At 41.5% G+C, this 497,115-nt stretch overlaps 52 protein-coding genes and 7 long non-coding RNA genes across 111 annotated transcripts; 32 read left to right on the top strand and 27 right to left on the bottom strand.

Moving 5' to 3' along the window:
- Window positions 1–13,979: 13,979 nt before the first annotated feature.
- On the bottom strand, window positions 13,980–46,185 carry LOC135430535 (isovaleryl-CoA dehydrogenase, mitochondrial-like). The gene is made up of 4 exons (XM_064685241.1): window positions 46,047–46,185; window positions 15,277–15,509; window positions 15,093–15,218; window positions 13,980–15,038 (listed from the first exon to the last, which is right to left on the bottom strand). The coding sequence occupies exons 2-4, from the start codon at window positions 15,501–15,503 to the stop codon at window positions 14,117–14,119; spliced, it is 1,275 nt and encodes a 424-aa protein (XP_064541311.1). The 5' UTR covers window positions 15,504–15,509; window positions 46,047–46,185; the 3' UTR covers window positions 13,980–14,116.
- Window positions 17,047–18,442, bottom strand: LOC135430555 (isovaleryl-CoA dehydrogenase, mitochondrial-like). The gene is made up of 3 exons (XM_064685260.1): window positions 18,213–18,442; window positions 18,028–18,153; window positions 17,047–17,968 (listed from the first exon to the last, which is right to left on the bottom strand). Exons 1-3 carry the CDS (start codon window positions 18,440–18,442, stop codon window positions 17,047–17,049), a joined length of 1,278 nt encoding a protein of 425 aa, XP_064541330.1.
- On the bottom strand, window positions 18,967–20,614 carry LOC135430553 (isovaleryl-CoA dehydrogenase, mitochondrial-like). The gene is made up of 3 exons (XM_064685257.1): window positions 20,315–20,614; window positions 20,129–20,254; window positions 18,967–20,066 (listed from the first exon to the last, which is right to left on the bottom strand). The coding sequence occupies exons 1-3, from the start codon at window positions 20,539–20,541 to the stop codon at window positions 19,145–19,147; spliced, it is 1,275 nt and encodes a 424-aa protein (XP_064541327.1). The 5' UTR covers window positions 20,542–20,614; the 3' UTR covers window positions 18,967–19,144.
- On the top strand, window positions 22,916–46,005 carry LOC135430533 (uncharacterized). 8 transcript variants are annotated; one of them, XM_064685232.1, is made up of 9 exons: window positions 22,926–23,207; window positions 23,776–23,908; window positions 27,163–27,297; window positions 31,592–32,607; window positions 32,673–34,132; window positions 38,717–40,703; window positions 41,664–41,899; window positions 41,974–42,222; window positions 42,612–46,005. In XM_064685232.1, exons 2-9 carry the CDS (start codon window positions 23,803–23,805, stop codon window positions 45,190–45,192), a joined length of 7,770 nt encoding a protein of 2,589 aa, XP_064541302.1. In that variant the 5' UTR covers window positions 22,926–23,207; window positions 23,776–23,802; the 3' UTR covers window positions 45,193–46,005. The 8 variants fall into 8 exon arrangements, with proteins under 8 accessions (XP_064541308.1, XP_064541302.1, XP_064541303.1 ...); XM_064685233.1 differs by lacking the exon at window positions 27,163–27,297; XM_064685235.1 differs by lacking the exon at window positions 41,974–42,222.
- Window positions 45,776–47,296, bottom strand: Nelf-E (negative elongation factor E). Its single transcript, XM_064685243.1, has 4 exons — window positions 47,097–47,296; window positions 46,509–47,029; window positions 46,278–46,444; window positions 45,776–46,198 (listed from the first exon to the last, which is right to left on the bottom strand). The coding sequence occupies exons 1-4, from the start codon at window positions 47,175–47,177 to the stop codon at window positions 46,122–46,124; spliced, it is 846 nt and encodes a 281-aa protein (XP_064541313.1). The 5' UTR covers window positions 47,178–47,296; the 3' UTR covers window positions 45,776–46,121.
- Window positions 47,297–47,657: 361 nt separating this feature from the next.
- On the top strand, window positions 47,658–48,968 carry RpL14 (ribosomal protein L14). Its single transcript, XM_064685244.1, has 4 exons — window positions 47,658–47,679; window positions 47,979–48,080; window positions 48,310–48,504; window positions 48,702–48,968. Exons 1-4 carry the CDS (start codon window positions 47,677–47,679, stop codon window positions 48,882–48,884), a joined length of 483 nt encoding a protein of 160 aa, XP_064541314.1. The 5' UTR covers window positions 47,658–47,676; the 3' UTR covers window positions 48,885–48,968.
- A 43-nt stretch (window positions 48,969–49,011) lies between these two features.
- LOC135430534 (LETM1 domain-containing protein 1) lies at window positions 49,012–50,778 on the bottom strand. The gene is made up of 4 exons (XM_064685240.1): window positions 50,521–50,778; window positions 49,847–50,455; window positions 49,503–49,791; window positions 49,012–49,442 (listed from the first exon to the last, which is right to left on the bottom strand). Exons 1-4 carry the CDS (start codon window positions 50,622–50,624, stop codon window positions 49,104–49,106), a joined length of 1,341 nt encoding a protein of 446 aa, XP_064541310.1. The 5' UTR covers window positions 50,625–50,778; the 3' UTR covers window positions 49,012–49,103.
- Window positions 50,779–51,142: 364 nt separating this feature from the next.
- On the top strand, window positions 51,143–58,636 carry LOC135430536 (uncharacterized). The gene is made up of 6 exons (XM_064685242.1): window positions 51,143–51,299; window positions 53,703–54,134; window positions 55,701–55,862; window positions 56,247–56,451; window positions 56,513–56,708; window positions 57,425–58,636. The coding sequence occupies exons 2-6, from the start codon at window positions 53,943–53,945 to the stop codon at window positions 57,615–57,617; spliced, it is 948 nt and encodes a 315-aa protein (XP_064541312.1). The 5' UTR covers window positions 51,143–51,299; window positions 53,703–53,942; the 3' UTR covers window positions 57,618–58,636.
- Window positions 58,637–59,332: 696 nt separating this feature from the next.
- On the top strand, window positions 59,333–61,389 carry LOC135430563 (cytosol aminopeptidase-like). The gene is made up of 3 exons (XM_064685270.1): window positions 59,333–60,482; window positions 60,537–61,001; window positions 61,057–61,389. The coding sequence occupies exons 1-3, from the start codon at window positions 59,448–59,450 to the stop codon at window positions 61,195–61,197; spliced, it is 1,641 nt and encodes a 546-aa protein (XP_064541340.1). The 5' UTR covers window positions 59,333–59,447; the 3' UTR covers window positions 61,198–61,389.
- Window positions 61,390–63,542: 2,153 nt separating this feature from the next.
- S-Lap2 (Sperm-Leucylaminopeptidase 2) lies at window positions 63,543–65,620 on the top strand. The gene is made up of 3 exons (XM_064685269.1): window positions 63,543–64,708; window positions 64,760–65,224; window positions 65,286–65,620. The coding sequence occupies exons 1-3, from the start codon at window positions 63,671–63,673 to the stop codon at window positions 65,424–65,426; spliced, it is 1,644 nt and encodes a 547-aa protein (XP_064541339.1). The 5' UTR covers window positions 63,543–63,670; the 3' UTR covers window positions 65,427–65,620.
- LOC135430565 (TBC1 domain family member 13) lies at window positions 65,559–67,443 on the bottom strand. 2 transcript variants are annotated; one of them, XM_064685288.1, is made up of 5 exons: window positions 67,286–67,443; window positions 67,147–67,220; window positions 66,628–67,085; window positions 65,953–66,476; window positions 65,559–65,899 (listed from the first exon to the last, which is right to left on the bottom strand). In XM_064685288.1, exons 1-5 carry the CDS (start codon window positions 67,303–67,305, stop codon window positions 65,785–65,787), a joined length of 1,191 nt encoding a protein of 396 aa, XP_064541358.1. In that variant the 5' UTR covers window positions 67,306–67,443; the 3' UTR covers window positions 65,559–65,784. The 2 variants fall into 2 exon arrangements, with proteins under 2 accessions (XP_064541358.1, XP_064541359.1); XM_064685289.1 differs by lacking the exons at window positions 66,628–67,085; window positions 67,147–67,220; window positions 67,286–67,443 and adding an exon at window positions 66,537–66,559.
- A 387-nt stretch (window positions 67,444–67,830) lies between these two features.
- Window positions 67,831–81,975, top strand: Zasp66 (PDZ_signaling and DUF4749 domain-containing protein Zasp66). Of its 15 annotated transcripts, none has more exons than XM_064685271.1 (10): window positions 67,831–68,028; window positions 70,709–70,857; window positions 70,918–71,221; window positions 73,790–73,912; window positions 77,861–78,061; window positions 78,134–78,213; window positions 78,733–78,804; window positions 80,575–80,734; window positions 81,359–81,397; window positions 81,468–81,793. In XM_064685271.1, the coding sequence occupies exons 1-10, from the start codon at window positions 67,846–67,848 to the stop codon at window positions 81,552–81,554; spliced, it is 1,398 nt and encodes a 465-aa protein (XP_064541341.1). In that variant the 5' UTR covers window positions 67,831–67,845; the 3' UTR covers window positions 81,555–81,793. The 15 variants fall into 15 exon arrangements, with proteins under 15 accessions (XP_064541341.1, XP_064541349.1, XP_064541344.1 ...); XM_064685272.1 differs by lacking the exon at window positions 67,831–68,028 and adding an exon at window positions 69,545–69,875; XM_064685279.1 differs by lacking the exon at window positions 80,575–80,734 and having other exon boundaries at window positions 81,468–81,975.
- Cdc6 (Cell division cycle 6) lies at window positions 75,008–77,224 on the bottom strand. 2 transcript variants are annotated; one of them, XR_010436647.1, is made up of 3 exons: window positions 75,682–77,224; window positions 75,141–75,623; window positions 75,008–75,073 (listed from the first exon to the last, which is right to left on the bottom strand). XR_010436647.1 is itself a non-coding variant. In XM_064685267.1 (2 exons), exons 1-2 carry the CDS (start codon window positions 77,102–77,104, stop codon window positions 75,205–75,207), a joined length of 1,842 nt encoding a protein of 613 aa, XP_064541337.1. In that variant the 5' UTR covers window positions 77,105–77,224; the 3' UTR covers window positions 75,008–75,204. The 2 variants fall into 2 exon arrangements, 1 of the variants encoding a protein (XP_064541337.1); XM_064685267.1 differs by having other exon boundaries at window positions 75,008–75,623.
- A 1,622-nt stretch (window positions 81,976–83,597) lies between the features above and the next one.
- Window positions 83,598–86,559, top strand: Cpr66D (Cuticular protein 66D). The gene is made up of 3 exons (XM_064685252.1): window positions 83,598–84,092; window positions 84,168–84,359; window positions 86,042–86,559. Exons 1-3 carry the CDS (start codon window positions 83,793–83,795, stop codon window positions 86,405–86,407), a joined length of 858 nt encoding a protein of 285 aa, XP_064541322.1. The 5' UTR covers window positions 83,598–83,792; the 3' UTR covers window positions 86,408–86,559.
- Window positions 86,560–88,186: 1,627 nt separating this feature from the next.
- Window positions 88,187–89,293, bottom strand: LOC135430559 (adenylate cyclase, terminal-differentiation specific). Its single transcript, XM_064685266.1, has 3 exons — window positions 88,516–89,293; window positions 88,334–88,454; window positions 88,187–88,276 (listed from the first exon to the last, which is right to left on the bottom strand). The coding sequence occupies exons 1-3, from the start codon at window positions 89,247–89,249 to the stop codon at window positions 88,208–88,210; spliced, it is 924 nt and encodes a 307-aa protein (XP_064541336.1). The 5' UTR covers window positions 89,250–89,293; the 3' UTR covers window positions 88,187–88,207.
- Window positions 89,294–89,932: 639 nt separating this feature from the next.
- Arr2 (arrestin 2) lies at window positions 89,933–91,617 on the bottom strand. The gene is made up of 3 exons (XM_064685249.1): window positions 90,650–91,617; window positions 90,393–90,587; window positions 89,933–90,323 (listed from the first exon to the last, which is right to left on the bottom strand). Exons 1-3 carry the CDS (start codon window positions 91,503–91,505, stop codon window positions 90,169–90,171), a joined length of 1,206 nt encoding a protein of 401 aa, XP_064541319.1. The 5' UTR covers window positions 91,506–91,617; the 3' UTR covers window positions 89,933–90,168.
- An 889-nt stretch (window positions 91,618–92,506) lies between these two features.
- On the top strand, window positions 92,507–93,975 carry Pex7 (Peroxin 7). Its single transcript, XM_064685254.1, has 3 exons — window positions 92,507–92,601; window positions 92,664–93,422; window positions 93,534–93,975. The coding sequence occupies exons 1-3, from the start codon at window positions 92,510–92,512 to the stop codon at window positions 93,691–93,693; spliced, it is 1,011 nt and encodes a 336-aa protein (XP_064541324.1). The 5' UTR covers window positions 92,507–92,509; the 3' UTR covers window positions 93,694–93,975.
- A 17,275-nt stretch (window positions 93,976–111,250) lies between these two features.
- On the top strand, window positions 111,251–112,085 carry LOC135430524 (uncharacterized). Of its 8 annotated transcripts, none has more exons than XR_010436634.1 (4): window positions 111,253–111,547; window positions 111,694–111,737; window positions 111,796–111,887; window positions 111,961–112,085. It is a non-coding gene; the product is annotated as an uncharacterized LOC135430524 (long non-coding RNA). The 8 variants fall into 8 exon arrangements; XR_010436632.1 differs by having other exon boundaries at window positions 111,254–111,547; window positions 112,004–112,082; XR_010436630.1 differs by having other exon boundaries at window positions 111,251–111,644; window positions 111,796–112,076.
- A 12,394-nt stretch (window positions 112,086–124,479) lies between these two features.
- On the top strand, window positions 124,480–128,470 carry hry (hairy). The gene is made up of 3 exons (XM_064685219.1): window positions 124,480–125,161; window positions 126,376–126,471; window positions 126,603–128,470. The coding sequence occupies exons 1-3, from the start codon at window positions 125,060–125,062 to the stop codon at window positions 127,521–127,523; spliced, it is 1,119 nt and encodes a 372-aa protein (XP_064541289.1). The 5' UTR covers window positions 124,480–125,059; the 3' UTR covers window positions 127,524–128,470.
- Window positions 128,471–131,565: 3,095 nt separating this feature from the next.
- LOC135430520 (uncharacterized) lies at window positions 131,566–149,307 on the top strand. 2 transcript variants are annotated; one of them, XR_010436626.1, is made up of 3 exons: window positions 131,566–131,640; window positions 132,657–133,787; window positions 149,176–149,307. It is a non-coding gene; the product is annotated as an uncharacterized LOC135430520 (long non-coding RNA). The 2 variants fall into 2 exon arrangements; XR_010436627.1 differs by lacking the exon at window positions 131,566–131,640 and having other exon boundaries at window positions 132,218–132,975; window positions 133,072–133,787.
- Window positions 149,308–174,684: 25,377 nt separating this feature from the next.
- On the bottom strand, window positions 174,685–175,913 carry SrpRbeta (signal recognition particle receptor beta). The gene is made up of 4 exons (XM_064685310.1): window positions 175,732–175,913; window positions 175,360–175,666; window positions 175,166–175,291; window positions 174,685–175,107 (listed from the first exon to the last, which is right to left on the bottom strand). Exons 1-4 carry the CDS (start codon window positions 175,835–175,837, stop codon window positions 174,912–174,914), a joined length of 735 nt encoding a protein of 244 aa, XP_064541380.1. The 5' UTR covers window positions 175,838–175,913; the 3' UTR covers window positions 174,685–174,911.
- Window positions 175,914–176,206: 293 nt separating this feature from the next.
- On the bottom strand, window positions 176,207–177,014 carry LOC135430582 (guided entry of tail-anchored proteins factor 1). Its single transcript, XM_064685314.1, has 2 exons — window positions 176,856–177,014; window positions 176,207–176,796 (listed from the first exon to the last, which is right to left on the bottom strand). The coding sequence occupies exons 1-2, from the start codon at window positions 176,925–176,927 to the stop codon at window positions 176,347–176,349; spliced, it is 522 nt and encodes a 173-aa protein (XP_064541384.1). The 5' UTR covers window positions 176,928–177,014; the 3' UTR covers window positions 176,207–176,346.
- Window positions 177,015–177,033: 19 nt separating this feature from the next.
- LOC135430576 (erythroid differentiation-related factor 1) lies at window positions 177,034–181,204 on the top strand. Its single transcript, XM_064685305.1, has 6 exons — window positions 177,034–177,195; window positions 177,248–179,741; window positions 179,804–180,062; window positions 180,125–180,436; window positions 180,500–180,693; window positions 180,757–181,204. Exons 1-6 carry the CDS (start codon window positions 177,175–177,177, stop codon window positions 181,137–181,139), a joined length of 3,663 nt encoding a protein of 1,220 aa, XP_064541375.1. The 5' UTR covers window positions 177,034–177,174; the 3' UTR covers window positions 181,140–181,204.
- On the bottom strand, window positions 181,194–181,706 carry LOC135430589 (uncharacterized). Its single transcript, XR_010436652.1, has 2 exons — window positions 181,442–181,706; window positions 181,194–181,373 (listed from the first exon to the last, which is right to left on the bottom strand). It is a non-coding gene; the product is annotated as an uncharacterized LOC135430589 (long non-coding RNA).
- Window positions 181,707–182,543: 837 nt separating this feature from the next.
- Cp18 (Chorion protein 18) lies at window positions 182,544–183,373 on the top strand. The gene is made up of 2 exons (XM_064685315.1): window positions 182,544–182,700; window positions 182,766–183,373. The coding sequence occupies exons 1-2, from the start codon at window positions 182,686–182,688 to the stop codon at window positions 183,261–183,263; spliced, it is 513 nt and encodes a 170-aa protein (XP_064541385.1). The 5' UTR covers window positions 182,544–182,685; the 3' UTR covers window positions 183,264–183,373.
- Window positions 183,374–184,226: 853 nt separating this feature from the next.
- On the top strand, window positions 184,227–184,931 carry Cp15 (Chorion protein 15). Its single transcript, XM_064685317.1, has 2 exons — window positions 184,227–184,387; window positions 184,457–184,931. Exons 1-2 carry the CDS (start codon window positions 184,376–184,378, stop codon window positions 184,808–184,810), a joined length of 366 nt encoding a protein of 121 aa, XP_064541387.1. The 5' UTR covers window positions 184,227–184,375; the 3' UTR covers window positions 184,811–184,931.
- A 1,180-nt stretch (window positions 184,932–186,111) lies between these two features.
- Window positions 186,112–187,002, top strand: Cp19 (Chorion protein 19). The gene is made up of 2 exons (XM_064685313.1): window positions 186,112–186,271; window positions 186,361–187,002. The coding sequence occupies exons 1-2, from the start codon at window positions 186,257–186,259 to the stop codon at window positions 186,970–186,972; spliced, it is 627 nt and encodes a 208-aa protein (XP_064541383.1). The 5' UTR covers window positions 186,112–186,256; the 3' UTR covers window positions 186,973–187,002.
- A 2,174-nt stretch (window positions 187,003–189,176) lies between these two features.
- Cp16 (Chorion protein 16) lies at window positions 189,177–189,796 on the top strand. Its single transcript, XM_064685316.1, has 2 exons — window positions 189,177–189,560; window positions 189,642–189,796. The coding sequence occupies exons 1-2, from the start codon at window positions 189,230–189,232 to the stop codon at window positions 189,728–189,730; spliced, it is 420 nt and encodes a 139-aa protein (XP_064541386.1). The 5' UTR covers window positions 189,177–189,229; the 3' UTR covers window positions 189,731–189,796.
- A 1,012-nt stretch (window positions 189,797–190,808) lies between these two features.
- On the bottom strand, window positions 190,809–205,296 carry Prm (Paramyosin). Of its 3 annotated transcripts, XM_064685306.1 has the most exons (9): window positions 204,896–205,296; window positions 204,309–204,365; window positions 201,928–202,014; window positions 201,701–201,867; window positions 199,053–199,924; window positions 198,853–198,980; window positions 198,670–198,782; window positions 192,084–192,699; window positions 190,809–192,010 (listed from the first exon to the last, which is right to left on the bottom strand). In XM_064685306.1, the coding sequence occupies exons 1-9, from the start codon at window positions 205,016–205,018 to the stop codon at window positions 191,534–191,536; spliced, it is 2,640 nt and encodes an 879-aa protein (XP_064541376.1). In that variant the 5' UTR covers window positions 205,019–205,296; the 3' UTR covers window positions 190,809–191,533. The 3 variants fall into 3 exon arrangements, with proteins under 3 accessions (XP_064541376.1, XP_064541377.1, XP_064541378.1); XM_064685307.1 differs by lacking the exons at window positions 198,670–198,782; window positions 198,853–198,980; window positions 199,053–199,924; ... (2 more) ...; window positions 204,309–204,365; window positions 204,896–205,296 and adding exons at window positions 195,740–196,835; window positions 197,580–197,687; XM_064685308.1 differs by lacking the exons at window positions 198,670–198,782; window positions 198,853–198,980; window positions 199,053–199,924; ... (2 more) ...; window positions 204,309–204,365; window positions 204,896–205,296 and adding exons at window positions 195,740–196,835; window positions 197,584–197,686.
- Window positions 194,282–265,553, top strand: Fhos (Formin homology 2 domain containing). Of its 8 annotated transcripts, XR_010436650.1 has the most exons (20): window positions 194,282–194,326; window positions 223,988–224,038; window positions 224,099–227,640; window positions 227,766–227,841; window positions 253,853–253,962; window positions 256,783–256,841; window positions 256,920–257,104; window positions 257,168–257,391; window positions 257,456–257,677; window positions 257,735–257,997; window positions 258,057–258,194; window positions 258,374–259,150; window positions 259,336–259,534; window positions 261,251–261,635; window positions 261,699–261,845; window positions 262,565–262,903; window positions 262,969–263,684; window positions 263,747–263,973; window positions 264,454–264,591; window positions 264,960–265,553. XR_010436650.1 is itself a non-coding variant. In XM_064685299.1 (19 exons), exons 1-19 carry the CDS (start codon window positions 194,297–194,299, stop codon window positions 265,031–265,033), a joined length of 7,764 nt encoding a protein of 2,587 aa, XP_064541369.1. In that variant the 5' UTR covers window positions 194,282–194,296; the 3' UTR covers window positions 265,034–265,553. The 8 variants fall into 8 exon arrangements, 6 of the variants coding, with proteins under 6 accessions (XP_064541369.1, XP_064541372.1, XP_064541371.1 ...); XM_064685299.1 differs by lacking the exon at window positions 264,454–264,591; XM_064685301.1 differs by lacking the exon at window positions 264,454–264,591 and having other exon boundaries at window positions 194,291–194,354; window positions 261,699–261,846; window positions 262,563–262,903.
- Window positions 210,314–210,922, bottom strand: LOC135430544 (uncharacterized). Its single transcript, XM_064685248.1, has 2 exons — window positions 210,813–210,922; window positions 210,314–210,696 (listed from the first exon to the last, which is right to left on the bottom strand). Exon 2 carries the CDS (start codon window positions 210,678–210,680, stop codon window positions 210,399–210,401), a length of 282 nt encoding a protein of 93 aa, XP_064541318.1. The 5' UTR covers window positions 210,681–210,696; window positions 210,813–210,922; the 3' UTR covers window positions 210,314–210,398.
- On the top strand, window positions 219,127–220,082 carry LOC135430569 (uncharacterized). The gene has a single exon (XM_064685292.1). The coding sequence runs from the start codon at window positions 219,182–219,184 to the stop codon at window positions 219,890–219,892; it is 711 nt and encodes a 236-aa protein (XP_064541362.1). The 5' UTR covers window positions 219,127–219,181; the 3' UTR covers window positions 219,893–220,082.
- LOC135430586 (acyl-CoA-binding protein homolog) lies at window positions 259,696–260,256 on the bottom strand. The gene is made up of 2 exons (XM_064685318.1): window positions 260,110–260,256; window positions 259,696–260,040 (listed from the first exon to the last, which is right to left on the bottom strand). The coding sequence occupies exons 1-2, from the start codon at window positions 260,113–260,115 to the stop codon at window positions 259,795–259,797; spliced, it is 252 nt and encodes an 83-aa protein (XP_064541388.1). The 5' UTR covers window positions 260,116–260,256; the 3' UTR covers window positions 259,696–259,794.
- On the bottom strand, window positions 260,359–260,889 carry Acbp5 (Acyl-CoA binding protein 5). The gene is made up of 2 exons (XM_064685319.1): window positions 260,761–260,889; window positions 260,359–260,690 (listed from the first exon to the last, which is right to left on the bottom strand). Exons 1-2 carry the CDS (start codon window positions 260,764–260,766, stop codon window positions 260,451–260,453), a joined length of 246 nt encoding a protein of 81 aa, XP_064541389.1. The 5' UTR covers window positions 260,767–260,889; the 3' UTR covers window positions 260,359–260,450.
- LOC135430579 (uncharacterized) lies at window positions 265,440–267,123 on the bottom strand. Its single transcript, XM_064685309.1, has 5 exons — window positions 266,880–267,123; window positions 266,671–266,823; window positions 266,353–266,616; window positions 265,758–266,294; window positions 265,440–265,700 (listed from the first exon to the last, which is right to left on the bottom strand). Exons 1-5 carry the CDS (start codon window positions 267,040–267,042, stop codon window positions 265,582–265,584), a joined length of 1,236 nt encoding a protein of 411 aa, XP_064541379.1. The 5' UTR covers window positions 267,043–267,123; the 3' UTR covers window positions 265,440–265,581.
- A 3,857-nt stretch (window positions 267,124–270,980) lies between these two features.
- On the bottom strand, window positions 270,981–271,733 carry LOC135430567 (uncharacterized). Its single transcript, XM_064685291.1, has 2 exons — window positions 271,575–271,733; window positions 270,981–271,512 (listed from the first exon to the last, which is right to left on the bottom strand). Exons 1-2 carry the CDS (start codon window positions 271,602–271,604, stop codon window positions 271,066–271,068), a joined length of 477 nt encoding a protein of 158 aa, XP_064541361.1. The 5' UTR covers window positions 271,605–271,733; the 3' UTR covers window positions 270,981–271,065.
- Window positions 271,734–271,943: 210 nt separating this feature from the next.
- Window positions 271,944–273,009, top strand: LOC135430566 (uncharacterized). Its single transcript, XM_064685290.1, has 3 exons — window positions 271,944–272,117; window positions 272,178–272,724; window positions 272,790–273,009. The coding sequence occupies exons 1-3, from the start codon at window positions 271,976–271,978 to the stop codon at window positions 272,917–272,919; spliced, it is 819 nt and encodes a 272-aa protein (XP_064541360.1). The 5' UTR covers window positions 271,944–271,975; the 3' UTR covers window positions 272,920–273,009.
- Window positions 273,010–273,560: 551 nt separating this feature from the next.
- LOC135430523 (uncharacterized) lies at window positions 273,561–275,263 on the top strand. Its single transcript, XM_064685221.1, has 4 exons — window positions 273,561–273,991; window positions 274,054–274,159; window positions 274,505–275,036; window positions 275,098–275,263. Exons 1-4 carry the CDS (start codon window positions 273,944–273,946, stop codon window positions 275,225–275,227), a joined length of 816 nt encoding a protein of 271 aa, XP_064541291.1. The 5' UTR covers window positions 273,561–273,943; the 3' UTR covers window positions 275,228–275,263.
- LOC135430522 (uncharacterized) lies at window positions 275,234–276,564 on the bottom strand. Its single transcript, XM_064685220.1, has one exon. It carries the CDS (start codon window positions 276,462–276,464, stop codon window positions 275,301–275,303), a length of 1,164 nt encoding a protein of 387 aa, XP_064541290.1. The 5' UTR covers window positions 276,465–276,564; the 3' UTR covers window positions 275,234–275,300.
- A 172-nt stretch (window positions 276,565–276,736) lies between these two features.
- Window positions 276,737–277,625, top strand: LOC135430557 (uncharacterized). Its single transcript, XM_064685262.1, has 2 exons — window positions 276,737–277,335; window positions 277,397–277,625. Exons 1-2 carry the CDS (start codon window positions 276,770–276,772, stop codon window positions 277,533–277,535), a joined length of 705 nt encoding a protein of 234 aa, XP_064541332.1. The 5' UTR covers window positions 276,737–276,769; the 3' UTR covers window positions 277,536–277,625.
- Window positions 277,626–278,635: 1,010 nt separating this feature from the next.
- Window positions 278,636–279,532, top strand: LOC135430556 (uncharacterized). The gene is made up of 2 exons (XM_064685261.1): window positions 278,636–279,197; window positions 279,254–279,532. Exons 1-2 carry the CDS (start codon window positions 278,659–278,661, stop codon window positions 279,417–279,419), a joined length of 705 nt encoding a protein of 234 aa, XP_064541331.1. The 5' UTR covers window positions 278,636–278,658; the 3' UTR covers window positions 279,420–279,532.
- An 11,171-nt stretch (window positions 279,533–290,703) lies between these two features.
- Window positions 290,704–295,058, top strand: LOC135430540 (uncharacterized). The gene is made up of 3 exons (XR_010436641.1): window positions 290,704–291,968; window positions 293,069–293,660; window positions 294,262–295,058. It is a non-coding gene; the product is annotated as an uncharacterized LOC135430540 (long non-coding RNA).
- Window positions 295,059–297,594: 2,536 nt separating this feature from the next.
- Window positions 297,595–385,085, top strand: dally (division abnormally delayed protein). The gene is made up of 9 exons (XM_064685216.1): window positions 297,595–298,957; window positions 370,851–370,994; window positions 380,310–380,433; window positions 380,510–380,971; window positions 381,060–381,249; window positions 382,172–382,344; window positions 383,000–383,207; window positions 383,275–383,434; window positions 383,972–385,085. The coding sequence occupies exons 1-9, from the start codon at window positions 298,651–298,653 to the stop codon at window positions 384,124–384,126; spliced, it is 1,923 nt and encodes a 640-aa protein (XP_064541286.1). The 5' UTR covers window positions 297,595–298,650; the 3' UTR covers window positions 384,127–385,085.
- On the top strand, window positions 309,159–311,164 carry LOC135430547 (probable isocitrate dehydrogenase [NAD] subunit alpha, mitochondrial). Its single transcript, XM_064685251.1, has one exon. It carries the CDS (start codon window positions 309,243–309,245, stop codon window positions 310,971–310,973), a length of 1,731 nt encoding a protein of 576 aa, XP_064541321.1. The 5' UTR covers window positions 309,159–309,242; the 3' UTR covers window positions 310,974–311,164.
- Window positions 314,289–321,073, bottom strand: LOC135430552 (uncharacterized). Of its 4 annotated transcripts, XR_010436645.1 has the most exons (5): window positions 320,897–321,073; window positions 320,809–320,834; window positions 314,884–315,061; window positions 314,551–314,677; window positions 314,289–314,480 (listed from the first exon to the last, which is right to left on the bottom strand). It is a non-coding gene; the product is annotated as an uncharacterized LOC135430552 (long non-coding RNA). The 4 variants fall into 4 exon arrangements; XR_010436646.1 differs by having other exon boundaries at window positions 314,289–314,677; window positions 314,894–315,061; XR_010436644.1 differs by having other exon boundaries at window positions 314,291–314,677; window positions 320,622–320,834.
- LOC135430530 (uncharacterized) lies at window positions 330,099–331,060 on the bottom strand. The gene is made up of 3 exons (XR_010436636.1): window positions 330,932–331,060; window positions 330,569–330,721; window positions 330,099–330,522 (listed from the first exon to the last, which is right to left on the bottom strand). It is a non-coding gene; the product is annotated as an uncharacterized LOC135430530 (long non-coding RNA).
- On the top strand, window positions 330,943–335,875 carry LOC135430531 (uncharacterized). Of its 2 annotated transcripts, XR_010436638.1 has the most exons (4): window positions 330,943–331,353; window positions 335,388–335,453; window positions 335,507–335,621; window positions 335,691–335,875. It is a non-coding gene; the product is annotated as an uncharacterized LOC135430531 (long non-coding RNA). The 2 variants fall into 2 exon arrangements; XR_010436637.1 differs by having other exon boundaries at window positions 335,388–335,621.
- Window positions 331,344–332,852, top strand: LOC135430527 (uncharacterized). The gene is made up of 3 exons (XM_064685223.1): window positions 331,344–331,837; window positions 331,923–332,626; window positions 332,686–332,852. The coding sequence occupies exons 2-3, from the start codon at window positions 332,330–332,332 to the stop codon at window positions 332,704–332,706; spliced, it is 318 nt and encodes a 105-aa protein (XP_064541293.1). The 5' UTR covers window positions 331,344–331,837; window positions 331,923–332,329; the 3' UTR covers window positions 332,707–332,852.
- LOC135430519 (uncharacterized) lies at window positions 382,362–382,898 on the bottom strand. The gene is made up of 2 exons (XM_064685218.1): window positions 382,700–382,898; window positions 382,362–382,623 (listed from the first exon to the last, which is right to left on the bottom strand). Exons 1-2 carry the CDS (start codon window positions 382,778–382,780, stop codon window positions 382,477–382,479), a joined length of 228 nt encoding a protein of 75 aa, XP_064541288.1. The 5' UTR covers window positions 382,781–382,898; the 3' UTR covers window positions 382,362–382,476.
- Window positions 385,086–386,503: 1,418 nt separating the features above from the next.
- Window positions 386,504–389,197, top strand: Mcm7 (minichromosome maintenance 7). Its single transcript, XM_064685247.1, has 5 exons — window positions 386,504–386,661; window positions 386,731–387,100; window positions 387,163–387,664; window positions 387,723–388,780; window positions 388,842–389,197. The coding sequence occupies exons 1-5, from the start codon at window positions 386,631–386,633 to the stop codon at window positions 389,041–389,043; spliced, it is 2,163 nt and encodes a 720-aa protein (XP_064541317.1). The 5' UTR covers window positions 386,504–386,630; the 3' UTR covers window positions 389,044–389,197.
- An 89-nt stretch (window positions 389,198–389,286) lies between these two features.
- TrpA1 (Transient receptor potential cation channel A1) lies at window positions 389,287–403,946 on the bottom strand. 2 transcript variants are annotated; one of them, XM_064685230.1, is made up of 17 exons: window positions 403,822–403,946; window positions 401,793–402,003; window positions 401,566–401,724; window positions 398,588–398,744; window positions 398,443–398,533; window positions 398,189–398,384; window positions 396,812–396,919; window positions 395,478–395,666; window positions 394,238–394,466; window positions 393,587–394,167; window positions 393,201–393,515; window positions 392,931–393,041; window positions 392,050–392,270; window positions 390,972–391,449; window positions 390,745–390,907; window positions 390,415–390,687; window positions 389,287–389,841 (listed from the first exon to the last, which is right to left on the bottom strand). In XM_064685230.1, exons 1-17 carry the CDS (start codon window positions 403,881–403,883, stop codon window positions 389,546–389,548), a joined length of 3,840 nt encoding a protein of 1,279 aa, XP_064541300.1. In that variant the 5' UTR covers window positions 403,884–403,946; the 3' UTR covers window positions 389,287–389,545. The 2 variants fall into 2 exon arrangements, with proteins under 2 accessions (XP_064541300.1, XP_064541301.1); XM_064685231.1 differs by lacking the exons at window positions 401,566–401,724; window positions 401,793–402,003; window positions 403,822–403,946 and adding an exon at window positions 399,385–399,686.
- Window positions 403,947–406,078: 2,132 nt separating this feature from the next.
- mfr (misfire) lies at window positions 406,079–412,524 on the bottom strand. 5 transcript variants are annotated; one of them, XM_064685225.1, is made up of 14 exons: window positions 412,287–412,524; window positions 411,863–412,224; window positions 411,690–411,813; window positions 411,447–411,624; window positions 410,950–411,389; window positions 409,643–410,877; window positions 409,418–409,589; window positions 408,152–409,358; window positions 407,963–408,099; window positions 407,182–407,363; window positions 406,996–407,116; window positions 406,581–406,877; window positions 406,423–406,523; window positions 406,079–406,358 (listed from the first exon to the last, which is right to left on the bottom strand). In XM_064685225.1, the coding sequence occupies exons 1-14, from the start codon at window positions 412,464–412,466 to the stop codon at window positions 406,181–406,183; spliced, it is 4,914 nt and encodes a 1,637-aa protein (XP_064541295.1). In that variant the 5' UTR covers window positions 412,467–412,524; the 3' UTR covers window positions 406,079–406,180. The 5 variants fall into 5 exon arrangements, with proteins under 5 accessions (XP_064541295.1, XP_064541297.1, XP_064541296.1 ...); XM_064685227.1 differs by having other exon boundaries at window positions 406,587–406,877; XM_064685226.1 differs by having other exon boundaries at window positions 411,447–411,645; window positions 411,711–411,813.
- Window positions 412,525–413,081: 557 nt separating this feature from the next.
- On the top strand, window positions 413,082–434,999 carry Tsp66E (Tetraspanin 66E). Its single transcript, XM_064685187.1, has 7 exons — window positions 413,082–413,374; window positions 413,733–413,815; window positions 429,196–429,306; window positions 429,973–430,071; window positions 431,949–432,077; window positions 434,391–434,750; window positions 434,811–434,999. Exons 3-7 carry the CDS (start codon window positions 429,241–429,243, stop codon window positions 434,958–434,960), a joined length of 804 nt encoding a protein of 267 aa, XP_064541257.1. The 5' UTR covers window positions 413,082–413,374; window positions 413,733–413,815; window positions 429,196–429,240; the 3' UTR covers window positions 434,961–434,999.
- A 1,151-nt stretch (window positions 435,000–436,150) lies between these two features.
- LOC135430493 (translational regulator orb2-like) lies at window positions 436,151–458,573 on the bottom strand. Of its 3 annotated transcripts, none has more exons than XM_064685180.1 (12): window positions 458,235–458,573; window positions 454,723–454,828; window positions 454,150–454,637; window positions 453,090–453,184; window positions 439,226–440,728; window positions 438,983–439,163; window positions 438,652–438,912; window positions 438,389–438,595; window positions 438,205–438,285; window positions 437,897–438,085; window positions 437,439–437,827; window positions 436,151–437,383 (listed from the first exon to the last, which is right to left on the bottom strand). In XM_064685180.1, exons 2-12 carry the CDS (start codon window positions 454,745–454,747, stop codon window positions 436,963–436,965), a joined length of 3,840 nt encoding a protein of 1,279 aa, XP_064541250.1. In that variant the 5' UTR covers window positions 454,748–454,828; window positions 458,235–458,573; the 3' UTR covers window positions 436,151–436,962. The 3 variants fall into 3 exon arrangements, with proteins under 3 accessions (XP_064541250.1, XP_064541249.1, XP_064541251.1); XM_064685179.1 differs by lacking the exon at window positions 458,235–458,573 and adding an exon at window positions 457,178–457,817; XM_064685181.1 differs by lacking the exons at window positions 436,151–437,383; window positions 437,439–437,827; window positions 437,897–438,085; ... (4 more) ...; window positions 439,226–440,728; window positions 458,235–458,573 and adding exons at window positions 447,857–450,303; window positions 457,178–457,803.
- Window positions 458,574–458,911: 338 nt separating this feature from the next.
- Window positions 458,912–460,650, top strand: GNBP3 (Gram-negative bacteria binding protein 3). The gene has a single exon (XM_064685184.1). It carries the CDS (start codon window positions 458,960–458,962, stop codon window positions 460,439–460,441), a length of 1,482 nt encoding a protein of 493 aa, XP_064541254.1. The 5' UTR covers window positions 458,912–458,959; the 3' UTR covers window positions 460,442–460,650.
- Window positions 460,651–460,747: 97 nt separating this feature from the next.
- Window positions 460,748–461,613, top strand: mRpL12 (mitochondrial ribosomal protein L12). Its single transcript, XM_064685188.1, has 2 exons — window positions 460,748–460,902; window positions 460,966–461,613. The coding sequence occupies exon 2, from the start codon at window positions 460,977–460,979 to the stop codon at window positions 461,523–461,525; it is 549 nt and encodes a 182-aa protein (XP_064541258.1). The 5' UTR covers window positions 460,748–460,902; window positions 460,966–460,976; the 3' UTR covers window positions 461,526–461,613.
- Window positions 461,614–461,887: 274 nt separating this feature from the next.
- Window positions 461,888–464,552, top strand: LOC135430497 (uncharacterized). Of its 2 annotated transcripts, none has more exons than XM_064685185.1 (4): window positions 461,888–462,076; window positions 462,164–462,684; window positions 463,378–463,536; window positions 463,599–464,552. In XM_064685185.1, exons 2-4 carry the CDS (start codon window positions 462,462–462,464, stop codon window positions 464,471–464,473), a joined length of 1,257 nt encoding a protein of 418 aa, XP_064541255.1. In that variant the 5' UTR covers window positions 461,888–462,076; window positions 462,164–462,461; the 3' UTR covers window positions 464,474–464,552. The 2 variants fall into 2 exon arrangements, with proteins under 2 accessions (XP_064541255.1, XP_064541256.1); XM_064685186.1 differs by having other exon boundaries at window positions 461,888–462,091.
- On the bottom strand, window positions 464,532–467,946 carry ValRS-m (Valyl-tRNA synthetase, mitochondrial). The gene is made up of 4 exons (XM_064685182.1): window positions 467,721–467,946; window positions 465,474–467,662; window positions 464,779–465,411; window positions 464,532–464,709 (listed from the first exon to the last, which is right to left on the bottom strand). Exons 1-4 carry the CDS (start codon window positions 467,824–467,826, stop codon window positions 464,659–464,661), a joined length of 2,979 nt encoding a protein of 992 aa, XP_064541252.1. The 5' UTR covers window positions 467,827–467,946; the 3' UTR covers window positions 464,532–464,658.
- Window positions 467,947–468,066: 120 nt separating this feature from the next.
- Window positions 468,067–469,323, bottom strand: LOC135430492 (very long chain fatty acid elongase 4-like). Its single transcript, XM_064685178.1, has 4 exons — window positions 468,913–469,323; window positions 468,656–468,818; window positions 468,413–468,584; window positions 468,067–468,362 (listed from the first exon to the last, which is right to left on the bottom strand). Exons 1-4 carry the CDS (start codon window positions 469,065–469,067, stop codon window positions 468,067–468,069), a joined length of 786 nt encoding a protein of 261 aa, XP_064541248.1. The 5' UTR covers window positions 469,068–469,323.
- Between the last annotated feature and the right edge of the window lie 27,792 nt (window positions 469,324–497,115).

Raw genomic sequence — 497,115 nt, 5'->3', positions numbered from 1 at the left:
TTTGTTGATTTGGGTCAAAATTTAGATTTTTATTTTTTTGATGCCAATCGATAGTACTGATCCTTACGATTCCAAAATGGTATAAAATTACCAAATCGTACATTATTTGGCCGAGATATTCCAAAAAATGATCAAAAAAGGTTGACTTTACAAAGGAATCGGTTTCTGGTCAACCACTTTTTTTAACCCATCGATTTTTAAAATGTTTGAATGCAGTTTGATAGTAGGGATCCCTACGAATTCAAAAAGGTATAACATTTTAAAATCTACCAATATTTACCCGAGATATTCAATAAAAATAATCAAAAAAGTTTTGATTTTCGAACCGACCCCGAATTTAAGAAAAAACGTGATGTAACCCCTTGCCATTTTGCTGATTTAAGTCAAAATTTAGATTTTTATTTTTTTGATGCCAATCGATAGTACTGATCCTTACGATTCCAAAATGGTATAAAATTACCAAATCGTACATTATTTGGCCGAGATATTCCAAAAAATCAGCAAAAAAGGTTGACTTTACAAACGAATCGGTTTCTGGTCAACCACTTTTTTTAACCCATCGATTTTTAAAATGTTTGAATGCAGATTGATAGTAGGGATCCCTACGAATTCAAAAAGGTATAACATTTTAAAATCTGACAATAATTACCTGAGATATTCAATAAAAATCATCAAAAAAGTTCTGATTTTCGAACCGACCCCGAATTTAAGAAAAAACGTGATGTAACCCCTTGCCATTTTGTTGATTTGGGTCAAAATTTAGATTTTTATTTTTTTGATGCCAATCGATAGTACTGATCCTTACGATTCCAAAATGGTATAAAATTACCAAATCGTACATTATTTGGCCGAGATATTCCAAAAAATGATCAAAAAAGGTTGACTTTACAAACGAATCGGTTTCTGGTCAACCACTTTTTTTAACCCATCGATTTTTAAAATGTTTGAATGCAGTTTGATAGTAGGGATCCCTACGAATTCAAAAAGGTATAACATTTTAAAATCTACCAATATTTACCCGAGATATTCAATAAAAATCATCAAAAAAGTTTTGATTTTCGAACCGACCCCGAATTTAAGAAAAAACGTGATGTAACCCCTTGCCATTTTGTTGATTTGGGTCAAAATTTAGATTTTTATTTTTTTGATGCCAATCGATAGTACTGATCCTTACGATTCCAAAATGGTATAAAATTACCAAATCGTACATTATTTGGCCGAGATATTCCAAAAAATGATCAAAAAAGGTTGACTTTACAAAGGAATCGGTTTCTGGTCAACCACTTTTTTTAACCCATCGATTTTTAAAATGTTTGAATGCAGTTTGATAGTAGGGATCCCTACGAATTCAAAAAGGTATAACATTTTAAAATCTACCAATATTTACCCGAGATATTCAATAAAAATCATCAAAAAAGTTTTGATTTTCGAACCGACCCCGAATTTAAGAAAAAACGTGATGTAACCCCTTGCCATTTTGCTGATTTAAGTCAAAATTTAGATTTTTATTTTTTTGATGCCAATCGATAGTACTGATCCTTACGATTCCAAAATGGTATAAAATTACCAAATCGTACATTATTTGGCCGAGATATTCCAAAAAATGATCAAAAAAGGTTGACTTTACAAACGAATCGGTTTCTGGTCAACCACTTTTTTTAACCCATCGATTTTTAAAATGTTTGAATGCAGATTGATAGTAGGGATCCCTACGAATTCAAAAAGGTATAACATTTTAAAATCTGACAATAATTACCTGAGATATTCAATAAAAATCATCAAAAAAGTTCTGATTTTCGAACCGACCCCGAATTTAAGAAAAAACGTGATGTAACCCCTTGCCATTTTGTTGATTTGGGTCAAAATTTAGATTTTTATTTTTTTGATGCCAATCGATAGTACTGATCCTTACGATTCCAAAATGGTATAAAATTACCAAATCGTACATTATTTGGCCGAGATATTCCAAAAAATGATCAAAAAAGGTTGACTTTACAAAGGAATCGGTTTCTGGTCAACCACTTTTTTTAACCCATCGATTTTTAAAATGTTTGAATGCAGTTTGATAGTAGGGATCCCTACGAATTCAAAAAGGTATAACATTTTAAAATCTGACAATATTTACCTGAGATATTCAATAAAAATCATCAAAAAAGTTCTGATTTTCGAACCGACCCCGAATTTAAGAAAAAACGTGATGTAACCCCTTGCCATTTTGTTGATTTGGGTCAAAATTTAGATTTTTATTTTTTTGATGCCAATCGATAGTACTGATCCTTACGATTCCAAAATGGTATAAAATTACCAAATCGTACATTATTTGGCCGAGATATTCCAAAAAATGATCAAAAAAGGTTGACTTTACAAACGAATCGGTTTCTGGTCAACCACTTTTTTTAACCCATCGATTTTTAAAATGTTTGAATGCAGTTTGATAGTAGGGATCCCTACGAATTCAAAAAGGTATAACATTTTAAAATCTACCAATATTTACCCGAGATATTCAATAAAAATCATCAAAAAAGTTTTGATTTTCGAACCGACCCCGAATTTAAGAAAAAACGTGATGTAACCCCTTGCCATTTTGCTGATTTAAGTCAAAATTTAGATTTTTATTTTTTTGATGCCAATCGATAGTACTGATCCTTACGATTCCAAAATGGTATAAAATTACCAAATCGTACATTATTTGGCCGAGATATTCCAAAAAATGATCAAAAAAGGTTGACTTTACAAAGGAATCGGTTTCTGGTCAACCACTTTTTTTAACCCATCGATTTTTAAAATGTTTGAATGCAGTTTGATAGTAGGGATCCCTACGAATTCAAAAAGGTATAACATTTTAAAATCTACCAATATTTACCCGAGATATTCAATAAAAATCATCAAAAAAGTTTTGATTTTCGAACCGACCCCGAATTTAAGAAAAAACGTGATGTAACCCCTTGCCATTTTGTTGATTTGGGTCAAAATTTAGATTTTTATTTTTTTGATGCCAATCGATAGTACTGATCCTTACGATTCCAAAATGGTATAAAATTACCAAATCGTACATTATTTGGCCGAGATATTCCAAAAAATCATCAAAAAAGGTTGACTTTACAAACGAATCGGTTTTTGGTCAACCACTTTTTTTAACCCATCGATTTTTAAAATGTTTGAATGCAGATTGATAGTAGGGATCCCTACGAATTCAAAAAGGTATAACATTTTAAAATCTGACAATAATTACCTGAGATTTTCAATAAAAATCATCAAAAAAGTTCTGATTTTCGAACCGACCCCGAATTTAAGAAAAAACGTGATGTAACCCCTTGCCATTTTGCTGATTTAAGTCAAAATTTAGATTTTTATTTTTTTGATGCCAATCGATAGTACTGATCCTTACGATTCCAAAATGGTATAAAATTACCAAATCGTACATTATTTGGCCGAGATATTCCAAAAAATGATCAAAAAAGGTTGACTTTACAAACGAATCGGTTTCTGGTCAACCACTTTTTTTAACCCATCGATTTTTAAAATGTTTGAATGCAGTTTGATAGTAGGGATCCCTACGAATTCAAAAAGGTATAACATTTTAAAATCTACCAATATTTACCCGAGATATTCAATAAAAATCATCAAAAAAGTTTTGATTTTCGAACCGACCCCGAATTTAAGAAAAAACGTGATGTAACCCCTTGCCATTTTGCTGATTTAAGTCAAAATTTAGATTTTTATTTTTTTGATGCCAATCGATAGTACTGATCCTTACGATTCCAAAATGGTATAAAATTACCAAATCGTACATTATTTGGCCGAGATATTCCAAAAAATGATCAAAAAAGGTTGACTTTACAAACGAATCGGTTTTTGGTCAACCACTTTTTTTAACCCATCGATTTTTAAAATGTTTGAATGCAGATTGATAGTAGGGATCCCTACGAATTCAAAAAGGTATAACATTTTAAAATCTGACAATAATTACCCGAGATATTCAATAAAAATCATCAAAAAAGTTTTGATTTTCGAACCGACCCCGAATTTAAGAAAAAACGTGATGTAACCCCTTGCCATTTTGTTGATTTGGGTCAAAATTTAGATTTTTATTTTTTTGATGCCAATCGATAGTACTGATCCTTACGATTCCAAAATGGTATAAAATTACCAAATCGTACATTATTTGGCCGAGATATTCCAAAAAATGATCAAAAAAGGTTGACTTTACAAACGAATCGGTTTCTGGTCAACCACTTTTTTTAACCCATCGATTTTTAAAATGTTTGAATGCAGTTTGATAGTAGGGATCCCTACGAATTCAAAAAGGTATAACATTTTAAAATCTACCAATATTTACCCGAGATATTCAATAAAAATCATCAAAAAAGTTTTGATTTTCGAACCGACCCCGAATTTAAGAAAAAACGTGATGTAACCCCTTGCCATTTTGCTGATTTGGGTCAAAATTTAGATTTTTATTTTTTTGATGCCAATCGATAGTACTGATCCTTACGATTCCAAAATGGTATAAAATTACCAAATCGTACATTATTTGGCCGAGATATTCCAAAAAATGATCAAAAAAGGTTGACTTTACAAACGAATCGGTTTCTGGTCAACCACTTTTTTTAACCCATCGATTTTTAAAATGTTTGAATGCAGATTGATAGTAGGGATCCCTACGAATTCAAAAAGGTATAACATTTTAAAATCTGACAATATTTACCCGAGATATTCAATAAAAATCATCAAAAAAGTTTTGATTTTCGAACCGACCCCGAATTTAAGAAAAAACGTGATGTAACCCCTTGCCATTTTGTTGATTTGGGTCAAAATTTAGATTTTTATTTTTTTGATGCCAATCGATAGTACTGATCCTTACGATTCCAAAATGGTATAAAATTACCAAATCGTACATTATTTGGCCGAGATATTCCAAAAAATCATCAAAAAAGGTTGACTTTACAAACGAATCGGTTTCTGGTCAACCACTTTTTTTAACCCATCGATTTTTAAAATGTTTGAATGCAGATTGATAGTAGGGATCCCTACAAATTCAAAAAGGTATAACATTTTAAAATCTGACAATAATTACCTGAGATATTCAATAAAAATCATCAAAAAAGTTTTGATTTTCGAACCGACCCCGAATTTAAGAAAAAACGTGATGTAACCCCTTGCCATTTTGTTGATTTGGGTCAAAATTTAGATTTTTATTTTTTTGATGCCAATCGATAGTACTGATCCTTACGATTCCAAAATGGTATAAAATTACCAAATCGTACATTATTTGGCCGAGATATTCCAAAAAATCATCAAAAAAGGTTGACTTTACAAACGAATCGGTTTCTGGTCAACCACTTTTTTTAACCCATCGATTTTTAAAATGTTTGAATGCAGATTGATAGTAGGGATCCCTACGAATTCAAAAAGGTATAACATTTTAAAATCTACAATATTTACCCGAGATATTCAATAAAAATCATCAAAAAAGTTCTGATTTTCGAACCGACCCCGAATTTAAGAAAAAACGTGATGTAACCCCTTGCCATTTTGTTGATTTGGGTCAAAATTTAGATTTTTATTTTTTTGATGCCAATCGATAGTACTGATCCTTACGATTCCAAAATGGTATAAAATTACCAAATCGTACATTATTTGGCCGAGATATTCCAAAAAATCATCAAAAAAGGTTGACTTTACAAACGAATCGGTTTCTGGTCAACCACTTTTTTTAACCCATCGATTTTTAAAATGTTTGAATGCAGATTGATAGTAGGGATCCCTACGAATTCAAAAAGGTATAACATTTTAAAATCTGACAATAATTACCTGAGATATTCAATAAAAATCATCAAAAAAGTTTTGATTTTCGAACCGACCCCGAATTTAAGAAAAAACGTGATGTAACCCCTTGCCATTTTGTTGATTTGGGTCAAAATTTAGATTTTTATTTTTTTGATGCCAATCGATAGTACTGATCCTTACGATTCCAAAATGGTATAAAATTACCAAATCGTACATTATTTGGCCGAGATATTCCAAAAAATGATCAAAAAAGGTTGACTTTACAAAGGAATCGGTTTCTGGTCAACCACTTTTTTTAACCCATCGATTTTTAAAATGTTTGAATGCAGTTTGATAGTAGGGATCCCTACGAATTCAAAAAGGTATAACATTTTAAAATCTACCAATATTTACCCGAGATATTCAATAAAAATCATCAAAAAAGTTTTGATTTTCGAACCGACCCCGAATTTAAGAAAAAACGTGATGTAACCCCTTGCCATTTTGTTGATTTGGGTCAAAATTTAGATTTTTATTTTTTTGATGCCAATCGATAGTACTGATCCTTACGATTCCAAAATGGTATAAAATTACCAAATCGTACATTATTTGGCCGAGATATTCCAAAAAATGATCAAAAAAGGTTGACTTTACAAACGAATCGGTTTCTGGTCAACCACTTTTTTTAACCCATCGATTTTTAAAATGTTTGAATGCAGTTTGATAGTAGGGATCCCTACGAATTCAAAAAGGTATAACATTTTAAAATCTACCAATATTTACCCGAGATATTCAATAAAAATCATCAAAAAAGTTTTGATTTTCGAACCGACCCCGAATTTAAGAAAAAACGTGATGTAACCCCTTGCCATTTTGTTGATTTGGGTCAAAATTTAGATTTTTATTTTTTTGATGCCAATCGATAGTACTGATCCTTACGATTCCAAAATGGTATAAAATTACCAAATCGTACATTATTTGGCCGAGATATTCCAAAAAATCATCAAAAAAGGTTGACTTTACAAACGAATCGGTTTCTGGTCAACCACTTTTTTTAACCCATCGATTTTTAAAATGTTTGAATGCAGATTGATAGTAGGGATCCCTACGAATTCAAAAAGGTATAACATTTTAAAATCTGACAATATTTACCCGAGATATTCAATAAATACACGTGACGATCCGAAAAAAGGTGTCAAAATCTGTACAATCATGTACCAAAATCAAAAAAAGGTTGACTTTACAAACAAATCGGTTTCTGGTCAACCACTTTTTTTAACCCATCGATTTTTAAAATGTTTGAATGCAGTTTGATAGCAGGGATCCCTACGAATTCAAAAAGGTATAACATTTTAAAATCTACAATATTTACCCGAGATATTCAATAAAAATAATCAAAAAAGTTTTGATTTTCGAACCGACCCCGAATTTAAGAAAAAACGTGATGTAACCCCTTGCCATTTTGTTGATTTGGGTCAAAATTTAGATTTTTATTTTTTTGATGCCAATCGATAGTACTGATCCTTACGATTCCAAAATGGTATAAAATTACCAAATCGTACATTATTTGGCCGAGATATTCCAAAAAATGATCAAAAAAGGTTGACTTTACAAAGGAATCGGTTTCTGGTCAACCACTTTTTTTAACCCATCGATTTTTAAAATGTTTGAATGCAGATTGATAGTAGGGATAGCTTACGAATTCCTGGTATCAATAAAATCACATTATTTACGGAATTTCCAAATTTAACCCTCATTTAAAAAATTGTGCCTCGTGAGTTTAACAAAATCTTTTACGAATCAATTTTTCTGAGCCAATCGATTTACCAATCGCTTACGATATTCAAAATGGTATAAAGATCACTACATCAAAAAGTTACATGATTTTCGAAACCTGACCTCCAAAATATTCAACGAGAAAAACGTGATGTAACCCCTTGCCATTTTGTTGATTTGGGTCAAAATTTAGATTTTTATTTTTTTGATGCCAATCGATAGTACTGATCATTACGATTCCAAAATGGTATACAATTACCAAATCGTACATTATTTGGCCGAGATATTCCAAAAAATCATCAAAAAAGGTTGACTTTACAAACAAATCGGTTTCTGGTCAAACACTTTTTTTAACCCATCGATTTTTAAAATGTTTGAATGCAGATTGATAGTAGGGATCCCTACGAATTCAAAAAGGTGTAACATTTCTTAAATCTGACAACCGAGATTTAAGAAAAAACGTGATGTAACCCCTTGCCATTTTGCTGATTTAAGTCAAAATTTAGATTTTTATTTTTTTGATGCCAATCGATAGTACTGATCCTTACGATTCCAAAATGGTATAAAATTACCAAATCGTACATTATTTGGCCGAGATATTCCAAAAAATCATCAAAAAAGGTTGACTTTACAAACGAATCGGTTTCTGGTCAACCACTTTTTTTAACCCATCGATTTTTAAAATGTTTGAATGCAGATTGATAGTAGGGATCCCTACGAATTCAAAAAGGTATAACATTTTAAAATCTACCAATATTTACCCGAGATATTCAATAAAAATCATCAAAAAAGTTCTGATTTTCGAACCGGCCTCGAATTTGAAAAAAACGTGATGTAACCCCTTGCCATTTTGTTGATTTGGGTCAAAATTTAGATTTTTATTTTTTTGATGCCAATCGATAGTACTGATCCTTACGATTCCAAAATGGTATAAAATTACCAAATCGTACATTATTTGGCCGAGATATTCCAAAAAATCAGCAAAAAAGGTTGACTTTACAAACGAATCGGTTTTTGGTCAACCACTTTTTTTAACCCATCGATTTTTAAAATGTTTGAATGCAGTTTGATAGTAGGGATCCCTACGAATTCAAAAAGGTATAACATTTTAAAATCTGACAATATTTACCCGAGATATTCAATAAAAATCATCAAAAAAGTTCTGATTTTCGAACCGACCCCGAATTTAAGAAAAAACGTGATGTAACCCCTTGCCATTTTGTTGATTTGGGTCAAAATTTAGATGTTTGATTTTCGATACCAATCCACAGTATGATTTACGAACCAAAAGTGATGTAAAATAACCAAATGGACATTATTTGGTTGATTTGGGTAAAAATTTAGATTTTTATTTTTTTGATGCCAATCGATAGTACTGATCCTTACGATTCCAAAATGGTATAAAATTACTAAATCGGACATTATTTGGCCGAGATTGATAGTAGGGATCCCTACGAATTCAAAAAGGTGTAACATTTTAAAATCTGACAATAATTACCTGAGATATTCAATAAAAATCATCAAAAAAGTTTTGATTTTCGAACCGACCCCGAATTTAAGAAAAAACGTGATGTAACCCCTTGGCTTTTTGTTGATTTGGGTCAAAATTTAGATTTTTATTTTTTTGATGCCAATCGATAGTACTGATCCTTACGATTCCAAAATGGTATAAAATTACCAAATCAGTACATTATTTGGCCGAGATATTCCAAAAAATGATCAAAAAAGGTTGACTTTACAAACGAATCGGTTTCTGGTCAACCACTTTTTTGAACCCATCGATTTTTAAAATGTTTGAATGCAGATTGATAGTAGGGATCCCTACGAATTCAAAAAGGTTAACATTTTAAAATCTACAATATTACCGAGATATTCAATAAAAATCATCACAAAAGGTTTGATTTTCGAACCGGCCTCGAATTTAAGAAAAACGTGATGTAACCCCTTGCCATTTTGTTGATTTGGGTCAAAATTTAGATTTTTATTTTTTTGATGCCAATCGATAGTACTGATCCTTACGATTCCAAAATGGTATAAAATTACCAAATCGTACATTATTTGGCCGAGATATTCCAAAAAATCATCAAAAAAGGTTGACTTTACAAACGAATCGGTTTCTGGTCAACCACTTTTTTTAACCCATCGATTTTTAAAATGTTTGAATGCAGATTGATAGTAGGGATCCCTACAAATTCAAAAAGGTATAACATTTTAAAATCTACCAATATTTACCCGAGACATTCAATAAAAATCATCAAAAAAGTTTTGATTTTCGAACCGACCCCGAATTTAAGAAAAAACGTGATGTAACCCCTTGCCATTTTGTTGATTTGGGTCAAAATTTAGATTTTTATTTTTTTGATGCCAATCGATAGTACTGATCCTTACGATTCCAAAATGGTATAAAATTACCAAATCGGACATTATTTGGCCGAGATATTCCAAAAAATCAGCAAAAAAGGTTGACTTTACAAACGAATCGGTTTCTGGTCAACCACTTTTTTTAACCCATCGATTTTTAAAATGTTTGAATGCAGATTGATAGTAGGGATCCCTACGAATTCAAAAAGGTATAACATTTTAAAATCTGACAATAATTACCTGAGATATTCAATAAAAATCATCAAAAAAGTTTTGATTTTCGAACCGACCCCGAATTAAAGAAAAAACGTGATGTAACCCCTTGCCATTTTGTTGATTTGGGTCAAAATTTAGATTTTTATTTTTTTGATGCCAATCGATAGTACTGATCGTTACGATTCCAAAATGGTATAAAATTACCAAATCGTACATTATTTGGCCGAGATATTCCAAAAAATCATCAAAAAGGTTGACTTTACAAACGAATCGGTTTTTGGTCAACCACTTTTTTTAACCCATCGAGTTTTAAAATGTTTGAATGCAGATTGATAGTAGGGATCCCTACGAATTCAAAAAGGTATAACATTTTAAAATCTGACAATATTTACCCGAGATATTCAATAAAAATCATCAAAAAAGGTTTGATTTTCGAACCGGCCCCGAATTTGAAAAAAACGTGATGTAACCCCTTGCCATTTTGTTGTTTTGGGTCAAAATTTAGATTTTTATTTTTTTGATGCCAATCGATAGTACTGATCCTTACGATTCCAAAATGGTATAAAATTACCAAATCGTACATTATTTGGCCGAGATATTCCAAAAAATCATCAAAAAAGGTTGACTTTACAAACGAATCGGTTTCTGGTCAACCACTTTTTTTAACCCATCGATTTTTAAAATGTTTGAATGCAGATTGATAGTAGGGATCCCTACAAATTCAAAAAGGTATAACATTTTAAAATCTACCAATATTTACCCGAGACATTCAATAAAAATCATCAAAAAAGTTTTGATTTTCGAACCGACCCCGAATTTAAGAAAAAACGTGATGTAACCCCTTGCCATTTTGTTGATTTGGGTCAAAATTTAGATTTTTATTTTTTTGATGCCAATCGATAGTACTGATCCTTACGATTCCAAAATGGTATAAAATTACCAAATCGTACATTATTTGGCCGAGATATTCCAAAAAATCATCAAAAAAGGTTGACTTTACAAACGAATCGGTTTCTGGTCAAACACTTTTTTGAACCCATTGATTTTTAATATGTTTGAATGCAGATTGATAGTAGGGATCCCTACGAATTCAAAAAGGTATAACATTTTAAAATCTGACAATATTTACCCGAGATATTCAATAAAAATCATCAAAAAAGGTTTGATTTTCGAACCGGCCCCGAATTTGAAAAAAACGTGATGTAACCCCTTGCCATTTTGTTGTTTTGGGTCAAAATTTAGATTTTTATTTTTTTGATGCCAATCGATAGTACTGATCCTTACGATTCCAAAATGGTATAAAATTACCAAATCGGATATTATTTGGCCGAGATATTCCAAAAAATCATCAAAAAAGGTTGACTTTAAAAACAAATCGGTTTCTGGTCAAACACTTTTTTGAACCCATCGATTTTTAAAATGTTTGAATGCAGATTGATAGTAGGGATCCCTACGAATTCAAAAAGGTATAACATTTTAAAATCTGACAATATTTACCCGAGATATTCAATAAAAATCATCAAAAAAGGTTTGATTTTCGAACCGGCCCCGAATTTGAAAAAAACGTGATGTAACCCCTTGCCATTTTGTTGATTTGGGTCAAAATTTAGATTTTTATTTTTTTGATGCCAGTCGATAGTACTGATCATTACGAATTCAAAATGGTATAAAATTACCAAATCGTACATTATTTGGCCGAGATATTCCAAAAAATGATCAAAAAAGGTTGACTTTACAAAGGAATCGGTTTCTGGTCAACCACTTTTTTTAACCCATCGATTTTTAAAATGTTTGAATGCAGATTGATAGTAGGGATCCCTACGAATTCAAAAAGGTATAACATTTTAAAATCTGACAATATTTACCCGAGATATTCAATAAAAATCATCAAAAAAGGTTTGATTTTCGAACCGGCCCCGAATTTGAAAAAAACGTGATGTAACCCCTTGCCATTTTGTTGATTTGGGTCAAAATTTAGATTTTTATTTTTTTGATGCCAGTCGATAGTACTGATCATTACGAATTCAAAATGGTATAAAATTACCAAATCGGACATTATTTGGCCGAGATATTCCAAAAAATCATCAAAAAAGGTTGACTTTACAAACAAATCGGTTTCTGGTCAAACACTTTTTTGAACCCATCGATTTTTAAAATGTTTGAATGCAGATTGATAGTAGGGATCCCTACGAATTCAAAAAGGTATAACATTTTAAAATCTGACAATAATTACCTGAGATATTCAATAAATATCATCAAAAAAGGTTTGATTTTCGAACCGGCCCCGAATTTGAAAAAAACGTGATGTAACCCCTTGCCATTTTGTTGATTTGGGTCAAAATTTAGATTTTTATTTTTTTGATGCCAATCGATAGTACTGATCCTTACGATTCCAAAATGGTATAAAATTACTAAATCGGACATTATTTGGCCGAGATATTCCAAAAAATCAGCAAAAAAGGTTGACTTTACAAACAAATCGGTTTCTGGTCAAACACTTTTTTGAACCCATTGATTTTAAAAATGTTTGAATGCAGATTGATAGTAGGGATCCCTACGAATTCAAAAAGGTGTAACATTTTAAAATCTGACAATAATTACCTGCGATATTCAATAAAAATCATCAAAAAAGTTTTGATTTTCGAACCGACCCCGAATTTAAGAAAAAACGTGATGTAACCCCTTGCCATTTTATCGATTTAAGTCAAAATTTAGATTTTTATTTTTTTGATGCCAATCGATAGTACTGATCCTTACGATTCCAAAATGGTATAAAATTACCAAATCGTACATTATTTGGCCGAGATATTCCAAAAAATCATCAAAAAAGGTTGACTTTACAAACGAATCGGTTTTTGGTCAACCACTTTTTTTAACCCATCGATTTTTAAAATGTTTGAATGCAGTTTGATAGTAGGGATCCCTACGAATTCAAAAAGGTATAACATTTTAAAATCTACCAATATTTACCCGAGATATTCAATAAAAATCATCAAAAAAGTTTTGATTTTCGAACCGACCCCGAATTTAAGAAAAAACGTGATGTAACCCCTTGCCATTTTGTTGATTTGGGTCAAAATTTAGATTTTTATTTTTTTGATGCCAGTCGATAGTACTGATCATAACGATTCCAAAATGGTATAAAATTACCAAATCGTACATTATTTGGCCGAGATATTCCAAAAAATCATCAAAAAAGGTTGACTTTACAAACGAATCGGTTTTTGGTCAACCACTTTTTTTAACCCATTTGTCGAATTATGAAAATCCTTAAATCGATAGTCCTGCTCTCTACGAGTTCAAAAAGGTATATCGTTCCAATATCCTTCAGGATTTGGCTGAGTTATGGCCATAAAAATTATGTCATTTTTAGAAAAATTGCCATAACTCGGCCATATCCTTTACGATTTTCAAAGGATTTGGCGCGTTAGAATCGCAAGGACCAACTGCATCGATCTGCATTAAAAAATTTCAGGCTCACCTCAGAGTTATTGCGTGCGACAAGCAAAAAGACCGAAAGCAAAAGATCTCATATATTTTAGTAACTACAAAGACAATTTCTATGTCCTTTGGCCAGTTGATAGTCCTAGCCCATTCAAATCGCTTGACGAGACCACAACAGGATAATTGGCAGGATAACGACTAACCGTTGGATATGGGACACTAGAAAAGTGCTTGAAATGGGCAAGTTATGGTTGATTTTGTTAAAAATATATAATACAGAATACCCATTTTAGAAAAATACCAATGGCTCGGAAATAACTTTACAGACTTTGGAAGGTACGTTAGGATCGTAGGGAATACATTTATCAATATACATTCAAGAATTTGATGGTAATCTTAAGAGTAGTCCAAAATTTCACAATAAGCAATCAGATTTTTATATTTTGCACCTTGGGACCGATATAATTTACAAAACTAAAAAATATGTTTATAATAAATGTATCCCCTAAAATATTAACACCCTTTCCCCCTGTTAAAAATTAACAACGCTTCATTTGTACTCCTGATTCAGCTGACGTCCTATGAGCCAGCGTCTGATCTCCGCGGTGCCGCCAGCAATCTCACACAGTTTTGCATCACGCAAAATACGTCCTGTCGGATAGTCATTGATGTAGCCGTTGCCGCCAAGGATTTGCATGGCATCCAAAGCCACTTGAGTGCCCTTTTCGCCGCACAGCAAGAGAACGCCAGCGCAATCTTTGCTGCTTCGCATACCGGCATCTAAGGATCTCACCACAGTGTACAAGTAGCTCCGGCACGCGCTGATAGTCGTGTACATATCTGCCATCTTTCCCTGTATCAGCTGGAACTCGCCAATCAGTTTCCCCATTTGTTTGCGCTGATGGGCATACTCAAAGGCCACGTCGCAGGCAGCCTGCATAAGGCCCAACGGTATACCGGACAATACAGCACGCTCATAGTCCAGACCCGACATCAGCACGTAGACGCCCTTGTTCTCCTGACCCAGCACATTCTTTGCGGGTACTTTGACATTATCAAAAACAAGTTCACAGGTGCTGCTGCCACGTATTCCTAGTTTGTCTAGCTTCTGGGCCACGCTGAAGCCATCCCACGACGTCTCTATAATAAACGTGGTTATCGCTTTGCTGTCCGGCACTCCAGTTGCTCCAGTCCTGGCATATACGATCAACGTATCCGCATCGGAGCCATTGGAGATCCAAAACTTGGTTCCGTTTAGCACGTAGTAATCGCCTTTGCGCTCAGCTCTCAACTTCATTGACAGGACATCGGAGCCAGCACCTGCCTCCGACATTGCCAAGCCTCCGATGTGTTCTCCGCTGCAGAGCTTGGGCAAATACTGTTGCTTCTGTTCGCGTGTTCCGTTTATAGACAGCTGATTGATGCACATATTCGAATGTGCGCCGTAAGAAATTCCTACAGCTCCAGAGGCTCTGTAATGTGGTGATATTGAAAAACTTACTTTTGTTAAAAATTTATTCACATACCTTGAAATTTCCTCCACAACGATGCAGTGGTCCAAGTAATTTCCACCAGTGCCTCCGTATTCGGGATCCGCCGTAATGCCCAGATAGCCCAGTTCGCCTAGTTTTCTCCAAAACGAACGCATATCTCTGTGGTATGAAAAGACTGCTCTGAGTGTCGGCTTTGAATTTATTTTGCGATACCCACTTGAAATTGTCCTGCTTGTCTATTTCCTTAGCATAGGGCGCCAGTTCCTTCTGTACGAAGTTGAAGGTAGTTTCTCTCAGTTTCTGGTGTTCTTTATCCAGGCCGTAAAGCGCATCGTTAACAGGGTAATGGGAGAGTGTGTGGCTCGGTGGAGTTGCTGCAAACAGGCGACGGCCACTTTGTTGCAACAAAATATTGCAAGTTTTGTTTACGAAACGCATTAACATTCCGGTCTACAAGGAGAAAGTTTGTTGGAATTGTATTATTTATAGCTGGGGAGCTGCTAATCTGTGCATATCTGTAGCTCTTCTGTTACTGTTTTCTTTTCACAGACTCACAGATTTGCATGCAAGCAGTTAAAACTGATCTCTTATGAACTACAACAAATGCAGAACGAATTCAACTCTGCTCTTCACGATTGTTTGTTTCCCTGAGTTCACATTCATACATGAAGCTTAAATATATATACCCATCGAGTCATGAATGTACCACAAATATACACTTACATAAGAAATGTATGTATGTATGTGTGTGCGTATGTATCTACGTATGTATGTATGTTTGTATGCATGCATGTATGTATGTATTTATGTATGTATGTTTGAATGTATGTATGTATGATGTACTTGTGTGGGTATATATATTTATGTTTTTATGAATGTTGGTATATATGCATAAGTGTATGTATGTATGAATGTATGTATGTATGTGTGTATGTGTGCATGTGAACATATGTATTTGTGCATTTGAATGCATGTATGTGCGTTAATATGTATGTTTGTATTTATATGAACGGATGCAAGTACATATATGTACGTATATGCTCATATGTGTGATTGCCTGTATGTGGGTATGTATGAAGGTATGTAAACATACAAACAAGACCCAGACATGCCACTTCTATCGAATGTCGTCCTATGCGATTCTCATGAATTCAAGTAGGCCTCACAAGTTGAAGCCTGCCCTTAAGAAGGCAGCAGCTTTGACGAGGAGGAGGTGGCTTCGACCAGGAGGTGCCGGCTTCGACCAAGAGGAGGCGGCTTCGACCAGGATCAGGTGGAGGTGGCTTCGACCAGGAGGTGGCGGCTTCGACCAGAAGGCGGCTCTTTTGATAATGAGGCAGCGGCTTTAACAAGAGGCAGCGATTTTAATAAGGGGAAGCAACCTTAAATAAGGACGGGGCCGCTTAGACAGTGAGGCAGCGCCTTTAACAAGAAGGAGGCGGCGATTTCGATAAGGAGAAGGTTTGATAAGGATGCATGTATGTAGGAATTTATGCACATATATCTATATATAAAACTGTTGAAATTCCACCCGCACGTACGGAAAAAACGTTTGTATGAAACTCCTTGGTTAACCATCCGATCGGTTTAAAACTAATTTTCATATATCTTTGAGAGATTTTATTTTAGATGTGCCACGGGCAAGGCCGGGGTATACCCGCTAGTATCCTATTTAGACATATGTCGAAATTTCCCACCCCCATAATTCGGTCAAAACTCAACCGATTTTCATAAGGTTTGGCTTTTTGTTCTTGGTTTGGCCTATAGAACAATTTGGCATCTAAATCTGAAAAGATTGAGAGAATTTATTGTATATCACGGGCAAGGCCGGCGTATACCCGCTAGTATATTTTTAGATGTATATACATATTTATACAAAGAAGCATATAAATGGGGGAAATTTTGACCTGTGCAGGGTTTATCTTATCATTTACTAGTAACTAGTAACCTAGTAATGTTTCTTCCGTTTCAGAAGTGTTATCAACTTTTATTTATATTCCTTATTTAACTGACGTCCAATTAGCCAACGTCTGATCTCCGAAGTGCCGGCACCGAGCTCACAGACTTTGGCATCCCGCAAAATTCGTCCTGTTGGATAGTCATTGATGTAACCATTGCCCCCAAGGATTTGTATGGCATCCAAAGCGACTTGAATCACTTTTTCGCCGCAGTACAGTAAAGCTCCAGCGCAATCCTTACTGTAAACAACGCCAGCATCGCAGGATCTTGCCACATTATACAGATAACTGCGACAAGCGCTCAGCGTCGTGCACATATCTGCCATCTTTCCCTGTATAAGCTGGAACTCACCAATCAGCTTACGCATTTGCCTGCGCTGGTGGGCATAGTCAAAGGCCACGTCGCAGGCGGCTTGCATTAGGCCAACCGGAATGCCAGACAATATCACACGTTCATAGTCCAAGCCAGCCATCAGAATGTAGACGCCCTTGTTCTCCTGACCCAGCACATTCTTTGCCGGCACTTTGAGATCCTGGAAAACAAGTTCACAGGTGCTGCTGCCACGCATGCCCAGCTTATCGAGCTTTTGGGCTACGCTGAAGCCATCCCACGACGTCTCTATAATAAACGCGGTTATCGCTTTGCTGTCCGGCACTCCAGTTGCTCCAGTCCTGGCATATACGATCAACGTATCCGCATCGGAACCATTGGAGATCCAAAACTTGGTACCGTTTAGCACGTAATAATCGCCTTTGCGCTCAGCTCGCAACTTCATTGACAGTATATCGGAGCCGGCACCTGCCTCCGACATGGCCAAGCCTCCGATGTGTTCTCCGCTGCAGAGCTTGGGCAAATACTGTTGCTTCTGTTCGGGTGTTCCGTGTAAAGTCAGTTGGTTGACACATAGATTGGAATGTGCGCCATAGGAAATTCCTACAGCTCCGGAGGCTCTGTACGTGGGGCAAACATATTATTCTTGGAAGTTATCAATGGACTCCAGCGGACTTACCTTGAAATTTCCTCCACTATGATGCAGTTGTCCAAGTAGCTGCCGCCAGTACCGCCGTATTCAGGCTCCGCCGTAATGCCCAAATAACCCAGTTGACCCAACTTGCGCCAGAACGAACGCATATCTCTGCAGTTTAGAAGGGGTCCCCTTAAAGTCGCCCTTTTGTTTGAAAGCACGCAACTCACTCGAAATTGTCCAGCTTGTCGATTTCCTTAGCGTGGGGCGCCAGTTCCTTTTGCGCGAAATTGAAGGCAGTTTCTCGCAGTTTCTGGTGTTCCTTATTCAGGCCGTAAAGCGCATCGTTAACAGGATAATGGGTGAGTGTGCGGCTCGATGGAGTTGCTGCGGACAGGCGGCGGCCACTTTGTTGGAGCAAAATGTTGCAATTTTTATTTAGCACAAGGCGCAATGCCATTTCAATATATGGGAAATAATATTTGTTGATGGAAAATTTTCAGCTGCCGACTTCGAGCTGCCTATCTGAGCGCGATCGACACAATTCTGCTCCTCTTGTTTTTCATGCACTTATAAATATGAAAGCAATTATTGAAAACTGAACTCTTGTGAACTGAGCAAAGCGCAAATCAAGTGTAAAGCTGCTGATCGTGCTATCTTGTTGTGCTGAATTCGGTTTGGTACATTTGCAGCTACCCACACATTTAAACCCGACGAACAAGGCGCTTATCGTGGCACATATGCATTAAAAGCAAAATCTTTTGCAGAAAAAATTTCAGTGCATTTGGAAAAATATTATACATTTCATATATATACAAAACTGGATATTTTTTATTAAGAGTCTCTTCATTATAATATTGCTACCTTTATCGGAGCTTAAAGTTCTTGCCCATCTTGCATGGGTACCATATAATTACAGTGAAGAATCCTTTAACCGGGCTTTCACTGTATATGTACATACCCCATAATATTAAATAACACACATTTCTTAAAATAATTACCCAAAATAGTTTTTTTATTATCCAACAATCGATATTATATATCTATATATTTCACAAAAAATACCTACAAAAAATAAATGCAACAAATAGTCTTCTGTTTCCACAATAATGCACAATTAACTCCACCATAAATGCGTCCATGCTCAAGGCATAAAAACGTTTCACTTGTACTCTTGATTCAGCTCACGTCCGATCAGCCAGCGTCTGATTTCCGAGGTGCCGGCACCGATTTCGTATAGCTTAGCATCGCGCAAGATGCGTCCAGTTGGATTCTCATTGATGTAGCCGTTGCCACCAAGGATTTGTATGGCATCCAAAGCCACTTGCGTGGCTTTCTCGGCGCAGTACAAGATGACGCCGGCACAATCTTTGCTGCTTCGGACGCCAGCATCGCATGATCTTGCTACAGCATACAAGTAGCTCCGGCATGCGCTCAGAGTCGTGTACATATCTGCCATCTTTCCCTGTATTAGCTGGAACTCGCCAATCAGTTTGCCCATTTGCTTGCGCTGATGGGCATAGTCGAAGGCCACGTCACAGGCGGCCTGCATGAGGCCAACTGGTCCGGCAGCCAGGACCAAACGCTCGAATTCCAGACCCGACATCAGCACGTAGACGCCCTTGTTCTCCTGACCCAGCACATTCTTTGCCGGCACTTTGAGATCCTGGAAAACAAGCTCACAGGTGCTGCTGCCACGCATGCCCAGCTTATCGAGCTTTTGGGCTACGCTGAAGCCCTCCCAGCCTGTCTCTACGATGAAGGCGGTAATCGCATGTCTGTCTGGGACACCACTTGCGCCTGTCTTCGCATACACGATCAGGGTTTCGGCGTCGGCTCCATTGGTAATCCAGAACTTGGTACCGTTCAAGACGTAGTAATCGCCCTTGCGTTCCGCACGCAGCTTCATTGAGACGACATCTGAGCCTGCGCCAGATTCAGACATTGCCAGGCCACCTATATGTTCGCCACTGCACAGCTTGGGCAGATACTTTTGCTTTTGCTCCGGTGTGCCGTTCTTGGTCAGTTGGTTGATGCACAGGTTGGAATGTGCTCCATAAGAAAGTGCCACGCCTCCAGCCGCTCTGTAATTAGTGCAAATGTATTGGTTTTGGGAGCAGTCAATGGGCTCGATGAGGTCAGTTACCGCGAAATCTCTTCCATAATGATGCAATGATCCAAATAGCTGCCACCAGTACCTCCGAACTCAGGTTCCGCCGTGATGCCCAAGAAACCCAGTTCACCCATCTTTTTCCAGAACGAGCGCAGATCTCTGTAGTTGAACAGGTGCACATCTTAAGAGGAGTTTTTGTATAACTTTTTCATTGCTCACTTGAAGCTATCCAGCTTGTCTATTTCCTTGGCATAGGGCGCCAGTTCCTTCTGGAAGAAATTGAAGGCAGTCTCGCGTAGCTTCTGACGCTCCTCATCGAGGCCAAATAGAGCATCGTTTATCGGGTAATACGCTAGTGTGCGGCTCCAAGGCGCCGCTGCGGGCAGGCGACTACCACTGTATTGCAGCAAGGTATTGCACGTTTTTGCCACGAAACGCAAGGCCATTGCGACGTCGATGTTTTAGAACAAGAGAAACGAATATTACCTAACCTTTGATCAGCTGTAAGCGAGCGCAGCCTCACTAAGGCGCAACAGGTGTTCCCTGAGTGGCAACGCTGGCGTGATCGCAATGACTATCCAAAAACTATCGATTTACTTATTGGCCGCAAACTATCGAATTCAAATGTGCAGCCCTGAAAACATATTCAACTGCGAACTGTAGCTGTTACTGTTTTCCACATAGGTTAATATATTTGTTTAATATAATTTCGTTATTTAGCGCGTACAGCAACCATGTGGACAGTGCGCATGACTCTACAATGGCAACTGTTTCACTGGCAGTGCAATGGGTTGCTTTGCCGCACGGCATCCGCATCCTGGCGACGAAAAATGCCGACATCAACAAGAGCAACAACAACAACGACAACAACAACAGCAGCAGCAGCAACAACAATTGGAATGAGGACGCAACGCAGCGATAAACAAAAACAGCGCCAGCGCTGCGGGCTCCTGTAATGGGAATTAAAAACCAAGCAGACAGACCCATCAAATCAGTCCAGTTGTTGCCGCTAGTCGTTGCGCGTTAACCGCGCGGAGAGCGTGTCCTTGATATGTTAACGAGTGTAAACGGTTATTGAGGGCCATCTGCACGCGACAAAAGCCTTAAATATATATTTGTTTGTGCAATGCTCTTAAATGTTGATGCAATAAATAAATGCGTGCAGCGTCTTGGAGTGCTATACAATCAATAAGTGAGAGCAATGCGCATGAAATATGCATAAAACCCATTTTGTACAATTCGGCAGGCAAATCGATAAACGTCTCTGAGAGTGTGTAGAGTAATGAAAGTAATGAATAACTTGTCACATACACGTGTGTGTGCGTTCGATTAACGCCCTGACCACCTGGCCCCAACCATCGCGTGCCTGTGTGCCTCCTATTCTCTCGGGTCGTCTATATCCTGTCAATCATCGTTGCTTGTGCGCGCTTTCTGAGGACGCAGTATTGTATTGTAGGTACCTCCTCCCATCCCTCCTCAACCCCTTCCAAATCGCCATTCCCGCTCTGCTCGGCTAACAATGAGTCGTTATGTTTGTTGTTGTAATTGTGTTTTGTTTTTTGTGTGTCACGTTCCTTCGACAGGAACTATTGTTATCCAGTTGCTGTTGTTCATGTTCATGTTGTTGTTGTTGTTATCGTTGTTGTTGTACCACGCTTTTGTATGTGCTGCCATGTTGCTGTAATTACGGGCTTACAAATAATACCACCGCCCACCCACGCATACCCCACCACTGAGCACAATCATGCACGCACTCATCAAAGGTCAAATATCAATGTTCGCGGCTCGATTTATGATAAGGCCAGAAAGCCAGCTATATACTTAATGTTAGATTCATTTGTTACAGTTTATTGATATGTGCACGAGAAGTTTGGTAAAACTTCAACTGCATTTATTTAAAATTACACAACATTGCCAGAAGGTCGCCCGTTTTGATTGATATGCGTGTCTTCTGCGTAATCAGAGCTATATAATTATGTAGGCAGTTGGCAGACAGCTACTGCAATTGCACTTTGCAGTCACTTAAATGCCGCCTAGCTATAAACAGATCACGTCTCACTGTCAGTGCCGAGTTGCTGCATTCTTGAGATGTTTCGTTGCCGCCGCTTAATGCCAAGTGGAATGAACTTGTTGTGCAGCAGCAACAGCAGCAACAGAAACTTGGCCTGCCTGCCTGCCACTTGAGCGTTTGCTGGCAAACACAAAGGGCAACTGATGAGGTAGCAGCAACAGCGCGGCAGCCCAGCCCACAATTGAACTTTGTCACGGAGCCCCCTCGCAGCATGTCTGACATGCAGAACATTAAATGTAGGCGCAATACTCAGACTTGAACTTGTTGAGTCGCATCATCAGCATAAAAAACTTATGATGAACTTTTGTTTTATGGCGCCACTCGAACCGCGGGGCAGGGACGCAGCTGCTACTCAAAGTGAATCCGCCAAACTTGTGCGCCTGCTTTAATTCATCATTTCTTTTGCTGTTGGCAGCCAACCAACTGACGAATCCATCTTGTGCAAGATACAATGCCTAAATATATCGTCAAGCTGTATGTGATAAGCAAATGCAATTGCGCTCTTTTCCAAAATACAAAAAAATAAAGTAAAATAGCAAAATGCGCACACGACTCAGACAACTAAATAAAAAATAAAAGCCAATTATATAGGCGCTGAGCGCTCGCTGGCGGCTGAGAATATACTTATATCCAACGAGCGTGTGACCCAGCGGAGTGACAGTCCAAAAAGTAAAAGCTCTCGTTGCCCGTGTGTCGCCAGAGTCGCCAGCGTCGCCCATTCAGCCAGCCAGCCATTTAGCCATTAGTCGCGCTCGGCACGGCACGGAAAACGATCGACGACAATCGACGACGACGACGACGACAACGCATGGACGCGGCGGATTTCCGTGCGCGATTTTCATACAATTTTCAACTCAATCGAGTTCTAAATACTCTACAACAGCCAATAAAAAACGAACCCTAACACAAACAACACAGCGCCGGCCAGTTTCCAAACGGGCTGCCCAAACAGTTGACGACCAACAGCGGCAGCAGCAGCTGACGGCGGCGGCAGGCAACAATTGCCTGATTAAATTGACAACAACAACAAAAAAAAAAAAAGTTAGTTACTAACTGGAAATCGTTAAAAAGAAAAACAATAAATAACGCGTTGTCACGTAATACAAATTAACTATAATTGAAGAATATAAAGTGTAAATATACATATTCAAATGATGCATAAAAAGTTTCTATGAAAATCTCTTTTGAAACGCAAGTAAAAAAGTGCCACAAGTGTTTATTTGTGCGTATGTCTGTGTTGTGTGTGTGTTGGTGTCAAAAAATTAAATCACCGCATTAAAAATAACTTGAGAAAATCGTTATTTTAAATAAATATATATATATAGCTATATGTAGCTAGATATAAGTATAGATATATCTACGCGATTTCAACGCGCCAAGTAATCAAAGCGACAAAAAACGCGGCGACTGTGCGGGTGCGAGTGTGTGTGTGTGTGTGTGTGTGTGTGTGTGTGTGTGTGTGTGTGTGTATTAGTGTGTGTGAGCTTGCCAAATGTCACTTGTGGCCACTGTGCGTCATTCAGTGCATGTGTATGTGTGTTTTTTTGTGAACATAAAACATAGATAAATTATATAAAATTATTCTCATTTGCGCGCGTGTATTTTGTAGCTCAAGTAAAACCCAGTCGGCCCTCAAATGGAGTCCAATAACAACAACAACAACAACAACAGCGGCAAACGCAGCAAAAAAGGACGTAAAGCTCGCAGCCCAACAAGCACACAGCATCATCCGTGGGATGAAGGTAGGCAGCGCCTCCGCTTTACCCCATCTTTATGACTTGGCCAAAATAAATGATTAGTTGGCAGCCGTTGCGTATACGCCGCATGGGCGACACATCTATATACTCGAGTTTTCCTTTTTTCTGCTAGTCTGTAACTACAAGTACTCGTAGATATACGTAGAACATTACTTATTATGTGTGGTAGCCCCTTCTTGTTGCCCCCAGCATTTGCCTTCTCAACTTGAACAGCTGCCAAAATGTGTCAGTTCAGAGTTGGCGCATGTTTGAATACTCGGTTGGATTCCCAACAAAATCTAACGGGAATTGTAAATCATCTAAAATGACAACACACTAACAATATGCTAGTGTATATGCCCCAACTAAGTGTTTTATTGTTTTTGTATGCAGCTTGCAACAAGCTGCAACTGGCCCAAGGCAATTTGAAAGTTCTTTAGGAAACTGGAATATATTATAAGAAAATTAGGTTTCAAGATTTCTTGGATAACAAATTGAATTCTTTTCTTTTTACTATTTAAAAATTCTGTGGCTAAAGAACTGCATTTTCATTTATTCTTTAGCTAGCTGGAATATATTATAGGAACGTTTGGTTTCAAGATTTTATGGATAACAAATTGAATTCCTTTGTTTTTACTGTTTGAGATTTTGTGGCTGGAGTACTGCATTCTCATTTATTATGCTAAATGTCTTTAAATGCCTCAATATTTGTGGAATGGCTGCAATATTTTAAAGCTTGAATGCTGCGATATGAATATGATTTCCCTTTCAGGTTTTTTTATTAACCTTTACAGGTTTTATGTATAGCTGGGGGCATTCGGCGAGACTATGAGCTGGCAGCCGGCATCTGCTCTGGTCCCATGGGCGTGTTTCACGCTGTGTGAACTAACAAACGGGTTTCACTGTGTGTCAATTTGCCGTTACATCAATCAAAATTCAAATGAGCTAGAAACGAGAGAAACAAGAAGCTGTGATCTATGGCCGGCCATTATCTACAGAAAGTGAAAAGCAGCCGCCACAAATGCATGCCACAAACGGCGCTGATAAAAAAGCGTTTCCCCGTTTTAATTCAAGCACTTGAGACAGCAGCGTTCTGGTTGCCACTTGAATATAATTTGCACAGAGTCCACAGAACGAAAAAAGAACAACAAACAAAGTACGGATATCTTCGGCAGGCCGAAGATTTAATGCTCTTGTAGACATTTGCCTTACGCCTTTGCAGATATGTGAGCATAGTGAAGCTCAGAAAGGCAGAGTTTGAGCAAAATATCTTGGAAAACAGAATATTTTGCATTACAAAAAGTTATTTCTAGACCGATTCCTTCTATAGATCTATAGAATATAGGATCATATAAATGCAGCATGGTTCAACTTCTAAATGCCGGATTTGATCAAGATATCTTGATAATTGTTCTTATTGTACATTTATGATATAGTGGCCCGATGTTTTTTGAATATATATATGAGAATCAACCTATCGTTCCTTTGGCAGCTATATGATATAGTGGACCGACCCGGCCATTTCTGGCTTACATATGCACTGCCTGTGCAGACAGACAGACTGACGGACATGGCTACATCAACTCGGCTGCTGATTCTGATCCAAAAAATATTTACTTTATGGGGTTCTCCTTCTATGCGTTACTCATTTCATGACCAAATTATAATACCCTCTAATATAGTGTATTAAGAAAAGCAGTTGTTTGTTGATTTTATTAGTGGATTTGTGGCTGTGTCCAGATTCAAGTCATGCTGCACCGGCGCATTTGGGATTGCAGACTGGGAGAAACGCACGTAGACCAGCTGGGAACGTCATATGAGCAACCAGGCATATGATCAGTTGTTGTTATCTTATCGGGATACATAATATACATATATGTGTTTAGGGTTAGTTGACAAGGGCGCGACTCGGCGGTTTCTATTTGCTGCGATAAGGTTTGACGCAATGCACTGCGAGTCAATTGAAATTTCGGTGCTGCGAAATATTTTTTGGCGGTATTTATAACGCTTACGACAGCGGGAAAGCCTCAGATTTGAGCTATGAATCAAGATTTACATTTCAAATTTCTTAAGCCAATGGCCTTTGTTAGCAAAACACTTAATGATAATTAGATATGAGTTAGTAAGACACAAAGAAGCATAAAACCTGTTCACCCGTTCATATATATATTACTGATAAGCTCTCAAGATAAGCAAAGAATTTTTATAAATTTTTATATGGGCTATAAAACTAAAGTACAAAGAATAAATATAAGTATTTATGGCACATTAAAGCGAAAGGCTTGAGTAGCCTTGCTTAACTATTTTTAGAGAAAGTGGAATCGTTTTCTTTATCCCTGTATATTTTTCTAAATTCTATTGAGTCCCCAAGATGTTGAGATCTTGGGATGAAGAATGCAAGGCGTTTATTTAGAACGTGTGCTCTGTATGTATATTCATTCCCTGCACAAAGCTTGCTACAGATGCCAGTTGGCTGTAATGGACAACATACTAAGTTTTAGGACTTCAGACCTGAGAACAGGGGCTTGGTAGTCCCACTTATCTGTACCCCTACCGCATCTAATATGGCCTCTTGTGTGCTGGCAGCATCCCTAGAAGGCTGCCTGTTCCACTCAGCTTGATCTGCTTCTCTTTGGCCCTGAGAGACGAGGCTTGCAAATCCTCCTCATGCAGCTCCCTCTTCTTTTGCTTAATAGATAATAGGCCGGAAGCCATAGACCATAGCTTGAAATAAGTTTTTTGACTGCTGTCGAGTGGGATTTCAACAAAGGGCATTTGAGCACCAAATTGTTGCTAACCTTGAGCTTCAGGCTCCTGGCGATCAACGCTTGTACAGAAAGTCTTCGCCCCATTCGCAAAGTGTAGTCATGTATATATATTGTGAGCACAAAGCTTATTTTTTTTCGGCGGCATTCTCATTCCTATTACTTATGTGCCAAGCTATACTCAAAGCTAACGCAGTGCTAACAAAAAGTGCTAAAATAAACTTAACAACGCAATGCTCCTAATCAATCATGCACAGTATTTCAGTTCGCCATTGATTAGCATGCTCCAAAGATGACTCAGTGGGTATATTTTCTAATGTTTGGCCACAGTAAACGCAGCCAGCTAAGCAACAAGAACTTGTACAATCAATAAAAAGATTCGGCTAATGGAGATTTGATTGATTTGCAATTAGCAGGCAAACGTATCACATGAGCGCACGTCCCACAGCTATGCCTAAAATCACATTCTAACCCAAAGCATTGACCTAATTGCAGGAGGCACAGCAGTATCAGCAACAGCAGCATCAGCAGCAACAACAGCAGCAGCAGCAGCAACAACAACAAAGAAGCGCGTTGCGTGCACCGGCACAGCACTGACCAGATTTCTGGTTTGCATGGCACCTGTGATTGGTAATACTCTACCTTTTGGCTTTATGAGCTGTTTTGTCTCTTTCATATTCATTCATGAAATACGCTTGATTATGTTGCTGGCAACATGCGTGTTTACAAACATTTCGCTGAGACTTTCCATTTGGCCCCACGCACCTCCATTTTTGCCACTTGTTCGACAGCCCATTAACAACATTAAGAAACGTTTTTATGTGCTCGCCTCGTCTTGTCATTGAATGCATTGTATATAGTTAAATATCCGTTCATATACATTTATATATATACATATATATATACATGTGTATATATATTTGTGTATACATATTTTATTTATACACATTCAGCGTGTTTTGTCTTGTGGCAAAATGTTTTTGCCTGCCTTTGCTTCAGTCTTCAACGTGATTTTCATCTATATATGTGCGTCCCACAGAGCGTATACGATATATTTTGTGTTCTTGTTTGATTTGAGATTCTGTTTGCTCTCTTCTCCCACGTTTTACTCTTTCTGCTGTTGTCTTCTGTCAACTGTCAACTGTCGTCGCGTGTTTCTCTTGTTATTGTTGTTATTTTCAGGTCGCATATGTTTTGGAACTAATCGTCAAATATGACGTAAAGGAAACTATTCATGTGTGTGTGTGTGTGTTTGTGTATGTTCTTAGCTGGCAATGTTGCCCTGAACTATATTTATAGGTACATAAATTTAAAATGCCAACAAGTCCAGTCAAGGTCATTATTTATTCAAGTATTCGTTTAAGTATTCATTCAAAGTATTCGTTTAACCATAAACCGTTTATTAAAATACACTTAAATTTAATTTTAAACATGCTCCGAGTAACGAGAAAATTGCGTTTGAAAGTCCAAGAGGAAAAACAATATTGCAGCCCAGATCAAGACCGAAATTGTGCAAAACCCCAACGATAATTGCAATAATTAAACGGCTTACAATAGACTCAGACAGTTGGGTTAGACAAACAAAATGCATTTGCGGCAACTGTGTCACAAATTTATTTTCAAACAAGCAAATTTGCAAAACAACACAACAAAAAATAGAATCAGTTCGCCGGGCTGGCAGAAAAATCAACATAACGCATACGCAATGTGTGCCAGTTTACGATCAGCCACCCCTTCAGGCGGATCCCCATGACTTGCGCTGCGTTGCGCAAAGATTTTTAGCAAGCAACTGTTAGCTTGGCGTTCTCAATACAAATTCTATATAATTAATATACATTTATATGGCATGTTAGGCATCCTGTATGGAAGCCTTGATGGCGCCCTGTGCGTTACGCTTAAATGATTCTAAATATAGAGAATCGAGCTAGGCGACCTTGGGCCTTGGGTTGGATCATGCAATCAGCCCCATAACCCCTTCAGCTTGGCCTGGTCTGCATCTCCCTATCTGGTCAGTAGTATGGAGGGGAGGGGAGGGGAGCGCAGGGCTTGTCTTACACGCTCTTCAGTGAGAGCAGCTACGTTAATGACAACGTTAAACGTCAAACGTGAAAAGTCGTCGTTGTTTTGTTTGCCTATTGCTTGTCGTAGTATTCCAAGCGCGATTAGACGTCGAACATGTGAAGCTCGAGAGGCGCTCGCTGAAACGCCTATCAATTTTATTATTTATATTTTTTGTTGTAATTATTTATTTTTATTTTTTTTGATTTGCAATTATTTATCTAACTTTACGTTGATTATGGTTTACATCTTTCTCAGCGTTGCTGGCAATTACGGTGAGTTATACGGCGGAGAGAGAGACCGGCTTCTTATTGATTCGATTCGCGTGCGTTATGCAATGCAATAAGTTCAGGGAACGCACAAATTAATCGAGTAATCAGCGGACGAGCTGTAATTGTGACCACTTTTTTTGTTGTTTTATTTTAATTGAAGTGCGAGTGCGTCTATTTTTAGCGTTTAGTTATATGCGCACGTGTTACGTATACGCCAGGTTGGACAGCTCAGACAATGCTCGAGTTCAAGCGAGTCGCTGCTCTTGAACTTGTCCCGTGTTTACAAATGGGAGCACTTTATTCGCTTGGCCCTGAGCATAAAATGTCAATTTTCATGGATGGAAATTTTTTTTTTTTTCATTTTTATTTTTATTTTTTTTTAAGAAAAGCAGTTCAACAAGCCATCCAACTGCAAATATATACCTACTCATAGCTAGCGACCATGTAAGCCAAGCATGTCAGTTACGCTCGAATTGTGTTGGGAACTTACGTATGTAGATACAAGATATAAGTACATATATAGATTTGCCTACAAATGAACTTACGTACAGAAGAGCTTGGCTAAGTCAAATACGAAAAATCGCAAATTGCAATATTTTTATTTGCTTTAAGTTTTCTATGATATCATGGCTCTCACTTTAGATAGTGACGAAACTAGCAATATTGTACCCACATTTGCATAATATTTCTAATGTACTATGGGTTCATCAGCGTTGTTCATGATGAACCAATCAGCCAGGCAAAAACAAATTAATTACTCAGTCTCTGTCTACGTCATTGTTGGACACCGCCGTCCATCTAGATATATATGTCTATATACAAATCTGTTCGCCTTTAAAGCGCCCCCATTCATAGAAAAAAAAAACCGAAAGGCGTAACGAAACAATTTAACAATTTAATTTCGTGGCTCTGTAATTTTATGTGATTACGTTAGACATCAGTAAAAACATATGTACCCAACAACGAGTGTATACAACATATACGATATGTATATTTAGGCAGGCATGAAAAACAAACAAGCGTCTATTGAATATCATACATAAAATTTAGACAGACAGACCATCCACGAGAATTGGGCACATCAAAAGATTAGAGCACCCAGCGTTTAAAGAAAAAAAGGGTATTTGGGAATGTGCATACAGGACAATTTATAAAGCTAAAGAGCTTTATTGGTCTGAATATTGGTACATTACAGAGTATTTGAGTTTTTCTCGCTTAACTAAAGAATCCCAAACATATTCCAAAATATTGTCAATATAAGTATGTATATCAGTATATAACAAAAGAGACGCCCAAATTGATTTAAGAATCCAGGTTAAAAAATAAAAATTTTTTCCTGCGCAGTTGAATAGAATAATTAAAAAAATTTTACGAAAAACTAGACATAGCGTAAGTTTAGATTATGTGCCGAAAAATGAGAACTTGTAAATATTACGATATTGTGATGAAAAGTAAGATTTTAAAGCTCTAATACTATTGATTTCTATTTCTGAAATGCATTACTAAACGCCGCTTTTAGGCTGAGTATTGGCATATTACAGGGTATTTAAGTGTACATAACAATGTTGTTTTTGTTGCTGCAACTAGTTGCGCTCTTATTATTTTGGAGCAACGCTAAATTAGCTGTAATTTGTGTGTGTGCTTAAATTGTAAACTGAAATTTGTTTACGAGTTAGTCTCGTACTCGATTTTCCAGTTTTGTGTCGGCTGCAAGTTCTTTAACGCGGCCCAAACAAAACAAAACTGAAATCGAACCAAACACAGACAGGCAAAAAGCCAAATTCGAATTGAGCGCAAAAGCCAAAACGAAGGCAAAGAGCAAGAAGGAAAAAAAATTAAAACAATTTCAAAAGCAATTTTTGTTAAGTATTGTATTTTAAAACCCAAGCAGTTGAGCATCAAAACTGCTCAGTTGCCTGCCAGGTTGGGGTCTCTCTGGGGCTTTTCACTTGATGCCAGTTGGCCCCGGACAATTTCAGTGCACGGCTCGCGTTCGCGAACAACGGCGTTGAAAAACAATTCGAAGACTGTGCAAAAATAATACAAATACAAATTAAAACTATAATTAACTAAATAAATTCGAACAATTTTATTTACATGTATTTTTTTTGCAAAACGAAAACGAACTAAAGAAATAAAACGAAACTTTCATCGCAAGTTGACCGAATGTGGTAAATATTAATTTAATTCGAAAAAGGAATTCTACAAATACGGATTTCGTAATTGCAGCATTTTCGAAACGTCTGCGAAACGCTTTCGAAAACGCCAAGTCAATTGCAAATAAGAAAAAAAATATAAAACAAAGAAAACTTAGTTTTTCTCTTGCAAATTATTCTCCACATATGTCTCGCCACATCTCTCACATCTTTCTCGCTGTGTCTCTGTTTTTGTGTATGCACATTTCTTGCTGTTTTGTGATGCGTCTTATGTAATTGTCAATTGTCGCGAATTGTTGTCGTCCGCAAGAGGTGCAACAAAAAAATGCCACGTTATTTTTAGCACCTGTTTCGTCTTTTGTTCGCCCCACATCACATTTAAATGTAAATAAATATCTGATGTGTCTTTCTCTCTTTGCCCCTTCCAACACATTGCAGTGTCGCTACCTGGCGCTGGAACTGGCCCCACTGAGCAGCCGACTATTTTACTGATCAACGGCGTCAGCGAGGACGCCCAGTTGCAGGAGAAACAAAAACAGACCAAAGCAGATCTAAAGCTATCGCTTGAGAATAACAACGAACCGGCCAGCGGCCTGACGCATCCCACACAGGCACAGGCACCGACTACGCCGGGCGGATCGCATTTGCTGGATTTGGAATCTCACCTCATCGAGGACGTCAACGCGGTGCTGAGCGGCGTGGGCATTAATGAGCTGCCGCCCATTGAGCAGGAGCTGCAGAAGGGCACATCCAAAATAGAAGCTGACGAGGCCTCGCACGTAATCGAGGTGGAGCCAGCGGGCGCCAAGACTAAGCAGCCAATAGAAACTCTCGCACCGTCGCATCAAATAGCCGAGGTAGACGAGACGGCAACGGCAGGCACAGTCGAAGCAGCTCCAGCAGCCGCAGCAGCAGCCGCATCAGCATCGGAGGCAGTACGTCATACTGCCGAGCAGCTGATAAATGAAATAGAACGCGAGCTAATCGAAAGCTTTAGCAAAAATGTAGCACAGGTCGAGGCGGAGCAGAAAAAACAGCTCGAAGCAGATCTTACAGCAGTCAACTCGCTCTCACAGCAGGTGGATGCCCAACTCAATGAGCTGACCAGCATACTCAAGAGCAAGCCACAGCCGAAAATTGTATTGGAGCAGGCTGGCGCGGAGGCAAAGCCAACAACGAAACTCGCCAGCAACGAGCTAAAGCTCGTCGAAGTGCCCACACCCAAGTCCGAGGCGGAGGAGCTGCAACGCAAGGAGTTCATCGATTCACTGCCACAAATCGGACAGGATCGCCTGGGTACACACACGGATGCGGAGGCCAAGCGTCTGTCAGCGGCCTGCAAGCGAGAGTATTACCAGTCGCTGAAGAAATATCTGCTGCAGAACAGCCAGGACAAGCCGCCTGTGCCGCTGCAAACCTATCGCTGGGAGGATCTTAGAAGAGCCAGAGAGCGCGTAAGTCTTACACTCCACATTAACCAAAGTGCTTCAACTATATTATATTTGCTTTCTCTTTGCAGGGCGGCTATCCTTGGACGCATCTGTACAAACGCCCATTGGGACCCGACGAAGAGCCGGAAATTGTATTGTTATTGCGCAAATCACAGGAACTGCGCTTTAAGTCCGAGTCGCCCAAGTCCCTGAAGAAGGTGCGCTACGACGAGCAAGTGCTGGTGAAAGAAACTGAGCGCTATATACAGGATCTGTCAGAGGACGAGGCGATAAGCCACACTGAAGAGAGCAGCGAGGAGTCCGAAGAGTCGGACAACGAATCGGAGCACGAGCCGCACAACGAGGACACGCTTAGCGAGTGTATCTCCTGTGTCTCTGACTCTGTGCTCGCAGTTGGAGGTCACGCGAGGCCAAGGAAAACCAATCGTCTGTCGCAGATACGTGACCTTATCAGACGCAGGCGCAGCGGACGCACACAGGGCGACGCACAATCTCTGCCCGGCAGCTCGGCCAATCCTAGCAGACAGGGTAGTCTGCACGAACTAGCGCCGCCGCCAGGACCTTTAGTTCCCAATACAGACAAACCACCCAAGAAGCCAAAGCAAAGTTTCGACATTATGAAGAAGCTCAAGAGCTTGGCGGAGCGCCAGAAGAAGCGTCTGAACATCAAACGTATTACGCTCAAGAAGGACGAGAAGATTGTCCTGGGTGAGCAGCAGAAGATCATGAAGTTAAAGGCGTCCCCAAAGTCGACTCGCGGCGAGATACCGCACTTTATAGAGAAGCAGGACTCGGATGATGTCCTAGAGCTGGTAGAGTACGATGAGTCACCCTGCCGTAAACGCAATAAGCAGGAGGAACAGGATGAGCTGCCTAGCACCAGTGCAGCCAGCGTGCCACAGCCAGACGAGATCATCGAGCTACCCGTCGAGCAAATCAAGACTGAAGCGCCCGCTGTGGAAATCACTGAGCCAGCTCCAGAGTCTGCAGAGGAGCCTATTGAGGTGAAGACGCCGCCCAAGAAAACGCCACGTCTGCGTCGTGAACATGTTTACGAGGAGATTGGACAGGCTGAGCCACAGCTGCCGTTGGAACAATCCATCGTAGAGCTAGACTCGCTCAAGAAATCGTTAACGCGTCAAGATCATCTGGCCGCCGATGACGTCGAAGCAGCCAAGCCTGTGCCACTGGATCGCATGGGCAGCAGCGAGGAGGATCAGGTGGCCGTTGCTGCTGCCGACAAATCTGGAGCTCTCTTGGCTCCAATCTCATCCATAGACTCCACTTCATCGGATGAGGATCGTGCACGTCTGGCCCAGCTCTCCCCCGTGGCCGAGGAAAGCGACGAGCCCGCGGAGGTCAGCGAATTGCGGCCGGTACTGAAGAAGGAAGCCTCGCCGGCACCCTCCGACAAGAAGGTGACCTTCTCTCACGTCGAAGATGAGGCCGAACCGCACCGTGAGGACATTGAGCTACCCGAAGATGTGCTGGAAGCGGTCACAAGTGCGGCCAAATCAAAGAGCGATAGGTAAGTGATGGGCTTGGTCCTTAAACGTATCCTGTGCATGACACTAACACACAGCACACCCAACACGCCGTCGGCTGTTGCTCATCCATCCGTCTTGCAGAAACTCTAACCTAATTGACTTGCTTTTGAAATTGTTACTAACCCTTCTGCCGGGAGTCGACGGCAATGGCGGCGGCAAACGGCGTCGCCTGCGCAGCTTCCGGTACACGCACCAAAAGCCATACTATCAAGATTACCACTACACAGACCACAACACAGACACCTCCTCACACAGCACCGGGCGATCTGCTCGACCCTCGGGCACCTGGACGCTATGCTGCTGCTGCAGCAGAGGCGCCACTAAGAAATATTGGTAATGGGTTGCACGGAGACGGCTCTTAAGTATTAACATGATATTGACCCAAGGTAAGAACAGATATAAATGGGGAAACTGTAAGTGTCTGTCCCACGTTTATGTGATGTCCCCCCCATAGAAAACGGTGTTGGTAAATATGACAAATCATTCGTGAATTGGTTAACAGCACAAGTTGAAGAACTAGTTCACAATAAAACTATTTTGTTTTAAATCAAGCTAATACATGTATGTAGCCTCACTAGCTGCATTGGCCTGACTCGTATATCATTGGTGCACTTTGGAACTAATTCAATGAACTAACTTAATTTAAAGACAAAGAATTGAATTGTGGAACTGGTTCGGAAAATAACTTTAACTTGGTTTGGTCATCAAAAATTAGCTGGAACTAGTTCCAGCATATTCTTTGGGTTTAACTCAATCGAAACTAATTGATTGAACGCTGCTGTGGCATGAACATTGACCTGACTCGTGGTGAACTGTGGAACTAGTTCAATGAACTAGCTCAGTTTAAATACAAGGAATTAAATTGTGGAACTGGTTCAGCAAATAACTTTAGCTTGGTTTGGTCATTAAATATCAGCTGAAACTAGTTCCAGCATAATCTTTGGGCTTAACTCAATCGAAACTAATTGAATGAACGCTGCTGTGGCATGAACTTACAAGCAACACATTCAAATTCAAACGTCTTAAAGGTCAGCGAATGACAAGAAGATTTCCGGCAGGCGGCGACGCATTGCTCGAAATAGAAGCACTAAGTGCAGGCCAAAAGCAAATTGTTACTCCTGCTGCTCGACCACATCCCAATTATGAACAAGCAGCGACGACTGCGTCGCCGTCGCCGTTGCCGTCGCAGTCAACAAATACGTTGGGATGGTTTAAATGAGGAAATTAAGACAAATACAAATTCAATTCATGTTGCCATTGTCTCTGTGTGCGTGCGTGTATGTTAGTGTGCCTTTTGCTAATTTTAAAGAACAACATTTTCATCTTTCGACAAAAATTTCGTAAAATTTGTGTCGCGCAAAATGAAAAGCTCTCAGTCCTGGCCGAAAATCGCAACGATGTAGACACGCCGCGCGCAACCACAACGGGCCCCAGTGCAAATATAGAGCAAGAGTTTTAAATAACACTCAGAGAGGTTCGAAACCTCAAGACTAGACCATTAATTAGACATTTGTGCTGGAAGAGCATTTGAGAGAAGGCTGAAAGAAAGAAATAACTGAGACTCAAACCGAGGCGCAGGCAAATGCAAAGCTCTTTTGCAAGAATTTTCAGTAGTGCGAAAAATAAAAATTAAATTAAGAAAAAAAAGAAAGCAAAATTATAAATTCAATGTCCAATCGCGACGGCGGCGGCTGCTTTGGTGATGCTTAAAAATAGCCAACGACCACGAACCACAAAACGACAACGAAACTAAGACGAACAAAAGCGAAAAGACAACAACAAAAAAAACAACAACAACAACGAGCAGCAATAGAAGAACGTCCGGCGTGAACGGATTACGACCAGGGCCAAGTAAATAGGCAAAGCTGCAGCTGCTCATCTCATCCGATGCTCAATTCGAAGCGCTCGGCCTCGGTGGGCGCTCTGCCCGCTGAGAAGAAGCATTTTGTGTCGCGTGTGGAGAGCGCCAGTGGCGCCTCTTTGGATGTGCGCTGCGCCTGTCAGTTCTTCCAGTGCGACTCCCTGCTGCCGGAGCGCGTGAATCCCGTGGATTCGCGTCCCGGCTCTAGGCAGGGTCAGCACAGCGATGAGCAATATCATCTGCAGCGGGATGATCTGTCCATGCACAGCTTCGAGGTGATTAGCCATGCAGATGTGGCGCCTTCGGTGGACTTGAGCTTCATGGAACGCTATCCGGAGCTGGAGCAAACGGCGCGTTCGCGTGGCTTGGTCGTGCGCAGCATCTCGGATGCTACGGAGCCGGATTTACCGGGCAGCCAAGGTGCTCTGGTGGCTGGACGGCGTCGTCAGCTGTCGATAGGCGGCCTGTCCTCGGGCAGCGTTGGACGCTTCGGCGATACCCTGTCCATGCGCAGTGGCACCTCCTTGCGTCGCATCTCGGCGGGCAACTCCAAGACGGATCTGTATTGTGCGGATATTAATATACCCACGCCCATGGGCCGCACAGCGGGAGGTCAACGATCCGCCAGCGCCAGTCGACGCACTTCCAATGCGGATCTGTTCCAGGCCAGCATATTGCCGGGCTCAATGCAGCCGCCGCAGTTGAATCTGATTGCCGCCACGCCCACTCCTGGAATGTCAGACATCGCACCACAATTTCACAGTCATCAATCCTCGCCAGCGCCAGCGACTCACGACTTTCGTAATGCCAAACCGCCTTTGTCGCCGGATTACATGCGTCCCAGTGCTGCCAACAAGGAAAATCAGTATCCGGGCGCAACGCTGCCTCAGAACCGGCCCATTGACGTTTCGCGCTTTGGCTGCGATGCAGTGCGTCCTTCGTTCCTCCTGGAGTCGGATTTAAAGCCGCAGCTAAATCCTTATCAGCCCACGGTCTCACCCATGGATCCACTAGCCGAAACTGTGGCCGAACTGGAGCAGCTTGCCCAGGAGCATAATCTTGTGAATATCAGGGACAACATCCAAACGCAGACCAGACGCCCACCGTCCATTGGCAGCGAGATGAGCGCCAAGCCACTTCAGGTGGATGAGCTGACCAAGATTGAGATTGTGCGTGATATACCCGTGGTGGACATCGATGCACTGGTGCAGGGCGAGGAGCTGAAGGCGGTCGAGCATCGCAGTCGCAGTCCCAGACCCACAAGACGTGCCAAGTCGCCGCCGCCACAGCCACCGCAAGCTCCGGCAGCGATGGCCACGCTGCAGCTGCCATCAAATCGACCATCTTGTCCAACTAGCTCGTCGCCAGCTGCAGCCACAGCTTCAGCTCCAGCTGCAGATCAACAGCTCAAGCGCCATCACACACCCGAACGTCAGCTGTCGCCGGAGCGTGCCTCCAAGTGGCAGCCGATGTCTAGCTCACCGCCGGCTACTATTGTGGGCGCCATTAATCTACAAGAGGCCTCACCCGAGGTGAAGAGTACCTATGCTTCGCGCTTCAAGTCCATGTTCAGCTCGAAGCCGCAAGAGCCGCGCCAGAAATCTCCTACTCCTCAACGCTCGCGTTCACCCTCGCCCTTTGTGGAGCAATCCCACTCACCCCATCGGGAGAAGTCTCCCTCGCCCAGCAAGCTGCTCTCTGTATTTTCCAAGGGCAAACCCCAGGCCATGTCCATTGTCAACAGCTCGGCGTCCGTGATGAAGCGCCAGGAAGCCGAGCCCCTTTCCGTACGTGTTACGGAGACCTTCTCGCTGAAAGTGGACGACATGGATCAGTACAGCGCGCGTCCAGCCAAGCCATTGGCACCACCACCGCATGCCCAGACCATGTACAGCAGCCGGGAGGACTTTGCCGCTTCGGAGCGTGCCTCGGTGGACATAAGCGACGCTTTCGCGCCGGTGGTGGTATCCGCAGTGCCGAGGGGCACCATCAGTAGCATTGGCGGCGCCAGTTTTATAGCGGGCAACAGAAATCTCTATTCCAGCGAGATTGAGATGCCCGGCATGAGTTGGTCGCAGAGTGAGTCCGAGTTTCGGCATTCGAGCAGCAAGGATCCCTCGATTGTCAGCCACGGCAGTCGCCCGCTGATTTCCGTGCCCATTCAGATAACGGGCAGTGGCAGTCAGGTGTATCGACCGTTGCGTGCGCCATCGGAGCAACGCTTTGGCCTGCAAAGCAAATCCTCGTTTAGGGAGCCACGCACACAGTCCCATGATCGCGGTAGCCGCTTGACCGGCTCCCAAGAACAGCTCTATGGGTCGTCGGCTCGCATGACAAAGACGGTTAGTTTCAATTTTGATGAGCGTAGATCGCGTCTAGCGGAATTTGAGTCCGTCGATTCGCCCCTAACCCAAAAGCATAAAGAACACAGAGACTTCCTCGAGCGGACCTATTTCTCTCGGTAAGCAACAGCTACCCCACTTTCGGTTTAGACCGAAACCGAAACCCCCGCCGCCCCTCCCCCAGACACACACATCCACCCAGGCATTCCAACTAGCTATGAGATCAGGGTGACGGCTTATCTAATCTTGGCTTACAACAACTACAAACCACATGCACGACCGTTCCGATCAGCTCATATATATGTCAGCCATCATCTCTATTCAGCTAAACGATTAATCTCTTCACCTCCTTCTTTTTGCAGTGATCATGAATACGAGCCCGTGGGCATGTCGCCGGCGCGCGAAATCGCATATTCGCAGGCAGCAGCGCCGTCGGCCGCCCAAAACGGCAGCAGCCTCCAGCTACCCATGGACATTGACATTGAGCAGAGCTCAGCTGGGACAACGCCACGCACCGAATCTCGCACGGACTATGAAATACACACCAGCCAGGTGGATTCGAGCGCCCTTGAGGAGCTGCCACTACAACCGGAGAATCGCAAAAAGAGTTTCATGGCCTCCGCCCAAGATCGCACGCGCAAGATGCAGGATGGTCTACGGAATCAGGCCGGCAAGCTGCGCACAAAGTTGCGCACGCAGCCCAAGCCGAAACCCGTTTCGGGCAGCCCCAAGGCTAAGGCCAAGGAGCGCAGACGCTTTGCGCCCGAATTCTCGAAAATCAAGATGCCCGAAATAAAGCGGCCCGACATGTCCAAGCTGAAGGACCTTAAGCGACCGGAATTTACCAAGTTTAACAAGCCCGACATGTCCAAGTTTAAGTTGCCAGAGAAATTCTCCACGCTTAAGCTGCGACGCAGCAAGAGCTTTAAGGAAAACGAGTCCGAGCTGCCCACAGAGTCCACGGAGTCGCCGGCCACAACGGCTGATGTGCCGCCCGCGCCAGCAAAGAAAAAGTTCGAGTTCAACTTCGGCACCTATCCGCGAGCTTTTCGCAAGAAGAAGCCAGTCGAGGAGCCGGTACCGCCCATGGAGTCCTCGCTGGGCACAGAGCGTCTCAGTCTTAGTGTGATACCCAGCACTGAGACGCAGCCCTCTCAAACATCCACCAGCTCACCGCAGGGTGACCGTGGACCGGGTCCAGTGCGTTCCCGCTGGGCGGACAAGTTCTCCGATGTGAGCTACAATGATAGCGAAGGCTCGCGCTACAGGCGTTACGGCAGCGAGCTGGAGAGCTTCGATAGGGAATCCTCGCTAGAACGACGCATGAAGGAGGATTTGGAGGAGGACACGGCCAGCGAGGCGCAGCCACAAACTCAGATGGGCATCTTGAGTGGCGTTGCGGATAGCAAACAGTTTGCCGAATTTGATGAGGAAAATCGTGCCATACACGAGATCTCCAGCCAGCGAACCAGGGAGTTCAAGCGCCGACCCATGGTGCACCAGGACTCAGACCTACGCTCCGAGGACAGTCACGATGCAGAGGGCTGGACGGAGAAGGACATACAGAAGAATAAGCTCTTGCGCAAGGCCGAACTGGACGCCGAGGCCAGCTACTACAAATACCACGAGATGCAGGATGCCCATTCTACAGCCAGCTCCGGCAAGAAGGTCGTCATGGAGCAGATCGATGATGACGAGTTCTTTTTGCGCAAACGTGGCATCTCCGAGGACAACATCCAATTGCGTCAATACATAAGCGATGCCATTCGCGAGGGCTACGAACTGCCCAACGCCCTAAGGCACGTTGGCCAGCCGGCCAAACCGGATAGCGAGCAGACCGAGCAGTACGGCGATTACGATGTGCCGCCGCCCAAGCCGCGCCGCCTGCACCGCAACTATCGTCCAGACATTGAGGATTCACAGGAGTTCCAGCGCAGCGACTATGGCGATGATTTGTCCATGTCGCAGAATGGCAGCGACTTTTTGCCCAAACGACCGCTGCGCAAGGGGCGCAGTCGCAGCAAATACTCCATGGAGGGCAGCCAGGAAATACCCTTGGCCGATGGCGGCAGCAGCATACAGTACTTTGACGACGACGAGGATTATCTCAGACCGCCCATGCACGAGCAGGCAACCGAGTCGGAGCAGGCACTAAACAATCTCAACTATGGTGGCGACGTTGTCGTGACAGCACCCAAGCTGCCAGCTCAACAGAGCCGACCACAAGCGCCCAGACGCCAAAAGAAACGCACACGCGACGATGCTTCCGTTGAAAAGGACGCAGATTCGTTTATCAATGGCTTTGGTGGTAGATCAGTATCGAACACCTTTTTGCAGCCACAGGAAGATGTAAGTACAAGCTGACAATCAATTTAAGGGGCGGGGAGATAGCATTTAGGTGCTCTTCAGCAGAAGCCTAAGTTATTCATATGGGAAATGAAATATTGATCAACTGTTTGGAAGTAAATGATATAGTAGTCCGATGTTCATAGGTGTTAAAAAGTTAATAATGCTCCTAATTGGTAGGTCATGGTCAGATATATCAAAGAATGAAGAACCTACTTGTATTCAAAGATATTATGTTCCATCGATTTCTCTAAAAGGGATCTATATAATATTTAAGATTGATATTGATAAGATATTGACCAAGTGTTGGGAGCATAGTTAGACTAAAGTAGATACGATTAGGATCTCAATAACAAAAATGTATTTTGTACAAGACTCAATTTTTGAGCAATAGAATTATCATACTTCCGACTCCGACATATGTACTGCCTAAGTAATGGTGAGATATCAAAAACCTCTTTTTATTCCCAGATTTTATTCTCCATCGATTTCTCCAATGGGATCTATATAATATTGACGATCGATTTATAGGATTTACGATCTGTTAGGATTTTTTCAATCTTTTCAAAAAAGTATTTCTAACAAAAACTCAACATTTGAGCAATAATTCCAATACACCTATGTGGAATAGTGGTATAATTCGTCAGACTCTGACATATGTTCTGTCTAAACAAAAAACTAAAAGAAGTTTCACTAAGGTAGCTTCTAAGCTGAGTGACTAGTTTCCATAGTAATAGTCAGACAAGCAGATGGATGTCTCAATCTAGGGTATTGGAAATACCGTCTTAAAAGTTGTACATTTTGTGAGTGCATTTTTAGTAGTGTGCGAGTACAAGTGTGCACAATTTCTATTACACAAATGTGAAATGGATTGATGCCAATGAATTTTTGGTGGTATTTGGCTTTGAGCCTATTATGTGCACCTTTATACACGACTACATATACGATACGGCTTATTCCCAGGTAATTGTTTATCGCACTGAGCACGAATATCATCATCATATACCGCTAGCCACGCCCGACACCTTTACGGACGGCACCTCGGCGCGCACTCAGCGCTCCGAGGATGAGCGCACCTCACGCGGCGCCGAATCGCTGATTCTCGATGTGCACGCCAAACCGGAGCTGCAGAGCAAAGTGTCTGCGCCAAGAACTGAGGGCGAGGAGAAGTTTGTCATCGATATGCTGGAGAGCGATGGGTGAGTACGGGTCGCATTAGGTCTCAGGTGGCCAAATTGTTGCTTAGGTGTGCGCTCTGCTTTCCCCACTGTAGCTATGCCGTGGTGCGCAAGGAGCCGGTGCCAAAGCCGACGCCACCCGCGCGCCGCAAGAAGTTCACGCGCTCGCCGGGCGAACGTTTTGCCACGTTGCCCAGCATACGCGGCTCGCGTGGCTCTCCGCCGCCGGCACGCCCACCGCCGCCGCAGGAGTACACGCCCAGCGAGGACTCGCCACTGCCGCCGCGTCGCAGATCGGCCGCCAGTCTGGAGGAGATGTCCACTGGCCTGCTGCTCAAGTCAAAGTAAGAACAGCCGCTGCGCCCGCCGCTTGCGTTGCAAGTTGTTTCTTTCGATTTTAATTTTTTCTGATTTGTGACTTTTTGCGACCTTTTGAATTGTCTCGAATGCATTTTTGTTAAGTTTTGTTTTTGTTGTTAAGTTGTAGGCTTAAGCGTCATAAGCTAAGACCCAGTTTTAATGCTAAATGCTGCTCCTAAAACCAAGATACACCCAATATACACACACACACACACACATAGACATAGACATAAACACTAATAAAACCGAAACATGAAACACAACGCACTCACACGAGTTTGACCAGCTTTTATTTTCCTTCTGTTCGATTGCCGCTTGCCCAGACAGAGTCCAGACCAAGCGTTTCTAATGCTCCTTAAACCCTATTCCCTAGCTACGCGACACTGCCGTCCGCACAGACGGATCGGGAGCAGCCGCCGCAACTGGAGGAGGAGGATGATTATGAGGAGCCGGGAGCACTGCAGCGGCCAGAATCGCCGCGCAACAATCTGCAGTCCGGCGAGGTCATCAACAAAATGAAGTTCCGACCGCTGCCACCGCCGCCACGTCCACCGCGCGAAAAGCGTTCGACACGTGGCGGCAGCGCCTTGGATAGCTACGAGGACAGCGAGCGCGTGGCTAGCTCCTCCACGGCAGACAGTTGCGAGCAGGGCGAGTTCGAAGTGGAAGTATCCACACAAACGGATCCACTACCAGATGACTTTGTGTGCGAGGAGTTTGAGATAACCGAGGACATGAAGGTCATAGAGCCTCGTCGCTCCACAGGCGGCAAGACGACGCTGGAGGATCTGCTGCGCAGCACGCAGGCCCAGGAACCAGATGAGGTGGACAGCTCACGTGTGCTCAGCGTGGATGAGCAGCTAGCCAAGGGACTGCAACGTTTTCGCGATGCTAATCAACGCAGCCTGTCGGAACGCTCACGTGCATCCTCTCAAGCGGACCGCTCCAAGTCGCTGAGTCGCCCGCAGACTCCGTCCTCAGCGGTAATCTTAGAGCGACGCGTACCCACACCAAGTATCGAGGGAGATGCCACGGTGCAAGCGGCGCTAATTGTTCGTCCCATAAGCGCCGCCGATCTGGAGGATGAGGAACTGCGCCGCGAGGAGGAGGAGCTGAGGCGTGAGGGCCTGCTCTCCGATAGCTCAGTGCAAAGCAAGTCCGATGTGGAAACGGCCGGTGAGGAGGAGGAGCATGGCGAGGTTGCTCTCAGCGATTACGCAGCCAGTTCGGCGGATTTGGATGCAGCCGTGGAGCAACTGCAGCAGGCGCAGCTGGAGAGTGACTACGACAGCAAGCTGGAGGATGATGAAGTCGAGCGTACGCTCCGAGATAGCGAGTACGACGAAGAGGATGAGAACGCTGGCGAGAAGTACTCGGACCACTACGACGAGGAAGAAGGCTCGCAAGGTAAACAAGAATCTACAGAGCAGGAGGTGGATGAAGAGCTGGAGAAAGAGCTGCAAGAGGAAATGGAAAAAATGCTGGCAGAGTATCGCCAAGCTGAAATTGCGGAATCGAGAGCAAAGGCGCTCGCAGAAGAGCTGCCAACATCCGAAGAAGACCACGTACTTTCCGAAGAGGACATATTGTCTGATACGGAGCAGGTGCTATCCGAAGTGGAGCAAGTACTATCCGAAGCGCAGCACGCACTATCCGAATTGGAACCTGCACTATCCAAAGTGGAGCACGCCTTATCCGAAGGGAAACCGCCGCATACCGAAAAAACCGCAGTGGAAGAGGTGCCCATCAGGAGGGCCGTTGCGCACGAACCCACAGAGGCCGAAGTTGATGCCAAATTCGTAGCCACTTTACCCACCGAGCCTGCTACCGACCACAGCCAAGAGTTGCTGGCGTCAGAGGAAGAACCAGAGGCGACACCCTTGCCGCCACCACGTCGTAAGTCCACCACACAGCTAGAACCGGCTTCCAGCGAAACATTGACCATCGCAGAGCAGATCATACCTGAGCTGACACCCGTTCGGTCGCTGCAATCCCCACCAGAAGCGCAGCTGCCGACCCACTTGCCGGAATTGGAGGTGGACCGCCTGCGGGTGCACGCACTCCAGGCTGGGCAGATTCAAGTCTCGCAGCTACATGGCACTCAAGTCAGCGCCGATGAGCTGGCCTGCAAATCGGGTCAACTGGTGGTGCAGAACATAAATCTGCCACCAGGCTTCATTGATGACATTGTGGAGCGCGTCAAGGAGCAGCGCCCATCGCTGCTGACCAGTGAGACGCAGACGAGCCGTCAGCCCAGCAGTGAACCCACCGCTAGCGATGTGGAGCCACCCACCAAACCACCACGCCATGGCAAAGCCGCTGAGTCAACGACTGCAGCAAACCAGAGCAATCTCGACGAGCAAACGCAGACAGAAGCCGCCATGCTGCCATTGCCGCCACCACCAGCTGTGTATCCCAGCGTAGAGTATTTGCAATCCCTGGCTCCTTTGGCCTTTTACAATTTGCAACGCAGTGCCGAAGCTGAACAGGCGGAAACTGCGTCTGCAAGTGCGGAGCGCAAGGCGCCGCATAAATGCCGACGTCGCCATGTGCAGCAAGAGCAGCATCAGCAGGAGCATGACTCCGACTCAGAGCTTGATGAGCAGCTGGTGGAACGGCCACGTTCACGAACCCGTCGTTCGCGCACCCGCAGCGCCACACAGCCGCTAGAGGATTATGACGAAGATCAGCCCAAGACAGTCGTGCAGGCGGGTCGACAGTTTCTCTCCGTTTGCAGTCTGGAGCTGGTCAACATTATCAATCAGCTGACCCACTTTGTGCGCGGCGATGCGGCAGTGGAACCGGCACAACAGCCCAGAAATATATCTGCGCTCATGGTGCTTTTTATATTGATAACTTTTGGTGTGCTCGTCTTTCTGCTGACGGGCCGCCAGGTGCACACACATCACTGGGACTACTTCAATCCGCCTGGCAACGAAGGCAGGCAAACGTGAAAAGAGCTCCCCAAACTTTGGACTTTTGTTGCTTGGCATTTGTATGCCAAATGATACTTGGGCAATTTTGCATTTTGGAGCATGAAACGAATTTAGAAAGCGGCCAAAAGCGACCGCTCGAAACCAAAGGCCTTAACCTTAATGATATATTCTACATACTAACACAAAATACTTTAGGAAGAAAGCAAAGTGGGCGAGAGGCGTTGCCTGTGCTACTACTAGTCGCAGTTTAACAACTAATCAATCGAACAACAACAGTCAATCAATCCCAGTTCAGACATCATCAAACAGTGCGACAACATACCGACTTATATAGAACATACACATATATCTCATACTAATCGAACAATTCAACAAAAATATCATGTTTTTTTTACAATACTACCAACAACAGCAACAATAACAACGATCATGTATTAAATATGTACTTAAACTAAGTGAAGAATCATAGCTACCTGATATGGTGAGCGGTCCAAGACGGGCTCAAGTTTGTTGGCGGACACACAGTCTACTTATTTATGCTAATATTACAATTTTGTTCGCTCATTTTTCTATTTTTGCAACACAAAGTGAAGAAATTCAATTGTTCAATGCTTAAAAAATCGATTGTTGGTTTTTTATTTAAACCTGATTTTAGGTAAAATATATAAAAGATGAATCGTTTAACTTGTCATGAATTCATAAAAGCACGTTTTCTTTGATTTAGAAGTAATAATTTTGAACCGCGAGTACTTAGCAACAGTGTGAACTTATGTAAGTACATTATATATACTTATAGACGCGTATTTTCAATAAAGCAAGAAACTATTTAAACATATTTGTTTTATGAATGGGTAAATGAACTTACGACTTACCTAATTGTAAAGTGAAATGATAGAAATGATGAGGCAAAAGTTACTTAAATACGCATGCGACTAATCTAAATGGGTTTACATCAAGAAATCATCATTATATTGAACCATTTGGCGCAGATCTTTGTGACTGCCCTTCTGCGATTTGCTGGCCGCTGCAAAAGAGAATAAATTGTCAATAAATTCGAGTAGATCGTATAACTAATTATAATAAAATTGTATATATAATTTTACCAATAGAGGACCAAACCGCTGAGGACGACGCATCGTTAATTGGTTCAATTTGCGGCTGGCGACGTGCCAGCTGCACTTGCAGGACAATGCCAGTGACGCTCTTGCCGTGCATTTCGGCAATAGCTCGATCTGCTGATTCCGGCTTGGCGAACGAAACAAAGCCTCGGCTGCAAAGCACATGAAGATATTAATATATATATATTTACTAGCAAATATAATTCAACCACGCACCTCTTTTCGATCTCCATCGAAACGTTGACTATGGTGCCGTAATCATTGAACGTTTTCTTGAGGAAATCCTCCGTAACCTTGTTGCCCGACACGAAAATCGTGTTGCCAGCGCGAGGTTTCTCCGGCTGTGTGGTATCTAGCGTCACCTTCTCTGTCAGCCCACGTTCTTCGCGGTCACGTTCCGTCGCAAAGTGCTGATACAAATTCTGGCGGCGTGGCTCCTCTTTTATGATTTCACTGATTATGGTTTCCTGTGCCACATCGTTCTGTGTGGACGAGAATGGCTGGTACGCAGCAACGCTTGTCTCTGAGGTGGAGCGTTTGGCGCGCTCCTGGCCCTTGGGGCGCTTAAATGAGGTCTGGTCCTGCTTGGTCTGTTGCTTTTGTATGGCGGGAATAGCGCCGCTTTTGATTAGCTTGCGTGCCACTTCCCGTGCATCACGCGCATCCGTGGGTCGCTTCAATGTCAGGGCGCTTTCCGGCTCTTGTTTGGGCGCTTTGTGGGCTTGTAAAGCTTTTTTCTAAAAAATGAAAATATATAGTTATAAGGAATGTACTAAGAGACGCCGGTTTGGCCAGAGTGTCCACCTTTTTCTTCAGTTTTTGATATTTCGCTTGCAGCATATGCTCCTCTTCAGTTAGATTGTTTGGAAAGTGTATGTACACCATTATGTGCAGTTCTCAGTCAATATGACTCACTATTTTTTGTTTATTTAGCAAATATTCTTAAATATCTTAAAACTTTGTAATTTTTCGTCACTTTAGCACTTTAATGATGCCAGATTACAGCAAATATGTTTAACATATTAGCGTTGCCAGACCATCACAATCATGTGTTATGGCGGTCAGTAATAAGTTAACATTATGTTATGTTATTGAAAATAAATGTTGTGTATTTGTTTAGTTTAGCGCTTCTTCTTTTTTAACGAGGAAAATTGAAATTATAGATTTTAATAAGTCCAGCTTTCTAATATTGTTTTCCATAAACTTATTTTGGCAATTTGAAAATCAAACTAGTCTGTTAAGCATAGCAGAACTGTAAATGAAACTTTTAACAGTGCTGTAAAATGAAGTCAAATTGCAACCCTGTTTAGTGCACACTTTTCGCCATGTTGACGCAGAGCTGTCAAAAGTTTTGCGTTCCTTCTCTTTCTTTCCGGTTAGCGTCATGGTAAGATCCCACCAAATATTTTCCTCATTTGGGTGAAAAATGTGAAAATTAAAAGGTTTAAAGTGCGCATGCTGAATTAAGCAATGCAAATGATTTTCTTGGAAGCCGTGTTTAGTTGCCGCTAACAAAAACAATCAAAATAATTGTGTTTGTGTCTGAACAGAATGCCTTAAAAATATTTCACGTGGTGACCACAAGTTCAGTTAGCAGGCGGCCAACGCGCTGTCCATGTGTACATACAAAACGAAAAGTTAAATTGTTATTTATGTATATAAGGTCTTAATTTCGTGTACTTGCAGCCTTTCGAGAGATTCGTACAAACTGGTCGCATCGCCAAGGCCTCGGCGGGACCCCTGAAGGGTCGCCTGGTGACCATTGTCGACGTCATTGACCAAAACAGAGTAAGTGGCTCCACCTATAGAGGAGTAGCAGCAACAAGCATGTGTTCGCACCAAGCAGCAGATGCACATGATGATAATTTGTCTTCTTGATAGGAAGTGCCAACTGACACATAAATGAAGCTATCTTTTTTAACTGAAAGAGCACTGCCTGCCCATAAGCGTTAAACACTGGTTGTTGCTGTTCACCAAATATAGTGAAATAGAACTAATCTATATTCACATATTGCAGGTTTTGGTTGATGGTCCGCTGACTGGTGTTCCGCGTCAGGAATACAGATTGAACAATCTGCATCTGACCAAATACCGCATCAAATTCCCATACACTGCGCCCACACGCATTGTGCGCAAGGCCTGGGTTGACAGTGACCTGAAGGCACAGTGGAAGGTCAGCCCCTGGTCCGTCAAGGCACAGAACATCTGCAAGGTGAGCATATATCGAAGAAACACTTCTTGTTTGAAGTGCTGCACATGATGATAATTGAAAGTTCTTGATAGGAATTGCCGGCTGATACATACATGAAGCTAGCTTATATTTTAACTGAAATCCCAGCCTAAACTCTGAACTTTACAAATTGTTTATGTTTCTAGTTACTAAACATAATTATATTTATATTCTTACAGCGCTCGCAATTGAACGACTTTGATCGCTTCAAGCTGCGCTATGCCAAGCGCCAGCGCAACAAGCTGCTGACCATTGCCTTCAACACACTGAAGAAGCGCACCAAGTCCGATGGCACACCACGCATCCTCAAGAAGGATCGTCGCGAGCGTCTGCGCGCTGAGAAAGCCAAGGCCAAGAAGTAAACAACACATTAAAAGAAAGTAACTGCTTGATGAACATCCAACAAAAAGGAGCAAATAAAAGAAGTGTTATTTTTAGGAAAAACACACGCATCCCCATTTTTTTACTCTTCAGCAGAAGAATTTCTAGTTACAGTTTTTAACAGTTTTATTTGCTTTTAAAAAACAAAACGCTTTTTTAGTTTGCAATTTTTGCAAACGTTAGCAACTAGCACCATTCCCTCAGGAGTCTTTCTTGCAGTAAATGGTCTTCCAATTGTTGGGATGATTATAGCCCAGAAGAATAGGTAGATGTAGAAACAGTGTGATATGCTCTCCTTGTATTAACGTGGAGACCTTCACCCAGTTGCGTAGCCACTCGATCATCTGCTCGGCGTTCAGATTGTCCGGATTGAGGCCGCGCAGATAGCATGAGTAGCGCAACGCCGACAAGCTTAAATTATGGACGCCACCTTCGCGTGTAATGGCCAAATCCATGTAGTGCACCAGGAATGCGTGCTCGTGCAAGCGATGCCTTTTAAACAGGCTATTGGGCAGTCCATGCATCTTGACTAGACATTTCTACGAGGAAGATTTGCGTTTAAACAAAAATTACAAGCTGGGGAAGCATATGCCACATACAACGTGTTTTCGCGACATGCCCAGCAGTGAGTAAGGTCCCTCGGCGAATATGTCCTTGACTGCGATTAGAGCCTCTGGCGAGGGATGTGTACCGCTGCCCAGTTGACCTAGAATGCACTCGAACTCTGCATGCTTATGATGTCCCGCGACAGACTTCAGTTTGGCCTGCAGGCAGCGCAGCACAGATTTGTTACACTGCAGTCTGCGTTTCATGAAGTAGCTCGGGAACTCGATGCGCTGCTGTGGCGTCCAGAAGTGCGCCGTGAGAAATGTGCGTGGATAATAAAAGCTGAACAGGATTAAGCACAATTATTTGTCCAACTGGGAAAAACTCATCGACTTACACCAGCGGAAAGAAAGCGTAGCCTACCATGGGCAGTGAGCAGCCAATCAATGCCGGCGCCACCTTCATCATGTCGCGGGGCATTTGCATGTACAGCTCGAGTTCTTGGCGATTCAATGCCCGGATGCCTTGTGGCGAATCGTTGGCAATGCGCGCCACCTTAAGGAAACGCTTCATGTCCGCGAAAAAGTCTTTGACGCCATCGAAGAATGCTCGATAGAGCTGCATAGCCTTTGGAAAGTTCTTCTCCAGCACTTTGTCATAGTTTTTGACATAGTTAAAGTAGCGCGCGAAGATGTAATCCTGCATATCGTCCCGCATCTGCTCGCGCTTCGATTTTTGTGGCTCCCGATCCTTGTCCTTATTTCTATCCGAGTCGTCGCCGGGCGTAGATTCAGTGCGCGTTGATGTGTCAGATGTTGTTCCAGTCTTTGGCTGCGACCCTTTGGCATTTTTTTCATCCCAGCCCGCCTCGTAAATGACCTTGCCAACGCTGGTTATCTCAGCGGCTACATTACGCTTGATTTGTGGCGGAGTCGTGTCCATTGGCTTTGGAGCCGACATTTTGGGTTGTTCTTGTGTGCTGTAATTCGATTTCTGTCCGCTATCGCTGTTGGTAAATGAGTTTTTAATGCCGGCCGATAATTGACGTCGTCGTGACGCCGCCGCACTTACCTGCCCGGGAGCCGCGATGTGCTGCACAGTCGCACCAATCGACGGCGCTCCTGTGGCCACCTGCTCCAATGGCCCCTGCATGCCACACGCAATGCCAACGCCATTATGCGACAATTCCAACCTTATACACCCACAAGCGAGCGTAATTACGCAACGACTGCAACTCCGATGCAGGAGCCAGCCTAAATTGTTTCGCTTAATTATTTTAATCTTTAACTTTTCTTCTTCTTTAGATGAGAGGCCGCTGCCAACTTCACGCGGCACGAAACCGAAATAGATACATGTTGCTTCAAAAAAAATGTTGAGATACATGTTTCTGTGATGCCAATAAGTTGTGCAAGCGTTGCCACTGGGTCTAAACTTTGTTGCTTACTCTGCTGCATATTCTTAGGCATTTTTAAACAAATTAAATATCTGCTGCCATAAAAGAGAGTTCATTTGTCTGCCAGCATTCAAGTTTTTGGTTGCGCGCGCAAATTTAAAATTAGCGAGCATGTCGTCACATGCTGCTTTGCAAAGGCTCAGAGAACATAAGGAGAGGAGCTGCGCATGGCGCTACCTCGGCATTTGTTTCCGCATGCCTTTTTTGCTACATTTTTCTTCAGTTTACCCGTAGAAGTGATAGGCATTAGTCGTTTGCACGCATTCAATGCTATTACTCTGCTCCATGTGCCAGAAACAATCTAAACAAAGTCGCGCAAAAAATGTTTTTAATCAAAACTATTAAATCGTAAAGAATTGAACTCGCGTTGGCTCCACTCAGTTCGGCTAATTTGCAGGTATAAAACGGAAACGGAAATTGTGCCTCAGATGTTGATAGGCATTAAAAACGATTTGACGCGCGAGTCCTACGCACGTGTGCGTGTGCTTGTGTGCAAGTGTATGTGTAAAGACCTTCAGCAAGAAATATGTAAGAAAGCTAAGCGCGTGTTCAACTTACTTTCACTTGTGCAAATGCCGAGCTAAGAGCAAACAAATTGAACAGCCGTAGCATCCTTTACTGTGCTCTGCTCCACTGCGTAGGCGCTTTTCGCGTGAAGCTTTTCCCACTATCCAATTTATTTAGCTGTTGCGGCAAATGCGGCTACTATCCAGTGTTAAGGGCACCATAGTTAGCCAACTCTGGGCAGGTGTCAGTTACATTATTTACACTAGCACACATATAGCTTATTTATGTTATGTATACGACGCATAGGCCAGAACTTCAGCCAATTGCTTGTTTGTTTGCCTTGCAATTGAAGCTAACTCAAAGGTAAACTTGACATCGCTTTTCTAAGCGACCCTTACACAAATTGAAACAGCCAAAGGCTATAAATATCACAAGCGACGCGGCGCGTGTCGGCTTTTTATATTCTGAACCCATTAAAAATGAGTAAGAAGGGTATAAGTGGCTGTAGCAGGCAGAAAGAAGTATCTCCGACCTCATATATACTCTTGGTTATGAACGAAAGCTGAGTCGAGCTGTGAATTCAATTATTTTGGAAATAACAAAATTCGGAATATATATAAAGCTATATAAAGAGTTAACCAATTGTTTCTTCAATGTTCTCCTTCATTTTCATCTATTTTGAGACATGGCTTTTTAAACATAGCTTGGTTCAGGGTATCTACCAGTCGGGCACTGCCAACTAGAGCACTCTTGTCTTCTTTGATGTTGTCTCAACGTATTTAGTTTTGCAAATTGTATTGCTTTAAGTGTGTGCCAGCAGAGCTATCCTTAAAATGTTCAGTCAACTTTAAGTACAAGACAAGCTTTTCAATTTATATACAAAATGAAAGGCTCGTAAAGTATTTGATATTGAGAGCTCTATAGAATGTTTTTCACTTCCCTTTTTGACCAACATAGCAGCGAGGTGACAACGACACGAATGCTAAGTATGCCAATGCAAAGTTCAGCGTTGCAGAAGTTGGAAAAACTATTTGAAAAAGGACATGGCCCGAGCTATGCAAGCACCATGTCAATGTCTTGCGGCAACGAATTACTCAAACACGTAGCTGGCTGCACAAAAACCAACAACAACAACAACAAACAAATGCCTGTTTACAGCGTGTCTGTGTGTGTGTGTGTGTGTGTGTGTGTGTGTGTGTGTGTGTTTTGACTCTGTATTTAACACAGTAGCTGCATCTGGGTTTAAGGTGTTCGCCTCTAATGCCGCGGGTCTCGTTTTAATTAATGCGAATGTTTTCCTGCATTCAGAGCGTACGCAAGCGTACAGCATACGACTCGTGGCACTGGCCAAAGGCTGCAACCATGATGTCTAATTAGGATGTATGGGAAAATACATGTAATTATCTAGTTGAGAGTTGTGTAGTTAGCAAATATACTTGCTAAAACTTTCAGCTTGAAAATCGTCTGACTCTGTCAAAACTGAACTGATTGTGGGCAGTCCTCTAGATTGAAGCAGCATTTGCAGTTGTATAATATTCAATATGCTAGTTTGTCATGAGTTGTGTACTCATCGAATAAGACATGGCTGAACCTATAATATAAATGCATAAATTCGTAATCAGTCTCTACAGTCGATTCGATGGGCTTTCAGTTTCCTTCTATCTATCCTACAATCGGCCGTATAAGATGCCCATAACATATTGGAATAACACTTTACTTTACACTTAACACTTGCCATTGGAACGATTAAGTACTTGTATGACAAATGTTTCTATATATTCTTAGATCTTGAGCTAACCAGGACTTATGAGTTTTACACATGAACAGAATTCTATCAATATCGAATATATATTAGAAAACCTCCATCGTGTCGGTGATGCTTTTAGAAAATTATTAGTTAGGTTAAAATTATTAATTAGGGTTTTAGAATTTGATATATTAAATAATCGCGTTTTTGTCGCCCATAAATAAAAAGTAAATATCATATAGTTCCTCAAAAAACTTTTCCTGTTTATGAAGACATCTCAACCAAACTGCAGCTATTCTCCATAAATATGACAAGCTACCTTATATTCCCCCAAGTATACCTGACACTGCACACCATTTTGTGTGTCCCTGGGTGTAGGATCGTTCGAGCAGATGCTAAGTAGTTGTGCCTGCCCCTAAACTGTTCTAGAAGATTGTATATACTATATGGGGCGGCAGTTGTAATGCTTCACACGCGATTCGTTATGTACCGGAAAAATCAAGTATTAAATCAATAAATTGCATTCTTTTCTTTTGCACTTTTCAGAGGCGCCAAAAAAAAAATATATATATATATATTACTTATATATTTACAATCTGCCGGTGTTGACGTCTTGGCAAACAGCCCAATCACCTAAGCGGGGAAATGTAAACAACAACAGGATGAACAGCCGCAGGAGAAGAGATTGATGTGCAAGCTGAAGCAACTTCAAAGAGTAATAACATAAAAAAAAAGAAGAAGCCCCATCGATTTGGAAAAATACATCGTTAGGCAAACAATTAAACGATGGCCATCAACGTTTGGGGCCTAAATCATTTTGCCATTAGCGCGATCGTGATTGCCAGCATGCAGTTATTGTTCTTCCTATTGAACGCACTGCTGCACATGGACAAACTGTCGGACTTTGCCGGCGGCGTTAATTTCATTATCATCGCATTGCTCACCTTTTTTCTGGGCCAACTGGATCGCCCCTCCAAGGTATGTGGCTGGCTGGGCGGGTGGATGGGTGTCGGGTGGTAAATGGGTTTTAAATTGGGCTGTAAATTAAACGGTGCGAAAGCCCATTGAATTACACCTGGGCGCGGGATTTGTCGGTTTCAGCTACTGACATTGAAAAGTGAAATTTACACAACACACACACACAAACGCACACACACACACATGCATAAACAGCATGGAGTGCGAGTGCATGGGAAGCATCTGCAGTTGCGGCATGCTCGCTGGCAAATAACAAAAGGTTGCGCCCATTTGGCCCACAATTTGTTGTTGTTGTTGTTATTGTTTTGTGCCTCACTTGGTTGACCTTGTCTGGGGCAGGCGTCGGCCATGGCCCTTCGGCCAGTTGTTTGTCATTCTGTCTGCTAAATTGTTTGCGACTCTGGCCGTTAATGCGGCTAACTAAGTTACATATGTAGCAACATGTTATATTGTAAAACAAGACAAGATTATTTCTATTTTATGCGTATCACTCTGCATACGCTTCCGTTTAACCCCATTCGAATGCTGCACATAAATATGAATATTCATTTAAGCCTCGCTCCGTCCTTGCAGCATCATCCTATACTATGTAGACTGTTCACACTTACTAAGATTGAGCTCACGTTTGAGAAAAAGCCCTGCACTTTTTATAAAATCCACTCTGATTTATTCTATATGCCAACTGCCAATTGTGCCATAATAAATAAATGAAGTGCGTTGATACCTCTGGGAGTGGCGCTCATTTATCACGGAGTAAAAGCTGTGCCGCCAACTACCTAGGTCAATAGTGCAGCTTTTTCAATGGATGACCATCACCGAAGCGGTTTAGTGCAAAAATAAAAATATGAAATAATAAAAAAATTCTTGGCGCAAGCTAACCAACAAAAACAGAAGGAAAAAAAAATGGAAAATTGCATTCGGTGAACCGAGGATTAAAAATTTTATTGCAAATAGTATTTGCTAAAATAAAATCAAGAAAAAATGCTTTAGCACCCAAATCAATTTAGTGGGAAAACAAATTGGAAACAATTTCGCAGTAAATTCAACGGGGATTTCCTTTACCGTAAATGCCTCTTTGCGCGTAACGCCCTTCCGTGCGATTTATTTGATTTAAAGTAACAATAATTTCCAGCTATAATCATTTCTTATTTAAGTATAAAGGATTCGGGTTCTCTTAGCGCCGTTCTATGCGATTTTCATTGATGTATCAATTTAGAATTTAGAGAATTCCTGATGGCCCGCTTTACCGAAAATGCCTCTTTAACTTTTAAACGCGTAGTGCCTTTCTATGCGATTCTCATGATTTAAAGTAACAAAATAGTATATCATTTTCCATTCATTATTATGTATAAAGTACTCGCGTTCTCTTATGCTCTTAAATATAACTTTTCTATGCGATTTTCATAATACCAAATGAGAGATATTATTGGCTGTTTAGTGAAGTGTTTGTGGGCAGATAATATTATACCGGTTAATGGCTGGTCAAGCACTCTCCACTAGAGATTCGTTATAAGAGTTAACAAGTTTACATAGCTATTATTAGCCATTTTCCATCTATTTCTACAGGCCTACGAGAGTCGTCAGCTGATGGTAACTGCGTTCGTATGCCTTTGGGGCGCAAGGCTCTCTGCCTATTTGCTCTATCGTATCATAAAATTGGGTAGGGACAAGCAGTTCGAGGATACGCGTCGCAACGTCATACGCTATGCAGTTTTCTGGACATTTCAGGTGAGTCAACACCCAAAGGAAATGAATATCTGAGCAGCACGCGTGACAGCCATGGAACGTAATCAATGAATCTGCCAGCGCATGACATTTCCCCAGGTATTTTTCGAATATTACAATAGCTTGTCACCGTGCCTGGCCATGTATGTAAATGCCAATGTTGCCGCCGGGTTGTTTCCGGCTAAACGTTTGTGGATACGAGCTACACAAAAACTACCGTGTGGGTAGTATGGGTGGTGAGGGGAATGTGGGGAGAGTGTGAGAATGTGACTGACTATCCTTCCACGTTTGTGGCGTGTCGCAACGATTTGATTGCCGGCACTTGTTAGCAAGCACTTCAAATCTGTCCACTTTTCATTTGAATGCAATCAATATGTGCTCTTGCAGGCTATTTGGGTGTATATCGTTTCGCTGCCTGTCATTATTATCAACTCGCGTCACACCCAGCCGCAGGCGAACAAGGGCATGTCAACGTTGGACTCCACTGGCACGGGCATGTTTATTGTCGGTTTGTTGGCCGAGACATATGCGGATCTGCAGAAGTTCTCCTTCCGTCAGGATCCTGCGAATCAGGGCAAATTTTGTAATGATGGTAAGTGCAAATAAAAAAATTATGTGCTATATACCTTTGACAGAAGCCATAAACATTTAAGGGCTCTGGGGCCTCTCCCGGCATCCCAACTATTTTGGCGAGGTTATCGTTTGGTGGGGCATCTTTGTCATATCGTTAAACGTGATCAGCGGCCACGAGTGGGTCGCTATAGCATCGCCCATCTTTACCACACTGATAATACTATTTCTATCTGGCATACCGCTCCGCGAGCGTAGCGCTGATGAAAAGTACAAAAAGTAAGTTGTGACCATAAATGATTTTGTTACCCTTGTAGAGGATATAATAATTTTGTCTAAAAGTAAGAGACATCTGTAGTATCAACAGCCGAGTTTGATATAGCCCTGTCCGTCTGTAATTCTATCTGTTTACGAACTCGTCTCTTAGTCTCAAAGCGAACGCCTAACATTTTCAATAGATCTGTAGATCGGAGCCGTCCGGATAGAACAACTATATCGTATAGCTGCCATGGGAATTGGTGGAAAAGCAAGTTCATGTATGGAAAACATATTTTGTTTAACAAGATATCTGGACCAAGCTCGGGATTTATAAGTTTCGCTATGCTGCGCAAAATCTTATCATCACTGAACCAATTTATCATATAGCATATGTCTTTATCATATAGCCATAGAAACGATCTTCAAAACCTTTGATATCTTTAACAAAATTTTAATTTACGAATTTTAGCCAAGCTGTATGCATATTGCAATTATATTACTATATCATATAGCTCTCCAGAAAGATCTAGTAAAGAATAAGTTTTGTATAGAAACTTTTTCGATTTTCAATATATATTAACCAATTTTCGCAACTACAAGCTTCACAGCAAACCATATTGAGAAATTGCACGTCTAAGTCATACTTCGAGGGTATTAAATCTTCGGCGTGCCGCAGATAGCCCTTCTTTTTATTATATATACTAAGTACCGGATAACATAAAAATTCCCGTTAATAGCCAAGTGGATTATCGCAAGTACAAGGCGACGACCTCACCGTTGATACCTGTGCCGCCGGCCATTTACGAGGAGGTGCCACGCGCTCTCAAGTTTATACTGTGCTGCGAGTTTCCCATATATGATACACTGCGGCTGCACAACGATACCAGTCCCTATTCTCTGTCCATAGCGCGCTCGCACTCGCACATATAGCAGTCAGTGGCCCACTCCGGCAGCCAAAACGCTGGGGTGGGTCAACACACGCACTCGTCGCTTCAATCGCAGCAACTGCACCGGGGTCACTGCTATGGAGCCGACGGCGGCCTGGCTGAGAGCCATCATAACTGTGGCGGCAGCTGCCGGAATGTGCACGTCAAGTCAAATCCCTATCAATGCGAGGCGGGCTATGGCAACTATGGTGGGCGTCACGTGGACGATGAGGATACGGACGATGGCAGCATATATGTGGCGGGTCACACGGGCATCAAGGCCAAGACGCACTACTTTCATGCCGTGCCGCATACGCTGGACTTGGATGAGCCGAACAGCAAGCAGCCTACAAAATGCAGCTACCTGGCCGAGGAGGAGCTGGCCTCCGACTATGACGAGGATATTCCGCCCATCGACCTGAGCAAGGTCAATAGCGTTGAGAGTTTCAAGAATCGTGTGCAGACCGAAACCGAGCATTCCCTCAATGCCGAAGGAATGCCCGTGACCGTGACTACAATATTGTGATTGACATTTAAGACATTTGTTGTGGCTCAAAACCGTGGGTATAAACGCTTTAAATAGTTCTAAATGTGCTTAAGTGTGTTGAATACACACACACAAACACACACACATATACATATATATATATATAATATATATACCCATTATCGATATGCTTAAGTTAGATCTTTTCAGGGATCTTTTCCAGAAAACTTTCCAAAAAAACCAGTGCCAAAAACTAGTGCATAACTACTTAAAACATGAGTGCGCTGCATCTCATAAATAAAAAACATATATATTTTGCTCAAAATTTGAAAACAAAAAGGCGCCTCTTCTAAATGTCTTTAGAATGTTGCACTCTTTCAAACTTAATTAGCCACTTTGTTGATTGGTGAGAGTTCTATTCTTAAAAAAAATATATATAGTATATATAAAAAAGAAACCATTAATTACTTTATCTCAGCAATTTTCTAATCAATCGTATGAAGAACAAGCCCCACCAAAAAACAAAAAATAAATAAGTTGTAAATGAGAAAGCAAGTCGAGCGATAAAAAACGGAAACATATCCCAAGCAAACCTACATTAAATATTGTTTTTTTTTTTCTTACATATACAATACGAACTCTAAAGTACAAGAAAATTGTTAAATAATAATATGGGAAGCTGATTCATAAGCTGTATAATTTTATATGTGTACGATATAAAAAAAAGCTTGAATACATAAAATGTATATAATAAATGTATACGCAAATTTCTGTGTTTAATCTGTTTCATAATTAAATCTTAAAAACTTAATGCAGTATTATTAAATAAATAAAACATTGTACCTAATTATCTATTTAAAGAGCCATACAAATTAAAAAGCAAATGCTTAAAAAATAAAAATCAAAAAGCTTTAATATCTATGGAATTATACATTTTTTAATCAATTTAAAAGGTTTTTCTAGAAAGCTCTTGCGTAAAGTAAATGTACATATATATAGAGGTATATAAACGTGGAAACACTTTGTGTGCATTTGAAAAACGAAAAAAAGAAAATCGGTTAAGTAGGCCCTGAAAAACAGATCCAAGTAGGCCATGGAAATTCGACCGGCCCCTGGCTTCCATATCCCAAATCCAAAACCAAAAGTAAGTCAGTTCCTGTAAATGTATTGTAAAGTACATATCGGTAAAAAAAAAAATTTGTAGTTTATTTTAAAATTCAATGTTTTTTCTTTATTTGTGAAAAAAAAAAAATATATAATTTGTTTGAAAATATATAGTGCTAAAATTTTAAGTGAATCTCCTGTTCGAATAATTAAATCCAAGCCCGCGAACTTCCTTTGTAGAACATGTTCGGTCTAACTCGTCGCGCCATCTTCCGTGTCAGTAAACAGAAGCAGCTATGCCGCCAGTTCGCCTCCCAGGCCATCAACCAGATGCTGATGCTGCAGCAGATGGACATCTGTGCTGATCAGCCATCTCGCGGTCTGATCGTCGGCGTCTATGCCGATGAAGAGGACAAGAACGATGCTGGCATCCTGACCTCATCTGGCTGGCGGTACAACGTCCAGAAGACCAACGGCCGTCTAATTGAGGTGCTCCGTATGTCTGGACCCATGCCAAAGCGCGGTGAGGCTCGTCTCTTGTTTGCGGTTGAGCCGGAGCGCATTCCCTACTATTCCGTCGTGGCTGTTGTTGGCCTGGGCAAAGAATGTCTGGGATACAATCCCTACGAGGTGCTCGATGAGCAAAAGGAAGCCATTCGCCGATCAGTGGCCAAAGCTTGCCAGGTTCTGGCTGAACTAGATACAGATCGTATTGAAGTGGAGAACTGCGGACATGCCGAGTCTGCTGCCGAAGGTGCAGCCTTGGGCATTTGGGCCTACCAAGAAATGCGCGACCCCAAATCTCGCATTTCCATTCCCTCGATCGATTTGTACGCTGTAAAGGACGAGGTCTGCGATATTGAAGGTTGGCGTATCGGATTACAGAAAGCTGCTGCACAGAATCTAACCCGGCAGTTGCAAGAGATGCCCTCCAACTTGCTGACCCCCACAGCATTTGCCCAGAACGTCGTCGAAGTTCTGTGTAAATCGGGTGTCAATGTGGAAGTCAAAGTAGAAGGCTGGGCCGAGAGCCAGTCGATGCATGCTTTCTTGGCGGTGGGCAAGGCTTCCTGTGAGCCACCGATCTTCCTAGAGCTGAGCTACTACGGAACCTGTGCCGAGGAGCGTCCCATTGTTCTGGTCGGTCAGGGAATCACCTTCGATGCTGGCGGCCTATGCCTGAAGAAGCGTGGAGAGCTCTACCACATGCGTGGTGACATGACCGGAGCTGCTGTGGTTGTGGCAACCTGTCGTGCCGTGGCAGGACTGCGTTTGCCGGTAAATTCCCACTAACTTTAAATTAAAATCAACTTCTAAGCAATTAATCTTTAGGTCAACATTCGCGGTCTCATACCACTCTGTGAAAACGTCATTGGATGCAACTCATTCCGTCCCGGCGACATGGTCAAATCGATGAATGGCAAGACAATCGAGGTCCAGTGTACTGACCATGAGGATGTTCTGGTTCTGGCTGATGCCTTGCTGTACGGTCAGAACTTCTGCCCCAAGTGCATCATTGATATTGGCACCTGCTCGGGCTATATGCGTCAGGCTTTGGACGAAGCCGCCTGCGGCGTCTTCACCAACTCTGAAATCCTCTGGCAGCAGATCAAGCACGCCAGCATGCACACCGGAGATCGAGTCTGGCGCTTCCCATTGTGGAACTACTACAGCAAGGCTGTCCGCGCCGGACAGCGCAGCGATGTCCAGAACTACGGCATTGGACGTGGAGGCCGTCCCTGCAAGGCAGCTGCCTTCCTGCGTGAATTCGTGCCATGCGGCCAATGGATGCATATTGTAAGTAGACTTTTAAGCTGTAACTAGAATTGTTGCTCAATTGCCCGTCTTTCAGGATGCCACCAATGTGATGGTAACAAACGGCTTGGACTTCGAGTACTTGCGACGTGGCATGGCCGGCCGTCCTACCAGAACCCTGATAGAATTCATTGCTCAAACCATTTGCAAGGATACTGCACCGAAGATGGGAAAATAGATTTGTGTGTCGAACAACGTAGCTGAGCGTTATCCAGAAAAATGCAGGCGCGAAATGCAAGGAAGTGTCGTTTAACCCGATATGTATAAATTTCTGGTGAAAAAGTATATTGTGACGGAAGCTACAGTATTATGTTATAATGTACATTTATATATATATATTATATATAATTAAAAATGTCACTGGAATTAACCAAGATTTTTCTCTGCAAGAATTTATAGTTTAGTTCACAAATCAAACCTTAGCTTAACTCAAGCTTGATTTAACATTTGGGCTTGTGGGCTCAATTCAAAAGCAAAATGCGGGCTAAATTAAATCTTAACCCACTAAATATGGTTGTAGGTTTAAGTAGTTTAATAGTTGGCCCCGACATTATTTTTGCTTTGTGGCTGGCTCGGGTGTTGGTTCAGCTGTTACATTGCACTTAATCCTCAACCCACACTTGGTTTAATTATAGTATTTATAGTTTTATATTAATCCAAAGCACAAAACAAATGCGCAGTGGCATTTGTTTGGCTTCCACCGAGCTGTTACGCGTTGCCACGTTATGTGTCCTCAATATATCCCAAGGGGTAGGTTCAAATTGTGTAAGCTAAAGTTATGCCGGCTGTGTCAAGGTCAAAAATAAAATAAATTAACTGAAACTGAGAAGCGTCAAAGAAGTCACAGGTCTGCCAACGGGCAATTAGGCGCGAAATGCAAGGAAGTGTCTTTTAACCCGATACGTATAAATTTCTGGTGAAAAAGTATATTGTGACGGAAGCTACAAAATATGTTATAACGTACATTTATATATATATTATATATATAATTAAAAATTTCACTGGAATTAACCAAACCGGGTTTCAATTTATTGTTTACTATGAATAGACCCTTAAACCTTGATTTAGATAAAATGAATAAGGAATAGTCAAACCCAAACTGATTTATATTAAATAAAATAATCTGTTCGCTATTCGATAAATATTGTTGCAAAAATTATGAAATATTCACTTTTTGCAATAAAAAAGTTTATGCTAAAATAATCAATTTAATTTATGATAAATTGGAAAGGTTATATTGCAAATTGAAAGAAATTTGCTTAGCCAAGGCTCGAGCCAAAAGCCCGACTTCACAGATTAAAGCAGTGCGGGGGTTTGCAGCCATGTTTCATATATTAACTCCAAGAAGTTGAAAGGGCCCTCGGTATTTCAAAAAACTCCCGGTTTCCTCCTCAGTCTTGCACGAAGCCTAAACTCATTGCGAATTTTAACAGCACCTTCTGTGTATTTGTGTTTAACTTTTGAACATGTTTGTCACAGGCATATATTTTAATTCATCCATTAATTTTTTAAATATTATCATTTAAAATGGTGGAAAAGTAGAGGAAACGAGCAACAGAAATGCCGCTTGCATAAATCAGGAGTGTAAAGTGTATATGGTATACAAATTTTAACTATGGTTTAGGCCCTATAGGGTATCATCATGTCGAGTACTCTCGAATTGTAAGCCTATTGAACAAATTGGAACTATGGTAGAGACCTTATACAATAGGGTATATATTTGTGTCGAGTACTCTCTCTCGTATTGAAATATGTCTATTGAAGAAATTGAAAGTCTGGTATAGACCTTATACTAGAGGGTATATTTATGTCGAGTACTATCGAATTGTAAAGCTATTAAACAAATTGGAATTATGGTATAGACCCAATACTTTAGGGTATTTTTATGCCGATTACTCTCGAAATGTATACTAGTTGAAAAAATTGAAACTATGGTATAGGTTTTTTACTATAGGGTATCTTCATGTCAAGTACTCTCGTATTGGAGTATGCCTATTAAACAAGTTGAAAGTATGGTTAGGTTCTATACCCTATCGAATTGTATACCTATTCAACGAATTGGAACGATGGTTAAGACCCTATACTAAAGGGTATCTAAGTGTCAATTACTATAGAATTATAAAGCTATTAAACAAATTGGAACTATGGTATAGGCCTTCTACTATGGGGTATCTTTATGCCGATCGAAATGTATACTAATTGAACAAATTGGAATTATGGTATAAGTCCTTCATGTCGAGTACTCTCGTATTGGAGTATGCCTATTGAACCAATTGGTATAGTCTCTATACCCTATCAAATTGAATACCTATTAAACAAATTGTAATTATGGTTTAGTCCCTATACTATAGGGTATCTTCATGCCGAGTACTCTCGAATTTAGGAAAACCTACTATGCCCCTGAACTTGAAATTCTTATTTTCAAATTTCCAGCTGCATATATAATTTTTTTTCGATCTAGTAGCAGTAGAAATTGTGGTGGCATTGTAAGGGCATGTAGCCAGCACGTTGAAGTATTATTTTCATTCCTTTGGCGATAGAACACGCAACAATTTAAAGAATTCCGGAAAAAAATCTTTCAATTTTGTGCCTAAAAAGTACAATTATCGTTTACAAAATATTTTCAGAGTTATAGTTAGTAAAAAGTCGAAATGTTTCGCGTAACAAGACGTCTGGCCTCTCGGGCTTTACCATCGCGGCAAACAATTTTTAAGAGAACCTACTCGCAGATGATTAACCAGATGTTGCAGATACAGCAGATGGAAATTTGCGCAGATCCCCCATCACGTGGCCTGATTATCGGAGTCTATGCGGACGAAGAGGACAAGAACGATGCCGGTATCTTGACCCAGGCCGGCTGGCGATACAATGTCCAAAAGACGCACGGACGTTTGCTGGAGGTGCTGCGCATGTCTGGACCCATGCCGAAGCGCGGCGAGACGCGGATGCTGTTCGCGATTGAGCCCGAGCGGGTACCCTATTACTCGGCGGTGGCTGTGATAGGTCTGGGCAAGGAATGCCTGGGCTATAATCCTTACGAGGTGCTCGATGAGCAAAAAGAGGCCATTCGTCGGTCGGTGGCTGACGCCTGCAGGATCCTGGCCGAACTAGACACCGATCGCATTGAAGTGGAAAACTGCGGACATGCCGAATCGGCCGCTGAGGGAGCGGCTTTGGGCATTTGGGTATACCAGGAGTTGCGCGATCCCAAGCGGCGTATGTCGGTCCCATCAATTGATTTATATACCAACAAAGATGAGATCTGCGACATCGAGGGCTGGCGTATTGGATTGCAAAAAGCCGCCGCACAGAATCTGACCAGGCAGCTGCAAGAGATGCCCTCCAACTTGCTAACCCCCACAGCATTTGCCCAGAACGTCGTCGAAGTTCTGTGTAAATCGGGTGTCAATGTGGAAGTCAAAGTAGAAGGCTGGGCCGAGAGCCAGTCGATGCACGCCTTCTTGGCGGTGGGCAAGGCTTCCTGTGAGCCACCGATCTTCCTAGAGCTGAGCTACTACGGAACATGCGCCGAGGAGCGTCCCATTGTTTTGGTCGGTCAAGGTGTGACCTTTGATGCCGGTGGCTTATGCCTGAAGGAACGTGGAGAGCTCTTCCACATGCGTGGTGACATGACCGGAGCCGCTGTGGTTGTGGCAACCTGTCGTGCCGTAGCAGGACTGCGTTTGCCGGTGAGTTATTCAATCCTCCAAAGCACAGCATATTGCTAATCTGTACATTAGGTCAACATTCGCGGTCTCATACCACTCTGTGAAAACGTCATTGGATGCAACTCATTCCGTCCAGGCGACATGGTCAAATCGATGAATGGCAAGACAATCGAGGTCCAGTGTACCGACCATGAGGATGTTCTGGTTCTGGCTGATGCCTTGCTGTACGGTCAGAACTTCTGCCCCAAGTGCATCATTGATATTGGCACCTGCTCGGGCTATATGCGTCAGGCTTTGGACGAAGCTGCATGCGGTATCTTCACAAACTCTGAAATTCTCTGGCAACAGATCAAGCATGCCAGCATGCACACCGGAGATCGCGTCTGGCGCTTCCCATTGTGGAACTACTACAGCAAGTCCGTCCGTGCTGGTGGACGTAGCGATGTTCAGAACTACGGCATTGGACGTGGAGGCCGTCCCTGCAAGGCGGCTGCCTTCCTGCGTGAATTCGTGCCATGCGGCCAATGGATGCATATTGTAAGTCATTCTTTAAGGTGCGCATTAAGGGGTGGTGCTTAATTTGGCCTTTTGTTCCCAGGACGCTACCAATGTGATGGTAACAGCGGGTGAAGAGTTCGAGTATTTGCGACGTGGAATGGCTGGTCGTCCAACTCGCACTTTGATAGAATTTATTGCTCAGACCATTTGCAAGGACACTGCCCCAAAGTTGAAAGGCTAGGATGACGTAACAGCTAAAGGTGGTTCGGAATTCTAAACCGATCTTCGGATGGTGCAGATTCAGAGTTCTTTTAAGTAACAGATCGCGACTTATTTGACGTTTCTGAGTTTTTAATTATTTGGACACAGAATGTTAAAATTCATTAGTTTATTAATGAAAAAAAATTTATAAAATTAAAAGTTTTATCAAAAGCACATGTATAAATACAGAGTTTTGAGTATACGACTCGTGCGTTTTGTTAGTTTTGGCGTTTGCGACGCTGTCAATGATTGCTTAACGTATTGCTCATCAGAATATTGATTTCTCAGGTCATTAAATTAGGCGCAAGCTGTGGCTTTAAATTCGGAAACGTCGTCTGCTACGCCAACGAGACTGCGTGAGTCAAAACAACATTAATATCTATGGGTGGATAATTCTGAAGCAGTTTCACATTCGAGGCAAAGTCGTTCTCCAGTATGGCGTCCCGCTGAATTCTGTGGTAATATATTATTAGCTTTGTCATCTTTAAAGCGTGCCTGTGACTTACAATATCATGGAGCAACAAATTTTAATAAGAAAATCAAAACGCTTCTCATCCGAGAATACCGAGTCCCATATTCGCAACACATCGGGCAGTGGAAATTCCTGTGAGAGTAGCAGATTGATCCATCTGAAGCTGTAGTATTGAGGATGCAGCTCCTGACTTTTAAGGCGATTGTATATGCTTATATCTTTTGATTTCAGCATATTCGAAAGCCTGGACATCATGCATTTTATGCCGCCTTCCGCATCATCCAATGTTTTTATAAAAAAGTCTCTTATTTCACTCATCAATGCAGTAAAGCAAAAGAAACAGTCTGCCTCGGCGTGTGCGCGATTCGATAGATCCGGATCTGAGGCCATAACGTAGTAAATGGGCCCAACTATCTCATTCATGCCTTGTACATATCCCTGACCGGGATTAAGTTTGGCATATATAAATAAAATTCGTTGCACAACCTCCCAATGCGCTTCTTGGCCTTCTTCCATGGCGGCATAGTTTTCGGCCGAGCGTTTTGTTATCAAGTTTATCTGAATGTGTGATTGATTCATATGGTTAGAGTTGTATTATTTCATGTTAAACCAACTTACTTGCTGCTAAATTCCGCATGGAATGCATAATGGAAGGTTTCTTGATCGCTTAATCCTATATTCAACACGTCTTTATGCCATTCAGACTCACCTTAGTCACACCCAGACCTTTGCGTTCAACATTTGCCGAGCTCAGAACGGAGGGCACCACACGCTCGTGTAGCCTCCTACCCTGCTCCCCCTTGCTGTGTACAACAATTTCACATGGATAATCCGTGGGCTGTTGAAAGAACGATATGTCCGGACACAAACGCCTCACATCTTTATCAATTTGCAGCAGAAATTCGTTATCGTTGAAAAACGTGTTCCAAGCGCTCTCCGGCCCCTCGCTAAGCGGATGATCTTGCAGGCCAACGCCCCTCGATTCATCATCGCTGTCGCCAGCGCCATTATGTGTGTGTCCAGGCGGAAGCACTAGCTCCATAATGAATTGTTTATAGAGCGCTCGCTTCTGCGCCAATGTTGTGGGCCAACTGCTGCGTCTGGGTCCTAGATAGCCCAACAACATTTTCCAGCTGAGCGCCCGAAAGCTGAGTACATCTGGCACACCTGTCGATTTGTGCGTAAGTGCTGGTTATTTTTAAACATCTTCATAATAGCTCCAACCAACCATTGAAAGTGTGCCGACGCAGTTGCTTAAGTTCAATTACATCCTGTGCAAAAATATCCTCGAATTCCTTAACGCTGCATAAACAACACAGACTTTCTCTTAGTTTGGCTTGCTTCCCATAGGTGCCAGATGTACATACCGCACTTTAAAAATAGACATGCTTGCCGCAAATCCTTACTCTCTCCATAAAGTTATAAATAATACGTCTGTTTCGCGTATGTTATTGCTTTGTTGTCATTTACACAATTAATAATAGCAGGAATGTAAAACTGCAACTGCAGTACGCCAATTAATGTATAAGATAAAACTACTATGTGGCAACGCTGGCACTCGCATGAAGTTGGCTGCACGCAATTTTCGACTCACGTGAAGTTGCCTGCGCGCAGTTTTTAAATTTTGTAAATTTAGCTGTTATTTTGAATCAATAAATATTGTCATGTGTTCACTCTTTCACTGCATTAATTACACTTTTCACTCTTTTTCAGCCGATTCGTATAATGAACATGTTATTTTGCGCTCGTTATGCACTTTATTCTTTTTTTTTTCTAGCTTTGCGCCATTTAAATTACACATACGCGTTGGCGTGAGCAGACGCATGGACGTCTGTGCGGCCGTAAAATAGAAAAAGAGAGCAATTCTCAATTGTTTATATGGTTTTTGTGGCGCATTCCAATTGTTTACGCTAGTCGTTGGCCAGCAATGACGACCAACAGATCGTCATACGCTCGACCGGCTTTTTGGAAGGTGCCCAGTTATGTACATGACGTAAAGTCTACCCCAACGTCCACGTTGCCAATTTCAACATCCCGTCTGACGCAGCGACGTTGCAGCAACAGTGGCAACAAGAAGCGTGTCCACTTTGCCGATGAGCTACACAATGGGGTAAGTCAAGAGACCAACCCCTGTCGACTATGCTGCGGCATCGGCATCGGCATATGGCCTGTCAATCGTCGCTGGTATGGCCCCAATACTCTCTGCCACCACATTAGAAATCAGTTCAATGGCATTTTGCACTTGGCGGCCCGTAAATTAGTCGGGCACAATTTAATTAATTGGCCACTGCTGCAGTTTTTCTTTTAAAAATGCGGCTCTCAAAATTCCCAAACCGCAATCATATATATTTATCATATGGGGATATAGCGTGAAATTGACGCAAATGTTTTTAGCTGCAGTTGCCAAAAATAATGTGCCAATATTTTGGAAAATCTTTTTAATGCATTTAATGGCAAGCTTTTGAAAAATTAATGATATATAAGCATTAACGACTGATTCAACTAGACAATTTCGAAATCGGTTAAACGACCTTAAATATGTCTATTCGAATACAAGCTCTATATTTGATCAATCATATGAAATCAAAGAATTTCAACCAAATATCATGTGAAAGCAATTCAGTTCACAAATAGTAAAAGCATTTTAGAATCGGGGCAAACAAAATGCTACCAAATCAAATAAATAGGTTGCAAAAATAAATGCCAGTCCATATATTGTATACGTAAATATGTGTATATCAACGCCTGCTATATGAGAAATCGACGGGAAGCAAAAAGAATTTTCCGTTGTAAGAAGTAAAAATGCTGCCAAAAACAAAAGGAAACAATTTCGTTTCGATTTTTCTTTTGACGTTATGGCGCAATATACATATTCCCTATCATTTCGACTCTGCATCCACAGAGTTCCATATCGTTTTTGGAATGGGACATGACCCCCGCGGAACAGTCTGTGCAGATTGCGTATACGACGCGTTGAACGCGCATTGACTAATGCCGCAAACATTTGATTTGTTTATTTAAAATGAGCGACTGTTATTGTTGCTAGTGCCGCTATTTGAAGCGTGCCAGTAAATAAATTTAATTACAGCCTCTCATTTGCTTGGCTGCAAGAGCAAATCATAAAAAAAACCAAAATTGTTGAAACTTTTGAAAAACATATGCCCCAACATATATTCGTCTTCGGTCTTCATCATCGTCGTCGCAGTCGTCGTCACTGCGATGATCGTGCTCTATGCCCCTAGACGATGACATGTGGCGTTTAAATTCAGGGTCATTTTGTCTATGCAACTGGATCAAGTGTTGTTACAAAATGTTGCAAACAAATGCCGTACATTTTCAAATATATTTCTAGCTTGAACTTTTGTTAACTGATCTGAACAACATGTGCTTGTTAGTATTTTACAAATTTTTTCCAAAAAAAAAACAAATGACTTTCGTTACCAAGCCCATAACAAAACTGAAACGCTCTCGACGTAGCGCATATTGAAAATTATTGGCATTTGGATTGAGTTCGTGTTTCTCAGCCCGCTGACTACATGATTGTAGCGCAGTGTATTCGTAGTATACCACGATCCGTTGCCGCTTGCTGCAAAAAGGAATACAAATTGTATTTTAAAATTAGTACTTGAGCAGCATTGCGATCGAATAATACGCGAAAATCGCGCTGCACGCGCTTACCTCCGCCTCGGGCTGAGAACTTGGCCAATAAACAATTAAAGATTCGCGCATGCAGAGTGAAAAGGCAGCCCCAACAACAACTGCCCTTAACGAAGCTTCTCTAATATGCTCAATTGAGCTGTGAATTAGTGTAACTGAACAATCAAACAATATCGGTTCAATATGAGCCCAAAACTGCACGAGTTCGCCGTGACGCTCCAGCGTGATGGCCAGGGCACGCCCTGGGGCATACGTTTGGTCGGTGGCAACGATTTGGATACGCCGTTAATCATCACCAGGGTAAAGTGGAGGCGAACTGCTTGCCCACCAATTGGGGCTGCATTATGTAACTAGAGCAGATGCAGCTAAGAGCTGGCAATGGGTTTCCTTCCTTCTCGCCTGTCGCTTTGTGGTTAATGTCGCCGCGACGGCCCATTCATCACAACAGGCTGCACAAACGCGACAGAGAACTGTCCATTATCGTTGCCAAACTGCTTTGGCCTTTGGGTTCTGCACTACTTAATGACAAAACAAACAAACAACAACAACAAATCAAAACAGTAAAAGTACAACGGACGGGCGGACGCGACTGCAAAATGCTCTGCATAGGATGAGAAACAATGGCAAAATACCAAGAAAATATTGTTATAAATCGGTTTTCTTATTAGGAAAAATAATTTGCAAAAATCTTAGTCAGAATCAAATTGTAGTTCGTAGAGTTTCCCAGTTGGCTAAGAGAAAGGAAAGAAAGCACACAGCAGAAATGATAAAAAAAAACCGCCCTAAGCTAGCTACTTGGCTAGCACACCCTTTTCACCCTTTACAGTGTAGGGTATAAATAGCGAAACTGGCACACACTCACACACTCGCACACACGCACGATATATCGCATATCAGGGGAATGTTGCAATGGCAACGTTGCCAAAGATTTGCATATTCTGAGACGCCAGTAAAACTAATTGAGGCGCAACAAATAGAATACGACGCATGTAAACAATATGGGAATGGGGCTATGGGACTTGGGGGCCCTCATAATAATGATGTCTGTGCAACGATGTCAAGGTCGACAGCGGTCCTAGGCCCGGCCAATTGGGTTAACAAACGTCTCACTTGTTTAACCTTCGTCCACACAGGTGCAGGTTGGCAGCCCGTCGTATGGGGAGCTGTTGCGTGGCGATATTATAGCCAAGATTGGCGAATACGATGCACGCGACTTGAGTCACGCCGATGCCCAGCAGCTGTTTCGCGGAGCAGGCAACGAGATTAGTTTGGTGGTGCACAGGTGAGCTCGCCAAAAGGTTTAGTTACAGCTGCTACTTATTAAATGCGATCTCTTTTCTAGAGACAACACAATCGCCTACATGCAGGGCGTAAATCAGGATGCCGGCTCGGGCAGCAGCTCGAAGTTGCCGCCGGCCAGTCCGGAACTGTCCCAGCATCCGCATCGCGGACCATCACCCTTCTTGCCCGGGCCCAGTCATTTTGAGCGTGCGCTGCAGCTGCCCGTCGATACACTGCCCCAAACGGTGTTTCCGCAGCTGAACCCCTCGGGTGGCTATGTGCCGCCCACAAGTGTGTTTGCACCAAAAGCGACGAGAGATCATCAACAGGATGTGGCCGAGGAGCAAGCACTCATTGTTAATCAGGTGAGTGCCAAAATAAAAGGCTACAATTGATATATTAAAACATAAACCACAGATCATAGGCAATTTAAACGAGTTGTAAATCCAATTAAAACTGTTTAGTTCAACTTCCTCTCCCTTTTTACAAATGCTCGAAATCTGATTGAATTTGCAGCCATTTTAAATTTTGCGCACAAAAGTATGCAACGCAAACTCATTTTTCGCATCTAAACTGACGCCCTGAAGTAGGCAGCAGAATTTGTTTTGAAATAGATATGAATTTTGTAAAAATCGTGCGCCATCTGCTGACATCAGAGGATAGACATTTTGTGGTCAAGGTTCCACTGTTTACACGATCTAAATTTAGCCAAATATATACAAACACACCATGTTTCAGCTGTGAAAATGTGAACGCTAAACAGGAAAGTCTTGTGACGCAGTATGTGCAGGTGGAAAACTGGCAAGCAAATAAACAAAAACGCCCAAAAACTGCCGCCCTTTTTTTTTTTAGCAAACAACGGCGCAAATATAGAAACATTATTTTCAAAATTGTTACTCGGCCACTTTGGCTGGCTGCAGGTGAACAGCGTACTTTATATATATACATATATACATTTATATTTATTTTTATGAATACTACATATACCAAGTATATCAGTCTTTGTACGAATGTGCATTACCTGCCTGCTGTTGAGGGCGCTGTCGGACACTACCTTGTGATCTTCAGGCAATGCCAACGAAAGTGTTGCGCCAAGCTCACCTCAGCTGATGACGCTGTTAATGAAAACAACAATGTTGCCACTTGCCAAGGTTGCCATTTGATTTGTCAATGCAGCATATAAATATATATCAAGGTGTTGCCATATTTATTTTCTTCTGCTTGTTATGACTTGTCATTAAGTTAACACAATAATTTGTATTTTTGTTTTGACGATTATTTGCTGTAAAAAAACGATCCCTTGAAATACCTAAAGCTTTTAATGATCTAAGAAACAAACAATTTGATATACCTAATCAAAAATAGGAAGCTTATAAATAAATTATCTCTTATAAGAATTCGTAATATATATAAAAATAGCTTTTTTGATTTGGCACAGATCAGTTTGTTTTTCGGAAAACTTTTTGATCAACCCACTCAAAGAATGTTTTTTTCATTTTCTTTCGAATATTCCCTTCCAAAAATACCTAATATTAAACAAACAACCTTCAGACTTGGACAAATAAACATATTATAATGTAAATTATGAGTTCCTTGGGTCTATCCGTCGAACTTGAAAGTTCTTTGACGCCCAGCCTGCTGTTAATTTGGGTGTGTGCCTAACCTATGAAGGTTAATTACACCTGTCCCAATGCCTACTCCAGTGTCAAATTGATTTAGACATCAATTAGCTGCAGGCAAAATGTCAATGTTAATTCTACAATGAAGAAATGGAGCTGTCAAAAATGCTCGACAAATTCGTTCGCAATTTCCAAGAGCAAATCAGCGAAAGCAAACTGAACACATCAATAATGAATGTTCTACAGAAAATATGAGCACAACATTTCTGTGCAATAATTTGAATAAATGTTTCTGCAATCGAGCAAAACAATAACCTCGGTACTGGTCAACGTTTGTCCAATTCTCGAATGAATAATGGAAATAAAGCGAGAAAAACCGAAATTGCTCTAAAAATCGGCAATTAAAATATATACATGATATATATAGATAATTTTGTTTTATGAATAGGCGGCAGGACAAACAAACTGACAGCACATACGGCACATCTGTGTACAACAACAATACATATAGATGTCGTTATAAGGAGGGACTGGGGAGGCTTTCCGTTCTTCTTCTTTTTTTTTTCTATGAACGGCGCGTGGGCGTAAATGAAAAGCGCTCACGGCAGCATCCAAGTCCAAGTTTATATGTAAGTAGTTGTTGTATTTTGCCGTTACGCTCGGTGAATAATCTATTTGCACAAAACATTTAGCCTAAGAATATGTATCTTTAACAAATTGAGTGAGAGAGAGAGAGAGAGAGAGAGAATGTGGGAATCTGTGTGCTGGTGTGCGTGGGTTTGGACGGCCTCTGACCGTCAGCACTCGCACTCTGATGCTGATGCTGTTCTATATGGCCACACACACACACACACACGCACACACACACACGCACACACACACACATTGACAGCTATACAACTCATATATAGAGACTCTATATAGACGGATTGGAATTCCGCGCAGTCGAAATAGCAATAATTCGCCAGCATTTGAAAATTTTCAAATCAGTTGCGTTCGGAATATTGAAAAATAAACAAGTCTACTCGAAACACATCCCTCCTAGTCCTAGTGAAGCGATCTCCGCAAGTGGTGAACAAGAAGAAGAAGAAGAAGAGTTAGCAGAGCAGCGTTGATTTAAACGTGCCACAAAAGCAAGTTGCCCAATTCGCAAATAGCTACAAAAAGATTAGAAGCAATCATAATAAATATTTAAAAAAAAAATATAATAATCATTAATTGTGATATTAGAAATTGCTTTTTTAAAAATTTCGTTCTTACGTAAGAGTATTCAGTAATATTTTCGTTTCTATTCTATTCAAATTTGGCTCAAAGGAGTTTAAGTTCAAAAACCCACACACACACACACAAATTAAAATGGAGTACGTTCAGTTCAAAAATGGATCACCCGTCTACTACAAGGAGCAGCCAGACCTCAATGAATTAATTCAATATCAAGTAAGCATACGATGTTAAGCAAAATAAAAGCGAAAGTTCAAAGGGAAATGCGTAAAGTAGGCTTTACAAGACTAAAAGAAATAGTATAGCAAGTATTCTAACTTATTATTTAAAAGTTCACTGGAAAAATGCTAATTTATGAAGAAAAATTTTACATTAAGAAACATTTGGGACATTTGAAAGACTTCACCTTTACTGTCAAAAATGTCTAATGGAATTCAAGTTCAATTGCAAGTGTCAACGTAAGCGACAGTTGTGAAGCATATTTCCAATTATTTTTACTTTTCCTAAAGTTTAACAAATGGTTTATTTCATACAGTTTAGAGAGCAGCATATATGTATATGTATGTGCTCTCTTCTCGTACTTTCTGCTTCTTCTATGTATACACCCACCGTTTAGCTTATTATTTAAGCATATTTGTTCGCTTTTCGTCAATATGCGCGAATAGGAAAAAAACAATTTTTTTTAAACATATTTTTCATGGCTTTTTCGGTTGGTGCTCAATGTAATTCATACCTCGTTGGATATTTTTAGAAGAAAAATAAAATAAAAAATTCTCTGAGCGAATAACAACTGCGAAAACAGCAACAAAATAATAAACAAAATGATTCGAAATGAAATTAATCTGAAAACGAACATAGAAACCAACACTGGCGATAATTAGTTAAATGAAAAATAAACCCAAAAACAAAATCACAATTCCCCATTGTTTAAACATGTGGGAAGATTTTGGCATTGCATCAAAAAATGTGGCGCAGCGAAAGTGAACAATTGTTGTCACTATTTGAAAACAAAAAAAAACTGTTGCTAAATATTTTTGAGAGAAATGTTGCGAAACTAATTTATTATTAAATTTACACTAAGGTTCTTAGCAGCTACATGAAGTCAGTGTAAGTTTGTCAACATTTTGAATATGTATTTATAAACGATACTTGTCTGGGCAGATTGACTTAAATTTATGATGGGTGCAATAAAAACGGAGGGATTGAATTCAATTAAAAATTTCGAAAGTGACCCTCAAATGATATTTCAAAATATTTTTGTGCCTGCGCCAGCCACAAATTTTAAATATAGCAACCATAAGAGAGGGAGAAAAAAAATGAACGTATTCAATTTATTTTCGTATATCTCAAAATTGTACGCCCGTCGTTCGATTCGTTCTACGGCCAAGGTGAATAAGAATTGTAAGAAATGCGCAATTAAACGAAAAGAGGCGAAATTGCTTACCTACTCTTTTATATAAAGGTAATCATCATGTTCATTATTCTACTAGTTGCTGTGGTCATATCCATCACCTTGCCAAGCAGGCGGTGTCACTCAAGATCGAAGCAATTAATTGCTTGTCGCTTAGTGCTGCATGCACCTCCTCCTCGTCCCACTGCAGCACGACTTTGTTGAGACGTGGCTCCTTCTTGCGCATAATGCGCAATATACCCCGTGTTTCTACCAGATCGACGGTGCCCGCAAACTCGGCCTGATCAAGGGCGAGTATGTTGCGTTTGGCACACACGCGTCGATAAACCTCATGCAGCCGTCCCATGCTGATGTCCTTGTTGCGCTCGTTGCGCAGCATCAGCACCAGCGAGCATAGCATTAACTTTTGCTGCAGCGGAAAGGCAGCCTCAATGTCCTCCTCTAGGTTCTGTGAGGCGCCATAGACCTTGTTGAGCACTGCCGCCACTTGGCTGACCTGCACAGGCTTGAGCGTGTCTATAAATGAATTTAATTACATTATCAATTGTATTGGGCCCAAATAGCATTCATTTACCATTAGCCTCTGCGGTCTGACCCTCCAGTTCGAGTGCCCTCATGTTGAACTCTTTGTCGCCAGCACGCTTCTGCTGCTCGGCAATCTCCACGACACGCCGACCAATGTCCAGGGCGCGTCGCACATCGCCGCTTACCGCGCTCACCTTGGCTGCGAGCAGCTGCAGCGTGACGGGCGGAAATACATCCATAACCTGTGCTTCGGCTAGACGCGATTTGAATATCTCTACGATCTGTGGCTTAGTGTAGGGCGGAAAGTGCATCAGTCTTGGTTTCAGCTCGCAGCGCGCATTCAGGCGCATCAGTGCACGATCTGTGAGATCCAAGCTGTTGGCAATGCCAACTAGCAAGATACGGGCACCGGGCAGCGCAGGCCACTCAAAGATAGTATACAAAACCTCCTGTCGTGTTGTGCACAGCTGATCGATCTCGTCCAGCACCAGCAGCAACATGCGCTTGGCTGTGCGCAGATGGCGTGTTATGGCCGCCAGATGATCACGCTCGGTGCGGCCCATTGGCTTCAGCTGCAGCTCCGCGCACAGCTTCTTATAAACGGCGCCCACGCTGGCAATGCTCGTGCAGTTGATGTAGACGCGTTGCAGTCGCTTGGCGAATTCCGGAGCGCGCAGCAGCAGTGACAGACAGGCGGTCTTGCCTGTGCCCGGCTGGCCGGACACATAGAGACTGCCAGAGGTTTGAGACTCCAAATGCTCGGTAAAGAATTCGCGCAGTTCCTGCAGCTGCGGCTCACGACCAGGTAGATTAAGCGTTTCGGCGCTGTTGAGCACACGACGCGCATTTTGATATTTATTGCGTGGCGGCGAGGGCTTTGGAGATTCTTCCCGCTCCGCCTTTTTGGTATGCGTTTCAGTCTTTCTTGGTTTTTCCTCCTGCTCATCACGCTCATCTATGCTCAGTCTGTCCAGCAGCCGCGAGGGGCTGATCAAATGCTGTGGCAGTGGCTGTGTCTTGCGCTGCTTAGGCGGCGACACATGTGCCGCCTCATCTAGCTCCTCCTCGCTGCTGCTACTGTCATCCATGAGCTTTGCTGCACGTCTGTTGGCCTCAATCCGTTTGGCCATGGTCGTCAACGCTTCAGTCGTGGTTTTTGTCGTGGTTTTCTTGCTGCTGCGTGGCGTCTTTAGCTGCTCTTGGTGTGTTTTTTGCGCAGCGGCTGTTTTACGTTTGCCCGCCTTGTCCATTTGATTCAACAGGTTGCTGTTTTCGTTATTCTCTGAAATTACACTAACAATATCATCCTGATCCTCGTCTTCACTGTCTAGAATCTGCTTTGATTGTCGTCTGCGCCAAATTTCTGAGCGTCGTGGCGTTGAGGGCAGCGGCGACTGAGGCAGCGCTGCCGTCGCCGTTGCTGCAGACTTGTTAATGCTGCTCAGACGCGTGGAGCGACGAACGGCAGCCATTTGTTAAGCTTTTAAAGTTAGTTGCACTGTTTTAATACTAGTTATGCAGTTAATTTAATTAATTGAAGTTTTTTCTTTCGATATTCGAGCAAAGCGCGACGGGATTAGTGGCAAAGAAAATGTAATCAAAAGGCGCGAAACAAGTCTCAGCTGCGCACCTCGATCAGCTGTCTGAGCTGCAGTCTGGCAACACTGCACAGCGTTGCATTCGATTGTTGGGCGCAGATATTTGAATTGTCGCCACGAATATTAAATTACTTACGGGCTTGTGCGGCTGCGTGTGACCAGGCAGCGTTTGTTTTCAAAAATAAAACAGCGAGCAGCAAATGAAAATTGCTGGACGAAGGCGAAAACGCTTACGTAAGCGCCTATAAATATTAGTCTCGCCTTGCTACGCTGAGATATTTTTAAAATATATGTATAGACAGACGCTCACACTCTCATACATGAAATGGAATTTTGGTAAATAAAGTTTATACAAAATTCAAAGATACCAAAACACATGCATGCAAATAAATTGAAATGTTTTGCTGTATGTGGTATAAAGCATAGCGAAATTGTTTTTATATACATTTGGAAGCTGCGGTTGTTCTACTGAACAACCATCGCATGATGTTGTTGCCCCATCGGACTTTGTACATAATTCATTTCATTTATTTAGATTATACTAGTTTGTAATCCTGCCAAATGTTTGCACACTGCTTGGCACATAGAATGTAATAAATTAACCACAAATGACATTTTGTTGTTTCACAGCCATACCGAACAACTCCACTGGTTCTGCCCGGTGCCAAAGTGAAAAAGGATGCACCCAGCACAGACTCATACTTGAGACACTACCCAAATCCAGCTGTGCGCGCCCATCCCGGACACGACTACCATGACAGTATCATGAAGCAACGCGTTGCCGATACCATGTTGCACAAGGTTGTTGGCCAGGATGCCGATACTGGCAGAGTGAGTATCCAAACACAAACAAAATCTCTTTAACAGCCAAATCTGACAGCCATCAATACGATTCTCGCTTAGGTTTTCCACAAGCAATTCAACTCGCCAATTGGTCTGTACTCCAACAACAACATTGAGGACACCATCAGAACAACAGTTCCGTAAGTTTACCACCCACTTGGAAACCTTTATGCTACTCAACTGACAATATCAAAAGCTTAGTTACAATACAATACACTAACAATTTTGAATATTTTCGAAAACGCTGTTAACCAACAAATTGCGATATTTTTGAAAAATTGAATTGAATAAAATACTTTGATTTGCGTAGTTTTTTGTCAAATTTGTATGCAGCTAAAAGACGCGCCTAGTATGCTTCAAACTAATATATAAACAACGAGCCATTATATTGATTAGTCGAAAGTCCGTGCGGATTGATTCTTAGTTAAGTTGCAGACCTAATCTATTAAGTTGCAGACCTAATCTATTAATCGTAGGAGACAAACAAAAATGATACCAAATTTACTAAACCACAGAGACACACACCCAATAAGACAAAGGCGTTCATAGATGTTGTATGTCTACTACTTGCTCTATGTTTATATATACACACATATGCTCTATATACACCACATACATATATCTCTATATATATATATATTCTATGTATATTGTTGTAGCTTTGCCACAAGCGATAGCTATCGCTTGAAGGAAAGTCCTTTGCATCGTCCTTTGCCAACAAAACTTGACGGGTAAAAGTAATCATATTTTGAGCACAGCCTGATAACTATATATAAACACATTTTTTATGGATTGATTGATTTTTGCATTACTTGGAGATCGTATGAAGAAGCCAAGCACTCGGTCTTCTAGAAACTTGATTTTTAGGCTTATTTGAAACTTAAATGTTTGCTATACACATTCCCAAAAATATCCCATGTGCACACTGTACTGCTGTACTCTCTGTACCACATTATCCTGCCTGCCAATATAAATTAACCGAATTGTTGTATACCCTGCCACAACAAGCGCAACCTGTGTAAAGTCTTAATCCTATGTCAAACATATATATTCTATATACATATGCTACAATCAACAGCCAGACACAATACGAACAACAAGTGCATGTGCTGTCTATATGTAACTATCCTCTATATATATATTCTCGTCCACATATCGTATGAGTCTATCGTGTTCCCATTCCTATCGCAAGTAAAAACTCCGACGAGCTGGTTTGCGAATGGGAGTCAACAGTTCTCATTCTTATCCCAAAACCTCTAGAAACCAGAGTTTAAACCTCTTCAGGCCTTTCGTTGTTGCCAGCGTGTGTTCCTAGAACTTTTACTGAATCTCAATCAGAATGGCAAATGTGTCGCAATTGTGAAAGGTAACAAGCAATTAGGACAGACGCTGTAAATATTACAGAATTGGGAAAATACGTTTATTAATTTGTAAGCAGCCGAACAGAATACTTGATACATATATTTATAATTTGGATAAGATGCCTAACAATCAATACAACACAATACTCTAGCCAATATACCATCTTAGACATAATGTTTAGAACTTAGCTGCACGATTAATGTTAGAATTTTCATCGATCTATCTTTCCTGGAACAAAAACGTAAAATACTGGAGCATCAAAAGCAAAAAGATCAACTTGCAGAGCAACAACGTCAACAGCGCCAACAGCAACTGCAGCAGCTCTATCAACAAAAATAAACTGATGATCAAAATCATTTTTTTATAAAAAAATATTAGCAAAAATTATTACTAGAGCAATGAACCCCTTGCCCAGCCCATGCCCATTGATAAGCTGACCGGCCCTCACAATCAATTCCCAAAAAGTTCCTTTTCAATTAACAAACATTAAAAGACGTTTGCTGAACTCTCCCACTAAAAGTGTCAAAGACAACACACATCAAGTTCCTAATTCCAAGAAACCCTCTAAGTATTAACCGTAATACCACAAGACCTTACTAATCAAACCCAAAGATTAATATATATATATATATATATACATTTTTTTTTATTAATTTTCAACTTTTGTTATGCCAGTTCTGTTAAAATTTACTTTTAATAATTAGCTTTAAGCAAGTTGTTGAATTTTTTTAAATTATTAATTAAAGTTGTTTGAGAAAGTGTCGAGTTTTAAGACAACGAGCACACTATGCCTATTTGATTAGAACATAACTACAACAAGAATCAAAATAATTCTAACGTATTTTGTGCACATCCTGTTTTTTTTTTCTTTCTATTCTCTCTCACTACTCTGTCTCACGCTACTCAACCGATGTACAAAAACCTCTAAACATTCATACATATTCATATATGTGTATGAACTTAACCATAATACAAAAAAAAAAAAAAAAAAAAACAAAAACCAAAACTGAAATGAAATAACGTTCAAATTTTCATAACATTATGTTGACAAATAATTAAAAAAATGGCGCTTTCAACGATCTCAATAAAAACCTGAAACAATAATCATGAACAAACGACAAACGCGGACGGACACACAGTTATAAGAAAACTGTTGTCTACGATCCAAGGAATAGCGACACCTACAGAGCCATACAAGAAGAGGGCGGCTACAGCAGCTATGGCCAATCCTCACCACAGGAAGTAACCATACCTGTGCAGACTAAGGTCTATCAGCCGAATAGATTGGTTCCAGGAAAGGTAAGATCGCGCCAACTGTCAAATCGTCCAATCGAAAAGTATTCGAAAACTTTATGTCAGATTTGATATATACTATATATATATAAATATATTGTCAGACAAGATCGCTCGATTGCACTTTGAATACTCTATCTCTATCTTGCTCTCTCTATATTTTTAATTGTATCGCCGTCTCACGTACAGTCAAATCAAAATTTTTGTTCGTTTAGTACAGTCACAGCATTTTTATTGTCCTTTATTTTGTGTCCATGTCCACGCTATGCCTACCAGAATGTTAAGCGCCGCTTTAAGTCGAATGTTTAATGTACTGTTAGGCAGTGTACCGATTACTAACTGGTCATGATAACTATAATACTAATACGGTTTTTTTGATAACTTGTCATGGCATCTGCAAGTCGTACAACATCATTAATCCCATCTCTGTGTATATTTTCCCAATCGCATTATCAGCAATTTTTTGGCATTATAACAAAGTCAGCTGCTAACTGAAAGCACGCTCATAACATTTGATTATTGCGGTGAGAAATAACTAAACTATATTAATAAAGAAATATCTAACGGAAATATATTTATTAAGCCAGAGTTCTTTTTTTGTTTCTTACATTCCCCATATACATTTTACAGAAACCAGTATCAGCGCCAGCATCCCGGCCGCCGTACAATGTAAGTAACAGAGTGCTGATTAACAGAGCGCTGTTAATGCCAATGTTAATTGTTTACATATGCTTAACAGGTGGTAAACACCCACGATGAGAACATACGCCAGAGCGGCTCTTTCAATCGTCTGATGTACAGCGTTATTGGTGCCACAGACTACTAAAACAACAACAAGAAGAGAAACAACAACAGCGACAGCAACAGCAACAGTAACAGGAATGGTAACAGTAACAGCAACGGTAACAGTAGCAGCAACAGTAACAGCAGGAAGCAAACTGGCGATAAAAACAATAACAACAAACAACAACAGTTGCTAGTTAAGAGTTACTTAACCAATTTAGCGGATTTTTATGAAATTCTGTTTAACTTATTAAATAATTTATATAAAGAACGAAAAAAAAACACTCAACTAACAAAACAAAATACCTTAAAATATATTACGAATCGGTACAGAAATTGAACGGAGATGATCTAAATTAATTATACACAACAAAAAATCGCTCATAGATGAGTTAATTGTTCTCAACCCTTTTGTCACTCTCCACATGCAATAGTCAATAATAATAAAAAAAATATTTAAATTTTAGTTAACGATTTTTAACTTTATGTTTTTATGTTCATTTAAAGTTAACTTCTTCAATGGAAGTCAACAGCGAGTGGCTCTAGTCATTACAAATGTATAAGAAAAACTCAATTTCAAACGAATTAAAATAAATATAATATATGCATATTGGCAAGTCGAGGCAAAGAACGATATTTCTTTAAGAAAACATTAATAACTGAACTTAATTAGAGCCTAATGACTGTCAAGTTAACAGTTCGTTTCCTTGATTTCCCAATGCCCAACCCGCCGATCTTTGCATAACATGACGCTGCAAATAAAAACATTTGAAATCCATCAATCAACCAGGCAATTAAGTACATTTTTATTGAAATTATGTGTATGCAAACATGAGCCAAGCAACAGCACATAAAATTTGACTATAATTTTATTGAAATGAGACACACTTGTGCCATAACAATTGTCTGCTACACATAATGTACTTTCACTTCACGGCTAAGTAATTCGTGATCCGGGCACACACACACAACATTTAGCTCGCCCCCATTAAACGGTCAACGGCTGACGAAAATCGCATATTCGGTAAGCTCCATAATAAAAAAAGTAACTCCAACGACCTTGGCAAACCAAATCCTTACCAAGACCCGAATCTGCAATGCACAGTGCTTTATATAAAACCCTAGGGCGTAACTGTAAGCCCCAATTTGTGGGGCTCTACATTGTAACAGATCGAAGCAATAGTTACTCTTAAGTAATCGCATCAGAGACGATTACAAATATCGTATTTTATGAATGCCTCGTCTGTGGGTGGGCATCGTTGGGTGTGTGGGGTGGGGTAGGGCTCTGTTGCTTTATTGAGGTTTAATGACTGCGTGGTTGATAGATAGATACGTACGTACGTGCGATCACATGGCAACAGTTGGTGGTACTTGCATCTGGTGTAAAGGTCTTAAATGCAAAGATTTGGCAATCGGAGCGCCAGCAAATCACATCAAAGATCGCTGGCATACTTGAAGCTATTCAACCGCAACGTGGTCGCAACAGATACAGATGCAAATACATAGATAGAAAACAAAGACAGCAAAAACGTTTCGATTTCGAGTTTGCAGTGATTTAGCGATTTGGGTCAATCTCTATGAACAATGCACTTATGCACTTGTCGGATTAAATTCAATAAATTTGCTTTAAACGAAGCCCTAAACGCATTGACCTCAGCCAAGTAAACCCTAGTAATGTTAATTGCCTGTAGATGCTTTTGCAGATGATCTAACGATAATTGAAGTCAAAAACGAGCAACGCCAATGTTAACTAACAGCAAGGTACAGCTGCCAACACTGAGTCAAAGAGCCATGTTAGTTAACAGCAGGCTTTAACAGTTGATTATGTTAGCAACATATTTGGGGGATAGCACGTAATGTTTGTGCATGCAAATGAAGTAAACATTAACTGGAGCAAAAGTTTTCACTAAACAACAATGACACACAGGTCGAGGCGATTTGGAAAATCAGCTGAGCAGATACAGAGACAATGCTGCCCATGATATAATGGCAACGGAAACGACAACTATGTATGTAAGCCAACAGCTGTTGTAAATCAAAAAAGAGGCTACCAGCAAACGCTCCACTTGGCCGTTAGGAGAGCGGAGAGCCAACTAGTTGCCGCTCAACAGCGTCGTTAGACGTCGTCAACGGTATTCGATATAAAAGTGCAATTGGGGTTCGCAGCCAACGCAGATTGTTTTGTGGCTTGGAGTGGGACGTGCGCGTTTTGTCGAACCAAAGTACCAAAGTGAAGTGTTATTCAGCTCGCGTTTAAGCCAACAGCAACCCGTCTATAACAATGCAGCTTTTGCTCGTGGTGGCCACGGTCGCGATTTGTGGCGTCGTTCAAGCGCAACAGGGCGTCGATCCCGCCTATTTGCGTCAGTATTACCAGCAGCTGCAGCAGCAGCAGCAGCAGCAACAGCCCTCCGATGGCACGCCCATTTATGAGCAGAACTCCGAGCAGACGCAGCAGTACGTGAGCTCGGGACAGCAGATCCGGATTAAGGACACGGTGGCGGAGCAGATACGCGCCCAGCAGCAGCAATCGCAGGGATATGTGGCGCCAGCGGTTAGAGATTATCTGCATCAGCCACAGGTGAGCCAAACTCGAAAGGTAACTAAAAGCTTTTGCAACTATTCTCTCTTCCCCCGCCTCCTCTTGCCGTTGCAGTACCAGTCACAGGCCCAGCCGAGCGTCTATCGCCAGCCACAGGCAGCCCCAGCGCCGCCGCGTCGCGTCCAGCCCGCCTACCAGGCCTCGTCGGCGCCGCAGCTCGGCAAAGGACAACACAAACTGCAGTCGCACCAGCAGCAGCTGCAGCAGCAGCAGCAGCAGGCCGAGGAGGAGGAGCAATACGATGATGTAAGTTGGCCATAACGTGTTCGAACTCCACTTCAGGTTGACAGCTACAGCAGCAGCAGCAGCCGCAGCGGCGCTGCTTTCGCTTTCGCCAAACACAATGCTGCCAGCGCATAATTACAATTGAAGCATGCAGCGGGGAGAGATTTGCCCGTAGAGTTCATTAACCAACAACCACAATGCACAGCTCCAGCTCCAGCTCCAGCCCCAGCCCCAGCCCCAACGGGCAGCCAATAGCCATGACCATATGCAACATTCCATGTGGCATGTGTGCCTGGCTCGGACGTTTATTTATGGGCTGCTCATGCGGAAGCTGCGGATGCACGATAGCCACTTATTCAATATAAAATGCACATTAATCCGTTGGCTTAGGCAAAACTAGCTTTGCATATGAGTGGGAAAACATTGAGGCTAAACATGAAGCAACAGTTGTGGGCTTTCTTTCAAGTGAGAACTGTTAAGTGAAAGCTGTGAAATCTGAGAAAAGAAGAGTTCCAAATTATATCAGGTAAATAGGTATATAGAAGAGTGCAATGCGATGTATATAGAAACTCCTAAAGATACAGTTTCGGCGGAGACAGACTAGTCCAAGCAAGATTTTGCTGATAAGTGCTGCCAGCGCATTCCGTTTTATAATTTTACCAATAAGTGCTGCCACTGCGTGAAGTTCTTAGCTTGTGCTGATTAGTGCTGCCAGTGCATGCAATCCTCAGCTTTTTCTGACAAGTGCTGCCAGTGCATGCAATTTTAGGCCAGTGCCAGATATATACAAGTGCTGCCAGTTTATTTCGTTTTTGATCTGGCTGATAACGGCCAAAGCATTCCATTTTTTTTTCTTGGCCAGTGCAACCAATTCTCACAAATCTCCAAAAATGGTGCCACAAAAATGTCAGGCTGCATGTCACGAGCACATTCGCCGCAGTTACAATCACTTTCAAATGCGACCCATATACCAAAGCCCCCAATATACGTTCAGTTCCGAATGGACAGTGCACGCATTAGAACCGGCTCTTAAACTGGCTTTTTGGCCAATTGCCTTTCCAATTTGTGTTTATTTGTATTTTTTTCTGTCGCTCAGCTGCACTCGTTGCATTGCAATAATTTTGCTTGGTTTTTGGGCCACGTCGGGCCAAGAACAATTGCTGCAGTCGCGTCTGGCCACGCCCTAGGCCACGTTTTCGTCTTACCTTAACCCAGTTTGGGCTGTGGGCGGTGAGCCTTAGCCAGGTGTGTGAAGCTTCCGCGCCAGCCACAACCTTGTGCATAAATTAAGCGCTGCAAAAATAATAAGTAAATACATAAGCCATATTCAGGCCTCAATGCGCGTTACGTGCAAAAGATTTCTGGGGATTCGAGCCGCTTCTACCGCTACCTAGTTGCATAAGACATGCGATCGCGCCCATGCCCCAACGATCCAACGATCGGCTGCAATATGGCGTCTTGAAAATATGCAAGTCGAGTCCAAATTACTTTCACTTGTGCGTGTCGAGCGACTGGGGATTAGATGGTGGGCATTGGTTTCTGGGTCTGCGACGGGGACACACACCCACACGCGGCAGGCCATGTGATGTAATTGCCAAAAGAAAAAAAACTGGGTCACTTTGCGCCACGCATTTGAAATGATCTCGTTTATATAGATATAGATATATATATATAAATGTGCTTGCCTGTCTGGTTGATTGCAGCAAAACTCCTCGTACCAGTTTGGCTTCGATGTGAAAGATGACGAGTTTACCAATTATCAGAATCGCAAGGAAGTTCGCGACGGTGGGGTTATCAAGGGCAGCTATTCTGTGGTCGATTCCGATGGCTTCATACGCACGGTCAAGTATACAGCCGACCCCAAGGAGGGCTTCAAGGCGGAGGTCATACGCGAACCCACCGACATTGTCGTTAAAATACCAACGCAACCGCCGCCAACGCAGCTGCTCCGCTCCGGCGGCCACAAGGCGCCCCAGGAATACAGCCAGGCCAAGCAGCAGTACCAGCATCAGCAGCACCAGCAACAACAGCAGCAGCAGCAGCAGTCGCAGTATCATCAGTACCAGTAAGAGGAGATCCTCTATACTCATATCTACTTGAAAGTTCCGCAAGTCCATGTAGTTTGTAAATGCGCCGACTCCCGCGTACATAACATTATTCAGTTTACATCAATACATATGTATGTATACATAACGTACGTACGTACATACGACTTTCACCAGCTTGCAGAATACGCTTATGTTTGTGTATAGCTCAAGCGATCGAAATTATTTGCTATACTCCGTACATTTTATGATTTTCTCATTTAGAATATTTAATTAAAAATTGTATAAAAAAAAATTGTTGTTTGTCTTTTAGAAGCAAAAGAAACTATGTGAACAAAAGTTTTTCTGTTATCGCTTGGGTGATAAAATGCGATTCTAACTTCTTAAAATTTCATTCGTGCTAAAAATTAATTCTAGAGCTCCTCTGAATAACTGTCCCGAACCAATCTCGTTGCCGTACTGGCGTCCACTGAAGCACTCTGACCATTTTTAATTTTCATGATTGTAGAACTCCATGATTTGCGAGTAAACAAATTTAATTGCGCATAAATCAATGTGCTAACCCTTCAGGCAAATGGACAAAGACAAGATCCAAGTCTATCGACCAAATGACACACAGAGAGACATACAACCCAACCCGTTGGGCCAGTTGGTGCCTGGTGCTGACAAAGGCCATCTAATGTGGAAGTTCTCACAACATGAGCCCGTGGTCACCCAAAGATGCTCGCCCAGACAAAGCTTGGGCCGGTCAAACCGGTTGCGCTTCTTGGCTTGGGAACTGGAACTCACGCCACATCAATCGCAAACGCTGGCAATAGTGTCCTTTTGCAATGTCCTTGCATAAATTAGTCAAGAAGTGTGAGAACCATTGCCAGAATGAGCGCGAGCCAAGGGTTATCACTTTAGATCAAGACGCTGATGACCTTATCGGCCAGAGCAACCGAACCGAACCGGTTCTGGACAGTCAGTCGATGAGTGACAGACCCGCATGACTGCGGCCGTCTAAGCAAACGGTTACCTTACCTGTGCCCCAGACTCGATCTGGTATTGATCTAGTCGCTGATCCCTAGCTGGATTTGGGCAGCACATGCAACTTGGTCAGCTGTTGTCTCATAAAACAGACAACAACTGGACATCGGCTGGCCGCGGGGCATTTGTGTCATTTAGCCGAGCGCCTCGATACGCCTCGAATGCAAATGAGGTGCAACCCTTGAGGTCACTTGAGCGACTTACAAGACAGCGCAACAGCCGATAAGCCGATCCGCTGCAGCTAGCAACCCTCTCCTGTAAGGACATTTGCATATGACCCGCATGCGTCGACCGACCGACCGACTGACTGACTGTCTGTCTGTTTGTCTGATATGCTCTGGTCTGGTCTTGGGCTCTGTTGTAACTAAGTAACTGCAGGACATTTCGGGTCATTGCTTAGAACCAGTTCTTGGGCCAAAGGATAGCCAAGGCGGACGCATTGACCTTTTTCCGCGGGCCAGTGCTGGCGACAGCCCAGACAGACAGACAGACAGACAGACAGCACAGACACAGAAAGTCGTGTAACCGGACTGTCCACTTTTTCTCGCATAACCCGTGAGAAAATAACCGGAGTATTCCCAGGCGCTGACCTATGATAAGAATTATTTGCTGCTGCTTTCTTATGCAAATCTTTTGCAGGACCTTTCAAATTACACGCCAAATCATTGCCCTTAAATAAATAATACGCCAAAATTATGAAAAGTCACGATTTACTGAGCAGTTCTCACCAATGCAAAAGAGATAGAGACACACAGAGAAAGTGAGAGAGAAAGAGTTTATGCAAATTGTTTGAGCTCAGAGTTTGCCCTGCGCCAAGTCCCAGCGATGCTCGCCATGACCACCTCGACGATCCGTCCAGATCACCTGGAAGCATACACAATTTAGTTTGCCCGATTGGATTCCTTTTGGATGTTAACCCACCTCGCCCTTGTAACGATTTGTGCCGCGTTGCGTTTCAAAGCGTCGCTCCCGCAGTTTGGGATGCTCCACCACATGTCCATGACTGCGTCCATGGGGTCCATCAAATCTCATCAGGATGTCGCTAATTTTGGTAGAAGAGAAAATTTAGCTTAGCTTCTTCTCCAGAATCCTCTAGCGCTTACTGAAAATATTTGGATTCCTTTGTGGGTCGCTCCGTGCGCGTTCTGGACTCCGCGGCCACCGCATCCGCAGCCTGCTTGGATGCATAGCGACGGGTGCGTTGCCCCAGTTGCAGTTGCTGCTGCTGCTGCAATTGTTGCTGTTGTTGCTGCTGGGCACGCGCGGGCACCACATGCAACACATCGCTGGTGAACAGGGCAGGCGGCACATTATACAGCTGATCCTCTAGATGCTGCTGCAGCTGCTGTTGTTGCTGCTGCTGCTGCTGCTGCCGCTGTATGGTCGGCGAAGGAGCTGCAACTGGCACCCGCTGCTGCATGGGCATATAGTTGCCCTCATAGCGATACTTGGCCAGCTCCGCTTGCGGCGCCGCAGAGCGCTGCACATACTGCACACTGGACTGTGGATAGAGGGCAGGCAAGGCAGCAGCTGGCGCTGGCGGTGCTGGTGCCGGTGGCTGCTGTTGCTGGTACTCCAGGGCCAGCGGCTGGTAGCTGGCGCGATAGTTGATCAGCTGGAAATTGGGCGTCTGCTGTTGATAGTGTGCAGCAGGCGGCGCCACATAGCCGCCCACATAGGGCGCGGCCACATACTCCAGACGGCGCAGACGTGGCGGCGCATCATAGTAGAGGCGCCTGTGCGGATAATAGTGCTGGAGCTGGGCTGGCGTCGGCAGCAGCAACAGCAACAGCAGCTGGCAGCAGGTTAACAATGTGATTGCGGCGGGCAGCTCCATCTCGTGGCACGCTCGTCAAATTTGTGGCTACATTTTGACAACAACATTGGCATTTATAGCCAGGCAGGTGGCTCGGCTGGGCTTGGGGCTTGGCCCGGCTCGGTCAATGCCGGAAATTGGTGCTTTGCCCAGGAGTCAGCGGTGTGTGAAATCGATTGAACGCTGCCCCAGTCCCGCTCAATTGTGCAATGCTCGAGCGGTCGCGGCAGCAGCCAGCGGCCGTTACGCGGCATTATATAAGCAGAGGCTCGGATGGAGGCAGATGAGATCCGTTGAGATCTGGCGGCTGGCGGCGGCAGCTGGCCTTAGACATTTATCAAGGTCAGCCTAGGCTGCCTGGCAAGTTCAAAGCTTTGCTATTTAGAATACAGAAAAGTTGTTGGCACGTCCAACAGCCATCTCCGGCACAAAGCCTTGCTGATTGGCTGCTGTCGCTGGCCTAGGGGGTTGTTTTGTGCTTTGGCTGACCTATGGCACAGAAGGGCTGTCAGCAACCCCGCTGTCAGCAACCCTCGAAAGCCTTCCTCGCTGTGCCGCCAAGGACTGCAGCTCATTCGACTTCCTCAGTTGAAAGCCAAAGCAACAGCAACAGCAAACGCCGAAGCAAAAACTTTTCAGCCCAAAACGAATTCTCAGCACTTGGTTCCTCAACGCACTGTGGAAGAGCTGTAAGTGCCCACATATTTTGTAGATAGCCATAAGAGAATTTATATTTAATTAATATAAGGACACGTGGTCAAGTTTCAACAATTCAACATTAAAAACTCCAGTTCCACTTAAGTTCTGCAGAGTTAAGGAGTGCGCGTGATATACGATACGATTATAATACAAAGATTGTGGCCTCTCGATGAGAAACGCCTGCTGCAACAGGTTTTCAGTGCTTTCGATACGGTATTTAATAGTCGGTCATCATTCGAATCTAATCAGCCATATTGACATTGTTCATGCGCATCTTGGCAAAGTCTTCAAATACAATATTATCATCGTCGTCCTGGTAATAGCCCTTCACGCCGCGATGCTGCTCAATCGACTTCATTTTCTTCATCGCATTCGAGCGCTTCTTCTCAATGGTGCCTGGTTCAAAAATGAATGAATATGTTTGTGAGATGAACTGAAGTGAATCCAGGTGAATTGGATGCCTACCTGGTGCCGGCTGCAGCAGCTTGAAGGGCACATCCGTTTGCATCTCGCCGCCGAGGGTGCCGCAGTTCAACTTGATGCGCACCGAATAGGAGATGACAATGCCGCAGGCATCGCCCGTATTTTTGCCCTCCTGCACCATGGTCGAGGAGGCCAGATTGACATCCTCATCCTTCAAATGGCCATCGAGTGCAATGCCTAAGGAAGACACGAGCTTAAGTCATTGGGCTGGTTGCCCCTGGTTAGGCCTGTGCACTCACCATGACGATCCTTGTTGTTGGCCGCCAGTGGGATCAGATAGAAGGTCTTGGTCAGATTGGCGCCCGGTGTTATGGGGCAGCCCTCCTTGGTTTCCAGCTGTGCCACATGCTTGCTGAACTGCGCATTCACCATGGTGATCTCGGTGTGCTGGACAATGAAGCACTTGATGCTCTTCACCGACTTCTTCGAGTTGTTGGTAACCTGCACCGTGGCGGCAACCTTCTCGCCGTGATAGTAAATCTCCCGGTCGAGCGTTACCTCCAGGCTGATCTTGCCATTGGAGAAGGTGAAGCCCTTGCTGACCAGCGAGCTGGGCAAACGCTGGCCGCGATTCAATGGTGCATACTGCAGCTTCTTGATCACCAGACTGACCATGCTGCGCTTGTGCTGACGATCGTCCTCGGAGTCAGCGACATAGGCGCGTATGGTGTACTCGACGCCGAGCGGCTTGCCCAGATCATCGCCCTCCTGCTGCAGTGTCACAGAGCTGGGCGAACTGGGCGGGAAATGGAAGGTGAATGGATGCGCATGGCTGCCCAATTTACGCACTAGCTTCTCCTGCATTGGCGTCATTTCCATATTCGGATTGGTCATGGGCACAATTTGCTCTCGGGATAGAATAAGCTCCTTGGAGAACTTAACGCCCATGACTTCATCCTCCTCGCGGCCATAGCGATAGATAGTCGCCAATTGGCCAAATACTTTGCGATTCTTCAGATACTCCGGCTCCACGACAATCACGCCATCAACGGGATCACAATAATCCAAGTGATCGATAAAGTCACGACGGCCCAAATAGAAGGTAACCTTGCCGTTGGGTGTTGCCTTCTTAAAGACCTTCACGGAGACAACCATCCTGCTGGATCAACAACTTATTTCTATTCAAGTTTAAATTAGATAATCGATTTCGCGTCCGTTTAGCCCGTTTGGAACGTTTGCAGTTCTTCGTTGATAGAGGAAAATGCGAAACGGAGCTTCTGTACAACCTGCTTATATACCTTTGGATGGGCCAACCGCCGTACGTGGGGTTTCACTTGCGACCACTAAGTGGATTTGGCCGTTATGCAGTTGCTTGTATAAATTGCCCCCAGCATGTTTTGCGCCCCATTCCATTCCGTTTGACCAAATTGGCTAATGTCAAGTAGCGTTCGCGACCTCGTGCGAGGTCGCTCGCATGTTTGTCTTCCCTTTCCATTGCGTGTCTCTCGGGGATTAGCATTCGATTAGCTATTGGCACATCTAGAGCTCAGGCCGCCTGGCGTGATCGACAATTTTACGCATCGGGTTGGATTGACGTTTTTCCCAGGGAAGCCCTAGAAGTTAGCCAACGTGTTGCAGTAAATCAAATATCAATATATCGATTTTATGTTGACTTTCGAATGTTTAAAAGTGTGCAACGGATATGTATCTACATAATTATGTGCAGTTCTCGATGAAGGTTAATCAAAAACAATGAACCGGGTTCAATTTATATCATAAAAAGACTTCGGAAAATGTGTTTGAAGTCCATTGAGCTAAGAACCAAAAGTGGGAAAAGGATTGTGATGTAAAGCTTGAGGCCGAAAAATTAACTTTCGTTCGGTCAACCTTTGACCCGCTCCTGTGTGGATTTTGCGAAAGGTGTGAAAAGGCTCTTAAATCATTTTTCACAAAGATCTGTTAAAGTGAGTTCGAGAATATCGAATGGTAAAAAAAAAATATTGATCTCGAATTGTTTTACGCGCTTTTTCCACACTCCTAGATGGAATTGTCATAAGGTAACTAGAGTAAGCGTCAGGAGAGTCAGGAATCAGGAGAGATTCTGTATACCTTCCACTAATATTACATTTATATATTTCTCTATATATTTCAGCAAAGCAATGCAAACACACACGCACACCACACCAGATCGTCATGGCTATAGCCTGCGCTTCTCGCCCTTCGAGGCGAATCATATGCTGCTCGCAACTAGGTTAGCTTACAACCAGCTCCCAACTACAGAATATATATTAACCCGATTTAATGAATTTACAGCCAATTGTACGGTCTTGCTGGTGGCGGTTCGCTCTTTCTGCTTGCCCAGAGCTCCACAGATGACGCCAAGATAGGCGTCCATGCACAACAGCAGCTCACAGAGCTGTGCCGTCTGGAGTGGTCCGATGGGCTGTTTGATGTCGCCTGGTGTCCATATGCGGCAGATATAGCGGCCACCGCCTCTGGCGATGGCTCGCTGCAGATCTGGTCCGGGTTGGATGTCGAATCGGCGGTGACAGAGCAAACGCCCAAAGAGCCATTGATTTGCCTGCAGGAACACAAGAACGAGATCTACAGTTTGGATTGGGGCGAGAAGTGGAACTATCACACTTTGCTCTCGGCCAGTTGGGACTGTACACTCAAGCTGTGGGATTGCAACAGGCAGAACTCCATCACGACGTTTGTGGGACACAATGATTTGATATATTGCGCAAAGTTTTCGCCATTGATCGCGAATCTCTTTGCCAGCGTAAGTACCGATGGGCATTTAAACTTATGGAATTCTCTTGATTTTCCAGGTAAACCTTTGATGAGCATCGAGGCGCACGCTAGCGAGGCCCTATCCTGTGACTGGAGCCACTTTGATCGCAATGTGCTGCTAACGGGCGGATCGGATGGTCTAATACGTGGCTGGGATTTGCGAAAGATGCGCACACACATCTTCGAGCTGTACTCGGGCGAGTTTGCGGTCAGACGTTTGGCCTGTTCCCCGCACTCGGCGACGGTGTTTGCATCGGCCAATTATGATTTTACAACGCGGTAAGTGGATTGAATAATAGCAAGCGAGAAGTCGCCGGCTCAAATTCAGCAGCAATTCCATTTCCAACTGGACCTATATCAACTATATCTATTTCTTTCTAACATCCATAGCATTTGGGATCTGGGGCGAGGCGAGTCCCCGCAGGAGATTAATGCCCAGCACACGGAATTTGTTTGCGGTCTGGACTGGAATCCTCAACGTGCACATGAGCTGGCCGATTGCGGCTGGGATTCGTTGGTAAATGTCTATACGCCGCAGTGCCTGGCTTAGATAATATAGCCACAATAGCTTCATATGCTTTAACGCTGGCCTTACCCTTACCCAAAACTGGATAACTGGAACCGCGCATCTAGAATCTGGAACTGGTACTCCAAAACCGCAAACGAAATGTGATAAGGTGCACGTGGCACCAAAATAGCCTACAAATGGTAGACAACTGAACGATAGCTGAGCTATGAAACCTCTAAGGAAACGATTACCTGTAACTTGTTGTGATATATGGTCGAAGAGAGAGAGAGCGAGAGAGAATACCCTATGAAACAAATCCCAATTTTGCAGGTGCTTGAAATGTCAATTAAAAAGAAAAAGCTAACAAATTATATACTCTTATAATCGTAGAGATTTGTTTAACTATCAGCGCTGCGGGCTATAATTAATGTGTATAAATATTATTTTTGGTTCTGGTTCGAGCTCTTAACAAGAACTTAACGGCACTCGCTTAGGTGCCAAAAAGTCAGCAGACGTTGAAGTAGCCAGTCCCTTATCCGGTTGGATACGCTTCCACTCGTAAGCCAAACAAACACGCAATAAAGCGCTAATTTGCTGCAACGTTTTATTGCCTGCCTGCCTGCCTGGCTGGCTGAATGAAAGCCTGGCTGTCAGAGCCTTCGAGCCAACTGACATTCCCAGAATTGACACAGTCAACAAGCTGTGGCCAAAAGGTGTGCCACATCGCACCATGGCACGTCGACAGCTCTGCTGATGGTGTGAAAAGGTGCCCGCAGCCCCATTTCCAAGCCCCATGTCCAATGTGTCTGCTGCCGAGGATCACAGTGCTCATCCTGTCATTAGGCATTGGGCCCTCAGCTTCGGGCAAATATTTGTTTTGATGCCAATTTGCGCTGATTTCTTTGGACAGCCAACCCATCACTCTCAACAGCCAGGATACCCGGCTTGACCCGAACCGGCCCAGCGCACCAGCTGCTGCCACTGTAATTATATGTGTATACGAGTCAAGTGAAAATAAAGCAGATATTAATGCTTGTTTGTGTTAATAAAAATCGAGAGACGAATTCTTATAATTTGATACCCAGAAAAACGTGAGACGATAAGCAGCGAAATGTTTGCCCTGTTTGTTCAGTTAATAAGCGCAAAGCATTCAAATTTATTTTTCAAATCGACGTTAATTGTTCGCATAACATAGCAAGCAGCTTTCAGAAGGCAGCTGGCAAGGCTGCCAGACCAACAAGCCGAAAGTGCGCGCGTTGCATAGCACTCAGCTTCTGGTGCACAGCAATAAGTGTTGTATAAGTCTAAAAAAATGACGCGCGCGCTGTTTTCAAATGTTCGACAAACAAATATACGAATAAAAGTTTACTTTGTTGTGTGTGAATTTCGACAAACATGATATTTAATTTAAATTAATTTATGGGATAAATCATAGCGGGGCAATTATATTCGTCTCCTTAATAATAAAATGCTGCTATAATTTGCGCAGCGCGCAATTTCCTTTAAATTACCCGCAGCAATTTTGTGCTAATTCCGTGCAACAAACTATAAATTAACACCGCACATTGTGGCAAACGTGCTGCGGCCGCAACATAGTTGCAACCTAGACATAACCTTGACTTCTTTTTGCTGCCTGTGGCGCGTTGTTGTTGTTGTTGTTGTCGGTATCCATGGGCAGGCAGCTCTTGTTATAAATAACAGACGAATGCCAAATTTTTCAACACCCCGCACGCGAGTGACAGCCTCCCTCTCTGCCTCTCTCTCTCTGCCTCTCTCTCTCTTTCTCGCTGTCTCTTTCCCAGCAGGTTCTGGTCTTGGATTTGGAGCTGCACGCGCCGCGCCGCGCCGCGCTGCCTCAGCTCCAACTGCAGCTTCAGCTTCAGCAATTTAAATTGCCTCCACGAGCATTTTGATGGCGATCACGCGCCCCTTTGAAATCTTGGTACTCAATCTGCGACGGCTGCTTCGTGCGGGGCCATAAAGGATCACGGCTTTGGTCAGTTTTTTCTTTATTTTTTTTTTTAACGACTGCCTGCCTTGGTATTAATTTTGTTTTAACGTTTTGTTGTTGTTGTTTCTTTATTTTTTTTTCTGTACCTCGGCCCGGGTTCACTTTAATCGTCACTTTTGTGCCGACAAGCACAAGCGCTAAGATCGTGAGTCTGTGTGCGTCATGTGCCGTGTCCAGTCTCTGGTGGTCAACGAACACGTGTAACTCCTGCTGCCGCAGAGTAGCTGCTGCACCCCCCAAAGCGTTGCACAGCTGGTCGCTGTCTGAGGCATCACAGAGGACACACCGCAACCGACGACGCCTAACTAGATGCCAACGAAATGATCGTTTGGTTACACAGATTTTCCACCGCCGGAGCGTGGGCGTGAACCGAAGGCAATCTTGATAAGCAGGCATTTCGTTTGAAAAGCAAAAAAATAAAATAACAAACGCCGGAAATAATTGTCAAGGGCTGGCACCGGAGCTACTAGTCGAGCTACCTGTCTTGCATTTGAACTAATGAACCCGCTTTCTATCTGTTCCTTCTTTTTTTTTTTTGTTCGTGTCCTGGCAATTAAAGTGTGTGGAGCTGTCCGGATGTTGCTACCGTTAGAGAGCAAGGGTGTGAATTTGTTCACCTGCGTGGAACTTTTTGCAAATGCGACAGGAAACTGTCGTGAGGTGTTGAATGCTTTAGTGCTGCGATCGTGGCATAATCATAATGAATGTGCCTAGGAGAGACGTTTAACCTACACACGCACACGCTCCGCGACCAGGACACGGCTGATCCTGCCGACCTGAATTCCTGCCTGGCCATTGTTCTCGCTCTGCTCTCGCTTATGATATAATTTTGCGTAAGGTCAACGTCGAGCTACTTGGTACGCCTTACCTCGAAAACCCAATAAACGAAAACCCAAGACCGAACGCAATGTTATGCAATAGCTGTGACGGCGGCTCGCCAGGATCATAAAAATGCCAGGCTGGCTGCCTGCCTCCGAGAGATCTAGGTCCCTAATCTAGAGTGGCCATAAAAATCGCGCTGCACCAGTTTCTGTTTCTCAGGGCCATTGGATCAGTTTCTATTTACCTAAAGTGAACAAAAAAATAAGTTTTTATGCCCTTGTCTTGCGTCCGACACATGAGGAAAATCCTTATCAAGATGGGAGTATGGACTATTATATCTTTATAAAGCGGTCAAAATCAAATTTCTTGCATGAATGACATTTTTTGTTTTTCATAAAATCTTTATCAAACGCGGTATTTAGTATTCCCGCAATGTGACTTACTTTATTTTATATAGAGATAAATAAGCGAAAAAGTAGAATAGGTCGAAAAATTAGTTTTGATTGGAAGAGTTTTTTGATTTGTCAGAATATCTTAAACGAACTCAGACTTTTATTTTCAATTTAATCAGTACCATCTGATCTCCCCCAAGCGATGGACAGTTAAAGAAGTGTATAATTAGTTTATGTATTTATATTATCTAATCATAGAGTTAAAAACTAAATAAGTGGATACCAGCAATGGCGGGCAGGGCCTTCGGCTACGAAAGAAGGGTATACCAACAATGTTTTGTAGCTTGTATGGTATTTACATAGAGAGGTTGTTTACAATTATGGGATATTTACCATGAAAGGGATTGAGGACATAGCCTAATATTGAAGGGACTTAAATGATTCGCCTCGTTGTTAGGTCGCAGGTGTGCAGCTTTTGGAGGCGTCTCTCTGTGTTGGGCATAGCCAGGACCTTGGCGAACACGTCCGAAAGCTTGCTGGCATAGCGGCTGCTGAAGAAGTTGCTCTGAACTCTGATCTCTGTTATGAAGAGATCCGGTTGGTAGGCGTCGTTGGTGACGTACCATGAGAGGGGAGCCACTTAAACTCAGTCCTTTCGAGCTTCACTTGCCCAAGTGGTCCACAAAACTATAGCAAAAGTCTACTATACTATTCTATGCTAAGCTACTATATCTTAAATCTTAAGTCTTAAAGATGGCCGGCCTCCTAAACTCAATCTTTACCTAACATACCCACGGATCTATAGCAAAGATCTACCATCCTTTGAGTCTACTATATCATAAGGCTCCTACCATGGATGGCCACAAAACTATATAAAATCGTTCTACTATACTATAGGTCGACTACATTATATGACGCCTATCGATTTGTAGTAAATTTTTGCCTTGCAAGCAATTTTCAGCCATTTGCCGACAAGTGTATTTAAGCTTCGGCGTGCCGTCTACCTTGTTATTTATTTGTTTTTCACCTGAACTGTGCCAAACAAATTTCGACAAATATTTACAAAAAAAAACTTTGAGATATATTTAAAAGATGAAAAAAACAAACTTGTTGTTCAATCAATTTTATTTACATGAGAAATCCTGCTATATTATTATGAACAGTGCTCTCTCAAAGGCTGTCGAGTGATATTGCGAGGGCGTTTGCGCTAAATGTGGAAAAAAATGACGAAAAAAAAGCATTTGAAATATTTACAAAATTTTCGAGTTCCTAATGCTATTCAGGCTACAAATAATTTCAACTTTGCCTTTACCGTATTCAATTGATGTTTTGTAATTAAAGGAAATGAATTAATTTCGTGTGTGTATTTTGCCACCCGCTGTGACAATCGCTTGCAGTCAATTTATTGCCAACCCCCACAGTCAAAATGATTTGGTTGGTTGCTTCGTTTATTTGGTATGCGCATATTTTGTTGGCATTTATGGCCGCACAATAATTGAGGGTGAAGGACGCGTGCTCCAAGTGGCAGCAGCAGCAACAACAACAACAACAACAAGGTCGTCTCGCAGCCATTTATAAATAATTCCATGCGATTTTGCGTATAAATAATTTGTTGGAAAAATAAAACTGTCCGTCGTTCTGATGACCAAAATACTTCAGCGGCTCGTCTCATGGCTAAAAATAGTTTGGCAGCAGTCGCCCCCACACCGTGTGAGGCAACAGCACACAGCCCAGTCCCGCCCCCAGTCCCCAGTCCCCATTCCCAGTCCCACCCCCAGCAAGCTGAAATCATTTCTCTGACTGACGTGCGCCGATGACGCGCGTTTGCCCCAAACGGATTCTAAGCAGCAACCAGAGGGAGGGAGCGAGATCTCCAGCACCAGGTGATGACGATCGGAGCAGGCCAGCTAAAATTGGCAATTAAACAGAGGCGCAAATAATCCAGTAAATAAAACAATTGCTGGCCCAAAAGTTCGCATCTCTGGGCCCAGACAATGCCAAAAAGGCGTCAGCAGACAAACGAACACACAAATTCGTATTTCAAATATGATCTCGCGCTGCCCACATGCTTGTATCCTCACATATATGATGTATATAGCGATAAGCACGAAAATATCTTAGCGAATTAGTTGTACACCGGTACTGGGAGACCCTTTCCAGGTATTTTCTTCAATTTGTTGTTCATTCAATTGTTTAATATATATTAAAATCCTTAAGACATGTGTCACTTTATGCACTGAAAATAAAGAATACAAACCTAACTGAAATTTAAATTTTGCCCCGAAAATCTTTACAAATATAAAGGCAATACTTTTAAGCAATCAATGGAAGATTTTTTTGATTCAGAGCGTTTCTTTAAAATTTGGAAATATTTGTTAAGCATAGAATAGAAAATATTGACTTGAATATATTATTCATTATTTTTTACTTGTGTTATTAAATTAAATTATTATTTTTTTTTTTTTTTATAGATTAAATAGAGATCTTAAAAATGTTTTAATTAATATTAATATATTTAATATATTAAACAATATATAAAACATATACAAATTGCAAAAAATATTTAAATATTCAATAAATATAATCAAATATTGATGGGTATATTTAAAGATGTCTTTACATAAATTATAAAAAAATATTAAAAATATATATTAATAGTTTAATATTTACTTATAAATAACTTTAGAAATACTATGAATAATTGAATATACATAAAATATTTATAGGCACATATTAAACGATACCCATTAGAAACAGCTAAAAGCCGACAGACTAGTTATAGCCGGCATAAAAACTATATATATACATCATATGTATATCCTTCAGGTGTGCGCTAGTTTCTTGGGATCGCAAACATCTTTAGCTAATTATAATGCCCAAATTGCTCTATAATAAGCGCAAGTATTATAAAAGACGCGAGCGCAAAAATATTTTTCACGAAAAACAAATTCTTTTGCAGCACGTTAATGACGTCAATGCGACGAAAGGCCGTCAACAAAATTTAAAAAAAAAATAAGAAAGGAAAACTAAAGAAAGAAAAAAAGCAGCCGTGGCCGCAGCCTGAAAATTTTTGCGCCAAGGCGCCTCTCTTCGGTTCAACGTGGGCGTAGGTGTGGTGTGTGTGTTGGTGTGTATGTGTGTGTGGGTGTGTGTTTGTGTGCGTGTGTGTGTGTGTGCAGGCGAGCTGCTGGCGATGACGCGTGAACTTGCCTTTGATTTGTTTTTCGCAATCTGGGAAACTCAAGTTGGACCAAAAATAATACACGCAGGCATTTTCTTCTGGCCAAATGTAAATGTTATTGTTAGCCGCCGCCCCCCGCCGGTGTCTGTTAGCTGTGGGTGGCTGTCCGTCCCGTTCCGTCCCCCACCCCCTTTCCACCCCTACCCAATCCGGCAACAGCTGCTGCTGCAGTCGCTCCTGGCGGACACTTAGCGATTTGCAGAGGCTTCCATGCGTAGCCGCACGTGCCCCACGGGCCCAACAATGCTGTCGTGGCCGTTGGCAATTGTTCCTGGGCCTTCGGCTTGGTGTCATTTCCGCTGACCGTGCCCCAAATTAGGCCTCATTAGGCGAACTACAAAACCAAATCGTCTGCAATCAGCGTCCAATTTGGCAAATGCCGCCAGTTTGCCACTTGGCTGCAGTCTTAGCCACAAGTATGGTTTTTATTTCTCTTTCGGGCATATAGTTATAAAAGCTGTGCCTGAGCTGCTTTAGGCCTAAGTGAGTGACCACCTGTTGCCTGGACAATGGCTCAGCCATAAAGCATATACTATATACAGACGTTGTTTTTTTGTTGCCTTTTTGTTGTTGCGCGAAATCGCATAAACATAAAGGTAATTGCACAGACATGCCAAAAAAATTATCCAATACTTGGCGTATCTGTGCGCAATGCCCGGTAAAAGCCATCGATGCTTGGCATTTATTGTGATCGCCGCTGCAAGGGAAACAGCGCGCTTTCTGGGCATCCATGCGAGCATTCATCTCGGTGCCAAGGATAGCCACAAAATTGATCTCACCCCCTCCGCGAGAGTCGGCCACACAGATTCCCTCAATGAGCTGCGGCTGACGACTTGCAAACGATTTTAAATATCATATTTAGGTTCAAAGTTCCTAACTAAAAAAAAACTATCTATAATTAAAAGATAAAAGTGTGAGAAATTGTAGAAAATCTTATTTGAAAATTCGTTATGTAAATCAACATAAAATCGCTTCAGTTTGGACAAATTTTTGATGTTTTAAATTTGGGAAGCGCATTTTCCAAGCAATGGAATACTTTATCAGTCCAAATTGTTTCCAACCTAATTATTTGAATATATTATAAATATAAAATTGAACAGCTTAAGCATAGATTTATTACTTTATACTAATTTAAAGGACGACAATCGCTTAAAACCAAAATTTTGATATATGAAATTTATAGCAAAAAGTAAATTGGCACTGTATTGAACCGGGCTATGAAAGTTTGACACATATATTTCCATCCACGATGCGAGTTAGGATTAGTTGAGGGAGGTTGACGCTGGGACTTACTCCTCAAGCGTCTGGGAGCAGGGAAAATTAGTGCTACCGGGTCTCTCTTCCCGAAAGGCTAGATAGAAGAAGCGTTTCATCTCGATCTTAATTGTTATTATACTCCTAATTTCCAGCTGCACCTCTACTCTCAGGTGTCGCCCTTTAACGTCTCTCTATTATTCTATATGTCAGTTGCATGTTGCAAGTTGACAGATAATGTCTACCCATTGATCGGATGTCGTAGTCTCTTTAATTAATATCTCAGCAAGAGTAGTGTGTTGCTTCAGTCTCATATGCCCTGTCGGCTCAACTGTAGCGTGACAATCCCCAAATAAAAGTGATTGTGCAGCGGTGTCAGACCCACAAAAAATAAAATAAAATAAAAGACAAAAACAAAAAAAAAAGCACTGCAGCATTTACGAGGCTTTTCAGCTGCTGCGCTGATGGGTCTGTCTGTTTACATGTGGGACGCCCCCAACGTCGCAGCCTCCCGAGTCCGTCCGGCTGTGACATATGCGAAATTCATTGTCGCGTGTTGTGTCCAAAGGCAACGACTTGTTGGCCCGGCCAATGCCAGGCAACCTTGACGCGTTGCCCGCTCCTTTTATCTGGCAATTCATCTGGGCCAGCCGGAGACAGACTGAGACACAGAAACAGAGAGAGAGAGAGAGAGACGGACAGAGGCGCGTACGCACACACAGGTGCCCATCGAGTGGCCTGGAATGGAGAGATCGCGGCTGATCGAGACGAGAGCTGCCGGCCACAGAGGCTACCAGGCAGCCAGGCAGCCGGTGCCATATCGTGGACATTATGGGGCCGACATTATCTGGCCGTGCTGATCGCATTTTAAGCGCTGTTCGTATTGAAAAATTGCCAATTGGCGGGCAAAAAACAAAAACGAAAAACAAAAATAATAATAATATAAGAAAAAAAAAAACAAAAGCTGGGCCCTTAAACGATCGCTTAACTACTGTTAAGCCCCCGCTGCGGGCTGGGATTGGGGATGCGTTAATCCTGTGCGAAGGTTAAACGCCATTTCGTGCGTAAGTGCAATTAGTGTAAAGTATTTTGAGCGATGTGCCAACAAGTTTACGGCGTAGACCCTGCTCCACTCCGCTCGCACAGGCCATGCCGCATGTCAACGTCAGCTGAGGCCACGCGTCGTCGCGACGTCAGCCTGACGCACGTTTCCGCTCCACGTTCCTACGTACGCCTAATGAGTTCGCCTCATGCTCATGTGACTGAAAATTCATAAAGATCTCTAACCACATGCCGTGGACTACGCCTCCGCCTTCGCCTTCGCCTTCGCCTTTGCCAGCGTTGCGTTTCGCTTCGTTTTTTGTATACCCTCAAACTAACGAAAATTTGTATAAGGGGCATATTGATTTTGTGACAAGGGATGTGACACGCTGAGGGAAGCATATACGAACCCATATATAATAGTATATATGTTAAGTAAAGTATATGCATAATAGTATATATAGTATATATTCTTATTCAGCATCAATACCCGAGTCGATCTAGCTATGTCCGTCTGTCCGTCGATGGAAGAGAGGGGGCAGAGGGAGGCTTCTCCGAGCTCAGCGGAGTCTGTCTGTCTGTTTGTCCGTTGGCCTAGCTAGAAACTTGCTATCGATAACTCCTGTGCCTGCTATCGATTACTTACCTTGTTTGCACAAAATCGATATCAATTCTCTGTTTTTTGAGCCTATCTTCTAGATCTTAAGAGCTGCAGTTGTCGAATTTCTCATGTAGGCAATTTTCTACCCTTTCATTAAAAACTATATGCTTTTTGAAGATATAGACTTGGGCATTGGTACTTCCATACATTTGGATGCCATATTTATGACCTGTAAGTTTTTTAAGGATCGGACAATAAAGACCGAAGTTATTCGAGACTGCATTTCACATAGGTTGGGGCTGAAAAGCAGCTGTGACTTTTTATGTGTGAGTATGCGTGTTTGGCAGCTCGAGTTCAGGGTATCTCCCAGTCGGATATTATGTGTATCTGTGAGCTGGCGGGGCACGCCTCCGCCCCAGCGGCTGGGCCAGAAGTCTGCAGCGAGCAGCAGTAGTTCCCGCTAACGTACCAGTCACTCACAGTCTCACATTCATTCAGCAAATGTTTGCCCAATTTACAGTCACACACACGCAATATGCGGTTAATCAATGGACGTCCAAAAAAAAAGAAAGAAAGAAATTAGCAGCCGGACTACGACTACGCGAATGTTTGACGTCAGTATTGGAGGGGCAGTTCTGGGAACACAGACGCATTCGCCTCGTAATTTGTTGGGCTATTTTGCGAGTAGCGCCAAAAGAAACGTGACCAAATATGGGGAGCTGGCGCTGCGGAAATGGAAATTCGCCAATTGAGAAACGGCCTTGAGAGAAAACGTTTGCTGGAATGGCACAAAACTAAATCTCGCTTTTGGGGCTCTTATGTAAGCACAGGCCAAACAAACTGGTTCACAAACATACAAAAATTATTCGACCGAAAGACTGTGAATGGTTATGGGTTTTTTTTTTTAATTCTGCCATTATGTGATATTTTTATGATTAATCAGCCTTATAAGGCGGGTCTTAAATAAAGTAGACCTAATTTAGCAGTTGGAATGGGCGCTTAAGGCGCCGATCTTTAGATATTATTCGGCATAGTAAACGTGGAAATTGAAATCTTTATAATAAGGCATATGTTTACATTTTCATTCAGTTTAAATTTTCATTTATTTATTTTTTATATAATTTATAAAGCTTTTTAATATGAAGAAATAAGTTACTTCAGACGTTTAATGGTTCTTCGATTTTCGTATTAGAATAGAAAACGAAAAGCTTAGCTCAAGGAATATCGTTTATTATTATCATTATTATTAATTATTATTTATTATTATATTTCGAGCTGCAAGCCAACCAAAATTGCCGCTTATTTGTTGAACGATTCGAACCAGCGACCTGCCTTTAGGTTCAGTTAGTATAACTGAGCTTTGACAACCTTAAAAAACAGATTTTCGTTAGCATTTTGATTTGTTACATATTTTCCAATCTTCAAATAAGTTATTTAATTGTTTATAAACAATTGCCCGTTGCACTGAACATATTGTAAGCCGTACATATTTTCTTTTGCAAAATGGCGGCTAAAATTGTTATCTAACCAAAATTGGCAGCTTCCAAATATGGTTAGATAAACGCAATGATTGGGACCAAAGTTATTTGTACTTTGGGTCTGTGTTTGCAAAAGCTTTTTATTTCGAATGTTTTTCATGTTTTTCTTCAAGTTTAGTTTAAGGTTTGGTTCTTAGTAAATAATAAATTGTAAATTGACAATGATTGGGGTCAAAATTATGTATACTTTGGACTCCTTTTATAAAGTTTGTGATTTTGCTAAAAACTCCATTTTTGTCAAAATTACACCTAATGCCCAGGCTTTATTTTGAACAATTGATATGGTCAAGGTTCCGTTTCATACTAAATACTTCATACTCCGGGTTCGAACCAGCTTACAGGCTTGATTATTATTTTATAACTATTTAAAACAATTTACCGAATCAAAAGAAATTGCAAATAAGATGAGTGTGAAATTAAAATAAAAGTAAAAATAATAATATATACCTTAACTATATCAGATAAAGTTTGTTCGGGTTAAGTTAAAGGTTCTGTGGATACTCCGGGTTCGAACCCGCTTGCAGCCTTGATTATTAGCCATTAAAATTAAAAGCAAAGCAGCTAAAATCAATCGAATAAATAAAATAAAACTTCCACAAAGTTTAATTTAAAATAAAACATATAAAACATAATAATAATAATATATACCATATTGATTCAGATATATATTGCTTAAATGCCGTACGCATTTCGTGGCAATTTTGTAATACGCTGTCGCAGGGCAATATGAATTGGAAAACAAATGCTTACAAACATCTCACTCAAGTGCAAGATATCCAGAACTGACTTATCAATTCCCGGAGGTGCAATTGCTGTACAAATAAGTAGAAGAGAGTTTTCGAGTTCGTGGCACACCCACACGACTTCTGGCAAACGGCAGCTCGGACCGGCCACACAGGAACACTTGTTGCCGCTTTTGCTGCTGTTGTTGTTGTTGTTGTTTGGTAGCTAATGGATCTACACCTCGACTTATGGGCTGCTTAGCTGATAGAGAGAGAGAGAGAGAGAGAGAGAGAGCTCTGAGCTGCGCCGCTCCCCAGACAATTGCCACATCACGCTTGTTTGCGTGCACATTAACGCGGCGACAGGGCCAAATCCTTTTTGGCTACTTAGGATCGCAGCATTCATTGTCCGGGCAGCCGGGCAGAGTCTTGAATAAACATTTGCACGGCATTAGGGCGAAGCGGCAGCGAAGCGCGTGATCGTGATCGCACAAACATCGAGACGGTAGTCGAGGAACAGTCGAGGCTAGTCAGCAGCTGTCCCTCTGTCCGGCTGTCCAGGCTGTGCTCAGTTGTCCATTTGGGTGGGCTGGGTACGTGTACAAAACTATTTTGATAGCCACCGTTTTTGGTGGCCGGCAGACCAGGCCGGGCCGGGCCAGGCCGGGCCAGGCCAGGCCGTCGTCCACTGGCGTCAGACGCGCGCGCTGTTTGCTTGTTTGCTTAAAACTTAAACAGAAAAGTGATTAATGTCATGCACAGCCTCCGCAGTGGCAGTCGCAGTCGCAGTCGCAATCCCAATCCCAGGCAGCAGAGCAAACAACATAATCAAGCGTACATCCGCCGAGGAACGAGCATCGTTGTCGTGCTCGTCTGTGTCTGTGTCTGTGTGTTATGCTAATGGAGCGACGAGTTTGTCACCCAGAGTCGGCGACTGAGATTCCTGGAAGGCCGGCCAAATGTGGCGGGCATTAGTTTTGCAAAGCTACACGAACTGTGCTTGGAACTGTGCTCCGCTGGCCACGCTTTGTAGATAAAGAGTCACGCATCGCGGCAGACACTTGGCCGCAAACGGAAGTTGGAGCCCGCGGCCACGCGCGAGCTCTCAACTATGTATCTAACAAGGGAATTATTCAGGCGCAGCTTTGTCAACCGTCACCAGCGGGCACCACCGGGCACCACCGGCTACCACCGCGTACCTGAGCAGCCGGCGGACTCTGCCATAATTTGCAATTCGATGCTCTCTTTGCATTTCTGCGTGTTGGCATTTCATTTGTGGCCACCACAAGATTTGCATATGAATGAGCCGCTGCCTTGTGCCTCGGCTACCATGTACTAGTCGTCATTCTGAGTCCGTGGCTGGCTTGGTTTCTGTCTCTGTTTCTGTCTCTGGTGCTGCACATGCTGGCCGCTAGCATTGATTTGTGATGAACTGTCTTCTTTCTGGCTGGGGTGTTGCGAGTCGCTGGAGTCGTGATCGTGTCTTTGACCGTCGCCGCAATTAGCATTTGAAGTTGCATTTGCATTTGCATTTCTGCATAAATCACTCCTCGAGTTGAGTAAACAAAAGCCTTGACGATCTGTTCGATGGTGCCCCCTGCCCCCTCCCTCTCCTCCAGCCCTGTCAGATACAAATTCAATTGGCCACTGGCCATGCGGGGAACTGCTGATGCCACCTGCCACTGTGCACTCGATGACACTTTTACTTTTGCATCCTGTTAAGCACATAAATCAAATAGCATAGCGAAGATTTAAAGTATTTTGTTATAATTATACAAATTATTTTTAATACATATTCTCTTAATATATACTCTATTTATATGGTTTCTACTCTATCTCTATCTCTATTTTTTAAGGCACATTCATTAGTTAAATTTTTATTTCCTACTGTCTCGATAATGTTATCGATTGACCAGCTTTAATAGTGCGGCTACCTTTGATACTCAGCTCGAACCATCTTATTAAAAAGCACATTTATCAGTTAAATATTAAACTTTAAGTAGATTTGGTCTGTATCGAAAAAGTTATCGACCAACTTTCTCAGATAGCGCAGAAAATTTCAAGGCAAGCCTAGGCGTCCATATTTTAATTTAATCTATTCTATCTCGATCCTTCTTACTTAAAGCACAATTTTCAATATTAAATTAGATCGTGGGGTCCTATTGTAATCGATAACATTATCGATTTAGCTGCTTTTCAAAGCAAGTTTATTCTTTAAATATTCCATTTTATCGGTGGACTCTCGGTGGACTATGTATCGATAATGTTATCAATTCATTTGTTCAAATAGTGAAAAAAATCTCGATCTCAGTATTGCCGCTTGTAAACATATTTATCTAGGTGAACTTATCGATGAATCCTGCTTAGTATCGATAATGTTATCGATAAATTAGTTCAAAAAGCGCGCCCAACTTAGAGGCGTAATTTAAGCACATTTATCAGTCAAGTTTAATTGGTGGATTATCGATGAGCCTGCCAAAAAATCGTGGCTAACTTTAAGACAAACATCACTTCACCCAATAACAATTGAATGAGAATTATTTCAATAGAAGATTAATCAGAACACATTGAAATCGACCTGAAAATAGCTGCAAACATATGTATTTCTAGACTCTTTAGCGATTTTATTTTAAGAAAACTTATCATAGAAAATCGTTTACCTATAAATAAGTACACATAAACATTTTTAGATGGACTATTTAAATACAGCTCGCATGCTATGGAGAGGAGCTCATGAAATTCTTGATCGGTTTTCTGATGAAACCATTAATTTAAACATCAATATAATGCTTATAATATCATCATCATCATAAGAGCCAAAACATTTGCTTTGTATCTTGCATGTTATTTGAGTTATTTTTTTTTGTTGTTTTCTTTTACCAAATTGAATTGACTGCCATTTTTTGGCATGGAGGGGGGAGCGGGGCATTTGTGGCACCTGCTGCAGGTCGGGGCTGCAATCTGTTGCATTCTGTTAGCCCTGATTCCTGCAGCCGACACTTTTACTTTTATATCCTGTTAACAACCCGTAATTTGGCCAATTTAACACTTGTAAACGCGCTTTCGCCGCTCTAATGAGGTACAAAACGCTGCCAAAAAGTCGGCACAAAATTAACATATAAACGCGGCACTTCTGACCCCAAAATTAAATTGCCTGCCGTCCGAACCTTATAATCAGCTCTCGGCTGGCTTAGGACATAAGTATTAAAAGGCTCAAAGACTCCGATTACAATGCCAGACCAAAAAAAAAACCCAGTCTCTTGACTCATTCCGCAATTACACAAATCTGTTGAGGAGCCATCTTCCAAGCTGGACTACAGCCTGGTGTTAATTTATGCGTTCGGCATAAAAAATCGCCACCAATTACCTACGGAATGCTTCAATTATGGACTGCAAACAGCTGCCGCGCGGTGAAACCCTTTTTAGCACTCGCCTCACAGTGAAAATTGGAGCGGGAGCTGGGCTCGATTTCCTTTGAATTCGCTTCCTGGGCATATCTAATGCGATGCAGCGCAGCGCGGCCCAACTCGGATACGCTCAAGGCCAGACCAGAAATTAGGCCCTAATTGTTGCTTTTTTTTCCCCCTTTTAGTGGTTTTTATATTTTTGGCATAGAGGCTATAATTGGCCCGTTATTAGGCTGTTTCTAAGTTCAGGAAATTGTTGTGCAAATCGACTATGTGTTAGGGTCTGGAGTATTCGCTCTACTTGGAGCTGGAAGAAGACACATGTGCTCAACAGGCCTAAATTTCGGAGTGCGCCATGTGACGAGGTCTGAACGGAGCACTCATATTGATGGAGGAGCCTCAGGGTGGGGTAAGTCGATGGACGATTATAATATATAATTATATTTATAGTAAGGAAAATATGATATAATATAGTAGAATAAATATCTTTATTAAATATTGTCATGAGTTCTGAATGATAGATCTAGGAAGTGACGAATTGTCTACGAACTTGCGAGATTTCGTCCAGAAGGAAATATATTTTTCATTCTTGTTGCTATTTCTAGATTGATTGAGATGTTTTAGGTATAGACTTTAATTAAAAACTGTCAAAGAAACTTTATAAATAGAACTAGCTCCTGAGGACCACCTCATCCATACACTAGCCTTCCAGTTGTGCAGAATGCTTATCAATAATAAACAATACGGGAATATATATATTCCGAGATTATAATTATGTTTTATATTTATTGGACTAGCTACATAGCCTCAGCTACAGCCATACACTAGCTCCCCAGGCTAACATTTAAATTTAACTCGTTCTTAATCTGTGTACTCCCCATCGTAATAGCTATCGATAAGGAAATATATGTAAAGCTAGATTATAATTTTCATTCAAATTATAGTAGGCTATCGTTACAAACTAACTTTATAAATAGAACTAGTTATGTTCCACTTGCATCCATCTCTGGCCTGGGAATTTGAAACCCGATTTTTCTTGTCCAGTTGCCCAAATGATTGGGTCACAGTTCAGCTACTGACAAGCCGCAAATGCCTAGCTATAACAAAGTCTATTACGTACCGGCATCTCAGTTTTCCAGTTATATAAAAGCTGTATTAAGCCCGCTTCGGTGACAGTTTGCACTTGAAGTGGTCGCCCGGCTGGGTACGTGCTGCAATGTGCATTTTCAGAACTTTATTTTTTTCATTATTTTTTATTCTGATTTGATTTCTGTTGTATAGGTTCGAGCATGCGATAAGAAGTGGGGCGCGTCCGAGTGCACACGAGGGCGTCGCGTTTCGGTTTCATCCAAAACAAAGCGCGCATGCAACTGACATTGGCCAGAAGCGTGTCAGAGAACGGGCCCGCAGTCAAATCCACAAGCGATGACGCGGATTCTCTCCACCTGTGGAATCGCTGACTTGTCGCTTGTCATTAGCTCCTTGCATGTGTGTGTGTGTGAGTGTGTCATGCCATTAAAAACAATAATAAATGATTCGACGATTTCGACGAGTGTGTTCGCATTGGAAACCTTGGAATCGGAGCTGCCGCACATCGTCGCCTATATAGTCATATCGTTATCGCAGCGCAGAATTGACAACACACAAATATAATTTACATATACTTTGCGTAATCAATGAGCTACTCGTTTCACGCAACTGCAACTCGATTTGTCCGGCTGATTAATGCGCCCTTTCAATGCCCCAAACAGGCAACAGGCCCCTCCACGCTTAATAACAGGCTGACTCCAACTCGAATTCGGGCTAACTAATAAGAGCGAAACATTCATGTTAATTGGCGACAATTGTTGGTTACGTTTTGGTTTGGGCCCTGTCGAATGTGGACCACATTGGCCAGCTGCTTCTTGCTTACAGATTCCCCCTTAAAAAGAGAGAGGGCGAGAGCAACAATAAAAAAAACTGTGATAATTATGCTATGTAAAGAAACATTGCCTGGGAATTTAACTCATTTGCAGTTTCAAAACTGTCCAAGACATTCAAAAGTGGAGCAAACCAAAAAAAAAAGCAGCGCAAAAAGTTGAATTACAATTCCAATTTTGGGAAATCTGTTTACATTTCGAAGGGCGGCTAGTATTGACAATTATATGAAAAGCTTTCGTGTCTGACAACCTTGGCGCACACAGTAATGCGGAAGATATAACAGACAATGTTAAGTCTTACCGATAACAGCATAAATAATTATTATAGATAATGTAAAGTTTACACATGTTAAATGACCAGTATTTCTAAAAGAATTTTTAGAAATGAAACCTATGTTAACAGCTATAACAGACAATGCTGAGACTTACCGATAACAGCATAAATAATTATCATAGATAATGTAAAGTTTTAATTATGTAACAGATTTTTGAGAAATGATAACTTTTAATTAACAGCTATAATAGACAATGTTAAGTCTAACCGATAATAGCATAAATTATTATCATAAAATTTAAATTACATTGAATGTCCAGTATTTGTAACAGATTTTTCAGAAATGAAGCCTTTTAATGTCACAATGTCAGAATAAACACAAATCAATTTATTCACATTTAAGCATAACTTTCCTCTGCCTTGCCATTATCATCAATTTAATGTACGACTTAAAGTAGAAACGACGATTTCGTTGATAAGTAATCTTTAGTAGTATTATATCGATTATCAACTTCGTTGGCTCCACTCGGAGCCGCGGGAGCTGCTTTGATTAATTGCAACCGAAAGTCGTGGGGGAACTGGTTGCCGGCCGTTTGGCTTTTGGTTAGCTGTCGCCAGTTAATGTTGCCAACTTAATCGCATTTGGACGGGCCGCTTGATAATGTTGTTTACGAGTATGTGCAAAACGATTTGGCTGCAACTCGGAGCCGGCAAACTGGACGCACAGGGGAGACTGGACGCACTCCAGACTCCGGACTCCCGGCTCTGACTGTAATTAATGAGGCTCAGTTGTGTTATTATTAAAAACTTTTAATTACAGCGCGCTGCGTGTCCTTGAGCCGTCTCTTTGGGCCGAGCCAAAAGGTGAGGCTGCAAAAATCCATGTCCTCTAATGAGCCCAAATAAAACCAAACAAAAAAAGTCAGCTAAAACTATTTCAGATTATGTGCCAGGCGATTTTTGCGTAAACTCTCAAGGTAATCCACACATAAAAAGGACACGCAAAATTCTTACGTAAGTGGGCTGAAAATATGTTTTATGAGCGGGCATCATAAATTTATTTTTTCTCGCTCGCCCGGACGACAAGACAAGAATGAAAACGCGCTCTCAATGTTCTGATCTCGTTCCAGAATCGCCTCGCGGCATAACATAATTTTGCCTAATTTACCAGCGTGTTCCAAGGACCCAGCCAGGACAACAGGACACGGGGCACAGCACACAGCACGTGACAAACAAAAAATAGAAGAAATGCAAACAAAACACAAACAACAACAAAAAAATTGTAATCCTCTTTCGACCTGCGTGCAGATTTTTAGCTTGAATTTCGCAGGTCGCCGGCCGTTTGCCAATTTCCACAGATCTTTCGCATTTTTGACCAAAATCTTCCGCTAAGTGTTCGCATTTTTTGGTCTAATTATTTTTTATGAGTGCAGTCCACGTGCAAAAATTGTCGCACTTCGCTATGCGGCCAGCCGCATATCCAGTTCTTTCCATTCACAGTCGACCCGAATCTGAGCCAAATCTTTTTGTTCTCCCGTTGATTTTTTATATTGTTCGACGCTTTATATATTTTTTTTTTCCCAGCCTCTGCTGTTCTTTTTTTGTGGTTTTCGCAACTTGTTTGCCAATTCATTGTTTACAACGCAGGCGACCCAATTTTTAGCTAATTATTGTTCTAGTTATTGTGGTTTACTACGGCGCAGGGTTTGTTTTTTTCTATTGCTCTTGTGTTTTTATGTAAATTGTAGGTTGCATTTAAATGTGGTCTGTGCCATAAAGGAGCTCGTGTGTCTTTTGTGTATCTTCTAGAATTTTTCGGAATATAAATTTTCGATTTCAGGTTAGTTTTGAGTCTAACATCCTTTAGTATGATTTGGTTATATATAATACTAAAAATCATGTCTGCTCGAATTCTGTTAATAGCGATAGAGACATATGTATGATAGAGAAAAACTTCACTTAGGCTTTGTCTGCCGTTTATAGAAATTCTATTTCTCTTTGCCACCCTTTAGCATAATATAGTTATATATTTCCTTGACATCTATTGTGTCATTTTTTTAATGGCAGTATTGGCCAATAATTTTGGCTATAGCATGGCAGGTAGGGATTAACATATGTACTCTAAAGAGTCTGAAAATGAGATTTCGATTTATTTCGGTTCCATATTTCATTAACATATGTTATGTATATGTTTTCCAATTTCTGTTAATGCGATACATACATATGTTTGAATAAAAATACTTATGTTAGGGTTTATATGCAGCTTATACCAATTTTTATTTTCTTTATTCACGAGAATACTAAGATCCTCTGCTAATATACCACAATACAAAATACTACACACATACTCTAGCCTAGGATTTGAACCAGCATCTTCTTGGTTCATTGCACATTAGTTACAAATATGTATTTGCCATAAGCATAAACAACTTAAATGAAGATTACATTTAAGCAGCCTTGGGGCGATTGTTCTAGAATTTCTGCATCAGTTTATATCATATATATCATAGATTTGTGCTGTTCAAACTGTAACTTTCACTCTTATTTTCGACTAGTCTCCGTTGTTGGCTTTTAGGCCGCGCCTAATGAACAATTTTAACCTTAGCTAATGACAACTCGCCAGCCTTGACAAAAGACAGCAGGCCGTATCGAAAATTGCACTTAACTCAGTATGGATGAAGCCAATTCCGTGTCTAACCCATCCGACCAACAACGTCAACACTTTCGCTTCCCAAAATTTCTAGGCAACTGCTGCCCTCTCTCGCTCCCTCTCTCTCTCTCTCTCTCGCTCGCTCGCTCCCTCTCGCCTTGAAGAGCCATAAAGTGTTTTCAGATTTGAGGCCTTGCGAGCTGCTACAATTAAAATGTTAAACAGTAAATAACATAAAAGCCGCACTCGAAATTGCGTGCCTTAAAGTGAAAATTGGGTATAAAGAATTCCGCGTACGCGACTCGACAAAAAGTTGCCTCAAACCAAGGCGCAGCGAATGGAAAAAAAAAGGAATGGACCAAAATCCCAGTGGTTCCGGGAATAAAGGGTATAGTACGAACACCCGAACTAGACCAGTCGATCGGTCGGACACAAAAAACGCACAAAGCGGCATCGTTAAAAAAGGAGAGCGCTTCGTGCTGGGACATTGTGCGTGTTATTCTGAACCCTTTCCGACTGGCTAGTTTTATGTCATTTTCTTTTGATTTTTTCTCTTTTTCGGGAAAAGTGTAGCAAAAAATTGGTGCAGCATGAGCAGAATTTACATAGAAGTGGCCTTGGCGGAGCAGCGACATGGACGATACGATGATGATAATGCCGCTGACATACATATTTCATTTAACTTTTGATTTGGCATCTTGACTGGGCTGTCGGCGTGTTGAGCGGGTTTTTGGGAAAACTGGTTACAAAATGGCTTTACAACTTGTTGTCTCTAATTATGGTCGAAATGGGCCGTAATCCTTTGCTAAATGCAGCAAACAGAGTACGCCCCGTTTCGCCCGAAATCGTCATGGTTAAACGCGACTAATCCTTGCCCAGGACCTGGCTCAGGTCCAGTTCCAGCCAAGCCCTTCACTGAACTGCGACTCTCGCCGACCTGAACCCGGTTCGGTGGGCGTATTGTTTATTTTCGAAATCAAAATATTGGCAAACACACACGGCGAATACGGGAAAAGCGGCGTGCAAGGATTAAGGCGCTGGGCACATCCTTTCGCAACCTTGGCAGCACACAATTTGCGCGCACGCTCGCGATTTTATGACGCTTGCTGCCACATGCCACAAACTAGCTGCGACTGCGACTGCGTCTGCTTCGTCCTTAGTCCTGGCTAATAATGTGCAATTGTTCGGTGCAAAGTTGACTTTCGTTTTTTCTTTTTTTTGTCATTTACTTTTTTAACCCGCGCGTTGTCCTTGCCCAAGCCTTTCGCCTGCAGCCCTTTTGTTGCGGTCGCATTTTTTACGGGTTGCACACGGCACAATTGCAACCTTTTGTGGCAATTGTCGGCATTGTGCTGCCTGCTGCTCGCACTGCGTTTTTTTTTTTTTTAGGGCGAAGGTCCTTTTTTCCGCGTTTTTTTAAGCCTTTTTGCTCTGCTCTCAACTCTTTCTGCCAGAGTTCAGGTCGAGAGTTGACAGAATCGTAAATATAAATGGAAGAATGGAACTTTTTTATGCACTTCGCAGAACCGAGCTGCTTTTTGCTCGATCTTTTTGCTAGGTTTTTTAGCGAAACGATTTTTTAGCAACGGGTTAGGCGGAATTCTAGAACTATGTTTCCCGGAATCGGCATTGATTAGCACGGCTTAAACTGTTTTTTCTTATTTTCAGATTTTTTTACGAGCATTTTCTTTCATTTGAAAGGCTTATAAAGTGCAGCCTTGATTTTGAGAGTTTTTTTTTTATTTTTTATCTATTTTTAAGTCGAAAAGCCAAAAAGTCAAATGTTGCCCGTGGACAGCGACAAAGAAATTCTGAAGGCTTCGCTGAGAGCGTGAAAAATTTGATTGCCTCAAAAAATTGTGGCCAAAAGTTAAAGGCTTAGACTCGTAAAAAAATGCGCCTCAATAGCCACAAAGTTAATTTTCAACCAAATGAAATTCTAGTGAAAAAAAAACTGGCTGAAAGACAAAAAATAGTCGAGTAAAAGAAACGGAAGAAAAAATTGATTTAAACAGAAAATATATATAAGTACCTAGTATTTTGTGAAAAGAAAAAGAAAAATAAAGAATTTAAATCTTGAGAAATGTAAAGAAAACATATTTAATTAAATTTATTTATTATTCTAAATTAATTAATAGTCTTAACATTCCTCCAAGCAACCTCCATTTTTCAACAGTTGGTAGAGGGTTCAGGGCATTCCCTAGTCGTACACTCCCGACTTCTTCACATTTTCGAGACCCTTTTCTTGACTTAGTTTATTGAACTTATGAGAGAGCTCTATTACATTACTATATTACAAAAATCTTTACAATATTTTTTCCCTTTGCTCTTATTCATATTATATAAATTTTTCTGACCGATCCAGCCAATTGCATAGCTGCTTATCAGCCCGCTTAAGGCTCCTACTCTTCTCCATTTTCTTCCACTCTTTCTCTCTTTAGCCTTTGAGCCATGTCCAAAATGATTAGTTCCAACTATAGTCGTATATATGTACATATGTACATATATATTTTAAGCACTTTGCAGGCGTGTCGCGGTCGTATTCATAAATTGAATTTCAATTTTCAGCAGCCAGATCAATTTTCATGCCGGTCAGCAGCCGTAACACCAACGAGGTTAATTATCGGCGCATTGCTCAATGGGAAAAAATTAACATTTTTTGTTGTTGTTGTTGTTGTTGCTTTTTTGTCTGTTTGGTCGGGCAGTCAGTCAGTTAGGCAGTCAGGCAACGCGACGACTTCCTTTTGCAACAGAAGACAAAGAGAAGATCATAAGCCCCAGCCCCAGTCCCGGTCCGTGGAGCTGCAGTCAGCTCATTACGCGGGTCGTGACTTGCCGAAATGAAAGACAAGTTAAATCTGTAAGGGAGCCCGAACAACAATAAAATGCGAGGCGTAGAAGTGAGAAGAAACTGCACTCTGAATGCCCTTCCCTGAGAAATGCATATGCAATTAGAACAAATAAAATGCAATAAAAAGAGTTAAAATCATTTGTTCTTGTTTATTTACTTTTTTTCTTCAAATAAATACGAATTAATAAATATAATACTTTGCCTTGATTTATATATATTTTGGATCCAGCAAAAAAAGACTAAATTTAGGTAAATAATTCCTGCCTAATAATAATTATGAATCAATAGTTATAAACATTACTTGGACAAAATGGAATAGACTTCTAATATCTGGGCAGGAATGTACTGAATCTCATATATGGACCATATCTTAGTCTATATATTGACTTATATTTAGACTGTATCTTAGACTATATATTGCCTTGTGTTAAGACATATATTTTCTATATATTTTCTAATATCTGGACAGGAATGTACTGTATCTTTGGCTATATTTTGACTTAAGCTTGGCCAGAAATTCGCATATATTTTCTATATATTGTCTTATATCTGGGCAGGAGAATTCTGTAGTGTAATATAAGTCAATATATAGCCCAAGATACCTAGGCCCATCTAGTTCAACTTAGCTTGCATGGCAAAATTAACCAAAGTTAAAGGCTAAGTAAAAAAAATATAAAAAAATGAACATAAAGTCAAATCATAACATCTTATATATTTGGTTAAAAACTAGCTTCCATAATAAAAACTAAATGAAACTATGTTCAGTAACAAAACGCCTGAGCAACTCGTCATGACCTTTTGGTTAGGGTATTTAGCCAACTGCAGCCAAGTTATTGCAGCGACAGCGGATGCTTGGATGCTTGTCAGATGCTGATATCAGTCGAAGGCGGCGGCGTCGGCGGCGACGGCGTTGGCAGACGCAAAATGTTAATCTCCATAAAATGAAAACAATGCGCCGGCGCGACGACGATGACGACGACGACGACGGAGGAGGAGATGATCGGCAACGAGGGCCAGCGGCAGCAGGCACAGTCAGTGACTGTCCCAGTGGCAGTTCGAATTCGCGACCAGCTCTGGCCATGCTTCGTGGAGCGCGCTTTTTTGCGCAATAAGTGTGCCAGCAGCAGCAGACGACGACGACGCCAGCAACCGGTCAGCCCCTCACATTATAATTTATGCAGCCGCAGCTCAAGGATCTCTACAAGCCAGCTACCTTACCCCAACCCTCCCCCTCCCCCCCTCCCCCTGCCACTGCCCGCTGTATGTGTGCGTTTAGGTAATCGCCGGGCATGATCTGGCTGCAACTGCAAGTCCAACTCCAACTGCGATGCCGACTATCGTGACAAGCTGCCCGCTGTGATGATGCTGCCCGGGATGCTGTGTGGCAGCCACAAGATCTTGGGGCAACGCCACCCCAGCGTTGAGGAGTGTAAATTACAGCTTGCCGTTGGCCCAACAAACGCCTGACTGGCCATGTTGTTGCCACAGCTGGTTGCAGTTGTTGTTGTTGTTGCTGCCGCTTGTTGCAGTTGCTGGAGCCTGTCGGTTTCATTCAAAAAGTTCAATAGTGCATGCAATGATGCCCAACCGGGCACCGGTTCTTCTGTTTATTCCCATTCTCAGTCTCAGTCTCATTCCCATTCCCATTTCCATTCGGCGGCGGGCATTTATGATCGATGCCACAGTCGATTTCTTTGGCCTGGCCTGCGGATTGTCGTTGAAGCTTCCTTTGCACGCGATTCCCGTGTTGCTCTCAATACCCTGCAATACACGGGAAGTACTTCAGTTGGCTCTTGAGTTATGTTGCTTTCATGTTTAAATGGAATATACTTTTCATCAAATAGTCAACTTCTTGTGAGCAGGTGGCCGGTTCAAATCTCAGATTTGTTGTTTTAATGTTGTGCTTTATGTGCCAAGAATTTGTGGCTTTATTTTCATACAATATTTAACTCTAAAGAAAACTTAATAGGCAGGTTGCCGGTTCAAATCCCAGATTGTTGATTTAATATTGTGCTTTATGTGCCAAGATTTTGTATATTGTGTTTATAAAATATTTAAATTTCTATACAATATTTAACTTTTTTGTCAACTTACAAGGTAGTTTACCGGTTCAAATCCCAAACTGTTGGTTTTTAATATTGTGCTTTATGCGAACTTTTTTTTTATACAATATCTAACTTTTTTTACAATATTTAACTCTCTATACAACATTTAACTTTACAGACATGTAGGTTCGCGGTTCAAATCCCTATTATGACAAAAATACATTTCAATTTCATTATAATTTTAGTCAATAACTTTCATAATTAATGATCAAGATCTTAGTTTCATGGTGGTTAGGACTTTGGTAAGGACATTGCCGATTCGTAAATACCCTAACTTTCTTCAACTTAACTGTTGTTTTTTTTTTGTTCTTGTTGTTGTGTTTATTTTTTTGCATCATTTTATATGCTCAACACCTTCTGTCTACGCTGAGACTCTTGGACATGGACCAAGATCTCAGGGTCTGGGCCTGGGTCTGACTCGCAGTCGCAGTCGCAGTCGGAGTCGGAGACGCAGCCAAAGTCTGGTCACGATTTGTGAAGACTCGTAAAACATTTTTAGCACCTCAACGATCTATATACACGTACATGAGTGCAGCACAGTTTTTCTTGTTGTTGTTGTTTTCTTCTTCTTTTTTTAATGGCATTTTGCATTTTTGCTCTGGCTACCAAACACGACGCCCACTCGAGAGCATTGGCTGTGGGAAACTCTGTCGAACTCTCGCCCTGGCGAAGACATCCTGTCATTAGGCAAATATTTATGTAGATTATTGCCAGGCAGACGGTCGCCAGCTGCTGCTGCTGCTGCTGCTCCTGAAGCTGGTCTAACGGTGCCCAGCAAAAATTAGACCCGAAATTAGCTCGTCGAAATGGTTTTGGGGGCGCAAAATTGGTCGGTGCGGCCTTTGAGTTGGCCCAAAGCGATTAGACAAATTTATGCGCAGCGCCCTCTGGCGCTGGCTGGCGGCATTTTCTATGTGTGTGTGTGTGTGTGTGTGTGTTGACCACGCAAATAATATTCCCGGAAATTGGCAAGGAGTCGAGAGTGTGTGCCTGCTTGGCCAGTTGTGTGTGCGTGTCGTAAAAACTCTTTGCGAATCGGACAGCAGCGATTGAGACAGCGACTGCGGCAGCGACTGTGGCAGCAACTCATCAAGGACATGCGGCACATTAGCGTGACGCTCATAAAGCCAAAACCCGCCAGCTAATCCGTGGAAACCCTAAACTCTACCCTATGCCGGCAACCTCTTTCGGCGCGAGTCTAATGCTAGGTAAGAACTCTTTCGCCTGCGGCTCTTTACTCCTTCGTGCCACAGGTAAACAGCGGAGGCACAAACTGTGAGCGAGGGTGGGAGAGAGGGAGAAAGGGCGAGAGGCAGGAGCTAGTTGGTCTGACGAGTTGACGTTTGCACGCCAATTGATTTGGCATTGAGAAGGCGAACACACCGTAAATAACCCTAAATAAAACCATAAAATCCTTCTGCATGTTGCGCTTTTGTGCTCGGGCTCAAACCCATCCTCACCTTGAGAGAGCCCAGCCATGGGTTAAGATGTTTCCCATTTTTTTTTTACATTTTGTTTGCAATTTTGCTTTTTCTTCTTTTTTTTAGCGAACTCGTAAATGCTGTAAGTGCACATCAGTTTTTTATGCAATTTGTTGTCAACCAAAAGAAATTTTCGATCCTTGTTTAGGTGGAATTGCGTGCGTTTTTTACGCAACGCCACGCAACAGAACGAATACTTTTTGTTTTTTATGAGCCAAAGTTGACTTTTTTAGTGAAAATGATGATAGAAGTCTGGGCAACAGAGAACTACAAGTACCAGGAAGTCATATGGCCAAGAAAGATCATGGAGTGGGAGGAGGAGAGAGTGAGAGAAAGGGAGAGATCAGTGAGCGGCTGCTAGATCATGGGATTCATGGGCCAGAGCACGGCCAACGGGTTAACTGCAAAGCAGGGGCGTGTGGTCGTCTAACCCTACGGCAGCCGAAGCCTTTACCTGCCCACGCCCATAATCCTTTTATGGCAAATAAACAAACACGTCACGGCCCGGCTCGGTACGGCCCGGTACGGCACGGCGGAGTGCAGTGGGAATCCTTTGCCGTATCGGGCCTAAACCTTTGCCTAGGTAAAAAGCAGCTCGCGTAAAGGGTGCAATAAACAGAAGAGTTGATGGCCCGATGAACGGGCTGTGGTGGCCGGTTAGAGTCCAGCGTCCCGCGTACCGCATCCTGCGTCTTGTACACGCGTTTGCCATTGTTGCACGGCCAGTTTTATGGGTGTGTGGTTTTAGCCCTTTGATGTGCATGATCATCCTGTTAATAGAAACCGAAACGGTACCTGGGCCACTGTGCGCTCTTGTCGCGCTTTAATCCTTTCGCAAAACCCTTTGGCCATCATTGCGGCCATCTCCCGAGCGTGTCCAAAGCGATTTAATTAACGCGGTCGCATCTAAGCCCACTGCACCAGGAACAGTAGCTGCGCCTAAATCCTTTCGCTGGCCGAGGGGCGTACTAGCTGCTTAACGCCCAGCGGCTACCGAACGGAACCCATGGCAAAGGGTTGGCCCAGGAGCAGTTCTTCTTCCACTTCCAGCGAAAGGATTTAACTCTTAACTTGCCGTTCGCTATTTTGCCCGGAAATTTTACGAATATTTACCAAACAGCCAAGGCAGTTGACTTTATAAGACCTGACTTTGATGCCGACTAAAGGACCACCCAGTGCAAAGTCGAAAAGTCAAGCCATCCAAAAACTATACAAAATGGTCGACTGAGCTACAAAATGAGAGGATCCCAGACGGATGATGGATAGAGATTACAGATAAGTCCGAGAATTGGATGGACCCTGTTGAAGTCTTACAGTTTCTTTGTTCTGCTTAGGTATGTGCTTAGGAATATTATAAAAGACATTTACTATAAAGATTAAACACCAAGGAAATGATATAATATTACAGATTTTTACATAATTCTAGCATATATCTTAATGCATCCATATAATCCTACGTGGATCAAAAATGATATATTATAATCATTTTTTTATTTATTATAGGAAAAGGAACCCAAAGATCTGCGAGCTGGGAATGTTCGTTCCAGGGAGCTATCCATTAGAAGAACTTTTACTGTACACAAAACTGAAGAAACCTTCATTTAATACCTAAATTACCCAACTTGTTAGTTAATTAAACCTCCCAAAATTAGTTATATTTATGTGCGCAAATTAACGGCATCTTTTTGCGTGCTTTAATTGGACCGTATTGCGAGCAACCAGTTTTACTTCCCCTCCGCATCGCGCGATCTGGCCTGCCCTTATAAAGCTGCTACCCCACCCCAAAACAAAATACCAAAAATAATCAAAATAAAAAACAAACCGTTTGTTTTGAGCTTTTACCTGTGGCTAAATTTAGAACGTCTACCGTTGTTTACTTGTATTTTTTTTTCGCTGACGCTGCTGCCGCAAATACAAAAAGCAAGCAACCCCCCAACCTCCCCCCTCTGCGCACGACCGATCAACGTATTGAACTCTGTGCGACGTCAGCGGCGCCGTTGGCAGCGGCTACGGCCCGTTGGCCCAAAATGCGTCGTTACGTTAATGAGTAATAAAATACTTGCACAACAACAACAACAATTGTGCAAAGATTTCAGTGTGGCTGCCGCTGTTGTTGTTGTTACATTGCCAAAAAGTACAGCGCCATTAAGTGCATGAAAACAACAACAACAATAATAGTGCATTGCGTTTAGCGCATTTCACGCGCGCTTTACACATGCGGCTGCTGCGTTGGCGATTTTTATGGCATTTTAATCGCGAGACGCGCGCGCAAAGCGCACCGAAATGTACGAGCAAAGTGTATTTTGCATGGGCGGCCATGAAGCTTGCTCATCTCGCTCTCTATCCCTCTCTCTCTCTCGCTCTCTCTCTCTCTAGCAGATCGAAGCCCCAACGGCTCGCTCGTTTTGTCTGACGTTCGCTCTCACGCTGTTATTTTTAGTTACATGGGGCTGCTGCTGCTGCTGCGCTGTTGCCAGCAGGGCAGAGTCTGGCGCGTGGGCGTCGCTGCCACTGCTACGCTGACGTCGCTGTCGTTGGTGTAACGCCGCAGCCTCTGGCGCTCTGTTCCGCTGCGCCCGCTCGTCCTCTTTCTCTCTCTCTGTTTAAATTTAGACGCAATTAGCAATGCGCACATTTTTGCGTTGTTTTTGTGTATGTTTTTCAGGCGGACTATAAATTTTTGCCACAGTTTATTTTAGACGCGGCATGCGATCAGGCGCGCCAAACAACTGTACGTTGCTTGTGTATGGGTGTATCTGTGTGCCACATCCTACACCTTAGCTGCCAGTTGCTGTTTTTGGCCAGAAGCAGCAGCCACATGATGTAAACGCTGCCAGTGTGCAATTAAATTGGCATGCACAAGTGCCGCCAGCGACGCTGCAGCCAGCCGCGGGCGGCAGCCTTTTGATCGGCTGCCAAATTGTAATTGGAACGCGAAGGTGTTGCCCGACGTCCGACTCTGCTGTGCGTTCGACGTGGCAACCTTCTAAACAAACCATAAAACGCATAAAACTCGTGACTTTATACACTATGCAACGCAACACGCGCAACACAGAAAGTTGACCCACTTAGCCAAATGCATAAACAACGCAAAATCATGCAACTAAAAGCTGCATTTTATAGAGCTTTAATACCCATGCAAATGCAAAAGATTTATGAAATTGTAAAGCTTTTATTGGAAATCTTAACATTCTCAGAGCCAGCAAGTAACTGAGCTTTTTACTAGTGCACATATTACATACACATGTTCATAGTTCAACGAGCAGCTTTTGCAAGCTCAGCTTACAAGAACGTTACACGCAATGCAGACTGCACATATTGCTTAATGCTCTGTTACTCTCACTCTCACTTTCGCTCCCGTTGCCCCGTGATTTACACATGTGTACGTACATATGCTCTGTTATCTCTTTGCCCATTGATTTAACATTATTTTACACAAACATACATGCTAACATATGTTTATGCCAGGCAAACAACCACAAACAAACTCAAGATTCGTCTGTCCAGTGACTGGGGAAAAGCCATTTATTTTGCTGCCTGGTGTGATTAAGGCGCCAACCTTCGAGAAACTGATAACTCCAAACGTGAGAGTCCGCGCTGCACGTAGACGCAATAAAAACAAATCTAAGCGTTGCCAGACGCACGTGTAACGCGCTCATCAGCCTTGCCTCAAAGCATTGATTGATTCAAATACACACACACACACACACACGTACTTGAATGTGTGCCAGTGTAAGTGACCTTCTCTGGCTTAATTGCCGCGACTGGCATGCGGAATGGGTTACAGTTACAAGGCGCACAGCCGAAAAAATAAATTAAAGTACAGATAATTTGGAGCATTTCTGTGTGTGTGTGGTTATTAGATTGTGGGTGACGCAGGTGTTGCGGTGCCGCCCGCTTCCGCTTGGCGTGCGCACAGCCCCAACAGCGCCAGCAACCTTGTGATCTTGTTTACTGTTTAGCGACCCCACCGATCACGACATCATAGCACATACACACACACACACAAATACGCAGACACAACGAGGCGCACGAACCTGTCGGCGCTGGGGTGGCGTCATATCAACATTAAGTCTCTGGGTGAGCTGCTGCCGTTTGCTATTTTCACCTTCTATGGGACGACGACGCGTCGTCGCGTTGGCCGCATGAATCAGCGCCACGCTCTCCTGTGGCTGTCGCTATCTCTGTCTACGCCGTATCCGTCTGTGACTGTGTGTGGCGCTCTCGCGCATTTGTGAATCCCGCTCGCCCGCTCACTGGGGGTTTTGATATTTCCAAAAAGGAAGAAATGCCCAATAGAATTTGCAGTGATTTTTTTTCGCTTAGAGAGAGGGGGGCGTATGAGTAACTGCGCGCTCTCGCAAAGGCCGCGGCGTCGGTAAACTGACGGCAGCAGCAGCAACGACTGCACACACAGGTAGATCCGACATCGTTGCTACCTACATAAACACACAAATGTATGCAGCCAAATATCTTGTATGCGTGTGTGTTGGTGTGAGTGTAAATATGCCGCCGCCTGGTCGTGTGGCTCGCGCTGCGGCGATTTCGATTTAGCCAACGAACCTGTCGATCAATCGTCAGTCGTCTGCTGTAAGCCCATGCGATAAGGTGGTCGCCAGCAAAAACGCACGCATACATAAACCACAAGCATACACGCACTCGCACACACATTGCCGATTCGTCGTCGTACCAAACGATCGTCGTCGCTCGCCTCGTGCTTCGGGAAACGTTTAATCGGGCTGCATTTAGAACCTGACAGCCATTCGCTCGCCGTAGCTTGTAGCGTGCGGTTGCCTCTCCCACTCAAGCGGAAGAATATAAGAAATAAAAACTCTCAAAGCAATATTATAACGTATTTTACGTAGTTTCGTCTCGTCGTTGCGCGAAAGTGAAAAGTGATCTTGAAACTGAAAACTAAACAAATCAACTGCATTGCAAGAATTACACAATAACAAAACAAACAAATTAAGCAGTGCAACAAACTAACTGTACAAAAAGTGCGCAGCAATTTTGTGCATTTGCTGCTAGTGCAAAAAGAAAAGAAAAACTCTATCAAACTGTGTCTTAAACTGCATAAACAATATATAGCCGATATCGAGATGGTTACCGGCGTTACCACAACCATGAGCCCCAATGTATTGGGCACCGCTGTCGTCTCCACGCAGCAGCACAAGGAGGCGCCAATCAAAAGCGATCGTCGGGTAAGTGTTGAAAAAGAAAAAACCAAAAACAAAAAAAAAAAGAACCGTTCAAAATGGAAATTGACAGCAGCTAAACTTGGGATTAAAAAGCCAACAAATTAGAGATGCGCATGCTAAAGAGGCGTATATTATGTAGCCATAATTTATTCCCCTTAGCTTTTTTGTCACTATTTTCTTTTTGCTTGTTAATTCGCCAATTTGGGCATATTTCATAAGAAATTTATAAATATTTTACAAGCGATTTTAAAATCAAATACAAGTTAGCTGTTGTCTCCCACTTTGTAAGCACACACACACGCGAGTCCCACACACAGTTTGCCAATTCTGCTGCCCAAATGCATTTCCTTTTTGGCCACAATTCGTCGCCGTCGTCGTCGTCGTCGGCTCCCACATGCCACCGACTGTGGCCACAAGTATGGCCATATAAAAAATCATAAGCCGTCGGCTCGCCAACACACGACGCCGCCGTCTGGCGTTGGCGGCATTTACGTTGGGGCTTCATTCATGGAGCTAACGCCAGACAGACAGACGGACGGCCGGACGGACGGACGGATGGACAGATGGCCGGTCATTCATGAGTGCCACCCAAAATTGGCTGCGGCTGCCCACTTGAGCGGCTTCCATTTGGCGCGTGGTCGCTGCAATTGTCGGTCATCAGCTTCTCTTTTTGGGATGAAAAAAAAAAGCTGTCGCTTTTGGCCGCTTTTGGCTTTTGCCGCTGAGTTCATACAGTGCGGGCGTCGCGCTGCGCCAAATTTGGCCAGAACCAAATTTCATTCTGCAACAAAAAAAAACAACATTATTTTTTTTCTTGTTTTGTTTTTGCGTCTTCGAATTTCCCACGACGACCTTGTTGTTGTTGTTGTTGCTAGAAATACCTGCGTGTTGGTTATTTATTTTTGGCCGCAGCGGCTCGTTGCTTATCGTAATTTATAACCGCCAAAAACTATTTTTGGCCAAACGGCGGGCGAGTGCATGAGCGCAATATAAATAGAGCACGCGCCGCGCCGCTGTCTTTTGGCCCCCAGCCAGTGCGACGGCGACGGCGACGGCGATGACAATGTTGAGTCCGTGTCCAATTAAAGCCACACGCGCAGATGCCTCTATTTTCGTTGGCGCTGCATGAGGTCAAACTGTGCCCCACCATCCAAATGGCCCAAACTCGTGACTAATCTCAACCCTCTCCCCCCTCTGTCTCTTTCTCTCTCTTGCAGTCGAACAAGCCGATTATGGAGAAACGTCGCCGTGCACGCATCAACAATTGCCTGAACGAGCTTAAGACTCTCATCCTGGATGCTACCAAAAAAGACGTAAGTATCTCTAGAGAATCTCAAAATCCAAAAAAAAAAAGAACTTCAACCCTGCCCCTAGACCCTTTCCCCCTTTTGGTAAACAAACACATGACTAACTTCGCATTTGTTATTTTTGTTCTTCCTTTTAGCCTGCGCGCCATTCAAAGCTGGAGAAGGCCGACATTCTGGAGAAGACAGTCAAGCATCTGCAGGAGCTGCAGCGCCAGCAGGCAGCCATGCAACAGGCCGCCGATCCCAAGATCATAAACAAGTTCAAGGCCGGCTTTGCCGATTGCGCCAATGAGGTTAGCCGCTTTCCCGGCCTCGATTCCACCCAGCGTCGCCGTCTGCTGCAGCATCTGAGCAACTGCATCAATGGCGTCAAAACCGAACTGCATCATCAGCAACGCCAGCAGGCATTGGCCCAGGCGCAATCGCTGCACGCCCAAGTTGTGCTGCCCTCGCCGCCCAGCTCCCCGGAGCAGGAGCCCTCCGTCACGCCAGTTGCAGCCAGCGGCAACAACAACAACAGCAACAACAACAACAACACAACAGCGCCCTATCTCTTTGGCCAGATACAACAGAATGCGAACGGCTACTTCTTGCCCAATGGCATGCAGGTGATACCCACTAAGCTGCCCAACGGCAGCATTGCGCTCGTGTTGCCCCAGAGCTTGCCACAGCAGCAGCAGCAACAGTTGCTGCAGCAGCACCAACATCACCAGCAGCAACAGCAACTGGCTGCAGCCGCCGCTGCCGCTGCCGCCGCCGCTGCGGCAGTGGCACAGCATCAGCAATCGCCGCTGCTTGTGTCGATGCCGCAGCGCACGGCCAGCACCGGTTCCGCCAGCTCGCACTCCTCGGCCGGTTACGAGTCGGCGCCAAGCAGCAGCAGCAGCAGAGGCAGCTATGCGCCGCCCAGTCCCGCCAACTCCGCGTACGAGCCGATGGATGTGAAGCCCTCGGTTATACAGCGTGTGCCGCATTTGCATTTGGAGCAGCAGCCGCTCTCGCTGGTCATCAAGAAGCAGATCAAGGTGGAGGAGGAGCAGCCCTGGCGGCCCTGGTAAATGAGCCAGGCGCTCTCTCTCTCTCTCTCTCTGTCTCTCTTAGATTGGGTTCAGTTTTGAATCTCCTCCCGCCAACCCGCCAACCGCTTTAAAGACTGATGGGCGTCGCACACACACACGCACACGCACACACACACGCACACACACACGCACACTCACACACACTTGCGCAGGCGTTGAGAGCATTGCGCAATTGACATTTCACCACATTTCGCCAGGATAACGCAAATGTTGCTTTGAAGTGTTCCGAGCATGCGAGACTCCTATTTTGTTGAAATCTCGTCAAGTCCATTTTCCATTGGAAAATGCCCCACGAGATGGAGACACTCATCAATACCCACTCTCTCACACACACACACACAAATTGTTATAATTTATTTATTATTATATTATTATTGTGAATTCATTTCTCAAATGGTATTCTGCATATCGCCAAACTACCTCAGTCCAAGTACTTGGTGTTGAATTGCCTCATGAATCATGTATTAGAATTTTGTTTTAGAATTTCACGCTACACACACACACACACACACTATCACACACACACACACACACACAGCAATGAAATCTTCAAAGTCTTCCACAAAGCGTTTGTGTTTAAAGTCAAAATTAGTTTTGACAAAAACTTAACTTTAATTTATATAATAATACCTTATATCTCTCCATTTAAATATAGTTTCACGTATATATAGTATATTTGCTAAGCCGCTTAGGGTTTTTCTATTGTCTGTAAGCTAAAGAAAGTATATATATATACACACATACATACATGTATAGCGATCTATTTGTAAGACCACGTGATATAGTGAACATAATGAGCGTCTAAGAAAATGCAAAAAACAAGAATTTTTCAAAAAAAGAAAACGGAAAAACAAAATCAAACAGTTGAAAAACAAACTACTAAAAAAGAATAAAATATATAACAAAAAATCGTACTAAAAATTAAATACGCACAAAGTGTTTTCTTCTTCTTTGATTGGAAAGGTCTAAAAACCCGAACAGAGCCCCATAAAAAGAACTGTGTTGTAAAACGCCGGAGACAGCGTGGAACCATTTAAAGAAAAGCAGCAGGTGCGAACTATTTGCGCAAATTAAAAATTTGGTCTGGCTTGGAGTTCCTGCCATACAACGGGGCTTGGCCCAGAGAATTACGATCGCAATATTGTGATAAATGTGCTCTTTGTACTTTTTTGCTGTTTCTTTTTTTGTTTCTGATGATTTCATACGCATATCTCTGCGTACTTGAAACGGCCTCATGTCGTATACGTATAAATCATGCCCGCTGCTTTAGCTAAAATTTCAAAATATTTTGCAATATAATCAGCCAAAAGTTTTTTCCTTTCTTTTTTTAAGCAGAATAATAAAATATTTGGTTCACATAAAGTTATCAAATGCTTTTGAAACATGATGATATATTTGTTTACTTCGCCAAATAATTGAAAAATAACTTGCACTTGAATTTCAAGACATTTCAGCAGAAATTTAGCGCAGCGTCATGTGAATCGGAAGACTCAGGAATTTACTTAAGGTTTTTTGTGGGCATACAAATATATATATATATATATATATATGTTAGTATAGTTTTTTCCTAAGTAGAACCTTGACGCCAGTTCTATGACTAACTCAGCGACTGCTCCAATTAGGTTAAACAAAATTAAAGATTAGGATAAGAGGTATTATTATAAGAACTTGCATCAGATATTTGCAATGATGCACAGCATCCAGTTTTAGCTCGTGATGATGTGAGAATCACATTCAACAAAGATGTTGTTCATGTTAATCAAATATGAGTCTACCTCTCTCCCCCCCCCCCTCTCTATCTCACTGCTCGCTGTAAAACAATTAGGGACAGCCACTGTAATATTCCATTACTTAAGTACAATGTACAATAAACTTGCAGAAACTAGCTGGCAGCTAGTCACAAAGTGGACTTTAGTTGTCTATAAAAAAAGTCAGCGGGTTTTCTAATCTACGATAATACCCTGCAATTAGGCGTCATATGCTCGCGGCAAAAGTTTCCGCCAAGTCTGCTGCAATGGAGGGCGAGTCCAGAGCAAAAGCAAAAAATGAAAACAAAAAAAAAAAAGTACTTTTCATTAGTGCTAAATCATGCTGATAATATGAGACGATATATGTTCATATCGTTGACTCAAAAGCGGAATTTTGTTTTTCATGAATCAAATGCACAAAGCAAATAAACAAGCGCAGACTCATTAAGTTTCATCTGGTCCAAGCCGACTGCCCTCCTATTTATATACACATATATAGCTGCATTCATACATATATTGACCAACTTGTTTACTGCAACCAGCTATCTAGATTGTGTTGGGAAGAGCGTCGCCGGGTCTGAGATGTGCAAAAAGCCGTGCGGCCCATAAAGGAGTCGACCGCTCGACAAAAGTCCAAAACAAATTCAAAAGATAATATGAGTTGAAAAATTGTGTAATTCAATGTGATACTTATTTCAAAATGTCTTTGTCTTTCACCAGATATCGCAATTGTATGATTAATTTTTGAGTCCAAATAGATTGCACTTGAGTTAGTCACACGAAAGGTCAAAAACTTAACTGCCTTAAAACTATATGCGTCAGACTTGGCAGCACTTCAGCTGTAGCTAACTTTAAAGCGTATTTATTTACATATAAACAAAAGTAGTTCAAAAAGTCTTTTCTAAGCTCCAAGAAATTTGATAAAATCACACTAAAAACCGCAAACCTGAGGCATCAATTTGAGACTGAATCATCGATTATGTTAGGTTTAGTATTAAGAATCTATTAAGGCAAGTTGCATATGTCAATCTAGGGAAGAATACGAAAAACCAATATTAATAAGGATTCTCATAAACACAATTTGAAAGCTTTCCAATTGTTATATAGGCAGCACTCTACGGAAACAGTGTATATATATTTATTTAAGTGATGCCAAACAGTAGATAATTAAGTGATTAAATAAGAATTAAAGTATTTGACAGATTGACTGTATATCAAAACAATGGTCATATAAAATGCAGCACTTTTCGAGTCCAAATAGTGCAGGCAAACTCTAGTTAATTCAGTAATTAAATAAGAATTCGAATTTGACAGCATTCCAATTGTTATATAGGAAGCACTTTACGGAAACATTGTATATCAAAACAAATTGGCAGCACTTTGCCGTACAGTGTCCGCTTAGTGCTGCCAAACACAAGTAACTTAATTTATTAAATATGAATAAATATTTGGGCAGCACATTACAGAAACTTATCAAAACAATAGACATATGAAAGGCAAATGGGTAGCACTTTTGCAGGATAGTGTCCGTTTAGTGCTGCCAAACACTAGTTAATCTGTTGCCGTACAGTGCTGCCCTTTTGTTTTTGATTAGGTTGGCCTCAAATTCTCAAAAATTAATAATTAGAGTTCTTGTTATTAAGAATTGTGTGTAAATCTGTTGGCAGCATTCAAGTGATCTTCAAGTTGAGTCCATTTATAGCCACCCAAGCCGCACACGTCCCCAACTGCGCCACATTTTGGAAATGTGCTCCGAAAGCGAAGAGCGCAAACCGCAATTTCGCATTTTGCGCGTGACAAAAAACGTGATTTGTGCGATGTTTTGTTTTTTCTTCTGTTGGTATTATTATTATTTTACTTCCAAAAATAAATTACTATATTTAAAAGCTAATAAATGTGTAGCTATGTGTGTGTGTGTGTGTGTGTGTGTAGTATATGGGTTATTTTGCGTTGCGATGCATTTTTAAGTCCGTAAGTGAATGCGGCAAATCAACAAAATAATATATATAAAATATATATGTATAAAATTGAAAAAATATAAAGGGGAGCAGAACCAAATCGAAAAACAATGCAAATCAAATTGCAAACGATAACGGGACAGGGCGTTTGGCAGACAGCGGATGCTAGATTCGAAAGATATGCATTCCTATAAATATATATAAATATATATGGTATATATAGTATATATATATATATATGTATATATGGAGAAGCACCGTTGTTATTGTCAACGTCGCCATAGCTTAAGCGATCCGGTTGCTCGCTTCGTTGGGAGCGATATTCTTTGCCCTGAAGTTGGTTGAGGTGGCCGCCGGGTCTCCGGTCGCTCCGGTCACGTGCGGCACAAGGTGATACGCGATGGTCGTGTAAGCTTTTAAGCAAATAAAACCAGCCAGAAACTAGCCCGACATGACATGCTGCTTACTATCAGCTCTCTAGCTCGATAGGCTGTGTAAATATATACATATACATATATGTACATATATTTATTTTTCCCGCCTAACAGGCCACTTTTATGGCGCAGTCCGAAACGGCCGATTAGTAAAAAAAAAAAACTGTAACTGGGTGAACAAATGGCTTAGGTTAGTACTCGGCCCATTTGTGGTATCGAGCTTGGGTGACCTTGGCAGCGCCTCAAGTGCCACATGAACTGCTGCCAGCGAGTTGAATGTCAAAGTCAGGGAAATACAGCCACAGCCCCGACTTATGGCTATGCCAAGCACGTCTATATATCTATAGATACATATGTATGTATGTGTGTATATTTATTATAAAAACAATAACAAATACCGACGTTGACGATAGGCGACCTTGAGGGCAGGTTTTCGGGCATGTTTATGTGTTTGAACCTAGTTTTGTTTTTGTTGCGGTTGAGGGTTTGCACAGCTTGAAACTATATGTTTTTTTTTTTGGCTAGAACAAGAAGAGTGTTAAATTCTAGAACCGTGAACTATTCATAATTTATTTGTAGCTCATATTTCCTATTAAATTCGTATGCAAAAAGCAACCACTAAACGCCTCTAATCAAAAGTCAAAAAACGAGTTCAATAAACCAAAAAGCAAACAAGCCAAGCGCAGTTTTAGCCAAGTAATTGTTATTGTAGCTGGTAGCGGGTGTCAAGAGCAGTCAACAGTTTTTGTTTTGTCGAAGTCATTAAACTTGGCTCGCATTTGACATTGCCAACTGGAAGTGAATAGACAAACGGACGGAGGGACGGATGGACGGACGAACAGTTTTGTCTACGTTCGATTAGCAATCGCAAAATGGCCAAAAATCTATATTTGCCAAGCAGTTCATTCAACTGATTTTTTGATTTTTGCGCATTTCAAACTTTCAACTCGAACGAAAATGTTTCCTTATCAGCAGCGCAGGTTCCACGAATTTTAGTGGTTCAGTCATGTGAGTGCGTCTTGAATTTCTATGAATGAAATGCCGCATGCCACACAGCTCATTATAAACATGGCCAGCGATTCCATTGAATGCTACCCGATGCCGCTGGCAACAACAACAACAATTTCTCCTCCCCTTCCTTGGGATGGGGTCATTTGCCAGAGCAAAACGTGACAACTGCGTTGCCTGCATTCCAAGTGTTGTTTTTTTAATCTCAGAGCCTCAGTCTGGAGTCTGCCTAAATGGGAGCGCCATGAAGTACATATAGTGGAGCTGCTTTACATATACATATGTATGTATGTGCACAGTCGAATCTTGTTTATGAAGTTTCAATTTCATTTGTGCGCAACTGGAACTAATTTTTTTGGCGGCACCAATTGCCAAGCAGCAGCCGGCACGACGAGCAGAATCAGAAGCAGAACCAGACGACACGCTGACTGGCACTGCTGGTATGCAGACAATGGCATGAAAATTGCAATTTGCACTACAGTTGTGCGTTTAACGCAGCCCAATATACGAAAAAATATACATATATTACATTTCTATAGAGTTTTCATTTTTCAATTAATCAAACTGTAAATCTAACTCAAATTGGCGCAAGTGCGCTTGAAGACAGAGTTGATTGCAGCCAAGGTTGCCCATTTGTTGCGTGGGCGGTGTGACCACCACACGACAACAAAGTGACCCTGCGCCAAAAGTTAGAACAGCTGGCAACAACAACAGCTTATTGCCGCCAAAAGTTGTTGACGCGTAAAAAGTAATTTGTTTAGTTGCGCTTTGTAAAATCAAATTAAAAGTGTCGTATTTGCCGTGCTTAGCCCAATAACGTCAATTTCGCGTGTTGAGTGCAATATTCAGCAAATGTGCTTATCAAAATGCAATTGCAGTAAGTGCCTGCGATAAGTGTAAGTGTTTCAAGTGTAAGTTCTCCCGCAGCGCGTCGCAATTAATTTGACGGGTGCTCCAAAAAAAGTGCCGCAAGTGATATACAGGGCTTTAAATGTTTAACCAGCTGTTAATGGTGACCACACACAACGATTAGACAAGTCTTGCGCTACCTCAGCAGATTCGAGTCCAAGTGCGCCAAAGGAAAAGTCCAGCACGGTAAGTGGGCAAAATTTTCCATGATTTACACCAAATCAATTAAGCGCTGACAATGATATATATAAATATATAAATTTATATAGCTGATTAGCACCCTAGGTTGCCCGTTGCCGGCGACATTTGTGCCCTGATCAGCTCAGCTCGCCGGTCACGCCCACTCCACGGCGGAAATTAGCACTAAGTCGATCCGACTTGGATACAAATGGGGTTTACGGCTTTTGCAGTTCTGCAAAACGGTCCACAATTTGCAATTTGGCACGGCGTTTACCAGTTTTGTTATTGTTGACTTGGCACATTTTTTTCTGATTTATTTGCGCGGCGTATATTAATGCCCGTTCATTGAGGGAAACGGGTATATGGGCTTTTGCATTGTCTGTCCGTAGAGACTTTGAACTAAACTGGGAACTACTCATGAGCTCCTCTGTGGATATATAAAAGGGGCCACAGGGGCGTGGCATATCGAGCAAATCAACTTAATCAGTTGTAGAGCTAGACTTACAATTGATATAAAGACTACAGATAAGCTAGAAATCGATAAGAAAATATCGATATTATCGATATATTTGAATAGTGATTGGGCGGCTCAACTGTTGTTGGAGTATGAACGGGCATAACGCAGTCGGTTGCACTCGACTGCAAAATACTTGTTTTCCTTTTTTGATTGAAATCAAACAGCAGCGCGTCAGTTGTTTGTGGGGAACTGTGGGAATATTCCATTGCAGCGTGCGGCACTGTTTACCCAACTGTTTACCGCCCAGCAGTATGCTGGGAGGCGTCGTGATCCGCACTCATCCGCACCGCCTCTGGCCAAAATGTGTTAATATGTAGCAAACAGTTGGGCTGTGTTAGTTGCGGTTTGCGGGGGAGTTCGCTTTGTAAATTGTTTTTGGCCATCTAGTGGCCGGGCCAGTGCCCCACACCGCTTGCTTATTACAGCATTGATCGATCGATTGCCGCACTAATCTGTGGTCTGTGGCCCGTGTCGATCCGTGCCGTGTGCGGCGCCAGCTTCATATGTATCAGGCGCGACTCTGCCTTTTCCACGAAATGCTATTTGCTGCTCTTTGTTGACTCTGCTATTTAGAGCGTGCGAAAGGCTGGACCCGATCGCGCTGTCCCCAGCTTCAGGGCACAGCCCCAAGCAAGCCAAAAAAAATAATAAATATATATACATATATATATATATATATTGTTTACATATATGCGCTTCGGCCTTATGACTAGGCTCGCGTTGCCTTTAAACGTGACTAGCCAACTTCGAATTAACTTTTCTTTTTTTTTTTTGTGATTTATGCACTCGAATCGAAACTTTGGCGACAAGCTAATCAATACAAATTATACATATTTTATTTATTACTGTATCAGGTCTTGTAGTGTATTTAGTTGTCGTTCGGTTTCCATGCTGGCCAGCATATTTTATATTATATATAAAGTAGGCACGCGGCCTTTGTTTTTGCTGCCATCAATTACAATTTTGGCAGGCGCATGTCAAGCCGCGTGCTCCTTAGTTTGGCATTACTTTTGGACTTAGCAGCAGGCTATATTTTTGATAACCCGTGCACATATAATGGCTAGGCAGAGCTGTGAATTCTTGGGCCTATGAATCGAATAATAAGTGGAATGTTTTTATTACAGAATTTACAAGGCATCTCCCAGTCGAACTCCATTTGTTTGTTTTTCTTTTTCTCTTAACATTTTTGCTATATGACTATATAATTTGAAAGCGAGCCCTTAGATAAAATGTTCATATCCAACGCGGTTCAAATGGGGGTTGGGATCGAGTTCGACGCTTTACGATGTGACTTATGGTGTGGGAAATTTGTGCTTTAAAAGCTTAGTAAGTAAACAAGTCTATTCTACAGGTTGTCTAGGTCAGTAGAGTGCATTAATAGTGCACAGATTAAATAGAATACAAATCAAAGCAGGCGGTTGACAATACGAAAAAAATTAGAGTATATTTCCATAAGTCTCTAAATAGTTGAAGATTTATGTACCACAATTATATACCCTTGCCTAGAGTATTTTAGTTATGACACGAAATTTGTAATGCGTTAAGGGAGACATATTTGAATAAGTGTAAACCAGAGCTGCGAAGATAAGGTAAAATTGCCGTTGGTTCGGTTCACGGTTGGAACCAACACCAAGTAAAATTTGTGTTGGTTCGGTTCACGGAGCGAACCAACTCACTGCCTCAGGATTTAGTTCGTGAATTTTGTGCTCCTCAAAATTCGGTTCAAATCTTGGTTAGTAATATATTTAACAAATTTTTAATTAAACATATCCGCTATTAATTTCGTATTGCCCTTTCTACTGAAAATATTGTAAGCAGTAAATATTTTCAAAGAGAACTTGCGGCCTAAATTTCATCTCTACCCTTTTAAATTTTTATCTAACAAAAATGATTAAGCAGATCTAAAGGCCCCAAGTAATACATGTTTACGTTTAAGTCATCCCGACATGTTTTTAACTGGTTTGTTTTAAGGTTAGGTTCCAAGCTGGAACTGGTTCGTTTGTGTACACATATTCTGGATCGTGGCAAAGGGTTTAGTCAACATAACTTTGTTTATTCATTTGTTTGTCGGTTTTTAGGCAACTTTTAAATGCTCTAGGGGCAAAGTCTTATCAACATCGGATTACAATATCATAAAGAGCCCATAGAAGCAATCGGTTAAGTTTTGGAAAGAGAAAGAAAGAAACTAAGTATAGAAGTATATCGGGGAAGGGTGTTTAATCTTTGGCATACCAAAGATTTGTGTGCTCCTCCTGGCTTTGAAAGTAAAAGTAGCTGGACATGCATATTCCAAAGATTAATAGGCTCGGTTGGGGGTTAGGACCTGAGCAAGTTTTTGAAAATAATTGGGGAAATACCGAGGCATTAACCTGTTGCCTGTTGGGTGAGAGACTCGGAGCTTGACTGTGGGCTGTTTACATGTAACTGCGCACCGCCGCCAATGTGCATATCGAATGTGACTAATGGCGAATACAATTCGGATGACGACACCTGTGTATGTATTGCTAGCAATCAGAGCTTTTTTTTTGGGCAATCAATCAAATGGCAAGTGGCGGGCCAATTGGCTATGACAGCGGCCGGAAATGAGCGCATACCACTAACCCACTAGCAATAGCAACTAGTCGATACCCAGTCACAGGCGTAGGCACCGGAATAGGCATAGGCAGGGGCTGCCTGCCGCCCGACACGTAACCCGCTAACGACATCTCTCTAAATGCTTGATTAACACCAGAAATTAGCGTGTGCCAAAACTTGACGGCGGCAGCGGCTGTGACGTCACTTGTTTTGTGGCTGACATTTTATTTATTTAATTTTTTTTTGTATTTTTTTTTTGTGTGTGTATAAATTTTCATGCAATCTCGAATCGGCGAGCGACAAGCGACCGCACGCGCCAGCGGCCGAGTTATTGAGTGGAAAATTTCAGCGCCATGAAAATACGATCGGGCATGCGGGATGATAATGAAATGCACTATAAATCGATTAGCACATTTTAAACGACGACGCGTCGATGCTGAAAAGCAGAACGTGCCGAAATCAATTGAGAGTTGGCCTAATGAGTCGCACATGGTGCTTAGAGGATTGACCGTGTCGAGCTCGCAAGTTCCACTTGCTCGATTCTGGGAGTTTCGTGTTCAAGATAAAGCCATCCAACTGCCTGGCAACGGATTAGTTTATGAGCGCCGATGATGCGGCAACATTTTGCAACATCTAGATGCGTCAGCCGGCCGCATGATCGGGGACTCGGCTGTCTGGGCCTAAGACCAATTAGCACTCACTGATCCGCACCAAACACTGGATCACCTTCACCAGATTCTGGCAGCTGGTCTCTGGGTTATTGTTATTCTTGTCTAGGTGTTAGATGCAACGGATCAGCGCGTCGATTGCGTCAATGTGGTCGTCGCGTCGTGGGATTAGGATTAGGCCTAAGTCGGAGTCGTTTAAGTCGTCGCGTTTCGAGTGCTTTGCGCAAAATGTTGCCCGATTGCGTCAGGATTTTGGCAATCGTCGAAACCAGCTACCAGCTTGACTGATTACTTAAGCATTTTTTTCTCTTTCTTACCTGCGCGGTGTTGCCAAATTTTTGCATTGTTTTAAATTTTAACTGTTGATTATTGCTCGGCGAGAAAACAAATGCGAATTAGTCGCAATTTGTATGCACTGCATTGTATGTGAGTGCATTTTTTGAATATCTGTCAACCTTACTTCCAATAACGCACAGTGGCGCCAGATCAATGGAAACTTCTTCCATTTTAAATTAGATAAAGACAAAAACGGTTAGACATATGATTGGGAAGTTCTTCAACTTGGCTAACAAGCTGCTTGAGTAAGCTATAATACCCGATTCGCGGTGTGTACACACTGTGCACTCACATACAGCACATACGGCCGGCCTTGAACGCGGCCGGTTCAAGTTCAGCGGCATCATGAACAAACAACAATAAATACACTGAAACAAAAGCAAAGCTGTTTCGCTTTCGGCGGTAGCTGCAAGCAGCCAGCTAAGCCCGCACTCGCACTCGCACCCCGCACCCGAACCCCAACAGCCACCCGCATCCGAGTCTCTAACACAGACACTGGCAGCGCCAGTCCCAGGCCCGGTCCCAGCCCCAGTCCGAACTCGGCCAGATAGCGCACATTGTGTCTGCTTAGTTATTATTATTGTTATTGTTTTTGTTTTGTAGCTGCTGCTCTCAAAGTTCCGGCTGAGCTGTCGTCGTCGTCGTCGTCGTCGTCTTTGTTGTTGTTGTTGTAGCACAATGAACGCGCCTTGTGGGTTGGTCTGGACAGTGTTTGTCATTGCGCATACGCCGCGTGCGCCGTTACATTTATACGACTGCATGGCACTCCCATCTTTAAAGGGCGTTTGCGAGGCAAGCGGCAACTAACCAAAAATTACACAAACCGCATATCCAACAACTGGGTCACTGGACGCTAAAAATATATACCGATATATACAATATACATATATACAATATATATGCAATATATATGTATATATATACCAGTATAACGACCTTGCCAGACCTTGAAGCATTCGCTGTTAGTAAAACAATTATCGTTGCTTCAGCAGCCGATATGGGTTATATTTATATATATGTTTTTGCTCATAGAGTACCACTATTATGCAGTGGGTAAAGCCTTTAATGGCACTTAATCAGGGCCTGGTATTTGCAACAGCTGTACTAAAGGACCTAATAAACTGATAATGTTATTAAACCATTTGATTCGGGAAAGTTTTATAACACGCGGCTTAAAAAAATAGTACTACTATTATGAAATGTTGTTAATATTTTATTATTATTGTTAAATTTTTCCATATTTTAAGGGTTCTTAGATCTAGATCTAATTCGTTTTTTTCCCATGCATTATAATTGACCAAACAAATCAATTATTTATAATAATTTCGAAAATTTCGTTTTTGTTTTTCATGCTTTCATTATAAATAATAAAGATACCTATATGTTGTTTCTATTTTGCCCAAATACATTGATAGATAGATCACTTAGCTATTTTTATACACTTGTAAAGGGTATTATAATTTTATCATGAAATGTGTAACGCCTAGAAGAAGATTTATTTATTTGACGCATAAAGAATGACTTTTTCGACGCTATAAAGTATATAAGTATATTCTAGATCAGTATCAACAGCGGAGTTTATATAGACATATCGTTCTGTCCATTTGCCCGTGCGTCCATCCGTCTCTCCGTCTGTCTATTTCTATGCTAACTAGTCCCTCAATCACAATGCTCTCTACATATATGCAAAACCCTATTAGCATCGGACCACTTTTTCATATAGCTGGCATAGGATCGATAGTAGGAAAACTAGGTTCTAGTATGAAAAACTTTTTTTTTTTTCAAGATATCTTGATCAAACTCGGCAGCTCATATAGCTGCTATAGGAACGATCTGTCGATGATTCCAATATATTTTGATTCAGCATATTTGAACTTTACTATTCTCACATATCTGTAAAACTGTGAGACAAATGCTAACAAGAGTATTAAATCTTCGGCGTACCGAACAAATCCTTAACTTCTCGTTGCACATAAAATAGCAAACAGCATAGTTTCTCAGGCTGTCTTTGCGATTCTCTGATCTAACTTGTTATGTTAGTTTCTTTTTTCATGAATTCTTATTTTTTAGTTTGTTTGTTTGATTTGGCGCTATGGCTACTGTTTAATTCGCTGGCAAGTTCAAAAAATATGCAAACAAACAAGAGATTCCAGTTATATTCGACTGATTTACGGGGTATTTTTTGTGCGTCAGCGACTGTCCGTTTGTCCAGCTGGCCGTTTGTCGAATTGGTTTCGCCAGAAATATGCCAGCCAGCTAACAGCAATGACAAACAGTGGACCAATCTATCCAATATCAGCTTATACATACTATTTGTTTATTTATTTATGTATTGTACACATGTGTGTGTGTGTGTTTTTTTTTACTATTTAAATTTCAGTTTTATTGTTTTGTGAGTTATCGCGCTTACCTTTTTTTTATTCCTTTTCGCGCCGCAGCGAAATTCCATGCAAGGTGACTTTTTTTTTGTGGACGGCTTTCTGGGTGCAAATTTGTAATGCAAATTTGTGCGGTTCGCTATGGGCATTGGATTTTCGATGATCATGATAATGCCTATATATATGTATATATACAAATATATATAGTGTGTATATACATTCATCAGCACGCACATTAAAATAAGAGATACCAATTAACAATAACGAAAACCTGACTGGGGGCACGCTTTGGTGTTATTTCATAAAGAAAACAATACAAATAACGGATAAAAAAGTTTAAAAACAACAACAATTAAGAAATCAATCTTAAAGCTGTTTGTTATTTGTTATATTTTTGGCACTGTTTATTTATATAGCCGAACGTCGCCATATGCATTGTATACTCTGTTGTCTCTGGCTCAAAAGCCAAAAATAATCTTGCGCCTGGGGCAGCGAAATCGTCCCCCAAATGACGCAAGTAGCACCTTAAGATCTCAAGATCCCAGCACGATCCAAGCTCGAGACACCAAGCCAGACTCTCAATAGCTGTCGCTGTCGCGAGACCTCACAGTGTAAGCTTTACAAGCTTTAAAATCTGGGTAAATACTTGATCTAGTTTCGTTCGGGGCCCATGGAAAACTACAAGAGTTTCTAGCCCAGAACCGAACCTGTCATTAGTTACCTTTCGGATCTCGCATAGCGCTAAACACATCAGCATAATTATATACGACTACGTTCATATACATATGAAATTATCATTATTTAAGGTGGCATTTTGATATTTAACACCTGATAAGATTTCATTATGATATCTTAATTAGAACATGACAAAAAAATAAAATTTCCATATCAGTGCGAGGCATTATCTATTTTTGGCCTAGGCTCTGCTTCTTTTTTTGTTTCCTTGGAAATTGCAGTTTATTTTTGGCTTTTACTTGTTCTATATTTGGGCTCTTGATAATATCATAATCTTCCCAATGACAGTTAAATGCGGGCTTCCTCTACACATTATTCAGGCCTAATTACATGATTGATATTGCATTTTCACACCAGCAATAACTTATTTCCTGCACTCATACATGATAAATTCATAAATAAAGTAAAGCCAGCAAATTTTGAGCATTAGCCAAAAGAAAAATGTCTTCCAATATGAGAATGGGTTCCCTTTTGATCAAGTTATGGGAAGTTTGAAGTTGAGAAAGATTATTTACTGGGGATAGATGGAACAAGAGTGTTCCAGGGGATACCCTGAACCTCTTCCTACCAACACCAAATGCAGTTCACGTTAGGGGAGAGGGCGGTACCTACAAAATTAAAGATACTGTATCTGTAACAACTAATCTGTCAAATTTGTTGAACTTAGCACTTAAAACCTAAGAGATTTGTTTAAAAAACCCGGATTTCGATAACGATTTTTATCGATTGCTTGAAAATTAGACATGTTATCGATTATCGGAAACACTTATCGGGCAGTAGCAGAGCCTATATTCGAAATTTCAAGGCTTATAGGTTCTGAGATCGACGTTTTCGTACTTACGGACGGACTATTGATGCTGACCAAGAATGTATAAACTTTATGGGGTCGGAGATGCTTCCCTCTGCCTGTTACATACATTTTCACAAAAACATTATACTTTTTTCCCCATTTCAAATGCATTCAGGGTATAAAATAGTACCGATATTACCTGATCATTTTTTCTCTTTTAATTGTGTTATTGTGCAAATGAGATTGCATAAACAGCAGTTGGTACTTTCCTGAAAAACTTGCTGGTGATTTTAATAATAAATTAAACACATTATATAGTACAAATATGATTGAGTTACGGAAATGCCTTATTTAACAGTTCAAATATACGTCGTATGCTGCATACGTCTGATTGAGCAAACGTTTTGCTGCGGAAATTCTTAAAATAATATTTAACTCTCGTGCAGTATGATTAAAATTTACTTGGAACCATACGTTTTAGCAATTGTGGTATGCGTAACGATATCCAAGGCCGTAATACTGCATCCGGAAATGAGTCGAGCCCCTAGAAATTTCACAATATGCCCCTATCGGTCAAAAGATCTTATCTAAAGCGCGCAGGCGTCTGCCCCGGCCAACCAATAGGACGCATTTATAGGCGCATATATATATATATATATATATAGGTTTATATAGACGTACATGTGCATGCATCGTATGATGTTCCATGCTCGCATGAAGTTCCGGAAAGCTGGCTGACGTCAAAAAATCTAATCGAAACTTGCGCTGACCCACATAGAGATATTTAGCTATAGCTAGTACCAGCCCTTGGCAGTAGGCGGGCAGCTGCTGCTAGGCAAGCCATAAAAAATAAAAACTGGGCTGATAAGCACCAGAGCCATGCACGACGATAACCAAACCACGTACTCCTCCGCCACGAGTGAGTGCTTGGTGGCCACTTGGCCAGCCCGAAGAGCCGATGTGATGTGATCTGATGTCGCCGACAAAGACGAAGGCGTCTACGTGCGCTGCAGTATTTCACCATACGAGCCGCTCCCATGGCCATGCCAAGAAAAGTTTCGTTGATAAGACGCCACGACTTGTTATGACTGATTGTCTGCCGCCGTTGAAGGCGTCTTATCAGCCAGCGCCAGCCTGAGCAGCAGCAGTGTCGTCATCGGCGGCCAGCGCGTTAAAGGAGCTCGACAGTCAGTCAGGTGCCGAAGTACACGCCAGAAACGTCATAAACATTGACGTCATTAAGAAAGCAAAAAACGCATTTTATTATTGTGGTGAAATCGCCTTGCAGCTTTACGCAAACCGAGTCCACAAGTTTAAATTTCTAGACTAAGCCGAATGACTCATCCGAAGTACGCACGTTTCGTGAGAAAGATGCGTTTCGCTAATTTGCTAATTTCGAATGCGGAAAGTGGGTTTGTTTCAGGATTGTTTATGTAGCTTTGATTACGCGGAGATCGTCGCTGAGTCATTCCGATTGAACCGAGACTTTTACTTCGCGTCACAGCGAAAAGTGGTTTTTATTAATAGACACTTGAACTTTAAACGGATTTATTTAATTGAAGCCCGTCCGGCAATAGAACTGTGTACTTTATTGCGCTGATGGGCACTTAATGATTCATGAATACGTTGATCTAGAATAATTGCTAATCGTACGAGTATTTAAAACACGTGCCCTTCCGTATTTGCGGCAATTACTTAATGCGAATGCGAGTTGTATATTGAGCCCGGATTGCGAAATCTGTGCAAATCTATAAATATTTGGTTAAATTATTAGCTGGGCAAATGTTGAAATAAATTAATACTAAACATAACAAAAAACATAATTAAAAACAAACAACAAACTTTATTTTTATTAGCTCTTTGTCAAATGTGGCGCCATTTGTCAATGGAATGCAAAGTCAAATTAATTCTACATATTTTTTTGGGGAGTTTCGTGTCTGTTGGCAATCTTGCTTGGCATTCAAAAGAATCGCCTTTAGTTGAGAAACCACATTCGGGGCTCTAGACGCTGCCTGGAATTCCCCAAAACAAAAAGAAAGCCAACTGCAACAACCACAACCACAAATAGCTACAACATTTTTGCTAGACGGCAGACGCGTCTCGCGCGTGTGCAAAAACCAAATGAGTTAAAGTTGAAAGATTATAAAACAAGAAAAGAACGACTAACTATGTCACGCCGAAACTTAGATGCCCTTGCAGAAATGCAAATTCAAGCGTTTCCAAATAACGCGGCTCTTCGTGAATCCTCCAGTGCCTGGCCTCCGCCCAGAACTGTTTCCACCCGTGTGGTTGGCAGGCACAAGAATAACCACCACAGTATGTCATCGCTTGTCGTACGAGGCGACTAAAAGAGACACTTTTCAGCTGACCTAAATCAGAGGTTGTTTAAAAAAAAAATAGAAGGCCAAACGATGCCTACTTAGACTGATCACGTAGCTTAACCTCCTAGTGGATGTTGAACCTATTTAAAACCGCACAATGTGCGTACAAATATTGAATCCCAAAGGGGTTTTACTTGGCGCCTAATCTAGACTCTTTGTGGTATATTATCGTATTATGTAAACGAACAACGTAGTTCCTGTAATGGCACACGTCATGACAAGCAAAGATATATTTATTATTATATATTAGATGTTTCATAAGAGCTACATGATATTGTATTACGATGTGGAAAAGATTTAATCAGATGTTGCTAAAATAGTGAGACTCTTAAGTTCGAAGTTGCTTTAGACGTTCCTAAATGTCAAAAGAAGTTATTCCTACAAGAACTTCATTTTCGATCGATTATTCTCATTATAACTTAATGATATATATGTAGCTACGATTCCAACATATATACAGTCCACAGAAACTAGACGGATCCATGTAAATTTTCATGAAGGCAACTGAAATACTGAGAGCCTAGTTTGCATAGAAACAGACAGGCAGACATGACTATATCTGTCTATCTCTTTCTTACTGTTGTTACTGATCAGGATTATATATACTTTTTGGCCTCGAAGATGTCTCCCATTGCATGACCAAATCATAATACTCTCGATAAGAATGTTAAAAGAAGGCAACAAAACTGAAAGCCAACTATATCGACTTGCTGTTGATATTGATCACGAATATATATACATATGTACCTGTTGGGTTCATATATGTATGTCTTCCATTGCATGACCAAGTTATAATACCCTCGGCGAAGAGTGTCAAAAGAAGGCAACAAAACTAAAAGTCAACGGAGGAGAGCACACGATGATTTTAAAAAATAAAACCAGTTAGTTGGAGACGTTGCGCCGACTGCGGCAGCAGCGGGCGGGGCACTTTAAGCCACACACGCGCCACCGGAGCAATTTTCAGCGCGTGAGCCGCCAGCAGCGCAGTCGGCGTCAGAGTTGGCAGCGGCGTCGGCGGCGTCAGCGGCGGCGCGTTTGTCATAGATTGTCATTGTCCACGCGACTGCAGCAGCTGAATTCACACGGCTCGAAATGTGGTTTTATTTTCCGATGAATTCGCGGCGACATTCCCAGCGAGTTACATATGTATATATAAGTATCTAGAAGTATATAGATATAGATACAGTTGTACTTGTCTAGATGGGTCTAGAAGGCAAATATACTATTAGACATTATGCAAATAATTGATGTGGGGAAGCGAGTGACTAAACTAACGTTTGTTTATTTTCAGCTTGAGATAAGTAACTGTTTTTACAAATAATTATATTGTCGAGTCGAGTACTTCAGAAATTTTTTTTCGGGTAATATCAGTATAATATTTTATAACTTATTTTTGTGTTTTTATCTTAACAAGGTTTTTTTTTTTTAATTTGGGGAAGAACATTGCGAGTTAGATGAATCGCCTAAGTAGCCAGTCTTTAAAAAGTTTAACGAGGATCCGGGTTCAAATTTCAGGGCTGTTAGCACAAGGTCAGGCTGTAAAAGTTGTATGAATAAATATATCTTATGGCATATTTTAATTAAAAATAATATTTAAGTTAAGTCAAAGTTATGATGTGCAATAAGTTTAGGGAGTATCTCGATAGGCTAGAAGTTGGCTGCGTTACTTTAGAAGATAGATTGGATTTATAGAAAAACCTCTTGCTTACTACTTTCAACCTTTATATACTCCATAGCCAGTGTCAACTGTATTTGGAGTCGATATCGCACAACTGTCAACGTCGCCTGCCAATTTGACGCTAACGTTCTGTCAATTAGTGCAGCATGTGGATTGTGTGGGTGTCCGATTGATGTTGGCCACAAAGCTGCCGCCAAGCGAGCGACGGAATGACAAACCGACGGACAGTCCGTTCATCCGTCCGCTTGTCTGGCAGCAGGTGGCCGCGACATTGTTTGCACACGCTCAGGTTTTCCCCTGTTTAAGCGGGCAGCACTCTGATAAAACGGCTCATAAATCAAACTAAATACAATATACATCTATCTGTAAATATGTTTCGATACGTGTGTGTTCCATTTTATTTGCCCATTGAAGCTGATGAGCTTTCGGGCTGATTGCCAAGCCCACTAAAACTGAGGCGTAGCTCAAGATGATTTCTTAATGTCGATTTCTAAGTAGCAAAAATACGCAAAAAAAAAAAAAAAGAAATAATGAAAAAGACGCAAATCGTGGCACGTTTTGGTCATTACGATTCATTACCCATTGGCCAAGTCGTTGGCCAGCTTGTTGTTGTTCCTAGTTATTGTTGGCAGCACGTTCTTGCGCAAACGAGTTGCCCAAAAAACGTAAACAAAAGCAAATTTTTTTAAAATATCAACTGCTCAATTTTATGTCCATCTCCTTTGCTTTGTGTCCACTTGCATAATCCAAAAATGACTCTTGATGATACCTTCTTATTGTATTGTTATTGTTTTTGCTTAACATAAACAAATTATTGAAATCGTCATGAAAATGATATACGATACCATCTTTCAGTTGGGGATAACCGTATTATGACGAATTTACCATGTCCTGGAGCCTGGGCGGCTTTTAAGGCTCGATTAATTTGGCAAAACTTAAAAACAATAAAATGTTTTGAAAATTTTATATTTCAAATTGCGTTTAAGAGAGAAATATATGTATAAAATACCCAATAAAAATCTAAAATGTATCTAAATGCAGCTTGATAAAATTGGAATCAAGGTGACATACTAGATGGATTAAACAGCTTGTTAAATTCCTGGAATCTAAATGATGGACATATCTTAAAATTAAACAAGTGTTTAATAGACTCTGATGAATCAGTTCAAATTTCTATGACATACAAAAGGGTTAAGCTTATATTCAAGGAATAAATCAAGGAATTTATACATTGGTTCAATAGTTTCTAAAAACACAATTCTTATTGCTCAATCATTGCCAAGCTTATTCAATTTTTATTTCAAATGCTTCCAACAATTTCTGATTAAACAGCTCCAATTTCCATTAAGAAGACTAGCTTAATTTATCAAAAATTATAATTTTTATCAACTAGCATAAATGTTATGAGATTTGTATAGTTACGAATCCAAATTTTACTACCACCCCTGACATGTTCAGTCAACACTATATCCATATATATATATATCATCTGTTAAGACAAACTATATCCATACACTAGCCTGCATTTCGAACATGGAATGTTCATCCTTCGAGGACTTTAAGTGATTATGATTTTTTAATTTAAAAAAAAAGAAAACATATTTTGATGGCCTATCTCAGGGCTTATTGCGCTCTGGCCCAAATAGTTGTTGGTCGTTTCGATATCGCCCTGCGTAGGGTGCAACTAGAAGTTATTCGGATTGGGATCAATAATTACTTCACACACAAAGCTCGGGGAAATTGCAAACTGTCAATTTATTCGCATTGGAATTCAAAGTCAATGCGACGCTTACATAATTCGCACACACGCGTGCACACAACAGTACACATATGTGTATATAATTACGTAAATGAAGGCGTGAAAGACGATAAACCGCAATGAAAATGAAAACCGAGCAGGAAAAAGAAATTTCACAACAAGCAAACAAAAAGAATGCACAACTGACACGCGCTAAGAATTGATTCAAAATTAAACCAAATATTTATATATGGAAAAAAGTGGAAATAATTTTAAAGATTGTCCAATTGAATTGTGTGGGTTTAAGTGAAAACAATAATTGTATATTCGGGTTGTACACAAACTACATAATATGTACATACATATGTGATGAAAAGGCAGAGCAAAAGTCAGCAGCGAGGGGAAATACAACAAAAGCTCGCGAGCGGCAAACAGCGAACGGGGCGGGACGACGCGACGTGACGGAGGCGGCAATGAAGTCGTTCAAAGATTGCGCGGCACGTGGCGCGGTCGGCGTCAGCGCCAAAATGAGGGGCCCCATAGTAAACAGCAGCAACAACAACACAACAACAACAATAATAACAACAAACACAACAAAGAAACTCATTTGCAAAACAAGACGACGTGCAGTTGATCGCGAAAGCGCAATGCCGATCGATCGATGAATTTGTGGCTCGATGGCTTGTGCTTGCGGATTCCGGCTAACCCCGGGGGTTAATGGAGCATAATGGCGTGCTTAATTAGAATGTACGAAAGGCCACAAGGCGAGCGCGCTATTCAAAATTATCAGCGGCCAGTGCGAATGCCCATAAAATCCCGTATACCAAGAAATTTGATGGTAAAAGTAAGAGTGTATAGCATATGAACATGTGATAACACTGGGCAACAAAACTAAGCAACTATTTGCAGATCGCAAGCCACTTTTGTCTTGTGTCTGGAATGTTGTATATTATCAACAGCCCAAGCCTAAGCAATCTCGATATAAGACGGGGTTTAGGGAAATTCCACACGTAAGTGTGGAAAAATCGCAAAAAACGTTTGTATACAAATTTTTTGTTAACCATCCGATCGGCCTCAAACTCATTTTCAAAGATCTTTGTTCAAATTCATTTGAGGGGTGTTTCACACTCTTCGCAAAACCCATTGAAAGATTTGGTGGGTGACGTTTCGCTCTCAAATTCATATTCAAGCATCTATATGAAAATTCATTTATGACGTGTTTCACATTTTTCGCAAAATCAAAGCTTCATCGATTCAATGATTTTTTGGGCGAAGTTATAAGTTTTTTGCATCAAACTTATTTTTAAAGCTTTACAGAATAGCTTAATGAACACATTTTTCAGCTATTTGGGAAATTTCATCCGCAACAGTGGTAAATTGGTGGAAAACGGTTGTATAAAAATTTTTTTTTTACCATCCGATCGGTTTCAAGCTCATTTTCAAAGATCATTGAGAGAATTTATGTTAGACGTGCCGCGGGCAAGGCTGAGGTATACCCGCTGGTGTATTATATTTTTATATATGATTTTAGATTTTTATATTCTCTTCTATTAATTAATTTTTCTATTATATCTGTTTTTCTTTATATCTGCTTTTCAGTTAATGGACAAAGGAAGTGTGTCAAGGTGTGCTTTTATATTTTTTTTTAAATTTTTTTCTGTGCTTTACTGTGTTTTTGGGATAAAAAGTTAATTTGATTTTTTTTGTGATTTTTTTTCTGTGTTTAATTGTGTTGCCTCTTTTGGGATGAAATGTTGATTTTTTTTTTAAGAAAGAAAAAGTATGACGGAAAAATGGTTTAAATTCATAATTTTATATATTTTTTAAATTTGTTTTCTGTGAGCCATAAATATGTTAAAGTGTGTTTCCTGTTTTGTGATAAATGTTTTAAGTTTTTTGACAAAAAGAAGCTGTTGACAATTAAATACAAGAAGGTAGGTACATAAATTTATTCATTAATTAAATTCGAAAACTATATAAATCAAGTATAAAATCGAAAATTGGTGCTGAATTTAAATTGTGTGGTTGTTGTTTTTCGACAAATTCTGACAAAACTTTGACTTTGACTCTGACTGCTCTAGTGGGGAGTTCCCGAGTGGGGGTACCCTGAACCTTCTTCTAACAACACCCAAGGGAGCTCGCGCTAGTGGGGAGGGGCGGCAGCTTTAAAATGAAACAGCCCTGACCTGTATTCAATATTCTAAAAGCTACATGTTAAATTTGGCGACTCTAGATCTTAAAATGTAAGAGGTTTTCCCAAAAACCGGAATTCGTTATCAATTTTTATCGATTGATTGGCAACGGGGCCCGTTATCGATAATCTGAAACAACTCTCACTGCGCGGGCACTGGAATCGACGGATTCATACAGACGGACAGACAGGCAGATGGACATGGCTAGATTGACTAGACTATTGATGTTGATCAAGAATATATATATACTTTATGGAGTCGGAGATGTTTCTTCTGCCTGTTGCATACATTTGCACAAAAATATTATACCTTTTGTACCCATTTTGAATGGGTTCAGAGTAAATAATGATCTTATTTATTAATTTTGCTGCATAATGTTTGAAAGCAAGTTTTGTACCCGAATCTGAGTTTATGGTTTTAGAAAACAAGCTACAGGATTCGAGCCCTAACGCCTGGTTCCAACTGTAAATCGAAGCAATGAATATTTTTGTTATAGTCTCCATCTTTGCACTAGGGGTACCTAATAGTTAAAAATTCTCATCAAAGCTACTCGCAGTTTTTGTATACACAACACAAAATAAACTGCTTTTTTTTATAGTTTATTATTCGCTGGAATTCGTTTTCTGGTATAAATCGGTCTTTCAAATCTTATCGGGTCTCTTACACATGTATTTATGAATTATTTTGGGTACCTTTGTACTTGAATGCCAATTGCTTTAACAGATTACTTTCATTTCCTATGCCGATGCATATCTTAATAGTAAACTATATATTGTTTGTTTTTTAACACTATAGACTTGTGCCTAACAACAGTTCATTGACAAACATTCTATGTTATTAACAATTAATGGAAGTAAATGGGAACGAGAAGTATTTCATTTTCTATAGTTCATTCTTCAAATTTCCAATAATGTATTTTTATATGAAAAACTTTGTATGCATGTCAGTTCGGGTCAAGTTCTTTTTAGTTAATTTATTTTATTTAATTATGTCATGAATTCGCATTATTTGTTTGTTGACCAGTGTAAGTATGTCTTTGATTCTCCTCGGTCTGTACGCACTGGGCGCCTGCTCCCGCATTGGGTGGGCCAACCAAAGAGCACATCATATAGGCATTTGTTGGGTCTGTGCACCGAGCATGGACCCAGTCCCGTGCCCGTGTCCGTGTCCGTGTCCGCGATCAGCCGGTGGCTTTAGTCTAAAGTACCGAGCACTGGGGCTTTGCTGACGCACGAGATGATTATCAAACGGGGCGACAGCAGCGACAGAGGCGTGGCAACAATCAGCGGCCAACACGAGGAGCCGTAGTGGCAATTGAGCATGTTGCTCGTGCTGCGAGCTCGTGCCGATTGCGACAGTCAGGTCGTCATTCCGTCAGATTCGTTATAGTAATCATCATTAGCAGCTTTAGCTGTGTGTGTGTGTGTGTGTGCATATGCCTGGCCAGACGCGGCTTATTTTAGCCAAAGGTCAAGCGCAGCGTCGATAGAAACTCATCAAAATCCAAAAATACAACACACATTCATGGCACACCATAAATCAAAGCGTCTGCGCATTTTTTGATGTCTTTTTTTTGTCTTTTTCTTTTTTGTTGCTGCTGTTTTTTATGAGTCGCCGTCGGTACCCCCAAATGGCTGAAACGGAACTGGGGCTGCATTCAGCCAGTGGATATCGGATATTTTCACAACTGAAAAAGCATTTCCGTTTAGCAGGAACAGCGTTTCGCATGAATCTATTGTTGCACTGGTCTGATCTGTTCGCTAACTGGTTCCTGACGGCAGCTGTGTTTATCTGACTAAGCGCCCGTCAGCCCAGTCAGCTTGTATTTGATTTGCAAGTGTATCCCAAGCACCCCAGTCGTATTCTCGGAAAAATATAATAATAAGTAATAAGTAACTTATCTCAGCTTGTGGCAATGGGCGCTCCGGAGCACTTGAGCTTTGTCGCCATAACTTCCTATCGTCTTGTCAATTGCCCGAATGCTGCCTGGCTGTAAGGGTCAACTTCCCTATTTACCCATACACACATTTAGCTGCTTATCGGTGCCAGTTTTTCACATGCGGAAGCATAGAGCTTGCACAGTGGCACAAGCTGCTGCAGTACGAGATCAAACTATTTTGAATATGTATATTGAAATTAATCAAAATGTATTTAATATTAGCTAACAAGTAAAGCTCAAAATGTTGCTTGCAAAATTTCATTTGTTGTTTTAACCATCTCGTATCACTGTACAGCACCTTACAAAAGCGGAACCTGCCCAGGCAAGGTTAGGGTCTGACATTTTGGCACTGTGCCAGTCTGAACCCCACAGCGTATACCATGTGTTCTATTAAGGTCAACGTGTCAGTTTGTTTGTGATAAGGTTTTAAGTGTGTTTGATTATTGGGTGCCATTAAATATGTGGGTACTACACGGATCTTTATGGGCGTTTGCGTTTGGTCAATGATCAGACCGAGTAGTTTGTTTACCTAGACGCCGCGTACAGATGCGATTAGATTAAGTCGCATTTTACTATCATGATTGATGGTTTATTTTTAGCTAATTTGGATTATTAATATTATTGTTGCGGATCGACTGGTGTGTGTGTGTTTCCTAATCAACACAATTGTGGGCCGTTTTTTTCAGTTTTGTGTATTTTATATGATCGCTTATTTTTAATTGGACTTTGGGCTTACCGGGGTTTTTGTCGTCCGACTGATTCTTTGGGGGGTATACTATTTGGCTTATTGATAGGCTATTTACGATAACGGTTACTACGTTCCCTCACTGTGGCGCCTTTTTTACTGCGTTTTAATGAAGGTCTCGGTAAGGTCTTTGTGGGTTGTTTGTTTTTTGTTTACAGCAGCGAAAATACTAGAAAATGTCAATGGAAATGCTGATGATAGAATATTTTTGAAAAAGATTTGATTATATTTATGTATTACTTGTAGTATCTACACGCAATCAGACTGCTATACAAGTTTCAAATCCTTGGCTAAAATAAAAAAAGACTGTTCCTAAGGTCCTAGCAGCCTGTGCTATTAAAAAATGTATGTATCTGATTGGTTCAGGGTATAGAAATAATAATAATAATACCAATAAATAACCAGAATAATGAAAATATTTTTTATAAAAATAAAATTATGAATATGGATAATAACACATCATTAGTGTTATATAAAATTATAATTTGTATTTATTTCCCATAAATCAACTAACGCAAATAAGTTGTTCTTATATTTAAAGATCTTCTAAGACATTTTTCGCTGACACTTTCTTAATATGTGTGTGCGTGTGTGTATCTTGAGTTCATTTGCATTTTCTCACTTGACAGCTCTTTAGAGTTGGGTATTAAGCCAACAGTTAATGCCATTATCTATCGCATTCATAGCCGAGCCCACTCGACTATAGCGCAATGTCAATAACACTTGCGAAAATTGACCAAGTGCGCACGATAAGCACGAGCGCCACAACAAAAAAATAAAAAATAAATAAAAAAATTAAGTAAAAAAAAACAAACAAAAAATGCAAGTAGCAAACTCTGAATGTGAATGCGTGACCGGCTACCTTCAGCTACGGCTACTGCTGCTGCTGCTTCTTCTTCTTCAACTGAAAGTCTCCCCGCCTCCCCCGCACATTTCAAAAGTGCTTCTCTAATCATGAGATTCAAAACCCGTGCTCGTGATTATATGGCGATAGCAGAACGTAACGCTTATCAACAGCAAAGGTGGGGTATTGATAAGGCATGGCAGTGTAGGGGGAGGGGGGCTAGTGAGAGGGGGGGACGTGCGGTATACCTGCACAGTGGTGTTTTATCTAGCTGGGGCATGACACTTTGCGTGCGCCATGACGAATGCGCTGTGGCGGCAACAGTGCCAGCTATTTATACACACACACACACGCGCACGAAGCAATGAACTGTGCGTTGTTGAAAAATTTTCCATGAATTTGTTGTACTTTTTCGCCATAGTTGTTGTTGTTTGCAAGATGTACAGTGTACACTGCACAACAGCGTTGTCGACGGTTGATTGTTGTCGCCGTTGCCGTTGCCGTTTGCTTTTATCAATAATTATTTTGTTGTGCTCGCTGCGAGTCGAGTGTTTTTTTCTTATCAGCACCTACTACACACACAAACACACAAACACACACACACACATACGCTGGGTGGGTGCAGTGGGCGGGCGGCTGGCAGTCGGGCCGGTCGTGTGACACAGACACAATCACGTAGGCCGCCCGGCACGATCGTACGGACTGTGTGTGGGGGCAAAGCTTGCGCCGAGCTCGTCTATAATTAGCTTAAGTCGCGAGCACATAAAAGCGTCAACAACAACCAAAACCATAACAACAAAAACCATAATAACAACAGCAACAATATCACTTACAGCGAGTGTAATAATTACAGCTACAACAACAAAACAATCAAGCAAGGCTGTCGATCGGCTGTCGTCTGTTGCCAACTTAATGTTAACCATACCCTACCTGACTGTTCGATATACCCTACACCCCGCTCCCCCCTGTTGCTGCTCCTGCTGCTGTTGCCTCAAGTCGTCATAAACTAACAATAGCAATCGGCGTGTTCGCTAATTGATTGACGCAGCAACTGTCGCGCCTATCTCTGCGTATCTATCGAACTGTGCCTTATCAATGATGATATGTCCAGGTGTACTATATAGGCATTATATACATATATACTAACTGCATTTATAACACTTTTTGTCCTGACTGACTGACTGATTGATTGATTGATTAATACACACTACCTACAAGTAACTCCTATTGCTATGTTAATGCACGGTTAGAAAACTCCACTCGCAAGTGTGGAAAATTCGCGAAAAACAACACAAACTCTCAAGTCTTTTGGGTGGAATATGAGTGAAAGTCAAATATGAAAATTAATGCTCATTTCAATAAGATAAAGAATAATATGTGAATTTGTGACATAATGTGGCAATAAATTAATATGTGTTTCACGCGCATATAATGATTCCATCGATTTCAAACTCACCTATTTTATTACATTTCTCTCAGGCGAGAAATGTGTGGAAAAGTAATGTCTAAGATTAAGCAAACATTTGGCTTAAGCCTGTATTTCCCAGCAAGTATATACATGTATAATTTCTATATATACATATACTATATATTATATATACATGTATATACATATATATATAGCTGCCGGCCGCCTCACCTGTCTGTTGGTGGCCATTTTGCAGTGGCCTAGTCAGCCCGGCAGCCATACTTAATGGCAGTCTGGCAGCGACAAAAATCAATGTGAAATTTAATGCAATTTAATGCAGCGGCCATTATTCAAGTTGCAAAATAATTAAACTTGCAGCAGCCGCAGCAGCAGCAGCAGATGCAACAGCTGTGGGGTGTTAACTTGCTTAACGTGCATCAAGTCGCTGGCAATTATGAGTTGCCGGCCAGGTTTTGGCCCGTTCAGGATGCAGGGCCAGGGCCTCACTTTGATTCGCCATAAATGCAAATTGCAGCAACCGGCAACAGTCCACACAGCCTTTGTGTAATTGAACAATTTGCTCCGCTGGGCCAGACAGCTGCTGTTGCAGCAGCCGCAGCAGCAACAATGGCGTCTTTAATCACCGTGGTCTTAAACCAAGATTTAATCTAAATTTTTTTTGCATTTATCGTACTTTTTTTATTATGTTACCAAACAAATATAATACCTATTATATTCGTATATTGTTTATTGTCTGTTTAGCATATAACGTCTTATAGTAAAGTGCTTAAATTTATCAAATTCAGTCTTCGTTTTTGTCTTATTGATTTATAACTTTGTTTTGTTCTCAACTTGAACAATATCTTTATAGATTTACTTACTTTCGAGTTCCTTTCTATTTTTAATTGGGCAACGAATCGACAATTCAGTTCTATTATATTAACATTACCGTAAACACTCGCAAATTAGAACTTTTCAGTTCCAAAAGCGAAAAGATTCTAATTTCTGAAAGCCCTATAATTAATGAATATAAAACCATACAATACCTTATTTTAAAAGTGTGTGCAATTTCGTGGGGCTTTCCAAAATTCGAAACAAAAAGTAATTAAAAATAGAAAACAATAAGAAAATTATTTTCATAAGCTTTTTTCCCTCAGCCTGGGAAACCAAACCCGGTTCCTCGTTGTTCAGTGCAACTCAATAATTGGGGTACTTATTAAGCATATCAAACGAGGATTGAATATAAATTTATTTTGTTATATATATTTATTGAATTTATTTCGACTATTTCTCAGAATTAAATGCCCATTTCGTAAATTTAATAAATAAATCGATTTAAATATGTTCTCTTCGAGAAGCTGGATTTTCACTTATTCAATCAGAGTCAAATCTTTGTTTTTTTATATATTTTTTAAATGTTAATAAAAAAATTCAACTTTATCTTCAATGAAAGTTGGAGCTGAGTCTCGCTCATAAGTATTTTATTTTAAATCGAATCATTTATTTTTGACTCTATTCAGCTCAAACTCGGCCAGCAGTCTTTCATTTTATCATTAGCATTAAATGCTTTAATTCTCTTCCTGAATCAATCCGCTGCTTTTCCCTTTTTTAACTCAGTCACAAAAGGGCTTGTCAAGCTGTTTGGTGCCACTGTGCATGCACTTTCAGTTCCAGTCTCTGGGCTGGTTGTTTATTTAGGCCCAACCGGCTCCTCAAAGCAGCAGCAGCAGCCGCACACGACGCTGACAACGACAACGACAACGACAACAACAACAACAACGCAGCGCAGCGCAGGGCAAACAAAGGCGTTGGCCATAACAACTCAATACAAGGCAGTGGCCAGGCAAGATGTGCGATTGAGATTGTTGCCAGCCCAGCCCAGTCCAGGCCAGAGTCTGTGACTGGCTCGCAGGCTGTTGCAGTCCCAGTCCCAGTTGCAGTCGCAGTCGCAGCCGCAGCCGCAGTCAGAGTTATTCAGTGGCCATTTATGCAAATGGCCTTGATTTTCACTTAAGTTTCAACTCCTGGCCATTAGGCAGGTGTGAACTACTTTCAACTACCGACTGGCAACGTTTCGATTGACTATTTGCACAGCAGAGCCAGCTAATTAGCTGCAATTTCTAATGCAAAGGCGCGCCGAACAGGCGTATGAGTAATATCACACCTAGTCTAATGTCAATATTGATATATTTGTAGTATTATAGGGGTACGATTTTGCGGTTCGAGTTCGGGGTTCGATGGTGCGTGGCAGCAGCAGCAGCGGCAGCGTCAACGACTCCTAAACAAGTGCGCTGTGCTCTGTTGTTTTGCAATAAGGCAAATAAGCAAGTGACTGGCAAATATTGACAAGATCGTGTGATAAAAGACAAGGCACAGTAACAGAACCCAAAGCCAGAAACACTGGCAGACTACCCAGTCAGTTAGCAGACAGCTGAAGATATGGCAAGAAATGTGACAAAAAAAAAATGAAAAGAAAAGTGCTCTAGTTGGGCGTGCTCGACTAGGAAATACCCTATCCTTACAAGCATTCTGGCTTGCTTCTATAAATACCCCCCTATATATAAGCGCGAACGCTTCTTCCCTGTGTCCCACGCAGCCCAGATTGACGTCGGTGTTTATATTCCGGTTTTTATGCAATTTTCGCAGCTTATTGCATACAAAAAGAGTGTGTGCCAAGGTCCAAGACTTTAACTTTTATAAACTATTTCTTGGTTCGAATGGGGAGTTGTATTTTAACAGCGAAAATATTTTGTATTGGAATATCATATATAGAAACCTATATGCCATGTTTGGTGTAAATAGCTCTTATAATTTTCGAGTTACACTTATAAAACCCTGTCCAAAAATCGATATTTATCGATTTTAAAAAGAGAGGAGATATCGAGAAAAAAAGATCAGTTCGCTGTGAAAATAAACTTGAAGTTGTTATAGCTTTTTTACATAAACGGACAGACAGACACACATGGCCAGATAGACCCAACTGTTCGTCTTGGTCAGGAATATATATAAATATATTATTATTAAGTCGAATATGCCTCCTGCTGCCTGTTACATACATTAGCACAAAGCCATTATGCCCATTTTCAATGTGTTCAGGGTATTATAAACACAGTATTTATACCAAATTAATAAAGTGCGCGCCCTGCGTCGTGTTTCCACCTGAACCCCCCCCCCCCTCCTCTTCCTTCCTTACCATACCCACCTGGTGGGCTGGCGACGCCCCCTCTGTTAGCTTGAACAACATGCTGCTATTGACGTAAATGCTGCGGTTCTTTTACAAAATAAAAAGCCAACAAAAAACCACATTGGAAATGACGCGTGCTGTGCCGCCAGCACCACCACAGCCACGAGCACCACCAGCACCACCGCCAGTGCCATCGCCAGCGCCATCGCCAGCGCCATCGCCAGCGCCATCGCCAGCGCCACCGCCTGTCGCCGTTCCTCTGATAAAAGTGTTTAACATTCATTAAGATTAATAAAAGCAGCGGCACGAAACGAGTTTCAAATAATTTTTGTGCGCTGCCTGACCCTGTTCCTAACCCTCTGCCCCCGCACAAATATTTCGCTCGGCTGTGATTTTTATTATATATACACACAAACACACACACACAATCACACACACTTATTAATATTATTCCTTTTTTTAGCATTTTTTTTCGCGCTTGACACAAAATGCACGCGACATACCCCATAAACCAGAAAATTTTTGTTGTCTAATTTTTCAACTGGTTCTCGACGTCGTCGTCGTCTCGGTTTTAATATGCGCCAGACATGTTCCCTGGCAGATTTTGTGTTATTTATTTTACTCAAAACGCATCGGTTTTGTCCGATGAGTTTTTTTCGTTGCAAAATCCGAATTTATGGAGTTTGGGCGGACGCTTGCCCACTAATGGGCATTAGTTGGTTAAGTTGAGAGCAATTGAAGCAGGAAGTCGTCGGAAGATCTTACAGATATTTGATTAAAATTTGCTCAGCTATGCATGGAATGTCCGTAGTGGGTTTTTCTAACCAAAGTTAAAGATAATCTTAGCATGTCGAGTGCCATTGCTGGTGGCAGATAATATATATGTATATATGTATAGATTATCGCCTGGTATAAGTGTACTTTGGTATATTTAGACAAATTAACAATTTTCTGTGAACAACGTGCTTTTATCTATATATATTTTTAAAAGAACTTAACCTGACTAACGGACTAATACTCAAGGTTTCCTTTTGTGTTAAAATGGGGCTTAGGAAAGTTGGAACTAGGGGGAAAACGTTAGTCAAAGTTTCTATGAAAAACATCAACAACAACGCAGCCATATAATCTGCGTTACGAACGTGACGTCAAGAGCCTGTGTGGCTTAGGTGTGTGAGCGTTGAACCAACAATCGTGAGGTCACTGGTTCAAATTCAGCAGAAATGTTATTTTATGTGGTATTTACACAGAAAAAATGCAAATTTTTACAATTAAAAGTGAGCAGAAATAAAGACAACATTTGTCTAATCAATCTTAATTATTATTACATCTATAATTGTAGATAGATTTAATTAATCATATTACCTAAAATCAATTCCGTACATTCCTGAAATTCCTTGCATTCAATTATCATAAAGCCATATAATATCAGTTTAATCTGAAATGTAGGCCAGTAACACCAACGGAATGACGCAGGTAAAAACAACTACAACTACTGAACAAATACGTATATATGTATATTTTTGAAGCGCCAATGAATATTCATAAGCACTCATCAAGTTTTTTGTTTTTGCCGAATTTAAAAAACAACTCACATACATAAATACATATGTATTGCGATTGGCCCCAAGCGAATTTATTCCTCACTCGAAGCGACAAATCGTCGCCCTTCGTGCGGTGTGCACAGACTTAGACATATATATATATATATATATATATAGATATAGATATATATACTGTACAGCGTTTATCATAAACATGTAAATAAAATAACTAATTTCTTTAGCATCAAATAAATATTTATAGGGAATTAACATATAGAATCGCTGAAAACTCACCCAGTTGCCTGGTTAAACGGGCAGGCGACTCCGCATCGCGAGACTTTTTCAGAATTCAGTTTAAATTGTTTTGATGGACCAATTGCTTGACGTCAATGGAATTATAAAAACAAATACATAGATTACCATAATAGCAAATCTCCCGTCCCCGATGCAGCCCTTCGTTTGTAATAAATTAGAAACTGGTTCGTTCTGTACTATGCGCCACAGTCCTAGTGCAAGTTCCAGACCTAAGTCAAGAGACTGCGGTAGTTGTCATAATTGTTTTTGTTGTCGCAGTTAATGTGGAATGAAAACCGTGACATTATTTACAGCACGAACTGTTGCATATACTTCTAGCTGGTGGGTTTTTGGGGGGCGGGGAACGTTGGGTCCATGTGACTATGCCGACTATTATACACAGTGTATCGCACTTGTTTGCTTGATTTGATTGCTCTGGCGACGCGATTTCTGTCAGCGTTTCGTTTGGGTAAATTTCCATAGCGTCAAAATTTTATTTGTTTGTTTGTTAGTTCGTTTGCAGGCACTGTATATATTGTAAATACATACATATATATTTCGTATGCTGGAAACTACGGTATAGACTTATCTCTGCTAAAACGAACAGCTGTTACTCTTTGTTTGAAGTGCAAGTTAAGCAATATGCTAGCGTCTGTTGAAGCTTTTTGCAAATCTTGAAATTTTTATTTATCCTCTGGTTAACTTGACTGTAAATTTATCAAAGTAGCTTAAACTACTAGACTTATTTGAACTATACTGAACTGCGGTTACTCTTTGTTGAATGCACAAGTTAAGAAACGCCAGCTTCTGCTGAAATCTTTTGCAAATCTTGAATACTTATCTTCGATATTTGTATTTATGCTCAGGCTAACTTGGCTATAAATTTGTCATGTTAACTGGTATTTTCCTAATTTTTGACTAGAACATAATTTCTAGACTTGTCTAACTATTTGTGATCTACGATTGTTTGGGCAGCCTTGACGACAACGTTGCTGTACTGCATCTTGATTAGAGTAAAACGGAGACCTTGTTATCTGCGCGCGCGCCGATTGTCGAAGCCGCAAGTGGACGCCGCTGCCTGATTGTCGGCTATAAAAAGCTATTGTGATATTGCGCTAGTTCCCCTTCTTATCACCAAGCCTCAACTGATGATAGTGCCTATGTGGAAGTGTGTTTATACGAATTATGTTATTGTCACGCGACCTTCGTCTACTTCACGTGTTGCCATTTGCCACACGATCTGCGCGTGATCCACAAGTCGGCCGAGCCGCGGCGGGAGCAATAATAATGTGGTGCATTGTGCTGGTGGTTGTGGTGGTTATGGTGGTGCCGGTGGGTGCTGCTGAGTATGTTTGATAAAGGCAATTCGTGAATGCTGATTATTTTTGTCGCTTTATTTAATGATCGCCCAGCAACGGTCTATCTATTTTTTTTTTTTTTTTTTTTTTGTGATAGTGCGCGTCTGGGTTTGCCTTTTAAAATCTTCCATTGTTCAATTGAAAACGTGATAAACCATCACGGTTGGACGCATTCTGTTGGAAATCTTCCAAAAACGTTACCTAGAGTGTGGAAAATTTACATTTACCGGCGAGTGAAAAGTTGTAGGCCTCTGATGATGTTCCATTAACACCCTACTGTCTACAGACGCCGATGATGCTCTGCCGCGGAGTTTGTCTCAGATGACGGGCCCCATAAACTGTTCGCACAAATTCTAATTTGTGTCATCGTAAATAGCGTCGGGTTATCAATTAAGCTAATGATTTATGTGTCGTAAATCGAAAACAATAACAGCAAAGTGGCCCCAGTCGCCGAAACCAACGAGTAGCTTGTTATGACAAGCCGTTAATAGCTTTTCCATTACAAAACGCGAACCCTGCCTCTGTCTGGACTGGACCGGACTCCGTGCCTGGAAAGGGGAACTGGGACTGCGACTGGGTTTGGGCCTTCAATTAACGCACCAACACCAAATAACCACAAGCTACGTGCCCAGATACCGTTGCCTTCTCCGTTTCGGTATCCTTTAAGGTTTTTTTCCCCCCTTTTTGGTTTTAATTAAATTTTACATGTTCGGCTGGACGGCGTTGCTTTTTAATTGAAATGTGTTAAAATTACTTTGAAAGTGTGAAGTCTCCAAGCCATTGCCGAAGTCCATTCCCGTTCATTTCGCCGATCCGCAGACGTCGATCCTCCAAAATCCCTTCGCACCTGCAACGCCCGCCGCCGCCTTGGACGCTGCTGTTGCCGGCTTTCGCAATTTACGTTGTCAATTTTCACGCCCCAAAACATCAACGGCACCGAGCCCAGTCCAAGACAGACGACTACACTGTACACTGTGGCCCTCTCTTTTCTTTTTTTTTTTTCCAGTCGTTTGGTGTGAAATGGCGTTGATACAATAAATCCGAAGGCTGCTTTGGCGGCCCCTTCGCTTAATTGTTATTGTACACGGGTGTAATGAATATTTTGTTGCTTTAAAAAAAAAACTTGCGAATAGCCTGACTAATGGGTATTTACTACCGGAGTTTTGTATGACTCTTGTCGAAGCATTCAAAATTCAAAGTAAATGCTTTTCTTTAACCTTCTCGGTAGATAAAGCTGTCCATCCAGTCGCTTGAGCTGCGCAATGGGCTAAGCCTGAAGTCTGCGGATCGAATCCCAGTGAAAATAAAATATTCGATTTTAATTAAACTTTATAATGAATAGTTGCTATGAATAGTTCCTTAAATTCTTGTTGTTTTGCTTTCTAAAAGAATTCCATTGAATAAATCATCTAAAAATATTTGTTTTTGCATCAAACCGGACATCCAACACACACACACACACGCCCGTAAATATGACCAGACAGATAAACAAATGAAAAATTCCACGCAGAAAAATTCCAAATTACACAAAACAGCCAATGAGGGAAAATTACAAATATTTGTCTTGGCGCAAAAAAGAATATCTATAGATATATGTATCTATATGGCAGGAAAAACAAAAACAATTTGCGCACAAACAAAGAATTTATTAGTAAGCATGCTATGCGCCCGGAGACAAGGCCACAAATATCATACGAAAGCTGATAAACTACAAAGGCGAGCCCTAAAAAACAAAAAAAAAAAGCAATAGAAACTGAAATTGAAAATGAAACCGCGGCACGGTTAATAGATAAATGTTATCATGTATTGATAAACTTGACCCAGTTTTGCCCCCGCGCAGCCCTAGACCGACCTTGACGATAAAAAAAAACAAACACTAAAGAAGAAAAAGAAAACCTACACAAATAAAAGCTATCGCAATCAGGATCATCGAAAGCGACATTGCGTGACTGGGCCCACGTTGACGGTGGCCCCGTGCTGTGGAGTCCAGTGCCAACGCTGGTGGGCTCCTGTGTGAGCTTTCGTTTTGGGCTGCAGCTCATTTCCATATTTGGACCATTGACGGCGGCTGCATTGTGGCGACCTCGTGTGCGGCGACCGCCAACAGTCACACCGCAGCGGTTGCAGGTTCAAGCCAGGCCAGTTCCAACCGCAGCCTCAACCTGGTCCATTCATGTGCCGCTTGGCGGTTGCAGTTTGCAGCCGTCGCCCATTGCCATACCCATTCCCATTCCCATCGCCTTTGCCGCGGCGCACTCAATTACTATAATTTGCCTGCGAGGAGAAGTCGACTGGCGTCTGGACTGGGCCAAGTTCGAGGCGCTGGCTTCCAGCTACTGATTGAATTTCAAATTGCTCAATTTTTTGGGGCGCACACAGATTTGCGGCCATCTTCAACGTCGCTGCAGCGTCTCAAAAGCGAAATTATGTTATTCCAGCGATAAACTGTTTGTTCCTGCGGCATCCGCCAGCCAGCGCCCAAATGCCTGTTCCAGCGACCACCATGTGTGCCAGCATCGTATCCCAGATCTTACGCTCTCGCTCTGCGCTGGGTAATTAAACAGGCCCCAAAAATGTTGCTCTTATCTGCAAAGGCTGCCAGCTACAAATACCCTACACATAGTTGGCTATATCAGCAGGCAGCTTCAGCTGCCACCAGCTGAGAACAAGAGATATGCAAACTTTACGGAGTGCTTGGTATGCTTTTAAATCATATTGAGATTAGATTCTTATACTTGAATTGTTTGGTACTCAAATTAAGTACAACCGTTGTAAAATCTATTATTTGAATGGAAGAATAAAAATATTTTAAGAACCTTTTCTATTCATTGTTGCGGATCTAGAACAAAATTTTGGCGTTTCGTTGTCCTTTAAGAGTTACCTCCAAGCCTTAAGGCTCGGTTCTTGAGGGTAGTTTCTCACAACCTTAAGCTTTCAAAATATAAATAAATTACAATTTTTTTTTAAATTATTCATGGCCCGTTGTACTGAAAATATTGTAAGCCATAAATATTTTCATATACAAGATCTGGGCTAAATTTTATTCCACCCAAAATTGGCATCTAGCGTATATGGTTAGATGAAAGCAATTTTTGGGGCCAAAGTTATTTATGATTTGGGACGGGATCTTTCCCTTATTTATTCTTATCTAAACCATAATTTTTATAAATAAAATTTCGGTTCGGCTCTTTTCTTGGACAACTAGTAGGGCTAAAGGATCGGTTCATAGTAAAAAAAAAAAAATTGGAATTCCGGATTTAGTCCGATTCGATTCCGATTCCATCTATAATATGTTTTTATGTTAATAATGTTTAGTACTTATTCTTTATTTTTGTTATATTATATTATTATATTTTGTTTTATTAACTGTGAATTTTCAAATCAAAATTAGTTTAAGTAAAATTTAAATTTAATATTTAGAAACATTTCGAAACTACGCAAACATTTTCTCTGAGTATATATCTATGGGACTCACTGCTTTATTTAGAATATATCATAATAGAGTATCAAATCTGCGAATATCTTTAGTTACAATACTCTTAATGTTTTCTCTGATTTGGGGCGCCGGATGTTATTAATTAATGCATGAAGCCAAAGCCTGGCGACTGACTTTGGGATATCTGCAGGCTGGCGTTATATGGAATTTATTTGTTAGAGGCAGCGACTAATCAGCTAACAAGCCGCTCACGCCGCAGACGACGGCGGAGACGTCCGTAAGTCGCGTCGATGCCGGACAGTCGAAGGGGGAGGCAGTGCAAAACGGAGACTTTATAAAGTTGTTGTTCCGCATGCGCCTCGGATTTTTTGGCGGCGGTTTTGCTTTGACGCGGTTTTTTCATTCATTTGCATACATTTGGCTTTTGCCTTTGCACATGGCGACCAGACGCTGATGCGGTATATGCTACTCCCATATCTTGGACACACGCTCCAGACGCAATCCGCGTGCTGGGGGCTGCACCATGGCAGGAAGGCAGCCAGGGCGGGCAGTCGAGCGGGCGGGGGCAGGCAACCCTTTGAAGCTCGTAAATGCCAACCGCAAGTGCATTTGTAGCGTTTTTCGCATATTGTAGCTAATTTTTTCTGTTTGTCGGTTTCCAGACACAGATTTTTTTGAAAAAACAAATTTAATTTTTTCTTAACTGCATTTATGCGAAATATTTCAATAGTGTGGGAATGAGAGTTGGTTGGAATTCGGATTGGTTTGCCTGACTGCCGACTGGCGGGCCAGTTGGGCAACTTTGTAAACTTATATATATATATGTATATGTATGATTCATTCAAGCGTTGAGTCAGATAAAGCCATTTAGCAGAGCTATACAACAGCTTTTGCTTCGCATCTTAAGTGCAGGAACTCCTTGTGAAAATTGAGCAACAGAATTAGAGAGCCTTTATTCTAACAGCTCTGGCGCGCTGTTAATAACATTTGTATGTTATGCAACAGCTGACTTTAACAGTTTTAATGCAACAGTTGATTTATATACATAAATAAATTTAACCTGACTTATACAAACACTTTTTAGCTTATATTTTGTAGAGAAAATTTAAAAAAAAAAAAGAAAGTTCATCGAAAAATTTCATACAGAAAAAGGAAGTATGGTTTTTACCAGCTGTGGGGCGCTGTTAATAACAGCTTTATGTTATATTTAACTCCTAACACCCATAAACAGCTAAGCACATATTAAACCCATAAAAACCAACTCATATTCTAATATTATTCACTTCCCAATTCGCTCAAGACCAGCTGCCCAAAATCAGTTGGTAACCTCCAGCTGGCCACACGCTCTCAGCCAATTTGGCTGGTTTGCCGTTTTGGTGGTTTTGAGCCACCAATTTGGTAAGCGAGCGACGTCTTTCGCGCTTGGCTGCCACTTGACTTGTGGCTCTAACAGACGCGAGTACGCTAAGCGTGAATTACGAGCATGCGTTAAATGTGGTAAATAAACGTGCTCACATATTTTGGCCTTTGCCTAATGGCATATAAGTATTTGGGGTATTATGTACCAGACTGTCAATTGCACTTTGTTTAACCGTAGCGCACCTGTGATTAGTCAGTGGCAACAATTTCGCTCTGAATGATCGTGTGCATTGATAAGTCAGGTGCATGTGTAAATTACCTGAGCGTGACCAGGCACGGTCTATGAATAAGCCTGGAGATTATTTGTTAACAGTTATAGAGCGTTGGTTCTATAAAAAGGGAGAGTGTGCTAAAGCGAATGTGCTACTTTATAACTTTCGGGGTCAATCTGATCTGTAGCGATTGACCTTAGCATACTTTTTGGGGCAAATCAGAGAGAAGCATTAAAGTAGTTCTATATTTGTGGTCGAACAACGTTTGATATATTTAATAGTTTAACTAGCAGATTTAAACACTTTTTTATAAAAATTAAATCAAATTTATTATTATATTTATATGCATGTATTCATGTATGTGATTATGTATGTATGTATGTGTTTGTATATCTGTATGTGTGAATGCATTCATATGTTCTCTTATACCAAGCGTAAGTTTTACTTGCAGCTGCACTACTAATTTAAAAGAAAAACGTATTTTTAAATAGGGCCCTACTCTGCGATTCTCATGAAGTCAAGTAAGGGCCAGGGGTTTTCATCCGTTGATCATAAGTGTGCTGTGTTTTTTTGGCAATCTTGTAAAAATGATTTGTGTGTTTATATATGTAAGTATATAGGTATATATGTATGTATGTATGTATGTATATGTATATGTATATGTATGTATGTATGTATGTGTGCACTTATGTTTGTATGTATGTATGTATGTATGTATGTGTGTATGTATGTATGTATGTATGTATGTATGTTTGCATGAACACATGTATGTGTGTATGTATGTATGTCTGCATGCATATATGTATGCATGTATGTATGTATGTTGCATGTATATGTATGCAAGTATGAATGTATGTAAAGAAATTTAAATAAAGGCCTCAGCGGTTTTTATAAATTCTAGTAGGGCCATTTGTTTTTCATGCTTTGATTATAAACGTAGCTTTGGCAAGTTGTTTAAGCAAACTGCCTCTTTTTCATTTTATTACTCTATCTTTCTTATGCTCTTATTCTAATCCGTTCTCTTTATCTTTTTTTTTTTGTTTCAGTGATGATCGTGGTTGAACTTGTGAATTTTCGGGTAAGTCCATTTTATTATTATTTTATATTATATTATTATATATATATTGGATAAGAATATACATTAAGGTACTTGGATCTGTGCTCGGTTTTTATGCTAGTGATTTATAATAGACAATAAGATTGCCTAAGACTTCGTGCCGCTTGGGCCTGCCAAGTCATTCAGATCGTAGACCCTTTTTTGCTGTATGCCGTCTCTCAGTCATATCATTAAGTAGCATCGCCTTCTGAACACCTTATGCAATTGCCTGTTTGGCTCGAACCCTGGGCGCAACCTCGCTTTCGATGTCGGCACAGCCAAACTATAGGCCAACTAACTACATACACCGTGCTACTATTAACGCTCCACTGACAGCAGCAAAACACGCAGCACTCTTACATATACTTGTGTGTAAGTATAAAACTAAAACCGAAACATACAAATCAGCCGAATGAAACATCGACAGAGCAAAATGCTAAAAAGCTGCTGCTGTTAGAGGAGAAGCCAACGAGCGTAGAACGCTGCGAATCAGCGATGCGATTTGATGGATATTAAAATGACCGTAAAAAGGAATTAAGGTCTGCCAGACTTGCCGTTCATGCTGCCGCACAGTTGCAATTGAGTGAATATGCTGGCCCCCTGCCCCCCGCTCGCCTTTCCCTCGTTTATGGCAACAAAACGAAGACAAGAACAACAATAAGACTTCAAAAAAGATTTTTACATATTAACAGAACAAATATGCCACATAAAACCCCAAAAAATGAGCCAGACCTCGGCTCAATGTCGGCAAAGTTGCAAAGGGCCCCGCGGGCTACACGAACAAACAGACGACACAAATCACACGCAAGCCCAAGTGACAAGGCACAGGGCATGGCGAATGGCGAATGGGATCGGGGTATAGGGTATATGGTATACGGTCACAAACCGCAGAACTTAATTAGTGTCATGTTGTACTCAAGCGGAGACAAACGGAAATCGGCGCAACTAACTGCAGGACGCCAATGTCGGACGCTGATGACTGCCAACATCATTTGTGCAAGTGGCAGCCGAAAAAGTAAAAACCCAGGGCTGCAAACATTATTTAAGCAAAATATGCATCATTTTTAAAAGAGAGGTTCCTGGTTCGAATCCCAGGGTAATGCATGGTTCTGGTAGTGTAATATTATACACATTTTTTTTAAACTTTTAATACTTGACATATGTATAAAATTCAGAGAAAGATTTTTTATTCTATAGACTCAAGTTTTTCCGTCAAATTTATAGAAGATGTTGAATATCATAGGGTTTTATTATTATTTTTGAAGGATTCTAAGTTCGGCTGTCTCTATTTTTCCATATCCAGTATAAAAAATCTCTATATTAATACTACATAATATTTGTATGTTATTTATGAATCTTTATCTATTAATATTACTCGAAAGCATAAGTATGATTGTTAAGTAGCGCCTATCCATCCCTTGATAGAGTATCAGAACTCAAGACATTTCTTTAAGTCTGTTTGATATTTTAATGCCCTTTCGAAGAGTTATTTAACTATGTGGAGAAAACTGTAATGCTTTGTAAAAGGCATGTACGTTTAAAGGAAAAGTATGTACATTTATATAAGCACATGCTTGTACAGATTTTTGAATTTTGGGGAATAAATATTATCAATACTTGATAAAGATATTGCCCGATCGAGTCACTATACCATATAACTCTCCTAGGTTCAATCACTTATTGATCCAAAATTATTTAATTAAGAGCAGAATATGGTAAACTCTCATATCATATCTATAAGTGAAAAGGGTATTTAAACTTCGACAATCTGTAGTTATGGGCACTTTCTTGCTAACATTGCATAGTGAGGCGCGTCAGAGACGTCTGTGCCACATAGAGAGTGATTGCGATTGCAGCCAATTTGACTGATGAGCGACCCACACAAATCGCCGCTGGCTGTGAGCCACAGCAGAGTATGTGTGCCACAGATAGCCATCATTTTGCTGGCCGGGCAACGTGTGAAGTCCATCAATCGTCGTCTGTGTCTGGCGTGCGACTGGGTTACCTGCCGCTGACGCTGCCGCTGCCGCTGTCGTCGCCGTTGCCCCTACCCCTGCCGCGTGGTCAGCCAATGCCAAATGCCCGTGTGTACCTGGGTGGGCATGAGTTTCGTTTTCATTTTTATGCTTGCTGTCATTTCTGTGGCTGTGGATGTGGCTGCTGCCCTTCATACGGAACTCACACGTTGTCGCGGGCGCATTAATCATGGACAGCGGACGGCTCCAAAAAGTAAACAACATAAAAAAAAAAGCAACAAAAATTGAAAACCGTATCCCCAATTAGCCGAAGCCCCGCGCGGTGTAGGACCTGGCCAGGATACGCTCTCCCCCCCTCTCTCTACCCGTCGCTTGCGCTCTGTGTGTGGTCGCTGTGCTAAAAATTGTTTTTGAATTTTTTCGAGGTTTTTGGAACGTTTGCCACAAATTGCTGAGGCAAAACGTTCGTCTCAATTGGTTTGGCATTTGCTGCCGCTGCTGCTGCTGCTGCTGGTTGCGCCTCGCTTGCCGCCGCCGCCGCCGCTGCCGCCTCCTTTATGCCGGGCTGGCCACGCGTGCGCTGCCATTGAAGCCGTTCCCACACCCCCCCCAACAAAGAGCCTCAGCCCCTGCCAGCTGGCCGCCAACCCTATTTGCACACAAACAAACAAATAAACACACACACACACATACGAACGCAAGCACACGCGACTAATTTTCCAATTGGAAAATCATGTGCTTTACATATGAAGACTGTTGCGCGTGTCGCTCGGCCAAACATGTTCATATGTGGTATGTGTGTGTGTGTGTGTGTGTGTGAATATATTCACGAAAAAACGCAATTATATCGGTCGGTTGCATTTCGATACATTTGGTTGCCTTACGCCGCACACGACTGACCGCGCATGTTTTCGGCTGGCAGAGCAGCGATCCGAGCCAAGCCTCAAATTATAGAAAATCAAAAGTGTGACCGCCACACACACACAGGCACACTCACACTCACTCCCCTGTACTTGCTTTGAATTTTGTGCTCTTCGCCGGCGCTTTGGACATACGGAATTATACCCTACCCTACCCCAGCCTACTCTGCCCCGCCCGCGTCTCGACTGCCCGTTGATTAATTTGCCAAAGTCAAAAGCCTTTGATAGGCAGAGTAGCGTGCCGCAACGATGGACCTCTAACATAACCATATCGTACCCGTTTAGCTCTGCCCAACCCCCTCCCAGCTCCCATCCCCGCCGCTCTCTCGCCCGACTGTGCGGCTTGTGGAGCGTGTTTAAGCAATTTTGTTGCGCATTTGCATTTAGATGACGGAGGCCGCACTTGTTTATGGCCCACACTTTAGCAGAGAGCTCGTCGTTTTCGGTCTGAGGTGGTGCCCAGTTAATGGAAGCGATTATGAATATGCACCAAGAGACTTTATCAATATTTCGGGTTTTAAATTGAAAACATATTTGGTTGCTAGATAGTAGAAAAAATGGTTGGGACATAAGCTTGGATGTGGAAGTTACAAAGCTACATATCTTTAATGAACATAATCATTAGTTAAATACAACAAAAAATAAAAGTTAAAAAAATGGGTTGGTTTTAGATTTTTAGTCGTGGATGATATGGATTCTATAGGGATATGATATGAAGCCTTAAAGCTCAGGATGTATGGAGTAGTCCTTAAGGTTAAATAAATTGGTTGGTTTTAACTTTAAAGCTTTGACTGATATGGATATGATAGAGATATGATATAAATCTTTAATACTTAAATACTAATAAATACTGAAATGTTCCTCAAGGCAGCAAACCCAACAAATATATAAACTGGTTCAACTCGCGGCTAGGTTTAAATTCTATTAAAGTTCTTTCATTTCAATTCGTTATTTCAAATTTAAATTGTGAATTTGTGATATGATTCTTAAAATTAGTATTGAAATTTTTAATCAAATTATTGAATCAATTGCAATGTTTTTTTAATTAAATCAATTTCGCAATATTTTTTTTTATTATTAAATCGTAAAGTTTGTTTTTACTGAAAACCAATTCTTGAAGGAAACTGGTTCGGTTCGGCTTTGGCTTCCAGCTAATTTTTCTCATCATTTGGTTCTTGCTAAATATGCTATTGTAAATTCTGTTTTGAACCGGTTCGCCTGATAATCGATTTACCTAATTATCGGTTACAATCAATCATATGTTCATATGTTTATCTCTTGATTTTATGGAAACTCACAAGCTGACGTTGTGAGATTCTTTTTGTCTTCCCTCAAAAGAAGCTAAGAAAAGGACAACCTTGAAATAACTTTATAATGCTACTGTCTTAAAACCCCTGAAACCCTTTGTGAGACCCCTTCATTTGCTTACTGCCAAATTATTGCATTTAAATATAATTTCCTATAAAAATAAAACTTAATGAAACAGCGCGTGATGTGCAATTGACATGAAAGGCTGCCAGCTACCAGCTACCAGCTACCAGCTACCAGCTTCCATGTTGGCTGCATTCCAAGCCAATGCAAACAATCTCACGCATGGCTCCAGAGTCGGGAGCACGCACAGCGAGCTGCATGGAACAGCCCGTAGACGTCTCTGCCACAGCTTCGCCAGTGACTAACCCATAATTAGGCGCATGGCCGCAGACTGAGAGGTTCGCATCGCAGCGGATCGCATCGTGTCATGTGAAACGTTTATGGGCAACAAAGCTCCAATTTGGCTACAAAGTTCGCAGCTGCTGGGTGGGTTCAGCATTATAATTAATCAAGAAATTGTATGCACAGAAATCAGAAAATAATCATCAATTTGGCTTAAAGCCGAGCAACCGATGAGAAAGTCTCTGGCCGAAAGCGAGCGCCAAATCGCGGAGAAAAAAAAAAACCCAAAAATAAAAAAAAATACGCTTCCTCCTGGTGATGACAAGCAGAGGCTGCCAATCTCCGGCCGGTCATCAGCATCAGCAGCATTCGAGGCGCTACAATTTGGCGTTACATGAAAATTGCATCGGAAATCAGCTGAAGCTGATGAAGGCAGCGTCGCACCGGGATCTGGCGTTTAATTAGATGCCGCGTCAACAAGGTGCTAAATGGGCTGCCATTATATGTGCGCTACATACATGCGTTCACACTTTGGGCACTTGGGGGCAACACCAAGGGCCGCGTGGGCCGGGCAGTGCCAAAAATGAAAGCTAACAGCGGCTGGGCTGTTGTGGCAGCTGTCGCGGGTATGGGCCTGGGCCTGGACCTGGACCTGGACCTGGACCTGGACTTGGGCCTGGACCTGGGCCATGTTGCACACCCGGGGGGCATGCGTTGCTCTCGTTGTTCGATGTTGCCTTGTTGCTCAATTTGCTGCTGTTGTTGTTGCATTGCTGATTATGCAGAGGTGATAATTGCAGTGTCCGGCGCGTCAAGATTTATTTTTTGTTGAGCTTTAACGATGTGTTAAAATAAATTGCATATGTGGCAGACAGCGATGCCCCAACCAGACCCAGCTGCAGCGCCCTCATCTACGAAAAAAAAAACCCACAAAACGTCGCGGCTGTGTACATAAAAACTTTTAACCGCCGCCCAGCGGCACCACCAAGCTGCGTAATTGCGGTGCCGGCTTATTAAAATATCAGACATATATACACATATACATACATATATGCAGTTGCAGTTGTTGCGGCTGTCGCGCGCGCCTCTTTTGCCCGTCAGCCTCATAAATCGCATATTTACTTTCTAAAATATATATTTTGTTAAAAATGAACACAGATTTATTGCCCAGTCAAGTCAACTAAGCTAAGGCTGTGTCCGCTAACGGTCTGCTACGCCCGTGTAATTCAATAGGACACACAGAGACGAGCCCCAACAACTCGTCTGCGTCTGGTGTTCCAGTGAATTTTTTGGCAGCCCAAAAAATCGGTAACTCGAGCCGATTCGGCCATATCGTATTTTTTTTTTGTTTGGTCAAACGGGTCTCCACTACCCTAGCAAGAGGGAAGGTAAAAAATCCGCCTGTTGCATTTGTCTGCCTAATCAGCTGTGCATAATTAACGGCTACTGTGTACGCGCCAAGCGGCACCAGACCAGGTCGGAGACGTCTCTAAAAGACGCTTCTTCCGCTTGGCTAAAGCGTGTCTGAAACATATGGAACGCATTGTCCCCGTCCTCGTCGTCGTCGTCGTCTGCAGCTGTAAAAAAGTCGGAGCTGTGGCCCTTTTTTGCTTGTAGCACGTGCTCCAATGCACATGACACCGAATCACGGCTGCCATGTGCTGCAGCTGGCAACTGGCGAGTGGGTAGCTCAACAATGCCAGGAAGTGGTGCTCTCGCTGTCTGGCGGGGCTGTAGCCCGTTTGGATATGTAAAATTACTGCAACAAGTGGCAAAGCGCATGTTTTGCCAAGCATAGGCCAAGTCTTGTGGACGGCAGCGAGTGACTTCTCATAGTTGGGGAAATCTATACTTGGATTTGTGGGGCCAGCTTTATTGATCAGTCAGCCAGTGAGCAGTCATGGCGCTTGTGGTTCAGCTGAGTGGTCGCGCTTTTCCTCGAAATTCGCTGCTGCCAATTTATCAGACGAGATGCCACCAAAGTTGCCTTCTAAAAATTTGATGGCAGCTGCCGGCATCGGCACCAGCAGCAGCAGCAGCAGCAGCAGCAGCCACACGAGACCTGAACGTCAAACATCCGCCCAGCTACACTTCCCGTGATCGCACAGTTCGGCAAATCATAAAAGCTAACAATTCTTAGAATTTGTGCCAGCCTAGAAATTCTATCTAGTCAGAGGAGCTGAGCCCAGATCCGAGCTCATTGATTTTGATGGCGGCTGTTTGATCTTTGGCCGGTCAACTGATCGATGGTTCGGACAGTTCGGCTTAGCTGACAGCTGCTGCCGCTGGTTTCAAATCGCGAAAAAGGTTTGAAAGCTTGCGCATGCGCCAAACATTTGGCTTCTTGGCTAACTTTGTTACTGGGCCAGTTGGTTGTGTTTCCCCTTTGCTGGAATTGGAGTGAAAAAGGGTTTCAGGCGAAGAAACAACAATAAGGGGGTATGAATCTTGAATGTTAACTGCACTATGATGTGCCTATTCTTTCAATATGTTATATTATATTATAATAATTTTTCTGTGGCTACATTTCACTTTTGTTTCCATGTAAATCTATTTAAAAATTCATTTAATTCTTTTATGTTGCATACTTTCGGGCTGTTTGAATTTATGTGACCAAGCAGTGCAGCAAGCAGTTCATTGTCCAACTGCATTAATTTTGTTTTTAAAATGCGCATAAATTATTTTCCCAGACCCCAAGCTACGAACAATACCATATCTTATTTTAATTGACATATATTTCAAGCACAGTCGCAATTAGTTTAGAGTTTAAGCGATTTTCAAGCCTGTCGCGTGCACAGCTTAACGAACTCCGACTTTCATATTGTAAAGAAAGTTGTTGCCCAACAATTCACGCTTATTAGATTCCCTACACAACGTAAAAAACAAACATGTTTTTCGTTTCATAAATCTTATTGAAAAGACCTATATATAATTACAAAAATTCAATATAAACCTAAATGTAGATTTACAGGGAAGCAGGAACAAGGCAGGCGCTATTTGAAAGGATTTAACAGTTTGTGGGTCTTGACTCTCGAGAGTTTCAGTTATAAATATCCATGTGTTTTATTATTTATTCCGTTTCGGATGATATTTCAGTCCTCATGGCTTGCAGCTGCATTTACAGCATGCGGTCAATCCAATCTGTGAGATGATTTAGTTGGTTATCTTTAGCCGAACCTTCGTAGAACTGCACATTTTGCGTAATGTGCGCAAACTCAAAGTCCCGTCCCGGTTTGCCCAATATGACGGGTTTGTTTACTTCATCATCGCCCACCGACTGCAGTTTGCGGCTGCGCGTATCGCGCACTGTGTTACTGCAAGGAACAAAGAGCAATCATTAGATGTGGGCCGTGCACGTTTTCAAGAACTTACATTTCCTTCTCCAGCAAACTCTTGATAACTTGCGCGCTCTTGGCAGTCGTCTGGTCGTGCTTGTTGCACAGCACCAGCACGGAGCAGGGCTGTGTGGCGCTATCTGCCAAAATGGTGTACAATGTGCTGTATGTGTATATAATATAGAGATTGTTAGAGAGTGTACATTAGGCTATCCCCACATGTGCACCTACTCCGCCACATCACGAATATCCTTTTGAGCGGTAACCGAGTCGACCACAAATATAATGCCCTTGGCATTGCGTTTGTACAGCTCGAAACACTTGTCGCGCACGCGATAGTGTCCCGGAATGTCGACAAGTCGTCCAGCCACATGTCCCGAACGGTATTCGCCCACATTCTCTTTGATGGATGTAAATGTTTCCGGGAATTTGCCATGCACCAACTGCATAAATATGGCGCTCTTGCCCGCCTCGCATAGACCGGTTAGCAAAAAATCACGTCGACCCGCGGAGCGTCGCCGCAAAATGACATAAATTGCTGAAATAGTTGAATGGGAGCATCAACAAACTGTTGTTGTCCATCTACGTGGCGTGCTCTCTTACCGACTACAATGAAGCCCAATATCAGCGCGACCAATATGGGTGTCACATCAATGTTGTCCAGCTTAATTTGCTTTTTGTCGCGTACATTTTCATTTAATTTATCCATTTTGTCGAAGTGAGTTTGGAAAAATACACAATTTTCCGCACCTCAACTGAAACTCAAATAACTTTGAACTAGAGACGGCTTGATTTCGAATATTAGGGATGATAAAACAAGTTGTGTTATCGATTAACTGCATTATTAAGGGAAAGCCAACTTATTATATATGTATGTAATTGATTATTATAGACAAATAATATTCATATGAAACAAAAAGTAAACGTAAAAATGGTTAACATTTTGAAAACTTCTGCTTGGTGAAAACATTGTCGGCCTCAAGTGCCCACAAACTTATCGATAGTTTTTGCGATATTCACCACAATCACTAGCGCGTGCTTTAAAACTGTATTCTTCAATAATGCAGTCAGTTTAACGTATTTTTATGTGCAAAATACATATTTGTTTTATGTATTTTGTTGTTAAAACCGTGATGAAGCTAAGCAAACTATATCGAGCACTTTTAACAGATAACTTAATTGCAATAAAATACATAATTACAATTCATTTTACACAAGTCACTTCTTTACCAAACCGTACAACAGGCGAAACGTAAAATTACATGAGAAGGCCCAAGCGGGCACTGAGATAGCATTGTATACACCAGTGGGAAAGCTGAGCAGCCCGGTCAGCGGCGCCAGACTAAAGCTGTCGTCAAAGATCATCACAGGAATCTGACGATGCCGGGCACACACTATGATAACGAACAGTGAAAAGAGAACCTTCGACACATAGTAGGCCACTGTATCGATGGTTGACTGTTTGAGGACTTCCATTTGATGGGTCGATCTTATTTTGATCTCGGCATCAGTAACTTTGCGCTCGGCACGCATTGTCTTTATTTTCCTTGCATATTCGCCGGCATGTTGGGCAGTGTGTACATTGTTCAGCTCCTCGCGTGCTGCGTCCAGCTCTGCTTGTAAAAGTGCGTTTGTTGTGGTTCCTTTCCAAAAACGAGATAATTTAACCTGTGGCGAAACTGCATTTAGTTAAGGCTGGTCGATTTTACGTTGGCTCCTCTAATTACGTAGTTGCGTATGAAGTCCGGCAGGAGTGTGTTAATCAGGCACATCAGCGCTATCATTATAAACAATTGCATATTGTCTGTGTTAGTTTTATACAAATAATGCTGATTTTATGTTTCTGTGTGGTGGAAAGAAAAAAAAGAGTGCGGCCAACAGCTGATAGCTGCGTGTGTGTTTTGTTTGGTGAGCGTAGGCAACCCTGTCAATACCAGGGATGGCAGCTATGCAACAGCTGTTTGCCGGTATAATAAACGCCTACCTTGTGGAATATTCGTGAACAATTTTGTTTAAGTGTGAAAATTGAAATGAATATTCAATGCAATGGAAGATAGCAACGAAGAGGTAAGCAAATGTACCCAATAAAATTTGTAAAGTTATCGAAAGTGTGTTTCAGATTGAACCCTGCCGCAGCATTGGGCCGCACGAGCTGGAGGCAGTGAAAAGTCAGGCCATTATAAAACTGTCGCCCGTGCAGGTGCCAGCGCATTTCAAGCGCCTGGAATGTAACACTAATCTTAATCTACCGCCCCTCAACTGGCTGACCACCTCACACAGCAGCCATGGACTGCATCAGGCGCTGTATCAGAGCGCAGGATTCGCCAGCTTCCGTCTGGGACAAATGTTTCCCGATTGTGTGGGCGAAGTGGACGTCGTCTCGGATGCCGAGAATATCAAACAGCTACTTAAACTGCCTTACAGCGCCAAGAGCGCCATTAGCATGGTTGTCCACAAGGTAGGCAACACACTGCTGCTGGACGAGTTCGATATACAAAAGTATTTGCTGCGCAAGTCGGATGATGATTGGAAGTGGCTGCGCACCTTCATACTGGAGCACATTCTGGCCTATGGCGAGGAGCAGCACAATTTTTGCCTCAAGGAGCGCTCACGCGAGGCGCTGCAAACAAAGAATTTGCTTTCCAAGTTTCTGTACCATAGCCTTAAACAGACTGGCAATACGGATTACGATACCAATGCGCCCACGCTGCTGACCAGCAGACGCGCTGGCTTACCAATCATTGGACCCGTACTGCCGGAACCGAAGATCGAGGAGAATGTGCCCGATCCTAAGTCCAGCCATGCCTTCAATCGCAATGTCGTGTGGACCTTTGAGGATATACGCATGCTGATTGGCACTGATATGCCAATCTTTGGTGGCCCAAACAGGCCCTGCATTAGCCTGCGGCTACGTGACGCCGCGCAGCCCATCAATGTTCTGACTGGCATTGATTATTGGCTGGACAATCTGATGTGCAATGTGCCCGAGGTGGTCATGTGCTACCATTTGGATGGCATTGTGCAGAAATATGAGATCATCAAGACTGAGGACCTGCCCTATCTGGAGAACTCGCAGTTCTCGCCACAGGTGGTGCGCAACGTGGCGCAGAATATTTTGGCTTTTCTCAAGGCGAACGCCACCAAGGCGGGTCACACCTATTGGCTGTTCAAGGGCCGCAATGATGATGTGGTCAAACTCTACGATCTCACAACGCTCTGTCAGAATCAAAACAAAGCGGCCGAGTCAGAGCGTCCGCAAACACAACAACAGCAGCAGGAAATGAATCCGTTTACGGTGCCTGTGGGCATGTTGCTGTACTCCGTGGCACGCAACATGAAGAACACACTGGAACCCATTACGCCCAAGACGGCAGGCAATATACGCGCCTTGCTGGACAACTGTATCAAGCTGCTGCCCAAAGAGCAGTATCCACAAATTGTCAGCTCCTCACACTATATACTCTCGGATTTGCATGTGCCCGCAGGCATAGATCCAAAGGCGCCCAAATTCAATGATTCCCCTTCGCTGTTCAATGCAGACGACGACGACGACGAGGATGATGAGGATGAGGATGCAGAGGATTACGATGACGAGCCACCTCTCGACTTTGGCCATGACAAGTACTATCAAAGCGCAGCGCAAAGCGGTGGCAAAGCGAATGTTGCGGTCCGGCACATTTGTGACGCTTTGCGGGATTTCAAATCGCACGCCAAGCAATCAAAGCCGGCGCCCTTAATAGCCAGCACCGTCGATCGCTGCAAGATTTCGCTGCAGCACATCAGCGCGGGCATCTCATGTTTGCAATACTTCAATGACAATCAGGAGGAGAAATTGAAGGAGTCGGAAATGCACGCCAAGCAAGAGGAGAAGCAGCGCATTCTGCACGAAGAGCAGAATCCCAACATGGCAAAGCCCTTCAATGCTATACCACTGCCCTACGAGCAGCTTCAGCTTGTTCAGCCGCCAGCGCAGGCGCAGTCCAAGAAGCGCTCCATTAAGACGAAGACCAAACGCAGCAAGTCCAAGGAACTGGCCACAACCAACAGCAGCAACAAGCCAGCAGCTGTCAGCTGCAATCAGAAGCTTAGCGCCAAATTTAATAGTCAACATTTTGGCTCATGGAATGTGCATCTTAAGCTGCTGCTGCTGGAGAAGGCGTGCCTAACATATGCCACGCTGGCGGAGCATTATTACGAAGCCCAGATCTATGGCAGCACGCTGCGTGCCATTGAGCTGGCCTGTCGCTGCCAGCAAGTGCTTAACAAGTATATGGCCAATGTGGTCTCACAGCAAAGTTGTCTGCTGGGACGCGCCGGCGACTGTTTCTTTCAAATCTCAAAGCACTGGAGCGCTATTGAGGAGTATGTGCAGCAATATGAGCAGCTAGATGAGCCCACGTGTCAAATTAGCGATGAGCTGGCACAGGAGCTGGAAGAATCAGAGCTGCTCACGCTGGCGCCTGTGAAGAATGTCGAAAAGGTCATGCTGCACAGCTGCAAATGCTACGAAGACGCACTGGAGCATGCCCAGAGCGCGGAGAGCAATGAGCTGCTGCGTCGCTTAGGCAATGTGCGCAATGAATTGGGTCTCAAGTACATGTACTCGGCACAGGGTGAGTTTTTTATTTGGCCTTCTACTCTTAGAGATTGACCAACTAATACACATGCCTTGCAGAGGAGTACAGCCAAATGAAACGCAAAAAGGAGGCGGGGTCTGAAGATAATTCGAAATCCGAATCGGATGGAAAAACTGAGACTGTCGCGTCTGCGGCGGAGCCTTTGTATGTCAAACTGACTGTCAATTCGTATGACTGTCTGCGTCGTGGCATTGAGGCCTTCACAGCGGTGCAGGATAATGTGAATTTGGCGTTTCTCTACTGCAACATGGGCAGATTTATGCGGCTGCGTGCACACTTAACCATGCCCAATGAAAGGTGAGTGTGCATAATTTATTAACTGCCCACTTTTACTCTAATTATCCTTTTCGAAATTGTAGCACAATTGCGTTGGACACACAGAAATCATTTTATAATGAGGCCTTTAACTACTATGAGAAAGCCAAGGACTGCCTGGACACAAGGAAAGCCAATGCAGAGCTCTGGGATCTGGTGCAGTGGGAGCTATCGACGGCCACCTTTACATTGGCCAAGCAGCTGCAGGACTATAGTGCAGCCGACAAAAGCAGCCTGGCCGAGGCATCCAAGGAGGTGCTAGAATTGCTGCAAAAATCCTTGCGCCTATGCGATGTGGATCATGCAGGCGCACGCCAAGTGCTCTACAGCTTTCGCTCGGGTCTAATACACAAGCGGTAATCTATTTAACTTGGCATGCAACAAAATCTTATAATTGATAAGCATCCTGTCCATTGCAGCATTGCGTCCTTTCACTATGCACAACTGCGTGGCTATGGCGTTTGTGATGTGTCCCAGCTGCCCAAGTCGACGCTGCAGCTGTGTAAATACCACTACGAGAAGGCCACACAAATCTTGGAGAGCTTAAAGGAGGTGCGGGATTTGCTTGTGGTGCAATTGGAGCGCATCTCATTGCACGAATTTCTGGCGGATGGTATGTGTGCAAAAGGAGCTATACTAAAGCTATCTATACAGCATATTTCCAATTGCTTTGCAGTTTCAACCCACGCCGCGCAGAAGGTCAAGCAAATGCAAGCGGCTTTAGACATTTGTTTCCAGTGCCAGCTCATTTTCGGGCACGTCATCGATAGCAACAGCAACGTCACCACGGATGATGACGAATTCATAGCACATTTAACGCTCTTTGAGAGCCGCTTGCAGAACGCATTAAAAACGCTCATCAAATTGCTGTTAACGACCGGCAAGGATCCAAAACAGCTGTCGGCATTGTATAAGCGCATGTATATGGAAACCTTGACTGGGAAACATGGCATAGGCGCACAGCAATCAGCAGCAGAGTCAATCTCGCGTTCACACCATTTGCACACGCTGCTCACCCGGCTGAAAGCCATGTGCGGCGCTCAGCTGGCCAGCGACTAGCCAAGTAAAGTGTTTTGTACGTGTCGTCTACGAGTTTTATAAAAACAGTTCAAATTTTGTGTATACATCGACCTGCATTTTGTTTATTGATGTGTGTATTTTCGTCTCAATTACGCTGTCAGCTTAGCCCCGCCTTTGGCAGCGGCAATCGCTCTCAAATTGCTCGGCATCGGCAACGCTCGCGATGTGTTTCTGGTACATAACCAACGCCAACAGCATGGCCATTAGTAAGATCTGCAAAGGATCAGGCTTTAATAACAACACACACACACACAGCTATTGTTCAAAACCACATCTCTTACCTTGAAGCACAGACTACGCATTTTGGGAACTAGTTTTCTGTACTGGCCCAACGGGCGCGCGGCTCTTATAAAGTCGCGTTGCCGCCAGCCAGACGTGTCGCTCATCAAGATTACAGAGCTGCAGCACTCTGCTGTGTGCCAATCTTGGCCAGCTTCTGTTAAATATGTTGTTGGACAAGCTATTGATGCTCGAGTAATCGGCTTGCAAAATTCTCATTCTCATTCTCATTTGGGATTTAATGAAAACCCTGAGAGAAATGATGAAGAGTATTGGGGTTGGGGATCTTATTCAATTAATTTGCGTTTACTTCTAAGCGAAGATGTTATTTATTAATAATACCTGCTGCAATGATTTGTCTAGCTTTAACAGTTTGCTAGCTTATATGTTTACTTAAACTGAAATCTTAAGGTTATGTTGAATACAAGCAAGAACTGAATTAATAGACTGCATGTGAAAAACTTAATCGAAATATTTATTCGCTGGATATAATGGAAATCATTTGTATTTAATTCCTCATGCTGTTGCTCTGTTCACCAACTAATATGCCGCTGTGACTGAGTGTAGCGCATTCGAAAATAATTTCAAATAATTTGCAGCGTTTTATTATTATTTTATTTGAGTTAAGTGCTTGCCGTTGCATATTTCTTTAATTGTTTATTGTTTATAATTTTATTGTAATTTTATCGTAACTTTTTTTGCTTTTGTATATAAATTCTACCAACGCAGCAGAAAGCCCAAGTCAATGCCTTGGCTATATTTCTGCGCTTGTTGGAAATTGTGTCAAGCTCGGCCACAGTGGAGCAAACAGTGACGAATAGTGAAACAAAAAAAAAAAAACAAAACAAGAAAACAAGCAAAGAAAATGCCGCCCACTCGATGTGCTGGGCACGCACGAGTCATCGAGCCAGCTTGCGTAATGACGAGCAGGGAGCACTCTCAGACGATGTCGTAAGCGCACAGACGCCTGCGCTATCTGGACCCGCGCCGAATTAGTGCAGCGAGTTTTGGACCCAGTTCGGTTGGCAAATGCACGTCGCCAGCGGCGACGTCTTCAGATTGCGGCTGGAACACAAAGAACATTGGCATGGCACAGACGAGAGACCGTCTGCTAGAGCCAAACTTGCATCATATTCGTCACGTAAGCGAATTGGCATTGCCTGGATTTTTAGTATATAAGCAAAACTGGTCGCTCCACTCCAGACATTAGTTAGCTACCTCACAAACTAAGCCAATTAGCCACAAAATGATGAAGTTCATGGTAAGTGCCAGCGCATCCTGCGTCCATCTGTAGCCTCCGACTTATTTCCCACTATTTTTCTCCAGTGCATTTTCGTCTGCGCCATCGCCGCCGTCTCGGCCAATGCGTACGGTCGCCAGGGCTACGGCAGCGTACCCGTCGGCGGCTATGCCTACCAGGTCCAGCCCGCTCTGACCGTCAAGGCTATCGTCCCAGCTGGTGGATATGGTGGTGGCAGCTACGGTGGCGGCTATGGCAACAACAACTACGGCCGCAGCATTGAGGTGCCAGTCTCCGCCCACTACACCTCGAGCCGCGGATATGGTGCCGCGCCCGTCGATCGTCAGGCCATCTCCCTGGCCAAGCTTAGTCTGGCTGCACCCAACGCTGGTGCTCCTCTCGTCTGGAAGGAGCCACGTCAGATTGTGGAGCGCTCTTATGGCCCTCAGCAGAGCTATGGCCAGAAGCACAGCTACGGTTATGGCGAGCAGGCGCAGGGCGCTTCGGCAGCCGCTGCCTCCAGCTCCGTGGCTGGCCAGAACTCTGGCTACAAGAACTCCGGCTACAAGAACTCCGGCTATTAAGCGAGTTGAGAAACGCTACAGTGAATCGAAAGCTAACAAGCTTGGGACTTATATAGACGCATAAGACAGTAGAAAGTAATAAAAGCAACAAAACATAAAAACATAAACAATTTATTGGCATTTTCTCTTTGGGTCACGCGTTTTTTGAGTCCTACGAAAAAGTTGACTTCCTTGCATCTGTTTAATTGTGTTCAATTAAAGCCAAGGAATAATTCAGTTGTACTTTGAAATTGTGGGAATATATATATAGTATATATATAAAATTTCTTTACTTTTGGAGTATTCGACAATATGGTTCTTTGATTCTACAGAAATGTATAGCACATATGATTTGACTTTGATTTTAAAATGAATGATTGGAAACTTCTTAAATGCATTTATGCGTAAAAGTTTTATATTGAAATTATGTCTTAAGAAATTATTTTTTAATATGTATTATGGCTACAACAATTATACTGTATTCCGTAAACAATTATTTATGCCAAGTATATAACTTCCAAAATGTTTTCTTGCCCCTAAAGCTCATGAGTTTCTTTTCGAGCGGGTCTCGAGCGGCCCATGTTTACAGCTGCAAGTCCAGTCTATGACTGTCTTTATTATATTTTAGCCCCAGGAGTGTGCATTTGTATATGTGGAAAAAAAGTATAATATATTATTTTAAACCTGGGGCTACAAAAGTCGCGCGCTCCGCTCGTGGATTCATTGAGAACTCACGAAGTGCTTAGTTTGTATTTTTTTCGCGGTGTGTGTCGAGCTTGGGTCGCGGCCGAATCGAGTGGGTCGGGGGCTTTTTGCCCTGGCATTATCAAAAGTCAGAAAACAATGGAAAACATCGCGTAACCGAACGATTTTATAATTGTTGGCCAGACACGACAACGAAATACGAGCCAAGTACATAATATGTCGCCAATAATTGTTGTCTTATGTGCTGGTTAGAATTATGAAATATCGCTGCCATAGAAATTATATATGGTATATAGGTTACTTGAAGTGCTTATTTGGGGAGTGTCACGTAAATATCCAGTCTAATTTTTGCATATAAAAGCGCTCGTTGCGGTCAGCTAAATCATAGTTTGATTGATTAACCTAACCAACAAAACTAACTGTTCAACATGAAGTTCCTGGTAAGTGATCCCTGCAGCTGGACATGGACATGTGGATAGCTGACTAATCCTGTTTCCTCGAATACACAGATTGCCTTCGCTGTCCTCGCCCTGGTCGCCTGCATTAATGCCAATCCCTATGGCAGCAACCGTGGCTATGAAGGTGGCCGCGTCGCCTACGTTCAGGAGGTTGGTTATGGCGGCAGCTCCTATGGCAACCAGGGCCATGGCAACCATGGCTATGGCAACCAAGGCTATGGCAACCGCGGCTATGCGCAGCCCCTGTACTCGCGCTCATCGAACCCCAGTGCCTCGGCCGCTGCTGCCGCTGCCTCGGCTGGCATCCGCCCCGGCAGGTACGAGCAGGCTGCCGTCATCGGCTACGATCTGGACGCCAGCTACAACGGCCACAGCCGCGGCGGCTATGGACGTGGTGGCTATTAACTCAGCCACATCCAATTGAGCCAATGACCTCATTGTTCAATGGATCAGGTCAAGCAGCAACTGTTGAGAAAATAAATCAAAACCGCTGAAAGCCGCGGAGCATGTTGAACAAAAAACCAAATTCCAAGAGTTGTCTTCAGTTGGGTGCGGGTAGCTACAAAGTGTGACATACTTTTGAGCGTCGGGCTTAAATGGTTGCAGCTGGGATTAGCGGGTGGGAGCAACGACTAGGAACGATGGGGCTCAAAACCTCGTTCTTCAATTTAAACAATTTCCAATTATTTGATGAAAGGACTTATATGCAAAGAGTTGTCTTTAGTCAAGAGATCGTTAGACTAAAGCTGCATGGACCAGATCCAGAAACGCTTGAAAAGAGTAAGAAAGGAGCTGGGGAGAATAATGTAGCTCATAATAACTGGAGTTTGGTTAGAGTATTTCGATATACAGAAAACTTTTCCACACCAAAATCCATTTTTCAGCGAACTCAGCCTCTAGAGCCATATGATATAGTAGTCCGATGTTGCTAAGACTTGGCTCAAATGATAATATAGTAACCTAATATTGAGAATAATTATCTTATATGTGGAAAGAATAGTGAAAGTATTGTCAAATTTTGGTCAAGATTTTCTGAATAACAAACAAGAATTCTTACAAAAACTTTATAATCGTCGGATTACACGATATAGTGTTCCGATTCCGAATATGTTTTTGAACAAAAAGACAAGCCTAGACAAAGTTTCATGTGGATAGTTTTGCTGATCAAGAATATATATATCTAATGGGCTCACCTTCTATGTACTACTCATTTCCTGACAAAATTATAATCATATAAAAAATTGGCTTCATAAAATATTTAGGCATTTTTCAAGTCAATTTTCACTAATCCACAAATTGTCAGCTGAAATGTTTCGGGCCCAAATAGAGCACAGTTAGCAACAAGAGGCCGCTGTGCTTATCCAGCTGCATGCTCACACGAAGCAACAGCTCCATTTAACAAAACATGCACAATGTTTGGAACCACTCTAGAAAGAGAGAGAGGGAGAGAGAGAGATCAGAGCAACCCCCCTATGTATTGGGGGCGGCTGTGCAGCATACAAATGTCGGCGATAGCAGAGTCTCGGGCGAACAAGCAGCAGCTTGAGTGGGGTGCGATATCGAGCTGCAAGATTTGGACCACGAGAAAACAGCAGCAGCAGAAGAAGAAGAAGAAGAATAACATCAACAACCGCCCACCGTTGCAGCGAGATGAAGACGACGCCGAGCTGAGCTGAGCCAAGCTGAGCTCTGAACTCAGCGCCGTGATAAATTCGCAGCGAGATCACGTTTCGAGTGCTTCAATTATTTTGCTTATATAAAGAAGTGTGCTTGGCATTTGGTTTGTTAATTGTGCCAACTGTTTCAAGCAGCTAGAGCCCAAAAACAACAAAAACAAAAATAAGCACAGCCATGAACAAGTTCGCCGTAAGTACAACATAGCATGGCGACGTCTGCCCATTTCCCGTTCCGTTGGTCGCCAGTTTTTTATTCAAGCATCGATTTCCAATACACAGACTCTTGCGGTATTCATCAGCGTCTGCCTCGCCGTCGGCAGCTGCAACTACGGAGGCCAACACGGCGGCTCCGGCTACGGTCACCGCAGCATCTCCAGCTACGGACAGCGTGGAGATGGCAGCGCTGCTGCCGCATCGAGCGCCGCTGCTGCCGGTGGCAATGACCAGCGTCCCGTAGAGATTGTTGCCGGTCCCCGTTATGGCGGCAGCGAGCAACTGCGCCCGATCCTCCTCGACTCCGGCTACCATGGTGGCCACAACGAATACGGTCGCGGACAGGGACACATTGGACACCTCGTCGGCGGCGGCAGCTATGGCGGACACATCGCCGGCGGCAACCATGGCAACCATGGCGTCAACCATGGCGGCAACCATGGTGGCAACTATGGCGGCCAGCAGCGCGGCTATGGCCGTCCCCGTTGGTCTGTCCAGCCCGCTGGCGCCACTCTGCTGTATCCCGGCCAGAACAGCTACCGTCGTTATGCTTCCCCACCAGAGTACACCAAGGTGGTGCTGCCCGTGCGCGCCGCTCCCCCAGTTGCCAAGCTCTACCTGCCCGAGAACAACTATGGCAGCCACGGTGGCTACCAAAACGAGGGACCCAAGTACTAGAGGACCAATCCCCTCTTGGCTACTTCTCTCCGAATCAGCTCAAACGTGAAGCTCTCACAATAACATGGCAGAGTTCGTTGTGCAAACAGCGTGAATAAAAAATCACAAAAAAAAAGAAAACCCAAAATGTTTTATTGATAATGCCTATGAGGCCTTGAGTCCGAGGGGGGGCCAGATAAATGGTTCCGGTAACTGGCAGTTGGTTTGGTTCGCCAATGTTTGGCCAGTTGCAGGTTGACCCAACTGCAGCAGCTGCAGCTGTTTTGGCATTAAGTTCAGTTTTGATTGGGAATGCCGAGCGTGCTCGTGCCTATGCATATTATAAATATATACAAATTATGGAAATAATTTATGCCAATAAGTTCGCAGGTTTTAGTTAAGCTGAAAGTAAAATTATTATGTATTAATTTTTTGTTTATTTTCAATTTGAAAAGTTTAATTTCTTATATAGCTTTTATAAACTTATTTATAATAATTTCAACAAAGCAGCGTCTATTCAAAAGTTGGCTAAAACTTGGGCTTCAAGCTGGTTTTTCACTTCCCTAAAGCCAGGCTTTTCTTAAGGCCTTGGCTACTCATATATTCAATATTCCAAAGTAAACAATTAATTTTAAGTTGCCCGTTCCGCTACTGAAAATATTGTTAGCTGTGCATATTTTCATATGGAAAATGCGGGCTAAAGTTCAGCTTTACCCAGAATTGGCATATGCCATACATGGCATAAATGCGATGGCTGGGGCCAAAGTTATTTATACTTTGGTGCTGAATCTCCCATAAATTCTTTTTGTTGTGAACCAAAGCCTTGGTTATAGTATGTCTGCCGTCCACGTGCGTAAGACAACCTAAAAGATGTTCTCCCATAAATTTGACATCGTTATTCCATTTTATAGTATCATGCCAGTCAATAACCATATCAATTCATACTAATGAACATCAATGCTTTAATTATGCCGACTTTTATTATATCGTGCTGCTTAACCCTAGGCAAGCAACTTTTTTGGCATCTGCATTCATTATTTTGAAATATTTTCTAAACTCTTAGCATAATAATAAACAAAGCAATAAATATATCACTCTTAACTTATAAATTTATCTCGTGCAATTAAGTAATAATAAAACTAATTATTATTGTTATATTTATTATTATTGCTAAAAATGTTAATAATACCATTATTATTATTATTAATTTTATTATTATTATTATTTTTTAAATATTATCCATAACTTGGATTCAAAGTAGGAATCCATTGTTTATTGTAAAACATATTCTGTCTTTGCGTCTCTTTAGGCATCGGGTTCTATAAAAAATATTTTAAAATCTTTACCAGTTGCTCATATATGAGTTTCTACTGTACTATTTATGATTACAAGAAGCTTAAAGCTTTCATGTTATACGGCGCCTCACGCTTGCAAAAAACCAACTACTTATGTGGTTCCCACAAACCCACACACACACACACACATACGCATACGCATACACACACACTATACACTCACTCAGTTGGAGCTAAACTGAATAGCTGCTGAGCTTGAACCCAGTTCGATTATCAGCTAAGCTAGTTGCATGCTGCACAGATAAGATAAGTCAGCAAGAGCTAGACAATGGCCAGGGCTGGGCCGATCGAGAGATCGAGCTGTTGGAAGCTATCTGCGACATTGGAGTCGCCTATGACACAGAGCTGGTGAATGCGAATTGCGAGTGCATTCGAATGCATCCGCAGCCGAGTTGATGCTGGGGTTCATTGAGCAGCGGCGATGATGTTGTTGGACAGGTAGCCAAGTCAAAGACCTGATACCGCACACGCCAAATGCGAGCCGAGCGTGCCGAGCAGGGGGCAGTCGATATCAATGGAGCAGCCACTGACTCTTTGCCTTGTCATTGTCGTGGTCGTGGTCGAGTTGTTGCCAATTTGACGAGCACTTTTCTTCTTTTTTTTTTTTAAGAGTAAACTGACACCAAAACCGTACTCTGTAACCGAAGAAGATGACTGCGTCAGTGCGCTGTGGCGCCTTATCAGTGCCACACGGGGCAGTGGGATTTTGGCGCGATGCGCCGGCTGCAAGCCCCACCACCTCAGCCCCAAAGTGTTTTCGTCATGACTCTGGCTTTGGTTGGGGGTCTTCGACTGGGTTTTGGTCACGTAAAGCGCACACACAAATCGCTAGCCAGCTCAAATATAATGGCTATAAAAGCAATTTGGCCACGCGCAATTGTTAATTAGTTTTCAAAAGTGTCACCTCCTCGCACCATCCAAACATGTCCGTCAACTATATGCGTCTGCTCTGCCTGATGGCCTGCTGCTTCTCCGTCTGCCTCGCCTACAGGCCCAGCGGCAACAGCTACCGCAGCGGCGGCTATGGCGAATATATCAGGCCCGTCGAGACCGCCGAGGCTCAAGCGGCTGCTCTGACCAATGCCGCCGGTGCTGCCGCTTCCTCCGCCAAATTAGATGGTGCCGATTGGTATGCACTGAACCGTTATGGCTGGGAGCAGGGCAAGCCTCTGCTGGTCAAGCCATACGGCCCGCTGGACAACCTCTATGCCGCTGCCTTGCCACCACGCGCCTTCGTCGCCGAGATCGATCCAGGTTAGTTACACAACGCTCCCTCCAATCACAACCTGAGCTGCGTGCTAAAGTTCGATTTTTCCTTGAATTTTCCACTTGCAGTCTTCAAGAGGAACAGCTATGGCGGTCGTTATGGCGATAGGACTGTCACCCTGAACACCGGCTCCAAGCTGGCTGTCTCTGCTGCCTAAGTTATCGGACATCTTTTTGTCCAGCTGCCTGAAAGTCTTAATAAATAGTGATTAGTTTAAAGTAAATTGATATATGTGTGCTTTTTCTAATGGGTTGGGAGAGTGAGAGAAATCCTCAACAAACTGGGTTTATTATTATTAATTATTATAATAATATTGGGATTTAGTTATATACTGACTAAAGTCTGTTTTAAAGTATCCAAGACAAGACTAAATGCATACTCTAAATGGGGGTTTCGAACCCGAAACTTCGTTGTTCAATTGTCTTCAAAGATCACTTAGACAATTCTTTTGCCAATAATGCAACTCTGTGAGTTCTTTATTTATAATTAATAATATATTCATGAGCCTTTTTTTTTTAAATGAGTCATCCATAGAGAAATGGGCACTCAAACCCGGATCTTTGTTGTTGAATTGCCTTTCAAGATCATTTAGGCAATTCACTTGCTTAAAATGAAATTCTTCTGATCCTCTGATTCAAAAATGAAATACCCCCTTGTAAATCAGAAATCCATATAATAGATATGGACTCGAGCCCGATATGTTTTTAATTGGATCACATACACAATTAGTTTGCTCAAAGTGGAACTCTTCTTAGTTCTGTGTTAAAAATAAATAACTACATTTTTAAAATCAGAAAATACTATATTCATACTTTCATCGGGAAACCCGATTTGTGGTTCAATTCCCTATCACCTATACAATTTAGCTGCTCATATATGATCTGGCAATATTATAATTATTAATATAAGAGCTTTTCTAATCGGCAAAGACAATACTACAGCCATACAATAGACGGGGACTGGAACCAAGATCTTTGTTGTTCATATATTAAAATTAAATTCTTCTGAAATCCGTAACAATATTTATGGACAAATCTTTTGAAGTAGCTTAATAAGACGTTTCTTTCTTATGTTTCTCAACTCAGCTAAATTTTCCTCTTTCTCTCTCGATGTACATTTTGTGATATATCCCAATTAGTACACAACTCGTTTTGAGCTTGTTGTTGTTATTATTGTTATTGTATAAGTAAATTCAGTTTTTATTGCAAAATACAAAGTAAAAATATGAAAATTGCTCAGTTTTTCTTAATCGTTTTTCTTTTAATCATTTGTAAAATCAATTCGTTACGAGCACACAGATATTTACCTACTAAACATAAAATGAACTAAAAACAAGTAGCAGAAGCGGTTGTAACTCGGGTAACTCGTTTTGTTGGGTCGATTGGTTGATCTTTGCATATTTATTCATTTATTTGTTTTATTTTTCATTTCAATTTTAATCAGCCAACTATATAAGCAAACTCTCGTTCTCTCTCTCTCTCTCTCTCTTTCGCTCTCTCTCTCTCTCTCTCTCTAACGCTGCAAAACTTCTGTAGTTTTCCTTTTACTTTTTTTTGGTAATTTTATTTGTTGTTTGTTTTTTCTTCTTCTTTATATATGATTTTAGGTTCATTATTTTAATTAAATTACATGAACTTCAAAATATTATTATTATAAATGGATAGGAGATGTGTAGTGTTATGTATTTATAATGTATAACCTATACGAACTCTCGCAAGCTCTGAAAAAAATTTAAATTATAAAAAGTTTTCTCAAGCAAATATCTTCAAATCTCAAAATTGACTGCATTTTCTGCATTTCTTTCTGAAAGCTGTTGTTCTTGATTATTTGTTGCTTTTTTTTTAAATTATAAAATGTTGCTGCTGTTTGGGTGTGTGTGTGTATGTGTGTAATGTGTGTGTGTGTTTGTGTGTGCTTGTGTTTTTGTGTGTGTGTTTGTGTGGGCGTCTCCAGTGATCATCTATTCGGTGATCGTTCTTGTTGTCTCCTGAATGTACACCTGAGAGCCGGGCACGGTGGAGGTGGTGACGAATGTGCGGTGCTTGGCGCGGATCAGATTCAAGTTTGATTCGGCAACATCGGCGCGATCCTCGGCGGCCTCCAGTTCACGCTGGAAGCGGCGCACACGGGTGGTGCTCTGCTGGGAGAAGCCCTCCTGTTCGGACAGCTGGCGTCTGTAGATGTTGATCTTGGCAGTGGTCTTGTCCAGCGCATCCTGCAGCAATATGATGTTCTTCTGATCCTCCTCGCACTGCACCATCACCTCCTTAACGGTGCGCTCCTTCTTGCGCAAGATCTTGATGGTCTCGGCATGACGGCGTTTCTCCTCCTCCAGCTCCAGCTCCAGATCGCGAATGCGTGCCTCCAGCTTGCTGATGATGCGCTTGCTACCGGCAACGGCGTTCAGCTCCACTTCCTCCAGGCGAATGGACAAGTTCTGTGCATGGAAATGTGTATAGCATCAGAATTTTATCTATTGCATTGGTAACTCGCAGAGAGTTGGCGCTTACCTTGACTTCGACTTCCAAAGACTTCTTGATGGTCTCCAGCTTGATGCTGCGTTCGTGCTCCTCCTGCACCTGCTCGATGACATGCTTCAGCTCGACCTGAACCTTCTGGTAGCGCTCGTCGCTGATGCGCAGCTCCTTGGATACCTCCTCGTAGTCGGAAGAGATAACGGTCAGCTCCTGCTCCAGCTTGGACTTCAGCGACACCAAGTTGACATTGACAGTGTTCAGCTCGTTGATGCGTGTGCTGGCCTCCTCGTACTGCAGCTCGACGGTGCGCTTGGCACGGTTGGCGCTATCCAAATGGGAGCGGACCTCCTCCAGCTCGCCACTGAGACCGGCCAGACGGCGCTGGGCAATGCCGTACTGATCGAGGGTAGCCTGCAGCTGGCGCTGCACATCCTCATAGTGGGCCTGCAGTTCGGTCAGCTGCAGCGACTGCTTCTTGATCACCTTCTGCAGATCGATGTTGGTCTTGTTGGCCACATCCAGCGACATCTCCAGCTCGGTAATCTGAATTTGCAGCTTCTTCTTGATGCGGGTCACCTCGGTCTTCAACCGGGTCTCCGCCTCAACGACGCGCGCATTCAGCTGCTCGATCTCAATGCTCGTCTGCTTGCTATAGGAAATTAATAGAATATACCCAATTGGTTAGACACAGTTCAAACAGAGTATTATATAGTTCATTTAGTGGCTCGGCTGGAAGTTGCCCTCAAATGTTGTCAGCTCACCTCGAAGTCGCTTTCATTCGCTTGCATTCTGCGCTATTTTTGGCCCAATGTCTGACCCACAAAAATCATTTTCTTAACACTCAGCATTCAGCTCGATTCTGTTGCTGCCGCTGTCGCTGTCGCTGCGGTTGCTGTTTGCTGATTTTTGTGGCATTGTCAAAAATCGCATTGTTCGGCGCATTTTTTGTTATTTATACGCTTGATAAAGACATCGAACTTGTCACAAATAGCGCATTTACATGCCAAGCATTGCACTACCTTAGCTACCCACGGGCCCAAATAGAAACTGCGTCTGTTACAGATCGCATCATGCGTCTAATTTTAGGCGTAGGTGAATTCTCTACGCGGTTCTTCTAATATACTATATATATATTGTATATACATATATATATTTAAAGCGGCTTGCTAATACTCTTACTCTTGCCATGTTGTCGATTGCTGCCAAAAATTTGTTTTTCGACTAATTGTAATCAACAGTTGATTCATTTGACAAGTTGAGTGCAAGTTCTCAGCTGGGGCTAAGTCAAAGTGCGGCACTTAGCACCAAACCCTTACTCATAGATCTATTTTTATTAAAATATGTATATAACCATTAACGAAGTAAGCTCTATATTGTATTATCATTAATTTTATCTATTAAGTAAGCTCTCACATTATTAATTCCAACTACATTAAATCTGCAATAGACAGACAGTTCATCTAGCTTGTGCTCCAGCTCCTAGTTGGTTACATGAATACGATCTTAACTAAGCTATATATCGCCCATTAGTGAATCGTTTTCAATCTCAGTCGTTTAGCTTTTATTTTAAATCTGCAATCTAGAAATCTCACACCAAGTCTAAGTCTAACTCGTAGTTGGGTACATGAATACGATCTTAACTAAGCTATATATCTCCCATTATTGAATCTTTTTCAATCTCAGTCGATCAGCTCTTATAGGTCTCATTTAGCTACGATCTTGAGTAAGCAATAGAGATCTCATCTGGCACAATCTGTAGCTCAAAGTTGGGAACATAAATACGATCTTAAGTAAGATATATATATTACATTATTAATTCTTTCCAAATCTCAATCGATCATGTTTACTTTAAATCTGCATTGGGGTTCCCACTCTAAACCTAACTCTAGTTTTTTGGCTGGGTATATATCTCCGTTCTTAATCAATCCCCCCATATCATTATAACTCCACTATGTAACATATGTACATATATGTTTTAGAAATGTTAATTTCATTTAATTCTGTGAACTCTCACTATATTTATGTCATTACTTAAAACTCTAGAATAACTTTCCAATTCATTTAACTAACCCTATTGAAACTTTCAGCTTTATATTAACAATATACTTTCTTAAATCTATTAAAAATTATCTCGTGCCTTAGCGTACCGTACGCATTAGTTTGCACTTGATGTTTGCCTTTCTGATTTTTTATCATCTTCTTTTCTTTCAGTGTACTACGTAGCCCATTTCTTAGTTACTTAATCTATGTGCGCTCGTTGTTGTCGCTTTGCCAAGGTATTTAGCTTGTGTTTTGCTTGCGAACGTAAGTATTTTTTCATTTTCATTTAATTTTAATTTTTTGCCTCGTTTTCAATGTTTATTGTCTACGCAGAAATATGTGATGAATTTTTTTCTTTATTCTCTTGCTTTTCGCTGTCATGCACATCAATTTTAGTGCGAGAAAAATAAAATAAGATATTATTTGTTGAAGGACACGTCAAACAATGGGCTAACCCCCAACCCAAAATACCTGCCGCCTGCAAGATATTTTTGTGTGCGGGTGCGAAATAAGATCCATTAGACTTTAATGTACCCAATAGTGCTTGCATGAGCAATTTTAAAGGTGCAAAAATCGTGTCTAATGCATTTAGAAAGCATATTGAAAGTATATTTATATTCATTTTAAATACAATGCGCTTTCGTATTTAAAATGTTGGCCGGGTCAGATTTGAAACCAATTGAAAGAGTATATTAAAATGTTAGAATTAACTATAGTATTTCTATATGGGAAAATCATTCTAGTCCAGGTATAGAATGCTCAGCTACAATTAATAATTAATTAATTAATTAATAAATTATTATAATAATATTAATAATTTATAATTATCAAAACTTTCTAGAAATTCCCATCCCTGCCAAGGTTTACTCAATCTGTTGCTATATTTAAATATAATTCAAGTCTAGCGCCCACTAGGAAAACCCTCATCTTAAATTGCGAACAATTTGTACAATGCCTCGAAATTTCACAAAAATTATATTAAATAATGAACAATTATGATGGTCAGCTGCAAATGGCAAGCCAAATAGTCAGCGGAACGTTGCAATTAGCCAAGACGAACATTTAGAAATTGCAGCAGAAATAATTTACACACGACCAAACAATGGATACACGGCCAGTGTTGGCCAACGTCAAATGTAGGAAACGAATACAGAGAACGTAGAAATTATTATTCCTTTTTTTTTAAGCCAAAAACTCATGAATTATATGAGGGAAATGAGAAAGAAGCGTCTAGAAACGAAAATAAATTCGCAGACAACACAAAAAAAAACACAAGAGGTGCAGAAGAGTTGGAGGAAGAAATGAACACTTAAGACTGTGGGCTGAGTATAGTGGATATAGCCAAAAAACTAAAGAGAAGAAAATTGAGTTACACGTCGAAAAAAAAACATGTTCGCATTTATTCAGAATTGTCTGGGCTAGAACCTAATAGAAAACGCCAGAGATTCGTTATGCCAATATTATGGATGGATGATAAATGATGAGCTGCACGTGAAGGGGGTGGCGGGAACTGTTAGGTTTGGTTGGGGGAGGGCTGGGAAAACTATGGGTCATGTTAGTGCTGCCAATAGATATAGGTATAGTCCTTGAGTTTGGGATGTGTGCGCATCACTTTGCGACAAATCCAACACTTATCCTCTATACCGCACCTGCTATCCGCGTAGAACTCAACGGTCCGCTGATTCAGCGTCGAGAGCTGACGCTTCACATTGTGCAGCGACGAGGAGACGCGCTGATCGAGCTTATCGACCAGACGGTCATCCATTAGCTCCATGTGCACAGCATGGGTACGAAACTGACCGCCGCCGCCGCCCCCGACATAATCGAATGGCGACGTGGAACGCACACGGGACGCGGCACGACTCGAACGTATCATCGTCTGGGCTATATAGTTCTCCTCATCCTGTTTGGCACTTTTGATGTTACGCTCCGATTCGGAGAGCAGCGCCTGGGCAATGGCACTGGCGGACTTGCCGCGTATCGAACGCTTAAAATCGTCAGACATTTGATCAAATTCGCTATCTAGCTCGATTTTGCGTACACGCTGCAATATCTTTAACGTATCGTGCTTTATTAAATCCTCGAGCTCCTCCTGACGACGACGACGACGCTGGCGCGATCTCTCAACAACTGTGTCCGGTTCAATGTGCTTGCCCACACGCGTTGCGTCAACGAGCTTCTGCACACTGAACGGCGATCGTTTCTGTGCCCGAAAGCTAAGCAGAATCTCATCGGCCCGAGCGGCGCAGGTGCGCGACAGGCGTACGATCTCATCCGCATTATAATGCCTAACCGCATTCGAGGAGCGATATTGCTTTAGGCCCCGTTCGCTATTCCATGGCAGATGCGGTTGCTGCACCTTCAGACCTTTCGCCTTGGCGTCCAAATAGTCCAACATGGGCTGATAGAAATTCATGGTATAGCCATAGTTGTCGTCATATGTTGTTGTATGACGGAAGCGAGACGGACGCTTTTGCAGGGCCAGCGACATTTTAGGGTGTGTTTAGTTAAGGGGCGTGGCAGTGGTATGAATGGAATGAAAGGGGGAGTGAGAGTGCGAGTATACTTAGTTATACGAATACTCTAATTAAAGCTAAATTTTGCTTGGCTGCTTTGTCGCCGCCTTGTCGCTTTGTCGCTTTGTCGCCTGCTGCTGCTGCTGCTGTTTCTGCTGTCGCTTTCGCAGTCCTCAGTTTGGCAACAGTTGCTGCTGCTTCGCAAATAAATTTTCAAATTTGTCGAAATCTATAAAAAGATTGCAGTTTCTTGTTCAGCTGTTGGTGTTGCCACAACGAAAAAAAAATGGCATCAACATAATGACGACAATGTACCAACAACAACAACAACATCATCATCATCATTGTCAACATCATCATCATCCTGCTGAGCATTGTCTCTGTTGGCAGTCAATGTTTGTGCTTTTTGGGCTATGATTGATTCATTTTGGCAGCGTCTTCATAGACTCTGACAAAAAATAAATGTCACACATTTTACGCAATAGACAAATTCTTTTGAATAGAAAAAAAAAACAAAAAATAAAACTTTTCTTGAAAATACAGCTGAACCTCGCTTAACCGGAACTCTATTAACCCAAATGTTTGCTTAGCTCTATTTGTTGTAATTTACCTGAAGTATGCTTCAGTTTTATCCTTAGCTCTATTAGCCATAAGCTTTCTCTTAACGGATAACGGATAGTTACGGATAACTAAGGCATAATATCAGTTGTCTTAATCAAAACTTTGGGAAAATGAAGTTTAAGGAAATGCATAAGATAACTATTAACATGTTTCAATATATAGAGAATTATAAAATTAATAACATTTTTGAATGTCTTAATGTAATCGGATAATCCGGATAATCGAGGTTCAACCGTACAGCACTAGGAGTTCTTGTTTTTTTCTTATTCCAAAAGCAGTTTCCATTGATCTTTCAAAGCCCAAGCACTTGCCAAGTTCAACAATTGACTCAAATTTTTACTTATACACTCACCTACCTATTTGGAACCCAACCAGTCTTAAGACTTGCTAACTTTTGGTCGATCTCAGTTCACTCAGTGTCCCAATTATGTAATCACAATAACTGCGCAATTTTCCTTATGAATATTTCAACGTAAAATTCTTAAAGTAGTTCTTGTCTTTGGACTACCTCATTATAATATAAGTATGCGAACCAGCTACTTCTCTATGGGTTTGAACCGCGCAGGACTTAAGGAGCTGCTGCTCTTTGGGAAATTCTAGTGTCCGTTGCTTTTGGCGCAACTATAAAAATCGTACTGATTGCTAAATGGGTCAATTTGATATCAATTGTTTGGCAAATGCGACGATTGCAAATCAATCGATTGATTTGTTCATTGACGCAAATGCTTCCGTTTTGGCAGCGGAAACCACAAGGTTGCAATACCCTATACCCATTGAAAATGTGTGGAAGGGGTATATTGTTTTTGTGCAGGCAGAAGGAAGCAAAACCGATCACATAACGTATAAATATTTTTGACTGGAATGTTGGGCTGATTCGAGCAAGTGAACGCGTCGATCTGGCAAATTTCAAAAAGGCAGAGAAGTTCGAAACAAATATTCTTCTATACCATACGCAGTAAGTGTTTATATATACGTTGTCTATATCTCTTCCCGTTTTCAAAAGATCGATTAATTTCAATTTTGAGACATTAGAGCTAGATACAGGACATTTGGTGTGTAGATATTCGTATAGTATATAAAATAAAAAATATGTAATATTTTTAAAACTTCCCCATTTCGCCCAAAATTGGAAGAAAATAATAATGATTAAGTCCTGGCGCTATATTATTTACACACACTTGGCTGTTATACTTAAGCCCTGATCATTTCATTTAGATCGGACCTTAAGCACCGATTAAAGTGAAATAACCGAACCGTAGCTTAGACTGCGTATCTCCGTTTTTGTGTAAACAGCTAGAATTTTGGAAAAGGTAGCTTCTGCGTTTATAGTATCTCCCAGTCGGGCACTTCCGACTAGAACTCTTGTTGATTTTTCTGCCAGTGGCGCCGACATTTGATGCAACTTCCACAAGCAGGAGGGGTCTTAGTAGCTCGAAACTTACCGAATAGCCTCAATTTCTTCGTCCTTCTCGGCCAGACGACGCTCGGCATCGTGGCGATATTGGTTGAAGTCAGCGGCCAGACGCTGTCCGCGCTGTTCCTCAGCCTTGCGACCCTGTGTGTGAGTAATATCAAAAGTGAGCTGTTGCTTGGCATTGGGCGAGTGGATTTTTATTAAAACTTACAGCCTCGGCTTCCTTGTAGGCAGCGGTCAGCTCATCACGTTCGTTCTCCAGACGACGCAGCTCCAGTTCCAGTTCATGCAGACGACGGTTCAGCTCGTTGATGGCGCCCTTGGCCTCATGCAGATCATCTGAGCACAGTAAGAATAGAACAATTAGCTTAAGAGTTGGATTCAAAGAGTTCAGATCAGGGGTCCACTTACCGCCCAGCTTCTTGTTCTCGCGGCCCAGCTGACCGTTGGCATCCTTGACCTTGTCCAGTTCGTGGATGGTGCGCTGGAGATCGGCGTGCTTGTTCTTCAGATCGCGCTGGCTGGTCTCGTAGAGCAGAATGGTCTCATCCAGACGGCTCTTCAGCTCGACGTTGTGCTTCTCGAGGGTGTTGACAGACTTTTGCAGTTCGCGGCAGCTGTTGTTGGACTTCTCCAGATCGATGATGAGGACCTCCACTTCGCTGGCGAGGCGGGTCTTCATCTTCTCCAGATTGTTGACCTTAACGATGAGGGTTTCGATGTGCTCCTCCAGTTCGGTGATGCGCACCTGGTACTTGCGACGAATCTCCTCAACCTCTTCGGCACGGGCTGCCACTTCGGCATTCCATTTGTTTTGCCATGAAGTGGCATCGGCATTGGCCTTGACCAACTGACGTTCCAAGTCAATGCGCGCCTCGGACTCTTCCTCGAGTTGAGAACGAGTTGAATCCAATTCGATCTCAACCTGATGCAGCGAAGATTCGAGCATTGAGCGACGACGGTCTTCGTCTTCCAGGCGGCGGCGTGCATCCTCCAGCTGGGAGATGACTTGGCTCTTGGAAAACGAGACTGTGTCCAATTGAACTTTGAGATCTTGGACGTCCTTGATCAGCTCAATGTTTTCCTGCGAGAGGCGAGATTTGTGCGAAGTGATATCGATGACAGTGCGATTCAGTTCCTCGATCTTCACATTCAGCTCGCTAATGGAGATCTCCAATTTCTGGATATGTTTCTCCGAAACGATTTTCTCCTTGTTGTAGGATTCGATTTGGGAGAGCAGCTCGTAGACTTCGGCCTGGAATTTGGCCTTGTCCTTTTCGGCTCTGTAAGCATTCGATCAAGCAAAATGGTTTTGTGTTTTTTTCTTTCTTTCGAGTTCAATAAAAGCTCAGCTAATTGAAGCTTCAATACTTAGGCATGGCTTGTGAGATCGGCATTGGAGAGCGGCCAAGCTGTGATTTCTATAGAGCATAGCCAAGCTGCCAAAAGCTGAAAATTGCTAGGAGCAAGCTTAGGTCGGAGATCGGTGTAAACCAAGCTTTCAGAAAGTTCTGATGCTTGCAAGCTTTTGCCTATTGATCGTAAAATGCTAACTGTGCCCGCTTTCCGGAAAGTTCCAAATAAAAGCACAGGCTGGAGCCCTAAAAGCTTTATGTTGGCAAACAATAAACAGAAAGCTCTACGATCGATAGGCAACAGCTAAAAGGTTGAAGGTTAAGTGCATGAGCCTGGAAGCAAGCTATTTTAATTTCATAATAGAATTCAATTAATCTAATTCTAAGGGAATTCCAAACATTTTGTCACCTTTGCGCTTGTCAGAGAAATAATTAACAAATAATATTGAATATTGTGGCATCTACAAGTTGCAAAGGCGAAAAACGTATCGAATTTCCATAAAATTTCAATTGGACGAAAAGAGACAACAACAACAACAATCATCACATTTTGAATATGATTCAATCAAAGACATATTTGGATCGGGCGTTGGTGCAAATGAGAGAGAAATAACAACAGCAACAAGAACAAGAAGAAGACGAGCAATGCGGCTCTCTCTTCTACTTAACGCTCAAGAATGTAGATGAAAATTAAAAAATTTCTTCTAAAAATAAATGCCAAAATATGCGCTACTCTTCTGAGTTGTTTTTGTTGCTGTTGTTGTTGTTGTTGTGGAATAACATATGGTTGCGTGCGTGCGGAAAACGTTAAAAAATTTTTTTAGTATTTGTGTGTAGCAAAAAGCTTGCCTGAAGCTTCGCGCGGCGCGAGCGAGAAAACTGCTTTGTCTATGGCAAAAGTGCGCACACTCGGGCGCACCTCGCCAATAGAGACAAGAATTTTGTGTACCTGAGCAAAGAACGTAGCAGAACGATCTAAAAAAAAATGCTCAAAGTAAGCAGATAGAATGCAGACTAACTGGATTTTAATCAGGAAGTTAAACAGGCACAGTTGACATTACGCATACGCCGCGTGTTCGCTGTGATCTCTATGATCTCTTGCACAGCCTTGAATTTGCCAGTGTGCGAGCGAGTGTGATTTTGAAATACGAAATTCCTTTGCAATTTATTTTTGGATATTTGATTTGGAAATATGAGTAGCAAAGAGCAGAGTGTCTATGCGATGGTTTTTCTTTTTCATTTGCTTATGCCACATTTGTCTGAATTTGTCTGTGGCTGCAGACGAAATTTGTGTCAATAGAACTTGCAAGCAATGCAAGTTGAATATTTTCCCGTTGCGGCTTTTCGGATTTTCAGCTTTTCAGCTTTTCTGCTTGTCATGGCAATTTTGATGAATTGTTTATGAACTAAATTTCACTTTTGGTGTCAGCGGGCCAAGCAAGGTTACCCACTATTGTTGTTGTTGTTATTTTTGCATTACTAATTTACTGATCTGGCAGACATTGAAAAGTCAGCGCCAGCTGACGCCACTTCATCAACAGAATCAAACAATAAACAATAACATGGACATTGCATGTTTATGTTTGGCCAACATTTCGGGGTCAAAAAGGAAATACATATATCAAAATTGGGGCCAGCAGGCCGAGGTTGATGGAGCATGTCAGTTGCTTGTGAGTAGGAGTTTTTTTTTTTGTGAGCGCCTACCTAGCCTTGTTTTTCGTTAGGATTTCGACTTGTTCCTGGAAATCCGTAATAATTTCGTTGTGCTTTTTCTTCAAAAGCGTGGCGGTCTCCTCAGATTCAAATTGAACATCCTCAAGCAGCTTGCGCATCTTTAACAGCTCAGCATCACGCTTGCGGTTGGCTTCAAACTGAGAAAATAGACGCCAATATAGTAAAAACTGATTGATTTCATAAATCGGGTTACTCACTTGATGTTCAGCACCACCCTCAGCTTCCTCGAGACGCTCGGACATCTGTATGACCTGAACGCTGAGGTCGGCTTTCTCGCGCTCGATCTGCAAATATATTTAAATAGATTGGGGCTTAGTATTTTTTGTCACCTGTGTAATTGGCTTAGACACACATTTCATAGATTTATCTGTGTAATTTTTTCATAATTCTGCATATCTATTTTTAAGGCCAGTTTTCAGCCATCCCACACGCAATGCACAGACCATGATGCATTGCGGCAAATTCAAACGGCCCATAAAATATATAAATCAAATTAATCAGTCAAAAATAATTATGCGCATGTAACACCCAAAATAACAATGGCAAAGTGCCAACAGATCTCTATAGGTAACATATATATACCTATACCTATCGCCTCCATATCGCACTGCAGCTCTGCATATAACACACACACACACACACACACATTTAAATATATATATATATGCATTTGTGTATGCATATGTATTGCATTTCCAAAAAGGCATTAAAGAATTTTTATTATACGCATTTCACTCGAACTGCAAACATAGTATATATTTTTTTTCCTCCAAAAGTTCTATGCTGCTGACCTAATTTAAGATCTGCAAATTTGCGAATAGTTTTTTTCTGGTAATTAAAAAGAATTTGATATATATATATATTCTGGTGAAACGCAATTGGGAGCTGTCAGCTGCAATTTTGTGGAACTGCATTGGATTGGGGCACATGCGGGTCTTGTTAAATTGTGAAAATTAAATATGTAGCCATTGCTTTGCTTCAATTGTGTGTGCGACTTGGGCAGCTTGCAACATTGAAAATTATACATGAATTCCAGGTGCTTAAAAAGTGCGAGAGGCTGTGAAAAACAGCTATAGAGATCGATTTTTCAGCAGCTTTGGCAACATGTGTGTGAGGGTGTGTGTGTGTGTGTGGGTGTATGAATGTGTATGTATGTGTAATCAGCTCTAATATCATGTCTATAGCAAAGGCCACGTAAGTACAAAACGTAAATCCATTTGCGCCATATGTATCTTGTAGATACTTTTGCCTAGCTATGTGTGTATGGCAGACAGTCTGCTGTGAAAACTTTTAATGTGCAAGAAAATTATTTAATTTTCCCACACATTTAAAAAGAAACGCACACATACAAGCACACGGGTGCATATATGTATTAGACAGCCCACATAGAAAATTGTTCAGCTGTGCCAGCGAATTTTCTTTTAGTCTTGTGCTTGGCTCTCTTTGCTAATGATGATGAGCAGGTCGATGATGATGATGATGATCATGTTTTTTGGCTACTTTATTTTCTATTCTATTTGTTATTGTTGTTGTTGTTGCTGCTGCTGCTGCTGCGTTTGTTCATATTTTTGTTGTTTGCCTCAAGTTAATCATTGCCTGTGTATTGAATGTCGTGCGCTAATTTTAGCCATTTTGTTCCATATTGTGAGTGTGTGTGTTTGTGTGAGTGAATGTGTGTGTGTATGAGTGTGAGTTTGCTGATCCATAAAGCAAAAGTAATTAAAATTATTTCCACAAAATATATATAAATATACATATGTATTTACACATAAACGCCTTGCTTTCGACCAAATCCACGCGACGGCGTCGCCGTGGGCCCAGGCCAGGCCAGGCCGAGCCGGGCCGGGCCGCATTTTCTAAATTTGTAATGCCAAACAGGAACAGACTGGGGCCCCAAAAAACAAAAACAGCAACAACAGCAACAACAACAATGAATGAAGTGCACGGCATTTTGCAAATGCAAATATGCAAAAAGTAAAAACAATTGCATTTTGCATTGTGTTTTGCTTTGATTTGCCCGATTTTTTGTTGGACCAAGCAAAAGCAAATTGAAAATGCAAATGAAAAATCATTTATCATTTGTTATTGTGTTTGGCTGATAGCTCCGCCTTAGAGCCAAACAGCTATTGAAGTTCAATGCACATCATTATCATTTTGTTCGACGCACAACTCTCGAAGGGTAATTTATTCTTAGCCTCTCTCGCTCTGTCTCTCTTTAAGTGCGAAGATTTTGTCAGCTATTGTTTTGCCGCTAGTTTTACGCGGCTTTTCTATTTTGCACTTAATTTTCTCTAATTTGTTTTTCTATTCTTTTTTTCTGCCTTTGCTTTTCCACATATTTTGCTGTTTTTAGGGTGACATTTGCAAAGCGACAAAAGTGAAAATCGTTTGCATCCCGCTTTCGCTTCCCGAGGAATTTCCTCTGGCCGCCCTTAAGCAGGTGAGAAAAACTTACAGCGTTTAGGTTTTCTTAAAGAACATAAATGTTTTCTGCCTGGAATTTGGGTCTTAGACATATCTACTACATCCCATTTTAATATTTATTTAATATAGTTGTTATAAATAAATGACAACTTACCCTTTGACGCAGCTCACGTTCAACTTCAAGATCATCTTGGAGCAAACGGATCTTATCCTGCAAGAAAATATATCATATTTGTATTCATGTTGAAATTGAGGGTTTCATTTATTTTCGCACAAGTTTTCGAGTTTCTTTTTTATTCTTTGCACAAAATTCAAATTCAAATATACATATATGTATTTTTTTATCGCATTTTTTCAATGTGTATCTCATAGGTGCTTGTTACATAATTTTCACCGACGCATATGTATATCTATATGTACGCACATATATATATATGTATCTAGATATTTTTGCTCGAAATGAAATTTATATTTCCACACACAAACGCGGCGGGTGCACACACACATATATACATACATACTTGTGCGTATATACATATACATATCTACATTTTTACGAGGTTTAGATACATTTGCAGTCAGTTAGACACAGATAGATTTGATTTAAACAACTTTAAGATACTTTTGCAACCGATTGGCAATTTTTCACTATTTTTTTTTATAGAGTTTTCTTTTTTAGTTTTTCTCGAGCGTATCCAGTTGCACTCTGATCCCCTGATCCTCCGATCCTTTGATCCTTACCTCCAAGCGGGAGAGCGAGCTCAAGTCAGTGATGTATTCGATGTTCACATCGGCTCCACCGGGTCCAGTGGATGTGGCCCGGTAGGAGTATTTCGAGGAGCGTACAGCTTGCGATGACGACATTTTGTTCTATGTCAGATTTTGCAGATTGATTTCTACCGATTTTATAAAAATTCTCGCTCGTTACGCGTTTGGTTCGCGTCAATAGAAATTGATTTTATTTTAATTTTTTTTTAGAATTTTTTCCTTCAATCAAATCTCTACAGCACCGCACGCAGTTTGGGTGTAGTTGTCACCGAGTCACCGAATAATTCGTAATAAACGTCGGAGTGAGGCTGGTGATCTACTGAACAAGAGATCCCGTTGTCGTTCGAATAAAGAGTATTTCGTTTATTTGGTCGCGGGTCGCTAGTGAATTCGTCTATTTCAACGAAATCCGAAGAACTCGGCATTCGGCTCGCATCTTTTTTTTCCTCTTCTTTCTATTCTATTCGTTTGAGTGTGCTTTCAAATTATCCGCTTATTTTCGGCAGTTTTTCCTCCTGAGCATTTTCCCGAGCCGTTTTCGTTTTGTCGAGTGAGTTTTTCCCTTTTGGGGGGGCTTTCGGGCCTTTGCTACGGGCGTGTTAATTGCTCAGTTGTGTGGAAAATTCTTTGATTTTGATTTTTTTGGCTTCTTGCCGCCTAATGTGAACGCATTTTCACGCCAGTTTGCGGAGCACCCAAAATAAACTCCAAGTTGTTGCTTTTCTTTTTCGCTTACCTGTAATTAGCCGATGTCATTTACATACACACATAAGCAGGTGTGCGTGTGTGCCTTGTGGCTTTTATTTTGTGTATCTGCCTTTCGGTTTGTGTGTACACATTGAAATTGAAATAGCTTCCTAGCTGAAAGAAATATCGAACAAATTCCTTCTTTTTTTTTTCAATTTATTTTCTTATTTTTCTTCCATTCATTTTTAACAATCATAATATTTGTATATTGTATAACAATCCGGGCTCACATCCCATATTTCATGGATATAGCATTGTCATAGCTGAGGTCCATAGTAGCCAGTTTTCGTTTAACAAGTAAGAGCGCTCTAGTTGGGAGTGCTCGACTAGTAGATACCCTGAATCTGTGCAGGTTCTTCCCCCAGCCACACACTATGGAAAATGCAGTCTTGTTTATGCATAAAGCTTCGGTACTTAAAGTCCGATGCTTATGAAATTATATGGTAAGCTCGTCCTGTGTATAGTTTATATAGTATGGAGCATATATTTCGAGTTGTCAGGCTTTAGCTTTTGCTGCACAGGTTGAGAGACAGACGAACATGATCAGATCGACTCAACTCGTCGCGCTTATGAAGGATATAATACTAGCCAGAAATTTGTATACCCTTCCTATCCATTTTCTATGGTTAGGGGGTATACAAACTTAGTTTTATGGTTTTTATACCCCGAACCCATTGAAAATAGGTAAAAAGGTGTATTGGTTTTAGGCAAATGTATGTAACAGGGAGAAGGCAGCATCCTGACGAACATAAAGTATAAATATTCTTGATCAGCATCAATAGTCGAGTCGATCTATCCATGTCCGTCTGTTTTCGATAATCGATAACTTGCCGCTGTACAACAAATTTTTTTTATGGAAACTCATGTCAGGTAAGCCCATACACTATTTAGTCAAATATCTTAAATATACTATCATTATTCTTATTCAAATTTTTGAATTCTAAAATAGAATTTATTGTAAGGTCTGCTAAAAACATTTTGGCAACAAAACAATATTTTTACTCATAAATAAATTATAAAGAACATATGTATAAAAAAAAAGAAACTACCCCGAAAAAAAACAGCTCGCGATCAAGTTGAGTGATGAATCCTTGGCAATGCTCATTATGCTGGTTTGGCCTGCTCATTAGCTGCTTTTATTGGCCAATATTCCTTAGCAGACAATGTGCTGTCATTTTACAATTGTTATTTAACGATCGGGCAAATAAAAGAAATACATGAGCCAAACATGTGTGTACAACTTGACAACTGGCCAGATTATCCATATATCTTTATCTATCTATATCTATATCTATAGGTATGTATGCCATTCGTGCATATATTAGACTTGTTTTTTTTTTCAGTACTTACATTTGGAGTGTCATGTTTTTGGCTCAGTTTTCCAAAAAAGAGCTTTTTGAGTCAAAATCAATTCGACTCGATCTTTGCCCAGCCTCTTCACCTGTGCAAAGTGTTCTATACACACTCGCACACACACACACACAAGCTCAACTATACTTAAGAATGATTTTTCGCTTATTTTTAGCATTTGAATTTTAGCGTTATTTTCTTATTTTAATGATTTTTTTTACTCCCGCTCGCTTTTTCGCTGCTCATAATCATGTTCATTTTCCACACACATTTCACCTGAGTGTATAGATACACACCAGAGGCCATGTAGATGGGCCGGCGGCAACTATACATATAGAAATATATATATATATATATATATTCATGTGTATATAAAGATGGCTGGCTGGCCATTTCGTATCTTCTAGATACTTAGCGCTGGCCATAATTTTATTTATTTTATGCATGTGTATATACTTGAGGGGCCTAGGAATAATATTTAACATTTTGTGCGCTTGCCACATTTTGGAATGTGTAATAATTTAAAAATAACATGGCGAATATGTAGCAAGCGCTACAAACGATAAATAAGTCAGCTAAAAATAGTTAGCACAAGACTATTTTATCAAAATCGAGGTACAAAACATTCGTATGCTCAAATAAATAGGTAAATACATTTTTTGATAGTACCGAAAACTTGTGGCACACCTGTCCCACGTTTCCGGCTCATTGCCCATCGTATTACAGCTGCGCTGAGGTCAGTGATGACACGGGCGCAGGAGCAATAGTAGGAAAAGGGGCAGGAGTTGTTGTCTATCCTAAACAGAAATCACTCGCTCGCTTGATCTTCTTTGTGTTTCATGTTTCGTGCCTCGCTACAAAATTGGGTCAAAATTGTTATGATCACACAGATACACATGCACACACACACACGCACACACAGGCACGCCTGCTATGCAGTTATATATAGACGAGCATCGGCTATGAGGTGTTTTCCTGCTTTATAGAGTGTTTGTGTGTGCCCATTTGACGAGTGACTCTTTGGCCACTTTTTGCACGCCTCACTTCAAGTTGCCAGCTTTCAAGCCCAACCAAGTGGCAGCAAGATCACTTGAGGGGCATTCCTGCCTGGTTCTCCTAAGTGGTGGCCAGATAGGCTCAAGTGGGCGCCGCTTGCAGTTCCCTTGTGGGTGGTAAACAGAAATTCCAACACCCAGCCCATAAATAAACATTTTTAATGCATTCAAAAACAAACAACTCACGTTAATGCATTTTCTTTAACCACAGCAATATTTGATTTTTTGCCAGAGTTTTTTGCTGTTGACAACTTCTAATTCAATATTCGTGCGTTTGATGACTCACACACACATACAGAGGCACACAGTCAGAAGCCATTGTTTATCTATATATATGTGTACATAGGGAAGTATATTTGACAAATCTGAGTATTTTGTTTTTATATAGAGCAGAGCAGCTACCCACATCGAAAGCCCTGTGACGTGTGCTTCGTCAACAAAACTTGTGAGTCATTGCCACAATTTGTCTATATCGCTTGGATCAGGTACTATATACATACACACACACACACTCAACTATATACATATATTTATTTTGAATATCGCCAATGTGGGTGCTGTGCGAACTTGCCAAATAACATTAGATGCAATAAACATTTATCGTCCTAATTGAAATTTGTAAATATTACAAGCTGTGAGAAAAACCTTTAAATATAAATAAATTCAATATACTATAGTTTATCCCATAAAATATACGTTTGTTCGCTTGAGTAGCCCAACAAAAATGTTTGCTGCTTCGTTTCACCAATGCCATCGCCTTAAAGTTTCATTCGTGTACCTAGATTTCTACCCAGTTTTGAATTTAGTCTTCTTTATTTTCATTCAATTAACAATTCAATTTATTATAATTTAAAGTTATTATAAAAAGATATGAGCGCGAGTTAACTTTATTATTAATATAGATGCAAATATTATAATTGTTATTATTAGTTACTAGTTATTAGTTATTAGTTATTAGTTATTAGTTATTAGTTATTAGTTATTAGTTATTAGTTATTAGTTATTAGTTATTAGTTATTAGTTATTAGTTATTAGTTATTAGTTATTAGTTATTAATTATTAGTTATTAGTTATTAGTTATTAGTTATTAGTTATTAGTTATTAGTTATTAGTTATTAGTTATTAGTTATTAGTTATTAGTTATTAGTTATTAGTTATTAGTTATTAGTTATTAGTTATTAGTTATTAGTTATTAGTTATTAGTTATTAGTTATTAGTTATTAGTTATTAGTTATTAGTTATTAGTTATTAGTTATAAGTTATTATTTATTATTTATTAGTTATTAGTTAGATATATGTGGTTCAGATTCTGAATTGCAACCGATAGATAGCGCTGCAATCATTTTCCCTAGATCAGGATTTTTAAGATTTTTACCCTAGATTATATACATGATGGTGTATCAGGCGAAAAGATTTCTAGAAAAATAGATTCATATTAATATGAGTGCACTCTTAATAGTAAATAGTTAATAGTAAATAAATTAATATGAGAGTCTATATAACGTACTACATATCTTTAAAATCGTTTCAATTGCATATGTACGATTATACATTATATTTTGTGCTGACATATATTTATTTGACAACGTGATTAATCATCAAAACATATTTGCGATTGTGAACGATAAATGCAATGGGAATTTAATTAATGCCAACGGCGAGCATTTTGTTTCTGTCGATTTGTATCAAATTAAAATCAGCCTAAAATGTATTTTCGTCTTATTTGTTTTTTATTTTTGTTGTTGGCAGACATAAACTTTTGCGTCATTTGGTTTTTAAATAGTCTGCGATTTATATTAATTTATTGAATTTGTATCAGCTAATATTAGCTATCAAGTGTATATATGCCTGATCAGGGGTATATGTGTTGCATTTTTCTGTATGTTTATTAATATGCGAAGATGTGAATTTCATTTAAAGTTTTGTTTCTTGTTGCTAAATGTGGTCTATTTATTAACTCAGATTTTTTAAAGGAAGATCTTTCTTTCTTCAATATTAAACCTTGGTAAGGGTATTAGATCGTCGGCTATTTTCGAAAAGACATCTTCTATATTTAGTGTATTTCGCATCGAATCGTTTTGGTCTTTTCTTTCGAGCTTTAGCTGAGTCACAAACCATTGTGTTGATTGTGACTATCACAGCGAAGACAACAGCCCAGTGAACTTTAAAAACTGACACATAGGTGTCGCTTTTGAGTGGCAAATGATATTTTGGCTAAGGAAAAAGATTGACACCAGAATTAGCACAGCAACTGCAACTTTACGTCAAAATTCTTCTAATTTGAATACAAATAAATAACAAAACAATTACAAAATAAATTGATGTCAACTCAACAGGAACTCAATCAGATTGGTCAGACGCCGCATGCTGACATAGTTGACCAGCACCACGTAGGCGTAGCAGGTGTAGATGTATGCCCACCATTGAAAGTGCAGCGGATCCTTTGCCCAACGGGTGCTAGGGCCGCCCAGTCCGGCCAGTCCGTTCGGCTGCAGCACATGGGCGTGATGCCGTTCGGTGAGCAGGCGGCGAAACACGGCGCCGCTCAGGTAGACAACGCTCAGCAGCAGAATGAGGCGACGCAGATGCACCAACAGCAGCGCCATTGCCTTGCCACCAACTCTGTTGGATATATGTAGAGGCACATTTGTAATTATGCAAATATTTACATATAGATTTTGAGGATATTTCACTCTATTCGTTTATATCAGTTTCTCATTTTTTTATCTGGCACGCACTTTTCGACACTTTTCTCGACCTGCCCAGCTGAATTGGCGTGAAGCTCGCAATTTTATTTTTAATTTTCACCTCTTTCATTTCTTTTGCCATTTTGTTTTCGTCGCATTTTTCGTGTGTTGCCCAGTTTTCAGCTGGCAACACTTGCAAAATACATAAATTTTCTCTAAAAGTTTTCCCATTGAGCTTTTGGCGGCATTTCATATTCCCTATTAGTTAAATAAAGCGGGTATATGTGCAGCAAACAGGCTGTAGCCGTATTTGTTGTCTAACTTTCTGCAAATATTTACACTAATTTGTAAATCTTTTAGTGCCCGAATTTGATAATAAATTCCAAACGCGAATCTATGTCAGGCAGCCACTTGAGGGACGTGGCCCTAAGAATAACAAAAATTGGGCTCTTCAAATGCCTTTCAGCGACCTGCGATTACGCCCATAAAAAAAAACGAAAGCAAGAAAAACTATATAAAAAATCCGTCGAGTGACTACGTTGCGTATACTTAATGCGTATGCGCAATACTTGAGACGCGGCACTTCAGCGCCCAGCTCCAGCCGAAGATAACCTTGAATAGATCCACAAAGCATATACAAGCGAAGGCGTCGAATATTGCAACATGGAACGTGAGGTTGGTTAAGAACAATATTTAAATTAAATATTGGCACACAACGGCCAAATGCCATGAAAGATGAAAACGCGTGGAAAATGTTGCAACGCACAAAAATGTAAACTCACGAAATGTTTAGCCAAAAACTGATCTAGACGCGTTAGCCCTATGTAAATAAAAAAAAAAAACTATTAACTGCAGCTTTCGATTTTGTTTATTATTTTTAGCAGTGACATGGATAAATGGAACAATCGAGACACAACGTTTTATTGTCTAAAAGCCAGAGATTTTCTCGGTCTGCTCTAATTGTGGCCTGGCCAACCATAATGTGGCAAGACGAAGACAACTTAAATTAAGACAACCAAAGACTTGACGGGTTTTGTTTATATACATATTGAAAGCAATTTAAATATAATCCTGATTGGAAGGTAAGATCTCGTGAAAAACGATTGAGTTTTGACCGAGTTATGATAAAGGGAAATTTAAACCCATGTCTATATCTAATTTTAGGGATACATATTTTGACATAAATTTTGACTAAGAAATATGCTGCCAGATTTAAATGCCAAATTAAACTAGAGGCAAAACCATGAAGTAAAATCCAAATCTAGTCCAAATCGATTGAGTTTATATATAAGAATATAAGATAGATATATATATATATAAGATATATAAGAAGGGGAAATTTAGACCCATGTCTATATTCTATTTTAGGGGGCTACATTTTGACATGAATTTCGACTAAAAAATATGTTTCCAGACTTAAATGCCAAATAAAACTAGAGGCAAAACCATGAAGTAAAATCTAAATCTCGTGAAAATCGATTGAGTTTTGGCAGATATATAAGAAGGGGAAATTCAGACCCATGTCTATATCCGATTAAGGGGGACATAATTTGACATGAATTTCGACAAAAATATATGTTTCCAGATTTAAATGCCAAATAAAACTAGAGGCAAAACCATGAAGTAAAATCCAAATCTCGTGAAAATCGATTAAGTTTTGGCCGAGCTATAAGATAAGATAAGGGGAAATTTATATGTTTGTATGCATATATATGTATGTAGGATTGTTTATTTGTATGCATGTATGTTTGTACATATGTACATGTACCTCAGTTTTGCTAACAGTGTGTAACGTAATTTAAATGCTGCCGTTCTCTGCGATTCTCATAAACTCAAGTAAGACTTGCCGGTTTTTATCATATTTTAGGTGTTTTCTTGGCAATCTTTTGATTTTGTTGGCAATCTTAGTATGAACTTTTTTTATTGGTTATATTTATAACTCTACCTTACTATCTTGCACTCTCTCTCTCTCTCTCTCTTTTTCAACGTTGACGTTTGGGTAAGTACATATTCACATATCTGCATATTTATTTGTTATTTATTATTTGCAAATATTATTTCAATATTTCGTGGCGTTTCTTTAAGTTATAAAAGCTATTTAAAATTGAAAGAAATGTGAAGAAGGTTCGAACTGAAATCTGACTTCATGAATATGGAAAAACACAAAGTCGAACCGCAAACGTAGCAGGCGACAATTTTTATATTAAAAGTCAAGCAGAGTATTTACTTGTGGTATCCTCCACACTTATGGGCCTTTAAGATGATGTTGTGACATTTTATTTAGATGTCTTCCCATGCCCAGAAATTTAATTGTTTTTTATGGGCACGCAAACAAATCGCGTCGGTGGTTCACTCCTCGCGGCAGCCACTCCCCTCTATTAATTTTATTAACTAGTGTTTGCGTCTTTTCATTGCATAATCTGTTGGTGCTGGCAGAGGCCAGACATAAATTACAAATTCAAAATCGTAGAAATGATTGAAAGGCCCGCGCGCCTGCCGGCTCCCAGTTTTTACCCAGTGGCTCCCTCCCAGCTCCCAGCTCCCAGCTTGGCTGCCTATGATTGACCGCGTTGTGCACCTCGCTGCCGGAATGGCCCACTGGCTGCTCCCGGGGATTGCCGGGTCTGACTTTTATGGCTGTCGGTGTATTTTTTATGGCCTGCCCAAATTCATTTCTCGTTTTGAGGCAAACGCTTTTTTCTGTGTGTGTGTGTGTGTTTTTTTTTTCTCTCGATTTGTTTGCATTTATTTCTGGGGCGGCTGCGTTGGCGTTGTCGTTGTTGTTGTTGTTGGCGTCTCTCACGCACTGGGAAAATATTTGTGGAAAGCATGCAAAATGCACGCCTGCTGCGGCTCTTTTATTTTCCGAATGCAGCCGTTGAAAGCTATTTGTATCTGTCGGTCAGATTAGGTTAAGTTTCCGCCCCCTCCATCCTCCTCCGGCGTCAGCAGGCGACGCATCCATGGCAACCACTGCATGTCTTTCGTCAAAGTGTCGAGCCACTTGGCTTTGCCCCAGCGGCTACCCCGTTGGCCAGCTCTCTTTCATTTCCACTTACCGACTATTAGCCATTGATGCCCGCTTGGATTTTCAGCTTTTCCACCGATTTTCTTTGGCAATTTAGCGTCTTTGTCGCGCATTCTGATTTATGTGCAAGCCGAGCATTTGCTTTTTACAGCTACAGATATCGGCCGTGCGGGCCTTTTGGCACATATTTAGACATTTAGTTTAAATGCTCACACCAAAATATAAAACCAAATACTAGCACGTTCCTCTAAAACCGAGCCGTGATGTGCGCCATGTGCAGGCCGAAAGGCATCTTTGTTTCTGATATACCGAATATCAGAATTTTTGAATGGACGTCATCTTAGCTAGCCGCACGTTTCCGGTGCGCGTTCTGTGTGTGTGTGAATCTCCCCTCCCCCCTCTCTTTCTCCCTCTCTGTGTAGTTTCTGGCCGGCAAAAGTGGCACACAGATCTTTATTTTTAAATGAAGAACAAATATCAGTGCACAGAGATGCGATTATATGTGTCGCTCTGCTCATAAGATATGCACGATATTCACAGCAAATATGTGTGATAAATTAATGAACACTTGCAGCTCCGAAAGGGGAAAAGTTACACCGAGATATATATACAAATGCGGCCAACAAAAACTGTTGATGGGCACAAGAGTCTATAAGAAATACAAATTTAGTTGAATAAATATGCTGAAAAATATACGAGCTTGGTATTCTAGTAGAATTGAGGTTTCGGTTGATATGCAAAAAACTTAAACTAGGTTTTTATAATGGCTTAAAAGAAACTCAAAAACCATCTGAAGAGATTCAGGGCCTCAGATACAAATATGATAAGCAAACGCAAATAAGCCTCCAGTTAAAACACACTCAAAAAGCAATCTGACGGGGGAGTTCCACAAAGTATATATATATACCAATATGTCAAGCAAATGATGAAGAAGAGTTTATTAAAAAATGAAATTTAGTTGAATAGAAGTTAGGGATTCCAGAGGAATTGAGTCGATTGGGCTTGGCTGATATGAAAAATACTTAACTGAACTACATATCAGGGCTTAAAAAACTCAATAATATGAAGGGCTAGATCCATAAAGATAAATAAACAAAATAGGAAAAACGAATGCAGTGAAGGGGTGAAGAGTTTATAAAAATTTGTTGTTTGGAGACTTTAAAACTTACATATTCCAGAGGAATTGAGTTGAATGGGTTTGGCTGATATGCAAAACACTTATATCATGTCGTAAAATGCGGTCCAACAAAAAAAAAAAACAATTAGAAGGGGGAGTTTTTCAAATGTATATATGAATATAATAAACAAATGCGGCGAAGCTTTTAATGGAGCCAAGATAAAAAACTAAATGAGTTATAAATTCCCCGTAACTTGAGTTCAATGGCTTTGTCTGCAATACAAAAAACTTGAACTAAGCATGTCTCAGGGCTTAAATTCCACGAAAAAGGAAGTTCACGGTTCGAAGCAAACCCGCGCATTTAGTTGAGTTCGTAAACCCTTTTCAAATCCAAATGCGGTTCGGTTCATATTTAGTTTCTTTTTTTTTGGCAACTGATGATATGGATTGCAGACTAGCTTAACATATACTAGTTAAAGTTACCCGACATTGCTCGGATCAAATGAATAATCTTGAAAATGGAAGTCCTTCCGAAATTGTTTTGTGTAATTCGCAGTAACAAAGTTGCAAAGGCAGCTTCTGTACAAATTTCTGCTTTCTAGTTCTTATATCTGTGACTATATATATGTGACAATATTTGCTGGGAAGGGTATTTGAGCTAGTTAAAATACGCCTGCAACCCAAATAAACTTCCCAATTTTCCAGCAACTGTTGTCGCATATTTCTATATTCTGTTCAGCGCAGCGATTCGTTGATTACTCACGATTCCAAATATATAACATTTGGCTAAATAAAAACCAAATTTATTAAATGATGCAGCTAATTTTAGACATATTTTGATCGTAATAAAATTCGAAATAAATGCAAAATGCTTTTCATTTATTTACTGTCTAGGTGAATAATAATTTTATACAATTTTGCGGCTGTCGAAATAAAACACTTTCGAGTTGAGATAAAAACGGGCACGATTTTCGCCAGATATACGCGTGGCTATATACCAAATTTATTGTTGTTTCTGTTATTGTTGTTGCTGTTCTTATATTTATTTATTTCATTATTGCAATTTCCAAACGCAACGAGCCGAACGCGCGAGCGAAGAGCAAAAGGCCGCCGAGCAAAAGGCTGAGCGCGAGCGGGCAACGGGCCGATCTCTCGCCCCAAAAATATACACGCACAAAAACTCACGAAAAATGTATTGTTGTTGTTGTTGTTGTTGTTCACTCGCGCTCGCCGGGAAAAATCTCAGCACAAGATTTTCCACATCGCGGCAGTTTTCCTTTGACAACGCGCCGAGTCGCACGAGATATATTGAAACGCAGCGCGGCGATCCGTTTGCGACAAAAAAAAAAAAAAAAATAAAAACAAATTGGTGCTGCTTTTGCTAAATTTATATTTAAAAATAAAGAAGCAACGGTTTTTCATGAAATCGGAAAAAACGCAACGCAGATGAAAAGCCAGAAGACGTATAAAAAAAAATCGGAGCGACAGGCACAAAATATCAACGCATAAATAAAACGGCCCCGTGACGTGTCGCATTTGCCGCAGACTCTCTTGGCGCTCCGTCTCTCACCCCTCTCTCCCCCCCCCCCCTCTCTCTCTCTGCCGGCTGCATTCTCAGTGCTGATTGGATATAGCTGGTGCAGCTTCTCCACCGGCGGATTATGTAAAGTGGCACAAGCCACGGGCCCAGGCAAAAAATACGCACGGAAATTTTGTTGTTGTTGTTGTTGTTGGTGTTTTCTGTGAGAATTCGTTTGCGTGAAATCAAAGTGCCAATGTGCAAATGTATCCAAATGGATGTGTATCTCATGCTGCGCCGTTTTGTATCTCAGTCTTTGTTCGCGGTTTTGTCGCCAGTAAATGTATCTAATTTGTTTTGCATCTATTGCAATTGAGCGGCCACCGTGGCAGCCAGTGGATGCATCCGCAAGATACGACAAAGTTGTCTAATTGCCGTCAGCAGTTAATTTGTGTATGTGTGTGTGTGTGTGTATCTGTGTGTATCGAATTACAAGCGAAATTGCAAATATTCAAATGAAAATTGTTGCCGCTTCAAGTGAAACACAAGGCATATTGAAAATGTCATGAATTGTTGCTGTTGAGAAATAAATAAAAAAACAAAATACAAATACAAATACAAATACAAATAAAAAAGAAAGTGAAAAAGAACCAAAATAATACGCAATTGCGGCCAAAAGTATTTGCCAAAATAACGTAATCAACATGTCATCCTATCGCAGTTATGTAAGTAAACGCTCTGCAGCGCCAAGTATCTATATCTATGTATCTGTATCTGCTGCCTTTGTAGCTATTGTATCTATTGCTGTCTATCTAAATTGTTTCGACAGCTTGCCTTTTTGCAATTTTCTATTTTGTTTGCTTCTAATTGCTGCTGCTGCGGCCAATTTATTTAGTATCTTGTTTGCGTCGCTTTTCACAGCACACACCCACACACACCCACACACTCCCACTCGCACACACATGCAAAAGAAAAATTACGTTTACGTATGCAAAATACTCGCATTATGTATTGTATCTATGAATTTGATTTTTCCTTTGGGCTCTTTTGTTTTTGCCAACTTTTGTTCAGAGTTCAGGCGTGTTAATGGCCCATTTCCATTGTTAAACAATTCCCCAAATATTCAACAACTTTCTGCAGCGCTTTTGGTAATTGATTTTCAGTTTCTGTTTTCCGTCTGTCAGACAATTATTTTGCATTTCATTCATAGTTGGCTTAAGTGCTTAGAAAACTATTTTAAATGTTTCAAAGAATCGACGATACATTAAATAAGACGTCTTTTGATTTATGACTACATGTGCTGGGAAAGGTAATTGTTGGCTTAGATTAGTACGTAGAACAGATAGATTAATGAGATGTTCTAATCTAAAATAAAATGTATGTATTGCACATATATTGACTTTGGAATACTGTAAAAGAGAACTCTGTGAAAGCCTGTTAGAAGGGCATACTATGTATATGAGCTATAATCTGTATATGTAAAGTATTTCCTATAAGTTTCAAAGTTAAAATATAACTTGAAATATTTTTTAAATATTATGGAACAGGACTGCAAACCGACTAAAAAATAGTCGCTGGTTTCAGTTTCGCTTCTAGAATTTTTCTGAACCTTTTTTTGTCATATATTTTCATAATTTTAATGAACATTTTAGGTTTTAATAAATATTTGCCCGTTCTACTGAAAATATTTCAAGACTTACATATTTTCATAATGGAATTACGGGTTAGATTAATGCCAGAGTTTGGAGGTCCCAAGTTATTTATGCTTTGTAACTGAGTCTCCCAAACCATTTTTGAAAACTAGGTATGATTAAATCTGAATTAAGGATAAGTTTTTTTTTTGGGGGGAACTGGTTCGGCTTATGGTACAAATAATATGGAATTCAGAGATCGATAATGTTAGTTATAAACTATGTGGAAAAATCGTTGTAAAAATTTGTAATCAGTTTTCAAATAAGAAAGGCATAAGCTAAGCGTAAACAAATATTTAGAAATATTAATTTATAATTTTTTCAATACTTTTATTATTATCATTATTATTAATATTATCATTATTATTGGTCTTATTATTATTATTGTTATCATTGTCAGAACATTGCTAAGCTGATTATGTGGTACTTCGGCTAACTATAGAATATTTTGATGCTCTTCCATGTCTATCAACTCTTTGAACTGACATATTTCATGTCACGTCCAGATTATCCTTTCTTTAGCGATCGTGTCTACGCTCTCGACTTTATGTGACCTTTTGGCGCTCGCTAAACTCTGGAGCTATAAATCAATTAAAGATTGCGCCCAAACCGATCAATTGATGCGTTCAACAAGTTTCCACTTTGGGCTGCCTCAAAGTGTTCTGCCCAGATTGGAGGCGATGTTTATTTTTAGGCATTTCCACTTCTAAAATTGTTCGAAAAAGGGAAAAAATGAATTTTTTTATTATTGTGTCGCTTGTAAGTTTGTCTTCTGTGTGCTGCCATTCTGATTCCTGCTGCTGTCGTCGTTTTATGGCCAGAAGGAAGTTGTAAATGTTTATGGGAAGGCATAAAGTATGGAGTTGCAGGGGGAGGAGATGGAGGAGGAGGTGTTGGAGCACGCGAAGCACGCACCACCTAATTAATTAACAAAGTGTGAATATTCTCATACAAATTGTTGTACACGAATTTAATGGGGAATGGGAAAAGGGGGGGGGGGGAGGCTGTGTGACACTTAACAGTTGTTTCTCAAAGCTATTTGAAAGTCGGATTTCAGTACACAACATGCCCAGACGTCGACGACCCCGTTGCAAGGTGAAACCGTTGATAGCGCTGCGCGATGATGCCGGCGACAGCGAGGCAAGTCAGGAGGAGCTGATCGAGAGCAAAAGCGACGAGGTGGATGTGCCCACAGAGCACCACGATGTGGCGCCCAGTGTGCCAAGCCATGACTGGGAGTACAGACTCTTTCCGGAGCTGCACAATCAGCTGCCCTGTCTGCCCACCTTTGCCGATATCTTTGGCCAGCATTCGGACGTCATTTTCCAGGAGAATATGCCGGCGGCTGCCCTGCCGGAACCGGAGCCGGAGCCGGTTAGCAGCCGGAGCAGCATGCCGGATCAGCTAAACCTATCGACTGCATTGTTGCCAGATCTTTTTGGCCTGAGCGGACTCGTTGCCAACCTGCGCGCCACACGCAGCAATGCGAATGCCGTTCAATTGGTCACCGGCGAGGATCTGACCACATTTGGACTGGACCTGGCCAGCCAGGGTGACATCTATGTACATTTCAATGGACCATTTACACAGCAGCCAGCTGGTCGCAGCTCCGCCAACTGCGCCTTGGAGCTGGGCATGCGGGGCATGCGCGATGCCATGGACAAATATCCCACAAAGCCGCCCGTTTGGGAACCGTTTGTGCCCGATACCAGAAATCTGGGCCTGGTGCTTCCTGTTCCGAAGTTGTCGCAGCCGTCACACGATAAATCTGCCTAGTTTGATGTCAACCTTTGGCAACCTTTCAAATTGCTGTTCTTTTGTTTTGGTTTATTGTCAGCCATCAGCAAATATTTCGCCCATCAATTAAACACACATCTATTAACTGTTTCAATATAAAACAAAAAACAAACAGAGCTGATACCATGACGAAACTAAAACAATCCAAGAACTGAGTGCAATAGAAGAATTTTAATTTTTTCCTACGGGCCTTATACTGTATTTAGGTTTTTTAGGATCCAACATAACACAAGAGATCAGTTTTCATTATTTGTTTTTTTTTGTTGGCATTTGTTGTTTCTTGTTCTTTTCTTTTTAGAGAATTATAAAATGTATCTTTTCTTGAAATTAAACTTTTGCAATTCCTTTTTACAAAATACCCAATAAATAAAGTAATTTACAGTCTGTTTTCTGTGTGGGTTCATCGAGCCTCCGAATGCGATTTTTCGAGTGTCCGGAATTAAGATTTACAAATTTTCAAACTTATCTATGTGATTTCCGAATTTTTGTAGACTTTGAAACTGTTAAATTTGTAGTTAAAACTCATTGTACATACGATGTGAATAACTTATATATTCTCCCTTTTATGCCTTGCCAGATCGGTGTTCCAACTGGTTTCCACTTTGTTAAAGATCATTTTAAATAAATAGATTGAAAACTATCCATGATATATTGATATAAGTTCCATTTCAGCTGGATTCCACTTAATAGAGAAAATATTAACAATAAAGTCAAAGCACGAAATACTCGGAGTACATTTTTAAAAGAAAAAAAATTTTCATTTTCAACTAAAGTCCACTCGGTTAGAGAACTTTTGAAAACAAAGTTTTTTAAATATCCCTAATATATTGATAAAAATCCCATTTAACCTAAAGTTCACTCTGTCGAAGAACATTTAAACAAATATTTAGAAAATATCTCCATCAGACTTATATAAATTTCGAATTAGAAAATATAAACGCTGAACTCGAAGCACAAAAAATTTAAAAATTATAGAAAAAAAACTGAAAAATATCCCCAATATATTTATTAACACTGATAAACTCTTGAAAGTAGGAACAAAACATCAATTTTTATTAAAATTAAATAAAAGTTTAGAGCAAAAAATATAATCTAAAATTAATAATCGAAAAACAAAACGGAAAGACGGAAAATTCATTTAAAAAGAAGTAAATAAATATTAAAAAAAAATATTGAAAAAGTGCGAAAGGGGAAAAAAAACAAAATATATTTTGAATTTCTATAAAATGTAGGAAGACTTTTCCTTAATGCTTTTTATTTAAATGAATATTTATTTAACCAAGTTTTTCTCTTTTAGCAATTTTTTTAAAGGTTGTCCTTGATATCTGTTGCCTACCCTATACTTATCTATAAATACAGGGTATCTGCTAGCTTAGCTTAGTTAAAGCTCATTCTTTTATTACTTGCTTCGGCAGCGTTTATTCAACTTTTCATAGCTTTTTCATGCTGCAGCATTGTGTAAATTTATATTCCGCTCGCATTTGACTATATTGCAGATATACTCAGATAAACATCAGATATATATATATATATATATATATATATATTTATATGTGTATGTACGCATACATATATTTTTGACACAACGACACCAAAAACTAAAAATAATCTTAGAGGAAAATAAAGAAAAATAAATCATTTTTGTCTGTGCGGCGGCACGCGAATGTTTTTCGAGTAATTTGATTTTGTTGGCCAGCTCAACATGTTGGCTGGTCGCTTGCCACATTTGCCGCACTTGCCACATTTGCTGCATTTGCTAAATGCATTTGAACATTTGCTCCGATCTGCGTTTTATAGACATTACGCACTGACAGATAGGGCCCGCTTTATAGCGGCCGTTGTTCTGGGCTCGTTTGCCATCCTGAGCACGGGCAGCGCCTAATTGAGTCCACATAATAACGCTGTCAAGAGTGGGGGATAGAGATAGATGCCACTCTGTGGATTGGCAACGAACATACACATGCCACATGCCACATGGCAATCTTCATCTCTGCCCAGCTTCATCTTCTGCCACTTTCCTTGTCTGTCCGCTTGCTTGTTTTGCACATTGTTGTGCTATATTTGCGTTTGGCATTCCATTTCACCAACAACAACAACAATAACAACAACAGCGAAAACAATTAACTGGGCGCGTACCGTCCTCCTAGGAGCGCCCACCCTCCCCTCTGTCCTCAACACGCTGGGCGGGCGGTACTTAGGCGCTCAAGAAATATGCATTTTTTATGGCACATGTCATTCGTGTGGCGTGGGCCGCTTGGCGCCAGCGTGTAGCTCCAGGGACAGGGCTATAGGCTGCATTATGGCTAGGGGGAGTGTGGTGGCCGGGGGCGGGGGCGACAGTTCAGTAATCAAGGCAGCTGGAATTTCTTGCACGATTCACATTCGAGTATTCGGAAATTCATTCAGGTAAATCGTTGATTTTTATAGCCACTTTCAACGCTTTAACTGTGACTTCATTCGGCACTCAGATTTTCATTGGAATTTTCATAGATATTTACCGGGCATTTCTTGGCCTTTTAATGGCTTCATTGCGGCCGAAACTCGAACTGAAATATTATAATTATTACTTTTACTGTTCTCATTAGCCTCAGCACAAAAATTATTATTATTATTATTAATAATTTTTGTTATACTATTATTATTATCATTATTATTACTATTATTAGTGTGAGAAGCAGAAGGTATATTCCCCCCTCAGCCCAAAAAAGTATTATTATTATTATATTTAATAACATAATTTTTTTATTATTCTTTTTATTACCATTATTTTAATTATTTTTTTTTTATTATTATTCAGTATATTTTATTATTGATTTATTAAATATTGTTATTGTTATGATTGGTATTATTATAATTATTTTCATTAATATATAATTATCATTGTTATTATCATTAACATTAGAAATGATTTATTCAAACTTTTGTTGCCAATTTCTATAAAAAGCTGACATGAATTCGGCAATATTTATGTCTGTCTGGCTGATCCAAGTGATATGCATAGATCCTCAGCTCGCTGCCTCTGGGCATAAAGGGACGTAGGTGCTAGGGGCCAGATTTTCTAATGCGCGGCGCGCCCAAGATTAGAAGGCAGATGTTGAAATAATCGAAATGAATCTGTTTACACGTCCAAATTAATTGAAAAACGCGTGCTACAGCGCCATTTAATTGAAAATGAAATTGAAATAAAGCGAAAGAGAAGGCAATGCCATGCCAGAGGCGAGTTCAAAGCGGCCCAAAACCGCGTGTGGGCGCCCCTCTCTGTTGCCCCCTCTAAAGGTGGGGTGAGGAGTATTTCTGGTCGATGGCGTTGATGTGTCTGCGGTGCTGCCCCTGTCCCTGACTATGCCCCGTTGAAGATGATAAAATGTGTGCGAATAATTGTCGAACGCATCTCTCAATGAAATTCTCAGATTCTCAGCATATGCAATCGAGAAGGAACGCCTGAGTGCGCCAATCAATCAATTCCAGTTCGAATTACTCATCGATTTCCCCGGCGTGCAGTTTTCCGGAGTTAAAGTTCTCTGCATGGTGTAAAGGAAATTTATTTCAATTAGAGGAAAACTTATTTTATTACGTGGGGTAGTCTTGTGGTGAGCACTTTGTACTTGCAGAATTATTTAAACTATCAGGAAATAAAACCTTCGTTTCACTCTCACTCGCTTGCTCTCTCTTGATCAATATTGCTTAATCTCACTCTTTCCTTCACCAACTGTCTCTTTGCCTATCTGTTTAGGGGTCTATCTCTCCCTTTATCTTTCTAACATTCTCTTATTTGTTCTTTCTGTCTATATTTTTTTTGAACCTTCACTATCTTCTACTCTTTCTTTCCACTTACTATCTCTTATTCCCTATCTACATCTTATTCCATATAAATATCCATTTACAATTTTCTCTCTCTCTTTTACATGCTCTCTCTCTTTCAATTCCTTCCACTTGCTATGTTCCTCTTTTGAATACCGCCTTTCTATGTGATTTTCATAGCTTGAAGTACAATTTACAGAAATCAATGCAATATTTATTTTCGTATTCAACAATTTTAATTGAATTATTTAATAATTTATCCCTATGTTGCAGACACCCTGGAAATCGAACTTGGGCAGTTCCTACAAGCCAGCCAGCTCAGCAGTAAGTACCATACTTTCGATTTCTTTAGCCAATTCCAACTGATCCAATCTTTACTTTCAGTACACACTGGGCTCTGATATAGGCAGCGGCTCTAGCTCTCGCTACAGTTCACTGGCCACGCCCAGCTCCTATAGGCCTTCGTTCTCCGGTGGCACATACCGCATCAAGCGCGATCCTCCCGCACCAGCGCCCGCCGTTACCAGCTACGTGAGTCGCTATGGCAGCTGTGCTGCCAAGACAGATGCCGCCAAGGACGCCAACGCCAGTTCCAGTGATCGGAGCAGTCCCATCAAGCGTTACACGAGCGCCAGCAGCAGCAAACTGAGCAAGTATGGAAGATCGCGGGATCCCAGTCCGGTGGCGCTGGAGCACACGAATCGCGGCAAGTCCAAGTCGCGAGATCCCAGCCCAGTGTTGGACAGCGCAAGGAGCAAACTGGGCAGCGCTGCGTATCGCAGCAGTGCTTCGAGGAACGGCTACAACAGTCGCTATGCGCCAGGTGCGCGACTCAATGGCGCCAGCACCACGCTGGACAAGTCCATATCCTATCTGACCACCAGCGATTTTCATGCGAGGACCGCCAGTCGCGCCAAGGCCAGCAGGGAGAAGGAGCTGGACGTCACAGAGCAGCCAGCGGAGTTGACGGCGAAGGCGGCCAAGGAGCCATCATCGGAGGAGGAGCTAAGCACCAAAGAGCAGAAGGAGCAGCAGCAGCAGCAGCCGGAGGAGGAGCCGCCGCCAGTGGAAACCTTTGTCTCCGTGCTGGTGGTGACACGCGCCACTTCACCCACGCCACCGGGCAGCACCACCGTGCAGCGTACCCGCCGCATTGACATAGCCAAAACTATTGAGAAGACCATACAGCGCTCGACGAAGCCGCGCCAGATGCTGGAGAAGGAGATCCAGTCGGATCGGCTGGACGACTCGACGCGCTACCTGCGGTACAGCGCCGGCAGCAGCAGCATCAGCTCCAACTACAGCACGCACAGGGATCGCATCAGCAGCCTGCGCTACAGCGCCAGTCCGCAGGCGAGCAGCTCACCCAAATCCGGCACACCGAGCGTGGAGGCGTGCAAGCCGCAGCCCACGGAGTCGGCGTCGACAAAGAGCAATGCCAGCGTGAGCCTGGCCAGCTCCAAGTCCAGCAGCAAGTCCAAGCTGTCGCCGCCCAAGGCGTTGCGCTTGAATTCGCGTCAATCCTCGGTGGAGAATCTTGTGAACAAGCCGCCGGCTGCGCCCAGCAAGGCGGAGTCGCCCACCAAGAACGGCAGCAGCAGCAGCAGCCAGAGTAACTCTAGCAGCGCCCTGGCCAAGTGGCCCTGGCCCAACAAGGACTTCCGCAAGAGCTCACTCAACGTGGGCCCCACGGACCGCCCACGCAAATCGCGCACGCCCAGCAGCGGCGGCGAGTCCGAGGAGCCGGCAGCTGGAGGCGGCTCGCAGCTAGAACGCTCGCCCAGCGCCGGCTCCGAGGGCAGCCCAATCTCCGCGAGCAGCGCACGCAAGGCGTCAGCCAAGCAGACAAATGGCAAGACGGCAACCGGTGCGAAGCTGAAGGCGCACAAGTCATGCGCGCCCGGCAGCGGGAGTGGAAGTGGCAGCACGAGCGGCAGCACAAGCGGGAGCAGTGCCAGCTGCACGACGACCTCCGCCTGCTCCTCCTCGGACAGCGAGGCGGTGCGCGGCAAGACGACGGCCAAAAAGCAGAGCAAGAAAAAGACGCCGGCAACTGGCAGCCAGCAAAAGGGGAAAGAGAAGGAGAGTGAACGCGAGAGGGAGCGGAATGGGGAGCAGACAGAGAAAGAGGCAAAGCAGCGAACAGGTGAGGGCAGCGATTCGGCTGCCAAGCAATTAACAATGGGACACCAAAATAGCCACAAATCTGCCACTGACTCACGCTCCGGCGAGGCGGTCGGCGGGACGCAGTCGCGTCTGCAGAAGCTCTCGGGCGTATCGAATTTTTTTGCCACTCGTCAGCCGGACGCAAATAGTGAGCCGATCTTCCTCGAAAGCTCCGAGAGCGCCGGCAGCGAGTCGGAGCAGCCGACCGCGCTGGTCAGTCTGATGCTAGACACGCAAACGAACGAACCAACGACAAGCTTAGGAGCAAATCCTTCACTGAAGACGACAACAACGAACCCAACGACGCCCAGTTCCACCACGCATTGTCCCGGAGAGACGACTACGACGACGAGGACAAAGCTGACGCCCAGTACGGAGAGTCTGGAAAGCGAAGCGCAGCCTTCACTCGAGGAGCACACGGAGGAACCCAGCTGGTGGCAGGACACCAGCCTGCAAATCAATACAGACTCCGCCTTGGACTACAATAATCGCAGCGAGATGCCCTTCAGGCTGCGACACATCGATTCCGGCGATGATCACGCCTGGTGGCTGCGACCGGATGAGTCCGCCGGGGATGAGGATGATACGCTGGCGGAGGCGACGCTCAATCCCCTGGACGATGAGCAGGACGCCAGTGCGGCCACGGTGTCGCAGGGCGAGCGCGGAGGAGGAGGAGGAGGAGGACATAGTCAAACGGGGTGGTGGAGCAGCAGCAAGGACGACAACGAGATTCAAAACGAAAGCAAAACGAGCAACGGCTTTGGCCCAGAAACGGAACAGGACCAGGAACAGGAGCAGCAACACAGCCAGGAGATCAGACGCATGCCACGCAGTCGCATCTCGCCGGAGCACGATGCCTGGTGGCTGGAAGAGGAGCAGCCGCAGGACACCAAATCGAATGGCTACCACGAGGATTGCAACAACAACAACAACAACAGCGAGCCGCACGTGGAGGTGACCCTCAAGCTGCCCAGCAGCGGGCGCAGCTCCAAGCAGTCCACCCAATCCACGGACAGCGCGCAGTCCTGGTGGCAAGCGGCGCCCAGCAAAAAGTTGTTCAATGTGCAGCGCGTGGAGTCCGGCGAGCGTGCCTGGTGGCAGGAGAAGGAGAACGAGCCGCCGCCAGTGAAGCAGCCAACGACGCCGCCGCCGCGCATCATCAAGCACTGGGAGTCGGGCGAGCGCGCCTGGTGGCTGCAGGAGGATGAGAAGGAGGTGGAGCCGGAGACAGCGCCACCTGCCACCGACCAAGTGGATGCCCAAGTGGAGCGTGCCAACAATAGCATTGCTGCGCAGGAGGCGCCCAGCGAGCTGAGCAGCTCCTTCAACTTCGCCTACTCGGTGCGTCCGCCGCCGTTGGGACAATGCGCCAGTCCGGTGCCCGCGGAGCCCAGCGAGCAGCGAAAGCTCTGTGCATCGCCCTACGATAACATTCCAATGTCAAAAGTTCAAATGGCAGCGCCGCAGTCGCAGTTGCAGTCGCCGTCGCCGCCAACGCCGCCGCCCCGTTACTCTTATACGCCCCCAGCGGGCCGTGTGGGCGATAAGCTTTTTATTTCGCGTCATCAAAACATTGACGAGCTTTTGGGTGGCGCATGCCGCCCGCTCAGTCCGCTCTTCTACAGCGGCGCCGCAGAGAACGAGGCGACGTCACTGCCACTGGCGAGCAAGAATATATTTCTGCTCGAGGAGATTACGCCGGATCAGGTGCGCATTCACGATAGCACCGCTCAGTTGCCGGTCATACAGCGCATGCAGCGGTGAGTATGAAGAGCCTAAAGAGAGCGCGCGAGCGTGTGCTTTCTGTTTGTTGTGTGGTGAATTTTGCTCAACATGTGATTGTCTTCTCTCTCTCCCTCTCTCTCTTTCTCGTTTGATCTTGCAGCGATGTGGAATGGCTAGAGAATGGCAACAGCAGCAACTTTTATGAGCAACAGAAGCAGCAGCCGCAGCAGCGCAGGGTAAGTGGCAATTTCCTCTCCCTCTCTTCCGCTCTCTCTCACCAACAAACACACCCTCAACATATTGCAACAATTTTGGCAACCTGCCCGGCTCGTTACGCTATCGACTGCTCGTCGCCAAAGACGCCCACGCGTGTGTTTATTTACCAATGCATACACTAACATGCGATTGCAGCACATTAGCTATGTCAACAAGTTTGTCACGAAGACTTTGAGTGGCTTTTGTGTGAGATCTTTTTATATTTTGTCTCACATGTCAAGTAGAATACCTAAATTTTTATTCATAATATATTCAAGCATGGACAAGCCCGTAGCTGGTAGTGCATGCAAATGTCAGGTAAGCTCCGTGGTAGAATTTATGAAAATGCAGCACAAAACGATCTGTGCGATACTTGAGATATGCCAAAGGGCAAGTCAAGGCACAACACACCTAAATCCAGCGCCTTATCTGAGCCATCTTTGGCGAGATGCCGTCTTGAATGACAGCTCTCAAGTGTGGCCCCGCGGTGTGACTCACAAAGCGCAGCAGAAAATGCGGAAGAGCTAAAAATATTATCTTAATTACATGCAGTCAGGCAGCGCGGCTCGCACTCGAACTCGAACTCGAATTCGGATACAGCATTGTTTGCCAGTGTTCTTGCTTATTGCTCCAGTTTCGAGGCGGCGGCTTTTCGGCGAAATGGGTCAAAAAGCAATTAGCATGCACGTTAAGCCAGAAACCAGAGTGCGCCAGTGCAGAGCTTTAACTGTAAAGCCGACAAAGGTTAGCGCCTGCGCCGGCAGCAACGACGGCGGCAACGGCGACGGCGACATCACTTCATTAAGTTTGCCTTGGCGGCTGCCTCAAACAGCAGAAACAAAAGAAAAACTCGTAATGATTGCAAATATTTATTTTGTTTACGCTCTTGCGCAATTGTTGATTCTGTGCGGCCAATGTGACCATAAAAACAGTCAAAACACATAAAAAAAAAAATCGAAATCGAAAGTGCATTCAACTTACAGAATCAGCCAACGTCTGCTACCCCTGCCTCTGCCCCGTCCCCCTCCCTGTATTCCTTCTCCACCTCCACTGATTAGTCAGACAAATCATAGAGCCCAAAATAGATGCTGGCATTGATGCGTGAAAACAAAAACCCAAATTACATTATAAAAGACATTTTGTTTCATTTCGCACAGCTGCCATTTGCAAAAGCACAAAATATTCGTGTGTAAATACGCAATTGTCGCTCTTTCAATGACATCAACAACAACAACAGCAAGAGTTTTCTGTCTCTTTCTCGCTGCCGCGAATGACTCACGTCCGAACTTCTTTCGATGCTGACACTCAAGGCAATGTATTTATTACCCCACAGCACTATTATCAGTCATGAGAAAAAACCTACTCTTTACAAAACATACATATGTATGTATATATAGTACTTGCATATCTCAATTCTCTTATGATGAATATTTCCAATTGTTCGTAAGCGAGTATATAAAAAAAAAAGATATGAAGCCAAGGGAATTTCCTAGAGCCAGTCAGAAATCAAGGCTTTAGTTTTAAAGATTTTCAGCAAGCGATTAAAAATATTTTCCAATTGGAGATAATCCCTGTGTAATATAAGCCGTATGTATCATTCGCTTAGAGATGCGAACTTTTAGAAATGACGAATCGTAACATCTTATATTGGAGAACACTATTTTTCTCTCTTTTTCTTTTCTGTATATGTATGTTTTGTTAGTAATTAGCTGCCTACTAATTGCCATAGCTTATTTCCACAGTGATTTATTTCCATTCTCCCCCTCTTAATAGCCCGCCCCCTTCTGAAATCGCTGCCCATAATCAAAGCAATAACCATGCACTCCCACCCCAATTGCCAATTCAAAGTTTCTGCACACACACACACTAACACACACGTGCATGCACGACGTAAAGAGCCAAAGCAGAGCCAAATGTCCAGCTAATGATAGGCTAACGCTCAATCAACGATAAAACTAAATTGTGGCACACGCGCCTCTAAAGCTCTGAGGCAGGGCTATTTATAGACCAGCTGCGAGTGCGAATGCGAGTGCGGGTACTGCTATCAGCTGCAGTCGCAGTGCACGTTCAATTAAAAAAGAGCAACAGCAACAACAATAACACAGCGTCTTGTAGTAGGTGCAGCGAACGCAAACTCACCTGACCACAATACACGCACAGCGGCGCAGAGAGTCACGCAGCGTCAAATTCACCACAGTCTAGCGTTCCAACCTGCCTCAAGAGGCCTAACGTAACGTAAGCGTTGGCGTCATCTACCTTTGGCTGGCCACCTTACGCTATATTTCTCGCTCTTCACATATTCTTCTTGCACATTTGACGCCGTCTTCGTTTTGGCTCTGTGTGTTGTATTGTTGCTTTGACGTTTTTTGGCGCTTCGTGGGGCCCACAAGCCGCACGACAATATTTGTGGCTTTCAGTTGCTTGCCGAACGCGCGCATGTTTGGACGTACGTCTCCAGAGTTGTGAAGCCGTTAAAGCAGTTTGTAACGGAAATTTCAGCTGCCGCTCAGCTGCGCGCGTCGCGCTCTCGCTTGCGTTGTGTTGTGTGTGCTGTGTTAATGTTGTTGTTGCTGCCATTGGCAACAGCGTTTATTAAAAAAGTATTTAAACTGCATTAGTTGTTAAACAAATTGGTAATTATGCGCGTGAATGCTTAAAGAAAAAAACAACAAAGCAAATATTGTTTTTATGGTTAAATGCCAACGATTTCGTCAACTGGCGTTAACTGCACAACATTAGCAACTAATTTGTTAAATTGCAATTTATTTTAATATTGATTTTTTTGCGTGTCACTGTGTCAGTGTCAATGGACAGCGAATAATTGGAGGTGCCTAAAACTTTAAGCACAATTACAGCTCTATGTGGGCGCCACTCGAAGCTCAGTGTCAAAACTTCTGCTTAGAAAAAAAAAATTGGGAAAATAAACTAAAAAAAAGAAGCAGCAGCAAGAAACAGCTGTCATTGATTTTGTTGTTTTGTCTGCACTTCCTCTTTGTCAAGTGCTTCTTCGCCTTGTTATCATATGCACTCCTGGCAACTGTCCTGCTCTCTCTCTCTCTCTCTCTCTCTGTCTCTTTCGCTCCCTCTCGCTCGCTCTATTAAAGATCTGTGTGTCGCCCTGTGCCAGCTCGTTCTTTGGAGGAGACATAGCAAATGTTGGCACTAAAAAATTGGAAATAAAAAGCCAAACGAAAATCCCAAAACCGGAATTGTGCAAATAAATCTCGATATAAGACTTGGATGGGCCACAGTGTCTGCGTTTCCTGCTGTTCGTGTTGTGACTGCGGCAAGAAGAAGCAGCACAAGCAGCAGCAGCAACAATAAGACTCGTACAAGGAAGCAAAATCTTATGTTGATTTGCCGTATTACGAGCACACAGAAATATTATTATTTATTTTCACCCATTAACGAAATTGCCGTTTGCCTAGGGGAGCAGTCCGATCGGATGCCCCCTCTCGCCACCTCTCTGCCTCCGCAAGTGTTGTACAACGCGAAAGTTTTGCATCTCCAACTGTTAAATGGGTGCTGGGAACTGCACGAATTGCAGCTGTCGCCTCGTAACCTACAAAATGAAACGAAAAGAAAAAAATTGTATATATTGCCTGCAAATTACCAAAGTACTCAAACACTGCTCCAAATACCGATGTCTTTCAATTAGACACAATTGCATTATAAGGCCAACTCTTGAACTGCCCCTCATCCCCCCCTCCTCCTACCACTTTAGCCAAATCTTCTGCCAGCTGCACACACGAGCCCAGCATTTACTTTAATATGCAAATAATGCTGTGGAATTTATAATGGCGAAAAAAAAAATGAAAACACAACTGAATAGAACCGAAGCGTAGCTATCTGTGCAAAATAAAAAACTCACAGTAGACAGGGGGCGGGGTGGGGGACTAGGGGCATAAACCTCATTTCAACGCGGCTAGTGGCTAAGTACGTAGTACCAGCCACTAAAAAAAGCGCTTCTATTTAGTTATAAACTCAAACACACGTTAAGAGAGAGAGACACACACACACATACACACTCATGTGCAGCAATATCTTGACAGTCTGTCTAGGAAGTATAAGTACAAAGGTTTTTAGAATTTATTGAAGACATTTTTTATAGGTTTTAAAAGAAAAAATTTGACTGAGACTTAAGAAGCTAATTCAAATTTATTTAAGAAAAGTGAAATCCGTTTAATTTTATGTGACTCTTAAAGAAAAAAAAGCAAGAATATGCTGGAAGAGTGCGGTGGAAAGCATAAAAAGTGAGGGCGAAAGATAATGTTAGAGAAGGGAAACTTAAAATTAAAATGCTTCCAAGTTCTGAATGTAATAAATTAAATTAGCGTATCAACTAGTTTAAATGCAATATTTTTAAGATGCAGTATAATTTTTATGCAACATTTTTCAATGGATTTTTACATCTAATATTTGATCGTTTTTCATTCGGAATTGATTTTTATTTTAATATAACTCCTTATGCTTTACTCCTATTTTTTGAATATTCGAATCTTCTGAAAGCCCTTTTCTAGACACTCTTTAAGATTGATAAATATTATATTTAGCTTGTTAAATATTGATACTTGCCAGTTTCTTGTTTGGTCTATACTCTTATTATCCTGTTTAAAACATAATCTTTTTAATTTAAACATGCACTTAAAGCAACTATAGTGTATACAGATTCGATTTCAATTTCTGAAAAATTTATTGAATTTCCTCAGCGCTCACTGTGTGCCCTTTTTTTCGCATGCTCTGCGTGCGCATACTTCTGGCAGCGACTGCACCCGAAACGTAGTTACAATTTTAATTATCTGTCAGCGTAATCTGTGCCCTGTGCGCTGCCCGCAACTGCGACTGCGACCGCGACGCCGACTGCGCTGCTGACGTGCCAGCGGCGAAACACTTCAGGCAGAGCTTCAACTGCAGAGGCTGTGGCATCAACAGCTTTTCAACGCTTTTTCTTATTTATTTTTTATTTATTTTTTGCTTTGTTGGCTTCTGCGCTAATCCAATTTTTTAATTGTGCGAAGAGCAGCGCAGTTGACGGGTTGAGTGGAGGGGGTGGAAGGGGGGTGGGGGTAGTGAATGGGCTAAGAACAGCGGAGAGCACTTGGCTTACTTAGTTGAGGCCGCACCGCTCAAGCCTGGCTAGAGAAGAAAACCAAAAAGAATTCGCAGTGTGCATTATTATTGCGCTACACTGTATTCGCTTTGAGTTGAATTTTCTTTTTGTTTGGTTAGTTTTTTGCGTTATCTTGAGGTCGCTTATCTCTCAACTGGCTTTTTTACTTAGGCTACAGTTTGTTGTTGTGCTGTTGTTTGTGTGTTGTTATTGTTGTTGTTTGTGCTGTGGCAAAGTCAAGGTGAGGCGCGTTCTGATCTCAAACTCCGGTCCAGCCGCAGCGACAGTTAATTATAATTCTCAACTTAATGTCAAATTATGTTGAATGACGAACTTTGTGATTGTTTAAGCTGATTTTGGGTCTTGCGTGGGAATTGTTTATAAGCTTATGTAAGGCTCTAATCTATGCGAAATTACCAACTCTTTTTGGCCACAAACACAGAGACACAAATTTTGGCTCATTAACTAACAATGAAGCCGCTTGCCAAAGCGCATTAGTGAGTAATTTGCCTTTTGCATTTCTTTCTTTTTGCCATTATATATTATACCATCGTATATCATACATATACATATGTATGTATATATATGTACTCGCTTGCATATCTTTGTCGGACATTTGCCGATAAAGCAACGACAGCAACAATTTAACAATGAAAGTGTTAGTGTTGCAACCACGCCCAGCAACAGCAACAACAACAACAACAACAACGACGAAAAGTTGTTGCCTTTCTTTCACAGCTTGAGCGCCCTGCTAAATGGTATTGGGGTCAGATTGTTTGTTGCACGCCACCAAAGCACTCGCCATATCTAACTACAATATCTATGTCTGGTATTCGCACGTCAAAAAAAATAAACACAAAAATAAATAACCTATTAGCACGAAGGTTTTTCTTAGCTAAAACCGTTTATTGATTTTCCTCAACTACGCACGCAATTTTCTTCTTTATTTATTTTTATTTTTTACTTTCGTTTGGCATAGATCGCAATATTTCTAGTTCTTCTCAACATTGAAATATCTTGTATATGCAAATACATGTACATATATGTATACATATGATATATGTTTTTCTGTCGAGCAGCTCATTTGCCCAGCTCCTCTAATGTGGGTCAAGTGCCCGCCTGGGGCATTTCTGCTTATAATATTTGTCGATATTCTTGTGTAATTTGTCAATGTTGGGAAGCGTTTTCGCTCTCTTTTCTGAACCTGCCCTCGGCCACAATTCGGATTTGTTTACAGAATGATTTTTCATATTACCAAACTTTAAATCTTTAACGAAGAATACTTTTATATAAACTCAGAATAGTTGCGTCGATATTTTAAAGTTTTTCTTTTAAAATATGAAAGATTCTTGATATGTATATACTATTCTGAAAGCAACATGTCAAATTTGGTGACTTTGACTCTTGAAACCAAGAAGATTTGTTCAAACAACTGGATTTCCATATCGATTTTAATCGATTGTTTCGAAACGGGGCAAGCTATCGACTATCGAAAACAACTCCAACTTACTTTTTAACCCATTTTCGAAGGAAAGAAAGGAAGGAAGGAAGAAATTTGAACCAGCGACCTCCCGCCTGCTAGCGACCCACCTGTTACGTTTGCAAAGTACACTTTTATGGCTGCGTTGTTATTGATGTTTTTTCTATATTTTTTGACCCACCTATTTCCCCCACCTGCAGACAAACTCTTGTATAGATATATATACATAAAGTTTATACATTTTCTTTGAGAGCTAGTATTATATTTGACTTTAAATTAGCCTTCCACACAAAAGAAATCAATCACCAGTCAATAGGATATGGCTCTTAACCCCGTTACCTTTCTAAATATTAATGAATGTTGGATTTCTAGTATTTATGGTTGATTATGTTTCATCAAGTCAACATTTGAAACTTCTTAACGCCCGTCTCGAAGGCATTTTATGGGCTTTTGAACATGCTTTCTTAGCACAGCTCAGCTTTGGCTAATGAAGTGATAACATTTGCCGGCTCTCTCGGCTTATCAGTGAGTTTTCAACAAATTTTCTGTGATTTTTATCGCCTGTAAAATCGCATCATCAACGGTTTTCAATAGTTGTAATAAAAGCTGATTATAAATACACTATGCTACGCGTTGTGCCTGATGCTGAGACCATAAAACGCAGAGCAGTTTGATTGTGCGGCCCATAAAAAGTTTACGACAAGAAAACGGACCGTAAAACCAATTAGGTAAAACGTAGCCTGATATCGATAAGTTTCCTCCATATATATATAAGATGCGGTACATTGTTCGAGGGGCTACCCTTACTCATCTGCTGCTTGGCCAATCAAGGCAGCTATTTCAAAACGATTTGCGGTTTTCCTTAACAATAAAAATTATTACCGCCTGCAGTTACACTGCGTATCGAGTTTTGATTGTTATGAGAGCATCGGGGAATATAATGGAGAATTACGCTTATTGATCAGCTTTGCGAAACTGTTGCGACCTTGAGGCTGCTGAGTAAAAAAGAAAAAAAGAGCTTCGTAAAAGAAAAGAAATGTAAAAAGCTTGTGCTATATTTGAAATTTTACGAGCGTGCAATATTGAAATATTTTGAGCTTGAATCAGATCCGACGCAGACACTTGCCTGAGAAATGGGTGAGGGGTTAAGAGGGGCAATAATATGACACTAAATCCAACTTAAACTTGCATCTGTTAAATGTTTTCTCGAGGTAAAGATCTGTAGAAAAGTTTTAGGTACGTCCATAGCAGAAGCAGGCTGAAGGTAGCTGTGATATCTTATGGGTAAACATATTGTTTACCTGTTTACCAATCAAGTTGAGGCTGAAAAAAAACCTAGCTAAAAACGCGGGTATATCGCTAATTTGACCCTGATATGAGGTAACAGCTGATTAGAGAGCTAGTTGAGGTCTGAACTCGAACAGATTGGAATTTATAGTAGGGGCATCTATGAGAATATTAAGAATCGCAGCTGTCGAGCCAGCAACTATTTTTCTGGCAGCTCAACTTTAAATTCAACGGGAATAACAACAATTAATTAATTAGAACAAACCTGTTTGGGAGGCTGCAGGTGGCAAGTTAAGCTCCCAACTTAATGACATTTGACTGTTGGCTAAAGAGATTTGTTTAGATCATGAAAAAAGGGATCTTATAGGGCAAAATCGGTGGCTACCAAGCTATTGAGATTAGTTTGAATATTATTAATAAAATACCAAAATATAGTATAAATAAAATAGTTTATTGCATATAAGAAAATATCATTTATTAGCAGCACTTTGTTCTGCAGCTCGATCCTTTTTATTTTTAGCCGCACGCCGCATTTTCAGCTTATTATCTCTTATCGTATTATCCAAGTTGATTTGGGGTTCTTTTAGCGAATGGTTGTTGCCGATATGCTTGAGCAGATTATATTTGCTGGTAAAGTCCTTTGGGCAGTGCCCACACTTGAAGGAACGCTCGCGTGTGTGTACAATTTGGTGGGGCTTGAGAGCAGATGCTTGGGTGAAACCCTTATTGCATTTGGGGCACTTAAAGGGGCGCTCGCCTGTATGAGATCGATGGTGGATTTTCAAGTTGGCATTTGCCCTGAATGCCTTGCCGCATATCTTACATGCGTATGGCTTTTTTCTGTTTGCCTTATGGCTTTCAGCTGTGCTCTGACTCTCGGGCACGCTCTCTGTCTGGCTGTCCAGCTCGGAGCTCTCTTCTAGTTCTTGTTTGATCGAATCCTTGACCAGTTCCCAATCTTCTGCCTCCAGCATGTCGATAAAGTCTTCCATATCGTTCTCATTTAAGCACGTGTTCAGTAGCTTCTTATGACTCTCTTCAGACTTTCGCCTTAACCTAAAGGCTACTTGCACATCGGCAATGCACGACTTGCATATCTTTTTGGTCAGCTTATCCGTCGGGCTCACTTGATACGTGACGCAAGCATTTAACATCTCCGCCAGGCAGGGCTCGCCTTCTGGCAGCTGCCCCTCTTCGAATACATCCACCACGTCCGCTGAGCTCAAGCAAACGCGACAAACTTTGTCCATGTCTCACTTTGTGCTCTCCGCTCCAAAGACTGCTGCAAGGGTTCGAGTCAACCACCAATTTATGCTCTGCCTTGCTCAAAACGAGTATTTTCGAGGCAGCTTTCGACTGACCTGCGCCCATGTGTTAAGGCACCCCTACTTATAAGGCGATCCGGTTTAGGTAGAAGGGTCGCAGATTCTGTACCTAACCAATAAAATGTTCTGCAACAAATGTTCAAGAAATATGCGAGATGTTGTAGGCGACAATTTCGATAAATAGCAATAAACGGTATACTCTCTTAATTATACCTTTAGCCCCTTGAAAATTCATTAAAAAGGATATATTGTTTTTGTGCAAATGTTTGTCACATTGAGAAGGAAGTATTCAAAAGCTTAAGTATATAACTACGTAGTTATAAGTTTGCAATACAAGAATTTGATTTCACGAGCTGTGCAATTTCCTCGTATATTTTGTTCAATATCTGGATTAAGACTGAAGAATTTAAAGCTAAACGTTGTACGTGACTTCTTGCAAAGGGACAGCATTTTGCTGGCATCTATTGGTCATTTTTTCTTTATAAATATTTTGTTTACATTATTTGAGCTCAACTGCAGAAGGCATTCTGTTCTTATGATTTTTGCTGCTGTTAGCATAATTTGAATTCGACTGCAGAAGGCATGTTATTTTTATGGGTTCTCCTAGTGCCCGCGCAGTACGTGTTTGTTCCGATGATCGATAGCTGGCTCCGTTTCCAAGCAATCTATTAACATTGATATAAAAATCCTGATTTCACCAAATTTGACATGCAGCTTATGGAATGGTATATTTGAGAAGATACAGGGTATCCCGTAGTTGGGCACTACCAAAGACAATATAAATACTAAGAGGATTAACGCGCGCTCTCTCAGCAGAGAGAGCGAAAAAACTTCAAATAGTCCATTTGACCTACTATTTGGACTTACTATTGGGACCCGTTAGGACTTACTGGGCTCTGTTGCTAGCCAAACACTAAAACACGTTTAAGCTATATTTCTGTAGGATTGTTTAATTGTCGAAACCTGATGTAGGCTTACAGACTTATAAACTTATAAACATATGCATCATACGCTTTCTTAAAGCTTGTTTAATCAGTTGCAAAACCCATCAATCTTTCCATAGTACACTTATAACTTCGATGTTGTACTTTATTTAGATGCCACAAGTTTTTGGTAAAAACCAATTCAGAAATCGATTTTCGATAAAAATTGCATTTGAAATCAATCAACCTGCGGTTGACCTTGCCAATGTTAGCTGGGGCCATAATTTAATGGCCACAATCAAGAGGCAGCTGTCAGGGTGCCAACAAGCCACGTATCTTGCACCCCATACAAATTGCAACACATTTTGCGGCACGTTCAAGAAATACCCAAACCGCGCGGCGATTTATCAAAATGCTTGGCAACATTTTAAGCGGTTGCATGAAATCTGCATAAAATTAACGCCGCGTCACATTAGGCGCCTGACCATTGACCACGGGCCATTGACTGGAAGCTGCTGGTCTGGTCGGGGTCTGGCTGGGGTCTGGCCGGGGTCTGGTCGGGGTCTGGCTTTAAATATTTATCATAAAATTCAATAAATATATATATGTATTGTCTGTGTGTGTGCATTATGAGTCGTCTGCGTTTGATTTATGCTTGAAAATGCAATGTTTGATAAGAGAAAGAGAAGATGCAATCGACATGGAAAGACCAACATTCAACATTCATCATTCAACATTGAACATTGAACAACCGGCAATCAACAATAAACATGTGCAATTTATCATGGCCTAAAGTGAAAACACGCTCAAAGAAGAAGCAGCAGCAGCAGACGCATTGTTTATTAGACCATAACCATATATAAAATAGATGCTGGCTCCTCTGTAGCCCCCCCCCCCCCCCCCCTCGGACATTATAAAGAAATTCCATTTTTTATTATTCAAATCGTGCGCTCTGCAGCTGCTGCAAGAAAAAATGCTTAAGCAGATCCCCAAACTATGACAAATCCAAATATTTGCCTAGCTTTTATTATATTTATATAAAATTCTTCCTATTTTTTTTTTGTGTTTCGCCCGAAACATTTGTGCAAACAGGCGTCAACGTTGCGTATGATTAACGCGCTTAGATTTCGTCATATATTAAAGATATCTAGGAAAAAAAAAATAAAAATAAAAATACAAGTGAACTATTTGTTGCTGAGCGCTAAAAATAACAGGAAAATTTTTTGTCAAACTAAACGAGAGTTCCCAATTCACAAATGAAAAATGTCACACATTCAAATGTTTGCGGGGCGGCGGGTTAAAATGAAATGTGGGTCATTTACCCGGCAAGTTGTCAAACATTTTTTAAAGACTGCCAAAAAAAAAAAATTAAAGAAAAAAAACTATTTTTGCCTTTATTATTACATTGATTTTCTTTCCTTATGCTTGTCATACCCTGAACCCATTGAAAATGGGTTAAGTGGGTATATTGTTTTTGTGGATAATTATGTAACAGACAAATGAAAACATCTGCGACTCCAGCAATTATATATGTTCTTAGTCAGACGATGAGCTGAGTCGATCTAGCCTTGTCCCTTTGTCGTATATACTCTTCTATATTATATACAGAATGTGTTCTCATTGTTTTTTTATCCACAACTCGAAATTTTGAAGAGCAAGAAACACCAAACTTGTAAAGCCTAAAAGCTTTCAGTGGTATACACAGACTAGGAACTTTAACTTTTGGAAATCCTTTTCCCGATTCCCAGAATTGAAAAAAACCCTTATTTATAAAGACAAAGCCTTTCTATATAGTATTGTTTATAATAGATGCATATACATATATTATATTGTATATTTATTGTATAAAAGATCTTGTATGTCATACTTAAGCCCTGAAAATTTCATAAAGATCGCACTTTAAGCACCGAAGTTAACCAAGAATTGCCCATATATAGTGTGAGGGAAGAAGAAGCACAGAAAGCTCGATAATTTGCTGTTGTCGCTGGGTTCAGGGTATCTCCTAGTCGGGCATCCTCTAATAGAGCACTCCCCTTTTTGTTGTAGTTGTTGTCATTTCGATTGCACAAGCATCGCGTCGTGGCCAAGTTTTTTGGCCCACTGCAATCAAAATATTAGTCACGCACTAACACACACATACAGAGACACACACACACAACAAATTAGTGGAGCAAATGAATATTTACACATAAAATTGAATACATCTTATACTATGCAGTCTCTGTGTGTGTGTGTGTGTGCCTGTGTGCGTGAGATATTTGGTAAGAATTCATGTCAACTGCATTAAAAATAACCACAAAATGCCCAAGCAGATGAGTTGAGAGGCGATCTGTGAACCGGGCAAAGTTACGAGCCGAAAAGATATAAATTTACAAAATGTAGAAATAGATAAAATATGAAAAAAAAAAGGGAACTGCGAGATCTATCAAAATGACAAAATATTTAACAGGTACACGGGGCTCGATGCTATTAAAATTGCTATTAAATAGCCAGAATATATTTAGGAAATATTAAGAAATGCTTAAAAATCTGTTTAGGCTGGTTTTTATGCACTTCCTGAGGATATTCAAATTTTGACACGCATCTGTCAGACCATAAAGTTTATATAATATATGTGTACATATTCTTATATAGAATAGGGGCATGTCTGTCTACAGCCTTTGTTTAAATATTCTTTATTATTTTCTTTATATCACATTAAACTAGCAAACGCATTTAAACATTTTCCAGTTCTACATCAACCTCCATAAGATCTCTTCGATATCTAAAAGAAAATATCTTTGCCTCAATGAAAACATGTTGCTGCAACTTTTTCAGTTCAACTAATTGAGAGCATATGTAAATATTTATCTATTATAATTTATTTTTTCTAATGAACTATTTACGCTATCTTGAATTTATAGCTCAGAGCGCATTTTATTGTCTTCTAGCCCGATTTTGTTTTTCTTTTCTTTTATTGTCTTTCTGGTGGAACCATTCATGACACTTTCATCTTCTGGATGCGCACCTTCTAAGCTGCATAAATTATACAATTTAGCGTTCCACATGCCCCATAAACCTATTGTGATGCTTAAGTGCTACCGTTTTGTGCATATTGTGAATGCCCCGCCCCGCTCTAGCTCAACTGGGTAGAAGCATTAGCATATAGCGGGGCAAGTAGCGCTCTTCTCGAGTGTTGTCCGCCCGCTTGACCCCAATCCGGGGACGACTTCCCACACACTGAAAGAGCAGCAGCTAATGCAATTAACATTTTGACACTTACATTTGACACTTGGTTTGACAATGGCTGCTCGAGAGGATGTGTGGCTGCCACTTGTGGCAAGCCGAGGAAGTGACATTTGAGCACGTCCCCGCAAATGGTTCGCTTTTCGTTTCCGTTTGCCGGGCAATTTGTTGTGCCATTGTTATAATTAACTGTGAACGGCTCTCTCCCCCTCTCTCTGTCTCTCTCTGCCCCTACGGCTGGCATAATGAGTTGGCATTCTTGGCCAACGCATTGAACGCATACAAAATCAGTTGTCTGCACAGAATTCAATAAATCAAATGGCCAAGTCGAGCTGGGCACACGCACATTATGCGTCGGCATGCGGCGGCAGTCAAGGGGTTAGGGATCTATATAGAGAGAAGCTATAGCCAGAGCTCTGGCTCCGGCTCTGGCTCCGTCTCTGCCCGGTATCTGTATCTTTGGGTCTGTGTCAAAAGCGTTTAACCGATTGCCGTTGCTTTGGCTGCAACTGCGGCTGCGGCTGCAACTGCGGCTGCAACGTGACACAATTTTCTAGCTCTGCGCCGTGCGGGACAAACTCGTTTCGAGCCCTATTAGAGTAGGGGCCATCGTTAGCTCTTGTTGTTTCCATTTTATTGGCAGCTGAAATTATTTTTAAATGCAGCCGCTTAACAATTTTATGTGCTGCATTGGTTCAGTCACTCAGTCAAGAGGTCAAACAACTTTTGTGGCCAAAGCTGCGCTTTTCATCTGATTGTTCAAATATCCCCCCCTCACCCCCCTCTCTTCTAATTATTTGGTCATTTGTTTGTTTGTTGCTTTGCACCTTGGAAAAAAGTGCATATGGGGTTACATATGTACATATATATAACTCACCTCCGGCTCTGCCCCCTCCGGCTGCTGCTCGCCCCAAGCGTGACAAATTGTCTTGGAATGCGCCGCTTTTTAACCGAACTGGGCTTTCGTTCTGTTCTGTTTTTTCTTATATTTCTTTTTCTTATATGTACATATATTTGGTTCCACGTACATTTGTTTAAATATTTGCTGTGCACCGAAGCGCAACACGCAAAAGTCACAATGTCAAATTCCAAATGGGTTCTCTTTCCGCGCATTCTGCGAATTCGTTGAGCCTATTTTGTGTATTATGTCTTTATTAGAGGAACGATAAGTATCTAAAATCGGTTTTTTATGGCTATATCGAAACACAGTCTCGTCGCTCTGTTCATGTCCGTGTCCATTTGTGTACAACTGATTGCCGATAAGACAAGCCCTCTACAAGAGACTCTAATGAAATTCTACACAATCAATTGAACTTGAAGTTCAATTCTACAATACTCACGTGATGTGTAATGTGGAATTTCAAGTCTATGTCAGTTTAGTTTAAATAGCTAAAACTAGACAAGGTGTTCTTTAGTATATTAAAGTGACCCAAAATCTAAAAAATTGTCTAAACTTAGTTAAATCAAGCATTTGAATGATTGTTATAAAATATTTACTGAGATAGCTTATTTTCAAAATCAAACATTACACATTGTGTTCCTTAGACTGGCCCAAAATCTTTTATTGAGAATAATAATTAATTTAATAATAGCTTGTCTTGTCAGAACTTGATTTAAATAAGTAGTCTCAAGTAGTTGAAATTATTTATGTTATTTACTAGAGTGTCCCAAAATATTCTCTAAATTAAACACATATGTATCCATATATGAAATATATATAATGTTCAATCTTTTAATTCCTGGAACTTTGCTTAAATTGGAAACCCTAATCTAATTTCTGCTGTTGTTTTTTTGGCATTTCCTTATCCGAGCGTATGCCAAAATAATTTTTAAACAATTTTTAATAATTAAACAAATTCCAAACATGCTTTGGGTATCTGCTGATATTGCCATTTCCTGTTGCCATTTCCTATCTACAACATCGACAACAACAATCAAAAAAAAAGAGGCACAACAATGCGAATGCTCTGTTTTGTTTATCATTATCAAATCAACATCAATGTCTATATAAATATCGCTGAGGCGTGGGCCGTGGGCAAATGCACAGTAGCTGTCAATTAGTTGGCTTGTAAATTGCCAAGTTATTAGCCACAAAAAAAAATTTACATAATTGATGGCAAAAATCAGGCAGAAACGAAAAAGGCAAAAAGTTGCCCGATGAGGCGCTGTAGGATATAATGGGGCCTGCTGAAGAAGAAGAAGAGAGGCAGTTGCTCTTCCAGCAGCTGGAAGATTGCTACATGCAACGGGAACACAAGCGACACCGGAGCCGAGACCACAAGGCAGTAAAAGTGAAAGTTCATTTGGCCAAGTCAAGGCGAAAAGACAAAAAATATACACACACATACATACATATAGATGTATATATATATGTATATCATATAAAAGAGGCGACCAGAGAGCGCTGGCTGTTTCCTTGAGCCAGCGGGCGGGTTTCATTACCTGACAGTTGCCGTTGTTGTGGGTGCCGCTGCCTCTGCCGCTGTCGCTGCTGCTGCCGCTGCTGCTGCAGTTGCTGCTGCCAAATTGCGCGACTGCAACATTTGCATAAATTATTTACCATTTACCATTTAATATGGCCAGCATAGCTGGCGTCATCGTCGTCATCGTCGTCGGCGCCATTGTCGTAATTTGTAACTAAATATGCGACATTCGGTGTTGGCCGAGTTGACTTAACAACTTACAACAGCTAACAACAACAACTTGCAACAACAACAGCTCGCTGTACAACGTCCGTTTTTTACTATAATATTTATTTAATTTCATTAAATTTCTGCACGTTGCCAATAAGGAAGCCGCAGCCAAAAACGTTTGCCACTTAACTTTTGGCCGATAAAACCCTACGAATTGGCCAAAGCGAGTTCCGCTGCTGTCCATACACATACACGTGTGTGCGTGTCTATGTGTGTGTGTGTGAAAGTAAAACCCAAATGAAAAATACCAACTTTATTTTCAATTTCATTTGGCCAAAACGTAGCCGTAAGCCAAAAAGAGTGCTGAAACACAACTCGAGCTGCCGCCTTCTGACTTTCGCATGACGAGAACAAGTTGTTGCTGCTGTTGTTGTTGTTGTTGTTGTTGTTTCTGCTGCTGCTTTCCTGCAAACCACTTTTGGCACACCTGCCCTCAGCCAGAAGAAGCCTGGCAACAAGAAAACTGACTAGCCTCGGCATGCCGAAGCTTAAATACCCTGACGTATGCCCGATCTCTTATTCTCATAGAGCTCATCCGTGTGGTTGCCATGAGATTAATTCGACTCTAGACACGTGGGGCTTTTCAGTTGCGGTCCGGATTGGTCCAAATTGCATCCACCCGTGGGGTTGGCGGGCATGAGAATAACCACCACAGTATGTCACCGCTTGTCGTATGAGGCGACTAAAGGAGACAATAACCTAAATCCGAATCTGTCGGAAGAAAAATGGAGAAGCTACTCGAATCCCTCCAAGACTGCTGTCTGATGGCAGCATCTTAACCCGAAAGGGCAGTTAGTTGACCCTTTTGCCAGACTATGCTATGGTATATAATGTGTTTACACGAAACCCGGTGGTTCTAGTCCCCGAAAAGTTTCTAATCCCCGATGAACCCCCAAAGAACTTTACGCAGATATATTATGTGTTTATACGAACACCGTGATACTAGTTTTGGGTTCTAATCCCTAATTCCTAATTTTATCGAAGAACCATATAATATTGTACTGCGATACAGATAAGATTTTGTTCATATGTTAGTAGTACAGTGAAGCTCCCAAAAACCAAATTTTATTAAGATATCCTAAAGAACAAGAAAGCTATTTTACAAACAAGAGCTTAGTTCTCGACCGATCATGACAGCTGTATACAGTCTAGATTGCTTAGAAACGGGCAGACTAACAGAGGTGCGTGGCTATAACGACTCGCCTGTTGATACTGATCGAGAATATATAGAACATATATCCTTTAAGCTCTGCCTGAGCTTCTTCTAAGCGTTCCATATCTCCTGACAAATTGATAGTTGCCTCTGTTAGGGTATAAAAAGTCTAAATGCCGCTGCTGTCCTTCTGCCGCTTCCCTCTTTAGTCAACACTGAACTTGGCTTTTGTTGCGGGCTTTGTGCGCACTTCCTTTTCTTTTCTTCTCTTCTCTTCTTTTCTTCTTTTTGCTTGTTATTTTTATTTTTTTTTGAGAGCCCTCGACACTTAATGACGCGATTTTGTTTTTATTTGTATTTTTTCACTTTACTTTTTGAATCGCATTTCTCGAGAACTTCTCTCGCACTGCTCAACAGCTGTTTACGTTTACACAACTCTTTTTATTTCATTTTGCCGTTGTTGTTCTTCTCCTTCTTCTTGTTGTTGTCTTTGTTGTTGTTGTGCGGTACTTTATTAGCTTTTTTATGGCTTTCGCTTTAATTTTATTTCGCATTCTCTGCGCTGTTTGCTTCGCTTCGCAATGAATTATTGCAATTAAGCGCAGTTTTTTTTTTGTGGCTTTTTAAAAGCCGCCTTCGGCTTTTTTTTTTTGTTTTTTTATTTTTTAGTTGGCAATTGGCAGCTGCGTTTAGGCCCCAAAGTGGCGAGTTAGTAGCAAATATTTAATAATTACACGTTGTGTAGCACACAAATTACAAAGTGTTTTGCAGTTTGTTGCGCCGAAAGCGGCAATTAAAATTGTTTGGCCAACACGGCGGCCAGAAGTACGCAAGCAAATTGGCAATACGCAATAACACACGAGCGTATTCTGAATGGGCCGCGAAAAGAATTAGATTTATGTGTGTGTTAACTAAGATTTATTGTGTATACGGTAGTCTGGCTACTTAAAGCACTTAAATGTTAATTATGGCTAAGCTTTAATTAGCTACAATTGAAATTCTGACAATGACTTTTGCTCATTTATTTATGGCTAAAAATTGTTCATTCTTAAAAACACAAGAGAGCTTATAAAAGCTGCCATTGAGTAATACGTTGAAAGAGATGAAAATTATCTCAGAGCTTCTATTACATACACAATGACTAATAATAAATAAAAGAACAAGAGAGCGCACAAAGTAGCTTACAGCTTCGCAATTCATTTCAAAGCCTAGCTCACTTTTGTCTTTCTCTTAAGCCGAAAGCTCTTTCGCACTGTCACAAACTTCTTCACTCTTTGTTATCTTCCGGATTTCTATTCTTCTTGATGAACTGCACTTATTTGTGTGGCCTCCCATTTCTGTCTGTTCCCATTTCTCTTTGCACTTGCAAGTTGGTTAACCCTTGGCCAACCCGTTTTTTTTTTCGTTTGCCAACACAATTTTTGCCCCGCCACGAGTTCAATGTCAGTTAGACAAGTGCTCGAGACAACTGAGCTGAGGGCAGCTTGGAGCAGAGCTCATTAGAGTCACGTTATAAACAATTATGCGCACAAAGAAGCCAACGAGCTGGCCATAAACCACAGACCGAACACCAATACAAAGGCAACGGTCTTAACCACAACAACAACAAAAGAGACTAAAACAACTACAGCTAGTACATTTGCATAAACAACTTACGCACATTCCGACAGCCATTTAGCGGTACATGAAGAGCGCTCAAAGTTGAAGACTTGGTCTGCTTCTGCTTTTTTTTTCTTCTTCATGTTTTGGGTTTTGATTTGCTTTTGATTTTGATTTGAGGCAATGCGTTGCATGCTGATGTGCTGAGAGAGGCGGAGAGCGTCTCACTCGCTCTGGTGGGGTGTGGTGGAATGGGGGTGTGGGGAGAAAGGCGGCTCTGTTGGCCAGTTAACTGACATTGAATTGAAAGTTACACAACTATTAGCTGGCCAAATGGAGAGCGAGCTGAACCAGAAATCAAGGCAAATATTTACAGTGCGATCCGGTTCGCATAGCAATTATCCACATGCCAGCATATGTATGTACATATGTATTTATATGCATATATTTATGTCTCGATTATTTGTGTGAGAAGTGGGCGTGGCAGCGCCACAATTTGCAATGTTTAGCATAAGATTGCGCAACGTGCGTTGCGTGTATGTGTGTGTGTGAGTGTAAGAGAGAGACGATCATGTCTCTGCAATTATGCAACGCGTTTGAGTATATCATTTTGGGGGAAGTTTTGGTCCGCACACTCATAAAAATCAAAATTAAAATAAATTGCAAGCAGACAAATCAAAATCAAAACGAAAATGTGAAATGTGAAATGTTCATTGCAGCAAAAGCGGAAAATCAAATTAAAATGAAATAAAAAAAAAAAAACTGCAGTGAAAATGTGTGTAAAAGTGAATATTTAAAATCAAATCAACCTGTGTAAAACGAAAAGAAATTAATTAATAAATAGACACGAATACCTTAACGAAAAGTTTCGTGCTGCTGCTGGCAAAATGATTGTGAAAATGGAACCCGACGAACTAATCACCTTTCGTGTGCAGTATCTGCTGGATAGCGATCCGCTGTCGGCGACCACCGCCTTCCCCATACCGGTGCGTGCACCGACCTACGCCTTTGCCACCACCATGCCCCTGGCCACGCAGCTGGGCACCATACTGAGGCTGTTGAATGCACCGCAAAGCGTAAGGATGATATTCCCCTTTCTACCACATACATACATACATACATATACTCTATGCAAATCCATTAAACAATAAACCCAATTTTCCCATTAAATATACGTACTTACATTTATGCTTACTTACGCTGCAAATAAAGCAGCAGATGAAAGAAGAAAGAAGAAAACAAAAAAAAGCCTGCTTGACTTATCGGCCGGAATCTTATCTGAATCTTCCACGTTTCTCTTTTGTTTTGAGTTAGCTTAAACGGTATTTGACTTATTTTTTGTTCGCAAATATCAGTTGTTGTTTATTCGGTACTTTTTATATACATACACACATACATACATATATAGTTATCTTACCTATAGATATAACTTATCAAGATTTACAAATTTTTGCAGTTAATTTTTTTTTTTGTATTCTTGTCGCGCAGTCGAAGGTCTTATATTTATTTGAGAAGATCGCGATTATCGTTTTGTGCTTATACAAAGTTTTATTTTGACTACTGTATAAAATGTGCCAACAGTTGGTGCTAAAATACTATGAACATTATTAAATGAAATTAAAATATGTATATTGAAAATATAGCTCGAGTCTTAAGCAAGATTTAATTGTTAGCAGAGAGCAACTGTGCGCAGACTTCGCAGACTCAGTGTAGTTCGGCATATGAAAGCTCAAATGTTTAAAATTAAGATTTTATTTGCGGTTTTCGGTCTCACACGACATTTGAACGCAATTTACATAGCTCGTTTATACACATTTATCGATTGGATTCAGATACACACATTAACACATATGTATATATTTATATAGATATATATATCATGTAGCGTCAGCCAAAACTAATGTTTGCATAAAATACAAGTTCAAAGTCATAAATTTCGCGTGGAAATCAAAGATCAAAGAATTAAGACATATGGAAATAAACAATGGCCAAGCAAATTGAGCTAAATAATATATATGCATATATATATCATCTAAAGTCAAACGACTTTGGAGGTCAAGAGCAAGCCGTGGCGCGTTTGAGCTGGAAAAACCACAATGAGTTAGTTTTCAAAACAACAGCTGAAACATTTACAAATTGGTAATTGTTAAATATAAACATGAACTGACAAAACAAGCGGCAGACGAGCAAATATTGATCGTACAGCAAATAATAGAGGCAAATGCGATACTAGGAATGAATAAACTATTTGGAATGCTCTGGAATTCTTTCAAATATAGAGCAAATTCTATTTCGGAACTTGTTAATCTCGAATTTATCAAATCCGCACACATTTTCTTTTTACTTTTTGAATATCAAAAAAAAACTTCTTAAAATTTCCTTTTTTTTATAAACAAGCCAAGTCCATTGTAAATACCCATCCTAGACGTCAAGCTCGTTAACTTTGTCAAAATTGGAGTAGTGTTCTATAGAACTAACCATTTGTGTATATTACGAAGTTTGGATATATTCTGCATTTCAATTTGGAAAAATTATTTTCCTTTTTAAAAGTTATGCCAACAAATTTCGACTACAGACAACATTAGTAAATGCCCCTCCTAGACTAGAAAATGTCATTATTTTGTCGCCGAGCTGATTTTTATTTATTTTCGGTTTGACCCCAAGATAAATTCCACATAAATTGGAAACACAAATTGTTTAAATATTTTTGTGTATCAGATTTTTGTCTTTAGACATTCCAAGTCCTACCCCTACTAGTTTCCAAACTTCCATAACTCTGCTCTTTCATTATAGAGTGTTTAGTGACTGACGCTCAGTTGTTCTGGCTGCCAGTTATTATATTTTATTGTTGCTAATATTTAACAAATGATGCATTACAACGCCGGCCAGCTGAGCCTAAGCTGTGTGGCTCCAGGTTCAGGCGCTGTGAGTGAGGGCAAACGCAAGACAATGGCTTTGGCAGGTTTGGCTTGGAAGATGCAGCCATGATGCAGCCGGCTTTGGGCCTGCGGCTAACTTATTGCTATCGCACAATCTGTTGCAACTAATAGGAAGTTGGAAGTTGGGAGGGGGCAGAGCCGCAGCGCAAAAACAACTTACAGCACTTTTCATTGGCATTGTGAAAGCCTTGGTCAGCAATTATCTAAGTCAGCCATTGTTCCGTACCGCCGATCTCTCTGACTTTGACTAATTTGCAAAAAGCAAAAGCCAGCAACAGAGTCCAGCATAAGCTTGGATCGTGCGCTCCACACCATGTTGCATGCAACCAGGCAAGCGGCCCCCATTGCCTGTCATCTGTCATCTGGAGCTCGCTTGGTGTAAGGATACGTAAATCTTGACAAGCGGCAGCAATAAATTCTAATGAGCAAATCGCAAAAGGAAATGCAACGTTCTCGTTTGCCTACCTTTTTTATTTCGTTTGCCTGGCCTGTCTTGGCTCAGGATGTTGTCGTAGTCAGATTTATGTGGCAGGCGCGGCAGCTGTGAATGCCATTTGTCCAATTAGTCAGCCCAGCGAGCAGCAGCCGGAGTCCATATAGGGACGGTGCCCGGGACTTAGCTGGAGGGGGTGGTGGAGAGGGGGCGGGGAGTGAGGGTGACTCGCTTGCAACTTGTTAAATTTAGCGCATTACAATGGATTCATAAATTTTCGCCTCTAATGCTGATTTCTAATCTTCGATGATGTCATGAACAGCTCTCAATTCTATAAACTACACCTATAAATAATCATTTTTCGCTGCGGTCAATCGACGCAGCGCTTTTTTCTTGTTTTTATTTATTTTTTGTTTATTTTGTTTTGATTTTATTTGTTGCCAATTGCCGTTGTTGTTGTTGTTGTTGCTGTGGTTTTTTGCACGTCACCTCACACAGAGCAGCAACAGCAACAACAATGCCAATCGCTGTGTCCAGATAAGCGTATAAAGTGTGCGCCCAAAAATAGCTAGATAAATACAAAATAAATTCGAATCAAATGTTTTACACATAAATAAAGTCACAAACGAACATTTGTCTACGGCCCAGTAAGCGGGCACAAAGGAAAATCGCTTGGAAAATGTTCAAATTCAACATTTGCGTCATTTACATATGTCATTCACACGTTCAACAAATCGAAATATAATTCAATTACCGATTTTGTATTGCCTGCAGTTGTGAAATCCCTATACCATCATTTATATGGCCTAAATATTAAGTATACGCGCCTTTGGCTTACGCATCTCTTGCTGTTTGCCCAAATAATTTGCATAGTTTCTGTTGTCTCAACGTCTTGAACTCGGGAAACTTTTGAAGTAGCGCTGCTTTGTTGAGGAAGGTTTCCAATTTCAATTAGCATGCCTGGCTTTTTGCGGTCAGCCTGGGGTCAATTAACCCGCGGGCAGCGGCATTGATTGGAAAGCAAAAGTGTGAGCCATTCATCAAGCTCACAAGCCGGAGAATTTTGCATTAAAACATTCAAGTGCCTGCAATAAATTTGTTAAAAGCGAATTCCTCAACCAAAACGAACTCTACAATTCAATGGCCAGTCAATTTAATAGATTGTAAAACCAAATAGCTTAGCTTATTAACCACAACTTGATTAGTTTCCATTTTGATTAGCTGCCAATTGGTTTTTATTTTCAAACATATTTATTTTATGTATTTAATTTGATTTCTCAAATTGCTTTTAATTGGTTTTCACTCCCTTTTATTACACATTTTCTTCGTATTTTATTATCAGTCGAAAATAAATATTATTTATTTGCCCGACCATATCAAATATATTTTGAGCACACACATTTTCAGCCCAACCAGATTATTATGCTCGTTGCCTTAACTGTGTCAATAGCCGCCTTTTTATGTGTTTGGCACTCGCTCGCATGTCCAGCAAAATATAAAAAATGAACCGCAGCAACCAAAACCATATGCGAAATTCAATTTGATTAAAAATCTTGTCATGCTTCACTCAAAAAATCAACAGCAAAAAAAACTGTGAAGCCGGCTCTATAAAAAATTATACAAAATTTGCATAGGGCTGTGAATGAATGTGTTCGCATGTAAAAATCGAAAATAAAATATAAATAAAATTACAAACGAGTCGATATAGTTTTTGGCCAAAACTAAACTTGCCTATGGCCAACAACTGGCCGTGCCTGAGGTTATTTACGATTTCTTTTGTATGCAAACACTTGCTTTGCCTTTAATTGTCGGATTGGCTTATATAAAATCATATGCAAACTATATAGGCATACATATTTAAGGCACTATTTCACGCATTCGACTCATCATTTCAATAAATATCACGCTCTAACAATGCCAAAATAGTTATGTCAATATATATATATATACATATTTTCGCATTGCTCTAGAAAGTTTTCTTTATGTCCGACTGAATCAACATGCAGGAAGTTTGGTTCCGCAAATATGTAGTTGTCGTCATTTGCTATAAGAAACAACATTTGCTCATTAAGTACACGGGAAAAGCGATACTCAGCTACTCGAGTGATAAGCAGCTGTGACTTCAGCCAGACGGCTTGGTTCCACTTTTGCGCCAGTCAATTATTTTGGGATCATTCTGTCTACCTTTACTGTGCGCGTCATCTAAATATGTAACTAGCTTTCAGTAGAAGTTGTGACTAAATTACGCAGAAGAAAAGTGCATATTTATTGTTGTTATTCGTCAGCAGGAAATACGAGAATGATATTCAAACAATTAAGATTACTATCGGTTCATCTCAACAACATTGTTCACTTTTATTATGTAGAATACCATTTCTTCAAAAATGTTCAGTGTCTAAAGATAACTACCCTTTTCTTTATCAAAAAATTAAAATTGCATTTTTTCTTCAATATCGCCCTACTATCCGATTCTCACGAATTCAATAAAATCGTACTCTCTAAAGCAGTACTATGCTAGACTGTACTATACTATACTTAAAGCTAAGAAACTGCTGAAACACGAATTGTTAAATGTCGCCCTTCTATCCAATTCTCATGAATTCAATTCTATACCTTATAGAGTATGCATAGCTCTGTTCTCCTAGTCCTAATGGATATAATAGCCATTATTTTGATGAAGGTTTGGTGTATTTTCATTTACTTACTGCTGCATATGTTGAAAATATTTCTATTCTTTTGGGCTCGCCCTAAAAAGTCATTGGCCATTGGCTGGCAACGTCTCTGGCAAGCTTTTAATTTACCAAATGGCCTCTGGGTGCAGCGTCAAAAGTTATGAAAGACAAGAACCTTGGGGCACGCGATTTAGGTATGAATCGCATTGCCGTTGTTTTTGTTCTTGTTGTTCTTGTTGTTGTAGTGTTTGGGGGTGTGTCCAAATTGCACCACAAAGAGTTAGGAGCTGCGAGCTCCAACTGCGCTCTGCTGCAGCCAATTCCCTTTCGACTGGGCGTTACCAAGCGTGCCCCCCCCTCGAAACGGGCGTATGTGTAATCTTTACCCGGATGGGAGATGGCCAAGATTTCTTTAGCTGCAGCTGAGTTGGGATTTTTTTTTCACACATTAACCAAGCGTCGACACACATAATTTCATGTTGTCCGGTAATTGTTCTGTAAATGCACAAATAATTACTTTCAATGCGCCAATAAAAAACGGGCTGAAAGAGCAGCAGACAGCGGCTGTGGCAGCAGTCGGAGCAGATCTGCGTCAATCGGCGCATTTGTGCACGCAGCAGGAGCTGAACCCAACTAAGTCGGAGCTGAGCTGCAGCTCGCAAGATTTGATCAATCAAGCGCTTGGCCATGGCAATCAGCGGCTTGAAAACTGAAAGCGCAGCTCCGAGAAAAGTAGGTGACCAGCAGCAGCAGCAGCAGCAGCAGCAGCAGCAGCAGCAAACGCAGCAGCAGACGATGCCAATGAGAGCGACGTCATCATCAGCATCAACATCGTCAGCAGCTTTATTGTGGCAAGTGGCAAGTTGAGCGGCTGCTGTTTGCGTCCTCGTTGCACGCCTAAACGAAATCGTCTGCCGACTTTCAACCAATGCAGCCCGTCACTCACAAAAATGTTCTATGGTCGTTGGCATCTGCATCTCTTTCTCTTTTTTGCCCGGCCATAAACAACTTTTACTGCGTAGCACGGTAGTCGCTTACTTTTCGCATTGACTGTGCCTCCGCCTCTATCTCTGCCTCTGCCTCTGCCTCTGCCCTGCCTCTGACTTTGACTTTGGCTTTAATTATAATTGCTTCTTCTCTTGGCCACTTGCAGATCGATGACGCAGCTATTCAGGTGTACAAGGATGGCGACTTTGGCGCCTATCTGGATCTGGAGTCATCGCTGGCCGAACAGACCGAGGAAATCGAGGGCCTTCAAGCCAGGTAAGTGCCACATGCCACACCAAACGCGCCCACACAGCTCCTAATGAGAGCTGCCCACACACGTGTTTAGTTTGTAATCCAGCTGCGCGGAAAACTCTCCCACACAGTTTAATTGGAAAAGCCGCAATGATTTATTAACTTAACTGTGCGAAAAATTGTTGTCAGCGATTTTCACTTTTGTGGCACGCGCTTACCTTGAACCCATTTTTGCGGGAAAGTCCGCAGGCTCCGTTGCAGGCTGGACAGCCAGCTCTGGGTTTCTGGGGCAGCTGCTCGTGGGTGGCTGCGGCTGTTAGCCTTTCACCACACACACACATACACACATACACACATACACACACACACACACACACACTACCACACAAGCACACCCAGGCGGTCGCCTGCTCCATTCGCTAATAAAGATATTGGCGTAGCGGCTGTCAGGCTCTGGCCATAAAAAATGTCGCTATCTGTGGCACAGGAAACTGCGCCGGCTGTGACTACCTGGCTGACAGACTGGCTCTGGCTACCTGGCTGCCAACTGCCTGCCAGTTGCTACTCACTGGGCCAGACGTCAGGCATTTGCATGCCTCCGCTGCATCGTTGTCGTTTGTCGTTTCGTACGTGCAACTTGTTGCGATTTTTTGGCTGCAACTTGCGCCTCATTTGCATTTGCAGCAGCACAAAGACTTGCAATATAAACGTAGGCAATGGCATTTTGGCATCGTTATACATTTTTTTTATTTTCGAACAACTCATAACTGAGATCGGGCCTGATTCTTGGTCTAGCAGTCACTTTGGTATGCGCCGCATGATCTCTTTGGCCGTCAAGAGGCGGCTGGTGGCAGCCAAGTGGGCAGGAGACACACTCTTAACTGATTATAAGCCATTCACAACATACAAGCTTGGTTTATTATGTCATATACAAGCATTAGAATGAGTGCAAATGCCTGAGAGTGAATTGAAAAATGGAAGTGTTCGCGAACTGAGTGAGGAAAAGAACCAGAGTTCGTGTAAGATTAATGAAAACGGGAAATACAAGAATATAACGGAAATTAGATAGTTTTCATTTAATGTAAGAGTGCTGGGAAAAGTGTGGATTACACTATTGATTATTATTATTCATTATTCATAATCAAACGAGTAACTGTCAAAGTTATCGATTGCGAAGACTAACGGAAAGTAACATCCGCTAAATTGTTAAGAATATAACAGAAATCATAGTCTCCATTAAAAAGATGCTTATAAGTGTACTGGGAAATTATCGATTATAGTACTGAAATCATTAATCATAATCAATCGATCAACTATCGAAGCTATCGATTGCTATAATTCATAATCAATCGATCAAATGTCAGAGTAATCGATTGCGAAGACTAACGGAAAGTCACATCCGCTAAATTGTTCAGAATATAACAGGAATGGTAGTCTTCATTAAATATAATATATGTATTACTGGGAAATTATCGATTAAAAGTCTGAAATCAATCACAACCAGTCGATAAACTATCGAAGTTATCGATTGACAAAACGATTAAAAAATCACGTCCGTTAAATTGTCTAGAATAACATGTTAATTGGTTAGCTTTCATGCAAAATATGTTACTCGATTATGATCGATTACACTGCTTAAATAACAAATCGATTAGTTATCGATTGTGAAAACTATCTATAATTTACTTTATAAAAAAGGTTAACAAATACTCAAGATTTAGGCAGTTTTTTAAGTATATATTTATTTCTAACAAACTTATCGATGGCCACAATGATCGATAGCTTTGCCGCAGCTAGATTCGTATATGCCTTGACTAGTTTGCAGAGCACATTTTGGTTTCTTATCGTTTGGCCAAGGAACGTGATGTCAGGCACAAGATCGCATCCGAAGTAACTGACGTACGCGTCAGGCCAAGGGCCAAGCTCAGTAGCTGGATGCTTGCTCCTCAGCCGTGATGCCAAGTCAGGCAGTGCTCAAATAATGGGATTAATAGAACTTGTCAGGGGGTTAGGCGGGGCGGGGGGTAGCTACTATGTGGTGTGTCGTGTCTATTTCTGACTTTCACTAGCTGCACTCAGCTGCGGCAGCTGATGCGATCCTCGGACCATTATAAAATTATAATGCATATGTCGCCGCGTCTGTGCAAATTGTTGCCAGTTGGCAGTTAGGCGTTGTGCACTCCAGTTACTGGCGCCAATGAGTGTTCTAGGCGGGCTGGGTCTGCTCTCGGGTCTGGTCTGGTCTGGCTGGGTCCGGTCACTAATCATGCTTATCGTATTAGTCATGGAAGCGCGCTCGCATGCAAATCATTTGCTTCAGTACGCATCAAAATTCCACAAGGCAGGCACGGGGCCCGAATGGGTCGATGGCTCGATGGCTCGTTGGCTCGTTGGCTCGTTGGGTTGTCAATCTGCAACTGAGCCACAGACACATTTGAGCAGCAGTCAACACACACAAATACACACACAGGTGTGGCCCGGCCCGTGTGCACTTTGAGTCGAATTGGGAGTTGAGTTGAGCACAGCTGAGACCACATTTCATTATGAATTCTTGGCTCGACTTATTGGCGGCTACGTTCGCTCAGATGCTTCATAGTCCATTTTCAATTATCTTCGTCGTTTGTTATTACTTTTATTATGGCCAACAACTGGGCAGCAAACAGCGGGTAATCAATGTTCTTAACTGGTCAATGAACCACACGCTAACCCATTGTGCCTTCGTTTTTTTTTTTTACTCTTAGTTTTAGCCTTTGTTTTGCTGCCATTGCTAATGAAATTACATACAAAATTAATATAAATTTTACATCTCTCCCTCTCACTCTATCTGCCTCTTCTTCGGCCCAGTCGCAAAAACTCTCTGGTCGTTCGCACTCAGCTGAGCGTACGCGTTCATGCCATAATAGGTAAGTGCCGGAGTCGAAAGACTAAGTTAAGCGACGTTGCGCATACGCCTCATTGAACCCGTTGTCTTTGACTTGCAGAGAAACTACTCTCATCGGAGGGCAGCGATCTGCGCCGCGCGCTCTTCTCCCTCAAGCAGGTGTTCCAGGAGGATAAGGATCTGGTGCACGCATTCGTCGCACTGGGCGGTCTCAATTGCCTGGTGCGCGTGGGCAATTGCGCCGACCAGAACTATCAGAACTATATACTGCGTGCTCTCGGCCAGGTAAACTTACACTGCATACACTGATCACAAGTCACAGCTAATCATGTCTTTGCCTTGCAACAGGTCATGCTCTATGTGGATGGCATGAATGGCGTCATGAAGCACCAGCCCACCATGGAGTGGCTGTACTCATTGATCGCCTCCAATTACCGATCAGTGGTCAAGACGGCGCTCAAGCTGCTGCTCGTGTTCGTGGAATATGCCGAGTCCAATTGCTATGTGCTGGTGAGCGCCATTCATGCGGTCGACGCAGCCCAAGGCACATTGCCCTGGGCTAATATTATGAGGTAAGAGCGAGCACCGATCGTTGCCTGGCTTCAATTGATCACTCTCGAACATCTTGTGTTGTAGACTGCTTAAGGACTACGACAATGCAGATGCGGAGCTGGTGATCTATGCAACTTCGCTGATCAATAAAACGCTGGCGGGTCTCACGGATCAGGATAGCTTCTACGATGAAAGCGATCTGCTGGAGCAGCAGGGCATGGAAACGGTTATACAGCGCTACATGTCCAAGCCGGGCACAGATCTCGATCTGCTCGATCAGCTGCAGCTGTACGAGGCGGTCTTGAAGTAAGCACATGCTCAGACATTCCAAACGACATAGAACTAACTCAATTGTCTTTGCAGATTCGAGGATGGCGAGTCGGATGGCCAGCGTTTGCCGCAGAACTCATTGCGCAAGACGCAACGCCATCGGCCCGGCTCGAGCACCACGGAGCGTCGCAAGTCGCGGCGCCACAGCACGGACAACAGTCCGTCGCCCTTGACCAAGGTGCTGCCCACCGCGGTGCTGCGTATGACGCCCACGCAGGCCACGCTCGACGAGGATGACAGCTCCGGCTCCACCAACTCCACAGAGTTCGGCAGCGGCATATTCCAGGATAAGAAGCGTAAGCAAACAGGTTTTATGCCTTGCCAAGAAATGCAATTAATTCGCCTTCAAATGCAGCACGGGATAGCGCAGGCGTAACGCCTGGACTGAGGCGCCGCCGTGAGCGCGCCGAGCGGCACAAGAGCTTCCTCAGGGAGCAGGAGGAGGCGGCGGCCAATGGCATCTTTGCGGCCCGTGAGCTGCGCGAAAGCTATGGTAAGTTCTTGTGCCTCGATTGGAATTTGCTTGCCGCCGGCTGCTTTCGACAAACGAAACTAACTTTGATTCTCTCTCCATGCTAATGTGTGTGCGTGTGTGTGTGTGTGCGTGTTGTCTCATTGTCACCCGCTGCTCATGCTAACCCAATATGTCACCCACTATTGTCATACGCCAAGGCCAAATCGTAACCGCCATTCCTGCAACCATACAAAGCGGCGACAGCCCGCCGCAGTCATTGCAATCTGAGCTGCCGCAGCTGCAGCCGCAGCCGCAGCCTCTGCCTGCGCCCACGTCCACGCCCACGCCCTACAACATCATCAGCAACAATATGCAGAACAACAATAGCAACAACAATAGCCATCACACCCACAACAACCAGATTGAGACGCCCAACAACAGCCTGCTGCTGAGCCCCACCAAGCAGCTGTTGAGCGGCAGCCAGAGCATCTCGATCATCAACAACAGCTTCGACAAGGCCAATAACAATACGAACAATCAGAATGAGTTCCTTACCAAAAAGAATTTGTTTCGGGAGCGCAACGCAACTGTGATCAATGGCATCATGAAGAACATACAGCAGACGGACAGTGCCTACAAAAAGTATGAGAACGATGCCAATCGCCTGAACAACTACTACACACAGCTCAGCCAATCGCCCAAGCATCAGCTGCCCACAGCACAGGATGTGCTCAGTCCCAAAAAGACGCTGAATGCCTTTGAATTTGCGCCCGCCAGCTCGACGCCGCTGAAGGCAGATGCGCTGCCCGCACCCGAACCGCTGAGTCCCATACACAAGCCGGCGGTTGTGGCGCCGCCGCCACCGCCTCCACCACCACCGCCGCCGCCGCCACCACCGCCAGGCTGGTGGCATTTTCCCATACAGCCAAATGCAGCTAGAACCCTAACCAGTACTAACCCAGAGCCACAGCCTCAAGCAGCAATGGAGGCCACAGGTAGGTGCAGCTTTTCAAAAATATGTTGCCTACTTTTAAGCGCGCCACATGAACAATTCATTGCCTACTTTCAAGCGCAGCCTCAAACTAAACATCAAATTTGCTGCCCATGCATATTTCTCTGCGCCATCCAAAATAACCTTTTCCCCAAATCTAAAGGAGTTTTTCTCTTCTTGATCGCACAGATCTGGAGGACAAGGAAATGCTAATGCAGCTGAAACGCGATCATACGGTCAAAGATCTGACACAGAAACTATGCAATCTGCCAACAAGTCCCACACAGGAGGTGCCAGGCAATCGGGCCATAGTCGGTGACATGTCTGGCCTCATATCGAAAGCCAAAGAGGGGCTTGCCAAGAGCAAGAGCAAAGGTGAAATTTCACGGTAAGTGCCTGCTTCTATCTAGTGCTATGCTTATATCTTATCAGTCATACTCTATCAAAAGTTGCCTTATCTTTTGGTTTAAAGTTGTTCCAAAAGGCTTTTCGACCGTGATACTTTCTTGCCAACACTTGGCACTTATATCTTGTAGAAGTCTGTAAAAGTCTTGTAGTCATGCCCAAAAGATCATCATCTTTTTCTTTTTTTTTTGCATAATATCTGGCATTTATTTGTTAAGTCAATTGGTTTACATCGTGCGTGATTTAAGCGTATTTGGGCGCATATTTCTCATAGGTGGCAATGTAGGCAGCCTTGGCGGCATCCTTGGACAGACCCTTGTGCTTATTCCATGCGCTCCACTTGGCCTTGCCCTTCAGATCCAGTGCACCAGGCTCGGCGGTGGTGTTGTCGCCAACGGTGGCCTGTTTGTAGAGACCGTAGAATTCCAGGAACTCATCGTTCGTGGGCGTCTTGCTGAAGTTCTTGGCTTTCTCGGCGGCGGTGTTGAACTGCACAAATTCAATTAGTTCAAAAGTTTCTAACAAGCGGGTTGCATAACCAATTTGCAATGTACTTACATCCATTATGTCTTATGCTTCGGTTGCTAATGAGTGCTAATTGTGCCAAGGGGCGGGCTTTTTATACTAGAACCCGGCAGCCGATAGCGATTTATGACATTCGACCCCCTTATATTTTAGATATCGATACCAACGGGTGTGTGTGTGTGTGTGTGTGTGTGTGTGTGATAAGCCCTACTAAATGTCGGCTATATAAAACACAAAACACAAAACTTTAATTGCCAATATTAAACGAATAAAGGTCTCGCATTTAGTTAATCAATTTTTTCGGGTGCTGACTAAGCAACGGCTTTTTTAGTTGGGCCACTTTTATTTTTATTACAGGGTATTAGCAACTCAACTTAAGTGTAGATGGGCGCGTATTTCTCATAGAGAGCAATATAGGCTGCCTTAGCCGCATCCGTGGACATGCCCTTGCGGCTCAGCCAGGCATCGTATTTGGCGGCGCCCTCCGCATCGGCGGGCCTCTCGATATTCACATCGCCGGCATGCACCTGCTTGTAGAGGCCATAGAATTCCAGATAGACATCGTTTGGCGGCTTGCTGCTGAAGGCCTTGGACTTTTCGCAAATTGCATCGAACTGCAAGGCAATAAAATTGAATTTGTGATTAGGAATATTATCTATTTGAAGAGCTTTGCGCTTTGCTTACATCCATGTTGCTTGGGATTTGGGCAAAGACTATGATTTGTAGCGCTCAAATCGCCTCTTTTTATAGGCGACACGCGCAATATAAGTAAATCTTATCGTTTCTAAACGCAGTCATAAAATAAATGCTCGTAAATTGGCGGCCTTTAGAAATTTATGAGTCGCATTTTATGCAACTTTTTCGCAATAGTTAGTAATTTTATTATTTAATTTTAAGGGCGGGAAGGCGGGTAGCTATGCGAAACACCTAATCAATTATAGACTCATATCCGAGGGATCTTCCAATCTAGAAAATCGCCTTTTTATTTATTTTTTTTTTTTGCTATTGTTTGGGTCGGTTATCTTGCTACTAGGCGAAATTTTGATAAGCTTTATGGGCCAGTTGCAATCGTGTTATCATAAAATCGAAAAGTCCAGCTCGCTTGACCAAATGGGAAATGTGCAATAATGCTGATACTTTGTACTATCTATATCTATACCTGTCTATCGTACAGCTCATCGAGCGTTGATCAGGAACTGAAAAAGGCTGAGCCGAAGAAATCGGAGAACGAGCTGCACTGGGAGGAGCTGGTGCGGAATATGACACGACCATTGAATCTGTGTGATCTAGACTTCACTGATCTGCATTCGGATGATGAGAAGGATGTGCTGGCGCCGCGTGGTCTCGGCGCTGGCATACCCCCGCCACCCCCTCCCCAGGCTGGTGGCATGGTCATGCCGCCGCCCATGATGCCGCCCAGCCTGGCGCCGCCGCCCATGTTCAGCTACGGGGGCTACGGTCCGGGCAGCCTTACCAACAGCGTGAACAGCTCACTGAACGGCTCCATCAACGGGGAGCTGGCCAATGGCAACAACACCATCAAAAAGAACAAGAAGACGGTGAGTACAGCACAATCCGGCAATTGCACTGAGAAACTAACAGATTACCCCATGCTTTTTCAGGTCAAGCTCTTCTGGAAGGAAGTGCGCGAGGACATGATACCTCAGGTGATAGGTAAGACCATTTGGGATGAGCTGCCCAATGCGAATGTGGACACACAAAAGCTCGAGCATCTCTTTGAGTCGCGGGCCAAAGACTTGATGACCAAGGTGCGTATTGTATAATGTTTTCACATTAGGGGTATTCCCGGCAAGTGTGTATTGGCGCGAGGGTTGCTCGAAATTCAATTGATTAAGTCTATCTAAATTTCTTTTTTAGTAGTTTTTATCTTAGTATAAATGTTGCATAACAAAATTTTTTGCGAATGATATTTGTATTCTTTTCCCATTTATTTCTGGACATGTTCTAAAATAATTTTCTATATGTCAACGGTCTGTTTGCGGATATATCTACAAATATTTACATATATGTTGTGCTAAAAAAAAAAACCAAACAAAATATATATGAAATTACCTCAAAAATTATAATCAAATTAAAATGTTTCCAAATGTTTTAGGAGGTGAGTGCCATGTTATGTTATATACACTTTTACTCGCTCTCTCTGTATGTTCTCTCTCTCTCGCTCTGTCTATCTCTCTCTCTCTCTCTCACTCTCACTCGGTTTTTATAAGTTCTCTCTTTGTTTTGCATTCGGTGTCGGTTTACAACACTCTTTTATGTTGCACACACACACACAAACAACGCCGGAACTGAATACGGAACCGGAACCGGAAACACACATCCATTTCTTTCGTTTGTTTATGTTTTGTTACTACCGTTAGATACATTGTGTATACGCCCCCCTATTCCCACCACATGAACATGTCTCTCTCTCTCACGCTCTCTCCCTCTTTTGCTGTGGCTAACTCTCTCTGTCTCGCACTTGCAGAAGCAACAGGAGCTGAACAAGAGCAAAGAGATCATCGTGCTGGACCACAAGCGCTCCAATGCCATCAACATTGCGATCACCAAGCTGCCGCCACCGCGCGCCATTAAGGCGGCCATTCTGAAGATGGACGCAACTGTGGTGACCAGGGAGGGCATTGACAAGCTGCTGAACATGCTGCCCACGGATGAAGAGCGCGGCAAGATACAGGAGGCACAGCTATCCAATCCGGAGCTGCCGCTAGGCAGCGCCGAGCAGTTCCTGCTGACCCTGGCCTCCATCACGGAGCTGGGCGCACGCCTCAAGCTGTGGGCCTTCCGTCTGGACTTTGATAATTGCGAGGTAAGCTCCACAAGCCTCAAGCTGTTGTTGCTCTTCTTTTTATGCCATCCTTTTGCTTGTTGCAGAGAGAGATTGCCGAGCCGCTGATGGATCTGAAGCAAGGCATTGAGATTCTGCGTCAGAATCGCACCTTTCGTAGCATACTCTCCACGCTGCTGTCGGTGGGCATCTTTCTGAATGGGGCGCCCGTCAAGGGCTTCCAGATCGAGTATCTGGCCAAGGTGCCCGAGGTGAAGGACACGGTGCACAAGCACTCGCTGCTGCATCATCTCTGCCACATGGTCATGGAGTCCAGCAGCGATACAAGCGATTTGTATTCGGAAATTGGACCCATTACGCGCGCCTCCAAGGCGGACTTCGCCGACCTGGCCCACAATCTGACCCAGCTGGAGTCGGAGTGCAAGGCCTCCTGGGATCGCCTCAAGCTGATTGCCAAGCACGACTGTGCGCCGCCGCTGAAGCAGAAGCTCGTCGACTTTCTGGCCGATTGTGCGGAGCGCATAATCAGCCTGCAGATTGTGCATCGACGCGTGATGAATCGCTATCGCAAGTTCCTGCTGTGGCTGGGCATGCCGCAGCACAGTGTGTCCGAGTCGCGGCCCAACGAATTCTGTCGCACGCTCTCCGAGTTCGCGCTCGAGTATCGCACGACGCGGGAGCGCGTCCAGCAGCAGCTGGAGAAGAAGGCCAATCATCGCGAGCGCAACAAGACGCGCGGCAAGCTGATCATCGACATGGCCAAGTTCAAGACCAAAGAGGATGTCGCCGATTCCGAGCTGAAGTAAGTGTGCGCCAAATACATGATACTTACATCGATTAACACCTTTGCTTAACTTTTTACAGGCAATTGCTGGCCACGCCCAGCGCGGATCAGGCCGACGGCACACTCACCTGGCGACGCCGGCGCGCCGAGCAGCTGCGCTCGCCCATCGCCAGGCAGAGCGAGGAGCAGTTCACCGATGGCGATGATGAAATACTCGAATCTCTCGTCAAGACGGCCACCAAGGCCTCCGGCAACCGCACCACGCCACGGGAGCGCAAGCGTACACGTCATGCGGATCGCAAGTCCTGTAAGTTGTTTGCCACGCCCACTCGAAACGCCTTGTTGCTAGCTGCCCGTGTTAGCCAAACTCAATTTTAATCCAGCTGTTGGTTTATCTTTTGGAATACACACACGCACACACACGCGCACCATTGGCTGGCCACACAGACACACAGGCACCACACCCACCCGCCCACACACACACACACACCTGAGCTCATTCGAAATGAAGTGAATTAAATGCCACAACAAATTCCAAAAATGACACCTGAAAGAAAAACTATGCGCTGATTGACAGAATTATTACCCCTTACTCAAATTGTATAAACCCCAGCCCCTCCCCCTGCCCAATGCTTTGGCACTTTTCGGTTCTGCTAGCTTACAAATCGGTAGCCAATATTGGTTTTTAATTTTGTGTTTTCTTACCATTAACGCACCCAACAAATACCAATCAACCAATCAATCAACAAATCAATCGACCAATCAATCGAATCAATCAATACCGAAGTGAAGCGCAGCCGCACGCGCGAGGGATTCACAGTTGAAAGAGCACCATCGCCATAGAACCGTTGCGCAGCTGTTGCGCAACTGTTACCGAATAGAACAGTCAAACTGTTCCGTTTTAGGTTTTTACCCCTTTATTTTGGTTAGTGTTGAATTGTATTGCATTTATACAATGCAAATTTTTGATTTTTGTTCAAGTTTTTTTGTTCGATTTTCGCATTTTGTCCAGAGATCCATTTGCTGGCATCTGAAAACCCGTTTAAATTCTAATTGATACCAAATTCGTAACTAAATGTTTGCAAATGGAGCTCACGCCTGTCTCGCATCCCATTTGAATTGTTAAAATACAGAGCATGCCTTTAATTTAAAATAAGAAAATATTATACACAAAAAAAAACACGCCACTAAAACCGCATGGGACTCACCTTTCGACTTAATCTATGTATAAAATGTTGAGAGTTTAATTGCGAGTAAAAAATGTTGATAACTATTTTGATTTGTGTTTTGCAGTGCGTCGAACGCTGAAGAACGGTCTCACCGATGAGGAGAAACAGCACGTGTCTGCCCTAATACAAACCTATTAGAGCTAAGAAAATACCCCCGGTGAAACCCTAATCCCATCCCAGAAACCCGAGCAAACCTCGCCAGTGACGTCACAAGTCCGGGCAATGCGCGCACAGACTGAAATTGGCGATCTCATGTGCAGCAGCAGATGCAGCAGAGCAATAGGTACACCGAACTAGTAGTTCCGGTCTCCGGTTCCGGAACTGGAACTGGAACTGGTGTACCGCAACTCCCATAAATCTGAAACGACACAGTCCTACAAAAGTTCTCTTAATTCATTTCTGTTATTCGATATTTGTTTTGACTTCGTCTAAGTATTAAAATTAAACATATTTTTTATTTTGTAACAACAACTGTATTAATAGCCAAAACAAATTCATATATATGTATATATATGCATATATATTCTAGAATTTCAAACGTTATCCCAAGATTTTAATTTGTACCGATCTGCGACGATATTAACTTAATACTTAATTATAGCTTAGCCTTAGATTAACTACGATAATAAATAAAATACATACACACATATTTATTAAATCAACGGAGATTCGATTTGGAGCCTGCTTTAATATCCATTCGTGCAGGGCTGCTGCACATAGTCCAGGCAGAAGCCACGATTGTCTATGTCATTGGGCGCCTCCACGCCGTCGGTGTGAAAATACAGGCGAAACGGACGTACGCTGGCTGCAAAGAGGATTCAGATCAAGCAGGCTACAATTGGATCGGAACATTTGGACTTACACTGCACGGTCTTGGCCAGCATGCCCGCCTCGGCGCTGAAGGTGCCGCCGCAGACGCGATCCTCGCAGCCGGGCAGCGGGGGTATGCGATCCGCGGACCGTATGCAGCCAATCAGTAGCCAGTCGCTGATGCAGCCATTGCCATTGGGCGCTGCCCCACCACCCGCACCACCGCCGCCGCCACCCACCATGGTGGGCACCGGATTGTTGGAGTTGCCGGATATGGTGAAGGCACGCGAACGATTGTTCTCCAGATCCGGGCAGGCATTGTACTGAATGCCGCAGAAGTTGCGCTCGCTTCGTATGCAAATGCTGTAGTCCTGATTCGAGAGCTGACGCCCGCCCACCGTGTTGTAGTTAAAGCTCCGGATACGCCCACTGATCGCCGTGTAATACTGCAGGCAGCCCTGATCCGCACGGCTAATGCTGCCGCAGTGAATTTGGGTGACGCGCACGCGCCACAGGCGCGGAAAACTAGCGCTGGTTATCACGGATAGCACAATGGGATTGCTTTGACCCAGACCCGCATCGATGTACACTGCAAAATGGACACAATTTGGTAACTAGTTCTCAGCTTCCGCTGAGGCAGATCTCACTGTGATCGCCCGTGGAGCTGCCGCATATGGTGGGCGTGGGACTGCCGCCCGAGATCAGCAGCTGATCCTGATTGCACAAATGATTGGCTGCCTCGGGTGGCGCTATCGAAAACATGTCCAGGTCCAAGCGCAGCTGGCAAATATCTGGATGCAGCTTCTGCACGGTCACCTGACAGCTGCCGGTGCCATCATAGACATCCGGATGATTCGGATTCACAAAATACGTGGAGTTTTCGCGTATAATGCCGCCGCAGGTTTGTAGAACTGCCAAATATATTGTAGCTTAGATATGGAGCTTCTCAAAAGACTTCCGCTTACATATGCAACAGATGCCGTAGCCACTGCCACAGGGTCCGGCCGGAATGCCATTGCGCAGCAGGCAATCCTTGTTGGCAATGCAGTTGCCCTGCTCGCCGGAGGGCGCGGCACAGCTGCTCGGTCCGATCGGCACCAGGGCAAAGATGGGTAAAACTGCGAAAGGTGAAATCAGCTGTGGTCAAGACAAACACCATATCCACCACACCCACACTTGGATTCGCGCTGACGCGGCGTCGGCGTCAGCCACTTGCTGCCAAAGATCAAATCCCGCCAGCTGTTGGTATGTGTATTAACTGGCACCTTGCTGCCGACCAGGACGAAAACACAACAGATCACGTATACGCTGCTTAGCTGCAGCTGAAAATTGATCATTTTCTCCTAGAAATACCCGTTTCCAAAGCCGAAGCTGGAGCTGGAGCTAGAGCTGTTGCTGGGAGCTGTAGATGCGCACGCGTTGCGCCCTGGCGCTGTTATGGCACGCAGCCGCCCAGAGGCGACAATTTATTCGACTTGGCGTGGAAATAGGTTTAATGACCGCAATTTGTGGGCGCTTTGCACTTTTTAGTTTAACGACAAAAAAAACAGAGTGCTCTAGTCGGGTGTGCTCGACTGTGAGATACCCTCAATCCCAGCGCCATTACAAACATTCCAAGTATTTCAGATTCCATACGCACAAGCACGTGAACTCACGCCCCAAGCTAAGCAAGTTTGTGCTTCTTCTTGCCTTTGCCCCATACTTTGTTTGGGAATTAATTTTTGATTATCCTGGTTGTTTAAAAACATAATTTGTGATATTTTCAGAACTAAAAAATGGCATAAAAAAGTGTTTATATATCAAAGCGCAAAGCTTTACCTTTTAAAATAAGCTTTTTACAATTTAAGATGAAATGGGACATGGCTTCAAAAAAGTGAAACATTTTTGTTGTGTATATGCTATAAACCAAGTTTGGTGTATCAAGCTCTTCTAGTTTTCGAGATATGCTTAAAAGAAAAGTTCTCAAAATCGATAAATATCGCTATTACGGAGGAGTCAGAGATATGAACTGCGACTGCCATATAGGTATAAACATTACAAATGTTCATTCTCTAACTCTTATAGTTCTCGAGATCGAATGTTCCGATCAGGAATATGCTAAGACATCATACCCGTTCTATTCATATACAGTGGGTATATGGTATAAAAGCCTGTAAATTGAGCTGAATATTAATTGCTTTGACAAAACTCTGGCTGCTAAAAAACAATTAGTTGCGCCACAATCAACAGCAATGGTAGCGCAGCAGCAACAACAACAACAACAACAACAACAACAATAACATAGGTGGCTCAAATCCAAATGCAGTCAATGGCATTGCTGGTGGTGCGGAGGTGTCTGCGGATATATCCCTACATAATACGTGTATTTCACGTTTCGTCAACGTTTTTTGTTGTGCTTCCTGTTGCGAATTTGTTTTTTCCACACCCTCGCCTTCGATTATAAGTATGTTGGGCAAGGCCTGACGAAAATTCGAGCGTGAAAGTGGCTGACAATTTGGTTGCGACATAAAAGAAAATCCATAGTAATAGAATAATAATAATAAAAGTTATGTCACATGTGGTGTGAAAAGCCGCTGTGAAAATCGAAAACCTGAACGTCATTCGCCTCTAGTCTGACTAATTTGATTAAATCTGAACGGCAATTGGGTCAATGTTAGCTCTTGTTTTGCCTAATTTAATTTATTCATTTTGTAACCTAAGCGAGTGCATTTTGTTAGCCACTCGCTTTTGGCTCTGGTTAAGTTTGTTTTTGGACCTTGTCGAATATGACGTCCTAAAATAAAAAAAAAACTGCGACAAGCGCGATAAGAGCTTTTTATTTATAACGATTTTATTAACGGTATTCAGCAAATTCTCATTTCAGGGTCGCAGCTTTTCGCTGGAATCGTATGGCAGGCGGGAAATGGTATATTTATTTGCATTCGGATTTTTTTTTATGAAGTTCTCACCCTCCACATATATATAAAACATAAGCAACAATATTTAAGATCAGCTTATGAGAAGATTCCCTGGAATAGTAAGAGTACAAACAGATATGCGTACGTATACCCAGGGCTGTAAACCCGAAATGAAATATTGGTGAGTCGGTGCACAACTCCCTCACATCCTTAAAACCAGGTTTTAACGAATACATTTTAACAACAATTTAATTTTGAATCTACAACTGCCCGTTGTACCGAAAATATTGCCAGCCGTAGATATTTTCTTATACAAAATGCGAGCTAAATTTGATCTTTACCCAAAATTTGGCATTTACGAAATATGTTTAGATATATGCTAAGTTTGGGACCAAAATTATAAAAGCTTTGGGGCTAAATATGCCTCAAAAGCTCAAAATCCATTTATATACTTTATATGGGCATAGTCGAGATGTCTAAACCTTCAACTGAGCTCTAAGAATAGATTATACTCAGAAGAAACAATTTTAAAATTTAAATTTCTAAAATTTAAGCCTAAAAGTGTACAGAAAAATTTCGACTCGGCTGTTTATGAGACACATCATTTGGGTTAGGCTTTGGTTCATAGTAAACAAAAAAGTAGAGTTCCGATTACGAACTAGTTCGGCTTTAAATCAGTTTTCAGTCCATTTAATCAAGTTCATAGGCCCTTTATATATGGAAAATCTAATACAAAGTTAAGTATTTTCGCAATATTTAATAGATATATTCTGCATATATATTCCAAACAAGAATAATCTGAGTTATCTGATTCTGTCTTTTCTTTCTGTACCGCATCATGTCTAATTTATGCGTACAGGGTATACAAGAAGTGTTATTTAGACACGCTGCTTAGATACTGCTTATTATTAATGTTATTTTGATAATTGTTGCTACTCCACATGAGGTTTAATGAGCAAAGGTTGAATTTTACGTCTGATTCACATAACATATACGTGCTTATTGCCGATAAGAGACTTTTCATTTATTATGTATATTAGGGAATGCAAAATACACTCAATGAACACTATATGATCATTTTATATATTCATTAACTTCTTATATTTTTTATTATAATTTTATTAAGTAATCGATCATTGGTTAAATAAAGTATGAAAAAATTCTTTAAAAACAGCTGAAAATAATTACTTTTATAATTATGCAAGCATTTTGTACGAAGGCATATAAGTATTATATATATGTGTATGCGTGTGTGTGTGTGTATGTATGTTTGTATGTGTATGTGTGTGTGTATGTATGTGTGTGTGTGTAAGTGGACGTGTGTATGCATGCATGTTAGTTTCCTAATACGAAACGCAGTCCAAGCTTATTTGTCGCTGTCCTGCAAATTTAAATAAAACGAATTTCTATCAAGTGCTCTCCTCCTCGATTCTCAAGAATTCAAGTTGGCCCTGCTGAAATTCAACAAGGCAGAAAACGTTGCCTGTGGAGGAGCAACTTGTGGCGGTGGATCAGAAGGAGGTGGAGCGGGTAAATACATATGTATGTAGATGTATGTATGTAGATATATGTATGTATGTAGATGTATGTATGTAGATGTATGTATGTAGATGTATGTATGTATGTAGATTTATGTATGTATGTATGTAGATTTATGTATGTATGTAGATTTATGTATGTATGTATGTATGTATGTATGTATGTATGTATGTATGTATGTATGTATGTATGTATGTATGTATGTATGTATGTATGTATGTATGTGTGTATGTATGTATGTATTTTTTTTTTTTTTTTTTTTTTTTAAACAATAAAGATTCAACCGAAACCCCGTCTTAACGTGTACCTTCATCGCATTAGATAACTGCAGTGAAAATTTCCGCTTCCTAGCTCTTACGGTATGGGCTGTGCGTTGATCACCAATCAGTCAGTCAATCAGTCAGTCAGTGAGTCAGTCAGTCTGTCAGGACAAAAAGAGATTATATTTATGTTTAATAATCGATCACTTGTTAATTGAAAATGAGAACCATTTACTCAAAAACAATTGCAAACAATTACTTATATTAACTTTAATTTTTATTTAACATTCGATTTCTTGATAAATTAAATATGCAATAAAATGCCTTTAAAATAATGGAATTTCATTAAGTTTTTATTCAATAATGGACCATTTTTTAAATTGAAAAAGCACTAAATTTACAAGTACTTATATCATTTTATTTAATGTCCGTCAATTTTTTAACTAAATTTGCACTTAGTTCTCTTAAAAACAATTCTTAATAAATGCTTAGTTATTTGCTAAAAATTCCCCTAAAAACAGTTAATAAAGAGGTACCCATTTCATTTTATTTAATTTTTATTCAATAAATGTAAACGAGTACTAATATAATTTTATTTTATTTATTGTTATACTTCAATTTAAATTTAAGAACTTTAAACAGTTGGTAAGATTTCGTGACTAGTTTAAGGTGCGAGTTTATCGCACTCGTACTTTCCGTTGGGCAGGCCGCAGCTTTTCACACAGTATTCGCCGGAATCGATGGAGCAGAAGGTGTTATCCGGGCAGGTGTTGATAATGGGACTTAAATCGCTGCCATCGCACAGTTGGAAGGTGGTGCGACTGGTGCAGACAAACATTTGGCTGCCATCGCAGGTTCTGCAGTTAACAGTGTTTGGGTCGCAAACGGGCTCAACACCATCTCCATCAATCGGTAGCCAGCATGGATCCAGTAGATTGGTGCAGATCTTGCCATTGCCACAGCTGAGTAAGCCGCCATTCTCAATGGGCGAGTTGTTGATGCAGACCTTGTAGTGGGTGGAGTTCATGCAGGCCACCTTGTTCTCCATGCAACCGCCGCAAACCGCGCCACTAGCTGCCACCAGCAGGGAGCTGAGCGCCAAGAGGAGCATCTAAAGGAAGTTGAAGCGGTTAAAGAAGGCATCTTCTGCTAGCCACTGTCTAGCTGGCTTACCAGATTTTTCAGGCAGTGCGACTGCTGCATTTCGAATATTTGTTATGCTTGACGGAAGAACGTCGGACTGACTAATGAGACCTTTCAACATATGCCGCACATTTATATCATCCATCCGGAGCTTGGAGCACTCTTTGGAAAAAAAAAAAAAACAAAAAACAGCCTGAGATAATCGCCTTGTTTTATGCTGGGCTTAGGATTGTGCTAACAAAAATGTTTACAGCTGATAGCCGAATACAGATACGCAGCACAGTAGCTACCATATTTATGGATGCGCTAGCATTGAGAGATAAAAAAAGGCTGTCGGATGGTTTTCAGTCATAAAGATAATGCGCGGAGCGGTCCACAGCATTTATAAGGCATGAGTACGGCATCCAGCTACTTCAATTAGAAAACTGAAGATGTTGCAGCTCCTACGCATTGGGCTAATTGGTCTACTGGCCACGCTGCTGGCGCCAGCAGCGATTGTGGAGGCCACCTGCGGGCTGTGTTACGGGGCGCACACCTGCACCAGCAACACCACCTTTCAGCTGTGCTATAATGGTAAGCTTGGATGCTTGAAGCAGTTTTAAGTTGGCGCCTAAACTCAATGCCGCACCACAGGCGTTCCATATCCGGAGCATAGCTTCTCCTGTCCGGAGAATAACCCGATTTGCACGGAATATGGAGATATTTGCATGGGCACGGATAGCCTTCCCATCTGCGGGGATACTTCCAAGTGTGCACAGTGCAGCAATGGTGAAATGTACGCCTGCGCCTCTCGCACCACCTTCGGCAGATGCGATGACGGTGTACTCCTGCCCGAGCGCAGTCCTTGCCCCACGGACTGGTTCTGCAGCGTCTCTGGAGCAGCGATAGGAGATCCCTGTGTTTCAAGGTGCGAGCCGGACAGTCAAGACACGTGCGACATGGTCGAGAACGAGTCGGGCACTACGACAACACCTGATCCGGGCACTACGTCTAGCCCAACTGCCACTGCTGATCCGAGCACCACAGCTAGCTCAACCTCTGATAGCAGCAGCAGCAGCAGCAGCAGCAGCGGCACCAGCTCCGCGACAACAGCTGCACCTCCATTCGATGCGGATCAATATTGTCGCGGCATTCAGAAAGCCGGTCGCTTTGCCATACCAAATGACACAGATTGCACCAGGTAAGCTTTTGTTGAATATCAATTAAATGCACTCTTATTGATCAATAACTATTCTCCTCTTGCAGCTACATCAGTTGCTTCTATAGGGGCGGCGTCTGGCAGGCCAACATAGTCTCTTGTCCGGCAGAAAAACCTTACTTCAGTGCGATCTCCGCTTGCGGCACGGTAAGGCCAACCACTGCTGGTTGTAATTAACTTAATTGTAACCGTTATCTGTTTATATAATTGTTTACAAACGAATCTATTAAATAAAGTCTAGATTTTCCTACTAGCTATAATCATAAATTTTTGACTTTCTGCCAACAATTGTAAATTCCAGCAGAAATTTTCTATCAATAGCTAAGATATCTTTTAATGGCCAAAAAGAGCCAGGCTAAGCTTAAGGCCATCTGCTAGTCGACTATTCTAATGCCTAATGAAAAAGACAAATATCTGACTTGGAGATGAGCGCGGGCCGAGTTTTGACGAGACAGACCAAGACGAGCACGAAACAATCTTTTACAAGCACGCGCGACTTAAATAGATCAAGACACGGTCCAGCCGTGCCTAACACAGTCAAGAATTTCGAAAATTGTTTTTACTCTACAGATCGTGCTCTTCGTGCTGGTGATTAGCACGGACTCGCACGGAACACACACGAAAAACAATCTTGCAGCACGAGCCTGTCGTGGCACGGCGGAAAACACGTCCCATCTCTAAGCTGATTGCTGACACACTTAGGCAATCAGTAAGGGTCGAGTTCTAATAACTGGACAATCTTTGAGCATTTGATTAAGTGATGCATTTATAATAATTTGAAAAATTCTTTTCAGCCCGTTGTCCATAATGTCCATAATTGCCACAGCAATTGCAACTGACTTACGAGAATATTTTGGGCATTTGGTCAGCGGCCCGGTAGCTACTCAGGTGTATTATTATGATAGAGCTTTCTGCTCATTATCGCAGTGTTAGATTCTTTTTTCATTCGTGGTTTTTATGTTGCGATCATAAAACAGCGCCGGGCAATCAAGTGGAAAGCCAAAGCAAATAAAACAATTAGCATGCCCCAAAATATATATGAAGAGTAGATAAACAATGAAAATTTCACTAGGCGAGTAGAAAAAAACAAGAGCTTATAACGCCGCAGACAAGAGATTAATGTACTTTAGTACACCCGAAACCTTGACAGTGAACAGAAGTCATCATTGGGCAACATCAAGGAGCATCGAGTAGGCGTCAAATGGCTATGAAAATGTCCAATTATGTGCAAATTGTGGGCGCAATTGTGGTAAGCACAGTTTAGCAAGGATATTCGCATGATATTCAATTCAAATATCTTTTCATCCAAAGCTCGCACTAGCCTGGCTGCTGGTTGGGATCTTGGCGGATTGTAATGTTTGCCAAACGAATCAGGTGGCCTGTATTAATTCCACATCCTTCTACTTGTGTTTTGGAGGTGCGTATATTACAATTTATTATAATATTCAAGTGCAAGGTAAGTATATTAAAGCCCTGCATCGAGTCAACTGAAATGCGTTTTGAATACTCGCGCAATTATTTCGATCGAGCGAGTCGTGAGTCAAGTCTCGGCACGAGCTGTTTGAGTTGCCGACAATAAACTGCGTCAGCTGAACTAAAGCTAAAACTGATCGAGCTCGCAACTAGTTGCGGTTGTGTCCGAACTAGTGGGCTCGAACATGTTGCTGACTTGAGCAGTTCGAGCTTCGTTTACCCGAGTCGAGTTTGAGACGCCGAGTTCGATGCAAATCAATAAATACATATTTTTAATATATTCTTACAGATGGCACGCCGCATACGGATCATATTTACTCGTGCCTGGACGGCACCGTCTGCACCGACAGGGCGGCCATCTGCCTGCAGAAAAGCGCCCAGCGGCCGCCCAGCTGCGGCGACACCAGCAAATGTGGACAATGTAGCGCACAGCGCAACTATAAATTCGCCTGTCAGAGTCGGCGTCTGTTCCAAATGTGCTACGGGGCCACACAGCCGACGGGCGCGCTGGGCACCTGCCCGGCGGGCTATGTTTGCGATGCCAACACCGATGTGGTCTGTGTGGCCGAGCGGGCGGGTCAAAACTACACCTGTGACCTAAACGACGATCTGGTGAGCACCGAGGGCACCACAGTGGCAACCACAGTGGCAACCACAGTGGCAACCACAGTGGCAACCACAGTGGCAACCACAGTGGCAACCACAGTAGCAACCACAGCCACGCCCACAACGCCCAGCTCCCTGACGGCGCAACAGGTATGCGAGCTGAGGGCCAAGACGGGACTCTACGAAACTGTGCCGCGCGATCCCAACTGCAAACGGTTTGTAACAATTAAAAGATCAATTCTCAGCTCCAACTGATGCATATTCTATTCCTTGCAGCTATATTAGCTGCTACTTTGCCTCGACTGGCAAGATAATCGCCGTGGAATACGATTGCACGGCGAGCTCCTATTTCGAGGCGGAAAATGAACGCTGTTCCTACCTGTTGCCCGCTAATTGCACAGCTTGATTGATATTTGATATAATATGAACTTTAATAATAATAATGGATAGATAATTATAATACTAGATAATGCTAACTCTCACTCCAGCTCCACGCCGTTGAGGCTCAGGCGGGCCACAGCACTCGTGCAGGTGGCGGGCAGCGAAGTGACGCACGTCTTGCTGGAGCTGCTGTAGTAGGTGCTGCCCGGACAGGTGTACAGCTTGCCCAGCCAGCTGCCGTTCAGCTCAAAGCAGTAGATATACTGACGACAAGTCGTGCTGGCCGTGGTGCCCACCGGATAGTAATCCTCTGCCTGCATCTTGGCGCAATACGCATTCGGATTGCTGGTGGTGGGCGCCACTGTGGTGGTCGTGGTGGTGCTCAGCGGCGTGTAGCACGTGGCGGGCACTGTGGTGACGCACAGCCTGCTGCTGGGACTAAAGTATGTGCTGCCCGGACACGTGTATTTCTGACCACGCCAGCTGCCATTCAGGAGGAAGCACTTGATATACTGGCGGCAAGTTGTTGCCGTATAGTTGCCCACCGCATAGTTGCCCTGGGCCTGGACAGCGGCGCAGTAGGCGCTGGCATCGCTGGTCGAGGGCGTGGCTGCTGCCGTAGTTGTTGTTGCTGCCGTTGTTGTTGTTGCTGCAGTTGTTATTGTTGCTGCAGTTGTTGTTGTTGATGCAGTTGTTGCAGTTGTTGCCGTTGTTGCCGTTGTTGCCGTTGTTGCCGTTGTTGCCGTTGTTGCAGTTGTTGCAGTTGTTGCAGCTGTTGCCGTTGTTGCAGTTGCTGCTGTTGTTGTTGTTGTCGTCTCATCTGCATAAGAACAGGTGGGCACCACCTGCGTGTCCAGTCCGCATATCCGCTCATCACGACTGTTGCACACATAGCCCTCAGCACAGCTGCCCAGCGAGTTCTGCGGCGCATCGGTGCCCAGGCAGAGCGCAAAGGTGTTCGTTCCGGTGCAGGCAAAGGTCTTGGTGATGTCACACTTGTTGCAGTCCTGGCAGGCGCCGGTTCCACTGCTGCTAGGCTGGCAGCGCACGCCGGCTGCGCCGCTCACACACACATAGCCGTCGGGACAGTTGTAGGGTATGCGCGTGGGCAGGCCACTTGCATCGCAGGCCTGCGTCTGGTTGAGCGAGTAGCAGGCCATGCTGTTGACGGGATTGCACACATTGCACGTGGCCCTGGCGCTGGCCCACAGGCACATCAGCTGCAGCAGCCAACCAAAAAGTTTCATCTTCTTCGCAGACATTTCACACAATTGTATTTGCTTCTTCGACTGTTGTCTCTCTTTAAATAGTAATTTTGGGTAACTAATTTTGGCTTGACCTTGTCCAAGCAACTGTTTTTGTGCTAGCCACAATTTAGATAAGCTCGCAGACCTTGCTGGCGCTTTGCCTTATCAAAAGGGCCATAAAGAAAGCAACCTAACAAAGTCTCTGCTCACTTTCCCATACAAGATTTGCTTTTGTGTTCCAGTTAGATTAGGCCAGATTGCAGTTTTCATTACGATTAAAAAGCTGCTGCAGTGCAACGTTCAGCCAGTTGCATTTCAAGATGCGACGTCTACTCACTGCGATTCTGGCCATTGCAGTCGGCAGCCTGGGCTGCCAGGCAGAATGCAATGCCTGCGCCGCCGGCAGCGGCGTGGCCTGCATCTCGGAGCGTCAGTTTCAGTTCTGCGCAAATAACCAGACCACGGGACCCGTCAACTCCTGCCCCGCGGACAGCTACTGCTCCAGCCAGGTGCCGATTTGCCAAAAGAACGCAGCACTTGTCGCCTGTGCGGGCTGCGGCGAGTGCAACGAACTGGGCACCTTTGCCTGCACGGGCACGCGCACCTTTGCCCTGTGCCTGGGCAGCAATCGACCCTCCAATATCACGGCCAGCTGTAGCGATCAGCTGGTGTGCAACAGAAATCTGCCGGAAATATGCGGCAATGCCACTGCGACAAGTGCCACCTGCCCAGAGCAGCCGGCAACCACAGAGCAGCCAAGCACTGAGGACGACACAGACACCACCACACTGGAGAGCACCACCGTATCCACCACAGATGATTTTTGCCGTGCATCCTTCAAGGGTATTCCCATTCATGCTATTCCCAATGATACCGAGTGCACCAGGTAAGCCCGAGTTTCCTTAACTATATTCCAGCTGCTTTAATTGTTTTCTTCCCTCTCTCAGTTACATCTATTGCCGATTCTATATACAATCGTGGGTGGGTCGCATTATCGATTGCCCCTCTGATAAACCCTATTTCAATGGCTGGACCTTGTGTTGCGGCACAACGAAGTCAACGCTTCCAGGTTGTCTTGTTGCTTAATTATGTTTATTAAATATATGGTGTTAGTATTTTCTGAAGAAATATTCCTCATTAAAAATATATATTTGAATTTTTTTAACTACTCGCTAATTCCACAAATCTTACTTAAGTTGTGTGCACACGAGTATTTCAGTTTTTGTAGATAAGACCTTCAACTTGCGTTAAGATTTTACTATCTCTGTGAAATCTGCGCCAATAAAAAGCTTTTCTTTTAAAATTAGTTGTCTTTAAAGCAATACAAAAAGCTTTTATCTCCGGCAAGAATATCTTATAAAAAAAAAACAATATATACTTTTCCCTATTTATTATATGCATAAAATAATTCGCATTATATTGCAGGTGATCCACCAGGAATATAATGTCGTGGAAGTAAAAAAACTAGGGGCCCTATTACTGGAGCTTGGCAAGGAATATGAGTTGATGCCGTCGACCTGGTCTACCTACCAGGTCAGTCTAATTTAAAATAAATTAAAAAAATTCTTTTAAGTTGTTATTTTATTTTTGTATAGTAGCCTTTATTTTGTAATATGTATTATATTATATATGTATATTATTTCATTCCACAGAGAAGAGTTTAATATAAAGCTTTTTAAAATCTATTGCATACTTTTTGGCGGCAGCATTTATTGCTAGCTTTAATGGCCTTTGCCAGTGTGCCCAAAATAGTTCATTAATTTAAAATATTTAGTTAAAGCATTTCAAATATATGCATATCCTTATCAAAGCAAAGGGCTTAAGCTTTAAATTATGAGTCTATGCTGAAAGCTGCTTAATATATATTAATATACTATTTAATATGTATATTCGATTTTTCAGTGCTTTTAAAAATGCAATGTTTAAAATATATTGCTTAGTTTTAGGCAGCAGTCTTTATTGTGCCAAAATTATTTAATCCTTATCATTTTCAAAGGGCTTTCGGTTTTTTAGACAACTATTTCTTTATGGCGCTGCGCTCGAAGCGGCTTCATAAATTCAAAGAGGCTAAACAAAGATGTGTTTATTATTTAAAAGTTTTTACGATTGTGCTTACGTAACTCATATGATCAGCTATTATGCAGATAAGATTAAAGGCACATCTTAAATGCACTTGCCAGGCATTGCAACACTGCAGTTGTGCTTGAAGATGTTGGGCGTGCTGGTGCTGCTGTTGCTGGCGATCGGAGTCCAGGATTGCCGGGCCGATTGTAATATCTGCAGCGCATCCTCCAATGCGGCCTGCGTCTCGGAAACACAGTTTATGTTCTGCGAGGACAACCTACCCATCCAGCCAATCAATAGTTGTCCATCGGGAACGTATTGTACGGCGCAGGCGGCGATTTGCCAGGCCGACAGCAACATGAGGTCATGTAACAGCTGTTCAATGTGCAACTCAGGCATGACCCATGCCTGCCTGGGCGTTCGCACATTTGCTCTGTGCCTGGGTACACTCACGCCATCGTCGATCACCGGCAGCTGTGCTCCCAACTATGTCTGCAACCTGGAAAATCCCAACATTTGCAGCAGTGCAACATCCGGCTCACAGGCCACCTGCCCCCTGGTGGATGATGAACTGTCAACGACAATGTCTCCAGGCTCTTTCGTGGATCCCACCACTTACTGCAGCTATATCCAGCAGGCTGGCCGCTTTCCCTATGGCAACACGCTGGAAACAACGTGCAAAGAGTATGTATTCTAATCCGTCCGGTGGCCAATTCGATTTTAACCCAGCCCGCATTTAGGTACATCAACTGCTATTTGAGCTCTAGTTCCTGGTACGGTGCCCTCTACTACTGCCCGGGCTCAACCTATTTCCAACCCACTTCAAAGATGTGCAACACCACCATTCCTCCCACCTGCACCTCAGGCGTAAGAAACTTGCAGCTACGAAGTCTGCGACTGTCCTGAGCATGGATACCAAATGTAAATCAAAAGTAGTTTTGATTGAAAAGGGCTTTTATTTGTTGAAAAATAAAAAATGTATTGAAATAATAATTATATGTTTATTTATATACTTAAAATATGGACAGCAACAATTGGTTTTATTTTAAAAATTATGTTATCAATTTTTGGCTATAATTAAACCATTTCCTTATATTTATTATTATTAGATAATAATTAGATTATCAGCTATATAAAAAAGAAGTTATAAAAATTAATTTAATTCTTTTTATATATCTTCTTTTTTATATATGCTATTCTCCAGGGTGATTGCGTGGCTAACAAACAATTTTTTTTTCCATTTCAGGTTTCCGCGTTTTTTCCGCTCTCGCAGGTGGAATTGCCCAAAACAAAATCTTAGCGCGCGCCTTCGCAGGTAAGTTAACTATTGCTTATATTTATTTATATACTTATATTCATATTATTATTAGATTAATCAGCTTTCAGCCTAAAAATTAAGCAAAATTTTCTTAAAGCTAGCACACTTTATTAATAGGTATTATTCATAATTCGCAGCCTTGGCTAATGTGTTTCTGTATAATACCTAAAAGATCTTTACACGCCTTAATATTTCGTATTTTTTGCGCTACGTACTATAAATCACTGCTAAAAAATCGTTTAGTGGTCAAAAAGCCAACGCCTACAACGAGATTAACACATTATGATAAATATATACCTATGTATATATTTATTTATATACTATATTTAAATGTTTTTAGCCCATGTCACCTATAAATACGCGCATTAGGCGGCATTGTCAGCCGGTCTGGGCCTGAAATAAAATTCAAATATTTTGGGTAAAATTTTTGTTGTGGATTTGCTTTAAGGCCACGCAGACCACAATCACATGCCACTTGCCACTTGCTGCATGCCACATGCCACAAACTCCAATTGCAGAGCGTGCACGTAGCTGGCGCAAAACTATGTAGATGCGTGTTTGGCTGCGGATTCGGATTGGGTTCGCATTCGAGGCGTGTGAAATCGAGACCATTGAAATTGAAAACGCTCAATGAAAACTTTTGCGGCTCAGCCTTGGATTGAATTGCATTTCCCTTGCCAGCGAGGCCAGCCAGGCCAGCCAGGCCAGGCGCCTGGCCCCGGCAAACTTCTGTGGCCCCTGTGGCCACGTAACTGACCCACATCAACAGCAGAGAGCTAGAGAGAGCGAGAGAGAGGCAGAAGCAGCTGACTCTCTGCCATCAAAATGCCATGCAAACGATTTTTATGGCATGTGGCAAAAAAGTTTTGGCTCTACCAATAAAGAAAAAGAGCGCACATTTCATAATTGTGCACGTTTCGGGCAGGGCCAAAAGTTCGGGCCAGGCCAGCAGAATTTTCAAGGTACAACTGCCAATGGGGCGTATGCGCCATAAAGGTTACAATAGGCAGACGCTGTCGCCCAAGAAAAGCTCAGCCAAATAATGAAGGACTCAAATTAAGCTTAAATAACAAATGTGTGTGCTAAAGAAATGCCAAGAAACTGGATTGAGCAACATCTCGATGCCAACTAAGTGGAATTGCACTGAAGTACAAAAGTCCTTAATGGGAAATAATAAGAAAACAGAACACATTTATTTAACTTTCATTTTGTTCAATAATCAGCTTATGTTTGTTGCATGCCAACCAGATTATTTCTGGCAGGCAAAAGGCATATTTAAACATCGCCTTACTCTGCGATTCTCATGAATTCAAGTAAGCCCTTGCATGTTTTCATGCCTTGATTGTGAGTGTGTTGTTGGGTTGATATTCTAATAAAAGTTAACTTTTACTTTCACTCTCTGTCTCTTTCTCTCTCCCTCTCTCTCTGTCTCATTTTGTGCTCTCTTTCCCGTTACTCCAGCTTACTCTCGACTTCTATTGCTCTTTTACTGATGCATTCATCATCATAACATCATTGTGAAGCGGCTCAGGCTGGAGCTCTTGGCTTCAGCATGGCTACTTGAGCTTACGAACCCCTAAAGTGCTCACATGCTAGTTCTGGCCAACTTTGTGCGCCTCTGCCAGCTATCTAGGCCTTGGCTATGAAAGTGCTTTCAACAGGCGCTGGCTTCGAGTGTAACGACTGCACTCAGCGCTGATGAATTCATTAATTATTTTCCCTAATAGAATCTGCCAGTGGCTCAGACAAGGGAGTCCTTACTAGTTATGGCCTGAATGTGTCTGTTTAATTAAATTAAATGCATTGAGTTATGTTCCAGCTGGCTGCCAAAATTCGATTAATGCCTGACATAATCTTAAAGTTCTACAAAGAGAGTAGAGTGGAGTTCTCAACTGTATTCAGCTCTGCTCCTCGAATCCTTGCGAACAGACAACGCCGCGCAGCCGTTGTGTTTGCTCAACGGCACGCAGCTTTTTTATGTTAGTTTTTATTTCTGTTGCTGTTATCATTAGCTAACAAAACTCGTGCAGCACAGCTACATATATGTGCTTTAAGGCTATTAAATGCAGGCAGCAAGGCGCTCGCTCAGTGTGCAACCGGCAACAACAACAAGCGACAACAACCTTAGAAACAAGTGGGCCTTTGGGCTGTGAACTGTCAGCTTCACATCTCTTCTGCCTGGCTTAAAGCAGCCTCCACACTCGTATATATACTATATATATATACTAGATGTCTGTAGAATGAGGGCAACTGCAGCGCGTCTTTAAATAGTTGCAGACAACCCGCTGTTTTGCATATGAACATTTCTCTCTCTCTTTGTCTATGTGTGTGTGTGTGTGTGGGGGGAGGGGAAGGGGGGTGGGCGTTGCAACTATTTTCTTTATTCGACTATGGGCATATTTTATTTCCCCTCCGCTTCTGCCTTTAATTAAAGTTCTATTTTCATTTGTTGTTTGGGCCGCACAGCAGCGGGCGGAAGAGCAGCAAAAAAAAACTAGTTAGTGGCGCCTGCCTGGGCGGCCCATCACAGTCGCCCGCACCCCCCACCCATCCCGCCACCCTTCCGGCCCGCGTTGACCACCTGCCGGGAAGCGCTGCCCCTGCAACTGTCGTTGGCTGCTGCAATTAATTAACTTCGCTTCGGTTTATTCATTGGGCCAACTTTATAAACAATACCCAAACGGCCAAAGCCTGCCGCTGCTGCAGCTATTTGTTTATGCATCAATTGGGTTAATCACTTGAACTGTGCATTAGACGGGAGATGGGGAATTTAGTTCTGTTTACTTGTTTCCGCTCGCAATTGGCCATAATTATGGTGCTTGAAAGTTTATATTGAGGGAAGGCGCAGCATGAGAAAGTTGTATTTCATTGCGGCTTAAAATGTGTGTTTATTATTTTGGTAAATTTGGCGATCTGTTAGCTGAATAGGAAGAGGAAGAGGAGAGGCCAAGAGGAGGGTAATTTTGTCATGAAATGTGTAACGAACCAGCTGGATCGGACCACTTAATCATATAGCTGACATACATAGAAACAATCGGTCGAAAAGTAACTTCTCTTAAGGAAAGATATCTTAACCCAAATGTAAAATCTTCTGAACATCGGGCCACTATATGATATCGCTGCCATGGGAAAGATGGGTCGAAAGGTAGATTATTATATGACAAAATATTCTGCTATCCAAGATTTTTCCCTTAAAACTCAACATTTACAAGCTTCACTATACTCACATATCTGCAAAAGATTAATGTCTGCAAGGGTATTAAGCCTTCGGCGTGCCGCAGATACTCTTACTTATTATTAATCTTGAACATAGCTGCATACTTTGGCCTTTGGCCCTGCCAACAAGAGCCTGTAGATATGCACTCGATCGAGCTCGAACATCGTTGTTCAGATTTAATTAAAGTTGTTATTGGATTCGTATGAAATGTGTAAACAGTATAAACTTTTAATTATAAAGGTGTCAAAATCTCCTAATAGCCGCCTATAAGGCTGCCCAAATAGCAGCCATTACATGGCCCCAGGCCCCCAAATATGCGCCTGGCCGGCAGGTCAAGTACACGAGCATGTCAAAAAGTTGTGACATAGCCATGTGATGGGTCAACGGCGCCGCCCATCAGAAACCAAACACTCACTATTATGATTCTATAGTGCGGCATTGTTGTGGCGTGCGAGCGCAACCAAGTGCATGCCCACGCCCACGCCCCAGCTAACGCCCACAAGAATGCAGCACACAATGCCGCAGAGGAGCGTGGGGCAGGAGCTGGGGCAGGAGCTGGAGCAGAGAATGCCTGGCATGTGTTGTCGTGTCGTAGGACCTGCGCCAGGCGGACGCAAGGAAGGAAGGAAAGCTGCCTGGTTGGCTGGCAAGGCAAGGCAAGGCATGTGGGGATTTGAGTCGGGAAAGTCAGCCGGAAATGCGCATAATGAAGCGCTGTGGAAAATGTGCCACATGTAGCGCTGTGTGGCATCCACAGCCAACTGTCAGCGCGGCGTTGAATGTGTGACTGACGGCTTGATAAACTGATATGCATAGCCCGGCCGGCGTCAATGTTGCGGCAACTGCATCCAGTCGAGGGCTCGGCAGAAGCTCTAATGATTGCGGCTGCAACTTGCCACAAATTGGGCAGCAGAGGCGTGCGTAAGTCTGAATAGATGCAATTAAAATAAAATAAATAAAAATAATTGTTAACAATTGTAGCTTTTAATTGTGCAATCATTCGCACAATTTGCCGATAAACAAATGCCAGTAAATCAATTTGTCCCCCGTTTCGCAATGCACTTTAAAGCATTGTCAATGCCAATTTAATTGCGCAAAATAATTGTTGAGCCCAGTTGATAAGCCGCAGCAAATCGGTTTAAGGCTTAAAACAAATAGTTAACTGAAATTTAAATACCCGAGCAAATCAATAAAGCGGGTTTCGGTTTCCATTTCAATTTGCTGTCATTTGTTATGCATACTCGAGGCACTAAAAAACAAATTGTGGAAACTGCTTTAATTGTTGCTGCGAGCTCTGCTGTATTCAATTATGTACAAATCAATTAAAGTAATTGCGGATATGTACATATCAAATGCATTTATTTCATTTTATTATTAATCTATTTTACTGCCTTGTTTGACTGCAATGGAAGTTAAATTCATTACGGCTCTTTTTGCCTTTTATAATACTACTTGACTTTTGTCTAGGAGCAAAATATACGCAATGGCATTTATTTTCATTAGTCAATCAATCGTTGATGCATTGCTTTGTACACCGAGTACCTTTGAATATCGTTTACGAACTTGATAACTTTGTTTTTAGTCAAACACTTTTTAAGGCCAAATAATAATACTCTTTGTGAGCTTCTAATAATAATTGCATTTAAATTAAAGCTAAGAAGATTTTCCATTTGTGAATCAATCGTTGATGCATTAGTTTGTGGACCGAGTACTTTCCTATGCCGTTAACAAACTGGCTTACTTTGTTGTACTTTTTTTTCTAATTCTATATACACCAAACTTTTTTTAAACCCAAATATAAACACTGTTTTTAACAATATTTGTATTTGAACTATAGCTCATGATTTTCTCCATCACTGAATCAATCATTGATTCATTACTTTTTGGAGCGAGTACCTTCGAATATCGATTATAAATTTGTTTATTTTGATTTTTACATCTATACTCAACTTTGTTAAACAGTTTTTAAGGCTAAACAAGAATAGTCCTTGTGAGTCTCAATCGTTGTTACATTAGTTTGTGAATCAATCGTTGATGCATTAGTTTATGGAGCAAGTACCTTTGAATACCGATTACAAATTTCTATACTTTTGTTTGCTTGTTTTTATAGATTTTATAGCCAATGTTCCCTGCTGTCAGAGTGAAATAGTTAATGTATTTTACTCCCTGTCAGAGTAAAATAGTTAATGTATATAAACTGAAGCTATTCATGAGCATCCATCTTCCAACATTAATAAATTAATATCTCAGTCTGTATGAATAATGATATGTGCGCGTGTGTGTGTGTGTATCTAAGCCGTGATCAAACTGCAACACTTAAAAGTATCTGCAGCAACTGTTGCTTAAGTGGCCATAAAGTGTCAAAGTCAAAGCTCAATCAGCGATGCGCATAAATAACGCGAAGCCGTTTAAGGAATGCGGAACATCATCTGTTTGTATTTATGACACCGATGCTCGACAGTGTATAAATCAACGACAATGGGCTGGCTGACTAGTGTAACAGCTAGACGATCGGACAACAACAACAACAACTACAAACTTTGACAGCAACTGCTAGTTATTGATTGACATGTGTAAATTGTAAGCCAAACATTTTGACAAGCGCTTATCGAAATTTGCTTATCAATTAGGTTGGCTTGGCGGGACTTTTGTGGCCAACACCAAATCAGCGAATGTGTGTGTGTGTGTGTGTGTGACTATCTGTGGTGTTTGCGAGCGTGTGGGCTGATCCTGCAGCGCCATATAAATTCTATTAGCGTGTGAGTTTTTGCTGATAAATCATGTGGCAATGGACGACTGAGACGGAGACGGAGATGGAGATGGAGACGGAGTAAGCGCTCGCCATTCCATGTGGGCAGTGTCCAGTGGTCGACGCAATAATTTTGCAATTTTATTGCACAACTGTCAAGTGTTGGGCTGCCAAGTGGCAGACTCCCCCCCCCTCCCCACCCCCCCTCCGTCACTCATGGCAAATAAAGCCATTAAGTGCAGCCGGCAGCCGACTCGCTGTGAGAGTGAGCTACTTTCGCTGCTCACAGGCCACGGCTGCGGCTGCGTCCGCGGCTGCGGCTTGTGGCAGCCAGTGTGTACTTACTTTCATTAAATAAACAGCAAACAGCAAACGGCAAACGGCCAACTGTAAGCTGCCACGACGAGTGCTGCACTCAGACGCACTCCGGCTGCGACTGCAACTGTTTGCCCAGTGGGTCACTCAGTCAGCCAGTCAACTGGTCAATTGGGCGACCGGGAGGCAACTGTCTCCGCCGGACTCATGCGATTCCGTGTGCCGTACGCACAATGCAAATGCGCTCGCAAATTGCCGCTAATTGCAATTTGCACTGTGAAATTTGCAATAAAAGCAAATTGCATTAAAAACAGCAGCACGCAAAAAATGAATATACGCGTGCACTTTTATGCGAATGTACACTCTCACTTGTGCTCGCAATTTTGAGTCCAATTGTTTGCACTGCTTTCGCAGTCAACAACGGGCAAATACATAAATATGTTTGTACCTCTGGGCGACAATATTTAATCAAATGCATTTCCAATCGCAAATCATTAAACGACAGTTTGACGCCAGCGGCCGCTAAGCTAATGCTAAGTTTTTATTTTACTAATTCAAGTTATTAAATAAGTTTTCAAATATCTCTTTAAAACTTCCTTAAACAGCCGATAATGACTATCGATAGCTATCAACTGTGACACTTATCGATAGGCCTCGTCTTTGGTGAGTTTTGCAACGCTGGAAGGCAATTGCAATAAATAAAATCAATTCCATTTTGTAGTTTCTGTTCAAGTAACCAAGTTTTTCACATCCTTGAGGCCAGATTTTGGCTCTCTTGTTTCATATATAAAATATTTAAGTAAATAATTAAATGAATTAATTAATTAAATTGATTATTGCCCGTTGTGCTGAAAATATTGCGAGTCGTAGATATTTTCATATACAAGATGCGGGCTAAATTTGATCCTGTCCCGAAAATTGGCATTTTTCAAATCTTATTAGATAAATGCTACGCTTGGGTCCGAAGTTATATATACTTTGGGAATGGATCTCTCAATTAAGTTTATAGACTTTTATATTTTTTAATAATTAATTGTATATTTCGACTGCTATCTTCACATTATCGCGTCTCACATGTCTCGATCTCAATTGAATAGCACGTTTGCATTCTGATTAATTTTTTTTTTTTTTTGCGTAACGTGACGCAATTAAATGCAGTTGGCAGCAAAACTCATCTGTAAACTCATAAATTAATTGAGTCAAAGTTCGAATGGCTCTTTGAGCACTCAGCTTAAATCATTTATCACATCGAACAGCTCGTCGAGTGCGCAACGTGAAGTTGACGTCAATTGGACTCCTTTGAGCAGATATTCGGCGTCCTTTTTCAGTGGCAACATGACGCAACGGCAAGCGGCGCCTGTGGCAGCTTCAAGGCTCGTTGTCTGCCAATTTGGTGACCATTTGTCGCCACTTCTGCGGCCTTGGCGTGCAGCTGCAGCCGCAGTCGCAGCGCAGCAGCAGCCGCGTCCCAATGACCCAATGACAACTATCGATTGGCGAAACGTATACGTAATATAAATGCGACATTCGTGATGCAAATGCGACAAGGTGAAATCTCTGTGGAAGCTGCCACAGCGTAAGTGAATCAGATATAGATATAGATATAGATATAGATATAGATATAGATATAGATATAGATATAGATATAGACATAGATATAGATATAGATATAGATATAGATATAGATATAGATATAGATATAGATATAGATATAGATATAGATATAGATATAGATATAGATATAGATATAGATATAGATATAGATATAGATATAGATATAGACATAGATATATCTGTATCTATATCTATATAGAAGTAGCTTTTGGAAAAGAGTTTGAACCCCAAACTTCGCCTACTTCACCTTTGGCCCCCTTTTTCACCCAAGAGCGTGAATTTGCGAAAAGTGTGATAAGCGTTTTAATTGAATTTTCATAGAGATGCGTGAAAGATCTTTGTAGCTGAAAGGAGCTTAAAAATGTTTCTTCCAACCGATTTTCGCTTACTTACGGATGGAGTTTTCCAAAGGCCCGACTTAGCATGCACTTATAGACCGATCGCTAAATAATCAATCAGTCAATCAATCATTAAAAAAAATACATATATTGATAAATTATTTAATGCATATTTAGGTATAATGACAGCTTCTGGTGTTCAGGATTTTGCCCAAAGTGCACTCTCTGCCAACTGCAGTGGCTGCTGCCCACTCATGTGGCTGCCCCCAAGCTGACCCGCACTGCACTCTGCGCTCTGCCCTCTGCCCGCTGTCCGCTGGCCAATGCAACCCTGCCTCCTGCCACCTGCCGCAATCGACCCCTCAGCTCGCTGGCTTTGGTAATTTCGTGGTCATTTAGCCGGCAAGCGTTGGAGTCCGCTTGCAAATGCGAGCTGCGGTTACGCTGCGGATGGGAGGGCAATGCCAATGATTATGTTGTTTTGCCTTTGATGCAAGGATGCCGCCATTGTTTCGGTTAATTAAAATTTGTGGTGCATCTCAGACAAGCTGTGTGTGTGTGTGTGCGTGCGTGCGAGTGTACATGTGTGTGTGTTGTTTTCACTAAATTAATGTTGACCGCTGGCGGATTATGCCATTGGCGTTGTCTGTTGCGTCTGCTCTGCATCACCTTTGTGTAATATTAAATATGCAGAGCCTCGAGCGGTTCACTTGAAGCTCAATCGAGAGCCAAAGACAGGCGGGCTGTGCGCAGGGACACAAGAAGTTATCTGCGTTCCTGAGCCAAAACCGGTTTATCTCTCTCTCTCTCTCTCTCGCTCTCACGCTCTCAGTCTTCCTCTTCCTATCGAAAAGGCAGGCACTGCAAATGCAGGCGCGATGATTCATGCACAGCTTCAAGCCGCAGCCGCGGCCGCCCAGACTGAGCAGCGTCCGCTGCGGCTGCCCTGTTTGCGCTGCTTTCTTTGCTTTGTGCTTCGTATTCGTTTTCGTTGTTGTTGTTTTTTTTTTGTGTGCTTTGCTTTAATTTCAACTTCTTTCATTCAACAACATGTCGCGAATTTTTTTCTGTTGTTTCCCACGCCATAAATGTGCACTACACAAAGTTCCTTCTTTTTCTTCCCTTCTTTTTTTCATTCTTTTTAGTGTGTGTGCTTGTTCTCGCACATTTGATTTTATGCACATTCCTTGGATTTGAACTGCTGCCACGCGGCGTATGCGTAATCAGGCGACTGCAGTCATCAGCCAGTTGGCCTAACAAGTTTCCACACACACACACACACTCACACACACGCACACACATGCACACCCATGCACACCATGCATGCCAATTTTATGACAAACTTAAACTTTACTCGCCGGCAGCTCAGCTCAGCTCAGCTCAAGTCAGTTTCTTGTGGCTGCGGCTGCAGCTGATGGCAGCTAAAACTCAAAATGTTGTTAAGCTACAGCAGAATGCAGCGCCGGCTGCCATCAGTTGCTGCCACCACCCCTCTCTGGCGCCCTAAGTGGCCCTAGATAGCCCCTGCGCTGACGCTGCCTCTGCTGCTGCCTCTGCCTCTGCTGCTGCTGCTGTTGGTGGCAACTATTAAACTTGTTTCCGTTGTTCTTCTATTTTTTGTGGAGTAATTTCATAGAATTTATGACCGTCTTTTTTCGTTGGGATCACAAAGTTTTAGCTGCAAACTTCTAGCTTAAAGTTTATGGCGACTTTTGACAGCTTCGACAGACGGAAACGCTCACAATTTCTACTGCCTCTTCTTCTTCTTCTTCTTATTTTTACTCACTTGTTTATGTCTTAGTCGAGCTCATGCAAACATTCCGAACAACACGTTGCAGGCTGGCAGAGCTCTAGATTTAATACATTTATTTCAATTTTAGAAATTAAGCAATTAAATAAATATTTGTGGTTTTTGGCAAGTAAAAAATGTATTCTAATGAAAAATATTTTAAAGATTAAAATTAAAATTGTATGTGCGAATATATGTGTGTGTGTACATATATGTATGTATGTATATGTGTGTAGGCGCATGTTTATGGGGGTAGAACAATATGCGTATGCTCCCAATGGGGTCGTATCGATAAGGAATTTATAAGAAATTGAGTGAGAGAAAAAACTTGGTTAAGCAAGACGAATATCAAATACTCTCACGTCATATGAATAGCAGTTGTTATGGCAAAATTGTTAAAAATTGTAGAGAGTGAGCTTTTTCATAAATATATTAATAAATTTAATTAAATAATAAAATTTTTTGATAGTTCCAATTAAGTAATAATATTAAATTCATTTATGAAATTTTTCGATAGTTCCAATATAAGACCCCAATTTGAATTATTGTGCTACGCTTTCCAACTTCCGTCCAAAGAACCTACAATCTATAAAAACTGGAAACTGTAATTCTGGAAGTTTATTATGTGTGACATATTTTCTTTCACAATCAAGTTGCCCCACTGTGTAGAGTATAAATAAGCTGCGCACAATGCGAATTTCAACATAAATAAAACAATGGATCACAATGTTAAGATATTGAAATTTTGTGTATGGACCACTCCGGGAGACCTACCTACAGCTTGGGCTTTCACAACGCACGCCTGGAAAGTGAAGTGCATTAAGCGCAAACACGCACACACGCACACTCGCACACACACGAACACTGTACAACATAAACATTGTGAGGCCTTTGGCACGACAACTTTCACGCGCTGCGCCAACTCGAACTCGAGCTCAAAGACAATGTTATCATAGGCCCACATTTGTGTGGCATGTCAGCGAGCACCGAAAGGGGCAACAACAACAACAACAACAAAGGCAACAAGATGCCGCAAAAGAACGCGAACTGGCAAAAATTTAGGTACCATCTTGGCGAAATAAATGCAAACAAAAAAAAAAAAACAAAACAGAAAACCAAAAACCGAAGCTCTGTACCGAAATTCCATGCCGTGCCACAGAAGAAGCCGCCGTCGCAGCGCACAGATACAGATACAGATCCAGAGATCCGCAGATCCGCAGATCTGCCTCAATGTTGGTGAGCGCGGGCATAACTAAGCGTTGCACGAATTCGCGAAATTGGCCACCGCGGCAGCAGAAGCTGGGGCCAAATCAAAGGACACATATTGAATTTCAGAAAGGCTGCTGCCTCGCCACTGACCTTTTGTGGCCCTAGGCTGGGGCAGGGGCAAGGGCAGGGGCAAGGGCAGGGGCAGGGGGCAGGTGGCAGCATGTGCGAGTTTAGTTATTAAAATGAATGCGAATTCGAAGCGCAACTCGCTGCAGTTATGCGACTGACTTAATTACAGCCAACTCTGCACTGGCTGCCACAAAAAGTGGCAAGCGAGCGCAGCCATGTAAATTGCTGCCGCCGCTGTCGCTGCTGCTGCCGCTGCCACTGCCGTCGCCTGTCGTTTATTTATAGAAAATAATGAATTGAACAGGTGAGATCGAGAAAATGATAAGCATAGAAATTCCAGCATGCAACAACATGAGCCCAAAACCGACTCCAACTGGCCAGGTCCAAGTCCAAGTCCAACTGCAGCAGTTGCCATTGCGAAAATCAGCGAACGAGCCCAGCAAAAAGCAATCCAATTTACTGATTTATTTCTTATTTTACTTTGACTATGCAACAGCGACAACAACAACAACAACAACAACAACAACTGCAGCAGTGGAAACCACAACGGAGGCAGTCACGGCAGCGGCAGCGGCTGCGGCTGTGGCTGTGGCTGTGGCAGCGGCAGCTCCTGAGCCACAGCCTCCTCTGCCTCGGCGTCAGCCTCAGTGAGAGGCACAGCGGCAGCATCTCCTGATGTAGTTAGTGGGCTTTGCTTTGATCTTGATTCTTGATGCTGGGCTGCGACGCCTGACAATGATGACGAGGCATACACAAGAGCCACAGCCGATACAAAAGGTATTCCAAAAAACCTAAAAAAAAAAGAACCCAAACAAAAACAACTGAAATGCAAAGCGAATGGGCATATGGCGAAAATCAAATACCCTTTATTTGTTTCATTTATTATAGATAATTAAAAGTAAATATTAGAAAAGAATATTTTTAATTAAAAGACAAGAACGTTGAGAATTTCAGCTAAAAAATAATTCTAAAAATGTAAAGAATGTGAGAAAGGTTTCTTTTACTTCATTTTAGGAGTCGGAACGGAAATACTTCTATAAGCTTGTATCCAAGCTGAGTTATGGAATGTTAACGAGGCGCCCCAAAGTTGCCTCTTCCTTGGCCTGAGCCCACGTCCGTGTGTGGAAGCTGCTTTGAATACTTTAAAGATGAATGAGAATTCTGGGAAATTGGATGAGAACTAGATAAGAACCTACAGTTTTTGCCTTGTTCAGTGAAGTTAGACTTTAGAGTAGCATAGGTATTTCTTTTATATAGATCTCTATCTATCTTATATAATATATTTCATAACATATGCCGCGTGCCAGATGCTAATGCCTAAGATAATGAGAAAAGTATAATAATATTAAATATTAATAAATTTATTAAAATATATATTATAAAAATAATTATGAAAAAATAACAAGCAAGGAAATTAAGTTAATTAAATTTTATTTAAAAAATTAGTTAAATAATTTCGATAGTTAAATTTTAATATGGCTTACTAGATGCCTTAAAATATTGATTTTGCTGGAAGTGCATTCAATCGGGTAAATAATTAAAACAAAAATAAAAATAAAATAATTTCTAGAAAACTTTAATACATTATTTTCGTAGAAATATTTAAGTAAACAATTAAAATAAAACGTATTTTAATTATTTGTAAAATATTTAAATATTTTCTGAAATCTTAAATACTTTAGTTAAAAAGTATTTAAATAATTTCTAGAAAACTTTCGTTCATGACTTTTTTGGAATTCTATAAAAAGTTTTTAAATAATTTCTATAAAATTTTAATAATTTTCATTTTTGAAGTCTTTAAAAAATGGTATAAAAATTGTAACTATAAAGTGTTTGAATATTTGCTAAAAAAAACTTTATTGCATTTCTCTTTGCAGTTCCACCCTGGAAGGGCATTAAAAAAGGACACATAAAAAAAAAATTGGCATTGGCAAACGACAATTTTGAAATTCGTGTAGGCAAAAGCTGCTGGCTGCACAGATGCAGATGCCACGACATTATTTTTGCCACTTGGCCTGGGAGCCGGAGCCGGAGCCGGCGGCCACGATAGCAACCGGCAACTGGCAACTGGCAACCGGCAACCGGCAACTTGCAACTTGCAACCGGCATGCGGCAAGCGGCCAACGGCGACGACGGCGACGAGTTGGTTCGCATCTTTGTCGCTCATGCTTTATTTAGGGTTTCATGTATAAATATTTTTATTTATTGTGCAACACATTCGCACACGTTGCAGCCACGTCTGCGAGCTGCAGGATGTGCAGCACGACAACAGTCGCTGCCACGGCAAAGGCAAAGGCAACGGCTGCGGCAACGGCAACAATAATGATGATGATGTGTAAACTCGCGGTTGGACGCTTAATTTCTACCTTGGCCAAGGCCCGGATTGCAGCCAACCGCTGGACACAGGCCGAGGCATATTTCTGTAAATATATATATATTGATATATATATTGATATATATATCGATGGGGTAAGTTCTTGGCGTTGCGCGCTGTTGCCAAGGGGCAAGCAAATGCGCTTAGTCATGGTGCGGCTGCCGATCAACTGCAATCAAAAGTGGCCCCGCAGCTCGTTAAAACTTAAAACTGGACTAAATAAAATATAGTATTTAGCATGTTTTTAATGATGTGTGGCATATGCCACGCCCGCCTGGGGGCTAGTCTAGGCAACAAATCGATTTCATTCATACGCAGCTTTTCCTTTTCTTGTTTTCTTTCGTTTTATTGAAATCTGTCAATGGCACGTTGTCAGGTTGCCAAAGCCAAGCCCAGGTCGAGTCCCTTTCACAAACGAGTCTATGTCTATGGCGGGGCAGGGGCAGGGGCAGGGGCAGGTCGGGCTTGTGCGGCGCTCACTCATCACGGCCATTGACAAGTAGCTGTCAGACAAAAAGAGACGATGGACCACTTTTGATATGCCCTTGGCCATGGACAGGTGGGCGGGCGGGCAGGTGGGCAGCTGACAATGTGCCAAATCAAGCGTAAAGAACCAATATCCTGCAATGCAATAGAATTACACAGTACCCCCCCCCCCCCCCCCCCCTCTCTCTCTCTCTCTCTCTCTCTCTGCAGCAGTTGCACCTTGTGGCGGTCATTTGTTTCTTTCGCGCAGTGTAGATCGGCATTGATTGTTGCAATGTGATGTAGAGCTATCGATGTCTGTTGCGTTTGACTGATTTTCCGTTTGGCTGGAAAAACGAGACGCCCTCAAAGTGCGGGCCGGAATTCAAGGCGGCCCCAGCCTCGGACTCGGACTCGGACTCGGATGCAGTCGGTCTGTGTGCTGCAAGTGCCGCCCAGGTCTTTAAAAATGTAAGAGCTCAGCATTGTGGCATTCAAATGGAAGAGTCTGCGTGTGTCTGTGTGCTTGTGTGTCTGTTGCCCGATGACTTCACACATTCCTGGGCACACACCGGGCAAACAAGAACTTCCTTGAGACCAAACAATGTCTTCGCGTCTTCAGCCGCAGCTCCAGCCCCAGCTCCAGCTCCAGTCTCAGCCAGAGTCCCAGCCAGAAGTACTGCAAGCGTCGAACCAGTTTTTGGTGAATGAAAAATCAAACAAAACCTAAAAAGTTGCACGGAAAGCCAAGACGCTGCGCGGCCGGGTCTAGGGGCCAGCAGCGGCAGCCCGAAGAGTCGGCAAGTAAAATACTTATAATAAAAAGAAATTAAAATAAAATTCAAAAATGTGCAAAACGAGCGCGCCAACAGAAACGAGAAATGCTGCATGCCACAGCCGCAGCAGCAGCAGCAGCAGCCGCAGCCAAAGTCAAGCCAGGGCCAGGGCCCGCCCGAAGAATCTCCATGGCGTAGTGTCAGTCAGGCTGGAACCTGTTGGACCAGTCGAAGACGTCGACGACGACGGCGGCAGCGACGTCGGCGGCGACGGCGGCGCACACACAAAATGCCACCAACGTGTTTTGGGGTCCAGTCTTGGGCTCGGTTCTTGGCGCAGGATAAAAGAGGCACTCGGTTCCGCTCTCTCTCGCTCGCTCGCTCTATCTGTCTCGCTCGCTCAAATGCTGCGCATTTCAAGTGTAAAACGCTGTCGCTTGTGGAATGCGCCCAACATTGGCCATATTTGCTGCTGCACTAAATCAAGCGTTTAAACGAAATTTGAGTTGCTCCAAAAAACATGAAGAACAAACAGCAACAACAACAACAATAAAATTCTCGAGCCAACTTTGCCTGCGCTCTCAGATTGCCGAGAGATCAAAAACTTTTCGCCAGGCAACATAATTTATAGATGCCGTTTGCCTAAATTCGTTTAATTTCAGCTCTTCACACACGCACACACACGGACACACGCGCACACATCTAAAAAAGGCCTGGACTTGTGTAAACGTTTACCTGCTTTTGTGTGGGTTGCTGGACTCGAGCTGGAACCTGGAACCTGGAACCACGGCCCGCCTCTGCCAAAAGGGTTGCCTCTCTCTCGCTCTCTCGCTCACTCGCTCACTCGCTCTCTCTTGTTGATCGTTCGTACATTATAATTTATAACTTTATCTAAACGATGTGCTGGTGTTTAATTTTCGACTTCACCTTTTCAATCTTGTTATTTGATTTTTTTATATATACATACATATATATTTTGTTGTTGTAGCTGTTTCCGCTGCTCGCATGACTCATTCGAGGAATACTTTTTTAGAATGTGCAAACGTTTGCCTTTGTTTATCGCGCGCTAATTTGAATATATGTATATATTTGTGTATATATATATGTATATGTATTTACCTATATCCAGGCGATATCTAGGCGAATTTGGCTAACAAGGCCAAAGTGGGCGTTGCCGCGGCTCAGCTGGACGTCCGCTGTTGACCACCGTGAAGCATACTATATATATAAATATATATATATATATCTTTTTTCTGGCTCTGATATTTGGGTTTCTTGTTAATGAAGCAATAGATACGATTGTCGAGCGCAAAGTGCTGAGTAACTAGCCCACAGTCGGATTGTCTTTGGCCAGCGCCTGCGGCGTTGAGTGAAAGTCTGGCCAAAAGTCGTGCATTGTTTGGGCCAGGCCAACAGGGAAAAAAAAACTCGGTAAATAACTAAATAAAACAAAGAAAAACCTTTTCGCGTGCTGGGCCGGGTTCTCATTTGAAAGAAATTGGCCAGGGAATTCTCTGAGCTGATTGATCAGATAATCTGGCTAACGATAAGGTCTTTCGCAAAAGGTTTTCGCAAAAAAGGTGTCGCAGCTACCTGGCCCATATAATGCGCTTGGTCGAGCGAAATCTGACAGTCTGAACTGTCCCATTCAACTAATCGTTAAGTCCATAAATGGGAATATTCTGAAATCAATCAACTGTCAATTAAGCTTCTTGATTTAAGTGCATGCAAATGCAAATGCCGTGCGGCTGCGATGAAAGCGAATAGCTCGGGGCACAAGAGTTGGACCTTGTTTTATAGATTGACTTTTGGTAGTCTATCATAGATCAATTTACGTTTTTTATTTGTATGCTAATCGCGGGCATTAAAGTGGGATCTGTTGTTGACTCAAGAACTCAGCCGAATACACTTTATTTAAAGCTTGAATTTTTAAACAATTAAAAAATAATATTCTATTAAAATTCGTAGGCCCGAATACACTCTATTTGAAGTTAAGTTTTTATATAATATATAAAAAAAATTAAAATATCTTTGAAGCCCGAATACACTCAATTTAAGGCTAACGTTTTTTAAATAATTTAAAAAATTATGCAGTTCCTTCCACAGAACATTTTAATTGCTGCACTAAAACAAGATAATCTTAATTTAATACATTTTATGCCTGACACTTTTCAACATTGTTCCTTCAATTTATTCATATTGTCTATCATAAGTTTTAAGATAATATTAATTTAGTACATTTTTGCTTAACTTTTTTCCTATTTTCAACAAATCCTTTCACATCATATATAAATATGCGCGCTCGCGCTATTTCGCACCACTGTCCGTTAACAGCGTCATGTGCTTGTGTTTGAGCAGCAGAGAGCGCGCTCTTTGTTTAAGAGAGCACAACAGTGCCATTCTGAGTATAACAGCTGTAATGCTGCATTCAAAACGTGCACGTTACAAACTGTTGTTGCCTTCAACGCGCAAAGAAGCAACAACATTTGCTCAACCAACCACCAACAACAACAACATATTGGTCTGTTTTATTTATATTTTATTATTTAATTATTTATTAATAAATTGTATTTATTAATAAAGCAAATATTTGATAATAGCCTCACGATCTTGGCAAGTGTCTGGATCGCCATGGTTCAGCTGTTGGTGCTCTGCAATTCAAGTTCTCATGCCCGCAAAAGGCTCAAGTGCAAAGAGAGCCGCGGCACGCAAGTGTGCGTGAAAGAGAGCGTGAGCGCGCGCGACTGGCTGGTGAGCTTGCATTGTATCTGTGAACTGTGAAAGATACAGTTAGTTGTGAACGAACCGTCGTCGTGTGCAAACGTCTCGCTGCGCTAACAGCGTTTCCTTAAATCTGAAAGAGACGCAATCGTAATCGCAGGCACGTCTTAGCGTATTTCGAATATATTCTTGGCCAAGAGCCGCCGCCAACGCGAGTGCAATTAAAACGCGTGCAAATGCAAATCAATTAAAAATCTCCCCCCAAAAAAATGAAAATCAATTCTCGCAGCGGCAACCAAAAGCAAATGCATTAAAAATTCGCAAAAATAACAGAAATAAAAGCAAATGTGGCGCATATAACTCAGCTGTGAATAAAAGGAATCGAATTATATGTCCAAGTGTGCATTATCGGAAACTTTAAACTGTTGCTCATGATAACGAATCAATGTCCATTGCACATATATAAATATACATGTGTGTATGTAGATTGGGTTAATTGCGATTATGTCATAAAGAATCGTAGGCGCATTTCGAAAATTCTTTAAAAAATCTGGCAAAAAAAAGTCAAGAAAGCAAAGATAGAGAGGAAGAGCGAAATCGAAATTTGAAAGTGTGACGTGCGTGTATTTCAGTTTAAACAAAGCGCAACAATAACAAAAAAACAATCGCAACTGCAACAACGACAACAAAAATACGCGTGTTTTTTGCACACTTTTTTGCGACGTCAGCGCCTGAGAGGCAACAACAACAAAAGCAATAGCAACAACAGGCAAACACCACTCTCTGTGTATTTTGTTTGTGTGTGTGTTTCGGCCTAACCGGCAAGTGCAAAAAGTTTAACTGTGTGTGTGTGCCGCTCTCTTTGCTTCGCGCGCTCTCTCTGTCGCTCTCATTGTGTGTGTTCCTGCGTGCGTGGGTGTGAGTGTATTTGTGTCGGAACAGCTGTTTAGTGCAATATGCAGCAGCAGAGCTGCCCAAAATCCTAAAGGTCCACACACACACACACACAACATACACACAAACACACACACACATAGATACGCACAAGCCGCTCTCAGGTGCCGTTCTCAGGTGTCCAGTTCGCATTTTTCGCATAAGCATAAGCCCAGCAACTATTTGCCACATGAACATGGCCGGCAGCCTCTGCCTCTTGCACAAGCTGCTGCTTGTCGCGCTGCTCTGCAGCCACAGCCTGGCCATGGCCAAGCACTTGGCTCACACAGACATTGTGGCTGCCAGCGACGACGACTTTAGCGCGAATCTGCACCACCAGCACCAGCCGCAGCATCAGCATCAACACAGCGCCGCAACGCACCACCGACGCCGACTGCAGCGCGACTCGCGCGCCAAGGATACAGCGCAGTGCGAGGCGGTCAAGGGTTACTTCGAATCGATCGACATCAGGTCGAGTGGAGTTTACAATGAAAAAGGTAGGTGCAACTAGCCAACAGCTCAGTTAGCCATGAGATACGCACAAAGCTAAACCTGGCTGTCAACTCAAGAGGCTGCATATACACCTTTAGATATAGTTGAGTTTTGAAATTTTTCGCAGTGCGAAAGTTGGTAAATCTATCTATTTATCAAGGCAGCTAAGGCTTATTTTAGTTAGAAAGTATAGAATAGTATAGTAAAGTAGATAGAAACTGTTAAAGAAGGAGATAATACTACATCCCTACACTAGCCTAGTCTGAATCCTCGTTGTTCCTTTGCCCTACTGACTGGCTCACCTAGACATTTCATCTACCTTGTTTTATCTTGTCTATCTTGTTGGCTGACTAACCAGTTAGCAGACAGCGTATATACTCTATATATATTTTATTTAAGCCACAACTTTATACTGAGCTTCTATTAAATGCATTCACGAGCGCCTTCTCTTAACACTGGCCCAATATACCCTCATTTTTCGCCAGCTCAAGTCGAGTAAATCACTTGCAGTCAAAGTTTGGGGCATATCTACTTAACTTACTTGACGCTTCTCGCCCAATTGTGCCTAAGGGGCGGGCGCAGCTGTAACTCAATGCAAATTCATTGGGACGACTTCGACGCTCAAGTGGGCAGCCGCCTGTCACTCGAGCGGGCGGCCAGGCGGCGTTCATCCGTCCCGGAGGCGAACCCTGAGCAAGTGCCGCGTCCGCAATTAGAAGCGTATTGGGCATATGCTCGGCACCTCGAAAAGTTGCCCGGCCTGGAAGCTTTTCCCAAGAGCAGCCCACGCTGCAGGTTCATTATAGAATAATGTATCTATATCTTTATCTGTATACGTCGCTGTATCTTTAGTTTTAGCTATGACTGTGGCAGTTGCTGCTGCTGCTGCTGCTGCGACTGTATCTTGATGTCGGCATCATCATTTGTTATTCTGGTTTCGGGCATATCAAGTGGCACGCATCTAACTGTGTGAAGGCTACATACGAAGCACAGCATTTGTATATTTACATCCATGAGATACTCGAAATCTCGCTTGGCATATTTTGTTTATGCATATTTCACACATGAATGTTGCTCGGCGCTAAGCCAAACAACAGCGATAACGAAATGGCCAGCAAAAAAAAAGAAACACAATGAGATAAATAAACCAAAGCGTAGCTAAGCATAAATGTATCTATAGCTCTAGTCATGTATCTATGCGTATGTCTGAAGAATGCGAGCCACAAATAACAAACTAAAGCAGCTCACGCAGCGCGGCGCGGCGCGTAATTGAGTGAAAAATAATTATTATTGATTAACCGACCTTGACTTGGTATTTACACATTTACGCACAATTACGGGGCAGCAGCAGCAGCAGCTCCATAGATACTCAGATACATTTAGACGCTTGTGTGCATGTCTCTCGCTCTCTCTCTCTTTCTATGTGTGTGTGGCATGATGTTGCAGTTCCGTGTATTGTTACCTGCCTGCTGAGCAGAGTTTTTTTTCTCACACGCAGGTAGTTAACAAATAAACACAAGTAAAAAAGTATCTGCAAGATACATGGCAGCAAACGCCCGCATCGCGGCAGCAGCCAACTGTCGACTGACTTCTCTAAAGATTTATCCACATGAGCGCTCGCTCAATGGACCCGACTTCACAGACTTTGACTTTGTTAGTTGTTATTAGCGTTTGGCTTTTGTGGAATCTTAATTTGAGACTATGTATCTATGTATCTGTGTATGTCTATGTATCTACGTATCTGCAAGCGCCAATTTGAGCTGCCAAAAGCAGCGCCTCCGGCACGAACACTTTATGTCTAGCCAGGTGTATCTATGTATCTCAGTTACCGTGTATCTGTATCTATTACTGTGGTCGTTGCTCTTAATGGCTCGCTTAAGTGTATGCCGAACTTCTCATTCGGTCTATAGCTACGGCCCCTGCCCCTACTCCCGGCCCGGCCTGTCGTCTATTTACTGTTTACATAGTTCAACTTCTGCCCCGACTTGTGCCTTCTTTTTTTTCTTCTTGTTGTATGCTCTTCAACTGTTTGTGTGTTACTTTTACGTTTATGTGCTGTTTGTGATGCTAATCTGATGTCTGTGTCATGCATACGATAAATGTATTTCAGCTATTTATGAGTACACACAATATGTATCTACGTATCTGTGTCTGTATCTGTATCTGTAAATGTGCCTGCCCGTTTACTATTTGGTATGTAAGCCCGGCTACGCACTTGGGCGCAACGCACATAAAATTCAATTTCATTTTAATTGCGCGCGCTATGCGACTGCTAATTGAGCTGTAAGTACAGAATAAACACAGCCAAAGATACTGTTGGATAACCACAAGGCAATAATAGCAAACATAAAGGCCCAGATACATGTGAGCTGGAAATAGTTTTAGCTTTTTGGCCCATCGCGTAAACACGGCCCATTAACATTAACACGTTACATACTCCGAATGTGCTCAGAACAATGCTGAAACGCAAACAGGAAGTCGTATCTAATCATATCTCTAGCTGTATCTGTATCTGTATCTTTAGCTTGTAGGCGACGAGCTTGTTACTAAATATTTAAGCAACTCGCAAGCAACTGAAATTAGAGCAAACTTTCTGTCTCTCTCTCTCTGTGTGTGTGTGTGTGTGTAGATAATAGAAAAGTGCAAATAGAAGCCAAAACGTGAGGCAACTTTCCAACAGTTTCATAAACTATGCTCGGGCTTAAGCAATGTTTGGCTGCCAGGCACGAGATAAACCAAAAATAATCCACACCAAATAACGAATCCCTCGCCCGAATGAGAAAAGATACTTAATAAAGTTTTGTGCACAGATTTTATTACTTGTCATAACTTTTACAGGTTCCTAGATTTAAGACTGAATCCATTTTTTATACGATTTTGATTTAAGATATCCGGTTATTGTTGGTTTTTTTCTACCTTCATATTTGTTTTGTTTGCGATTTTTTATTGCTAATTAGCCGCCCAATTTCGCATTCAATATTTAAGTGCTTCACTCTAATTAAGGCTTGGCTAATCTGCCAAAGCGTATCCGTCAAATTGTATCTGTTCAAAACAGAAATTCACAAATGTTCCACAACATTTGCTGCATTAAATTCGAATTGCAAACTTGATAAATTGTTGATGTTCATCTCTTTTGTTTAAACAAACAAATTTGGCGCTTTTCTGGCACAAGTTGTCGCAGTTTTTTCTCAACTCTTTTTCCCAATTTGAGTTGTGCGTCATTAACTCTTTTGCTTTGCTCCAAATCAATTTGAACTTAATCCATTAATTATGTTGGACATTTCACTTAAATTTAATTGCTCTGCTCTATTTGCTGGGCAACTGTTTTCTACTTTGGACAGGGTTATCAATTGAGCTCAAAGCTAAACAATTTTTAATTGATCGATTGTACGGCAACTATTTACAAGTGCAGCTTAAGAGTTTTCCAAACAGTCTAATGCCCAATGGATTGAAATGAGCTCAGCTTTATTAAAACTCAAGCCGGATCGAATGGATATCCATATTGAAGGGGCTGAAATGTTTATAATTTAAGAGCAGCTTACAGCTCCAAGTGCTTTGCCAGCGCGACACCAAGAGCCTGCGTTGCTTAGGTTCCTGAGCATTGGACTAACAAGCGCGAAGTCGCCGGCTCAACTTTTGCAGAAAATGCATATTTGTCTTGACTTTCTTATTTGATACATTGTATATATTTTGTTTTTAGCTTAACTTAACTTTCGGGCTATCATTAATGAGATTGTTTATAATAATTAGCTCATATTTATCTTAAAAGTAATTATTTAATATTTTCTACCTATCGCGCCTATTGTATCTTTAGGATATGATGGTCCGATGTTCATAAGTTGTAGTTCATAATGAAGGATCGAACTGAAACTAGTTTGGAGTTTGGCATCTTTATTATATATTGGTAATTTTTTCACAAGAATAAGATCGAAGTATATATATATTCTATAAGAATATGAAAAAGATTGAAATATATTTATATATGCCTCACCTCTAAGAATAAGAATAAGATCGTTGCATATATATATAAACCTTATTGTCTCCTGCTGAAACTTATTTTGAGACTTGAGCATTTCTGTTGAGTTCTTCTTATTATGTCAGAGTCCAGAAGCGTAGACAAGTCGTCAGTTCGGTCGCCCAGTTCGCCGCATTGTCTATTTTATTTGATATTGTTTTACTTTATTTTTATATGTGCGTTAATTAGTTTCAATTAAAATTAACGATGCGAGTGCGTTCGTCCATCGATTTCACACGCACTCAAAAACTCGCTCGGCCAGAATCGGACTGCTAAAAAAGCTGAACGGAAAAGAAGGAGGAAATCTTAACTCTGTATACGCAATGGCTGGCAGTTTGTTAATGTTTGGTTTAAATTTGCTGTCTGTTCAGTTTATTTTACACTTTTGACCTCAATGCGCGGCCAATGCTCGAGTTTGGGTTCTGCTTAGTCTCGCGGCGCGGGCAGATGATGTCATTGATGTGATTGCCGATTGCCGACTGTCGACTGTCGATTGTCGATTGTTGCTTGTTGCTGCACAAGCTAAGCGTAAGATATTTAAATTCATTCAATTTCAGCAAACGAGCAGAAGAAGCAGAGCTGCAGACTGGTTCATTCATTCATTAAGTCACTTAACTCAACTTTGCCCAAATTCTCGGAAACCCGAGCTCTACAATTGTCATTGCTTAAAGTGTTCGCGTGTTAATATATTTACTTCTTTTTTTTACTTTTAACATTTTCATTCATGCCTTTCGGCCGGGGCCAAAGGTAAGACGTGGTTCGGCCCGAACCTGTTTGGGCCGCAGCTCGTCTAAACATTTTCGTTTTAATGTCACGGCAATTAAAGTCCACATGTGTGTCCAAAGGAAGTTGTCAACGCGTTGTTGCTTCCGCCTGGCTTCGACTGGGACATGGCCAGGCACAGATAAGCGCTGATAAGAACTGCAGACTGCACTCCAATAGAACAGATAAAGTTCAAGTCATAAAGCGCCGCACTTGTCAGTCCGGACTGGGCTGAGGGGACGTATACGTAATTAAATATTGAGCAGTTGTTCTCTTTTCTTATATAACACATCAAACGTGTGAATTGTGCAAGGCATCCGTCAGAGAAGATGCCCGTCGTACAGGTAGTAGATACATTTGTATCTCACGCTTGTACCTGCCTTGCTTGTAGCTATTTTTAAACATTTCACAAGTAAATTGATCGAACAAACAAATGCGAGAACTTGCAGACAGCGATTGAGTTGCATTTGCTGCGTGTATCTGTGTGTGCGTGTGTGTGTTTGATACAATTTTCCAGTCATTTTGGCCGATTCGCTTTGGTCAATGTCGCTGGGCCACTCATGCTTATGTAATGCCACGCCTCTGCGCCTCTTATAACGATGATGCAGCTCGAGTTGCCGCTGGCGTGTTACCTTCTTCTTCTGCTTCTTCTTCTGCTGCTGGCTCATTGTTTGCCTTCATGGCTTTTGTGCCGCGTAATCGCCGTTTTCCAATGAACCCAGGTATGAGAGGGCATGAGATACAAGCGTCACCGGATTCTTTCATTCTTGCCTCGGTTTCGGTTTTTGTTTTCTTCTCTTTTTTTTTGTTTTTTTTTTTTTGATTCATGGATGCCACATGAAACATGCTCATGTTCACGGAAAAAGAAAAGGTTAATGCCTAGTGAAGTGTGCACAGCATCGAAATCAACAAAAGTAGCCGGCATCCAACTATCTTGTATATATATATATACATTGTATAGCTGGGCATTTCCGCTCTCCAACTCTATCGTTAGTTATGGCCACTGAAGATTACAGCTCGTATTATGATTATTGGATGTGAGCTGCTTTGTCGCACACGCTGTTCGATCAGATTTAAATGTGTTTCCATTACAGAGTATCTGTGTGTGTTTTGTGGTATCTTTCAGATACATTCGAGTGGCAACTTATCAGTTGCCTTGCTTTCATTTATCTAATTACCTTTCTGCACGTCGCTGCGTCTAAGTGGTATTTGTTGCCATTTCTGTCTTATCAGCCAAGAGTCGAGGAGGAGCTCCTCAAACAAACACACACACACACACACACACACACACAGACATTGCACACTGTTTGCGTCGCATAAATCAATTATTTGCACCTAAGGCTCATAAATCAACCTATGACGAGAGACAACAACAGCAACAACATTCAATTGGTCAGCACAAAAGATTTGTTAGCCAAGTGAATGAAAAGGCAAAAGGCGAGCAAATTGTGTGTATTGCCTTGTAAATGGCATGAAAAGCCAGGGCTAATATGGCGTTGGCGGCGTCTTGTTACCACAACACGACAAGCAACAACAACAGCAACAATAACAATAATAAATATTTGAGTGATTTCTTTTTTAAGCGCAGGCAACAACATGACCAAAATAACAACGACTACAAAAACATGAAACAGATTTCAATTTTTGCGCAGCTAAATAACTCGCGTGTCTCTCTCTCTCTCTCCCTCTCTCTCTCCGCCTCTCTCTCTCTCTCTCTCTCTCTCTCTCTCTATTTTGTTTGCTTGTCTAACTTAATTCAATAGCATCCACCGCCCAAAGTGCCACGCCCCACAACACTCGCCACCTCAATCTCTGGCAAACTCCACCCTTAAAGACCACACTTGACTTTTGCTTCTTCTTTCTTTCTATATTTGTTTGGCAGATTTTTGTGGTTTCTGCTTTTATTGTTGTTGTTGTTGTTGTTGTACGTTTAGACGGTTTATTGACTTTGGTTTCGTTTTCGCACACTAAGCGCAAATCTAAACATTAAATGAAGTAAGTGTAAACAAAAACAAAAAACTGTTAAAAATACACTTATTTGTGTGGAATTGTGAGGCAAACAAATTGTGTGTGCAAGAAGAAGAGCAAGCAATTCGTTTAAGTCAAAAAGAACCTAGATCTACATGAACCGAATCAGTTTCATTTATAGATTTGATATTAATCCAGGGGTGCAAACGGTTCGAACAAGCTGCCTGCCTTAAAGTTTGGTTCCCAATCAGTTTTATTTATAGATTTGCAGCTCTGGTTTAATATCAAGGGCGGAAAACCTAAAGAAGGAACTGTTATTGGTTCGGTTCACGGTTCAAACAAGCTGCCTGCTTTAAAGTTTGGTCCGTGAACTAACTCTTGAACCCCGAATTGAGCTGCAAATTTATACAATTTAAATTAATTATTTTAATATTTAATTTGTTATTGCGCGCATGTCTATTGAAAATTTTGCATATCGTGCATATTTTCATGCACAAAATGCGCGTTAAATTTGATATCTAACCAAAAATATGGCTAGATAATTGCCCTGGCTGTGGCGCAGGCTATTTATGCGTTGTAGCTGTGCCTCATGCCGAGGTATTTGATATAAAACCACAACTAATTTTGAAAAAATAAATCTAGTTTGGTTTTTGTTTAAAAATAATTAAAATTCTTTAATTAACTAGCCCAATTTTAAACTGAATCGCAAAGAGAAGATCATATATTCAAATGTTGTCGTATATTCAAATGTATTCATTTTCCCACATCTTCCATAATTTCGAACCATTCATAATTTCTCACTTCCGCCTCGACTAATTTCTATCTATTCGCTCTATCTTTGCAGGTGCGTATTCAGTTCAATTTTGTATTCGGTTCGCCTTATCGCCAGAACAAACAGAGTACAACGAATAATTATCTATGCCGGACTGGCTATCGGCACAGCTCGGTGGTTAGTTGACGCCCAGCTAGACAGCTTGGCGTTTCGCTGGCTCGAATTATAATATCGCATAATATAATGTGTAAATAATGGCTGAGTGTGTGCGAGAGTGTGCGAGAGTGTGTGGGAGCGACCTTTCCAAGAGACCATCAATCATTTAACAACAATTGCCAGGCGCTCAACGCCAACACCAACACGAACTTCAACTAAAACGCAAATACAGTAAAAAACATAAAAGCTACCCCACGCCAAATATGCCAGACAAAAAACAAAACATGCAAAGGCGCGGGAGAGTCAGATATATTACCAAATATGAATATAAATGCTTGTAAAAGAACAGGCAGGTTGGAGCAGATGTCTCTGCTGGGCAGAAGATGGAATACCCTTACGGGGCTGAGTTAGATCAGAGATAAGAGACACTTAACTTAAAACCAGGGCTGCAAAAGGCAAGAAAATATAGCTGGTTCGAAGCGTGGCGCTGATCTTTAGCGTCATTTAAGTCAGACTTTGCTTAAATTTATAATGAGTTATATATTTAAAAATGTAAACAAAACCATTTTGATTTTGTTTTGTCAACTGACTTGTTCAAAGAAAAATTTTAAGGTAAATTTCGGGTTTGAACCAGCATGTTGCAAAGCTCGTTTACAGCCCTAGTTAAATGTGAAATATACATATATATTAAGTGTATAATTGGGAGCTTAGTTATTTATGATCTTATAATAGCTGACTTCGTCAAATAGACCAACATATAGACGTTACATAATTCCTACCCAGAGTCGTATGCCCTCTATGAGGGTATTATTCTAATACCCTCGAAAAGAACAAAACAAATAAAAGCGCAGGGGCACTTAGTTATTGCCCCCATATTCGACTCTGAGCAGAACAGTAGGAAAATTTTAATATTATTGTCAACGAGCTTGGGGGCGTGGCTGATTGTTGTGTATATTTGAGTGTGTGTGTGTGTGTGTGTGTGTGCGTGTTTTTCTCTGTGTGTGTGTGTGTTGAGCTCTACGCCGAGAGCCATTCACTTTTCATTATTAATATTTTGTGTGCTTAAATTATGCTAATCCGTTGAAATATGATTATGCCAAATGACAACAGCTTGAAAAATGAAAACTTTGCGCGCACGTGGGCGTTAGGGCGTGGCGTGGCTTCGAATCGCATTTGCAGGTGTGCCGCGGTAGCTCTGCATAATTTGATTACCTTTGGCAGCTAATTTCGCCGCGACTCTCATGCTATTATTAAATTGTGGCCCATATTAAACCACTTCCCCCTTTGGGCAACTTTTTCAATTAAAGCAAAGCAAATGGCCGCCGACCTTCAAAAAGCATTTGCGAATGGCAAATGGAATTGCAGTCGAAAAACTAATTTAATTAGCTAACTCTTAACCCAAAAGCGAATCACAGCAGCAGCAGTAGCAGCCGGGTTGGCCTATCCCGCAATAATTTCACTTTAATGAAAATAATTTCCGCGCCAGCCCGAAAGGGTTACCAGGCGACGCGTCCTCCTGCCCGATGTCCTAGTTGTCCTAGTTGTCCTAGTTGTCCCAGCCGCGTCGCGTGTTTGCATTTGTGAAAGTTTTTCGGCGGTGCCAGTCGCCAAAGTTTTGAGGCGCCAACAAAAAAGCGAAACTAGCCATAAAAAAATTTGGACCCTGCGAATGCACAAGACGCCCGGCTAAAAGCTATGCAAATTGCCCGGGCGTGTGGGCTGAGGCGGGCGTGCCGGATTTTGGCCAAGCGTTCACTTCCACCATTTTGTGCGACAAAATGAATTTTTCAAGGGCATTAACAAAGAGAAACAGCTACAAAATTTTAATATTAAAAGAGCGTTAGGCAACATATTTAGTCTATTCCGGCAACTGAACGCAAGTTTTCTATCTTTCGGAAATTATAAACAGATACTCAAATTTTACTTTTCGCCAAAAAAGAGACACCTTTTTAATATTAAAAGAGCTTCAAGCAACACGTTTTTTTGGGTATTCCGGCAACTTAAAGAAAGTGTTCCTCCGCAAATAAACAGATTTTCCTATCCAACTTGATAATGCTCGAATTCTAAAAGAGCATCAAAAAAAGGCAGTAAAATTTTCATATAAAAAAGAGGGGTATTCCGGCAATGGAACGCAAGTTTTCTTAGGAAATAAACAGATTTTCCTATCCAACATAACAATGATAATATTTAATTATAAGCAGATATTCCAATTGAATTTCAGATATTTTTAATGAGCATGAAAATATAATCAAAATAATATAATAGAAGGTTAAGAAGCAGTTAAAGGACATTCCTGCATCCAAGTTTTCTTGCGGGGATTTATAACAGATATTCTTATTCAACCTGATTTTTCGTCAACTCTTCAAGAGCTCTAAGAAATCAACAAAATAATATAAAATCGAGTTGAGTAACGCATTAAGGATATTCCGTGGACTGTATCCCAGTTTTCGTTCGGAAATTATAGATTTCCTTAATTTCCATCCATTAGAGTAGGCGCCTACATTTCTTGGCATTCTAAACATCCAGATTATAGTCGTATTCTCTATACTTGTTTGTACATTAGGAAGATCTTTTGAAATATATTTTTTGGAAAGATCGTTTGCAAAATTTCTTGGGCATGTCTCGCAAGTTTTTCGCCGTCGCCTTGTTGTGTCGACAGCAGTCGCTTGCCAGCTGTGCGCTCCGTGGACCAGCCGGGAGCTGCTGTGCCCGGGTTGCTTCCGAGTCTCGGATGTCGGTTAGCCAGCGAAGCGTAACCATGTTCGCTTGCGAGAGTCGCAGTGATTCGATCACGTGTCGTCACCCGCGCAGACGTCCGCCGGATGAGAAGCAGCTGCCGGCCAGACGACGGGTTTGCCCCATCCGTGTGCGACGTGGGAAAATGCCGAAGCTGGGCGACCAAAGCCAGAAGCGGATCTTTAAGGTGATCGAGGTGCTCGAACCACGTCGGATTCCACCTCCACGGCAGTATTTCAGCACAGAAGAGCTGTTCGTTACTGTGGGAGCAAGTGAAGAGCCCTGCGGAAAAACCAAAACGCCACCAACAAGCCCACGGGGACCAACAGGTCCAAAAGGACCAACAGGACCAGCAGGACCACCAGGACCACCAGGACCAACAGGACCACCAGGACCATCAGGACCAACAGAACCTCGAAGACCACCACCACCACCACCAGGTCCATCGGGGTCAGGAAAGGACAGCAAGCTGCCCGCTGTACGAGGCCCAGCTGGAGGCGACGGTGGCGCCTCATCAGCCAAGGGCGGAAAGGGTGGAAAGGGTGGAAAGGGTGGAAATGGTGGAAAGGTTGGAAAGGGTGGAAGTGGTGGAAAGCCACGCGTCATAACCTTGATGCCCGGCGATGGCATTGGCCCGGAGATATCGCTGGCCGTGCTGGAGGTACTGAAGGCAGTTCAGGCGCCACTCGTATTCGAGCCGGTTGACGTGACGCCCGTGATGGACAAAGCGGGAAGGACATCAATACCTGAAGCTGTTATTGAGAGCATGCAGCGCACCAAGCTGGGTCTGAAGGGTCCGCTGATGACGCCGGTGGGCAAAGGCTTTCGCTCCCTGAATCTGACGCTGCGCGTGCTGTTTAACCTGTACGCGAATGTGCGTCCGTGCCGCTCGCTGGAAGGCGTGGAGACTAGCTACGGCAAGGTGGATATCATAACCATACGCGAGAACACAGAGGGCGAGTATTCGGGCATTGAGCATCAGCTGGTCAATGGGGTCGTGCAGAGCATCAAGCTGATCACACGGCCCGCCTCGATACGCGTCGCCGAATACTGCTTCAAGTATGCCATTGCCATGAATCGCAAGAAGATCACCGCGGTGCACAAACGCTCCAGCATGCGGATGTCGGACGGTTTGTTTATCAACTGTGTGCGCGAGGTATATGAGAAATACAAGGATCAGCTGAAGAGCAAGGGCATCGTCTACGAGGAGGCAGCCATTAGCACGGTCTGTCTCAAGATTGTGGCCGATCCCACGCAGTTCGATGTGCTCGTCCTGCCCAATCTCTATGGCGACATCTTGTCGGACACATGCGCCGGTCTCGTTGGCGGCCTGGGCCTGACGCCCTCCGGCAACATCGGCACCAGCGGCGCCATTTTCGAGGCTGTTCACGGCACCGCACCGACCATAGCTGGCAAGGATCTGGCCAATCCGACGGCCCTGCTACTCTCGGCCGCCATGATGTTGCGCTACATCAATATGAGCCCCTTTGCCGATAAAATCGAGCGGGCCGTCCTTCAAACCATCAAGGTGGACAACGTGCGCACCGTGGACCTGGGCGGCAAGGCCAAGTGCTCCGAATACACCAAGGCACTCATTAAGAATCTCAAGTGATCTCCTGCACCAATCGAGTACTCCCAAATCTCTGTGACCGAGACGAACATTGAGATTTAGGCGTTAAGCGAGCGCGAGCCCAACGTGAACCCTAGTCGAATCAGATAGAAACTCAATTTGTCATGTTCTTGATTTTTGATGTAGGATAATTATTTTACTAAAACTCCCATTTGTCTTTAGTATACATTTTATTTGTGTGTGTGCTCTGTTTAATATTAAAATTTGGCAATTTTAACATCTTGTATAATCAAGGTTTTCAGGTTAAAATTCTAAAAGTCCTGAGATTGCCCTTTTCTTCTGAGATTCTCATGCCACTCCTTTTGACAACTAATCAACTAATTTTACAAGCACTCTAATTATCCACAGGATAAATTAGCACCAGCTTGTAAAGACAGCTTGTAACATAGAAGTTTGACCGCGCTGGTCACACTCTTTGTTGATGCAGCCAAACCGAACATCAGAGAGAAGCGACCGTCAGTCAAAGTCAAAAGCGAGAGCCGAGAGACTGTGGCTGTAGCAGGGAGCTACGGGGTGATGCCCCTAATCCAGACCCAGTTTAGTCAGAAGGCCAGCCATCCAGCCATCCAGCCAGCCAGTCTAACCAGTGCCAAAGTCAAAGTCAGCGCCAGAGTCAGTCAGTCTCTGCGGGGCCCGAAAGCGAGAGCCAGGCGCAAGTCATCAACCGCACCGGGTTTGCCCTTTCCAACTGGCTGCAACTCTCTACCCATGTCCCCCCCGCCTCCGCACCCTGCTCCTGCATTCTAGGGGCCGGCTTAGGTTGCATTTTCACATGCATGCTTGAACCACGGCCACTTCAAACTGGCTGCGTGAAAAAGCACCGACCAAAACTCTAAACAAACCAAGCTACTAGCCAGAGGGAGAGACAGAGAGAGAGAGAGAGGGAATGAGAGAGAGGGAGAAAGGGTAGGGAGCCGCTCCTTTAGGTCTCGATGCAGCGGAGCGGAGCGGAAGAAAATGCCACAGAGCCAACCAAAGAGCCATATAAAAAATTAAAAAAGTCGAAGAAAAAGAGAACACAAAATGAAAAAATAAGTGAATGTAATTTTGTGTGCGTGTGTGTGTGTGTGTTGGTGTGTGTATGGAAGATTCTTTGTGTGCATTTCAAAGAATTTTTATAAACAACAAGAGCGCAAGAAGAAGCAGACGACCAGAGAACCAGAGAGCCAAAAGATAAACTTCGTTTTGTGTATGTGAAACAAAAGTCAAGAATTTTTCGTATATTTTTTTATCATTTTTTTTTTTATTTGTTTTTTATTTTTTGTTTTTGGACAACCGGTTTTTTGGTTGCGTTGCAGTCGCAGCGCTAACAAACAGCCTCCTCGCTGCCAACTGACACCATCTGCGCGGGGGGAGGCAGCGGCAAGTGGCAAGTGGCAAGTGGCAAGCTGATCTGGATCAGCCAAGTTGTCGCTGCCGTCTTCATTCATAAGCATATTCGCCGGAATGGAATCGCAAGTGCAACTCAAATTGCAGAGCTTGGTAAATTGAGCTACAGTGAAACCTCAGTCGAATGGAAGCAATTGAGCCTCATTTGAATTGGCCAGCACGCAAAGGTCTCCGACAATGAATGGCCATGTCTCAACGCTATTCCAGAGAATTTTTGTGATAGAGGGGAGGGGTGCAGTGTACAGACATAGACAAAAGGCGGCGCCATAATTGTCATGCCGTGCCATGGGCCGTGGCCCATTAGAATGCTAATTTGTAAATGCAATTCGATGGATGTGTTCCTGATCGCGTGATAGAGCGCCAAGAGCCAAGGGCCAAGAGCCAAGCTGTGAACATTTGTGCCTCGTTTAATTGTTTCCAACATATTTTTCGGTTCCGTGGAAATTTTGAAAATACACACATAAAAAACGCCAGCAATTTGGGAGGCAGCGTTACGCAGAATTAAGAGATGAACGCATTTTCATTGTAAACTCAAAATTCCGCTGATCTATAATTATGCACGAATTTGTTGCTGAAAATGTGCTCAGCATGTCCAAGGTTAGAAGGTCATCTATAGATAGTAATTAGTTTTAATGTATGCATGCTGTTCTCTAAAACTCCCCCTGAAAATTAAGTTCATGCTGAATGATTAAAGATGATAATTAAAATAGCGTGCTTGATATATTGCTCGAGCACGCTTTGGGGTTTTGCTTCATAAGCACATTTAACGTTAACAAACTTGAGTTTTCCAACAACAACAGAAAAAGGGAGGCGAAAAAATAAGGTAAAACTTAATTTTTCTTACTTCATTCGCAGTATCACAAGTGCTTGACAGGCCTTTTAAATCGCTTTTAACTGATTTTCCGGCTCAAACTCGGAACACAAATTTGCACGCCCGCCTCCCTGGTTGCCCCCGTTGCCCCCTTGCCCCCTTTGCCCTGACGCCCTTTTGCCCTGCTCTCCTTGACAAGGGTTACAAAACACTTTTACAAAGATTTACGACCGCCGTCAATAGTGCTTTACATGACATGCTCCAAGCACGCCCCCTTTTACCCCTCACACGCCCAGCCCCACAAATTGAACTGGTGCTCCCATAAAAAAATAGCGACAAACAAAAAGCATTTTCGAATTTAAATCTATTTGTCACTTGCGAAACTTGTGCTACCTTTTGCTACCCAACTTTCAACTTTACACAAAAAAAAAACACACTCACACACACACTCATCGGAACACGCACAAAGTTCGCCGTAAGCGAACCGGTTCCACAAAGAGCCGGAACATGCAGATTTCTGTGCCTATAAAAAGCATTGAAAAAAAGAACCTGAACCAAGTGACAGTTACAAATTTGCTGAAATAAAATGGAAGACCGAAAAAAAAGTAAGTGGCCAACAACAAAAAAAGCTGAAACAAAAGGAAATTCAAATGAGTTGCGAATGGGTGGTTGGGTGGCCACTTCGTGTGTCCAGGCCAGCTAGTTATTAGACCTCTTCCAGAACTTGTGCACACTGTAAAGCCTCAAGCCCGCTCCCTTCTGCAGGCAACAACACGCACTCGCAAAGCGCACTCCATAGCGTGGGCGAGGTGCTATGGTGGAGGGGGTGGGGGGGGTGGGGGGTAGCAATAGAAAATGATTTGCATTTATTTATTTGTGTGTTTTCTCTCTCGTCTCTTCGCCCCCTCCCACTCGTTTATGTTTGCAATTGTTATTGTCGCACTGCCCGAAGATTGAGTAGCTCTTTACTGCTTACACGCACTTCTGCTGTGCCCCTCTCCCCCCTTCCCCCTTCCCCTCTTCTCTTCTCTCGCTCGCTCTCTCGTCGTTTTGTTTTGCTTGTGCTGTGACATCTCTTTGGTCTGCTGATAAAAATAATCCCATTTATTGTTTAATGCTTAATAAATAAAGCAATTTTTATTTATTTGCCGCCTCTTGTTTCTTCTTCTTCTTCTTCAGCTCTTGTGCTTTTGTGTGTGCGTTTTGTGTTTTATTTTTATTGATTTCTGCTTTATGCTTGCGGCCTGTTTCTGTTTCGGTTTCTGCTTTGGTCTCCACTTGCTGCTGGCCTAAGTGAAATGCCATCAATTGTTTATTGTTTTGATAATGCATTTTGTTGTAGCATTTTATTGTTTGTACTTGTGCTTTGTTTCGCTTTCCTGATTCTAACTAAATGATACTTAATTGTTATATAGTCGGGCCGGGCAACGCGGCGTATGCGCAATATTTTTGACCTACAGATTCTCCGTTTGATTAATCGTTATATCTGAGGAATACAGAGCATAAATTGAAATATCAATCAAATATGTATTCAAAAACCAAAAAGTGAAAATATGCAAGCCATCAATTAATAAATAATAATTGACAAAGTACTGGGGCTCGACTGTCTGCCAGAGCAGCAAATGGAGTGGCTGCCACAGTTAATTGGCACTGGACACACACGCACACGCACACACACGCACACGAACACACACACACTCACATATGTGCCTGCTCCTTGCTTAACTTCGTCTGCTCCTCTCACGTGGACTCCTCTGTATTCAATTAACGGCGGAAATGCGGCTCCAGCGCAAAGGAAAGACTCACTGATAAGGATGCAGTTCGGGTTGTGGATGTGGATGTGGATGCGGATGCCATTGCTCGCTTTGTGCTGGCGACCAGAAGCGCATAAATGTCATAAAAATGCACACAGAAAATAATGAATGTTAAGCATCTCTCGTGTTGGTTTAATTAATGCAATTAAACGGCATGCGAAGATAATTGAAATTGCCCATAAAAAATAATGCGACACATGTGCAGCCGACGACAGTTGCCGTCTTGGGGCACACACTGGGCGCAATGCCACACAATTTGTCTTCGCTAAGGTATCGAATTAATTAACTGCAGTATTTATGTCAGTTTGTCTATACCCTATAATCAATACTCTTGACTATGGCAGCAGCTGAGCAACTCTTTGGAAGTGTTATTAATTTAAAGATTGGAGCGAAAGAGGAAATGTATTATTTTTAAGCCAGTTATAATTCGTGAGGTATTGGTCACATTAATTAATTTGCTTGGGCTTATTCTAAACGTAAAATTCCCCTCGGAAATGCTTTGATATAAATACTCAACTCCCTTTAAATCTAACCTTAGCTAAATCAATTTACGTAAATGTCGTGTCGCAAAGGTCCAAAGGTTAAGTTCGCAAATACCAGAATAGTTGACTTAAATAAAGTTGTAAATGCTGGGCAGTCAAAACACGAAGCAGCAACAGTGTTGCAACCAGGAACAAGAGCTATGTGGTAACAACAAGAACTAGGCAACAACAAATGTGGCAACTTGTAAGCCACTTGGAAGTACACACATAGTATCTAAGTACTTGCTTGGCCGGCTATCCGCTTACTCGCCATTTGCTGTTGTTGTGGGTGTGTCCCGGGCACTAATTGCAGCTTGTTACCTGGACAAAATGGGTGGTTGGAGGGGGGGGAGGGGGTGGTGCGGCCAGGCAGCAACTTCCGGTAATTAAGAACCAGCGACGACGCCGCAACGTGACACGACACAGCGGGCCAAGAGCGAGACAGAAACCAAGACCAAGACCGAGGCAGAGACTGAGACTCAGACTGAGACCGAGGCGAAGACAGAAAGGAAGAAGTTGACGCAACTGCAGTCACTTGTTGATTTAATGTCCTCCTCCAGTTGCTGCCGCAGCCATATATCAGCACAAATTCCACTTGGTGTTTTTTCAATTAAAACTTGTAAATTTGAAATGAGCCAAAAAGTTGGGCAAACGCAATCGGAATTTATATGTGCATGCCTTTGGGCCCTGCTCAAAATCATAAACAGCATAAAATTTTAACCTGTGCTGACCTGGCCCAAGTCGAGTCCAACAATGGCCGCCAATGGCCAATGAACCTTTGCATATGCCCAGCCAGAGCTAAGGTCAACATGTGCCCAATGCTGAGCTCCATGTTGACTGGACTCGGAGCACATTGAAATCTATTATGCATAGTGTGGCAGGAGAGAGACTCTGGCAGGCAGGCAGGCAGGCGAGTGGCCAAAGTGCAAGCGCATTATGCAGAAGTTGTGCCTTTGCTTCCTTTTTTTTTCCTCCTTTTTCGGTATAATATATAGACTCCTGTGTGTGAGCTCCACATGAAGGCACTTGAGTGCGAACTACTTAACTGGGTCGAGGAGCAGGCTCCATATACCGAGCTGTTTCCGGTTGCAGCCGTGTGAAATGCAATCAACTTTTTGTTTGCTGCACAATTGGGCAAAAGGCAAGTCAGCCGAGCAGAAAGGATGGGTGCATGTAAGAGTATATGCCAGGTGAATATGATAGACACAAAGGCTGGATATGCGAACAATGGACGAGGCAGAGGCAAAGGCAAAGTGCAGCCAATGAGAGGAAATTGCGATATGAATAGCGCGCCTTAAAGCTGATTGAATTGCTTTAAGTGGCAAAGTGGATATACATCCAGTTTAATTTTGGCTATAAGATCTGACATGATTTTCAGCAGTTTATATGTTACTTTGCTTGTCTGTCAATAATCCTTAGGCAGCACTTTGGCATCGCATGTTTATATTGTCCGCTGCTGCTACCCTGCGCCAGCTTGGCGGATTGGTGGGATCATCAGACGACAATGCCACGCGCCATCATTTGTGTCCGACACACGACTTCACTCGAGTCGAGTCGACTCGCCTGCCGCCCAATAAATAATTTATCAAACAAAGAGCATGCTCAATGGCAACAATGACACTTTAAGCAGCAGCCAGCAGTCAGCAGTAGGCAGTCGGTCGACTGTTGGCACAACCCTTGGCCTACAGCCGCCCACTTCAGGCCGCACTCTACGCCCTGCGCCAGACATCCGCCACTCATTGTTTCCCTTCCTGCTCGACAGGCAACAACAATAATAACAACAATAATAAACCATATAAATAAATGATAAGCCTCGCACATGCACAATGACATCCCGTCAAAAGGTGTGTGTGTGTGTGTGTGTGTGTGTGTTCTGGAGGGGGGAGGGGCAGTTTTTTGTAAAGTCGGCGAGGGTAGCTGTCCTGTAGCCTAATGAAAATGTCAACCTGCCGCTGCAATCAACTATCAACCTGCCCCATTAGCAACAGCCATCATAAGGCATCATCATCCAGTTTTTTTCATTCCAAAAATAAATGTTGGCAGATAAAATTGATATATGCTATTTGTGATTTATACGGATACAGGAGGAAGAGTTGCAGAATCGAGTTACACTCCGCAAAAAATATAATGCAATTATAAATAATTTGAATAATTTACCAAATTTAATATGAAATACATGTCTTTAAACAATTTAAGTTAAATATTCGTTGCTTTCTTATTGGCTTTTAATCTTTAGAATATCGATTTCAACTTTGATTCGTTTTTGATTTGTTTGCAGCCCAATTAAATACGCATAAGTTGCAGCCAATGATAAGGCCAAGGATAAATGTGGCTGCCACGTTAAGCTAGCAACATAATATAGTCAATAGACACACAGATACGCACACAGATACGCACAGCGCTGTCGGGAAGTGTTGGCCGCTTCCGTTTCCGGTGCCTATCTTTGTAAATCCCTGCACTAAATAACTGTCAGACAGGCAGTCGCCAGCTCCTGGCAAGCCACCCACCAAATTTTGGCAGTTCGAAACACAAAACTTTGACAATTTCACTGAACTTGCGGCGCTTATTAGAGTAGACGACAACTTGCAAAAGTTTTTGCATTTCGCAAGTGTCTCCCTCCCCCCCACCTCTCTCTCTCTTTCACCATTTCTCCACCAGGCAAATAGACCTACCCAAAACGCTAATTCTCTGCCCTGGCGGAACTGTTGGCTGTATTTTACATAACTCTGTGTGCAATAAAAATTAATTTGCTGCCCATTTGGAAGTGCTTAATTTGTAAACGAGACCATTGGGGTCCCCGCATAGTAGAGCTCCCACCCAAAAATTGTCGGTAGGGGACCGGGCGGGCGTAGAGCCGAAATGTTGACTTCAGCATGTTGTACAAACTGTGCCCGATTCTCTTGTTGCAGTTATTAAATTGCGGCTAGGTCAGCTATGTGTCGCATTTCGAGTGTGTAGGAGGGATAGCAAGAAGCCAAAAAGAAGTAAATATATTAAAAAAGTAGCTAAGTTTGCGGAAAATTAGAATACTGTTCTGTTGACATACTCAAGTTGTGGCTAGTTATAAGCAAACATATTTATACCTCTTCAAACATCAGAATTTCGAGAGTTTTGGTGTGATAGAAAGAAGCTAAAAATAAGTTCAAATAGAAAACGAGCTGTTACATTTGGTGGAAATTGTAATTTTGATCTTAAGTTGTGCCTAGTTTCGAAAACCTTGGTTAGATCTCTTAAAATCTTTGAATTTCGAGTGTGTAAGTGCCTAAGGAAGAAGCTGAAAGGAAGTTAATATACAAAAGTGAAGTTAATATAGATAATGTTGAGTGTGCAGATGTGAAAGAAAAAGCTAAAAAGAAGTTAACATAGAGAAGAGCTTGCTGAATATGCTGAAAATTGTAAAACTTTTTTATTGACATACTCAAGTTTTGCCTAGTCTTTAAGACCTTAGTTATATCATTAGAAATATCTGGAATTCGAGAGTACAGTTGGGAAAGAAAGAAGCTTAAAAGAAGTTAGTATTAAAAAATGGTTTATAATTGTCTTAAGGGTATTTGTTATAATCTAGAGCTTTGATAATTCCTTTAGTATTTCTTTGGTAAGGGTATTTGGATATCGATGAACGCCCGCTATCTGTTGTGGTCTGTTATTTCACAGATTTTTATCGCCGTCCAAAACAACAAGAACAACAAGAGCAACAAAAGCAACAAGAACAACACGACAGCACACACAGGCGACATTTATATGGCAGAAACGCAAATGGCGTTGAATGTTTGCAATAAAACAAAAATTGAACAATGCTTTCTTGTTGTTGCCGATTGTTTTTTCTGTTCTTGTTGTTGTTGCTGCTGTTGCTAGTTGTTTGTTGTCGGTTGTCATGTTTGACCCCGAGAGTTGTGTGAATTTTTGGGTGTTTCATGGATTTTCTGTCATTGCCAGCCCAAATTTATAGTTGTCGTTTTTAGTGAGAGAAACAACAAGAGTGCTCCAGTCGGGAGTGCCGAAGTAGGAGATATCCTGGAAATTGGGGGTGGTTTTCATCTGTCTTATAAATTATTTGAAAAAATACTCGATCCCCAAGAGTACCTACTTTTAAGATTTCAAGTGTGTGGCTCTTGAAGTTCTCGAGATCGACGGACATATCCATACGGACTTGGCTGTTCTGGAATATATTCTAGTATATATAGTGTATATATTGGATTTACTTTGTGGGTAAACAGATGCCTTGTTTTGCCCGCTTTCAATGAGTTCCGGGCATAATTAGGGAACGGGCCGTGTCTCAAGCAGCAATTTCCTTAACCAGCGCAAGTGGAATATACGGATTTGTCGGCGCATATATTGTAGTATATGGCCAGATTAATAATTGGCGAAAAACTGAACAATCAGCTCAATTGTACAGATGCTCTTGACTTTGACCTTTTACAAGTGGTTTGGTGGCGGGCTGGAAGAGAGCACCAGCGAGAGGGGGCCAGCGACTGGTCCTCGATTGGGAGCATCCGCTCAGCGCTTGCTCTGGCACTGTGACAGTCTGTGGGCGGACACAGACAGGGCGACAGACCGACCGCCGCCCCACCCCCCACGAGGGTATAAAAGCGCTTGACAAATGTCAAGCAAAATGCGTCAACTGTACAGCCCTGAAACCATAGCACGACCTCGTCAGCCAGCCAGCCAGCCAGCCAAGCAGGCGGGCGGGCAGCCAGACAACCAGCCAAGGGTGAATCTGTATCTGTATCTGGCAGAGCTGGGGCGCTGCATTTGTGTGGGCGAGCCGCGGGCGGAACTGTCTATGCTGTCTGTCAGTGGGTGGCATTACGTAAATCTTGACGCAGTAAAATGCCTCTCTGCATTTAATGCATACAAATTGGTTTGATTTAAAAAAAAAAATGAAAAAAGTGCAAACATTTTGTTGCCCGATACAAAAATGCTGAACAAATTTGCTAAGAAGGCACTGCGCAGATTAAATGCACACAACTTGGCCGGAATCATAAAGAGCACGGGCTGTATATCATCGTATAATGCACATTATGCATCCAAAGTGGGCTACTCAATATCCTTATCTGGCTGCGCTCTGCTCGGCAGAACTGAAAGCGACACTTACCCTGCATGCATTATAAATCTTAAGCACAGGGGACAGGCGCTGAAAATGAGATGTTCTTGCGATACCCTTTACTTTACTGGAGCCTCTTATCCGACTTTGGCACAGCTTTCACACACGCATAGCTCACACAGACGTTATAAGCTTTTTTGGGGTAATTAAAGCAAACACAAAGCTTTCAAAAGCTCACCAATACTCAAGCAGATGCCCTTTCATCTGTGTGTGTGTGTGCAGAAATGAAATATAAATGATTTTTAGATATTAATTAACGGACTCACTTGCCCGTCATCGATGCCCGTCAAAGTCACTTGCCACACATGTTTGGGGCAGCATAAAAGCTGCATGCAGCGCTCTCGTAAGTGGCTATCAGCGCATGCAATTTATAACTCCCCGGGCATTTATTACACGTACGAATACGAGGGAAATTTATATACATATACATACAATTTTTTTTGAGTACTTTTTCACCCTCACGCTTGGCAGCTGTGTGTCAACGCGTCCCTCTGTTTCTGGTTGCGGCATGGCCAACGAATTGTGTCAGCGATGGGTTTTGTCTGGCGAACTGCAATGCGTGGCATCAGCATCAGCATCAGCATCAGCTCAACCCGATGGCACGCAGCTCAACCACTTGCCACAACCGAGGCGTTATTTGTCTTTCAACACGGTGCATCATCATCATCATCGCCAACGCGCTCGGCGGTTGCAGGGTGGCTGGCTGCCAGGCTCTGGCTAGCAGCGTCATATTTTATTCAAGGCAAGTGCCATCTGCACATGAACTCGGGTGCCGCAGCCGCATTTGGTCTTCCACTTGGTCGGGCAGCTGCTTGAACTTTGACTCTGGCCCTGGCTCTGACGCTGAGCCCAGGTCTGACTGCAGATTTTTGATTTTTAACTCTTGGACTATTCTTTTTTTTTTTTGCATGGCAAATGAATTTGTCGCTGTTGACGATGCGCTTATCGCTGGGGTCCAGCTGTTAAATGGCGTTAACTCCAACTGCCAATTGCCGGGGGCAACGCTAGCAGTCAATAAACTTTCTCAAAATAGACGCCGGCGTGTTGAACTATGACACGCAGCCAAACAAACAAATTAACTCAGCCCCGTTGCACCATGAAAATGTATTCAATGTTATAACAATAACACACACTCACACACACACACATCAGTCGGAAAAACAGACGCACAACTTTTCTCTAAACAAATCCATTTAAATCAGTCGAAACGAAACGTGCACCGGGCTTGTCAGTCATGGCATCAGAGCAGAGGAAAATCCAACAACAACAACAACAACAGAAAAGAGGAAAAACCTGTGAAAAGTTGTTTGTGAAGAGCCGCCTGCTCAAATAGTTTCTGCACGCCAGTTTATGTTGATGCGCTTGTTGCCACATAATTAAATCTCAATTCAAACAAAATGCTAAACATTTCAAACTATTTTATGGCCATCCGATGGATACACTAGACAACACACAAATTAACAAATTAGTCTATAGTTCAAGTAAGGTGAGAGATATCCCACACAAGTCAATATTGCCAGCAGATGCGGGTGAAAGTGTGAAAGAATAATAACAATAATAATTTTGGAATATGATAATGATTTCTAATAAATATAACATATAATTCAAGTAATATTAATAATATAAATATTTCTTTCAACTTCAGTTTTCTTTTACTAATTTGTATATTTCGCATCTTTTCATTGCAGGTAAGCGCACAGTTTGACACGCACTGTCATTTAGTTTCGCTAGCTGCTGCTGAGCACAGTTGATGAGGCATTGATGGCTGCATGCCTAGTTGACTTGCCAGGCACGCAGCGTGCATGGCGGCAAATAAGTGTAAGTGCGCTGGATATGGCTCTCGACGTGAATGTTGCTGCCCCAATGCCCCAGCTACAGCTACAGCAGCAGCAGCAGCAGCAGCAGGAACAAAAACCCGAATCACAGCAATTGCTAGCGACGTCTTCAAGCGACAACAGACAGTTGCAAGAGACAATAGACAGACAGGGGCAGCAGACGGCAGGCAGAAGGTAGAAGCCAACTGGGAGCCTGACAGCAAATGGAGAGCAACAATTGTTGCAGACACATTGACGACGACAACGACAACGACAACCAGCGGCAGATGGAGGTGGAGAGCGGGAGCAGGTTTAGGGGGGAATGGGAGACAAGGCACAATGCCTAGTTTGTTAGCTGCCACTGACAGATGCGACTTGCAACTGCTGCACGATTGCACGCACATTTTGCTCTGTGCAACATTGGAAATTGATAATGAGCCGCAGCAGAAGCAGAAGCAGAAGCAGCGGCTGGCAGAGCCATAGGCGGCGACTGAATGGGCAGCGCCTTATTGGGCAGGAGATGTTTGATAAAGACCAGAATGGATTGCAATATGAATGAACGGTTGAATGAATGGCCGGCCAGAGCATGAATGACTGCGATTGACTGACTGACTGACTGACTGACTGAGGCATGGACTGACTAAATGAGCAGCTGACTGGGCGCAATGTGTTTGGCAAGCAATCAAGCGCACGATAAGATAAGCGAAAGCCTGCCTGGAAAGCCCGAAAACCCCGAATCACCCCGAAACCCTGGTCTGAAACTTTTAATTATGATTGACATGCGGTCGTCGTCGACGTCAACGTCAGCAACGGCTGCTGCCTCCCACAACTGGCATCGATTTCGACACGACTTAATTTTTGAAGAGGGTTGCTGATTGCCGCTGCCAGCGTGCGGTGCTGAAGCTCATCAGTCAAGCGGCCAGCCCGCCCGACTCGACACGAGACAATTGCAACACAATTTCAGTTGCGACCACAAGCTGCCACCCCAGCCCAGTTGCCATCCCGTTCCGTTTAAGGGATGAACTCTCGCGCAATTGTAACAGTTTGCCAAGGCGGCGATATGAAAAAAAAAAAATTAAATTATAGTCGCATTAACTGCGAACACGCAACATGACAAAGTCACGTCTGTTGCGTGTTGCATAAATCTGACACGCAAAAAAAAACAAAAAAAAATTAAATAAATAAACAACTAGGCGATACCCAAGTTACAGGAAGTAGCAGAACATATCGAGAGAATAAAATTTCGCTTGTCCGTGCTATTGATTTTCCATATGAGGCGAAAGACACCCTGTACTCGAGCTGTGCGTGAAGGGGTTGACTTGACATTAGGCTGCTCAGGCACATGAAAGGGGTGTCAGGAATTATTGGGAGGAAATTGATAGCTTGTGTTTTCGCGAGGCAAATTTTATATATTAGGTTTGCACATAAATTGAAAATTAATTGAATTCCAAATAAATAAAATGTATAAGTGCCAAAAGCCTTTCGACTTTGTATACTCTGACTATTGCTAAAAAGGGGATTATACTCTTGTGCCAATATACAGGTAGAAGGAATCATCCCGGCCCTATAAAGTATATATTCCGTCAGTCTATATTTTCGACTTCGGAAACTTAAAGGCCTAGAGACTTTAAATGTTTATTCTCTTATATCATACACAGATTAAGTCTATCATTACATATCGATAAATATCGATATTCAAACTTTGATTTTTAAGCATAACTCGAGTATTATAAGAACTATACACACAAAATTTGGTCTGTAGGCTCTCGTATAGTTTATACAGATGAGGCATATTTCACTTTTTGAAAGCCAGCCCACAAATTAAAGAAATTTCAGGGTAGAGCCTTACTTTATGTCCCCTATCTCACAGTCAAGCATCTCAAAACAATTTCATGAAACATATTAAATTTCGAACAGCTTTAAATATTTGGCCTGTGCTCTTGTGTAAATTGTTTGTTATTTATCATAACTTTTTCGTTTCGCTCAACTCGCAGAAATGCGTTATTAATCACACGCTCGCATCTTCGAAAAAGTTTGTTCAACTTCTTGGCTTATATAATAATGGCAGCGAAGTCGAGATGCTTTGCCAACCCTTTAGCTTTGGCCAATTCGCCACTGGGCTTACACGCTGGCATTTTCACATTTGGCTTATTTGAATATTAGGGATTATATAAGCACATATACAACAGGGAAGGCAAAGGGGAAGGGCTGAGCACAGCGGGGCGTCCAGCTTGCCAGCATGCGTGGCAGAGGTCCTCTGCCAGCCATTCACTCATATGCTTATGCAAATGTAAACAACGCTGCCGTCAAATGCGATATGCGTACACTGCAAGAAAACTATCAGCTACATCATTTACCAAATTAAATTTGCTCATCAGCCGAAACTTCCGTATCATTTAAGCTGCTAAACGCGCGACGCATTCATCTTAATTAGCAAAAGGGGCCCAGCCAGCCAGGCAGGTGTGTGTCTAACCAGCTCCTGGGTGTCCTGGCAGGGCTCAGTGTTTGGGGCAGACAGTCAAAAAGTTTGCCGTTGTTGTCGGCATCGCATGCAAAAAAGGGATTCGTGTGCGCCGAATTCAACGGAAGAACGGCAAACAAACTCGGAGCTGGGAATGGAGCAGGAGCAGGACACACAACAATGACGACGCCACTATGAATGATTGCCGCGGCGCGCTTTGTTCATGTACATTCGAAATATTTTAGGGGGCAGGCCGGGCAGGGCTGGGCAGGGATGGGCAGGGCTACAAGGACCAGACAGGGAGTCAACTCCCGCTCATGTTGCGTGCGCAGCGGAAGCGAGGCAAAGCGGAAGCGCTCATACGCCACGTTGGCCGGCGGCGGCGTCAACGGCAGCGGCAGCTGAAAATTGAATAAGCGCAAGTTTTCGCGTGCCAAAAATGTTGTTGCCCGTTTGCCACCCGGGCGCACCCCCTATTCATTACCAAATGCTGCCACAACGAAAATGACTTGAGCCGGCGGCAGCAGCAGACTTCGACTTGGCGACTCTGTAGATACTTGTCAGGCGATAAAAAGGTCGACAGTGAAAACAACAACAAGAACAACAACAGCAACGACCAGCTTGTCGGGGCAGGCTGTACAACTCAATAAGCCAAGTTAACAGTCTATTGAGTCGCGCATTATAACCCCACCACCCGACCACCCACTCTGACAGTTACCTAATGGCAAACATGCACAGATAAAGCATTAAGTTTGCCCCAAGAACTGGCAAGTTGAGCAAAATTCTGTGCGACTCGTTGCGAGAAATGCCACAAAATCGATCGATAATTCGTGCTAAAAGATAAATTACCGTTATGTGGCGGCGACTTTGCCAAATATTTTTTTTTTTTAAGTTTTGCCTTTGCTTCGTTTGGCTTTGCGGCGCGCCAACCCTGGGCTCTGATAATATCATTGGCGTTTCTTGTAGCCGGCCGCACACTCGGCTAATAGCTGCGCTGATTCCATTAATTTGCCAAATGACAGCCAAGCAGGAAGCAGCAGAGCAGCGGAGCAGCAGAACAGCGGAGCAGGCACCGACTCCGGCCAGAACTGTGACCCGGATGTCGCGGATCCGAGTGGAGCCGATTGGTGGAGTGAAGTGGTCTATGGATTGGCTTTGGCTGCTGCCAAGCGGCGGCTCGCGCCATTTTGACACTAATTAATTAAGTTTTATTCTCTCTACTTGGCCAAATTTCTAGCTTTTTTCGTTGTGCGTGATTTTGCTGGGCAGCCATTTGTATCAAGTAAATTGAATACTTTGCCCGGACTGTGGCATCAAATGAAAACAAATAAATCTCATTTTTCTTGGTTCTTTGCCACATGATATACTTTTTCAGGCCTTCGCATTTTTGCTTTATTGCAACGTTATATTTAAATACGATGCATAAATTTGTGGCCAGATATCACGCACACACACACACACACACACACACACACACACACACAGGCAGACATTGGCTCGACACATCGGCACATAAAATACATCATGTTGCCGCATAACATAAATCCCCAGGCAGAGCCCAGCCCCAAGTCCCCAAAAACCCCATATAACAACTCAACAGCCCATCAAATAAACTTGAGCTACTTTCGCCTGCAGACAGACGTATGCAAAGGTGGCCTGAGGGGCAGCAGGGTCGCTCGAGGGGGGGGGGGGGTATATTGCACAAATAATCAACGTATAAAATATATCGATTACAAGTGTGACAACAGCACAAAGCAGCCCAAAGGGCGTGTAGAGTATAGAGTGGGCGAACTATAAATAAATATTAATTAAAGCCACGAAAGCCGCGAAAGCTTTGGGATGCGACAACGCATAAATCTTCTGCGAAATGCAGCAAATGCCACGAATTTGATTTTTTCGTTATAAATTATGAGCTTCATATTTCTTTACACATATTTTTTATTTGTATTTGTGTTGGTTTTCTTTGTCTGTCTGATTTATTAAACAAATATTTGGCCAATACTATAATTGACGAAATTATTTTGCCAGCATAGCAGCAACTTGCCGTAACGCATACGAGTCCATAAATAAATAAATAACAGCCAAATAAGCTCCACATACATGTATATATTTCGACATATTTCTGATTTCGAGCGTTTCGAAAAGGCGAACTAAAAACAACTCACGCGTTTATCATTTAAAATGCTTAATTTATGCGCGTCTACGAAATTTTGGCAGCTACACTTTACACCAGCGAAAAAAAAAATGGGAAAACAAATAAGAAAAAGCAAAATTAAAATGTTTAGAAAACAAGCAGCAAAGTATTCAAATGGCCCGAACCGAGGCTTTTTATGTATTTTGACGCGTCGCTAAATTTAGCTGGCAAATATTTTGCGCCCCAAGCAAACCCGGCAATTTGATGCGCAGCTTATGCAATGCATCCGGGAATCATATAGACAAACATACATATGCACATATAAATATATATATATGTGTGTGTGTGTGTATGTATTTAGATATATGTATTTTGGGCCCCGGCTACTGTTTAATTGCCCTCGCCGCGTGCAAGTGCGAGCGCGAGCGCACAAAGTGTCAAAGACCCCGTGACCGAGTGTACCACAGACCGGCTGAGCCTCGAGAGCAACGGAGCAACTACAAAAATGTCACCAGATGATGCCCACCTACCTCCCTCCCCCCCTCTCTCCACCACCCTACACAAAAGCACCACCCCAATGAATCTGGTATAAAAAGCGCAACTGTCAACTTGGCAACTCGCCGCAAACATTTGTCGCGCTCCGCCTCATTGCGTGAACAGTCATCAAATGATAGCCCCTACATGTGATAGGGTATACCGAGCTCTGATATAAGTATATATAAATAGCAGATACCAAATGCAATAACTATGAAAAGCACAAGTTTAATTGGTTATTCGATATTCGTTTATAAAACAAAGATTTCCAAGGAATATACATAATTTATTGAATTATATTTCCTTGCTGTGCATGTGTGTGGGTGGGGGTTAGGGTATATCGAATTCATGTATATATGAAAGCAATTGAAAATTAAAACTAGTTAAGTAGGGCAAACACAACAAAAGAGTTTGATTTAAAGTGCAGACCAATGTCACGCTTTAAGATTTGCCTTATCCACATCTATGAAACCAAAGTTTGAATCAATTTAATTTATTGTAAATTAACATTGTTTCCTTTTATTAAAATACAAAAAACGGTTCGGTTCAGGCCAAGATTAAGCTTTGTCCTAGTCAGGTTCGTTTCATGTTCAGTAAAAAGATGGAAATAGGTTTTTATAAAAGCCTTGGCAAGCAGCTCTTGCGCCGGCTTCTAATTACAGGGCATACACACATGACCGCAGGGCATAAAACCATCCGCAAAACAGTTTCATTTAATAAAAATAAAATGAAATAAAAGCGGCCAAAAGAGAATAGCCGCAAAAAGTTAGACAGACGGCGGGGCCTTCGAGACGGACGAACAGTTGCGCGTTTAGTTGCCAAATTAGCGCGACGCGGACTTTCGGCACACACTGTCGTCGCGTTGGCTGCCAACTGCCGATGAGTCAGTTGCAGTCACGGTTCCCAATTGCAGTTGCAGTTGCATTTGCATTTGCCTTTTCATCTGCGCATTTGGCTGTGAAAATCGCATTTCTATATTGCCACAAATCAATTTTAGTTTGTTTTTGCATTTCTTTTGTTATTTTAGTTTCTATTTTGAGTTAATTTTGAATGAAAATAGAAAATCTGCCGAATGGCCTTTGTTGTTGGCCTGGTCTGTACGCGTTTGCACACGTGCCGTAAAGATGTGAATCGCACATTGTTTCCATTGTTGGAAAAGCCCAACTTGTTAAAGCATTTTCACTGCAATTGACAATTGACAGTTGGCAAATGGCGAATGGCGTATGGAAACAGCGCTAATTGTTAAACAAAGCACGCAACTAACAAAGAGCCAAAGATAAATAAATAAATAGCAAAATGCTTATTAGTAAATAGTAAAAAGCAAGCGCAAAAAAGGCAACAAATAAACTGCTTCAAATTAATTATATAAACGTTGTGTAAGTACAGTGAAGCACAGAGATGACGAACATATCTGCACATAGTTGTAGGGGCTTGGTGAGCTATTTCTTAGTTATATACGAACTTTGGGTCCTTATGGGATTCAAGTTTCTGGATTTTAAGTGCTTCGCCAATATACTTTGATTTTCCTCCAGAGTGTGTTCGTCAGGGAAAGGAACACATTTTCATTTGCCAAGAAATTTAATTAAGTAATCATTTTAGCTGCTCTTGAGCTTAAATGTGTTATTTGACATAGCTATTTGTATCTGTATCTATTAAATATTATTAAGTAAATACGACAAACAAATCAGTTCATGTTGGGGAAGCACCTCCATAGATAATATTTAGCGTTAAGTTCAGTTCGTTGTCAATTTACGTTTATTTGTTGCGCATTTGATTTCGCTATACTATGATAAGATAGAAGCCGCACATAAAATAAAATATGTATATAAAATATATATAAATGCAATACCATAATCAGATTGACAGAATAGACAACATAGCCTGGCTCCACTGTAATCGCATTTGAGACTTTGTTGCTGTTGCTGGCAAAGCAAAGCCAAAACCGTTTAGCGCTGCAGTCGCGGCAGACAATACGACGACAACGGCAACTGTGTCAGCAGCAGCAACAAATGCAGCAGCAACAACAACAGCAACAACAGCAACAAATGAAGCAACATTGGCAGCAACTGCAGCCAAAGCCAGTTTATTGCCATTGTGTCGTGCGACAAGGCTAAACAACTGGCAAATGCTGCGCCCCCCACTGTTGACTGCTGCTGCTGCAGCTCCTTTGGGGCAGGCACTGGGGCAGCTGCTGCTGCTGCTGCTGCTGGGGCAGTGACATCATCCCCAGGCAAGCAATTAAAACTAATGTATTTGCCAGATTTGTTGGATGCGATTTTCCAACATATTGCCAACTCATTGCCTCAGCATTTCAAATGACCCAAAAATGACTTAACATTTGTGGCTGCTGCCCCCGCCCCCGTTGCTGCCACTCTTCCAGCTGCCGTTGCTGCTGTCGTTCTGGCTGGTGATTGATGCAATTTTATGACATTCGCGTGGGCGATTTTGGAAATGTGCTTGTAATTGTTTTTAAATGGCCAACTGACTGCAACTGCCATTGAAAATGCCGCTAACTTTGTGTGCAATTAGCTTATTTATTTATTACGTTTAACAGCACTGGCCCCAAGCCACCAACCACCACCCTGGCCAACACTGGCCAACTGTGCAAACTTTCGCCGCTCGCTTCGATGCGTTTAGCACTTAATTAATGCATATTTAACCGGCGGCCAATTTGAGTTGGCTAATTAGAAGCCCAGCTCATGCTGCCCTCGGGCGACGATTGGGAAAATTCAAGAGGAGTCGCTGGCTTCAATAAACGAACGTGCCACAGCGCGGCACGCAAACTCAGCTAAAATTCAACTCGAGTTAACTCATTTGCCTAACTGCCAAATGGCCAACAGATGCGGCACCTTTGACAATTTGCTTTTGTTGTTGTCGTTATTATTGTTGTTGTTGTTGTTGTTGTTGTTGTAGTGACAGGCCCTGTCATTTTGCATTTAACTCAAAACGCTGTAAAATATATACCATTATCACTTTATTATAATTATTCGTATACCTTCGCTCGGTTTTCCTTTACACTCTTTCTTGTCTTTAGCAGCACGTTTTTCTTCAGCTGTTTTTTACATTTGGCTTTTTCCCTTGTTTTTGCCTTATCAGCGGCTTTGCTGGCCGCTTCTCTCGTTGCTTTTTGTTACTCGAACAACATTTGCTGAAATGCCATAAATTTGCTAATTTATTGTTAATGTTCTTTTAAGTTAATTACGCAAAAAAAGCAAAAGCCTTTTAAGCCGCGGACACAAATTGCCAACGTGCATGCGGCTTAACTTTTTGCGTACATTGTTGAGGCAACTCGTGTTTCTGCCGCAGTTAACATAGTAAAACACATAAAAGAAAAACAAAAGGAAAAAAAATAACTGACTACGGCTTGTATCGTAGTCCAGCTAAAGACCAAGAGCTTGTTAATGAGCTTGAACTTGTGGCTGCCTTCAGATTGAAGTCTTTCGAGTTGTATTTAGTCAATATTTATTTTTAAAAATTCATTCATTTAGTTAACAATTAATTTCTATACTCTACACACATAAGCTCTGGGGATTTTTTGTACAAAATTTCCAAGTCAACATTATATTCGCTTGTATACATTTATCTCACAAATTTCTTCGTAATTGTTTTCGTTTGGACTTTGATTTTAATGAAGTTAAATTTCGTTAATTATGGTTTTGCTTTCTTGGCCCCAAGTTAAATTATTTAACGGCAATTAGTTGATTTATGTTAATTTAATCTAATAGCTCTTGACCTCACATTATGCACGGGTCTCGTTTGCCGAAAAGGCGGCCCACATAGGTATTTATAAGAATTGTAAATAATGAAAAATGCATGAAACCCGATCTGTGACACATGACACAAGGCAATTTTGTTGCTGTCGTTGTTGTTGTTGTCGGAGCCCAGGCTGACAATTTCGTGACAATTTATTGTACATATCAATGACAAAAAAGGCAAATACAATTGCCGCAATTGCAATGCTTTTTTGGCTTTTTTCATACTTTGACAATCGCTGCAAATCCAAATCCAACTCCAAATCCGAGTCCGAAATCTCTGACACAAACAGCATGTGCCATATTTTCGTGATGTTTTTGTTTTTTGCGGCTTTGTTGGCTAATTCTAAAATTGCTCGACTAAAAAACTGTCAACCAAAACGGTCAGCAGCCAAAATGTCAAATGCTTCACTGCGCTGGGCCATTAATTTTCATAAAAAATAATCATGCAACGAAATTTGATAGCATTTTCTGAACTATAAGAAATTTCAAATACAGCTTTAGTTAAATACGTAAGTTTTTCGTCTTGGCTTTAAATTTCTGCGCTTAACACTCGAATGACAACTTTTTATTGCGCTCTGGGCTCTGGTGACCAAGTTCCTGGCCAAGTTTCTGCCTGTGCACTGTCATCATCGTCGCCGTCGCCGTCGCCGTCTCCGTCGTCGTCTTCCTTTGAAAGCTTCTTATGCGTCTCGCCTGACAATGACAGCGACTATAACAATAACAATAAGCAGGCCAAGCACTGCGACAGCTAATCAAGAACGACTCAACAACTTCATTTGCGAGACACTCTTCACTTGGCTCATATTACACGCACCTCGGCGGCATGTGGCAGCCAGTCCGCTCTCCCCCTCTCTCTCTCTCTCTCTCTCTCGTATTCCCTCGTCAGACGCCCGTGTCGAACGCATGCACAATTAGTCACTTGCAAGTCAATTAAGTTCCCAGCGCTAACCACAACAGACGCCGGGAGAGAGAACCCATTCTGCCCGCCAAGTCGCAGCGCCATGTGCCAGATCCTAAACCAGACAGGCACGTATGGGTGGGATGGGCTGGTCTGGGCATGGAGATACCTGTGGCCGGGTCTCGGAAAGCGACTGAGGACACGACCACGACAGCGGCTGCGGCTGCGGCTGCGGCTGGGACCCGGACTGGGACTGGGTCTGGGACTGCGGCGCGTTGTAATGCTCTGGCGCTTATTTGCAGTAAAAAGCAATGACAACGTTGGCGACAACGCGAGAAAATTAAAGAGAGAGGGACACGGAGCGGACACGGACAGGCGAGTAGGTGCTGGCGGAGGAAAAGTAAAACAGAAACCATATTATTAACGCCTCATTAAACTTTTAACGATTTTAAATTACAGACTGCGAACGGGGCCAGCTAATGAATACAAATTAGCCGCAGAAGAGGTGCGCGCTCTGACTGGGCAAAAGATACATGCAATAGACGTAGATACAAATGCGATCCATATGTGTGTATGCGTGATATCTGAGGCCTATGACAATAAAAATACATGTAGTCAGGAATTCGATGTTTCTGTCTGCAAATGACTTTTCAATGTACCAACATTTGACACTCGTTATAACTAATTGTCAGTAATTGTTCAAACAGTTGAAATCCAAGCCCTTTCACCCCTTTCAGCCAGAGCGTGCGATTATTAATCAGGCATTCGATTCAATTGACAGTTGACAGTTGGTCTCGCTCGTTGTTTAATTGTAAACACTTGTTAAATGCAAATGAGACGCTGCCCATTATGTGCACAAAGCTATACACTACACACACGATCCGCACGACAGGCGGGTCAGGGCCCCGACTCAGTCGGTTCTTTATTTTTTTCTTCTCTTTTTCTGTTATATCACGACTTAGCCAATGCTCCAAAATTGCCAGTCAAACTAATGCATATTCAAAGTATGCCAACGGCGTTGTCTTTCAGCCATATTTAAATGCTAAAACAAGTATTTATAGGCCTAGCTGAAAATTGGCATAACCCATTTGAAAATGCGGCTAAAAGGGTAGATTGGTTTTTGAGTAACAGGCAGAAGCAGCAGCTGCCGAGCCCGTCAAGCATTGATATTTCTGATGAGGATGAGGAGCTGAGTTGATCTAGTCCTATGAACAAGTCCAAGGAAGTGGCAGCAGATTTTGAAGAAAATTTGATAAACCGTTTCTGCGTATAAACGCATCGTGTTGAAAACTACAAAAGGTTAAAATCTGCTATGATATATGTATATATAAGTATATATAAAAAGAGAACAGGGTAGAGGTAATAATATCGTAGAATATTTATTTTGTGAAATGGCTTTCTAAGGATAACTCAAAAGTTTCTAAACCTCATCTGATATAAAATTGGACAAATCAAGACTTTTATATGCCATATTTAAGCCTTATAAATATCATACAGATTGAAAGAATGTTATAATGTTTCTACCGCCAGCTTGTCGCTGATATTAGGGTATCCCCTAGCCGAGCCGACTGCCGACTGGCACACTCTTACTTGCTTTTATTTATTTATATACATTTATATGCACACATATTTATGTATTTGTATTGTCATTAAAGTCGCGTTCGCATGGCAAATTAAATCTGTAATTAAGAAATTAACTGCTTCCGTTCATGTTTATTGTGTGCCAACACATTCTTTTTCCACTCTACGAAAAATAAAAACTTAACAAGAATTTGCCAAACCGAAAATATAACTAAATAAAAAATGAACTATAAGAAAAGACACAAATAAATTCATTAGAAAATTTTAAAAATAGTCGTAAATTTGTTTTTTAAAAAAAACTTGATGGATGTTTATTAAAATTGTATAAGCAAACTTGTTGCGAAATACAAAGAAAACTATTTAAATTCTTAAAAATGTTTTTTTGACTTTTAGAGGCTGAAAATGTGGACCTTTAAAATGCGCTTAAACTAATTTACCTTTGTTTGTTGTCTTTGTTGTAATTTTCTTGATTTAATTTATGCATTAGTTGTTAATCTTTTACGTAACCTCTAAAAACAATACATTAAAATGTCATTAAATAAAATTATGGCATAAGTTTGATTTCCGTGTGATTTGAAGAACTAGCTCAAACGCCCATCGAGCAACCGAGTTATAAAGTAATTAACATAATTTATTTAGACAACATCAAATTAATAGTTAAAAGGCAAAATATTTCTTGCTGTTTCTCCTCCAATCGACATAATTTTATAAAATAATTAAAAGAATTCGTTCCTTGCACGCTCTGTAGCATTTTTGGGTATCTCTTCAGTTGTTTTTGATTCGATTGTTGTTGTTGTTGTTTTCTGCTTTTCGCCTCGATTTAATATCAAAGCAAGCCGACAGCGGCACAAAAGATACAGATACACAGCCACGCCCCCTCTCGCTGGCTGTCTCTGCCTCTGCCTCTGCCTCTGTCTGGTGCTCGCTGCTCGCTGCTGCAGCACATCCTACGCGGTCTTCCACTTTGTTAGTTTTTGGCATTTTGGCAAGCAACCAGAAAACACAGCAACAATAACAACAACAACAACTTAAGTTGTACGTAACGTAAACTTTATGCCGGCTTCTGGTAGAATTTATATACATATATATTTTTTAGAATTTATTTAAGGTCTGCCGTTTGGCTGCAAGTAGAAAAATTTGAAATGCACAAAGCAGAGCGGGGTCGGGGCACAAATTAAAAATCGAGACAAAACAACAATAGAAATTGTCAAAAAATCATACAAAATTTATGCAAGACTCGCGCGATTAGCCATCCGAAAATGGACTTGTGACAAGCGCGAAATGTTGGCAGCCCCAGCCCAGGTGAGGGTATAGAGAGGTCTGTGCCGAAACTGGTAAGCGGTCGGTTTTGTGTGTGGGCGCGTGTGAGAGTTGCCATCAAAGCCACTTTTTGTATCTTGCGCTGCGGGAACTGGTTGGCTTAGGTTCGGATGGGTCGTTTGTCGCGCTTGTCCACGCTTTTTTGTTTTTGGCCATTTCAATTTTGAAAATAGATTTAATTTTTATTGAAATTATGACATTCATCTTAATTTGCGCTAACGCATAACTTATTCAATTTTATTTCTTAAACTCTTTTGCAGGTGTGTATACGACTAAGCCGCCTCTCTTCATGTATGCGTGTATCTGTGTGTATCTCTTGCATGTGCGTAAGTATTTGGGAACAGGTTTCTTGGCCAGCATTCAACGTGTACGTGAACAGCCACAAACAACTGGAAGTCCAGGCAAATGGTCCGTTCGACATTCGATCTGCATGAGTACTTGCATAGATGCTGCCAAAAATGTGTATCATAAGATTTAAGACCCAAGCCTTTAAGGTTTGTTATCATAATTATTGCTGCAACATTTTTTGATGCAACAATTTAATGTGCCATCTATTCACATAGCTCACATTCCTTTCACTTGCCCATCTAATTATCTGGTTATGCAGAGGGCATCAGATTGTCGTCACGCCTCGTTTTGCAATGCAATCCATCTTGAAAAGTGATTTCCATGACGTTTCCCTGCTGCTGTTGCCACAGTAGGCGGAGGAAGGGAGGCCTGCCACATGGAGAATTCGTTGGTTTTTCTTGCGCTCATGTAATTTAATTAAAATGCAAGTGTATCATTTAATTGAGGCAGCGCCAAGGCCTTTGCCTCGATTGTGGATGAGCCGTCGTCTATCCAGTAAGTCCATACAAATATATCCATGTCCATGTGTGCGCCCGATGTTTGTGCTGTCATTAATCTTTCGACAGCTCTGCCTCCTACTGCTCCTCCTTCCCCTCTGCCCGTCCACCCTCTGCTCCTTTGAGTCAACTCCGACAACTGTGAAAATTGTTGCTGCGCATTTTCAATGGCAAGGCTTTGTTTTTGTTGCTGTTGTTGCTCTTGCTGCTGTTGCTGTTGTCTAATGATCGCGTGCAGTTTTTCACATGTTTTCCATAATGTGGCCAGGCGTCATATATCATAATTGTGCCAAACTATAAGCAGATACAAACGAGGCACTCGTATATCTATGACTCGTTTAGCCCCGATACATCCACTTGGACTTCAACTTGAAGCTCGAGCTTTGGGCCAGATGCAGATTTAAGCCGGTTGATTAATGTGCTCAATGTGCACAGTTGTCAGTATTATAAATGTACTTTGTTTTCTGTTAATCACAGCAGCAATTTCTATTCCACAGTGAACTCTGTACGCTTGTCATAAATTGATGATGTCTGAGGCTGAGTCTGAGGCTGAGGCACAGGCATTAGATTGGGCATATCTTATTCAATTAACATTCAGCATAGCAACTCAACTTGTTTGATATGTGAAATGCTTACTTGGCCAGTTCCTATAGCATTCCACAATTAATTCTATGCCACCCACTGCGCGGGTCGCTCAGTGACAGCCGCTCGGAGTGTGGCAATTGAATTTTAACATATTCATAAGCAAATTACCAGCGCCATAATAATAAAATGGAAAAAATGGAGAAAAAACTGTAACAGAAGTGTTGAGATCGCACTAATTACATGTCAAGCGACCCACACACACACCTCGCACTCACACCTCTACACACACACAGGCACACACACGCCAACACCTTGGCGCATAAATTTACAACAAACGACGCATGTCGCCGCGCGGCATGCGCCCCTTGCCATTGCAAATATGTTGCATGTGGCATTTTGTGAGTTTTGTGCGTCGTCGCCGACGCCTGAAAAGTGTCAAATGTGAAATTTATGTCTGCAGACAGGCTGACAAACTGACAGACGCAGTTGTAGACACAAAGTCAGTTGTGCGCATTCATGGCGCACGCGCAACAGTGCCCCGCCGCAGCTGCCACACAGCTGCCCCACGGCTATGCCCCGCTCGCATTGGGAGTATAAGAAATTAGCGCACGCTGTCGCACAAAAAAGATTTAAATAAAAGCCAAAACAAGTTGTTAACTTTATTAGCGTTCACTTTAGCTGTGCGCAGACAGAAATGTGATTTGCATAAAACGCAACTCGCAATTAGTTGGCATGCAAATCGCATATGGGCATAGGCCATGGACTGCGACTGGATACTGCTGTCTGAGGCCCCAGTCTTGGGTCATAACTCAAACTCGAGCCGAGGGCAAACAATGTGCTTAACTGCGAAATGTAACTACAAATTCGTTACAAGCTCGTCCTAAGATCATTTCTTGTTAATGGGTGTACTCTCAAGTCAATAACAGGGCTTGCCATTAAAAATGCTCTGCTGCGTTTTAATGTTTCTCTGTGATCTATTACAAAACTATGTTACAATTTTTGTACTCCATGGCCGATTTGAGCCTGGAAATTTTATTTACTCTTTTTAGCAGCAGGCAAATTTTAAGCCTGATGAGTTGGCGGAAACAGTCGAAGCTAAACTTAAACCTTAGCCACATTTTGTGAGTTTGTATCTTGAAAATATTATTGTAAGCCTTTGCAGACTTTTTATGTTGTGAAAATAATAGTTGCAATCTGTTCTTTCTTTCTGAACTTTCTACCAAATTGTTGTAAATGGAATGAAATGAATCAAATTTAGTTTAGTTACAAATATGGAAGACCAGCCCGAAGAGTCGAACCTTAAGGCAAGACGATGGAGTGAACCGTGAATCGAACCACCGGAAACGTTTCTTGGATTTGTTTGCAGCAAAGCTCATTACGTCAATTTGTACATCAGTTGCAGTTTTTCAATGCAACGACGCATGAAAGCGCCTTTGCAATTCAATTCGCCAAAAAAAACTTAAATATATGAATGTCATGCCGACTCAGTCACACTCGCACACGCACACACACATGAATAGTTATTCATAGCATTCATTTGTTGCTGCTGTTGTTCGTGTTGTTTATTGAATGTTGCCCGGTTGTTAAACGACAACCATTGTCGCTGTTGTTGCTGTTGTTGCTGTTGGGCAAACACATTTTTACATATTTTTCGCTTTTATGAGCATTCGAATGTGAAGAAAATTCTTGTCATTCAAATGAGCATACAACAATGCACGCACACGCGCTCACCCATGGGAAAAGCAACAACAACAACAACGGCAACAACAACAAAAAGAAATTCATGACTGTTCCTGTCAATTTTCATAGATATTTCATACATGTTGTGTATGCTCTATATATAGCATGTCCCAAGTTCTCTTCTACTGTGTGAGTACCCGTGAGTATTCGTACTCGCACTCGCACTCACACTCGCATTCGTATTCATATGTTTGCCTGTCACAGCCAGTTCAAGGCTATTTTGATTGATGGCTTATGGGGTTATTTGTGCTTAGCAGCTCGTTTGTGTGTGAGTCACGCAGCCACTTTGATAGTTTCTCTCCACACCAGTCACTAGACCAGACTTCCAGCTACTTAATGCTTTTTTTTCTTCCTAGCCGGCTCATTAGTGCAATTGAAGAGTTTTTAGATGGGGCATAAAAAGTGCTAAAGCCGTTTGCCCATTTCCTGCGCGGATGCGTGGGAAATGCCGCAGCCCTGGACAGCTGGGACAGCTGGGCTACACACGTAGTTTAATACATTTTTAATTGCAAGCCGTTATAAAAAAGGAGGGCTGACCGAATTGCACAGAAGACCTGCAACCAGCCAAGAGCAACAACGTACAACCGACAAACGATAACCTGCAGCCTGCCAAGGGGCAGCTTCAACTTTCACTCGTACTTAATTCAAAAGAAATCAGTCTCGGGAGAATTCTCGCATTCAGAGGCTGCAATTACAAGCGGCGACCGATAATAAAAAGACAACGCATAAATTACAGCCCAAAATTGGTGGAGTCACTCGCATTAAAAAAACAACCCAAGAGCAAAACATAAACGAAATCAAGCGCAAAAACAAAAACTTTATAAGGAAGTCGAGTGCGGCACGCTCGAAAATGCGAATGCGAGTGCTTAATTGAAAATAACGCAGCAGCAGCACAAAAAGCGTCTCGACTGCAACCTACATGGCGTATACGTAATTACAAATTTATGTGAACGTCACTCGATATGCTCAAAACAACATAAACGAAAAAAAAAACAACAATTGCAAGCAACTAACAAACTTGGCACGAATGCATAATGCATAATACATACGAGCCGCCGGCGACACTTGCTACATTGCCACCGGAGACGGCACGACGCGGCCTTTCAGTTGAAATGGGTGTTTGATTCAAAAATCGATATTCCAAAAAATCTTTAAAAAATTATGACATCATAACCGAACAGATTTTGGTCGAAAATTAATATTGAGCCCATTAATTTATGATTTGATAAGTGTCAATTAATAGTAGGAATCAAACGATATTTACCCAAGATATTCCAAAAAATCATCAAAAAAGTTTTGATTTTCGAGATTTCATTTTTTATTTTTTTAAGCCAATCGATAGTACTAATTCTTACGAGTCCAAAAATTATTAAAATTACCAAATCTGACATTATTTGGCCGAGATATTCCAAAAAATCATCAGAGAAGGTTGACTTTACAAAAGAATCGGTTTTTGGTCAACAACTTTTTTTAACCCATCGATTTTAAAAATGTTTATATGCCAATTGATAGTAGGGATCCGTACAAATTTAAAAAGGTATAACATTTTAAAATCAGACATCATTTACCCAAGATATTCAATAAAAAGCATCAATAAAGTTTTGATTTTCGAACCGACCCCGAAAATGAGAAAAAACGTGATATAAGCCCTTGCTATTTCGACGATTTCGGTCAAAATTTAGATTTTCATTCTTATGATGCGAATCGACAGTGCTGATCCTCACGAGTCAAAAATGGTATAAAATTCCCAAATCTGACATTATTTGGCCGAGATATTCCAAAAAATCATCAAAAAAGGTTGACTTTAGAAACGAATCGGTTTTTGGTCAACAACTTTTTTTAACCCATCGATTTTTGAAATGTTTGAATGCCGATTGATAGTAGGGATCCGTACGAATTAAAAAAGGTATAACATTTTAAAATCAGACATAATTTACCCAAGATATTCAATAAAAAGCATCAAAAAAGTTTTTATTTTTGAACCGACCCTGAAATTGAGAAAAAACGTGATGTAACCCCTTGCCATTTCGACGATTTCGGTCAAAATTTAGATTTTCATTCTTTTGATGCCAATCGACAGTGCTGATCCTTACGAGTCAAAAATGGTATAAAATAGCCCAAATCTGACATTATTTGGCCGAAATATTCCAAAAAATCATCAAAAAAGGTTGACTTTACAAACGAATCGTTTTTTGGTCAACAACTTTTTTTAACCCACCGATTTTTGAAATGTTTGAATGACAATTGATAGTAGGGATCCGTACGAATTTAAAAAGGTATAACATTTTAAAATCAGACATCATTTATCCAAGATATTCAATAAAAGTTATCAAAAAAGTTTTTATTTTCGAACCGACCTTGAAATTGAGAAAAAACGTGATGCCTTGCCATTTCGACGATTTCGGTCAAAATTTAGATTTTCATTCTTTTGATGCCAATCGACAGTGCTGATCCTTACGAGTCAAAAATGGTATAAAATAGCCCAAATCTGACATTATTTGGCCGAGATATTCCAAAAAATCATAAAAAAAAGGTTGACTTTAGAAACGAATCGGTCTTTTTTCAACAACTTTTTTTAACTTTTTTTATAAATGTTTATATGCCAATTGATGGTAGGGATCCGTAAGAATTTAAAAAGGTATAACATTTTAAAATCAGACATCATTTACCCAAGATATTCAATAAAAAGCATCAAAAAAGTTTTGATTTTCGAACCGACCCCGAAATTGAGAAAAAACGTGATGTAACCCCTTGCCATTTCGACGATTTCGGTCAAAATTTAGATTTTCAGTCTTATGATGCGAATCGATAGTGCTGATCCTTACGAGTCCAAAATGGTATAAAAGTCCCAAATCTGACATTATTTTGCCGAGATATTCCAAAAAATCATCAAAAAAGGTTGACTTTAGAAACTAATCGGTTTTTGGTCAACAACTTTTTTTAACCCACCGATTTTTGAAATGTTTGAATGACAATTGATAGTAGGGATCCGTACGAATTTAAAAAGGTATAACATTTTAAAATCAGACATCATTTATCCAAGATATTCAATAAAAGTTATCAAAAAAGTTTTTATTTTCGAACCGACCTTGAAATTGAGAAAAAACGTGATGCCTTGCCATTTCGACGATTTCGGTCAAAATTTAGATTTTCATTCTTTTGATGCCAATCGACAGTGCTGATCCTTACGAGTCAAAAATGGTATAAAATAGCCCAAATCTGACATTATTTGGCCGAGATATTCCAAAAAATCATAAAAAAAAGGTTGACTTTAGAAACGAATCGGTCTTTTTTCAACAACTTTTTTTAACTTTTTTTATAAATGTTTATATGCCAATTGATAGTAGGGATCCGTAAGAATTTAAAAAGGTATAACATTTTAAAATCAGACATCATTTACCCAAGATATTCAATAAAAAGCATCAAAAAAGTTTTGATTTTCGAACCGACCCCGAAATTGAGAAAAAACGTGATGTAACCCCTTGCCATTTCGACGATTTCGGTCAAAATTTAGATTTTCAGTCTTATGATGCGAATCGATAGTGCTGATCCTTACGAGTCCAAAATGGTATAAAAGTCCCAAATCTGACATTATTTTGCCGAGATATTCCAAAAAATCATCAAAAAAGGTTGACTTTAGAAACTAATCGGTTTTTGGTCAACAACTTTTTTTAACCCACCGATTTTTGAAATGTTTGAATGACAATTGATAGTAGGGATCCGTACGAATTTAAAAAGGTATAACATTTTAAAATCAGACATCATTTATCCAAGATATTCAATAAAAGTTATCAAAAAAGTTTTTATTTTCGAACCGACCTTGAAATTGAGAAAAAACGTGATGCCTTGCCATTTCGACGATTTCGGTCAAAATTTAGATTTTCATTCTTTTGATGCCAATCGACAGTGCTGATCCTTACGAGTCAAAAATGGTATAAAATAGCCCAAATCTGACATTATTTGGCCGAGATATTCCAAAAAATCATAAAAAAAAGGTTGACTTTAGAAACGAATCGGTCTTTTTTCAACAACTTTTTTTAACTTTTTAGAAAAAACGTGATGTAACCCCTTGCCATTTCGACGATTTCGGTCAAAATTTAGATTTTCATTCTTTTGATGCCAATCGATGGTGCTGATCCTTACGAGTCCAAAATGGTATAAAATTCCCAAAACAGACATTATTTGGCCGAGATATTCCAAAAAATCATAAAAAAAGGTTGACTTTAGAAACGAATCGGTTTTTGGTAAACAACTTTTTTTAACCCATCGATTTTTGAAATGTTTGATTGCCGATTGATAGTAGGGATCCGTACGAATTAAAAAAGGTATAACATTTTAAAATCAGACATCATTTATCCAAGATATTCAATAAAAAGTCATCAAAAAAGTTTTTATTTTCGAACCGACCTTGAAATTGAGAAAAAACGTGATGTAACCCCTTGCCATTTCGACGATTTCGGTCAAAATTTAGATTTTCATTCTTTTGATTCCAATCGACAGTGCTGATCCTTGAGAGTCCAAAATGGTATAAAATTCCCAAATCTGACATTATTTGGCCGAGATATTCCAAAAAATCATAAAAAAAGGTTGACTTTAGAAACGAATCGGTTTTTGGTAAACAACAAAAAAGTTTATATTTTCGAACCGACCCCGAAATTGAGAAAAAACGTGATGACCCCTTGCCATTTCGACGATTTCGGTCAAAATTTAGATTTTCATTCTTTTGATGCCAATCGACAGTGCTGATCCTTACGAGTCAAAAATGGTATAAAATTCCCAAATCAGACATTATTTGGCCGAGATATTCCAAAAAATCATAAAAAAAGGTTGACTTTAGAAACGAATCGGTTTTTGGTCAACAACTTTTTTTAACCCATCGATTTTTGAAATGTTTGAATGCCGATTGATAGTAGGGATCCGTACGAATTTAAAAAGGTATAACATTTTAAAATCAGACATAATTTACCCAAGATATTCAATAAAAAGCATCAAAAAAGTTTTGATTTTCGAACCGACCCCGAAATTGAGAAAAAACGTGATGTAACCCCTTGCCATTTCGACGATTTCGGTCAAAATTTAGATTTTCATTCTTTTGATGCCAATCGACAGTGCTGATCCTCACGAGTCAAAAATGGTATAAAATTCCCAAATCAGACATTATTTGGCCGAGATATTCCAAAAAATCATAAAAAAAGGTTGACTTTAGAAACGAATCGTTTTTTGGTCAACAACTTTTTTTAACCCATCGATTTTTGAAATGTTTGAATGCCGATTGATAGTAGGGATCCGTACGAATTTAAAAAGGTATAACATTTTAAAATCAGACATAATTTACCCAAGATATTCAATAAAAAGCATCAAAAAAGTTTTTATTTTCGAACCGACCCTGAAATTGAGAAAAAACGTGATGTAACCCCTTGCCATTTCGACGATTTCGGTCAAAATTTAGATTTTCATTCTTTTGATGCCAATCGACAGTGCTGATCCTTACGAGTCAAAAATGGTATAAAATTCCCAAATCAGACATTATTTGGCCGAGATATTCCAAAAAATCATAAAAAAAGGTTGACTTTAGAAACGAATCGTTTTTTGGTCAACAACTTTTTTTAACCCATCGATTTTTGAAATGTTTGATATGCCGATTGATAGTAGGGATCCGTACGAATTTAAAAAGGTATAACATTTTAAAATCAGACATAATTTACCCAAGATATTCAATAAAAAGTCATCAAAAAAGTTTTTATTTTCGAACCGACCTTGAAATTGAGAAAAAACGTGATGTAACCCCTTGCCATTTCGACGATTTCGGTCAAAATTTAGATTTTCATTCTTTTGATTCCAATCGACAGTGCTGATCCTTGAGAGTCCAAAATGGTATAAAATTCCCAAATCTGACATTATTTGGCCGAGATATTCCCAAATCAGACATTATTTGGCCGAGATATTCCAAAAAATCATAAAAAAAGGTTGACTTTAGAAACGAATCGGTTTTTGGTCAACAACTTTTTTTAACCCATCGATTTTTGAAATGTTTGAATGCCAATTGATAGTAGGGATCCGTACGAATTTAAAAAGGTATAACATTTTAAAATCAGACATCATTTACCCAAGATATTCAATAAAAGTCATCAAAAAAGTTTTTATTTTCGAACCGACCTTGAAATTGAGAAAAAACGTGATGTAACCCCTTGCCATTTCGACGATTTCGGTCAAAATTTAGATTTTCATTCTTTTGATGCCAATCGACAGTGCTGATCCTTACGAGTCAAAAATGGTATAAAATTCCCAAATCTGACATTATTTGGCCGAGATATTCCAAAAAATCATAAAAAAAGGTTGACTTTAGAAACGAATCGGTTTTTGGTCAACAACTTTTTTTAACCCATCGATTTTTAAAATGTTTGAATGCCGATTGATAGTAGGGATCCGTACGAATTTAAAAAGGTATAACATTTTAAAATCAGACATAATTTACCCAAGATATTCAATAAAAAGCATCAAAAAAGTTTTGATTTTCGAACCGACCCCGAAATTGAGAAAAAACGTGATGTAACCCCTTGCCATTTCGACGATTTCGGTGAAAATTTAGATTTTCATTCTTTTGATGCCAATCGACAGTGCTGATCCTCACGAGTCAAAAATGGTATAAAATTCCCAAATCAGACATTATTTGGCCGAGATATTCCAAAAAATCATAAAAAAAGGTTGACTTTAGAAACGAATCGTTTTTTGGTCAACAACTTTTTTTAACCCATCGATTTTTGAAATGTTTGAATGCCGATTGATAGTAGGGATCCGTACGAATTTAAAAAGGTATAACATTTTAAAATCAGACATAATTTACCCAAGATATTCAATAAAAAGCATCAAAAAAGTTTTTATTTTCGAACCGACCCTGAAATTGAGAAAAAACGTGATGTAACCCCTTGCCATTTCGACGATTTCGGTCAAAATTTAGATTTTCATTCTTTTGATGCCAATTGATAGTGCTGATCCTTATGAGTCCAAAATGGTATAAAATTCCCAAATCGGACATTATTTGGCCGAGATATTCCAAAAAATCATAAAAAAAGGTTGACTTTAGAAACGAATCGGTTTTTGGTCAACAACTTTTTTTAACCCATCGATTTTTGAAATGTTTGAATGCCGATTGATAGTAGGGATCCGTACGAATTTAAAAAGGTATAACATTTTAAAATCAGACATAATTTACCCAAGATATTCAATAAAAAGCATCAAAAAAGTTTTGATTTTCGAACCGACCCCGAAATTGAGAAAAAACGTGATGTAACCCCTTGCCATTTCGACGATTTCGGTCAAAATTTAGATTTTCATTCTTTTGATGCCAATCGACAGTGCTGATCCTTACGAGTCCAAAATGGTATAAAATTCCCAAATCAGACATTATTTGGCCGAGATATTCCAAAAAATCATAAAAAAAGGTTGACTTTAGAAACGAATCGGTTTTTGGTCAACAACTTTTTTTAACCCATCGATTTTTAAAATGTTTGAATGCCGATTGATAGTAGGGATCCGTACGAATTTAAAAAGGTATAACATTTTAAAATCAGACATAATTTACCCAAGATATTCAATAAAAAGCATCAAAAAAGTTTTGATTTTCGAACCGACCCCGAAATTGAGAAAAAACGTGATGTAACCCCTTGCCATTTCGACGATTTCGGTCAAAATTTAGATTTTCATTCTTTTGATGCCAATCGACAGTGCTGATCCTCACGAGTCAAAAATGGTATAAAATTCCCAAATCAGACATTATTTGGCCGAGATATTCCAAAAAATCATAAAAAAAGGTTGACTTTAGAAACGAATCGGTTTTTGGTCAACAACTTTTTTTAACCCATCGATTTTTGAAATGTTTGAATGCCGATTGATAGTAGGGATCCGTACGAATTTAAAAAGGTATAACATTTTAAAATCAGACATAATTTACCCAAGATATTCAATAAAAAGCATCAAAAAAGTTTTTATTTTCGAACCGACCCTGAAATTGAGAAAAAACGTGATGTAACCCCTTGCTATTTCGACGATTTCGGTCAAAATTTAGATTTTCATTCTTTTGATGCCAATCGATAGTGCTGATCCTTATGAGTCCAAAATGGTATAAAATTCCCAAATCGGACATTATTTGGCCGAGATATTCCAAAAAATCATAAAAAAAGGTTGACTTTAGAAACGAATCGGTTTTTGGTCAACAACTTTTTTTAACCCATCGATTTTTGAAATGTTTGAATGCCGATTGATAGTAGGGATCCGTACGAATTTAAAAAGGTATAACATTTTAAAATCAGACATAATTTACCCAAGATATTCAATAAAAAGCATCAAAAAAGTTTTGATTTTCGAACCGACCCCGAAATTGAGAAAAAACGTGATGTAACCCCTTGCCATTTCGACGATTTCGGTCAAAATTTAGATTTTCATTCTTTTGATGCCAATCGACAGTGCTGATCCTACGAGTCCAAAATGGTATAAAATTCCCAAATCGACATTATTTGGCCGAGATATTCCAAAAAATCATAAAAAAGGTTGACTTTAGAAACGAATCGTTTTTGGTCAACAACTTTTTTAACCCATCGATTTTTGAATCCGAAATTCAAAGGAACATTTTCGACTAATTTACCCAAGATATTCAATAAAAAGCATCAAAAAAGTTTTGATTTTCGAACCGACCCTGAAATTGAGAAAAAACGTGATGTAACCCCTTGCATTTCGACGATTTCGGTCAAAATTTAGATTTTCATTCTTTTGATGCCAATCGATAGTGCTGATCCTTACGAGTCCAAAATGGTATAAAATTCCCAAATCGGACATTATTTGGCCGAGATATTCCAAAAAATCATCAAAAAAGGTTGACTTTAGAAACGAATCGGTTTTTGGTCAACAACTTTTTTTAACCCATCGATTTTTGAAATGTTTGAATGCCGATTGATAGTAGGGATCCGTACGAATTTAAAAAGGTATAACATTTTAAAATCAGACATAATTTACCCAAGATATTCAATAAAAAGCATCAAAAAAGTTTTGATTTTCGAACCGACCCGAAATTGAGAAAAAACGTGATGTAACCCCTTGCCATTTCGACGATTTCGGTCAAAATTTAGATTTTCATTCTTTTGATGCCAATCGACAGTGCTGATCCTTACGAGTCCAAAATGGTATAAAATTCCCAAATCGGACATTATTTGGCCGAGATATTCCAAAAAATCATAAAAAAAGGTTGACTTTAGAAACGAATCGGTTTTTGGTCAACAACTTTTTTTAACCCATCGATTTTTAAAATGTTTGAATGCCGATTGATAGTAGGGATCCGTACGAATTTAAAAAGGTATAGCATTTTAAAATCAGACATAATTTACCCAAGATATTCAATAAAAAGCATCAAAAAAGTTTTGATTTTCGAACCGACCCCGAAATTGAGAAAAAACGTGATGTAACCCCTTGCCATTTCGACGATTTCGGTGAAAATTTAGATTTTCATTCTTTTGATGCCAATCGACAGTGCTGATCCTCACGAGTCAAAAATGGTATAAAATTCCCAAATCGAGGACATTATTTGGCCGAGATATTCCAAAAAATCATAAAAAAAGGTTGACTTTAGAAACGAATCGGTTTTTGGTCAACAACTTTTTTAACCCATCGATTTTTAAAATGTTTGAATGCCGATTGATAGTAGGGATCCGTACGAATTTAAAAAGGTATAGCATTTTAAAATCAGACATAATTTACCCAAGATATTCAATAAAAAGCATCAAAAAAGTTTTGATTTTCGAACCGACCCCGAAATTGAGAAAAAACGTGATGTAACCCCTTGCCATTTCGACGATTTCGGTGAAAATTTAGATTTTCATTCTTTTGATGCCAATCGACAGTGCTGATCCTCACGAGTCAAAAATGGTATAAAATTCCCAAATCAGACATTATTTGGCCGAGATATTCCAAAAAATCATAAAAAAAGGTTGACTTTAGAAACGAATCGTTTTTTGGTCAACAACTTTTTTTAACCCATCGATTTTTGAAATGTTTGAATGCCGATTGATAGTAGGGATCCGTACGAATTTAAAAAGGTATAACATTTTAAAATCAGACATAATTTACCCAAGATATTCAATAAAAAGCATCAAAAAAGTTTTTATTTTCGAACCGACCCTGAAATTGAGAAAAAACGTGATGTAACCCCTTGCCATTTCGACGATTTCGGTGAAAATTTAGATTTTCATTCTTTTGATGCCAATCGATAGTGCTGATCCTTATGAGTCCAAAATGGTATAAAATTCCCAAATCGGACATTATTTGGCCGAGATATTCCAAAAAATCATAAAAAAAGGTTGACTTTAGAAACGAATCGGTTTTTGGTCAACAACTTTTTTTAACCCATCGATTTTTAAAATGTTTGAATGCCGATTGATAGTAGGGATCCGTACGAATTTAAAAAGGTATAGCATTTTAAAATCAGACATAATTTACCCAAGATATTCAATAAAAAGCATCAAAAAAGTTTTTATTTTCGAACCGACCCCGAAATTGAGAAAAAACGTGATGTAACCCCTTGCCATTTCGCGATTTCGGCATTTGTGTGCCATGAGTGGATCCTCGGCAACGATATTCGGTGTAAAATTTTAAAGATTTTCATTCTTTTGATGCCAATCGACAGTGCTGATCCTTATGAGTCCAAAATGGTATAAAATTCCCAAATCGGACATTATTTGGCCGAGATATTCCAAAAAATCATAAAAAAAGGTTGACTTTAGAAACGAATCGGTTTTTGGTCAACAACTTTTTTTAACCCATCGATTTTTGAAATGTTTGATTGCCGATTGATAGTAGGGATCCGTACGAATTAAAAAAGGTATAACATTTTAAAATCAGACATAATTTACCCAAGATATTCAATAAAAAGCATCAAAAAAGTTTTGATTTTCGAACCGACCCCGAAATTGAGAAAAAACGTGATGTAACCCCTTGCCATTTCGACGATTTCGGTCAAAATTTAGATTTTCATTCTTTTGATGCCAATCGACAGTGCTGATCCTCACGAGTCAAAAATGGTATAAAATTCCCAAATCAGACATTATTTGGCCGAGATATTCCAAAAAATCATAAAAAAAAGGTTGACCTTAGAAACTCGAATCGGTTTTTGGTCAGCAACTTTTTTTAACCCATCGATTTGTGAAATGTTTGAATGCCGATTGATAGTAGGGATCCGTACGAATTTAAAAAGGTATAACATTTTAAAATCAGACATAATTTACTCAAGATATTCAATAAAAAGCATCAAAAAAGTTTTTATTTTCGAACCGACCCGAAATTGAGAAAAAACGTGATGTAACCCCTTGCATTTCGACGATTTCGGTCAAAATTTAGATTTTCATTCTTTTGATGCCAATCGAAGTGCTGATCCTTAGAGTCAAAATGGTATAAAATTCCCAAATCGGACATTATTTGGCCGAGATATTCCAAAAAATCATAAAAAAAGGTTGACTTTAGAAACGAATCGGTTTTTGGTCAACAACTTTTTTTAACCCATCGATTTTTGAAATGTTTGAATGCCGATTGATAGTAGGGATCCGTACGAATTTAAAAAGGTATAACATTTTAAAATCAGACATAATTTACCCAAGATATTCAATAAAAAGCATCAAAAAAGTTTTGATTTTCGAACCGACCCCGAAATTGAGAAAAAACGTGATGTAACCCCTTGCCATTTCGACGATTTCGGTCAAAATTTAGATTTTCATTCTTTTGATGCCAATCGACAGTGCTGATCCTCACGAGTCAAAAATGGTATAAAATTCCCAAATCAGACATTATTTGGCCGAGATATTCCAAAAAATCATAAAAAAAGGTTGACTTTAGAAACGAATCGTTTTTTGGTCAACAACTTTTTTTAACCCATCGATTTTTGAAATGTTTGAATGCCGATTGATAGTAGGGATCCGTACGAATTTAAAAAGGTATAACATTTTAAAATCAGACATAATTTACCCAAGATATTCAATAAAAAGCATCAAAAAAGTTTTTATTTTCGAACCGACCCCGAAATTGAGAAAAAACGTGATGTAACCCCTTGCCATTTCGACGATTTCGGTCAAAATTTAGATTTTCATTCTTTTGATGCCAATCGACAGTGCTGATCCTTACGAGTCCAAAATGGTATAAAATTCCCAAATCGGACATTATTTGGCCGAGATATTCCAAAAAATCATAAAAAAAGGTTGACTTTAGAAACGAATCGGTTTTTGGTCAACAACTTTTTTTAACCCATCGATTTTTGAAATGTTTGAATGCCGATTGATAGTAGGGATCCGTACGAATTTAAAAAGGTATAACATTTTAAAATCAGACATAATTTACCCAAGATATTCAATAAAAAGCATCAAAAAAGTTTTGATTTTCGAACCGACCCCGAAATTGAGAAAAAACGTGATGTAACCCCTTGCCATTTCGACGATTTCGGTCAAAATTTAGATTTTCATTCTTTTGATGCCAATCGACAGTGCTGATCCTCACGAGTCAAAAATGGTATAAAATTCCCAAATCAGACATTATTTGGCCGAGATATTCCAAAAAATCATAAAAAAAAGGTTGACTTTAGAAACGAATCGTTTTTTGGTCAACAACTTTTATTAACCCATCGATTTTTGAAATGTTTGAATGCCGATTGATAGTAGGGATCCGTACGAATTTAAAAAGGTATAACATTTTAAAATCAGACATAATTTACCCAAGATATTCAATAAAAAGCATCAAAAAAGTTTTGATTTTCGAACCGACCCCGAAATTGAGAAAAAACGTGATGTAACCCCTTGCCATTTCGACGATTTCGGTCAAAATTTAGATTTTCATTCTTTTGATGCCAATCGATAGTGCTGATCCTTATGAGTCCAAAATGGTATAAAATTCCCAAATCGGACATTATTTGGCCGAGATATTCCAAAAAATCATAAAAAAAGGTTGACTTTAGAAACGAATCGGTTTTTGGTCAACAACTTTTTTTAACCCATCGATTTTTGAAATGTTTGAATGCCGATTGATAGTAGGGATCCGTACGAATTTAAAAAGGTATAACATTTTAAAATCAGACATAATTTACCCAAGATATTCAATAAAAAGCATCAAAAAAGTTTTGATTTTCGAACCGACCCCGAAATTGAGAAAAAACGTGATGTAACCCCTTGCCATTTCGACGATTTCGGTCAAAATTTAGATTTTCATTCTTTTGATGCCAATCGACAGTGCTGATCCTTATGAGTCCAAAATGGTATAAAATTCCCAAATCTGACATTATTTGGCCGAGATATTCCAAAAAATCATAAAAAAAGGTTGACTTTAGAAACGAATCGGTTTTTGGTCAACAACTTTTTTTAACCCATCGATTTTTGAAATGTTTGAATGCCGATTGATAGTAGGGATCCGTACGAATTTAAAAAGGTATAACATTTTAAAATCAGACATAATTTACCCAAGATATTCAATAAAAAGCATCAAAAAAGTTTTTATTTTCGAACCGACCCTGAAATTGAGAAAAAACGTGATGTAACCCCTTGCTATTTCGACGATTTCGGTCAAAATTTAGATTTTCATTCTTTTGATGCCAATTGATAGTGCTGATCCTTATGAGTCCAAAATGGTATAAAATTCCCAAATCGGACATTATTTGGCCGAGATATTCCAAAAAATCATAAAAAAAGGTTGACTTTAGAAACGAATCGGTTTTTGGTCAACAACTTTTTTTAACCCATCGATTTTTGAAATGTTTGATTGCCGATTGATAGTAGGGATCCGTACGAATTAAAAAAGGTATAACATTTTAAAATCAGACATAATTTACCCAAGATATTCAATAAAAAGCATCAAAAAAGTTTTGATTTTCGAACCGACCCCGAAATTGAGAAAAAACGTGATGTAACCCCTTGCCATTTCGACGATTTCGGTCAAAATTTAGATTTTCATTCTTTTGATGCCAATCGACAGTGCTGATCCTTACGAGTCAAAAATGGTATAAAATTCCCAAATCAGACATTATTTGGCCGAGATATTCCAAAAAATCATAAACAAAAGGTTGACTTTAGAAACGAATCGGTTTTTGGTCAACAACTTTTTTTAACCCATCGATTTTTAAAATGTTTGAATGCCGATTGATAGTAGGGATCCGTACGAATTTAAAAAGGTATAGCATTTTAAAATCAGACATAATTTACCCAAGATATTCAATAAAAAGCATCAAAAAAGTTTTGATTTTCGAACCGACCCCGAAATTGAGAAAAAACGTGATGTAACCCCTTGCCATTTCGACGATTTCGGTGAAAATTAAGATTTTCATTCTTTTGATGCCAATCGACAGTGCTGATCCTCACGAGTCACAAATGGTATAAAATTCCCAAATCAGACATTATTTGGCCGAGATATTCCAAAAAATCATAAAAAAAGGTTGACTTTAGAAACGAATCGTTTTTTGGTCAACAACTTTTTTTAACCCATCGATTTTTGAAATGTTTGAATGCCGATTGATAGTAGGGATCCGTACGAATTTAAAAAGGTATAACATTTTAAAATCAGACATAATTTACCCAAGATATTCAATAAAAAGCATCAAAAAAGTTTTTATTTTCGAACCGACCCTGAAATTGAGAAAAAACGTGATGTAACCCCTTGCTATTTCGACGATTTCGGTCAAAATTTAGATTTTCATTCTTTTGATGCCAATTTATAGTGCTGATCCTTATGAGTCCAAAATGGTATAAAATTCCCAAATCGGACATTATTTGGCCGAGATATTCCAAAAAATCATAAAAAAAGGTTGACTTTAGAAACGAATCGGTTTTTGGTCAACAACTTTTTTAACCCATCGATTTTTGAAATGTTTGATTGCCGATTGATAGTAGGGATCCGTACGAATTAAAAAAGGTATAACATTTTAAAATCAGACATAATTTACCCAAGATATTCAATAAAAAGCATCAAAAAAGTTTTGATTTTCGAACCGACCCCGAAATTGAGAAAAAACGTGATGTAACCCCTTGCCATTTCGACGATTTCGGTCAAAATTTAGATTTTCATTCTTATGATGCCAATCGATAGTGCTGATCCTTACGAGTCCAAAATGGTATAAAATTCCCAAATCTGACATTATTTGGCCAAGATATTCCAAAAAATCATCAAAAAAGGTTGACTTTACAAACGAATCGGTTTTTGGTCAACAACTTTTTTTAACCCATCGATTTTTAAAATGCTTGAATGCCGATTGATAGTAGGGATCCGTACGAATTTAAAAAGGTATAACATTTTAAAATCAGACATAATTTACCCAAGATATTCAATAAAAAGCATCAAAAAAGTTTTGATTTTCGAACCGACCCCGAAATTGAGAAAAAACGTGATGTAACCCCTTGCCATTTCGACGATTTCGGTCAAAATTTAGATTTTCATTCTTTTGATGCCAATCGACAGTGCTGATCCTCACGAGTCAAAAATGGTATAAAATTCCCAAATCAGACATTATTTGGCCGAGATATTCCAAAAAATCATAAAAAAAGGTTGACCTTAGAAACGAATCGGTTTTTGGTCAGCAACTTTTTTTAACCCATCGATTTGTGAAATGTTTGAATGCCGATTGATAATAGGGATCCGTACGAATTTAAAAAGGTATAACATTTTAAAATCAGACATAATTTACTCAAGATATTCAATAAAAAGCATCAAAAAAGTTTTTATTTTCGAACCGACCCTGAAATTGAGAAAAAACGTGATGTAACCCCTTGCTATTTCGACGATTTCGGTCAAAATTTAGATTTTCATTCTTTTGATGCCAATCGACAGTGCTGATCCTTATGAGTCCAAAATGGTATAAAATTCCCAAATCGGACATTATTTGGCCGAGATATTCCAAAAAATCATAAAAAAAAGGTTGACTTTAGAAACGAATCGGTTTTGGGTCAACAACTTTTTTTAACCCATCGATTTTTAAAATGCTTGAATGCCGATTGATAGTAGGGATCCGTACGAATTTAAAAAGGTATAACATTTTAAAATCAGACATAATTTACCCAAGATATTCAATAAAAAGCATCAAAAAAGTTTTTATTTTCGAACCGACCCTGAAATTGAGAAAAAACGTGATGTAACCCCTTGCTATTTCGACGATTTCGGTCAAAATTTAGATTTTCATTCTTTTGATGCCAATTTATAGTGCTGATCCTTATGAGTCCAAAATGGTATAAAATTCCCAAATCGGACATTATTTGGCCGAGATATTCCAAAAAATCATAAAAAAAGGTTGACTTTAGAAACGAATCGGTTTTTGGTCAACAACTTTTTTTAACCCATCGATTTTTGAAATGTTTGATGCCGATGATAGTAGGGATCCGTACGAATTAAAAAGGTATAACATTTTAAAATCAGACATAATTTACCAAGATATTCAATAAAAAGCATCAAAAAAGTTTTGATTTTCGAACCGACCCGAAATTGAGAAAAAACGTGATGTAACCCCTTGCATTTCGACGATTTCGGTCAAAATTTAGATTTTCATTCTTTTGATGCCAATCGAAGTGCTGATCCTTAGAGTCCAAAATGGTATAAAATTCCCAAATCGGACATTATTTGGCCGAGATATTCCAAAAAATCATAAAAAAAAGGTTGACTTTAGAAACGAATCGGTTTTTGGTCAACAACTTTTTTTAACCCATCGATTTTTAAAATGTTTGAATGCCGATTGATAGTAGGGATCCGTACGAATTTAAAAAGGTATAACATTTTAAAATCAGACATAATTTACCCAAGATATTCAATAAAAAGCATCAAAAAAGTTTTGATTTTCGAACCGACCCCGAAATTGAGAAAAAACGTGATGTAACCCCTTGCCATTTCGACGATTTCGGTGAAAATTTATATTTTCAAAATTTAGATTTTCATTCTTTTGATGCCAATCGACAGTGCTGATCCTCTACGAGTCAAAAATGGTATAAAATTCCCAAATCAGACATTATTTGGCCGAGATATTCCAAAAAATCATAAAAAAAGGTTGACTTTAGAAACGAATCGTTTTTTGGTCAACAACTTTTTTAACCCATCGATTTTTGAAATGTTTGAATGCCGATTGATAGTAGGGATCCGTACGAATTAAAAAAGGTATAACATTTTAAAATCAGACATAATTTACCCAAGATATTCAATAAAAAGCATCAAAAAAGTTTTGATTTTCGAACCGACCCCGAAATTGAGAAAAAACGTGATGTAACCCCTTGCCATTTCGACGATTTCGGTCAAAATTTAGATTTTCATTCTTATGATGCCAATCGATAGTCTGACATTTCGAGTCAGATAATTTCTGAATTATTCAATAGTCAAAAAATTTTGATTTCCGAATCGACCCTCAATTGGAAAATGCGTGAATCCCTTGATCGAGATCGTCAAAATAGGTTCATTTTATAGACTCCCAAGATCAGTGACATTTTGATTTTGCGAACCGACCCCGAAATTGAGAAAAAACGTGATGTAACCCCTTGCCATTTCGACGATTTCGGTCAAAATTTAGATTTTCATTCTTTTGATGAACACAATCGAGTCTGATCCTCATCGAGTCAAACAATGCTGACCTTTGGTCAGGTTAACCCATCGATTTTGTGAAATGTTTGAATGCCGATTGATAGTAGGGATCCGTACGAATTTAAAAAGGTATAACATTTTAAAATCAGACATAATTTACTCAAGATATTCAATAAAAAGCATCAAAAAAGTTTTTATTTTCGAACCGACCCCGAAATTGAGAAAAAACGTGATGTAACCCCTTGCCATTTCGACGATTTCGGTCAAAATTTAGATTTTCATTCTTTTGATGCCAATCGACAGTGCTGATCCTCACGAGTCAAAAATGGTATAAAATTCCCAAATCAGACATTATTTGGCCGAGATATTCCAAAAAATCATAAAAAAAGGTTGACTTTAGAAACGAATCGGTTTTTGGTCAACAACTTTTTTTAACCCATCGATTTTTAAAATGTTTGAATGCCGATTGATAGTAGGGATCCGTACGAATTTAAAAAGGTATAACATTTTAAAATCAGACATAATTTACCCAAGATATTCAATAAAAAGCATCAAAAAAGTTTTTATTTTCGAACCGACCCCGAAATTGAGAAAAAACGTGATGTAACCCCTTGCCATTTCGACGATTTCGGTCAAAATTTAGATTTTCATTCTTTTGATGCCAATCGACAGTGCTGATCCTTACGAGTCCAAAATGGTATAAAATTCCCAAATCGGACATTATTTGGCCGAGATATTCCAAAAAATCATAAAAAAAAGGTTGACTTTAGAAACGAATCGGTTTTTGGTCAACAACTTTTTTTAACCCATCGATTTTTGAAATGTTTATATGCCAATTGAAAGTAGGGATCCGTAAAAATTTAAAAAGGTATAACATTTTAAAATCAGACATAATTTACCCAAGATATTCAATAAAAAGCATCAAAAAAGTTTTGGTTTTCGAACCGACCCCGAAATTGAGAAAAAACGTGATGTAACCCCTTGCCATTTCGACGATTTCGGTCAAAATTTAGATTTTCATTCTTTTGATGCCAATCGATAGTGCTGATCCTTGTGAGTCAAAAATGGTATAAAATTCCCAAATCGGACATTATTTGGCCGAGATATTCCAAAAAATCATAAAAAAAAGGTTGACTTTAGAAACGAATCGGTTTTTGGTCAACAACTTTTATTAACCCATCGATTTCTGAAATGTTTATATGCCAATTGAAAGTAGGGATCCGTAAAAATTTAAAAAGGTATAACATTTTAAAATCAGACATAATTTACCCAAGATTTCAATAAAAAGCATCAAAAAAGTTTTGATTTTCGAACCGACCCCGAAATTGAGAAAAAACGTGATGTAACCCCTTGCCATTTCGACGATTTCGGTCAAAATTTAGATTTTCATTCTTTTGATGCCAATCGATAGTGCTGATCCTTGTGAGTCAAAAATGGTATAAAATTCCCAAATCGGACATTATTTGGCCGAGATATTCCAAAAAATCATAAAAAAAAGGTTGACTTTAGAAACGAATCGGTTTTTGGTCAACAACTTTTATTAACCCATCGATTTCTGAAATGTTTATATGCCAATTGAAAGTAGGGATCCGTAAAAATTTAAAAAGGTATAACATTTTAAAATCAGACATAATTTACCCAAGATTTCCAATAAAAAGCATCAAAAAAGTTTTGATTTTCGAACCGACCCCGAAATTGAGAAAAAACGTGATTTGTCATTTCGACGATTTCGGTCAAAATTTAGATTTTCATTCTTTTGATTCCAATCGACAGTGGTGATCCTTGAGAGTCCAAAATGGTATAAAATTCCCAAATCTGACATTATTTGGCCGAGATATTCCAAAAAATCATCAAAAAAGGTTGACTTTACAAACGAATCGGTTTTTGGTCAACAACTTTTTCTAACCCATCGATTTTTAAAATGTTTGAATGCCAATTGATAGTAGGGATCCGTACAAATTTAAAAAGGTATAACATTTTGAAATCAGATATCATTTATCCAAGATATTCAATAAAAGTCATCAAAAAAGTTTTTATTTAGATATATTATATTATGATTGAGATATTATTGATTTTACAAAAGAACCGTTTTTTTTGTTTAACAAGTTTTTTATTGCCAAAGATTTTTAATATTTTTTTGAATGCCAATTGATAGTAGGGTATAAGGGGTAACATTCCAAAATCGGACACTATTTGGCAGAGATATTCCAAAATAATATATCATCAAAATGTTTCAAATATTTGATATTTCCATTCGATTGTTGGTTTGAAAATCGGACTTCATATACCGACTCTTAAGGAAGACTGCAACTGCGTCTGCGCATCGTTACTTGGGCGTTTGCCACACGCGAATGCCTTGAGGCTAACTGGAAATCAATAAGCGCGCACACGCTACAAATTGTGGCAACTGCGCGACTGCAAGCCCACGGCTGTAAAAGATTTGGGCTTCGATTTGGATTTCGCAATCCAAGCTGGAGTCTGGCTGCGCCACAGCTCGTATCTAATGAGGCGCAAAAAAAGGCGTGACAGACGCCTGCTTGTGGCAGCACAGATGTCAGCAGCTTTGCTTACAACATTTTGCACTTACATGCCCCACTCGCAACATTTTTTTTTTAGTTTTAGGTGGGACGTGGCCTAGAAGGCCGAAAACCCGCTCCCGATGAAGCCATTAAAATCAAAATAATATGGCCGTATTTGTTAATTGGCCAACTCTCATGAAATTAAAGCTTGTTAATTTTTTTACATACAATTATTTTTGCTTATTTTAATGCAATGCCTATGAGCAAGGCTCATAGAAATTGCATTACACATGCCAGCGTATATGGTAGGGTATGTGCACTATTAAATGATACTTTGCAACGCTTTGGTATATAGCTTTATTTGAGCTTAAGTTAAGCGCGAAAGTTTTTATGCAATCTATTAATAACTTAATTTGTATCTCAAGTGTCTCTTAATTTATTGAACTATATTCATATTATTGAACTATACTGTAAAATAATTGATAAAATATATGAAAACAGTTGGCAAGGGTATTGCCCATTCAACTAGGCACTTAGTTTTATTAAAACCTTCATACTGAATCATTTATTTATGCATTTTAAGCATTTAGCGAACAAATTTTCTTCGTATTTTGCGGTTTTAAATAAATTTATCTCTAGAGATGTGGCTAATTCCTATGAATGAATGCCTAAGCACCCCAAGAATTTCAAGCACAAATCTCTGTACATACACACAATGTATCTAATTGCTTCCGGGAAAGAGACAAGAGCTAAAAATATGAAATCTTTTCATACACACAGATACACACACACTAACACACGTGCATGAGAAATGCCTGTGAGATATAAAATATTATTCATAAGAATATTCCCAACGATGACGTGAACAAATGTTGTGGACCAACTGATAAACTCAAAAGGCAGATTATCAAATGCAAAAATAAAATCAAAATAAAATCGCAGCAACAACAAGAAATAACCGGGCCAACTACTGGGGCTTGGGAAAACTGGGCACGCATGGGAAATTGTGAAATCATCACGAAAAACGCTGCAAACTCTTACGCCCGACGGCGAATTACGTGAGCCGCATGACCAAAACAAAGAGTCAGCAGCCACAATGAATGAATGAATGAATGACTGACTGAATGACTGACTGAATGAGTGAGTGAGTGAATGAATATGTCGGTGACTGAGCAAGGCGGTGAGTGATGCAATGAGTAACTACCTAGGCAAAAGACAACAAGCGCTGGCAAAACAAAAGCCAAGTGGAAAACTAAAGGAAAAAGGGAAAACGGAAAATCTGTGCGCATTGTTTGTTCGCGCGCGTTTTACACAGCCACCCAACTCTCGGTCGGCATCTTTTGTTTGCCATTTTGTTTGCTTTGCGGCTTTAACGTAAACACTCAATATTTATTCCTTTGTATTTACCCCTTTGCCCCTGCCACACCTGAACGCAGCCGCAACCGCGGCGTGAATCCTTTGCATTAAATCTGATTTTTATGGCCAAAGCATTTTACGCTTTTGGCTCTGCTCCGCTTCGACTCGGCTCACAATTTTCGTGGGCGTAATTGAAAGCTGGGAACGAGCCCACACAATGCTGCATAACAAATTTGTAAGCCAACTATTTAGTGCCCAAATCAAAGGCAGCTCTACGTACCGATAAATCGCATCCGTCCGACGGCCCATGCGGCGTATGCGCAATCGGTGCAAATGGAGCCGGCGGGCTGAGCTTGTCGATGGGGGTGTGGCGGGCACTTGTGGGCTATCCCGCTGCCCAGCCATCCCCCCTTTCCACCCCCTTTCCACCTCCTGCAATGTCAGTAATAAAAATGTCGAAACGAAGGCTTGCGGGCATTTGCCGAATACTTTGCAATTGTTAAGCTTCATGCGATTTCAATGGCTTTATCTGTCGGTGTGTGACTGTGTGTGTGGTGTGTGAGAGAGTGTGTGTATTTTTTAACTGAAAGCAGTGGCCAGTGTTAGGCAAATATTGAAGTATTGAACACGTTTCAGCCAAATTGCATTTTTATTGCCGACTCCTGCAGTGTCTGCGGGTGTGCACTGTACATATATTTAAGGAGATGAGTTCCTTGCCAACAGATAGACACAGATAATATACTAATATATATATATATATATATTAGGCTTACTTTATCTACTTTCTAGCTTAAACATATTTTTTCTTGTATACTTATTTTATTGATAATTTAATTGTAAATCATACAATATAAACATGATCTTTTTATATTCCTGTCTTAAGTTATTGGTATTTTTGTTGAATAAAATTTAAATTGTCAATCAAAATGTGAATTTTAGGGCAAACTTTTGGACTTTAGGTTCGTTCTTTAACCAACAACCCATAGAAATTCGTTGCCCTCCTTTAACTGGTTTTTCTTCTTCCTTTTTGCGACACTATTTCGTGCTCGCTACGTGCCTTAGCTTAAAATTGTCATTGTTGCCATTTTCAGTTGTTGTCTGTGGAAAAGCGCTTTGAATCCTTTTCGACAAGTCTTCTGTCCATTTTCCATTTTCCTCTTTTGCCCCATTCAAATGCATTCAAAGGTTGGTACAATTCATTTGCATGCACAGCGCTTGTTTGATTTTATTGATTGAACGTTTGGGGCGCCCTTCAGGGGCTGTCAGTCAGCATATTAAAAATCTTGGGGCAGGCAACAAGTGCAACAGCCCCAGTCACTGTGACTCGACTGAAATCACAGTTACTTACAGGTAACTACACCCAAATATCATGATAGCACACAATGTGCTTTAGTCCGTTTAAATTCGAATTAACTAGTTATTTGCATGCTGACTATCTAATCGCCAGTTCAGCTAAGCTCATCGCTCGCTTCTGCACACCCAACTTGGCTGACACCTCAAAAATGGAGCACACGCTGCCTCCTATACACTCGTTGTTGGCATTATTTAATAAACATTTACGAGCCCATGTTACCATATGGGTTGTGTGTGTGTGTGTGTGTGTGTGTGTGGGTGGGTGGGCGGTAGGTTTTACAGAGCATGTTTGCCTTAGGATGGGCGGTGTTGCGGGGGGTTTTTGTTGTCATGCAATGCGCAAACACAAAACTAATTGAATTTTTCGTAGCTCTTGCCATGTCTCTATCCCTCCCCTCTCTCCCCCACTCTCTCTCTCTCGCTGTCTGGCTGTGTGACCAGCTCTTTGGCATTTTCTGCAAGTCAGCAATAGGGAAGCCAGCCATTGTCTGCTCGCCGGTACGTGCCACAATTTTGGCTTGTCACAGCGTTGTTTGCATGTTGTAGGGTGTGCCTTGGTGTAGTTTTTTTTTTTTTTTGCTTTTTTTATTGTTGTTGTTTGTGCCCCAAAACATAATCAGCATATAATTAAAAGCTACTAACATGCAACAAATTACACGCAAAGTATCTTGTAGTCCGAACAATACAAACATTCGTTCAAGGTTGTTCGTGATTGTGTTTTTGTCTTACATTTCGATTGCTTTTTGCTTGGACATCTGCCCAGTGCACAGCGTACTGGGCTTGGCATAGACTGACCCAGAAATCCATTTATTGCCTGCAAAAACAACGCCAGCAATTTGTTGCTGTTTAACATTAATGTAGATTTTATTTATGCTGAGCCAGCTGGCACCATTTTTATGGCCCGCATTGTGCGTCTGCCGCCGCGCACAATGCAATGCAATTATGCTGTCGAGTACATGAAGTTCTCAAGTGCTCAAGACCTAGACGCATTCTCATTGTCCAAAAATGTGACCCAATTTCCTTGAGCTGGGCATTGTATTTAATATAATTTGATCTTTTTTATTTCTAGTAATTTTTTTCTCTACTTTGAAATAGTTTTTGACACAAATCTGTATGCAAACTTTGCAGTTATTGTAGCCTGTTGTCTTGTAAGTCTGTAATATGATTCCAACTGCGTTCATTGGCTTAGTTTGGGGTTTCATTCAAATAGTCAGCAAGTCGACAAGTAAAATACTTATTCGAATTGTGCCTCGGCTGCGTAATTGTAGTAGCCCCAGATAATGCCCACGGCAACATGCCACTGACTTGGCCCAGTTTGGGGCCGCGTTCTTATCAGCAACCGAAAATGAATTTAATTAAAATACTCATAATTTATATATGAATATGTGTATGCCATAAACTAGTGCAGTTTATGGTATGTGCACAACAAACATTTCCCAGCAGCAGCAGCAGCAGCAGCAAAGGCAACATGTTGCTGCTGCTCTTGATCTGCATGTTGCTGTCACGTGAATCACCTTAAAGCTATACAGAAGCTACTTGTCATTAGTTTTGATTGCTTCAGTTAAAGCTTACATCATTCTTTGAGATTTCACATAGCTCTTGATGACAATTAGGCTGTTTATTGCTGCCGGCATGTGGAGAAATTTTGCGTACGTTGACATTTGTGAGCGGCAGCCGGCAGCAAATGCAAGCTAATTATATTGCACATTCGATGGGATAACCCTGTCACCCCCAGCCTCTTTTTTTTCAGCATATTTTGCCATTGGCATAATCTCATAAAAATGCCTGTGCCCAACAGCGTCCATTTATGCGGGATCTGTGTTGCTGTCTGTTGCCAGTTGCAATCGGTGGCCATTGCCGTCGCTCGTTGATGCGTTAATTTGCATGCAACATGCACTATGATTACCCGCAGCAATTTGCAGCCGCAGCAGATAGAGGGAGCAACTGCAGCTGCTGTTTGTTGCACTCGTCACGGGGCAGCGGCAGCTGGCCAGGCTCCATTCGCCTACTGGGCGCACAGCATTTGTTGCTGCTATTTGCCCGACAAAAGAGGGGGCCGAGTTGGGTGTATTGAGGTCTGGCTATTGGTTTATTTGTTTGTTTGTTTGCTGTTTGTAAAACATTTGCACATCTGCAATGTTGCCAATGGTTGGGCAAATGGTCAGTTGGACAGTTGTATATCGTTCGCTGTCGTTCGTTTGCTGTGCGCCCAGTTGTATAATTTGCAATTGTTTGTTGTTATTGCAGTGTGATGTTGTTGCCTCTGCTTCTTCTGCTTGTTGTTGGCAGCAATGACTGCATGTTGCTGCTGCTGCTGCTGCAGCTGCTGCTGTTGTTGTTGTTGTTGTAGCTGCTTCAGTTTTTAATTATTAAAATGCTGCTGTTGCCGTTGCTGTTGCTGTTGTCAGCAATTTCCGCAATTGTTTGTTGTTGCTGCTGCGACTTGAGTTATTCTTATATTACAGCAGAAGCAAAAAATCAGAGCTGCCAGATATTCCATTGCTGCTGCTGCTGCTGCTGATGTTGTTGTTGTTGTTGCTGTTGACTTATTGTGCAAATTGTTTATTTTTGATTTGTTGAACATTTGTTTAACAATTGCCTCTGCCTTTGTTTTCCTTTATGCTGGCGCTTTAGTTGTTTTTATTGTTATTATTATTACTGCTATTGCTGTTGCAGTTGCAGTTGCTTCTGTGTGTGTGCAGCATCAGCTGGGCAGCTGCCTTATCGCGTGTGTGATTCATGCTCTGCAGCTCGAATTGGAGATGTTCTTGTACTAGCTGCCCGTTTATTTATAGATTTGCAATTTCATTTGTTTGGCATTCTGGTGCTTGAGGCCGCGGGATTTATGCATCTGGCTGGCACTTGATGTAAAGAGAACTAGCCAAACCAAATCCATTTCAAGGGCTGGCTCTATGCGGGCAGGCAATGAACTACAACTGCGACTCTTAAAAGTCAGCGATGCACATCACATATGTGTGTGCGTGTGTGTGTGTGTGGGTATTAAAGTCTTTTGTTGCATTTCAGGCAGCGCTGATTCAATTAGCCGGCTGTCAGCTTGCAATTCGCTAGCGAGATCCACAAAGCGTAGAGCTCTATGGCGAAATTTTTGGCACAAATTCATGGAACACTTTGGCTAATGCAGCCGCACGTCATAAAATAGTTTCCTCTGATCTCTGGCATTCTGCTTTCTAGTCAATTTCTTTCGGCGATCTCGCCTAGATATGTTCAATGTAAATTTGCATATAGATAGGCTCTGCTACTTGTGGCAACATCATAAATCTTAATAATTAATAATATAGCAGGCCGCAGCGCATAGCCGCAGCTAAACAGAAGCCAGCCCACATATTGCAAATATGCCGCTGCTTGCAACACACACACACACACACACATTTTTTTTCAATTAAATTTTTAATATGCTTTTTGAGGCAGACAGTTTTTTTATTTTGGTGTGGCATTTGCTCAGTGCAAGACGCGTCTGCCTGGCGCCTAACCGAAAATGTAAGCCAATCAGCAGCAGCAGCAACAACATCGCGAAAGTGTGGCACGTTGTTGCTGCAACAGCAGTGGCCAAAACGGGGCATGCAACTTGGCAACATGTCGACGACTTTTGCTGAACTCTTGGCGGCTTTGCCGAGGCAGTCGCATAATCGCAGTTGACATTTTCATTGCAAAATTAGCACAAAGTGCATGCGTACACACACACACACACACACACACGAACGCGCACACGGATAGCAGTTGTTACTTATAGTTACATATATGAACTTATATTCAAATGGGTGAATGCAAATAAATGGCAAGGAGATTGTCGCTGTTGCAGCCGCCGCAATAAATTTAACATGCAACTCAGACGTGGCGCCAAAATCTGCCAGCTTCGATGTCAGCGGCGTCGCGTGTTGCAAGCTGCATCTGTAACTGACAATCCGTATGCGTATGTGTGTGTTTGCTTGCCACGCGGAATTTGCCACACAAATTGAAAACTTATGCGCGCATTAACAATTTATCAGCTGAATTGCTGGGATTCTCGCTCGTGTGGCAGCTGCAATGCAAAAAAAAAAGGCTGCAACAAAAATGTAAATTTAAAATAAAAGAAAATAAATAAATAAACTTGTGTAGCGCGCAGTTCGCCAAAGAAAACAAATAATTGAATATACAATAAATAAATATGCGATGCAAATACGAAAACGAAAGCGTCTCGAATAAATTAAGTCTACCAAAATACCAGCAAAATATACAAACTTTAACACAGAGCTCGTGTCAGACTGTCGGGCAAATATCAATAATAGAACTTTCTACTATCGAGCTCCAACTGCTGATATAAGATTTTTAAAGCATTCGCGATAACATGAAAATTAGCTAAGACCAGCAAAAAACAAAAAACGACAGACTGTGGCAGGCCGAAGATTAAATACCCTCGAAGACAAGTCTTGACGAAGTCTTAAGCCCAATCTATTTTGTTGCTATTTTATATATTCAGATATATGGTATAGTAGTCAGACTTAAAAGCAGATATAGTAGTTGGGAGAGAAATGATGCTCGAATTTGCCGAACTTGCTCATAATGTCTTATACAAACTTATTGTACATATAGCTATATGATATAGAAAGCCGCTGTTGATAGGATTTCGCCCATATGAAGGAGCACGATGTATCTTAAAATATGGAAAGATCTTTCATACCAGAATTTATTTATAGTTGATAGCTATAGGAACATAAAGTTTCATGACTTTAGTAGCCCATAACGACTCGCCTCTGATCAAGCATGTATATATATATATTATGGTCTCTGAGTTGTCTTCTTCTTGCGCTACACATTCCGTAATACCCCCGGAAAGTATTTAATTTGATTGCAAATGCATTTCAGAAGACTTTGCCTGCTTTTGGTACGCTTAACTGGACTAGAACAGAGTTCAACGAACCGATTCTGGTTTTATGTTTTCTTCTTTCTAAAACGCCACGAAGCCAGCAGATCTGCCACAGCTGATGACGATCTACATGCCACAAGCAGCAGCAACAACAAGAACAAGAACAACCTACAAGAAACGTGTCATAATAATAAGAGGAACTCAACGAACCATAAAATCGTATAACAGTTGAAGCATATCGATAGGATCTACTGCCGGCACCCTGCCCACCTTTCTCCATGCCCGCTTCTTGGTCATAATATACCCGGCTCTATCGGACTAATGCTTCTTCTTTATCATTTCTTTTTGCCGCATTTGTTGACTTTTAATCGTTATCGCTGCACAAATTGTTGGTGTTTGACAAGTAGTCAACACTTTATTTCTTATTATTTTTTTTTTTTGATAACAATTATCGAACGCCCCTTGACACGAGGTGCCACGCAGCCAAAGCGGGGTGTGGGGTTTGAGGGGGCGGGGTGTGTGTCTGGTGGCAACCGGCGGATGTTTTTATTTGTGGTTTGCACTGCAGTCGCTCGGTCTGAATGTGGAGTATTTGTTGTTCAAGTTGTTGCTGATTATAAATTTCTTTTACAATTTATGGCCCTAGCCAATAGTTGACTTCTTGGCCTGGCCTGCGAGCTGTCGATAGGGTTTCGCTGCGCACAGAATGCAGTCCGTTGTGGTGTGTGTTTGTACACAAATTGATTTTCTATCATGGCCATAAATTTCACTAGAAAAATACAATTTTGAAAATATATATTTATGATATACTTAGTATGCAACAGGCAAAAGGTTATTTGCTTTTCTGAGAAGCCACATGTCATGTTAGACTAGAAATTGTTTTCAAGTCTATATTTCTGTAAGAATTATGTTGTATAAGTGTGCGAGTGCTGCTCTTATACATAACATATATACACACACATATTTTATACGGTTTTGCGAGACAAACACAAGTCATGAAGTCATTTGCGCGTCAGCAGCAGCCAAAAGTTTGCTTTTGCACTTAGTAAGCATTTTCTTTAATTAGAATAAGGCACTAAAACTTTTCCACAAACACATCGCATTTTCCCCGCGCGCACGCACTCTCTCCCTCTCTCTCTCTCTCTCACACTCTACAAATTTTCATTTGCTGTCTAACAAATTCATGAATTTCCACAGATTTACAGCAAATTTTGCAAATTGAAAACGCATATAGCATATGTGGAGTGTTTGACAAGGGGCTGAGGGGGGAGTGTAGAGGGTAGCCAAATGATGTCAAGGTATGTAAAGCTCGCCTCTGAGCCAAGCTAAGCGTTTTCTTGGCTCTTTGCCAAGTCTGATAATGCCTGCGAAAGTCGGTATAGGCTTTTGCCAGGGGCATGTGTGTGTGTGTGTGTGGATCAACACAATGGCCATGACTACATTCAATGCAAGCCGAAACCACCGCACCACCGCACCAATGCACCACTGCACCACCGTCAACGTGTCTATTTTCCCTTCCGCAAGGCCTGTCGACAATTACAGTAAACAAATTCGCACACGTTGCTTGCTGCTGTGGTGACAGGCTGCAAAACAAGAGACGCAAATAGACAGCAGCAGAAGCAGAAGCAGTTGCAGAGGCAGCAGTGGCAGCATCAGCAGCAGCAGTGGCAGCAACAGCAGCAACAGCAGTTGTAAGTGAAAGAAAAGTGCATAAAAGCTTTTGAGTGTGAGGGCGTAACGGTGCCACGCCCACATGCCCTGCGGTCATGGCCATACCAAGGCACACACACACAACTCGTATTTTTGGCAGGCACAGTTTTTGGCCATGCATGAGTTTTGCATTTTTTACGCCACGCCTCGGCCCCAACTGCAATTTGGCAGCGCGCTGTGCCTGAAATGCTTTGCCCTAGCATACTTTTCTGGGCCATGTCCTCATGTGTGTGTGTGAGTGTGTGTGTGTGTGTCACGTTGCGACAATTCAATTGAATTGTTGCTGTGAGCTCTTGAGCTACAAAGCAATGGAGCGAACAGCAGCAGCAGCAAAGCTGAAAGGAAGCCCGCCCCGGTTCAGGTTTAAGTTACAGCCAGCCTCGGAGGCGACGGCATCAGCTGCAACATTTTTGTGCCACCAGCCAGCTAGACTGACTGACGCCGCCGCCGACTCTGACAAGGGATCTGGCCAGTTGCCAGTTGCCAGTTTACAGTTGGGGGCTGCCTGGCTGAGTCCTCGCATTGCCTGATTTATGAGCAGCTATTCACGCAACGCATAAACACGCCATTGCACGGGCCTTAAAGTCGTTTGGCAAGAGATCGGAACTCGGAGCCGGGCCACGGATGCCATGGCATCAGCTTTCACGTTGAGCTGGCACTTGGTATATTGAATAACATTTGAATCGAATGATTGATTCACTTTATGACTCATCTTAATTAGATGCCATTGTTTTACACCCACTTGAATGGCCATATGTCAGCCTGCTGTTAGTTTCTAGAGACCTGATCAAATGTTTGCCAGATGCCAAGAGTATTGGCTTTATTCGACTGTCGTCCCCATCAGCTCGCACTCTCTCGCTCTCTCGCTCGCTGGCCTTGCGCTTCTTTTCTTTTCACATTCAGTTGCCACACTTGTGTGCAACGGCATTTTCAATTTTCCATTTCATTTTGCTTTTGCAGCTTGTTGAATTCGCAATGCATGACATGGAAAATATGTGTCACGGCTTTGCGGCCAGCGACGCGTCGCGTCGTCGTTGCGCCAGTTGCCAGTTGCCCGTTGCCAGTTGCCCGTTGCCACATGCGCCCGCCCCAGCGTGCAACACATGACAACAGTAGCTGCTGCCACAGTAGCTGCCGACTTAAATTTAGCTGCTGATGAATCGGCTGCGGCTGCGGCTGCGACTGCGACTGCGACTGTTTACAGTTTTTGTCAAACTCATTTCGTTCCATTTGCTAATTTTATGGCCACAAAATAAAAAAACATCTGGCCAGCTAATCGGTGGGGCTACGGCAATATACTATATGCTAATGTGCCAATGTAGGTGCAGCGCAGCACACATAAACATCATGTAGAAGCCATTAATTTAAATTATAAACTATAAAGACAAAATAGGCAACACACACACACACGCACACACAGACACACTCACACACACGCGCGGCAGACGTATCTATGCCATATAAGTCGATAGCTCAAAGCGCCTGTTTTCTGCTTCTTGATTTGTTATTATTGTTGCTGCTGTTGCTGTTGTTGTTATTTTTGCTGCTGTCATTGTCATTGCAGTTGTCATAAAATGCGTGTCATCAGCCCACGCCAGCATCACACACCTCTCCCCCCAACCACCCGCCTTCGGCTGCCCCACACAGAGAGACAGTTGCACGCAGCTATCTTCAATCCGGGCTCAATTGTCGCGGCAACAGCTATTAACACATAAATACATACGCACATGTGTGTGTGTGTGTGAGTCTTAAATTTATTGCTGTTGCAACAATTTGCCAAAGGGGTTAGCTAACAGCTGCAGCAACCTGTTGATGCACTCGCTAAATGATGTGTACATGATTTATTTTAGAGATGAGCTTAAGCAAAACTTTGGCATGTCAATCCATAAATTAGAACATTTTTGTACTTTTTATTGGTTCATAAATTATCACAGCAACAATTTAGAGAACGAAACCTGAACAAAACGCCATCTAGCTTACAAATGGGTTCGGTTTTGACTAAGTTATGAAAGTTTGACGCCTACAGCAGGCATTTACTGGGAGGCTTACAAACATTAGAAGTTCAAGTTATTATCAGTTTTAGCACGAATTTAAAAAAATTAAAAGAAAACAATAATAGGCCATAAAAATAACAAATTTGAGAAACGAGACGTTAAAAAATATTGTTTACAATGGTTAGTTGACAAAGTATATATATGATTAAATATTTATTTATTTATTTACATGTAGAAAAGTTTGGTTAAATATAGATTAATATAGGACTGAAGCCTTTTATTACAAAAGACAAATTATGACCCGAATACCCTGTGCTCACTGCGAACTGTCATGGCGTCCATAATATTGTATTAGGCGTGTTAGACTTAGTTAACACCTAAGACTAAAATTAACCTATGTTATGAACCAATTATGGAATTAGACGTTTTTAATATAAACGTATATTTATATGTTCTTGTCCATTCATAACTAAATCTTATTAAATCATCCGTCGGCTGGTCTTCAGCTGAGGCGTAAAGTCTTTTTATCTGTGAATTTTCCAACTGTTGTTCAGAAATTTTGACGACAGGTGGCTGTGGGTCACTTTATAAATAATTTGTGATTTGCAACCCCTGCCCTTTTACTATTTGATAGACAATGTCAATGTTGATTGAAAATTGCAAGTAGTTTGTGACATGCTGGGAATTTTATGGCCAAGCCAAATTTATAAGGCAGCGGCAACAATAGCAACAGCTGGCCAAATGGAATCTCAGTTTATGGAGAGGCGGCACCCAACAAATTTGCAATTACGGGCAATTGAAAAGTTATTAAAACGCCCCAAATTGATAAAAAGAAATAAATATTTCTATATATAAAAGTAGTTTAAGCGAAACGCAAGAGACTAAAAGGAAAATGTATGTTCAATTGTTTTGAAAATGTATTTAAAGCCCACGCACAGTACGCCGACATGATGGGTGGCGCCACCAAATTGAAGCATAAACAATTAAGTGAACCACACCCGAAGACAGCACAGAAATGTAACAAGAAAAGAAAAAAACGATATTTCGAAGATGTTAGAGGAAAGCCAAGAAGTTGGCAGACATTTACAGCCAAGATGTGAAGAGTTTTATAGACTAGAGGTAGAGCTGTTATTTAGATGCGAATTTTGGATAGATAACTAATTTTTGTTCTTCATATATTTTACTTTTGCAGGCGCCATTTGCGGTGGCAGCTGCTGCAGCAATGCCACGGAACTGGAACTGCGCCACAAGGCAGCCGGAAAGTTTGAGCAACTGCTGCACCATCACACGAGCAGCCTGCGCGGCATCCTGGAGACCACGGCCAGCCAATTTCAGAGTGAGTATTTGTATATGCATATGAATACTGTGAATCGCATTTGAATGTGAGTGCAGGCTGCAAAATGTGGCAAATGAAAACTGAAAGCTAAAAACTGGAGACTGCCAAATGGCAAATGGCAAATGCTTTTATGCAAATCAGGCCAGTCGCTCGGTCGGTTGGTTGGTCGGTTAGTCAGAGTCGGAGGCAAAGTCTGAAAAGTTTATAAACATATATATACATATATATTTTTTCGTGGCAATAAATTATTTATAATATGCAAATATGAGCGTGGGTCGCAAAAATTATGATGATAACTTTTGTTTTTTTTTTTTCTGTTATTTGAATTTAACAAAATTAAACTTGAAACGCGAAATTGATTTGTAATTTGCATTTGTATGCAGATCAAAGCGACTCACGGCAATGAAAGTCAGGCATATTTACCTGTATACATATATATATATGTGTGTGTATGCCAATCCATATCCATAAGCAAGCGAGTCTTGCCCCGGGCATATCCGCTGCGAGCTGTTTGGAATGCAACAAAGTGTCTGCATCTAATTAAAAAGGCATTAAATATTGTTGTTGCTTGTGTTGTTGTTGTTGGAATTGTTGTTTGTGTTGTTGTTGTTGCTGTTGTTGTTGTTGTTGTTGCTCATCGCCTTTTGGACAATTTGCAAACTTTGTTTGGGTCACGTTTTGGGAGGACAACAGCGGCAGGAGAACTTTTCAATGCCTGCAAATTGTTGTCGTACATGTTGTAAATCTCGCTTTAAGGCGTGCCCCCAGCTCGGGCTGCTGTTCTCAATATGTATTTGTTCTCGTCGTTCTTGTTGTTGTTGTTGTTGTTGCTGTTGTTGTTGCTGTTGGCTGCAGTTCTTGGAAATGGGCGCGCATTTAAAATTAAAAAGTTTTGTTTGCGGCTGCACCCGACTCTGGCTGTTTTTACGGCCCGCGTATTCGAGCACACAATTCGCGCACATATATCTATTGTTTGCATTTCATGTTTATTTAACGTCATTTAAATAATTTAATTCATTAAATCGTTTAAATTTGATGCAAAAATACAAATTAATTTGACCGAGTAAATACTCTGTGTAGTTGTCAATTGAAATCTGAGCCCTTAAGGCCTCTATTGAAGAACTTTTGTTCGATTCTTTTTTATTTGCCCGCGCTGTGGCACGAATTATTTAAAATTCTCGGTGCATTTGTCTGCCTTTGCATGATGTCACATTAGAGCTCGTGAAGTATCCCACGTTCAATTCAAATGCAAAAAACAAATATTAATATGCAATCAGCGTATTCATTTAGCTTAATAAATACACAGGCAAGCAGGCATGGAAATGAAATTACATTTAAAATTGCAATTTATTTATTTAACAACCATAAAAAAATCAAATAAATGTAGGCGCGTGCTTTAAAAATGCACGAGGCTTGCAATTTTGTTGCAAATGTTAAATAAAACTGTGTTTTTTCTTTCCCCTTTTGTTTTTTAATGCTGTTTATTTAATCATATAATGCATATGAAATTATGTTACATATAATTTATGCATGTCAAACAATTTGTCGCACAGTGATTGGAAATTGTTTGGCATTTAAGCCTCTTGGAGTTGTTTAACTTTGGGATTTGGCCAACTCGTGTATGGCCAACTGCTTTTATGTCTACACACGCAGACCATAAAAATTGATTTACCTCGTGCCAGCTCGTACGACCGTGCGTATGCGTAATATTTGCTCAAGCTTCAACTCTCCAAATGCCTTTAACTATAACATTACATTTTATATTATATTATTTCTGGTATTTTCGAGCCGTTGTCGCGCTAACGCATAAAATATATTTTATTGTATATAAAATATAAATGCACATTGCCGCTTAAGGCCGCAACTTGAGCAGCAGAATCAGCCGCATCGAGTGCTGCGCATATGCAGGTTTTCCTGGCGCTTTTCCTCTCGCCCTGCGCCGCTTCTTTCCGTTTCCTGCCTGATTGTTGTTTTGTGTGTTTGCGCTGTTTTGTTCTCTTGTGTTGCGTGGCTTTGTTGTGCTGCATGTGCTGCTTTACATTGTTGTTGTCGCTGCTTCTCGTTCTGCTGCTCCGTGCGAATGCATGTTCCGTATTATTTTTAAGCAAGTATTTGCGTGTGTAAACACGTTTCGCAGCTTACGAATTATGCCAACTCCCTCCGCCTTTATGCCCTGCCCCCTTTGGCAGAAGCGCCTCCACAAGCTGCCCCTAGCCAGGCTGGCGGGTCTGTCTCCGTTGCGGGCGCAGTATGTCTCCATTGCACTTAGCACGTTCCGCTGCTCCATCTGCCCCTTCATCCTCACTTTTAATGCTTTTGCCTGACAAAAAGCCGACCCCCCCCCCCCCCCCTTCGCAGCAGTTTCTTGCCTGCGCTCCGGCGTGTGCCTGCATAAAAGTTCCAAATGCTGACTTACTGATCAGCTCGTTTGGCTGGCTGCCACACACACACACACACAAACTTTTCGCTCTTTGTGCAACAAAAACGAAGTGTGGCAAAAATTCGTTTGCTTTTTATATTTTCGCATTTTTACAATGCAACAGCAATAACAACAACAGCAACAACAGTGCGTGCACTTTCATAAGTCGCAACTTTCGTGGCACATTCCACTTGGCAGTCGCCTCTCTCCGCGCTTCTCAAGCCCGCTGCAACGTCTGTTTCGGCCGTATCTTGCGCTTTGGCCAGCTTGCTGATGCTGTTACTTCTTTTGTCTTCTGTGTTTTTTTTGTCTACGAGCAAAGTGGCTTTTGGCCGTCATCGTTTGTTAACTGCTTTTGTTTGGCTTGTCACAAAGTGAAGCTGTTAGCTAGTTGGTTAGTTGGCCAGACCCGAGATACCGAGCTTGACTTCGAGTGGCTGCAGTTGTTATCATTATTTTTTACTGCAACTGCAACAATGTGGCAACTGAAATTGAAGTTAAGCTAGGAATTTTTGTAAACCTACGACCTCGTAAGGTTTCCAAACCTAAACAGGATTACGTGATACGATCTTACGTATATATATAATAAATTCCCGCTGCAAACTTGTTTCACTGCTTCCAATTAACACGATTCTTTAAATTTAAATATATATTTGGCTCAAACTGCCGACCTTGACTGTGCAGCTAGATTTACTGAATGAATATCTGAAGCGGATAGCATCAAGCAACAATAAATAAGCTGCAGCAAAACCAGCTCGTAATTTGTTTATTGAAAAACAAAATTAATGGAGTCATTTGCGGTTTGTCAAACAAAACGCGATAACAAAAAATATTTAATTAAAAATATAAAAAATATTATAAAAATTGCGCAACAGGTTTCATTAATTGCCAAAGGCAGCAGCGGCTCCATTTTGTCTGCCCAACTTCTGTCTGTCTGGCTGGCTGCTCCGTCCAAATGATATTTATAAGCATGATAATTAGTTGCTAACCACTGTAAATGTACAGCATTTGTAAGCGCTCACTTTTAATTGGAGGCACCACAAAAAAGAAAGAAGAGAAAAGAAAAACTTAAAAAGCGGCAAGAGATTAGGAGCTAGGGGCAAGAGGCAGGCAGCAGTTGGTAGAGCTGCACAGTAGACAATTAATGCGTATGCTCTGAAGCACCTCAATATGACGACGCAGTTATATAAAGTTGACTCACGACCAGAGTGAAGAGCTAAATTCATCCAATTACTTTGACATTGTGCTAAAGCCAAGCATCCAGGCAGCCAGGCGCAGCCAGCACGGAGCCCACAGCTGTTGGAGTGGCCGAGTTGGCTGAGTCAAGTTGTTCCTGGTGCTGCTGCTCCTGCTGCTGGCAACTGGCATCTGGTTTGGGGCGTGCCAAGTTGGCACGCCTGCCAGCAGATAGCTAGTTACAATCCAGGCACTTGAGCACAGTGTGCCGTCTATATCGATGCGAGCTGGAGCCCAGATAGCAGCAATTATCATAGAGCAGATAGCAGCATAGAACGCTGGCTATAATTATGTGTGCTCCACCTTAAAAGTCACCCAATCAGTGCAAGATGCGAGACTCCAAAAACACTTCAAAGCACCTGGTCGGGCAATTCCCAGGCACCACTGTGCCAGGTTCTTTGGCAAACTGCAGACAGCACAGGCAAAAACTTGCCACATTTCAAAATGGACCCGGGGAGAGCGATAGAGAGAGCGAGAGAGATAGAAGGAGAGCGAGCACGGGCTAGAAAAATCAAGAAATACATGCATATAAAATGCAAATAAAAAAGCGGCAGATACTAAAATTGTAATATCCGCACAGGAACGCAGGCAGCGCACAACACAAACCGGGGAATAAAATATAAAAAAAAAGAAGCTAAAAACTACACAAAAATAAAAAACAGGAAGGCACGGCTAATCGCAGCACGCCGAACACCAAATACCCTTGATTTTACAAGAGAGTTTTAAAGATTCTTCATATAGCTTTTAACATTGTCATCCGATTCGATATGATTTGCAAAATATGTGTAGAGAATAAGTGAAGCTTAAGATAATTTGAAAAACAGAAATATTTTTCATATAGACACACTTTTAGACCTATTCTTTCCATAGACCTGTGATATGATTTTGTAGTGCGATGTTCATACGATTTTGCATAGCAACTCGCCTTTGATACCGATCAGGAATATCTATATGAATCTATATGAATATCGTCTCCTTTGTCTCCTAAGAATTACACATCTCGTGACAAACTTATAATACCCCGCACAAAGGGCATCGGAAGGGGCAGCAGAAGGCGAAACCTGTGGGCTATCCCTGCATATATGTATATGTATATTTGCCATGGCGTGGGAAACAAAAACAACTGCGAAACGCGGTCGCATCTGCCGGCGCGAGTGAGCCGCTTTTGGGGCTGGGCCCGAGGCAGCGAGGAACCGGTCCGAGCCAAGCTTGGACGCGACTGCAGTGCCCACTGCTCGCCATGCTAATCCCGCTCCGGCGCCTTCTAATGAAGCAAATGTGGCCTAGCGCTGATATTTGTTCTATGAATACGTAAAGAACTTTCGAGTGAATGGAACTTGGTTTTTATTTTTTTTTTTTGAATTTTTATTGGCCCTACCTGATGCCCTTTATGTGTTGTTGTCGTGGGCGCGGCACGGCGCGGCCCGACTCCAACTCTGGCTCCCTTTGCAGTTGGTCTCAAATGGCATTTGGCCACAGACCGTAGCCGGAGCGTTCTCTAATTCAATCAGAATGTCCGTTTGCCCGTTTGGAGTCGTCGGTGCTTGATGTGTGACGATTGCGACAATGTTGAAAAATAAACCTTAGACTAATGAAATTTTCATGTAACATGGGCAAACGGCATTTGCCTTATGCCATATTGCGTTTGGTTATCTGCCTCGTCCCACTCAAGCATCCAGTGCTCTATTAATTCCCAGAAACTAGAAATAGAGAGAGAGAGAAAGGGAGAGACAAATTGCAATTAGTTGTGCACAGCACATGAAACAACAACCCTGACAGCTTGCATATATGTATATATATATACATACCATATGTATATGTTTCTGGGCAGACTTTTGATATGGAGCCACAAATTTAACTGCCTGCACATAGCCTGTGGCTGGCTGTTGCCAGTCGGTCGTCCTCTGCGTGTGGGCTGTGTGAAAACCTCAACTTAATTGCTCACATTAGCCCGACAAAGCAGCTGCAATAACATTAAGTATACGCAGCGTATACTTCATGCTGCCTCCGCCTCAGTCGCAGCCACAGCCTCAGCCTTAGCAAATGGCAATTTAACTATCAAACGCTGACAACTTGTTGCCAACATTTTATTACAATTTTAATAGACTTTAACATTAGCAACTGTGGGCGAGAAATTAAGCACATGTTTAAACATAACTATATCATATTGTTTAAGATACTTAAAAATGTGTTTTTTTTTTCGATAAAATCCCAAATCTTATGAGCTTGAAAAATATCTTAAAAAGTCTAGAATTTAGGTTCCCACTCAAAATATAAAAATATACAAGAATATTTCGAGAATTGAGCTTTAGTACAAGTCTCAAAATAAGGACAAGTTTCTAAACTGAAATCTAAATTTTTCTTGCAAAAGAACTTTTCTGGGAATAAAATAATAATATGATTATGAAATTATGTTCAAAATATGAGCTTAAAAATAATCTTAAAATAAATAAATAGACAAAGACTTAATAAAAAAAACAATCTTGAATTAACTTACCCAAAGCAAGTGCAAATGTTGTCCAAGCACAGTTAGATTTGATATTTCCAACCCCTTCGAATCAATTTTTATTTTAATAAAGATTTCAAAAACTTAAATATCTAGATAACTTAAGGACAAAAACTCTGATTTTTATATAGTTAGATTTTAAAAACTATGTATATTTAATGAAGACAAGCACAAAGTTAAACCAAATAAATTCGTTCACATTGATATTCGATTTTAACACTGGGTTTTTTCTCTGAGTGTAGCTGCACTTTTTGTCTCACTGCAGATGACAGCTCAAACTGGCAGCTTTGTAAAGGTTGAAAAACGTTGGCATTGCGGCTGGCTGCGTCTTGACTCTGACAATGGCTAATGGTCAGCATATATTTATAAATAATATATATCCATATATAATATACATATATATATGCTGGCAGTTAGCACTCTCTTATTCAACTGCGCTAACAATAACGATCACAATTACTCGCACAATTTGTAATTAATGTGCGAATATCTGCGGCCATCAACGCATTTTGAGCTCGCGTGTTAATTATTAAGTGCAGCATCCGCCTGTTGAAGGCTTCATTTTCAGCAGCTCAATGAGATTAGCGGCAGGATGTGTGAGGGGGCCATTTCCACATTCTAAAGCTGCGCTCCTCTGTTGGCATACGAATTGCATGCACTGTTCATAACCAATTGAACAATAACAATGTTATTGTTATATGGCAATTGATTAGCGCTCTCCCTCTCACACACTCACTTACATATATATCTATAGCTCTCTCGCTCTATTGCTGCGTATCCTGCGCAATTATCAGCGGCAATTGACAATTGATTAGCTGGCCAAATGTTGTTGCTGTTGTTGTGGCTGTTGTTGCTGTGACTGTTGTGGCAGCTGGAGGCTTGTGTATTTGAAGCGAAACCAACAAATCGCAAGAAAGCTAATTAACAGGGGTAAACTCTGACGCATCAAAGGCCATTAGCCGATAAAGAGGCAGCCAGTCGGACAGACAGGGCAACAGTCAGCCAAGCCAAGCCCAAAATGAGCCCAAGGCTGAGAACGGAAATGCTTCGCACGGCAACAACAACAACTTTAGCGTGTTGCGATGAGTATAAAAAACAGTTTGCCACGCCGAAATGTATTTTATACCCTTTAAGAGGGTGTTATAGATTTGTCTTTAAATGTGCAACGCATTAAATGAGACATCCCTAAGTATATGCCAGAACGATAATGCCATGTTCGTCTATAATCAGGACGTAACGCATGTAGCCGGATCGGACTACTATATCAGATAGTTATCAGTCAAAAATATAGCTCTTAAAAAGACTTATTTGTTTCTCCAGATATCTTGACTAAACTTGACATTTACTAATTTCACATTGCTCTTTCCATTTAAGCAAAATCTTTTGAATGCCAGGCTATTAATTCATATAGCTATATAGGGAGAATCGGTCAAAACTTAATTATTATACAGAGAATTTTTCAAGAAATCTTAATCAACAATTCAACAATTACAAGCTTCACTAGTCTTATATATACGCAAAATATAGTTTATATATTTAAAAGAGTATTTACTGTTCGATGTGCCAAAGATAGCCGTTCCTTCGTGTTTTTTTCTGCTTGTAGTTTTTGTTGTCGTTCTCGTCGTCGTTGTTGTTGTTGCCATTTGCCAATTAACAAAAAGATTGACACTTTTATTTAAAAAGCGAGTCGTTGGCCATAGAGAACAACAGATTGCAATTTAGAATTTGCCACGCTTCGACAGTCGCTTGGCCAGCGGAGAGGCAGCGACGACTACTCCGACAGCCAAATTGACAGACAGACTTAAAGTCTGACAGTCGGTCGTTGTCTTCTTTATAAGTCTGTTATATATGCCATGTGCTTGTATGCAGATTATCAAATTGACAAACGGTTGTGAGGCATTTGTAATCGTTGTATTAGCCGCGATAATAACGAGCCGCATGCCGCAAGCTGCGAGTTGCCAGTTGACGGTTGACGGTTGACGGTTGCCAGTTGGCAATTGCAGGTGTCTGTCAGGTGTGTTCGATGGCCAATCAATAATATAATACCAAAATCCAGGCAGACAGATTTCGCCGACACTTTGACAGATGATTTTTGAGCAATACTGTGATTAGCATATACTTTGCTTGACTTGGGTATTTGAAAGCGTGGCAAAAGCTTTGATTGTTGATGGGGCATAGATTGATTGATTGATCGAAAAACAACATTAGACTTGCGATAAATGAAGCGAAATGAGTCCAAATTACTCATTTGTAATGCTGAACAGCACACGAGTATAAATACTCATTCATTTTCTATGAGTATCCAATTATACGCATTACCGATATGAATAAGTATTAAAAAGTAAATCAATACAAAAGTACTCATTTAAGCTCACTTTACTCGAGCTTGATACTGTTCAATAGGTATCCATTGATACGCATTATACGAGTATAAATGCCATAATTCGAATACTAAAATATACTTGAGTATTAATACAGTTGAATAAGTATGCATTTATACCTATTACCCATATGAATTAATTAAAAGTAATCATTTTTTCTCACTTTACTTATTTGTAATGTTAAAAAGTACTCGAGTTTAAATACTTCTTTATATTCAGTAAGTATCCTTTTATACGCATTACTCACTTGAATGAGTATTGAGTAGTACGCAAACGCAAAAGTATTCGCTTTACTCCACTGACTTCTATGCTTCAATATGCTTCTAATTATACTCCAAAGTAATTAAAACTAAATTTAGAAAACAGTAGAAAATTGCTTTATCTGCATACAAAATCGAGTCTAATCAAATCAAAGACATGTCTTAAGTACTTAAACTCGACTTTTCTTTAGCTAGCAATTATTGATTGCCTTGAATATTTAATAAATAAAATCTTTTGGCCAAGTCGAGCACAAATTTGATTTAATTAACTAAAAGCACTGAGAACAATAGAATAAACTTTGGCCTTAACAACCAAGCCAAAATGGTAACAAATCCCAGACATGTCATTAAGCCAGGCAAATCCCAGCAGAGGCATAGACTGAGTGAGAGAGAGAGAGGGAGAGAGAGGGAGAGGGAGTGAGTGAGAGAGTTCAATAACAGAGTGATTAAATTTTATTACAATGTCGAACAAACAATAATAAGAACCACCTTTCGATTATACTCTTCCATCAGGTCACGTTCTGGAGCTGGCGGAGCAGTCGGAGAACAAGACGTTGAATGTGTTCTCTCAGGTCTACAGGCGAATGGTGCCCCTGTCGCGAATGCTCATACATCAGCTGTACACGGAAATCATCAAGTATGTAGAGGCCCTTATCCCGGAAAGTGTCAATAAAAATAGCTATTTAACTGTTGCTGCTTCTTCTTCTTTATAGCCATTTGAAGTACACGTCGAACTATAGCAGCAATAATGGGCAGGGCAACAGCATTTTGCAAAGCCAGAGCAGCTTGGAGGATGCACTGCACAAGTTCTTTGAGAATCTATTTCCGGTTGCCTACCATCAGGCGGTGCACCTGACCAAGGACAATTACGGTGAGCTGCACGACGACTACACGAATTGCTTGAAGCACAACTACGACGACCTGCAGCCATTTGGCCCGATACCCAAGGAAATCCAGGCCAATCTGCTGCAGAGCGTGCACATGTCCAACATCTTTATGAACGCCCTGCTCCAGAGCGCCGAGGTGCTCAGCGAAACGGACGCCCTCTACGGCAAACAGCTGACGGACACGTGCCAGCTGCATCTGCTCAAGATGCACTACTGCCCCAACTGCAACGGCCATCCGGAGTACAGCAGGCCCAAGGTCTGCTACAGCTACTGCATGAACGTGATGCGGTGAGTAAGCCAATCCCAATCCCAATCCCTATCCCGATCTCCTCCAGCTGTGCGTTTGCTTATTCCGTTTTCCCCTTTCCATTCACAGCGGCTGCTCGGCTCAGTATTCGGGACTTCTGGACAGCCCCTGGTCCAATGTTGTGGAGGCCTTGGACAATCTAGTAGCCACGCACATCCGCTCCGACAGCGGCATCATGAGCACCATCAAGCAGCTGGACACGAAGCTATCCGAGGCCATTATGCGCGCCATGGAGAACGGACCAGAGCTGGAGAAGAAGGTAAGTGGAGAGATCAAAGCTGCTAGCCGGTTTTAAACTGAATCGGAACTGATTTGTTAACAAGGGAAAGAACAAAAATCGAAGCATGTTTTTTTTTCAAAAATCGTTCAGTTAGAAATAAAAAAGTTAAGACCGCAACTACTGAAAGAAAATATCTACGGCCTCCAATATTTCGAATTTGTTTCACAAAATGAATGACAAAGCAAGGTTTGAACCAAGATCTCGGTTCAAGATATGTAACCTAATATTCTGGTAAAGATACAATTTTTGGTAGAATCAGCTAATGTTGAAGCCCAATTGAAATGTCTAAGCAGAATTTGAAGCATGTTTATGGCAAACCAGGCAGGAAGTTGGTTTCTGGCTTTTGCAGCCCTGAATATATTATTAAATTTAGTTGAATGCGCTATACATTAATCATAAGCTGCAAAAGCGTGCCTGGCCTAAACCAATTTCCAAGAGCCTTAAACTATATACCTAGTATGGCATTTACAATTATAATTTTTAACATTAAGCCGGGCGCATTTTGAAGAGTTTTTCGCTCATTGAAAATGACAAGCTCGTGCGTGTTGGACAAGGACATGAAGGCTTTAATTGCGCCTTAATTTATGAACATTTTCAATTAATTTTATGGGTGGCCTTCGAGCGGATGCCGCCAGACCAATGCAACCAGTTTCGAGTGCATGACATTCAATTACGAGTCGGGGCTAAAGTTGTCTCCAAATGGGATTTAAAACTGTTCAATTAGATGACATTTATGCAGTCGGACGGCGGCAAGTTGCAATTTACATGCAACGCAGCGTGCCACGAGTTGGGGCACGTGCATGAGAGCCGGCGATTAGCGCGTGGGGCACAGGAAGTGCCGCTCGAACATGCGAATCTAACTCTTAACTATCTCCTCTTCCCTCTCTCCCCGCCCCCTCAGGTGAAGAAAACATGCGGCACGCCCAACCTGTTGCCATCGCTGACCGCCGCGGAGACGCAGCCGGTGCAGCAGCACGCGAGCATCAAGTGGGCAACGCCGCCAGATGCGGGCATCGTGCACTTCCTGTCGACCATCGAGAAGTCCAAGGAGTTCTTCACCAACATTGTGTACAAGTAAGTGCTAGCGAGGATTGCGGCCACAAACAAATCCTTATATATATATTATAAGCGAGATTGTGTGTGCGTGTGTTTAGTTAACTCTGAACATAAATTGACCTGTGAGGTGCACTTGGCAACGGATCTATCCTACTTGCCCCTGGCCATCTTGTAGTTCAAGTCGCGCAAAAGTCCAAAGACATCCCTCAGCAGGCACACGTAGAGCGGCGTAAAGATGGCTATGAAGAAGATCAGGTTAGCCCAGATGCAGTTCTTCACCATCGGACGGCAAGCAGTCTACGAAATATAGCAAAATTAAATATTAATAATCAGTTAACTCTTGAAATTCCCGGATTCCGGTTGCAAGACTTACGCCACGTGCAACTGCCGTGGGACGCACAAGGCAAAAGTTGCGAGCCGTTGTGTGCACAAACAGTACAAGCTCCTTGAACATGTTCAGGCTTTAGTTTTTTTTTTATGTAGAAATCAAAATTTTTTTGGAAAAATAAAGGTTGTTGCACGATTGGGCTGCCAAATGAGACTGGCAGAGCTGACAAGCTAGCAGGCAACATTCGACTACACACACATACACACACACACACACACAAGTTGATATGTAAATAAATGTAGATTTGAACCAGCTAACTGAGATTTGAATGCTTTTGCCACACAGCTTCTGTGACGAGGAATATACACAGCGCGACGATCATCTCTGCTGGACCGGAGATCGCGTCGGTGACTACACCCAGCTGCTGATGACGCCCGGCACGGACACCCAGCGCTACAATCCGGAGGTGCCATGGGAGAACCAGTCGCAGCTGAGCAGGCTCAACGAGCTGGTGGACAAGCTCATCAAGATACGCAAGAGCATCGGCGTTTCGGTAAGTGAAGAGAGCACAAGCTAATCCCTTGGTCCACTCAATCATATGTGTTGTTTCCCTGCTGCAGGCGCCTGTCTCCAACAGCCATGACATCCAGAGTGACATGGGTCGCGAGGGATCCGGCGGCGGCGGCGGCGGCGGCGGAGGAGGAGGCGGCGGCGGCCACATGAGCGACGACGATGAGGAGTACAGCAGCATACACGCCTCCGGTGATGGCTCTGGCGATGGTAAGTTACCCTTCTAAAGGGTATTATAAAATTGTCACAAAATGATGTACGAATGGAAGGAGACTTTGTCGAACCTATAGAGTATATAAATATGCTTGATCAGCATCAAAATAGGTCCATTTAAATGTTGAAGGAGCCGTTATTGAACCCATATATTCTATATCGGTATCAGGCTGTATATATGTTGGAGTCTGTCAAAGGAATAATCGGGCATACAATTGAGATCTATAAAAAAGTTTGTTTAGGAAAAATTTAGTTGTTTTTCAAAACATGTTGAGTAAAACTTAGCAGTTCCGAGCTGGAATACTCTCCTAACATATCGTATCAAACTCGTATCGAATAAGTCTACCTAATTATATAGCATAGATAAAAGCAGAAGAAATTGAATCTTTTCTATAGAAATATGCTTAAGGTCCATTTAATCTTCGGCATGCCGAAGTTAAATGTTCTCTCTACTCTTTTAGTTAGATTTAAGATAAGTCGGTGTCTGAGTCTTACTCTCTTCCACTCTCTCTCCACTCCCTCTCTCCCACACAGGTCCCACATCGAACTTCGATGATCCATCCGGAACCACGCCCATCAACTATGACAACGAGTCGCGCGAGGTGCAGAAGGGCGCGTCCAGCGCACTGAGGGCAACTGCGACGAGCCTACTCCTCACACTAGTCACACTCTACAGTAGTTGTAGTTAAAGCAGCAGCAGCACCCAAATCCCAAAAAAAAAACAATAAAAATAAATAAAATATATATATAAACTATATATATATATATGCACGCATAATAATATAAAACGCAAAGCAAGGCAGCGAAATGCATATGGAGCGCGCGCACAAAGTTCGACGCAATTAAATATTAATAATTATTATTAATATTATTATTATTATATTATTATTATTATCATTATCATTATTTTTATTATTATTATTATTATTTGTGTAATGCTTAAGTTGTTACAATTAATTTATTAGCCACTAAGCGCATTCACTTTGCCGAGTAACAAAAACCCAATTGGAGTTGCGCTACGTTGCTCCGTTTGGCGTTGCCACCTTTCTTCTAGCTTTCCCACGCCTGAGCTCGTTGCACCTCAACGCTGAATCCAATTAGACTTTTGTGCCATATAAATGTGTTGCGAGGTTTGCATAAACAACAATAACAACAACAACAATACAAAATATACAAAAAAAATAGGCTCAAAATATTGAAAGCAAAAACCTGTCCACCATCGACCTTTTTAGCAAGTGCAGTTTGTTCAGATACATGTTCTTTAAATCATATAAATATATAGACACATATATATATATATCTAGCGTACAGTACGTAAATTATAAAGCTCAATGTTCAAAGCGAATTGTTCCTTTTTGGTGTAATTAAATCAAGCGAATTATATAAATGCAAAAGATACAGATAAAAGATACAAGATACAAGATACAACTAGTTGCTGTTATGGCTCATTCTGCGGGAGCTTCTCTTAGAGTTCACAGAAATTAATACGTAAAACAAAAGAATTTAAAGATTTAAATGTTAATGAAATACAAATAACCGATTTATTGTTGTCAACATTTGTGAGAGCTCAAAGAATCGTATGAAAGCAAATGCATATTAATGGAATTTAGTTGAGTAAACGCACTTTTTGGGAAAAATAAAACAAAAACTAGAAGACTTACAGCTTTATACGCATGAAACAATGAAAATCTATTTAAATGGCATATAACTATGTGTATCTATAGATATACAAAATATCTAATACGTAGCATTATTAAAAGTAATTATATGAAGCAAACAGTTTGAGGTAATGTCATAAAATGCACACAACATAAAAACAAATACAATTTATATAAACTAAGGGAGAACATCAGCACCTAAATGCATTAAAAATACTATTTAATAAAAAAGTAATTTGTTAAGCTAAGCTGGTCGAAAAATGAGAACTGAGCTTGCAATTGAGAATCAGCTTTTGACCAAGCCAAAAGCCACTTGAAAAAAAAACAGTTTAATGCAAATGCCGTAGATGTTAACTAAAACCAACTAAATTCCCAGCTTCGTAATTTTTGTGTTGTCTTTTCAAAAGAAAGCAGCTTAGGCGACACTCTAAAAAATAAATAAAATGTATGCATAATTATTGCAAAAGCAGGCACTAAGAAATATAAATAAACATACTAACATATACATATGTGTAGTATAATAGAGCGTAAAGTGTAATAATTTAGCGTGTAAAGTGTAAAAAGAAATGGTTTAATGAGAACATGAAATTTAGTTAGTAGCCAATTAACAAAGGATAATAACACAACAAATTGATCTACTTACTATATAAAAATATATATAAACAAATATATATATATATATATATATATATATACATACTACTGATTGATAGCAACTAACGACCGCAGGCGAAATAATAAACAAGAAGAAGCAGATCATTAAGAAAAGCTCTGAGAAAAGCGGTCACATGAATATGTGTATGTTAAACTATGTATAATTATTATTTTTATTATTTAACTATTGCATGTGATTAATAATATTTAAGTTAAACGTAAACAAAACATATTATACTGTAACTTATGTATACCGCAACAGCAGCAAACACAATGTGCGAAAGGGAAAGAAAATTTATGCAAAAAGCAAATCATCTTTGTAAATCTATTCGAAGATAATGCAAATGTGCACAAAAAAATTAAATGTACCACTTTTTAGACGCCTAAAAACCAATAAATAATAATAAATAATTATGTAACAAAACAAATTCAGTCTATTTATTGACAATGTAAATGAAATCGGTAAGTTATTTTGCAATATTTTTTCATCAAAAGCCAACAAACGTATACATTTCAAATTCAAATTCAGCGCGCCAAATAACTTACATTTTGCAGCGTTGCCACTGCTCCGGAACTGGTTCAGGCGCTCAAGCTGAAGGCGCTGCCAACTTGATAAAAATCGATTACTGCTTTCGATATTTAGAGCCAAAAACATCACCAGCTGCAATGAAGGGTGGCAGCCTCGCAGATGGCAATATTTCAGAATTGAAAACTATCGAAAATATCGTAAAAAAAGGCGCGAATTTAGCATAACGCGGACACAGACGGCAGGCGGGAAGCGGCGTTCTGTTGTATTTTGGTTGCATTTTGTTGCAAGCGGGCAGCGAGTGAAGTTTCCACATTAGTTAAATAGCAAAATATTGTAAAAAAAACATAGACAAATGGCGCGCCGTGACTATGCACAGGATAGAGGTAAGAGAGTTACACAAATAAACAATTGAACGCAACAACTAAAGTTGTGCCTACAAATAAATCACTTAGAATCGATCAAGACATTTTTGGCCGAGTTCTGCAAATGCGACGATGATGGCAAAAAGGAGTTTGTTTATGGCTCGCAGCTGGTGAAGCTGGCGCATCGCGAGCAAGTGCTAATTACCATCGATCTGGACGACCTGGCCGAGTTCAATGAGAGTCTCGCCGAGGCTGTGATCGAGAACTGCCGACGCTATGTGTCCATTTTCAGCGATGTGATTGCCGAGCTGCTGCCCAGCTACAAGCAGCAGGAGGTCCACGCCAAGGATGCGCTGGACGTGTACATCGAGCATCGCCTGATGATGGACGCCCGGACACGCAATCCCATGGAGCAGCGCGATGAGCGCAACGCTTTTCCCACAGAGCTAATGAAGAGATTGTGAGTAGATCACGCCCGGGTGCACGTTAAAACCAGTATTAACGTCGTATTTGTTGATGCAGCGAGGTGGGCTTCAAGCCGCTGTCCACGGAGAAGGCGCACTCCATACGCGAGGTGAAGGCCCAGCAAATTGGCAAACTTGTCACTGTGCGAGGCATTGTTACCCGCTGCACCGAAGTCAAGCCAATGATGGTGGTGGCCACCTACACTTGCGATCGCTGCGGCGCCGAGACCTACCAGCCCGTCAACTCGCTCTCCTTCATACCTGTGCAGGAATGTCCCTCGGATGATTGCCGCGTAAACAAGGCTGGCGGTCGTTTATATTTGCAGACGCGCGGCTCCAAGTTTGTCAAGTTCCAGGAGCTAAAAATGCAGGAGCACAGTGACCAGGTGCCCGTCGGTCACATCCCACGCAGCATGACGGTGCTCTGCCGCGGCGAAGTCACTCGCATGGCTCAGCCCGGCGATCATGTGCTGATTTCGGGCGTGTTCCTGCCCATGGTGCGCACCGGCTTTGCTCAAATGATTCAGGGCCTCCTCTCGGAGACGTTCCTGCAGGCACACGTAAGTTTTGTAGAGATTATGTAGCTACTCTTATGTTGTAACTATTGTCTCCTGGCAGCGCATCATATGCATAAACAAGAATGATGATATTTCCGACAAAGATTGTGAACTGACGCCGGCAGAGTTAGAGGAGCTGGCTCAGGATGACTTCTACGAGCGCCTGGCCACCAGCTTGGCCCCCGAAATCTATGGCCACTTGGATGTGAAGAAGGCGCTTCTGCTGCTGCTTGTGGGCGGCGTGGACAAACGGCCGGACGGCATGAAGATACGTGGCAACATCAACATCTGCCTGATGGGCGATCCTGGTGTGGCCAAATCGCAGCTGCTGGGCTACATCAGTCGGCTGGCCATACGCTCGCAGTATACCACAGGTCGCGGCTCCTCGGGCGTGGGTCTAACGGCGGCCGTGATGAAGGATCCACTCACCGGCGAGATGACACTCGAGGGCGGCGCTTTGGTGCTGGCCGATCACGGCGTCTGTTGCATTGACGAGTTCGACAAAATGGCAGATGTCGATCGCACGGCCATACACGAGGTGATGGAGCAGCAGACCATATCCATAGCAAAGGCGGGCATTATGACCACGCTGAATGCGCGCGTCTCCATTCTGGCTGCTGCTAATCCCGCCTTTGGCCGCTACAATCCACGCCGCACCGTGGAGCAGAACATTCAGCTGCCCGCCGCACTGTTGTCACGTTTCGACTTGCTGTGGCTCATCCAGGACAAGCCAGATCGCGACAACGATCTGCGTCTGGCCAAGCACATCACCTACGTGCACAGCCACAGCAAGCAGCCGCCTACGCGGGTCAAGGCGCTGGACATGAATCTAATGCGACGCTACATAAATCTGTGCAAGCGCAAGCATCCCACCATTCCAGACGAGCTCACCGACTACATTGTGGGCGCCTATGTGGAGCTGAGGCGCGACGCTCGCAACCAGAAGGACATGACATTCACGTCCGCACGTAATTTGCTCGGCATTCTGCGCCTCTCCACAGCGCTGGCGCGTCTGCGTCTCTCCGATCGCGTTGAGAAGGACGATGTGGCCGAGGCACTGCGTTTGCTGGAAATGTCCAAGGATTCGCTCAACCAGATACACGAACACCAGAAGGGACAGTAAGTACAACGGGCTGCTTGAATTTGCTTCGGTTCTCATTATTCTAAAATCCACTTGCAGTGTGCCAAATACTTCGGATCGCATCTTTGCCATTGTACGCGAGCTGGCCGGCTCTGGCAAGGCTGTCAAGATCGCGGACATCATGGATCGCTGCACGACAAAGGGCTTCAAACCCGATCAGGTGGACAAATGCATCGACGACTACGAGGAGCTGAACGTGTGGCAGGTCAACATGGGTCGCACCAAGATCACATTTATGTAGACCCCCCATTGGGGGGAGGGCTATTTTATCTATTTCTATTTTAGTTGTTAAGCACATTTTCAAAATACATTTCGATCGACAAGTTCATGTTTCAACATAATTCATTTAGAGCTTATAAATAAAATCGCAAATTAGTGCAAATGATCTATTTTCATGCATAAATTGACTTTATTTCGTAGACTTTGAAGGACATAAAACACAGATAAAGACACAGATATATTAAATACATTAAGTAGTTAGTTATAGAAATGTGAAATATTCCGTTTTCACTTGATGACAAAAAAAAATACTCGCCGAGCCCAGCTTGTTGCCCCTAAATTCGTAAATAACCCCTTCAAGGAGCTCACAAGACAATTTCTGGCATAAAATTCTCAACCAGTTCCAGTTATACAGACATTGATAAGGATATAGTATATGTATGCATGTCATTTAACAAAGTTTACTTTTCACTACTTGGTTATATTTGCTGCAACTACTGCAGATCTTGGGATCAGATTCCCAACTACATGCTCTTGTTGAAGCTCAGGGCGGCACGCAATTTATTGCGTATGCGCGGCGAGTTCCAGCGATTGCACCCGGCCGAGCTCAGGCCCACTACGGAGCGCAGCTCGTTGGGCGAGATGCCCTCATCGACGTCATCCGCCTCCGTTTTGATCTCCATCTTCTGCACAATGAGACGCACCAGCTGATGCTGCTGCTCCAGCATGCGGCTAATGTCACGCAGCTTGCGTCGCTGACGCTCCAGTTCGGCATTGATCAGGTCGTCGTTGTTGTCGAAGCTAATAACATCCATGGCAGCTGCGGAGTTGAGTTGGAAAGTGAGTCAAAGTTAAGCCCAACTGTATGTGATGAATGAATGAATGAGTAGAGGTAACTGCAAGCGGTGCATCTTTCTGTCAGGCAGGAATCAAAGCTTTGACCTTAAGTAAGACCATGTCTGTGCTTGCATTATAGTAAGTCGAGTCTCTGAATACGCTAGGAAAGACCAGCAATGGCTGCCAGGTCATACTATTCCCGTGGGTATATAAGCAGGCTAAAGATTTCCCAGATCTAAGACAATGAAGCCACAAGAAGGCAGAAGATCCGTCTAGGCTCGAAATTAATTCTTTGCTTATGGAAGGTGCCAGTGCACTTAACTATATTCATTCTATTATTAAGGATCTTAACTATTAAGAAAACCCCTATATTACGCTCGCTTTGTTTTTTCGCTTGTAATTCTCAACAAGTTAAAGCTTGGAAAAGGGGATAAGCCGAAGAGTAAAAGCTATATGCGAGGCTCTTTAAATAGCTATATTAACAATTTTCAAATTTTGGTGTAAAATCCTATTAAGAACAATAATAATAATAGTTACCCATGTCTGGTATACTTACAATCCTCGGTGAACGGATTCGAGAACCATTTGCGTAAGATAAAGTCCAGGAAACCGAGCTTGCACTTCGTGTCATTGGGATACTCGATAAGCTCCATTTTGTCCACCCGCTGCAGCCAGACATGGGGCAGCTTGCGCTCCAGCTCCGTGTGGAGCACCACCTGCATGGCCAGACGCTTCAGTTGGGCATTGCGACGCACCGACTCGATGTCGCCGACGGCCAAACCGATGAGCAAGTTCATCAACAGAATGGGCATCAGGATCATAAACACACCTGTCGTTCAATTATAGAGATTAGCAGATTGCGACAGAGTACGTCAATTGGTCTTACTCAGAATCAAGAAGGAAGTCATGGGCACCTTCAGCTGGTCGCGGTAGTAGGTGTTGACATAGGTACCCACAAAATCCAGCTCGCCCAGCATCATGGAGAAGGTGCGCAGCAGCGACATGGGTATGTTCGAGAAGGACAAGTGATTCGGCTGTGGGTCAATTATCTGCAAAGGTGAAAATTATTTATTTTTAGAGAATTATTTGTAGAGTATAGGGGCAGACACTCACCTTCGAGAGCAATATGTAGAATGCGAGGCCGAAAGCAATAATCAGTATCGAGAAGACCATTAGCACTTTGATCAGGGTCTGCAGAATCTCCAGGAACATGACCACATAGATGCCGACCTGATCGAAGCGCTGCAGAAAGAGCAGCAAACGGAACCAGGACAAGAAGACGGCAATGGATGCCGCCGAATAGTGTATGGTATTGATGGCGCCATCCGGCTTAAAGGCGGGCGCTATCATAATCAATGCGGATATGTAGAGCACCCAGGAGATGAGATTGACCGTCTCCACCAGATAGTGCAGGCGCTGCTGATAGATCTGTATCAGTTCGCGCATCGAATTGAGCAATATGTAAACCACAATGACCATGGCACAAAAGAGTATAGCCGTCGTCCGATTGATGCTCTCCACGCACGAGTTCGGCCGTATTTGAGCTGCCATCGCTGGGCCATGCGACAGATTCCTGGTGAGCGCATCCCAGCTGCAAAAATATAAATGTGATCGGCTTAATAATGTCACAAAACTAACATTTATTTTAAAAGTTAGAGCTGAGCCCTACTTTTTAGTTGCTTGGAATCACAACATTAATAATTTTATTTATTTAGGATTAGTTTACATATGATTGCAGAGCTAACGCATTCCAATTTTATTTATAGATACTCTTGAGAAGAGTTGAAAATAAATTATGAAAATTTTGAATTTCTGAATAATGATTGAAGACTTGTTTAATATTTGTTGAGCAGGAGCTGGGGGAGGAAAGTGGCTGCAGTCGCAGTGATGAGGAGGAGACGAAGGAGGAAAGCACTTTCCTCGAGGAGGAGGAGGAGGGTGCTCCACCCTCAACTTGCATTTTGTATAACAACTTTTATTTTTGCAAAAATTCAATTATTGATAAAGATTAAAATATCGTCAAACAATTTGTTTTTTATAAAATTTTCCATTAATAAAGTTTTTAAAAAATACACTATATATACATATACATACAAATACAAGCTAACATGCCACAAAAGGTTGAACTAAATTAAAATTGCCGCCTAGCCTAATATTATTGGATTATTGTATTGGGAATTGGCAGACTTACCCCAAGTTGCAATATTGACTGGTGGTTTTGTTGTCGCCGGAACGCAGCTCAATGTTGTTCATCATAAGCGAGGAATAGATCGTGACAAAGACCAAAAAAATCGAGTAGATCAGCAGATTGGCCAGGTGAAAATATTTTCCATATGAGTTCCATTTCATTTGCAAATACTTTTGACTGAGCGGATGGGCCAGCAGCTCCACGCGTCCATGCGTGACCATGGTCTAGTCGAACAGAGAGACAAAGTGGGCATAAGTGGACAGTTATTTGGGATTAAAGTACAACACACAACAACAACAACAACGACAAGAACAACAACAACAGGATAACAGAACACAACAGTTTTACGAGTAGCAAGTGCAAAGACTTGGGACGATTTTACAGTTGCCTTTTAATTGGTTAGTTAGTTTAAGTTAGTTTTAAATTAGCGGAAATAGTTTTTCACAGTGTGTGTTTTTTTTTTCCAACTAGGATTTCGACTCACATTCACGACAGCCAACGGCGACGGCCGCCATTTCGGATCATTGAATTCTTTACGTTTTTCCTCGATTTGCTCGGGCGTTTTTTGGAATGGCCAAAATGAATATTTGATCTAAAGATATTTGGTTTTGTTTTTGTTTTTTTTTTTTTTTTATTTGAGTTGGGTTATACAAAAATATATCAAAATGCGGCAATGGGTGCGTATACATGGGCGTGCATGAGCGGATGAAGCGGACCCTAATAGCAAAGGGGTGGGAGGGGGGGGGGGGGACCTAAACTTATAATCGAGCAGCAAGGATTGTTAATCGGATTGTCCAGCTTGTATATATGATAGGCAAAAACAAAAAATTGACACTCAATAAGCATGCATCTGCATTGGCTGCTTCTTTGCAGTTTCTGCTTACATTCAGGGCCGGCAATGGAATGGGATTGGATGTCATGATCGGCTCTCCGGTTTTCTCATCTATCTTTGCAAACATATAGGGACATTGCAAGAATGCGAATGAGTACCTAATCTAAATATCGTTGTTGTCAAAGAGAAGAGTTACGATTAGCATCTGGTTCTCCGGCTGGCCAACTAGTTCATGAATTTGATGAAATGAGTTGTTCCTAATTGATATATATATGGATGGATGGATGTGCCAAGTCCAGTTCTGGACAACGAATCAACTTACGTAAAAGCTCTTCGAGTCCTTCTTACAGTTGGCCTTGGTAATGCACTTGTCCTGCACCGCCTCAAACACCTTCGGCATGGAGGCAATCAGCGCCAGGGTGACGCACGGATGTTTGTCGGAGCGCAGAGCCATCACCTCGTTGGCCCGTTCCTCGTGCGTGACCATGGCCAGCGCCGCCTCCGGATACTTGTAGTAGATGGCATAGTCGATGGCGCTCATGTCCAGCACATTGTAGACCAGCTTGCAGCCCATGGACATCAGCACGGATATCGCATGCGGCTTGTTCTCCATGGTGGCCAAGTGCAGAGCCGTGTTCTGTCACGGATATATATTTATATATATATATATATGCATTGCTGATTCTTGCACTGCTCTCGCTGACTTACCCCATCCTTGTCCAGCTGGTCCAGCAGATGTGAGTGGACCGAGTGCAGCAGCTCTATGGTCTCGGTATACCCGGACATGGCCGCCAGCTGCAGCGGATTGCGGCCCGAATGGTCGCGATGCAGCAATGCGCCTCGGTTCAGGAGCAGCTGCACCACACGTGTGTGTCCCTGCTGCGAGGCAATGTGCAGCGGGGTCATGCCCGCTCCGTCGCTCTCGTTGATAATGAAGGAGCCCTTCTCGGAGTCGAGCAGCTGCCGGACCGTGTTGTATCTGCCGTAACGTGCGGCAAAGTGCAGCGGACTCTCGTTGTTGTTGTTCTTCAGATTGATGCAGGCGCCGAGCCGTATGAGATTCTCCAGCGAACGTATATGCCCATCCCGGCTGGCATAGTGCAGCGGCGAACAGCCCATGTTGTCCTTCTCATTGAGCAGCAGCTGCAGCTGTGCCTGTGTCTGGCAATTGGCCACCTGCTCGGCAAAGTCCGTCAGCCGACCTCCATTCATGATGACAAAGTGCAGCACATTCCGCGCGGCGGCATCCTTCACATCAATGCTCGCGCCCAGACGTATCAGCAGATGCACTTGTGCCAAAAAAAAAAAGAAAATATGTATAAACTGGAATATATTTGAAAAGTCTTGCCAATCTCCCACCTGTTTTCCAGCCACTGCGCGAGGCAGCCAGCAGCAGCGGCGATCGATGCTCCTTGTCCAGCGCATTGATTTCCGCTCCCTCGTTGACCAGATACGAGACTATGTCCGGATGGTCAAACATGGAGGCGCAGTGCAGTGGCGTCATCTTCTGTACGTCCGTGCAGCTGAGACAGATCCGTTTCTCCAAAGGCTGCATCTCAAACATCAGCTTTACTATTTCAATAGCGCCCTGTGGTTGATATTAATGGAACGAGATGAAGAAAACGCAGTTACGGGTAAAAAAGCAGAACGGGGAGGGGACTATCGGTACGCCGAATATTAAATACCCTTGTACACATGGGGCTAGGAAGTGTCTTAACACAAAAACTATATCGGAATGAATGTTCCTTTTAAATGAATATATATATTTTTATATATATAACATACATATATACATATCTAATCAGTTCAACGCGATGCCTTGATGCCTTGTCCTCGCTCAGTTTTAAAAAAATATTTTAATAAAATTTGATTAAATGCGTATTTTTGCTGCAGCCAGTCTTAGTCGACCCAATCTGGCCTCTTTATCAGTCAAAAAAAGTTTGTTTAATTTATATCTCAAATCTGCACTGTATTTGCAGGGTATTTAATCGTCGGCACTCTGATATCAAACGTTCTGTCCCGCTCCAACATATTTTCGAAATATTTCCATAATATATGAAAACGCAGAAAAAAATGCCTTAATTAAATCACAAAAGTATATAAATAAATCCGCATTGATTGCCCATGTTGTGGAATTTCTTGTTAGCTTTCGTTACATAAATATCGAATATTTATTAAATATTCTCAGAACTTAATCCGAGCTACCCCTCGGCCCAGCCCGACGTCCTGTCCTCCTGTCACGTGTCTTTGTTTTGGTATTTGCTTACGCATTTCCCGGCGCTCAACGGTTTCGGCCACAAAGTCACGTTCGTCTTGGCGGAATTTGCATAAGAATTTGTCAAATTAAAGTCACCAAAAATAATACACAGACAAGGAAGCTAGCCGTGTGTCCTGAACGCAGCTGGCAACCACGTGGCGAGGACAGTGCTTAGCTATCAATGGCTGCTTCAAGCGGGGCATCCATTTAACCAGCGCTGACACTCGGAAATATGAGTGCTGCCAAGGCCTGTCTGTCTGGCAGCTAGGCTCGAGTCCATGGCAACCCGCTGCCAGCCAGCAAAGCCCACCCAAAGCCCACCCAAACCCGCCGAGCACTCACCTGGGCGCACGCTAAGTGCACGGGCGTCGAGAGATCATGTTGCTGTGTCGATATCTTGGCGCCAGATTTGAGGCACAACTCCACGGCTTTAATGTCGCCGCCGTGCACCGCCGAATGCAGCGGCACATTTCCCTCCGAATCGTAGAAGGATATCATTTCCTCGCGTGTGCAGCCGCGTTGCTCGCCCCACTAAAAGTTGTTAAAGACGCATTAAACTTATATTAACTGCATTAAAAGTCGAATAACTATGAGAGTTTGCTGGAAAAATAAATATTAATATAATTTCTTCATAAAGAAAGTCTTAGAGCTACGATTTCTGGAATATTATATTATTTAAAGAATGACATGATATTATTTGAAATTTAATTAAAATTTAATTTGGAAAAAAATTATTTATTTATTTTTATTGAATTGGGAAACTTTTAATTAAATTATTTCAAAACAATCAAAGTGCGGCAATATTATTTTGTTTAAAGCATGGCATGATAATAATTAGCATGTTTTTAAAATTTAATTTAAAAATATATTTTAAATTGGAAAGGTCTTTATTTATGTGATTTCGTCAAGATCAGAGAGCGAAAGCTACGATTTGTGGAATATTCTAGTAATTATAGAATATTATATATTGTTTTAAGCTAATCAATAAAATATTGCTGGAATATTCTATTACTTCAAGACTGACTTGGTATTCATTTAGGAAATTTTCATTTATGTTATTTCATCATAATCTACGACAGCTGGAATATTCCAGTATTTATAGAATGGTCTATTGGACGAATGCTTGGAAAAGTCGCTGACCGACCCTTAAGCTGGCAAAACATTCGATACTTTTAAGTTTTGGGTCTGCCGTTGATTTTTCTTTTGTTTTTCTGTATTCTCTTCTTTTTTTTTTCATTATTAAAGCGAATTGACAGCGAGTCGTGAGTTAAAAGAAATGGACGACTTTGCCGTAAACTGTTCGAATTTGATACTTTTATAATTGACTTCTTTGTAGAGCAGCGTACGTCGCGTATACGCAATTTCAAAGTAAGAAAAAACGACATAAAAATGAAAAACTCAATGCAAAAGTTCAACTGACGACCAGAGCTAGCGGATGCGAGCAACATTAATGCAACACGAATCAAATAAAGTGGATAAGCGCTTGGGGACACTAACGGGGCAGCACTTAAAGCTTTGACATCGGCTCCAAAATGAATGGGTACTTGCAATGGATGCAGTATGTGGGTGTATGCGAGTGTGTATGTATGGGTGTGTGTGTGTGTGTGAGGGCGTGTGCGCGCATGGGTTGGCTGGTAATGCTTGATGTGCTGCAGGCCATACTTAAGCATACTTGCCTGAAAAAAGACCTCCATTGTCTTGGAGCTGGCGTTTTTAGCCGCCTCATGTATGGGATAATAACCATTGTTGCAGGGTCTACGGGGGCATGCATCGAACTCTGTAATCTGTAAGATACGACATACCCAATACATTACATAACATTATATTCAAATATTAACTACATATGCACACATACAACAACTACACACACACGCGCATACAGTAGACACTTGATGCGACTTAGAATTATGTTGCATACTTCTGTGCGCAGGCAAATCGAATTATGTACAAACCTTTTTCCGTATGATAAATGACTAGTGAATATTTTACAGTACGTGAGTGGGTGTGTGTGGGAGTGTGTGTGTGTGTGAAAGAATGTAAGTGTGTGCTGGAAATTGATTAATGTTAAACTAAGCATTACGCGTTGGTGCAAATAAAATGCATGAGCAATTTTTTGTATAGAGGATACATATCTTGCGAGTAAGACGCAAACTCATAATTTCTAAATATAAAACCGTTTGTATTGACTGATTGAATGATTGACTGAATGATTGATTGAATGATTGACTGACTGACTGATTGATTGAGCGACTAAATAAATGACAGACTAATTGATTGAGTGACTGACTGACTATATGATTGATTGACTGAGTCATTGATAGCACGACTGACCGACTAATTGACTGAGAGAAAAACTCACTGACTGATTGATTGACTGAGTGACTGACTGACTAATTGACTGACAGACCAAATGATTAACTGGCTGATTGACTGACCGACTAAAAAATTGACTGACTGACTGATTGGCTGACTGGCAGAATAATTGACTGACTTATTAACTGACTAACTGACCGACTAAATGATTGACTGGCAGATTGATCGATTGATTGAATGACTGACTAACTAATGGACTGAGAGACAAACTGAGTTACGGACTTATGAAATGACTGACTGACTGCCTGACCGACCAACTATATGATTAACTGATTGATAAATTGACTGACTACTCGCTTACTATTGTAGTTATCCAAGGTTGTGAAATTCCACCCAAGAAAATTCTCGAAAACGGCTACATACAATTTGTTGCTTATGATACAAACAGCCAAAATAAATAATCTTACGGGAGCAAATGGGCGGAAAGACATGAAAACTTAAACTTGACCCACGCAAAGCTTAGAAGATACGGCAAAAAAAAAATAACTTAAAAAAATTCTAAAAGATTAAATTTGTCAAAAATCAAGCCAAAAAATGCGAAAAAGTACGCTTTAATCTTTCAAAACTTTGCCCTCGTAATGTCGCCAACATATGTTACAAAAATAAACAAATAATATGGAAATGAATAATAACAAATGACAGAAATATGTACAAATGCATAATGGACTCACACCACCTACCAGGATACGGGCGCACTCCTCGTGATCGTAGATGGCAGCCAAGTGGAGTGCAGTGCGTCCATGCTCGCCACCCTGTTGTATATCGATGACATTGCGATATTGGCCCATTACACGCAACGACTTGACCTTGTTCAACTCCGTGGCCAAGTGCACCGGCGCCTGTTTCTTTTCATTCAAGATGCCCGTATCCACAGGACTACGCAAATAGAAGAGCGTAATTAATGAAATAAAGCCTTCAATTGGCCGGCACTTACATGGAGAGCAAATAGTCCAGAGCATCGTAGGCATCGCACTCGACGGCAATATGCAGCGGCGTATTGCCGGCATTGTCCTTGGCATTGAAGTCTGCGGATAGGAAGATTGATGAGCAGCTGTAACAGTTGGTTGGGTTCCACCTACCTCCGTTCTGATCGCGAATGTAGCGCAATATGTTGACACGGTTCCGGGCCGCCGCCTGATGTGCTGCAGTGCGTCCCTTGCCATCCTGCAGCGTGATGCGCGTGTTATCCGCCATGAACAGACGCTTAAAATCATCCAAGTTGCCCGACTCGGCAGCCTGCAAAGGAAGTTAGCAAAAAGAAGTTTGCCAGCTGTTTACTTAGGCAAAAGATGGGATTTCAACAGGCGGCTGCTGCCAGCAGCCAGAGTGCTAATCAAATTGTGCATTTTAACTGAAAGTTAAATAAGTGTGCCTCAAGTTGTGCCAACTTTGAGCACGCGCTGCCTGTGCCCCACTTGGCCAGGATGTGCAGGGCAGAGTGCACATGAGCTAAATCAAAAATTCCGCTGTAAATTGAACAAGACACGCAATATTCATTTGTGTTGCCCAGCTGCGACAAGGACTCGCACAAAGGACTCGGCAACAATGTCAGTAGAGTTTTTAATCAGAACCGGACTCTTGTTCTCTTATTGAGAGCTGAGAGCTGGCATTGTCTTGTCCATATCCTTTGGATTGTGTAGTAGCAGCTGCTGTGTGGGATATTTATTTGTTTATCAAGGCAGCAAGTGCAGCTGCCTCATTTGAACGCAAATTTGGCTTGCACTTGATTTAACTATCTTTGCCTGGCAAATCCAATTTAATTACAAATAAATTGTTCAACTTTTAAACAAGCTCAGCGTCACGGCAGGCAGCTGCTTAAAAGTTAACTTTCCAAAAATTCACTTAGCTAATTTCATGGCTGTTTTTCATGGGTTACCTGTAGAATTTCATCAACTTGTATTTTCGGCGCCGAGGACATCCGCAGGATGCGCGCCCATTTGTTGGACAGATTCAGTGGAGGCATCTCCGACAGCTCTGTGCCGCCGGCACAGCCGCTAATCAAATAACGCAATGGACTGATGACCACGTCCCGTTTGGGGGTCTCCTTGTCGCTCATCATTCTTGCGGGCATTTATGAGATTCCATTTCTATTAAATGCCCAGCACTCATAATTGTTCTTGGAATACTTCTTAATTCTTTTCGCAAGAAATCTTCAAATATTCTTTGTCTATAAATATCCTTGTTAACTTAACAATTGCTTAAGTCAAGGCAACTGTTTTCGGTTCAAGCAAAATCTCTTTAAATATTTTTTAGGTAATTTGTTAATACACGTATTTAAGGTACATATGTATAGGTAACAGTTTTCTTTAAGCATTCATTAAATAATTTAATAAAATATATAGAATGTTTTTCCGTTTTTCTTTTTGTCTAACGAATTCTTTCTAAATGTATATAATATATATTGAATAAATATATTTAAACTCTTTCCAATCACATCTTTGGTTTCATATTTTCCACTTAAACGTTTGTCTTTTTAAAATATATGAATATATTTATTTCTCTTCACATTTTCTTCACATTTCCCTTTAAATATGCTTTCACTCAGTTTTTACATTCTAAATCATTTTCAAACATCACAAACTGCATTTCCATTTGTTGGTTTATCATTATGGTTAATGAAAAGTTTCAAGTTATTTGACTTAAATATTTTGTTATTTGCCTTGGGCTTTTCGAGTTGGCATCTCGCGCACAAGAAGTTCTGCCAGACTGAAATCTCGGCACGCACATCCTTTGCTTTTATAGCCCGGCTTGGCCGTGCCTCTGCCGAGCGCAACGCCAGCGGCGAAGATTTGCGACGCGTGGTGAGTTTCATTCAATTTGCACAGTCAATTTTCATTTTCATTTCCATTTTCATTTTGTTTCCATTTCTCGTTGTTGCTTTTGCTGTTGCTTTTGCTGTTGTTGTTGATGCATTGTCAGGAAAACTTGTTGCGCTGCGTGTTCTGGCCGCATTTTGCTCTCTGGCAGCGGCTTTTGGCCCTCGGTTATCTTTCAGCTCCGTTGTTATCTTCTTTTATGTAAGAGCAAAGCATTTAAATTTCCCACTGCTGCACACAAATCGGTTTAAAAAAAGGCTGTAAGCCGGTTCAATTGCGGATTTCCGAAATTTCTTCTTACCATGAACCAAACTTTAAGCTTAACAACTTGTCCTAGAGAAATTTGCTTTGTAATTTATATATTGAAAATTGAAAACTTGATTAGCTCTGACTGGAATAAATGAATGGCAAAACTAGTTTTGCATATCTAAACGGAAAGATTCGAATCCGGAACTTAAATTAGGTTTAAATCATGGATCGCATCTTCAACCCTGTCACATGCTAAAAAAAAGTTGCCTTGTGAAAAACAGAATGTTTTAATGAGTACTGCCTCGAACTTGATTATCCAACCGAACCAAAAGGTTCAAACTTAAACTTAAATTTTGTATTTAAGTCGCAACTGAACCATAAGCCCAGTCACTTACCAACAAAATTTCTTTGTGAAAATTTAAAAATAAATAATGAGATGTTAATAAATGTACAAAACCAGGCTCAAGAACCGAAACCAAGGGTTCGAACCCGGAGCTCAAATTTTGCTTTAACTATGAACTAAATCCTGAACGTAATCAGCTGTCTTAAAGAAAAACCGAGTCACATGGCGACCAAAATTTGGTTCATAATTAATCAAAAACCAAAAACTTGATAAGGCTTGGATGAGTAAAACCAGTTTCAGAAACCGAACCTAACGGTTCGAACCGAACCTGGAACGCAACTAGTTGCCTAAGAAAGGGTTGCCTCATCAATTTCAAATTAAAATCCTGAAAAGCCCTGGATTGAACCTGGGTTATTGAATGTGCCGAAACAGGTTCACGAACCGAACCTGAAGCAAGCCATAGTCGAACAAGCAGGTCTCTTCACTCTTCACAAAAATCGCACCCGACCAGGGCTGGACTCGAGTCGAGAACAACGAATTAGTACTTATGTTTGGCTAGACAATCAATAAACGTTTTTCACAATGCTCGTCCAGGGAATCGGTTTATCACTCTAGCAAATTGGCAAACACACGATTAGTTGGAACTTACCCGCAGTATCCTAAAGGGGCTGTCACGCAACAGGCAGACCTGCTCCACCTGCGGCTCGGCCGGCAAAATGGCCTCCAATGGGGACTCCGCATCATCCCCAGCCATATCCACACGCTTGGGACCCGCACTTCGCTCGATTATCATCGAGAATATCCAGTACTGCAAATTAAAGACACAAATGAGCTCTTAACTTTTCTAGAATCTACCCAAAAACCAGGTGGACTCACCTTGCTGTTGCGATAGCTGCTGCCGCCGCCGCTGCTGTTGGAGCGGGTTTTGGGCAAGATTTTGGGCTGGGCCTCCATCAGATCTGGGGACGGAAGAGCCGCGCATTGCGCATTGTATACACCATTCCAGAGCTTGGGCATTTTGGCTTCGGTGCTCGCCTGATCAAGATCTGTGCCAGCTGTTGTGATGGTAAAGGGTCGCAAATCGCGACTGTGCGCCAAATGGCGTCTGTTAGAGTTTCGGTATTTCACAATAATCCCTGGCACAATTATCAGCCACAATCAATTGACTAATTAGTTATTGATTGGCCTAAACGTTTACTAAACTTCTGAATTGTCAGTCCCCTGTTTAGATAACCCGTTCGTCACACGATACCCAGTTCTAGTTGTTGTTGTTGTAGTTGTTGTTGTTGTCCAGAGATAAAGGCGAAATAGACAACAAGCTCAACGCTGTTTGGGGGCTGGCAACTGTACCGTAACGTTCGATGTCAATGGAACTTGGCGGGTCTCTGAAATAATGCTGCCAATTTCTCCGAATTTACATCGGAGTGCTTTGGCAGCAGTGGAGCATATTTATACCCTCTACCCGTAGAAAAGGGTGTAATTGTTGTGAGTGGATATATGTAACAGGCAGGTTGAAACCCTAAAACATATATTTTTTTGAGCAGGGCGACGAACAAAGCTCTCCATTTCTTTATCGAGTTCATTTTTAAGGCATAACTCAAAAATTATAAGAGCCAAGTACGCCAAGACAAAACATAAGATACCTTAACAATACTTTTTACTTTTACATCCCACTTTTCCGCCCAATATTAATATTCAAATAATTTTATAGGCCCTGCTCTTTGGTATAGAGACATATTTGGCTATCTTATTTAAAGCCTTCAAAAATTCATAGCAATCGGACAATAAACACCGAAGCTATTTACAAATAAAATGTTCATAGCTTGGGGTGGGGGAAGAAATACGTGTGTGTGTGTGTGTGTTTGTGTATGTATGTATTAAAGAGAACTCGAATGATTGAACAGCAGCTTGTATAGGGTATCTCCTAGTCGGGCACTCCCAACTAGAGCACTTGCTAGTATTTATTTATGGTTATTTTTTAGCCTAATGCGTGTTGTTGTCGCAATGTCAACGCTCGTTTGTCACTTTTTTATATTGGCCGCTTCCCGAGGGACGCAACGCCTACCGAAACCACATTAAGTGACAACGGCTAATTAGAGGGTAGCTTATTTTTGGCAGAGACTCTTAAACGAAATTGGCAGGAAACGCCCTCGAACGATCTATTTATATTTTCATAGCAAAACGGATCTGACCTGATCTCTTCCAGGTTCATGCTGCAGCGCCGAAACGAACCAACTTCCTCAAAGACTTGAAACAAACTGTACGTGACTAGGATATTGATATGAGATATATCCTTTGATTTATAGCTGCTCGTCAATTTCTTGTTAATTAAATTAAAATGATCTCTATCGGCATCGCGATTGAACGAACTCCCAATCCCCATTCCCATCCCATTCCCAAGCCCAATCCCAATCCCAATTCGCAGTGCATGCCTCGTGGCGTGCTCATTTGCCTAATGAAAATATGAGAAGGTTCCAGACAATGTGGACATTTCCACCTATATCGAGTGCCTACTTTGATTATTCAATTCACTAATCGAACGAGTCCGTTTTCGATGATGAGTTGACAAAATGTGCGTCGTCATGATTTGATTAGTTTGAGTGTCTGCGTAATTTTGATTAATTAAATCTTGCAATATTGCAATATTACTTTTCATATGAAACAGAATTCCTTGCAAAATCTAGCATTCACTTAAATTAATAAAGAAAATATAAAAAATGAGTCTAGCTCTAAGGAGTTTTTATACCCAAAGAGACTGAAGTCGAAACATTGCCTTAAAAATCAATATATAAATAAAATATATAAATAAATAAAAAAATATATATATAATTTAATATAATATATATACATATACTAATAAAATAAATAATACAATAAAAATATTTAATAATTTTCTCAAATTTACCTAATTTCCAATGAGAAACGTTCTAAGGTTAGTTTCTTTTCAGCAGCCTTGAATACGATCATAAAATCTCGTAGTTCCTTATGTGCTTGGCGAATAATTTACATTTTTAATTGGCCTTTAAGTTAAAAATTGTACTTTAGTTATGATATTTGTACTCTTATGTACTAACTATATTATATATAGAAATCTAACACATTTTAAAAAGAAAACTTTTCTGTTTGTAATTTTGTATTTGAAATAAAGTATGTCCTGTCTAGACTTGAACAGAGGTAAGAAATAATAATGAAAGTATTTTTGAAAAATTATTCAAACATGCGTTCATTCCATTCCACAGTTCCTTCCGCTTGCAATAAAGACTCAAAACTCTAAATTTTTACTTTTGAAATATTTGAGTGCAAGACTTCGATTTCACTCAGACGTATTTCTGCAGACTGTCTGCAGTTAATATTTAAAGAATTTTGATATCTGTAGCTACAGTATTGCCTGTCTAAATGCACGCCATATGTTTCAATCCTGAGGCGAGTCAGTCACATTATTAAAACCCATCAAAGACTTAGTTATTATAAGGTGAGTGCAACACTTTTGACGGACAGGCGGGGGGGCAGGCAGTTGCCTTTCGCACAACACTTTAATTATAAAACTTAATTAAAACCCTTTGAGTGCAGTTTCTGTTTCTTTTTTTTTTGTTTTATTTTTTTATTAGCATTTGACTTTTGCGTACCGACAGCTTCGCTAGCTGAACTCCAACTGAGCGCTCCAGCCCTTGAATAGCGCCTGTTAGTTCTCTGCTTTTTGGGGTCAGAGTGGGGCCCGGGCCCGGGTCTGATAAGCGTTTCGCTGGCAGCCTTTCGTCAATTTGTCACCCGGTTTAACTAGACGCGAACTCATACGACTCGTATCCTCTGCCATTTGCCTTTGTAATTAAACAGTCGGCGTTCGCACATACGCACATCGCGAATCGCCGCGACTTTCCATTAGACACACAAATAAACATGTAAATGTAATTGTTTTTGTATAAATATGTGCCTGTGTGTGTGTGTGTGTCATTCATATGGTGAAATACGTCGAGCAAAGGAATTTACAATTGCTTCGCAAATGTGCTTTTATCAATGGGTTAACTATTTCCATATTGGCTAGGATATGGTATTAGATATGGCATTCGAATAAGCGAGCATTACGATCTTTAATCCGTCGCATAACTAAAATGTGAGTGCACAGCCAAGCACAGCTAAGAAAATTGCTGCTAATTCATGAAATGGACAGTCTCCCCGGAGAAAACGCCACAGGCTCATTTATGAACGTCACAAATTGCCCTACTTATGTGTACAAATGATTCGCGATCAATATGATGACTATATAAATGTCAAAGCTGACGTAAATTGTACTTTTTAAAAGTAATTACATTTTATTAATTAAGGCATTTCCTTTAAACCTGTCCTTGGCAGATGAGCAGATGTTCAAGAAGGACCCTGGTTCGAAGCCCATGCTAGTTTATGAATATGCTATAGCTTTTGCCAATGGAAAGATAGCTTTAATAGAGTCAAATCAATAACTTAATATATCCTATACTCTTAATAATATTTTAAAGAATGTTATAGTCGGTAATGCAAGACTATGAGATACCCTACACCTAGCGCCGGGCTCCATTTCAATAATATTTGTATCTTCTTCGTGTGGATGTACCCAAAAATATGCAGCAACTCTTCTTCCTCTAGCTTCGGTGCTTACAGTCCGATCCTTATGATATCTCCAGTGTGTAGAATCCAAAATATATTGCATCTGTGTATATTCAAATACATATCAAGTTTGGTGTATCTATCTCATATAATCTATGAGTTATCCGTGAAAAATAACTTCAAGAAAGGGAGAAGATATCGATAAAATGTAAGAGACGAGATGAGACGGACATGCCTAGATCGACACAGTTTGTCGTCCTGACCAAGAGTATGGAAGCTGCTTAATGCCAAGTTTTCCCATTTCCACTCGATTCAAGTTATATAAATTTAGCTCGATGCGAAAAATTGTATTCCAGGCCGCGAATCGTCTTGCAGTTAGTCCTCACATTCTCTGTCACGTTTCCATCTCCAATGGAAACCTCCAAAGTCAGCGCATAGTATATAAGTATAGATAGATATGCATAATAAATATGTATCTGGGCAGCCTTATCGCTGGCCTTTCGAATGCCTTTTGGATTCAGCAAGCACTTATTTCCAGCAATTAGCAAGTGCATTTAATTAATCGAAAAGCGACTGACAAATACACATATATAAACTATTTAATAACACTTAAAAAGGAAATATAAAAAAATGGGGTGAATTTAGCTAATTAGAAAAAATGTTAAATGAAAATTAGCATTGAATCATTTAAAGGGAATGGACATCAGTTTGTTTGGTAGATTGGCAAAGAACAGAGTCAGGCCCATGCAAACGAAGATGACGAAGAGTCCAATATACACGTACTTGCGTATGACGGGCCACAGGATGAGATGCGCGGACTTGAAGGGATGGGTTAGAGGATTGAACGAAGTCTCGGGGCGTCTGTAAGCCAAAGGCGAAAATGCATGAGTGCAGCGAAATTTGAAATTAGCATTCTAGCACCTACTTGGGCGCCTCCAGGGCCATGGGTGGCTGGTGGCCCAGGCCCGCTGGCAAATTGGATGCCTCCGCCTCCGTACAGACATCCAGTTGCAGCTCAATTTTGCCCTAAGGTCGCACATTTATAGTAAGAGCAGATATGTATATATGAAGTTATGGCTATACACATACACCCAGCGAGTTGGGTGTTCCATTTGGACTCTCGGGCGAATCGTGTAGAGGAAACCAGCCGTTCACAGACTTGCGATTGAACAGATTGACGCGCTGGCGGGTCCTGGGAAAGGGCTGACAGCTTCTCTCTGTGTGATAGGGCAGCGGCAGATTGGACAGATTTACCTCCAAGGCGCCAAGATATTCGTCACGCGTCACGACATCCTTATCCCAGATCTGGAAATAGATAACGGGCGGCTTCTTCAGTTCGATCTCCTCGCCCTGCAGGCCACCCTTGCGCCTGATGACCATCTGAGGCAGATTTAATGAGCAGCTCATTAATTATGCGCGCTAGTATTATTTTACGCTTGCCAATTAGGAGAGGCAACAGCAGCCCCGTATGGCATGCAGCACCCCTCCCAGCACCTACCATGTCCTCATTGGGCGCATATTTCAAAGCGAATATCATGCGCCAATTAAATGCCGCCTCGCCCGCAAATGAGCGGTAATGTATATCCGTCGCTTGGTACTTGTTCGCATCCTGGCACCAGCTGCAGAGCGGAGCACAAAATGCGCTTAATTGCATATCGCTTACAGATGCTGTTCGACCCCTTACCCAATCACGTAGATGTCGCTCATTAATTTGCCAAATATATTTTTATCGCCAAACTGAATGCCCCTCAGATTTTTGACCACAACGCGAACCTCATAGCCAACGGGCGGCATCGGGGTTATGTCCACGGGCGGAGGAATGAACATGTTATGCTCGTACAACTCTATCCACATCTGAATTTTGCCCTAAAATCGAAAGTGAAACGAGTTAAAGTCCGGTGTTAACCGGTTTTTTTCAAATGTTAAACTGTTCGTGGGACATTTACCTAAATTATATTTTACAGTCATATTTCGATCTCATACTTCAATCACACTCTCAATCAGTCACTTGTGGGTCAGTAAGTCAATCAGTTAGTCAATGAGCTAGTCAATTAGTGAGTCAATCATCCAGTCAGTCAGATAATCACGCTGTAACTTGTCTATCAGTCTGTCTTTTGTCTTTTGTCTGTCAATCAATCAGCCAATCACTTAGTTTCTTAAAAACGGTTAGTAAGTAAAGCTGCCAACGAGCTAGCCCCTTGTCAGTCGGTCAGAAAGGGACTCCTTAGTCAGTTCATCAGTCAGTCAATCAATCACTCAGGCAATTCATCAGTCAATCAATCAGTCAGTCAATCATTCAGTCAATCATTCCGTTAGTCGTTCAGTTAGTCAATCAATCAGCTAATCAATCTGTCAGTCAATCTGTCAGTCAATCAATCAGTCAATCAATCAGTCAATCAATCAGCCACTCAATTAGTCAGTCAATCAATCACTCTGTCAAGATAATCAGTTTTATATAAATATACCTGTACCACGCCTGGAGAGTCATCGCGATAGATGGAACGCGTCTCCACATGCTCCGGCACCAGCTTGTAGCCAAAGGAGGGCAGCTTGTCCAAATTTTTGAGCGCCGTCAAGCTGAGCCGCTCCTGCAGCTCCTCAGCTAGGGATTAGATGAGTTTAGACTAAAGCTTAAACAAAGGGCAAGTACTCACATTTTGAAATGATGGTCTCATCCCCGAAAAGCATGCCGTCCACCTCGATGACATTGCCATAGAAGTAGGGCGGCTGGATGCCACGCTGCTGGCAGAGATTGATTAGCAGCTGAGAGGGCAGGACCTTGTCGCGCCACTGATTGTAGCCGATGTGTGTGTACTCCTGCGGAATGCCCACTGTGGCGCGATGCTTGGTCTGCCATCTATCCTCCAGATCGATGCGTGTGCAGCCAATGATCTCATCCTTGCGCTTGTCGTGATCATAAATAGCCACCTCGAGTATGGGATCCGCGGGCACCGAGGTGTTCAGCTCGAAGAAGCGCCCGAACACGGGATTACTTTGGTTGGGCACATAGTGGGCCCGATCCGAGACCATTTTGCCGCCCAGCGTCAGCCTCACATACGAATCCGAATCCGACACCCAATCTCTGGGCCGTATTTGCAGACCCTGAACAATATATACCCTAACCGTGAGTTTGAACGCATCCGTCAGGGCCTTGATCAGGGTTTGGTGGCGCGGATTCATGGCGGCGGCCAGTGGGCGCAGCATATCGCCATCGCCACCGCCACCAGCTTCGTCCGGTGCCGTGCATTGGCAGGGCGTCAGCTTGATTTGCAGCTTCAATGTGGCATATACATCCTCCTTGGGCGGGCCGTGCTTCCGGAACTTGACGCCGTGCACCAGCGGCACGGGCACAGCCCAATCCTGCAAAAAACTGAACTGCGGCTGCTGCTCCAGCTCCGTGGTATAGATGACCAGCCTGTGCTTGCACTGATGCGCAATCTCGTCTGGATCAATGTACATGGAATTGTAGAACTTGGTCCACCAGGTGAAACGGCTGTCGTCATGCAGATCGCTCGCATTGGTGTGCTCCTCATACTTGAGCGCCTGCTTGTTGGCATAGGCAGCGGTGCGTATGCCCAATGCGATCTTGATGCGCTTCCAGTAGCTGTCCACCTGGGCGGGCGGCTCCTCCTTGTCGTCCTCCGTCTCCTCGAAGACCAGATCATCGTCGTTATCCACAATGACCGTGGAGGTTCCAGCAGAGCTTTCGCCAGACCTTTTCCTGCACCTGCGCTCCTTCTGTAGATAGCTCGGCGAGGGGGGTATCAGTGCAGCGCCCAGCGTGGACTCATTGCAAAAGGTGTTGACCATCACGTCGGTGGCTATCATGGCCGGCCAGTACTCCTGCTGATCGGGCAGGCTCTGTGGCGCAGATATGGATTATTAAGCGACTGGACAGTTGGACATTTAAGGGAACATACCACCACGCCCGAGGCATAGGCCACGAGGAAGTTGATGCTGTTGCGCACGCGCGATGTGGATAGACCGCTGGAGAGCACCAGATCGGCCATGATGACCTTGGCACGTCGCTTGCCCGCCATGGTCATGCCCATCTTGGTGTAGTTGCGCAGCCCGATAAAGATTACCTCGAGTCTAATTGAATGGAGATTGAAGAGAGCTGTGATTGAGGCTCGACTGGGACTCACATGTAGTTGAGTACGTTGGGTCGTATGTCCGCTGGAATGCCTGTGCTCAGTTCCGGCTGCTTGTCCCCGTAGGCCTGGGAGTCACCGACCAGCTCCTTGAACTCCACGGACATCAGCACCTCGGCCTGGACCATGCCATTCTTGGCCATGGACACCCATTTGAGCGGTGGGGGTGAGACATTTTTCAACTTTTTCATCTTGTGCACTGGACTACGGCCCCAGCAACGGCTCTCATCGCCGCGACTGTTCTCCATATCGTTGTCGTCCGGAATGACACTCACCACAATATGGCCACTGCCCACGACGTCGTATTCGGAATTGAACAGCTCCACGCCGATCATCGGCGGATTCTGCAGATACCAACTGATGCTGCCCGGCAAGGTCAGCCCCTTGATGGTGATCACAGCATCCCAGGTAGGAGAGCAGGTGCCCGGAGTTGTGTGCGTCTCGGCGGCTTGGGCCGCAAAGAGTACACGTATGTGTCCATCACAGATGATGCGGTTCTCCATGCCCGACGGTCGCACCTTGGCCTGATGCACATAGACGTGACAGCGAAAGAAGGTCTGCACCACGTTCGGCAGCCAGGCCATCGGCTCCGGCGACGCCCATTCTCCGGCAATGCAGGAGAAAAACTCGTGGCGCTCACGCTCCAGCACAATGGACAAGCAGCCGAGAACAATGCCCACATTGCAGCCGCAATTGGCGCAGGTGTGCAGGCAGCTGGGGCTCTTGAACAGGAAGCTTTTGACCTTCCAGCAATGGTTGCTCGCCTGGTTGAACTCGCGTTTCTGCAGGCTCAGAAAGTGCTTGGCGTTCAGGCGGCAGACGCCGATCTCCTTGCCACCCGCGTGCAAGGTGAGCAATAGCTCCGGCCAGTCGTCCTGGACATGCATCAGATTGGACAGGGCGCTGATTTCGCCAATAACGCGATGCAGATCGTTCACAATGTCCACTATGGTGGCATGCAGGTGCTCCGGATAACTGGACTTTAGCTTCTGGCGCAAGGCACGCAAATCACGGGGCACCTTTTTAAAGTACTCCAGCAAATATTGCTGCCTATTCACGTCCCAGGTGGTGCACTCCGCACCCATGTCATAGTCAAATCGATGCAACTGGACGCTGTCGAGGATTCTTTCCAAGGTGCTGTTTATGATATGCTTCAGGCACTTGGCTTGATGTTGCAGCCGATCGGGGAACTTGATCTGAAAGATCTTAAAGACGGCCAGTTCGGAGCTCTACAAAGGAGAGAAAAAGATAGAGAATTCAGATAAAGGATTTTAGGTAATCCTTATCTAAGTACCACCTACTATGTAGTTGGCTATGTCGATCATAAAGAAATCAGCCTCAAACTTGATGCGACTATCGGGTAGGTTGACATCCAGCATGCAGGAATGAAAGGGCGACTCCTGGCGAAAGCTTTTCGTGTGCATCATCGAGTGAAACTTGCCCGGCGTCGTCTTTAGCTGGCCCTCAAGCACATTGGAAACGTTCTCCGCCAGCTTGATCATAAACTTATACTGACCGGCGTTGGTGAGTATTTGATCGCCCAGTATGGGCAAAAATTCCACAATAAATGGCTTATCCATCCAGTTTGTTGGGGCTGGCACGGACTGGGAGATCAGCACATGGGTGGGCTGACCTTCGGCGAGTGTCTCGGAGCGCAGTTCCATCAGAAGGCGACCCACATAGGTCATGGGGCTGACAGGATCGTACAAATGTAGATAGGTCGGTCCAAAGGAAGGCTTGTCTGCAAAAATTCATCATGATTAAATGGCAACAGAGAAAATTTTAATTTCAAACTGACTGTTAAATGCAATGTCCTCGAATGACATCTCGTATTCGGCCACGCATTTCCACTGAAGATGCTCCTGCATAATAACCAGTATGAGAAACCGTTGGGCCAACGATGGATAGACCCAGGCGAAGCTGATCTCCTGGTTCCACACGGGTGTCATTGTGTTTTTGGCCACATGCGTTTTGCCCTTGAAAGGATGGAATCTGTACTTTAAAAAAACAAAAGCCAAGTCAATGCATTAAGACACGATACTTTGAAGCCAGCAAACGATACTTGTATCAGGTAGCTGCTCTTCTTCGTAAATATGCCACGAAAGAAGCTGATGAAATACCGAATGTTACTCAACGTATCCGAGTCCGTGTCCTCCAGCAGGTTGCTGTGGGAATGCGGTTTACAAAGCAATTCATGCACTCCCAACCACTTACCCCTTAATGTCATCAAAGTCGTGATGCGTTGGCCACTTGACAACGGCATCCGCTGCACCATCCTGTTCCGGGCCTAGACCCGTCTTCAAGGCGCTGTGCTGGGATACGATGGCCAAGTCGATTTGCAAGTAGCCGCCCATTTCCTTATTGCCGTGCTCTGGGGTGTTCTCCCCGATGGGCAGCTCCAGGCGACCCCATCGCTTGAAGTAGCTGTGATTCGGCTGGTTCCACACGCTGTGCAGGTCAATCATCAACTCCCCCACCAGCGCGTTCTTCTTATAGATCATATACCTCTTCAGCTCGAAGAGCACGGTCAGGCGCAAAAGCTCCGTGAGAGTACAGTGAAACTCAAACACGAAATACTGCAAGGGAATAATAATTAAAATATATTTAATTGAGATGTGAGGAATTGGATGTGGCTTACCTCGTTAAAGAATGGATTCTCTGAATTCGCTTGGGTTTTCGTATTTTTCGACATTTTATCCAAACTGATTTTCACATAGAGTTCGCCAACGGGCACGCCTGTTTCCGCCGCCTTATGCACTGTGACGCATATGAGAAAATCCTGCCGCGCACCCGCAAAACAATCGTCCATATGATTCATTATGTAACTTTTCGATTATTTCAATATTATTATTAGCTAAATAATTATTTCACAATATTCTGACTGAACGCTACAAAGTAGCGTTGTTCAACAATTTGCTAAAAGCTTTCAAAGTTTCAAAACAAAGGCGCCACTGTAATACCATACCGAACAGTCTGGCAACGCCGTTGGCCAGAAATTCACCACACCAAACTCAAAAGCTGCACTTACAAGCCATTTACCCAGAGCCGCCAAAAGCTCTCGGTTGCAAGCGGCGACCGCGCTTGTTATTGCTAGCTGCTTGAAAGTTTTCAGCTGGCCCAACCTGCTATTTTTATGATTGGTGGCCGTGCTTGTGCTTGTGCAGCCGGCCAGAGGCGTTGCCAGCGGGAGACTTTGGTATGTTTAACCTTATCACAGTGTAATGCAACCATATGTAACCATATGTTATTTCAGACTTCCTATACACATATTTCTTATATTTTCAAGTATGGTTAAGCCACTTAATTTTGTATAAATGCGCTTCAGCTTATTCTGCAGATTCCCTTTTCGAAATTATTGACTACGCCCCTGCTGTTAGCTCTTTGAGCTTGTGCTTTTGAGCTCCAGCTCTCCAGCTCTGATGTTGGGCCCATCAGTTTCAGTTCGTGCGCACGGGCCAAACAGTCGACACAGTTTTGTGGCATTCTCTATTAAGCTCAGATCTGAGTCCGGAGTATTGAAAGCAAGCATCGCGCAGTTTGCAGCCGTCGGTCGTCGTTGTTGTCGTGGTCGGAATTGTTGTTGGTGTCGACGTTGTTTTTGTTGCCGTCGCAGTTGTCGTGCGTGTGTGTGTGTGCCTGGAATCGCTCAAGCGGGAGTTGGCTGCTACAGAGGCTTCTCTACTCTTCTTCTCTCAGCCTCCAGCATACGTCTCGCCTAAGCTCTCGGTGCGTCTCTTCTGGGTGCCTACGCGCCTTTATGTATGTGTGTTTGTGTGTGCGTGTGTGTGTGCTGCTGATTTTGTGTATAAATTTTTGCGCGCGCTCAATCAAAACAGAGCCCAGCTAACATCAGGGCCCAAACAATCCACAACAAAACTCAACCGATTATCAATAAACACGAATTTTTAATTGAATTATATATTTAGTAAATTATTAATATACTGGCAGAATTTTAATTTAAAAACAAGAATATTTTGTTGGCTGTGGCTAAAATATTTTTCATAATGCATGCAAATCCGCTATAAAGCAAACGAAATGTACGGCAAGCGATATAAATGCTCTAAAATTTCCCAAATCATTGCAGCTTAAACATCAACAGGACCTCGACGCCTTCCCTATTTAAATATTCAATAAGCTCGCTTGCAACGCGTGCTTAACACTTAACAGGTAAGCTTGACTTTTAGTTTTACATGGGTGTTTATATGCGTGTATGTGTATGTGTGTGTGTGCGCATGCATAAATCAAAAGAGATGAACAAGCAGCGCAGCAGAGAGCTTGCTCCTGTTTCTGCTGCCTGTGCCACTGTTCTCAGCAGCCGTCGCCACCCCCTTTACTTGCCCACGCCCTGCGCCTAAATCAGCCGCCCAACAGCCGCCCAACAGCCACCCCCAGCGCGCCCAATGCCCAACCCAAGGCTTAGTGGTGGATACGCACACGCTTTTGCGTCGTTGCCAGCTCCTCTGATTGCTGATGCTGTCCAGCACTGCGCCCCCCCTGCCTTGCCCATCTCCCATTCATCTTCGCTTGCCTTCTCCTTCTTTTACCGTTGCATCTTGTGCTACTTTTCAATTGTCATTTGCGCGTCATTTCTTTGCGGTCTTCACATGTTTTACCTTTAATATTTCTTTTTTGCTGCTCCTCGTTTTCGACTCTGTTTTGGTGCAGTGAAAGGCTCGCAAATACTTCCGCAGCCCATTTGTTGTTTTTTATTTTCTTGTTTTTCTTGCAATTTCTTATCGTTCTTTAGCGCAGTTCTGCCATTCGCTTTTTGATCTTGAAACTCGTGCTCTCTCCCTAACCCTCCACTCCAGCAGTTTCGCAAGCTGCGGCTGCCGAACGAGTTTATCAAACAGGAAAATCATTAAAGCAATTCAAATTGTTTATTGAAAAGCGGCGGACTGTGGGGGAAATATGCAAGAATCGAAAAATTCGATTTTTATTTCTCGTTAAATGGGGCTTTTGTGCTGATTTTAGCAAGATTTGTCGACTCACTTTTTGCTCCATTTGCAATTAGCTACATAGTTAAATTGTTTTCAACTCAAGTCGAACGTTAATCTGTCTTGTGCTGAAGCTCTACACCCTGTAGCCTGAAACTGGGCACCAAAGGGTATTTTGAATATGTCACAGCTTCTCTGATTCTTCATATATTTATGCTCGATATTTATAGTAGAGTCTATCTAAATGTTTTTTTTATAAACTATTTTCTTTTTTCTATATCTATGTGCATAAAGAGCATCAAAGAGTCGTTCTAGCCCAGAGTATTCATGCTCTCTCTCGATAGTACAATATAATCGAAAGCTGATTAAACATTAAAAGTGTATAATGAGACAAAATATCTCTTTGAACTTTAACTTTTAGGTGCCATTGAGTTCTCACAGAGAGAAATACTTTATAGACAATGGCATATTAATTATGCACTGCAATTGTTTAAACAATTCGAGAGAGGCTCAATAGCAGTTGCATTATTCGTTGGGATAAGAGCAACGAATATGTTATAAGGCAGAGCCGATAAATAAACATGTTAAAAAGAACATTACAATGAAAATGAATTTGCAAATGTTCAGCAAACTTGGCTGCACTTTTGGCCGTTCCTTTTAGCTATTTTATTGCCAAAATAGTGTTGCCAATCGAATAGACAAATGTGTAACAAAGTTTTTGTAAATAATTCAGTTACCAAACATCCGCATAAAGTCTAACAAATGTTGTTGCAAGCCGGCTCGAAGAACACATCAAGCATGAAGCAAGCCCAAGTCGAAATGTGCAACATAATTCAATTAGTACAGAGAGACGCATAAAAGAAATACCCCACATCGAATTGAAAGGAAGTCGCAACGGTCGCCAGAGGGCGCCACCTGGCAATTGGCAGCACTTGAAGCGTAAAATTTCAATTTGAAAAAAGTAGCCAAAAACGCAAATTTGGCCAACAGAAAAGCTCAGCGAGCTGCCAAGTTGGCGGCGTCGTGCACTGTTGACCCACTTAACAGATACGTTTATGCGTTAACGTAATTTGATAAACTTCTTCTGCTTCTTCTTCTTCGTTTGCTTTGTGGGCCCAAAAACCCAAACTTGACCGCGGTGCCAAGTCTCAAATTGATTTGGCTATGCAAACAATGGTCGGAGCTGAGCGCTAATAAAACTGAAATAAAATATAAATGCGACGAATCCAACACAGACTCAAGGTGAACGAGTATCTGTAAAATGTATCTGTAAAATGTATCTGCAGTTTGCCAGCGCGCTCGGGTTACGGTCACCTGCGTGTTGCGCATTCAACAAGCGAACGCATTGCATATTTTATGGTAATTCGAACTTGGGCCAACTCTTTATGCACTTTCACACAAGTCAAACTAGCCCATGCCCTGCGCTCTGCGCTCTGCGCCCAACGCAATTTCTCACAGCCATCTTGAGTTTCAGGTGTGCGTTGCTTCAATTACCGCCGCCAATTGTAATGTGCCCCAAGTTCACTGCACTGGTCAGTAATTAAAATCAAGCCGCTGTCTGCAGGAAGACCTACACACAACAAGAGCGTGTGTGTGTGTGTGTGTGTGTAAGTGTGTGTCTAAGCGCTGCTTGGCGTTCTCACAAATGTTACCTAACTTCCCTTTCTTAATTGCCCGCAATTCATTGGCAACATTTCATTGGAACTACTGCGAATCCATTAGATCTCTTTCTTCATTGCGGCAGTGCTGCCCATTTAGCGGAAATCGAATACGCTGCACGTCTGACCACGTCTGCTGTGCAATTGTCCAGCTGCCTGACCGTTCCATGTGCCCCTTGGGCTTCAATTAATCGCCTAATCGCCAGTCTCAGTTCTGTCAAGCCAAAGTCTCTTCGTCTCTGTGGCTTAGGAGCTGCTTGTGGGCCACGTTCGATTAGATTAGCTTGGGATTGTCATTGCAACAATGCCGAGTTCCTAACTGAACAGTCCCTAAACGTATCATTTAATCCATTGTTTTTAACTTAACTCAACTTAATTAAAAACAAAAATGAACATTTAATACTGATAGAAATTGTAGAGATTGAATCTAATTATAATTATAATAGTTATTGCTGTTGTTAATGTTATTGTCATAATAGAAGCTAGAAACATGAAGCAGAAACACTTTTTAATATAATATTTTTAAAACTAATTGAATCTTAAATATAGTTTATTGTTTAAATAAATTTACCAATCTTAGATAAGGAACGGACTTGAATAATTTACTATATTTTTAGAATAATAATATACTAATATGTACTTATTCAAAATAAATAGTCACGAATATTTCATTATCATTTATTAGTAAGAGATAGAAAGGCTTTTACATTTACACATAACTAAGAGAACAGTAAATTAGTGTAAGAACATAAAACAAAGTTAATTAGGCTTTAGGCAGCCAGGCTTACTTGAATTCATGATAATCACATAGAAGGGCGATGATAACAAATACGGTTTTTGTTTTTAAATGGAGCTCAGGTGTGGTAGGTGTGGTAAAGAAGAACCTACACACACACATACATACACACAAATAAATTAAAGAAGTTGAAAAAGTTAAGCATTCAGCAGGCAGTCGGTCAATCATTTAGGCAAACAGCTTTATAAATAAAGATAACAGATAGAAGCTCAAGACGTTGTTTATTTATAGAGCTGTCTTTTAACCATGATATTAGAACAGCCCTGCTTTAGCCTGAGATTGGGAGCTGGTTCAAATGAACATCTATAGCTTGCTAGCTTACACGGAAAAAAAAAACTGATTGGAAAAGTAGCTTAAGCCTAAAGAGCTCATAATCTACAGACCTAACCGCATAAAGCCCTGTGGCAAACTAATTCCAATTTTCTTTGGCCCATTTCATAAGTTCAGCAGGTGCATTTAACTGGTGGCTCCAGCGCCTAATGCCCGACTGCCAGACACATGATTAATGAATCGGACGATTTATATTTAAAGGCCTTAAACAGGAAGTGGCAAAGCGGGCCGTAAAAATATTTACTTTCGCATGCCATGAAAAACGCCACACGCCAAAAACCGACTTAAAAATGTATGATTGCGCAATCGAGAGTGCGTAACTCTGATTTTAGCCGTTGTTATGCTTGCCCAATGCTCAGCCCCTCCACACTTGGGCGCCTAATGCGCTCGAAAGCGACAGCAATTAACCCGGCTGCCAAATCAGCTCCAATCAGACGCCCCCCAAACTCGGAGGCGTCATTGGAAATGTCTTAATTTGTTGCACGATGAAAATATCATTTGTAATTGAAATAAATTTAAAGAGCAGCTCGCGGATTGAGACTCATTGAAAGACTTATAAACATGGGCATATGTTAAAGTTATTTTCTTTTCTTTTCTGTCTTTTTTTTTTTGTTGTTGTTGTTTCTGTAAATGAAAACAAAAAGTGAAAGTCCAAATAAAGCGCCTGCAACAATGCATATTAATTTGTTTTTTCTTTTTGTAGTTTTTGTGTTTATAATCATGGGACAGACCGAGAGACAAACAGGCAGACGTGTTGGCCTAGCCAAGAAAGCGCTAAACACCCAAAAAGCCCAAAACTGGCCACATTTAAGCCCTATTTGTTGTTGTTGTTGTTGTTGTTGTTTCGGCTACTGCGCATGTGTGGCCCAAGCGCAAGTTTTCCATTGGCTTTAAAGTTAGTTTCATTCGCCTCTGCCAGCTGCATATTTGCACGCTGATGCAATGCGCGACAGTGGCTGCAAAAAGTTGTTGTCTCACAGGTGCGCCAACAGCGTCGCATTTAACATTGCCAACAGCAGCTGGCAGCAATATTTCTGCACTTTTCCCAATTCATAAATAGTTTTTGTATAGAGAGTATCACAATTTTCACACGAGGCATGCAACAGAGGAGTCTTCGACTCCTTATGGTATATGTATATATTCCTGATCATGATCGACAGTCGGGTCAATATAGCCATGCCCGTGCATTCGTCTGTCTATTCTTATCTAAATCTTGCCAGCATCGGGCTACTATATCTAAATGTAAGAATTTTAGGAAGATTCGAAAATATCTCTAAGCCACGCATCTCTAAGGGTATTCAATTTTCGGCTTGCCTCAGTCAATCGTTCTTTCGTGTTTAAAGAGTGCATTCAACTTGAACAGCACATTACACAGTCGTACAAAACTCGGTTGCACAGCGAACATAATATATATTAGCTTATCTAAATAGATCTAGCACTTTAAAGCGTTCTCATGCGCCGCAGGAAGTGGCAGCTCCCAGTTATTAGATAAGTTTGCACGCAGCTGCCAACTAGCAGGGGAATGATAGGGAAAGGGGGGCTGCCAAAAACTCCCACATAAATTTACACAGATTTAAATTTACACTCACCACAAACTGTGTGTGTGTGTGTGTGTGAGTGCGGCAATATTTCATGCTACTTGCAACAACTTGCTTGCAACTTTATGCATGCCACCTTTTTTTTTTGTTGTGTGCTCTGGACTGCCGGGCTTTGATTTGGTGCGTCGTGTAGATACATTTGGCTGGTGGCGCATAACTTGCAGTTAACTGGAGTTACGTTCACGTTTTCAAATTGCATTTCCCAGGCGGGGCGGAGTGGCATTTCGCAATTGGGAGCTGCCAGTTGGCCAACATAATTGGCCAACAAAATCGAATATATAGATACGCAATGACACATATCGTATAACTGGCCAAAAGGAAGTGCCAAAAGGTTGCGCTTGCAGGCGAATGTGAAAGTTGCGGGCCGCAAGGAAAAGCCAAGCCGCAAAAAAGAGCTAAGCGCATTGAACTCCGCCCCTGGGCAAAACAAACAAGCGCTCAAAAGTTTAAAAGAAAGTTAAATAATAAGCGAATATTATCAAAGCAGCAGCCAGAGGCCTAGCCAATTGCAAGTGCAGCGGCAGCCGCTAACTGTGACTGTCACACAGCTGTATCTGCTGCTGTATCTGTCATATACACAAACTATCAGATACACACACACACACACACACACTTGAACTGCAGCCGAGTTATGAGCTTAAATTAAATGCGAGATATATAGAAATTAATGTGTGAATATATTTTTTTATGCCCCGCAGCTTTTGTTCCTGTTATTGTTGTTGTTGTTGTTGTTGTTGCTGCCGCATGACTCAAAATGTAAATTAGCTGAAATGGTCGTCGTGTGGGCACCTTTGCGCCATGGGCACCTCCAGCTGAACCTCTTCAATCAGTTGCCTCCACTCGAGAGCTGCACATTTGCGCTGCTCTTGCGGGCGTTGCAGGTTGCCGGGGCAGGGACAGGGACAGGGGCAGGGTCAGCAGCCACAACTTTAATGGAAATTTATATGCATCTGTTATGAATTGCAGTGACAGCGGGCGTTGCCGTTGCCCCGTTCCCGGGTTGCTCCATTGCCTCATTACAAATGCTCCATTTTTGCGCTATTTTTTTGGACTCTTTTTCTATGGTAAATTGTCGCTCACGCGGCGTATGCGTAATTTGTATGCAGCTCGCAGACAAAATTTGCTTGTGGGTCTTAATTGGCAACCAGTTCCATGGGCCTACACCTAAACTGGTCTACGAGATAGACGTTTTTGCGTGCTCAGCTAAGGGTTAATTGAGATTTAAGACCTGATCAGAGGGTATCTGGCCGTCAAGCAGTCACTTCTGTTTTTGGCACTCGACCAAAGTGTTCGTTCAGCTTCATTATGTTGCACAGACTATGTAAATGGGCTCATTTTTTTTATTGATGAAAAGTGAAAAATGTGTCGCAAACAACGAAAACTGCTCGAGCATAAGCATTCGCTTCATATTTTCGTAAGTTAAATAAATGTATGTAAGTATGTCAACAGTGTTTAGAGCTTATGACAGGCCACATAACTCGTTGAACAACAACCAGAAATATCAAAAGCAACGACTCAACTAGAGCAATGAGCAATCACAAGCCCACAGACCCGAAATGGCTCGAGTTCTGAGAGTTTCACTTTTCAAGAAAAAAAAATATTTAAAGAGAATGAAATAATAAATATGTAAAAGAAAATATTATTGTTTATAATAATTATAATATAAGAAACAAGCAAAGTTCTACATATTGGCTTTAGATTTTGATATTTTTTTTTTGTATTATAGAATAAATTATTTCTTTATATATTTATTAAAAAATACATTTTTTATTCTACTAATTTTTTTGTTTCAATTCAATGTTTCGACTTAACTTTGAATAGTTTTATTCTCTCTTAATTGTTGTTAATACTTCTTTAATTTGTATTTGAAGTTCTTTGTGATTAAATAAAAAAAAGCAAAAGCCAAGAATTTGATGTTAACCAAAAATTGTGTCATTGTCGTTCGACTTTAATTTCTGCACGTTCTTGACCAATTTGTTGCCCACCAACAAACCTCCCCCGCCAACCCTCCTCCACCCGGCTCAAGCTAATTTCTGATGAGCAAGCAGTTCAATATTTTTGTTAAAACAAAGCTGCAACATTCAATTTAAACAAAAGCATTGAACTAGAAATTATTATGGAAGTTCTTCTGTTTAAAAAATTGTATAATGCAGCAAAATTGTATAATGTATTCTATTCAACGTGAGTTTTTCTTAAATAATAGTTAAATCGATAGCTTATAACTATATCCTATACTTATGATGATAATAAATTTCTTAAAAATATATTTGACCCAAGCTTCAATATACTCACCCTATTGACTTTATGATTGCTTTTGATTCCCGCTTGCTCTGCAGCTTTTCTTCTAATTCCAAGTCTCGAAGTATTTCAAGTTCAATAGTTATTCTCTCCATTCAAAAACCTCCTCAGAAGAAGTTCTTTACCAGTGTCTTCACTTTTTATACAACATTCCATCAAAACATTCATTTTAAACAGATTTTTTTTGCGTATTCAACTTCTTGAAATTTGCAAGGCTGTCAGGAATACCCCTACTTGAAATTCTTTGCATAATAAACGTAAAAAATGTTAGCCAAAAAACCTCGCACAGCATTGCTAAATGGCCAGATTTGTGTCTTGGACAGCCTGCCTGCCTACATGGATTGGCAATCCGCCCGGTTGGCTACCAGTTCAGTGTTCAGTTCGTTTCGGTCCGTCCCGGCGGTCCGCCCGTACGGCTGCCAAACGGAGTGCCTCGCATGAGTGTCTCGTAACATGGCCGGGGCGTTGTCTGCTGCGCAGATTTGGGAACATGCCATGGTCCAGAGCACACAGCCAGGTTGGAGACTGGTGCGAGTCGTGTGTGTCAGGTGTTAAATTCGCCTGCCCTCAAATACTAGACATAACTAACGTGCGGATTTTCGTGTGACAAACGAATGGCAAGCAGAGCAAACATTTTGCGCCTCTCGACCATTGACCTATAAAAGACAAACAAAGCGCCTTGGGCTGCGCACAGCAGACCTTAGATGCGGACCCGTGCCGCAGCCCCTCCAATTATGTCAATTAACTCTGTGCCGAGCCAAGTGTTGTCTAAGCGTGCAGACAACTAACAACAACTACAAACAAATAATAACAACTACAAACAACTAACAACAATTTGTCGGCTGCACAAGTTGAATGACATGCGGAAAAGACTTTGAAAAATTACAAAAAAATTACAATTTGATTTTTTCAATTACCTTAAGTAAGCACAAATGAATTATGACTTTATTTATAGCTAACAGCTTTTTAAAGTCTATGCTTTGAACCGAACCGAACCGAATGCCACTACATCTCTACGGGGTTTCGCAATTCAACTAGCATGTCCCTTCCTCGGTAGATATGGGATTAAATGATTTTTTGGGAGAAGTTTTAAGTTCGCATATATGCCTGTTTGTACATACATTTACGCATGCTTGTTTTTTAAATATGCCAACATGTATGCATGCGAGCATGTGTATATGGAAACATGCATGCATGCATGCATGTATGAATACATGCCCGGACACATACAATACATACATACATACATACATACATACATACATACATACATACACATATACATACATACATACATATATACATACATACATACACACATACATACACACATACATACATACATACATACATACATACATACATACATACATACATACATACACACATACATACACAAATACATACATACATACACAAATACATACATCTACATACATACATCTACCTACCCGCCCAACCTCCTCCTGCTCCACCAAGTTGCTCCTCCACAGGCCGTTGGAGCCAACGATTCCCGACTAGCTGAATTTCAGCAAGGCCTACTTGAATTCATGAGAATCGAGGAGGAGAGCACTTGATAGAAATTCGTTTTATTTAAATTTGCAGCACAGCAACAAATCAGCTTGATCTGCGTTTGGTATTAGAAAACAAACATGCATACATACATATATACATAAATGCATACATACATGCATGCATAAACTAACACACACACGCCCACACACGCCCACACACACACACACACATATATATAATACTTATATGCCTTCGCAAAAAATAGTTGTTTTACTATATACTTAGTTCCATAGAAGCTTACTATAATAAGATTTGTATAGAGTATATACTTTATTTATTGCTAGTCTTATACTATTTTTAAAATAAGACAATTTTTTAAGTTTTATGCTTGTTTAAATTGTTAATACATAATTTATTTATATCAATAATAATATATGAAAGAACAGGCAAGAAAAAGTGCTCTACCTATTTATATTTTTATATAATACCTACAACTTTCTGGAGTCGTCCTTTTCTTGGCGAGTTCATGCAAATGTGATTCCAGAAAATTTGTGCAGCACTTAAAAATATGCTTTTATGCAAATCAGTTAACGAGCCGCAACGTTAACAAACATCATTTGATTTTATTTTGTATTTTGTCAGCTTGTTTTGCATTTGCATTAATTAAGCGCAAAATGTATAAATAAATTGATTGTGCGGCTCGTGCTGTGGCAAGCGACAACAACAACAACAATAGCAACAACAACAACAATAGCAACAAAAATATGTAACGCCTGAATTAAATGAGTTTAATACCAGTCTGATGGGTTCGGATGCTTAAAGCCGCATTTTTAATTGGGGATTCTTGCAACAGCCACGGAGACAACCGAGACAACGGAGACAAAGGCAATATATTTTAGGTTTTGAACTCTGGCATATTAAAACAAATATTTTCGCAAGAGATAAAAGTCTCACACACACACACACACAGATATTTTTGTCAATTTTATAAAATATATACCCACTTACGGGCTGGCTAAAAATATGTTAAACTCAATAAGCTTTTGTCAGACATTTTGCTGCAACATTTTTGACTTAAAGATTAGGAAAATATATTTGAGCAATTTATGAAAATGAATTCCGTTTTCTGGCATCTAGATAAGCTCAAATGTAATCTTACGCTGAAGTATTTTGTGCGTTGAATAAGTTTATACATATGTATATCGAGGCTGCCAAAGGGGTTCGAACCGAAACGTTTTTGGCACTAAAATATTTATTCAATGAAACGAAGCTTTAATTGGATTGGTGCATAAAAAGCCAATCCATTTTGGTACTGAAATTCCAATACCTTCAACCGAGCCGTCAACTGGATTAGTTAATAGAGAGCCGAACCGAACCGTTTTAATAGTGAAGTTCCAGTTCCACGAACCGATCCGCAAATCGCATTTTTTGATAAAGATTAGCCGAACTTAAACTTACAACCTGAAATCTGAATAGAACCTGTAACCGGAATAGTAGTCAAGGAATAAACTGATTGAACCTTAAATAAAATCTGAATCGAACGTCTAAGCGGTTAAGATAACAAAGAATAACCCTATTTACATGAATCGAACCAAATATTATTTTAAATTGGTTTTGAAAATATTCTTGAAAATATTTGTTAGCTTTTTTGAAGATTGTCCCTGTGAATAATGTGAATAATAAAAATAAACAGCAATAGAATATTTACATCTAATAAACTTAATTTATATTAAATTTAATTGTTCTATTGAAAAATGTAATAAATGTGGAGTGCCAAGACTCGAACCCAAGCCTTGGCTAAAAGATGCAACTGACCAGCTTCACAAACCGAACCGACAGACAGATAGTTGGTACGAACCAAACCCAACTAAAACTTTTGTTGGAATCTCAGCTTTGATATACCTATTTATATGTTCTACAATTCTCTATAAAGCACAACTTTTAATTAGGGCTCTCATAGAAACATGAACATATAATCTGCACTTTTCTTGCTCAATTATAAAGTTCCCACATGCTTTCGACTGCCAACTAAATGTAGAAGTTGTTTTTTCTTTCAATTGCCACTCGCTGTGGCATATCATATGTAAATTAGGAGCCTGGGGAACACCCACCTGCATTTAACGGCGCAGATTTTTAGCAATTACTTTGTGTGTGGGAATGCCAGAGACCCTACCCTGCTGACCCAATTAAGCCTCATTACCAAGTAAATCAGTTAATTGCCAGGCACAAGTCAGCACTAGCTGAAAGAGAAATAAAAGAGAAGAGAAGAGAAGAGTATCGGCTCGCAGAGTCTTTCTCACGCTGCAGATGAGCACTTGTCGAAGAAGAAGTAGTAGAAGAAGCTGCAGCACTTTTGGTTTCAAGCACGAGTTTTTGCTATTATATCTTTTTGACCAGTTTCCAGCAGCTGCTGCGGCTGCGGCTGCTCTCTTGGCCACAACCGAATTGAAGTTTTCAAAAATAGAAAGCATTGGCAATAAATACAATTTCTAAATTCTTGGCAAGCAAACGTGACAAGTGCCCCCTCTGTCTCTCTCTCTCTCTCTCTCTCTTTCTCTGCGGGGACCTACATGGAGAACGAGAACGAGAATAAAACGAAACCCACTGAAAAGAAATCATTTATGGCAATTGTCTGAGGAAAAACTTGCACACGACTTTTATGACCGCGTCTAAGACTAAGTCGACTTTAAAACTTGTGTGGACAAGAAGTTTGGACAAGTTGCTGGCAGAAACCTTTTTGCCTTGCCTTTTAACTTTTGCCTTTTAATTAATACAAGTTGCGACTTTCTTTAACCCATTTTCGGTTTAACTACAACAACTAAATTACCTGCAATCTCTAGTCTCAAGTCTTTGGTCTCAGCTCTCAATCTCAATCGCTCAAACTCAGCTCGCATTTCCTTTTGGCCGCATCATTGTAATAGAAATTTTAATCACACTCTGAACCACTCTGCATCACCGCCAAAATGTGCATTGTACGACAACTTTCTATGGTAAAAATAAGAAATAAAAAAATGATATGCAAGCATTTAATTGCGCGTGTAATAAACAAATAAACAATAGCTGCACACAAGCCATAAATTTGCAATTCATTTTTTTCTTTTTCCTTTTTTTTTTATATTTTGTTGCTGTACATTTAATTACAGACGCGCCTAATCGAATTGTAGATATTTGTACTCCAGTTGAGCAGAGCTACGGCTGCAAATGTATATATATAAATATATATATCTACGTAGTTGCACAGTTATCAACTAACTGGGCTGAAAATGTGCCTTAATTAGCCTGCCGAGGCCCCAATTAAAACTGTTTGCCATTTTATATATTTGAGCTGAGCTCCATATTTATAGACATATAGACATATATATAGTTATGGTACGAGTTGATGTTTGAGTTTGGGCTCATGAGAATGTTTATGATATGCTGATGATGCTGCTGTCTATGCCTGGGTTGTTAATGCCGAGGGCAGGCAAAGAAGTAATTAAAGCAGCAATTATTTTTACAAAAATTTGATGTATGACTAAACCTTTTTGACATTAACAAGAAGATTAAGATTCGCAGTCTGCGTATTGATAAATATATTATACAAAAATGAAATTCGCAGACTGCGGCACCGTTAGATATATAATATATATACCGACTAGAGTGCCGACTTATTTGGTTTGTTTTTTTATAAGGATGGAAATCTCTATCTATAAAGCCTAGACAAGAAATTATCATTATCAAAAGGTCAGACGAATGAGCAGCTCATCATCGAAATGAAGGCCTCATTCGAGGACTTTGAGATATCCAATGATACTTGGAAGGGATAAAGATATAAAAATATATATATTGGAAGGGATATAGGTGTCATTTAGAGTACCACTAGAATCTCCTATTGCTCCAATTACTCAGCCAACCCTCGCATGTGTAGTTAGGGAAATGTGCTAATATATGCCATGCGCCACTTGAAAGCTAATTGGAAGATTTTGCCATGTGTGTGTGTGTGTGTGTGTGGGTGAGAGTGTGCGTGGTTGTGTGTGTGTACTAATGATAAGCTTTGCATTTTGTATGGCATATGTGAGCAGCATACGGGGCCGGCGAACCTTTGAGGACATTGTGTGTGCACTTCAAAGGCCTGCGGCAGCTTAGTTTTGCAATGCAATAATTAAAACTTTGAGCTCTTATCGAACAGATAGCGTTTAAATGGAATCTGATTATGATATTTGCCAGATATGCAGCTTGTATCAATTATGCCATTTAGAACTCGGCTTCGATGTTAGCTAATGTGTTTATATTCATTTAATATATGCTGTAGCCAAAGTCTCAATGTCATGCCTCGAATCAGAAGTCGTGAAGCATTCATATTCACATTGCCTAAATTCATAAATTAACAGCAAAAACTGAAAGGGAGACAAGAATTTGAGGCCTGAACGTCAGCGAAGCTTATCACTCAACAGCAACAATGGGAAAAGCAATTAAAAGTTGGCCTATTTTCTGCTGACAATTTTCCAACGACTGAAAATTGCTTAAACTGTGCGGGGCTGGCTGAGGGTGTGGCTGTGGGTTGTTGGCCATAATCAGGGCTGTGTATGGCAGCATAAAACCTTTAAGCATTTTGCATTTGAGTACCTGCAGTCGGCCTGCACAGGATAACAGATTTTCGGTGTGTGTGTGTGTGTGTGTGTGTGAGTCATAATAAACGGCGAGGAGGCCGGCTTTTAGGCTAAAGTTGGCCAGGAAAATGTTTGCCAGTTGGCAACAACAGAAACAGCCGCAGCAGCAGCCACAGAGCCGCCGACTGTTCCACTTTTTTAGCATCAATGGCTCGTGACATTGTTTGTGTGCGTTTGCCTCGCACAGATATTTACCCACACAAACACACACACACACACACACACACACGCGAGTTTATGCAACATACAACGTTTATGGACTGCCCACTCCACAAAACACTTTTCATGAAAACCCATCAGAAATCTCGACAGCAGCACACTTTTAATTTCGATATTTGTACGAGTTAAAAAAGGCTGCAAGCCGATTTTCAGCTGAACTGGTTCGCGCCCTGAACTTTGAATTCTAATACGTATTTTACTTTAAGCCGAAGCTTACTTAAATCAAGACAGAATCGTTTAATAGACATTTTGAAAATAAAGCAAGTGTTGCAGCAATTCGAGTGTTGCACCAAGACCTGGGTTGAGGAAGAAGTTTTAATTCTTTGAACCATCGACAGGTTCAACTTAACGCCTATTTAACTATGGTCTTTGCCGGCTGCTTATTTCATGATTAACAAACTTCGTAAGTCTTGTCGCATAAACACCTAAGCAAACACACACACACACACACATAGAACTGGATAAAGAACCAAAACATGTTTGTAACAAGTGAAACATGCTTGAGGTGAGAGTAAACAGCTAGCAAATACTCTCTACGCAATTTGAAAGTAACATGAATCCGAAAAAAAGAAAACTTGTTCTTATACCTGCCCTAAAACATATAAAAATACTTAGTTATTTATAAAGATATATTATTATTATTATACAAGACAGCTACTAAGTTGTAATAGATAGATACTAGAACTTAGCCAAATATGCTTGTGATTAAACATACCTTAGTAGAGGGTATATTAATTATGCTGCTGACAGAGGCAGCTGAAAAGAAAAGTGCCTGCGAGCGTCAAGCCGTGTCGGATATGAGAGATATATAGAAAGAGAGAGAGAGAGATAGAGAAAAGAGCTGGAGAGAGGTAGGGAAGGCAGAAAAACCAGAACCACACTCTTAATGAGAAAGTTCATTTGCTTTACGCATTTGTCGCAGCCAGAGCCTGAAACTGAGATTAAGTGAACAAAGCATTAATTAATGTAGTTAAGTTCATTAAAATTAATCAACTTAACAATTGCCCAAATGCGTAGCTTGGGGCGAGTACAAAGAATATATCATTCAGTTTGCAGAGCGCAGAATATAATGATTAAATATGGATATGAACTCTGTTAAGTCTGTTAAAAATTAATATGTAGCGAATGTTAACAAAATAAACATTTAAAAAATCTTTAAGTTGAGCTTTGGTTAGGGTATGTCAATGTCAGCATCTCAATTGAATATTTTTTCCCCTTCCTGTTGAACATATTCACTAATTTTTACGCTAGCTTCACATGTTAATTTATTAGGCACGGACACGTACCATATTTAAGTTGATAACAACTGAAGTTGTCACACACACGCACACACACACGCACAAAGTGAAAACATATTTGTCGTGTATTTGTTCTTCTGTTTAGCTCTTCGAGCATTTCCTGACACTTTCTTTTGTCAGGCACTTGAAATAATGAACTGGCAACTTAATTGAATTAAAAATGAGCTTGTAATAATTGTAAAATTGTATTTGTGTGTAAAATATATATTTAACTAATTTGGAATTTCGTTTGCTCTCCTCTAATTACAGCCCGAGTTTTAAAAAAACAGCCGCAAAATTTCGAAAACATCGAAAATGGTCTTTGACTGTGGCGTCTGGTGTGCAAAGTATTTGCTTTGCATACTAAACTTCATATTTTTTGTGAGTATAAATAAAATGCAATTTGTATTTGAATAAATTATAAATAAAATAAAATATATGAAAAATGCAAAGAAAAATATTGCACATATTTTACAAGCTAAAAGTTTGATAAGTCGTTTTGTTGTTGTTTAATTTGCATATTAAATTTCGTACGCTCATTCATAAAAATTAAAATATAAATTTTAAATAAATGCAACCGAATCACAAATCAGTCTAATAAATTCTCTTTTAAATACATGAAAAAATGTTGTAAGTAATTTCCCAAGGGAATGCATTTGAAAAGTGTTTTTTTTTTTTTTCTATTTAATTTATATTTATTTTGTTGTCGGTTTGGTTAAATTGCATTACAAATTGTTCGGAGGCGCGGCTACAACATTGCGGCTGCAGTCAATCAAGCAAATCTCTGCGCATGCGCAGTTTTTTCGCATTTATGGCGGTTCATTGACTCGCTTGTAGTTGTTATTGTTGCAGTTGTTGTTGTTGGTGTGTTTATCGTCTCAACATCATCAACAACAACAACAACAACAACAACAAATGCAATCAACATGACCGAGCAACATAAACATAATAATGTTGTGTGCTGGCCTACGATTTGCATGCCAAGCTAACTGAGGGTTATTTTTTCCTATCATGAACACCTTTTTTTTTTATGTATATATCTTGCAGGTGCTAGGCACAATTATATTCGGAGTCGGACTATGGCTGGCCATCGACAAGCACTCGCTGATTGCTCTGCTCAAGCTTGTCGAGAGCGAGCGCATTGAGGTAAGTGTCCACATCTAATGCCAGGTGAAAGTGTGCGGGAAACACCCCAAAGAGCCAATGCCAGGAAAAGTGAACACCAAAAAAAACGCCAATCATAACATTGAAAGGCAATTTACGCGTTATATTATTAGTTTTATTATTTTGAAGCCCAACTGTGAAGCCACCCCGAATGCGAGACAAACCCATGTACATGCTATCCCCAATCTCGTATTCCCCAAAGCAACATCACGTGCAACTGCGGCACGTAATTGTTGACATTGCCCCATGGAAAATTAGTTAGAATGCGAGCTCGTATATGTTATTAGAAAAAAGTCGGCTATTTATAGAAGGGAGTGTTCAAAAGGGATGTATCCACAATATTGAAACCCCAAAATAAATGTGATATCTAAGTTTCTTTTAATACTATTCTAGTTTTCTAAAATATTGTAGTAGTACATGAAATGTCAACTGTTTCCAGCTTGAAACTCCTAAATATATTCTTACTATGAATTTTAAGCAAAGCTACTTAGTTTCTTCGAAATCAGTCTAACCATAACCCGAACCAAACTACTTTATGAATAAATAAAGAAGCAAATCTATAAATGGCCCTTCACCAAATATAGCCCACATTTTGCATATGAAAATATCTATATTGAAATATTTTTCAGTACAACGGGCAAATGTTGATAGAAACTTTAAGAATTGCAAGCAAAGATTTATCCAAAACCTAAATGCAAGAAGGTGAAATCTAGCTTGACTTCATTGGGCTTGCATCTCAAGAAAGATACATCAACATTTTAGCATCACAAAAATTTGGACTCATAAAGTTCTCCAGTCCCCAATCCTTAACCTCAAACTGTCATAACTTTGTCTAAGCTGAATCGCTTTGCATGCAAAATGATTTATTATCTAGATTAATAGACTCTATTTAACATCATGTCAACAACAAATGGAATAGACATGGTTGTATAATGCAACCCATATAGTAAAATAACAGATACATAGATACAGATAGTATAGTAAAATATATATAATAAAAAGTAGCTTCAATTACAATTACAATTACATTGTTAGCTGTGGCTTATTTAAACTCTCATGAATAATATAAATTCCGCAAAAAAGCCACAACTTCCGTGGCATGCCGGATGCCAAACATGCCTGTGGATGGGCTATTTGTTTATACAAAAATGAGTTTGCATTTAGTAATTGCATTCTCAAGAGTCGTAAAACTTTTCATTTACTTAAGCTGACATATTTAAAAAATGTACAAAACTGAATATTGGCTCGACCCAATATATATGCATGTATATTAATTGAGTTTGGCTTCTGACCAAGGCAAATTCCGCTGCGCAGTTGCATGTCATGTGGCAACAAGCAATTGAACGCTGTCAGTCCAAGTTCGAGCCACTTTTCGTCCGCTTTTGACATACTAAGTGAAAATCGTTTGGGAAAACAAATGCGGAGCAGGCAAAGTGCATGTCCTAGTTGCGTTGCGTGTAATGAGTAATTGCAGGTAACTCGAAATGCACAGGTAAAGGCTAATTGAGTAAACTGCCGCCTGGCGTGGGAGTTGCACGTTTTGGTCAATGAACTTCGCAAAACTTTCAACTGACTGAAATTTCATTATTTTTACTTTTTCCAACAAAACAAAAGCCCACTCGCAGCTGCCAGCTTTTAGAGTACTTAAGTCTTTCATAGTTGTCAAAATTTATCTGTCTGTGTCAATTAAGAGATCTCGTACATAATTTAATTACGAATGTTGCGAAAGTTGTTGGGCCACTCGAAAGGTTAATTACAATTACGTATACGCCGCGTAGTACGCATTCTTATGCAAAGCACAGACAATTCTCAGTTCTCACAATCTCATTTTTCTCTTTAATTTTTGTATACTCTTTTAGCATTTTACACAGCCTCAGGTCATAGAGCAAATGGCCTACGCTCTTCTCGTCATCGGAGCCGTCATGTTCTTCATGAGCCTCTTGGGCTATTTGGGCGCCATGCGTGAATCACGCTGCCTGCTGTCAACGGTAAGTGTCCAGATACAATTACGATCAAGTCACAGATACACAGATACAAAGATACAGTAAGTATCTCGGCTGTTGCCCAACGGGCGGTTGCATCATCGGGCCAGCCGAATTGTAATTGCAACTTTCAATGGCGCCGCGGGAGACGCAGCCAACAAATATTCATTGCACGCTTATTGAAACGAGTTGTAGATTTTGTCTTTAAAGATATTTATTTTTGGTGGGATTTTCATTTGACTTTGGCGCTGGCTTGGAAAATTTGTTGGAACCTTCGCTGCGGCCAGAGAAAGTTGCAATATGTTGTGGGTACTTGTTGTAGGCCTCGTTTTATGATCTTAACATCTGATATTTCCATGATCTTTGAAACGTGTTTCAGCACCTCGTCAAGTGTCGTGAGGCGCTCGCGATTGCATGTGTGTGTGTGTGTGTGTGACAAGCCCTTCACTTTTGGCTCTGTACTTGATCTTGTGTGCTTGGAATTGTAATTTCACCTGAGCACATTTCAAGGCGCTCGCACAAGTTACACATAAGCTATATATATATATATGTGTGCATATCTATCGGGCAGTCTGGGGCCCAACCCTAAAAGAAATTTCTATGATTGAGCTCGTGCTGGGCGCAATTAATAAACAGTTTATCACTTTGGCTCAGGCATTACGAGTACTCGACTATTTAAGCTATTCATAAGCGTCGTCTCAAGACTTTCCAGGGCTTGGCCAGTTTAATTGCAACAGGTGCATGCCTCGGACGGGCCAGAGGGGGGGGACTTGCCTTCTTATTGTTAATAGTTGATAGTTGTCACAGGCACACACACACACGACTCGATTGCCCTTCGGGGGCGTAGTTAAGACTACAAATATCTCTAAAATGTGTATGCACAAAATTGAGCACAATTTGCAGTAAATGAAGCGAGGGCACTTTTAGTTATGGCCCAAGGCCGGGCACTTAGCATGGCCAAAGTGTCTTAGCATTGCTAAATTTTTAGAGAGTGCGCCAATTATTTACCAATTGGCAAGTTCATTGGGTCTCGAGCTCTTAAAATGCTATTTGCGACACGATGTTTAACGAGTAAATGCTTTTAAATTGAAAAAAGCGGCAAGAAAGAACAACAATGCCAAAGCACGCCGAACGTCAAATACCCTTATGGACATGTGGTCTAGAAATACTTTTGGATTACCGAAAGATTGTTGCTATAGAACTAATATAATATAGTAGTAGGGTGTGATATGCATGTTAGATTAGAGATTATATACCAGAGTAAAGGGAAGCTCGTATGAGAATAGTTTATTAATAAAGTATAGTATGTATAGAGGTACATGATTGGGTAGAGTGGAAATACAAAAAGTATTTCATACAAAATCTAAATACTAGACCGATTCCTTCCATATATTGTATATAGAATATATATAATAATCCGCCATTGATTAGATTTATTCTATATGTAAATGTCAAGTATGGTATTCATTTTTTTTTGTATTTTTGAAGATTTGAAAACCAAAAAAATGTATGTCACTCTGATAAAAGTTGCTAACATAGAGTAACACGATATGACAGCTATATGATATAGTGCTTCAATCCAACCGATTTTGACACATATACTGCCTAGAAGAGAAGCCCGAATCTGAGCAAAGACTTGTGACCATAGCTTTAAAGCTGAGAGACTTGAAATTGACATGGGCACAGAAACTTGGCCCAATCAACTTTGCTGTTGCTGCTGATCAAGAATATATATGCCTAAAGGGCTCGCATATGTCTTCTTCAATGCATTACTTTAAGGGTATAAGCATAATGAATGCTTTACACCAAACTGCAGCCAATAGAAAAATAGTGTTCAAAGCCGGTTTTTGGCCTTTCTGTAAAGCGCGCATCTAAATTTAAGCCCACAAATTGCATGTATCTGACAGATACATTAGCAGGCAGGCAGTTAGCTTTGGGGAGCAGCGAATGAAATGCTGTCAGGCGTAACAGCCAGCGCAGCAGCAGCACCATGGAACTTTATCAGGCCAAAGCATCGCGACAACAACAACAAATACCAAAAGAGCTTATAAAACATTCAGGCAGCATTTCAAATTGACCTTCAGCATTTAAGATTGGCCAGCGCCTGCAGCGCGTGTGTGTGTGTGTGCTTGAACTCAACACACATCTAACGCATGCTGCACATTTGGCTCAGGGTCAAACGCATAGATTTTTATGTAATGCTCGCGACTCGACTACATAAATTGTGAATTGGGTCAGCGGGTGAATGGGGCGTATGCGTAATGTGCACATTCTACATTTATTAACAATGTTTTTTATATGATTTTAATTTTTGCGCAGTACGGCACGTTCCTCATACTGCTGCTGGTGGCGGAGCTCGTGGCCGGCGGCCTGGCTGTCTTCTACAAGGAAAAGGTGCGCAGCGAGAGCAAAAAGTTCCTCCAGACGACAATCACCAGCTATACGCTGGGCGAGAACATGGATGCCACGTCGCTGATGTGGAATCAGCTGATGGGCAACTTTGGCTGCTGCGGCATCAATGACTATCATGACTTTGACGAGTCCGAGGCGTGGAAGAACACAAAGGGCAATCGCACCATACCGGAGGCCTGTTGCGTCCTGAAGGATGTCGCGCAAATGGTGCCGCGCGACGAGGACTGCACGACCAATCCCAGCGATGCCAACAGCTACTACAAGAACGTAGGTGTCGCCAGGATTGCTTATATGTAAACTAAAGCTAAAATACCTTGAACTTTGCAGGGCTGCTACGGGGTCTTCACCGAGTGGTTGATACGACAGCGCGAGCTCATCATTGGCGTCATTGTGGCCGGCATTGTGCACCTGATCCTGGTCATACTCGCCTTTGCGCTGTGCAAGGCATTTGCCAAATACGACGATATGCGTCTGTAAAGAGGTTTTCTTCTCATTTAGATTAGCCAAAAAAGAAAGCACCACATGCTAGCTTATCATGGGTAAAAAAAACAACAAAACAGTGAATGGCAAATAAAAATTAATTTAAAAAACTAAAATAACCCCAACGAACATTGAGATACGCTCAAATTTCAAATGCATTTTCCCCCAAAACACACACGCACACACTTCTACTCTTAACTAAAAAGCAAATATAAATAAAAGGAAACCCGAAATGAAAGTTTAACAAATATTTAAAACAAATGTTGCTCAAAAATTGCCGCCAGACACGAGAACAGTGGACGATGTTTTTATGAGAAAGAAAATAAACAAACAAACAAAAAAATGCTACGCATATTTATTTGTGAATGAAGAAAATCTGTTTTGATAGCAGTTTTAGTTCTTAAGTAGTATTCTACTATATACATACACGCCCACATGCATATTTGTATTAATTATAGTGTTTTTTAGTCCTATTTCATTAAAAATTTGCAAAACTGACTCTTTGCAGCAAAAAAAAACCACTCAAATACATCACAAGAACGTATAATAATTAAAATAAAAACAAGGAAAAGATTTTGAAGTCAAAATAAACATAATAAATTTGAAATAATTAAACACATCTAAATGAAATCGGCAAATGCGATTTTCAATATACCATATATTGAAATTGTACTATGTGTATTAGAACGTAAGTCTTCTATGTTTAAGTTCTAATTTTAATTGTTTGCTATGGCTATATTCAAAGTTTTTAACTACACGTATCGGGCGAGAGCGACGAATGCATCGTGTTTATACCTTTTGTTAAAAATGAATGTTGTACATTTTTGAATTATATATGTATACACATTTACATACACATTATACATACACATATATACATATATATATATATATAACTATAATTAATGCATATTAAAAAACACGTATGTCTGTAGTTTACTTAATGTACTTTTGAAGCAAAAATCCCCCAAACTGAAAAACTAAAATCCGAATTATAATAAAATCAAGTGAAAATAAATTCCAAAATACGACAAATTTAAAATGTATAATTCTGCAAATTTTCGAATTTGAATTTAAAAAATGAAAATAAATAAACATCGAATAAAAGTTTAATAATTCTTAAAATCATTTTGACTTTAACGGGGACTAAGATTCGAACTCTTGGCATAAAAACGAACTTAACCGAGTTAATGGATAAATAGCCATTGATTTATTTGTTTATTCTGTTACATAAAATATACTCGTACTTTAGCTTAAATATTAATTGTTTTCATTTGGAAAAAATAGGTCATATTTTATGACCATATTCGTGTTCTTCGGCCAGCCTTGTAAATGATATAAGAGTTTGTTCATGTTCGGAATAGTTATCCTTTGGCGAATGTTTATGTTCCATACGTACTTTACTTAAGTGAATAGAAAATTGAGTTAAACACCATACCAAATATAAATACATGTTTTTTTTTGCTTTGGATAAGCATTTAAAATTCACACGCATGCTTAGAGAGTAGCTTGGAATAGACTTAAATAACTAGGCATATATATATATATATTGTTGTTGCAGTAAAAAGATATATATGTATATGTTTATAGTTAGAGTATGTATTTACATACATAGATTAGGAGCTATGTGCCTGCATTATGCTTTTGGAATACTTTGCGTAAAGACTTCAAGGAGCGACAGCTTGCATCGCCTGCAGAATGATAGATCACAACAGATTCTCAGCTGAATGTGAATATATAAAATGGAAAAATCATTTTTGGTATGCCTATAAAGTGTATATAAAAAAAATCGGATGAGCTGTTTGTGAGTTTGAAAAAAAAGAACGCTTCAAATTTGTCACATGGAATTTTTTGTTCGTTTATCGCTAAGTACTTCTAAATAAAACTTGGAGCGAGATCGGAAAACGAAAATAAGCCTTGGGTAAATCACTTTTTAAAAAAGCTCAGTTATAAATCGGTTTACAAAAATTTCAACTGAAATCATATAATAAGCCAAAAGTTACGACATAGGCGGCTCTTCGTCGTAGTTGGGCTTGGCTAGGAATGGTATCGAGAAATCAACCATATTCGGATAGACCAAAAACTTATTGACCGCCTCGCACAGCTTGCTCTCAATCACATTCGTAACAATGGACCAATCCACCGACTTATCGCCAACTTGCGGCTTTGTCGATATCCACAGACGCGGCGGTCCCCGGAAGCACAGCCACACGCGATCCGACGGCGGCGGCGGTATATTCAGTGTGCCGCGTGCTACCAAACCCTTCAGTTCCACACGCAACGTTATGTTCGCGTTCATGTTCTCCATGGCGCGCTGCACGTACGGCAGCTCCGTGGCATACTGAAACAAATTGGAGGTGGCAATGCGATCCACAATCTTGAAAATGCGCCGAGCATTGCCCGGCGAATTCTGGAAGAACCTGCAAATGGGCGAGCTTTAGATTTAAGATTTGTTTACACAGTTGAGGCACTTACTCTGCATTGTTTGCGTTCTCGACAGGTGGGCCTGGCTGCGACGCTTCCGAATCCGACGAGGAGCCACCCGTACTCTCCGCATCGCTGTCAAAGATGGAATTACTGCCATCCGGCTGGAGCTCATCGGGTGCACTGCGCCCCTCCATATTTGGATCTTGTGACGGTCCAGCTGATTCCGAGTTGGCTGTCGATGACTTTGGCTTGCTGCGCACGCGCAACAGATTCAGCTTAGTGGTAACCGTAATGTGGGCCAGGCCCTCGTAGGTGACATCCGCGTCCAGCCAAATGCCGCGCTCGTCCAGCATGGGCTGCGATATGCGATGGACCAGCATTGGCGATTTGCCCAAATAGATGTTCGTGATGATGACCTCCTCCATAAAGCTGGGCAGCTAGAAAATGCGTAACAGCAGCAAGTGAGTGGGAAGAGCTGAGAGCAACAATTGCAGCGATTGACTGACCTTTATGGAGTTGAGTTTCTTTTGCATGAATTCCTGAATCTTTATTTGCAGTCCAGGATTATGCAGGCAGCTGAACAGGCAGCGACCCAACAACACATTGGCCCAGACGACACTGCCGGATGGGCCCAGAAATAGAGACTGATTAATGCCCTTCCACAGCTCATGCTCCTGTCGTCTGGCACGGCGACTCTACAAAAGCATCAGAAGTATAAGCCATAGCACTTAAACGAGACCCCAGACTTGGGTGTATTTATCTACATTTGGCTACATTTGCAATTAAAATAAGAAATCAACAAAATATAACCTACTCTTCGGCGATTTGCCCCAGAATTCTGCGCTTTATTATTGAGATTGCGGCATACGGGAATCTGGCTTTGATTGCAAGCTTTCTACGAGGATAAAAAGAATATCATAAGGGAAAAATCATAGAAATCAAAAGCCAGGCAAAAATGAAAGTCAAAGAAAGGCTGAACTTATTGTGATTATTGCTACCTGGTAGACCGCCATGAATTTGACATATTCCGCCGGATTTCGTGCGACGTCCGCGTTCATGATGAGCCCCTCATAGCCATCCCTTTGTTGATCGCTTGCCGGATCCTCGTCGATCGCTTCGTCCAGCGTATCGGGCGTATTGGCGCCTGGGGTCTCATCATTGAGCAGCGAAGACATGGAGCCCTCCTCGGGTTCCTTGAAGCGCGCCTGCAATTAAGTTGGGTCAACAATTGAAACAGAGCTAAGTTGAGCTATGCACCTACCTTAGGAAAACCCCTTGTTAGATTGATGGCCTGCTGGGCGGCAACCGCTTGCAGATCTGTGTCCTCCACATAATGCGCCATGGGCACCTGCAGCTCCGACTCATGGACGCAGCCCTTGCTGGCCGCTATGAAGCGACGATACCAATCCTCCTTCTCGCGATCGCAGCGCGCAAACATCAGCAGACGCACCTCGTCGCCGCAGGGTATGGTAATGTCCCGCACCTCCTTATCGGGCGATATGGAATTGTGCAGCTGGCGCAGCTGCAAAGAAAGAGAGGGCAGAAGGGGGGGGGTTAAAGATCACATATATAGCTGCCCGATCTGCACATACATCGGCGAGCATAACTGTAGAGGCAAACTCAATGGGTTTCAGCGTCTCATTGGCCAGGGTGGGCGTGATGGTAGCTGCACGGGACGCGCCATCCGTTGACTCAGCGTCTTCCATGGGTGTAAAATAGCCAGTGCAGGCGTTCTTCACAATCAGCTGGATGGGATATTTGCGATTGAAGAAACTGCAAATGCAAAAGGTTTAGGCACGCAAATTCCAGGTCAATTTCTGTGTGCAAATACTCACCGCTTTCTGGCCAGGCCCGTGGGCAGCAGCTCGACGCGAGCGTCGCGCAAATCGTAGGAACGATGATCGAGAAACAGAATCTTGGCCCGATCGATGGGCTTCTCGTTCCACATGCGCCGCTTGGGCACGCGTGCATTTGTGCCGGATATCTTTAGATTGGTGCCGTCGAGGCGTACGTAGATGGCCCGTGTCATGGCAAAAGAGAACGTAGCGGGATCATAGCTCTCCAGCTCGTTCATCCAGCCCGAATAGCTCTTAATCGTCTTGTGCTCCTCCACGGCGGGTATCTCGCAGATGGGCATGCCATCGTAGTTGGGTATCTGAAAGGGCCGACGCTCCGGATGTGAGCCCAGCACATGGTTCTCGAACAGGTAGCTTATGTAGTGGCTGCAATAGTTCACACCCGCGATGAACATGACGGTGGCCAGGACACCGCGCCAGAATTCGGGCAGCGGCAGCACCGTCAGCACAACCAGGCTGCCAACAGCCAGCATCGGCCGGCTGACGGCACCGGCACGCCAATTGATGGAGCTGGCGGCGCTCAGTGTGCTCCAGAGCGAGAAACCCGACGCGTTTAAGTTGTTCCGAAAGGGCAAAGGGTCGGCCGATAAGCTCCTTGCCAACGGCTCCTCCAAGAGGTTGCTTGCACTGCTCAGCGGCAGATCAAGAAAAAAACTTCGTTCCCTGACGGTTTCAATATCTGAGAACTGGACATTGCCCGACTGTGCATCCGCATACGCCTGACTGCTGGTCGTCGGCGCCATGTCCTCGTGCATCTCCACGCCAGACTCAATTTCCACATCCTTGGCGGCCAGCAATATGCCGCTCTTCGACTTGCCACTGGCTATCGGTATTTCTGGAGCGGATGAGCTCTGATGGATATGCTTGGGCTGCTCGCCCTGCTGGCCACTGCCTGAGGCCCCTTCGTTGTTCGCCTCCGCGTTGTTGTTGTTGCGTCGGCGTAAAAAGCCGCCACGTATGCTTGACGGCGCATTCGGAACGCTGCTCTCCCTCTCCTTCCTGCTCATGGCGGCTGCTTGCTGCTTTGCCTTTACCCTGGACTTTATGTGCGCAATGCCACGCCGCAGGCGCGAGCCTTCTATAGAAAGCGCAGCTGCGGCGCTAATGTCGCCGCTGCCCAGGCTGCTGGTGTCGAGCAACTCAATCTCCGGGTCCGAGTCGGAGTTGTGCTGCTTCTCAATGGTCAGGTGCTGCTCCTCGCTTACGTTCGTATTGATCGTGATGCACTCCGTGTCCGAGTCACCCTCGTTCGTCCAGCCCACTGTGGTGCCAGTCGTTGACTCGGCCACAATGACGGGTATAACTGAAGCGTGATGCTTGGACGATTTGATCTCTTCAATGGTCTGCGACACCTTGCCCTTGATCAGCTTCCAGGTGCCCACCGAAGCGGTACTGTCACCAGCAGCTGTCACGCTGCTTGACAGCGCTGAGATCAGAGTGGGACCACTAGAGGTCGGCGAAACCCCTTCGATGCTGCCCGACCTGTAAGTGGAAAAAAACGATTTTTGATAGAAACATGTCAGTTATTTGATTGTCACATTTGGTTGTTTAGCAAATAATTACAAAATCGCAACTCCAATTTATTTTTTGACGTAAGCCGAACCCTTAAACCCAACTAAAAAAAAAAAACAGCCGAGCTGAAAAGCTAACCGAATCAGATATTTTACAAATACGTTTGAAAAATGTATACATATGTATGTTTTTTTGTTTTATTTGTTTAGCAAAGATTCAGCCAGCAATTTTGGGTATAACATGACATGGGTAGGGCGAATATAAGGGACACGCTATACGAGATGAACAAAGCTTAAGTCAACAACTTTTTAATTAAATAAAAATCAATGTTGATAAATTTGGCCCCCAGTCGTGAGATTCCTCTGACTATATTTAATATATGCCTATTGACATATTCAGGTTAAATGTAGCCCGCATATTCAATATGAAAATATCTACAACTTGCAATATTTTCATTAGGACGGGCAATCATGAAATAATAAATAAATTAATAATTAAATTAATTATATTTATTTCATTAAAATGTGTTTAATAATAAGCCAAACAATTTCACGAACCGAACCTAAAAGGCAGGAAGTTGTTTTGAACCTTGAACCAGCGACTTTTGGGCTTGCAGATCTAAGCTAAATATGGTAAGAGACCTTTTTATGCCCCAGGGCTGCAAACACAAGCAAAAGTGACACTGTTCCGGTTCATGAAAATGGTTCACACAGTTCGCAAATTGACTACAAAGAAAATTTTGGGAACTGATTCACTCAAGGTTTAGTTCAATGAACCAATTATTTGGAATTCCCGGCTTCAACCCTTTCGGGTTTAACAGATTTCAGCTGATTCCGGAATACATATATTTGCAACATACATATGCCGCATTCGATTTATTTATATATGTACCATACTATATAAAATAAAATCCCTCTCGCTAAAAAAAAAATCGTTTTAAAGTTATTTAACAACAAATTTCCCGGGTCCAGACTTTACAAGCATTTAGCTTTTAATAAATACAAAGGCATTTTTTAATTATTCCAGAAAAGTTACTTTTATTTATTTGAATGAAGATATATGTTTTATTTTTCATTTGTTCTATATAACCTGTCTGTTTTTTTTTTTTGTTTGTTTTTTATTCATTTTTTTTTACTTTATATTATTTTGGGGCGCCCTCCGGGTTGGATTGCCTTAGAAAAGGTATTGGAATATATTTTGTGTATATAATCGTACATGTATTTTTCATTCGTTACGGTTTTACATATTTCCATTAATTATTCAATGTTGATTTGTTTGGTTTTCTGTTTTTCGCTTTCGCTTTTGTTTTTTTTTTTTGTTTTTATTGCATATTTGTTTAATATTGCATTGTAGTTCTGCTGATATTTTAGTTTCGACTTCGACTTAGTTTTTGGGGAGTTTGTTTAACTGGAGTTTTGTTGCATATGTCTCTAGTTGGTATGTATGTATTTTGGTTTAACTTGGTAATTGGGTTTACGCACATGACAAATATCATATGGGGTCTCTAATTAGCTCCTATTTAAATATATATATATATATATATATTTTTATTACTTTTTTTTTTTGGTTTGAACATTGAACTGTTTATCTGTCATCTGAATTGGAGAACGTTTTGCAACGTCTGGAGGAAAAACATGATTGGAAATCGAGAGTTTCATTATTTTAGTTTTTTTGATTTAGAAAACTACAAATACTTTTTTTTGCATTTTTCCAACTTGAATTTTGTAAAAATTAAAAAATTACGTTTATTGAAAATGACTATAAAATATGGAATATTTCGCTAAATTTGCATACGCTTCATATATAATGTTATTGTTATATATGTATGTATGTATATATATATGTATATATAATTATTTGGTTTACTATATAGTTTTTTTTTTTTTTGTGTTTTTTATATTTGCCAACTTTGCTTTAGGTTTTACTATTCATATTTATACTTTTGGTTTTTGTTCTGGTTTTGTTTTTGTTTTTGTTTTGAATTGTATAATGCTAAAAAATTATATGCTCTTGCTTGTATTTCTGAATATTTAGCTAAAAGGAATTCATTAGTAAGGGCGCTCAATTTTAGTTACATCGAAGGACTAAATCTTATATGCCGCACACATTACGTATACGCACAAAATTAAAATGGAAGAGCGCGTGCTTGACACTCGCTTTACAGGCTACTTTTTCTCAATCATTCCGATTTTTATAATTGTTGTAAAATTCTTTAATAAGTTTAAAAAGGTACCAAATTGTTGTTTATATAACCTTGTATGTGTTTTTCTTTTTCTTTTTTTTATTCTTGTTGTCGATCAAAGCTTGCTCCAATTAGCATTCAAAATGTAAAGTTAATTGGTTTTTGTTTTGTTTTGTTTTTTTGTTTTTGTTCAAGGATTTCAGTTAAAAAATTGTCTATTTAAAAGAATTTCCACTTCTCATCCGTCGTCTATCTTTTCTTTAACTAGCTACAAACGAAAAACTGTACATAAATTGTGCTATGAAAATACTCAAAAAATAATATCAATTTATTTAATAACAAATCAAAGGGGCTAACCGTTTTGCTAATTTTTAACTTTTTATAGTAATTTCTAAGCCAATTTTTTTTTATATTTATTATTATTACTCATTTGTTTGCATATTGAAATAGTTAGTAAACGAAACGCGGCTCAGGAATGCAAAGTGCACTAAGCAGAATTTTAGTTATTATACTTTTGTTTATATTAAATTTATATATTTTTTTTTTATTATTTTTAGCAATTACTTGAAGCAAGTTTTCAAGTATTTTTTTCTTGTGGTTTTCAAAAAATACATAGATATTACGTTTATAAATTTCATCAATTGTACTACGTGTAAATTTCATATAATTCTTGTTGTTGTTGTTCATATTTTGGTATCAAAACACATATTGACCAATTTGAATAAACATATATTAAATATTTAATAATAAGTTCAAGTTCCAATACTTTTTTGTAGAGTCTTTTTTGTATCGTTTAAGTTTTTTTTTTTAGATTTATGTATGTGTAACTAATAATTAATAAATTTAATGTATTTACAATACTTTATATAGATAAGAAGTAAACAACAAAATAAAAGAAACAAACACAATTTACTTGATGTTCATTTATTATGTTATAGCAAAAGTTCTTGTATAAATTGCGTATATCAAATATTTTTATACATATTCTCCTTTAAATATACAAATATATATATTTATATATATATATATATAGAAAAATAATAAAACAAGGTATAAAAGTGTATGAACGCAATCGACTAAAGCTACAAGCAACTACAAACTACAAAACATATAAAAATATATATAAATATATATGTGTATATAATTTTTAAGAGCTACGCATACAAAATATAACACTAGCTTTCTGTCGTATAAAATGTTACCAAAAATCAATAATAACAAATAAAAACATTGACAATCTATAAGTATATAAGTATTACCTTACAATTTGTATAACAAAATTTGTATAAAACTAAAAACAATATAGATAATATAGTCTTGATGGCTGCTTTCGAAAGGGCTTATAAAAAGATTCTCTATAAACGCAAATGTCTTTGACTCAATCTTCTTCTGCTTCTTCTGCTTCTTCTTCTTCTTCATCGTGCTGCTCATTTTGCCTTTACATTTGGAATACTTAAATAACAAACAATTCATACCTATTTATATTAATTATATATAGCACGCTACACAAGATTCCAGTTTTTGCCAATACGTTGAGCGTTTGCTTACAATTGTTTCACGAGTTTATTTTTCTTTACAATTAGTTCTCTCTTTTTAGTAGCATGTGTAAAATATTTCCATTTAATAGTTGTTTTTTTTTTTTTTTAGCATATTTAAATAAGTTTTCATATTTGCGTCATTTTGTAGAGTGTTTAACAGTTAAAGTATAAAGTATATGTTTATAAAAGTATAAAAATCTATAAAATATTGAATTTCACTACATTTAAAAAACATCCTCATTACACATTGTTACCGTTATTTGCCACGGCCTTTGCCAACCGCCATTTTGTTTGGTTTTTACACATGTTTCAGATGCCTTGTTTAAGGACTAGCATTTCATTACTTTCATGTTTTTAGCACACAATTTGTTTAAAATATTTGCATAAAACATTTACACTACAAAGAGCAGGCTGCAAATTGTTTTTGTTTTTTTTTTTTTGGTTAGAATATTATTTCCGTTTTGTTTTTTTTGGTTTCAATACAGTTAATGTCAATTAGCTAACAAGTTTTTTTTAAAACAAACAAACGCTTCAAGTCCTCTAATTATGCAGTTTCAAAAATATATATATATATATAGGACATATGTTTAATGTATATAGAATAACATATGCCGTCATATGTATGCCATACTTTTTTTTTTCAGTTTTGTTAATTGTAATATAAAAATTCTAGAAAATTGCTATTAATTTGTGTAATTCTCCAACTTGAAAGTGCCAACCGATCGACTTTTAATTACAAGTTTGTGACTTTTGAGTTTAAGGTTTCGTTTAGTTTAGTTTTGTTTTTGGTTTCGTTTATGTAAACAAAGCGCGAGCAAAAATTTGCTAATAGATTTGACTATCGTTTAATATACATACACATTTAAAAGTCCAAAGCGACTGGTACTTAATTAAATATGTTTTGGTTTGGTTTGCTTTTGTAATTGAATAATTTTTATAGTATTTGTTTTGTAGTATATAGAAAAAATATCGTATTTTGTTTTCGCCTCGAAGTGCCTTTAAACATGCATTCTTATGTAGCAAAAGATTTCGTATATAAATTGGAAAATCAAAAAATTCATTTACTAATTTCTCTTTTTTTTTTGTTTTTTTTCTGTATTTTTCTTTTGCAAGTTTTAAGGTCTACATATTTAAAAGGTTTGAGAATCGAGCTATATATATATATATATTACACATTTGTTTTTTCCAACTATAAACGTTTAATGCCTCGGTTTGTAGACCAAAAGCTGTTCAGATATATTCGGTTTTTACAGTCAACGGAAATACGACGATATTTTGCTCTGAGCCTTGCACAAATACGGCATTATTTCGGGCTCTTTTGTGTTGAATCTTTTTTGTTTTTTTTTTTTTGGTAATATTTTGGTTTAAGCTAGTTTTGGTTATGCGTTTGCCATTTCAGTAATATTACATATTATATATATATAAGTATGTATAACGCAATTAACATATAGGTATATGTATGTATATATATTATATATGTAATTATATTGTATTAAATTATTTACGAATTAGTATTGCACAAAAGTATGTATTCAGAATTCAGTTTATATATGTATTTGTGGTTCGTATTTAATTTGCATTTTGGTTTTTGTTTCTCACTTTTGACTAAAAAACAGTTTATACAAAAATTCCTATATAAAAAGTTGTCTATTATATTTTTGTTAAGTATTTAAAGAGTTCATGCATTTACTCGTATATATTATTGATGTATAAAAACGTGTTACACATGGTTTAAATTGTTTTAAGATATATATATATATTATATGTGTTTCGCTTTTTATTTCCAGCTAGCAACACGCCCGGCAAATTGAAATGTTACACAACTTACTAAAGTAAATAAATAACTAAGGCAAACAGGGTGACATAAATTATAAGTTATTATAAACAAAATAATAAAATATAACAATAAAAAAACATAATACTGAACACAAGTTAATTTGACTTTTTGTTTTTTTTTTTGTTTTTGCATAGTTAACAAATAATTATTTTTTATTTAATGACGCATTTTTTGTTTAATTTTAACAAAGTTCTTTCGTGTAATAGCAGCATTTAATAGTGTGCGTAGGTGTAGCTGTGTGTGTGTGGGTGTGTGTGTGTGGGAATTTGAAATCTTGTCGTAGGGTTTGTAATTTGTGGGCGTAAATGTAGGAGTGTATGCTGACTAGGCTCTAACCAGAAATGAGCACATAGATCGCCAGGATTCGATAATTATTAACAAATCGCGTTATCATTGTCTTTGTTGTGTGTCATAAATCGATAATCGATAATTATCGATTTATCGGCTCAACATCCTTTCGATTGCTGTTGTCCCGAGCAAGTGTGAATATTGAATCACGTGGCATGTAAAAATCGTAGTGTAGAAATGTGTTCGATCGATTTAAGGGCATCCCAAAATGCAATTCGATTATTATTGTTGTTGTTAATAATATTGTGTAACTGTGATCAATTTTAGATATTCAAGCTGATTTGTTTATTCTATGTCGGGATATCTAGAGTGTGTTGAATATATATACATAGAAATATATTGCCTTGTTTACTCGTACGATTTTCACATGCAACGTAATTGTGGTAGCAAGCATAGTAATAAATTAATTCAAAATCGTATATATTTAACATATGGTTAAGAAAATTTCAAATATATACGATTTTCCTGAGCTTAAGCCGCGAAAATTACTTAATCACCAATTACAATAAAATTATATATATATATATATAATTAGTTGTTAGTCGAATTTGTGTGTGTGTGTGTGTGTGGGTCTTATTTGGGTATTAAAACTCTGATTTGAAATGGCACGTTGTTGGTAAAACGTGTTGCAACAATACTATTTGGAAAACATATATATATATATATATAATTGCAAAAGAAATTTATATATATCTTAAAAATGATATATGTTGCTTATATATGTCGTATATTCGTGTGCTTTTTAACAACAAAATGCAACTTAAAATGTTGGGTGTTTTTTGATCTCTAACTTAAAGTTCGTGTTGTATTGTGGCAACAATTTTTAAGATTGAAAAACAAAAACAAAACAAAAAGCGTGTAAAGCTTGTTGTTTCTGCCTCTTAAAAAAACGATTTGTTTTTTATAATTAATGTCAAGTCAACACAAATGATTTGATATTTCATTGAAATGCAGTTGCATTTTTGAAAAATATAAAATATCTAATCACATTAATTTTGATTAGATTTGATTTGGAAGCCAAACTCTTTCAACTTCCAAAGATTCTTCTAAGGTTTAGGAACTTAGGGTTTGCATTTTGGTTGCTTTTCCGACGACGCACACTTCCAAAAAAAAAAAAGTACATCTCGAGCTCATTTATAATTTTAGACTAGTCTCTGGTTAAGATATATATATTGTTATATACTAGTTGTCTGTCTTGCGAGGATATTTGGCTGATACATGATGTCTACTCATTCTTGTTGGTGGTCTTAGCGTTCTTTTAGATGGCAAAATTATTAGTTTGTTTCACCTATGCAATTCTTCCTTAATTGTTTCGTATGTATATATAAAAAAAAAAGATTAAAATAAAGTATAAAAAATACTGTGCATGCGTCTTCCAAAAGAAAACTCAGATTCCAAAAGGGGGGCTTGTTGAAATAAATTGCAACTAAAACTATGCTGTTCTTTTTGTTTTCTTTTCTTTTGGCGAGTGTGTTGCCCAGAAATATTTTGGCCCACTCAGAAATGGGCCGCCTCTTAGCTGTCGCCCAGGGCTGGCAAACAGACCTCAGCCTGTGCCCGAGGCCCTGGCGCTATTGCACCTTGTGTTGTGACTATTCTTGGGTTAGTTCTACGTTAGCCTCGCCTTGGCCCGTGTGTTTGTGTGTGTGAGTGTGAGTGTGTCTCTGTGTGTGTGAGACAGTGTCATTTTTAGTGAGTGTATCCGTGCGTTTGTGTGCTTGCCTTATATACTAATTACAACTTTCTCCGGCGCTGTGCACGTCTCTCGCGTCCTTCGCTCTCCGAATGCGGCCGTTCGTGTTGTTGGTGTCCACGATCATGCCTGTCCTGGCGCTCCTGTCGCTCCTGGCGCTCCTGCGCCTGCTGGTGATGTGTGTTTGTAAGAATTCTGGGCACTGCCAGCGCTGCGTCCAACAACCGATGTCGTTGCTCTCTCTGTTGGCGTCTCTCATCATGCAGCGCGGCCTACCAGCGCCGCCGTTAACACCAGCGAAAGGGCACCGCACGCGGCCGGTCGGCGCCCTCCTTGACCAGCGGCTTGTGGTACTCCCGGCCCGGACGGGAATGTATTACCGCCCAGCAGTGCTCGCAGTAATACTGCAGACAGGTCACATTCGCGCAGAAGAACGGCGCAAACTTGCCGCCGCAACGCTGTCCCTCGCACTCGTCGCACATCTGATCGTCCAGCACATATGGCTTCACCTCCACCCGCTTGTCAATGTCGCCGTGCTGCAGCTGGACAAATCGCGCCGATATGGCCGCTATGTAGCTCTGCTGATTCGAGAAGGCGACACGGCCGGCGCCCTTAGGATATTTGAGCTCGGGATCGGTATCGATGCCTGCATAACAGACGCCGCCATACAGGCGATCCATGATCATGGCCAGCTCGAAGGCCTTCAGTGGACGTGGCACACCGCCCACAAAGACGGTCTTGCGCGGATCCAGGGACATGGTCGCATCCAGCACATAGTCGGCATCGGCCAGACGCCAGGGTCTAATTTGCACCGCCTTGTCCTTGATGGTGGGCGAGGAGACGCACAGATATAATTTGTCCTCGTCCGTGATGCACGAATCAATTAGCTGCTGCACGCTGCTCTCGTCCTGGAACAGCAGAAACGCATAGCCCTTGGGCGGAAAATACGACTTGGACTCGGCCTTGTGCGGCCAATCGACGACCAACGGTCCAAAGCGACGAAACGATGTGGTTATCTCGTCCTCATCAATATCCGGCGGCAGGCCGCCAACAAACACCTTCCGGGAGAAGCGTGCCGTGCCATCGCCAGCGTTGCCCCCATTGCCGCCCTGGATGGGCGAGTGTGGCGAATGGGGTGACAGCCGCGACGGTGAGCCCATCTTCAGTGCATTCAAGTAGACCGTTGGATCGTTGCCCGCAGCTATGGCCATGGCATCAGCCTCGCTCAAATGCTTCGGTCCGACCACGCCGCCGCCGCCGCCGCCGGCCAGGCTGCGCATGCGCTCGTTCATCATGACCATGTTATCGCCACCGGCTCCGCCGCCCAGCGACATGCCGCGCATATAATCACTGAGGGTGTTCTCCATGCCCACGTTGCCGCCTTGCACGTGATGCAGCTGCCCATTGGCCGTCATCATGTTGCCGTAATTATTGCCCAGATAAGGCGCATCGCCGCCGCCTGTGGCGCCAGCTGTGCCCATGCCGCCGCCGCCATTGCCAATGGAGAGCGTGGGTATGTTCATGTGGCCGGGACCGGGTCCTGGACCGGCTCCGCCCATGCCGTCCATATGTGAGCCGGCGCAGCCATAGAGCGCTGTTGGTGAATTGCCCTTGATGGGAAAGGATATGCTTCGTCTATATTTGGGCGAGACGCCCGGCATGGACATGGGCGGTATGGGCGAGATGCCGCCGCTGCTGCAGCCCGCCTGAGAGCCATTATACGGCGATCCACCGCCGCCACCACCCGGTGAGGAGGGACTATGTGCACCTCCATCCCGCTGCTGCTGCTGCTGCTGCTGCTGCTGGTGCTGATGATGATGCAGTGCACTCAAATTGGGCGACAGCTGCTGCTGCTGCTGTTGCTGCTGCTGATGGTGTTGCTGCTGCTGCTGCTGTAGCTGGGGCGGCGGCTTGCTGAGATTGAGATTGGGCGGCAGACCGCTGCAGCTGCAGGGAAGGTAACAGAGATGAAGAGGCGTTTACAAGTTTGGAATTTGATGTGCATTTGCATGGTATTTATTTGTCATTATAGATTATTTGGATATTATAAAAAGGAGCAATTTGTTCAAAGATTTGCTTCAAATTATGTTTCGGATAGGGAATAGATATAAAAAATGGCATTAGTTTTTTTTTTTTTTTTTGGTGTATGCTTTTAAAAGGTTCTATTTTGTAAACATTGCCGCCCAGCGTTCAAAATGAAAAGATATAAAATGTACATTAATATTTGTTACACTGGGCGTGGTTGTCTTTTAAGCAGAAGTTATCTAAACCCTAATTGAACTTGAAGCCAAAGTAAAATCTCAATAAATTGCTCCCTTCTCCGAGTTTGTTTATAACGTAGATTTTTGTTGTTGCTGTTGCGGCAATATCGATGTTGTTGCTGTTGTTTTTGTTGGTGGTGGTTGGTTGTGGTGGTGGCTGTGGTGGGTGGTGGTGGTGGTGGTGTAGGATACTTGTTGTGGTTGTTGGTAATAATGTTTGTTTTTGTTTTTTGTTGCTGCTGTGGTGAATGGTGTGGATGTCTCATTTTTGGTGCTAGTGGCTGTTTCATAATATCCAATCATACATGAACACAGTTAGAGATGCGCTGGCTGGTTTTTTTTAATTAGCGCAGTTTTGGCAGCACTGTTACGCTTAGTTTTGAATGCACTGTGCACGTTGTTGTGGAAGAAGAAACGCTTTTAAAACATATTTCAAACGAAATTCCAAACACTTGACACTGCACACGGTTTCCTTGTTTTTTTTTCTTATTATTTTTAGTTGTTGCGATAACGATAACGATAAACGATTTACACACATACATACACACACATTGCTACAACAATTTCTTAAACCTTTAAGCTCTTAAAAGACGGCCCAGAATAACAAATTGGAATTATGGCAATAACACGCACATTTGGGCGGCAATGGGTTAATAGAGGGGTGGGTGGGGGGTGTTATGGCTAATGCTAATGGATATCGAAACTAGTTCAAATTTGTATAATTTGCTTCGCTCTTGTTGTTGTCGCTCTTGCTATTGTTGCCACTCGCACGGCCACGCTAATTGATTGACAATGCACAGTGGCTGCCAAACTGTACGGCCATGCCCAGACATGGAAAAATTTGTAATTTCAGAAAAAGTCAACGCCGTTGCCATGAAGCCATGAAGCCAGGCGGCTGGGATTTAAATCGAGTTGTGGGGGGCGGCGGCGCTCTGCCGTTAATGAGGATGCCGAGTCGGATGCTGTTGATGTTGTCTGCTGCAGATGACGATGTAGATAATGATGCAAATGTATAGCATGTAGAAACGTGTACAAGTGTAAATAGATAAAAAAAAATAAAAAAAAAAGGAAGGCGGGGTAGGCTGCGAGTCGGTGGTGGTTAGCTGGCTGGTAGTTACTTTGGCAGCGTGTGTCTGCCTGATAAGCAAGGCCCGCATTCGAGCCACGCAGGTGTCGCACGCGCCAGGCAAGACGTAACGATATTGCCAGTGTTGGAAAATGCAATTAGCAGCAAGTAATAAGTTTATATCGAAAAAAACGCCAAAGGAAATGAAAAAGCTGAAACGGAAGAACGCTCAAAAAGGCAGAGATTTCATATTTGATTGGCAGGCAAATCGAAAAGCCGACAGCAAACGGACTTGCAATGCACGAAAATCAATAAAAGTCACGCTTAAAGCTTTAAGCATTCAGGTTAGCGCCTAGACATGCACATTTTCAACATTTTAAATGTAAAAAGGCAAATACGTCAGAGACCAGACGCAGGTTTACCCACACAAAACGACCAAGACCCAGACGGGGGGGCTCAGCACTTGAAACGGCAAAGTTCTAGACGTACTTGCAACTGTACATAAATGTGAGTGCATTATGTATATATAGTAGAGTTGTTGCATGCATGCGACATAAACAAAGCCCAGTTGCTGCTGTAGTGCACTTTACAGACTCGCGCACACGAGCGGAGGGTGGGACGAAGCCCACGCTTTAAAGCCGGCAGCCAACATGCTTTATGGCCGGTAGGCGGCGGCGAATCCATTAAAAATTCACAAGCCCAGCAAATAGGCAAAAAAAAAAATCAAAGTCGCCAACTTCAAACTTTCGGTCAACGAACTCGTGCTGCAAGTGTGCGCAACAGGCTGTCGTCGCTTTTAAACACTGTCGCCCAATCGGGTAAGGGAAACAACGTGAAGTTGGCTGCGCAAGCAGCGCGTGCAAATTTCCGAAATGCAACAAATTGGCGATTAGCACGCACGCACCATAAAACAGGCAGATATTAAATAATATTTACATTTCGTGTAAATGCAAAGCTCATTTTTCGTAAATAAACGCATGACAAATTACGAATGAAGTTATTTGATTACGCATTTACATTCCAACCGCAGCCAACTTAATATATTATATATTTCGTGCTGCCAGATCTCTTAAAGAGCCTGCCAATAATTTAAAAGGCAGCTTCCAATGGGCAAAATTCAATGAGGCATCACAAAAATAAACAAAGCAGAAATCAACAGCTGCTTATTTCCTGAAAAAATCAACAGCGTAAACGGGGAATTTTGTATGTGAAGCTCGTGAATGTGTGTGTGTGTGTGAGTGTGTAGTTCAATTTGGCAAATATGCAAATTTGCATGGCGCACATGTAATAGCAACAACAACAACGACAACAGGAACGTGTTCAAGGGGTTTATCAAACAATAAATTCGGTACGTCAGGCTCTGTGTGTAAAGATGTAAAGATTTTAGTTTGCTGTCAGACACTCACCTCTTGCGATTGAAGAAGCCTCCGCTGACGGCACCGGCACCGGCTCCTCCTCCTCCGCCTTGCAGATAGTTGTTGCGCAGAGTCGCCTCCTCGTTCTGTGTTGCATAAATAGAGAAAGAGAGCGGGTCAGAGGGGCAGAACATTTTGCAACAATGAGTAATACGATTGCCAAAATGATTTTGCAATCGAATATCAGCAACAGCACATCTGTCGAGCGTTTATTTTTTCTATCTTTTTTTGTTTTTGGCAAAGTTTGGCACACACAAAAATAGATGCTCGGAAATTCAAATAAATTGTATGACACTTGCGCGAGGCACACAAAAATAAAAAAGCACCGCACAGCTGACTGTGGCCGACTGTCAGATAACGAGAAACGAAAACAAAAATAAATTCCGCTAAAAAGTGAAAACTACTGTGATCGCAAATCAAATAAATATGCCACTAATTTAAGCAACTAAATGCTAAATGCTAATTAACCATTGCCGCACGCCAAACTGGATGTTTAGTACGACCGCTTAGTGCCTCACTAACCGCGACTAAGGCGCGAGCTGTGTGACAAATCAAAATGAATCACGGTGCCAGCTGACTGCTGATAACGGTATTAAGAAACAATACCCACAAGGAATGGCGATGAACATTGGGAGACCAAATACCGAAGACCGAATACACTATAGAAAAAAAGATTGCCCCAATAAATCTATTAGGAAATCTTACTTTTTTATCGCATATCGATTTGCTGATTTTACAGGGAAATTTATCGAATGGAATTGAAAATGCCGAAGGAATTGATATTTGTTTGCATGTCAAAATAAAACAATGATATGACAAAATATTATTTCATTGAGTAATTTAGGTTTAAGGCATCTAATGTATTAGATCTATACTGCAGAGAATATGACTCATTACTGAAGTTTATATGCTTGGCTTCATTTTTATGCCTTCGATGCCCAAACTGAGCAAGAGAGCGAATGTTTCCTTAAAGTCACCGTAAAGCTTTTTAGTGTGCGCCAATTATCGATAAACTGTTCAATGCACATTTACAAAGTAATCGAATACTTACACCAAAAAGCGCTGCGGCTTGCTGCTGCTGCTGTTGATGTTGATGAAGATGTTGTTGTTGCTGCTGCTGCTGATGTTGCTGCTGCTGCTGCTGCTGCTGCTGCTGTGAGGGGCTGCTGGAGAGCGAATGCGAGTCACAGGGATTGACCATCATGCCCAGAGCGCCATTGTTCTTAATGCCCATCAAGGTGGGCGAGGCATCGCCTCCGCCACTGATCCCGCCGCTGGGACTGTGGCTGTGCTGCTGCTGCTGCTGCTGCGTGCTGTGATGAAACGAATGGAGTATGTCGTCCAGCGACTCCTGGTTGGCATTGAAACGCACCGCGATGGGCGTGCTGCTGCTCAGGCCGGGCGGTGTCTTAATTGTGGTTGACACTGTTGCCGGCACCGCCGATGTGGGTGTTGTTGCCAGGCTGCCGACGACGGATGTGGACGCCGAGCCGGATAGATTGCTGTTGCTGCCGCTGGCGCTGCTATTGGCGCTGCTGGCTGTAAAAAGGAAAAGGGTAGAGGTTAGAGAAAATTCGTTTAGTTTCTCACGCACACACCCCCCTCTCACTTTCCCTCCACGTACCTTTTGGTAATTTAAGCGAGTCCATGGTGCCCGCACCGACTATTAATGGCTTTGTACGGCTGCACTTGATGAGCTGCGTCGTCGACGGGCGTTGCGTTGCCTTAGCCTACATTAAATGTGGGCCACCAGAGAATGTATCCAAAACATCAATCAGACGCAACGACAGCATAGAGACAGAACAACAAAGACGGCACATGAAAGTAGAATGGAAAAGGAAAGATACGATATATATATATAAGACATAGTTAGGTACACGTCATGCGATTAGTTTATCATATTTCTGTACGCCCGCCTTTTCGAAAATGTCAAATGGTCCGCACGTAATTGCGTTTAAAAATAAACAAAAAGCAACAGAAGAAACATCAAAAATAACAAAGAATAACAGCAACTACTTGACAGAGACTATTCGACATTAAATACCATTTTTTTTGGCTATTTATAAATTAATATTTTATCTATTGTTGCCGTTTGATGTTGGCAATTTTTCATTTTATCGAAATATAAGGGGAATCACAATAAGTAGTCATTATACTAGGGGAATTTTTAATAAATCTTTCGCAATTATAACTCGATAGGCGAATGCTGAGTGCATGGATTAGGGACAGGGAAAGAAACTGGTTTGATTCCTAGACTGCAATACTATTTTGGAATATTACGAGATATCGTTTCCATTAGCTCCACTCACAGCACTGACCATCTAATTGCATTTGGTTGTGACGGACGCGTTGCCAATTTTAATGTCCATACAAATTTACTATCAGTGCACGTTTTATCGCAACACACAACCAAATGTTTGATAAAAGTGCCCATTAAATGCGCCTTGCTTGTTCTTCAATTGTTCAATAATAACAGCAGCAATAAATCGGTTGATAAAAACAAAGTAGTGCTGGGCATGAGTAATAGAGAGAAACGAACATGCTCTGAAATTTGTGGCGCAGCTCTTCCATCTAGCTGGAGAGCTCAAATACTCATGTTACCCGTCTACCATATGGTGTCCAATCTCTTGGAAGCTCTATGCACGCATTTCACTCTGAAATTGGAACTTGTCACCGGAAAACGCCGATTGTTGTAAAACAAGCCGAGCGACGGGGGCAGTGGGACGTTTAATTAGTTAAATGCAAAGAGACAACGGCATCAAAATTGTTTTGCCAATGAATATGTGCGCTGAGGCATAGAGAACTGTCCGCAGTCCCCTCCCCAGCCCCTAAAACAATGCAGCGACTATGTACATAGATATGTAAACATATGCACAGAAATTTAGTTCATGGCGCTCTTACTGCAGATACCCTTTACAGAGATGGTCATGAAAATCGCATAGAAAGGCGGTTAGACATAAGCTTGCTGTACATTAAGCTAAATGGGAATCATGAAACTAGCATATAAGGGCGGTTAGGCATTAGAATCTGGCTGTAAATTTAGCTAAATAGGAATCATGAAAATCACATGGAAAGGCGGTTAGGCATTAGAAGCTGGCTGTACATTTAGCTAAATGGGAATCATGAAAATCGCATAGAAAGGCTTTTAAAATTTACTTTAAGCAAGGCGCATAAACTCTTTACGCCGTTTCTGCTGAAAGGGTACAAGAGCATAATCAATACATAAATTTGTCCCACAAACGAGAGCAGAGCGACCCCCAAAAAAACAAGTAAGTAACTCGGAATTACAGCAACGATGCAGGCAGAGGCCGAGCAATAACAATGACAGTAACGCCCCCCATCCTGGCACACACCCACACACACACAATGCAAACACACACGCACTCGCACACGGCAAAAACATATGTAAAGTGCCGCCAAAAGCATAGACAGCTTGGCTCAGGCAGCAGCAGAATCCACAAGAGAGCGTAAATGTGGCGCGTTATGTCTGGGAGAGCGAGTGCTGCACGTTTGCATGTGTGCGTGCTAGTGTGTGCGTGTGTGTGTTTGTGCAAACAAATTTATCTGCTTGAAGGTACTTTGAACAAATGAAATTTTGTTTTCTTTTTGCCAGTGCTGTAGAATGCTCGAAAGAATTTGTATTATCACACGTCTGCAATTAGATTTAGTAACTGGGCCAAATAGGCGAGCGTTTTTCTCTACTCTTTGCTCTCTATGGACGAGCGAAAAGAGGGGGGCGCGTGCGAGAGCTGGCCTGAGATTTAGGGGTTATTACGGTGTTTGCTTTGCTCAACTGTTTCGCTGCCGTCGACGCTCGTTTCGACGCTCGACGCTCGTCGTTCGCCAGTGCCCCAATTTCAATTGGTTACGCACAACAGAGAAAAAGGCAACCCTGCTTCGGGGTTGCGCTGTCATCCGCACGAAATTAGGCCAAATGCTGCGCACAGATATAGTTAAATATAAAGTGACATTTTGACAGGTGCAAACGAGGCGAGTCGAAATCTGAAAATTGCTTTTTTATTTCTTTTAGCCGCCCCCTCTCCCTCCACCGACAAATATGTAGCGCTAATAACACTAACCTTTTGTACTTAGAATTTCGCTTTGGCCTCGTCGGCAGTTGTTGCAACGACGCACGAGCGAGCACGAAGGCTGGCGACGAATACACGACGACGATACGAAAACTTTCAGGTGCAAGTTTTTCTTTTGCGTTTGTGTGCGTGCGTTACATTTCCGGGGGTGCAGGCAGGCAGGCCGTCTCACTCACACTCGCGCTATTCTGTGTGACGTATATGGCACTATGTATTTTGTTTTTTTTTTTTATATTTTCTGCAACAGCAGCAGCAAAAATTCCTTTGCTGCGGCAGCGAATTTTTTCTTCCTTTTATGTAAACGATGCGAGAGTTTCAAGCAGCTTTAGCATTTATTTTCATTTAAAAACTTCAACGCGACATTTGATTCTGAGTTGTTCATTATTTTATCTCACTTAATGCACACATTACAGAATAACAAACAATTAAACACACGCACAGCACACGATTTTGCCTTCATACAAAAAATTTAAATTACACTAGAAATTTTGTTTTTAAGAAAACACATAATGTTTACACTAGAATTTGAAGCTTAGTATCCAATGAAATTAATTTTTTTTTATAATTTTCGAACAGCTCCGTCCGCTCGCTAGCGCGACGATTGTGAGACTGAATTTTAAAAATTTTCACTGCGGCCAGCTTTTCACAAGCTTGTTTTGTCGTTGTCGTCGCCTACTTTTCCGACACAAACTCAAGCGCACGACGAAAAATCAATCATCTTCGGTTGTTTTGCTTTCATACGGTGTTTCGTGCTTTGCTGACAGCCCAACAACAACAGAAACGACAGCTGCTCGGAGTGCAGCGTTGCCGTTGTGCATTATTGCAATTTATGCCGATATATCGATATATTTTTAATGCAATTCAAACAGCGAAATGCAACTGAATGAATTACGGATAACAATTTGCTACGCATTACATAAATATAACACTATTATACATTATATGTAAATAATTTGAATCATCTGGCATCACTACAGCGCAATGCATTGCCAGCAACGAAAGCAGAATACAAGAAAACAAGCGAATTACATAAAAGAGCGCTACTTACAATAACAACGCCAACAACGTTCCTGTGCCACTATTGTTTTAGGTATACAAAAAACTGCACAAACATCAGCTGCGTCTTATGGATGTCGTTTACAACACACACGCGCGCGCGATTGTCAGCGATGTTGTTCTTTACGTTTTGGCTTTTGTGTAATATGTGTATACAAAATATATGTGCACCCTTTTGTTGTTACCCCACTAGAAAAAGCTGTGTCAGATTATTTTCACTAATTTATGTACATAATTCTTATTTTATATTTTTTTTTGTGGGCTTTTGTGTAATTTTTATACAAGTTTTCCTAGACAACTACGATGGCTGCTCAGACAAGCAGTCGACCTGCAACTAAACATTTTACAGCAAGCTTTTTACAGCTGTTTCGTCGCCTACTTCGATCTTTATTTATCGGTGTGGCCACACTGAAACGATAGACAGCGCGCGCACTTGCGTATTCAAAACATCGATTAATTCCAATTAAAATTAGGTACACACACATGCACGTACAGCTTGAAATAAAAGTTGATTCTTCAATATATACTATATATAATGCAATTAAACATATGTTCTCATACCGGTTGATGTTTTCATAGGAAACACACATAAAAAAATTCACGACGGGGCTAGAAGATAGTATGTACACTAACAAAGAAGACCGGTTTTTTGATAAGCGACTCTACTCAAGATTCTTCATCTAAGCTTTATGCGCATTTGTTATTCTCAGCGCCGTCATGTCGCACGGCTTGCGCTTTGTTTTCTGTGGGTTTTTCCTGCTGCTACTGGCCCTGGCCAGTGGCTACACAGTGCCAAAGGCTAAAATTGAGGTGTTCTACCCGAAAGGCTTTGAGGTATCCATACCGCACGAGGAGGGCATTACGCTCTTCGCATTTCACGGCAAACTGAACGAGGAAATGGAAGGTCTGGAGGCAGGCACTTGGGCACGTGACATTGTCAAGATGAAAAATGGACGTTGGACTTTCCGGGATCGCCAGGCCGAGCTAAAACCAGGCGACATTCTATACTATTGGACCTACGTTATCTACAACGGCTTGGGTTATCGCGAAGATGATGGCACTTTCGCGGTAAACGCATTCAGTGGCAGCACTCCAAAGCCCGATTCAACGACTGCGGCACCACCGCGAACGACAACTCCATCCACGGGAGACCCAGATTTCGACATTAGGTTCGGCGCTTGTGATCCTCCCAAGACGCATGTAAATGGCGTGCCGACTCGTTGCGTAAGCCAACTGATCTTTGTGGACGAGTTTAACGCTGGCAAGCTGGATCCAGCCAAATGGCTAGTGGAGCATCGTTTCTCTGGCGTTCCAGACTATGAGTTTAACATATACGTGAATGATGCACCCGCCACGTTGAAACTGGACAATGGAAAGGTTGTACTTCAGCCCTATTCAACGAAGCGCTTGTACAAACAAAGTTTGGACTCTAAGCTGGATCTAGGTAGCGAATGCACTGGCGAGAAGGGCTCTGCTGACTGTGTCCGCGATGCTAGGAACAGGAACAGGCCCGACAAGCTGCCGCCACTGGTGTCCGCACAGTTCTCCAGCAAGAAGAGCTTCTCCTTCAAATACGGACGGGTCGAGGTGCGCGCCAAGATGCCGCGGGCCAAGTATCTGGTGCCCCAGCTATGGCTGCAGCCCAAGGCCCATGTGTATGGCAAGGACGACTATCAATCTGGTCAATTGCGCCTTGCCTATGCCCGACAAACGACTGGGGGTCAGCTGGACCTTTATGCCGGAGCATTGCTCCATGCCCAGGAGCCGTTGCGTTCCACCAAACTGTGCCACAGGCTGGGCTCCAGCGGCAGCAGCGACGATTGGAGCGAGAGCTTCCACAATTATACGCTGGAGTGGACGCCACGACAGCTCAAGTGGTTCGTGGATGGCCAGGAGCTGTGCACCAAGGGCAGCGAGACTGGCGCATTCAGCGAGACGAGCGTCGCCAACAAAAGGCTGCCAAACGCGGATGAGCTGGAGAAGGGCACTGGCATTGCGCCCTTTGATCAGGAATTCTATTTGACCTTTGGACTAGGCGTTGCAGGATTCAATGAGTTCTATTACGACTCAGATAAACCTTGGCATGAAGCAGATCCCCGAGCCATGAACGATTTTTGGCACACTATTAAGCCAAAGCAGGATCAGTGGCTAGATCAGGCACAGCTGGCAATTGATTATGTCAAGGTTTATAGTGTTTAAATGTACAAGGACATCGTTTATATTAAACTCAATAGCTTGGCCTAATAATTATTAGATATACCTGTTAAAAATTTAAATTGTATGTTGAATTTGTAACAAATGTTTTTCCAAAGTAACCCAAAATTAGTTTTGCAAGCATATATTTAGGATTAAAGCATATTCCCAACATACTTTGTCAAAAATCAAATAAATAAATATATTCTAAAATAGGTAGATTTTCTGATAGGGGACTTTTCAGTTTGAAAGAGGCTAGATCTGACCGAAAAACAGCCAAATGTATCAAGCTACTATTTGTAGTTGCCAATTTGAAATCTCGATAGTTCATTTATAAAATAGGGTCACATTGCCCACATCGATAACAGAGTCACGAACAGCTGTGCGTCTGTTGCCCTTTCTCGGTAAACTTCCATCACTAGTGCTCACATAACCCTCTGCGGCATTTGCCCATTAGAAAAACACAAGTAAATGGAAATAGATTCGCATATAGATGTTTTTCTAACTTAAATCACGTTTCTCATACACAGCTGAACACAAAATGCAAATCACACGTCTTGTGCTGCGTCAACTTAGACGCCAAATCCACGTTCAACGTCAGTACAGTGTTGCTGCTCCGGCCGCAGCTGCAGCAGCTGAGAAACTCGTGCCACCAGTGCCAGAAGGTGCCGCCAAGCCACCCAACCCAAAGCTGGACAGTATCGTTAACAATATAGCCGCTCTTAATCTGCTCGAGGTGGCTGAACTGAGCACGCTGCTGAAACAAAAACTCAATCTGCCAGAGACTGCATTCGCGCCCCAGTTTGCTGCCGCCGGCCCCGGGCGTGCAGCTGCTGCCGATGATGAGGAGGAGGCGGCGCCCAAGAAAGTACAGACCTCGTTCAAAGTGAAGATGATCAAGTTCGATGAGAAGCAAAAGGTGGCGCTAATTAAGGAAGTCAAGAATCTGCTCGAGGGCATGAATCTCGTGCAGGCCAAGAAATTTGTGGAGAGTGCGCCGACCATTGTCAAGGAGGACGTTACGAAAGAGGAAGCCGAGAAGCTGAAGGAGGCGCTGGCCAAGGCGGGCGCTATCATTGAAATTGAATAAGCTAACTTTTTTCTACTATTCGGCACTAATGTCTAGATGCTAGTTATTTGTTGTAATAAAAAACTGGACAGCACATGCTGTAAACTTACCGGTATGCCTTGTAAAAAACATATGTATGAAATAACTGTTATTTGTGGCAACTTTGTTGCAACTTTCTACGGGGTTTCCTCTATAGAATTGACCACTTTTACCTTTCTGAATGAGTTTAGACATTAATTAGTAGCCGGCATATATATTAACTCGATGTAATTAGTGCGACTTTGCTAATTGAAGTCGTGCGCAGTGCCCACCACTAGGCGATGAATGCAGTTGCGGTTTAACAACCGCCCAGCGTTGCCACTGTAATGCGAATTGTACCGTTAAAGAGCTGTTACATCATCTGTAATGAAGCCAAGCTCGAAATAAGAGTGTTAACTATAAATAAATTCAAATTGAGCGATAAATTCAGATTTGGCTTTTGTGTTTGCACATTCAAACAAAAGCAAACAGCGCGCACTTTCTACGCTCGGAGGAATCATGCGACGATTATTCACGCGTGTACCGAAAATTATGTGCGTATATCTTTGGTATTGGATGCTGTGTATCACTTTCATCGACCCGTTGATTTGTTTGCTGTCATTTTGAAAATGTTTTTACAGAACCGTCGACTGGCTGTGCGTGAATGCTCCAAATATTTGCAGCCGCCGAAATAAACTCCACACGACTTGCGCTGCATTGCCCGCCCCGGAGAAATGTGGAGCGAAGGGAAGGCTGGAACAGCGCGTCGCCGTCTTTCAATTAGCACCTGCCGTCTCACCGGTGGCCCAGTAAGCTCCAGAGCTGCGGCCCGCCTCAGCTCAGTCTCAATCGAAGCATAGGCGCGTACAAGACGTTCTTTCCGCCGTGATTTCGGGCCTGAGTGAAAAACCGAAAGTGAATTGGATCGTTATTTTAGCCATGTCTGAGCGCACACATTCCACGCGTATTTTGGCCATTGTGGCCCTGTTCTTCAGCAGCTACATTGTGGGCATTTACAGCGCGGCCCGGGCCAGCAGCCAATTGCTCGACTCGGATGCAGCGCACAATGACAGTCGCTCACTCGAAGACAAACTGGATTTGCTGGACAAGGAGGCTGCGTCGGAGACGGGCCTGGCACGGAGCAGCTCGCGAAATCCTCGCTGTAAGTTTCCCAAGTAAAAGTTTAAAGCTTTTGTGCTCGTGTGTGAGTGCTGGACGTTTGTTTTGTCGTCGCCAGTCCAATGCATGTATGTGGGTCACATTTCAATTATCACTCAGTGGGCAGGTTCCGTGCTGAACTCTTTAGTCTTAGGCACACTCTGTGACAGCTTGGCAACTTACAGATGCCCAGTGGTACTTGGCTTCGGAGTTAGTTTGATCTGAACCATCTTCGGGATCAATTTGATTATATTAGACATAATCTAATTTATCAATCGAATTTTCTTGATTTTCTTTTAAAATAATTTCTAAAAAGTATGTATCGTATTCCGGACAGAAATAAAAGAAAGGGATCGAACCAGTTTTGAAAAAGAATCACAACGGGTTTTACTTGTGCTCAAACCGTTTAGGGATCAATTTGATTATAGAAGACAATGTTATCGTCTAACTTAACCAAGGCTATCCTTAGAATTTTCTTGATTTCTTATACAATTTTTTAATTGAAGCGAATATTCCAGCGTTCAATGAAAAATAAATAGGATCGAGCCAGCTTTGAATGAAAATCTTAAATGGTGCCTAGACCAAGGTCCAAATTGCTTATATTAGAGCATAACGCTCTTTAGAATATTCTTAGTTTTTTATAATTGCAATTTAACTAATCAGTTATAATAATAAAGTACCTTCTGAAACTTAACAGGGTTTCCCTTCTATACGATCGGTCGTTTTTCCAATGACATTTGCCTGGGCAACAATCTTCTGATGGGCACCTGCGTCATAAATGGAGAATGTACCGATAATAATGGCGTGGCAGCGGGCAGTTGCTCGACCATTACCAACCAGGCCATTTGCTGCATATGTAAGTTGACCTGAGTTTATGTTAAGACCCTCCAAAGCTGACCAGACGCGCCTGCTTTACAGACCAGCGCACTTGCGGCGCCAGCACCAGCTACAACAACACATATTTCTACAACAGCAACTATCCGGCACCTTTTTCCGGCGGCGGACGTTGCAGCATTGTGGTCACTCCGCCGGATTCAACCGTTTGCCAGCTGCGCATCGATTTTCTGGCCCTGTCGCTGGCTCCGCCAACCGGTGACGGTTTGTGCAGCACCGATGCGTTGACCATATCGGGTGGTGCCTCGCAGGTGCCCACCATTTGTGGCGAGAACTCCGGCCAGCATGTCTATGTGGACTTCAATGGCGTCGGTTCCATTACCATATCGGTGGCCACATCTGCCAGCTACACGTTCAACCGCCAGTGGCAGTTCCAGCTACGCATGATAGGCTGCACCTCGGCGACACTGGCGCCCGCCGGCTGCCTGCAGTATCACATGGGATCCTCGGGCAATATTGCGAGCTTCAACTATGTTTCCGCTGCCTCCTCGGCACTCAACTCGATTGGAGTGCAGGGCACACGGCAGTTGGCCAGCATGCGCTATGGGATTTGCATACGCAAGGCCACCGGCATATGCTCCATAACATACAGTCAGGTCAGCTCCGATGCGTACTCATTCACGATGACGAACGATGTGGGCGCCGTGGATCCCACGCTGCTGGCCACGTCCGCGGTGCAGAGTCAGGACTGCACAACGGATTACATAATTATACCGGCGCCCACGCAGAGCGGCACCAATCTGCCCAGCGACAGGTTCTGCGGCCTGGGCTTGGTCTCGACGACGAGTGCTGCGAAACCCTTTGTGGTCTATGCCGTCACGGATGCCAATGAGGAGATGGATATATCGAATCGTGGCTTCTACTTGTCCTACTCGCAAAATGCGTGTCCCGTGCTATAATTTAAAGTGTTTATGTTATATGGATGCCAACTCGAGATGAATAATCAATAGCAATAAATTAATTTATACAACACATTAATATTTTATACAAGTCTTAGTCGAGTTAACATATATGTCTGTCTAACAATATAGGGGTTTACTGTACATAATTTATCTAACAAGCTCGAGCAGGAGCACGATTAGAACTACGCGGCCAAACGAATTAGAATGTCAATTTCCGCCTCGAGCTCTTTGATCTGCAATTGATTTAAAGGATTAGCAAAAGCCAACCGTATATATATATTTAGATTAGAATGTAGACTCACCCGATTATTAAAATGCAGCTTTGTGGAACTGTCGGCCATCAGCTGAAAGGCCTCGTTGTCCACGCGCAGCCGATACTTTTGCAGCTCGTTGACCAGTTTCTGTAGCTTCTTCTTGTTCTCCTTAATCATTTCTTCGCGCTTGGCCGGAGGCATAGGGAAGTCGTCCTCGTTCATAGTGACGCCAAAGGAGCAGAGCGCGCCCGCTGTTGAGAAAAAGTTCAGCTTCTTGGAGAACTTGGAGTCCTCGTTCAGCAACTCCAGCTCCACGCCCCCGCAGCGCGTGAGCACCGCAATCTGAGCGAGATGACGACGCAGTATAATTTCCGCCTCCTCGTTTTGGGCAAACAGACACAATTTGGGTGAGTGGCGTTTGCTGATCTGATTGCGGCTCTTCACCTGCCGCACGGTCGTGCAAATGTTGACTATATCGGCGACCTCGGCCTGCAGCTTGGGGTCCTGATACTGCGATAGCTTCAGCTCAATATTGAGCGGCACATGCTGCAGCAGCTCGCCGGCAACAAAAGGCGTAAAGGGCAACATGGCCTGCAGGCCCCAGCTGAGGCAGGCGGTCAGAGTGGCCACGTGGACGTAGGCGCTGTGGCTGCGAGCTCTGATGGCCGCCTTGGTGGTTTCCTGGCAGACAAGAGCAGCATTAAGTGGTGCACAAAGTGAGCGGCTACATAATAAAGACTTACCAGGTAAACATCACATAGATTCTGATAGAAGAAATGCTTCAGCGCCGAGGTGGCCATGTGGAAATTATAGTTGGTTGAGCAGTCGGAGCATATGGACAGCGTCTCGGCCAGTCGTCCAATGATCCAGCGATCCCACATGTCGAGGTTAACGCCCTCCATGGTCTCAAATTCATTTAGACTAATGCCCAAAGATTGGGCCGAGCCCAGTGTGAAGCGCATGGCCTGCCAGATCTTGTTGAGGAACAGTTTGTTGGTGTAGCAGGCGGCCACATCAAAGTTGATGAAATGATTCTTAATATTATGGCTCAGCAGCGTGAAGCGCAGCGCATCCGTGCCGCACTCTTGGATGCCATTTGGAAACATTTTGGTCATGCCCATTGTGGATGTTTTCAGCTCCTTGGGGTTGATGATACCCGAATCGCAGGATTGCTGCAGTGCCGCCTTCAGGCTGTCCAAACTGGCGCCCTGTACGACCTGCTGTGGCGTCACAATGTTGCCCAAGCTCTTGGACATCTTTCGGCCTTGTGCATCGCACACGATGCCATTGAGCAGGATGCGATCGAAGGGCGCCTTGCCGGTTAGCTTCAGGCCCATCATCATCATGCGCGCCACCCAAAAGAAGAGTATATCATGGCCAGTTTGCATCAGGTTCAGCGGGTACTTCTCTTTATAGCTTTCATCGGGCCAACCGGCCACGGAGAAGGGCAACAGCGAAGAGGAGAACCAGGTGTCCAGTACATCTGGGTCTCGGTTCAGTCTTAGATCCTTGCTGTCCAATTTGAGCTCCGCCTTTTCGCGGGCAGTTTCTTCATCGACGGCGGCCACCCAGCAGCTATTGCCTCTGGTGTCAAAGGCTTGGTATGCGGGCACCTGGTGACCCCACCACAGCTGACGGGAAATGCACCAGTCGCGCGAGTCCTGCAGCCAGCGCTCCCATTCCAGCTCGAAGATGGAGGGCATAATTTGCAGTCGGCCGCTTTTCAGCTCCGACAGAGCTTCTTCGGCCATTGATTTGGTTTCGAGGAACCACTGTGGCACCATCATATATTCAATGATGTCCTTGGAGCGCGAACACATCGGCAGCTGCATCTTATGTGCACGCACCTCACGCAGCAGCTCCAGCTCCTCCAGGCGATCCACGATCAGATCGCGTGCCTCAAAGCGTGGCTTACCCTGGAACTCTGAATAGGCCTCCTCGATTTCGCCGCTTTCGTTAAACACACGGCGTCCCTCCAGCTTGTGGCGAGTGGCCAGCTCAAAGTCGAATTTGTCATGGGCTGGTGTAATCTTTACGGCACCAGTGCCGAATTCTTTGTCCACGCTGAGATCAAAGATCAAAGGAATTGTGTCGCCCCGAAAGGGATGCCGCAGCTTGACATCGGCTCGGCTGCGGTACTTGCTGTAACGTGAATCGCCCGGGTTCACAGCAACCGCCACATCACCCAGAATGGTTTCGGGTCTTGTGGTGGACACGACAATCTCCTCGGCCGTGCCATCCGCTTCGGTCTGGCCTTCAACTACGCGATAGGCAATGTCAAAGATGCGTCCGAAGAGCACATTATGGTCGTAGCCGGGCACGGCAAGTTCAATAGGCTCCTTCACCTCCACAGTTTCCACTTCAATGTCGGAGATGGCGGAGCGCAGGGCACATGACCAATTCACGAGCGAGTTGCGTCGCTTGATTAATCCTTCGTCGAAGAGTCGCTCAAAGGCCACATTTACCGCATGCGCCTGCTTGTCGTCCATGGTAAAGTACTCGTGCTCCCAGTTGAGCGTGCAGCCCAGCTGGCGCAAATCCTGCACAATGCCAGCGCCCTTTTCTGCTTTCCATTTCCACACCTCCTCCAGGAAGGCTGTGCGCCCGATTTCCTGCCGTGTTGTACCCTTGGTCGCGGCCAAGGTGCGCTCCACTACCACCTGTGTGGCAATGCCGGCATGATCGGTGCCCGGCACCCACTCTACCTCGTAGCCCAGCTGTCGTTCCTGGCGGGCAATCACGTCCTGCACGGTGGCATTCAGCGCGTGTCCCAAATGCAAATTGCCAGTTACATTTGGAGGCGGCAGTATCATGCGGAATATGCCACGTTTGCAAGAGGCGAGCGCCTCCTTCTTCGGCACCTTCTCACGCGCCCAATATGCCTCCTCCACTACCTTTGGCTGGTAGCCCGGCGCTAATTGTAAATCGGCGCCTGAGTTTAACTTTAATTAGCCGGCGTTTTTCTTAAATGAAAATATCATTGAACTTACCTTTGGGCGTGGTATAGTAAAGCGTGGATGTGACATTTAGCAATTTTGGCTGGCAAAGGTGTTTGTGTTTGACTAAATTACGGGTAACTACTTTAATAATTTGCATTATTCCAATTCCGTGGGCCTCAGCAGTTGTTGTTATGTCAACTGGTAGGGGCAGTGTGTACACGATGTTCAAAATTTAACAATATTCATAAATACAAACAGCTGATTGCTAGAGCTGAGAGCGATAGTTGTTATCGATACCAATTCAAAATGAGCCCGCCTATATATATTTGAATTCAAAATGAACCCGCCTATATATATTTGAAATATTTTGTTGTCAGTTATTTTCGTTTTATTGATATTAACTGCATTTTGTAATTGCTTTCGTATATTTTTGCGTATAAAAACGACCAAAGAGAAATAGAAAAGAGATCATATATGCAACTCCCGTAAAACTAAGCCATGGCTGGTACTCACACCTGTATACAATAGCCTGAGCTCCCCAAGCCAGCCCCAGTGCAAACTGCAACAGCTGCAGCACCGTTAAATAGCGTTTCCACCATAGATATGGGTATAAGCGAGGTCCCAGAGCGCTCAGTGAGTAATATCCATACATAATGATGTGCACAAACGAGTTCATCAGAGCCGGAACAAAGGCTGCAAGCGATAGACTTTAGCAAAATACTTGTATAAGCTACATAACTTACTGGAACCGGTGGGAATCCATTTTATCACTATCCAGCATATAATAAACATGCTGCTGTGATGATAAACGTGCAAAAAAGTCAGCTGTGACCACTTCTTGCGGAGTATAAAGAAGAAAGTGTCGGCAAACTCCAAAATCTTTGTTATGTAGAACCACCAAAACGCCGACGCAATCTGTTGATTAAGGTGGGCACCGACAAAATTTTCACTTCTGCGAAGTGGAACAGAAATATGCATCAACTTACACGTACTTCATGTGGATCATAGCTCACTTTGCAAGGCTGACACTGGAAGTTGTAGTTAAGGGCCCGCGATGCCGTGTAGAGCTCGAGGCAAATGTGGGCGTTGAGCATGGCCATGAACAAATTGTAGCAGAACAATGGGGCACGCAGCTGAAACGGCTTGCGACTGCAACGGGTGCATCATGAATGAAAGAGAATATGATGGTATTTAAGGGTGCTGTTTGTATTCCACACTCTCACACACACACATTTATACGCACCTGACCATCCATTTGGGCGCAAAGTGCACCAGCAGCAAGTACAAGGCCAGCAGAGCGGCAGCATTCCAAGGCGATGCCACCATCGGCCAAGATTGTGTGCGCTCATCCGCCAGCTCGGCAAACGGATAACTGTCCAGCCAGCCAGTGGACGACATAACCTATCGCCTATCGTCTAGGAATGCCAGTGGGAACTAAGTGTGCCAGCTCGTTGCACGCTGGCTTTTTATTATGTTGGCCTGGCCATTGATGCGTTTAAATGCCGGCTGTTCGTTTAAATACATATTTGGACTAGTACATTTTCTTTTCTTTAATTAAAAACCTTTTACTTGACCCCTAGACCGATTCAAGCGTGAACAAATTTAAGGGTCACAAGATGTTGTCGCAACTACTTAACCTTATGACTATGTTATATTTATTGGGTCATAGTTCTCTTGGTGAATGATTAAAGCAAAGTAGGTTCCACATTGAAAAAACCATCATGTTTTATAAGCATTTATAAGATCGCTTCAACTCTTAAGACACATAAAGCCTATACTCAAAGCATGCAAAGCTGCAGGGCTTATTTGAATTCATGAGAATCGCAGAGTAGGGCGATAGCTAAAAATACGTTTTTTGTATGTTATTTTGCAGCGCAGCGAGAGCAGTTATAAACAATAAAGTAAACTTGGTTCGCGTCTGAAATAAGAGTCCACAAATGCTTACATATACACACACAAACATATGGAAAACCATACAGACATACACAAAGAGTAAGTTTTAGCTGGTCAGCGTTCAATATTCGGTCGCCTGCCAAGTTTTTATCTGTAAATTTCAATTATTTATGGGCTTAAAACTAAATTGTAACGATTGAAAATAAAAATACAAGTACCGAATTTTGTAGATTTATAGTTTTAATTTAATGAAGATGAGTTTTTATTTCATTGAGCTCAGGTTTGGGGCAAGTTAACCTCTTCATTGAGCTAGTGCAAACGTTTGATATATAATAAAAATATAGTTATCTGTAGTTTCTAGCTGCTGTGGCCCCCAAAGAGTGCAGTCGGCGGAACAGATGAATAAAACGTGAAAAGGCACAAACGTGAGTGGAAAATTAAAAGCCAAATGTTAAATAAACATTTGTCCAAGCAACACTGAGACTTGCATTGCCAAAATGCGCTACACCCAGTCAGGTATTTCAATTCTGAAATGCAGTTTACAGCTTGACAACATTTATTGTACCCAAGACTTGCAATGCTTCCCGTAGACAAAAGGCAGCTTCTGGGGCCGCTAAAGTATTCGATGCATCCAACGGGGACACGGCGGGGTGCACAAATAGTGGCAACAACAGGGCTTGCATTCGACTTGGCCATCCTGGCTCCGGCCAAGTCCTAATGCTCTGCCAGCTTTCGCTTTGCCAGCTGTTGTACTTTTAGCGTCTGCGTCTCCCTCTCCCTCTCCGTCTCCGGCCCCTTTGGCCCTTTATTTGTACTGACTTTGGCTCCATTTTCTATTATTGTTTTCTTTATTTGTATTACAGTACGTGTCTGCACCTAAGGCACTTTGTGCCCCCTCCTCTCTACTCTTCCTCTCTCTCTCTCTCTGTCATCCTGCTTATACTTGGCGACCACTGCTGGAGCAGCTGCGTCCAAAAGTTGTTAGTCAAAGGGTTAAGCATGAGAGCATTATACATTCTCATATTTTATTTCTAGCTGCAATATAACGCGTTACAGGAACAGCTCGCAACTTTTTTTATCGGTAAGAAAAATGTGCCTTAAAGCAGGAGTCAATTTTCATTAAAATAATGTCACAGTTGTCAGAGCCTCAAAATAGCATTTCAGCATATGTGTGCGTGTACGCGTGTACGCGCACTCAGAAAAATAAATAAATGTACTAGAATAGCGTGAAATTGAGTGTTATTTGGTTGAAATTGACATACAAGGAAGATTGGCGAACGTTTTAGGAGCTTTATGGACTAACTATCTTAAAAAAATATCAAGCGAAAATGTGAGGAATTTTATTGCATACGATACAGTCCATTTCTGCCTAGCAATTGGGATATATAAACCCCAAAATTCTATCCAGTTTGGTTAACTAATATATATACCGTACTGTAAAATTGTAGCTAAGAAAATAACTAATATTCTTTTAATTTTTAATGAATAGTAGAAAAAGGTTTTCGCCCAATTGCCTTATTTTTTGTGTGAATATCTAACAAATATTTAAAGCAATGAGGCTTGTTTAAAAACTTTTTTCGTAGTGTATGCATGCATCTGCCCTGTGCCCACGCCCACCGCCCTCCGCCCACCGCCCACTGTGCGGTTAACCGCTTGGCTTTGCTTATCATTGGGCAGAGGAAGCTGCACACATGCCTCAATGTCCTGCGGCAGCGCTTGTCCTTTTGTCATCTGTGTGCGTGTGTGAGAGTGAGAGTGTGTGTGTGTGTGTGTGCTTATATATGCGTGTAATTAAGTTAGTGTGATTGCTATAATTCTCGAATTCAGGGCCGGAGTTGAAAGGTCGCACAACAGCCTCACAAGTTCGTTTGCCAAACAAAATAATCTAGTTCCATGCTCGTGAACCGTTTGGAACGAGCCAGTTCAGCCATCCAAGCGAGAATTCATTCACATTTTTGCGGCAATGCCAACATTTTTGATAGATTTGCACGATGTGCTCATCACCCAGCTATAGCTCGTTCTGCAGCGTTAGTTGAGGTCCCTTGTGGTTAGGGCTGTGGGAAAGAGGGAAGGAGGGTTCAGTTGGTGGGGGGGGGGGCGTGCCAGAACACGGGCCAGTCAATTTGAGTTTATCGCGCCGACATTGTCGTCCTCTGTTCTCCACGTGAGTTATTAAATAGATTACAGTTTTGTGTTTGGGGGCTTTGCATATGCACAATGTGTCAGCGAACATGTCCTGCAGTCCTCCTCAAACCGCGAGCAGGAGTCAGTACAAGAGAGCTACACACACACACACACACACAAACACACTCGCACACACACACACACGTGAACACACAATGGCCAACATGCATGAGCGGTTCATAAAATTGAGTTTCTGTTTTGCCCACTGTGCACCCCTCGCTGCTATTTATGTCTCCCAGTCCATGAAGAGTTCTATGCAAGCTGGCGCATATTTTAGAAGCTGAACAAAAAATAATATAAAAAAACCAAACGGGAAAAATATATATAATCGAAATATACGAGCTTAGAAGTTGCATAATATACCTGGCTGGTTTAATTTATAATCAAGTTCCATTCTTTCTTTTCCATTTCCATTTCGGTTTTCCCTTGAATATGCTATATCAATTTTCAGTAACCAATGGATATCGGTCGTGGCTGCAGCAATTGCTGTCAGTGAAAATGTCATAAAGCAAGTTGTCGTCCTTCGCTCGTCGCACCCATAAAAAATGTACTGATAGGGTATGATGTTTTTGTGCAAATGTATGCAACAAGCAGAGGGATGCATCTCCGACCCTAGAAAGTATATATATATACTTCAGATATATATTTTTGATCAATATATCATCAATGTTGATATCGAAAACTTTAAGAGCTGGAGATTTTACATTTAAAAAACTTGTTGTCGTATTAAGTATGCCTAGAGAATGAACATATCCTCCGGCTTCTGGTTTGATTTTGAGACAAGTTTATAAACAGAAATCAGAGACTTAGCCTTAGAGCTATTAATATCAATTTTAATTTGTGGCTTCTTTAATAAAGAATAAGAAAGTTTTTGAAAGCTCACCCAATTCTTCCGCTCCTCAGGCCAGCCAAGTTTTGTTCTTTCGGATATATGCTCTCCTGGGTGCCAATTTTAAGCCCTGAAAATTGCATCAAGATTGGACAACAAAAAATGAAGTTCCTTAGGAATGCACTCCTTATAGAGCTAAGTGATTTGCAGCATCCATCGATGTGCGTACTTGTGTGCGTGCCTGTGTGTATGTGAATGTATATGCTTAGAAGAAACTTTTAATATCTGTTACTGCAGCCTGTCGCCGGTTACAGGATATCTTCTAGTTGCGCATCGCTGTCAATCTCCGCACTTTGACTTGTTTTTTAATGAAGATTCCAGCAAGTTGAACGCTTCGTTGCTTTTGTTGCTTGTTGTTTGTTGTTTGTTGTTCCTTGTGTTGCGAGTGGCATATTGAAAGCGGATACTGGTCGGGTCAGTGGCTTCGCTGTCGATGGCCATGATGCACTACTGACCGTTGCACTTGGCTCGGGTTCTTTTTCAGCATTTCCGGCTCGTCTCCGGGCGATGGCAAAGTGACAAAGTGCTCGGCGCTGTATTAAGAAACCATTTTGAGAACTGTCTCAAAGGATTTATTATTACTTACTATTGGTAGTTGTTGTTGTTGTTGCTGCTGAATGCACACATAAATTGCATAACATGAGCTGTTTGGTTGTCTTTGTTGTTCGTCCAATCTACTTATATTTGGTGTCGTTTTCTTTTCATTTTGTTGCCGCTCTTCACTTCTGGGCGCAACTGTGCGTGGCAAAGTGTGCAACATATTTTATTTGTATTTCCGTTTTGTTGAGTTGTTGCCAGCTTCTTTTTCTATTGGTGTTCCACTTACGCAGCTTTGGCTGCCGTTGGCGTTGTCACAACACTTTGATACGCGTTATTTACAACACATTTGTCTTGGCTTCGGTTCGGTTAGCTTGCGGATCCAGCCAGCGCCAGGTGTCTTCTATAGCATCTTTATTGCCATTTCCTTGCGCTGTTGTTTATTCAAGTCTCTAGGTGAGTCATCTCAGGTATTATTTGTCTTTAGTCGCTAGCGAAAATAAATGGATCGAGTTACATTTTTACTTTAAAAGGCACTCAATTGCTGGTTAGAGTGATGAACTGTCTAGATTAAAGAGTTAGGTTGGGCTGCAGTTTGTAGTCGCACAGAAATCAATACTCGATAGTGTAGCTTAAAGAAATAACAAAAAAGTATGTGTTTTTTATTGCAATCAAGCCTGGATAATTGAAATTTCTTTAGTTTACCTGAATGAAGAATGTGCATCTTATCGCTAAAACAAATCCAACCGTAAAAAAACCTAGCATTCCCTTATTTTCCGAAAATTGCCATACAATATAAAATGTTCTCTAAATTTATTTTGTATGGCAATTTTCTAAAATTAAGGGAAAAATCAATTTGAGTGTCTGGTCAGAATAAAAGATACTTAAGAAGTTAGAACCCATTTAATACATTGACTATTCTTAATATATTACCTACATTTTGTAACTCAATTCAAAAGATAGTTTTATTTATAGGAATTCGACATTGATTGCTGAGCGGCATTAAATTTGTGTATCACATTAGTTTGTGCAACCACGAGTAATTTGGGAATTAGTTTCAGCATTTGGCAATTTATCAGCAGCATTCAACTGGACAGTGAGTGGAAAACCCTTGTTACTTAAAGCCAACTTATTGCCGGACATCAAGCACTTTGTAAAGATTCTACGGTACGAGCACTTCACACTTTAATTTGCGTAATGAATTAAATTAAGTTAAGAAAATGTGGAGAACCCTTACTGAACAGCAACAACAACAACAGCAACAGCAACAACAACAACAACAAGAATAGCAGAAGGAAGTCTAGAGTCGCCCACAAATATTAATTGCATTTTAATGTCTTTATTTTGTCGAATATTTTGCTACACAAAAAGCCATTAAACTGATTACTTACACAGCCATTGACACCTTGGGGCTCTGCACAAGTGGAGCAAGTTGTTTGCCCAAAAGATTCTCCGAGAGAGAGACAGAGAACAAAATCAAAATAAAAGCAGCCGAAGAGCACTTCACATTTTGCACTCAATGTGTGTGCTCGATACGAATTGCTTTTATATGGAGCAATATCGAAAAACTGGCACATTGGCAGATGTGAGACGGAGGCTTTGTTGGCACGACCAGAAACTAAGTCCAACAATTGGCAGTTGCACAAAATAAGTTTTACGCTTTTTGCCAGTGGCCCAAAATAGCCGACACAGCATATAGTATACATGTATGTATATATATATGTATATGTATTCGTAATACTCCCCGGTTGGCAGCTGACCAGCAGCCGGCCACAAGACAAAACCAAGAGCCGACCTCACGGACACACGGACACAAGGACACACAGCCATGGACAATAAAACAAATCGCATAGAACTTCATTTTCTGTGGCACACTGCGACGTTTGTGCTGCCATAAAAATGTCCGTAAAAATGGTGAAAGGAAAATCAGTGTTTAATTAAGTTATAAAAATATTTGGCTCATTTGCGCTGTCGGCAACAAGGATTTCGCTTGACTTGACCCAAATCTCCAGAAGCTATTTTAATTGCTTACATTTGTGGCACATTATTGGTAATAAGCGTCACGGAAAAGTTCATTTTCCACCAAAGTTGTCTGGCCATGGGCCCATCAACTAGAAATTTAGTTCATCTGCAAACCAGCGAGTAATTAAAACCAGTGCTAAAAATAATGCAATAGTCAGTAGTTCGGTTTAAGACTCAAATTAACTTCCTGCCTTCTGGTTCTATACTTAAAGCTTGTCTATATATTATTTGATATGAACTGGAAATTTGGCTACAACTAAAAAAAAGGTCTGTGGTTCGGTTTATGGTTCGAACTAACTCTTTTCCTTCAGGTTCCATTCCTGAAGCTGGTTCCCTACATAAATGAAACCAGCTTTTGGTTCAAACCAAGTTCGTAATATATTATAAGAGTTGTAATTAAGGGAGATATTTTTATATACAACTATAATAATATCGTTCGATAAATGAATCAAATCATTTTTTAAATAAAATGTAGTTCGGCTTGGATTTCGGTTCTGCTGTTTTTTGGGCAACTGATTTGCCTAAAGGTTCCCTGCATGGTAAAGAATAAACTGGAAATTAAGGCTCAAGCTCAAGCTCAAGTTTGAAATGAGATTTTTAGATTTGAAATGAACCTGTTGTTAAACATTTTATCATACTTTTTTATCTAAACTTAAAAAATTTAAGAAAATATCCACAATTGCTTAAAATCTAGATCTGCTTTTAGTACAGTAAAAACTAACCTAAAGTACACACTGTTTGACTAGACAATAAAAGTCTGACAGTCGCTGTCCGCTCAAGCGAGTTTTCACTGTATTTCGATTCGGTTTTCCTGCGTTTTTGTCTTGCACAACATAAGTCGATGCATTATTTTGTATAATTTATGAAACTCACATGAGTTCGTGCAATTTATTTTACAACTTCTTTATCCGTTTCCTTATTTGTATGTATGTGCATGCTAAAGCTGCTTGGGCTCACACTCTCACACACACACCCACACACACACGCTCACTGCAAAGCTGGGCTTAACTGCTGGCGCACAACTTTCAAAGTCAGCCAGGTCCAAAGCGCCGCGTCTTCCAACTTTTGCAGCGTCGTCGTCTTTGGGTTGTCCCTCTGAAATTTATCTGGGCACATCGTGTGTACACAATTCGACTGGAAGCAAGCAATGTCTGGCCAATGCGTGTGTGCGTGTGTATCTGTGCGTTGGTTTAGTCTGTTGTTTTGTGGCCAAAATCCGAGTGTGCCGCGTGTGCATGAAAAATGCTTCGCCTCCGGCGCTGCGTTTGCACTTTGCTGCAATTTTTAAATGCCTTTCTAATGCACTGGCTGCAACTGCTGAGCAGCTGGGCGGGTTCGTTGCCCGGGCAGCGGCTCGTAAATCCTGACTTCTTATCGCTAACAGACAATTATGCAAGACACCGGATGTGTGTGTGTGTGTGTGCCCCGATTTCGCCCTACTCGATTTCAAATATATTCTCGCATTTGGGGTAATTCAGTTGGAGCAGGAGAAATTGCTGTGGGTAAATTGCGTAATTACTGGCAGCATGCAAAGTGTTTGATTGAACGCATTGAGCAGATCACATTCAAATGTGAAATTGAATTATGCCGCCGCCGGCCAATCAGGATAATTATCAAAAGATGATGACCCTGATGAGGATTGCGCAATGTTTGCGGTCGCTTCCGATGTGCGGCGCCTGAGGTGTGTGCCGTGAGGTGTTCGTGTGTGTGTGTGCGCTTCAAGTTTGTTGTGAGGTGTTCGACTAATTGTTTTGCTCTTTGAGCATTTATTCGATGCTAATTATTGGCAAACGTGCGCACAATAAACGCAATTAATATTATGCAGCTGTCACAACAGCAACAATTAAAATTGCATAATATTTGAGTTTCGATTTTCCATTCATGTCATGCGTCAAATATACGTTATATTTTTTTCTTTTTTTTCGTTTTGTGGTTTGCTCTCAATTAAATAGTCAACAGGTTTTGCATTTTGCCAACTAATGGTCAGCACAATTTGGCGTCTGTTTAGCTATGCAAACTAAATAGTATTAAATTTGCAGATGCAATTTGCATGAGCTAAAAACCAGCGGCATTATTGTTAATTGAGTGCTCGGAAATTGGTGAATATTCAAACATTTAACATTGCATACTAATTGGTTTAAAGTTTAGTTTAGATTCGGCAAATAAATCTTTCAATTTTTGTTGGCACAAGCTCCGCTTCAAGCCCGGCATAAGTGTATGCAATATATAAATATGAAATGTGCCATGAGAAAGCAAACACAATCACGCCAAACGAGCTGCTTTAGAAATAAACAATATTGCGCTCGAAACTAAAGCGCATTATACACAATGCCAAACAGAAACTTGGACCTCATAATAAACTGAACAACAAGCATTTGCCGGGCGCCATCAACAAAGAACGACAACAGCTCAACGACAGTTACAAAAGGGTCTGCAACCACAACTGCAATCACAGCCACAATCACAACAATGGCTAGAAACGGTGATGCAACCGACTGCGTAATGCTCGTTCACGGTCAAGAAGCTTGAGATATATAGCTTTTTCCGGCTAGCCAAAATAGTTGTAGATTGATTTCGAGAAACCTTTAAAACTGCTATCAAGCTGTAAAGAAAATACATTTAGTCACGCCTCCAAATAAGTTATTTACCGATCGATCTTTAGAGAAGCTTATCTCCATTCTAAATATTGCGCACTTAACCTCTAAAACTATATAAAGTAGATAATTTTAAGAGGACATTTTCCGACTACTTGCAAATTTTGTCGTCTCTGGCCTTAAAACTGTGCTTGGATATAGATTTATGAGATTTGACCGCCCCCAAACGGGCGTGCTTCCGTATACAAGCGTATATATTACAAATTTCGAGTCGTTCACATTGCGAGCGAGCATAAAAACCACAATATAGCACAAGCAACAGTGTAATGCGCGCTTGCAGCGATCTGGCAACGCTGCCGCTATCGGCAGCCATAGGGACGCCATGTTGTTTTTTTTTTTGGAGCAGACATTGTTGCCAGCTTCGCCGCAAATGCATTGCATACTTTTGAGCGCGGCCTGCAAATGACATTTGCAATGAGAAGAAAATTGAGCTAAAAAGTTAGTTTCTTATTTGATTTTTTGGGGGGGAACGAGTTTTTATTTTCCTCTTTTCCTTTTTTTTTTGTGGCGCGAGCTACGTCTCGCACTTATCAAATTACATGGTTGGGTTTTTCGCTTTTGCATTTCAAGTCGCGGTTGCTGCCTGCCTTTACGTATTTTGTTGTCAACGCAAAGTTTTCTACCTTTGCCAGCAACCGTAGCACAATAAAAAAAAACAACAACAAGTTATTACCATTGCTTTTAGTAGTTTTTATAACTTTTACGACTTTTTAATAAAGTTGCAATGCATTTGCTTGTTGCTGCTGCCGGTGCCGGCGCTGGTTGCTGGCTGCTGCTGCAGCTGCATTTTGAACCCAAGACAAAGTTTCAAAGCCCGTCGCTGCCTCTTGCGGCAGTCAGCGAATGTTGCTTGTAATTTAAGCGACACACACACACACACACACATACGCAGGCTCAAAGTGAGCTATAGCATGTCACATATACACGTATGTCGCTGCATTAAGGGCTTAAAGCAAACGCGCTGACGTTCTAAGCCCGGCCACAAAGACAAACAGCAAACAATAGCAGGCAGCAGGGAACTAAAAGCCAATGATTCTGATACTGCTTGCAACTTTCCACTGGCAAGCATGCTAATTTGTCAGCCACACACACAAACCCACACGCACACACACACACACACACACAGCAATTGCAACTGATTACCAAGTGGCATATCTCGAATAGCTGGCCAAAAGTTTGGCGCACAACCCAACAACAAGTGACTGTAGGGTCTGGCATGCCAGATGCATTTCGTATCACTTTGGGCTCTGCTCTCTGCCATCTTTGCCCCAGTTGTCTGTTGTCCTTTGTCTGCGGTCTGTTTGGCTGTCGTAACTTTCTGCCCACTTTTGGTAGATATTAAAATTTAGCCACAAAATGTCAAACCGTAACCAAAAGTTATGTGTAAATTATGTGCGTGTTTCTCTCTCCTTGCATGTGTTAGTGCGTGTGTGTGTGTGTGTCTGAGTGTGTGTGTGTGCTCTGCATGAGAAGCTGCAGCCAAATGCCATTGACGGGCTGAAAGTCAAGCGTTCGTCTACGCGTAAACTTTGATTTTTATTGGAATGTTATAGTTCATGGGGATTTTCGTGGCATTCACTTGTCTGAAAAGAAAATGAAAGCGGAGGGAACCATTTTGACATGTTTGCCAAAGCTTATATTCGGGACGTTTTCCGAATTATGACACAAAGCTTTAGAAAATGTGTTTTGCATTCTTAAGACCCTACGCTGCACAAGTTGGCAATGGGTGGCGTATTTCACAATATTGATAATAGCCCTCGCCTCGCTGCAAGCGAAACAAGCAAATCTTCCTCTTATACCATGTTCGCAATCTCTTATTGCTTACTCTCACTTGCATTCCGACTTTCAGTGTGTCTCTCGCTTTTAGTTTCGAAAATATCGCCTCTCTATGCGATTTTCATTAGTTGAAATAATGCTAGCAAACATAGTTTCATTTAGATTTAAGTAAGTAAGCACACGGGTAAGAGCCAATGATTGAAATATGATAATGATAGAAAAAGAGAGATGGAAATAGAGAAAGAGAGAGAGAAAGAGAGGGAGAGAGATAGAGCGCAAGAGGTAGCTAGTGTGTAAATCGGTTTCTTTTTAAATCAAAATAACTAACGAAAGGGCTTTTGTTTGTGCTTACTTGAAAGTTTTGCACGCATTTTCTACGCGAAAAGTTCTTAACCCATTTGTTTAAATAATTGCGCTTGCGGTTTCGCGCACCAAAATATGCACACACACACACACCCACTGAAACACACACACACACACAGTCTCGTACACATACTTGGATAGCGTGTGCGGTTATGAGAGGGCACTTAAAACGCGCACATCAGGATCAGCAGCTGCAGCCGCATGCTTAACGCTTAAGGCGAAAGGCGTGACGCTGGAAACCGCAGCTTGCATCAGCAAGGAGCAGCAAGGACCGGCGAGAAGCTGCAAGTGCCAGGCAGCCAGGAGCAAGGAGGCAGCAACTGTAATAAGACAGCTCGTTTGCCAGCCTGCTGCCTGCCGCCTGCCTGCGTCTGTCTGCGTGCTTGTCTGTCTGCCGCCGTGTCCTTTGCCGCTTGTTAACTTTTGCTCATTTGTGCATAAGAGCCCCAAATGCATAGATATGCTCATTGACAGCAGGGGGAGCGGGGTGCGGGGGTGCAGGTGCGAGTGAAGTTTCAACACGGCCATAAGTCAACTTGACAAGTGCCAGTAAACGCGTCTCATTTGCCGCTTTGCAGCTGCCTGAGGGAGGGCGTAATAGATGCTGGGCGTGGCACAAGCGAGCAGCTCCCACTTCAAATTGAACGGCAAATTGCAACAACGTGCAATATTAAGTAAATATTTAATTTGCAGCTGCAGCAGACGGAAAACTTTAGTAATTAAAAAACTTTGCCACGGCCAACAAGAGCTGTAAGGGAGCGCCTCGATTGTTGCAATCAAATGACCATATCATATAAGAGCGCTTTAATGAGCATCGAAATAAAGCCCGACAATGCTAATATATATGTACATGGCGCATGCTGAGCATATCCTGTGCGTCCTGTTTAACGCGCTTAACTTGTTAACTGCCAACGATTATCGCTGTCAACTCTTTGATGTCGCTTAAAATTAAAAAATCAATTTCGGTTTTTACATTCCGAAAAACTCCATTTCGCATGAGTTTCACAGAAATTCGAACTAACTTTTTTCAAAAATAATATAGTCAATTAGGATTATTTTTAAATTTTTACTTAAGCATAATATTTTCTCTACTAACATCTTCCTTCTTAGCTGTAGACTGTAATACATGACAAAATATTTTCTGTCTAAGCACTTTTAGATTATGAACCCAAAATGAAATTTTCTTTTTAGCAAAATATAGAGAAAAAGTGTTAAAATTGTTTCTCAGAACAAAACAGCCTGTCCTGCGTGCATATAATTTTCCATGTACTTGTACTAAGTGTACATTTAACTCGTATATAAATGGGAAATTGTAAGCGAACATGTCTCGCCCGGGGCGAAGGGCTGTGCAAAGGGGCACGAAAATATTCCTGATGCGTATAAAATGTACTCGTAATTTCATTAAAAACCATCGACACTTCGATCGACAGTCAAAAATGCGGACAACTGGCTGGGAACTGTTTAAAGTGAATACGACAATTTTAGTTGGCAGTTTGGGTGTTGACAATTTGGCATGGCGAGTCGCATTAGTGAAATGCATGCAAATTTCCACAAAGCTGTCCAATTGGCCAATCGATTGCTGCAAATTGTCAGCATTGCAATGCGGCGATTGACAATCGAATATGCACGAGCGTAATTTAGACAATTGCTCAATGAATGTATTGAAATATTCGCACATTGCGTGCCGGAAATACCTGTGGTCAATTCCGTTGCAGCACTTTGTTGCCAATTGAGCGCTAAGCGCTATCAATTTGCAAATAAGTGTGAATGCAACAAAATCAAACGAGTTTTAATGAACTAATTGAAGGTGCTGATTGGGAATTTTAACTTAGTTCTAATTAGATTTTAACTTATCTAATCAAATCTAGCCCAGTTTTTGTTTATGAAAATATTTACGGCTGGCAATATTTTCAGCACAACGGGCAAAGGTAAATAAATAATTGAATTGTTTAATTATTATTTTGAGAATGTTGAAAAACCAAAGTTTTAAGCCGAGTTTATGCAATTAGAAGCCAGGTTAACGAGCTGAGCTTTAAGGCAGAAAGCTGGTTCAAACCGAAAGCCAACAAAAACTTTTTGAAGCCTTCGCTTGCAGCCCTGGCTTAAAAATAGGAATCATATATGATAAATTCACACATTTTACTTATGCCTAGGCATTTTTACGACCACTTTAATATGATCCCAAATCAAAATCCATCCTAAATAACTTGTCTCAAACAGAAATCCTTGTTGGTTCATAACAAAACGGATAAAAATTCGCAGATAAGACCAAATTGTTTGATAAAGTAGTGCTAAAAAATGACAAATTTTAAAAAACAATGTCTTAAATCGGAGCTGGTCACACCTAGAGCAGCCAAGGCTACAAATTGAACAGAAGAAAAGCAATAAAATCAGTTGAACATTTGAATTCAAATTCCAGCTGAGACACACACATATTAGAGTTCTATTGCTTCTGTCAAGTACTCTGACATGTATACACACACACATACAAAGAGGAAAATACCATCGATTGTCCATTAATTGAAAGCCCCAAGCAAGCTGCCTGTCTCTTTTCAAATGATAGCGACTTAGAAAACTTCAATTATTGGCCTCAGCTAGATGCCATTTGTGGGCGCCAGCAAACTCACTTTCAATTATGGCCAATACGCAGCCGTGTTGGCCCGTTGCCGCATGCAAAGTGCAAAGTGTGAGCATCAAAGCCATTTCGTTTGCCTTCAAGTGGCAAGTTGCTGCTGCTTCTGCTTCTGCTGCTGCTTCTGCTGCTATCTCAATCAATTTCAATTTATCAATTTTTACAATCAACTGATTTTATCAATTTTATGGCGCATTTTAAGACCGCGCGCACACACACACACACATAGACACAGAGACACCGAGACACCGAGACACTCGCATGCATAGCCCGAGGGGGGCAGCGAGTGTCGGTCTGTGTGCCTGGGAAAAAGGACACGCAAAGGAAATTTGACTGCCAGGCGCACGTCCAGGCAGTCTAGAGAAGTAAAAGTAGGTAGTATGTAACATGTCAATAAAATCAACAAATGCCGCTGGTGCTCGGCGCCCGATTGCCTTCTGCTATTCCGAGTCCTTCTGCTCCACCCTCCACACTCTTGTCTATGTAAATAAGCATTTGAGCGACATTCTTTCATTGTTATTGGCCTGCATGTGCGTGCTAGTTGTTTGCGGTTGCCTTTATGTAACCTATTTTTATTTAACTTTCCCATTTGACTTTGCCCATTCGCCCTGAAACAAACCGAAATTGTGCGCTTTAAGAAACTTTGAAATGCGTATTAATCATACGCCATGTTCGCGTGGGCTTAAACTGAATATAATGCGCCTCGTCACCTGGCAACGCTTTAATTTAATAATTTTAAAGACATTTTTTTTTGCTGCTTTGTTCAGCTTTTCTGGGTGATTGGCTTGGTCAGCTCTTAAAATGTAATCAAAAGTTATTTTAATTTAATCCGAATCGCTTCTGCAGTTCGATTTCAACTCGATTTATTTAATGCAAAAGCTTAATTCAATTAAAAATAATATATGCAAGGGTTTAATGTGAAGCGCACACATTTTAAAATGAAAATGAGTCGATGTCTAAATACTTATTTTTTTTTTGTTGGGCCCAATTTTATGCATGTATTCCTTTTTGTGTTATTAGCTTGAAACTTATACCAGAAACAGCGCGAATGTTTCATTCTATTTCGACAACCGCAATTAACGCACAATTTGTAGCTTGGGCATCGTCACATGGCTCCATAGCCTCGTTTGCCTGATACGCAAAAGAAATGTATAAAAAAAAGACAGAGGGGAGAGTGGAAAGCGGGCAGCGTCGCACTAATTAAAGTCAACACTTGTTACTATGACCTCATTACACGCAAATCTGCCTGTTAGGCTACCAGGCGCTCAAGTTACCAACAGCGGAAAGGTGGAAGAGGAAAGGGGAGGAGGGGGGGGGGGGCGCTGACTGACATTTAGGGGGCGGCGGGTTACGCTCGGGCTGCCAGATGGCACCTGGTGTATGTCTTCAGAATGGGCGGCTGTTTGGACTCACTTTGTCTCTGTACACCCGATACTTTTTCAAGTTCATTAGGGTAATGAAGCAGCCACAGACCCCCGTGGACCTGAACCTGGACTTGCTTAACACTACGAATGAGCACGAAAAATAATACATACCTACATATATATATATATATATATACTTTGCAAGTTGGGCGAAATAGTGCAAGAGCGGCAGAAAAAAAGTTGTGTGCTTTTTAGTTTATGAGCACCATAACTGGGCGCCACGTTGCTATTTTTGTATTTGGCTTTTTGCATAATGAATGTACATAAGCACGGCACGCAAAGTTTTCACAGTTTTGTAAGCCTGCTCTTAGGCGCACATGGCCCCAGAATAGGCGCCGGCATTACTAGTTAAAATTTGGTAGCCAGCTAGGCTTTGCCACGCCATTGTTCAAGTGTGCAATTGGCATTCAGAGTTATGGCCCATTTGTAGGGTATACGACTATTTTATCATAGTCAATTTGAGCCAATTTGCTTAATTAATAAACTATGTGTCTCTGTGAAACTTAACTAAGCAGCTTTTTATATAATTTTTAAATGTATAAAAACGATAATGATAATGGGAGCATTTATCTAAAGTTAACGAAAGCTAACTATAGAGTTTCGTTACGTTGGAAGAACTAGTTGGGAATTTTAAGCAAAAGACGTTGCTGAGATTGCGCGACTGGCGATTACCCTGTACTAAACTAAGTTGATTACCATTCACATCTAAAATATATCCGTTTCAGTTCGTAAGAATAGTTTTCGACATATCTGCTATTCGCCTTCGTCTCGTTTATTTCCATTTTAATATTGCATTAATTAGTTCATTATGTGAACATATTTTCATGCAATGCAATTAATTGAATTTACATTTCCAGCCCGAAGCGGTTCGTTGCCTTGATTGAGCCTTGATTGTCACATATTTAATAGAGTATCTGTCAAACATAATTCATGGTCTTAAATATTTAAAGTCCGATATGCAATGCGCGCTAGAATATTCGCATTCGCTCACACTTGTTGGGCTCACACTGTCAGTTGATCGATTGTTGGCTGAAAATAATATTTGAAAATTTCGTATTGCATTCAATGTGCATATTTATGAGGCAGAGGCAAAACCAAAGTCCAAAACTCGATAGATAGACAGGCAGGCAGACAGCTGGACAGCTGGACAGACAGGCAGGCACAGTGGCAAAAATAATTTTCTGTTTCGCAGGCGAAAATACAACAGGATGTAAGGACAGTTGTTGTTGTTGTTGTTTTTGTTGTTGCGGCTGTCTGCCTCATTGCGTCAAATTTGTGTGCATTTCCATTAAAGCTGCTTATGCATTACAAGTCGCATTATAATAAACTACAAGCAGCTCGAATTTCGATTGTTTTGATTGTTATTTGTAGGTTGAAATTAAAGAATCTCAAATGCAGAAATAGTTGACGAAATAAATGAGGCAGCCTTAAGCTGAGTGTATGTCCCCAAATATTTACACTCCAATAAACTAGCTTTTATCAAATGACACAATAACAAGGCTGAAAATCTGTAGATTTGTAATTTCGCATTTGCCAGCAATCGAAACTTGGACCGGAAACGGGAAGTGTGACACTTGAAACCTGAACTGAAACAAATTTTAATTTAAAAAATGGTTTGGTTTATGCAAGATATTTTAAAATCTTAATGTGGAAGTGTTGTTAGTTTATAACATGATTTAGTGTGGCAAATGATCGAATTCTTAATAAGTAAAACTATTTGAATATGATTTAATTTAAAATAAACTTAATTAAGAACATTTTATTTAAAGTAAGAGGGGTTCATAAATATTTACACTCAACGGGTTTACTTACCAAATGCCTCAGTATCAAGTCTGATAATCAGGAGCAGCAATTTTTTACTTAGCAGGAACCAAGCTTTAAACAGGCAGCCGGAAACCTGAAATTAAAAAGATTTTAAGTAAAAGAATTATCCAAAGTATTCTTGGTTTGAAACACGAAAGGAATAATGTAAGTCAAATTTAGATTAAATTATAGTTAAAATAAATTGAATTGTTCTAATGAAAATTGTGGAATATGAGTTGAATAACCGACAAATTCCTGTTGGACTTGCATAATACAATATGTTATTCCATTTAAAATGAACTTAACAAACATATCCTTGAATTGCTTGTTGCTATCTGTTGCCAATTAGCTGGAAGGAATTAAATATAAATAAGAACAACAAGCCGAACCGTCTGGCACCTTGAGCCCAATTCGCAGTCGGCAGCTGCTTGAGAAGCTTGCTTGGCTGCCTGTTGGCATTAAATATAAATTAGGCCCAGACAGGAGAAAGGTCAAAGGCAAAGGCAAAGCCAGAACAACAATAACAATAACAACAACAACAACAACTTCGACTATGGCCCAGTAAAAAACCTTGCATGCAAATGCCCTTTGTTATTGCTGTGCTTTTGACAGCCAAAAGGATAATAATATTGATTGTGGATTGTCGGCTGTAGGTGAGAGTTCTGCTTACACTTTGTTTGTTTGTTTGTCGGCCAAGTTGTCAGGACAACGGCATTGAAACGTGGCCTTTGTGTCTGCGTGTGTGCGTGTGTGTGAGAGGGTGTGTGTGTGAGTGTGAGTGGGTGTGCGCCAGTTCTAATGGCTTTTTAATTGAAGCACAAAATTCAATGAATAAACAAAAAGTTAGTTGCACAAAGGCAAAAGCAGTTTTTGTTTGTCCGCTCAAAAGGAAACGCCGAAGCGAAAGTTCACAGCACGGAAAAGGAAATTTTCTAATTGATTTAAACTTTACGCCATTATGAATACGGAATATGTTAAAGTTTGTCTTGCAAGTGCCTATAAAAATGAAGTCGATAAATATATAACTAGGGCATTTAAAAAGTTTAATTTTATATTTTCTATTTTCCGACTTGATTACCTCTCAGCTGGGCAACTGTCCAGCCAGGGCCACATGTCCGCAAGGGCATTTAATATTCGGCTTGCCGCTCTTTTCCTTTCTTTCTGGTTATCAAGTTATGCCGGGCATGCAGGACTCTGTCCACAGGAAACACGCATAAAGCACAGCTTTCAGTGGTCTGCGGCTGCACATGGAGCTGGAAATAGATGCGGTTAGGGTTGTAAACTTGCAGTTTGTGGCTGGCAAACACACGCGTCGTGAGCTGCCAGGATGACCAAACGCCTTTCACCAACTTACCTTGGCCAACCGCACAGACAGCTCATTATGTTAAGGACGAAACTCAATTCAAATCCGATAGCTTGGCTATAATTACACATGTTATGCAAGCCGGAAGTGTCGGGCTGATAGTTTGGGCATCATTATACCTAAGGGCTTCAGCAGTTCGAACTGTCTCAGCTCTTGTTAAACTGCCTGCGTGTCACATTAGAAATTGAACGTGTCGGCTCTCCGGCTGTCCGGCGTCCAGCTGTCCGGCTGTCTGGCTGTCGGGCTGTCCGGCTGTCGATAGCTGGCCTTGGATTGGCACAAGGACTGAAATTTGGCCACGTTTTACAGTTCAATTATTGCGGCATTTATAATTAAAGTGGCGTGTGACATTGTTACTGCCGCCGAGGCCCAACCTGAGGCCCTGAGCTGCGTGACTGCTGCCCTTTTTTCTTTGAGTGTGGTGGGCGTGGGTGTGGGCGTGGCCGTGAAAGTGCGCCTGCCTCAGCTACTTTGCCATCGTAGTTTTGTGGTCACTGAAAATGTGGGCTGCATTGCGCCAGCCGCTTTTAATTTAAAATGTACGTGACTTGTTTTAATTAGCAAGACAGAACAAAAAATAAATTTATGAATATTTTTGTATTACTTTGCCCTCTGCTGTCGTCCAGGCGGGAGGCCATGCAAATGTTGCATGCCCCAAACATTTTTGCCTATGTTTTAGGTACTTACTTCTAGGCCAGAATATTGACAGCTCTATTGTGGCTTATAATAAGTTAAATAAATGAGCATGCGGAATAAATTAACTTTTACAATTATGTGAGCAGCATTTTTAGTTAATTATTATGTTAAGGATTTCTTAATAATAATTACGAGTAAACATGTTTCTTATTTTAAATATATTAATATTTTATTTTACGCTTTTGTCTGCAGGTTGTCTATATCAGTTGTTTATTCTACTGAGAAAACGAATCTTGGGATTTGCTACCAGCTACCAGCGTAAACCCTAATCAGCTCTTAATATAATCCCAAAATCAGCTTCAAATTTTGCCCAGTGTGTGTGTATTCACTTGTGCATAATCCAAGTTTAACAAAACAGCAGCAAAAACAATAACAACAACAGCAACAATAATTGCAGCCAGTACAACGGAGTCTAAGTGGTTTTTTGGTAGCCGAAAAGCGACTTATTATGCTCACAAATTTTCAAGTGCTCTGCACAAGTTTTCCGATAAAACGGCATAACATGCAACCGCTGCCACAACAAGTGGGGCAGCAACAAATACAAGCAGCTGGCTTTTGGCCAGCTGTCGATGACTAAAAAGACTTAAAAAAAGGGCCAAGAAACTTGTTAAATAAGACTTCTAAATTCATTTGCTCGAAACGCAACTTAACACCAGGCAACGCCCACAGCAAAGCACCAAAGCGCATAAAAACTTGTTCCAAAAAAACCAAAAACAAAAAAAAAACGACGTTGAACAACTTCATCAAACGACTGCGGCGAACAGTTGTTGTTGTTGCTGGGCAAATGTTTTTCGGCAATCTTGGTAACATAAAGAAAATAGTACATAGTACAACTACAGCTCAAAAAGTTGTACGAGCTGTCGAAGCAGCTCAAAAACAAACAGCAGCCAGCAGCAGGCGGGCTGCCCGCAAAAGTATGCAACACTTTCCGCCCCGCTAGCCTTCTAATACTTATATTTTGGTTACTTGGTTCGGTTTCTTGGCACAGAGTACTTTCATTAAATATATGCATTGTAAATGCTCCCTGGGCCCGATGCTCCTTGTTCGTCGTTGTTCGGCATGTGCTTTGCATATTTCAACTGGTTCTAACGCCTGCCAGCTGCAGCGCCTGCCCGTCCCGTCCCATTCCGTTGCGTTCCGATCCTTTGCCGAAAATAAAGCCTGTTGTTTGTCTAGCAGCACATTGTGATAAGAAACTTTTCGTAGCACAAAAACTAGTTTCGTGTTGTCATCATCTTAAGTTCTTTACGCTTGTCAATTGTTCGCGTAGTAGGGTATTAAATGGCCCTATTAGCTGCCGCATGCCGTAAGCAAAGTGGCCAGCTTTTAAACATTTCTCATGTGAGTCTATATAGATGCGTCTACTTTAGGATAAACATATTTTTGAACAGGGCATCTTCAGAATTCTGTTTCCCCTTTTTTAAGCTATATTAAATTTATTTATATATTAACTAGCTGAAAATACATATAGTTGTCTTTTTAGTTCATTTGCACATTGTCAGTCTTCACTTGAACTTTTCCCTTGCTGCCAGCTGCTGCTGCTTTTTTTTTTTTTTGTTTTTTGATTGCCCATCGGGCTGCCATTTGCTTCATTGTCAATTGTCTTCATTCTGTGCTCTCTTGTGCTGGCACTGGACTTGCTTTTATGACTTTTACCCGCAACACTTTTATTGCCCCAGACGCGACCAGCCGGAGCTCCCCGAGCTACCCGAGCTACCCGTGCGCTCCACTCCAAGTGAGAGCAAAAAATGAAGGAAATAATAGGAACAATGGCCGTCGAGTGTTTTTACAACTTAATTTGCAGTTTGTGTCGAGAAATTGTAGAATGCTTTTAGGTGTGGCTTGCTTGACTTTTCTATAGCCATTGTTGTTGTTGTTTTTGTTGTTGTTGCTTTTGTTGTTGTTATTATGATTATATTGTTGCTGTTGCTGCTGCTGCTTTCAAGCTACTTAATTGGTATATAGAATGGCGTCGACTCGCGCCGTATTGAATTAATTTGTGCATATTATAGCGATTATTATAAATAACCAACGCGAGTACGCAGTCGGCCAATTAAAAGCCATTAGCGAAAAGAGTAAACCGACACAAATAAACAAAGTAAAAAAAAAGCCAACACTCACAAAGAATTTCCCATTTGCCCAGAGCTGCGGCTGGCTGTCGTTGTGTGTTAGCCACGTTGGGCAAACTACGAGCTTTTAATTAGCATTTAATTACTTTTATTTACAAGTCAATGGGCCCCGCACAGACAAACAACTGCCGCACCCTATTTGAGCAGCCATGTGGCAAGGCGGGGCCCGTCCAGACGCAGGAGTGGAGCACACATAATAGCCAATGTGATCGCAGTCAGGTATATATCACCAGGGACATCACATGCGCCGCTCGTGCGTGATTTAATGTGTTCTATGCTCTCTCTACGCAGACACACACAGATCCAGGCTGCCAGCCCGTTTGGTAATTAAATGAATAATCGCGCCTTATCCATAAATCACAAGCACAGGGCCGAGTTTTATGTGCGGCCATCAAGAAATTAACAGCTAATTAGAAAGCGGCACCCTAGAGCAGCATCAATTCGAGTTTAACACTCATTTTTCTTGTCTCCACAACGGATCAAGTTGCAAATTGAAAATAGAAATATGTTGCCTGGCCCACGCGGCGTATACTTAATATGTTGCCTGGCCCACGCGGCATATGCGTAAAACTTGTGTTAACTGTTAAAGCGAAATTAAATGAAACGCTTTGAGCGGCCGCTAGTCGGCTAAAAGCGCTAAACTCGCAAACTAATCTAAATATCCCACACACACCAGGAACACACATACCCAAACACACACACACACAAACTCCACTACACACAAACACAGTTAGAATTTTCGCCGTTTTTAATTAACAGCTCACAAAACTAAATTGAAAAATTTGATTAAAAACTTTTTATGCAGTTGCAGACGGCGGGTGGACGGGCATAGAAATGGCAAGAAATGAGATTTTCAAGTGCACATCACAAGTATGTGTGCCGTGTGTGTGTCTGAGTGTGTGTGTATGTGTGTGTGTGTGAAGTGCATTTGGGTGCAGCGCTGGCTACCAAAGTTTCAGTTAGTTTGGCTTCACATTTTAACATTTATTTTATTTGTAAAAAGCATAAATGCACTTGTTGTTGCCGGCTGGTGTAAATGTGTGTGTGGGTGTGTGTGGGTGTGTGGAGGGCAGCTGGGCGTGGCGCATTAACACTTGTCGTGTCAGTGTCGCATGTCGTCGCTTGCAAGCTGTTAAACTAAATACATGATGTCTGGGCTTCTGCATGAACTCATATGTGAAAATTTCACCTCGCGAATATGCGAGCATGTGTGTGTGTGTGTAAGGGAGTGTATATGTATGTGTGTGTTAGTGAATGCAGCGAAGTAGAAGCGCGCCTCAGTCACGCTTGCCTGCCTTATTCATAGTAAATTATATGTACAGCTACGGGCGCATGTGGGCGTGGCCGCATGCCACGCAATTAGACCTCGTTCATTATTTGCAGACCCGCAAGTGTTTAATTTTCGTCTACTTTTTTGCTTTTTTGCCCCCATTTGATGGGTATCTACGAGGTGGAACCGTTTTGTGCCAGTCACTGCAGCGAATCCTTAAACTGAACTTTTTCTATAAGTTCGAGTGAGTTGCGTATTTCAAGTTGGATTCAGGAGAACTCAAGCTGCATTTTGGTGCAAGTGACATGCAAAATTAGGAAAGTCTAAAAGTATGATGATGCACATGGGATTTGACGGCCTAAAAAAGGGGGCCGTTGTCTTCTTACTATAAGCTGTTTTCATATAAGTTTTTCTAGACTTTAAAACTCAAATAGCTTAGTCAAAACTGATGCGATTTTCATGCTTGATGACGTTCACTTCATAGTTTTCCACTCAAAACCAATGAATTAATTAAAATATATTTACTTTGAATTGTTTTTCATAAAAGTGGCATAGCCATTGCAGTTTTTTGTTTTCTTCTGACATAAATTAAATTAAATTTATTCATTGTGTCATCGCTAACCCAAAACTTATATTAAGCTGAGCTCTATTCCCCTTTTATGTTATGCTTATATTGACACTGTTTTTCTAAAGTTCTTTCAAATTTGCATGCTCCAATCAGTTTGCCATACATTAGCAGATTATTAATAGATATATCACATTTTAGTTATAGTTTGTTCGACTGCTTTTCTATTTTAAGACAATGAATTTTTTTAATATTTATTTTTAGGTAAGAAATTATGTATTTTAATATGCCTATAGTATATCATAGCACATATCCTATTTTATTGAATAGAATCTCTCTGCAAACTTGTAGCTTCTTTAACTTTAGCTTTACTCTATTAAATAAATAAAATAAAATAATATTCAAAAAAACCTTCATAACGAGTGGCAGGCCAGCACTAGACGTGTGTTCTAGAGCCTTTTAATTAACGCTAATTGATTGTCAATTAGGCAAATATTTTTGAATAGAAATATTAGTTTACATGTGTATGGCTTTTATTATTATTATACTAATTGATTGCTATAGCTGACGCTGTCGGCCATTGATAAGGACATACAATGGGTGATACAGTGAAACACAAGTGACTAACTGGCAGACAGACAGTTGTATGGAGTTGCAATCATTTGATGTTTAGCATCTCGATTTCCATCAAAAGGCCTGGCAAGGGGGACTGAATACCTTTGGCTGTTGGTTGTCGGTTGCCGATGACAAATCAATGGGAAATTGATGAATGTCTGGCTTGCGACATGCCCATTCAAGGGGTGTGTCAAGGGGGGGGGGGAGGAAGGTGCAATTGTTTAGCATGCTTATTGGTGCATTTTGGGGCCAGCTGCAGCTGCGGAGTTGCATGCAATTTGCATTTGCGAATGCCATGCAAATTACCCGAGCATGATCTATGTGTGTGCTCGATGGATGTGTTTACGTGCGAGTGTGCGTGTTTGTATGCAAATGAAAAGCGGAAGTGCACGCGGAAATGCTGGGGAATTGAGCACAGTTCGCTGCTTTTCACAATTTTCGCGGTCGTTTTTATGCCAAGAGTCAAATGGAAAGTCTCTGAGGCGACTGAATCCATTACGCATGCAAAGAATGTGCAAGCGGGAAAGATATATGGGAGGTGTGCGTGTGTGTATGTGTGTGTGTCGGTTGGTTGGTTGGTTGGTTGGTTGGTTGCACGGTTTGTTTGCGGCGTCTGCTTGAAATTCATGACTGTTTAGCACACATGCCGCATAATGTTGCATACATTTGGTGCCGCGAGTAGCGCAGCTGCCGCCAGCGCTGCGTCTGTTGTAGCCTCACTTTTGTTGTTCTCTCTAAATAAGAAGCGCCAATATGCAAAACACATATAGACATCTGTGCCTCTGTGTGTGTGTGTGTGACAATATTTATGCATTTTCGCATAAATGCAATGCATTTGCTTGTTCGTGCTCTGTGCGTGTGTGTGTGTAAGTTGTGCATTTATAGCTGCAACTTGTTTTGCATGCTAATTGGCTTTCCCAAATATCGGAGTGTGTGCCTTCAATTTGTCGCATGCAGCTCATTAGGCACGAAAACATGCATATATTTATTTAACAGCTTAACGTGTTCAATTTTATGAAGTGCTGCAACACCATACTGCCACGCCCTGCATATTATCAAGTGTTAAATGAAATAATAAACTATGACTAAACAAAAATGTAGCCTAATTTAGCTGAAACAGGTAATGGGCCATAAGATATCCTCAGGTTTTACAATTTTCAATTGAGAAATTGAATGGAATTTACGATATTTAATAAGTATATATATTATATTATTTATTTGTAATGACCAAAAGTTGGATATATTTTTATATTCTGAGAGCAACGTCAAGAACTAACAAACAGCCCAATTAAATTTTCCAGTATTCAAAACATATTTTGCCTAAAGCAAGCAATTTTTAAAATAAATATTTTCTTAAATTGGTTGATTGATCGAGTCTACTTAATAAATAAACAATTTGGAGTTCCGGCTAAGGCCGAATCGGCTTAAGCCCAGCTTATAGCCTTTATAATTATCATATAAATTTAAATATAATTATTAATTTAAAAATTAATCTTAAATATATCAATTTCTATTCGGTTTTATGGCCAGTAACATGGCAACATTTAATTTAAGCCCAAACTCAACAAGCATCTTTCTGTTTTTGGTAAGTTTTCGCAGACTTTTTCAGCAGTGAGTCGAGTCGAGAACAAAACTCCAGCAGAAGCTCAAGTCAGGCAGTCTTACAGTAAATTATAAAATTCAAATTGCAACTGGCAAAGCCAACAAAATTACAGTCAAAAACTTTTCATATCGATCAGGTTCTGCTCGAGCAAACCAAAGCAAAGAAAACCAAAAGTGTAAATAAATAACAAATGAAAGAAAACATAAAGGTAATATTGCAACAATATTTATTTAAGATATAGTTAAATACAACTTTAAATCGTGCAGCACGTAGTTGTAATTCATGAGCTTTGGCCCATATTAAGCACAGTCTTTCTCTCATTGTTGTTGTTGTTGTGCGGCTGCTGAAATGCGTGCACACGCGGCGTATGCGTATTGTAATCATGTTGCTATGGTATTTAAGCCACGCCCACACGCTGCCTGTCGCTGCCTAATGGCATTATGCATATTTCATTACATTAAGTGGGAAAACAACGCATAATCAACTTGCGCTCGCCCCTGTTCCTGACACTGCACACAACGTGGGCGTGGCATCTAATGCCAGCCCTCTGGCATTTGCTGCTAAATAGGCAAATGCACACAGAAAGAAGGCTAAAGTCGAGCGTAAGCGTGGCAGGGCTGCATTTTTGGGGGCCAGTGCCACAAAATTTAGAAATTGGAAATTTTGCTGCTTTTCATCAATACAATCCGCTCAGTGCCTCAGTCCCACAGTCCCTCAGCCCTTGCCCAATTGCTTCACGCTGCGTGCACTAATTATATAGGCAACAATTTTGGGTATTTGCAACGCTTGTTTATGCGACTCACCGAACTTTGTGTCTGCTGCACGTTAGGCGCTTGAAATTAGTTGCGTAAACATTTGGGTAAAGTATCTATTGCCTGCATTTGCATCTCGACAGCTCAGCGACGGGGTGAAATAATTGATATACGTTCGACTCTGTTATTTGTGGGGCCTTGATATGGGCTTAGTCATGGGCTTAGATACGTGCATGGCTATAATAGTTAATGCTCTTACCATAAATTTTGACACGCGCTCAGATCTAAGGCCAACTGCTCAGGTGGTTGCAGGCCCAAGTGTGTACTTTAGATTTAATTGCAATATAAACTGTGAACAACGGATAGCAAAACATAAACAAAATGCTTGCTAAAATATTTGCAATTTTGCAAAAATATTTAAATGTAAATAATGTTGTGAGGTAATCGGAAAAATCCCCGGCCCACGTTTTATAAGAAAGATATTGCGATCAATGAAAATAAATATAGTAAATAAGTCGATTTAAATAAATTATCTCACATTTTCGTTATATTATTCACACTGCTTTTTATGCTCTTCAACATGGCAGTTTTTGGTATTTAAATAATTCGAGACATATGTGCTCTTTTCTAGTACTATTGAATTCGACAGGCACTTTTATTATACCCTTGTAGAGGGTATTATAGTTATGTCATGAAATGTGTAATGTATGGAAGCAGCCATCTCCCACCCCATAAATATCTGTTTATGAAATTGCATTTACAATGTGTCCAAGTTCAATTCAAATACATTTTATGAGCGCATACAATTTTCAAATATTTATACTGTCCAGATTCTAAGGGAACTTGTGTGTTGAACTATTTAGAAGAAATAACATATTATTATACTCATCCTAAGGAAGTTTCAATTTTTCCAACAAATATGTATTTTGATTATACAAATATATATATAGTAAAAAAAATATAAAAATATGAGCTATTTAGAAGAAATATTATTATACTCTTCCTAAGAAAATTTCAAATTTGTCCAAAAATATGTCTTGGTTTAGTCTTTCTTCAAATACTGATTCCCTGATATTAATATTTATCGAAAAATTAACCTTGCTTTTTTGAAATATATTTTTGTGTATTATTACTATGAATAATTAAATATAATATTTTGTTTTGCATGTTCTTAGTATAAATAAGTAATTTTCTATTCTAAGTATTTTGCACTTTAATCTTTTGCTGGTTTTACTTACATATGTAATGCTCAGGCCCTTCCCATCCTTTGCGTGCCACAGTTTTGTTGGCAATGTGAAAACCCCTTTAGATTAGCACATGCCATAAATTCATTTAAGTCTGTCTAATCCTGGCACACACACACACACATGCACTCTAATATTACTTTGGGCATTGCTTATGACCCGCTGCTACTGGGTACAGGTTACAGGGTGCCGTGTACAGGGTGCCTTCCATATGCAGGCGAGAGAGGCCAAAGGCCAGAGGCATTTGCCTTGAAAATTTGCATGCAATGCTGTTGTAAATTTATTTATGACTTTGTTTTTGCGCACGGAACGTTTTCCAGTGTCTGTGCAGCTGAATATTAAAAATGTTTGCATTGTCTTTTAGCAATTTAACTGCCATCTTATGCATTTATCATTCTCCAGCTAATCCAGCCCATGGCCATTAGGTATTTTTCCCTCTAGCTGCTCGAAAATGATGAAAAATTATTATTAAAAACTATCTAATTTTCTCACAGAATAAAAAAAAATATTCCATGTGTACATTAATAAAAAAAAAAACAAATTTTATTGGTCTGGAAGATTTCTGAAAAATGTTTTTAAACAGCTGTCGTTGCTTCGTGTGTGGCATATGGACTGACGCACTTTAATTTCCTTTTTTTTTTTTAGACACTTTCAACATTCGAAAATTTCTAAATTCGCGTACTGGGCAGATCCCAAACGAACTGTGTTTACACATCTCAGAAAGCAACAAGATAAATAATCGTGATGCAATAATTAACGCACTAAATGATTGCTATTTTTGGCATAAATCGAAGGCAAACAGAAAGAAAGCAAAAATAGCCAAACATTTCTCCACGAAATTATTGAACAATCATTTCAAGTGCAAGATCGTTTATAAAGATAATTGCCTGGCATATTCGAGACGTGAAATATTGATAATCATAAAAATAGCTGGAAATCAAAGGAAACCTGCGCAGTTATAAAAATTAATTCGAAAAAACTCTTGAATTTTATCTGCTTATGGATGAGCTTGTTGACAAGTGTACGGACCCA

This window comes from Drosophila montana, unplaced genomic scaffold, assembly GCF_035044405.1.
Source record: "Drosophila montana isolate Dmon_TW-CO22-7 unplaced genomic scaffold, ASM3504440v1 contig_3029_1, whole genome shotgun sequence".
In the NCBI taxonomy this organism is placed as follows: Eukaryota; Metazoa; Arthropoda; class Insecta; order Diptera; family Drosophilidae; genus Drosophila; species Drosophila montana.
The sequence above is the reverse complement of the archived record's forward strand: the minus strand, read 5'-3'. Positions and strand labels throughout refer to the sequence as shown.

Excerpts from the sequence above, each read along its gene's own strand:
- LOC135430535 (XM_064685241.1), bottom strand. The coding sequence starts at position 15,503 with ATGTTAATGCGTTTCGTAAACAAAACTTGCAATATTTTGTTGCAACAA. Across the intron at positions 15,219-15,276 it reads GACAAGCAGGACAATTTCAA|AGATATGCGTTCGTTTTGGA; the intron begins GTGGGTATCGCA and ends TTCATACCACAG. Across the intron at positions 15,039-15,092 it reads GTTGTGGAGGAAATTTCAAG|AGCCTCTGGAGCTGTAGGAA; the intron begins GTATGTGAATAA and ends ACCACATTACAG.
- LOC135430555 (XM_064685260.1), bottom strand. The coding sequence starts at position 18,442 with ATGGCATTGCGCCTTGTGCTAAATAAAAATTGCAACATTTTGCTCCAA. Across the intron at positions 18,154-18,212 it reads GACAAGCTGGACAATTTCGA|AGATATGCGTTCGTTCTGGC; the intron begins GTGAGTTGCGTG and ends TCTAAACTGCAG. Across the intron at positions 17,969-18,027 it reads ATAGTGGAGGAAATTTCAAG|AGCCTCCGGAGCTGTAGGAA; the intron begins GTAAGTCCGCTG and ends CCCCACGTACAG.
- LOC135430553 (XM_064685257.1), bottom strand. The coding sequence starts at position 20,541 with ATGGCCTTGCGTTTCGTGGCAAAAACGTGCAATACCTTGCTGCAATAC. Across the intron at positions 20,255-20,314 it reads GACAAGCTGGATAGCTTCAA|AGATCTGCGCTCGTTCTGGA; the intron begins GTGAGCAATGAA and ends GTTCAACTACAG. Across the intron at positions 20,067-20,128 it reads ATTATGGAAGAGATTTCGCG|AGCGGCTGGAGGCGTGGCAC; the intron begins GTAACTGACCTC and ends CACTAATTACAG.
- LOC135430533 (XM_064685232.1), top strand. The coding sequence starts at position 23,803 with ATGGAGTCCAATAACAACAACAACAACAACAACAGCGGCAAACGCAGC. Across the intron at positions 27,298-31,591 it reads TTGCATGGCACCTGTGATTG|TGTCGCTACCTGGCGCTGGA; the intron begins GTAATACTCTAC and ends AACACATTGCAG. Across the intron at positions 40,704-41,663 it reads TTTTGCAGCCACAGGAAGAT|GTAATTGTTTATCGCACTGA; the intron begins GTAAGTACAAGC and ends GCTTATTCCCAG.
- Nelf-E (XM_064685243.1), bottom strand. The coding sequence starts at position 47,177 with ATGGTGTACATACACTTTCCAAACAATCTAACTGAAGAGGAGCATATG. Across the intron at positions 47,030-47,096 it reads ATCAAAAACTGAAGAAAAAG|AAAAAAGCTTTACAAGCCCA; the intron begins GTGGACACTCTG and ends TTCATTTTTTAG. Across the intron at positions 46,199-46,277 it reads AGCGGTTTGGTCCTCTATTG|CGGCCAGCAAATCGCAGAAG; the intron begins GTAAAATTATAT and ends TCTCTTTTGCAG.
- RpL14 (XM_064685244.1), top strand. Across the intron at positions 48,081-48,309 it reads ACGTCATTGACCAAAACAGA|GTTTTGGTTGATGGTCCGCT; the intron begins GTAAGTGGCTCC and ends CACATATTGCAG. Across the intron at positions 48,505-48,701 it reads AGGCACAGAACATCTGCAAG|CGCTCGCAATTGAACGACTT; the intron begins GTGAGCATATAT and ends ATATTCTTACAG.
- LOC135430534 (XM_064685240.1), bottom strand. The coding sequence starts at position 50,624 with ATGGCGTTGGCATTGCGTGTGGCATGCAGGGGCCATTGGAGCAGGTGG. Across the intron at positions 50,456-50,520 it reads ACATCGCGGCTCCCGGGCAG|CGATAGCGGACAGAAATCGA; the intron begins GTAAGTGCGGCG and ends ATTTACCAACAG. Across the intron at positions 49,792-49,846 it reads TACGCTTTCTTTCCGCTGGT|CTTTTATTATCCACGCACAT; the intron begins GTAAGTCGATGA and ends AATCCTGTTCAG.
- LOC135430536 (XM_064685242.1), top strand. The coding sequence starts at position 53,943 with ATGGCCATCAACGTTTGGGGCCTAAATCATTTTGCCATTAGCGCGATC. Across the intron at positions 54,135-55,700 it reads AACTGGATCGCCCCTCCAAG|GCCTACGAGAGTCGTCAGCT; the intron begins GTATGTGGCTGG and ends CTATTTCTACAG. Across the intron at positions 56,709-57,424 it reads GCTGATGAAAAGTACAAAAA|CCAAGTGGATTATCGCAAGT; the intron begins GTAAGTTGTGAC and ends TCCCGTTAATAG.
- LOC135430563 (XM_064685270.1), top strand. The coding sequence starts at position 59,448 with ATGTTCGGTCTAACTCGTCGCGCCATCTTCCGTGTCAGTAAACAGAAG. Across the intron at positions 60,483-60,536 it reads TGGCAGGACTGCGTTTGCCG|GTCAACATTCGCGGTCTCAT; the intron begins GTAAATTCCCAC and ends ATTAATCTTTAG. Across the intron at positions 61,002-61,056 it reads GCGGCCAATGGATGCATATT|GATGCCACCAATGTGATGGT; the intron begins GTAAGTAGACTT and ends CCCGTCTTTCAG.
- S-Lap2 (XM_064685269.1), top strand. The coding sequence starts at position 63,671 with ATGTTTCGCGTAACAAGACGTCTGGCCTCTCGGGCTTTACCATCGCGG. Across the intron at positions 64,709-64,759 it reads TAGCAGGACTGCGTTTGCCG|GTCAACATTCGCGGTCTCAT; the intron begins GTGAGTTATTCA and ends TCTGTACATTAG. Across the intron at positions 65,225-65,285 it reads GCGGCCAATGGATGCATATT|GACGCTACCAATGTGATGGT; the intron begins GTAAGTCATTCT and ends TTTTGTTCCCAG.
- LOC135430565 (XM_064685288.1), bottom strand. The coding sequence starts at position 67,305 with ATGTCTATTTTTAAAGTGCG. Across the intron at positions 67,086-67,146 it reads GCGTCGGCACACTTTCAATG|GTGTGCCAGATGTACTCAGC; the intron begins GTTGGTTGGAGC and ends ACAAATCGACAG. Across the intron at positions 66,477-66,627 it reads AAGGTCTGGGTGTGACTAAG|ATAAACTTGATAACAAAACG; the intron begins GTGAGTCTGAAT and ends TCACACATTCAG.
- Zasp66 (XM_064685271.1), top strand. The coding sequence starts at position 67,846 with ATGACGACCAACAGATCGTCATACGCTCGACCGGCTTTTTGGAAGGTG. Across the intron at positions 70,858-70,917 it reads ATTAGTTTGGTGGTGCACAG|AGACAACACAATCGCCTACA; the intron begins GTGAGCTCGCCA and ends TCTCTTTTCTAG. Across the intron at positions 78,062-78,133 it reads AGGATGCCGATACTGGCAGA|GTTTTCCACAAGCAATTCAA; the intron begins GTGAGTATCCAA and ends ATTCTCGCTTAG.
- Cdc6 (XM_064685267.1), bottom strand. The coding sequence starts at position 77,104 with ATGGCTGCCGTTCGTCGCTCCACGCGTCTGAGCAGCATTAACAAGTCT. Across the intron at positions 75,624-75,681 it reads TCAGACCGCAGAGGCTAATG|ACACGCTCAAGCCTGTGCAG; the intron begins GTAAATGAATGC and ends ATTCATTTATAG.
- Cpr66D (XM_064685252.1), top strand. The coding sequence starts at position 83,793 with ATGCAGCTTTTGCTCGTGGTGGCCACGGTCGCGATTTGTGGCGTCGTT. Across the intron at positions 84,093-84,167 it reads ATTATCTGCATCAGCCACAG|TACCAGTCACAGGCCCAGCC; the intron begins GTGAGCCAAACT and ends TTGCCGTTGCAG. Across the intron at positions 84,360-86,041 it reads AGGAGGAGCAATACGATGAT|CAAAACTCCTCGTACCAGTT; the intron begins GTAAGTTGGCCA and ends GGTTGATTGCAG.
- LOC135430559 (XM_064685266.1), bottom strand. The coding sequence starts at position 89,249 with ATGGAGCTGCCCGCCGCAATCACATTGTTAACCTGCTGCCAGCTGCTG. Across the intron at positions 88,455-88,515 it reads AAGGAATCCAAATATTTTCA|CGACATCCTGATGAGATTTG; the intron begins GTAAGCGCTAGA and ends TACCAAAATTAG. Across the intron at positions 88,277-88,333 it reads CAAATCGTTACAAGGGCGAG|GTGATCTGGACGGATCGTCG; the intron begins GTGGGTTAACAT and ends GTATGCTTCCAG.
- Arr2 (XM_064685249.1), bottom strand. The coding sequence starts at position 91,505 with ATGGTTGTCTCCGTGAAGGTCTTTAAGAAGGCAACACCCAACGGCAAG. Across the intron at positions 90,588-90,649 it reads CAACAACAAGGATCGTCATG|GCATTGCACTCGATGGCCAT; the intron begins GTGAGTGCACAG and ends TGTCTTCCTTAG. Across the intron at positions 90,324-90,392 it reads GCTGCTGCAGCCGGCACCAG|GCACCATTGAGAAGAAGCGC; the intron begins GTAGGCATCCAA and ends TTTTTGAACCAG.
- Pex7 (XM_064685254.1), top strand. The coding sequence starts at position 92,510 with ATGCAAACACACACGCACACCACACCAGATCGTCATGGCTATAGCCTG. Across the intron at positions 92,602-92,663 it reads CATATGCTGCTCGCAACTAG|CCAATTGTACGGTCTTGCTG; the intron begins GTTAGCTTACAA and ends ATGAATTTACAG. Across the intron at positions 93,423-93,533 it reads AATTATGATTTTACAACGCG|CATTTGGGATCTGGGGCGAG; the intron begins GTAAGTGGATTG and ends TAACATCCATAG.
- hry (XM_064685219.1), top strand. The coding sequence starts at position 125,060 with ATGGTTACCGGCGTTACCACAACCATGAGCCCCAATGTATTGGGCACC. Across the intron at positions 125,162-126,375 it reads CAATCAAAAGCGATCGTCGG|TCGAACAAGCCGATTATGGA; the intron begins GTAAGTGTTGAA and ends TCTCTCTTGCAG. Across the intron at positions 126,472-126,602 it reads TGGATGCTACCAAAAAAGAC|CCTGCGCGCCATTCAAAGCT; the intron begins GTAAGTATCTCT and ends TCTTCCTTTTAG.
- SrpRbeta (XM_064685310.1), bottom strand. The coding sequence starts at position 175,837 with ATGGATAAATTAAATGAAAATGTACGCGACAAAAAGCAAATTAAGCTG. Across the intron at positions 175,667-175,731 it reads ATTGGGCTTCATTGTAGTCG|CAATTTATGTCATTTTGCGG; the intron begins GTAAGAGAGCAC and ends CAACTATTTCAG. Across the intron at positions 175,292-175,359 it reads GATATTCGTGATGTGGCGGA|CACATTGTACACCATTTTGG; the intron begins GTAGGTGCACAT and ends ATACACATACAG.
- LOC135430582 (XM_064685314.1), bottom strand. The coding sequence starts at position 176,927 with ATGCAATTGTTTATAATGATAGCGCTGATGTGCCTGATTAACACACTC. Across the intron at positions 176,797-176,855 it reads CGGACTTCATACGCAACTAC|GTTAAATTATCTCGTTTTTG; the intron begins GTAATTAGAGGA and ends GTTTCGCCACAG.
- LOC135430576 (XM_064685305.1), top strand. The coding sequence starts at position 177,175 with ATGGAAGATAGCAACGAAGAG. Across the intron at positions 180,437-180,499 it reads TCGGGTCTAATACACAAGCG|CATTGCGTCCTTTCACTATG; the intron begins GTAATCTATTTA and ends TGTCCATTGCAG. Across the intron at positions 180,694-180,756 it reads GCACGAATTTCTGGCGGATG|TTTCAACCCACGCCGCGCAG; the intron begins GTATGTGTGCAA and ends ATTGCTTTGCAG.
- Cp16 (XM_064685316.1), top strand. The coding sequence starts at position 189,230 with ATGTCCGTCAACTATATGCGTCTGCTCTGCCTGATGGCCTGCTGCTTC. Across the intron at positions 189,561-189,641 it reads CGTCGCCGAGATCGATCCAG|TCTTCAAGAGGAACAGCTAT; the intron begins GTTAGTTACACA and ends TTCCACTTGCAG.
- Fhos (XM_064685299.1), top strand. The coding sequence starts at position 194,297 with ATGTGCGCTCGTTGTTGTCGCTTTGCCAAG. Across the intron at positions 257,678-257,734 it reads CTGTACGAGGCGGTCTTGAA|ATTCGAGGATGGCGAGTCGG; the intron begins GTAAGCACATGC and ends TTGTCTTTGCAG. Across the intron at positions 259,151-259,335 it reads AGCAGCAATGGAGGCCACAG|ATCTGGAGGACAAGGAAATG; the intron begins GTAGGTGCAGCT and ends TTGATCGCACAG.
- Prm (XM_064685306.1), bottom strand. The coding sequence starts at position 205,018 with ATGTCGTCATCGCAAGCTGTACGCTCCTCGAAATACTCCTACCGGGCC. Across the intron at positions 204,366-204,895 it reads GCTCGCTCTCCCGCTTGGAG|GATAAGATCCGTTTGCTCCA; the intron begins GTAAGGATCAAA and ends ATTTTCTTGCAG. Across the intron at positions 192,700-198,669 it reads GAAGAAATTGAGGCTATTCG|CAAGCAGACGAGCATTGAGA; the intron begins GTAAGTTTCGAG and ends AATTTCCTATAG.
- LOC135430544 (XM_064685248.1), bottom strand. The coding sequence starts at position 210,680 with ATGGCGCTGCTGTTGGTGCATCTGCGTCGCCTCATTCTGCTGCTGAGC.
- LOC135430569 (XM_064685292.1), top strand. The coding sequence starts at position 219,182 with ATGCCCAGACGTCGACGACCCCGTTGCAAGGTGAAACCGTTGATAGCG.
- LOC135430579 (XM_064685309.1), bottom strand. The coding sequence starts at position 267,042 with ATGATCAATTTTCAGCTGCAGCTAAGCAGCGTATACGTGATCTGTTGT. Across the intron at positions 266,824-266,879 it reads GCGTCAGCGCGAATCCAAGT|TTTTACCCATCTTTGCCCTG; the intron begins GTGGGTGTGGTG and ends CACCTTTCGCAG. Across the intron at positions 266,295-266,352 it reads CAGCTCCACGGGCGATCACA|TGTACATCGATGCGGGTCTG; the intron begins GTGAGATCTGCC and ends TCCATTTTGCAG.
- LOC135430567 (XM_064685291.1), bottom strand. The coding sequence starts at position 271,604 with ATGCAGCAGTCGCACTGCCTGAAAAATCTG. Across the intron at positions 271,513-271,574 it reads CGCACTGCCTGAAAAATCTG|ATGCTCCTCTTGGCGCTCAG; the intron begins GTAAGCCAGCTA and ends AACTTCCTTTAG.
- LOC135430566 (XM_064685290.1), top strand. The coding sequence starts at position 271,976 with ATGTTGCAGCTCCTACGCATTGGGCTAATTGGTCTACTGGCCACGCTG. Across the intron at positions 272,118-272,177 it reads CTTTCAGCTGTGCTATAATG|GCGTTCCATATCCGGAGCAT; the intron begins GTAAGCTTGGAT and ends GCCGCACCACAG. Across the intron at positions 272,725-272,789 it reads AATGACACAGATTGCACCAG|CTACATCAGTTGCTTCTATA; the intron begins GTAAGCTTTTGT and ends CTCCTCTTGCAG.
- LOC135430523 (XM_064685221.1), top strand. The coding sequence starts at position 273,944 with ATGGCTATGAAAATGTCCAATTATGTGCAAATTGTGGGCGCAATTGTG. Across the intron at positions 273,992-274,053 it reads AAATTGTGGGCGCAATTGTG|CTCGCACTAGCCTGGCTGCT; the intron begins GTAAGCACAGTT and ends TTTCATCCAAAG. Across the intron at positions 275,037-275,097 it reads CGCGATCCCAACTGCAAACG|CTATATTAGCTGCTACTTTG; the intron begins GTTTGTAACAAT and ends TATTCCTTGCAG.
- LOC135430522 (XM_064685220.1), bottom strand. The coding sequence starts at position 276,464 with ATGTCTGCGAAGAAGATGAAACTTTTTGGTTGGCTGCTGCAGCTGATG.
- LOC135430557 (XM_064685262.1), top strand. The coding sequence starts at position 276,770 with ATGCGACGTCTACTCACTGCGATTCTGGCCATTGCAGTCGGCAGCCTG. Across the intron at positions 277,336-277,396 it reads AATGATACCGAGTGCACCAG|TTACATCTATTGCCGATTCT; the intron begins GTAAGCCCGAGT and ends TCCCTCTCTCAG.
- LOC135430556 (XM_064685261.1), top strand. The coding sequence starts at position 278,659 with ATGTTGGGCGTGCTGGTGCTGCTGTTGCTGGCGATCGGAGTCCAGGAT. Across the intron at positions 279,198-279,253 it reads CTGGAAACAACGTGCAAAGA|GTACATCAACTGCTATTTGA; the intron begins GTATGTATTCTA and ends GCCCGCATTTAG.
- dally (XM_064685216.1), top strand. The coding sequence starts at position 298,651 with ATGAACATGGCCGGCAGCCTCTGCCTCTTGCACAAGCTGCTGCTTGTC. Across the intron at positions 298,958-370,850 it reads TGGAGTTTACAATGAAAAAG|GCGCCATTTGCGGTGGCAGC; the intron begins GTAGGTGCAACT and ends TTACTTTTGCAG. Across the intron at positions 381,250-382,171 it reads GACCAGAGCTGGAGAAGAAG|GTGAAGAAAACATGCGGCAC; the intron begins GTAAGTGGAGAG and ends CCGCCCCCTCAG.
- LOC135430547 (XM_064685251.1), top strand. The coding sequence starts at position 309,243 with ATGTCTCGCAAGTTTTTCGCCGTCGCCTTGTTGTGTCGACAGCAGTCG.
- LOC135430527 (XM_064685223.1), top strand. The coding sequence starts at position 332,330 with ATGTGCCAGATCCTAAACCAGACAGGCACGTATGGGTGGGATGGGCTG. Across the intron at positions 332,627-332,685 it reads TAGGTGCTGGCGGAGGAAAA|ACTGCGAACGGGGCCAGCTA; the intron begins GTAAAACAGAAA and ends TTTAAATTACAG.
- LOC135430519 (XM_064685218.1), bottom strand. The coding sequence starts at position 382,780 with ATGTTCAAGGAGCTTGTACTGTTTGTGCACACAACGGCTCGCAACTTT. Across the intron at positions 382,624-382,699 it reads CCACGGCAGTTGCACGTGGC|ACTGCTTGCCGTCCGATGGT; the intron begins GTAAGTCTTGCA and ends TATATTTCGTAG.
- Mcm7 (XM_064685247.1), top strand. The coding sequence starts at position 386,631 with ATGGCGCGCCGTGACTATGCACAGGATAGAG. Across the intron at positions 387,101-387,162 it reads ACAGAGCTAATGAAGAGATT|CGAGGTGGGCTTCAAGCCGC; the intron begins GTGAGTAGATCA and ends TTGTTGATGCAG. Across the intron at positions 387,665-387,722 it reads AGACGTTCCTGCAGGCACAC|CGCATCATATGCATAAACAA; the intron begins GTAAGTTTTGTA and ends GTCTCCTGGCAG.
- TrpA1 (XM_064685230.1), bottom strand. The coding sequence starts at position 403,883 with ATGATCGTATTCAAGGCTGCTGAAAAGAAACTAACCTTAGAACGTTTC. Across the intron at positions 402,004-403,821 it reads CGTTTCTCATTGGAAATTAG|TCGCGATTTGCGACCCTTTA; the intron begins GTAAATTTGAGA and ends TTTGGCGCACAG. Across the intron at positions 390,908-390,971 it reads TCTACATATTGCTCTCGAAG|ATAATTGACCCACAGCCGAA; the intron begins GTGAGTGTCTGC and ends TCACCTTTGCAG.
- mfr (XM_064685225.1), bottom strand. The coding sequence starts at position 412,466 with ATGAATCATATGGACGATTGTTTTGCGGGTGCGCGGCAGGATTTTCTC. Across the intron at positions 411,390-411,446 it reads CGAGGACATTGCATTTAACA|ACAAGCCTTCCTTTGGACCG; the intron begins GTCAGTTTGAAA and ends GAATTTTTGCAG. Across the intron at positions 406,359-406,422 it reads ATGGCCCTGGAGGCGCCCAA|ACGCCCCGAGACTTCGTTCA; the intron begins GTAGGTGCTAGA and ends TTTGGCTTACAG.
- Tsp66E (XM_064685187.1), top strand. The coding sequence starts at position 429,241 with ATGGTCTTTGACTGTGGCGTCTGGTGTGCAAAGTATTTGCTTTGCATA. Across the intron at positions 429,307-429,972 it reads TACTAAACTTCATATTTTTT|GTGCTAGGCACAATTATATT; the intron begins GTGAGTATAAAT and ends TATATCTTGCAG. Across the intron at positions 432,078-434,390 it reads CACGCTGCCTGCTGTCAACG|TACGGCACGTTCCTCATACT; the intron begins GTAAGTGTCCAG and ends ATTTTTGCGCAG.
- LOC135430493 (XM_064685180.1), bottom strand. The coding sequence starts at position 454,747 with ATGGACTCGCTTAAATTACCAAAAG. Across the intron at positions 438,086-438,204 it reads CTGGGGCAAATCGCCGAAGA|AGTCGCCGTGCCAGACGACA; the intron begins GTAGGTTATATT and ends ATGCTTTTGTAG. Across the intron at positions 437,828-437,896 it reads AGAAACTCAACTCCATAAAG|CTGCCCAGCTTTATGGAGGA; the intron begins GTCAGTCAATCG and ends CGCATTTTCTAG.
- GNBP3 (XM_064685184.1), top strand. The coding sequence starts at position 458,960 with ATGTCGCACGGCTTGCGCTTTGTTTTCTGTGGGTTTTTCCTGCTGCTA.
- mRpL12 (XM_064685188.1), top strand. The coding sequence starts at position 460,977 with ATGCAAATCACACGTCTTGTGCTGCGTCAACTTAGACGCCAAATCCAC.
- LOC135430497 (XM_064685185.1), top strand. The coding sequence starts at position 462,462 with ATGTCTGAGCGCACACATTCCACGCGTATTTTGGCCATTGTGGCCCTG. Across the intron at positions 462,685-463,377 it reads CAGCTCGCGAAATCCTCGCT|GGTTTCCCTTCTATACGATC; the intron begins GTAAGTTTCCCA and ends GAAACTTAACAG. Across the intron at positions 463,537-463,598 it reads CCAGGCCATTTGCTGCATAT|ACCAGCGCACTTGCGGCGCC; the intron begins GTAAGTTGACCT and ends CCTGCTTTACAG.
- ValRS-m (XM_064685182.1), bottom strand. The coding sequence starts at position 467,826 with ATGCAAATTATTAAAGTAGTTACCCGTAATTTAGTCAAACACAAACAC. Across the intron at positions 465,412-465,473 it reads ATCTATGTGATGTTTACCTG|GAAACCACCAAGGCGGCCAT; the intron begins GTAAGTCTTTAT and ends CTTGTCTGCCAG. Across the intron at positions 464,710-464,778 it reads AGCTGCATTTTAATAATCGG|ATCAAAGAGCTCGAGGCGGA; the intron begins GTGAGTCTACAT and ends AATCAATTGCAG.
- LOC135430492 (XM_064685178.1), bottom strand. The coding sequence starts at position 469,067 with ATGTCGTCCACTGGCTGGCTGGACAGTTATCCGTTTGCCGAGCTGGCG. Across the intron at positions 468,585-468,655 it reads ATGATCCACATGAAGTACGT|ATTGCGTCGGCGTTTTGGTG; the intron begins GTAAGTTGATGC and ends CTTAATCAACAG. Across the intron at positions 468,363-468,412 it reads ATGGATTCCCACCGGTTCCA|CCTTTGTTCCGGCTCTGATG; the intron begins GTAAGTTATGTA and ends TATCGCTTGCAG.